This window comes from Caretta caretta, chromosome 15 (genome assembly GCF_965140235.1).
Source record: "Caretta caretta isolate rCarCar2 chromosome 15, rCarCar1.hap1, whole genome shotgun sequence".
NCBI lineage: Eukaryota > Metazoa > Chordata > Testudines > Cheloniidae > Caretta > Caretta caretta.
The window spans coordinates 30789385-31270640 of record NC_134220.1 but is presented as its reverse complement, the minus strand read 5'-3'; the positions used below and the strand labels follow the sequence as shown (position 1 = coordinate 31270640).

At 45.3% G+C, this 481256-nt stretch overlaps 2 protein-coding genes and 1 long non-coding RNA gene across 10 annotated transcripts; 1 reads left to right on the top strand and 2 right to left on the bottom strand.

Moving 5' to 3' along the window:
• Positions 1-106340: 106340 nt before the first annotated feature.
• Positions 106341-308063, bottom strand: MYO18B (myosin XVIIIB). Of its 5 annotated transcripts, none has more exons than XM_075120123.1 (43): positions 295851-295944; positions 293786-293943; positions 289049-289768; positions 288456-288519; positions 286607-286719; positions 285635-285811; positions 284231-284429; positions 281520-281662; positions 278752-278852; positions 274745-274808; positions 261030-261174; positions 238212-238382; positions 236095-236185; positions 231480-231672; positions 230084-230164; positions 229215-229362; positions 226455-226614; positions 224378-224561; positions 223802-223994; positions 220843-220952; positions 211954-212019; positions 210076-210204; positions 209042-209185; positions 205618-205707; positions 200433-200552; positions 199583-199691; positions 198415-198539; positions 196239-196393; positions 193701-193824; positions 191221-191421; positions 190482-190592; positions 187720-187824; positions 183681-183833; positions 168575-168688; positions 167928-168044; positions 166590-166673; positions 164818-164955; positions 162479-162664; positions 140740-140873; positions 137550-137591; positions 136295-136456; positions 108163-109415; positions 106341-106562 (listed from the first exon to the last, which is right to left on the bottom strand). In XM_075120123.1, exons 1-42 carry the CDS (start codon positions 295885-295887, stop codon positions 108164-108166), a joined length of 7113 nt encoding a protein of 2370 aa, XP_074976224.1. In that variant the 5' UTR covers positions 295888-295944; the 3' UTR covers positions 106341-106562; position 108163. The 5 variants fall into 5 exon arrangements, 4 of the variants coding, with proteins under 4 accessions (XP_074976224.1, XP_074976226.1, XP_074976225.1 ...); XR_012665109.1 differs by lacking the exons at positions 106341-106562; positions 108163-109415 and adding exons at positions 132430-133686; positions 134289-134447; XM_075120125.1 differs by lacking the exon at positions 295851-295944 and adding an exon at positions 308039-308063 and having other exon boundaries at positions 106341-109415; positions 293786-293941.
• Positions 175763-212915, top strand: LOC142069331 (uncharacterized). Its single transcript, XR_012665110.1, has 3 exons — positions 175763-176057; positions 210855-211015; positions 211990-212915. It is a non-coding gene; the product is annotated as an uncharacterized LOC142069331 (long non-coding RNA).
• A 6523-nt stretch (positions 308064-314586) lies between the features above and the next one.
• GRK3 (G protein-coupled receptor kinase 3) lies at positions 314587-436289 on the bottom strand. Of its 4 annotated transcripts, none has more exons than XM_048821761.2 (21): positions 436091-436289; positions 416423-416499; positions 378966-379039; positions 368623-368724; positions 367795-367869; positions 365243-365304; positions 364045-364096; positions 362937-363028; positions 359223-359322; positions 347396-347474; positions 345842-345972; positions 344854-344948; positions 339970-340077; positions 333432-333498; positions 333099-333199; positions 331650-331716; positions 331050-331145; positions 326996-327158; positions 325354-325490; positions 324273-324386; positions 314587-323706 (listed from the first exon to the last, which is right to left on the bottom strand). In XM_048821761.2, exons 1-21 carry the CDS (start codon positions 436201-436203, stop codon positions 323545-323547), a joined length of 2067 nt encoding a protein of 688 aa, XP_048677718.1. In that variant the 5' UTR covers positions 436204-436289; the 3' UTR covers positions 314587-323544. The 4 variants fall into 4 exon arrangements, with proteins under 4 accessions (XP_048677718.1, XP_048677719.1, XP_048677721.1 ...); XM_048821762.2 differs by having other exon boundaries at positions 416462-416499; XM_048821764.2 differs by lacking the exon at positions 324273-324386.
• Positions 436290-481256: the final 44967 nt, after the last annotated feature.

Sequence of the window (481256 nt, the reverse complement as noted above, 5' to 3'; positions counted from 1 at the left end):
CTCGGCCCCCCCAGCCCTGCCCCCCCGCCGCCCCGGCCCCCCCAGCCCTGCCCCCCGCCGCCACGGACCCCCACCGCCTCGGCCCCCCCAGCCCTGCCCCCCCGCCGCCACGGCCCCCCCAGCCCTGCCGCCCGCCGCCCCGGCCCCCCACCGCCTCGGCCCCCCCAGCCCTGCCCCCCCGCCGCCACGGCCCCCCCAGCCCTGCCGCCCGCCGCCCCGGCCCCCCACCGCCTCGGCCCCCCCAGCCCTGCCCCCCCGCCGCCACGGCCCCCCCAGCCTTGCCCCCCCGCCGCCCCGGCCCCCCAGCCCTGCCGCCCGCCGCCCCGGCCCCCCCAGCCCTGCCCCCCCGCCGCCACGGCCCCCCCACCGCCCCGGCCCTGCCGCCCCGCCGCCCCGCCCTGCCCCCCAGCTCCGGAGCCCGCCACCCTGCCCCGCTCCCCCCCCAGCCCTGCCCCGCCGCCGCCCAGCCCCGCCGCTCGGATGCCCGCCCTCCAGCCCCTAATCGCCCTGCCCCCCACAACTCGCTGGCCCCGCCGCCCGCCCCCCTTGCCCCCCAGCCCTGGAGCCCGCCCCTGTGCCCCCCAGTCCCCGCCAGCCCTGCTCCCCACAACTACCCTATAGAGCCCCCCCAGCCCTTCCGCCCCGCCCTCCCCCGCCGCCCCCCAGCCCCGCTGCTGGGATGCCAGCCCCCCCACCGCCCTGCCCCCAGAGCCCCGGGGCCAAACCCCTGCCCCCCATCCCTGCCCCGCCCCCGTCCCAGCCCCCCAATGCCCTTTCCCCCACAACTCCCTGGACCCACCCCCCTGCCCCCAGCCCCGGAACCCATTCCCCTGCCCCCCAGCACCCCTCAGCTCTGCTCCCCAGCTTCTCCCCAGGCCCCTCCACAGCACCCTGCCCCCACAACTCCCCCCACAAAGCCCTGCCCCCCCAGCTCAGCACTGCCAGCCCCCATCCCCCACTCTCCTCCACAGAGCTCTGCCCCCCCAGCTTCCCCAGCCTCCTCCACAGAGTCCTGCCCCCTCACAGAGCCAACTCCCCCCACAGAGCCTTGCCCCCAGCCCAGCACTACCAGCCCCCACCCCCTGCCCCCTCCACATAGCTCTGCCCCCCAGCTTTCCCCACAGCGCAGCCTCCCCCACAGACTCCTGCACTCCCAGCCCCCCTCACACAGACTCCTGTCCCCACACAACTCACCCCCACTCAGAGCCCTGACCCACACAGCCCTGTACTCCCACCCCCCACTCTCCTCCACAGAGCTCTGTCCTCCCAGGCCCCCCACAGCCCTGCGCTCCCAGCCTCCTCACAGCCCCTCTCAAAGCCCTGTGCTCCCAGCCTACCCCGCACAGGCCTGCCCTCCCAGCCCCCCTCCTACAGAGCCCTGCCCACCCAGCCCCCAGTGCCCCCTCCAGCCCTGAGCTCCCAGCTCCCCCAGAATCCTCCCTCCACCGATCTCAGCCCCCCACTGCTCCCAGCCCCCCTCCCACAGCTCCCAGCCCCCTCCCACAGCTCCCTGCTCCCCCACAGCTCCCTGCATCCCCATCTTATCTCCCGTCCAACTCTTGCCATAGACCCCCAATAACCCCTCCTCCAGCTCCCCATCCTCTCCCAGAGCCCTCACCCAGCCTCCCCACCATAGACCCCCAAATAATCACCTCCCCCAATCCCCCCATCCCATCCCCTAGCCTCTTCTATCCATCACTGCGGTGTCGGGGCATGATGCTGTGGCTGGGATATGGAAGTTTGTGGGTACATGTGTAAGGCACAACGTTTATAAAGGTGCGGCGTGCCACAGGGCCAAGCTTTGCTCCTCTCCGAAAGCACCTATCTCCCATTGACTCTGTACAGTCGCGCCGGTTCAAACCGAAAATACCATATGCAATGCGGGTCCCCAGGAAGAGGGAACTCCAGACTGCACAGGGTCAGGTCCCACAATCTGCTTTCCCAAAGATAGCTGGTAGGTGAAATCAGCAGTAAAGCTTTCGGAGGCCAGTCTTGATCCCACTGAAGTCAGTGGAGAAATTCTCATCGGCTTCAGTAAGAACAGGAAGGAGGCCTTTGTTCTTTTGAAATGACAAATTCAGACCCTGAGATTTTCCTGTAAGTCATCTTTTGGTAAGCATGCCGATCCGCCCCACCCTTCTGGCTGTTTCAGAGTAACAGCCGTGTTAGTCTGTATTCGCAAAAAGAAAAGGAGTACTTGTGGCTGTGAAACCCAGCCGCGTGAGCAGTGCTGGTAAACATGCTACCGTCCTGAAAACCAGAATGCCAGGACCAGGACTTCATCATCCTAGCAGCTGTGCTCCTGCTGCCTTCTAATAGTCTGTATTGCCTTTGAGAAAGGAAGCATGATTTGGCTACCTCAGCAACAATAATCATAAATCAACTTCATGAAAAACATCAGTACAAAAGAGTGCATCAAGTCAAGCAACAATCTAGGTAGTTTCCAGTTGATTCTGTTCTCACTTGCACTGTGGGCTTTCGTGGAGCTACTTCTGGTTGACACTGGCCTAAGTGAAAGGATAAACAGGCCCAATGTTTTAGGAGTCTGAAGCAGCCCCATGTGCACAGCAGGGGTATTTGCATTCTCTGATGCAGCCAGGAGTGGTTGGACAGCAGGAGAGAGAAGGAGGAATTAAGAAAGGAAAATAAACCAGTGAGAGGCACAAAATGTATTTTAACATCCTCAGTTTGATACAAAAGGCAGGATTCACTTGTTTCATAGATTCATAGATATTTAGGCCAGAAGGGACCATTATGATCATCTAGTCTGACCTCCTGCACAATGCAGGCCACAGAATTTCACCCACCACTCCTAAAAAAGACCTCACATCTATATCTGTGCTATTGAAGTCCCCAAATTGTAGTTTGAAGACCTCAAGGAGCAGAGAATCCTCCAGCAAGTGACCCGTGCCCCATGCTACAGAGGAAGGCGAAAAACCTCCAGGGCCTTCCAATCTGCCCTGGAGGAAAATTCCTTCCCGACCCCAAATATGGCGATCAGCTAAACCCTGAGCATATGGGCAAGATTCATCAGCCAGATACTACAGAAAATTCATAGATTGCTTTTGGCCTGACAAATACATTCAAGGCAAAGTTTGTACTAGCTGCTTCATTTAGGACTTTCTCCTGTCTCCCACTTTGGCTCCCAAACTGCAGTTGTTAAAGATCAAAGCTGTCTTTCATTTAGCAGTTTTCCTTGAGTGATTTTTATTGTATTCATTTGCATTGTAGACACTCCTAAGATATGGAGATAATAACATCACTGCCATGGTAACGGGGGTGGGGGGAAAGAACAACTCGTGTATTTGTTATGTAAAAAAGTCCACAAAACTGCACAATCTGTTGGCTATGGAGAAAAGCAGCATTAGGTTAAAACCTCATCAAGTCGACCTGGATTAGTGATCATAATAAACAGAGGCCCCTGCTCTCTGAGCGGTTGGAAATGGTCTCAGCTGTGCATCAGTCCTGTTCTTCCCTTTTGAAATCAATGGGTGTTTTTCCATTGGCTTCAAGAGGATCAGGCTGCCTTTACTTTTTGATACATTGATGGAGTCTGTTCCCATGGGATGCATCTGGTATGGATGGTGCTGCTTAGAGCATCTGGTTACCTAACCACTGCTCACTTCATGTGGTGGATTTAGTAAGCAACTTAATCCCTTTGCTAATGATCAGGATCAGGTTATTTTACCTCTGTATCTGGCAGTGGTGTGACTGCTGATGGAATACGGTGTCCAGTTCTGGTGCCCACAATTCAAAAAGGATGTTGATGAATTGGAAAGGGTTCAAAAAAGAGCTACAAGACTGATTAAAGCATTAGAAAACATGCTTTTTAGTGATAGCTCAATCTATTTAGCTTAACAAAGAGAGGGTTAAGGTATGACTTGATTACAGTCTCTAAGTACTCCAGGGAACTGAAATTTGATAATGAGCTCTTCAGTCTAGCAGAGAAAGGTACAACATGATCCAATGGAAGTTGAAGCTAGACAGATTCATGCTGAATATAAGGTGTACCCTTTTAACAATAGGGTAATTAACTACTGGAACAATTGACCAAGGATTCTGGTGGATTCTCCTTCACTGGCAATTTTAAAATCAAGATCGGGAGTATTTTTCCTAAAAACTCTGCTCTAGGCATTATTTGGGGGATGCTCTCTGGCCTATGTTATACTGGAGATCAGACTAGTTGAACTCAATGGTCCCATCTGGCCCGGGAATCCATAGGATCTGTATGTAAGCTTAAAGGCAGGATTGAGCCTGTAGGATGAGACTATGGAATGACATTATACTGAGAAAGTCCCTTTGCACACAGAGAAGCCATTTCCCCTAAACATTATCTGACAGGATTATTTTAATTTTTATCCTCCCCATGTCTCCCTGTGCAACAGCCAGCCAACACCGTGGCCTAATGGCCTGTGAAATTTCAGTCTGAAAGACTAAGACCATTTGTGAGTTGATTGGCAGGGAAGCCAAAGGCCACTGGAAACCACATTCACTGCCTTTTTACACAATCCTGGTCTTCAAAACTGAGGCCACACCAGTGCGGGGGAGTGGAGTGGTGCCAGCCATGAATGACACTCGAACCATTCTGCCCATGCCAGCAGCCAAAGTGATGTGCTGCTAGGGACACCTGACTGCAGCTCTCAGAGGGAGCAGTGCACCTTCTTGAGAAGGTGCCTCTCATCTCAGCCTGCATGGTAGCGGGGGTCCTGACTGCTCTCTTGGTGCCCTGGCACTCTCGCAGGCACTGATCATGCCAACACTTATATACAAGCTCAGTCTGGTTCACCTGGGCAATCCAGGGTAGATCAATGGAGGAATATTAATCACGTGGATAAGGTTTTGTGGCATCAGAGCTTGTTGTGACTGCCTGCATGCTAGGGTGGGCCCTTGCCCTGTTACCTGCAGGTAAAGAGATGCACAGGGGAAGCACAGGACTCTTCGATTTTTAATTTGGGAGGGAAAAAAGAATCAAAAAGTGTTACTGTTAGGTCTTATACACTGAGCTTCGGGTTCTGGCACATTGTAATGGTCAGACAACAGCAAGGTTTTGTGAGAAATGCTTATCAACTGTAACTGCGGCGGCATTAGCGGGCAAGGCTTTCGTTAGCTCCATGTTCATTTGCATTTACCTCAGACCTTTGCTTGACGAAAAAAAATCAATTCGTGAACTGAGAAATTCAGATGTTTCAGTTAATTGTAATTTTACATGATCATCTTTTATTAATGTTAATCTTAATTACCATAATTAAATCAGATGTGACCACCTCAGAGTAGCTTGTAGATAAGGGCATTCTAAGAAAGATGGTACATTTCGGAGAGTGATGAGTAGCTCCCCCCTCAAAGGGCTGGGCGTTTGGTTCTGAGGAGGGCTGGAGTGTTTGTGTTTGTATTGTGATAGTACCTGGAGACCTGGGCCCCACTGAGGCATTTTCCATTCTGCGTCTAACTATCCAAGCCCCTTTGATTTACAAACTCAGCCTGGGAATCTCTCAAGAACAGGCTTTCTCCTGTGAGTTCAGCTCTTCTCCTGAGCAGAACAAAGTGCAGAGAAGGGTGAAAATGAGAAACAACAGGGAGGAGGGAAGATTAAACAAACTTTTTCCAACCTCCTCAAAGGTTCCGGTTTGACCTGAGCTCTGGTTAAAGCTTTTGGTCCACACTTATTTCATCTGAACCAGTGCACGCATCACCCCTAGGTCTTAGCAGGTGCATTCTTAACCTTCCTTCAGCTTGCTAGATGCTGAAAGCCCACGGGGAGGTCGCAGGACACCTGCTCCACCAGGCTGAGCTGACCTGTAGCATTCCTCCAGGCAAGCGTTGTGAGTGATTCCCTCGGCCATGAATGAATGACTGGAGGCTCCTGGGTGCCCAGTCCTTTCATGGGCCCATTCTTAGTGCCCATCAGTAGGGTTAGCAGCTGGCCTTCTGACTACACGGGAGGAGGCTGGGAGTGTAGGAAACACGCTTGGAGATTTACATACCCAGCTTTCAGCAAGTAGCAAAAGATGAACGATGTGTGCAGACAATTGGCCATTCTCCCTTTCAGCTTCCCCAGCGGGTTTCCAGCTGCTAATTTACACGGTCACGCCACATGGACCATAATGGTACAGCAAAGAACATCTAACCACGGCTCTGCTATGCGCATCGTTACAGTCCCTGCTCTGTGAGTAGAGTCACGATCTTTAATATGCTGCAGGGTATCATGCTTTTAAACGTGCTGTCTTTTAACATGACACAGATAGAGTACGGCTGGTACAGGGTCATTACCCGGTTGTGTTAATTTAGCTGATCCACGAGCGGGAGCGCGGGCCTTTGGGTAACGAAAAGAGGCAGCTCCAACTTGACTTCCTATGTACAGGAGCTTGCAGGTGGAGAGAGCTCTGTCTGCTGGGGCACTGGGGAGGGAGCAAAGATTCACAGCACAAGTGCTGTGTTTAATCTGCCACCATATACCTGGGCTCAGGGAAGCCTGTGATGAGCGGTCGTGATGCAGAGGACACAACAGAAGAGAACATTCTCCCAAACTCATCTGGTGGCCTTATTTCATTTTAGGTGATTGGGGCTTTGACTGAAAGAGTAAAGGAGCCAGAACCCCGGGATAAAACAAATCCAAACAAAAGAGAATCAGCCAGATTAGGGTAAACCCCCACCCACACCCCAACAGACAAACACCATGCACACAAGCTCCCAACAAAGACCACAAATCAATGACCTACAGATTAGAACCAAAGACAGTTCCCACCCCTAACATTCCTTTTCTGTGCCCTACTGGGGAATTTGCTGGGGAATGTGGAGACTAAGAGGCCCAAGATGAGAGAGAGAACAGAATTAGTGGACTTACGTGGCAAGCCGAATGCAGCAGACAGAAATGTCACGTATAGCCTCTACAGCCTCCAGGTCTACTGGAACGTCCATTCCAAACTCCATGCTTGGAAGTAACTCAGTTGTGTTCATTTGCTTTGGTCTGAAACTGGGCATGATGGAAATACTTTGGAAAATCTCTCTTTAGTTGGTGCCAATTTGTAATCCACTACTGCCAAAACTAGCTCTTCCCTCTTCTCTACAGTGATGGCAGAAGAGTCACCTGAGGGAATTAGTGGAAGCTCAGTGGTTGGGACCTTTAATGCCAGATCAGACAAAGCACCAGGGAATATAGACAATATATAGGAGGGATGATGTTTGCAGTGTTGTTGTGGGTATGTCAGTCCCAGGATATTAGAGAGACAAGCTGGATGAGGTAATATCTTTTACTGGACCAGCATCTGGTGGTGAGAGAGACAAGCTTACGAGCTCCACAGAGCAAGATCAAAAGCTTGTCTCTTTTCCCAGTGGTAGGGATGATGTCAGTCAGATTTCTGAGTGCAGGGACCCAGGGCTGCACTCCCATCCCAGGCCCATCATCCCTGGGAGTCAGTGAGAAATGACCTGAGGATGGTGTTCAGGGTTGGAGCCAGGATCTCACCCGGTTAGAATAGAAATGAGTTTACAATGTGTGGACCTGTAGGAAAAGCCACATGAAATGGGCTGTTTTGCCATTGTGACCAATGGGAGCAGGACTAGCCCCATGGTTTCCCTTTCTCTCCTCTCCCTAGTATGAGATTGTAAGCCACTGGCCTGCTGTTAAGACAGCACCTCCTCCCCTAGCCCTGACCACTGGAAATGCAGGGAAGCTCTCCTCCCTCCCCTCTCCAGTCCGCAGGCAGCAGCTCAGAGAACTTGGTTTCCCACAGCCCCAGCTGGCCTGGGGGTTTGTAGGGAGGAAGCCAGGATGCATTGCTGCGTTATCCCTTGGGAGGGGATGGGGCCCAGGAGATAGCGACCGATCCAGTCAGCAGGAGTTAAGAAGTCCATGGCAGTTTTGCTTGTGAGGCACTTGCAGCGCTGGGGGTTGTACCACTGCCCAGAGCCAGGAGAGGACAGGCTGCTGCCAAAGAAGGGCTTGCAGAAATTGTGTCCTAATAATAATATGAAACCGGCTGACTGTCCAGCCCAGAGAGAACCTAACAAGCCGACTCCCTTTATTTAAATAGGCTGGGAACTCTGGGGTTTATGCAGATTGGCAGGTCTTGGGGGCCCCTGACCGAAACCTTGAGGGAATCCTCCAGCAACCCTGGCCAAGTCTGTCCAGTTCCGAGGCAGAAACACCTTTGAGAGCTGCTGGGCTGTGTGCACTTCAAGACCCCCCTGCTGGGATTAGAACACAGATACAGAACGTAAGGGACGGCCACACTGGCCCAAACCACTGTCCATCTGGCCCAGGATCCTGTCTTCTGACAGCGACCGGTGCCAGAGGCTTCAGAGAGACAGGGCAGTTATCGAGTGATCCATCCCCTGTCGTCCAGTCCCAACTTCTGGCAGTCAGAGGCTAGGGACACCCAGAGCATGGGGTTGCATCCCTGCCCATCTTGGCCACTGACGGACTTATCCACCATTAACTTATCTAATTTGTTTTTGAACCCAGTTAGAACTTTGGCCCCAGAAGAGGTGATTTGTCTTTGGCCCTGCAGAGAGGGCCCAGTCCAAGGCACAAGCCAGAGATGCTAGAACCCCACTAGTAACGGGCAAGTCTCAAGGGAAGGGATGACTCAGTCGAGTTTTGGGCTGGGTATAAGGTGAACATGCAGTGGCTCTAACACCCTCTGCTTTCACCTCTGGCAGCTCCTTTTGAGATCCCCAGAAACCCTTCATGTTTAGTTGAGGAGGAATCTAATGGGGCTGGATTATAAATTAAATAGAACCTCCTCCCGCACTCTAGTTACACGAAGGCAGTGAGAAGAGGGGGCAGGGATTCAGAGCTGAGACTGGTTCTCTCTCCCCGATTCGTGTCTCAGTGGTGACCCCATGCTGTAGGGCCCAGCCTCTTGGAGCCCTGGGAGCTGGGCAGCGCCACTCTGTCCCCAAAGCAAGTCAGCATCCTGGCTTAAGGAGCCCTCACACCCCACCTCTGAGGTGTCCGAGTACATTTTACAGCAGGGCAAACCCAAGCTCTAGGAGGGAAGGTGATCACCCAAGGTGATTACAGACTGCAGCAGCAGCCAGCGAGGGGGCTGGGGGGGAGGACGGAGCCCAGGTTTCGCGACTCCCGAACCACATCCAAGACTCTGGGCTCTACACCTGCTATGAGCTGCAGCGGCACAGGCCTGGTCTGTGTGTGTGAAAACAGCCTTGGAACACCGTGCCTTGCGTAGAACAGGACATGCCTGAAGGGATGGATATTGCCACATGGTGAGGTGCTCCCGGAGCTCGGAGACAGCCCCAGCCCTTCCTCCACGAGATACTCCCGCCAATTCACAGACACACTGGCTTCCTTGGGGGGAGGAAGTGCGGACGTTAACCTTGGCTGTAGATTTGGCTGCAGAGGGCTTTTAATGAAGCTGAACCCCATCTCTGAAGAAAGCCTGATGGGGGCAGCTCTGGGGAGCAGCACTATTGTACTGCAGGAGACAAGGCCTTTGTGTTTCAACGCTGCTTTAGAAAGGCCTGAGCCACTCCAGCGCTTTGCTTTCAGAAGGAGCCGTGTCCATGATTTGCCTAATAAATACCCACTATTGAATGAGGGATTTGAACCTAGGGCCAGGCTTGTTCCAGCCCCCTTTTGTGTCTGTCTACGGGCACAGCTTGGGGCCTTGTCAGGAGGGGAGTCCTTGTTCCTTGTCAGCACCAGAAGATTATTTTCAAGGTTTAAAAATAGGCTCTCAAATGCTGCCCAGTGTTTGGGGGCTGATACAAACAAATGCTGCAGGGATGAGAGCGCAGGGACATTGCTGCGGGGGCGAACATCCAGAAGGTCCTGGAGGAAACTGGCCAGAAGCATACTGGGACACATTGCCAGGGGGGTAATTAGGTGCAGCTCCAGGGCCGGTCACCTTGCCGATCTACACCAGCTGAAGATCCAGCCCATTATCAGAGTCAGGAGACTCCCAATATGTGCTGAAAATAGCCGTGCTTGAGCATTCCCAGTGAAATCCACGCTATCGTCCCACTTAGACACTGCAGCTTTGAACTACTATTCTGCAGTCAGTCCACTCTGAACACCATCCTCGGATGTGAAGGTCATGCTGGGATAGTTTTGTCGTAGGTTCATGTAGTTAGAGCAAAAGGCCAGGACTCCTGGGTCCTACTACTGATTTATCTCTCAGGTCTGCTGCAAGACTTACTTTGTCTCTAAGGGGTGCTTAATTCATTATCTCTTAATATTTATCTGTATATTTTTATGATAATTATTCTCTGACCCAAGCCTTGATCCTGTCTGGTCTGGGAATGTTGTAATATTCACTGGTTTTGTTTAAAGCATTATGTATGTCAAATAAATGATGCATTCTGCTCCTTAGTTCTAGTCCCTTTGAGCTAGGTGTCAACACCACAACCAGTAGCTCTCTGCTGTTCAAACGGCTAAAATAGAACTGCTCAAATGGAAAATATGGAGAAGATGCCAATAATAAAATATTTAAATTGGGCTTCCCGTGTTCTCAATGAAACTAACATTTCTAGCTTCTCTCATGTAGCAATAATCGCTGATAATTGATTTCCTGTCCCTAGCTCTTTGGAAAGACATAGCATTCGTTACTATAACATACAGTATTGCATGCTTTAATATCTGACTTTAGGCCTTGCAGTCAGGATGCAGTATATTCAAGCCCACTGTATGTGGGTTAAGTTTAATAAACTCTATGCCAGATTGGTGGCATTGATCGGTAACAATGATTGTAAACCAGTGTGCATTTTACTGTAGAGAAGTTCTTAAATACTTTTAGTTGGGAGTTTGGTCTTACATCCCGTAGGGTTTATAATCCTGCACAGCATCAAGAATGGCAGGCAGGAACAGCTCTTTACAAATCTGATATGTTTCTTTGGCTTTGTATTTAGAACCTTGGGCTTATGACGTTTCAGTATCCCTCAGTCTTTCTGCAACAGTGTTATTTTTTCATTTTAGACTTGATCCTATTCTCATTCTAGCCAATGGCAAAACTCCCAGAGGAGGATGGGACTTCTCATCTTCAAGTAATTCATTGTTTTAGGACCAGTTCCTTCAGCCTGAGGGTTGCTGATTTGAGCCCTTAAATGGTTACTTAATCTTACTGTGTTTCTTTTTTGGTGAAGGCAAGTTCGCCAAAATATTGACCCTTCTGCACTGATGCATGAAGAATACGCCATTTTGCACAATCCCTGCTGTCAGTAAAATACCCTTTTTATTATGACTTTCCTAGCTGTGTCTAAGTTTTCTGCATTTATTCCAAAATTGGTATGTATGGCAGGTTTTTACTTGGTTTTTACTGCAGGGTTTTACTTATTGCATCCCTTAAAAATTGCAAGATAAGCTCAAGATAAACTCTGCGCCAGATGCTGTGTCACTGCATAAGAGACCGAGTTTGTGGAATTCATAAGTGCACTGAATTTATATATTTTCATGAGCTGTGTTATCTGATAAATTTTCCTTTTTTATTTAAAGGGTTTTTATTAAGTTAAAAAATATGAGCCGAACCATGGCAGGACTTCGTCAAAAGTCTTGCCACTCTCACACTTGTAAGCACCTTGACTGCATTTAGCATCCACGTGGCCCAATGCTGTACTTTCTCTGGCTTCGCTCTAGCTTTCCTCAAGAAAGGTGATTTGTTTTGGCACTTGATACCACTGTCTAATCATTTCCTTATGAGCTCACAATATCCCAAAACATGATATACCTCTCTTGATTCAAGCCAAGCTCCTATGGGCTCTCTTTACTGCTAGTGCACACTGGACCATGTTGGATCATAGGGTTGTACCAAGTTTACTCCAGTGTTTGATATTTCATTGCATAAAACAATGTTAAATCAATAAAGTTTGAGAGTTAGAACTGTACAAAAGTCAGAAGTCTGCCTTGGATGAACACACTGTGGCTTTTCAGTACGTCACTAGGCAACAGGGGTAACTGGGTGAAATTCTTTGGCCTGTGCTGTGCAGAAGATCAGACTGAAGAGCTCATGGTCCTTTGAGGCATTGTAATCTGTGAATCTATGTTGTGACGTTGCACCCCATAATGCTTTATGGAAATGTGCTTATGAAAGTAAATATGACATAACTGGAATATGTTTTATGCTTGATATGCCATGTAACATATCTCTGCAAAGGTTACGATCTACTGGATATATTCATCCAATTTGTATGCATGTATCATTTTTGTTTCCGAAGTTATGAATATTGGCTATGTACTTGTTTAATTTTAAGACGCTTCAGTGATAGTAAGCTGCTGGTAACAGCTCACCTTACCTGATCACTCTCGTTACAGTGTGTATGGTAACATTGTTTCATGTTCTCTGTGTATATAAATCTCCCCACTATATTTTCCACTGAATGCATCCAATGAAGTGAGCTGTAGCTCACGAAAGCTTATGTTCAAATAAATTGGTTAGTCTCTAAGGTGCCACAAGTACTCCTTTTCTTTTTGCAGATACAGACTAACACAGCTGCTACTCTGAAACCTTCAGTGAAGCAGCTGGTCAGCTTCCTGAGAAAAGACTATTTTCAGTAAGTGCCCAATAAAGAAACACTTAAGCTAACAATGAACTTGGAGATGCCAATCCACATCTGAGCTTTCCCAGGAATGTGGCCTGGCTGGTAAGGAACTCAGCCATGCATGGACATGTAACTTGCCCATGTGACTCCAAAATTCCATCTTGGAGCTGAATTCTGGATAGGAGAGAGGAGGGGGTCTCCACCCACAAGAGAAAGTCTATTTAAGCCCCTGGGAGACCTCTCCATTTTGTCTTCAGCTGGCTCAAGAGATAGCCTCTCCACCCCCAAGGAATACCTGAAAGAAACTGGAACAAAGAACAGTAACCACAGGGGTGTGAGTGATTGCTGGACCCAGACTAGAAGGAGCCTAATCTGTAAAAGAAGCTTACTGAAACATCGCTGAGGGTGAGATTTCATCTGTAATCATTTTCTTACTATATTACATTTAGACTTGCATGTTTTATTTTATTTTGTTTGGTAATTTACTTTGTTCTGTCTGTTACTTGGAACCACTTAAATCCTACTTTTTGTATGTAATAAAATCACTTTTTACTTATTAATTAACCCAGAGTAGGTATTAATACTGGGGGGGGGGGGAGCAAACAGCTGTGCATATCTCTCTATCAGTGTTATAGAGGGCGAACAATTTATGAGTTTATCCTGTATAAGTTTTATACAGGGTAAAATGGATTTATTTGGGGTTTGGACCCCATTGAGAGCTGGGCATCAGAGTGTTGGAGACAGGAACACTTCTTAAGCTGTTTTCAGTTAAGCCTGCAGCTTTTAGGGGACATGGTTCAGACCTGGGTCTGTGTTTGCAGCAGGCAAGCATGTCTGGCTCAAACAAGGCAAGTTTCTGGAGTCCCAAGCTGGCAGGGAAAATGGGCTCAGAGGTAGTCTCAACACATCAGATGGCAGTCCCAAGGCGGTTTCTGTGATCCAACCCAATATGTCACACATTATTTACCTAATAAATTGCAAAGTAATGCAAAGGGACTGACTTCTTCCTGGTACCGTATGTGTCTGGCTAAGCAGAACTGGACCTGCTCAGTATGTGGATGGGGGATCCCAAACAAAAACTCAGGTCCTGCAGGAAGTTGTCTTGGTAATCAGTAATGTATGCTCTTCATAGAAGACTAGGGTTGGAAGAGTCCTCAGGAGGTCATCTAGTCCACCCCCCTGCTCTTCTCTGACCAATACCACACTGCAATGGAAGGAGTGGCTTTGGTGATGCTGTAGGGAGCTCTCTTCCTTCAGAGCAAGTCTAACAGGAACAGTCCTGAAGCAGGTCTGAATTAGGATGCAGCAGTCCAGTCTGCCTTAGAAGAGGCCACGGTATACGAGCAGACAGATTTCTAGAGTGTGCGTGCATCTCATGCACCGTCACTTTAAGGTCTGAATTCCATGCTCAGGGACACCTCGTTCTGAATTCTTCTCTTCTGTGCACACGTGCAGCAGACAATCATTGGCAGTATGCAGCAGCTCACCTGTGATTCAGACAAAAAGCCAGGCAGTCCCTTCTGCCATTCTCTGCTTTGCTGTCAAGCTAAAGGCTGATTGTTCTCTAAGGCGGATTAGGATCCCATGTGTTCATTGGTTTGGAAAACTTCATGCAAATATATAACTGCTAATTTAAAAGGGATGGCCTTGATGAATATTCATAACTCCTCTTTGCAAGTACATCATTCCCACTATTGCAGATTTGTTATTAATAAACATTTCTAGGGCAACATAAGTGTGCCTGGTGCTTTATATTGCTTCAGAAAGCCACACTCCTTGTCCCAGGGAGCTTACTATCTAAGACAGGCAAGGCAGCGCAGGGCCGCCGTTGTGGGGGGCGGGTCTGGAGAGAGATCAAAGGCAAGAGACTGATGTAGAGGAAGGATCTGTGCAGAGATGCACCAGGTGTCAGAGAGATTAAGTGTGAGAGGGTGGTGAGACATGCCTGAAGAAAAGATACCAGAGACATGGGATGGGGCAAGGAGGCAAAACTGGGTGGAAGAGAGTCATTAGCACATAGATGGGAGCTGCTGAGGATGCAGAAACAGAGAGACGAGATGGGGATGTTGACAGAGCTCCGGGGTGTGCCAGCAGCTCAGGGAGAAAGTAGGATGAGGAGCCATAAAAGGAGATGATGAAGGAGCACTCAGCAAGAAAGGAGGGGGAGGAACCAGGAGGGCACAGAGAAAGGAAGTGACGCGGAGGAGTTCAGAGTGATCAGCATTGTCAAAAGCTGCAGAGAGATCAAGAAAAAAGAGTATGGAGAAGTTTTCCGTTCACTTAACTAGGTTGCTAGTTACCATGGTGAAGCTGCTCGAGTGAAGTGCAGAAGGCAGAAACCAAATGAAGGGGGACCAAGGAGAGAGATGGAGAAAAGGAGCTGAGGCCAGTTTGCACAGACCAAGATGGCAGAGAGACCAAAGGGCTGGAGGGAGGTGGGTGACAGAAGGGGAGGCATATGGGGGTGCACCTGCCAATCGACAGGTCAGTGCAATGAACAGCCAGTGCCAGGTTCCTGTGTATTGAATAAGCCACTGGATGCTGGACATTGTTTGCTAGGTGAATTTCCAGTCCCAAGCCTGAGTCCCTTAGAGCTGTAGTAACTGACCATGTGTCTAATGAAAACTATAAAACCATTTGCTTTTAGAGACCTGTCAGCAGTATGATCTGTTCTGCCAATGTCTCCCAGGTGGTCTGCTTCAGAGCAATCCAGCAGCAAGTGGTTTCCAAACATCACCTTCCTCCTGGGCATTCAGCACTGTTAAGGGCTTAATTTGTACAGAAAGAGGTGCCAGGGCTCAAGCAATTTTTTTACTTCCATAACTGATGCAGAAACCCAGAGGTGCCGGGGCTCAGCCCTGACAAGCCCTGGCACAAATTAAGCACTGAGCACAGGAGGCTAACAGTACGATTTACACAGCACCTAAGTGTCTTAGGAGCATAGATCTCATTGATTTTCATTGGGACTTGTGCTCCTAAAACACTTAGACACTTTTTGAAAATCCCACCCTGCAGTTTCCCACATCTTGGAATACTGGGGAAATCCCAGCAGACTGGAAGAGGGCTTATTGTGCCAGTATTCAGCAAGGGCCAGTGGGATGACCCAGGTGACGATAGATCAGTTAGTCTGATATAAGTCACAAGCAGAGCAATGGAAAAGCTGATACATGGGTCAACTGACGGGGAATTAAAGCTTTGGAATATAATTAATGCCACTCAACATGGTTTTAGTGGCAATAAGTGTTACCAAACAAACCTGCTTTCATTCTTTGAGACAATTTCAGGTTTGGATGAAAAAGGTAAGTGTGTAGATATTTTAGACTTAGACTTTTGCAATGTGTTTGATTTAGTACCACATGACATTCTGATTTAAAAAGTGACATATATAATATCAGCAAAGAGCACACATTAAATGGATTAAGAACTGGCTAACTGGCAGATCTCTAAAAGTAATCATCAATGGGGAAACATCATTGAAGGGGGTGTTATTAGGGTTCACAAGGTGGAAGACACAATGCTGTTCCGCATTTTCTTCAGTGATCAGGAACTAAATATAAAATCACTGCTGATTAAATATTGTGGATGACACAAAGACTGGCAGAGTGGTAAATGATGAGGGGGAGAACGCCGCCATACGCAGCAATCCGGATCACCTGGTAACTGGGTCCGTTCCAACAAAATGCATTTTAATACAGTCAAATGCAGAGTTAGACATCTATGAACAAAGAGTGCAGGCCAGATCTACAGAATGGGGGACTGTATCCTGGGAAGCAGTGGATCTGATAAGGATCTAGGGATTATAGTGGACAAGTCACTCAACATGAGCTTCCAGTGTGATGCTGTGGAAAAAAGGGTAATACAACCCTTGGATGTACAGACAAGAGAGGTGGGAATACCTCTGTATATGTCACTGATGAGACAGATACTGGAATACTCTGTCCTGGTGTCCACATTTTACAAAGAATGTTGAAAAATTGGAGAGGGCACAGAAAAGAGCCACAAAAGTGATTGGCGGGCTGGAAAAAATGCCTCCTTAAAGAGCTCAAGCTGTGGAGTTTATCAAAAAGAGTGGTGACTTGATTACAGTGTGTCAGAACCTTCTCAGGCAGAGAATACTGAGTTCTAAAGGGCTCTATCATCTAGTGGAGAAAGATGGAACAAGAACCAATGGCTGGAAGCTGAAGCCAGACAAATTACACTGGAAATTAGGCACAGTTTTTATCGGTGAGGGTGACTGACCACTGGAACAAACTACCAAGAGCAGTGGTGGATTCTCCCACACTTGATGTCTTCAGATCCAGACTTGATGCCATTCTGGAAGATGTATTAGCCAGACACAAGTCACTGGGCTCAACACAGGGGTAACTGTATGAAATCCAATGGTCTGTGATCAAGAGACGATCAGACTAGAGCAGTGGTTCTCAACCAGGGATACACGTACCTCTGGGGGTACGCAGAGGTCTTCCAAGGGGTACATCAACTTATCTAGACATTTGCCTAGTTTTACAACAGGCTACATAAAAAGCACTAGCGCGGTCAGTACAAACTAACACTTCATACAATGACTGGTTTACACTGAAATGTAAGGACAAGATTTATATTCCAATTGATGTATTTTATAATTGTATGGCAAAACGAGAAAGTCAGCCCTTTGTCAGTAACAGGGTGCTGTGACACTTTCGTATTTTTATGTCTGATTTTGTGAGTAATTTTTAAATTTGGTGAAATTTGGGGGTACACAAGACAAATCAGACTCCAAAAAGGGGTACAGCGGTCTGGGAAGGTTGAATGCCACCCAGGTTTTCAGCACTGACAACAGCAAAATGCAGAGTAGGTTCAGTTAGGAGGATGATCTTCATAGATTCATAAAGGAGAGACGGGACCAGTAGATCATCTAATCCAGTGGCTAAGCTAGAGTCAGGAACACAGGAACTGCCAGACTGGGTTAAAGCCAGGGTCTAGCTAGTCCAATATCCTGGCTCCAACAGTGACCAGCAGCAGCTACTCAGGGGAAGGTGTGAGAACCTCACAGCAGTAGGTGTGGGATAATCTGCCCCCACATAGGTCTTATCCTGCTCTCTCCTTGGAGATGACCAAAGGCTGCCTTCCAAAGCATGCCAGACAACATTTCCCCTTGAGAGCATACCACGTTCAGATGAATCATGTCCATTTCTGGTTCAAAGCACTGCTTTGCCACTGCCTCTTTCTCTTCCCTGATTATTGGGTTTTGTTTCTTGGAGACCAGGTTTAAAGGGCTGTGTCCAACAATAATTCTCATCACCCAGGTTACGAGAACACTGCTCACCTTGAATCCAAAGCCGATAAATGATACATCACATTGACTGTTACAGCTGCAAGTTCGGCACCCTTGTTATTACCCAGAAGTACTCTACAAGTGCAGGAGATGTTTTTAAGGTTCCATTTTTCATTCCTGGCCATCCACAGATTGAATATATCTCAGGGTTTCAGCCTGACACAATGGTGCAGCCAGCTTCATTATCTTGAAGAGAATGACTGGAGTTATTTATTCCAGAAAATACATTAGCAAGGTAAAGAGAGCTCAGCTTCTATGAAATCTCTCCATGGTTTTAAAAAAGGTAATTTAGCATCTGTCATGAAGCAAATTACGTAGAGATGGCGCTCCTGCAAAGGCTGAGATATCCTCTCATTAAGCCAAAGGGAGCTAGGAGGGGCTCCTTATCCATTTCAGCCACCATGTTTCAAAAAGCTAGTGACTTCTTTTACACACAACGAACCCCTACCGGTCTAATTGCAGCATTGAGCTCATCAGGTGGGAGGCTTCCCAGCCCAGCCCATTCCATTGTCAATTCCGTCCTACCATTAGAATTCACAGGCCAGGTTTTGCCTTAACTGCTGATCAGGTGTTGCACCCACAGACCAAGATCTTTTCAAAGCAGCTCGTGACTTGGGATGTCCAACCTGAGACACCCCAAAGGGGCCTGTCTCTCAGAGGGCAGGTGCTCAGCAATTTCTGAAAAACAGCCCCTTGAAGGTGTCTCAAACCGGGCACCCAAAACCTGCAGCCTCTGAAATCACTTATCACTTTTGAAAATCTTGATCACAGTGTCTTATGGAGTGACTAAAAGCTTGTCTGAGGAATAGCAGGGAAGGGGGTAAGGCAGGGCCAAAGGAGACAGCAGTACTCCAGGGGGGTGGCAAGAGAATGAAATGGTTTCTCCCAGGAGAATGGACTCCAATCGGGAAGGCAGCTTTCTCTGAGAGCCCGAGGCGAAGGGCTTAGTCCTGTCTGAACCATAGCAGCATATGATGCTCTGAGCCAGCAAAGGCTGCTCTCCCCAGCATCCCCTCCTGAGAACAGACTGTGTGCAGTAGGGGTGGCTGTGTCCTGACAGCTGTTGTGGGTCTTGACTGTGACATGCCAAACACGGCACTGCTTGTGGGGAGCAGGACTTGTTTGGGAGTCCAGGCAGAATGGCCTGCTCCTCTAGGAGCTGGGGCTTAGGCATGAAAGGCAAACACATAGCCTCGTAAAGGGTTGGCTCCGTCGGCGGGAGGGTTGGTCTCCAGACAGAGCCATCAGAGGGTACAAATCAGGTCGGTTAGATGTGTGTGCCTCCTGATGTGCAGGTGTAGTCAGGTCCGTGGCTGCTTGAGTGGCTATGGCTGTGAGTATCCGCCTGTGAGTATCCGCTCCCATAAAACCAGATCTCTGCGTGTCAGATCTGCCCTCGTTCCACAGGAGAGGGGATGAATAAGCCCAGCAAGTCTCTTTTTCCATGTAATGTGCAGACAGCAAAACAGTTTGCTTGAAACTTGATCTGTATTTTTGGGGATGATCTTCAGTGTCTGGTTAGCACTGGCCGTACCTGCCAGCAGCACCCCTCGCCCTTCTGGTCTGCAAGATGCCGGCCATTCCACTGGCCTGTCTCCGTGCCGACACTAGCCAGCCTGCAGCACTGCACACAAGAAGGGCACAGATCCCCCAGGCAAAAGCTGAGACCATTGGATTCATTTTCACTTGTGACCCAGGAGAGATTTGAACTGGGTCACCAGCCATTCCAAGCCGGTACATTCACGTAGGGTGCCCCCCTGCCCCCGAGGTCAAGCTTAGCCAGCGTCTGGTACATGGGCAGGGATTAGTTGGTTGAGGAGTTTTGTGGCTTGGACTCTGCAGTGGAAGCATAAGGGCTCTGCCCACTTAACACCGTTTTTCTCCAAAATGAATAATTACGTTGTTGAGTGTTTTGGTTGATCACAACATTCTTTTTATGAAGACAATCCACAGCCTTGTCTGCCTCCCGGACGCTCAGTGACTGCATGTCTTTCAGGCTTTGATAGCTTCATTGATTCACTCATAAGCACTTGACAACAAATCCAATATTTTGTTTGTAGATTGTCTGCAACCTCCCTACTTCCTCCCCCAGACACAAAGCCACTTTAGCAGTCTTCAGGCCTGACCATTTCTTCCTGCAAAGGGTACCTCTCAATGGTTTTAATTTGGAACTGGAAAACCAAAACAATTCTCCTTTCCAGTAAGTGTGACCTGCCTGGCCCCCACTGCCATGCATTCAAACACAGGCCTGCGGCTTGCTTGGATTCATGCCCTTTGCAAGGTTGATAGTTTTGTTTAACCAGCAATCTCTGGCTGCACGCTCAGGAAGTCATCTGTATGGACCATTTTAGTGATGGCAGTCCCGGTAGAACCATAGCATTACAAGGCTACAATTCTATTTATTACCAGACATTTTAAGCAAAATAACAACATTTCACTTGTGGAAGATTATTATTAAAGCTTCCTCTAACCTCATGCTGCACAATGTGTCACTATGATTAGGGGCTGATAATAAACCAAGCAGCATTCACTAAGTGCTGCTATATAAACGGCTCTTCTGAAATAACAGTACTTTAGCCCTCCAGCACCTATTTAAAGTCCTATTAAAAGGGATCTGTCAAGATTTGGAAGCCCAAAATTTGCCCTGCCTTATTTAATGCAGCTGAGTACGCACTTCAAACCATCCTTTCTATCGGGTTTTTCTCAAAATAAATGCTTAGGGCTCTTAAAACATCACTACTAGCATCCCAGTGCCCAGGGGACACCTATACCATTATAGGCCCATGTGTGCATCCCAGGGCTCATGGGCTAACCCTACAAAAACAGGCCACTTTTCACATGACAGAAGAAACATTATTTTGCTAAGAAAACAGATCCAGGCACCAGTCTGTCAAAATGAAGACTTATAAACAGGGAAGAGAAACGTGAGGTAACATTAGGGCTGGTTCTCCGACCCTGTGCCCTCTGGGAAAGGCAGCCCCATGCTGCAAGTAGCTGTGCGTTTCGGCTGGGCCCACAGGAAGGGTCTGTTCTTACGATGCATGTAATGGCAGCAGGCCTCTGGGGTCTGGGAATCTCCACAGTTGCCTGTTAGAGAGAGCCAGAGCAGGGTGTGAGTCAGACATGAGACTGGGGATTGTTCAAAGAAGCACAAGTGGGCAGCCTGGAGAGCACACGTGTGCAGGCTCCGGCAGCTGCTGGAGCGTGTGTGTGATGGGAAATATAAAGCAAGCTGACAGGAATTTAGTCAATGTACTGAAAACACAAACCGTCTACTAAGGAAATCTCTCTCTCTAGCCAATGTAAATCTTTATGCCAAGTTTACCGTTTACTGTTAACCATTAACCTTTCTCCTCTGCCTGCTTCCCAGACCCTGGGGAGGTTCGGGAATGAGGCTTTCAGGAAACGTGTGTGTCGGGAGAAGGATTTGGGAACAGGGTTTAAATAGATACAAGCGCCAAGGCATAGTCTCCTGCTGCAGAATGTGGGTGCACACCCCGGAGGGGTGACATATCTCCCACTCACTTCTTGGAACAACAGACCTGGCAGTTGCAGATGGTGGGGTGACTTGACCCCAGACAGAGATTTCCTCTCCCACATTCGCTGTTGGCCTGGATGGAGCATGCACCATTGTCATTAGATGCACGGTCTTACCTCCCTGGGCAAGTTCATGGTGCTTGGCCAGCACTGCAGACACCATCAGGGCAACACAGCCTTCTCCCATAACCCGCTGAGGAGAACCCGTGTGCCAGGGCAGCATCTCCAGTGCCTCGGGGGACGTCTGACATGAAACAGTGACATCACTGGGTTGGCCCCTGAAATGCAATCCGTGCGAAGTGGCATATCGTCAGAGGACTTTTTGGGCCACACACAAAGGATGTTTCAGAGGGAGAAACGACCCTCATGGAATGAGGCTGAGTGGGCTGGTTTCCCACACTGAATACAGAAATGCATGCAACCAGAAGGGTCTCTTCCCACAAATAATACTGAGCAGTTGCAATAATAATAAATTATTGTAATTAGGGTGTCACGTGCCCCCTCAGACACATACACACACTGAGCAGACAACCTTTGGGAAGGAAACGCAGTGGGGATTGCCTGATGGAATAATGCTCTTCCATACCCACGCTACCTAGCCTCTGGAGATGGCAGCTTATATGCAGGGGTCACTGGATGCTGGAGCCACATAAGCTCAGATCTAGGGGTCTGTTCTTGGCCCCCACCTCTCTGTTCCAGCCTATCCTGATGAGCACAGACCCCACCTCTGCAGGGTGCATTGAGTGTAACAGCTTGCAGTGCTGCGACTGACAATCCAGACCCCCCCCGCTCCCCCCCACACTCACACACTTGGTGCACCCTCAGGGCACCATGTAGGCAAGTGGTCTCATGGGCCTGGCAAACACCCTGTGAAGGGGTGAAATTCATCCTTTGTACTCAGCTGTTTAGGGGGCTTTGAAAGCAAGGATGTAGCTTACCTGATAGCCGGGCCCTAATGAGATCCTTTGGGGACTGACTTTCTCCAGCCAGGGGAAGAGAGAGAAGGACAGTGTCTTTTTAAGTAAGACTTTGTGTTGTTTTCCGGTGGCTGGGAGTTTTGCGGGTGAGTGGGGACTAATGGCTCGCTGGGTTCCATTCCCAGCTAAGGCAGAGAGTGTTGACTGGAGAACATGGAGGGAGAGCCAGGAATTCGCTCTGTTGCTAACTTGCCATGGGGAAAGTCACATCCCCACTCTGTTCCGCAGACTCGCCATCTGTACAACGGGGAGTGTAACATGTCCCGGACCCACGGGGTGCTGGGAAGCCAAATTCAAATGGGTTGTGAAGTGCTGGGAGCTCCTGGGCTGACAAGCCCTAGCAAGGGAAACATTTGAACTTTCAGTTTATGCTTCCAAAGCTGGCAGTCTGTGCTGCCGAAGGGAAGTTTCGTGACGCAGCCCAGTTAATGACTCCGGCAGCCTGGTGACGTTGGAGGGCTGCATTGCCCATCAGCATAACGCTGTTATTAAGCAATGTTTCAGACTCGCTCCGTGGTGTGCTGCCCTGCGAGGCTCAGTATCTCCCTGCCGCTCTGATCCGATTGTGAATGCCACAAAAGCTGTTTCCTGCTGCAGCTAATTACTCTACAAACCAGCGCACCTCGTGTAATTGTTCGCTGAATGACACAAGCACGCTTAATGACAATTCAATTTTTTTTTTACTCTAAAGAGAAATCCTGTACAGCCACCGTTCTGGGCCAAGATAAAGTGCAATGATCTGGATGAGGTTGTTGCTGAAGCTGGAACTCGGGGATCTGGCTATACATGAAAAGGAAATACGTGTTAGAGCAGGTGTTTCTCAACCTTGGGGTGCTGCCGACTCCCTTTGGACTTAAAAAAACTCATCAGCTCAGGGCTCAGGCTTCAGCCCCACATGGCTCAGGGCTTCAGCCCTACACGGCTTGGGGCTGAAACATGTAAAATAGCTTCTCGGGGCCCTCTGTGGCATTGAACCCCAGGCAATTGCCCTGCTTCCTACCCCCGCTTAATGCTGGCCCTGTTTGTGACTAGGGTGAGCAGATAGCAAGTGTGAAAAAGCAGGACAGGAGGTGGGGGGTAATAGGCACCTATATAAGAAAAAGCCCCAAATATCGGTACTGTCCCTATAAAATCAGGACATCTGGTCACCCTACTTTTGACCCCTCTAAACCCGTCCCAAGACCCCTCTGGGGGTTGAGAAACGTTGAGTTAGAGGCATCTGAGAGAGTGGAAGGGGGGTGGAAAGGATTTCTAGAGGTGGAGGGTCTGGGTGTCAGTTTGTAACAAGGGGCCAAATTTATCCCTGATGTAACTCCCCAGCGGTCACTGGAGTTACACCAGAAATCACTTTAGCCCACAGCCCACTTAGGTCAGAGTGGGATAACTGCTGGAGCTGAATAAGCTAAAGGCGTGTTTAGCTCGTGCTGCTCGGCAGCCAGGCGCAGGAGCGGTACCCTCCTCCCTCTTTCCCTCTGGGCTGGCTATGGAGGCTCTGTGGGCGGATTTTTCCCTCTTCTGGCCCCCAAAGTTTTACAAAACTTTTCTGTAAAGGTTAAGCTTGAAAAATTGTTATGAAAGCACGTGGGCTGGAGACAGTGGCTCAGGGCAGGAAGGTCTGGGTTTGCTCCTACATGACTGGACAGACCTGAGGCAGCCTGGTTATCTTCAGTCCCTTTTAGCTCAAGAAAAATGTGAATAATATCTATTAAACGTGACTTTGCGTAGAAGTGAGCTCAGGACCAAGACTGGGAATGCTAAATACCCCAGGCTCCAGACTGGTTTGGATTCAATGAAAACAAAGCAATTGCCATTCAGAACAAACGTCTAGCTTTTCGAACATCATGAACCTATCTAGCCCCACCTCCAAACGCGTGTTTTCATCTCCACTGCCCGAGCTCCTTTCTGCAAAAGTCCAGGACTAGAGGATCTCCTGGTGTATGGTATGGGATAGTGTGAACAGGGTCTGAGAGCAAACCCAACAGATCCTGAGCTGATGGATCCTTAGCCAACTCCAGTGAAGTTAATTTACTTTCACCTATTAGTCCAGGGCTACATCTGACCCTTGGACGTTATCTTCATTTTGTAGGAATCTTCCTTCAAGGTGGTGAAAGTAGGAGCTATTTGATCTTCTCATTTAGCTACAGCACTGCTTTGGTCAAGAGTTTTTTGGACCTACCTGTTCCTCTTCTAGGAAATACTCCTCAGCATCCATTCAGAAAGAGGCCATATTCCAAAGGAATTGTGGCCAATGCCTGTGACAGGAAACCAACCTCTGTTCACGAGGAACACAACAGCAAATGTCTACTTATGAGTATCTGTACGAATAATTGTCTCCAGCTGATATCCCAGTGTGACATCACCCACAGCACTGCTCAGAAGCACAGTGCTGACTTTCAGGAAATCAGACTGGAACGTTGCCAGCCACCACATATCTTTAATATGCCCAAAAAACAAATGTAGCCCCTGAGGAACAGGGCACCACTCCAATGGGCCTTCCCAAGATGCTGAGCTTAGCAAACAAAAGGCTGACAATTCCTGCTTGCTGCAAGCTTCTGAATGTGATGACACCCGAATCTGATGTGAGCTGAATGAGTTAACAGGACTGGGAGAGATTTAAAATGTAAGCGGCCCCCCAACAATCCAGATGTGCATAAGGCTGGGAATGCCAAAGGCGCTGAAGGGCGGTTGAATTTCAGCACAGGGTGCTGCTGACAATTTACCTTTGCTTCAATACCCCCACTGAAAACCACATTTCATGTATTTCAAGAACCTATAGAATTTGTCTAGCAAGAAGAAAACTATTCCCCTTAATTAACATGACTAGACGCTAATTGCACATGACAAAAGTCACCTAGAGGGCCCCTAGGCAGGGGTATTTTAAAAAATGAGCTAGGAAATGCTGGCGTTCTCTTGACTCCTTGCAGTGCAGATGTAGAGAGGACTGAGCACTGGACTGGGGCTCAGGAGACCTGGATTCACTTCCTGACTCAACCACAGACTCCCTGTGTGCCCTTGGCCAAATCATTTAATCTGCCTGGTGGCTTGTATCCCCCTCTGTCCCAGGGGGCTAGCAGTGCCCCACCTCCCAGGAGTGCCGTGAGGACAACATCCAGTCATGACTGTGAGGTGCTCAGATACTATGCTGATGAGGGCCGTGCAGGTACCTAGCTAGCTCTCCCTGGCAACGCAGGTCTCTAGTGCACATCACTGGCACTTCCTGAGAGGGTCGTTCGAAAGCTGGTTTAGAGTTTGCAGCCAGAATTCAGGTATCTCTTATCTCCATACACATTGTTGCCATTATTTTATGAAACATACATACGGACTGCCTCCCCCCACCGCAGGCCATCTGTCACACCGGCCATCTGCCTGTCCTGGGAGCCCCACTGCCAGCGAGTGAGGGAACAAGGCTGGCGTGGAGGGACTCTGCTGCCGGTGAGATGCCAAGTCCCAAGCTGTGCAGCCGCTCCTAGGCGATGACATTAAATAGGGGGCTAATGTGTCTCTAAGAGGCAGCTCCAAGCAGCGGTATAGAAGGACACTGAAGGCACTAGAGGAGAAATGCAGGGAGGTGGAATATTACCCGCATTTACAAACTTGCTAAGGGTATGGCCCTTCCAGAAGGTGCCATGCAGCCCTGGACGACCCCAAGGGGTCAGGATCTTACCTATATGACTCATCTGTAATACAGCCCTCCCCAGGAGAATGGCTCCCCCTCCCCACAATCTACAGCAGCTACTTGTGGGATTCACAGGGAAGAAAGTCGTATGTTGGATCACCAAGCCCACTTCCTGCGGCACGAGGTGATCTCCTAGCCAAGTCTGACCAATGCCTGGGCATGTGGAATGTGTGCACTGAAATGGGTCTCAGCACCAGGCAGCTGCAGCTTGCCACATTAATACCTCTAGCGCAAAGGGATTGACTTTTTAGAAGAAGATGCATGTTAAAGAAAAAGCTTTTGCAATGACTCACTGAGATGTGTGTGTCTGGGATAAAGTAGGCTACAAACTGCCCCAACCTTGTTTCGCTGGCCTGCTGTTTTCTAAGTGAACTTAGAGGGATCCCTGGGTTTGCTTTGTAATTGGATAGCATTTCATTTCCCGAGCTTGTCTGGGGAGCAGGCTAAGAGCTGATCCAAGGAGGATTGGGAGCCAGTGTGAAATGCCCACAAGCTTTATCTTGGCAGCAAGTTAAAAATAACAGAATGCAAGTGGCTGTGTGTGACTGCTTCTCCGTGTGCATCTAACTCATGGAGTGAGTTTGGCAACCGTGAGTTAGGAACTGCTGCCTGGAATCACGGCCTGGGAGCTTCAGACCCTGAATGAACTTTGAATGGGTTTGCGAGTTTGAGCTCTAAGCCCTGTTAAAGATGAAGTGGTTGGGGCTTTTCATCTTTTCTTTTCTTTTTAAATTTAAAAGCATTTAACAGTGACTTTATTGCTGCTGAACTGAACTGAGTTAAGAGCCCTGATGGCAGACGTCCTCTTTTCAGCCACAGGACACCAGCAGTGCAAGCTTCTTTCCTCCTTCCACGCCACCACACCAATCGGTCCTGCTCTCTCTGGGAGAGAGGGGAAGGGAGGCCCAGTGCTACAGTGCTAGCCTGGGACTTGCAAGCAGACTTGCTGTGTGTGACTTTGGACCAGTCATGTCATCTCTCTGTGCCTCAGCTCACCATCTGTCCAGTGGGGATGTTCAGTTACAAGAGTCATGGGGGCAGGTAAGAACTGCAGAGAGAGATGTTAGTCCTTGGCTTTTTTTGCCATCAAGGGCAAGAAGTGTGCTGGTGATTTTTGGTAATGTAGACACCTGGCCAGTAGAAACTAGATGGAGACCCATAAACCCCACTATCAATTTGGGGTTTATCTAAACTGGGCTAATGTGTGTTTCTGCATTTCTGCTGTTTGTCCCTGGTAAAGGGCACAGTGGATGGGAGCAAGTATCAAGGATAATCCACGACTTTTTTCTCCTGTATCATTTTGCAAGATATAAACCACAATCCTACCATTTCTGCCCAGCCATCCCTGCAGTTTTTCAGTGGCCCCAGTTTGTAGATCACATCGCGACTTCATCCTCCACTCCCCTGGCTTCGTCTCGTCTCCTGCAGGCCTGAGCGCGGTTCCATGATATGCTGCCTCTCCAGGGGCTTCTGCAAAGGCTTTTGGCTAACACAGAACTGCTGTCTCTGGACGTATCACTTTCGGGAGTTTGCATAGACGCTGGCCAAGCACCTCTCAGCCTCTGTGATCAGCGTTAGGATCTTTAAATACAGTGAAACTCTAGCAAATTAATTTCTAAATATTTTTGCTGACTACAGACTGGTGGTGGTTTCAGCCCTTGCATTTCAAATGAGTTTACTGAATTCCAGCCTATTTGCAGAGTGATCTTTACAGGCAGCATCAGATGGTTGGAGATCAAATATGAGGCTGAAAGCACGGTGAGGGTTTTACACTCGCTTTGCAACTCAGGTTGTTTATTTCAAATGCTTCAGGCACAACACAAATTGCGGCCAGTTCCGACAAATCCTGGACGAAGCCCATTGCCATTAGCATAGATTGTCTACGGCCCTTTAATAAACAGGCTGTTGGGGTGGCAGTTTCAGGTTTGTAACTAAGAAGAAGATTGAAGGCAGCAATTCCGCTTCATGGAAAAAGAAATGGAAAATTGCTGGTTTCCAGGTACCAGCAAGGTGCGTTTGTCTCAGTTACCACAACGATGGGAAAACATCCAGTGTCAGGTTTGTCTCTCTAAGTCTTTACTGGGCCTGTTCGGTTGGACTCTCTTTGGCATCCTAACAAATAACCCTGCCCTTGACGCCTGGGCAGAGAACAGACACCAGGGGAAGCTGGAAAGGTTCAGATAAACGACCCAACTGGTGCCTGCAGCTCGGGGTGACCTGGGGATGCTGACGTCAAACATTCCCCTCCAAGGTTGGAACGTCTGTGAAAGGGACGAGGTCTGATCAGGATCTCTGTTACTATGGCAACCCCATTGGCAGGTGAACTAGTAATTAAAAGGACACACACCTGTCAAGAGAAGACGCTCACCCAGGGAACCCAGCATGTCCACTGCTTCAAAGCCAGGCCTGCACACTGGCTTGCTGAGCCCTTTCCGACTAAGTAACCGAGAGATGACCGTGAAACCGGACAATCAGCAGGGTGGCATTGGCGTGGCATGCCCAGAAATCACAGAGCGAACGTGGAAGGCAGTGGACAATGCTAGGAATGAGCAGAGCAGCTGTAGCTATAATGAAACCAAACCAGTTTTGAAGCCTCTCTGTTCTCCTTTGTCTAGAGTGCACATGGGACCCGATCATGCCGACCCTTACTTGTGAGAGCAATCCTTGTTCACATGAATCTGGGCTACACAGATGAGTGGGGGTTGTAGGAATGGCCCGTAGTTTCCAAGGGAGCTTTGCACTCTGTTGGGAGTTATACATTCAATTCAAGGAGATCAGACTTCTCAGACATACAGGTGATCACAAGACTGTACAGCTCATCCAGTTGTAGGGCCTGCCCCTGTAAGGTGCTGATCACCTGCAGGAGAGGTGCTGAGTTCCCTGAACTCCAGTCCCCTGCAGAATCAGCCCTGCACCCCTTAAAATATTCCTTCAGGTAGCAAAGCTCAGCTAGACAATCCTACAGAGTCACTTAAATGCTATCCTTGTTTCTCTCCCAGAGGTCAAATGCATCCTGGGTACAAGCTCACAATACAAGCAAGTGTTTGGCTGCTCCAAATACCCATGTTTACTGCTCAGTGACCCTGAATATTATGGATCTAGTTATGCCCTTAGTAACACATATTTCTCCCAGGGCTGTATCCATATCCGAAGGCAGAGTGCTCCCCAGAAATATCAGCCCATCAGTCTTAGAGCGACGACAGCTGCTAGGAAAATAATAGCCTGGCAAATCAGCACATTGTAAAATAGGGCCTGGCTTGCCAAGGCTACCGTGGATTTAATTAAAGCCAATGGAGAAAAACAATAGGACGGGACAAATGATGACCGCAATGAATAAAACACATGGGACACATAATGAGGAGCCTGTCCCTGCCAAATCAAACCCCAGCCAATGAATCTTCCTCCCCACTACGTGGTGTAAAACAGGACCAACTGCAGTGAAGTCAGTGGGGTTACACCAGCGTGAAACAGGCCTTACTGCGGGGAATCCTCACTGTCCGGTTCGGGCACTGTCAAAGTGGCTGCATCAGGCAGAGAAGCTGTCCCCTGGTGCAGATGAGAGGAGAATCAGGTTCTCTACCTGCTAGGGACCAGACATCCAGCGGTGATGAGCTCCCACAAGCTTGGGCGCCAGGTTTGTATAATTTTTGGTGGTGCCCAGAACGGGTCCAAGCAGGAGGACGCGGGGTCCAGGGCGGCCTGGGGGGTTAGCAGGACGCTGTGCTGGCAGCAACGAGTGACCTGGCCCCAACCTGCCCTGCTCCGCTCCACCCCGCCAGCTCCTGGGGTCGCTTGGGGTGGGGGCAGAAGCCAGAAAGAAGCGGGGCGGGGCTTGGGGGAGGGGTGGCTTGTGGGCGGGGTGAGGGTGGAGCAGGGTGGGGCGGACTGGGGCCGGCTCACTCGCTGCTGCTGGCACCAGGCCCCCCGCTAACCCCCCAGGGTGCCCTGGACCCCATGTCCCCCTGAAGCATGGGCCCCCCCAAAACATGGGGCCCTATGGCGGTTGCCCAGGTCCGTCCTATGGACAGGACAGCTCTGAAAATATAAGCCCAAACATTGGTGGAGCCGGGCCCACGTTCCTGAATATTGGTGGAGCACGGGCACCACGGGCCCATATTACTCACCACCTATGCCCACAAGTCCAAATGGAGCTATGGATGCCTGGAACTTCTGCGACTCAGGCTCTGGCTTGACACTCCAACCCCCCTGAGGGTCAGCATCCTGCCCAGCCATAACTCCAAGCAGCCACACCCAGCCAGTTCCCAGACTCTCACCATCACATCTCTTCTAAGCCGTTATCCTCTTGTATCTACCACCTAGGCTCCAGGGGCTGGGCTTGCCCCAGTGCCAGACCAGGGTCCACAGCCAGTCTGATTCCAGAGAATAAATCAAATGCCTACAACACAACCTACCGGCCAAGGGCCTGGCAGGAAAACTCCTGCCCCAGCTGACGGATGGGATGTAATTGGCATCGAGCGTGTCTGTATTTAATAACACCACATTAGCAAGGCTCTTTCTTCTTATTAGTGGCAAGTAAAATACACATCTTTGTAAGGGACATTATTTTTCTGTCTGTGATTAGAGGGAAATTCTCCTCTCCTCCAAGAGCCATGCAGCAGAGCAGACATTTAAAATGCCTGAAGATCTAATATTTAAGCCTGACTTTGCCGGTGTTCCTCTACTTGTATGGAACCACTGCCACGAGGAAGGGAATTCTGTCTCCGTTTGGAATGGCAGGAAACAGAGGCACTGGGTAGATTACAGACCTGCCCAAGAAAGGCTGAGCTAGGAACTGAACCTGTGTTTACCCACTAGACCATCCTCCTTACCAAGGCTTTCTCTGCATTTGGGCTGTGGGAACTCCAGAAGGAGTCTCTCTTCCCAAAACACATCACTTAGAATCATAGAATCATAGAATATAAGGGTTGGAAGGGACCCCAGAAGGTCATCTAGTCCAACCCCCTGCTCAAAGCAGGACCAATTCCCAGTTAAATCATCCCAGCCAGGGCTTTGTCAAGCCTGACCTTAAAAACCTCCAAGGAAGGAGATTCTACCACCTCCCTAGGTAACGCATTCCAGTGTTTCACCACCCTCATAGTGAAAAAGTTTTTCCTAATATCCAATCTAAACCTCCCCCACTGCAGCTTGAGACCATTACTCCTCGTTCTGTCATCTGATACCATTGAGAACAGTCTAGAGCCATCCTCTTTGGAACCCCCTTTCAGGTAGTTGAAAACAGCTATCAAATCCCCCCTCATTCTTCTCTTCTGCAGGCTAAACAATCCCAGCTCCCTCAGCCTCTCCTCATAACTCATGTGTTCCAGACCCCTAATCATTTTTGTTGCCCTTCGCTGGACTCTCTCCAATTTATCCACATCCTTCTTGAAGTGTGGGGCCCAAAACTGGACACAGTACTCCAGATGAGGCCTCACCAATGTCGAATAGAGGGGAACGATCACGTCCCTCGATCTGCTCGCTATGCCCCTACTTATACATCCCAAAATGCCATTGGCCTTCTTGGCAACAAGGGCACACTGCTGACTCATATCCAGCTTCTCGTCCACTGTCACCCCTAGGTCCTTTTCCGCAGAACTGCTGCCTAGCCATTCGGTCCCTAGTCTGTAGCTGTGCATTGGGTTCTTCTGTCCTAAGTGCAGGACCCTGCACTTATCCTTATTGAACCTCATCAGATTTCTTTTGGCCCAATCCTCCAATTTGTCTAGGTCCTTCTGTATCCTATCCCTCCCCTCCAGCGTATCTACCACTCCTCCCAGTTTAGTATCATCCGCAAATTTGCTGAGAGTGCAATCCACACCATCCTCCAGATCATTTATGAAGATATTGAACAAAACCGGCCCCAGGACCGACCCTTGGGGCACTCCACTTGATACCGGCTGCCAACTAGACATGGAGCCATTGATCACTACCCGTTGAGCCCGACAATCTAGCCAGCTTTCTACCCACCTTGTAGTGCATTCATCCAGCCCATACTTCCTTAACTTGCTGACAAGAATACTGTGGGAGACCGTGTCAAAAGCTTTGCTAAAGTCAAGAAACAATACATCCACTGCTTTCCCTTCATCCACAGAACCAGTAATCTCATCATAGAAGGCGATTAGATTAGTCAGGCATGACCTTCCCTTGGTGAATCCATGCTGGCTGTTCCTGATCACTTTCCTCTCATGCAAGTGCTTCAGGATTGATTCTTTGAGGACCTGCTCCATGATTTTTCCAGGGACTGAAGTGAGGCTGACTGGCCTGTAGTTCCCAGGATCCTCCTTCTTCCCTTTTTTAAAGATTGGCACTACATTAGCCTTTTTCCAGTCATCCGGGACTTCCCCGGTTCGCCACGAGTTTTTAAAGATAATGGCCAATGGCTCTGCAATCACAGCCGCCAGTTCCTTCAGCACTCTCGGATGCAACTCGTCCGGCCCCATGGACTTGTGCACGTCCAGCTTTTCTAAAAAGTCCCTAACCACCTCTATCTCCACAGAGGGCTGGCCATCTCTTCCCCATTTTGTGATGCCCAGCGTAGCAGTCTGGGAGCTGACCTTATTATTGAAGACAGAGGCAAAAAAAGCATTGAGTACATTAGCTTTTTCCACATCCTCTGTCACTAGTTTGCCTCCCTCATTCAGTAAGGGGCCCACACATTCCTTGGCTTTCTTCTTGTTGCCAACATACCTGAAGAAACCCTTCTTGTTACTCTTGACATCTCTGACTAGCTGCAGCTCCAGGTGCGATTTGGCCCTCCTGATAACATTCCTACATGCCCTAGCAATATTTTTATACTCTTCCCTGGTCATATGTCCAACCTTCCACTTCTTGTAAGCTTCTTTTTTATGTTTAAGATCCGCTAAGATTTCACCATTAAGCCAAGCTGGTCGCCTGCCATATTTACTATTCTTTCGACTCATCGGGATGGTTTGTCCCTGTAACCTCAACAGGGATTCCTTGAAATACAGCCAGCTCTCCTGGACTCCTTTCCCCTTCAAGTTAGTCCCCCAGGGGATCCTGGCCATCCGTTCCCTGAGGGAGTCGAAGTCTGCTTTCCTGAAGTCCAGGGTCCGTATCGTGCTGCTTACCTTTCTTCCCTGTGTCAGGATCCTGAACTCAACCAACTCATGGTCACTGCCTCCCAGATTCCCATCCACTTTTGCTTCCCCCAAAAAGCAAACTTATTCCACTTGCCTTGCCAGGGCACCAGGGATCCTACCTAGGGATGATTTACTAAGTGCAAGTTACAACTGACTTGGAAGGAATAATTTATGTTCTCTTTGAGTCTCCTCAGATGTGGAGTCAAGAGGCAGCAGTCTGGCTTCATGGATTTTTATACAGCTTTCAGCAGAATCAGAGCTCTGAACGCCGTGTCCAGCACCCGGGGACATTTCGGAGATTTGTGGCACATTCTGGGCCCATTGATGGATTAGTCTCAGCCACATCAATTTGTTTTCATTACTCATGGCTGTAATAGCAATAATATTCAGGATGATAATGTTTGGTTTAACTGATTGGGGATGGATATTGTCGGAGAACAGACAGAATGGAAACTAACCTGTCAAACAGGATGGTCGGAAGTGAGTCAGGCTGCTCTGCGGTTAGGGATGAGACTGGATCTGGATTCAATCTCAGGCTCTGCCCAGGCTCCCTGTGCAAATTTGGACAATTCATTTGCTCTCCCTGTGCGTCAGCTCCCCATCTGTAAAAAGGGGGGAGTGGCTCCTCCCTACCTCCCCAGCTGGGACTTGGAGGATAAATTCAGTCCTGCTTGGCAGGTGCTCAGACCGTATAGTGCCGGGGGCTGCAAGAGTGAGGAGATTGCAGTGACAGGTCGCTCACAGGTGTTATGGTTGCAATGATGGGCCTTCCCGTAGTTATACAAATTGATAGCAAAGTAGCTATGAATAGCCCTGAGCCTATACTATCTTGCAGGCCTTCTCTGCTGGCCCACAGTGTAACCTGCTGCTGGGTAAAGGAAGGGACGTGGAGTCCTTTACATGTGGGAGACAGGCCTGCATTGCACTGGGAATGGGTTCGTGTACACACACAACCCTGGGTTCTCAGCTGTCTGCTATTTCCCTCCAGAGGCCTCTCAGGGAGACGCCCCGCGTGCAGTGAAATACACGGCTGGCTGCGAGGGAAGGCGAGGGGGTGCTGAGGGAGCCTCGTGCTCAAATCCCTCACCAGAGCAGCCGGTATTAAGGTCAGATTAGCTAGCTTGGTCTCTCTCGTGCAGGCAAGGGGCTATTCTGCACAGGCCCTGCTCAGGCCTCCTGGTGGGGCTATAGTCACTTGCAGCCGAGCCTTGTTGGGGCAGAATCCAGAGAAGAGGCTCAGTGGGTTCCAGGGAGAGATGCCGGGCTGGGCTGGCAGCTTGCTGGTGGGCAGGGCGGGCGGCGGTTCTGATCCGGTTCCATGTTCAGGGAGACAAGCCACATGAAGGGAGTGTGGCCACAGGCTCCCTATTTAAATGGATTGTTCCTTTGGTTTCCTAGGGGGCTCGCGCACGTAACTCCGTAAAGCCACTGCGGCCCTGTGAGCATCCTGTTGAGCTGCACAGACCCTGGCCCATCACTGGCCGTGGTGACAGCTGGGCCCAGCTTCAGTCAAATCCCAGCACAGCGTTTCATGGTGGGGAAGAGAGCGAGGGCCTGGTTCGTTAGCAAAGCTGGGCTCCTTGGCTGGCTTGTAGGCTACTTCCCCCCGCTGCTCTCCTTGCACTGATGCCGTTGGGCAGGGGAAGGAGGCTGCAGGATGAAATCCTTGGGGAATCTCTGAGTGGCCCCTGGGGACAGACCCTGGTTTTTCTTGAGTAAACAGTTTGTTAAGGAATCATAATTGTTTTTGCCCCCAAAAAGTCTCTCAAACAGAGCACTTGGCACTCGGGTCTCTGCTGCTAATGTCAATGGCAGGAGCCGGGATTCCAATAGCTCCTGGCTCACTATGGTAAGGGCCCAAGGGGCAACTGATTTGAACAGTTCACAGTGTAAGAGAAATTCCCTGATTCCTAAGCGAGGGGTTCTGGGCTCGTAACAACACAAAGGCCGAGGTTTGGGGCTGCCTCCCCCCCGACTTTCTGGAGGCTGGTGCAGTGTCGCTCCTCCCTAGGCCTCAGTCACATTTCCATCCTGAGCTGAGTTCTGGTTCAGCTCCCCCAGAGGAACCTACCTCAGAGCCCACTCTCCAAAGATGTGCAGCTCCTAGCACTGAGCCACCCTGGAAATGCTGGCCTGTGCTTCCACGGAAGGTATTTTAACGTGTGCAATAACCTCCAGTTCTCATGTCCATCTCTCCTTGTGCAGGGACTACTGGGAGCTGCTCTTCCGATATTCTCGGCCAGGCGTCAGATTCCACGTTTGACACAATACTTCAGCGTGGTGCAGGTACTGGGTCTCTGGCATCGCTACCCTCGTGGCCAACTGCTTGAGTGGCATCATCTCACTCACTGCGCAGTGGGCTAGTTTCCAGCAGGCGGGGGCTCCAGCTAAAGCCGCGTTGCGAAGGCTGGTGAAGGAAGCAGTGTGAGGCCAATGCAACTTGTTCCCCTGACACCTTTACGTTGCCCCTGGAATCGAGGCATGCGACTCTCAGGGCAGCCTCCTCTCACTCCGTGTCCCCACCTTCTCTCCGACCTCCCTCTCCCGTGTCTGGCAGGATCAGGAAGCACCCGGCAATGGTTCTGCTGCACGACGTGTGTAACCTTGGGCCTGATACTGAAGTGTTAGGGAACTTTGCCATTGGGAGCAGGATGGGACTCTGGGTCTGTGGGGATGTTGCTCTCTAAAGCAGTGTTTGTCCATCATGGAGGTGGATTTTCCCAGGGGGCTCCTGTCCTTGGCTGGCCCGGAGAACAGGCCAACAAAGATATTTTCCTTCCAACTTAATCAATTTCCCACTGGCCTGAACAGAGGCTTGGCTGCCTCTTGCTCTTCTGTATACCCCTGACACCCCATAAATGCTTCCACTCTGGACTAAGCCGTAACATTTAGGGGCTCTACTGCCTTGCTCTAAAGCCTCTCCCTGCCATCCCAGCCTCTGGGGAGGAGGCTAAGAGGTTTATGCCTTGTGGGCAGGGGTGGTGGAAAGAAGAGACTGAGGGTATGTGTACACAGCAACTAGACACCCATGGCTGACCTGTGCCTGCTGACTCGGGCTCGCGGGGCTCTGGCTGGGGGGCAGTTTAATTGCAGTGGAGACTTGCAGGCTCCAGCCGGAATCCGGGTTCTAGGACTCTGCGGGGTGGGAGGGTCCCAGAGTCAGGCTGCAGACCCAGCCCCGAAGTATACCCAGCAGCGAGATCACCCCACTGCCTGAGCCCCATGACCCTGAGTCGGCTGGCAAGGGCCAGCCACTGGTTTTGCTTTGCTGTATAGACACACCCTATGCCTCTACCCTAAGCTAGAAGACATGAGATTTTTTTCAGCAAGAACCCCTTTGAAGTGACTCATCCCCTTGGGGGGAGGGTCTGGGCCCCTTGGTTTCAAACAGGTGCCGGGTGAAAAGGCGTCCAGGTCTCCTGCACCTCCACCATGCCTCCCAGCATTTGCAGCCAACTGACCAAAGAGAGACTGAATTTCCCCTTTCACTTCTGGAGCGGTTGGTCCCTCTGGGTCAGTGCAGAGGCCTGTTGGTAGGGGACAGGAGGAGGGTAGTGAGCACAGATGCTGCTCATGTTCATTGGCCAAATAGATTTTGGTTTGTACACACCAGCCCAAAATTTACGTATGCGCCCCCCCAATGTACTTCTTTCTCATTTTTTATGTGTACTATGGTAGTGCCCCATTCATGGACCAGGCCCCAGTACGCCAGGCACTGTACAGACACAGAACAAAGAGATGCCCCCTGCCCCACAGGGCATACCTTTGCAGAACAAGGCGGGAGAGGCCATGGGTGGATGCAGCAACCAGCCAGGGAGAAAGCAAGGAAGCAATGAGATGATACTGGTTAGCCCGAGAAGGAGGGAGAACATGCCCCCATCACCACACACACAGCTTTCATGTTTACAAGGTAACCCAAGAAGACCCAGGGCCCAGCGAGGCAGCATTTCCGTGGCATCAGTAATGAGTGAAGCATTTTTCAGCATACACCAGGGATACAGTCAGTTAAAAAATAAACGATGAATGTAATAGTGTGTGTTATCTAGCTAATTACTTTTGCAAATGAATTGTTCCAAAGAGCAGCTGTAATTGTCAAAGCCTCCCCTTCGTTTCTAAAACGAGCCCCAGCCCTCAGCAGGGTGCTGCTCGGGCAACACACCGTTGCCGCCAGAAGACAAACGAGAGGGGAAGGGCGCGCTGCAGACGGCAGCTTCTTCCAAAGGGATCGAGGCCTGGGGCTCTTTACTGGCTGCTTCTGTGGGGAGGTGGCTCCCCCGTGTTCAGCCGAGGTTCGGATGCTCCTGTCGGGGCCCCCCGAGAAGGAAAAGTGCTCAGGACTTTGGCATGTTTGGATGAGACTTGCCTGCTCTTGCCATGCGCTCGAGCCCAAGGGGTAGAGAGATCCAGACGGCTGAGAGAGCTGAAGAGCAGGTTCCTGAGGACAAGGATGGTTACAGTCACCGTGCAATAATAGCAGCCGTAGAGTGCAACAGCTCGGAGCTCTACGCGCAGCCATCGGCGGCAGCTTTCAGAGGGAACCCAAACGTTTCTGTTCCTATCTGCGATGTCTGGGTACCACCGCCCTCCCGTCACCCCCTCCAACCCCCCACGCTCAGAGCTACACCAGGCCTGGGTACCACCGCCCTCCCGTCACCCCCTCCAACCCCCCACGCTCAGAGCTACACCAGGCCTGGGTACCACTGCCCTCCCGTCACCCCCTCCAACCCCCCACGCTCAGAGCTACACCAGGCCTGGATACCACTGCCCTCCCGTCACCCCCCTCCAACCCCCCGCGCACAGAGCTAGCCCCAGGCCTGGGTACCACTGCCCTCCCGTCACCCCCCTCCAACCCTCCGCGCACAGAGCTAGCCCCAGGCCTGGGTACCACTGCCCTCCCGTCACCCCCTCCAACCCCCCCGCGCTCAGAGCTACACCAGGCCTGGGTACCACTGCCCTCCCGTCACCCCCTCCAACCCCCCACGCTCAGAGCTACACCAGGCATGGGTACCACTGCCCTCCCGTCACCCCCCTCCAACCCCCCGCGCACAGAGCTAGCCCCAGGCCTGGGTACCACTGCCCTCCCGTCACCCCCCTCCAACCCCCCGCGCACAGAGCTAGCCCCAGGCCTGGGTACCACTGCCCTCCCGTCACCCCCCTCCAACCCCCCGCGCACAGAGCTAGCCCCAGGCCTGGGTACCACTGCCCTCCCGTCACCCCCCTCCAACCTCCCCGCGCTAAGAGCTACACCAGGCCTGGGTACCACTGCCCTCCCGTCACCCCCCTCCAACCTCCCCGCGCTCAGAGCTACACCAGGCCTGGGTACCACTGCCCTCCCGTCACCCCCCTCCAACCCCCCGCGCACAGAGTTAGCCCCAGGCCTGGATACCACTGCCCTCCCGTCACCCCCCTCCAACCCTCCGCGCACAGAGCTAGCCCCAGGCCTGGGTACCACTGCCCTCCCGTCGCCCCCCTCCAACCCCTCCGCGCTCAGAGCTACACCAGGCCTGGATACCACTGCCCTCCCGTCACCCCCCTCCAACCTCCCCGCGCTCAGAGCTACACCAGGCCTGGGTACCACTGCCCTCCCGTCACCCCCCTCCAACCCCCCGCGCACAGAGTTAGCCCCAGGCCTGGATACCACTGCCCTCCCGTCACCCCCCTCCAACCCTCCGCGCACAGAGCTAGCCCCAGGCCTGGGTACCACTGCCCTCCCGTCGCCCCCCTCCAACCCCTCCGCGCTCAGAGCTACACCAGGCCTGGATACCACTGCCCTCCCGTCACCCCCCTCCAACCCCCCGCGCACACAGCTAGCCCCAGGCCTGGGTACCACTGCCCTCCCGTCACCCTCCTCCAACTCCCCGCACACAGAGCTGGCCCCAGGCCTGGGTACCACTGCCCTCCCGTCACCCCCCTCCAACCTCCCGCGCACAGAGCTAGCCCCAGGCCTGGGTACCACTGCCCTCCCGTCACCCCCCTCCAACCTCCCGCGCACAGAGCTAGCCCCAGGCCTGGGTACCACTGCCCTCCCGTCGCCCCCCTCCAACCTCCCGTGCACAGAGCTAGTCCCAGCCCTGGGTACCACTGCCCTCCCGTCACCTCCCTCAAACCCCCCGCGCACAGAGCAAGCCCCAGCCCTGGGTACCACTGCCCTCCCGTCGCCCCCCTCCAACCCCCCCGCGCTCAGAGCTACACCAGGCCTGGGTACCACTGCCCTCCCGTCACCCCCCTCCAACCCCCCGCGCACAGAGCTACACCAGGCCTGGGTACCACTGCCCTCCCGTCACCCCCCTCCAACCCCCCGCGCACAGAGCTAGCCCCAGGCCTGGGTACCACTGCCCTCCCGTCACCCCCCTCCAACACCCCGCGCACAGAGCTATACCAGCCCTGGGTACCACTGCCCTCCCGTCACCCCCCTCCAACACCCCGCGCACAGAGCTATACCAGGCCTGGGTACCACTGCCCTCCCGTCACCCCCCTCCAACCCCCCGCGCACAGAGCTACACCAGGCCTGGGTACCACTGCCCTCCCGTCACCCCCCTCCAACCTCCCGCGCACAGAGCTACACCAGGCCTGGGTACCACTGCCCTCCCGTCACCCCCCCCCCCCAACACCCCGCGCACAGAGCTAGCCCCAGGCCTGGGTACCACTGCCCTCCCGTCACCCCCTCCAACCCCCCACGCACAGAGCTAGCCCCAGGCCTGGGTACCACTGCCCTCCCGTCACCCCCTCCAACCCCCCATGCACAGAGCTACACCAGCCCTGGGTACCACTGCCCTCCCGTCGCCCCCTCCAACCCCCCGCGCACAGAGCTACACCAGGCCTGGGTACCGCTGCCCTCCCGTCACCCCCCCGTGCACAGAGCTAGCCCCAGGCCTGGGTACCACTGCCCTCCCGTCACCCCCCCCGCGTTCACAGCTTGCCCCAGGCCTGGGTACCACTGCCATCCCCTTTTATCCCAAGTTTTGGAAGAGAAAGGATTTGCCCCAATCTCCTTGGCCGAAATTCCTTCTTTTTCCTGCCTGCTATTGTGCTGGAATCCATGCTCCTCCCCAGGGCTGCCTGCATTTCATTTTCTTATTGCTCTGGGATAATGGGCACATGGCCTAATTATTATGGCAAAATACCTCTGTAGTTTCTTTCTGTGAAGGCACTGAGGGGCCCTCTGGCATTGCTGCTCAATGGTTAGTTCATCATTCTCTTCCTGCTATATAATAGAAGTTGCTGTGTTATTGTTCCTGTCAGCGATAATACGTTGCAAGGCTTCACAGTAGGTAGTAGAGTGGAATGTATTTCCAGGACGTTGGGAATTGCGTCTGCTGGAAGAAACATGAGCTTTGGGAAAAGGGTGGAGAGATTCTGCGAACACCCAGCAAGAGGCTCAGGAAGGTGGGATGAGTCTGTGAGCGCTTTCCTGGAGCGTGGCCAAAAACTGCACTCAGCTCAATGAGCAATTCCGTCCAAGCGATGTGAAACTGCTTGTGCCTTTTCCCTGGATCCTCTGGCCCAGAGGATCAGGGCAGGGGTGCTGCATTACAGGACCGTTAATAGTGAGACTTTACATTCTGTGCTGAGAAACCCAGAGCTGCAGTTTATGCTTTGCAAGTGTGATTGCTTACAACTGCATGAAATTACAGCCCAAACCGATCAGCCTCATGGCAGATAAGGGAACCTATCCAGTGTGGCAGGGGGTTAGTGTACAGAGGGGATCAGAGGAGGGAGTCGGAGACAATCAAATAGACTTTGGAATCAGTCTCCTTTGTGGGAACTAACTCAAAGGGACAGTGCATGGAGGCCAAAATGTGACCTGATTGATACTTCCTTGGCTCTTGGTGTGTGTGTGTGTAATTCCCAGTTACTGCACAGATCTCACCTGAGCACTCAGAAACCAGGGGGATGGATGTGGGTTAACAGTTACCCTGGGGAGGATTAGCCAGGACACGTGCACCAAGAAGGGTACAAACCCCACGGTGAATTTGAGCGGTGGTTTCTCTAGCCAGCCCAGGCCAAAGCACTCGGGATCCTGCTGCAGCCAGCATGCCGCTCGCTAAATGTAAGTGTTTTACATTCATTAGCATCAGGACGTTTCTTTCTGATGTTTATGTTTTCCCGTTGTAAGCACTGAGCGCGCTCTCAGGGGAGGCATTAGGCAGAGCAATGAACGAGCTCAGCCGGACTCTGCTGCAAGCACTCTAGCCGGCTGGCTGTTCTCCTGTGTTGGCTGTGCTCTCCCGTTGAGTAAGGCAGGTGTGCGATGCACTTGGCTGTTTGCAGGGTTCTGCACAGACATTAACCCTTCGAGTGCTATGGAGATGTATGCTCCCCATCATCACCCTCCACGGCACTGGTGCCCCCCACCCACCCACTCTCCAGGCTGGTAGATTCACAAGCAACACACCCCACACAAGCTTCTGTTATGCTCTCAAACTCTCACTGCAAGGAGGAAATGACTTAATCCTCCAAAAACTCAGTGACTCCAGTGTACAATCCAAGCAGCTCTTGCAGGAGCAGCGAAAGGCTCTGCGTGCAGGAGCCAGGGGGCCATTGGGAAGAGAGTCAAACAAGCCCCTGCTAGCTCACCTGGGCTTGGGGACTTGCCCCTTCCTCTGGGCTATAGGTGTGCTGGCAGCCAGGTGGGACAGAGACATGCTGCTCCAACCCACCTCATTCAGATCATTGCCAAGGATCATCAGTCAGCTGGGGAGATGCTTTGGCGAAGGCTGGACATAAGCAATATTGAAGTGACCTGGAGCTAATGGTGGCAGAGGTGTGACTGGCAGGGGAGAAGATTGTCTGTGGCTTTGGGGGACATATCAACCCTGGCTCCACACACAGAGCAGCCTGGGATTCTGCAGATGGAGAGGGGAGAATCATATTTTAAGTGGGAAATCTCTCTGTTTCTTGGTACAGAGAGAGCCAGGCATGGGAAATATGCCTAGTCCTGCTGCACGTCAGCTGGCACCTACTGGAGAGGAGTGAACTTGGAGGGTGACGCAACTCCTGCTTAAAATGGCACCAGGGCATTTTAATTACAAGCGTGTGTGTGTCTGTGTGTGTCTCTCTCTCTCGGTGTATGTGTGTGTAAAATCCCTGACAGCCGTGATTTGCAAAGCACTATACTAAACACAGAGGGGGGTTGGTGTGTCTACACAGACTCACACGATGCGTGGACCACAGTTACACCTGCACAGACTCACACAGACAGTACATACACTGCGTGTGCACTCACAGAGAGATGCGTACACAAAGCATGTGGACACACAGGTGCATACACCATGCCAAGCAGAACCATACACAGAGTGCAAGCATGCACCAATGAACTGTGACGGGGTGTCTACCCCACGCAGGCAGAGAAAGGGTTAACATCACACCTGGAGGCTGGGCCAGGCCCAACGGAAGCGGAGCTGGGTAAGTTACTAGAAAGAGGAGAGAGGGGAGAACTCTGCAGTGACGCGCTGGAGTGGAGAGATCTGAGGGGAACAAGGAGGTTCCTGCAGGAGCCAAAGAGCCCAGGACAGGCCTGGGGAAAAGCCCTGAGGAAAGACCTGTGGTAGGAAGGAATCCAGGGAGGTAGCAGCAAGGGGTCTGACTGAGCACACATTGACGGTTCATCCTGGGGACCCTGGACAGGAGCCCAGTGTGGTGGTAGGGGCTGGGTTCATCTACCAGCTGCTGGGAAAGGTGGCATGGAAACACCCTGCCACCAGAGGCAGAAGGACAGTGGAATTTGGAGATGGGGCTTGAGGTGAAAGCCCTGGGAGGCATCACCCTACAGTGCCTGGGTAAGGGTGAAAAGTTGTCTGTATTTAAGTTTATTGCACTCTCTGTTTACCCTGGAAGGGATGGGACTGAAGGTGACCTGGCTGGAGGGCTGAGTCACAAAAAGAGGTGAACCACCGTGAGACCAGAGCACCTCTCGGGGGCGCTATGCAGGGGAGAACTGTTATGCCATGTGGGTGCATTAGTGACCAGCCCAGAGAGAGACGCAGAGAGACTGCAGACGTGCACGCAGAGAGAGACGCAGGCTGTCGGCATGCGCATGGAGAGACTGCCAGGATGCTGGCACACCGTCCAGAGCTGAGCTCTCATGCATGATTTGAGGTCAGTAATAGTGCCTGAGGTTTACAGGACGGACAGATAGTTTTATAAGCCCTAGTGCCTGAAGCCAAAGGCTGAGGGGATAGTGCACCAATAAGGCAGTTTTTGTAACCCGTAGGCAATGATTTCTCCCTTGTGCTCTCTTCCTTTTTCACACACACAGTGGTGTGTATGGCTATATACATGTGGTGTGTGCCTCTACGCAGTCCCCGCACCCTGAATACATCGCTGTGTTTTCTCTGGCTGTAATCCACCTGTTACCATCGAACACTGTCTCCTGCATAAGGGTCTGAGTATGGTGAATACTGACTTCTATAGAGCTGTATCGTTGTAGATCCTTTCTAATCAGGGTGAAACCATCACCTTGGTGAGGCAGGTAGCTGGCATCCCAATCATTTGTTAATTTCACTCATCTAATAGTCAAAGAAGACACTGGATGGCCTTTGTTGAGGGGTAGGAAGGGAACGTTGCAGAGCGCAAGCTAGACACTGTTCTAAATGCACAATTACAGCTCTGAACAGTCCCGTGAGGGCAGTGTCTCTGAATGTTCCTCTCACACTTTGACAGACAGCGTAGCTACATTGTGTTGTGACAGCGGCCCTGGAGTTGTGTTGAGTTCCTAAAGGGCAGCTTTCAGACTGGCTGCTCTATGCCAGAACTTATTACTTGAGGTTTAATTTCTCCTGGGACTCCACACCTCCTGGTTTTGATCTAATTTGAAATACTCCCCATCTTGCAGAATTCCTAGCCTGCGGAAGCCAAGAAGCCCTGGTGTTTGTGAAAATGCCTATAATGAACTGTCTTGAGTCTCAAGGAAAGTGCTGATTTGATCCAGTTCCTAATCACACCAATGGTTTCTTGGCCACTGTTGGAGACAAGAGCTCAGATTAGATAGGCCATTGGTCTATTTTAGCATAGCAGTTAGCATCTGTGTGTTGTTGTCGTATAGAAGCTATGTTAATCCCCTCTCTCATTTCTGACCACACAGAGAGGGCCCTGGGAGAAGGAAACAGTACAGTGATGCTGCTTAGAGCTGGTAACATTATTTGTTGCAAATAACCACCCGGCTGAATTTTACGGTTCCTTCTGTTTGCAGATTAATAGCTCCTGAGTCTATGAAATGGTTCATTGTTCACAATTTTTCAATGAAGCATTTGTCTCAATAAACCCCCCTGGTTTGTTGTTGTGAGAACTCTCCACGCATTACCCACGACTTGTTCCATATGATCGGTCATCTGTGTCATGTGGTATTGTTTCTGTCTCCTAAGATTCCAACAAGAGAAGATCTTTGTCCTGTTCATAAACTTCCCATGAATATCAACACTCACGCTGGACCAATCCAGGGTGTAAATAGTCAGCAGTGTTTGTCAGGAAATCGGTGTGTGTGAGCGCTCTCACAGCATTGTTTGCACTAGGATTCGCAGTGCTTTTGCTTTCTATTATTTTTCTGTATTGCGGGAGTGCCTTGCAGCCCCAGTCATGGCCTGAATAAAATCCCTCTCAGGCTCCTGGCCACGTTTCACTGGAGCCTAGTCCTTCCCTGTGCTTTCCCAGCTTCGTTACCATAGGTTTCTCCAGCAAAGCTCTCTTCATAATATTTTGGATTTTGCTCTTATCTTTGCTTCAAGAAGTGGGCGGTGATTAGACTGGCAGATTAATGAGAGATGGGAAGCATTCTTAATGGAGCAAATGACTACTCCTGAAAGAAATACCTGCATTCTTAACAGCTATTTTGACTGTGTGGTCTCTAATCATTAATTGCCCAGAGATGGCCTCCATGTTGCAGAAATCAACCAGAGCGTAAATTCTGCCTGTACTAAAATAACCCCTGTGTGTCGCATTGTCATAACAACCTGTGTTGATGTGTTAGGCTAATTCTCTGCAGCTCCAGCCTTTGGGGGACGCGCGGTGCGGTGCTGCTGTATAACCACCTTGCTGTCTGTTTTCACTGCCTTGCTCTATGGCTCTTAACACTTCTCCTGCGTTTCAGAGAAACTTCTCTTTTGGGACATTTTCCAGCCCAAAGAATAACCCAGCAGGCCGAGGGGATTGGGCTGGTTACACTCCAGAGACCTGGGATTGTTTATGGAGAGACACTGCTGCGGCAGTCTGACCTTTTCAATATTCAGTACTTAGCTTGGCTGGCAGAGGCTGCATTTTGCTGGATGCAGCCCTTTCCTGGAATGTATTTTCCATTTGCTTCCTTTTACAGTCAGCAATTAAGGCTGATACGGGGGCTCGAATTAGCCGTCTCCATTCAGGCGAAAGTCCTGGGCACCGCAATGAAGACAACGCACAGCAAAGGTCAAGGCCAGCAAGCAACGCTAGGGTGCATAAGGAACAGACTGGCAAATAATACCTACAATGTCCTAATTCACTTATAGAAATGGATGTTCTGCCCTGGCGTGATATTGTGCCCTCTTCCAATCCCCACACCTGGTGCACTTTGATTTCTCTCCCCCCCTCCCTGCTCTGTCACCCCTTTCAGATTTCTTTCTTCCAGCTGGTTGAGTTATTTAATTGCACGGGGAATTGTTTGTTCAACTGCACCCCGCCTCTCTTTTTTTTCCAGACTCCTTACCAGCAGGCTGGTGTTCGAGTCACCTGGTCCTTTACAAATCCAGCCCTGGAATTTGTCTCCGTGGGTTCAGAGCCTCCTGTGTCAAGGAGTTCCACAGGCTGATCAGACACTGTGACAAGGAAGCAGCTCTGGTTCTTACTGTAGCCCACAGATCCGTAAGATTCACGCATTTACATCTGCATACCGGCTTTCGGTCCCATCAAGCTATGCAGCTGGCAGGGAGGGCTGGCAGATGGCAGTATGTTTACTGATCAGGAAACGCTCCCCACCTCCTTCCTGGTGCAGCGAGTGCTGGGATCAGCTGGTCTGTGCAAGTTTTAGCCGTAGAAATCGTAGCGCTGAGAGCGTGCGGCATTTGGGAGCTCTAAATACTGCATCGGAGCACAGGAACGCCAACAGGTGACTCTGGGTTTGCTCATTAATGGACAAATAACCTTGGCGGTTAGGTCAGTGTGTCACCACCTTTTCATGCACGGGCATTTCTTAGCAGCCTCCCCTCGGGACCTGCAGTCGGTGTCACATGTGACCAGAGGGAGCAGGCCGGGGCTTCTACACCAAAGTTGTTGAGCTCACCTTGTCTTGTGTTTGGGCAAGGAAAACCTTCCACAGTACAAGTTTCTCGGTGTGATTTGATTATATTTAACAAAACACATCCAACCACCCAGACTAACCGACAGCTGGGTTTGGAGAGAGCATTGCAGGGTCTGGAAATGCCTCCAGGCTGTCTCGCTACTCCCTCCCCCGTTCTGTGGCCTGGTTTCTGATTGGCAGCACTGCCCTGGAACATGGGGCAAGTAGAATTAACTGTTCTGAATGCTCTTGTCATTAAACGATATACGTGTGACTGTATAATGGAGTGATAGCCTGCCATGGGGCACCCCAAGACATCCAGGTATCCCTGAGCTTGGCTATCCCCAATGGTAACTGGACAGACAGGGTGTGCAGACACCTGTTCAGATCCTATCACTGGGATGAGAGCAGGTGCCTTTCTGCCATAGTGCATATCCCACCGCCACGGAGCAGCATGTCAGGGAGGGCCTTAGCCCACTAACAAAGCTGGCTGGGTTGCTCTCTGACTCATCCTCCAGACCACAGGTTTATGGGCGAAGTCCTTCTCCGCACATCAGTGAGGTTAGCTGTGTGGAAGAAAACACAGTCTTCTCTCTCAGGCTGATTGCAACAAATAAGAGACAGTTTATTTTTCTAGCACTTGCAAGGGGAGAGTACACCCGGACAGGGGTTCCCCCGTCCCAGGCAGGTCTCCGTTAGATAAACAAGTAGGGCAAGCATTTATTCCTTTGTTATAGACAGTAATGATCAACAACTGCATCTTGTTTATACATACACCTTCCTGCTATCTTACTTTTCTCAGCAGTTCCTGCTACAGTCTGTGTTCCATTCTTATCTAACACAAGGTCAAAAAACAGTATCTCTTACAGGTCTTTCCCACTCACTTCTCAGGCCCTGCCTTAAAGTCTCGCATTATCAGAGCAAGTGATAGCCTGACTCTTGCTCTATTCCTAGAACTTAAGATATCTGCGTTCAAATTCCCTTCATCCTTTTCTCTACTTCCACAGCTGCTACCGAGGACAAAATATGGGAATCAATCTCACTTGTCATGTAATTTTTCCATCAACGCTTCCTTCCTGCCCCATTACATCCCAGACATGTCTGCAGCTAGCGAGCTGCCTTGTGTGCAGCTGGGCTGTGGTGGTATCTCCCTACGGTGACCTCACCATCGGAGGATGCCCTCAGTTTCCCCAATAGCCATTTCAGTGACAACTTAGTTACAGTTGGAGAAGCATCCTTCCGAGGCAATGGAATTTGCTGTGGGCAGATGGGTGACACTGGGAAGTTCAGAGGGGCTAGGTCAGTGTTTCACAATAATACCGGAAAGAGCGTAACCTCAAAGACGAGATGGCTGAGGTCAGCTGGTGCATGGAGGGACGATGGTTCTGCCAAGACCGTCATACTCTGAACAGTCATTCAGAATAAGCTGTGGGGCTTTGGAGATGGTCCCATGAAACTAGCTGAGGAATCTTTAAATATTTAGCAGGACTCACTTGTATACTGAGTTGAGGAAAACTAGTTGACCTGCTAGGGATAGGCGCTGCTAATGTCTGTCAGTTATGCTTGTGCAGACTTGTAACGCACAGTGACAATAGTTCTGCCATGCTTTTATGAGCCATTAATGCAGTTTCCCTGTTGGAATTAAGTACTTGGCTTCTGCCCACATGGTTTTTTCAACACAGGGAACTGGTTTATCGTCTCTTTAATTAGTGCAATTGCGCTATTAAAGTGCTCCTGGTTTAAAGAGCTGTTCCTTGCAGTGCATATAAGTTGAGATTAAGATACCAGGTCTCAGCAGTCTCTGTCCAGGTGTGTCTCAGAGGCTGAGAATGCAGCTGGGAGCTGGGAGTTCTAGTCCTGATTCCTCACATGACTTACCCTGGTTGGTTTGCTTTGGGCAAACTACGTAGGAACTGTGTGTCCCCATTTCCTGCCTGTAAAGTGGGGAGACTGTAAGAAGGATTTGACTGTGTGCTGTGCAGTGCTATAGAGGTGCTGAGTATCATGCTGGCTTAAATCTCTTAGGGCAGATTGTGTCCATGGCAGGTTCATTTCCTGGTGAGTTTTTGAGTCCTGTAACTAACAGCATCTGAGATTATTACCACTGACAGAATTTTAATAAACACATTTACGTGTACTGCTTGCAATGAGACTGGACAGTAAAACCAGACTGATTTATCTGGTCAGTTTCACTTTCTGCTGATAATTCCTTTCATGTGTTGGTTCCCCTTGAACCAGCACTCAGCCTTCCAGCACTGGAATAGGGGTTTTAAAAGCCCTGTTCCTCACTCTTCCATCTGTGGAATGGCAATGACAACACTTACCATGTGTTCTACGCGCAAACACCTCCTCAGGAGACAAGAGAACAGGAAATACCCCCAGAGTATGTCCAGTCCATTCTGTCATCTCCTGTTGGATTAGGCTCCACACTGTCTCTTTGGTTTTGTAAATCCCTTAGGACTAAAGCACCCTGACTGTGTCTCTTTATCATAGAGGTGAAATCTCTAGCAAGAAACTAGGCCGGATTCAGCCCTGAATAAACCCACTGAAATTCAGCTGATACCTGAATCTGGCCTGCTCTTTGTAGCTATTTATTGGTATCTTTCTTTCAGCTCCCAGAGATCACTCTGCCACTTGCTGCCACTGAACGGTCGCGAGTAGGACTCTCCACTGGCCATCAGCTTGCAGCTTGCTCTGTGTGCTAACACAAGCTGTTCAGGTGAGCATTGTTTCACTGGGAGGAGGGAGACAAGGAAGAAAGAGAGGGCATTTTGGTCTAGTGTTGAGCACTGGGAAACGTTTGGCTTTCCCTGCAGAGTCTCTCTCAAAGATGCTCATGAATGAGGGCCTAGTTGCTCACCTCATGCAGCGCCTATATTTTAAACGACCCAGGGATGGGTGGTCTCCTTAGGCTGTGGTGCACTGCATACGGTGGGTGCTTTGACTCACTGCCTTCAGGACAGGCTCTGTTAAAGTCTGCGGCACCCATTCATTCAGAATCTGTAGTTGGAAGGGAGAAGTTACCTCGGTGTCCAGCACCCAAAACATGTACACAGACCTCAGATACCAGCGGTCTTTTCCTCCTGGGTTGGAGCCCAGAATACCATGGAACGCATGGTCTAAGGATTTCAGGAGACATGGGCACAAGCCCAAACCCACATTCTTAGGAGGGGATTTGAAGTCCAACCCAAATTTGGAAGCTTTAGCCTTCCTCTCTCACCCCATGCGATAAAGACCAGCAGCCCTCTGCTGCAGCTGCCAACGAGAGGGAACAGTTTCTCCAGGTTCTGATGGCCCTTGGGAATTAGGCCGAGACCCTCAGCTCATTTCAAAAGCAGTAGGTTAGGAATCGGCCAGGTACAGTTCACTGTTAGCTCTATTTCCCGAGTGGAACTGGAACCAGAAGTCATTGCCAGTTCCCTGAGCCAGCCAGCCCCCCAGCGGATGCTCGCAAAAGAAGAATAGAATGGACGGTAGGAGAAGGACTTTTTGGTTGAATGTTGCTTTGTCCTGCTGGCAGGGATTCCTGGCATCTTTCTCTAAGTCAGAGCTCACCCCACGCTCCACAGGGAATAGCAATAAGAACACACACCTCTTTCTAGTACTTTTCCTCTGCAGATCTGAAAGCACCTTACAAAGTATCACTAGCTCCATTTTACAGGAGAAACTGAGGCACAGGGAGGGGAAGTGACAGAGGTAGGACTAGAACCCAGGTCTCTGGATTGTCCGTTCAGTCTGTATTTAACAGCTCTTGTTGCCTCACATGAGGAAGATAGCCTCTCCAGGCACATGGACACCGGTCTGTAACGGGTTTGGTACTTATGGCACATACTGCATGTCCTTTGCACAACATCCCCTTTATAGGAGTCAAACCTGTTGGAGAGGGACATGGGTAATGCAGTGTGTGCTGTCCAGGGTGCTGACACCTTCTTTACACTGCAGGAGGTCCGTACTGCATAGGGAATCTTACAGGTAAGACAAATGCCATGTCGAGACGGTGTAAGAAATAACTGACAGATACCAGTGAAATATTCCAGTACTGGGGCAGGGGGGTGGCGGGAGGGACAGCTCAGTGGTTTGAGCGTTGGCCTGCTAAAGCCAGGGTTGTGAGTTCAATCCTTGAGGGGGCCATTTAGGGATCTAGGGCAGAAATTGGGGATCGGTCCTGCTTTGAGCAGGGGGTTGGACTAGATGACCTCCTGAGGTCCCTTCCAGCCCCAATATTCTCTGATTCTATGAGCCTCCACTGGGCAACGGCTCACCATTACCCAGGATCCTTGAGGTGGGTTGCAGGGCTGGCTAGTGGCTAGTGGTATAGGTTGGAGAAGGTGTCGTGTGCTTAAGGGGCAGCCTGGAGGCAAGTGCATAGGCACTTGTGAGGGAAATGGACAGAAATGTGTTTTGTTTATGGTAAAACCAACCAAAAGCTACAAGTACATTTTTCATTGTGTGTTGTTGATTTTCCTGTTTAAAAGTTTCAGCCATCCAGTCAGGTATCAGGAACGATACGAGGTGATTTAGATAACCACTCACCACAACACAGGTCATAAATCATGACTAGCCTAAGTGAACAGTTCATGAGCCCCCCGTGAGCTGGAAATTAGCTGCTGAAACAATGTGGTGTATACTGATAAATGTCAAAGCCATTCAGAGAAATGGAGATTGACTGGTGAATATTGTGCTAATCAACAAGGGACAAAACCCACAGAGTATTTGAAATGAATAGTTCATTCAGCAATAATAACGATAGGCCCGGAGATAAAGAGGGGAAACTCAGTAATTAAGGCAAGCACTGAGTATACAGCGTGATCGCTGTCTATGAGCAGATGGGATAACCACCAACAGGGTGATGGTGCTAATAATGCCCTGTGGGCTCTCCTTCCCTTAGGATGCACCGACTATGTTGGAAGCTGGGGAATGAAGCTGTATTGTCTGGAGTGTGCTTTGAACTGTTAATGATACTGTAATTGACTGGAGACATTGTTAGGGGTGACAGATAATTAGAGAAAATACCTCAGGCTCACAACTGCTGTGATGTCAAGTGACACTGGCTCCGTGCTACTGACAGGCTCCCAAGTGAAAATGAGAAGTAGTCAGAGTGCGGCCAGCCCAGCGGCCATGTGGTAACACAACTTGCTCCACACCGGAGATGCGTCTGGTCAGCCAGCCGGCCGGGGGGCGCCTAGGACTGTGGAGGCACCGCGTGGGCCAGGCCAGCTCCCTTCACGGGGCCCTCAGCAGCCTTGCCCGATGCACTGAGCAATCACAGCTGCAGGCACAGGGAAAATGCCTCGCTGGATGGGTTGGTGTGTGGCTGGAGAGACATCCCAGCTGGCCTGGGGCTGAAATCGGTAAGAAAAGGGGAAATGGAGCAACATCAAGGTTCCCGAAGAGAAGCTTGTAATGACCAGGAGGGAGATTATACAGTAGCCCTGAGCCCTCCAGCTCGGACAAAAGTGAACAAGAGGAGAATGCTGTAACTGCAGGGCCTGTGCGGCCGGCGCAAGGCCCGAGTGGCGGCCGTGCCCTGTCCAGACTAGATGCTGATTTTTTACGGGTGGCTTGTGGGCCACTCACACGGTGCTGCAGGGCATGTTGGAAGCCGGGTATTTAACAGAACCCAGCAGCTCTCCCGGGGTGTCAGGGCTGATTTCAGTTCTCTGGAAGGGGGCTCAGCTTTCCCAAGGCGGGGGCAATGTGGGGCTAGGTCGCTGCAGGCCATTCCACTGGTCACTAGCCTTAGTCGCGCACTGACTAGTTCCCAGGCCTCAACGCAGCGGAGGTGAAGCAGGGCTAAATTTTCGCCTTCAATCCGCTCTGTATTTTAGTGCACACGGACCTTCCACATTCCTATTGCAAACACTCCCTAGGGAAAGCTCAGTTCCACAGGCTCCTGCTCTGATTCTTATGGAGATGTGGGCTGCATTGATGTGGGTTTCTGTTAGCTTCCAAAGCCAAATGAGAAGCCATACTTTGTAGAACCTCTCTGCTGGTCCTGTGTTTTGCAGTCATGCCCTGTGCCCCTCCCAGTTTAACCACATGCTAACGGAACAGATCCTTCGACAGCTCTCACCCTAATCATCCAGCAGTTCTCCCACTTGATCATCCAGAAATCAATCGCACAATGATTTTAGACCCTGAATTCTGTAAAGTTTGCTTGAGAGGATTACAAACGCCCCGCTTCGGGGTGAAGGAGGGAGTGTTCTTAGCAGACAAATGACTCCCTGTTAGTCCTGTCCAGGCTTCCCTTTGACAGTATGTGCGGAGGCGATGGATTTGATTGAGGAACAGAGCTGTCCAGCCAGCAGTGCTGATTCTAATCCAGGGTGTCATGTTTATCCAGTGCTCTGGTGAAAAGGGCATAATGCTGACATTTCTGCTCTCCCACTGCCTTCTGCTGAGAGATTCCATATGCAGGATGTCATTTCTGGGTCTGTTTGGAGACAATGACCTTTACACAGAGGACAAAACCAGAGAAGCCCAGCTAAGGTAAATGCCCTGGGTTTCAGCAGGGGAGGCTAGAAGTGCTCTAAGAGTGGATAGAAAACTCAGCCCAAAATTCTTTCCTTCACAATGAACTCTCTGGGGATCCAGCTGCCTTGAAGCAGAAACTTTGCACAGCAGAGTTTGCAGTACTTTTTCCAAGCCAGGAATGCCCAGGAAGGGAGCTGTTTATTGTGAACAGGTTGGCCCTGTGTCCATGACCATGACCCTGGTCTGGCAAATGTGTTTGTCATGGTCACTGTGTGATAAAGACTTTTCTCAGACATCTTTCTACCCTGTGCTTTGCAAACTGTTTAATCCAAGTGCTCTTTCAGCCATTCAATATTCAGAATCATCTGGTGTTGTTTTCATTCCCTGATTGGATGACTCCATCTTTACTAACAGGATCAGGACCTTCAAAAATCATTGGGGCATTGGGTCACTGACAGCGAGGATGGGGACCTCATTAAGGATGGAGAGCAGGACATGAGCAGACCTAGGAAATTTTAGGGTAGCACATTGCAGCTGCTATTGTCCAACTTTCTGCTTCCAGTGTGGCCTCCTCACTCTACTTGCTGCAGACCAAAACCTGGCTCTGGATTGTTCTTGGAAAAGCTAACTAAAGCTGGGACACACATGCTTGGGGTTAACTGCTGTCAAACCAGACTGGGATAAGACATTCGTAAGTAGGTTTCTCCGCTACTTGCTGGCTCTTCTGTGGTTCCCTCTCAGTGCTGGTCAATTTCAAGCTACGGCCCTGGAAGTCGCTGAAAAGGATGATTAATCTCCCCTAAAAGTTTTTTTTTACCTTGGTGTAAGATTTCAGAAAAACCTCTCCAACTGTAGTTAACACCTTTAAATCACATCTACAGTCTTGGCATCTGTTCATGGAACCCCTACACCAACTACAAAGGGAAACTGGGTCCAGGTTTTAAATAAAATTCTGTTAGCTCAGGCCAGATTCTTTCAGTGCTCTCTGTGCGAATCCTGAAGAACTCTGGTGCACCATCTGGTTCCGATACAGAGCTCGCTCTCTCAGTGGTCAGGACAAACATAATTAGCAGACTTTAAAACCCCAGTGGATTTTCTGCGAGCTGGCTGTATCTATCACTGTTTTCTTCCTCTCTGAAAATCCTGGCTTGCTATCTAATGAACACTGATCTCAACAGGCATGCAGGAGACAGATGAACCTAAGAAACCCTGATGTGTGGATATGAGCCTGGATCACTTCATGAAATCTACAGAGAAATAGAGAGCTTGAGCATGGTAACTCTGTAGAAATAATATACTCAGATCTTTGTAAGGCATTTGACATAGTACTGCAGGTGCATCTGATAAAAAAGAAAGCATTCGACAATATCAGTAAAGCACATGTTCAATTGACTAAGAACTAGCTAACTGACAGATCTCAAAAACAGTTTGCAATGGGGAATCGTCACCAAATAGGGGTGTTTCTAATGGTATTCTGCCCAGCTAGGTAATAGGTCCAACATTATTTCACATTTTCTTCAGTGAGCTGGGAATAAATATAAAATCTCTGCTGGTAAAACAAGCGGACAACACAAAGATCGATGCAATGGTACTTGATGAAACCAGGGCAGCCCGTCAGTAATCTGAATCACTTGGTAAACTGGGCTTACTCAAATAAAATGCATTTTAATACAGCCAGGTGCAAGATCAGACAGCTAGAAACAAAGAACGCAGGCCTGACCTACAGAATGGGGCATAGTATCCTGGAAAGCCATGAGCCTGAAAAGGATTTAGGGGTCATAGTGGATAAACAGTTCAACACGAGCCCCACAATATGATGCTGTGGCAACTGGACTAATGCGCTCCTTGGCGGCGTACACCGGGGAGCCGTGTGTGGGAGCGGGGAGGTGATTTTACCTCTGTACGCACACTGGTGTGACCGATATTGGAATGCTGCATGCGGTTCTGCTGTCCAGGTTTTGAAAAGCATGTTGAAAAATGGGAGGGGGTCAGAAAAAAGCCACAAAAGTGATTCGAGTGCTGGAGAAAATGCCTCAGAGAGAGAGAGAGACGTAAAGAGTTCAGTCTACTAAGTTTATTGTAAAGGAGATTGAGAGGCAACTCGGTTATGATGCATAAAGAACGTCATGGGGAGAAAATACCAGGCACTAAAGGGCTCTTTAATCTAGCTGAGAAAGGCAGAACAGGAACCAGTGGCTGGAAGTGGAAGCCAGACAAATTCAAATGAGGAACAAGGCACAAATCTTTTCACAGTGAGGGTGATTAACCATCCGGACAAACTAGTTGGGGAAGTCTTCAAGTCTAGTCATTTCTTGAAGTCTTCAGGTCAAGACTGGAGGCCTTTCTGGCAGTTCTGCTTAAGCCAAATACAAGCTTCTGAGCTCAAGAGAAGTGTAGCTGGATGAAATTTTTAATGACCTGTTATACAGAAGGTTAGACTAGATGATCTCTTGGGCTGGCATTAAAATCTATTAATCTCTGATACCATGTTTTGATGAGACTGGATGAGGTTTTAAGGCTATGAACTGTTCCACTGATTGCCCTAAATCATATGTAAGGGATACAGAGAACAGGACATGTCTTGACTGCTTAATAATTATTAATTCCTCTTGGCCCTCAAAATTAGAAAACCTATGCACCTCTGTTCATTCCAAAATAGGATCCACCAAGGAAGTGAAGACAATAAGAAAATAGTTCACATCAGGGTTTGCCTAAGAATCTACAGGTCAGCTTAAGTTAAGAGTTCCCACTCCCCAAGAATAGAAACTAAAATGGCTAACTGAGAGTGTTTTTAATTGCTGAGGCAAGAATCTCCCTTAATTTACACATGGATAAAACCTCTTCCTCCATCCCAACCTAGCTAAAAAGAACTTCAGAAAGTTACCAAGCAATGTAACACCCTGCTTTCCGATGCAAAGTGGACCATTGCATATTGTGAGTGGATCAAGAGACAGATGGGGAAACCATGAATTAAAAAAAAAAGAATTTGGTGTGAGATTGAAAGGGGGCAAACTACCTGTTACCCTTAGAAATCTAAACCACAAATTTTCACCCCAAATTATAAACTATATGTTTGTCCCCTACAAATCAAATATACCGTGGATAATTTGTTTTGTCCCAGCAATATGTCTTCCTCCCCAGATTAGAATCTCCACTTTTGTTTGCCTTGTGAGTCAGACCAACATCCTTCTATATGTGGATAGTGTCTCTCGTTTTGTTGCAAGCCCTAAATAACATGAAATGCTTGTGTACAAACAAGGAATATATGAAGTATGCCCATTAGATTTGGAAGACTACAGGAGATTTTGTTGATTTTCATTGTAAATAATTGTTGCATTCTAGAGTAATAGGAATTGGATTGTAACAGGAAGAAGGAATGTTGAAAGATATAAACCAGCATGTAACTTTCAATTATTACAAGAAATTTCTTAAAAAGTGGAAAATTCCAATTAACAATGTGGGTTAATATTGAAATACAATCCTTGAAATGAAGCAAATGTCAAAAACCTCCAATAAGAAATGGACAAAGAGTCCTCAAATCAGGGTACATAAAACTGAGGGACCCCAGAGCTCACTGAACCCCTGTGTGGGAAAGACTCTGTCCTTGTCCAGAGTCATGGGACCAAGAGTTGAGTGAACCCATGAGGAAGTTGCAGAATTCCCAGTGCGACCAATGCCTGGACCAGCCATGTGGGAAGTATTAACAGGATAAGAAGTGGCGAGATTTCATTTCAAAGATTGTATTTCCCCTTCTATTCTTTAATATAATAATGGAAGGTTATCTTGCTGAGGCTGCACTTGTTAGTGAGATCTCAAATAACCATATTATAGATTTTTCACTAGCACTATAGTCACCCAGAACCATAACTTTAAGCAATTGCTTTTGATATTTTAAACTTGTTCCTTTTGAACCAATCTATTCAAATAGCAGAGGCCATACTCTTAAGAGTGTCTTAAAGACAAGGGCATCCTTACTCATTGGAAAAATACTGGAAAGGTGATAAATGTGTTATGCACTAAAATAAGTGATGATTGATGATCATAAGTAAAGATTGCAAGAGATCTTGGTGATTCGTATTGTTCTTGGTGTAAACACTGAGACTCAACCATAGTCTATGACGATTGCTTGCAGGACTCTCTTGGTGTGTTCAATACATTCCGAGAACACTGGTTGTGTCTATGCTTGATTGGGGAACTGTTGATTTTATGCTGATGTGGCTCTGTGTGGATTAACAATTTCTGGATTGGTTAACAGTAACCAACTGTCCTGAGTTCAGAAACACGGACCTTAGAAAAGTTGACCTGAAAAGAACCTAGCTTTAAATTAGTAAGCTACTGCTCCATGGACACAATAAAAAGGGGTTCTCTTGTTAGATTCCATTCTAATACTGACTATCACACTTATCCAAATGGCAAACCTAATTGGTTAGATTTCAGCTTTGAAAATCTAACTGGCACCTTGGCGCACACATAACATTGACCCCCCCAACCCCTGCACACACACACACACACACACACTTTTGCAATTGCACGTGTGATTTCTCTCCACTTTCCTCGCCCCCTAACAAAACAGGAGGAAACCAAAAGGACAGGGTGTGCAGCGAAACTCGCGCCCCCCCAACAGAAGGCCCCAAGGAAAGACTTTTTGCTTCTGCTCCTTTCCCATTTCTGAAAACTCTTATCCCCACCCCCCTTGGCAAACCTCAGCTGAGGCTGAGCTTAGTAAGGGCCATAGAGAATACACTTCTATTCCTGACCCCACGTCATGGCTCAGTCTTTAGCTCTGTCCCTGGTTTTAGTCTTACAATAACTAGTTGTCCCAGAGCTGCCCTTTGTCTAGGTAAAAAGAGTCTCATGTATGTCGCGTGCCTCTCCTGCCCCAGGCACCTCACCGTCTGCGCTAGAGATGGGGTTGAGCCGTCACGCCACATCCCAGCCCCCCTGAGCTTGGGAAGCTGGAATCCAGATCTGAACTTGGTGCCGCAGGCCCATCTTTCCCTCTGAACTACATAATTGCAGTCCCTGCTGGGGTGGAACCCTGCACCAGCTTAGCAGCACACCGTTAATAATGACAGGTGATTGTGTAAGTCGTAGCACTTCGACTGGGTCTTGCCCGCAGAACTGACCAGCCCTATGCCCAGAAGTAGGCTGCTCTGCCAGTGGGTTTATAACCCCATGGGCTGTAGCTAATGCAGTCACGTCTCAAAGGTGGGGCAGTACCTGAATGATCTGGACTCTACTGAAATCCCGCCCGTGAGGGATCGTTTCCTGTCAGCTGCGTAGTAATGCCACAGCCTGGGAGTTCAGGTGTGAGATGCACCCTTGTGGTATCTGCCGGACGAGACGTGGGGCAGGGCTGCAGCTGGCATTATTCCATCCTCACACACTGAATACACTATTGCTGCACAAATGGTACAATTGGTCTCCTCAGAGCCTTTGCTCTCTCTGGTGTTTCAGCCGTGAGACGTGATGTTTTCTTTGGGCTCAGCAGGATGGCAGGGAAATGTGGTCCATGCACCAAGCCCCAGGGGCTTAGGCAAGTCTTCCTTAGAACCCCCATGCTAGAGATGGGGAAGGACGTTTTGGCAGAGTAGGCTGGGGAAGGGAGAGAGATTTCCTCATTGGGAAGGAGATCCCAGGCTGAAGCTGGAGGAGATTAGACATACTATTTAGCTGATAGAGGGCTGAATTTCCTGCCTTCCTGCCACACCACCAGTCAGTTCTCATTCAGACAGAGTGTATATTACCGGACAACATGCCCCCTGGAGACTGACATTAGCATCTTCCATCTTTAACTGTGATTCTGGGGTATTTACAGGGTTTTCTGAGCCACTGCTGAATGATTCACACTCTGTAACTGGAGATCCAGGTTACATGTCCCCAGCAGGCTGATGAATCTGTTTATCTGAGAATGACTCTGGAGAGTGCAACATAAACAGGTGACAGAAGTCTGCTAGTTATTGACCCTTTGAAAAGGGCGGTGAGCTTGAGGGGGCCATTTAGGTATCTGGGGCAAAAACTGGGGATCGGTCCTGCTTTCAGCAGGGGGTTGGTCTAGATAACCTCCTGAGGTCAGTTCCAACCCTGATACTCTATGTTTCTATGATTCTACATTTAAACAAAATATCTTCAACAGGCCCCAGCCAACATTTTCACCTGGGTTCCCAACAGGAGGCTCCTAAACCCAGAGTTGGGCACCTAAACCAAAGCAGCTTGATTGTCACAGATGCTGCGCTCCTGCAGCTGGCTGGCTTCACTGCGTGGTGGCACTGGCCTGTCCTCTGAGGCTGCACGGCGCAGGACACAGCTCCGGCCACCCAGCCCAGGGAAATTGCAATGAGCTGGTTTTCCAAATGCAAAGGAAATGTGGGCCAAAGTTCACTTGCCTTCTGCCTTCAGGAAGTTGCATGGCCACTTGGAAGCTGTCCCGTGCCTCAGCCACCCCCAGGATGGAACAGGGAAGGGGTGCGTCAGGAATTGCACCCACGCGTGAGTAATCATCCCCATCTGGTGCTGGTATGTCACAGCCACGTCTCTCTTGGGATCCCAACCACACTCAGGCACTAGTTACCTCCCCCCCTCCACCCCATCAACTCATGCTATACCTACCAGCTGACAGCTGCAGCCCTTTTTGTCTCTCTGGACAAAGCCATTGTCCCCCGCCCTTCCTGACTGGCATTTGACTTTGGCACCAGGCGAATGCTGCCCCAAGAGCTATGGTTCACATAGCCAAGAGAGCCCAGGCCTGAGGGGAAGGGCCCAGCACAGCGAGCAGAGTGATGGGCATTAACAATGCTTTGGGGCCACAGTTTGACCTTTGTTTTAACGCCTTGGCTGGGTTGTGCTGGGAGCTACCCAGATGAACCAGGGAGGGCAGAGGGGACAAGCAGGGGAGCACTGAGGGAGGCAGAAGTGGTGAGACGCTGAGGGAGGGGGCGGGAGGGAGCCACAGTGAGCTGTAAAGATCAGCCGGGTGCTGAGGATGCCGGTCCCTGCTGCAGCTGCTTGTCTCTGCTCCTGCTGGCTGAGTCTGCCCCTCTCAGAAACCCCTCCTTCCTCAAGCCGCATGACTCCACCTAGCTCCACTCTGCTGTCCACAAAGGGACCACGACGGTGTCACTGCAAGACACAGCAAAGGAGTTAATGACCATCGAGGGGCTGAATCTGCCCTACTGGGTGTGTCATCCCATGGGAACCCCAGTGTTACCCAGTGTGGGTCGGCGTGTCAGAACTGGGCCCACGGGGATAATGTGGGACAGCACAGCCCCGGGAGAACGGCACTCTCGGCTTCGTACTGGAACCCACCACTCTGCAAGGAAAAGGCTGGAGACGGTTCTGGCTCATCTGAGGCTCGTTTAATACAGTTAAAGAGCCGGTGCCTGACATTAAAATTTCCCTGTAACATGCACGTCAGAAATGGACATTGCGTCTCTTTCAAAAACAACCCCATAGCTACCTGCATGCAAATGGGAGCTGCTCCCGGTGGCCAAGTCCATTGCTTAGTGATGCCCTGAAGCTGTGTTCCTGTAATTACTCTGTGATTAAATAAAAAAGCAATTCCTTAAGCACCTCCCCACTACGCCTCCACTACAGCAGCACCCCCACAACAAATTAATGTTTAGATAATCCCTTCCCTCCCTGGTAGCAGACTCCAGAAAAGAAACACAGATTAAGACGGGGAATGCTATTAATCTCATTACTTTTGTGTGCCAATGCACAGCTCATTGTATGAGCACCCTTGGAGAGCAGGTCTAAAGCAAGTTGCAGGCTCCTCTGGGCTCTTATTGGACTGCACCTCATGTTCTAAGAGATTTTCAATCAAATCTGGAATTAAGGAACCCAGCACATTCTTTCTGCACGTGGGAAACTCGCCAGGGCTGGGACTTTGTTTTAGCAGTGGGCTGTTATTGTGAAGAGCCTGGCACACTGGGATTCCTACACCAATAACAGCTAATAACCTCAGCGTGTTAGCACCCAGAGGTCATATTCTTAATTACTCCCTCCTGGCCCCTCTGACCATCTTCTTGCCCTTTGCACGGCCTCAGGTTGGAGACCTTTTAATCCTGATCTTTGGGCAGTGCACTGAGGTCCCTTTCAGCTCCGCTGGAAACGTAGCTCTGCGTAACTGTGAACTTGCTCCAAGTCAGCTGTGTCCTGGTGCGTGACACCGAGGGGCAGAGTCTTCCCTCAGCGTTAGCTGGAGAAGAGACCTTGAGGACGAACATCTAACTTCCCAACCATGGCGCAGTGTGTGAGCCGAGTGCCTCCAGCAGGCTTCCGAAGGCCACGCGGCCCTGGCGTTGGGGAGTCAGCAGCTTTGACAGACTCGTGACCACCTGAAGCTGCTGCTTCGTTCCAGGGTAACAGTCCAGCCTGTGCTGCCCCCTCGCTCCCCTCAGAGCTCCATGAGCTTTAGATGTCTGGGCCGAGCAGCGTCCAGCACAACCGCCCCTGCAGATTTGGTGTCTCCTCAATCGGTTCGTGCGGAGTTAGCCCCCTCTCCCACTCTTACCCAGCTCAGGCCCGCTCCCACCCCCAAGGCCTGTGATGGACACTTCACGGCAGCTGTAGCTGCAGAGGAAACAGACGTGACAACCGCAAAGGCAGGTTCTCCTGAAGCCAGAGTCCAGCAGCAGTGTCCTTACTGTGGGCGCAGGAGCATCAGGTCCTTTCTGTATCACCACAGTGAGAGTCCATCCCCACTCCTCTACTGACTGCTGCGCGCTTCTGGGCTGCCACTTGACACAACTGTTACCTCCTGTTTGACAGCTCGTTAATGACCTGGCTAGCAGGCCCCAATCGCAGCACACTGCCAGTGCGACGAGCAGCTGCTGGGGGGGGGTGGGGGGGGGGTAGGTAGGAGCATAGGTAAGTGTGGGGCAGCATTTGGCTGCAGCACTTGCAGATGGGGCTGAGTCAAATAAGAAGGACTCCCTAATTCCCTTGGGAAGAGGAGGGATCAGATCTGCCCTTGGTTACACCCAGGGCAGGCCTGCCATTGGTGTTTCTGAGAGCAGACTGTGGCCCTAGAAGCTAGCCCTTTTCACAGCTAAGGCACCAAGTCTCTGGTTAGGTGCTTGTCTCTTACAATCCCTCCACTCAAGATCCGGGCCATGTCTCAGCACCAAGCTGCCTTCTCATCACAGTGGGGACAGACTCGTTAGAAAGTAATGCAAGGCTAATGGCAGGAACAATCCTAATCCACTCCGAGTTGCTAGACATTTTGATCACAGTGTCCCAGGAAGAATCAGGCCAGATTTGCCTGATGAATACAGCAAGGCCAGTTTGAGGTACTTGTGTCTAATCAGATGATGTCTGTGTTCTGCTCTCCTTGTACAGCCAGGATGCAGCATGTCTGTGCATTATGTGGGGGAAACTTTCCAATTAGGAGCCTGGCCTTATTTAAATTTTGTCTGCAGATTATACTTTATAACCGAGGGCTGTGTCCTTACTGGAACTGAGTGTGAGTCTCCCCAAGGCCCTTGCCTGAATGACGTTGACTCTGCTTAAATCTGGTGTGTTACAGCAAGAGCATTTTACTACAATTTATCTAAGTCACAGTAACAAACAGTAACCCGTGTTCCCAAACCAAAGCTTTCCATGGCAAAGTTGAGGGCCAGATCCTCATCAGGTGTAACTTGATGGTGCTGGTGCCATACCAGTTTACACCAGCTTTGGCTCTGACCTATAATTTCTGCACGCGATATGTTAGTCCCATACGTGGACCTAGGTTACTATGCAGGGATTTAGTTGCATTTGTCATGCCAATTTCCAACACTGTTTGTCCTTGACATCAGCTGTTACCAGTTGAGCACAGGATGGGGGGAAAGAGAGTGGCCCTTGGGGGGAGGATATTCAGTGTCTGCAAAGGGTTGCAGAGTTTGCCATAGTTTTATTTATACAGTCACAACTGTGTGCAATAACAGAGACGAGGAAAGGCCCCTTATAACTGGAAGAAGCAATTTCTACCCTTTCCCAGTCTCCTTGTTTACCAGCGACTCCAGCCCGATATTCAGTGCAAACAGTTTCTGAGAGGCCCGTGTACTCTAGTGGTCTGAGCGGAGGCCAGGGGATCTGAAACTGGAGAGTTCTTGGTCCAGCTCTGATAGTGACTCCTCATATGACTTTGGGTGAGACACTTAATCTCTCTGCCTCAGTTTGCCACTTTGCAAGGCACCTGTGAGGACTAATGCTGGTGTTTGTGAATCACTCTGTATGTGAAAGGTGCCATATAGATGCTAATTCTCCTCTCATGCTAGTTTTACCTGGGTGTAACTACACTGAGTTCAGTGACTTACACCAGTGCAAGAGAGAGCAGAATCAGTGTACTTTGCACACTTGGATTTAAATGGAACTATTGTGCTAGGGTGTTGATGGAGGTCAGGTTTCAGCCTTATTCAAAGCTGACTCCCTGTGTCTGGTAGAATTCGAGCAGTGAGGCTCCACTGTACTTCACTCTGGAGTCTGACTTACTATGCACTGCCTGGAAAGTCACCATGAGTTAGAATCATAGACTTTAAGGTCAGAAGGGACCATTATGATCATCTAGTCTGACCTCCTGCACAACGCAGGCCACAGAATCTCACCCACCCACTCCTGTAAAAAACCTCTAACCTATGTCTGAGCTATTGAAGTCCTCAAATCATGATTTAAAGACTTTGAGGTGCAGAGAATCCTCCAGCAAGTGACTCATGCACCACGCTGCAGAGGAAAGCAAAAAACCCCCAGGGCCTCTGACAATCTGCCCTGGAGGAAAATTCCTTCCTGACCCCAAATGTGGCGATCAGTTAAACCCTGAGCATGTGGGCAAGACTCACCAGCCAGACACCCAGGAAAGAATTCTCTGTAGTAACTCAGATCCTACCCCATCTAACATCCCATCACAGGCCATTGGGCACATCTACCACTAATAGTTGAAGATCAATTAATTGCCAAAATTAGGCTATCCCATCATATCATCACCTCCATAAACTTATCAAGCTTAGTCTTGAGTTATGGGCTGAGCTCCTTCCACCTGGAGCACTCAGCGTGGACAGGCTCATTACTACATTCCTGTCCTCAGACCATTGCCCCTGAGCAATCGCAGGCATGATTAACATGTGGGCGAATGGTTAAACTGCCCGTGGTGTCAGTCACATGTGACACTGTATGCTGCAAGTGAACTGCCAACAAAACCTGCTCCAAGACCTTGCCCGTTCTTCACAGCCTGTGGGCTTGTCACTAGCCTTGTCTAGACAGGCTTCTAATATCTTCACAATCCACAGCCTGCCACTTCCACTTGGTGTGTTTGATGGATTGTGACCATCTGTGACGCTAAGAGCCCCTGTATTCACACCCCACACTACTGCAATGATATTTGTCTAAATTATACCATGTGAGGTATTGTCTGAAAACTAACAACATATTGATCAATAATATCACTGTGGAATCTATGTGACAACATTGCCTGGGGAGTTATGGATGTCCTCTGATAGTATGTGTTCACTTCCCCTCTGTTATCACCCAGTTAACCTTTGGAAAGCATCTTTTCACCTAAGAAGACAAAGAAAGTGAGCACTTTTTCTTTGGGGAGAGATCCTGGCCCAAGGGGTGGTCAGCCATCTTGCTGGACAAAGGATGTGGTAAGAATCTTACCCGATACCTAGACAGTAGTTTGTTAAAGTCTGAGCACAGTGAAGTGTTTTTCACTCCTATGTCTTTGTAACTATTTCAATCTTTACCCATCTCACTTAAAACTGACCTCTTTGCAATTAAATACACTTGTTTTACTTTTACTCTAATGCCAGCCAATGCTGTGTTTGAATCAAAGTGATTGTTAACTCCAGTTAAAGTGATAAATTCTGTACGTTTCTCTTTAGAGGAGCAAATGAACCTTATTATTCCTCTGCATGGTCCAGGGCAGGGCTGGACTTTGCAGAGTACATGGTTCAGGGAAAATTCAGGGCTGGGGAGTGTTGGGGTCATCTTGCCAGGTGTAACCAGGCAGGTGGAAACCAGGGAGTGACTGTGTTTTGCAAGAGGCAAACTGCTTATGTCAGAGTACGGGGTCAGGGCTGCACACCATGCAGACAGAGTGCATGCTTGTTGCTGACTGTGAGCATCCTAGGCAGGGAGCTACAGCAACAGAGCAGGGTTACAAGGCAAGTGTGACACAACCATTTACTGGTCTGGATTGCATGATACCATGGTGTTCATCCAAAGACATGTAAAGAGACATCACACTCAGATGGGGCACATTGTCCAGTGCTTGGGGCTGGCAATGAGAACCTAAACTAATTGCCATGGATCATCTGTCTTTCGCCCTGGACAGGAGAAGTGTGCCTGTAATACTCAAAATCCAAGTGCACTAATTATCTGGCACAGTTTAAAACACTCATATAGATGCATTTACATGCAAGCCCTCAGAGCCTGCAGATGCATTATGGGTAGGTAATGCATATTGGAACAGCTTGCTCAGATGCATAATGGGCTTCTGGAATACAAAGTCAGTGATATCTCTGTCTCCACAAGGAAATTAAAAATAAATTGGTTAAAGTTATACACAAAGGCTCCAAATCACCTGTAGCATCAGGGTCTAGTTATTCTTAGATCCTTTTTTATTTTGTGCCTTGCTTCCTTGGCCTCTTTACCCCACTAGCAGATACAACAGCTCCAATAACCGTTAAAGGAAAGTGAAAAATTTGGCTCTATTTTGAAACCATATGAGTTTCTTCAGCAGGAAGCAATAGGCTCATTTTCCACATGCTGTTTATGGAGGATTCGCTCACTCCAGCTACAGTCTTTAGTTCTCACTAGGGAGCCATATAAGTGCATCAGATTCTTTGCAATGGCATGAATGGTGAATGAAGGCTGTTAGACAGTGAAGTGCGACAATGGTGTAGCAGGTTCCATGGCAAGGGGTAACCAAAGCCCTTGTGAAGATCAAATGATGACTCTGTGTGAGTTTAAAAAGAGCAGAGAGTTTCCCCTCTCGTTCCCCAATTAACACAATGAGTTATTTAAAATCAATCTCATTCTCCCTACCTGCTGCTTTTCAAGTGACTGAATTTCTGATTAGCAGCCCTTCCTTTCTTTCTTTCTTTCTTTCTTTCAATAGATTTTGATGAAACTTATCTTTTCTGAGATGTCCTTGTCTCCCTGCTTTGCTGCCCTGACTCTCACCCCTATTACTGGGTGCAGAGTTTCCATCGCACTTCCCCACTACCTTGTGAGCTGCTCAGCATGCGCCCACCATCTTTTAAGAGACAGGCGAAGCTTCACGCACATACACGGTGCTGTCTGACACAAGTAATACCACCCAGATAACACCCAACACCACCCGAGGCCAGTGTAATCAATACATGATGTCCAGGTACGAGACTAATCTCTATCTTCTGGTGTATTATTAATTCACAAACATTCTAAAGTCAGGAGTTAGATTCCCCAGAATCATGAGACTGGATTAAAAATCGTGAGATTTTAAAACACTAACAAACGTTGGGTTCTTTTTATTGGCTGCCTCATTTCTGAGCCTCTTGGGTTCATGTTTTCAAGCTCTTAGCCACAACCACAAGAGCTAGCAATTTAATTTTTCTTTTAAATGAAAGGGGAGCGTCTCCTATTATCCACAGACCTCTGGAGCTGGGGCTTCAAGAAAAACACCAGTTAGTGGGAGACTCTCAATTAAATCACCAGGTTTAGCACGACGGAGTGTGACATAGGTCAGAATGAGCAGAAGTCCCAGCACCGGCACGGGCAGAGGTGAGCGTTCGCGGACTCCTGCAGCTCCTGTCACATCCCTGGCTTCAGACATTGTGTGCTGGGGCTCTGCGGACCTGGAGGCAGCTAGTGTTTTGAAGGGGAATGCAATAAAACCAAGGGATGCCAGCAGTGGATGCTGGATTTCTTCAGGGAGTCTAAAATTTCTCCAGTGAATTAGGAGGTGGCGAAAGGGACAAAGCCACCAATTTATTCCCCAGAAAAGGTACAACGTGGGCAGTGGTAGGACAAGCTGACCACGTATGTTGGTGTGACATGGGATAACTCAAGTCCAAGCTGCAGAGACCCCCTCTAGTAGTTAAAGGGCAGGTCACTTCCCAGGGCTGAGCCCTTTCTAGCCTCTCTGCTGACGCTGCCCACAAAGGGGAGCAAGGGGCACTCCTGGGGGCTCTTGGTCATAGCTCCAAGGACTCGGTGCATGGAAAACTGTCTGACAGCATTGTGACATGACTGATTTTCTTAGCGCACCAAGGCCAGCAGCGTTAGAAGGACAGAATCTTTGGGGGTGGAGGGAATAGGACTCTTTAAATCCTCCCCACGTGCCCCACATTCTATTTACCACCTCGTTAGGAACAGACATTGTTGCATGTTTGGTGGTTTCCTGGATAATGACGAATGCAGAAGAACCATGAGCACACTAGAAATGTCCCTTTGTTTGTTATCAGCCCTTTTGGGCCAACCACAATTGTCCATCCCAAGTGGCAGCTTTCACAATAAGACATCAAAGAACTCCTTGGCAGCTTTGTGCGGGAGGGATTTAATTCTCCAAAGCAGAGAGCAAGGAGGAAGGCAAACTTAGCTTGCTGCTTTGCTTGTTTCTCTGCTTGGCTTCTCTGGCATCTCTGAGGCTGGGAAGCAGCGGCCGCACCTAGGGATGGTGAAATAAGGGATTGCAATGCTGGCATCCCGAGGGTCAGCCTGATTCCTCTTACAGGCAGAACAGCAACAGGGCTCTCCCAGTGACCTTCAGGCACCCACGGTTCTGAGTGGCACTGGACCATGGCCCCCTGTATGGTGGCATTCTCTCTGCAGCACACACGTTCATGTGAACAGACACCTCCCCCCGCCCCCCCCCCCCCCCGAACTCTTATGTCCATCAGGCAGAGATCAACAATAGAGTAGTCAAGCTACTTGGGGATCAGCTTACCAATCCCCGGTCTTAGATTTCTTCTTCCAAAGCAACTTTGCCAGCCCTGGCATGACCTTCCCTTTAGAAAACCCTAGCGAGCTTTCTTCCCTTGCCTTTCTTTCAGTCAGAACCACTGCCATGAAAAGAGAGACACGTGCAGTCCCTGGGATTATACCAGGCTGAATGTACTGGGAGAAGAGGGAATACAATCTTCTGCCCATAACAAACTGCAGAAGGAGGGAACTCTTAAAAAACAGCGACAGCTGGGCTTGATTCACTCCCTGCGCGAGTGGGGCAGCAGTGCCAGACAAGCCCAGACGCACCCTGGTTTGTGCAAACAGAACTGAGCCGCTTTGAATGATAAACACGGGCCAGGGACTGTGCATCTCCTGCATGTTAGTGTGTCCTGAACTCAAACCAGGGTCCATGTGGTCAAAGATAGCAACTCTACAGGGCGAGAGAGAGGGAGCCTCTCTCTGACCATCTAAGTAGAGCCAGACTAAAGCTCGTTGCACCTGGAAGTTGCTCCTACTTCACACGTAGTGATGTGCAGAGGGATGACCTCCGTAACATGTTCCTGGGAGCCTGTTTCCCTCCATTTCTCCCAACCTACAGGGCACATCACTTTGCAACAGGCTCCCTGATCACTCCCGAAGGACCGGGAGGCCCTCTCTTGCAGCAGTAGCATGGATTGAAACAAAGCAGGAGTTAAGTGGTGGAGCGTGAATATTTCACATATTGCCCCTGAATGTCCATCTGTATTGCTGTCATTGCTGGGTAATATGCCACACGGGCCAGATCCTCAGCTGGTGTCAGTTGGCGCAGCTCCATTGAAACCATCATACCTATGCTGGTTTACACCACCAGAGAACCTGGCCTGATATTTTTCTATTCACTGGCACACAAACGTTCCTGCGTGGACTACCCCGTTACCCTAGCTATGCACTCGAGCTTGGCTTGGAAAATCCAGTGAGGAACCACATTTTAGGGGTTTTGGTGAAAAAGCCACGAAGTTCTTTGTCCCTCCTCTGGCGTTCTCACAGGCCATGCCTGCACGGCTGGGCTGAGGTTTAAGGTCATGTTTAGTGGCAGAAATAGCCCAGTGTGGTCCTGTGAGAAGTTCCCGGGGAGGACTCGCAAAGCCAAGCTGGTCGCTTTGCACAGGTGTTATTAATGCCTTTTAATTGCTGTGGAATCCCCTTGGATTCGCACATTGTGACCAGGAGAACAGACTGTGCCACGCACACTATGGAAGCATAACACTAGTGCACACGGGGCAGTGTTTTGTACGCAGTGTGCCTGTGATGTCTCTGCCTCGCTTACCATCCCGAGCCTCCAGAAGAACAGCCCATCAATGCCTCACTTCTCCATTTGTTCCATTCATTATATTTGCCCTGTAATTCCAAAGCAATCTCCCCGCTGGGCCTCGTTATTCTAGAGCGGAGACAGGCAGGCTCTCAGAACCTGGACAAGCTGCTCTAGACTATTACCCACAGAATGGATGCATTGGCTGCAGCTAGCAACCAAAGGCAGAGAGAAGGGCCTCCCCCCCCCGAGCATTGCAGGGGGTACCATGCACTGGACTAAAGCAATTGGTTTGGTGACTAATCTGTTTCCTTCTGCCCAGCTAGGGTGACCATGTGTCCCCTTTCCTGCAGGACAGACTCTTTTTTAAGCCCTGTCCTGGCTGTCCCGACTTTTTTGACAAAAATGGGCGTTTGTTAAAGAAGTGTGGGGCGGAGGAATGTGCAGGGGGCGAGCGGCGATGCCAGCCTCACCAGCTGGGGCTGGGGGGGGGCAGAGGGGGCCTCAGGTGAACGGCTCAGACCAGCCCCACATGGGGACGGGGGTGGGGAGGGCTCAGGCTAACCCCATAGTCACCCTGTGCCCATGCAACCCCTGAGGTACCACCATAGAGCAAGTACTAAGGTCACATGACCCACTGTGCTGCATTGAGCTCAGTGGAACCAGTGGATGTTGGCTGCACACCTGGGGCCCTAAGACTGAGCCCTCTGACAGCCGCACGTAATGATTGTCTATTAAATACTCCGAAGCAGACAGTCCCAGAGCCAAGCGACAAGAACTGAAGACGGCATTCACGCCTGCCATCCGAGTTAGGCTTGTTTGTTGTCAATTTCAGATACATCAGCATGTACCCTCTAAGCAACCACATAAAAGGCTGGTTACTCTCAGTGACTGGCAAACCTCAAAATGTTGCGGTTCGGATGAGCATCCAGTAGATCAGACGCTTCTGCTGACCTCCCCTGAACCGCTTGTGGTTTCCAAACTGTGCTGGGGCTGGAAAATGAAGAGTGGGGTGATTGTACAGATGGGAAACTGAGGCACCATTCCCACTCAATCTCCTTTACTGGTTCCATCAACAGCCCAGCCTGGCCAAATCCCCTCCTGGGAGACACTTGGCAGATAGTATGAGAGGGTGTTTGTTTTGAGCCAGAGTGGCATCTTCCCACCCTTAGCCCTTTGCCCTTCATCGCTGGAGAAGTGATTCTAATGAACAGTGAACCATAGCCTGTGAATTATATCTCAAGGTCATCAGGCGAGAGACGTGTGTTAAAAATGCCACTCAGCATCAGTCCAAAGGAGCAAGCAGAGATCATAGTGCATCTGACTCAAAGCTGGGTAGGAAAGAGCAGCCAGCATGTCCTGAGGAGACTTCTCCTGGCCCTCTTCTGGAGGTTATTAGTATGTAAGTTCCACGTAAATATGCTATTTGCATTCCTAAATGGCCAACAGGCAAAACACCCCCTCACATACAAAGTTATACCTGTAATTCCCCAGCCCATCAGTCACCGGCTTGGCCACAATGACCCATCCATTCATGAGCTCCAGGGTGGATTATTGCAACTCATTATAGCCACAAAAAACTGCAAATGGTATGAAATGCACCAGCCCATCTGCTTAGTAACACTGGTCAGGACGAACAACTTCCCAGGGCTTCTCTCTGCATGAGCTCCCCAGAGAAAAGAAAGTCCAACTCACAATCACTGTCCTGATATGCAAAGACTTTCATGCACTGACCCTGGCTAGCTGAGCGTCTCCATTTGTGACTGTTAAAACCCACTACAGCTACAGTCCATCAAAATGTAACCTTTGCCAGTAGGGGAAGTGTCATGCAGAAGACAGAACTTTCACAAGAGCTGGACTGTGGAACTCACTGCCACAAGACAGCCACCATGCTCAGAACTAAATACAAACCTCATTGCTTTGAGTTAGCATTCCTGCGCTGACTCGCCTCTTTTACCCACACATACAAAATACTCACAAAAGGACATTTATCAACTATTAAAAAGCCATTTCTCATACAGGCTGGTAAGGAAGAAAGAGAGGCAGATTACTTAGTATAAAATGTGACCAGAATAATAATAGCAAACTTTAATTTATGATAGTTATAAATAGCATATAGCAGATTAATAAATGACGATTAGCTCTTATAAACCTTGCAGACAGGAATAGTATGTGTTTTCAATATCTAAAAGCACAGCGGAAGAAGGTGTTATTGATGGTTGTATGCAGCCTATGCTGGAATCTATAACAATAAATAGCTGCTTTTATAAACAGTTTATAAAGGGTCAACAAATAACTGGGTTAGTTATTAATGGAGCATTACTATAAAGCATGATCATTATTTCTGTTGTCAGTACTTGGCGGTGCTCAGATAGTAAATGACAGGGCCATAGAGGCATCTCTACAGACAGTTACAGGTGTGAGCAGAGAATCAGAGGGAATTCAGTTCTTTTGGAGAAATGAGGCACAAATTCCCGCTAGCTATTCTTCTGTGGCTTTCCTCTCTATGGCTCTGACAATAACAATTTTGCTTTAATGGACTAGAGACTTGCTAGCGACAGCAATGGGGAAATACCCAATGCCTTGGGTGTGGATTCTGGATAATAATAGTTGCCAAGAGTCTAGCACAGCAAATGGCTTCTTGACGCTATTTCCCTAAACCAAAAAAGTTGACAAAGATTGTCGGAATCATTTTTCTAGGAAACCATATAGAAAGAACATGCCAGGAAATTACAAAGAAGCACATGTGTGAGCATGTACAGTTACATGTACGCTATATGCAGGTATAGAAAGGGAGGAGGAGATGTGATAGAACCACATAAATGAAATCAGAAGGCCCTGATTCTGTTCTTACCTCTACATCAGCTTTACAGCTCTGTAGCTGCAGTCCCTTGAGTGGAGCGTCTCCTTCCTGGTCTGCCCTCATGTGAGTCAGATGAGAATCAGGCCAGCTTTGGATATTAAACTGAGCAAGTGAAGCAAAACTGAGAAAATTGAAATGTTCTGTCTGTTATGAAAGCCATGTAAACATGGCTATGTAATGGAGAAAGCATCTGAGCAAATACATTTTTGCTTTATGCTGTGAGATTAAAAGTGTGTTAGAAAAGCAATGACACAATTTTATAATGGGAAGTCAAAAAAGGGGTTCAATTAATCATAGAATATCAGGGTTGGAAGGGACCTCAGGAGGTCATCTAGTCCAAACCCCTACTGAAAGCAGGACCAATCCCCAATTTTTGCCCCAGATCCCTAAATGGCCACCTCAAGGAACTCACAACCTTGGGTTTAGCAGGCTAATGCTCAAACCACTGAGCTATCCCTCCCTCCAATTATCATGCCTGTCGCTAGCATGGTATCTGAGAAGCTTGTACACTGCATTAAATGAGTTGTTTAATTTGGAATAGCAGGATGCAGGCTCAAAGAGGAAAGTATATGAATGCACCAGCCATCTAATTACAGCTTGTCCATCCCTAAAACGGGGTGGAAGGTGTGACGGCTTGAGTGATCTATGTCCAATGTATGAACTCAGATGGATATTATGTACTCTCTCTCTCTCTGTATGTATCTACATCAAACTACCAGCTTCATTTTGGTGTCTTAGCCCCGTTTTGATTAGAATACGCTTCTATGTCTTCACATTGGCTCTGTAGCCTCTAAAATGAGCTGAAACACACTGGAGGTATCAGGAGAAATGTTCTCACCTACCGGAGGGCTAACAACTGACGGTCATTAAACCTTGATGATCATCCATTCACATGGAGGCACCCTTGGACAAAGAGCTCGCCAAGGGCAAACCAGTTATTCAAGTTTGTACTCTAGGTGGGCAGTGACCTAACAGTAGATCATCTGATAAGGGACTTTTGGGATGGTTTGTCTGCGGCCTCCCACTCCTGAAAAGGGCTGCCAGACAGAGCGTCTGTGCCCAGGGAGTGAGCCTTGCGGCCAAAAAGGAGATAATGCTTTGAGCCTACCGAGACTAGAGGGGAACTTCCAAGCACAGAGGCCCAGTGCACGGGTCCAAACACAGACTTCAGTGGTGCACGACGGTGTGGCCCTAGCACAGGGGTGAACCTCACCCTTAAATGAACAACAATGGGATAAAAGGCCCTGGAGCTTGTCCAGCTCTGGGTTTGGAGCAAGCATTGCCCCGTTCCTCCTTGCTTCTCAGCTTCAATCCCATGACCCTTGCTGTACGATCCCTGAGCTACGTTCCCAGCTGTATCTGAGCACACTGGCACTGGTTAGGTCTCGTTCATGCTAAACCGGCTCACCCACCCCCACCTCGTTTTTTTGCAGCGAACCCCCAGCAAAGGAGGAGTTGTGCTGGCTGAGAGCTGCAGCATTGCTTTGAGAGCAGCCCCCACTGCGCTAGAATGCTGCTGGGCCCACTGAGAGAGCTCTGTTTGCAGGTGTAATTACACCAGCCGTATGAGTTGATCTGCAACCTGTTAATGGTGCTGTCAAGGTTCCTCCCCCACTCTGAACTCTAGGGTACAGATGTGGGGACCTGCATGAAAAACCTCCTAAGCTTATCTTTACCAGCTTAGGTCAAAACTTCCCCAAGGTACAAAATATTACACCCGTTATCCTTGGAATGGCCGCTACCACCACCAAACAATTACTGGTTACTGGGGAAGAGCTGTTTGGACGCGTCTGTCCCCCCAAAATACTTCCCAAAACCTTGCACCCCACTTCCTGGACAAGGTTTGGTAAAAAGCCTCACCAATTTGCCTAGGTGACTACAGACCCAGACCCTTGGATCTTAAGAACAATGAACAATCCTCCCAACACTTGCACCCCCCCTTTCCTGGGAAATGTTGGATAAAAAGCCTCACCAATTTGCATAGGTGACCACAGACCCAAACCCTTGGATCTGAGAACAATGAAAAAGCATTCAGTGTTTTACAAGAAGACTTTTAATAAAAATAGCAGTAAATAGAAATAAAGAAATCCCCCCTGTAAAATCAGGATGGTAGATATCTTACAGGGTAATTAGATTCAAAAAACATAGAGAACCCCTCTAGGCAAAACCTTAAGTTACAAAAAAGATGCACAGACAGAAATAGTTATTCTATTCAGCACAATTCTTTTCTCAGCCATTTAAAGAAATCATAATCTAACACATACCTAGCTAGATTACTTACTAAAAGTTCTAAGACTCCATTCCTGTTCTGTCTCTGGCAAGAGCAGCACACAGACAGACACAAACCCTTTGTTTGTCTCCCTCCTCCCAGCTTTTGAAAGTATCTTGTCTCCTCATTGGTCATTTTGGTCAGGTGCCAGCGAGGTTACCTTTAGCTTCTTAACCCTTTACAGGTGAGAGGAGCTTTCCCCTGGCCAGGAGGGATTTCAAAGGGGTTTACCCTTCCCTTTATATTTATGACACGCCCCCCAAATCTCAGCTAGGGTGAAACACTGGCTGGGATTTCTTCCTGGAGCTCTAGGAAAACAGAGTTAATAAGACACATGCATCTCTAAATATACTACCAAGTACATAAAGACTAACAATATTTTCCACATCTCAAGGATGATTTTAACCAGTTGATTCTGGGAAACTTTCACGGGAGAGTGCATCAGCCACTTTGTTAGAAGCTCCTGAGATGTGTTGGATGTCGAAATCAAAATCTTGGAGAGCTAAACTCCACCGAAGAAGTTTTTTGTTAGTTTCTTTGACGGTGTGAAGCCACTTTAGTGCAGCATGGTCGGTTTGCAGGTGGAAACGCCGTCCCCAAACATATGGGCGTAGCTTTTCCAGAGCGTAGACAATGGCATAACATTCTTTTTCAGTGACTGACCAGTTGCTTTCCCTCTCAGACAGTTTTTTGCTGAGAAACACTACAGGGTGGAATTCTTGATCAGGTCCTTTCTGCATTAAAACTGCTCCCACACCACGCTCGGACGCATCTGTGGTTACTAGGAACGGTTTGTCAAAGTCTGGGGCCCTTAGTACAGGGTCAGACATGAGTGTCGCTTTAAGCTTGTTAAAGGCCTTCTGACACCTTCCGGTCCACTGAACAGCATTTGGCTGTTTCTTTTTGGTTAGGTCTGTCAGTGGGGCAGCGATTTGGCTGTAGTGCGGTACAAATCGTCTGTAATAACCGGCCAAGCCTAAGAAGGATTGAACCTGTTTCTTTGACTTTGGGACAGGCCACTTTTGGATAGCATCCACTTTGGCCTGTAGGGGGCTGATAGTTCCTTGACCCACCTGGTGTCCAAGGTAAGTCACTCTGTTTAGGCCTATTTGACACTTCTTAGCCTTAACAGTTAGTCCTGCCTCCCTTATGCGCTCAAGGACTTTTTGTAGATGTTCCAGGTGGTCTGCCCAGGAATCCGAAAATATGGCCACGTCGTCAAGGTAGGCGACTGCATATTCTCCTAATCCCGCTAGGAGACCATCTACAAGTCTTTGGAAAGTGGCGGGTGCATTTCGCAGCCCGAAAGGGAGTACATTAAATTCATACAGCCCGAGATGTGTGATGAAGGCTGACCTTTCCTTGGCAGATTCATCTAGCGGTACCTGCCAGTACCCCTTGGTTAAGTCCAAGGTAGAGATGAACTGGGCCCGTCCCAGTTTCTCTAATAGTTCATCTGTGCGTGGCATTGGATAGTTGTCTGGGCGAGTTACAGCATTTAGCTTACGGTAGTCCACGCAAAAACGTATTTCCCCATCTGGTTTGGGAACTAGAACCACTGGAGATGCCCATGCACTTTCAGAGGGGCGGATTACCCCCATCTGTAACATATCCTGGATCTCCCGTTCTATAGCAGTTTTAGCTTGAGGAGACACCCGGTAAGGTTGGACCCTAATTGGGTGAGCATTACCTGTGTCAATGGAGTGGTATGCCCGCTCAGTCAGTCCTGGGGTGGCTGAGAACGTTGGCGCGTAGCTAGTGCACAGCTCCTGGATCTGCTGTCGCTGCATACGCCCAAGGGTCATGGAGAGGTTCACCTCTTCCACACCACCAGCACATTTCCCTTCGTAGTAAACACCTTCAGGCCACTCAGCGTCGTCTCCTCCCTGGGCTGTAAACTGACAAACCTTTAATTCTCTGGAATAAAAGGGCTTTAGAGAATTAATATGGTACACCTTAGGCTTTCGGTTGGAGGTGGGGAATGCTATGAGATAATTAACAGCTCCCAGGCGCTCCTGGACCGTGAATGGCCCTTCCCACGATGCTTCCATTTTATGGGCCTGGAGCGCCTTTAAGACCATGACCTGGTCTCCTACTTTGAAGGAACGCTCTCTGGCATGTTTATCATACCAGGCTTTTTGCTCTTTTTGAGCATCCTGTAAGTTTTCTCTAGCAAGGGCTAAAGAGGTTCGGAGGGTGTTTTGTAGGTTGGTTACAAAGTCCAGAATGTTAGTTCCTGGAGAAGGTGTAAATCCCTCCCATTGCTGCTTCACCAACTGCAATGGCCCCTTAACCTCACGGCCATATACAAGTTCAAATGGGGAAAACCCTAAACTGGGATGTGGTACAGCTCTGTAGGCAAAGAGCAACTGCTGCAACACTAGGTCCCAATCATTGGAGTGCTCATTTACAAATTTACGTATCATGGCCCCCAAAGTTCCATTAAACTTCTCCACCATGCCATTTGTTTGATGGTGGTAAGGAGTGGCAACCAAGTGATTTACCCCATGAGCTTCCCAAAGGTTTTTCATAGTTCCTGCCAGGAAATTAGTCCCTGCATCTGTGAGGATGTCGGAGGGCCAACCTACCCTGGCAAAAATGTCTGCTAGTGCCTGGCACACACTTATAGCCCTGGTGTTGCTCAGAGCTACTGCTTCCGGCCATCGGGTGGCAAAATCCATGAAAGTCAGTATGTACTGCTTTCCTCTGGGTGTCTTTTTCGGAAAAGGACCCAGAATATCCACAGCTACTCGCTGAAATGGAACTTCAATGATGGGGAGTGGCTGGAGAGGGGCTTTGATCTGGTCTTGGGGTTTTCCCACTCTTTGGCACACCTCACAAGACTGGACATAGGTAGAAACATCCTTGCCCATTCCCTCCCAGTGGAATGACCCCCCCAAACGGTCTTTGGTCCTGTTCACCCCAGCATGGCCACTAGGGTGAACATGGGCTAAGCTCAAGAGCTTGGCCCGGTATTTAGTTGGAACTACCAACCGTCTCTGAGGATGCCAGTCTTCCTGGTGTCCACCAGAAAGAGTTTCCTTGTATAAAAGTCCTCTTTCTACAACAAACCTGGATCGATTAGAAGAGCTGAGAGGCGGTGGGTTGCTCCGTGCCGCCGTCCAAGCTCTCTGGAGGCTTTCATCTGCTTCCTGTTCGGTCTGGAACTGTTCCCTTGATGCTGGGGACATCAGTTCCTCATGGGATTGTGGACCTAGGCTTGGTCCCTCTGGAAGCGATATAGGGGATGGAGCTGTTTCTGTTGACTGTGAACCGCTCTCCGCTGGTGCACTATGTTGGGATTCAGGCTCCGGCTGAGCCTCTTGGGTCGGGTTATCGGCTGCTGCCAGTTCAGGTTCGGTGGGGCCCTCTGTTGTTGAGGTTGCAAGTACTGGATTCAGTGCTGACACGGGGTCTGGTGTTGGTTGTTCGGCTGGTTCCGGTTCTGGGACTGGTTCCGTCTGGGTCTCTGGGACTGGATCCACTACTGCTGTTGCAGACATTGGCCTGGGGTCCAGGTCCATCACCTCTGACTGGGTCCTGACAGAAGTTTCCGGAACAGAGCTAGGCCTCATGGCTTGTTTAGCCTGGCTGCGGGTGACCATTCCCACCCTCTTGGCCTGCTTCACATGATTGGCCAAGTCTTCCCCCAACAGCATGGGGATGGGATAATCATCATAGACTGCAAAAGTCCACATTCCTGACCAGCCCTTGTACTGGACAGGCAACTTGGCTGTAGGCAAATTGAAAGAGTTGGACTTGAAGGGTTGAATCGTCACTTGGATCTCTGGGTTGATTAAATTGGGGTCCACTAAGGAAGCATGGATAGCTGACACTTGTGCTCCGGTGTCCCTCCACGCGGTGACCTTCTTCCCGCCCACACTCACAGTTTCCCTCCGCTCCAAGGGTATCTGGGAGGTATCTGGGCCTGTGGACCTCTGGTGTGATTCCGGTGCAATGAACTGTAATCTGTTGGGGTTCTTGGGGCAGTTGGCCTTTACATGCCCCAGCTCGTTACACTTAAAACATCGTCCAGCTGACGGGTCACTGGGGCGAGGAGGGTTGCTGGAGAACGGGGTGGTGGGACGATAAGGGGTCTGGAGGGTTCTTTGGGAGGTAGGTGGGGCTTTGGGCGGCCCCCGGTAATAGGGTGTGGTCTGGGGTGGTCCCTTCTGGTCTCCGCTCCAACTGCGACCAGTTTTCTTCTTCTCTGCCACCTCCACCCATCTGGCTCCAATCTCTCCTGCCTCAATTACAGTTTTGGGTTTCCCATCTAGGATGTATCTTTCTATTTCCTCAGGAACCCCCTCTAAGAATTGTTCCATTTGCATTAGGAAGGGCAAATTTACTGGAGATTCAACACTTGCTCCTGATATCCAGGCATCCCAATGTTTCACAATGTGGTAGGCATGTCGGGTAAATGACATGTCTGGTTTCCACCTTAGGGCTCTGAACCTCCGACGAGACTGCTCGGGTGTTATCCCCATTCTGACTCTTGCCTTGGATTTAAACAGTTCATACTTGTTCATGTGTTCTTTAGGCATTTCAGCTGCCACCTCAGCTAAGGGTCCACTGAGCTGCGGCCTCAGCTCTACTATGTATTGGTCAGCAGAGATGTTGTACCCAAGGCAGGCCCTTTCGAAGTTCTCTAAGAAGGCCTCAGTATCATCACCTGCCTTGTAGGTGGGGAACTTTCTGGGATGGGAAGTGGTACCTGGAGAAGGATTGCTAGGGTTTGTTGGTATATTCTGCTGGGCCTTTATCTTCTCCATCTCCTCCACATACTTCCTCTCTTTTTCCTTCTCCTCCAGTTCTTTGTCCCTCGCTTCCATAGCTCTCCTGTGAGCAGCTGCTTGGTGTTGTTCTGCTTCTCTCGCTGCCTCCCTTTCTTGTTCCTTCTTCAGCTGCATGAGTTCTATCTGTCTTTCATGTTCCCTTTGTCTTTCCTCAGCCTGAAATTTGGCTAATTCCAGCTGTAGTCGAGCTGAGGATTTGGTCATTCTAACCTCTCTGTTTTTAACTAACTTTACACCCGAGGTTTAGAAATAAACAAACAAAACTTGGCTGTAAAATTTTGCTGTGCTGCAATAGAATACCTATTCTCTGATAGTGATTGTCAGCCTACAGAAAAAGACAATTCCCTTGTCTCTGCTCTGGGCCCAAATTAAAGCAAAAAACCTCCAACTGCTTGGAAACCTGCTTACCCAGCCCAAAGAAAAAGCAAATGGGTAGAACACACACCCCCTATTTACTTTTAGGAAGAAAAGAAAAAAAAAAAACAATGGGTTGGAGGACTGTGAATTTCCCTGCAGGAGTTAAGTACCCTGCCTCCAGGCAAAAAAACCTGCAATTCACAAGATAATCCCCTTTTGTCTCTGCTTGGCCAAAGTTTCAAAGCTGCTTTCTGGACTTTCTTTCCAAAGAAAAAAAATTTCCTTTTTAAACTCTGTATTTCTAGTTCAAAAAATCTCAACTGGATCTCAAATGATTTCAGGTTAATCCCACCACTGTGCCACCATGTCAAGGTTCCTCCCCCACTCTGAACTCTAGGGTACAGATGTGGGGACCTGCATGAAAAACCTCCTAAGCTTATCTTTACCAGCTTAGGTCAAAACTTCCCCAAGGTACAAAATATTACACCCGTTATCCTTGGAATGGCCGCTACCACCACCAAACAATTACTGGTTACTGGGGAAGAGCTGTTTGGACGCGTCTGTCCCCCCAAAATACTTCCCAAAACCTTGCACCCCACTTCCTGGACAAGGTTTGGTAAAAAGCCTCACCAATTTGCCTAGGTGACTACAGACCCAGACCCTTGGATCTTAAGAACAATGAACAATCCTCCCAACACTTGCACCCCCCCTTTCCTGGGAAATGTTGGATAAAACGCCTCACCAATTTGCATAGGTGACCACAGACCCAAACCCTTGGATCTGAGAACAATGAAAAAGCATTCAGTGTTTTACAAGAAGACTTTTAATAAAAATAGCAGTAAATAGAAATAAAGAAATCCCCCCTGTAAAATCAGGATGGTAGATATCTTACAGGGTAATTAGATTCAAAAAACATAGAGAACCCCTCTAGGCAAAACCTTAAGTTACAAAAAAGATGCACAGACAGAAATAGTTATTCTATTCAGCACAATTCTTTTCTCAGCCATTTAAAGAAATCATAATCTAACACATACCTAGCTAGATTACTTACTAAAAGTTCTAAGACTCCATTCCTGTTCTGTCTCTGGCAAGAGCAGCACACAGACAGACACAAACCCTTTGTTTGTCTCCCTCCTCCCAGCTTTTGAAAGTATCTTGTCTCCTCATTGGTCATTTTGGTCAGGTGCCAGCGAGGTTACCTTTAGCTTCTTAACCCTTTACAGGTGAGAGGAGCTTTCCCCTGGCCAGGAGGGATTTCAAAGGGGTTTACCCTTCCCTTTATATTTATGACAGGTGCATTTATTGCTTTGTTGTGATATGACCTAGGAGCCCCAGTCATGAACCAGCCCCCCCCCCTATTGTACTGGGGCTGTACAAATATTTCATTGCTGCCCTGGCCTGCTTCCCGTTCCCACTGCTTGTAACACACACACAGACTAGATTGTATGCTGTTTGGGGCAGAGACGGCCTCTTCTCTGTGACTATGTAGTGCCCAGTCCTGACTGGGACCACTGGGCACTTACCATAGGGCTCAAATCAACAACAGCAACAGTGATGCACCACGTAGGCACCACATTAATGACACAGCTGGTTTCCAGTTTACATATTGTCTCATCTTTCAGCTGTTGCATTCCTCATTGACTTGGAACTGAACCAATTCCCCTACTTCCAGAGCTCGCCCCGCCCTACTGCCCATATTCTAAATGAATCCCCCTATGCGAGCCAAGGGAATTGCAGATGGAGTCACTGTTTGCAGAGCTGACAGAATGAAAAGGTCTAGTCGGTGATCACATCCCTGCCACTCTGGCAGCTGCCCTTTCACAGCTCTGCAGTGCCTCCCCGTGGCCTGCCCGCTGGATTTTCCTTACCTCCCTGGTCAGAGAGAGAGAGAGAGAGAGAGAGTGCGCCTGTGTGTGTGTGTGTGTGTGTTTGTGTGTTCGTTCACCACTCTCAGATCTGGGCCACAAATCAGTTTGCATCAGCCGCCACCTGGCTCTCCACTTCCGGTAAGTGCCACTAAGGGACTGAGCCACAACACAGCCAAGGAAGAGACATCTTTGAGCACATTGGACCCTTCCTACGAGGGAGCAGACAGCCTGACATGCAGCCTTTTAAAAAAAAAGACGATTCCCTGGACTCTGGGAGGGCCGGGTGTGAACGTGGCTCTGTGGGAGTGGGGACTGTTGCTTGGTCATGTGGGAGAGACCCTCTGAGTGAAATCAGGATCGTGTTTGAGGGATTCGCCCTGGGCCAAGTGCAGCCCTGGGGTAGCTCTGGGTTACTCTGGAGTCGGAGCTTGGGGTGAGAACTGAGAGAGAGAACGTTTTCTGAAGCTCTGGTTCCTCCCCCCCCCCCCCCGTGGGGTTTAATTGCAGGGGCTCTGGCTTCACCCAGACTGACACCTGCTTGGCCAGTGTCCCCAGCTGCACATTTCCCCCCTCCCTGCAGAGGTACGAGCAGCCTGCAAAAAATCCACACAGCAACCGCAAGCCAGGCCGGGTCACCCCAAGGCCTCCCGAGCGCCCTGCCTGGCTTCTGGCCAGCACAACCCCCTTGTCTCCCACCCAGAGGGGGACCCCTCTTATTTTAAGTTTCAGAGTAACAGCCATGTTAGTCTGTATCCGCAAAAAGAACAGGAGTACTTGTGGCACCTTAGAGACTAACAAATTTATTAGATCATAAGCTTTCGTGAGCTACAGCTCACTTCATCGGATGCGCTGAAATAAATTTGTTAGTCTCTAAGGTGCCACAAGTCCTCCTTCCCTTATTTTAAGGTATTGAGCCTATAAAGACTCAGCTGCACACTGCTTCCAGCTGGGCGCACCTCCCTCAGGTGTCTCAGACCCCTAGATGGGAATGAACTCTCCAACCACCAGGCCAGCCCAGAGGGTCCTTGTCCTAGGGGTGACACTGGAGCTGGGTGTAACACGGTTTTGAACCCAGTGTAAGTACACCAAGTCTTCCTTTCACTGGTCTGTTGTGCAAACAACCCCTGGCCCCTCAACCGATGTATGATTTTATTAGAGAGACCAGGTGGGTGAGGTAATAGCTGTTACTGGACCAATTTCTGCTGGTGAGAGAGATACACTGCCTCTCTTACCAACAGAAGTTGGTCCAATAAAAAGTAATACGCCCTCACCTTGTGACGGGCATGCCTACAACCACACAGATTTTACTAGAGGCCAGACTGGGGGCCTAACACCACCCCGAGTCACTGCAGTACCACAATGGGCTGACTGAGAACAGAACTTTGTCCTTTAGGTGGGCAGCTTTCCAGGTGGGGCCTGATTCTTTGCTGCCTGGGGCTGTCCCCTAGTCGCTTGCAAAGTGTTGTGCAATTTCAAAAAATGTTATTGTAAAATCTCTTTCTTTCAGGGTCATGCTCTCTAGGTGCTGATGAAAAAAGTGCCTGGTGGGGCTCTCTGTCATTTGTGGTGTCTGCTCCCATCTTCGCTTCAGAGTCCCCTGAATGTGTGGCCAGCACAAGACACCAACATGCCATGTGGACAGTGCCAAATAGTTGACATTATCTGCATGAATTCAAATAGATCATGAGAGATACAATCTAAGTTGATTGAACTTTAAGCCTGGCTATTTCTGCTGCTGGCCCTGCACGCACAATTTCCCCACAATGTCTTGTGCTGTTACTATTGGATTCAGTGATCCGTCACGTACATTGAGAAATGGTTTCTTATCCCGATATGCATGTGAATGGATTACTGTAACGTAAACACAAGTTTACTCAGCCTGGGACAGATATTATTAATATGATCTGCTAGTTGGTCAAAGCCTTCTGAAGCTATAGTAATGAACTAACGTCATAATTGTGAAGTATGTGAAATTTAAACCTAGGGCTTGTACATAAAAGATAAAATACCTCCCTGCCCATGGGAGCTCAACGCTCTTTGCTTAGATATTTTGGATCCTCAATATATTCACTAACCGTAACCAATCATTTTAAACACTTTTCTTCCTTTTATGCCCATGTTTCATTCTTTTATAGCTCTATTAAAATGCTAGCTGCACTTTCAATTAAGCAACTCCCTTTTGCAATTGTAAGCACATTTCGTATGAATAAATAATTTAATTTGTGAGGTATTTGGGGCTCCAAATTGCAATTGGCAATGTTAATTCACAAATGTTTCAAGGGTGCACAGCTCACAGCCCTGCTTGGAAGCAAGAGCTTATTATTAATGTGTCCTTCGCTCCCAGAGAGAGCTCAGAGTTTGCAATTTGCCTGGCTGCTGAATGTCATTTCTCAGTTCAGATTAGCATTGCCTCTTCAGTGGAGGATGAGGCCCTGCCCTCCAGAGGAAAGTCAGATAGTGATTTTGGTCAGCAAGGGGCCAGTGTGACTCAAGACGGTCAAATGGTCCGATGGAAACCATGACAATGATAAAGGAATTACACACAGGGAACTCGTTTCTCCTGAGAGCCTATTCGCTGCACTCTAACCTCTGAGCCTTGCCCTTGGTCTCTAACAGCACCTTCTCCAGCTGCCCTTAAATGGATGAGCTTGGTCTGAAAGCTGTCTTGACCCTCTTTGGGTCAGCTCATCTCCAGGCCCTTTAGTTTCTTTTCAGCGGCATGTTAATTCTCCTGCTCCGTGACAGGCCAGCTCTCATGATGATAAGACTTGACCCGCTTTCATCGGAGGATTCCAAAGCCCTGTACAAATATTAATTAATTAGCAAAGCTGCACAGCTCACGCTCTGTGAAATTCACCGTTATCCTTTCACTAAAATTGCACATGAAGAATCTGTCTGTTTTACGCCATTTCTTAATCTCCAAATGTTGCTTTATGGGCACTTTCCATAAAGCTCACGTGTTTTCGATGCAGGATCTCTGTCAGCTTGGATCCTGCCCAACTTCGGGGCTACATTTGAGTTAACAGCATGAGAAGAGAGCTTGAATGCCGAGCGGTTTTGAGGGGAACTTTGCACTCTTCTGCTTCCTACCACCCCCCTTCAGGCAGGACCTGCTGAAGCCCAGAGAGGAGAAAGTCCTGATTCTCCGCTCACTCACACTGGAGTGACCCCTTTCAGCTCAGTGAGTCAGCCCCATTGTGACCAAGCAAGTCAGCAGCAGAGCTCAGCTCCTGGTTCCCCGTTACTCTCCCCATTAGACAGCACTCCCTCCCTCTCCAGGCAGGGTCAGCACTGGAAGGAAGCCTCCCACAAAGCAGAACTTGGTACCATTTATCCCTCCCAGTTAAACTACAGCTTCACAGACATTCTAATGAATTCTATAAAGTATCAAAGTTAGAACTGGAAAAGAGCTACTAGGCATCGACTCCATCTCCTTCCCACACCAGACAGTCCCTAGACACAGGGTGTAGCAGAGCCATCGCTGACAGTCGTTTGATTCCTATCCAAAGTCACTTTCCTTGGAACAGACTGGCCATGTCCGAGGTGTGTTGTACAGCACCTGACACAATGAGGCCTTGATCTTGAGAGGGGCTGTTGGGCATGGCAGCAGCATTAATATTAAATAATAATTACAACACTGCCATTCCTGAAGTCACTGACCTGGCCAAGGTCCCCTGCTGGACATTACCAGGTCACTGTGTTCAGACCCACAGGATGGCCCCATGTCCTTTTCACCTCCCCTTCGTCACCAGGGAGGCTTCAGCCACCGTCTCTGACTCTAGTCTCTCAGCCAAACGGTTTGGGCAGGCGCTCTGCCCGGTGCCCTTCAGGAAGCGGGGCCCAGACACCTAGGACGAGGGCTCCCTCCCCCCCCCAAGACACCCAGTAGCTCGACCCTCATTGGCACTCTGGTTTATACTTGAGGGATACGTGATAGTTGACATAAATAGACAGAAACTTTGCAAAAGGATTTCCAAAATAATGACTCTTTATGTTAGAGCAAGAGCAATACAGATCTAGGTACACGATAAATACCTGTATATGCCATTCCCTGCTTTTGTTGCTTCGCCACTCTGGAGCATTCATTAGGATTTGGGTCAGCATCCTTTCAGGGTTCCAGGTTCCCCTCTCCAAGACATCACTACTCCAGGTCAGACTTCTCTTCTGAATCATGGCTCGCCTTTCAGCTGCTGCAGCCAGCTTCCTTTAGCTTAGGCTGGTCCCGCAGCCACCAGGTCCCCTCTGACTCAGGAAACCTGCCCCTTTGAATCGCACCTCAACTTTGCAGTCTTCTGTGTGCTTTTAAGTCCCTGCTCTTTGCCCTCTCTGGAGATTTTCCACTCCTTAGAACCCTCACTCTCTGCAGACAAGCTGGAGAAAACTGGTTTCCCCTAGGACGCAGCCATGTGGTTGTTTTGTTTGGGCAAGATCTATTCAGGTGTTGATGGTGTTTAAACCCCCCTGGCTAGCTAGCCTGTATACTTGTGCTATGGAGACAGGGAAGGGTGTCTGAGTGTCTGATTCTGAATAGGATTATTATTAAACATAGAGAATTCATAAGCTCAAACAGAATTCAAACACTGTTCATAGCTCGAGTCCTAAAATGGTCACTTGTGACATTTAGGAGTCTGAACTTTTTACAAAATAAAATCTCTTTACGGTGTGTTAATTAGGACATTAAAAAAAATACCTGCTGAACTGCTTTATTAATATGGGTTAAAATTAACTCCAAAACAGAAGGTGTCCGGCCTTTATGTCAACCCGTGCGCAGGGATGAACTTCACCCAGTCTTTCAAAACATGCTGAATTTCCCCATCTGGAATAAACTGCAGGACTTTCCTTCTTGGCCTTGGTTAGAAAAGGTTTTTCTTTCATTTGGGTCAGTTTGGATAAGTCATATCCAGCTCAGGCCGGTGACTCCAAGCCAGAGGTTATGTTCCCAGTTGGATCAAATGGACGTATACTAAAAATCCACGTTTTTTATGAATTATTTTATATTCTACATTTCAGCAAAAAGAACACCACCGTTCACATTATTGCTCCTGTCCTTCTGCAACAACCACCGGACTATCACTGCTGCTATGGCCCCATCCACTGACCAAGACACAGGCAGAGGCCAGTGGAACGGAGCGTTAATATTCCCAAGGCATAGCATTTGCAGCATCCACAGCTTGCCCCAGTTTTAGATTGTGCACTTGTTCAGCATGAGTGATGTCTGGGTGGACTGAATTTGTACCCTCAATGCCGAAGCTTTGCAATATGAATGCAAATGAACCTCTCACTTGTTATTTCCATTAAAAATAAATTCTGTTTTCACTAAAGTCTCCTCACACTGGTGTGCTGCTCTCTGGAACCGTTCCTGCTGTAGAAACTTTTCGCCCACCAGCTGGTTTGCAATGTGCAGCTGCTGCAAGCGCAGGGTTCGCTCACTGGAATTAAGCTCAAGCTACTCTTTCAGGGTTTCCATTCAAAGCAATGGCTAGCTTTCAAGTCATCTGAGCAGCTCACCTGCGACGAGTAAAGAAACAACTCGTTTCCCACAAGTATCATGCCCGAAGTACGGAGGTTAGCATCATTTGGCTGGCTGAAAGTCACACACAGCTTCCGCAGGGTCTCCAAAAGGGTCCCCTTTGGATTTAATAATGCAGGGACAAACCCGAGGGTCCTTACTAGGTGCTTGTGTGAGTGAGGATATGCTGAGTAAATAATCAATTCGTTCCTGTACACAGCTAGCCAGCAACTCATAAGGCTGGAGACCCAGACACTGATGGCCACCAACTGTGAAATAACCCGCACCCTGGCCAGACCAGCAGCTGTGAGAGCCCCGCAGCCTGGGATTCAGGGTTGGGAATTAATTTGTTCCTCTCAGGGGAGGAGCCCAAAGGCCTTAGCTCTCAGTATTGTCTAGTCAGAGGTAGGTAGGTAGCTGAGTTTCAAGTAGTGATGAGCAGAGCTGGGGGAACGATTCCCAGCAACCACATCACTGGATTCATTCCATTTCAGACCCTTTTCCCAGACAGTTGGGAACCCAAGGTTGCTTGTACAAATCTGTTCAGACTCACAGAGGACATGTTGTGTCTACTTGTGCAAATACCCTACAGCTAACCAGGCTGGCAGCATCCCGGCTCCCATCTTAGGCGGAGGGCTGCTGGAACAATGTGTACCGTGGGGGGTGCTGAGAACCACTCAACCAAACTGTAAACCCTGGATATAAAGGAATCCCCTTCAAGCCAGGGGTGCAGCAGCACCCACAGCACCCCTAGGTCCAGCACCTATGCTTGGGAGTCACCCAGTCAATATCCCGTGTCTGAGATGGCCAATCCCGCAGCAGGGATGAGTTACAGATCAGGCCTGATCCTGCCCCCGTAGAAGCCAGTGACAGCAGTAACTCCCGCTGGCGTCAGTGACGCTGGGTACTCGTCAGCCAAGCAGCCCCAGTGGGGCTTTGCTGGAGTGAAGCACTTCCAAGGAGTTTCCCCTTTGTCATTACCAGTTCTCTATTCAGTCTCACCTCTGAGGCCCGAAGCTGCGGCAGAGACTCTGCAGTGGATACCCCGGGATGGGGGGAAGCATCAGACTCCATCGGCGCAGCCTCAGAGCAGCAACCCAAAGCAGCAAGCGGCTGGGCTGGGCTCAGGGGCGAGAGCCCTCCCAGCTGAAGCCCATTCACTCTGCCGGAGGTAATCCCATGACACTGCATGAAACCTGTGTAACATTAGCCATTCCAGCCCAGGGCAGCTCTGTGCGGAGGCGTCCGACTGGCAGTGCCGGGCGCTCTGAATGGGCATGAGAACGCCTGGAGATGGCGCTGAGTCCGGGGGTGAGGGGGCTGGGAGAGTTATTGTGTGTGCGGAAAATACACCAGGGTTTCAAACAGAATAAAAACCAGCCTATCCGAACGGAGTCTGTGACAGCGGGGCTTTAATCGGCTGCTAACATGTAGCTGACAGGCTAGTAAGCAGGAGCTGTACAAAAAGCACCCATCTGAGCTTGACTCATTCACCTTCAGCTGTGGCCCTTGACTAACAAGCCAGGATCCAGGCACCTTGAGCCCGTAGGCAGGTGACCTCAAAGGGATTTTTGAAATGTCAGGCTTTTGAGAGCGGAAACTGGGCAAAGACTCCAGAGCTAGACGACACAGGGCACTAGCCATGGTCGGGAGAACCAAGAACTTCTCCACTTCCCCACTCGCGGCACACGCCTGAGCAATCCCTGGACTGAGCTCGCCTCCCATATGTTACCGGATCCTGTCATGCCTTTCATAGCGGAACTGGCCGGCGGCATGTCAGGGCTGGAATCCTAGCCGGAGGCGTGGGGGTGGGGGGAGGCTCGCAGGGCAAGGGGCAGAGGAGAAGAAGTCTATTGTCTGTTTCACCGTTACCAGATCAAGATGCACCCAGGTATCTACCTACTTCTCATCACGTGTCAGACTGAAGCGCAGAACACGGTCTGTGTCCCAGGCCCCAGCTGGTTTCCTGTCTTCGTAGATCTGGTCTAGAATGGGACCATTTGAGCCTTCGGTTGTGCTAAGGTAAAGCTGTGTGAGGCTGTCATAAATATAAAGGGAAGGGTAAACCCCTTTGAAATCCCTCCTGGCCAGGGGAAAGCTCCTCTCACCTGTAAAGGGTTAAGAAGCTAAAGGTAACCTCGCTGGCACCTGACCAAAATGACCAATGAGGAGACAAGATACTTTCAAAAGCTGGGAGGAGGGAGAGAAACAAAGGGTCTGTGTCTGTCTGTAATCGGCTTGGCCGGGGATAGACCAGGAATGGAGTCTTAGAACTTTTAGTAAGTAATCTAGCTAGGTATGTGTTAGATTATGATTTCTTTAAATGGCTGAGAAAAGCATTGTGCTGAATAGAATAACTATTTCGGTCTGTGTATTTTTTTTGTAACTTAAGGTTTTGCCTAGAGGGGTTCTCTATGTTTTTGAATCTAATTACCCTGTAAGATATCTACCATCCTGATTTTACAGGGGGGATTTCTTTATTTCTATTTACTTCTATTTTTTATTAAAAGTCTTCTTGTAAAAAAACTGAATGCTTTTTCATTGTTCTCAGATCCAAGGGTTTGGGTCTGTGGTCACCTATGCAAATTGGTGAGGCTTTTTATCCAACATTTCCCAGGAAAGGGGGGGTGCAAGTGTTGGGAGGATTGTTCATTGTTCTTAAGATCCAAGGGTCTGGGTCTGTAGTCACCTAGGCAAATTGGTGAGGCTTTTTACCAAACCTTGTCCAGGAAGTGGGTTGCAGGGTTTTGGGAAGTATTTTGGGGGGAAAGACGCGTCCAAACAGCTCTTCCCCAGTAACCAGTATTAGTTTGGTGGTGGTAGCGGCCAGTCCAAGGACAACGGGGGGAATATTTTGTACCTTGGGGAAGTTTTGACCTAAGCTGGTAAAGATAAGCTTAGGAGGTTTTTTCATGCAGGTCCCCACATCTGTACCCTAGAGTTCAGAGTGGGGGAGGAACCTTGACAGAGGCGGTGACCTCCTGACCTTTGGGGGGCAGTCAGGGAGAAAAATGGCACTTGGTTGGGCCAACCCTGAAGGACCACGTGGGCACTGGGGCCGGGGAAGCCGGGGAGCCTGTGGAGGTGTGCACATGGTACATTTCTGCCTCATTCATAGTCGCGGTGTAGCTTCTCCCAGCATAAGGCTTGGCCTCCTCCCGGTTGTGATGACTGCCCAGGCTGACTCACGTGAAAGGGCAGATTTCCCATCGTGTTACTGTTTTTACAGGACAAGACCTAATTTCTTCTCCCCCGCAGTCCTCCCATTTGGATACCAGCTCAGCCTCGGCCCCTCTACGTACCGAAGGAATCCTCCATGCCCACACCGGTTTGAAGGTTCCCAAAACACCGATATACTGGATGTGGATTTAGCTGCTTTCAGGGAATTAGACCCTGAAGCATGAGGCCAGTCACAATGGCAAACATTGAGAATAGCATGAGGAGGGCTCCAGACCTATTGAACCTCCTGCAGGGAGAATAATTTCAGTTACATCACCCTTTACAGAAAGAACACATCTAAATGGCCAAGAGGCTCCATGCACCACAGCAATTACGTGTTCACTCACTGTATCCAATAGGCATGAAACTCAATCCCATCAAATACAGGAAAGAAGGAGGGAGGCCATGGAAAGCCTTGGCGTTGATTAGGTTTTAGCTCCTTGCAGATGGCAGAGGAAGGCCCTTCCCTATCCTGAACAGTGGTTTTCTGAGTTACGAGTGAAATCCAGGCTGCACGGTGGTTCCCGTTCCCTCGTGCAGGACATATGGACATTGAGAAATGGATCAATCCCACTGAGGAGAGGCTGTGTGGCACTTTGTTTAATGCGCTTTCAGCTTCCCACAGCGATACCTGCATCTCCTGATACAGACTCCAAACGGGGTGCGGGTCTGTGTGTGCATTTTTGGGGGGTGGCCTGCGTTTGGAAAGGGGGCTTTCACGAAGAGGCCAAGGCTGTGAATGGCTGTGATATAAACACCGGATGATAAGAGTCTGATCCAATAAGATATTGACCCGTTGTGTCTGGCAGGCAGTTAGCCCTGCTTTTGCTGTACACATTGTGTAGCTCGGGTTGCAACCCATCAGCCGATGGCAAGTGTCTGCAACACTTACAGCTCCCGCAAATGACGATGGGTGCAAAGAGTCCTGCCAGCATGGGGAAGTCAAGCACCAACGAACACTGGGTCCAACACCGCACACCGGTTACTAGTGCAGCCGGACAGGGCTGTCATTCAAATAGCGTCGCTTGGTGTTGGGGCTGTAGAGTCATTCTTCTTCTCAGAGGCGCGAGACCCCTCAGTTTTCAGCAATACCGTCAGTGACCTAGTTCGTGAGCCCTGGTTTGCTCTGCAGCCAGCGAGCAGCCTCTCACTCAGACATTCGGCGTGCGGAAGAGCGGGGCTGCTGTAAACTAAAAGGAAAGGCTATGGGGCTGACCAGGCCAGGGTTGTCCAAGGTACATGCAAGTATCCTCTGGGTATCCTACCCATTCCTGGGCAAGCCATGCTCCTGGAACTGTTGTGTTTCGTTTTGCCCCTCTTGGAGCTTGCTGGCTCAGTACTCAGAGGATACGATGCTGAGAACAGAAGTCCACCAGACAGTCTCCAATGTTGCTGGTTGACCCACACATGAAGCGGAGGTACTGGTAACTCATTGACAGTTAGGGCTTTCTGCTGGCTTGAAAACACTACTTCTCTACCCATTCTTGTATGTTCTGTCTCATTCTGGGCTCTTTAAAATCCTAGTTAAACCAAAGACTCTCTCATCCTACAAGAAAGGACCAATGTTAAGGGGGCAGCATGATTTAAAAATACTGTTTCAATCAAGCCAGTGGCTGTGTTTCCATTGCCTGAAGCTGTCATAAACACAATAGCCTTTCAAGCATCACAGCAAGTTTGTCAGGAAGGCCAAGCTAAAGGGATCCATATAATTAAAATAGTTCTGCAGTGAGGTATGGGTGAGCACTGGGGAGATAAAAAGAATCCACTGATTTCTTCAGGCTACTAGTCAGCCTCTCTCTCTCTCACACACACACACACACACAGTTATGTGGTAGAAGTTTAGGCTGAAGTTTTCAAAGCTGGATTCCTAAACTTCCACACCCAAATCCATATTTCCCCCCATCAGCATCACGCTTGCAAGCTGACATTCCAAGGGCCATGAAGTCAACACTCCGTCATGCTTGGACAGCTGTGAATGTTTGGCGTGTTCACAGCCGTTTTCATTTATAAAACGAGATAGAGAATTATTGTAGCATTATTAGTATACGGCAAAAAGCAGTCGTGGTGTTGAATAAAACAGGTATGTGGGAAGAAAAGCCAAATGAATTCCTATATACAAAATCCATTATTGGGTGCAATATTAGAACAAGTGACGGCCAAATCAATCCTAGCTAACTTTCTGAATGCCTTGCAAACTAAGGCGCTCTTTACAGAAATCGTTGCCCTGATGGACGCTCTCAGAAGACGTAGCCACTGGAAAAGAAAGCACACTTTAATTACCTTAATTAGAAACTTGGCGAATGCTGCCACTTGGCCTTTTGCAGTCTCGTATGGAGACATTCCCTTCTCAAGCGTCTGCCTTACTCAAAGAGAGATGGTTTTAATGTTGCATCATTGGCAGGTACAAAAGCACTGGAGACGCAAACCGATGCACGGAAGGATATTCTCTGTAGCAACGGGGCTTCCTCCAGCTCCCATTACCCTCAAAAGAAAAAAATCTCACTGACTTGCCTGGGAGCTGGTCAGACTCTTGGTTAGCAGGGACAGACTCCATCCCAACAGAGCCTTACAAAATATGGGGAGTCATAAAACCAGGAGGTAACAATTGAAAAAGTGCCCAAAGTGCCTAAAGCTGGTCTGACACGTTCTAAATACAGGTAGAAATAAAAACCACTAAGCAGCTGATCTAATAACTAGGCGAAGGCAGTAACTCTTCCGGCAGCAGCTGTGAGCCTGGCCCTGCATGATGGTCTCATGGAGGCTAATGTACCAAAAAAGCAGTTTGACAGCACAGCACCCCGAGGCACAGGATGGCTATTTCTGAACTTGCAGCATTCCGTGCCCAGCAAACTAGTTTCCTTGCTCACACCCAGTGAGGTGCATCACTGAAGCCTGAAATCCTGAGCATGCTGCTCCAGAAGTCACCCTCTCGCCCCCTGGGCTTCCAGCAGGCTACTCCTCCCACACTCTTCCATCCGCTATGGCCTGTTTGTGGCTGCCTTTAAACATCCGAGCACCGTGTCTAAATGCTGTTCCTGGTAAAATTACAAATTTAGCTTTGATTCAGAGCGGGCTAGATCCTGCATGGTGCAGAGCCTCTGGTCATGATCCAGCAAAACACTTAAGTATGTGCCTAGCAGTAAGCATGTGACTAACGCCGATGAAGTCAATGTTGCTATGCCAATTTGTAGCAGCTGAGGACCGGCTCCCCTCCAGCTTTTTACTAGCAACACAGGGTATTACTAGCCTGCTGTGAGCATCTTGGTCAGTTCAGGAAAGGGAGATGGGAGCCCCACAAGAGATGGAGGTGATGGCACTTGCATTCCAAGACAAGAAAAGTTATGCTGTAACATGCTGTCATTGATACTGACAAACTACAAAACGTTGTCGTGGTGAATGCTAGTAAGCGTAGCTAAAACACAATAGGAACCGGAAGAACTGTTTTCCCACGCAAGGCCGTAAACTGCCACCGTCCTGTATTTCCTACTGTGACTTAACCAACCCACCACCCGTTTGCCTCCTGTGCATTAAAGAGTGCGCAAAGTTAAAAAAATGTGTTTGTATCGTTTACACAATATGATGACAGTATTTATTCCTAGCCAGAGCTTAGTGACTGATCAACAGTCTTTGTCAGCTCCATAAGCATAGATCTCCTTATGGTCTGGGTGTTTCAAAGGCATGCAACTCAGTGGCCTGAGGCTGAAATGTGCTATCATAAACCTCATTTCCCCCTGGGTGGTTGTTAGATGATGTGCAAAGCTTTTTCTCCTGATTGAGCAATTTCCTTTGTGTCCTGCAAAGCCAAAATACATAAAAAAATTAAAACGTCTTCATATTAGGCTCAGATCTACTTTTCCTTTGCAAGTGTAAATATTTACATTTTATTGTGCAGTGAATCCACTGCAGCAGTGTGATGTTGTATTGATTCCAAATAACAAGCTCAATGTCTAAGGAATCATGCTTTGCTACTGCCACTAAAGAACAAGCAATTTAGGTAAGGTTTTGAGGTCATTTAGTTATTTGCACACAGCAATTTTGGATTAAAATTAACTGTAAACTGAGGCTCTGTGTGGAGATTTTCTTTTACACGCTAACTTTGGTGATTATGCAAAACAGGGTCACGTCTTCTGTGGCCCAGCCAGCTTGCTACAGGGGAAATGTGCTTCCAGTCAGGCAAAAATAGCAGGAACAAGAATGAGCCAAATGGCTGGCCTAGTCCTTTAACACTGCGAAGGTGCTTAATGTAGAGCTGCAGCAGGGTTCATTGGATAGGGGATTGAACTAACACGCTGGAGATCCGGGCTGCTTTGCCACTGACTTGTGTGACCTTGAGCATGTCTCTGTTCCCGCCTTTTTCTGGCCTGTTTGTTTAGATTGTAAATCCCTGGGGCAAGGATTAATTCTCACTTTTCTTGTACAGTGATTAGCAGAATAGAGCCTTGGGCTTAGTTGGTTGCTACCATCAGACATGGTAACAGGAGTGAATGATGCTGCTGTACAATACCTCCAAAATTATCATTCCGACATGTGGCGACGTAAATGTGCCATTCATGTAGCTTTTTTGTAACCGTAATCATGTTCTTTTAAATACGTATTAAACACAAAGTCAGGCATTCATGTGTTAGGAAAAGCCAGAGCTCAGATTGCCCTTGCAACTTCAGGTCCCCCCACCCGGTGCATGTGCCGTATGAGACACCCTGTGATTCCAGGCTCACACATGAGCTTTTACACAGGATCCCTGCCTCAGCCAGTGCCAGCAGTGGGGCACTGAGAGCACAAGGGAGACACTCTCCCTGCTCTCAGTACCTGTGCCGGGTGCCATAGCATCCATTGGGCAAGAGGAGCAATTGCAGAGAAAGCCCTACTCAGCCTCTGCTGCCCTGCCATGGTGTGTGTGTGTCCAGGCCCATACAGGAGCTCCCTGTGCGGTCACTTGGCTCCGGGAGCTGGGACTTTACGACAAACACTGATCATCATCACTCTAGCAATGGAGCAGGCAACATTCTGAGCTCCCATATTTGTGTGTGTCACGCCTCTGAGCGATCCCATGTCTTTCCATCAGGTGTGGTTGTGACATTACCATAGCAAATGGCTTAACTAAAAGGAGGAGGGAACAAATTGGTTCCAGCTCTGTATATCAGTGTGTAGCCTCCCCATCTATCACAGGTATTACTCCCGGCACCAAAGCAACATTCAACGTATTTAGCCTCACACCACCCCGCTGGGACAGGGCAGCTCAACTATCCCCATCGTACAGAGGCTAAATGTCTCCTGGTTGAGCGTAAGGGTCCAGGCAGGAACTTGCACACTCTGGGGACGAACACATGGCTGCACGGACATGTCGACAGGAGGGCTTTCCTCAGCCATGAGCTGCTGCTCTGGGAAGGAGGTCTGCTGGCAAGAGCTGGGGGGCCACCAGCCCAAGAAAGGGCAGCACATCTTTGAACACCAACTCAGAAACCTAGTGAGAAGGGTTTTAAACTAGGTTCAAAGGGGCCGGTAATAAAAGCCCATGGGTCGGTATATTTTTAAAAAAAGTGACCTTACTTTAACAAAGGGCTGTATGTTGGGGTGCGAGGGATGGAAAATTACCCAAGGGTCACAGGAGCAACAGAGGGGATAACAGTGGGGGAATCTGCTCAGTGTCTTAGATGCCTATATACAAATGCAAGGAGTATGGGGACTCAACCGTAAGAATTAGAGTTATTAGGCCATAAGCTAAATTATGTCTTAATTATCATCCCTGAGACAGGGTGGGATGAAGATCATGCCTGGAATATCCGTCTAGAGGGATATCACTTGCTCATCAGGACAGGCAAAGACACAAGGGAGAAGGTGTTTATTATACGTCAAGAATATATACACTTGTTCTGAGGCCCAGAAGGAGGTATGAGGCAGGCCAATTGAAAGTCTGTGGGTGAAGATAAACAGGGAGGGGGAATGGGCTATCAAGGGATAGACTACCTGGTCAGGAAGAGGAAGTGGATGAGGTATTTCTAGAACACGTAAAAGAAATACAAGATCTAATAGTAATGGGGGTCCTTAACTACCCAAACATCTGCTGTAATACAGCAAAACACAAAATGTCCAATAGGTTCTTGGAATGTATTGGGGACAATTTTTTGCTTCCGAAGCAGGAGGACATAACCAGGGACACAGCCTTGTTAGATTTGGTTGTAACGGGGAGGAATAGGTTGTTAATCTGAAGGTTGAAGGCAATTTGGGTGAAAGTGATCATGAAATGGTAGATTTCACAAGTCTAAGTAAAAGCAGGAATGAGAACAGCAGACTAGGGACAATGAACTTTAAAAAAGCCGACACACTCAGATTTTCTTCCCATGGGACCTTATCTCTAAGAGATAAAGGAGTTCAAGATTGCTGGCAGTTTTTAGAGGAGACAATATTAAAAGCACAACTGCCAGCTATTCTGGTGAGAAGGAAAGATTGGAAGAACAGTCAGGGGCCAATATGGCTCCATCAGGAGCTCTTTAATGATGTGAAAAATCAAAAACGGAATCCTACAAAAAGTGGAAACATGGACAAATGGCTAAGAAGGAACATGGAAGACTAGCACAAGCATATAGGGACAAAATCAGAAATGCTAAGGCACAAAATGAGTTACACCTAGCAAGGGACATAAAAGGCAAGAAAAAGAGGTTCTTTACATACATTAGGAGCAAGAGAAAGGCAATGGAAAGTGTAGGTCCCCTGCTTACATGGGATGGAGAGCTAATAACTGATGACATCAAGAAGGCTCAGGTGTTTAATGCCTATTTTGCTTCAGTTGTCACTAAAAAGGTCAATGGTTAGCAGATACTTAACACAAGTACTATGAACAACAAGGGGGAAAGGAATGCAAGCCAAAACAGGGAAAGAAAAGGTTAAAAATGTACAGATAAGTTGGATGTCTTCAAGTCGACAGGTCTGATGAAATTAATCCTAGGTGCTGAAGGCCCTAGCTGAAGCAATCTCATAACTGTTAGCAATTATCTTTGAGAACTTGTGGAGGACAGGTGCAGTCCCAAAGGACTGGAGAAGAGCAAACATAGCTTTAAAAAGAGAAACAAGAGGTCCTAGGGAATTATAGACCAGGATACCCGGAAGGATACTGGAACAAATGATTAAACAATCAGTTGGTAAGTACCTAGAGGATAACAGAGTTATAAATGATAGCCAAAGCAGCTTAATTTCCTTCTTTGACAGAGTTACAGGGTGGGGAGAAGCAATAGACATATCTTGATTTTAGTAAGACATTTTACACAAGTCCACATGACATTCTCATAAGCAATCAAGGGAAATGTGGTGTAGGTTAATTACTGCAAAGTGCATAAATACTGCATAACTGGTTGAAAAGCTGTAGCTGTGTAGTTATCAATGGTTTGCTGTCAAACTGGGGGGTGGGGGTTGTAACTAGTGGGCTTCCACAGGGATCTGTCTGGGATCTGGTACTATTCAATGCTGTCATTAATGACTTGGATAATAGAGTGAAGCTGTCAAGGTTCCTTCCCCACTCTGGACTCCGGGGTACAGATGTGGGGACCTGCATGAAAGATCCCCTAAGCTTATTCTTACCAGCTTAGGTTAAAAGCTGCCACCACCAAAGTGTTACACAAAGAACAGGGAAGTGCTCACTTGGAAACGTCTCCCCCCGCATAATATTCCCCCAAGCACTACACCCCCTTTCCTGGGGAAGGCTTGATAAAAATCCTCACCAATTTGCATCAGTGGACACAGACCCAAACCCTTGGTATTAAGAACAATGAAAAAGCAATCAGGTTCTTAAAAGAAGAATTTAATTAGAATCATAGAATCATAGAATATCAGGGTTGGAAGGGATCTCAGGAGGTCATCTAGTCCAACCCCCTGCTCAAAGCAGGAGCGATCCCCAATTAAATCATTAAAATTAAAGAAAAAGTAAAAGAATCACCTCTGTAAAATCAGGATGGTAAATACCTTACAGGGTAATCAGATTCAAAACATAGAGAATCCCTCTAGGCAAAACTTTAAGTTACAAAAAGACACAAAAACAGGAATATACATTCCATTCAGCACAGCTTATTTTATCAGCCATTTAAACAAAACAGAATCTAACGCATCTCTAACTAGATTGCTTATTAGCCCTTTACAGGAGTTCTGACCTGCATTCCTGCTCTGGTCCTGGCAAAAACATCACACAGACAGAGAGAACCTTTGTTTCTCCTCCCCTCCAGCTTTGAAAGTATCTTGTCTCCTCATTGGTCATTTTCAGGTGCCAGCGAGGTTATCCTAGCTTCTTAACCCTTTACAGGTGAAAGGGTTTTTCCTCTGGCCAGGAGGGATTTAAAGGTGTTTACCCTTCCCTTTATATTTATGACAGAAGCATATGCTTATAAAATTTTCAGAGGACACTGAGCTGGGAAGGGTTGCTAGCACCTTGGAGGAGTTCTAAACAACTTTGAAAAATTGGTCTCAAATCAACAAAATGAAATTCAACTGCAAAGCACTGCACTTAGGAAGGAAAAATGAAATGGAGCACTACAAAATGGGAAATAACTGGCTAGGTCATAGCACTGCCGAAAAGGATCTGGGGGTTACAGTGGATCACAGACTGAATAAGCACCAACAACATGATGTAGTTGCAAAAAAAGGCTGATTTAATTCTGGGGTGTATCACCAGGTGTATCATACATACGACACAGGGAGTAAGTGTCCCACTCTACCTGGCGCCGGTGAGGCCTCGGGTAGAGTTCTGTGTCCAGTACTGGGCATGACACTTTGAGAGAGATGTGGACAAACAGGAGAGAGAACAGAGGACAGCAACAAAAAGGATCAAAGGTTTAGAAAACCTGACCTGTGAGGCAAGATTAAAAAGACCTGAGCATGGTTAGTCTTGAGAAAAGAAGCCACAGGAGGGAACCTGAGAATAGTCTTCAGATACGTTAAGGCCTGTAATAAAGAGGAGGGTGATCATTTGTTCTCCATGTCCACTGAAGGTAGGACAGGAAGTGATGGGCTTAATCTGCAGCAAGGGAGATTTAGATGAGATATTACAAAAACTTCCTAACTCTAAGGGTGGCTAAGCACTAGAACAGGCCTCCAAGGGAGGTTGTGGAATCCCCATCACTGGAGGTTTTTAAGAACAGGTTGGACAAACCCCTGTCAGGGATGGTCTGTTTACTTGGTCCTGCCTCAGCGCAGGGGGCTGGATGTAAGGACCTCTCAAGGTCCCTTCCTGCTCGACATTTCTGTGATTCGCTGTGTGCCCAAGATAACACAGGAAGTCTGTGGCAGATCTGGGAATTAGCCCCTCCCAAATCTGAGGGTTGTGTCCTAACCACTTGTCCATCCTTCCTCTCAGACACAACTCAGCTGCCCATTTATCCACCATCCCCTCCCACTGCATACATGCCTTATGGGGTCCTCACACCCACCGCCCGTGTCATTTGCGCAGCATCTTTGCTGGTTTATGCAATATCCTGCATTGCCACAGAGGTGAGCCTGGTCTCATTAAAGTTTGATCAGATTGTATTAGCATGCACAGCTAAAGGTTGTTGGATCAATCGATGTAATGAACCTCCCAGGGCAGCACTCATTCTGTGCATGTATGTGAAAAGTCCTTGCAACAAACAGCTTGTTGAGTGGCGTATTTTCCACTCTATGGCAAAAATATTCTGTCCACACTAGCACTATTGAGCCACGCGTCCTCCTGGCAACAGGCCAAGAGGACAGCTGTTCCCAGCAGCCCACTCCCCGAGCACAGTGGGCCGCTGTCACAGCACAGTGCTCTAACCACGGAGCAGGATGCCCCACCGGCTGCACAGGGATTGCGGAGCCTGTGGAGGCCAACCGTGTAAATGTGGCTGCAGGGAGCAGCTAACAAATGGCCAAAGAAACTGAAATGCGGGTTTGGCTCACCATTGTACTAGCTCTTTTAACTGCTTTATTTCTCTGGGGGCTGCAGCGGTGCGGGCTAAGCCCACAGCCAGGGACAGGAGGTTTGATTAGAAAGTGAATGCCTGAAAGCAGCTGCTGTGCAGCCCTTTGCTGGGCAGCCGTCCAGGCACAGAACCTTGTGCTTCCACCTAATTGTTCTTCTGTGGGGGCTTTCGTTAAGATGTTGCTTTTCACCTGTTCTATAATTACCAGGGCCTTCACATCAGGATCTCGGCGCAGGGGATATAATTGAATTGGCTTTTTGTGGCTGATTCCAGTAAGAAAGCGCTCCCAGGCCTCCTGCTCCGAATCAAAGAGAAAGGTGATCTGCTAATGGAATGTTCCCAAGAGCGGAGAGAGCTGGGACGCTAAGGGCCCTGCTCCTAAGGGGAATATAGCTAAACTGACAAACATTAGCGCTTGGATTCCACGGGAAATTGGACTGCATGTGAGATGCTCAACTATACTTGGCTCTAGACGGTACTTTGGGAAATAAGGCAGGGTTCTGAGTCTCAGGCCTCCCAACCAATGCTGCTAGCCTGGCTCTATGCTCCTGGGCCAGTGTAAAGTGAGCAGACACCTCCTTATCAGCCTCTCCAGCTCTGATTTCTATGAGCCTGGGATTGACTGATCGTAATACCAGCTGCCTTAATCCCTTCTCCCATCACTTTCCAGTAAGTGTTTCTCCCGGGACTGCATATCCCACTTTTCCCTAACCTAGTTATCACCAGCCTCTTTGCTCATTAGAAGTGTTAATACGGCACACTCGTATCCTATGCATTAAGAGCAAAACCTCATTCCGGGTCCAGATTAGTCTCGAGAATATTCATCCAATTGTGTGTCATGTGTGGCGTAGCTCCCTGGAGATCTGGGATGAACTGGGCCCTTTATTTCCTGTGTAGTCTTTCTATTAAAACATCTTTCACTTGTTTGTTCCCAGGGTTTAACATAACAGAGTAAATTAATGTCATTTTTGTATTAAAAAAACTGTTAACCAAAATTGCAGTTCTGTTTGTAAGAAGACCACAAACAATATTCCATCAGCTTGGACTGCCATGGGGCCTTCTCTGCTAGCTCACAGGAGAGCATATTAGAACTCTGGAGAAGTAACAAATCCAGTCAATAGTCCTGCTGGTAAAGTGCCTTTTATCTCCATTTTTGGTGCCTGTGTACAACTGACATCCTGCCAAAAAAGCCATTTGCTATTTCTTCCTTCCCACCCCCTTTTTCTCCAGAGGATGTGGTTTTCTACACTCCCTGCACTGAAGCAGTGGGTTCCAAGGAAAGCAATGCAAATGCTGTCACCTGGAACATTTATACCTAGCCTGGACCAAACATTAGTGACTGCCTTGCAATTAGACCAGCTGGTTTTGCTGCCTCATAGGGCAGGGGAAAGGTGTGTGTGTGTGGGGGGGAGGGTCTGACTATTAGCAACCTTTTAACAAAGCATGCTGGGAGTGGGAAGAGTCTGGGGCCTATATAACACAAGCTCTTCTATTTCTCAGTCACTGCTAGGATAGGCAACAGCGGAGAACGATGTGCTGGGAGGATGAGGGGAGGAGAGACAGCACAGGAGTACAAGGAGCAGGTACTGTGCCTAGAACATTGGACATGTTATTATTCATCATCATTGCTCGTTTTCTAACCCCACGATTGTGTAGGACCAACTTCTATCGGCATTGGTGGATACCTGGACTGCCAGGTCTAGGTCGTTGTACAGATGGGGAACCAAGGCACAGAGCGGCTAAGTGACTCACCCAAAGTCACACAGAAAGCCTGTAGCAGAGCAGAGATTCATATTAATATTATTTATTTGTATTACTGTAGCCCCTAGGAACCCTTGTCATGAACCAGGACCCTACTGTGCCGGGAGGGGTCTGCTCACTGAAAGAGCCTATGGCCGCTATAGAGGGAAAGTCTTCAGATGCGCTGAGTACTATGTACTCATGGGGAACTGGGGTTGAATATGATTTGATGAGTCAGCGCCTGAAATGAACAACTTCTTTGAAGGGCAGGACATCTTGGTTCACTGGTAACAACACCCTTCTTTTGGGGGATCATCTTGCCTCCGCTCCTTTCTATTTAGCCCCAAGGCCCTGGTTCAGCACCCACATATCTACCTTCAAGCACATGCCTCCGTCTAGCCCTATTCAGCAAACCAGTGAAGCATGTGCTTGACTTGGATGTCAATGCACAGAACTTGAAGCATATGGTTTAAGGACTTTGCTGAATGGGGCCCTAAATGCAGATGTCCTGGTGCCAGGGATCCTTCCAGTCTGGAAGGGTTAAAATAGGAAATATATATCCAAGGGGACTGACTCATCTCTCAGACCATGAGCACTTACAAGTTTTCTCAGTGTTTGATTCAAGATGACTGATGTTAGTGTCGTCTGCCTGGCTTAACAAATGAAAGTAACGGTGGTGAGAAGCTGAAGTAGTTTCTCACAGGGTCCTATTATGACTAAAAGCAGTGACACGGGCAGCGTATGACTATGCAGTGCCTCTTCTCAGCGTTATTTATAAGGTACATTATAATGTGTCAGGATATTCCTTGTACATAATGTGTGGGAGAAATGTGGGGACCGGTCTGAGGCTCAGCTTCTTTCAGTTGTGATGAAGGACTGAATAGGTGCTAAGGTTGAACATGAGTATAGACTGGGCAAAGTGAGCTGTACACCTGGCCATTAGCCGTGCTCTTAGGTGAATGTTATGGTGCCCTATATGAATGGGCCAGTGGGTTCTAACCAACACTAATAATACAATACTTTGAGATCTCGGCACTTTTCTAGCACCTTTCATTCGATGCTCTGTGCAGACGTTAACTAATTAGACATCCCACTGCGCTGTGTGGTAGGTAAGAGAGATATTTTCCTTGCCCCTGAAATGCAGCAGCCTCTGGGGTGGGGTGGGGGAATTCAGTAGCAGGTAACACTGCAGCGCCACGCTCTGCGGAAACATAATACCCTATCCAACTGCAACTCCCTGGGACAGTGTGCGAAGGCAGAATGTAACCACTGTGGTTCGTAGTCCTGTCCCAGCGACAAGTGCAGTGGGACCTTTCATCGGTTTTACTCTCACCAGAGTGTGGCACCTTGTAGTAGCAAAGTGCTCTCTCAATCCTGTGCTGGGATGGCCATTTTGTATTGAGTTAGAGTGCACGAATACCAAAGCATGCAGGTGTGCATTGGAGGCCTGCCCTCCGTGGCCCATGAGATGGCAGCACAAGGGGCCGTACCTAAGGAGGTATCACTATGCCCAGTTCAGCACTCCCTAATCCATGCAGGGAAGGGATGAGCTAGGATTTGGCTTACAAAGCAAAATACGTCGCAAACTTCAAAAGTTTCAGAGGCTCATTTTCAGCTTTGCCTGGAAGTGTAGGTCTGCTTTTGTCTGCATGGAATCACCAAGCCTTGCTCCTGTCTGCAGCCATAATAAACATGTGGCAGAACTCAAAATGCAGGCAGGAAAGCTGGGTGAATACATCGGAGACAGTAAAAACCCAAAACAAACTCCTTTCAGAATGCTACCTCAATAACTCCCTCGAATGAGGTACTGCAGCCATCTCCATTGCTTCAGCCTCTGTTCTTCCTTTTGCGTCCCCAGCACCGGGGAACTCTGTGGCATCGTCCAATATGTGCAGGCATGTGTTGAAGTGGGAGCCACTTAATCTAATTCGCACTGAAAAAAATTTTATGCAGATGCTGAATTTCATTAGGCGAAAGTCCCAGGCAAACACAGGGATCTTGACATGTTCAGTCTATTCTGTCCTGTTGTGTTTTTTTCCCAGAGAGCTATTAGCTATAAAAGCTGCCCAGAGGTTCAGGCTGGTTTGAAGGATAGGCTACACAGATTTCTCTGTTCTGAAATACACAATCTGTGATTTTTCTTTTTGTAATATATGAATGAAGAGGAGGAGGAGGAGGGGTTGAGGTTTTTTTAAATCATTTTTTCGTTTGCTTCTTTCTTTTTTCTTACAGAGTGAGAACTGAAAAAAGACATGGTTCCATTTCAGAAATTGCAAAGGCTATAATGAGTGTGCAGCGTATTGTGGGGATCCATTTTGTCAGTTTTCAAGGGAAAAGGATCTTAAAAAAAAAAGCCATGATTTCTTAATGGTATTGCACTGAGAACTCTGGAGGAATTTAATATGCCCATAAAAAACCCTTTTAATGAAGAACTCCACCAGGAACACTTTGAATACGTTTCGGCTTTGAAAGCAGGACCCTTTTTTCCGAAGGTAACATATGCACCTGATGAACTGCTCCACAGCCTGAAATCATTCTAATTGCGCAGGCCATGAGACCTATTTACCCCAACTCCCAGGGGTGTGGTAAGAGTTTCTTAATATTTGGAAAGCACTGTGAATGTGGAAAGCTCTCACTCGTAGTAATAGCAGAGTATATAATAGCCCCTACACCCTGTCCACGCTGGAGTTTAATGCTCTTCTTACTGTTGATCCTCGGCTAAATACTGAAAATTTGCACGGGTTTGAATGCGACAAAGGGACAGAGATGGTTCCTGCTCTGAGGAGCTTAAATTCTAAACAAGGAATAATAGTTACTATGAATGGAACAAGCAATGGTGCCGGGTGGCTTGGCTGCAATGTTCCTTTGGAGTCCTTGACCATTCTGGGCAGCCTGTGCAAATCCCAAGCATTGCGTTACCATGCATTGCAAATCAAATACGCATCAGTGTTTCCTTCCACTAAAGGCAAAGTGTCCAACAAGGTCCCCCTCTGAACTCCCTCACATAACCATTTTACCTGGACTGGGAATCAAGCTGTGCTCAGAAACGAGCTGGGCCAGCTGCCAAAGTCATTAAAAGCAGAATGCTAGGAAGTGACAGCATATGATTGCTGTCCAGCTTGTGACAAAAGTAGGTGCAGCGCCATGCTGGGGGTGAGCTGGCAAGAAAAGTTTCAGCATTGCACCGTAAACTCCACACTGAGCATCCACCGGCCTTGGCCTGGAGGGGGCTAGTAGCACCTGCTTTTCACCAGGGGAACATGTCCTTGTGCATCCATGTTCTTTGCTCTAACACATGAGTTTTGCTGGCCTTTCCCTTTCACACTTTCATGTATTACTCACAAGGCTGTGTGCAGAACGGCGAAGGGGGGAGTGTATTCCTACATGCGCTGCTGTATGCTCTCCCTACTGTTATTTGTTGTTCAATCTGACTCTAATAATATTCTTACTTGATAAGTATAAAATCAGCCAGGCATTCGTTCTCCGCTAGATTGCAAGACAGAAATACATGATTCTTCTTCAGTCCATGGTGGTGACAAACTGACGTTCCCGCGAATACCTCGGGGTGCATCATGAACGGGGCTGCTCTCGCCGAGCGAGGAGCACGAGTTTGCCAAACAGAGGAATTGCCATCAAGCCACGTCAGACACGTGACTATCCACAAGCCAGGATAGTCAGAGCATTCACAAAGCTTGCAGCACACAAAGCACAGGTTAAAATAAGCCCCATGGTCCACTAGACCGTACAGTTAGACATGAGCCCATGACACTACCATGATCATGATTGAACTTCAGCCCTTACAGATGAGCTTTTTTAGAGCCATTTTGTAAGGTCAATGGCAAGTATCTCATTTAGATCATTTTTATAGGTGGAAAACCTACACAATGGATTGGTTTTGCTTCCAATAATGGGGGGGACATTAACCAGGTGTGTTAAAATTGTGTGGCAGTAATCAGAGATAATCTATGGCACTGCACAATTCTTCCATTATTTCCTTTAGAAAAATGCACCAGAACTCAGGAAAAGTTACCCTGGGCCCAGACACAGGCATGAGGAAACCCGAACATATCAGGTGTTCTCTGCTGGCAGAAAGGCGGTGCTAAGGACTGTACAAAGCCAGAAAGGAGATGGAAAACTTTACCTAGTTTTGTGCATATTGTAAACATCTTTGTGTAACTGCTTAAATGAACCCTAATATGAAAGTTTTGCAGCCATCTGTGAGAAAGAAAATGCTTCTTGCTACAAAGGTTTAATTTAAACTAAAAATGCAGCAGAAAAGGAGTGTGAGGAATTCTAAAGGCTGAAACACTGAAAATTGCCTAAGTGCAAAATTTCTGGTGATGCCAAAAAGTATTTAGCAAATGAGTTAGAACACCCACCTAATTCAACCTTACAAGAGCCAGTCAACGTGCCAGCAGATTGAAAAAGTGTCTTAGACATTGGCAGTGAAAGACATTTTCTGAAGAGCTTCACAGTTTTGCTACAAACACCTAGTAAAATAAACCCTGGAAGTTTTGCCCTTTCCTGGGAAGCTAGAATTTTGAGTGGGATCATTAAAATGCACAGATTCAATGACAGAGCAAAAATCTATTTGAAGTAAAAGTTGCCAGAAACTTTGTTTATTAAGACTTAAGTGCAGATGACACTAAGGACCCCTGTATACACTGAGAAATGTCCCCTAAAGCTCCCCGCGGCAGCGGGCTGCACTTACGTATTGGTGAACTTTTCAATACATGCATTTTGTTTTCAGCTGCCTGTTCTCAGTGCAAGGAAAGGAAAGAAGAGAAGAGACTTAAGTCAAAGAAGCAAATATTTTATTTTGTATAAAGCAAGCAGAGGTCAGAACACAGCTTCCCATTGTAGTGCACATCAAATCTCTGTCTCTCATGTCATTGTGCTTTTGGTCAGGAAGAATAGCATGCTGCAGACAAGAAGGAGCCAATGAAAGCCACCTACGTATCTGTCTTCTAATAACCACGAAATTATGACTGCTTCAAACAAGGTCTCAACTTCTGGGAACTAAAAAATGAAAAAGATGTATGAAGAGACATGTTCAGTGACATGGTTCATACCGTGGATTCAGGACAGAACAATGCAGCTGCTGATGCCACAGTCCGTTCAGAGAGGACGACTCCCGTGTGGGCTTGGCCATACTGAGAGCCACTCCCTGGTTATTCTGTAGAGTTTCCTAATGCGAACAATCATCTGTCCTTTCTTTGCTAGCTGACAGCATCGAGGGCTCATTCATTTAAGTTACGTTTCTCCTTTTGGGCACTCCTACTCTCATTTCCGAGCAAAGGGCATGCTTTTTCGGCTGGTTGATGTTACTGGGCTTCATAGTTTATAGATGCCACTTGCTTTATTAAAATGAAGTCTGGGGGAAAGTGGGACATCTTATTATGCAAATGCAGCTTCCCATAAAGAAATATTTTATTAAGACCTCCTCCGCTCCTGTGTTGAACAGATTTGGTCACAGCTTGACATCCAATAAGTTTGTCTAAAGGCTGCATTTTTACAAAACATTTTTCTAATCTATTTTAAACACAGTTCCGGTTATGATGCATTCATTAGAGAGTCTGCTTTCAAACCTGGAAGCATCAAAGGCAGTAAGAGAATTGCATCCAACTGGTTGTCAGAATCAAACACTGAATACAGGAGGTAAGAGTGACTAGAAGCAAAACCTACATTCTCTGGAGGGGTGTGTTTCGGGGCTCAGGCTCGTCAATGTTTTAGATTAATAAAACAAGTAAAATGGTAGAGGTGCAGTCTCAGAAACGTTCCAGAGACACTCGATGTAATAAAATGTGAGAAGAGCTAGGTGATGATATTACAGTGAATAGGTAAGGGCGAGGGGCTAGGGGAGGCTCAAAGCAGTCTGTTCAGAAGAGATTCCCTTGCTCTCCCATCACTGACAGCAGTGCAAAGGGGGTGTAAAATGCAGCTAGCTCCAAATGGTGGTGCTTCATGCCCACTGTGCACTGGTGTCAATGGGGAATTGGGCTCCCTGCAGGACACTTCCTCCTCTAGCCGGGTGCAAAGCAAAGACCAGGTTCTTAAACTGCTCACTTGGGACCAGATCCTGCTTGGTCCGTAGGCAGTGCAAGGGTCAGAAAAGGGCAAGGAGCCTCCCTTTATCCCTTGTACAGCCTGTGTCAGGGCCAAGCACAACGGCACTCCGTGTGCGCAGGGCAGCTGCATGGCCTGCTCTCTCAACACCTCGCAAATGGGGTTGCTGGGGGGAGCCTTGGTCCCTCCCTTCTGCACACTGGCCCCTGGAGCAGGAGCAGCACATGGGAGAGGGGAGGCGTATGCTGTCTTGGGGCTAGTTCTGCTCTGGCCAGAATGTAGCCCTAATTTGGTATGGAGGGACCACCAAGGGATGATTATTCATTATGTTAACATTATTTATCAATAAAGCCAAGTAAAAAGGTAGATTCTGGTCAGAGTTTTGCTTATTAGCCAGGACTAGGCTATTCCAGACTAGAAGCCTCTGGAGAGAAGAATTTGCAGTGAAAATACTGGCAGAGCCTCTAGCTCAGGGGCACAAATAGCAAACCTGTAACAGCTGGCCTCAGTTAACCGTACAGACGGGTCGTGGTTAGAATATCAGCAAGTTTACCTTAATCTTTTCCTAGATATTTCATCATAATGCTATTTACGTCATCCTCTTTCCCTTCTGCCTCCCATCGCCTTTCATCTTTAGCACCTTCAGTAATTAGTTTTCCGACGCATCCTTCACCTTCTGGTCTTTGAATCTTTGGTCGGCTCTTGACGCTGTCAGCACTTTTAAAAGAAATGATGGAGCCAGAGGATGAAGATGAGTCAGAGAGGTTTCCAGCATCCTCTTTGGCCTTTGAAATGGTCTTTATTTCAGACAAAACAGTGCTGCCTGCCATAGCCTGGTCTTCAAAATGAACGCTTACTGGCCTCTGGCCTTCTCTCCTGTCCTTGTCAGGTCTGGACAAACTGCTTGTTGACTGGGATTTTCGAATTGCTGGAAGGAAGTCATCAAAATCAACATTTGTTCTCCTTTCATAGTTGAGAATTGGTATTTTCCAAGTGAACGGGTCGTTTTCCTTTCCTTCAGCCATAACATCACGGAACTGCTTATTCTGAAATACCAGAGACTCTTTCCCCAGATCTGCATTGGCTGTGTCCTCTAATGATGGCTCAAGGTAACTTCTCCATGGCTTGAGTCTCGATATATTGAACGCATCTGCTCCCACAGCTGGTGAACTCAGTGTTAAGCTGGAATTATCAATATTGTGTAGGAGTGAGTCACAAGAGCCAAACTTTGATATTCTTTTGAGAGCTGGGGAGCGCGCTGGCTCTGTGTTCTCAGATGATATGCATTTTAAACTGGATGAACGCACGAGGCTAGCTCCTGCAGGCACTCCTGTACTTTCTGTACGTTCATTGACTCCAAACTTTATTGGGAATTCATCATCCTCTTTGAAAGTCCTGCATCTTCTCAGGGAGGAGGCACCAGTTGTTTGGTAGATTGGCAGGGGAGAGGTATCCTCTAATCCTAATGTTCCCTGCTCTTTCTCTGTTGCCCTTTTCCTCCTCAGCTCTTCTACATATTCAGAAAGTGCAGATGAAGAGCTTGGAAACTTCTCTTCTGCTGTAGGAGTTGACCTCCTTCTCATCACAGATGGAGATATAGCTCCTAATTTATCCATAGCTTTTTTCTGACTGTCAGTCTCCTCCTCATCCACAATTCTTCCTAATTCCCATCTTTGAGTGCCAACTACATGACTCACATCCTTGACAAAATCTGTCTCACCCATAGTTCTTCCGTATTCCCCTTTCCGAGCACTCAGTGCAGAAGCTGGTCGGTTCGTTTCTTGATCTTTGATTTCTTTGTTCATCCTAAGCAACAACGGAAAGAGATACATTTTAGTTTAAGTTACATGACTGGATGTAGCCGCAACGTCAGTCAGAAAGGCCATGTCCTGGTATCCAGAAACCTGTTCTTACCTTCTCGTCTCAACTGAACCATTGACTCTACGTAGGAATTGCTTATTGCAAGTAAATGAACTCTAGCTGTTTCATTAAATGACACTTTTGAGCATAACTGAACTCAACATAAATGTCTCTGAGTAAACTAGAGAAGCTAAAATGATTGACTCAAGGTAGATCACATCACAGACAGTGTACTTCATCAATCTGACATACCAAGACATGCCTCAAAATGGGTTGCTTTCTCAATAGATTTTAGCAATACATGGGATTTATTTGATTTCTGTCACTACCCAAAGATGATACACTGACTCTTCATGAAGCTGAATTATAGCGCACTATCCCAATGTTACTGCATGGTATGTTTCTCCAGTGCTTCCTTTGCTAGGAGGAACTAATTATGATCTCTAAGAGCAAAATAAATGCCTGGCTATGGGCTGGATATGAACAGCACACACAACGGGACAAACTCCTTCCATTCGGGGGTATTTCAGGATTTGCCTTGATGAAAACAGCTTTTTAGAATGGAACATAAGCCAAAATCAAAAACCTGCTCCCAGGAAACAGGAACCTAGCTGTGATGTAAAATTAGACTCCAATGAAAGAGCAAAGCAAGTGGAGCTAGTTAACCTTTGCTTTATCGAACGTCATCTATTGCCCTTTTAAAACCAGTGCAATTTGGGGAGAATCCATTCACCAGCAAATGGAAGACTTGAGCAGCGCTGGCAGAAGGTGCCGCAGAGACCTGAGGGCAGGGATGGAGGGGGTATGGGAATTCCTTCTGCAAACAACCACAAATGCTGATTTTTAATTAAAGGAGTGATGCAGGCTCTGCTAATTAATCCCTGTCAACTGATAGCTATCGTTGTCGTAGCTATTATTAATGGGATGATGCTCTTAAAGCTTGTAGCTTTCCCTAGAAAAGGAATACAGTGTGTCTTTAGAATTCCCTACCATTCCCTTAACAAGGGCATGTTCTTCTGTAAACAGTATCAGCAAGTATTTGAATGGAACATTATTGTTGTTGACTCACTGGAGCTTTTTTTTAAGGGCAGACACATTGAGCAGGAGGAAATGCAAGAATAAGGTGCCATGCCTCATTGGGAAAGGCTATTGGCAAAGTATCAGTTCCCACTGTCAGTGGAGAGTCTCCGTGCCTTCACTAGGGATGGCAGATGCCGGCTTCTCTGAAAGGAGCGGCTCAAAAAACCAAGGCTTGACACTGACAGCCTGGCTAGCTGTGAACCAGCATTTCTGGTTAGGAGCCTATGGAAGGTGATGGCGAGAGAACTCCCTGACAGGCCAGTCGCCATGACACATCTCTTTGACTCTGCGCCATTTGGGTACAGCCCTGAGTCCGAGACACCACTAGGGCGATCTCCCCTCAGTGATGAAGGAAGACCAAGTTCCTATGCAGATATTGTGTCTGCTCTTTCCTGGCTGAGTGTTCTGAGATGGCGGTACAAGGAGGGAGCTCTTACTATAATGTGGTGCTCTGCAGAGACGCACCTTGTCTCCATGCCGGTTTGATGGATGTCTGGGGCTGTTGGGAGGGTGGATGAGGAGGCTGATGAGGTGCGCAGATGAGTGAACTGCCGGCAGCTCAATCCAGATAAGAATGAGATGAGGCTGGTAGGCTGGGGGAAGTTATTGGGTGACGGAGAAAGTATTTGTGCCCTATCTTTACCTGAGGGTTTGTGCCAACCCCTTGAGACTGTGTTCCCAATCTGGACAATGTTACAACACCACAGACCAGGAAAGTTTTATCCCATTTGTGCCTGGTGAGGTTATGAACCTTCCTTTTGGCTGTGGGATCTCATGGACGTGTAGGCTGTGAGGTGTGGCCTAGCCACCATTTCAAATTAGTTGTGATTTAAGAAAAGTCCTTTTTGAGCTGGTGGGTCTTTGCCTTTGCAGAACAGGCTGCAGCATAACTCCAGAAGTGCCCATGATGCAAAACAACTACAGAAAGGCAATCAGTTTAAGAAGCACCCCACCACCACCACACACACTCCTTCCTCTCCTGTCTGCTGCAGAGAGACTGCGAAAATTGATTACAATAATTGTTAGCCTTTGTGCCACAAAGTTCCACGTGAAATTCTTCAAAAAAGATCGCACACATTCATCTGAAGGCCTGAAAACACATTCCCCCCCCCCCATTTAATTTTAACAATATCTGAATGGGGGAGTTCGCTTTGTTTCTTGTGTGCAGCATGACTGAGATTTTGAGGAGTTATCGTATGTTTCTTCACGGTATATAATGGTGGATCAATAATATCAAGTAACAATCTATAGGGTGCTCTCCCTCAGATTCTTGCCTGTGAAACTATGAATGGAGTTTGTCAAAATGTATTTGATTGTAAAGAATTTTTTCCAGCGTTTTGAAGCTGGAGATACTGCTGTAAAGGAAGCCTAGAATTTTCTAACACAAAACTATATTTTGTACTGCATCACTGCAGTCAGACATCATCACTTAGGACCTATAATTTTCTATCATGAAAAAACGTCTTGCTTTTGAATTTGTCTAACAACAAAAAGAAGAAAATGTGTGGATAGTCGATTAGACCAGAGGAACCTAAATATAAATAAATACCCGTGTGTGATGGAAGGGCTGATGTTTTCAAAACCACTAGTGGAGTTTTACCTTGACAATAATAAACCATCCTGACTAGGGAAGCGTTCTAGTTGCTATGGTAACATTATGGTAGTGAATAATTGCAGAGACAATGCCGGGCAACTTGAGACGTGGCTCTACTGACCATAAAGTAATTTAAATTTTGAGACATGTTGATAACAAACTGGCATCCAAAAGCAACTGAAGAAGTCACAGGATAACGGCGCATTTGAGCTACTTTCCTTATTGCGTGACATCAATACACAAAATCAAATGGTGTGGGACGGCTGAGCCTCTGTACAACATCTGCTGCTCCGTGCAGTTGTGGGCTTCTGATTTCCCAAAGCCAGCAACGTAAGACAAGGTGCACCAAGGTTCTGCAGCAGCAGGAGGCCTGAGCAAACTGAGAAGGGAGGGGAGAGGCTCCTAAAATGGGAGCACCTGTCCAAATGCATTGGCCTCCCCACCCCTCTGATCGGTTCATGAGCATCTCGTGGTCTCACTCCACCAGCCCTTTGGGTCAATGGATAGTCTCCTATTGATGTCGGTGAGCCTTGGATTAGGCCCTAAGAACTCTCCTGACACCTGGGGCTAGCAAGTGATGGAGAGGGCTAGCCATGAGTCAGATAGAAACACAGCTCTGCTTTCACCCAGAATGGTCCCAAGCTGCTGGACTTTCCCGCACGAGACAAATTGAGCCATAAAAACTTCAATTTTACTAGCATACAATAAAATTCTGGGGAACATGTGACAAGACTAAACTAATATGCTGAGCATACTATTGCTGTAGCCCTGGCTTTCATGCAATTTTCACTTAAAGCCAATTCATGGAAGGTCCCAAACCATTCACGTCATCTCTTGGAATCATAAATTGTATCCTACAGAAAAGCTGGTGTAATCCTTCCAAGAGGATTTACATGGGAATTGCCCCTGTCCATTTCTATGATTCCAAGCAAAGTTGTAAATTGCAGCACCACTGGATTTCATCATTTAAACAGCCAGCTTTTCAGACAGCAGCTTCAATTTTCCTTCTGGTTTTCAAGGCTTAGATAAAACTGCACTACAGAGGCAAGAACCTCTAACAGCCTGTGAACATGAAAGTGTTAGAATCTGATATTCACTGCACTGTTCAACGTAGCAGACTCATTATCTTACAAAAGTGTTTGGAGTCTGAAACTTAATGAACCGCTCACTTGTTTATTGTTTTTTCCTATCTGTGATATTATAAATTCAACCAACAGGAGCCATGCTGCTTTTAGACCTTGTCCAAAGAGCAGTTGTGAGAATTCTTATTTGGTTCATGTGCAACATCAGCTGCTGCTTTCCCTTTGTTTAAGGAGAAGAAATGAAATCACACCTAAGGCCCTACTTCACTTGCAATATTGTGGAAATTGTGGATTCCGCAATATTAGGCTTTCACCGCAATTTTGTCAGCAGTAATCCCGTCGTGTGTGGGGCTGAAAGTGGGAACCCCAGCCACCCTAGGGCTGAGAGCCCTTGGCCTTCGCTCTCAGCCTCAGGCAGCCGGCAGAGGAAAACCATGGAAAAGTAATAATAGACTCCACTACGGCAAATAAAAAGGTCCGTTGTTACTTGTCTGTGATTTTCCATGGCTTGTCCGCCCCTCAGCCGCAATATTTTGACAATCATCCTGCAATGCAAGTAGGGCCGGAAAGCAGAGACTCCGGCTGTTACTGTCTCCCAACCAGGGTCACAGGGTTTAAAGCTAGAAGGAACTGCCAGATCATCTAGTCTAGCCTCCTGCGCATCACCAGCCACCACCACCACCCAGCAATCACGTACTAAGCCTAGGAACCAAAATTAGCCCAAAGTATTACAGCCCAGATTAGATTTTTATGTGCCACAGGCAGAAAATAGGAGGGACTGAGATGCACTAGTGCTTGAGGCCTCTCTAATGGCAGGGAAATGATTAAGTGAGATAGACCCAGAGAATCCTGGCAAGGGACTTGCATCCACATGCTGCAGAGGAAAGCAAAACAAAACAAAACAAAACAAAAACAAAAAAACAAAAATGCAAAATAAACCCCAGGGTCACTGCCAGCTGACCTGGGACAAAATTTCTTTGTGACCCCACATGTGGCAAGCCAGCCAGCCAACCACCCAAGAGAGAGAATGCTCCGTGCCACCTCAGAGGCCTGGTCTGCCCAGCCCAATATCCCATCACCAGCTGTGGCTATCCCTGATGCTTGGGCGGGGGGGTGGGGGGGGTGTCACTTCCTGACCCCTGCAGGTGGCCAGCTGAAACTCTGAAGCATGAGATTTTAGGACCATAAAACAGAACCTGGAAGTGAGCCCCAGGGCTGCTGAGTCCTGCCCCTTATCACAAGAAATCCCATCATATCATCACACTAACAAAATAGTTCCAAATCCTACTCATCTGCGAAAAGCCCTGTTGCTCTCTGTAGGCATCCCACAGAGCACAGCCAATAGCGAACCTGATCTGAGCATTCGCTGCTACACTAGCCTGAGCTGCCAATCACAGAGAATATAAACATTTCTGCTCGGGGGGTTGTGTCATCGGAGGGTAAGGTAAAACCTACCAACATTCAGTGATCATCATGACTTTATGCCATCCAGGGGGTGATGGGATGCGTTAAGAGATCTGAGGCTAAATCAGTCACCGTTGTACATCTTAATAAGGGTTGTGAGTGAGAGCAGCGCAGAGACTGTGTAAATGGGATTCAGGGGGTGAAGGGACAGAGAGCGAATTCTGAGTCCCGCCTCTCAAAACGACTTGACTTCTCTGTGCTGCGATCTTTGTGATCACCAGTGCTGTAGTCTAAGCTCTGGGTAAGCCCAAACTGCCTGAAAACAGCAGCGTCAGCACTTTGCACTAATGAGCAAGAGTGAAATCCACCGCTGCAGCCAGTGCCTTAAGCAGTGCCCAGGCCTCAGGCCTGACCTGTCCTGCTAGAGAGAATTTCATTCCGGACTAGGAACAGCGGCAGCCGGAATGCCTGTGACCTGTGGAAAGTATTCGAAAACAAGCCCCAAGCCATAGGTCAGATGCTGACTGCTGGCTGTAACAGAATGGCAGAGGGGAAGGCTAGCTTAGTTGCCTGAGTCTGGGCACAAGCAACAACGTAGTCAGAACAGCCATGTGAGTAAGACGGGCAGAATTTCATGACTCCAGCTTTATTAACAGCATTTCCACTCCTCCCAGAGCACAACAGGGCCCTGTTTCCTGTCTCTTCCCTGCTCCTTACCATGGGGTGGACATGCTCAGCTTCTTCCCATACCTCCAAAGCACTCTCAGAAAGAATTCTGGATTTCACACACGCTAAAATGAAGGGAAATCATTCTTCGAGCACAGACAGGAACATGCCTCCCAAATTAACTGCTCTGTGTGGAAGAGGAGTGGTCTGTCTGCATTTCAGTGTCTGTTAGGTGATTGCACATGGAGCAAACCTATGCACTCTGCTTCTGTACTGTAATCTGGGGGCAGCAACAGTCACCCTGTGTTTTGTCCTGCAGAATTTTATAACAACATGTGCCCTCAGACAACAGAAGTGAAGTAATTCCATGCAAACACCTCCAAAGAAAACCCAGCTGCAAATACATGCAATGGGCTTTGGGAGGGTGTGACAGGCTATACTTTTATGTTCACCCTTTTTACAGGACTATGAGAAACTTTGTACAAAGTGTGCCTTGTGATGTATCATTTGAAAACTCATAATCTGCTGAACATTATTGTCCTGGTAAAATAAGTGTATCGACATTGTATGTAAGTTATAAGATTCTACTGTATAACATTGCTGTAACATGCTCCAAGTTTAGAGGCACAAACCAGTTCCTCAGAAACAAAAGATGAACCAACACCCAACCCAGGTGTCAACAAAGCCAAGTGGACTATCACCTAGTTAAGTGGCCATTCTTTGAAAGGAAGAAGGGTATAAGCAAGAAATTTAAATATTGGCAAAGAAACAGGTGGGGGTCCCATCCCACAGATCTCCTGTCACCTGAAGTCCAGCTGGAGATAATCCTCAAAGAGGAGGAAACGATATAAGAATAGAGAACACACAACAAAAATTACCTCTCTCTCCTCCCTTTCTCTCTGCTCATGCCATCAACAGCACCTGAAAGAACACTGAACTGTCTGACGGGTCCTGGTTTGGAGGCTTCCAGCCAGTAAAAGACTGCAAAGAGCAAAGAAAAACCTTTGCTTTGAATTCATTTGGCTTGCTAAATTAGGTATTAGTTTACATTTTATCTTTTACCCAGTTCTGACTTTTATGCCTCATTACTTGTAATCACTTAAAATCTCTTTTGTAGTTAATAAACTTGTTTTATTGTTTATCTAAACCAGTGTGTTTGGACTGACGTGTTTGGGAACCTCCACTTGAGATAATAGGGTTTGTGCATGGCATTTTCCATTGATGAAATGACGGACTTTCTATGAGCTTGTATTATCCAGAAAGAGAGTGCTGGGCAGTACAAGACACACATTTCTGGGGGAAAGTCTAGGACTGGGAATTTGCTTGTGTCATGTAATTATGACTGACTGGTCAGAGCTTTCATGTAATTCAGATGGAATAATTTACATGCTAGAGGCTGTGTGTGAGCAGGACCAGGAGTGGTGGCTCTCACAATGTAAAAGGCACCTCAGGTTGGAGAACTGAGGAAGCACAGCTGTCCATCTGTCCAGAGTGCACCCTGGGTAATGCCACAGTGTGGGGAAAGGAGAAACCAGAGACACTGTAAGGAAACAGCTTAGACCAGGACGAATCCAGCAAGGGAGCAAGCACATGTAGCATCTCCTGCTCAGAGATCTGTCCTTGGGGAGATTCGCACTGAGGATGTAGCTGGTTTAAGGATCAGTGGGAAGAGAGAATGAGCCAGACCTTGTACAGACTGGATTAACAAAATCATGCCTTGCACTTCAGTCTATCCAGCAGGTACACTCTTCTCAAGGAGGGCTCAACATTTATCATGCTGCACTTACTAGGAAACAAACATCGGCTCTTTATTCTGCAAACCCTTGAGTCGGTCCATTGTGACATTTTTGACAAGTCACGCTGTACGTGGAAATCAGTTTAAGCTGCAAGTGAGTTTCTAAAGTAAGGAAACAGCAAGGACTATATTGAGAAAACACTTGTCATGTCTTCTCTGCACACAGTGACGACCTGTGTGGATTTTCTACCCAGACAGTCTTTTCCGATGGGGAATGAGCAGGTTGCTTAAGGTCTGCAAGCTTCTCGGCAAGTCACTGTAGCAGTGCTCCTCACAACGTGGCATGTTCCCTGGGCTTTGTCCTCTCCTCATAACAGCACTCTTGACATATGGCTCTACTTTTTCTCCCCCACTTACTGGGCATCTAAAAATAGCCAAGTGACCAGATTCTGGCAGCTTGAAAAGTAAAAGCAAACACCACACACCCATCCTGCTAGGATGCAGTGCCCATCACTCCCAGCTCCCCGCACAGAACTTGGTGGAAATTACATTCTTTGTTTAAATCCATCGGCTTGTGCCACTTGCACAGTGCACCTTCCCCTGCTGTGACCGTCTGCCCTATTCATTCCTGCACACAGGCCCTACAGTGTGGTGTACAACTGGGCCTGCAGTCAGAAGACAACTGGAAGGGCACAGCCGTATCCCAGAGGCTGGGAGTCTTTTAAACTCAGGCTGTTTGGCCCATTAGTATGGCTACTGAGCTGTGCTTTAAAGGATGGCAACTCTGGTCCTTCCCAAGCTTGGTGGAGTCTAGGCCAGCTGTTGTAAAGGGCTTACCCTTCCACCCTGCCTGCTTTGGCCCTCTTGCTCAAGCTCCGTGTTTTATCCCGAATCAGAGTGGTTTGGAGTTTCCCCTTCTTCAGCCCACGCTAGCTCGCCACAGAGCGCTTTGGCCAGCAGGGAGCTGCAGTGCAGAGAAGCCTGCCGTCTGTTCTCAGGCCGGCTCGCTTTTCACTGGGAGCCTGAAAATGCCTCTTGCTATGGCTGGTAACGAGAAGACAGAATGACCTGCAAACTGCTCCCAACATGAGCGCTCAGAGAAGAACTGGGATTCCTGGACTGGATTGTGTGGGGTGAGCCCAAGGCTTGAATTGTGGAGGAGCAGAAAAGCAGGGGCTCCCACATGGAGCCTCCAAGCACAGCCGCTCTCGGCGACCTTTCACTTAAGAGAAACAGAGAGCTCCGCGGCTGCCTACTACCGCTGCCCCGGGCTGAGTCCTGGCTTTGGACAGTTGCCCCACAGGCCCCGTCAGCGAGTGGGTGAGGATGACACGGGGGGCGAGCCACAGCACTGGCATGTAGGTGCCTGCAGAGTGACAGCACCTGCTGATTGAAGAAAACACAGCCCCCGCTGGGGAGAATGAACCGTGCATCGCCCCTGGCCGCGAGTCACTGCTGAGGAACAGCACGGATGCGAATCCCCAGTACGGCTTTCATTCTTAGTGCTGCATTGAACCTCACACAAGAGCACTTAACAGGGAGGGGTGAGCCTAGGTCTGAAGCCAAATGTCCAAGGAACAATGTACTGAGCTCTGCTCTAGGTTTCAAATTAACCCCTTCAGGTGCAGCTCCACACACCTAGCTGCAGACACAGGTCCTTATAACAAGCGGCTTTAAACTAAACGGGATCCAGAGCCACCAATAGTCTCCCTTCCCTCTACTCCAGAAGCGGATCAAGGCCCCATTCATAAGACTCTGCCCTGAAGCCCACATATGTGAGAGAGTGACTGTCTGATGACTGAATGCATCTTCCCTGCCAGTGTCACTCCAAGGCCGGGAGCTGTTCTGCTGAGATCCTGAAAAAAATGACTGCATTAAAAGCACGTACTGTTCAAACCTTCATATTTATAGATGCACCATGGAATAATCAATGTGCTTCAAAACCCCATGCTGGCAACAGCAACATCTGAGCCTCTTTTCCTGATGAATAAACATAGCTTCTGCCAGACACGGAGGAACCATCCCACCTTGTGTATGGAAGAGCTAAGTGAGCTTTTAAAACGGCCTCTGTGAAATGGTCTGTGCGCTCCCGCTCTCTAGGTGCACCTGGCTCATTTATAATGATGCTCCTGCAGCAGCTCCTTCACACAAAGCCTTCTGGTTTGTAACCTCCTTGTGAGGAAGATCCTGATCAGTGAGAAGGGCTACAGTGATGGTCAGAGGAATGGAGAACCTGCCTCAAGAGAGCAGACTTAAGGAGTTTGGCTTGTTTAGTCTAACCAACCAGCCAAAGGCTGAGGGGAGATATGATTGCTCTCCACAGATACATCTGTAACCCTTCTGCCCGTCAGAGTTGGCAGCAACAAGGGCCGGGTTCAATATCTAGGGGTTCCATTCCAATAACACAATGCAAACCGGCTCGAGCCCCCACCCAGTGACCTGGGACAAATATATACCACCCCCGCTGGGCGCCTCCAAGAGGCAATACTTCCCCTCTCGCAAGCACATAGTCTGAGTGTAGCAAAAGCCTTTTAATAACAGAGAGAAACAATGTGGCATTATGTTGGGGAAACACCACCAACAGGATTCATAACACAACCCATGAGCAAAAAAAGAACCCACCCCAGGCAAATTGGGGCATGCCCTTTTCCCTTTGGTTCTTGAGTCCAGCAACCCCAAATCACCCAAAGTCCCAAAAGTCCAATGCCCCAAAAGTCTCTGTCCCTGGTCAGGGCAGCCCCAGAGTTCGAAAGTTTATCTGCGGAGCTTTACCTCCCAACCTGGGTGGAAATGGGACGGGGGTAAGAGGCACCTTACGTGATCTGAAGCTGACCGCCCCATAGCTCCATAGCGGCACTCCGCTCCGCCAGCCGCCCCACAAACTCCTTCGCTCAGCTGCACTCTGCTCCGCCAGCCGCCCCACAAACTCCTTCGCTCCGCTCCGCCAGCCGCCCCACGAACTCCTTCACTCAGCTGCGCTCTGCTCCGCCAGCCGCCCCACGAACTCCTTCGCTCAGCTCCACGGCCCACAAGCCGCTCCTGCCATCCACACACTGCTCCGTGTCGAACTGCTTCACCAGCCGTCCCGCAAACTGCTCCACAATATATCTTCAGGCTCCCCCACTACTTAACACAACACTCAGTGATTTCAGCTCTTAGGTGAATTCAGCTTGTAGTAGGGGAGCCCCAGTGCTGGTGCACTGTCAGCCCAAAGTGAGCTCAGCAGCCTATAACTAGACTTCTAATGAAATCAAAATTAGCTCTGATATTCCACAGTGGAGAGAGGAGGAAGTGCAATTAGCATGTAAGGCCCTCACCAAGGGGCCCATGCCACCAAGTATTAATACTTGTCCCCAGCCTCTCTCCATTCACACAGTTTTGGAACCCATGACCCTTGCCTAGCGAGTGCTACTTAGTTGATGGTGAATCCCTCCATCATAACAAAAGGCCACGTACAGTTCCAAGCACAGTTCCCATAATCAGGGTAATAACAATTTATTCTTCCTGCCCCAATAACAGAGACACTGGGGATCCCACAGCAGCCAAAGTGACCATTTGGGCAGCTATGGTCTCATTCTAGGCGGGGTGGGTGTGCCTATGCAAATGAGATCGGCCCCTGAAGTTCTTTTCCACAATTTGCCACACCTCACCACCAGATGTCAGGGTGGAGCTCATCCTGACACTGCTTACACATCAAAGGGATAACCACTAGGGAAGGAGAGGAGTTATTTAAGTTAAGGGCCAATGCTGGCACAAGAACAAATGGATATAAACTGGCCACCAACAATTTAGACTTGAAATTAGATGAAGGTTTCTAGCCATCAGAGGAGTGAAGTCCTGGGAAGTTCTTCTTCCAAGAAGAGAACAGGGGGCAAAAGACCCTCGACTGAAACGGATACGTTTTTGGAGGGGATGGTATGATGAGGTTGCCTCCAATGGCATATGGCCCAGCCATGACAGCTATTAGCAAATCTCTCCAACAGCTAGAGATGGGACACTAGATGGGGAGGGCTCTGAGTTTGGACAGAGAATTTTTCCCCAGATGTTTGGAGATGGGTGTCGCCCACATGCTCAGGCTCTAACCAACCATCATATTTGGGGTTGGGAAGGAATTTTCCATCAGGTCAGATTGGCAGAGACTTGTGGGGGGGGGAAAAGGGGGGCGCTTCACCTTCCTCTGCAGGGTGGGACATGAGTCCCTGTTGGTTTGACCTAGTGTAAATGGTGGATTCTCTGTAACTTGAAGTCTTTAAATCAAGCTTTGAGGATGTCAGTAACTCAGCCAGAGGTCAGGGGTCTGTTACAGGAGTGGCTGGATGAGGCTCTGCAGCCTGTGTTATACAGGAGGTCAGGCTAGATGATCAGGATGGTCCCTTGTGGCCTTAAAGTCTATGAGTGGGCAAATGGGACTGGGAAAAGAACGTTCTGCCTGGGAGCTCATATCCAAACTGTGTTCTATGTGTTTAAAAACAAAGCAACTCATTGCAAATAGTGGCTGGGCTCCCAGGCAGCCCGGCTCCCAGGCTAGGCCGGGGTAGGCAAACTACAGCCCGCAAGCCGTACCACGCGGCTCAGCCCCGCTCTGGCCAGGGCACAGGGTCGAGGCCGCACCACGCAGCTCCCGGAAGCAGCAGCATGGCCCCGCTCTGGCTCCCTTCTGCTCCAATGGGAGCTGCAGGGGCAGTGCCTAAGGATGGGGCAATGTGCAGAGCTGCCTGGCTGCACCTCCGCGTAGGAGCTGGAGAAGGGACATGCCACTGCTTCTGGGAGCCGCTTGAGGTAAGCACTGCTCAGAGCCTGTACTCCTGAGCCTCTCCCCACGCCCCAGCCCCCTGTCCCAGCCATGATCCCCCTCCCCAGAGCCTGCATCCCAGCCGGAATCTGCACCCCTTCCCACATCCCTGCCCCAGCCCTGATCCCCCTCCCGCCCTCCGAACCCCTCAGTCCCAGCCCAGAGCACCCTCCTACTCCCTAAACTCCTTATCCCCAGCCCCACCCCAGAGCCTGCACCCCTTCCCGCAGCCCAACCCAAATTTTGTGACCATTCATGGCCCGCCATACAATTTCTATTCCCCAATGTGGCCCTCGGGCCAAAAAGTTTGCCCACCTCTGGGCTAGGCCTATCTAGGCAGTGCCAAGTCAAGACAACGGAGGTGCACGAGGATCACCCTCACAATGCTCTGTACTGTGACCTCGGACTCGGATGTCATATTTTTGCTTACGAAACAATCATCAGTGTAGCAAGGCACCAAGAGCTACACAACTCCAAAGCAAAGACACCCAGACCAGTGACTCGTATTTCCATTTGTCACATAAAGTGCTGTGCCAGCTGGGAGCAGTGACGGGGCTACCCTGCATGGTACGTAAACCAAAGGAGCAAAAGCGCTATGAATTCGGAGAAGCATCCACTGCTTGGTGCGTAAGCATAGGGCCTGATTGGTTTTTACATTAAAATGCAAATAATGAATGTGGTTTAGCGCAACAGCAGCAAGGCCTTGTCCAGTAAGGAAACACTGCCCAAGTGTGTCACCTTTCCTCCCAGGGAACAGTCGTTATCACTCTCCTCGCAGGAAGCACCCAGCTCACACCCAGCAGCCACCTCCAGCCCAAGCTGTCTCTCCACCATGAATGCCAGGAGCTCAACCCCATGAGCCACCTCTCACCAATTGCACAGATTGTCCTGCTGTGATAGTTGGAAGGTTCGACAGGGTGCTCATATGGATTAAAGAAAGCCTCATTAACATTACTGCCCTTAAAACTCTGGCATTTCAGGCAAGAGTGCCTAATAATGGAACAGCTCACAAGTATGCCCCTATCTATGAGGAATACAGATGGTGCTGCAGACATGGGGAAATGCAAACTATGGCATCAGATATGCCCTAGTGCATTTTTAATGACTTGGATAATGGAGTGGAGAGCATGTTTATAAAATTTGCAGAGGACACCAAGTTGGGAAGGGTTGCAAGCACTTTGGAGGAATTCAAACAACCCTGACCAATTGGAGAATTGATTGGAATTCAACAAGATGAAATTCAATAAAGACAAATGCAAAGTAGTGCACTTAGGAAGGAAAAATCAAATACACAGCTACAAAATGGGGAATAAACTAGCTAGATGGCAGTATTGCTAAAAAGGACCTGGGGATAATGGTGGATCACAAATTAAATATGTGTCAGCAATGTGATGTAGATGTGAAAAAAAGCTCATATCATTCTGGGGTATGTTAACAGCAGCATCACATGTAAGACACAGGAGGTAATTGTCCCACTCAGCACTGGTGGGGCCTCAGCTGAAGTTCTGTGTCCAGTTCTGGGTTCCACACTTTAAGAAAGATTTGGACAAACGGTTGAGGGTCCAGAGGAGAGCAACAAAAATGGTGAAATGACCTATGAGGAACAGTTTAAAAAAACAGGGCATGTTCAGTCTTGGAAGATGAGACACAAGAGGGACCTGAGTACAGTCTTCAAATACATTGAGGGCTGTTATAAAGAGGACAGTGGTCAATTGTTCTCCATGTCCACTGAAGACAGGACAAGAAGTAATGGGCTTAATCGGCAGCAAGGGAGATTTAGATTAAATAGTAGGAAAAACTTTCTAGCTCTCTGGGTAGTTAAACTCTGGATCAGGCTACCAAGGGCGTGTGTGGGATCCCCGACACTGGAGGTTTTTAAGAACAGGATGGACAAACACCTGTCAGGGTTGGCCTAGGTATACTTGGTCCTGCCTCAGTGCTGGACTTGATGACCTCTCAAGGGCCCTTCCAGCTCAAGGTGTTAGACAAGGACAAGGACAAAGGTGTTAGATTAGAAGAGATTGACTCTCTGGAGTGTAATGAGCATGGGCACTACAGGAATTCAGCTGTTTTAATAGTTTTGCACTAAGTCTGGAAAAAAAAAAGAGCCAATACCCTTAAAGAATTAGCAGCCTACATGCGCGGCAGTCAGTCAGTTCCTCCACTGATTTAATCTAAACAGATTTTCAATTAGAAAGTGTGCGCCATTGGGGGGCATGATGGAAGTGTGGGAGGAGAGACTTCTGTAAACCTGGTCAGCATCAGGCTTGCTGCTCTGCATGCTGCAGGCATCTTTATTTTGAGCATAGTGGCAGAATCAGCCTGTATTTTCCTACCCAGTCCTGCATTATGACAAGTCTTCTCTAGGATGTTGGTTTCAATTGCCAGAAATTTTATCAAATTATAATGACATAAGTTAAAACTTTTGATCTGTCCATGTGCTGAATATCCCCGCAGGTCTACTACAACCATCTGCTGCACCTCTGAATTTATCTGTAAACAAACTGTCCAGAGTTGGAATGCAACCAAGACAGATTACCACCACCTACTATACCTTGATCCTTTAGCATAGCTACTGTAAAGGAATCTAATGGCCTCTTTCATACGGTGACAGTGCTTAATATTATGTCGCGCAATGTAGCTATGTTTGTATCTGATATTAGTACGTTGCACTGCATTTTATCCAGAGAAAAGCAGAGGGGAAGCTGATATGCCTTTAGCAAGCAGTTACAAAGTGCTGCATGCCAAAGAGGTCTTTTCCTCTTGAATGAAATATCCCTCAGTTCTTGCCGTCGTCCAACACTGAGAAGTTCTGTGCTATGCTGACGTTTCTCCTGCTCTGAAGCGGTTCGCTGTATTATCTGCTATCTTGATATGATGTAGTGACTATTAAAAGAGGCTTCAACCCTGACTCTCTAGCCACACACAGAGACTGAAAGTAAATTTCATTTGCAATTAATTACATTCTGAGAAAGCACTTTGCATAGCAGAGGCTAATTTCTCCTTTGTAACAAGTTTCTGATTGCTGGGTTGATATACTGTCTCTGGGATCATTCCCACTGATAGTGATGTCATATCCTCTTTATTTTCCTGCCTGGGCCAAAGAACAGCCAGTTTGAAATTCTGTCTAGCCTGACACTATAGACCTAGTGACCCTACTCTGAAAATGCAGAGTCAGGTAGCGGCTCTGGGCTCAATTCATTTCTCAGCCTTCCTAGGCTTATCTTCAAAATCCATGGAAAGGGAAATCTCCTCTCCACACACCATGCTGCCTTCCCAAAAACCCACTTTCAGACTGAAAACTTTGCAGCAAGGAGTGTCATTTTCAGAAGTCCGCAGCACGGACCTAGCTGCACTGAAATCAAAGTGAAACCTCCCTCTGATGGCAACGGGAGCAGAGCTAGGCCAATGGGATGTACATCCCTGGATGTCTGTGTGTGTGCCTGATTCACCTCACAAGAGACAAAGCAAGGATCACGTAGGCCAGTTCAGATGAGTTTGGAAATGTGCCAGAAAAGAGAGGGGATGAGCACTGAGACCCTCATGTTAATGAGATGAGTATCTCATGAAGATAGACAATTCAGCACAGTTCTAAATATATTTCACTCAAAGGGTCCATATGCTGTGTATTCTGGGAGTTCGTTTAATAAAGAGTTGTGCAATGATCTTCTGCTCCTGTTTCTTGGCTTTGCTCCGCTACAGAATAAACATGATTGTGAATGCAGCGATGCCAAGGGCCTGCAATTAAACGCTTGCTTCCTTTGTACAGGGAGTGACACAAGTGGCTGGACAGATGGTCTAAGAGTGCACTAGACCCATGAGGGATTGGAATGATGGATTACCATGATGGTGAGCTTTCATGTCACAGCGGCTGCTTTAGAAGCATGCAAGCCAAGCATGGAAACTGTGTAAAACGTCTGTTGTAAAAGCACCCCTCTCTGCAGTAAATCCCACGTCTGTCTAAAATATAGGGTGACCCATGTGAAATTCACACTCATCAAGGGATGAGCTGAGATTTCACCCAAGATGCTCCTCACCACAGGCTATCTGATTACAGGGCAGTGCAGCCAAAGCTTGCCCGGCTGTTTGTGGGAGTTGCAAAGCCAGGACTGAAAATGGAAGAGGCGTGTGAATTGCTACCATCACTCTGACAAATCTCATCCCCACCGCCAAGCTTTTTAGAGAGTCAATACACTGGTCGCACTGTGCTGTCTCTCAGTACTGTCCCCAGGAATGCATGCCAATGCACAGCTGGGGCCTTTGGTATTTGAGAAATAAATATAGCAAAGGCATTTATTCTCATTGTGGCCAGACTATGAACAGCCATTGGGCATGTATCATTAAGGCCCAGAAGAGGAAGCAATAGGACGTTACCAAGTCTAATTTAGCCCATTAACCTGGGATCACTGCCACACCACATTTCAGCCTACAAACAGTATGAGATTTGCAGAAGCAATGAAAACAGTGTAATCCCATAATCTTTTTTTTATACAGTTACATAACATAAACGAGCCACCTTCTCTTAAGAGCCATGGAAGCCTGACAGATAGGCACACTAACTAATCAAAGACAGAAGACACACTGTTAAGCCAAACATGTTTTAAACTGAATAAAATAAACATTTTTTAAAAGCCTGAATCCCTATTTCAATGGTTCAAGTGTACACTCATATTTAACTGAGAAGAGTCATTCCTGCTGTTTTTAAACTTTCCATTCTAGCCATACATTTTTGGCCATGAAAAAAAGAAAAATCACCCCCCAAAAATGCTCGCCCAACCAAATCTAAGCAAGGAGTTAGAGTAGTGGCTCTCTACCTTTCCAGACTACTGTCCCACTTTCAGGAGTCTGATTTGTCTTGTGTACCCCCAAGTTTCACCTCACCTAAAAACTGCTTGCTTACAAAATCAGACAAAAAAATCCAAAAGTGTCACAGCACCCTGTTACTGAAAAATTGCTACGTTCTCATTTTTACCATATAATTATCAAATACATCAATTGGAATATAAATATTGTACTTACATTTCAGTGTATGGTCTATAGAGCAGTATAAACCAGTCATTGTCTGTATGAATGTTAGTTTGCACTGACTTCGCTAGTGTGGTTTATGTAACCTGTTGTCAAACTAGGCAAATATGTAGATGAGTTGGTGTACCCTGGGAAGACCTCTGCGTACCCCCAGGGGTACATGTACCTCTGGCTGAGAACCACTGAGTTAGAGGAAACTTTGCATGACAGGGCAGAAGCACTAGACAGACAGTCATGTCCCATTCTGAAATGTTACCCCATTAGTATGTAAATTCAAAGCTTAAGACTGAAGTGCCATCAATAACTCACAGAGGTCTGGAATGTTGGCCTTAGCCATGTATTTCCTCATATTTGTCTGGTTTCAGCTACTTCCTGAATGTCAGTTAAGCTTAGTGTGTGTGTTTCTCTATTGTTTCAATTAGGGCTATGGGCAGTGCTAGAAGAAGCACAATTTGTAAGCATATTATAATTGCAAAGCAAAATATTGTAAACACCACAGAAAATGCTTTCCCTAAATTGGAGGCAAACTAAGACCTGATACAAAAAGCTAAAAGCATTTGCAAGCCAAATAGAATTCTGTAGTGTGCAATCCACACCAAAGCAAATGACATACAACAATAATTAGTGCAGATTACACAGCAATTAACATGATTATGATTATGCTAGTTGAAATAATTTATACCATAATATCCACACTTGCATTGCAATACAATGCATGTCCAGAGAAAAAAGAATATCAACCAAATTAGGCTCTTGGTTCTGCATGCATGAAGACCAGTACAGCTCCAAGGCAGTAAGAGAGGAGAATTTGTCCAGATTTCTCTAAGAAATTTTCCTGTCATGTTATCAATGCAAGGCAGTTCTGAGGTTTTTAATAGAAATAATTTGTTTTTGATAATATAATGTTTTGAAATAGAATAAGTAACATGGCCAGTTCCTGAATGCTCCCAGACCTCCAGTTCTAATATAATAAGAATATTCAGATACTGAAATCCAAACGTAGGTGATCTCCCTTTTTTTTTTTTGCTGTCTGCAAGCGGTTCTTTCCCTATGATAGTAAACATATAAGTAAATTATAAAGTTCAAAGTAATTTATTATCTGGGACTAGGTTCTGACTATCATCAGATACAAACAATGAGGACCCACAAGATCTTAAGAACAATTAGATGTATCCTGATCTGTTTTCATGGACAAGAAAGTGTGACGCAGTCTTCTCAAGACTCAAGAGCTACACTTGAGAGCTGTGTGCTGATGGCTCTATGTGGTCAGTGTTGCTGCCATATGTGCTACCACATCTGAGAGAGACTAAGCTGTGTTTCCAAGAGCTCCCTTGGATGGCACGGTCTAACAATGCTAAGGAGGTACCGGGGGGAAGAATAGCTAGTGATGTTCATCGGCCATTAAGCTATTACCAGCAGGACAGTGGGGTGGGAGGAGGTATTGTTTCATATTCTCTGTGTGTATATAAAGTCTGCTGCAGTTTCCACGGTATGCATCCGATGAAGTGAGCTGTAGCTCACGAAAGCTCATGCTCAAATAAATTGGTTAGTCTCTAAGGTGCCACAAGTACTCCTTTTCTTTTTGACTTGGAATTGAAATCCTTGGATGCTTTGCATTCACAAGGGCAGTGTAGCTGCAGTGAATAGTACCACAAGATTCCCAAGATGAGATAGCATGTGCTAAGTGTCACAAATGTATGTCTGTCTTCTACTCCTGCTGTCTTGTAAACTAGTAACAGCTCATTGAGATTATCTGGGGACAGGGGCACTCAGCTTCAAGAGAGGCAACTGACAGCTTCCAAACAAGACCCTGCAGGAAGACTATCAACAGAGGGACCAGAGCAAGTAGCTCTCATTCTTCAAGAAGAGTTGTCCTATGGCATGAAAAGAGATTGAGTGAAGCTGTCTCTTACTCCTCCCCTTCACTCCTGAAGGTAGCTTCACTCACCCGTTGTAACAAGGTCTGCAGAAAGTCTTTGAAGATTCCATAATCACCAGTGCTGGACAGCACTCATCTCGGGCACTTGCAGAGAGACACTGAAAGCTTGAGCAATGTAAATATTTACTACCAGGTTATCAGCACAGATGCCAATACAGCCAAAATTACCACTGTAGACAAATGTAAACATTGTGCCATTTTGTCATCACTCCTCTTGGAAGAGTCTATAGTAATATTGCAATGAGCATGACTGAACACTGCTGCCCTCTACTACATGAAACTGGCCGCACACTAGTAACAGCTAATGGAGCTGATCCTTTTGCAGCAGGACAGTCGAGGTTCTGTCTCCACCATCACCACGAAGCTTCAAGTATGCATCATTGTGAGAACCATGAAGTTTGTAGGGTGCAGTGGGCTTGTTACCATATCAATGGGCCTAGAGGAAGGACAGACCCTTCATCCCACAGAAGAGTATCTGCACAGAACCCAGCATGTAAGAGATGACGCTATAGTATAACCTAAGTCTAGCAGGGATGTGACGAATACCCAAAACCGTTATGATCTTTATATGTGTGTCCAGTCACTCTGGGACTGTTCAGAAGTGTTTGGATACTGATCCCTCCAAGTGAAGGCCCCCTGAATAGTCCCCTATCTCCTGCATACCGGGCTTAGCAGCTCTGTAGTTCAGCAATTTCAACCTTGTTACCCAAGGATGCAGTAAATTCATATAGTTTTGAATTCACTTTCTAATAAAAAGTTGACATTTTATTCTGACTGTGTGATGTCTCTTATTTACTGGGATTCAGAGTTGACAGCCATTTTTGTCCAAATACTTAATATCAGAGAATTACAGAAAAAGTTAATCAAATTCCTGATCTCTGTACACTGGGCTGAATATAATAGCCTTATATCACTCCCTTTTGGCAGCTGCTAGCTCAGGAAAGGAAAACTATCCCACATATATTAGCAAGAAGTGAAAGCTAGGTAGATGTGTTTCTCATTACTGGGGGTTTGTGTAAGCGAAATCTTAATAAAACTGAGATCAACTGATACAAGACACATAGGCTTTTTCTCATTAACTAACTAGATTCATAATCTTCCGTTTGTTTTCATTTGATACAGCTTCCTGCCTAGTACTTCAGTCTTAGATTATTTGAGGCCATTTTCAGTTATAAGGTTAGGATTTGGAATTTGCCATTCCATAGATTTGAGAACGACTCTAGATTGTGACATCTCTTCCAGCCTGAATGCAAAGGATGGTTCTGAAATTAGGCCATGGCTGGACCAATAGGTGGCTTTTATTTATCTCCCTATAGAGATAAATACTGTGCTGCCCACAGTCTACAATGCTGCCTATTTATTATAAATCCAACACAGTTCATCTCAATGATGTAGCTTAAGCCATAATTTCTTATTTATTGCCATTCACTTACAGTTACGCCTAAGTAATTTGGACCAAAGTCCTAAGACAACCATAGGAATTAAGATAAAAGCATTCCTAAATGCAATGCTAGAGTAGAATTCTGCACACTAAGGATGCTCTGCTCTCTGACGAAGGACTTGTGTCAATTACCTATGCCTAAGTCTAACCATTGCTTTTATTGGTTTTAAATTCCATTTTGTACCAGCAACAGACAAGGCTCAGAAAGGCATTTTCAAACTACAGCAAAAGGTATTTAGAATAGTAGCTGTGTGGGGACTTGCTCTTCAGCAAATTAATTCTGGTTTGTATTTATTTTACCATGTAAACCTGACTTCACAGGGCTCAGACCGCTACACAATAAGAATGGAGTGTTTAACATTATAGGGAAGACCCTAGTATTAATCTTGAAAAATCACATACATTCAGTGTAGCTACAGATCAGAATCTGACTGCACACAACTACAGGGTGACTATACATCAGGTAGGCACTAAACCCCACTTTGCAAGGACTGCAGTCTGAAAGTCAGGTAATTTTGTATACAGAAACGAAAAAGATGTGCGCACAATACAAGCAAAAATGATTTGGAGCTAGATTGTGCCATGGATTGTGTGGGCATGAGACGTGCAAGGGGGTAACCTCCCCTCTTGCCCCACCACACACATAAACCTCTTATGTTCCTGTATAGCCTCCCTGGCCTTGGTTCGGGGTATGCTGGAGAAAGCAGGTGGGTTGCGAGTGGGCAGAGACTTGGCTGGTGCAGCTGATCTGGGGAGAGGAGTAGTTTATTTGCTACTGCAAATAAATAGTGGGACAATGGAGAGATTCCCTGCACAGCCCCTGGCCAATGGAGCTATGCACCTTCTTCCACACAGGGCTCCTGGCAGAACGATGACATAGACCTTGATTTGAGGACTTCTGAAAATCCAGCCCATGTAAGTGCTTCACATCTGGGATGTAGAGTCACTGTCTGTCTGAAGATCCCCATAATACCGGGGCGGAATTTCAAATAAGATGCCCGCCTTGTGTCTTCATTTCCAGGTCTATTTGGAGGGTTTCAGTCAAATCCTTAGCACTTATGTGCCCAATTCTGAACCCTTCCTCATGTCAGGATTCTCTCTGGTTTCAACTGGCCTGTTCTCAGGAATAAATTCTATCCCTGCAAGCAAAGGCTGCACACTTGGCCTCTGTGCTAATGTCGTTTTGTGTGTGTTTTATGTTCTGACCCTTTTCCGGGGCTAATTTCCTCAGTTTCTAGTCCCTCACAGCTGTGACCCAAGCTGAGCCACGTTAAGTATCTACCTGTCTGGCTGCTTATATATGCCATTGTCCAACTTGCTTACAGCTTGTTAACATTTTCTTCAAAAATTAACATGTCATACATTTATACACCTTAATATAAAATCTTCCCTTAGTGGTAAACATGTGAGCGTATGGCATACAAATCCACAGAGAGACTGCATTATCTCTTTAAATCATCTCTAGAGAATACATCAAGGAATATTATCCTGCTTGAAGTGTGGTTTTGAAGTAGCGGCTTTCATCTAACATTCCACTGATCCTGGTTTGGAACCGACTACCTCCTTTGATTTGATGGTTTGACCTTAAATACCATGCTCCCCCACTGAGCTTCCTTCTCCACACGTTGAAAAGAATGTAGCCTGAAACATCTCTGGGCCAATGACTGTATAGTACCTGACCTGATTAGGCAGTCACTTTTCTACAGAGGTTTTAAATAATGTATTAAAATTAATGACAACAGTATTAACCTCTCAATTATGCTCCACAATGTAACTTTCCTATTTCCACCTCTTTTCTCTACTCTTCAGTCTATAAAATTGCAGCTACCTTAAATGATGGTGCGATTGGTCAAACCAAGACATATTCGTAAAATGCATACTTGATAAGACATTCTTCGTAATCTTTGGTACTCTTTGGCCATTGTGTGATAACTCCCCATTTTTAACATTCATGTGTAATAACAACTACAGGTGTCTCCTCTGTTCCCCTCCATGTACTTGCAAACTAGACAAGATTGGAAAAAACTTTCCAAGAGTGCTCGCTGAAGGCTGCTTCTGAGCAGTTTAGCAGACTAAAATAGTTCATTAGTTGGTGTGTTATGCAAACTGAACAAAACATGAAATTGTGTATATTTTAATTATATTTTAATTAGACAGCAAGTATTGAAAATGTAATAACATATCTTTGCCAGATAAGCCACTTTGATGAATCCATCAGCAATGTTTGCAAATTGATTGATTTTTTCCCCCTACTGTTTTAAAAATACACTGGCTTGAAAGAAAAATAAACATGAAACCAGTAGATGTCACCACCTGTGGTGATTGGGACTGATTCAAAAGGCAATCATGGCGCCCCGTAATCATTGGTGCGGTTTTATTGCTGAATGACAATCAACATGCAAGAAGCCACCTGCAGCAGTTATGTTTCGGTTCTTACTTGGACCTGCAGTTGCTTTTGCATTCAGATTAGAATCACATCTCCCAAGGGTTTGCCCTCCAGTGTCCACACCAAATGGGCAACAATGGTTCTGGCTGAAATATTGGTGCATTGCTCAGGAAAAGGTCTGGTAGACAGCTCTCATGACATGTCGGTCGAAGCAGTTGTGAGATGGAAGGAGTTGTGCATTCCCTCTTTTCTCTCCATTAAATGGTGGGAACAGGCATTAGAGTCTCTGGGACCAGCAGTAGACATCACTCTGACCCTAAGCCTTTTACTTTCCCACCGCCAAAGGGGGCGTAGATGGAGTCATGCAGACCATAACCGCATGTACAATGGCACATAATTCAGTGTGTCATTTTTCTCTGCCTAGATGGGTGAGTTTGCATATGTCTCCAGTTGTAGTTAAAGCTTTTGACAAGGCATATGATTGCTAAAGGCCAAACACAAGCCACTGGCATCACAGCACTAGTCTGAATCGCAGACAGAGACCCAAGCATCTCTCCCTACTCCTTGCTTCACAGCTGTGGCTATAACACCATCCCAGACGCCTCCACAAACAACAAGCTGTTCCTGAAGCAAATTGTGAATGGCTGCTGCACACTTCCCAACAGGTGCAGAATGTTAGACCTGAACCAGCTCTTTAGGGGACTGCAGAACGTGTTGGTGTCACCAGAATATCAGAGTCTGGGCCAGGTGTCTTCAGTGTGCGCCTGCTCTGAGAGCCTCGAGCTCCGCTGAGCTTCAGTGGCATGATTGTGTCAGTCAGAGGCAATATCCACTCCATCAGAACAGGCAGCTTGCAGCCAAACAGAAGGTGCAGGGGCTCCTGAGTATGGCTGCTCATGTGAAGCCAGGGCTGAGATCAGCCACAGAAGCGGAGGCAACTTTTCTAGAAGATATCATGCTTCTTCCTCCAAGGTTGCAACAAGTGCGATCACAGCGTCTCTTCTTCTTCTAGCTCTTCTATTGTTCACTAAGCCCCGTACGAGACAATAGACAGCTACCACTATTTGTGAGACCTAGAGGAAAAAGCCCAGTAGGAAACAATTAAATGGACCTCTGCCAGATCCAGTAACAAAACTATGTATTTACTATTTGTTCTTCTCTGTTACTCAGTAGAACTTTTAAAGTTTTCTCAAAGAAGAAAAACAATAGCTTGCTTGTTCCAAAATGTGGTTTAAAAAAGCCGTGGTAGACATTTTCGTGGTTCTTGCTCAAAGTCTGTCTTGTTCGTTTGTTTATCACAAGCGCTGGGACACTATTATGGATACAACGTCTAGAGCTGCATGGCTTGCTGCAATGTTAAGCCTGTCCGTGACATGGATTTACCTTCCAGCTACAGATAACATTTGTCCTTTTAGACAGCTGGTTCATCCCATGTATTCTATTCGGTGTCTGCACCACACTCCAGTCCAGACCTAACAATCCACACTGAGAACAGAGTGGCACTTTTGATTTTGAGTTTTCCTTCCTATATTCTCCTATGGGGCCCGTTCTGTCTGTACACACGTGACAGATATTTTGCATTGACAGAAGGTACAGCAGTAGTCTGAGCTTGGCATCCCCCCCCCACCCCCAGCATACATGGTCTGTGACACTGCGAGATGTCCATGTAGCCTACCTTTTCCTGTCAAACAGAGAGAAATTTCAGTGGCAGCTGCCAGATATGGTTTCCATTGCCGACTTCATTCCGCTGCAAATCTGACCAAGTATCCACAATGAAAGGGCTTGGAATAAGCATGCCCTACATTGCAAGGGCTGTCAAACAGCCCCTGAACTCCTTCAAGAGTAGAAGAAAGATCTTGTGGTTAAAGCAGTAGACTGGGATTCAGAAGAGCTAGGTAAATCACTTAGACTCTCTGTGCCCCAGTTCTGCATCTGTAAAACAGAGACAATAATATTCCCCTCCCTGGCACGCTGGTGAAGTGCTCAGGTACGAGGTGAAATGCACTGTGGAAGAAGTCTAAATTAAAAAATGCAGTTTGGTGTGTGCTGTGGGCCACAATTCCTATTTTCCCTTTTGTGGAATGGATCAGTAGTATTGTGACGTGCTTGGTGATCTGACCAAAAATGGCCTGCCCATCCAATGATTCACACACATTTCCTTCGTGTCACAATCTCCACCTGCACCAAGCTTCTGAACACAGGTGCTGTGGGTGAAATCCTGACCCCACTGAAGTCAGTGGCAAAAGTCCCAATAACCTCAGTGAGACCTGGATTTCACCCCATGATTCCATTACTTCCTTGAAGGAGAGTAGCCACACAGTTACTGTAAATACACCTGAGAACATCTAGGTGTGGGTATTACAGTGTCCAATTCAAGTAATGTGAAACCCTCTCATGTTAGTTCATGGCTTTCCAATTCATTCGGTAGCTGCTACTGTCTCTCTTTAACATCACCATTTTCTGTTGCTCTGCATAACACTCCCATTTCTAATAGTGCTCAGGCAGCTACCAATTGCAGTAGGAGCGTATGTTAGAGAATTCATGGAGCACTTCCTAACACAGTGGTTCTCAGGGGTCTTCCCAGGGCACACCAACTCATCTAGACATTTGCCTAGTTTTACAACAGGCTACATAAAAAGCACTAGTGAAGTCAGGACAAACTAAAATTTCCTACAGACAATGACTGATTTATACTGCTCTATACACTATACAGTGAAATGTAAGTACAATATTTATATTCTAATCAATTTATTTTATAATTATATGGTAAAAATGAGAACATACGCAATTTTTCAGCAATAGTGCACTCTGATACTTTTGTATTTTTTATGTCTGATTTTATAAGCAAGTAGTTTTTAAGTGAGGTGAAATTTAGGGGTACACAAGACAAATCTGACTCCTGAAAGGGTACCGCAGTCTGGAAAGGCTGAGAGCCACTGTCCTAACATGATACGGCAGTAATGAAGGGAGTACTAAAGATAAAGATGTGACTAAGACTGCATGAAACGGGGAACTCTGAATACTATTCTTAAGTTTTCCCAAACTTATTGTGACTCAAAGTTCTGGATATTGATCCGAACACAAAGTCCAAAGCTTTTTAATGTTCACCAGTCAGTAGTTCTTACCCAGCTGAATGCAGTCCCTTATATTTAAAAGGGCAATGAACAATCATCAGAAATAGACATCAGATAGTAACCAATGTCACAACTAAATGTCATTGCTTTGGACGTCTGGTCAAGTGAAGGGGTACTGGTGTGGAAGAGCTGATGTTGGCTGGTGACATGGTTTGGCTTTGTACCTGCCTCTTTTATAATTCTAAGAGGGAAAGATGCAGAAATGCAGCTTTACACAGGAAATACTGTACCTTTAAAATACCATTAGCCTAATAGCACCTTGCTGTCTTGTTGCAATCTGCCAAGTTTAAAAGCACGCAAAATCAGAAATCTGGATGGCTTTTTTTTAAAAAAAGTAGCTCCTGGAGGCCCTAGGAAGGCTATGTTTTCTTGGCTCCTGTGCCCTATACATCCTGCTGTGTGTTACACTTGGCATTTACTGTTTAAAGTTTCTACAGAGGATATGTTTGGTGTGAGCTCTCTGTTTCTCACAACTCGACCTGCAGCACATACCATCCATTACCACAGATGTTTTTTTAGTTCTAAGAAAGTTCTAGACAGCTCTTACCTCAGGCTCAGGGTGCTGTGGCTGTCCAGGGATTGCCTTGAGAGACTTCCAGCCACACTGGGAACTGAAGGTGATGACCAGCCCACTGAAGACCCTATCCAGGATTTGATGCTTTCTTCTGGCTCCAGACTTAGAGTGGAGCCTAAGCTAGACTGATTGTCCCTGTAAGCAGAACACGCCACCATTTTACTTTGCATTCACTCTGGCATGCCCTCGTTCCCCAAAGACAGGAAAGAAATCTGAGGTAAGCTGGCAAATAGGGTATTTGAAAACCTTATCCTGACTGGGTTATCTCACCTGTCTTCGCAGGTTCCCTTGACTTGAAAGAACCACATGGCCAGCCTCTCTCACTGTGTGGTAGAATTTGTACTCCAGACCCAGGTCAAACCAAGCCATGCACATGAAAAATGAAGCGGGGCAAAGATGACTAAAACCTAGACCTAAAACCTAAAAACTAAAACCTAGTTCTCTTAGGGTGGTAATTTGGGGTGGCTTTTGTTTGATCTGTATTGGTCCCTTCATCCCTAATCATTTTTTTTTTTTACACCTTTAGAGGACAGAATCTGTTCTGGTCTTTCACATCGTCAGCTCAGATTGGCTCAGAGTCTGCTTGCAGTGCACATGGAACAAACTTTTCCAGGCACCCTGATTTTCATGCAAGTGCCCCTTCAGCTGGCTGTTTCTCCGTATGCTGGTGAAATGCTCTGTACCCTGGATTGGTGGTGTGCAAACACAATCCCCATCTGATTCACTGGATCTTCAGCTCTGGGATGGTGGCTTTCATCGTAAAACACATTTGAACCAGTCCTCCAGGTCTGTATCAGAGGTGGGCACAAACCTTTCAAAAGGGTTTCACACTATGTTAGGGGTTTGTGTTCATTTATCATTAGTGTCCACTCCTGATATGGTGATAGGTTGATTCCCTTTAAGAGATTCACTTCCTTTAAAAGTACAAGCCAGTTTAATATTCTCACATCAGACCCGGCAAAGAAAAAAAAACTGAGACCATCTAACTTGAATTAATAGGCAGAATATCTAGGGAAAATGTGGAAGATCAATGTAGCTGCAGCGTATGTAAAGGCAATACATCTGAAATGCCATCTGATACTAATCAAAGCACATCTAATAGGAACACGATCACATTTTCACCAAGTATTGACATCTTCTTGGCAAATGAGATTTTGACAACTATGAGACAGTATCACAAAAAAGGTGAAAAGCTTTAACCAGCCAGCAAATCTTAGGGTTCACTTACATATCTCTTCTTAAACAGGCAGATTCCAGGGCTGTCTGGACACTGTAATGAAGGAAGAAAAGATCATTGCACTTGGCGATGGATTGTGCTGTCTTTACTAAACCACAGTGGAAGTCAGAGGATCAGCTTCTGTTTGAGGAAATCAGAAACGTTTCAGATTCATTGTAACACAACTTTCTCCTCCAGCTGTCATTACAAGGAGGAGCAGAGCTACCAGGGCGTTTTTCTTTCTGTCCAAAATATGTCCTAAAAGTCAGATACACCAGAGAAGAAAGGCACATGGGTACGCGTGCATGCACACACCACCATTGTGCACACTGGGGGGTGGTATATTGGTAGAGTGACGTATGCCAGTCCAGAGCCCACTGATGGTAATGCAAGTTGTGCCAGCTGGATGGCTAACTATCCTGTAACATGCTCAAACACATAGCCCAGATCTGTAGGCTGACTAAAGGGACTGATGTGACAAGCACATGTTATGCCTGCTGTGAGCCACAATGCTATTTGCAGTTCTTCTGCATCAGAACATATGGGTTTTCCTAGGATTTACTTAATGCAATATGTTTGTGGCTTGGTGCTGTTTCTCACGCCTGTGTGCATCAGAATTAACTCCACTGAAGTCAGAGGTGACACACATCATCAGGCATTGATCAGTTGTAAATCTGAGCCCCCCTGGAATGCATCATAAGCCTGGTTTGTTATAGATCCAGAAGGACTGAATTTACTAATTCAACTTAGTAACAGGTTGGGCTTGTTTTTAGGACCCACTGGTTAGACGTTAAAGACTGCAGGGAAATGAGAAAATCTGAAGCCATGGATGTAGAGGAGGGGTAAATAACTGTAAAAAGGCAGAACACCATTTTCCTCAGCACAGCAGCGTGGAGAGTTCCTGCTGAGAAGTACTTCTCATCTCGAAGTAAAGCATGAATTGTATCTGAAATCAGTTTTGATTAGAAAGAGCATTTCTGAGCTCTTGGGTTTCACCCTGTTTTACCCCATTTAATAACTGGGGAAAGAACTGCATCTTTTCAAAGAATGGTGTCAAAATATATGTATATATACACACATGCCCCATTCTTTTAAAATATATAATATTTACATAATATTGAATAAGTATATCTTTTCAAAGAATGGAGTGTGTGTATATATAACCCCTCTATCTCTTTGTCATAATGCCCTCTTAGCAATGAGGGAAAGGAGAGAACAACAGTCATCAGAATGAAGCGAGTCCAGAAACGAGGAATGGCAATTGAATGGAAATTTTTTCTTGTCAAAATTTTTCAACCAGCTCTACTGCAAAAACGGATTCTCTCTCCCCATCCAACCTCAATTTTGAAGGCAAGTAAACGTGACAGGGCTGTCTGTTTTTTTAAATCAATAACATCAATTTATTGAGCATCTAGTTGTCAGAAGTCTGATAATTAGATGATCTGTGGAAACATCCTTCTCTCACATTAGCAGCTATGCCTGGTGTAGCCCAGTGCGTTCCCCTTTAAGACTGAGGCTTTCCAGGAGAATTCCTCTTACAAAGAGAGAGCAGCCCTGTATTCACTGCAAGGAGAGCCGGGAAGAGACAAAGCAGATTTATTTTCAGGAAGACCATCCTATTAGATCTGCTGCTGCAGGAGCAATGGCCTTGTCTGGAGGCTGTCTGGGAAAGAGACACTCCGAAGCAGTCAAAGAGACTAAAAAGCAGTTAGAAAGACAGATGGCAATGGATTGATTTACCATTAGAGAACAAATATTTAAGAGTTGTCTGAAGATGAGTAATAGAAGGGAGGTTTCAGACTAACATTTCAGATATTTGACTGGATCTGTGAAAGCTGTGGGGAAAAGAATGACTTTAGCTGAGTAAGAACAGGTCTCTCAAAAACAGATCTGGGAAGAGTAGTTAGACAATTAGCGAAGGAGAGACAGCAGGGCATCATGGGTTTTGGGGAAAATTCCCCTGATTTGGAGATTATTCGGTCACTTGTTTTGTTGAGCACAAAATTTACTGCTGGAATTATTTTGCCTTGAAATTTTAATTTTAATTAATTTGTAGGAGAATTATATTTTTAAATTTATCTGATGACAGCCTTTTTAAAGGCTCGTTGTCAAGGTTTTTAGGTGGTAAATTTGACTTGCACTGGACTCATTTTGCCCAACAGTCTGAAAGCACAAGGTCACAAGCACTTCTCTGCAGGAAGGAAATGTGAAATGTGCTGGAGAATAAAGATTTCAATTCCAACTGGCAATTTCTGAGCCTCCTGCTGGGAACATGCGTTTTTCTGAAAAGTGAGATCATTTTGTGACACTGGCACTAAAACGATTATCCCACCCGAGACTGGAAATGCTTTTCCAGTGGCTTTAATATCTGATTAACAAACAGGAGTAAACTTTAAAAATTAAGCACATAATGATAAAAATATCAGTGTTGAATAGTTAAAACTAGGTTTAACCCCCTTCAATCCTGGCCTAAATCCACTTCAGTTGTGACACAGTAAAAGGAAGTTATCCACTAACTCGACCAGCTCTTTTGGAAAAGGCTGAAAGACAAAGGCAAAATTAGGGCCTGGTTTTCCCATTACCCTGCACCTTGTGTAGCCATTTCCACTTGTGTTAAAACACTGCCCTGCTGCATTGGGAGCATTCAACCCCTATTTTGCACTGATTCAAATGACTGCACAAGGTGAAGAGCCATGAGCCACAGAGCAGCAGGCCCTCATGTTCTGAAAAAACACAACCCACAGCTATATTTATAAAAAGAAAAGGAGGACTTGTGGCACCTTAAAGACTAACCAATTTATTTGAGCATGAGCTTTCGTGAGCTACAGCTCACTTCATCGGATTATGACACCAAACACAAGGGGATTAGAATCCCCTCCCTGAGGAGAACCATGCGTCTGGTGAAAAACTGAACAGGGATTTTTGGAACCCAAAGTCTTTTTTCATTGATAAATGGTCTCTTTTTTTTTTTAACGGAAAATTTTGCATAATAGGTGGCACTCACAAACTATGCTGAGTGGGATGATTTACATGAGCGTAGAAAATGGACCAATGATTTTTGTGACTAGACTATTTCCGTCACAATTAGAGACATCAGGCCCAGTGGTCGCTAGTGTATCTGCACCAGCTGCGGAATGCTTTCCCCAGGAATGAACCTGGCCTTCTTTGTTTTGTCTTGTTTCTTTGGTTTTAGTCTAGATACCTTTCTGTATCACTTTCATCACTGGATTGCACCTCTTCAAGGGCGACCTGCAGGTCCGCAATGCGTCTGATCGAGGTTTCCAGGTCAGCTTGCAAGGTCTGCCTCATTGCAGACAGCTCATCCACCTGCTTCTCCTAGGAAAAACATACGTTAAGATTAGGTTTTGTTCAGGAAAGTTGCAAACATTCAACCATGGACCTAAATATCTGAGATAGGTAACAAACCATTCACTTAAATGATGTATTTTCTTATAGAATGTATTTGTTATTATTCCAGTAGCACCTAGAGGTGCCAACCAAGATAATGGTCCCATTGTGCTAAGTCAGGTGCAAACACATGATAAGAGACCGTCACCACCTCAAAGAGCTTACCATCTGAATGGACAAGATAAACCAGACAAAGAGTGGAAGAAAGGAAGCACTAGTATCTGATGTGCAGATGGGAAACTGAGGCACAGGGAGGTGAAGTGACTTCCCCAAGGTCACTCAGGAAGTCGGTAGAAGACCTGGAGACTGTACCCAGATCTCCTGAGTCTAGTGATTTTAACCATTAGTCTATCTCCTCTTTCCTTCAAGAGCAGCCGTGTTATGGCAGAGGTTACAGTGCACCTCAAATCCTGTAAGGAGACCCCCAAACTCCTGAACATTTCCTCTTGTTTTGAATGCTAACAGAGCTACGTCCTCTGATGGCTTTTGACTTGGGTTTTGGCCTCATGTTCTTTTCTGGTTTTCCTCAAACAGCCTTTAGAACTGCATTAACTGACCATATTTCTATCCCCCAAAATAAAATTAAACAAATGCAGGATTCTCTCTACCTCCTGGGTGCAGTTGGCAGTTGTCCCTGCGCTCTCTTTATGGTGGTGTTACACTGATCTAGCCAGACGGTAGAGTCCATGATCTAGGATGCCTTTCCCATCTTTTCAGTCTTTGACCCATTGGATTTGGTTCCACCACAACTCTTTTAACGCTCAGGTTTTAAGATTCAGTTAAATTGTGCTTTATCCAGGCGAAATGTGAGGAAGGAAGCAGCTCATTCATAAGACTAATCTGGGAACAGACCTGCTGAGAGTGCAGGGGCCAAAGGGACATTTTTTGTGTATTTCTGGGTTGCTTATCCACTTACATAACATGGTACAAACTGCTTAAAGACGAAGCTCTTTTCCGAAACATTGCCAGCTTATAAGAAAATCAGGAGTTCAATTTAAACCACGGGTTGGAAAAGTGTCGCAGTCCTGGGTTCTATTGTTCACCGTCAACATCAGCAACAAGCTGCAGCTGAGATTTTCCCATCATAATTGCAATAATGGCCACCTGAGCTGGCGCTCATCACATGGGGAATTTCACTCTTTAACCACTCACAGTCTTAACTTTGCAGTTTAAATTTGCTTTTGAGTCTTTTCAGATCACAGCTGGAAAGGCATTCTTCAGCCCGCTTTCCTAAATCATCACATGACAGAGACAGAGCGCGCGAGCTGCAAATTTAACTTGATGGAAGGTGCCAGCTGTAAAATTGCCGTCTTTGTGGTGACAAGGTGAGAGATGATTTGTAGTGCAGGCAGCGACAGGCCTCAGTGCAGGAGCCAGCCGCCTGTCAGAGTAAATAATGAAAGCCTTGGTATCACAGGGTGAGCAGCCCCGAGGGGAATAGCATTTCAGTTCATAAAACATGCAAAGAAATGTCTGAGTTTGGACTGCACACAATCACAGTTGCTTTTGGGAATGCTCCGATACTTGTAGAGACTTTAACGCTACCCAGATCTTTTTCAAATCTAGTATTTCCAGACCTTTTATTCCCCATCTATTAGGGGGGAAATGTAAGTGGATGTCTGACTGGTTCCCTTCAGGGAACTCCCCAGCCTAGGACTTAGAGTGGGAAAGGACATAGCAGGTCATTTTGTTCATCCTCGTGCCGATGCAGGTTAGCGGGGTATGGAAAGTGCTCCGGGACATGGCTTTCTGCTCCCGTCCTGTGGTGTTGTAGGCCACACAGTAGCAGACACTACACAACTGAGGTGGGAGATGCAGCCAAATGAAAAAAGCAAAAGACTCTAGCCTGGGAAGACATGCAGTGAAGTGTTAAATCACATGGGGAGAAAACACAGAGCTTTAGCGACCACATCTGTAATCAGCTATTTGTAAATTTAAAACCAACAGTAAAACAGCCTATTGATAAAAAAAGCAAACCCGCAGATATACCGATAACAGCCCTAATTAAAATAATTCCTCAGCTCCGGGAAGATGCGACTCGATTACATGTAGTTCACTGGCTGCATTCTGGTTTTGCTGAATTCTATTATTTTCCTGACATACCAATGGGGGACTGTGCTCCCCCCCCAGCACAGCGGGATGAAATTGCTTCTCCCTATCTGGGAATTCAGCTGCTTTCTTACTCAAGTTGGTGAAAATGAAAGGCCTTGGAGTCTTCTATAGAGGTGAAATATTAAGAAATAACGTAATTTCGCCAGTTTGCATTGTGAGGACGCTCTCTCTCCTTGGGCAGCTGCCGTGTATATCAGCTTCTTTTACATTGTGTTCACACGTCATTATGAGCGTCTATAAAATGTGAAGGCTGCAATTTTCAGTGCCGCTTCTCCGGGATCTGGCCCCCCGTTCCCATTAAAAGCAATGCTAGTGAGGCACACAGAAAGGAAGTGAGACCGTTGAGTGAAATTCATTCATCTACCAAGGCCAGCACAAGGCGACTGCATCAGTCCCCCTCAGAGCTGTAGAGGTAGGCTGAACCTTGGGTCAGCCTGGGATGGGGCAGCTCCTTGCAGAAGTAGTGGGACAAAACTCACCCCAAGTCAGAGTCTCCCCTGTGCTCAGCTCGGGCTCTAGGAGGGGGAAGTAAGTTTTTGTACCCTTTTTGGAGTACTGCTTACCTCCCTCCTTGCAGCTCGTTGGCTCTGCTGGTTGGCACACAGGAGGGAAGAGCCATGGCTCTACCCCTCTCCCACCCCATTACTGAGCTGCATACAAAGTCCATCGGTTCTGTGCCCCCTTGGGTCCCCTGCAAGGTTGTGTAGGACCAGGATACAATCTTGCCTGGTGGGTGAGGTAGAACTTAAGTGGTGCCTAGGTCGTGTGCTGGCTCTCTACATGGGGCTGAAATTGGTCCTTCCTCTGACATCTTAGGCCTGCATGTTCAAATGGTTCCATTGCAGGGCTGGAGAGTTGGGTTCTAAAGGACTCTGGGCCTCATCCTACAAGGTGCTGAATGAACTCCACTCCCAGAGACTTCAGTGGAAGGGGAGGGTTCAGCACCTTGCCAGACCTTGCTCTGGAGGTGATTTTAGGAAGGTCACTTTTACTGTTGGGGAAACCCAGAGAGGCCAATACAATTCACCTTCCAAGCAGGAGCTGTGCGAGGAGGAATTCTTGTTAGTAAAGAGCTTCTGAGAGCCAGTGGCCGAAGGCACCAGAGACGTGCAAAGTTACCAATCATTTTGTGGGGAGTGGGGGTTAACATTGGATGGTATTGAGCAGGTGACTTAATACATTATACTGCCGCTGTGCTAATGCTATCGATGAGCTTGGGATTCTATTCGCAGCTTCTGGCCAGAGTGGGTTATTTGACTGTAGGCTGGAAAGCAGAGATTGCTAATGAATGCTGGCAGCAGGGCTTAACAATACCGTTGTCCCTAAAACAGATGGGTTAACAGGCAAGAGCTGTCGAGTTATTGTTATTATTAGAGGCACTGGAAGTCTTCCAATACTGCGAAAAAATTTCATGCAAATTTGTGTTCGCTCTTCATTAACCTTCAAGTAATTCACTTGTGCAAATCCACGTGAAAAGTGAATTTTAAGCCCGAACGCTCCACCTTTCACTGAAAGTTAACTCTGAATTTTACATTCACTTATAGAAATGTGCGGTGGGAACAGAACACACTACATGATTTATGGAACCTGTCGCGCAGCGTGAATTGAGAATATTCAGCACTTTCTGAAGAATGAGCAAAGGAATTTGAGAATTTCATGGCCAGTCAGTAGGCAATTTGTAAACAGAAAACAAGGAGAAATTTGTCAAGTAAATGATTGGCTCAGCTTGAACAGAACCAAATAAGCGTAAACAGGAGATCTGCTGTTTATGGATTGAGCAGAGGTCTAGGTTTGGTCTTATTTTATCCCAACTGATTCATACGTCCTTACACGGGGACAGCTGAATTTGTAAATAAACTATGTAAAAGAAGGTTTCAGAGGACCAGCCGTGTTAGTCTGTATTCGCAAAAAGAAAAGGAGTACTTGTGGCACCTTAGAGACTAACCAATTTATTTGAGCATGAGCTTTCGTGAGCTACAGCTCACTTCTGTAGCTCACGAAAGCTCATGCTCAAATAAATTGGTTAGTCTCTAAGGTGCCACAAGTACTCCTTTTCTTTTTATGTAAAAGAAGACATGATAGATTGGGGAAGGTTTCAGAGATTGTAACACTCATAGCTTTCCATCCTACAAGTTAATAAGTTGTTAGTTTATCCCATGTTGTACATACATTGAGGGCCTGATCCTTCACTGAAATCAATAGCAAATCTTCCATTACCTTCAATTGCCCAGAATCAAGACCTTTGCTTTTAGAGACAAGCTATGGTAGAAGCAGACACAGCCAAATGCTATATACTGCACATGGTGAGTCTCTCGTGTACACTCTGCTCTCCAGCTGCACCCTTGGGAGTTCCATGCACAGAGCACGGAAGTGATCTGGATGGATAAGAGGTCTGCAGAGTGGATTTGAGAGTAGCCCTAGTTTAGCAGGTCAAAGCTCAACATTTATGGCATAATTTCTCTCTCCAGTCCACAGGAATGGAGTTAAGTACATTCTATAGGAAACAAGTTCCAGATGATTCAAGCAGGACAATCTTTCCTTAAGCCACAAATGGATGATGCTATCCTAAAACTGCTATTCATAGCATATATTGGGCTTTCCAATTAGCATATGCCTGGGATTTCAGCTACTATCAACATAATTGGTGCCTGCAACAATTGTACCTATTTTGCCCTTCTACTTAAATTCAAACATGGCATATCTGTACCACACAATTTTCTCGAGGAAAGGAATAATTATATCAACATAATTAAATTTCAAATGCAAAAATTATCTTCTTTGCATAAACTGACAATAAAGTTCCCAACATCAGAACACCATTATTCCAGGTAGCAATTAGAAAGACACCTTTGACACATCATGTTTCAAATTTGAATGTAAATGCAAGAAGCATTTTCCTTTTAATACACTAACCCCCATTAATTTTAAAATACTCATTGAGAATGGACTGTAGAGAGGTTCTGACTTTCCTATTGAGAAGAAACACAGAGAAACTTAGAAACATCTTTGTTGAGAAATGCAGCGAGCACCCACTTATATTGTTCTGACAAATCCTTCATGGTCATGAAACAAAGGAAGAAAGATCCAAGGAGATGAGCAGCAGCAGCCAGGAGGAGCTCACAGGCAGCCGACTAGGAAATCCCCAGACCCTTCTGGCAGGGAGAGGAGATAGCTTAGGACCCTCTGTGCCAGCAGGGGTGATCCTCCTGGGGCCAGATCTGCTGGCCCCAAAGCTGGATCTCACCAGCGGAGAGATGTAAAACAGCCACACCATCCTCCTTTCTCCAGCATCATTTTGATTCTGTGTTTTGCTTGTGGCCTTTCTGTACCTCCAGACACATCTCAGCATGACTCGTTCTTGTTGCATTCTCCATGGAGCAAGCGCTCTGTGGGTTAACAGCACCTATCAGCATGGCATCTAAGAGAAACGGGTGGGGAGAAAGCTGCCCCTGTAACATCTCAGTCAGAGAGGAGGGTGAGACAGAACAAACACCACCAGCAGGAGGTCAGTGTGCGACACGGAGCATTTTACCAAACAGACAACAAAGCCCAACAACAGCCCTCTCTTCTGCACAACTTGGGCAGTTATGCAGGGCCCCCAGTTACTTCTGAAACACCCCATCCATGCTCTCAGCATGGCACTCAGTTTTCCCGCCGTGACCTTAACACTGTCCCCAGCAAAACATGCCGTCCCTTCCTGGTGACCTTAGCTGTACCCCAACAGTCAGGGAGCACAGCAAGCTTGGCTAGCTCATGCGCGGGGGTGTCTCTTTCTTACGTATCTCACCATTCAAGCATATTTAAACTGTCCTGTCAGCCCATAAAAGCTCTGCACGCTGTGTGAGAAATTGGGTGCGAAGCCGAAAGAGAGGATGCAAGCGAGGCTGTGCAGTGTGGATAGAATTGGGGTGATGCACAATGGCCCCCAGAAGACAGGCCAAGGTCTGACTGGACATGGACGGCAGTCACTGCCTCCAGGGCTCATCGGCGAGCAGGGTAAAATGTGTGCCCTGCCATGGCCCACGCGGTACCTGTCCTACGCATAGATCACCTCTCTGCTTCCCCAGGCTGCCAGGCCAGCTCCTTCCATCTCCAGTGAATTCACTTTAAAAATAAAGCCTGGCAGACCGAGCATCAGTCTGAAGGATGCCAGAGCCTGGTGCTGTTGTTCTACCTTTCTGGGTGGCAGCCCTAGGGTAGGCACCTCCTTCACTCATTCCTTTGGGAAATCTCATGGCAGCTGTTCTCGTCGAGCTGTCGGTTCCCTCCCTCTTACGCTCACCTGTAGCTCTTTACTCCACCCCAATACACACCCCCAGGGGTGGGCAATGTCTCTGACACTTTCTCCAGGTTTCCTGGCTGATTTCGGCCAGGGTCTCCGACAGGAGGATCAGTTCCATCTGCTCGCATCAAGGCCCAACTGCTTCACTTCAATGCACACATACGGCAGTGCTCCTGCAGGTCATTCCTGTAGCACAGAGGTTCTCGACCTGCGGCCCGCAGGCCGCTTGCAGCCCGATCAGCGCAGAGCTGCGGCCCACGTGACGTCCTCAGGGCCATACGGGTACTATTGGTACCACAATGGTAAAGAGGTGGAGAAGCACCGCTGTAGCGCTTTCAGGTAGGAAGTGCTATTCTCACTCTGAAGAACAATTTGGCTTGAGTGTAATTCGGCACAGCACTTTACAGGGCAGAGGCCTCCAGAGCAGTGGCTGTCAGCCTTTCCGGACTACTGTCCCCCTTTCAGGAGTCTGATTTGTCTTGTGTACCCCCCAAGTTTCACCTCACTTAAAAACTACTTGCTTACAAAATCAGCATAAAAATACAGAAGTGTCAGAGCACACTGCTGCTGAAAAATGGCTTGCTTTCTCATTTTTACCATATAGTTATAAAATAAATCGACTTGAATATAAATATTGTACTTAGATTTCAGTGTATAGTCTATAGAGCAGTGTAAACCAGTCATTGTCTGTATGAAATATTAGTTTGTACTGACTTCGCTAGGGCGTTTTATGTGGTCTGTTGTAAAACAAGGCAAATATCAAGATGAGTTGATGTACCCCCGGGCAGACCTCTGAGTACCCCAGGGGTATGCGTAGCCCTGGTTGAGAAACACTTCTCCAGAGTGATGTAGGCTGGAAACTCTTATCACCTACTGTTCTGCAAGCAAGACTGATGAAGACTGATCAACCCTCTCCATTCAAAAACTCCGAGAAGCGACGCTGAGAACCCCGGGCTATTTAGAGCGCACACGTGTTGCGCTAATCAACCGCTCCCACTGCCTGCATGACCCCCAGTGGTTTGCGTTGCAATTCATTCACCTCAAGTCACACCAAGGAGCACAGACGGAATGAATATCGCAGCTGAAAGGACCATTTGCTCTATTGTGTATCACCACACTTATCAGACACGAGGAAATAACTCATGGGGCTCTGGGTTGGAAGGATTCGAGCTGTGGGATTGTTATGCCCATGCCCTTCTCTATCAGTGCACCATGCCTGCCATGGGAAATGCTCTCTCCCTCTCTCTTTCCAACAAAAGCAAAGACGATCCCCTGCCACAACAGGAAGCTGTAGATAACAGACGGTGCAGCCGCACGGAGCCCAGACACTCCTGAAACCAGCCAATGGCTAGTCACAGATCAGCCACACCCTGGCAAAGACGAACAAGGCTCTGCTGCTTGACAGTTGTTTTGTTATTAGCTTAGCTGTTTCTGCCTTTGGCTGTGTTTCCCGCTTCACAGAGGGTTAGAAGGGGAGATGGCCAATCAGCTCCTGTCTGGTCCGTCCTCTCATTCAGGACAGAACTGTCCCATGCAGCACCCTATCTGGTGCTAAAGGGTGACCAGTTTAGTTGGAGAGGGCCACTGGAACCTCAGGAAGCAGGCAAGGCTGCTGGGATTGCAAAGGGTGATGGATCCGGGGAGCTGGCTGAGCTAACAGGGGAAGCGGAGAGAAGGAGTTTGTTGAAGAATTGTTGCAGTAAAGCACAGGACAGATGCTGGGTGTTCACTGCGTGTACAGGTGGCACTAGCCTGTAGTGGGTTGGTCTATAGATGACTTGAGATGCTAAAGGGATGCAGGAACCTTTCCATATTTGCAGCTTTTCTAAAAATCTGTCTCCTGTTTGTACTAATCTCATGTGTATTTACCCTGTAATTATGGAAATCACCCCGATTATTACTGTAATTCCTGCTAAAATATACTTTGTTTGATAGATGTACCATCTATTTATGCAAAGTGGCCCAAATTGGATTTTCCTACCAACTACATGGGTGGATAAATTGCCTTAATGTACAGCACTGTCAAAAAAAACCTGTACAATACTGTACAGTCAATAGTTCAAAAGCATTTATTTTAGAAAGCCGAGGTTAATATTACCCGACTTGGAATATGAATTAAAGTCTTCCAAGATAACAGGGAAGAGAATTCAGGCTGCCATTGTTATTGTATAACAAAAGCCATATGTAGCAAAAAAAACTATGTGTCTCAGTGAGGAAACCTTGTCTTCAAAATCTGTATAGAAAATTTTGCAATTCATTCCATTCTGGTGGGTCTGTGACTGTTGTCACATGCTTAAAGTTCCCAGCCGTGGCATTTTCCAAATAAGATTTCATATAAGACCATTTACTGCTGATCTAATTAAACATTATCAAAATTCTGGCAATATATGTCATCAGCAAAGCAAGGAACTCTGCCCTTCTAATGCAATTGTCAATGCTGCTCAGTTATGAAAATGAGCCCAATGCTTTTCCCCTGAGATCGCCCTTCGCCTCAAATACTCCTTTGAGCGTCCCCTTTCATATTGTCCTTTGTGGGCACTGTGATTCCCAGACTGATCCGCCATGCATGTCCCAGTGTGGCATAGAGAAAGAGAGACGCTGTGCTGGGAAAATATTGTTTCCGCTTTGTGAATGCTCCAGAAAAAAAATAGGGATGTGAGGTTCAACGAGTGGAAGTCACGCAGCACACTCTGTTTAGCTTCACTGGAAACCTGTGAAAGCAAACCAGTGATCAACCAGCGATTTCCTTCTATTCGGCAGCAAGCAGTGACGTCACAGACAAGTGCATTGTGTACAACAGGCAGTGAGAGAATGCGAGGACAATGGGGTTTTATTATGCATGATAACATGCTTGAAACACTCTCAGTGTCAAACGCTTTCCAGGTTGGAGGTTCTTGAAGTCTTTAATTATTGATTGTGGGTCAGGTTCTGTTCTCAGTTACTCCAGTGTAAAGCCAGAGGAGTAACTACATTGCCTTTACTGGTGTCATGGAGATCAGAATCTGGCGCTTTTGCTCTAGAGTTTGATAACATTATGCAGCATTACCTCCAGTGCTAGAAGACAACATGATTTAAAGTTGTGTGATAAGCCTCTTTCCAGGCTGTGCAATTTGTTATGCTCCTGACTTGGCCAAATGAAGGTGCTTTGGGTTTCTTTTTGCAATCACGACTGAATCCAGCTAAGACGAGCTGAGCAGAATCTCCTCTATGTGTTGGAAATGGGAAGGCAAAGCAAGGCCAACAGTGACCAAGGCATCTGCAAATAAAAGGGGGAGAACTGCTCATGCCCTCAGCTGCAATGGGTTGGATGACAAGAAGAGCATGATCAGAGCACAGTGAATAGTTCGTGGTGGATAATTTATACAATTTGCCTCATTTAATGGTTCGTGGCCTATTGATGAGCACCTGACATTCTCAAGGTCATTTGAAATTATTTCAACAAAATCTTCTTCGGGAGACAACTGTCTGTTGGCAGTTCGCTGCAAATGCTCCATATTTGAAATTCAAACTATGTTCAGGTTTGATTGGATACATAGGTCACATGGTATTGTTTCTGCTCCTCCCACTGGAGGAGCATAACTTTTAGAGTCAGGTTTCTGGTGTGAATAGCAAAGACTGCAAATTCAGAATTTGCTTCCACAGTCTCCAATATTCACTTAAACACATGTTCTTTCCAAGAACATTCCTGCCAGTGAACACAGCGGCTATGTTGACTCATATATGCTGGCTAGCATACATATATATTATCTGATAATACTACCCACAATATATATTTCCAAGCATTTAAGCATACATGCTATTAAGTATTAATATAGCAGTTATATAGCTCAGACGGGTCTGTATCTGATTATAATAATGTTCACTTATGCTAAGTATCCCATAATACCTTGCAGTAGCTGAAGTAAGCTTTGTCTTAAGATAGGAAAACTGTCAGTATCAGGATACATAATTGTTTCCTCATTACAACGGATAGGAAGTTACTCTCACAAATCTTTTTATCCTGGTACCAGCCTAGGAGCTGCCTTCATATCCCTTAGCGCCTGGAATGCTTGTACCCAGAACAAAGATAAGGCTGCACCATTACCTGGCATGCATGGGTTCAGAACAAAAGATGAATGGGTGGTATACCATGGTACTGGTAATGAACAAGGTAAAAAGCTGATTAATTGAATCTAGTTTCAGGTCACATATATAGTACCTTTTACTGGTACACAAATAGGGTATATAAAGATGGCTTTAGGGCTGTAACTTTGGGAATCACACCTTCTATGAAAGGTGAAAGCACCATCACTCCACAGCATTGCTCTTCGTAGACTGGTAGAATCTTTTTCCTGCACCATATTAATGAACCTTACTGACACTGGTTATTTGGGCTCTAGAGTATATTTCATAATGGCCCAAAGTGTAGTCAAGCAATTGACTATACAATTTATCAACAGCTGAAATAATCACAGAAAGAAAACACTACTAAGGCAAAACTCAGACAAAACACATTCCTTTAAAAACATGAACAAATATTTAGGTTTTTTGCAGTATTTGCACAGCTCTAACAAATATAACAAATGGACAGCAACAAGGTGTTTAAACATTATTGGGGAGAAATGGTTTAGAAACATACAAATTCCAGAAAAGGAAGCCTGTCACTCCTGGGCTGGGTACACCAGATGAATGTTTATAACTCTGAATGCCCACTGCTCAAATGCTCCCTCAAAGCTCTCTGCTCTGCAGTGGGCTGGGAGAACACCAGCCAAAGGGCCCACTCCGTACCTAAAACCAAAGTTTGGACTGGACTGTCCAATGCTAAAGGTCACTTGCAGATGAAACCATAAATAGGGAATGACAGAATCCTGCTGAGCCTGCAAATGGAGTTGCTTGGATCTGTCAAGGCATCAGGGAACTAGTAAGACATTTATTTATTGACACCTGATGGCAGTTTTGACAGACATGTAGGAGAAAATCCAAATCACAAGCCTATTCTGCATTTCCTTTACTTGTGTTGGACTGAGTTACACCCATGCACTGTGGTCTTCAAGACCTGGATGCGAGATAGCATCCTCTTGGCACAGAGAGCCCCCCTTGGAAGTCTGTTTCTCAGTGGGAGCGCCGGGCCAACAATCCTGTCAAGCTCAAGCCTCGCGTAGAGTTGTTGCTAGACAATGAGATGTTTTTTCTGTGGTGAGAACCACCCGCGGTGTTAGGTCATGTTTAGATTTGAGCCATGCTGAGGCCTGTCTGTGGCTTGACCTGCCAGACCCCAGATACAGGTATGTTTGTAGCAGGAGGACAGATCCTCCCCCTCTGCCTCTGTGGAAAGAAGAGATGAAAATCGGATGGATCCAGGCAGAGACCGGATGGAAGGGCTGGGAAACCACCTGGACCTGGGGAAGCCGTGGTAGGAGTTGGGGCCAGAGAGGCAGCCACTCTCCATAGCTTCAGCCCTCTCACACCCAGCGAGGGAGCTCACGCTGACTTTGGTGGCAATTCCAGAAAGTTAACGTTGGCAAGGCCCCCTCGGGCAGGGTGTGCGGGCAGCGCCCCCAGGATACAATCAAAAGGAAGCTGCAAGTGCTGGCTCACAGGCTCTCTGCTCGGTCAAAGCTGGGCTCAGGTGCACTGAAAAATGGGAGCAGGTTCCAGCTTCCTTATTCAGAGCCACCCGGGCCAGCAGGAGGTGCCCACTCTGAGGCAGGCTGCTGACAGCGCTGGAGAAAGGTCCCTTCTGCCAGGGGAGGGTGGGTGGAGTGGGGCTCAATTTTGGCACCCCCAAACTGTCTTTTCCCCCCCGTCCATGACACAGCCACTCTTACCCCAGACTATGTCTGCTCCACACCAGTGCAGATTCTCCCTACACAGGGGCAATTCTCCACTGGGAGTCTCCAGTCTCCTGCATGGGAATAACCCACCCAGGCAATGGCGAAGAACAACATCCTACCGGCCCATCCCACTTGCTGCTTCATCAGCCTAAGCCAGCTCCAAGGCTCTGAAAAGGGATTTACAAGCCTTTCTTTCTTACAACTCAAATGGTGTTTAGTTGGCCTCAAAATCATTTCAAGATAAGGCAAAGCAGAGATTAGCCAAAGTGAAATAATTTTGTGTGGCTTAGTCTATAATGGATTTGTGGTCAGAAGACTTGGAAAATGGATTACGGTTCCTTCATGTCTCTGTTGTTTTTGTGTGTATTCTGCTGTCACAACATAAACTTTGTCAAATTTCCCATCCACCTTTAAGTGAAGTGTAATCTAATTAAAGATGTTTGGATCAGCTCTATTTGAATAATTTAATGTACACTTGCAGCATTCATCAATCAATATTATTTTTAATTAAGTAATTAACTTTGAGGTTTTCAGCAAGTTTGACGTGACAAAATTTCCCGTCTAAGTCTCAGGGGAGACAAGATGAGTATCTGTTTCTAACCTCTCAAATACAGGCTTTATTTGCAATTGGTACTAGCAACTGCAAGGGCCAACTAAGTGCTATAGAAATTTTTTTCCCCAGTGACGAAACAAAACCGCACGTCTTATATGCAATGGATCTAATTATGCTAAGGTAGATTGCCCAATAAAAGCTTTTCGTATCATGCTCTCCCATCTCACAGTGAGGCTTAGAGAGATTGACTTTGCTGGATATCATCTGTGGTTAAATTTAGCTAAAGTCATTAGCTTTTAGGGAAAGGCACAACTCCAACAGACTTGTGCCAGAAATGTTCAGAGATGGGGACTGTAAGCTGGTCATTGGCTGTTCAAAGCATTTAGTTAAAATTCTGTTGATGTCCTTTAATTTGCTTTATAGGGCAACCCCTTTGAGAATCCAGGAGCAGTTCATACACCTCACTACAAGTATAAATATCCTGTATTTCTTCTATCAAGCTCCCAGCAAAGACTGAGAAATCATTAAGCCCTGCAAATGAAAACAGTTTGTAAACACCAAGGCTATAATGTGCTAAGCCGTTCTGGATAGCACGCTGATAACACTACTGTAATTAGGAAGGCTATCTTCTGTCATGAGAACCATAAAAGGTGTTATTTACACTGTGACTGTAGCCTAAAATACCTTCCAGATGGGATTTTTTGAAGAAATACTTGAGATCTCACTTAAAATAGTTAACAGTGCTCAAAGTTTCACATCTATTAATAGAAGAAACATTTAGAAACGTTAAAGTAAACTTGTACATACTTGGTTTTAAGGTAAAGGTCAGATTCTCGTCTCTGCCACATTGTGTGATGTGGGAGCAGCAGCATCTCAGAAGCACCTTAACTGGGATCAGAATCTGGCCACCTGCATGCTGCTGAACTTGTTGAAAGCCAGGGGAAGGCTACGCAGCGGCTGACATTGCTAACCAGGTCCTGAGGCAGAGGACTAATTATTACACCAGGAATCCATATTACAGCCTGGAAACTTTAGCCTCAGTGCAGGTCTAGATGGTTCTAACTTAGCAAGTCATTCCCCCGCCACAGCACACACGGCGTCTTGGAGAACACTCTTGCCAGCTGTCATTCTCTTTGATTCCCTGATCCTGGCCCAAGATATCCCTTACCCAGGGAGAATGGGAAGCTTGCTATCAGTCAGCACCATCCCTGACTCCTATCCCAGGCTCCCATCTGAGGCCCTTCTGCGGGTGCTCCATGGAAGTCTGGGCCTGGGATGATGAAGCAGGGCAGGAGATTGCTAGCACTGCTGGGATCATCTGGGTATACAGATACTCATCTGGGTATACCTCACCAAAGAAGTTCCCTGCCATTGCAGGGGCCTCAGGCACTGATGGTATCGTCTGTCCATAGCATACAGTAAGTGCAGTCGCCTAAAGGCTGTAATGCTCTACACTAATTCAGGTTATTGGGTTCAGTACAAGGGGGTAGGTGGGGTTCAGTGGCCCGGGATGTGCAGGTCAGACGAGTTCTCCTGCAGATCACAGCTTACCATATTCCTTATTTACAAGGGCCATGTTAGCAACACATCCAGCATGTGCAGAATGGTCCTGCTTAGGTCTGACTCTTAGCTGTGAAAAACTGGAGGCTTTCCACTGAACTTCACAGATGCTATAAAAAGAACAGGAGGACTTGTGGCACCTTAGAGACTAACCAATTTATTTGAGCATCAGCTGTAGTCTCTGAGGTGCCACAAGTCCTCCTGTTCTTTTTGCGGATACAGACTAACACGGCTGCTCCTCTGAAACAGACACTACAGTTACACAAATGCTTCCAGGATGCCGCTATCGGACTGCACCGTTACCCTTACCTGCCAGACACTTGTCAGCTTACAGAGAGGCAATGTCCTGCATGAACTGTGAAAAGGGTTCCCCCTCTCTCTCATTGCTACCCCTCCCAAACCTAGGGGTACCCCCACACTTCTGGGAAGAGGCAGGACCATGGTGAGAGCCCAGCCTAGGGAAAGAAAGTGTGCCTATTATGTCTAGGGCCCTAAGAAATTCACGGCCATGAAAAACGGGTTGCGGACCGTGAAATCTGGTCTTTTGGGGGCTTTTACCTTATTCTATACCAATTTCACGGAGGAGACCAGCATTTCTCAAATTGGGGGTCCTGACCCCAAAACCGAGTTGCAGAAGGGTCACAGGGTTATTTTAGGGGTTTCGCGCTGCCTTCAGAGCTGGGCAGCTGGAGAGCGGCATCTGTTGGCCGGGCGCCCAGCTCTGCAGGCAGCAGCGCAGAAGGAAGGGTGGAAATACCAGACCATGTCGTCCTTCCTTCTGCGCTGCTGCTGGCCGTGGCTCGGCCTTCAGAGCCGGGATCCCGGGCAGCAGCTGCCTCCCTCCGGCCGCCCAGCTCTGAAGTCTCCCCCGCCGCCAGAAGCAGCACAGAAGTAAGGGTAGCAGTACCGCAACCCCGCCACACACACACAATAACCTTGCGACACCCCCCCACACACACACACAAACTCCATTTTGGGTCAGCACCCTTCCAAGCACAACACCCTGACAGCTCAGATTTAAATAGCTGAAATCATGACATTTACGATTTTTAAAATCCCACGACCGTGAAATTGACCAAAATGGACCCTGAATTTGGTAGGGCCCCAGTTACGTCAGCTGGGCATGTCGTATGGCTACTGATTGTTCCGCTAGAGAATTTTATGGCACAGCATGGCCTCTGAGGGCATTTTAGCGTGTGGAAAACTCCCACTGGTGCTGTTGGCCTCTTTGCACTTCAAGCTGTAATCCCAGCCCGCAGGGAGATTTTTTCCCCCTCTTAAAAGACAAGCAGCTGTAAATAGTTCAGTCAGTAACCATGTGAGGCACAAGAGGACCTCTTCTGCAAGGCATCCGCTCTGGTGTGCTTTCAACAAGTGCTTTGCATTCACTGCGTGTTAACATGACCTTTGTAGTGACAGGATGAATAATTAAAACGCGGATCTAGGAAACCTGTAGTTATTATAATTAAAGTCTCACTGTCATGCATTTAGCCATCTCTGTGCTAGAAAATCTGCAGTTGCAAAGGGGAATGCGTGCCAGCACTGCACAAACTAGCCCTGAAAACTGCAGGGCCGGGACAAGGCACGCAATGAAGACGCCCCGCAGCAGTTGCCAGAGGACCCTGCCCTTTCAAAGATGGCTACTGAGACAACAGCTGACACCTGCAGCCGCTCCTAGGATGCTCGGGCACTGCGGGCTTCTTCTCACCCACCTTCAGAGTGGGGTAGCTGGGAATAGGCGTCCTGAAAATCATCACTGCCTCTCTAAGGCTCGTAGCACGCTTACAGCCGACCCCTACTCACGCATCCCCCTATGTAACAGCACAGCGTGGAACCTGACCACCATGCGCCTGGTAACCTGCAGTAACTAATAGATGTACAGGGGCAGGTCCTTAGCTGATGGAAACTGTCATAGCTCTATTGGGGCCTCAATTGCAGCTATGACAGTTTAACCCAGCTGAAGATCTGCCTGATAACATTTAAGGCCAGAAGGAACCCTTATGATTGTCTAGTCTCCGACCTCTCCTGTATAACACAGGCCAAAGAATTTCACCCTGTAATTCCCCTGTCAAGCCCATAATGAACGAGTGTGCACATAAGATTAGAAGAGAGCTGGGTTGGCTTTTAAGCTCCCAAGAGTTTATTCTAAATAGTCAGATAACTTAGGGTCATGTCAAAAAAGAGAAGAGGATTTCAGTTTCCGCTGTAGCACAGAGAGAGCAGGTGGCTGGAATGAACCCTTTTAACCTCTGGGCGCTCAGCACTGCGGCGGAGAGAAGAGAAGCAGCCAGCAGCCCTGAGCATGTCCTGCAGATCCCCACCCTTCAGGAGGAGGAGACATAGCTTCTGGGAGGATACTTTTCCCCCACACAACAGAAGACGAGAGCAAGAGGCCCCTGAACACACGCCACTCACTCCACAAGGAAGCAAGCACCAAAAACTAAAGTCAGAGTGGGCTCTTGTAAATAAGGCCCTCTCATGTGGAGGATTAATAAAGCAAAGCAAATGTTATGGCTCCTGGCCCTTTTGCCTTGGGGCCAACAAATCCTTGTGCCTTGTCTGAATTTTCCACAATGGATAATGGAATAGGGACCTGGAGGCTCCTATCCCCGAAATGTCCAGGTTTGAGTCACTCACCAAGAGCCTGTGGATTCAGACTGAAATTCCAGCCCTACGGCCCAGCTCAGATGCCAAGGTAGCATCCCCACAAAGCACAAGTCAGTACTAAGGCACTGATACCAATCTGAACTCTTTTCAGAGTAGCAGCAGTAGCTCACGAAAGCTTATGCTCAAATAAATTTGTTAGTCCTTAAGGGTGCCACAAGTCCTCCTGTTCTTAATCTGAACTCTGTAGTAAAGTGGTCACCATAGGGAAAACTGGATTACCCAAAGTATTAGGAGATGTATCTATGTTCCAGTCCTCCCTGTCAGTGGGAGCCATTCCCCCTCCCGCACCCCCAGCACATTTAATTTTACTTTGTTTTTTTTATGATGCAGTTGGAATAAAGCAGCACATTCCCAGCCTGCACTCCTGCGCACAGAGCATCAGTTTTGTTCCACTGTACAGACCTTTTACAAAAAAATCTCCATGAGGAAACAGTGAGTTTGGGCAAGTTTGCCACTGGTTTAAGTTAGTGGAATGGTGGGAAAGAATTTCCCTTTACACGTAAATGTTTTCATATGGCTTCCCCACTGTGAGACGTGAGCTATTGACATTTTATGTATTCGCTCATATCTGAGCATGGCAAATGCACTGTTTAGCACTCTTAGAAGGAACACTGAATTTTGAAAATCCACCTGCACAACAAGTAAGTCTCTTCCATCCATTTCTCCAATTCACTTAGTGGAATGAGGGGCCAAACGCGACATAGGACAAAGGAAGAAATGTGTTTATTTCATTTATTTATTTTGGTTGGTGCAGACTAGGGCTTAAGTACTGTTAAGTGAATAATTCATGCAGGATTTATAATTTATGTTGGATTTAGCAGGAGCAGAGCCATACATGGTTGTCTATTCACTATTTATGTTCTCACCACCAGTTGACAAGCACGGCTGGGCACTGAGATCACAGTTCTCCTGCAATGTTTTATTTAAACATTATTAAAAGTACACACAGTCCTAAGGAATGTCTTCACTTTCAGGGAATATTAGACTCTGCTGCCATAAAGCCTCTTGCTCTCAGGGAATTAGTGTTTGCTCAAAATACTCACTGGATTCCAACATAACTCACTAGAAGGTCTTCATCCAACCCCTCCTCACATGATGGTCCATCCCCACCTCCACCAGAAAAAGAGAGGGTTTTTTGGCTCATTTCACTAGCCTGGGCAATGGGCATTGGATATGCCTAAATGCTTTCTGAAGGGCCTTACCTCCCAGCATAGCAGTGTTCCTTAACTGCTTTCCTTTAGGCTCATGTATTTGTGTAGCAGATGTCAGACAAACTCAGATATCTTGGTATCTGGGTAAATTTAAATCAACCTACATGTCTTTAGCCTTTGCTTATGGCTCTGTTATTTTTACGGGATTTTTGTGTTGCCTCAGGGAGACATCTAAACTAGGATTCTCTCTGATGCCTTAGGTTCTTCAAAACTTAGCCCTAGAAATTAAAGTATCAGGTGTTGTGTTACATCAGCCCCATAAATGTCTCCATGAAGCATTCAAAAATCCTTTGTTTATGTTTATGCTTATATTTTCCAAACACAATTAACAGAATCTGCGCACTCTTCTAAAAGACAACATCCAAGGTTTCAAAAATGATGCATTTCTACTGAATGCCCTTCTGAATTAGCTGAACCACTAGAGTCTGCAAAAATGGCAAATACACATTCTTGGAATTAGCCAAGTATCCAGTGCTCTTTAATTGTGAGTGCAGCCTAGAGCTGGTTCAGATACAGTTAAGGAATTGATCGGAACATTTGATAGATTTCCTTTCATTCCTGGGGGAAAGTGGGTCCTTTCTAGACAGAATTTTCTGGCCATCTATACAAAATTTGCCTACAAACATACCTAAGACAAAAAGTGTGTTTGAGCCCCCCGCAACAAAAATCACTCAGACTAAAACACCTTTTCCTGGGGGCATCAGGGATGGCACTTTTGCTAAAATAAATGATGAAATCTACTTTGTTGTTTTAGTAAACAAAGGGAATCGTTGCTGTCTGGCAGGTATCAAAAGTTGCTGGGATGACAGCCATATTAGAAGCAGGTATTTTATGAATGCCTTTTCCTTTCATGGTGGGTTTGTCACTCACTGTTAAATAAAAGCTTGAAGGAGACTGAAAAGTGAAAATGAATCAGTGTTGCCCTGATTTTCTCTTTTTAGCTTCAGTCTAAATCTGGTCATGATTTTGTAAATTTAGAGCAGGTGAATTGTTCATCACAACTGATTAATGTGCTACTTGGATGGAGAAAGTCCTCTCTTTTGCGGGCTGTACAGTTCAGATGAATGGTTGCAAAAGGGAAACCTGTGACATGAGTTAAGTCTCTTTCCATTCAAATTTCTCCCTTCCTCTCTCAATGCACAAACACACTGGCCATTGTGGATAGCTCCTACTTGTGCCTCTGTTCAACACCACGAGATGGGGAAGGAGGGATAGGGCAGCTGGGTGAATAGAACAGTTTACTATAGATCATTCTGGATCAGCGGTTTGCAACCTTTTCCATACTGTGGCCCCATGTTACAACAGAACACATGCTGGGAGAGTGACGAATGGAGGTCTACTCTTCTATGTAAGCAATTGCTCTGGTTGCCAGGGATGCTATGCAGTGAAGAACAGGAGAGTATGTGGGGTTCACAGTTATGAATAGGATGAGAAAGCATCCCCCCCCGCATAGAGGAGAAGGGAATACCACGCAACAAGTCACACCAGGCAACAAGTCACACTCGATTACTGAAAGCCTGTAATAAAATACTACATCAATAATAATCACTCATGAAGTAACATCCCCCAAATCCGCCCCTTCCCTTGAAAATTAACACTGGAAATGATGTGTTACACCCTCTATGATACTGCAAATGCACGAACGTTCAGGATATGCAGGGTGATGGCAGAAACACAGCTACTCCCAGCTCCTCTGCTGGTGGATGGCCGAGGGCACCACACTCATGATTACACACGTGCTGGCCTAAGGCTGCAACATCCGTTTCTCGGTCCTCGTCCAATAAACCACATTCTTAAAAAATTTCTTGTGAACTGGAAATTCTGAAAACTTTTCATTTTGGAAACACTGATACACAGTGTTTCTGAAACAAAATGTGTTCCCGGGGCCCCGGCAGCTGCTGATGGAGATCGTCCGTATTCTGCTCAGTGTCACCACTGGCAGCCGGTAAACAGACAAGAATCATTATCAGTTTCAGTCAGCAGATGCCGGGGCACCCAGAGCCCATGGCCTCAGGGCAGCTCCTCCACACAGACTATCCCAGGCTTGCAGACTCTCAGGCCAGCAGGCCCCAGTCTGCACAGCAGGGATGCTCTGGAGCTGCAAAACCTGGTAGTCCACCTGGAATCCTGCCTGCGAGTCAATGACAGTTCATCGAAACTGGACATTTCCATAAAACATTTCAGGTTTGACAGATCAGCGTTGTCTGAAAAAACTCTGTGTTGTTGGAAAATTCCCAACCAGCACTCGTCTGGCTAACGTTCTCAGTATTTATTGGAGCTGAGCAGGCAAAGCAATTCCTTTATTTGATCAAACCAATGAGTACAGGGACTGCCCTAGCTGCACTGGCCAAACCTACATGAAGAGTGGGATGCTAGGGAGCCAGAATAACAGGTTCAGTTAAATGATTTGGGGACGAGAGGGGAGGGACAGCGATATACAGCACCACCAGCGAGCTGCGCTGACTGCTCGCAGCGCTCTGCTTGTCAAAACCAAACCTGATGTGGCTGACATTAGAGAAATCCAGGACAAGCAGTGGGAGGAAGTGGCCCGTAAAACATGACTTATCTTGCTTGAGGGCTAACTCTAACAATAAATTGGTGAGACCTATCTGGAAATATCAGGCACACAGAACATCAAGCAGAAAATTACCTGTTGTTCTGGGACCCTTGGGCCAATCTGCAGGTTACTGGGAGGCTTCCAAAGAAAAAACTGTGTGCGACAGACAGCAATGGGTGCTGCAAACTCTACAGGACCCCCACACACACCCCCTGCATGCTGTGACTGAGAGCAAACTGGCTAGTCTAGGCCAATTAGATAGCACAACTCAGGACATAATTTATTTTCCAGCATCACAGCATCCCCCCCAGTGTATGTTGTTATATGTGCCAACTATCAGATTTCATAGAGCAGCACTCACGTGAAAGACTGCTGGATAGAAATCGGTTTACATCTAGAAGGCCCCAAGACGTGGGGCAGCATGAATTTTAAACCTGCATCTGCCATGGCAGCTCATGCATGTCTCTGCTTCCCATGCACCAGACCGTACACGCACTCTGGCAATTATGTTCTAACTAACCACTAAAAGGCAACACAAGTCCAGAATAAATCCAGCCAAGTATCTAAGCACCCAAGTGATGGATACCTCAGAACAATGCAGACCTGGTCAAGCGATAACCATCCTTGACCATCTGAAAAAAATGAGCCATATTCATGAGGGGTAAAGAGCTACTGATGCCGCAATGCGCCCTTCCCAGCACCCCAGCCCAGGAGAGTCCATTGGCATCTGACACAAGGCAATACCCTCTCTTATATGATAGCCCACTCCTCTTCTTACCAGCTCCATACGCCTGCGACTGGCTTCCAGCTCTCTCTGCACCAGCTCATTCATATCTGCTCTCATCTCCTCCATGCGCATCTGGTAATACTTGGTGTTCTCCTTTTCTCGAGCCTCTGACTCTGCAGCCTTCTCCAACTCCTCTCCCATCTTTATTACACTGTCCCGCAACCGAAGGACAAGCATCTGGAGTGATAGGGAGGGGGACAAAAGGCAAAGGGGTTTCCTTAAATAAAGGATTACAAAGAGTTTTTTCCCCTTCTTTAATCTTTTATAGTGATGTAGTTGGAGGAATGCTCTCCCTTTCTGACCCCTACAGAAAGTCAGCTGATGCCGTGAAGCATGAAGTTTATATATACTACTCATTGTATCAATACATTGTATTGTATTGTATGCCGCCAATGCTCGTAATGGTCATGATATTAAGCAGCCCGTGCTTGTCTCAGTGACCCTGCAATGCAATGAATCCCATACAGGCTGACTGTGAACTACTCAAAGCACTGTTTCCTTCGGTGGCTTTAAAATGATGGCTCTTTAATTTCATTGCACAGCCCATTGCACTTATTGGGGGCAGTTTTAAGAACCCTGAGAGCTTCAGCAGTGCTCCAATCACGTTGCAATCTTGTGTGGAATGCAGGGTAGACCGTAGTGGCACACAGTGTCCCATCATTCATTACCCATCGCCTAGAGCAGGGAAACAATTTGGGAGGCAAGCACCGCATTGCATCACATTTTCTCTCTCCTTTCCCATCCTGCTGGTATATTTCCCTTCCCCTCCACCCCACTCCATGTTTAAAGCAGACACATTAGAACTCACCAGACTGAGACAAACACATGGTACTGTACAAATATTTTGATCTCTCAGCTATCCTTCATTTAAAACAACAGCTCACATTAGCATTCCCAGCCTTCAGCTCCAGGATCAATCACAGCACCCATGACAGGACTAACTGGAAGCTGGCACTGTGCAGTGCCACTGGCAAATGCAGAATGATGGAAGGCATGATCTCTGAAGAATCGCTCCAGGAACTCTCAGTGGAGTCCAGGTCACAGAGCCTGTTCTACCTACATCTCAACACAGAGCAGCTGATGGACTCTGCTACTCTGGATCAGATAGGCAGGAACTGCAGGGAGGATAAAAGCAAGGCTTGTGGCAATGTGACCAGAAAGGCTCCGATATAGAAGTGGCCTGTCATTTCCCGAGGCCTCTTGGTGTCTGTATCTCAGCTTAGGTGTCAGAGGATGGATGGGATCAAAGAGGAGGTGATGGGAGGGGATCCGCACCAAGGACACCCTAGTGATGGCAATGACCTCACAGGAGGCTGCCAGAGAATGAGCTTTGGGGTTCACAGACACAAAGGGTTAAGCAGCATGAAGGAAATTAAGAGCCACCAGTGCCTCCTGGGTAACTCAGAAATGCCTTTCCTTTAGAGACAGCTCTCCTGCTGGGCCATGCTCAGTTGCTCAGGGCTGTCTTAGTCTGCCATCATTGTGAAGTGACCCTACTACACGTTCTTGGCCTCCCCTCAATTAGTCACATGTAAGTGGGGGGTGGGAGAGAATGAATATTTATATTTTATCTCATGACATGAAAGGAAGTGAGCATAAACAAATATAGTCCCGGGTTTTAAGCGCCTAGATTGTTCTATATGTATATTGATGTACCTACCATACCTTGACCGGTTTTAATGTGCTGGATTTTGGACTATGCCATACAGTCCTGTGACACCTTCTGAAAGGCACTTTGATCAACGTGCTAAGTAGTAAATAAGTATATTGCTATACACCTTGGGGCAGGGCCGTATTTCCTTCCATGCTTTTACAGCACTGAGCATGCTGCTGGCTTGCGGTAAATACGTCAGTAAAATAAAGCATGAATAGTTAACCTCACTGGTATGAAATACCCAGACTGGTCAGAGCCACAGATTCCAAAAGCGAAGGCCTGAGCTGACTCGGGCTCTCACCCTTCCAAGGGCAATGCAGAGGGTTCCGTGCTTTGGGAGCATTACAGATGTGACCACACGAGCTGCTTTCTGCTCTGGGTAGGAAAGATCCCACTGCAACTTTCATAAGGCTAGGAGTCTGCTCTGGTTTCCAGAGCCTCTCTGCATGATGCTGTGAGCCACTTGGCCTCTTCCCTCCACACCAGATGGGGCTGCATGGCTTTGGAGCACACCGTGGTGCAGGCCCATCGATCCCCAGGACAGGCCATTGCAGGAGAGGGACGGGAGAAGGCACTACCAGCGCACATGCCTGTCCCAAAGGCAGCCCCTTTTTTTCCACGGGGATTTTCCCGTTGTGTGTCAGAGGCAAGCAAGAGGCTAAGAAATACGCCCTACCTCAAACCGCTTGATCTGCACACTCTGAAACTCCAGCTTGTTCTCCAGGTCGCAGATCAGCGCTTCCTGTCGACTGACGATGGAGCGTTCGACCATCGACTGCTCCACGTATGCAATCCGGGCCCGAGCCGCCTGCAGCTATTTTAGAGAAGAGGGTGGGGGAAAGGCAGGGCTCATAATTCCGCTCTGCCCTATTGTCTGCCCTGCAGACTTCTCATGACTGCACCAGATCCACTAGGGGTAGAGAGATTCCAACAGTTCCTTCTCAGAGCACACTGGAAGTGCAAGGGCTGCATTTAGGTGCCACGCTGTACAGAAAGATGCTGCTGCCCAAGTGGGGTCGGCACCTGTCCAGGGTTTCCCAGGAACATCACTTTTTTGAGGTAACTGACCTGGAAAATCTGTAAGGGCCCTCACTACACTCTGCCAGCTGTCCAGTTTTATGGGCTCAGGATTATCCCTGATGTCCCGCTTTTTTTGTACTTCGAAGATGGCAGCCATACTCCCAAGCTTCCTGTGGTATTGTTTGTGTGAAGATCGTGAAAACAATTCATTACATTCTGTGGTTTTACAAACAGAAAAATGTTGGCAAATTTTCACCCAGCTGGGTGGGGGTTTTCTCCTCTCACATCTTTCGAGGACGGTGCATGTGTGAAATTGTGCACTTGGTCCCAGGGCAGGATTTTGGCTGGCACCTAGAACTGCAGAGGCAGCCTTGGAAAGACGATTAGACCAAGGCTCAGAAACGATGAGGGGGGAAATTAACCAGCCCTTTTCAAACCTCAGTAAAAGTTTGGTTCAAAATTTATTTTGGGCTCAGACAGGGGAAATAGTTCTTATTTTCTCCAACTGCCTGTCAAACCCACCACTCTGTCTTACAGTGAGTGAGTCCGACTCCTGATGCCTGGGATAGCAAAGCACTCAGTCAATGGCACTCCTCGAGTGATTAATATTAAAGACACGCTGTACAGGCCTGGAGCCATGGTGCCATGACCAGGGAAGAACAGTCCCCAGCTCAGGTTGTGGAAGGAGGCATATTCCCTCTGTCTCTGGTGTGGTGCCCAGCACGAGGCTGGCTTGTGATCTTGCACAGAGAACATCATAACTCAAGAAACTGCAACAGCAAAGAGAATGTGCAGTAAATTCTGCAACTCTCAAAAAACCTTTTAAGTGTGAATTTTCCCCAGTCCCAAGGAAAGTTCACTTGCAGGTTTCCATAGATTTCCTGAACATGCAGTTTGACCCAGTTTCCCACCTTTGCCCTGAGGAAAGTCAATACTAAGCAGTGTTTACAGCAGCTAAAAGGAGGCTTTTACATTTGTGCTTGTTTTATTGCTCTTACAGACGTAGCCAGTGTGTTATGAAGAGGAGTGGGACCGTGGTATTGTACAGAGGAGATATTTCCTGACAATAAGCAAGTAAACATTTCATTTGAATTCACCCCAAGGACAGTAGCTCACCAAAGAGCCTATATTTCAGGACTGACACTCAGAACTTCAGTGGATTCTTATACATGCCTACGTATGAGAGTATTCTAGGGGATCGGAGTATCTCACTAAGTTTTTGTGGATACAGACTAACACAGCTACCCCTCTGATACTCATTAAGTCCAGTGATCTATGGCAATAAAGGGATTGGCAATGAGATGCCAAAGGACAGAGTGATTCTTGAAGCCCTTCATTGCCTGTCTGCTCCAAGTCTGAGTTAGTAACTGGGCAGATGTACCTTATTGCCAGATATTTTGAGCCTTAAAGGGAAGGGGGAGGACTTACTTTCTCTTGAAGACTTTGTTTCTCTTTCTTCACTTCCTCCAGCTGTGTCTGTAGCTCTCGAATCTGAGTAATGTCCACTGCAGACTATGAAAACAGAAACCCCAACAATAGCGACAAAACAAAGAACTTGGAGCAGAACTGGAAATGCACAAGGAAGTTCTGTTTTGAAGACTGGCAAGGGAAAGGCAATTTCTAGTACATCTGAATTGGCAGCTGCTCCTGTCCTGAATTAACCAAGCATAAATCTACTGACTGCACCTGATTTCTCAGCTTCTGGGAACAACTCTTTGCAGAGCTGATCAGCCATGACATCACCAGGGTCATCCCCAAATGCTGATTCTGTAAGTCCTTAGTCTTTTTCCTCCCACAAAGCTACTATGGACCTTTCATGGTCCAGGAAATTTCTGGAAAATACTGGACCTCTGGCCAAATGGGGCCCCTTCTATACCTTTGAAGTCTCTGATATTTTCTACGCTGAGACAGGTTGGATCACTGGTGCTGTCAAAATATGTTTAAGCTATTCAAATAAAAGCCATACAGACTGCCAGCACATAGCCAGTATCCTCAACACATCAATGTCCTCTTCCAATCTCTCCCAGGTCAAAGGCTGAGGACCCCAGAAAGGACCTCCAAACACAGCTTGTCAACATTTTTCTTTGAATTTTTTTTTCTGCAAGTTTTTTTAAATTGAAATTTTTCAAGAAAATTTTTCAGTGAAAATCACACAATTTCCAGTGAAAATGGAAAACAACCTTTTCAGTTTTAAACTTTTTCAGTTTTAAACAACTTTGCTTTACAAACAAGTTTGGCTACTGAAAACTGGAGAAAAACCATCAGTGTTGAGGTTTTCAATGGAAACCTGATTTTTTTTCAATTTTGTTGACATTTTTCATGGTGAAAAAGTAATAATTTCATGAACAACAAACTCTGAGCCAGTTTGTTCTTCTAATCAGCAACTTTTATGGATGGATTTGAGGTGTTACTTTGACTACTTGCATAGACACCCAAGGTTTAACACTGGATAAAGGATCCCTAGCTGCCATTTCTATTAAAAAAATGATTTCAGTAGAGTAATCAACTAGCTGGTGCAAACCATATTGGAATGACTCTCCGTGTGTGTCTGGGTACGCATGTTCACACTGCTCATTAGAATTACTTGTTTGAAAAGTATTAGCAATATGTCTATGCTATTCCAGCAGGTGGCATGTTATCTTTCTAACCCTCCCTTGTGGTGTAAAGCCATGATGCCCTCTGGATATCTTTCTAGCAATCCCTTTTTCACCCGATGTGCCTGTGTGTATTTATGCACATACATTTCCTCCTCATCACATGCTTTACCTGTGCAATCAGAGCCTTGTGCTTTGTCATAAGTTCGTTCAGATCCTCCTGGTCCTCCTCAATGCGTTTCAGGAGATCGGCTTTCTCGTGCTGCAGCTGATATAGCTGCTCATCAACCTGCGGAGGACAAACAGGGTGCTGCTCACTCAGAGATTACACTAGGGTGCAGACAAGTTCCAAATACTGCCGGTGGCAGTGGGGGGCTTTTAGTGCTGTAATTCTCTGCCTCGCATGTAGGCGTGCCGCGTTCAGTGGTGGTACTTCACTAAAGGCCTTTTCCATTTCCACTCCAATGCTGAAAGTCCGTGTGCTTCTAATGCTGGCAGGGAGAGGCAAAAAAGCCTTTTATGGTGTTCACCACATCTCTGCAGACAGCTTACGGTATGTTGTGTGTTCTCGATAATTGGCGCCACTTTTACATGTCCCTGGAGACAGTAAAGGCCCCTGGGCTGGGTCCCCCTGAAAGGCTGGACAATTTAAAGTAATTTACAAGTAAACGACATTGGCAAGTCCAAGCTCTGAGGCTCTCAGAGTCTAAATAACGAAGTCTGTAAAACATGTAAAACTATCCAAAAGCACCATAGTGCCCTGGGGTGCTGGGTGGGTAATAAGCAGTTTCAGTAATGTCTGTTACTCAGGGCACGTACCAAGTTCTTGTTCCTGCTGATTGTCTCCAGCTCCATGTGTAGGTTCTCCAGCTCCAGAGCCATCCCCGTCTGGGACTTCTGGGCCTCTGCACACTGGGCTTTGCTCTCTTCCCACTATGAAGAATTGAGGAAGACCCTAATTACATCAGATCACACTGACAGCCAGATGTCATTTCACTGAGCGGTCTTCCCCTTTCGCTGCACAGCAATGTTTATTTACATTTTACTCCCAGAGCGGTTTCACCCACTGAATACATTGTACTCAGGCTTTTCAAATGTGTGTGGCTCTTGAGGCAATCAGTTTCTATTTTACACTAAAAACAGCTCCTTTCTATTGGGTATAGTGCCATGAAATAAGATTCCAGAATAACATGTGCGATGCTATTCTCACTCGGCGGTACCACTTGCTTCAGGTGCCATTCGATTCCCTTCATAAGTGGAAAGCCTTCAAATAAATCCCCATCTTGCTGAGTAGTGAAGCAAGCGGCTCATACTGAAATTCTACTGTCTGTCTCTGCAGTTGTGTAGTAAGGTAGAGCTGGGATCATTAATTTGCAAAATTATGTGAATTACATTTAATTTGTGATCAGAGCAATCCATGATTTGGAGTATGCAAATGGGCTTTTCATGTAGTGTAAATTGCATTTGCAAATACACATGAAAGATCACATTTACAAATGCTAATTTGCTCGTGATTTTTATTGCTCAGCTATTAAAACCACAATGATCTTAAATGTGCTACAGACATCTGGAAGACATAATGTCATTCTAAAATCTTTCAAAAGACAATTGCAGTTCAGGGCAGGGTAAATGACCAGCTCCCAGTACAGTAAGGCTAAAGTCCAGCTTCCCTGTCACCTTTTATGTTTGGGTTTTTCTTTCTTTCTTTTTTCCTTTTGTTTCTTTGCTTATTTTGTGTCTAAAGAGATTGTCTCCTGCTGCATGCACCTTCCTGCCCATTGCTGCATTCTCTGGCTTGGCTGATCCTACCATTTGGCACTGACATTGGCAGATTCTTCTGGAAATGTTTTTAGAACTACTAATGCCATGTTCAATCAGCAGCACACTCCGGCTTGGATTTGAAAGGGTGTTATCATTGACTTAACTCTGCTTCCTTTGAAGTCAGTAGGAGTTTTACTGCTGACTTCAATGTCAGCAGAGTTAATTCAATACTGGGAGCTTTTGAAAAGCCCATCCTCTCTGTCCACACATACGTGTGCTCACTGTTTCAGTTCAGCTGTCAAGAAGTGGAGTTTGGCATGACCATACTTGTCTTCTGCAGCGAAGAGGAAGCTACTGGGTAACCATGTTTGATCCCACTCTCCTTCCGCTGATCCAGTCGGAACCTAGCACCTGTTTTATGAAAACACATCTAAACATCCTGTGATATTGTGGGCAGAACCACAGCAGCTAAGAACAATGAATGATACCACCACCCAACAGTGTAGGAAAGAAAGGGAAGAAAAATAACATCCCAATTCACACCACAGATGAAACTGTAGAAGGGCAGAATATATTAAACGCACAGTGATGGCCCTATTCAGACCAGTTAACACAAAAATTATTGTAAAAAATACCATGGGATGTCTTATGGCAGCAGCAGTCTGGATCTCCTCCAAAAGATGGTAGCTCCTATATCAGGGTTCCCTAGCATCATGCAGAGGCCTTGCTTCAACACTGCTTCAGAGATAAGACCACCACCTACTGAACTGCCCCCTTGTTTTTCCTACTACAGGTAGGCTTCCTTTGGCAGTTCCTCTTTCTAGTACTGACGTAACGACCACCCTGTTTAATGCGTGAGAACTCCTGTGCCAGGAGCCAGTGGTTTTATAACAGCTAAAGAAAAAGAAACATCTTGATTTTTTCAAAATGCAAAAATGTTTTAATTTTTTTTCTTCTTCTAACACAAAAAGGAGAATGACAAAGTATTGAGACTACAGCTTTTCTCCGTTCGTTTTGCTCAATAATCCTGGGTGATGGAGACATACCTGGAAAAGGGATTGAAGGCAGAAATAGGTAATTTGTTTCCTTGGGGCCTAATCTTCAGAGGAAATTGAATGCCAGTTGTTGTTCCCTCCCCTTAAAGTCTCTCATTCTTTTCATATAACTAGCACCACTATGATTTCGAACACGCTGCAACATAGTGAGATGAAACGGCAGTGCATTGTCAGTCAGTGCTATTCCACTGTCTGGGGGCACCCATAGCACCAATCCCGCATTATGATTTTCATAGCGGCTTCCTGTCTTCCCGTGGGATCAAGTCCATGCGATATTTGCACAGCGTGTGAAATGCATTCAGAAGAGTACCCACACACACTGCAAGTTTCTTGATTATGTCTCCTGGGCCCCTAGAAATACCACATCAAACCATTAAGATCTGCCTATGCCAGAGAAGTGTTGATTGAATAGACCCCTGAGCTTTCAGAATGAATCTGAGAGATGCAAATGTCTTGACAGGTTGCAGCAGCCAGGTGTCACAGTAATTCATAAACTCTGCAGGCCTGGATTTAAACTGCTTGTGAGATGTAAAGGAAATTAATGATGAAACTCATCTCACAGTTTATTCAGTTCATCCCCCTGCTGGAGGACTGTTCCTTCCGTCATAATCCTGAATGCTTCGATGCCATGTTCAGTCTTGTTTTCAGCGTCCCAGGCGCTGAGATTCCACCACCATTTCCACACTCAGAGGGGACTCACGGTCCTGATATTCATTCTACATTTGCATTTACTTAATTGCATCCCTTTCCTCCTATTTCTAGCTCCTTCAACCTGAAAAAAACCCTCCTCTCCTACTTGCAAACACAAGGTTGGACTCCTACTACTTAAAGCCACAGCAAATCCAAAGGTATCCAGAATGTTGTGTTAATCTCTCTAATAGTGCTGCTAACATGCATCACCCGCTGAGCTTCCTCCTCGTAGAAATCAAAAAACCTTCATCTCTTTTCCCTTTTGGGGTACCACATTATAGATAATTTTGTGATACACATTGCAATGGTGCCTAGAGACCTCAATCAGGATCCAGGACTCTTTATACTAAGACCTAGGAAGACACAGTCCATACCTCAAGGAGACGGCAATGTAAGAAGGCAAGTGAGAGAAGGAGGACGGGGAAGAGGGGTAAAATTTCGATACACATTTGCATTTTTGAACTATAGTTTTTATTAAAAAAAGTAACTGAGCAGAGAGGTGTGCTTGTGGCACAAAGCCATCTTCTTCCCCTCCACACATCCCTTTTTCTGTTTCATTTATGCATTGCATCTTGTCACACACCTAGATTCACAGCTCTCTGGGGCAGCGAGTGTCTTTGCAGCTCTGATCCTTGACTGGGCACCAAGTCCAACTGCAAAACCAACAATAACTCTCAGCTTTCCCTATCTGCCCCCTGGAGCCATCACTGACTGGTGCATTTCTAATGGGCATCACTGCAGAGGTGGGTTTTCAGGAGACATTTCAAGTAGGGGACCAGATGGTTCACCAGTTTTTGGTGGAGGAATTGCTGTTGCAGTCTTCATGGGGCACACTCAGCCCTGGAATTTCATCAACAGATTTGGCCTGGCATTTTCCTGCCTTTAAAATCTCAATTTCTGGTGCTTCAGGGTCACCACATTTGTCTAAAATCAGTCATCTCCAGCTGATTCTTTCCTTCTGTGCGAAGTGCTGTAAATAGAGCACACCAAGTCTCCCTTCCCCACGGAAAGGGCTGGGCTGACACTTGTATGAAGTAATACAGCCCGCCATGCTGGGACACTGACCAAATCCTTCACAGTCGCAGCTGTAACATCTTCATCATTCCAGTAAAATAAAAAAACTTCCTTGGGATTCCCTCCAGGCATGTATACCAGCTAGAAATACAACGGGAAATGAGTGGCCTAGGCACTTACTCGTTCAAGTCCCGTGAAACTCTTCTTAAAACAATATTCCGATGTCTAAAGTCAGTCCAATTTGATGAACTGTCTAGTAGTCTACAATCAGTCCAAATACATGTCTGCAAAGAGTTATTGCTGAGGAATTCAGAGTAACAGCCGTGTTAGTCTGTATTCGCAAAAAGAAAAGGAGTACTTGTGGCACCTTAGAGACTAACCAATTTATTTGAGCATGAGCTTTCGTGAGCTACAGCTCACTTCATCGGATGAATGCCGTGGAAACTGCAGCAGACTTTATTTATACACAGAGAATATGAAAAAATACCTCCTCCCATCCCACTGTCCTGCTGGTAATAGCTTATCTAAAGTGATCATCAGGTGGGCCATTTCCAGCACAAATCCAGGTTTTCTCACCCTCCACCCCAATTCACTCTCCTGCTGGTGATAGCCCATCCAAAGTGGCAACTCTTTACACAATGTGCATGATAATAAAGTTGGGCCATTTCCTGAACAAATCAGAACCTGGATTTGTGCAGGAAATGGCCCAACTTTATTATCATGCACATTGTGTAAAGAGTTGCCACTTTGGATGGGCTATCACCAGCAGGAGAGTGAATTTGTGTGGGGGGGTGGAGGGTGAGAAAACCTGGATTTGTGCTGGAAATGGCCCACCTGATGATCACTTTAGATAAGCTATTACCAGCAGGACAGTGGGGTGGGAGGAGGTATTTTTTCATATTCTCTGTGTATAAATAAAGTCTGCTGCAGTTTCCACGGCATGCATCCGATGAAGTGAGCTGTAGCTCACGAAAGCTCATGCTCAAATAAATTGGTTAGTCTCTAAGGTGCCACAAGTACTCCTTTTCTTATTGCTGAGGAAGTCTCACAGTGAGGCTCTGTGAATTTCCTTTCCCCCACAACTCAAGGTAGTGTCTACATTTTGCATACAGCTTGGGCAATAAATTACTGAAATTACCTAAGTGAAGGACCCTGGAAGGAGTTAAACATCATTCATTTCAAATTTCAATTACTACTTGTACTACCAAAAAAAAATCAAAGATCAGAAGTCTGGTGAAAGTTAATACAGGTTTGGTGTACTTGTGTTTCTGCTATAGAGATTATGTTCTCTGAAAGGAATTCGTTTTCTCAGCTGCTTGGCTCTCCTTTGCACAAGGGAATGCGTACATACCCAGCCCGTTCCTCCTGGCGTTCCTTTAACAGCGTTATAACATATTCATGGCATAATAGGAAGTTCCATATTCTAATGAGTTTCAGTTCAGGGATGGAAGTACCAGGATGCCTAGGGTATAGCACTAATTTCTTTAGAAAATAGAAACATCTGAAATTGTGCCATGGGTGACCCAGCATCGGGACGTGGGGGTTGCTCATTGGTTACAGACCAAGTTCCTGTAACTAGGGCTGCATGCGCATTACATTCCCTGCGTCTGTGCTGTGTGTCTGGAGCTCGCCATGACAGCTCTTCGTCTTTACTGTGCAAAACACACCATTCCTACTTCATGCTTCATTCTCCTGCCTCTAAGCGTACAGTAAAGCAAGCCGATGGGAACAGGAGATGATGCGACAGTGTGGAGTCCTTAAGTTCCTAGGGAGGGCCAAGAAGTATTTCATGGTAGCAGTAGGAGGTATTCTTCCTCTCTCTCTAAAACCATGGTGTACGTGTGTCTTATTGCTCTCTGCACTCCTGACAGACCCCTCCTGTATGTAGTGCCGGGTGTGCCCTGGAAGATCTCACAGGCAAAAGATGGCTCACCCCTGTGACAGCATGTGATGTTCAAACACAATCTCAGTGCTCACAGACACACGTCAGCACTTCTCATGAAGTCACCCTGATTTCCATGGGAAAGTCCTCAAACTCCGTGAACACATTGCCTTGGGCAGCATGATTTCCCTGTGTCTGCTGGCCCATACAATGTCAGTGTTACACTTTTCTGGCAACTTGGCTGCTGAGGTGTGTTTCCTGGTCTTCTGCTCACTGTTATTAACTTGCTCGTTCACTGAGGCCTGGCTTTCCTTCATTGCTCTTCCTCCACAACCTCTTCTTGTCCCATATTTCAGGCTTGCTTTCTCTTGCCCTACTACCCCGCCTAAAGGAGGCGGTGGTGTTTCTAATGGCATTTCAGCTTCCACGGGTTCTGATTTGCTGGAAGTGTCCAATCCCAGGCAAATTAAATAGGTTAGAAATTCTCCAGAAGGCTTTCTCCCCATCCTGAATTCAGGTTATGAACATAGATTTCGTTCTATCTGAACTCGACTGTCTCCACTGTCTCTCATTAAATACCCAACTCCCTTGTTCTCTCTGTGATGGAATTTTCCCACTTGGGGAAAGTAAATTGAAATTCCCGTCACAGATGCATTATGTATGAACTGATGAATAACATTAGTTTGCTATGCTAAGCCATCTGTTAAATACCTGTGTAAAATGGATGCTTCAGACTTATTAAGATACCAAACTACACTCCGAGACCATGCAAGGTTTTGCTAAAATATTGCATTTTTGTTCCAAGTTTTTGTTCTACCAGTGATTTGTGGAGCTGGTCGTAGAATTTATTAGATTTCAAAAGCCTTGTCATGCATGACATTAGAAATCTGAGGAAAGGGGTAATCATGAGGCTGTTTTAATACATGCATTGCCTCACAGTGTTATCAGCACATTAAGGAGTCAATATTCACAGTATCAAGTCTCTCTCTCAAGAACATTAGTCTCCAGGGCAGGCACCAGCCCCTAAAGTAAAGGCAAACAATGAAGAGGGGCCATGATGCAAACCCTAAGAGAACAGTCATCGCAGGAGGACTGTATCTGCATCAATAGCCAGAAAGGTCTCTGCACATTCATAAGAATGGCTCCCAAATTCTTGAACTTCTGGATTTTCAGGAAAGGGGACGTAGGGCTTGGGGGGATATTTGGGGGAAGACGTCTCCAAGTGGGCTCTTTCCCTGGTCTTTGTTGAACACGCTTGGTGGTGGCAGCATACGGTTCAAGAACAAGGCAAAGTTTGTACCTAGGGGAAGTTTTTAATCTAAGCTGGTAAAAATAAGCTTAGGGGGTCTTTCATGCAGGTGCCCATATCCGTACCCGGGAGTTCAGAGTGGGGAAGGAACCTTGACATACTCTGGGATTCCCTTCCTCATCTTAACGAGGCCAGGATGCATCACGATTGGCCACCCCTCGTTCTGTATTGCAAGTGCCAACCCCCATTGGAGGGTGACGTTCTCTTGGCAGTGGGTGCAGGGTGTTTGGCACAGCCCAAGCTCTACTGCCAGTAGGAGGAGAAGTGGGAGCTACCAACTGGTACACTGTAAAAGCTAGTTCAGCAGCACAAAAAAGACAGGAAAAACTGCACTGACAGTATTACAGCAGACGGTTATGTCTGGCTCTTCCTCTCCAGTCCAGAATAGCAAGGACCCCTTGACTCTGGTAGACATACTTCTCCCCAGCCGCTGCATAACTTCTACCGACCAGCCTCCTTTCATAACACCGAATGGAACTTGGAAAACTCCATCCATCACAAACATTCCACCCCACCTGTACACCACGGAGTCCTTCCATGTCCAGTTTGATGCTTCAATCAGAAAACCAGCTTCCAGCTGCTTCAGCAAAGGTAAGTCCTTTGCAAGTTTGAAATAGCTCACATACACTGCTAGTTTACTCTTCTGCCCTCTCCGTTCCATTTGGAGAACGCTGAAGAGTCTCCCTGGGCACAGTGGGAGGTTAGCGCAATGTCTTCATTGTCAGTCCAGCACTGTCACATAATCCTGTCAAGCTGAAAGGTGCCTGGTTTGTCCCAGAGGGTGCCCTGTAGAATTCTTACACAGGACTCTTCTCTTCCTTTCTCTGTGCTTTGTATTCCCACTGAACCAAAGGTATTTTCACAGTTCAAAGGTACTTCACGTAATTATCTGTCAGTTGCCAGTGGCCATCAGAGTATGAGCAACGGTCTATAGGTGATCCTGGGTGCAGACATTACTTCTGAATTGCAGAGTGAGTCCCTGGGGTTTGTTGAAGCATTGATATAAATATTAGCATTTCCTACTCCCTCAACAAATCTATAAATCCCAACCAGTCGCTACTGTATTGTCTAGCAGGCATGTTCTTGGTACTAAAAACCCTTTCATTCAGAAATACAGTTTTCTTACATACCCTTAACATCACTGCATCTTTTCTTATTTACTGGTGGTTTTAAATGTCATTACTTAAATTAGAGCATTTGGAAGGAATCCTGGGTTTAACCAGCTATATATGATATATTTATCTAATGCATGAGAACCCCTCTACCCCGGGTAATACTGAATCAATTTATTTGAAGGGGTGGTACAACAATTATGCACAAATAAAGAGTTAAGTGGCACATTTCAGTCCCTCTTGCAGTCAGCAATCTCCATTTTTGTCTGGTTATTTATTCCCTCCGCATGTGAAAAGATTCTGTGTAAGGGTCAGTTACTCAGGTTACTGTGATTCATTCTTTAAAATGCTATATATAAGTCTTTGTCAAAATGGTGACAAATTGCCCAATTAAGAACACTAGAGGTGGGGGCGGGGGAAGCAAGTCAATGACCATCATCTATCTTCAGCACTGAAGTGGATATAAGAGACTACTAGGGATTCATTTTTAAATATGGTGTTAAAACAGGGAAAAATGGTAGACAAATAGCTTGTGAATGTCTGGGGGAAAGAACTTATTAGTTAGAAGAAAGGGATCCATTGAGAATATTGAACAGTGAATTTTCCTGAGCAGAGCAGCTATATCTGATCTGCAGCCATTGATTCAAGAGCACTTTGCTTTCATGTGATTTCCTCCTAAGTGAACAATATCACGTACCGCGAGAGCTAACCCACAGGTGTCAGCTCCTTACAAACTCCTTCCAGCTGCCACTCTGAAGTACTTCTTTTGGCATGAAATCAACGCCAGTCCTAATGAACAGCAGTGCCAGGCTGTGCTGTGTCAGCCCGAGCACTTTGTACGACCAAGCGAGGAAACCACACTGCCCCCTTTGCAATCAACAGGAATCCTGAGTGCCCAAAGCAGGCCAGATTAGACCACCGACACAGCTTGCCTTCAGAAAGGACTGGGAGGCATGGCAAGCAAAGACTGGATTCATTTATGATACAACATGAGAAGAACAGTACTCAAAGGAGCTTTACACTCTGTGCAGGACAGACCCAGCCAATTTTGTGGGGAAAGTACTTTATTCTGTATTAACTGCTCTGTCCACAATGCAATTGGTATCTCTCACTTCGGAATATGGCTGCGTACTAAGTAAGATGTATTTAAAACTTCTGGCCATTGACAATCCCTGATGAAGAGTGTAGGACTGTCACAGCATAGGGTCAGGCATGTGTGCATTTTCCCAGGGTTCCTTGCAAATATGGGGGCGAGAACATGACAGCACATGCGTAAAGAGCCACAGGTCTCCTCCAGTTCTGTTTGTTTATGCCTCAGCACCTTCTCCAACCGCCACATTCCCTGAGCGCTTATGTTACTTTTCATCTTTTATTCTGTTTTACGTGGAAATGAGCAGCTGGTTGAATATTTCTGAAACTAGCAGCCAGCCCGTTCCCCACAAATCCGAAAGAAACAGCTGCATCTTGGGATCAAATAAATGACGTGACAGAATTAATGTATGTCTGAGTGAGAGCAGCCGCATGTGTGCACACGGGGAGGAAAACACACAGGCCCTGAAGACTATTAGCTGCAGTTCAGGCTTGTCACTAATTTGATAGCCGGCCACCATTAACCCCTGTGAGGAGGGGCAAGGTGGGGGGACCAGCAAAAAGAGGGCAGGATGACATTCCCCACCAAGGGAGGCTCTGATGTAGCATTAGGAAAAGCACACTGTTCTGGCTTGTTTTTTAATAGGGGAAAGCTTTGTTTTTCAGAGAAAATTTCATGAAACATTAAAAATCATGAACACCCATATTTTAATAATCAGCATCAGCCAAACATTTACCCCCACTCCACCCTGCCCCACCTCCAGCAGCATTGGGTCCATACAGTCACAGGAGAGAAAGAGAATCTCTGCGCACTGGATAGCAATTTATTTTTAGTGGTTTGTTACTACTGTGACCCGAGGTGCCTCAGGTCGCCCACACTGAAAATGCCAAGGGCAGGGCAGGCTGCAAAAAGGAGAGCAGGTTTTCCTATCACTGGTTGTTAACACTAGTTAGATTCACCAACCAGCCACAAACTATCTGCCCCCAAATCATGTCCAAATGTTGGCTTGTGTGAGGCAGGGATTGTGCCTCCTTCCCCTTGCCGCAGGGCAGCCAGCACACGTCTGGGGGCTGTACAATAACGAGTGACGCTGATGGATACTGTGTGGGCTGTACAGTGCGAGTGTAGCAGAGCTGTATCCAGAGGCCAGTCACTCCGAGGAATGGTAACGATGGGTGTCCCTAGGTTGATACTCTAACTAAGGGTGTTCTGGGGAATTAGGACTGGTATGAACATGTGCGGGACCCATTGGCTCAGTATGTGTTATATGTCCACCCGCTCCGAAAGGCTACTATCAATAGCAGGTAATGGACTCCCCCCTTCACCACAAGGATAGAGGTTATGCTCACAAAGCGGGAGGTCTCGTGTTCAATCCACACAGATGGACCCTGGTGATGGATCCAGGAAGACAGAGCTGAGCAGCATGCTCCATAGTGTGTTATTTGCAAGACAAAAGGCACCAACAGTAAAGAGCAATTGCTATTAGGAAGACTAGAAAAGACATTGCACACCAGATGAGTGGGGAGAGTCCCAGGCTTGTCTCCCAGACGTGGCTGAAGAAGCTTGGGGGATATTTGATCTTTAACCAAGAGACAGGTCTTAACTGCTGTAACTCACACAGCTAGCACAGTAACTCAGGGTCTGCACATCTGCTCACAGGGGGCATCTCTCTCAATTGTTCCTAATCCCCTTTGTCAGCTAAAACAAGGACCTTCCAGGTCAAAAAGAGAAAGAGGTGCTGAATGATATGGGCTGAGCTTCCAATGGCTTTTCTGATTCAGCATCAACTGGCGTGGGCTGTTCACGGTCTCAAGCCCCTGTGGGCGTCATTTCAAACTCCACCTGTGTCCTCCCAAACCCCACGATAAGTGGATCACAGCTAGTACCGTCACCCATGGAGCAGGATATAGTGGGGGACTGAGTACCACTAGAAATCATTCCGCTGATGCTCACTCTGCTCCCTGCTGCTGACCAGAAATTGATGAGTTGCTTTCTTAGAGATGTTTCTCTTCAGCAAACAGAGAACCGCTTTAAACCAAGATCGCCTTCCATTCCCCCAGGTGGAAACAGCTGCAGCTCACAGATGTTATTTATGCAGAACTATTAGCTCAATTATGTATGTATGTTGCTGGAATTGCTTATGTCTCCAGCTTAGTCTGTTTCCAGTGGAAATGTACAGCATGGATTAATTACTAAATGGCTTCTGAAGATTGGTGTCATTAAATCATCATTATTCTCTTGCCTCTCCTTTCTGCGTTGTTTTCTTGAATAGATACCAACGCAGCATTAGCAAGCTCAGCGCAGGTGATAGTTAGTGTGAGGTTCCACGCCCAAACGGCACAACTTGTTATACCTGCTTTGCTGGGTTTTTTGGAGTTGAAGCCAACGCACTTCCAATGGCATTTCCATTGTCTCCAATGACAGCACAAGGCCAGGAAGCCCTTATCTTCTTACTGGTATAGTCAAGCAGTCTAGCCAGGGTGCCCAGGCTTTTCACACCAGCCCATTCACTCGGATCTGCCATTTTCTCAAGCTGTCTCCCAACTCCTTGCACTAATTGCTCCAGCCTCTCGGCATGGCAAGCAGCCACCTCTGAAAGAGCAGAACATCCAGGGCACTTGCTCTGCATCTGCTCCTTGGGTGCAGCTACACCAAGAGAGACAGATGCCAAAAGTCACACCCACATAAGCAGAGTGCTCCATGGGCTAGTGGGCTGTTCCACCAGGCTTTTAATTTTTTTCTGGGGTGAGGAGCTTCCTTTCTGTCTCTCTCCATCAGCCACACACCCCAGGGGGCTCTGAGCGTCACATAACCAGGGGAGTGGCTAGGAACAAGCCTGGGGAAATGGGAGCAACACCTCAAGAAGAACTTCCTCCTGGGGAGATTTGTGAGCATGGGGAAATAGTCTCCCAGGAGAAGTGGCGAAAACCCCATCACTTGGAACCTTTAAAAAGATACTGAGGCAAACATTATCCAATGCACTATAGGAAACAGGTTTGCACTGGCTGCAGCAGCTGGATTAGATGACCTAACAGGTCTTTTCCATTTCTATAACAATGAGCTCAATTTCTCGAAAGCAGCAACCCCTATATCATTGCAAAGCTGCAACACACAGGCTGTGTGTGTCATATTCCCTTCCAGTGGCTAATCTCTATAGAGGATAAGAACCTACTACGGCCACCAGGTAAAAGAGCTACTCCTTGAGTTTCTGTAGTCGAAGTTCATGCTTTCAGTGCTGGAGGTCCAGTGTTCAGACTCTGCTCACAGACCTTGGGTGAAGTTTGTTAGAAAGACTCTTATCCATCCTTTCTTTCTCTTCCCCCTCACCACCATTTTCAATTCTTTGGGAGCAGTCAAAAATGAATAAAGAAAGGTGTGTGTGTATATTTAACCTCTGTTCTGCTCTACGCTAGTTATGGAATGCAGGATGTCTGTGCTTAAAACAGAAGCAAATTAAACTCTGATTCTTGCACAGATTATAATACAACACACAATACTTATCACCATTTCCATGACAACAGATATGAAAGGGGATTTCATTTGCAAGAACGGTAGAAAACACATTGTGGAGAAGGTAATGAACATGGGCTGTAAAAAGAAAGATGGAACATTTTATTTAATTGTAGTTGCCTTACTTAGATACCCTTTGTTCCCAAGACAAGATGCCAGTCTGCGCTAGAGAGGGGAGAAAAGGTCTGAGGGAAACGGTCTTTGTGCTCAGGCATGTGTGTAGAGGCTGCTGTTATCTTGCTGCACAAGTAACAAGGAAAGTTCTGTAAAAACTCATATAATCTTGCAGTTTCACGTTGGGTCAGGTAAATAAATCATGTCCCCAAGAAATGCTAGAAAGGCTTTGCCGTGTCAGGACAGCGCTGTTCATTAGACAGACGATGGACAGCCTAAAACAGCCATTAGCCTCCATCTTGTGCACTGTGAATGAAGTTTGCTGGAAGCTGTTTTCAGGCTGATTTCAATGAGTTTTCTATTTCTTCACAATTTTTTCCATTGTAGATGTAACTAGTAAGTGTCGAGAGACAGAGTGAATGACTGTGGAATTGACTAGATTCCTTCTTTACTTTGGAAATCCCACAGAACCAAATCCAGGTTCTGAGTGTGAGCTGGAGCCCTTTGACAGTTATTCCACTGACTTCTATGGGCTTTGGATTGGGCCCCTCATGAGAACCATGAGTAGGAACTCTAAAATCAGAGGTGCCCCATTATTTAAAGTCACATTCATGCCTGTTGATTTGAATTGTAAGTGCCCACAGAGTGAGTCCAAGCATCATGGGACAGCTTGTATTATTTCAGATGGGAGAGAGATGGAAAAGGAGTTTCAAGCCCAGAGATTTTCTGAGGCTGAGAGAGGATTGTTTTACTGAGGGTTTTGAGGGGCGCTTGTGAAACACCTGTCACACAAAGAGGTACTCTGTCTTTAAAGATGCTCACTTAGAGGGCCGATCCCAGAGGGTACTTTAGTCTCAGCGGGGAGATCTCCCCGAAAGTGAAAGGAACAGCACTTTGAAACACACGAATTTGGCTGGAGCTCACTCTGTGTCCGACACGCAAACACACTTCCCACCTTTCCTCTAGAGCTCCTGGCAGGAAACAGAAGCTCGGAAGACAGCAACTGCACTCCTCGCTTTGCTTTCCTGACTAAACTCCTCATAACAAAACATTACTTTTTAGAGCACAATTCCAGCTCCCTTTCTTACTCCTGCTACCTCAGTTTGAAAGCAGGGAGGCCAAGAATACACAGGTCACAAGATTTTAGATACTAAGGGGAGCTGTAAAATATCAGAATTAACAGGGTCAGTAGGGTGCATGTCTGTGGAAAAACAGCTGGGATATAACTCCATTAATGACTCTACAAAAGTCTAGTCCTACTGGAGCTGAAGCTTGTCTTTTCCTAGCCCTGATTAATGCACACCAAAATCATTAAGGCAGGGCACTGGCCAATTGGTATGCATGTCTGCACATGTTTACAGAAGAGGGTCCATGACTGCTTGGTCAGTTGGGTGTAGTGATGTCATCATGTATTTGGGATAGGCCTGTAACAAGTGTCTTACTTCTGTGAGTGTAGAGGTACTCTTCCTACTGCAGAGGAGCGATAGCGTTTCCAGCATCCCAGCTGTCATAAATGTAAAGGGAAGGGGAAACCCCTTTGAAATCCCTCCTGGCCAGGGGAAAACTCCTCTCACCTGTAAACGGTTAAGAAGCTAAAGGTAACCTCGCTGGCACCTGACCAAAATGACCAATGAGGAGACAAGATACTTTCAAAAGCTGGGAGGAGGGAGAGAAACAAAGGGTCTGTGGGTTTTTCTTTATGCTGCCTTTGCCGGGGATAGACCAGGAATGGAGTCTTAGAACTTTTAGTAAGTAATCTAGCTAGGTATGTGTTAGATTATGATTTCTTTAAATGGCTGAGAAAAGAATTGTGCTGAATAGAATAATTATTTCTGTCTGTGTATCTTTTTTGTAACTTAAGGTTTTGCCTAGAGGGATTCTCTATGTTTTGAATCTAATTACCCTGTAAGGTATCTACTATCCTGATTTTACAGAGGGGATTTCTTTACTTCTATTTACTCCTATTTCTATGAAAAGTCTTCTTGTAAGAAAACTGAATGCTTTTTCATTGTTCTCAGATCCAAGGGTCTGGTTCTGTGGTCACCTAGGCAAATTGGTGAGGCTTTTTACCAAACCTTGCCCAGGAAGTGGGGTGCAAGGTTTTGGGAAGTATTTGGGGGGAAAGACATTTCCAAACAGCTCTTTCCCAATAATCAGTATTTGTTTGGTGGTGGTAGCAGCCAATCCAAGGATAAAGGGTGGAATATTTTGTACCTTGGGGAACTTTTTGACCTAAGCTGGTAAAGATAAGCTTAGGAGGTTTTCATGCAGGTCCCCACATCTGTACCCTAGTGTTCAGAGTGGGGGAGGAACCTTGACACCAGCATAACAAAGAGAGAGGTGCCAAATGAAAAGAAAAGAAAACCAAATGTGTCTAAGGTCTCTGACCTGACTGCGAACGTTCTCAAGCTCCTCTTTGCTGACAGACCGACTGGGCTCTCCCGCTGTCACCAGCAGAAGCTGCACATCTGCGAGAAGAGCGTGTGTCCTCTTCAGGTCCCGCCGAAGCCGCTTCTCTACGTCGAAGTCCCGATGACCAATCTGGGGGCAGGAAGGCTTTCATTAGAGCCAGTCCCCCATTCTGCAGGAAATTCCAACATTTCAGGGTTTTTTATTTAGAATCAAATGAAAAGGTGACATTTCAAAATTTCCCATGGAACCAAACCTCAGGAACATTTCAAACTGGACTGTTGAAATGTTTCACTTCAACATTTTGTTCAACAAAACTTTGTCAAAATCAGCTTGCCCTCACAAAACGTTTTGAGTTTGATGAAATTACATTTCCCAGTAGAAAACTGTTGAGTTAGAAAATCTGTGACCAGATCTAGTTTCTGTTAGATGCAGTCTGCCTCAGTCTCCAGTCAAACAACAGATTTCAAAGGAGCAGCAAAGAAACTTTCTGTAGTGATCCAACAGTTCAAATAAATAACTAACGACAAAGTCTAGGACCCAGGTGCTTTAAAATTTCTTTATTCTGTGGTATTCCCTATATATAACACATGTGCACAGTGGTTATTGAGATCCACAGCAAGTCCAGACTTTATCCACCGTCTCACCGCCCTTAAGTGATTTCATCTTTACTGTTGACCCCACTCAGCAGTGACGGATGCCAGCGAAAGCTCTATGGGTATCTTCCATAGGAAAGTGACAGGCTTTGCATGCTGAACTAACCCTTGCCCTCACTTAGAGCTTGCAGATCTGAAACACCAGGTGCTGCTCTCCAATGCCCTGCTTCCTACCCAGACAAACATCGGAGTAAACCCTGCACCAGGCACGAGCTATCGCTCCTCTGCAGTAGAAAGAGTCCTACAGCAACATTATCCCACTCTCAGAGCTAGAAAAGATTGTTACCAAGGATACTAATACAGAAAAACCAGTGTGGCTCGAGGAAGAACAAGACAGCAATGCAGCAGAATATCAGTCTGGGATCATGGAGGACTGTAAAATGTATTTTTCATTGTCACTGTCATTACTGCAGATTTGACCTTTCAGGCTTTACACCCATGGAACATGAACCAGCTGGGAGGTGAATTCCTCACCCCATAAGACAGGCTGCAGATCATCCATGCAGCCTCTCTGCAAGGCTTTGTGCTGGCATCAGGGGTGAATTCCAACAACAGTGAGGGGAAAGTCCTGCAAATCCTGGTTTGAATGTTGAAATGGATTGGCCTTGCCTGGATCTCTGCCCCTTGCACACTGGCCTTCTGTTAATACCGGTGCAATTGCGAATTACTAACATGGAGACTCACGGAAATTGAATCTCTGATTTCCACAGGCATTCACACCTAAAACCTGGTTACTAGGATTACACTCATCCAATCAGGGAACAGAAACTACCCACTGTGCTTTATGATGCAATCATGATTAAGCAACATCTCAAATCTCAAATATTGAACAGCTTAAATTAAAAAGTCATCACAAGTTATTGAAGAATTAAAAAAAATCAAGAAAACATACAATTTTATCTGGAAAATTCCATATCAGAAAAAAAAAACAGGGAAAAACCCCACCAAATAAATGTTCAGTATGAATTATTCCCACAGCGCTAATGCAGAGCATCTGTTTTTATAGCGAAAGGACTGTTTGCAAATGACAGTTATTCAGTTGTGTCCCTTGCTCTGTAGGTAGAGGTTTGTGTTATTATGGGGGCTCCTCACCAGTTAATTTTGTGCCACTGTATTACCCTGAAGCCCTTTAAAGAAGAAGTGAGTTTAAAATATTCTACATCCAAATGAATTTGTGAGTATCCACGGACACAAGATAAGAGAATTAGAAAAAAAAAAAAAGCAAACAAGGACATGGTCCCAGTGTTTGATTTCATACTAATTGGAATACGACAGCTCTTGCACTCTGTGCTTCTAAATATTCCTTTATGTGTCTCCTCTACTCTCAGATCTAGCCTCCTATCATCTGTTCACTGGTTAAAATTCATTATGCAGACTTGACCTTGGAACCTGATTTAAAGCTGCTTGGCATTTTTCCGTAACCTGAAAACACTGGTGGCGTCTCCGCTTCCTTAATTGGCTTTCAGCTGTTTGATAAGAAGGTCTGCAGCATACTGTCCACTGCAAATCAGACTGTAGCGCTAATAACTCGAAAGCAGAGCAGATGTGCTTTTCTCCCATTCTCTCTCCCCGCCCCTCCCTACACGGGCAGGCTCTCTCCTGGACGCTGTACTGTACTGTTTGTCCTATCTCAGCGCTCATCTGCCGCAGCAGATGAATTCTGTGTCATAAATACAAATTGGGTTTATTGACTTTGCCATTCTCAGTGCACAGAGAACGCCAGTCTCTGCCTGCCCCCTCTGTCATCACCGACAGGTGCCTTTTCACTTGCAATCAGGGCCAGAAAAGCTGACTAATACAGTGTTTTTCATGCCCACGTTTGCTCTTCCTTTCTGCTAATCACAATAGGAAATGAAGAATCCCAACAGTGAACGTGGTCATTTGGTGCAGGGCATGGAGAGAGAGAGATTATACAGTCCTGGCAATACCTTGTGTGGGGTACCAGCAGGGCAGCATCCTCTGGTAAGGACAATCTGACACTACCTAACTCCCATGCACTGAATTCTCTCTACAGCTCATATACTATATTCATTCATCTGTGTTAATTTTTGTAAACTATCAAACAGAAGGAACACACTGAATTGACTGGTGGTAGTAATAACAATATCCTCCATTTATATAGCAGTGTTTATTCTGCCAGTTACCAAGCATTTTACGAGCTGAAAGCCTATGGGAAGTTCTGGATAGGCCCCATTACACAATTTTACATCTATCCTGAAATCTCCCCACCATTGCACAGTGTTGTTAGACTCCAAAATTCTTCTTCATCTTCTCTCCAAAACGTAATGAACATACATAAGTGCTAGACCTCATGAACCCCAGCCAGCTTATTCCAATGATCAGGAGTTATGCTAGCCTATGACCATAACTCCAAATAAGTAGTTCCCACTCTCCTCGGTGTGCCCTTGGTTTAAAGCTATTTTAATTGCAATATAATGCTGAGCTGTCCACAGGCAGTTTGAAAACATCAGCATAAAAGACTCAGCTCACTGGGCTACAGCCCTGAGTCTCGCTGTCTTTCCACACAGAAGTGATGAGACAGCATGTCTAAATGTCCAGTGAGGCTGCTCTTCTGTCTGGCCCTTACCCTGCACACCCAGGTAAGGACATGGTGCATGAGAGAGTTTCCAAACATGGCTAGGTTTGTATGTCACCTCATCGAAATTTCGTCTCATGAAGCTACGTCCAAGTTCCTTATCGTATAATTTAACATGAAAGAGCTGTGTATGCTTTTTCCAGCACATGCTCTTCAATCACCACCCTACACACATTAGATGGTGACAAAAGATGTGTTTGAATGAATGTGGTAGGGACAGACATCTACAGTAAATAACAATCTGATAATGGCTTCTCTGGGCAGAAGGAGTTGGTCCAGCATTTGTTTTGGTGTGTTTGCTTCTCGCACAAAAATAGAACAAGGAAAGCATTTCTTTCCAATGGTTAGTTATCCAGACACTTATTCTGAGAAAAACTATAAAGCTGCACCTCCAAGAGCCCATTATGGGACCAGCCCCACCTTTGTTCTGAGACTGTACTGGGACCCCAGCACTAGAACTGCTATGGCAAATGATACTGCTCCAATAGGCAGGATAATATTTAGTGGAAGAAAAGCTGGGATTTGCCCCTTGGCAACATGTTTGATAGCAAGGGGCTCATTGTGTTCTGGTTCTGGCTTCATTTGTTTTTTTGTAACTTGTCCCATATTAATAAAAAAAGGCAATAGTGGTTTGGGTGGGGGCATGCCGAGTGCAAGGTGGGAATGTCAAGGATTGGAGACACACACATTCGTCTGGCTAGCAGTTTCATAAGCCATCTCCCAGGAGCTGGTAAAATAAGTTGACTGATGGATTCCAGTTTCCTACCTGCTCACAGAGGGTCCCAATGAGCCCTTCCAGATCCTGCTTCTCGTGGAGCACCGTCTGCTTCTCCTCAAATTCCTGCTCCAACTGCATCTCCAGCTGACGAAGCTGCACACAGGTGAGAAGCACACAGACTGCTCAGAATGCAATCTCCTGCCCCAGCAGAGGCCAGCAGACGGCCACGGGGATTGCTTCCAACTTAGTAACTACTTCCCGGACACTACTTTGCTTGCTCCTTCCAGCGGTCTCTGAACGGTTTGCACCTTTCCGTTTAAAAAGGTGAAGGCAATCACAGTCCCATTTTACATGAAGTCTCTTATTTCTGACTGAAAATATAATAATATGGCCCAATGGTACGGCCTGCCAGGGCATGGCCAAAGCAGCAGCTAAGTAATGGCTCCTGCTGGCACAACACAGCAGCTTGGCAGCCAGTTGAACGCTCCCATCAATGCTAGTAGGGATGGGAGACTTGTTGCCCTTTAAAGACACACTGGATATGTCTACACTGCTAAGAAACCCTGCAGCAGCAAAGTCTCAGAGCCTGGGTCAACTGACTGGGCCTCACACTCAGGGGCTAAAATGACCAGTGTAGACATTCCCACCCAGCGAGGATCTCAGAGCCCGGGATCCAGCTGAGCAGGAATGTCTACGCTGATATTTTCAGCCCTGTAGCGCGAGCCCCACAAGCCTGAGTCCTTCAACCCAGGTTCTGAGACTCACTGCCGCAGGGGTTTGGGGCTGTGTAGACGTACCTTCTGTGTATTGGGGAGATGGCCCCAGTGTCTTCTTGGCAACGCAACCACTTCTGGCTAAGGAGAGGGAGACGTGGAGGCCTCCTCCCAACCCACAAAGCTTTCCAGGGGCCACTTCCAGCTTGGTCCATGGTGCCACCCCGAGTGCACTTGAAGTGCATGGCCAGAAGCACCTTTCATGTCTATAATTATTGTTGCCTCAATTTTTGCAAACATCAGTGTCTGCTCTGCTTCCTCATGCTTTGGGAGAGGCAGACAGACCAGATGCTCCAGTTCCTCATGGCTGCTCTCCCCTGCTCTAGTGGGAGCCTACCCTGACAACAGGGGATTCCCCCCAGCAAGGTAATCCTCAGGTGGCCTAGAGATGCCACAGCAGCTCCTGAGAATTAGTTTGACGGTGGCCAGAGAAAAGGGGGCCATATTCCCTGCACTTCTGACAAGGACTTGCCGTGTGACCTCGGCCTGAGTCACGTAACCTGCGTGCCTCAGTTTTCCCATCTGTGAAGAGGTCACAACAGTGAGCTCACAGAGGTGTTGTGAGGACGAATCAGGCCACGTTTGTACAGCTGACGGAGGAGGGAAAGGCTTGAAGAAGTGGCAAGTGTCAGGGGAACCGAACTGGGCTCATTTATCTGGCCCCTCTCTAGGCACCACTTATCACCTCTCGTTGAGACAACGAAATAAGATCCTGATGAGCAGTTCAGAGCTTTGCTGCATGACCGACAGAGGACCAGCTAGACCCTAAATGGGGTGGGGAAATCAAAATCAGAATGGTTTATTTCACAGCATGGTTTTTGCTCCTTCAAGCCACTGGAAGGACCTGGCCTAGAGCAGCAAACTTGCCAAGAAGACTCCATCTCTGAACCTGTCAGTGGCTGGCATGGCTCATCAGAGCTCTCTCAAGTCAGCCACCAGCCTCCTTCTGCATCTCTGAAAAGCTGCTCATCAGCTGGGTTTAAAAGGGAAAAGCAAACAAGCAGGATACTAAATATTGATTCCCCTCTTGAGAGTCTCTGCCATTTACTCATTTAGAAAAGAAACATTCAGTCTATTTGGGGCAAGAGAGGGAAAAGAAGAAAAATCTCTCTTCAGCTGAGAGCAGCCTTGGAACCTGTTCAAAATTTTTTCAGTGAAATTGACACTATCTTACCCCTTCATGGAGGGCAATTAACAAAACAAACACAGACAAAGCCTGAGAACTATGACTACCGGATTCCCGAGTGGAATACAATGTGATAATGCCCAGCAATTGAAAGCCATTGGGCCTAAGAATAAGTAGAAAGGAATAGAAAAAGAGGGGATGTGTGTAGAGAGAATCATATAAAATGTGATGAGCGTGGCCAACCGTTGAACCTCCCTGTATTAATTTTCCTGGACAGAATGACGACGCTGTCCGTGGTTCTCCACCAGCAGATTGTAATATGCGGGAGGGGGGGGGGTCTCTCTGCAGGGACCATGTCCCTGACAATAATGGAGTCATACATGCGTCAGTGACCCAATCATCCTTCACATGCGACTCCTCCACAAATGTCTGGCTGTGGAACTGATGGAGGCCGCTTGTGTTTGCTTCCTGTTGTGTCCTGACACACACACTCCTCTTTTTTGTTTTATGCAAAAGCACAGATACATTCACCCTCAACAGAGATCATTTGCTATTGACAACAGGGTGTTCAAGATGCATGGCTCACACTATCTGCTTGAAAGCAGCATGTCAACACAATGTTAAACATAGGGGTTTGCACCTTTCCGAATATTGCACTTAGATTACAAGCTATATTTGCCCTGTCCCATTTTCTGACTGAATCAGTTAGGCCTTGCAACACTGAGCAGTGCAATGTCTAAATACTTGTAAAAATCTGGGCCTAATTCCTTATTTGTTCCCCAGTCAAAGCCACATGCAGAAGAGAATTCTAAATCTCCTCCCCAAAGGCAGGTTAATAACGCATCCCACCCTGAGTCCCTTGGTCACACCCTTCAGCGAATCCCATCCCAATTAATACTTTGCCGACTTACCCTCCTCTGACAGGACTGGCGAACATCCTCTAGCTCCTCTTCCTTGTCTTCCAGCTCCTTCTGGTGCATCTGCTTCATCCGTTCTATTTCCATTTCAAGCCGCATGTGGAGCTGAGGAGGCCCAAGACAAAGAGCTCTACGTCAGCTGGGGGAATTGTTACAAACTCTCCCAGAGCTTCCCCAGCTTACTGACCAGGAAGGAAACTGCAGCACATTTCCTCTGAAGATTTCAGAAGGATGCCAGATGGGCAGCCCATGCAGCTCAAATGCATGGGAGGGGCACAACGACCTATCACATCCTAAAAAATATCTCAGATCCCAGGCCTCACTGCCAGGGGACTTCGAATGACAGAACCTGCCAGGAGCAAAACATTTCCAAGCAGCAAGCTGATGAAGTTACCACCTGCAGGCTGTCAGCCTTTCACAGGGATGCGCTGCTATCACCTTGCAAGACTCAGCCACTGCAATGCAAAACACCTGTTACCCATCAATGGAAGGGGGTTCTGAGCCTAAGGTTTGATAATGAAACAACTGAACCATATTAAAATTGTTAAACAAGGAGAAGAATCAATAAGCTGAACACTGAGTTTCAATAAGGCGAGAGGCTGCAGAAGACCCTAACAATCAATCTCAAGTTGGGGAGCTGATTACTTGTTCTGTGTTTCTCAGGGTTGCTGGAGACCACGGCACTGACTTTGGACCTCCTGGATAGAATAGCGTCAGGAGGAGGAAATCTTACCTGTTCCAGCTGCTCAACAGCATTTGCATGTCGGCTCAGTTCTTTTTGCTGTTCAGCAGCACTGGACTCAAGCTCCCAAAGCTTCTTCCTTAGGGTAGCCACAGCATCCTTGTCCCAGGCCTCCGGTGAGGTGAGCTCCTGCACTCGGATGGCCAGCACTGCAATTCGCTGATTCAGATTGGAAGTTTCCAAGTCCTTTTGCTGTGCAGGGGGGGAAAAAAGAAAATTCACAAATGTAGAGGGTCCAGGTAGTCTCGTTAGCCCCATTAGCAATGAAGCCATCTGCTTCCCCAAGAAAACAACCTCCCAGGGCTTGACTGAGAAACCAGAACTGGTCAGAACGTGCTGCGGGTGTGTGGATAATTTAAATGAAAATGTGAAAAAATAGCTTTCACTGAAATTTGGAAAATTTTCAACCTGGCTTGTTAGGAGCCTCTTGACACTTCCCTTTTAGTGACACACAGTGAAGGAGGATACAGCGAAGGGACGAGGCATTCTCTCTCATGCAGCATCTAAACAACAATAATGATCGCCGTTAACCTTACTTTTGCGATCTGCTACAGATACCCTTGGGATTCAACTCATGACACAGTGGCCTTTGCAAGGGATGGGAGGTGGACTCGGAGCTTATCTGATGCAGCAGTCACTCAATGAAAATAACTATTACTTCTTCAGACTCCTCCATTGGCCCCCACTCATTGCAGGATCTACTTCTCGTTTTAAGACCCCCTCCAGGAACCCACAGCACCTAACTCATACCAGTTCATCTGAGCAGCCCTTTTGTCTCTTTCTCTCTACTCCTCTCTAGCTCCCTCCGGCCACCCACCACTCACCTCTTCTCTTACTCCCACATGAGGTCACTGTTGTGGGTGTGACAGCATCTGCCATCTGGTGCTAACTTCTCTCCATTGCTGGACCTGCATCTCATTTCAGCTCTCCACTGAAAGCGTGCCCTCTTTCCCTTGCCTAGTTCTCTTAATTCCCTTCTCCCTCTGCTGGTCTCTGTTCTCTAACTCCGTCATTGTAGTTCTCAGCTCTGTAAGGAATTTTGGGACATGAGGGGTATGAAAGTTTCTCTAGCAAAATAAAGCTGTGTTGCATTATCACAAGCTTTGATGGACCTGCCTCATTGATTAACTGGCACTCTGAATACCCTCATTTACTGCAAAAGTTTCCAAGCAGCTATCGCATCTCTGAGATTCCAGAATAAGAGATACGTCGTATCAACAAACACTACCAACACCCTTGACTAAAGCTAGAGATCTTTTTAGAGAGACCCCTATCATGGATCTGCTAATAAAGGATTACAGCTCCCATCAGCCCCGTCCCCACTGTATGTCCCTTTCCTCCTGGCTGGGCAAGGGCAAAGATCATGAAAAGGTGGAGGCCAGGCTCTGTTTGGAAGTGGCAGCCGCATGGCAAGCCAGGAGCTGCAGAGAAGCTAGAGACAAAATAAAAAATATTCTCCAGGAACTGTATGCAGGGCTGCTTGTGGAACCGGCTGTGACTGACAGACATTTCAACTGGAGGCAAGTCTGCATGGGACTTATGGGGAAGCAGCAGTGGCTGGGCAAGAAGCCAGGGCCGAGGAGCCCCAGTGAGTCTGGTCTGAGAAACTGCAAGCTGCTATTTGCTTGAATAGACTGGAGAGGGTACCCCAGGGCAGTAGTCCTGAAGAGCTTTGAAGAGCCATCAGTTGGCTGGCCCCCAGGACCCGAACCGGAACTACTATCTCTCACTTTGAACTCTGTCTACGCCTCTTACCTAGGGTATCTGCAACCTTCCCCTTTTCTGCCAGCCCTAGCAAAATACCCTTCCCTTAGCCATGTGCCTGAGTGGTTATTGGAACCCACCAAGGCTAGAATCTACAAGGTTTAGCAGCTGGAGCACCTACAGAGCGTGCCTCCAATTCACGGTACACCTGGCAGCCTCGGGGTTTGGGGTACTCCATTACTGGGCAGCCCCAATATTTACACCCCATTCCAAGTAAATAAGGGCAACTTCAGGTTGAAAATACCCTTCTTCTACTTCTCTCTTTACACCAACCGGGGCTGATTTAACAGTAGGCCGCTCCCATTCTACACAGTCTTCAAACTCGGAGTTACGCCAGCATAAAACTGGAACAATGACGTGCTGATTTTGGTCCCGAGTTCATTCCCACAATGCATTGGGGCCCCAGTCCTGCCGCTTGTTACAAACAGACTTACGGACAGACCCTGAAATCTGGGCAGAGCTCTATTTACTTCAGTGTGTTTCTGTGTAGCAGTTGGGTCCCTTGTCTTTCAGAGGAGCCTGATATGAGAGAGCCCTATGCATCCTGCTATGTGCTGGAAGAAATCACAGAATAAAGATGTCTCTAGCAGAGTGATTGGTGTCTAATTATCATGACTGTAATTACAACTATAAGAGCTTTGCTGGAAGATGCCAGTTCTCCAGAGCAGCCATCTAGGCAAGGGTAAAGTGGGATATTTTCCTCTTACCTCTAATCTCTGCTGCAGTTTACCCAGCTCCCATCTGATGGTGGTGTTCTCCTGGGTCACTTTTTCACGGAGGCTCTTTTCAAACGCTGACTCTCCCAAGGCCTGGGCGAGCTGCATGTCAAACCTGCCACATGTGACACATCCGCATTACTGCTCTGCGGACAACAGCCCAGATGGGAACACGACCACAAGTGAGCATTAGCAGGGGAACAGCTCCAAAGGAGAGGGCAAGAAGGTGGCAATTAGCATCCACTTGGCCTTGGACTTGCCAAGTGCTTCCGAGGTGAACTCAACTCATCAGGGGCTACATAATGGATCTAGAATCTGCAAAGTCTTGCAGTCATTTGGTGAACCGCTAATTACTCCATTCAAGTGCTGGCCTCATGAAATTGAAGGTTCCTGAACAGCAGCACTGCACATTTAGCCCTTTGCACATACGCACCTACAGCGGCACTCAGCAAAGAACAGAACATTAACAAGAGCTCTAAGTGGCCATTACTAATGTAAAACACTTTAAAACACGCAGACACTCAGAGTAAGCCTGTGTGTGGAGCCTGCCCTGAACTCACACAACGTTGCAGGCAGCTTAGAGATCAGCCTCTCGCGCTGACCCTCGGACTCCGCGCTGCCCTTTCCGTGCTACGAACCTTGTGATTTCACAGCCATAATTAGGTGATTAAACTTTCTTGACTTGTTAGTAGGTATGGGTCAGACCCAAACCCCTCAGATCTAAACTCAGGATCTGAGCTCCATGGAGGTGGTAAAATGAAGGATACTGGCAGTGAAGTGTTTTGAAAAGAACACAGAGGGAGCTGATACTGCAGCCGAAGGACATTCTCTTTTTCTCTGTGCTGTGATGCAGAAGACTCAATCTTGGTCTCTCACTTCCTTGGGAGGAGGCAGTGCCCCCCCCCCTTCACAGATACCTCTTTGGCCAAACAATAAGTAGCAACACTAAAGTGCTTTGCACCCATTTCTTGGCGAGAAAATGGTGCCAGTGGTTCAGGAGTTGGAACATGAGCTCCAGGGCTTCCTTCATCCCACTCAAGGACATACAGTATTTTGCTTCCAGCCTGGGGGACTTACACAGCTAGGGGCAAACCCAGGGATCTTCACTAATGATGGATCTTTAACACACGCAGATCTCCAGGTCCTGGCCACTTCCTCTGAAATGCAAATTCTATTTGCTGCATCTCAGGAAGTAGTCACCGCCTTTGAGGGAAGGGTGTGCCTATCCTGCCTCACCTTCCCCATGAACTTTAAAATGCAGTATGCAGCTCTCTGAATTTTTCCTTACAGAACAATTTTTATAATGGAAATGTGTTATAGTTATACAGCAACAGAACGTATTGCCTGGCACAATATCCAACATTCAAAGCAGGTGAAAATAAACAGGAATGTCAGCCCCCAAAAGAAAAACCAGTGTCTGAGGCCTACTTTAGATTCACAATTCGCTTGCTACATGCTACAGGGTTGTTGCCTGGTGCCCTTTAATGGAGATAGTATTTAAACTCTGGGTATCAGAGGAATCACAGCAGCAGCCTCTGCCTTCCATGGGGTTCCCTTAAGAAGATGTTCCTGACCTCATATGACTAGCAGCCTTTGGCTATACATGATCTTACATGTTGTCGCCTCATTACTATTCTTCTCAGAAAAGACAGTGATTGCCTCACTGGATAAACAGCTGTCATATCTTCAGAGATCAAAGTAACTCTTGCTTGGAAGGCTTTTTGTGTGAGGGCGTCTTGCTGTCCACTATCCACTTCTTAGGCTCCAGCCCCATTTTTAGTGGCTGGATGGCTGGTTTTGCTTCTGCTTAACACCGATTGCTCTAGGAGCGGAGCCCAGTATATAGATCAGAGATCTGGGGTCCCCAAGAGGGGACAAGTGGTAGGTTTTTGAAATGTTCTGACTTCCTCAGGTTGTTGGCTAGCGCTGAGAAGGTCTCGAACCCAGGATTTGGCACAAAGTCCCCCCCCACACACACACACACTTCCTTATTGCTTCAGTGGAGAAAACCATTGCACCCTGAGAAATGGGGTCTCCTGTTCCCTCTAGCAGCAGGCTGGGCACAGGCTGTCTGGCTGCTGAAAGGGAAGGGTCTGGATTCATAGAATCATAGAATATCAGGGTTGGAAGGGACCTCAGGAGGTCATCTAGTCCAACCCCCTGCTCAAAGCAGGACCAATTCTCTGTGTGCTCTCAGCACTGAGCTGGGGAAGCAGACACTAGCCCCCAGGTGAAGGGCTAATCTTTCAACAGCAAACACAGTCAGAGAAGTTTAAAACAATGGTACAATTTAGGGTTTCTTCCAGGCTGGTGCAGAGCTGGAAAAGGAAATGTGGGACAACTGACAGACAGGGAAGTGATGGTTCCAAAGGCCATGGACACAATACGTTTCTAACCCTGCAGAATCACTTGGGGAGAAGCTTTTTGGGGCACCTCCGGGCATTGTGGAGCTCAAGGGGATAAGGTATCTCTAGGCCAGCTCTAAAGCCAGAGCTGCCTCTGCTGGCAGACCCCAAAGCTAGGTCTTACTTTTTCTGCTTCTTCTCCAGTTCATGATTGCGGCTCTGCAGACTTTCCATCAGGACCCGTGTGTCCTCCAGATCACAGGCCAAGTGTTTGCACTTCCTCTTCATCTGCTGTGCCACCTTCTTGGCACCCTCGTAGGTGCTTTGCACCTCACTGAGCTGCAGGGCAAACAGCAATGAGACATATCAAGCTGAAATTTCTGCACAGGGATAACTGGGGTGGAGGTGTGTGTGAAATTCACCATTTAGGGGATTCCCAACATGCAACCTGACTAAGGCCTCAGTCCATCCGAGAGAGAGAGAAGCCTGAACCAAACACCCCAGTCCAAAAGCACCCAGTCTTTGTGGGAAGGTTGGATCTCTGCTCTGAACTTTGCAGCCGGCTCACCAACCTCTCAGATGGGCTGAACCTGAACCCCAGGACAAAACACCCTCTAGATTTGGTGAGAAATTCAGAGATTTTTTTGCTGTTCAGAACTATTTCTCCTGGCAAAGCTCTCCCAGGCTGACATGCATCCTGTGCAGAGACCCAGTATAAGGGTCTCTACTAGGTGCCACTTAAATCCAACAAGGCCAAGTCACCACGTCCCTGTGGGCTGAAGTGGGACTTATGTGGTGCTAGGCCTTGTACTAGTGCTCTATCTAGGGCTGCATTTCACTGGACTGAGGGCTCTTTTCCAGCAGCAGTGATTCAAAATGATTTAATCCTTGCCACTCTGTGTGTCTATCAGGGTGAGTTCAGGGTGGCATAAATGCCAGTTTGGACCCAGTCCCCTCATGTCTGTGACATTTAAGATCATCGAACCCCATCTTTGATGTGAAAGGAAGCCTTTTAACTTACTAAAGTGGAAAAACGTTTCCACTAAGGATCCGCATTGGGCTTGGGAAGGAGAGAAACCCAGAGCACTCACAGATGAAGTGGAGTCATTAAAGAATAACTTTAAATAAGTAAAATGTTGAGTTAATGAAGCCTGTAATTCTGAACTAAGTATCAGAAAGCAAATGGGCTATTTTCTTTTACCCTAGCTCCTTAGCATTTGTTGCAATATTATAACTTTTTAATGTACCGTGAAGGTATTTATTTCTTTATGTTGCTACTAATGGCAAGGGAGCTGATTTTCTAAGCTGTTGTAAAGCAAGAACCACACTCTCAGAATGCTTCTATGGCGTTGTGAACTCTTCTTGGAGCTAACATCTGTCCGCGAGGCCTATGGTAATGAATATGCCCTGATCAAACATTGAAAAGTTGTGGGTTTGGTTTTTAATGTAGTTCAGCACGTCAAATGTCATTCCAATTCCTAAGAAGATGTGGCGATGAGCTGCATCAAGGAGCTGATACATTTAGAGACGTGCGGAAGCTTGGCCATGGGCTCAGGGCTGCATGAAGAAGAGGACTCTAGTTCCGTTGCCCCAGGAAATTGCTATGTTCAGGTTTCCATTCTTTGCTGTACTTTCTTGATCAGCGTAAGCCAAAACGTACAAAAGTGGACAGTAATTTTGACTGCCTTCATTTTGGGGTGCTCCACTTGAGAGGCGGTGCAGGCTGTCTCCCACCCCCTGAAAATCAGGGCCTTCTAGGTGCTTCAAGACAAGCACCCACAAATCGTGACAAGCACACACAAAACCACTTGTCATTTTTTTAAAACCGGGGCCACATTTTCCAAACGCAACCAGTACTCATGGAGAATTTAAGGCCCTGCAGGTGTGCACGTGCATCTTTTTATGCATATTCTCACATTTGACCCGTGCTGAATTCTGACGTATTCTTGTGTAAATGCAACTTTACAAAATGGCTGTTTTTTTCTCAGATTAACAAAGACTTGGTTATTTTTCTTGGGGGGCAAGAGTGTGACTGGAGAGATGTTACTATTACACATTGAAGAGCACAACCCTACAAACCCTTATTCACAACCCTACAAACCCTTACTGGCAGAAGAAATCCTTGCTCATGCAACTAGCCCCATGGAGTTAGATAGGCACAGAGGCGGCTCCAAAGCTCTGCAAACAAATTCTAGAGACTGTGTCAACCCCCATCACTAGTGGCAATGGTTTTACCACAACAACAGATTTCTTCCAGATCAGGACAGTCAGGATGTTAACCTCTCTGCTCGCCCGACCCGTGCAGCTCCCCACTCACGTACAGAACAGAACAGGAACAGCGCTAACCTCTCAGCACTTACCTTTTGCTCCAGCTCTTTCCTACAGTTCAGTTCAGACTCCAGCCTCTCTTCAAACTGTGCGAGGCGTTTTCTGAGAAACGTGATTTCCATCTGAGCACAGTCAAATCGCATATGCCACTCCTCTTCTGTCAACAGAAAGCATGCCCAGGTAGCAGCCTGGAACCAGGCAGCAAGCACTCTAAGAAGGCTAATTCCCTTTTAACATGAGTAAAGGGTTGTATTCAACAAGTCAGCTAGACAAGCCAGACTGAGAACACTGGCACGATGCAGGTACACTGTGCAGTGCTGACCCATCAAGGACATAAAAACATGTCTCTCCTGGAGTCCATGTGTATCACTAAACTCTCCGGGTATGTGACACTGCAGTTAAACACCTGCAGCTGGCCTGTGTCAGCTGACTCAGGCTTGGGCTACAAGGCTGTAAAATTGGGGTGTAGACATTCGGGCTCAGGTTGGAGCCCTGACTCTGGGACCCTTCACTTTATTTCATCCTCAGTAGCTGAAGTAAAACACAGACCAGCCTCTTGACCCCCCCCTCCCCCTCCCCCCGCCCATACACACAATCTTTAGTCCTTGGACATCCCAGTCTAGTCTAGATAGGTTCTTTTACCGCACTCAGCACCATTGGCAGGATTAGAGGAGCTAAGCCTTCCCCATCCAGTAACCTTAACTGTACCCTCACCACGTCACAAGTGATGTGACTGTCTGTAAAACCCTCTGGTTTAAATACTCCTCACACTTCTGGAGTGTGGAGTCTCCAGGGCAGCAAAGAGAAGTACCAACAGCTACTTGGGCCGAGGCACTCGATCTCCATCCTTGCTCATCCTGCATTCCGAAGCCGTAGCAGCAGTGACGGGAGAAAAGAGGTGTCACTCCCAAGCTATGTCAGACCGGGCAATCTAGAGTGACAGATGGTGGTAAATATGCAGATGGGTTAAAGGTGGTTGGTGGCAAAGTTCTAGGAAGGGAATAGCACTGGGGTGTCCTGAAACTCCCAACAGCCAGACAGATGCAAATGGGGTAAAACTGACAGGACACTGGGGGCCCCATTCAGACCTGGGTTACAGAGGTGACATCCCACTGAACACAACAGGGGTGCAGCCATTTACACCCAGTCTGAGTTTGTCTCTGAAGCACATCACTGCTCTTGAAGGTTAGTGCTCCCTACCTCCAGCAGCACCACTTATCCCAATTTCACGCAACTGAATTTGCTGCTGAGCTTCTTCCAGCTGCTTTTCCACGGACTCCAATTTCTTCTGCACTTGGTCGTATTTACTCTGAAAGGAAGAAGTGGGTCAGCTCCTACCAGCTGCAAGCAAACTGCACGGACCAAATGGAACCAAAACTGTCTTCCCCCAGGGCAGCCACACTTCCAGCTGTGATCCTGACAGGAAAGGTCACACTAGTGCCCGCTTTTTCACTATATCTGGCTTAATCAGAAATAATAGATTCCAGCCCTGGCAGCTGGATTCATACACTCAACAGTCTGAGTGAAACCGAGTATGAAACTGAAATAAATAATAATGATATCATATGCACTCATCCCTAGTGCCTTTTCTCCAGGATTTCCAAGTGTTTCGCAGACATGGGCAAGTGCTGTCTTCATATTACAGGTGGGGAGCACGAGCCACAGAGAGGAGAAGTGACTTGACCAAGGTCCCAGTGAGTTAGTGGCAGAGATGCATACAAAACTCAGGTCTCCTTCCTCTCAGGCCATGCTTGCATTAGGCTGCTCACCCCAAAGAAGTGAAGGTTTTCAAATGTTTCTCACACATCTCGGTACACAATGGCTGGTACTGTGTTTGCCCTTATAACCAGCCCCCAGAGTGCACTTCCCCATTAGCGCAGACTTAAGCCCCATGGCTGTGCTCCCTCTACACAGTCATAGCTCTCCTGGTCCAAGTGAAAGGGGCCCGCACTGCTCAGTGCCGGAGGTGTGTGCTGGGCTGCCCTCAGCCAGGAGCTGCTCTGTCTGGGGAGAGCACAAACATGCCAAGCTCGTCAAGCCTGACACTCACCTGCAGTTCTTTTATCTCTCGTGACCCACGGAGCCGCTCAGCCCGTTCACCTTCTAGGACCTGGCAGGCCACTTCGCCTTTGAACCGCTCATCTGAGAGTTCAGTCGTCAAGTCTAAGATCTGGGGGAGTGTAACACAAAGTCAAGTCGGAGCTGGCCGAGCACACCAGCGCTCTTCTATGGGAAGCCAACAGAGGTGCCTGGATTGGAACAAGAGTCACTTCCAGTCACATTTGGTCCCTCTCCGACTACTAACAGAGCCCTGGTTGAACTGGGTTTATCTGGGCAGCTGAACATGCTCGGGGGGGGGGGGGAGGGGGTGGATGGGGGGGCAGGGGCTGCACAACTGACATGGGGAAGACGAGCTACTGACTTGTACTAACAGCTGATTTGGTTTCTGAAGCTTCCCCACTCTGCAGACAGGATCAATGCACAGTATTGACTGACTCTCGTTCTCCTCCTGGAAACATGCTTGTTCCCTCCTCTGGAAGCCTGGCTAGAACTGAAGACTGCCTTGTGCTGACGAGCTGGAAAGCGCAGTAGCTGGCATTGTCTGAGTGCAGAAGCTCCCGTGGTAATATCCATTTGTGCGTTTGCTTTACCACCTGCTGCCTCTTTTATGTGCTCAGGCTCAGAACTCTGCTGACTGCACTAGGTTATATTTTCACCTTCCCTTGTCCTGAAAGACGCAATAACAGTTCCGTCTATCCTCCCATACGCCCTACAAACCCACTGGGTCGAGCCCAGTTAATCCAATCTGTACTTTAGCACCTTGGTCTCATGTTCTTAGGTCCCTTTCAGTCCCCCAGTTAGTTGTACTGCAGACTGTGTCAGGAAAGTATTTTATTGACATACAATGATTATTACAGGCGGGGCTGGGGACACCACTTATTATCAGTGTTGCCGGACACTTCCCTTCATAAGACCCTGTTTTCAGTAGGTTATAACTTTGCCAAACTACAACTGTTTGAGCTGAAATTTTCTATGCCACGTATCTGCCTCACGCTGAATTTTACTAGAATTTTTCAGCCAAAACAGTTCAGCCATTTCCAAGAACAAAGCTGGGGAAAACATGTTTTGCCCACGTTAAAAAAAAATCTGGCAACCTTCTCTTTGGGAAGCTCTAGCATCTCCATCCTTTGGAGCAGTGATATGAAATTTGGCAGGTGGGTGGATCTTGTGTCAGGGAGGTGCCTTTGGCTATTCCTGTGAGAGAAGTAGGAGAGGGACAAGAAGAGAGAGATCTGATAAGGATCTGGGTGTGGAGGGAGAAGTGGGACTAGGACTGGCTCGGAGAGGAGAATGGGACTGCGATGACCATCCAGGGAAGCAGAAGAGATGGGACAGGTTGGAGAGGATGGGGCAGAAGGGTCCGGCTTGGTGGAAATGAGCAGAAGAGTTTGTGCCCACTAGAGCACACTCCCTTTCACAGCCTGAATCCAAGATCCCTGAGTCTCACCATCACTCTGCCATCAGCAAATATCTGTGAAACCCACTGGCAAAATGTCCCATCCCCTCTAGTGCCGGTCCACACAGAGGATGACAACTTACTACCACTAACGCTTACTCTGTTAGTTCAAATGGCAGAGGTCTGTATGAAGGAGCTGAAGGTTCCAACCCAGCTGATGACGCACATGGGTACCAATGTGATCCCACCTGATGGAATTTCTATTTTTTCAGTTTGTTTTCTAAACCTAGAAAATGGCAATTTTAATAATGTTCTTTTAATGTAGGCTTATGTGTGCAACCAGTTATTTATATTATAGTAACCCATAAAATGTGCACGGCCCTATGCAGACAGAAAAACAACGTACCAATTGCAAAAACAGAAGAAAAAAAAAAACCAGGAGCAAAGGATATGGCGTACAAGCAATGTGATTGGTTTAGTGACTGGCACATGGCCCATTAGTGTCACATCTATTGTATGCATTAGTGTGTGTACGCCCATGAACGTTCCCACGAGCCATTAATGACTAAATCAACACAGGGTGGATGGTTGTGATCAACAATCCAATTCACCACCAAGGGGAAGGGGGGAAGGGAAGGAGCAGTCGATAAAGGATTTTCCACCATGAAATGCACTTGACTGCTCTTCCATAGGGATTGTGGAGAAGAGGGGAAAGCATTGGCCAAGGTTTAAGTCTGAGCCTCCTCTGTTTTGCTCCTTGTGGCTGTGTTTCACACCCTTTGCAAAGACGTAGAGGACAGCACTAGGTGCCAGGCAGTGGAGGAAAAGACCCTGCTTCTACAAAACGACTTGCCATAAATTGGGCAGCTTCTCTCTACTTCACACAAACGCCACTTTGGAGCAATTAATTCATTAACGTGGTAATTACACTGGTGGGAGCCTAGGGACAGCAAACTTGTGTCAGCCTCCAAACAAAACCTTCAGCCCGTTCCTAGGGGACAGTGGGGATCTGTGTATATAATGACAGAAAAACATCTCTGCCGAGAGAGCTAAATTGTTCTTTGCTGCTCACATGAAAACACTGTCATCCCCAAAGCGAATACTCACTATCTGCCTGGCCAATTTACTGATGCTTCCTCAGCCTCTGAGCATTGCAATACGCTGCATTACAGTGTAATGTGCCTGCACGTGTGCACACGTGCCATGACCTCAGTCCTGAGCTCCACGGCGGTCATTAGCATGAAACCCTGGCTCCGCTGAAGTCAATAGTCAAACTCTAACTGACTTCAGTGGAGCCTAGGTTTCTCCCAGACCTCGCTCCTCTGCTGGCACAGAGCTCTGTAGCTGACTCTCATGTAACTCCCCTCTCCCCTGCAAAGGGTCATGCCAGGAATTCTGCCAGGAAGAGGAGGACAGGCTGGAGTTCACTGTGATCGGATTATCCCCAAGCTGGCCTTCGGGACCACAGCCAGATAGGCCTCATATAGAGCAGTTCTGGGGCTGGACCAGCTCCAACTGCAAACGACCCCCTCCCTTCCGCCCCTTGAGCTGTGCCCAGTGGATACTGAGAACAGCTGAGGACTGAGGCTACACACGGCCATGCAGTTACACACTGGAAAGCAAGTAACTGTTGGAGCAAATATTTTCATACAATTTGCCCATTGCGGAAACCATACGACATCGACTGGGTGCTGCGATTAGGGTTAATCAGGGTTCCACACTGCTCTCACTGCTCAGACTGCCCAATGTTAAATTCCAGTTGAAATAATCAGCATGTGGCTACAGGACTAAGACATTAACTGAAAGCGTGATTTCCCCCTTCTGCAATGTCTATCTGACCAGGATCTGGCCCTGCAACCAGACCTGGCTGGCTGGTTCCCGTGGAGGCAGCTGAAAGGCTCCAGAAGTAGAAGTTCCAAACAGATCATTGACTCTTACAAACTGTCCAGAAAATCAGAAAAGGTGGAAACATGCAGGCTTAAAACCATTTCCTTCCCCTATTTGACAGCCTCCTGGAGAACCTTTTAAGGCACTTTACAGCTTGCAGGAGGGCTGTACACGCGGCTCTGGCAGTGGACCAAGTGTAGCTTCGGGAAGTGAATTCAATCTGTGAGAACGCAGAATCTATAGATAGGCAGCTCAGAGACCCGGCGAGTAGCAAGGCCAGGTGTTTAGCCATCTCACACACTCCCAGTGTGGAGCCAAGTCTGGGACCAGAGTGCAGACTCCTACATGCTGCCCAAGCCAAGGCCTGTTTTGTCCTGAGTACATCTCCCAGCCCCTTCTTTCTGAAGCAGAATAACCCTGCCCCCAGCTGCTGTCTCCAGAATCCTGATATCTGCTCCAATGCTTTTAACACCCACAGCTCACGACGGGGTCACACTCTGTGCCCACAGATTGGTGGGCTATTTTACTGCCTGCCTCCTCTCCTTGTCAGCATTTGTTCCATTAAACGAAGCTAATTCTGGTATCTGCAGACAGAGGTGCTGGATCTAGGGGGGCTGCCACACCCCCTGGCTCTAAGTGGTTTCCACCATACGCAGGGTTTACAGTTTGGTTCGATGGCTCTCAGCATCCCCACGACACAAACTGTTCCAGCCCTGCTGTCTGCAGAGGTTGCTGAGACTGCTGTCTGAAGAGTGAAATGAGAACATGTTAGATTTGTGTACAATTTCTAGTCTGATCAGAGTCCTTGTCAGGGGGCTGGATTCCAGCCGTTTTTCAGCACTCGAATACCCCGTGTCTTTGGTGAGCTGTGACTACAGGGGGATGCTGCCACTTCCTCACTGTCCTTCACTTTGGGTGCGTAGCTGTTACGCTGCCCCTTGCAGCCAGGCACTGAGGTTGCAAACCAGGGGGAGATCTGTGTGACGGTGTGGGGGAGCAGGGGGAAGGTAAAGGGGCTGGGCCCAGAGATGTGTGAGCACTAAAGCAGACACGAGAGGAAATGCCAACAGAGCATTCCATGCTGAGATGTAGATTTGTGATGGCATTTATTAAAGGGGAATCAAAGTGGCCCATGATGAAGCTCCTTTTGAGACACTGGCCCTATGAGCTGGATGGTACTGGAGAACTCTGTTAACACTGGTCATGCTCATTGTGTTGGCCCCTGGGGCCCCAGCAGCACACGGCCCATCCCTCTTACATGAACTGGTTACCTGCTAGTTACTTCTAATCTCATGGTCTGTCAGCTGGCATCAGTGCCAGTCCCTCAAAATAACAGGGAGCCTCTAAAATTGCTCAGCAGCCAAAATAATGGCAGGCAGCATACAACGATTCCTCCATCTGCTAGGAGTGAAAACACCCATCCGCACGCAAACATCCTAATAGAGAACAGCAAAAGCTGCCGCCTTCCCAAATGGCCCATTGCATGCACCTGACCTGATAAAATTAATCAGTGGGTAATTTTCTTGGTAGATTAAATATAAAATCAGCTCTTCAAGGATTGTTAACCCATGTACAAAAATGACAACATGAAGGTTTTCAGAACCCAGCTCTCGACTCCCAGTCGGGCTGGAGAGGAGTACAGTGGAGAGGAGATGGATGTGGACAGGCATCACAGTATTCTCTCTAAACAATCTGCAAGATAATGACAGGGAGACAACTGGCTCGAGCCCAGACTTGTGTTGAACACACCAGCAGGTTTTAGACTTGTCTGACTCCTCACATAGCCAATACAATTCAACTTCAATCTTTTGGGACACACCTTAATTTGTAATTGTGATCTAATAAAACCACATAGGAAAGAGGCACAAAGAGTTAATTTGTCAGGGTTTACCTTGCTTTCCAGCAGTTCTGTGTTCTGCCGAAGCTCACTACGTGACTGCTCTGATTTTTCGAGCTTTCTTCTTAGCACTGCAAGCTCCTCCTAAATAAAATTGCCAGACACAAACTTAGAGTTCTCGCCTCCTTTGTTTATTTATAAATCTAGTTTTTCTGTTAAAAATAAGTGGGAGAGACATAATTACCTTATTAAGAAAATTTACTGGGCGAGTTTAAGGGCTGATCGCTGTTAATTGCTTGGAATGTGGTTTCTGACACTAATTTAAATGGAGGGAACATCAGCTTTGGTGTATGCACAGCACACATTTAATTAGAAAGAAGCAAACCTCAGACGCATTGGATGAGCATCCAGGTGCCTGAATGCTGCTTATCAAATAAATATTCCTGAAACCCTGGCCAGCTATGAGGCAGGAACAGCTGCAAAGACACACTTGTGAGATCCCAGCCTTTCCTCTTGCCAGGCAGGTTAACAATATTGAAAGAAGAACTTTGCCTTGCAGTGTCTTGACCATTTGATGTCCGATGCTGAACAGAACCAGAGTGTGCAGAGACATGGTTAAATGCAGACACCAAAGGATGGCAGGGCCTTTTGGAACCTCCAACAAGTTTTGAGAGATAAGCAAAGGCTGGGGTCAGTTTTCGTTTTATCTGATCCAGCTCACACATCCCTAGTTAAAACCCACAAAGGGAGGAGGAGGAACAGCCAAAGCCAAGGAAGATATGCTGAGGACTTAGCACAAGCCACAAACTGTGAGAAAGACTGAAAGCTAGTTTTACCAGGGCAGTGAGTACCTGTTGAAATAGACTCACTAGTGACAGAGGATGTGGAAAAAGCTAATGTACTCAATGCTTTTTTGCCTCTGTCTTCATGAAAAAGGTCAGCTCCCAGACTACTGCACTGGGCAGCACAGCATGGGGAGGAGGCGACCAGACCTCTGTGGAGAAAGAAGTGGTTCGGGACTATTTAGAAAAGCTGGACGTGCACAAGTCCATGGGGCCAGATGCGTTGCATCTGAGAGTGCTAAAGGAGTTGGCGGATGTGATTGCAGAGCCATTGGCCATTATCTTTGAAAACTCATGGCGACTGGGGGAAGTCCCGGATGACTGGAAAAAGGCTAATGTAGTGCCCATCTTTAAAAAAGGGAAGAAGGAGGATCCTGGAAACTACAGGCCAGTCAGCCTCACCTCAGTCCCTGGAAAAATCATGGAGCAGGTCCTCAAGGAATCAATTCTGAAGCACTTAGAGGAGAGGAAAGTGATCAGGAACAGTCAGCATGGATTCACCAAGGGCAAGTCATGCCTGACTAATCTAATTGCCTTCTATGACGAGATAACTGGTTCTGTGGATGAAGGGAAAGCAGTGGACATGTTGTTCCTTGACTTTAGCAAAGCTTTTGACACTGTCTTCCACAGTATTCTTGCCAGCAAGTTAAAGAAGTATGGGCTGGATGAATGGACTATAAGGTGGATAGAAAGCTGGCTAGATTGTCGGGCTCAACGAGTAGTGATCAATGGCTCTGTGTCTAGTTGGCAGCCGGTATCAAGTGGAATGCCCCAAGGGTCGGTCCTCGGGCCAGTTTTGTTCAATATCTTCATAAATGATCTGGAGGATGGTGTGGATTGCACCCTCAGCAAGTTTGCAGATGACACTAAATTGGGAGGAGAGGTAGATACGCTGGAGGGCAGGGATAGGATACAGAGGGACCTAGACAAATTAGAGGATTGGGCCAAAAGAAATCTGATGAGGTTCAACAAGGACAAGTGCAGAGTCCTGCACTTAGGACAGAAGAATCCAATGCATCGCTACAGACTAGGGGCCGAATGGCTCAGCAGCAGTTCTGCAGAAAAGGACTTAGGGGTACAGTGGACGAGAAGCTGGATATGAGTCAACAGTGTGCCCTTGTTGCCAAGGCGGCCAATGGCATTTTGGGATGTATAAGTAGGGGCATTGCCAGCAGATCGAGGGACGTGATCGTTCCCCTCTCTTCGACACTGGTGAGGCCTCATCTGGAGTACTGTATCCAGTTTTGGGCACCACACTACAAGAAGGATGTGGAAAAATTGGAAAATGTCCAGCGGAGGGCAACAAAAATGATTAGGGGACTGGAACACATGACTTATGAGGAGAGGCTGAGGGAACTGGGATTGTTTAGTCTGTGAAAGAGAAGAATGAGGGGGGATTTGATAGTTGCTTTCAACTACCTGAAAGGGGGTTCCAAAGAGGATGGCTCTAGACTGTTCTCAGTGGTGCAGATGACAGAACAAGAAGTAATGGTCTCAAGTTGCAGTGGGGGAGATTTAGGTTGGATATTAGGAAAAACTTTTTCACTAGGAGGGTGGTGAAACACTGGAATGCGTTACCTGGGGAGGTGGTGGAATCTCCTTCCTTAGAAGTTTTTAAGGTCAGGCTTGACAAAGCCCTGGCTGGGATGATTTAATTGGGGATCGGTCCTGCTTTGAGCAGGGGGTTGGACTAGATGACCTCCTGAGGTCCCTTCCAACCCTGATATTCTATGATTCTAAATGGAACTATGGTTGGAGCAAGCATCATTCCACTGACATCAGAGAGCTGAGCCTGGTCTGCCAGGGGTGAATCTGGCCTGCTAGCCCTGTTCATCACTGCAGAGCCCAGTGTTTGGCAGCCAGAAATCAGCTGCTGTACATGGTCCCTCCCTGGACTAGGTGGTCTGCTTACCAGAAGGCCGATATTTCAGTGGTTTCTCAGGAGCCTTTGGAGTTGGAAAGAGCATGGGGGGTTTGGGTGGGATCCCAGGAAAGTACATTTTCATGGTATGGAGTCTGGGCTCCATGTTAGATTGTTTAGGGCCCCTGGAAAAGAACCTCCATGAATGTGGCGCATAGAAAAGTCCCCCTGTTTAAATGCCCCTTCTCCAGGCAAGCTGAGGGCTGCTTCCCACTTCTCCATTCGGATATGATAGAGAGGGGCCTGTTCCAGAACTTTATATCTGGACCCTCCCACGTCCCAGTGATGGGGCCATGTCTAAACCAAAGCCAGAAAGGGCCTCTTGTCCAGAGCCAGGACCGGGATGGGATACAGTGCCTGTATTTGCACCCAAACAGCTGGTCTTGCCTTTGTAATGGGCTTGAATTTAATTTCACAGACCGACTTGTTGCCTGTGTGTTTCGTTTTATTCTAAGCTGAGGTTCAGATTCCCACTTTCCTCAGGTGTCCCTAAAAAGCCTTATTCTTATTTCTCGGACAAGCTGAAAACACATTACCCAGCTCACACAGTGCAGGACTGGAAACAGGATTTAAAAATTGGGTATGACCAACAAAATGTGTCTTTCTTCTGGCAGTAAAACCTACTTCCTGTCTGACTGGCATGCTGAGCATCCCATTCAGTGTCTTTGCTCTACTGTTACATACGTTTTTGAGTCTTTGCTCTACTGTTACATACGTTTTTGACTCGGAGCTGGTCTTCCACTATGTTCACACTGAGCAATGGCCGAACATAGCTCATCAGCTGCCACCATGGCCAGTCCTTCACCACGCGGAACACTGCCAGATTCTTCTGGATGCACCGAATGGCTAGGCGCTGAATCTGAAATTAGAGTATCAAAAACAATGGCACTCTTCCAACAATGACATCGGTCTCATTCCAGTATAGTGAGATATGAGCAAGAGTTCCAGATGAGTGTTAAAATGGAGCACTTCGCCAGAATCGAAACAGGGCACAGGACCGTGCCGCTTCCGGCAGAGACAAGGCCAAAGAGCTTGGTATTAAAGAAGATCTGAAGGATGTTACCAACTAACATTAATACGTGGCTTAGGGAATGGATTGTTCATTTTCCAGGCTGCACAGGACTGTGCTGCTTGACTTCCGAAAGTCAATACACATGGCCCTGAGCTGTGGTTTGACCCGCCTGTGCCTAGTTGCTCGGTTTCATTTGGCTTTGCAAGATTTAGCTTGAAAACTAGAATGTACAAATTAAAAATGAACCCTGCAAACTTTTTAAATACAATGAGCCGTGTGTCTGTGTGTGCATGCGTGTCGAGAGGCTGTTGTTAACGTTACACAAGACCCAGGAATTCTGAAATATAGGAGCCAGCATGGGATACCCTACTCACGCTAAGCAGTATCTTATGCCAGGAGCTGCCCCACCAGTATCACTGGGGCTGCTCACGGTGCTATTCAACAGAAGTACAGGGGTCATAATATGGCCCATGATCAATGGGCAAACGTTTGTTCCATCTCCTATTCAATAGGATCATTTCAAGCTTTTCCAGATGTACCGACAACGTACTGCCTGGGGAAATGAGACCTCTCTCCTGCCCAGGGTGACCTAGGGCAACCAGAGAGAATACAGGAATGCCCAGCCCAGCCATGCAGCAGCAGATCCACGGGTCACCTCCGGCCCAGCTGGGTTCTCCCAAAGAGGTGGGTGACCCCTGCAGCATGGTTGAAGCAAAGGAGCACAGGAAGGCGGTTACCTTTAATCTCTTGAATTTCTGGCGGGAGAGGAAGCCCTTGCAAGCTGCCTGGAGCAGAATCATGTTCTGGGATATCAGCTTCTCCCGCTGCTTCTCCAGCCTGGAGACTATGCCTGGCTTCAGGAAAACCTGGGGGCAATGGATGGAAATCATTCACCGCCAGAAATGTGGCCTCTCACCAGCATTTGTCCAGAAGGAAATAAGAGCTTTTCTTTTAACTGTGGCTTAGTGACCACCACGCTAAAGCCAATAGGCCATATTCTGGCTTCTGATCCCCGCCCGCCAGCCTTCCTCTGAGATCTGCAGTTCCACACGTGTGTCTCCAGACTCTGTCCCTATGTCTGTAACAATTAATGGTCTATATACAGCGGGTGGGAAGAGTCCCCCCTCTGTCCAGGGCTGGTGTGCCAGGGTACTGCCGTCATTGTCCCCCCAGCACAAAGGGAAAGGGCAGCAGTGAACCCCTCAGAGCTGAGCATGCTGTAGTCATGGTCATGTCCTGATGGCCCCTCAGGGCCCAGCAAATCCTCACCCCAGATGGATGCTGTTGGAGGGAAGCACAAGCTATGTTTTTTCAGTGACTAAGAATGAGTGCCCACTCCCACCCCACTTCAAGGCATTGTTCTTGCTCTCTCCAGACATAACATCTCCACCACTGTCACTAGGGCAGTGAACCTGCCCTCCCAACTCTGGTTGCGGGAGCCTTAATGGACCCCATTGTATTCAAACTTGCAGTTCACTCACCGTTTCTACTGTTTACACTGCCTTCTCTTTTACAGGTTCATGCCCTAACTCCTACTCAAAGCTGCATGGGGTTGAGACATTGACTATGGATCATTGGTCATTACCTGCTTTATGGGCAGATGACACTGGACTCTCTGTTGCAAAATGCATTTGCAATAGTGTATGCGGTAGCAATGGAAGCCACGTACCAAAGCAGGTCAGGAAGAAACAATGATGTCATTTACTTTACCTGAGCTTGTTACAAACATGCCTCAAACAATATAGATTGTGCTGATATATTTGTATTTTGAAAGATCAATAGAAGGCTAAATTCAGAGATCCTGTTCCACTCCTTAGTCAAGCAAAATGCTCAGTGCTTTGACCAATATGGTTCAAATATTCCATATTACCCTTTTTATATTGAAAACTAATTAAATTAAAATAAAACTGTATTTGTGAGCCTTATAATATAATTGAAATCTATATTTTAAAAGAACCAAAAGGGTATCAGAGAGCATTTCCAAGAACCCTGGCTTTCTTGAGATAATGCTATGATTGCTTCACCCCTATTTGATTTTCTCATTAATGGCTATATTAACTTCACAATCCAGTACAAAATCAATGTTCAGAGTGATGAAAATATGAACTCCTATATAACAAGATTTGACTGGTGTTGCTATCGTGCTTATTGATAAAATAAGGGGTTCACAGAAGAGATCATTGCAAACTATTGGATGCAGGACAAAAGAAGGTTATTCTTCTCCTGAGAATAATTCAATGAATTACATTTTTTCTCTACAGCATCCCTGAGATAGAGGCAGCAGTGTATATATAATTAATTTATCTCTGTGATTAGCTTTAAGTTTGAACGTGTTACTGTGGCAACTATTCATCTGGAAATGTCCTGCTTGTAGGATCTTAATGGCTTGATGTATAGTTCACATCAGGTAACATTGTCAGAAGTGACTGAGTGAGTTAGGAGCCTAAGTCTCATTGATTTCCATTGGGACTTAGACTCCTAGGTTTCAACATGGAAGCAAGAAAAATGTCTTTCACTGTATTAGGTTATTAGAGGATAAGTTCTGAATCTAAAGTGCTCCTGGTCACAAGCCTAGATTTTACACTGTTACGACACAAGGACTGTGGACAACATACCTGACTGTGTCCCACTGCTACACTTTTCTTTTCCAGATCAAGTACCTGGAAGAGCTCTTCTATTGCCTGTAGAGAAAGAGCACATTACGGACTGGACTGCTGAATTCATTGACCACAGAGACCTGGGTTTGACTTGAATTGAAACAACAGGGGATTGGCATATATTATACTCTTCAGGCCAAATCAGACCAGCGTTACCCTCCACTAAAATTGACAGAGAGCTGCCATTATAACAGGCCTACAGTGTCGTGCTGAGGGGACGGGTGTGGCCAGATTAATGGTGTTAGTCTACAGGGTGCACAGTTTTGGTGCATAAGCACTAGAGGACAACCAGTGTCCCACATGAGAGATGCTGAGCACCCACAATTCCTTCTGAAATCTAGGGGTGCTTAGCTTCTTTTAGGGTTGCTCCCAAAGGTTGGGACCCCTCCTGCTCACCACAACGCAAACAGGTGTTTTGCCTTTGATTCAGGGGAGAGCAGAATCAACTCCGTAGTGCTTTGGGCCTGGAGATGCTCAGAGCCCTTCAGGACTGGTCCTTAGAAGCGAAGAGCTGAATGTTCCTGTCATAAATATAAAGGGAAGGGTAAACACCTTTAAATCCCTCCTGGCCAGAGGAAAAACCCTTTCACCTGTAAAGGGTTAAGAAACTAGGATAACCTTGCTGGCACCTGACCAAAATGACCAATGAGGAGACAAGATACTTTCAAAGCTGGAGGGGGGGAGAAACAAAGGTTCTCTCTGTCTGTGTGTTGGTTTTTGCCAGGAACAGAAAAGAAATGGAGTCTTAGAACTTAATAAGTAATCTAGTTAGATATGCGTTATATTCTGTTTTGTTTAAATGGCTGATAAAATAAGCTGTGCTGAATGGAATGTATATTCCTGTTTTTGTATCTTTTTGTAACTTAAGGTTTTGCCTAGAGGGATTCTCTATGTTTTGAATCCAATTACCCTGTAAAGTATTTACCATCCTGATTTTACAGAGGTGATTCTTTTACTTTTTCTTCAATTAAAATTCTTCTTTTAAGAACCTGATTGCTTTTTCATTGTTCTTAAGATCCAAGGGTTTGGGTCTGTGTTCACCGATGCAAATTGGTGAGGATTTTTATCAAGCCTTCCCCAGGAAAGGGGGTGTAGGGTTTGGGGAGGATTTTGGGGGGAAAGACTTTTCCAGGCGGGCTCTTTCCCTGTTATATATTTGTTAGACGGTTGGTGGTGGCAGCAATAAAGTCCAAGGGCAAAAGGTAAAATAGTTTGTACATTGGGGAAGTTTTAACCTAAGCTGGTAAAAATAAGCTTAGGGGGTTTTCATGCAGGTCCCCACATCCGTACCTTAGAGTTCAGAGTGGGGAAGGAACCTTGACAGTTCCCCATCAAAGTACAGCACAACTGTACATTAGAGAAAGCGAGACCCAGAACTGCAGTCCACTCTAGCCCTGGGCGACTTGAAATGATTCCGTTAGACGCACCCTGGCCCCACCATGCAAATATCAAAGAGGGAATTCTTCCTTAGGTCTCTGGCAAGGATGCATTTTAAACAACCTTTTATTTTAAAATTGAACCTGTCAGAAAAATAATTGTTAGTTCTTTGCATAAAAAAAAAAGAAAAAGAAAAAAAAAAGCCTGACGGTCTCACAGCAACTTCGCAGATGGATTTCATCCTCTCACCCCTGCTGGGCTTTGGCTTCACAGACTTGCAAAACATTTATTAAAAATATTTCCAAAGCAATGCAAGCAGAAATGACCCCAGTACTCAGTGCACCAGGAACATGCCCTTTCCTTTCTCATTACCTCTCAGCTCTGGCTATGCTGTGCAATCTCAACCATGCTGTTATTACTGCCTCTACAGTATAATGCATAAAACAATACATGTCCCTGTCCAGGGAAAAAATAAGCAGTTTGGTTTTAGGCATTTTTACTCCTCGTGTCTGCTCACATTACTTATTAATCACAAGGTACAAGAATGAGAAGAGCAGTAACTGAACTTATTTTAGATTTAGGGCTTCCACTATGAAAATCATAATCACGGCTTGTTGGGGAACTTTTACAAACCCAAGCTAGTCTTATCAAAGAGAAGATGGTGTCTCATTACAGTTGAAATGTGTAGAAATTAATGCCATGCAAAGCTCGGTGGGCTGGATTTATGAGATTTCAGGAAAAGCTCCCTCCACCTCCCCTTTCCATTCAGTTTGGAGTTTAAACGAACCCCAAACATCAATGCAGAATGCAGCCCAAACAACTGAGGTTTGTAGGATTTCACTCCGAAACTCAACGGGTTTGATTTTCAGCGGGGATGACCAACCTGGGTTCCCAGTGACTTCGAATGGATTTGTGACTATTTCTAATAAACAGGGCCAAGTTTGCTCAGGCTCACATACGTTAACAAATCCTGCAGTGAACCTAACTCACGATTTGGGTTGGTAACAAGCCCTCAACCCAGGAGGCTTCAGTGGTTTGGAATTTGGTTGTGAAAATGTAAATGGAATCCAGTAAGAACATGCTAGCAGTGTGTCTCGGGAGTTCTGCAAACATCCCAGTGACTGGGCACCCACAAGCCACTATTTCTGTTCTGCCTTCTGTGATGAGCAGTCAGGAGATGAAGGATGTATCTGAGTACTTTATACTTCTTTTTACTCAGAAACCTTTTCCCTAAAAAGTGAAAGAAAGGCCCCCAACGCTGTTCACACAGGGCCATTGTAGATGGGCTTTCCTGGATCGTGTCTCTGAGTTCCTTTGACATGAAATGAGAATTGATAACTGATTCCACTTCCACTCCCCAGAGAGCAGAAAGACCAAAGCAAGTAAGGCGCCTCTGAAGCTGACTTCTGTAATAACGAGGCAAGGTAAGATGAGACCACTCAGCCACCTTGGAGGGAGAGAGCTATTTGAAAATATCAGGAGATGGAGCTCTGCACTGTCTTAAAAGGTGTCTTCAAGTTTTTGTTGTTTTCTGCAGTACAGAAAGGCTCCTTGACATGCTGGCAATTGAAAAATGTGACATATTCTTCAGAGAGAAAGCAGGAGGACTTTCAGAGGCTAGATTGACAGCTTTTAATTATAGTCTTTAGAAGAACTCTCCAAGGACACTTTCTCTTTGTTTACCAAAAGCCTACATATTTAGGAAGAGCTGCAGGGAGTCTGAGGAGACAGCTCCATATTTTTCACAAATCCCATAAAAGGAGGAGGATGGAGGATTTCCTGGATAGTGCAAATCAGAGCACCTCTCAATAATACCGATATTCACGTATTATCAAAAGCATGGAACTCAGATGCTCTGGTCTTTGAGTCAAGATAATAAACTAGTGAAAAACAAAGGGCCAAAAAACATAGTGCACATCCTGATGAGGATGAATATGATCTAAAAGAGGGGCTGCTTGAAAATCCCAGACCTCAAGGAGTTTTTACTATAAAACCGTCAGTAAAACAACGTTCCACATAAAACCTTCCCAGAATAGTCTCCTTCCTTGTTTAAATTCAGACATGCACCCCTCTGTCACTAGAAACACATCTGTATGAGAAATATTTAAAAGTCACAGCATTATATGTGACCTCTCTGGAATGCTCCATAGCCTTCTGGTATACAGAGCTGGCCAAACATAGCAGGGTTTAAAAGAGAACTAGATAAATTCATGGAGGTTAAGTCCATTAATGGCTATTAGCCAGGATGGGTAAGGAATGGTGTCCCTAGCCTCTGTTTGTCAGAGGGTGGAGATGGATGGCAGGAGAGAGATCACTAGATCATTACCTGTTAGGTTCACTCCCTCTGGGGCACCTGGCATTGGCCACTGTCGGTAGACAGGATACTGGGCTGAATGGACCTTTGGTCTGACCCAGTATGGCCGTTCTTATGTTCGTTAAAGACTGGTTGAAGACAAAACAACATCACTGAGAATCTGGTTCCCAAATTATAAAAAATACAAAAGTCACACCTTTGGCTCACTCCTTTTGAAATGCTCTGCAATCTGCAAGATCACAGACAAAGCCAAGGTTTCATCAGTTATTCATGAAAATGTCAAAAGCCCATAAAAATGGCTATTGATTTAATTTAGGCACCATTACAACTTTGTAAACTGAACTGAATCCGGCAGTAAAGTTATTTAAAAAGAACAAGAAGAGTAGAGAGGGAGTATAAAGGCTCAAGCAGCTGAGGGCCTCAGGAGTTCGGACCCAACACTGATGTGTAATGATTCTGTGGCTGCAGTCTCTCATTCATGTTGTGAGCAGAAGAGAGTATTGAAAGATCTGCCAGAGTGCTTGTTGGAGAACTATGAGAGAGCATTCCCAGATAAGCGACAGGGAGCCTAAACTTGTTATGCTGGGTGTATCTTGGGTGGAAATTGCTCTTTGTCTATAGATCTCTCCATATTTTATTCCAGTCTTCCAGGGTCTGATTGACAATGAAAATACTCCCATGGATTTCAGCGGACATGGGATCAGGGCCTGACTTGCATACACAGGACAAAACGTACCTTTCTATTAGGAGCAGAAATGGTCCTTGAGTGATACAAGTGCCTTGAATTGAAACCACGAGCAGCAGAAAAACCTGCCAATGGACATGGGAACCAAAGAACACACCGAGGTCAAAGGTCGATCCGAACTGCTAATTTCCTTGAGGCACCACCAGACGTCAATACAATTTGTGCTGCTGAGTCACGTAGGTGATTTTGAAAATCCCACCCAACATCCATGAATACATCACTAGTTAATCCTAACACCTTTCCTGTAGGTACTTGCACCGCTGAACTGCTCAGTATTTCAAAGAGCTTTCACAGTTGTTACAGACATAAAAGCCTGGTTAATTCTCAGTGATGCCCTTTGCCTTCAGTCATAACGTATCCTGTATTTTCAATACCTCTTCTCTAACACAGCTGGCAAAAAATATTATCTTGCATCACTGACGGTTTCATATCAGTACTTAACTGACACTTCTTCTGAGGCCCTGCAGATTTATGTGGGACTCCTATGTGTGCCATCATTTTTCATTCACGTATAAAAATGAGAGCATCTTACCGACCTAGCGTGTATGTGAGTGCGCACACGGCCTGTATGTGTGTGAGATCCCATCTTTGTTAAGGCAATGTGTCAAAGTCTAACAAATCCATTCTAGCATGGTGTTTTGTTGAAATCTGCATTGCTTTGATCTATCTGTATGGAGTTCTGTGAAGAGCTAAGCAGATTTGCCCATGAAAGTCTGACATAAGCTTTCTGGGCAATGTCAGACCCACTATGTAATGCAATTAGATACCATATTATTCATTTCTGAGGATGCAACAACGCAAATTTCCATGTGGAGCCAGGATGTATAAAATCTAAGAGAAAAGCAAGAGGGCACGTTTTCTTTGGTGCTAGTTTCTGAATGTTCCGGGGGATTCTCTGAAGTACACATCCTTGCTTCCTCTTCCTCCTTAAGCCCATTCTTAAACTGAATGAGACAACACTGAAACATGGCTACAAGATATCTGACTGAGGTCAGGCATGGAGACCAGGGCATGCTCAGCAAATGCAACCTCCTTCCATTCCAAGCTGTTGGGGCTGGGAAGTGTGGGGGCGGGAGAGACTTTGTGTTTAGTGGTACACTCACAAGTGAGTTTTAAATGCGTAAGTGATTATTAACTGTGGCCAAGCGTGAGAGTCAGAGTGTCTAAGACTGTCAGCGCTTTGAGCCAGGGACTGTCTTGTCTTCTGTGTCTGTACAGCACCTGGGACCCAGCCTGGGCAACTCTTCTAGGAGCTGCTGTAAAACAAATACATACAGAACTAATAACAATGACAGTGAGGGACTGAGGCTGCCGGGGGGGACTGCACCTGGGAATCAATAACCTAGAGCTGAGTGAATACTGTACTATGGGTAGAGCTGGGCAAAGTTTTTGTACAAAACATGTTTTCAGAGAAAAACGCAGATTAGGTGACCCCCCAATGTTCTGCAAATTTGCGTTGGTTCACTTAATTGTTTCCGTAAATATAAATTAAAAAAAATCAAAATGATTTTTTGGTTCAAACTGTCCATATTTAAAAAACAATACACATGATTCAAAATGCTCAAAACCCAACCAAAATGTTAAATTCAACCCAAAACAGTTTTTTTAAAATTTCAACACAACTTTTTTCCCCCAATTTTTTGGAATTGCCAATGCAATTCGGCTATTTGCCAAGCTCTAGTTACTGCATGGTGGGAATGGTTTAGAGATGGAATCAGAATACACATTTCTATTGCAAAGGCCCAATGCTGCGCTCCCTGAATCAACAATAAAACTCCCATTAACTTCAGTTCGTGAAGGATTGGGTCCTACAGAGAGAGAGAGAGAGAGAGTGTGCGTGTGCGTACACTGAACTCAAGACTCAAGAATAAAGAAAAACATCTCTTCTGCTTCAGTGGCTCAGTTAATGGAACTAATTGCAGCTTAATGCAGACTTCCTATAACACAGTGTCATTACAGCCAGCACTAGGGAGGATGAATTTTTCCAATCCCCTGCTTACGCTCTGCTGACTCATCAGCCTCTGTCTTCTTACAGCATTTAATAACAATATTGACCATTTCCAGCCGTCAAACTTGTCTGATAAAATCCTGAGGTCTGAACTGACTTTGCAGACTGACAGTTTGCACAACAGAGCACATGGCTGTGTATAATTTATCTCCTATCGGCCTTTCCAGACTTTGAATATTTATCAGCTTTTTCATAACAAGTTACATTCCCTCGCCCCCCATTTTCACTCAAAATCTATGTGGGAGCAAATGAAACCTGCAAGCAAATAAACCAGTAGGTTTTATTCATGAGCATCCTTCTCCTTTCATACCTCTTAAGGGAAGGGAAAGAGTTTTGGTTGGAACTGGGATTTTCATAGGCTCCTAAGACAGTTTGGCTCCAACCGCCACAGAATTTTAATGGGCTTTGGGCACATCCTTGGAAATCCCCATCCTCAGCTGATAAGCCGCTCTGGTTATACAGAGAGCAGCAGCTTCACTTTTCTGCTGTGTTTATTGCACGTGGCAACAGGCTGACCTTGTTTTATCATTTTCCATCTGATCTGACCCCAGCCCCATCCCGTAACACTTCTAAAACTGATGAACCCCACGAGAAGTGTTTTGGTGAAGTCTGGGCTACGCAAAAGGCAAGTGTGTGACTGACATGTCCATTAATGAGAACAAATGGAGAGAGACGTTGATGATTAAATTATCCACCTTCCCTTCTATAAACGCTATCTTATTTTCTTCTGAGACACCCACAGCTGGAGGGAATCCATGGGTGATTTCTCCTTCTGTGTTGGGTGAAGGCAGAGGGAAAGGGTGCCAGTCACAGTGGCCAGGCCCAATCACTGCAGGGAGAATGGGAATCTGCGGTGATTTGTCACAATGCTAAAGAGACAGGCGGTGCTACCATCAGTCAATACAACACTCCTGCACAGGCCAGGCTGGGGAGGTGGATGGAGGAAGCATCACCTCGATGAAGCTTATGCCACTGTAGTTTTATGGCTCTCTCAATACAATCTCGGAGGCAGTTGTGGGTCTCTTCACAGGCTGCTCTTTGGCTGAGGGCTAACAAAACAAGTCCCTCTGCACTCAGGGGTTCCCTGACAGTGACCTTTTAAGCTTATTTCTGGCAGACAAACTGGGAGCTTTGGTCTACCCCCTCTGCCCGCTCCATGCTGAGGCTGTTTGCTGAAACTGGTGCAGAAAGCAAGCTGAGACCATCCAGCCACCCACCCACCCGCTTCTCCTTCCACAGAGCATATGGAATTTGCTGTACAAAATAAAGTTACACTGTAATGTAAGGAGATTTCAGCCCAGACCACTGCAGAATAGGGCACCGGCCAGCCCCCCATAAGCAGGACTTTTAAATCAGTTAACACTGCTCGCTGGTATTTAAGGAGGAACAAAGCAAGTTACATTTCCAAGTTGGTTTCTCCAAGGCCTCTCCACTGTGCAATAACAGGGCAAATGCTGATAGCATGACCAGTACTCAGATTGTCTACTGCATTTGTGAAAACCCAGTTCTAGTGAGGAGAAGCACTAGGACTAGCCAGCAGCCTTGCTGCTGTTCCAGTCAGGTTCAGACAGATGCTAAAGTACCCAGGTCACTACAACCTCATTAACAAGAGGGAAGGATGAAGCCAAGAAGAATGGAGAGCTGCCCTCCACGAGCCAGAGAGGGCAATTTAATCCCCATCTCTGCACTGCGCCATGTGAAACATGCCAGAGTGTTGCACAGAGTATCTAGATTTCAGTACACGAAAGCAGCATGAACTCAGGTGCTCTTCTCCCCGTGATTAATCCTCAGCTGAGAACTACAGGGGGAAATTAGAACGTCTGAGGCTTCTGAGATGAATACTCTGGCTGAATCAATGGCTGGCTAGGAGGAAGCTAGCAGATGAATCTCGGTTCCTTCGCTACTGTGCCCATTGTTTATCAAAATCAGCCCCACCTCAGTAAGCCATCACCAGCCCATATGCAGCCTCCACAAGTTTTGTTTACGAATACTGGGCTCTGACAGGTCATTGCCTGTACAACACATGGGCTGGCTCTGCAGATCCATGGGCCTGTCACTTCACTCGCAGTGTTGCCAGCTCTTGTGACTTTATAGTCAGTCTTGCTGTATTTGGTGTTTTCTTAAAGCCGCAGCTCCTGCAGTCAAGTCCTTACTTGAGAATCTCAGCTTTCATCTGTGTAATAAAAGCAAGCTCCCAGCCCTGGTGGCTGCAGAGAGAAGACTGAACACTTTTGTGAGTTCAAGCTGAAAGGCTCAGAAGCCAGGAGAGAAATAACAAGAACCCCAAATTGACTCTTTTTTCCACCTTGTGATGGAATGCTTGCAGCTGGGAACACTGCATGAGAATGGATCTGGCTGCGGGTCATTCCCTCCCCAGCAACTTACTGTGGGCAATCCACACACCTTATTCTCATCTGGTATTTCATATGCTGAGGTGTATTTCTTCATCACTGGCTGAGCCAGCACCTGGAAGCGGCGTCGGAACTGAGTCAGCACCATGCGATCCATGTAACCTGGGAGAGACAGAGAGGAGATAGGGTACAGATTTCAGAGGGGGGTGCTGCACGTTAGCTAATCAGTGAATCAGAATGGGGGCGATTCCATCGATCTCTACAGAAAACAAAAAACTGGGAGCAAATTCTCTTCCACCTGGGGTGACGGGCTGTGCTGGGGTGGCTGGTGGAGAATAACACAACTTTCTTTCTGTTTTACAGAAAGCCTTCCAAAAAGCAGAGAGAGGGGAGAGCGCAGGGGAGAACATGCTAGTGCAAGGGACTGAAATGGTAAGAGAGAAAACAAGGCCTGGAGATACTCCCCATGAAGCAAGTCTGGGTGACAAGAAGGGCCATGGGCTTGCAAGCATATTATGCTACCTCATCACCACGACCTGTCAATGGAGTGACAGCCAGGGTTGCTCACCTTCTATCTACAGATGCATAGACCTTATTGTCCATTTTAAAAGGTAGCAACAACCTTACTGCCAGCTACTAAAGAGACCTTTATGGCCCCCATCGCTGGGGCATCTCAGCACCTCACAATCAAGTGGTGAGGTGGGAAAGTGTGATGCTTATCCCCCTTTTACAGATGGGAAATTGAGGCACAGAGAATATAAGTGGTTTTCCCAGAGTCACAGAGGAAGCCTTTGGCAGAGCAGGGAAATAGCCCTGGGTCTCCTGAGTGCCAGGTCAGTGCCCTAAACACTGGGTCATCCTTTCTCCTTAGTGCACAGAAGCCACAGCCCCGGAAAGGAAGGCTGGCCATTTGGTTAATGTTCTGCACTGGGACTCAGGAGATTCTGAGCTCTGCCACAATTGATCTGCCCACAGACAAGTCACTGACTCTCTCTGTGCCTCCGGCCCGCCACGCATTAGGTAGGGACTGATCAGAGCTTCTTTCTCTCCCTTATTTTGTCAGTCTCGTCCGTTTGACTGTAAGCTCACAGGACCAGGGACGGTCTCCTTCTACAACACCAAGCACAACAGGTGTCATGTGGGACCTCTAGGGAGTATCGTAATACAAACCATCTTCACCCCGCCAAATCTCCACTCCACGGCTGTGCTAACACGATGAGGAGCCAATTTAAAATACATGCCAAAGCTTTTCGCTGTGCCGTATTGGCCGAGAGAGAGAGTAACAGAGTCCCAGCTCCTGATCTGAAACGGACGGGCACCCAGCAGGCCAGCCTGCCATCTCGGCTAGAAATATTTCCCTGTGGCAGCTCCCGGCTCACTCTGCTTGATGTCAAAGAGAGCAAAACAGTAATCAATAAGGCACCAAAGTAGGAATAATTTCTCTTTGTTCCTGATTGTACCAAATGCTCACGCTCGCTCTCACAAGTGCTTTCGAATCCAGTTATATTTATTAACAACAAGCAGGAGAGAGGTATCCGCACAGCTTGCAGAGCCAGGATTTATTCGGCATCAGAAACTCTCCACCTAGCCCAATAATTCTAACAAACACGTACCCGGAGCAGTGAAAAATATCCTTCAAATAGTCTCTGCGTTCTGCTGTCCACACCTCTGTTGCTAAAGACACTGCAGTGGTTTGGAAGTCAATAACACTGCCTGGCTCGTGGGAAGAGACGATTATAAGGATGATTATCCCTGGACACCTCAAGTCTAGACCACTGCGAGGTTCCCCACCTGTGCCCAGCTCTCAAGGCCATGCACAAACTACATCTAACGCAGCACATGCCCCCCACCTTGTGGGCACAGCAGGGCACCAAGAACATAGACAGTCTATGCTCTGTACTCTCCACTGCAAGCCGTTTCATTGCCAGGGGAAACTCTACAATGCACTAAATAGCTTGGGCCCCCCGCTGTCCCTGCCCCTTTAGCCTCCACCATGGCGACTGCTCTTGGAAGGGACACTGGCTGGATAACACTAGCATGAGTCAGAAGAAGCAGGGAACTCACTCAGAAACAGTTACTTGCCCCTGGAATCCAGCCCCACTGGAAGCCAGTCCAGGCACATTCTAGGGGAGACGAAAGATGCATCCAGATAAATAGACCAGTCACCAGAACTGAGTGGAAGTTGGTCTCAGCACTATGCAGCCTCAAAACTGGGACAATCTACACAGACCTCAGCTCTTTAGCGGCTCCCCTTGGCACAACTGCCTAGTGTTGTGGGGGAAAATGTTTGCAAGCCTTCTAGGTTGCAGTTCTTGCAGGCATTGGCTGGGGCACTCCATTACTGCAGAGACAAGGGAGTGCCAGTTTTGACGTGTGGATGGAATTGGCAGTTTTTGTGCCTTGGTTCTGACTGTTTAAATGACAGGAGATCCAAGTCAGAGATATCCAATTTTTAAAGTAAAAGCTCAATAAGGAGAGCTCTGCTCAGCAGGAGAATCTGAACAGGCAGGGCCTGGCCTGATTTACTTTCCCCTCTGACACATCTGTGTTGCCAATTGCTCAGCTGGGAGCATGTCATGTTCATCCATCTCAGTGGGGGAATAAGGGAGAAGTAGCCATTAGGACTGACGAGGTTATGGACAGTTCAGTGGGCCCAGCTCCATGACTGTAAACTGGCGGAGGGGACTGCCGTTCCGGAGTAGGCAGCACTGCTGTCAGGGGGTGGAGAGGTCCTGAAGAACCTCAGCCTGTGGTGAAGGAGCTAGAAACCAGGATAAATCCACCTCCTTCCCATGGCCAAAGCAAAGACAAGTGGGTAATCACTGCACTCTGACAGACAAAGACAGGACATGCTGAGAAGTGGCTAATCAGGAGGAGTGAGGAAGCTAGTAGTTTAGCAGCCCTCCATGTATTAGTAACTGCAAACTTGAACTGCTTTGGAGGACAGCGGCTAAGGGAGGGTGGGACGAACACATGCTTAAAAACTATCGCACAGCGTAGGCTTGCCATACCGATCCTGTACAGGCGTAATGCATCTAATAGCTGGGCCCCAGACAACTGAACTCTCAGAGTTGGTACGTCCAAAGTCAGCCCCCCTTCTCCTGTGACGCAGGGCTGGGAGGGCTTCCCTTCTGCTCCCACTCTTGGAACAAGACAATGGACAAAGTGTATCTGGGATCGTTTTACCAGATTTGTGAGAGCATCCTGCGGTATAAATAAAAGATGAATTAGATACGTCTGAGTTGGGGATTGAAGTAACAGAAGAACAGGAATTCCCTTTCCACCTCTTGATGGGCTTTTCAGCCACATACAAGGAGTTTCTTCAAATAACTAGGAAACAGAAACTGAACTAGCCAGTGGAGAAAAATGGTAGCAAATCAGTGTCACTGTTTGATTGACCTGTCAGCTGCATGAGGCAGGAGCTGTCAGTTATGGTGTTTGTACAATGCCAGTGCAATAGAGACAAGGAGCCAGCCAGAGCGTCAGGAGACTATCACGATATAAGGAGCAATGGGCTCTATGTTATAAAGGCACTTTGACCCACCCCTTACGATACGTGAGGGTATCAAGACAGCTCTGTTACTCACCATCTGAAGTTTGATCTGAGCACACACAGACTTCTTCTTCACAGCTGCAAAGCTGCTGGTAAAGGTCTTCCTCACACAACCAGTACGCTGCAAAGCTTGCTGGGAATTTCCCTCCAGACCTGCCACTGATCGGCAAATCAGGGGCATTTTGGACCGAAGCAGAAACAGCTTCTTCAGAGCATCTCTGTCAGAAATGAAACAGTGAAATAAATCAGCTATTGTCACAAATGGGCTGATTGATAAGATCACAGAGATGCCATCATAATGGCCCAAAGGTGAATGGAAAACCTTTTCCTTTCAACTTACTGCAAAACGGAATAAAAACCGTGACTGTGCTCTGGCTAGTACATCGCTAAGGGAAGTGTTTGAATACTGTAGCTTCCTTAGCCATGGGGAAGCTGCCACATTGCGCCATTCTGAAATTCAGTATTTCCTGGAATGACGTGCCGAGAACCTGAGTTTCCTTCTGGATGTTTAACCAGTAATTGTACCCCAGCACATATGCTAGAGGCAGGCACAGGGTATCTCAACGGCAAACTTCCCCCTCCTCTAGAAGCTGAATCTTTTCTGCTCCAGGTAAGGGAATGTGTTACAGGGCTCACATTGAACACGGCCTACATAAGACAAACCTGGCTGTGAACAGAGCACATTCTATTCATCTCGGTGTCTTATCCATCATGGCTAATGGCCATTAACTCCTCACTGAAATGAACCCCAAACACAATGAGCTGAAGGGGGCTTAATAGCAGGTTAAAGTTACTGCCTATGTAAAGACATGAATAACTATTTGATTATATTTCACTTTAGTGTACCAGGGTGCTAGAGGAAACAATACAAATCCCAGTGGTTTTGAGACAGAAGGAATGGTGCTAGTCATCTGACTCCTGGTGTCTGACACAGCCCTGTGTGACGTAGCTGCTCCCGGTGCCCCTAGGAATCTGGAGATGTTCACACTCATCCATTCTCTACATTAGTCGGGAATCAATCACCCCTGGTCAGGGGCAGTCAGGGAGACCAAGATCCATTCCTGGAAAGGATGTTTACATCCTGGAAAGGATGAAACTGCTGTTGAAGACACTAACGACCTCAGCTCACAGTGGGGACTCAGGCTGGGACTTTCAAAGGGCCTGAAGAGAGTCAGATGCCCAAGACCCAATGAATTTCATTCGGTGCCGAAATCCCGGCCTGGGCACTCAGTTTGGGCCAAAGACCAATGGGTGTTTTGCCTCAGGACTGCAGGATCTGAAATGTAATATATAATACTAGATCTTATCATATATCATCAAAATGATGACATCTAAATGAAGCATTTCAATCTTATTGACACAAAACTTTTCAACCTCAATGAAATGAAACATTTTGATAGCTTCCCTCTGAAAATGTAGGTGAAACTGAAAAGTTCCCATGAAACATACCCATTTCATTGAATCAGCATGTTCTGATGGAAAACTTGCGATCAGCTCTATACACGTCTATTCATTCTATATTGTATGTCAACCAAACTAATGGACCCAGCTGCTGATTAATCTTAGGGTGTTTGATGTCATTGCAGACTACCAATGAGTGAACCTCAAATAATTTGGCACCTGTTTCTCCAGCCTTACCCAAACAGCCAGTGAGGACGACCTGCCAACCACTTTGGAGTATCTTTATAAATGCTACAAAAGGTATAATTTCCACTTTATGATCCCCAGTTGGTTCAGAAATACCCATAAAAGTGTTTTCAGCTTCATCGTCTTCTCTTAGGCTTAATACAAGATGGGAGGAAAAACCACAGGCAGAATTTCTTGCCTCCAAAAGGGAATCGCTTTCCCCTCCGCTAACTTTGCTTTAGCCCCAGGGAAAAGTTTTACAAGTTCCAGTCCCAGTTAAAGCACTTTGTTTCATTAAGGACGGATGTTATCCCCAGAGCAGTTCTCATTGTCAAAGTTTGTTACTGTTATTGCTGCAGTGACAGAGAGCGCACTGTGGATGTACCCTGCTTCCTAGCTCTGATTTACCTTGTCACAAGATGCCCCGCTTGAGCTATCTGCTTCTCTATTGCACACTGCCCAGGGCGTCTGCTCCTGATACTTACATTTTGGATTGCTGCAGGACTTCAATGGAGTTTTGGGCTGACAGGTTCAGCTTGGCTTTATTCATCCAGCCAGTGAGATCGTAGCGAACAGGGTCTTTGCCCAGCTGGTGGAAGATCTCAAACTGCAGCATCTGCTCACACTTGCGAAGGAAGCCTTCCTCTGGAACGTCAATACACCAGCAAGCAGCGGTTATTCAAGGTCAATGGGGTGAAGTCAGCAAAGCTACACACAGGGGACAATTGTCCAGCTAATCTGAATGGGGTTTCTATGGGCTGTGTCCACTAGCACAAAGCTGAGGTAGCCCTGTGTAGGAAGAAACCCTGTAGCGCTAGGCTGGTGAAGGGTGGCACTGACATACCAGTGCTCCTTTCAGCTAACGTATATTGCACCTCCTTTATGTGCCGGAAGCTACAGCTGTCCAAGAGAAGCAGGGGCAGAGACTCTGTCTGCAGGTTGTGTGTTCCTGTATCCCTGACCTTGTCCTGCACCCCTCTCAAACCCTGTCCCAGCAGAGAAGGTAGCCAGATTAGTGAAGTGCAATGTCGTACAGATGCACATTAAATTAAAATACTCAGACAGGTACCACACTGGCCTTTCCCATGGTGCAATTCTGCTGACTTCTGAAAAACGATAGAGCTAGAAAGCAGCTGTGAAGCCTGGAAAAACTCAGCCACCTGTGCCATTCTCCATCCCTGCATGCTGCTGCCTTTCCTTAGGGCATAGCATGCCCAGGCATAGCCTCTGCTGACAACGTGGCCCCGACCAAGCCAGCAGACAGGGAGGTGGAGATGCTCACAGTCCCATGCTTGTTGCCTGGGCAGACTCCAGCTTCCTGTCTATTTATAAATGGTGCCAGTTGCACATATAATATAAGAGGTCTCTTCTCTGGGTCACTGGGGTTAGCAGCACTAAGGTTTCTTTAAGCCCTGCACACTGCAGAGACGACAGCATTTATGGGCCAGCTCCTCAGTTCATGTGAATCAGCCCAGCTCCTCTGACTTCAACGCCAGCCCACGCCAGCTGAGGCTCTGGCTCGATATGTTTAAGTTTGCTGCCTGGATTTTAAGTTATTTTGGAGCTGGGTCTGAAACACTATTGAGAGCAAGAGCTTCTTGTTCCCACCGCCAAAGGCGCTGTCAGAGGCGCATGCTGCAGCTAACCAAAGGAATCCAGCAGGCTGCTGGGCTGGAACTAAAACTATTTTCTCAGCGGTGTTGATATTTGACACAAACTCTTCTACCACCATTGACCTGGGCAGTTCCACAAGATGAGAATGTTGGGAATTTTTCAGTCTTGTTGTCTGGTTTAGCACTGCCAGACTGTTCTGCACTATATGATTGTCATATCAATGGGGTGACTACAGATGTCCTGAACACACGGTAATCCTTTCTATACTTGACCTACCCAGAAATAATTAGGGTACTGGGTCTGGAAACTGACTTTTCTTTAGATGCACCATCACTCGGACACCAACCTTAATCATTTCATTTGACTCTAGTCTGCTCCAGCTCCCCTGGAAGTGAATGGCAAAGCATCCACTGATTAGAGTAAATGCACTCAGCTGGCACTGTACATCTACTCACACAAAATTTCATCACCAGTTCCACTGCTGAGGATTTATTCAACGATGCAAAGGTAAAAACTGTTCATGCATCAAAATCTGGAACTTCCATTAAAGTCAAGCCCATCCCATCCCATGTCCACTCGAGAGCATCAGGAATGACACTGCAGCCTGGCAAGCTGCCTGGTCACCAGGGATGGAGAGATTGTTGGTTCCCATGTATGGGCAAGATGTTAGGCCAGGCAGTATAATATTAAGAGGTTATATGTTGAGTCCAAAATGCCATCACAGTAGCTTCACAGGCTTCTAGGGCCACTTTGTCAGAGAATACGATGGGTGAGCCCACAAAAATGCATGTGCACCCACAAAACCCAACCCAAACATAAAGAGGTGCCTGCTTCTACTCACTAATGTGTGTGCTGCGAGCCCAGTGGGTCTATGTGCATTTTTGTGGCTCCCCCATTACACCCTCCTTTGTAAATATTGACCTTTGGTTAACAGTTGCTATTAATCGTATTCAAGAGATGCAAAGGCAGCTGGAAATTACTGTAGTCTGCCACAGATAGCTAAGGTTTGATCAAGTGCAGCGAGAGGCCCCTGAAGAGGTTATAGCACCAACTGGAGAAAGGCTAGAATGAATGCACAGTCAGAGACTCAGAGGCCTCCGCTCCGCCCTGTGCCCTTTCTCAGGGTACTTCCGAGGATGCATTCTGACACCAAACGCCCAGGGATCTGGCAGAAAGCTGAGAGGACAGGGGAAGGGTGTACTTAGGGTGACCAGATGTCCCAATTTTATAGGGACAGTCCCAATATTTGGGGCTTTTTCTTACTTAGGCTCCTATTACCCCCCACCTCCTGTCCCGATTTTTCACACTTGCTGTCTGGTCAACCTAGGTGTACTGCAGGTAACGGCCACTGGACCAGAGTGCCTCCCCCGGCTCAACAACGGTCGTTCCCCCCAGATAAAATCCCGAGAGTCACATTTGCTCGTGGTAGCCAACAGAGTCACACCCAGGCTGAGCCCGGCCCTTTGCTGCCACGAAACGATCACCCCTGGTCCCCAAGCAGAGTGCAACCCACGGAGGCATCTGATTGGCCAGATGATTTCTGAACCTTTCCAAGCCCAAGGGAGGTGCCAACGGAGGGGCAGCGCCCAGCACCTCTGCAGATTCTACAAGCAGAGCCCCCTGTGCCTTACCCTCACTCGCCGTGCCCTTCTTGGCAAAGCACGAGCACAGGCGGTTGAGCACCTCGCTGTCGCTGGAGCCCGGAACCAGAACCTCCTCGTCCAGGATCCAGAGCAAGCCCTTGGGCTCTTCCGCCTGGCCCCCAGGCGGCACCTGCAGCTGGTAAAATGATACAACCCATCAGATCATCTCCCACATGGAGTGAGGAGAGCAGGGGAGGCAAGCGGAGATGCGAGCTCAGCTGGCCCTGTTAAATGAGGCATTACATTACCCTCTAGTGATGGCTCTTCGGTCACTTATGTAAAATGAATTGGGATTGTGTATCTATATCCCCAAAAACTCAGCAGGCACGAATGAGCCCCGCTGCTCAGTCTGTTTGCTGTCTCAGGCCAACTGAATGGACCATTGAGACTGAGGTCCCTGGGAAGTTTGGTCACGGTGTCCACCCAGGTGAGGGCTGAGGAGTACGGACCAGGTAGTGTGTGTGGGGAAGCAGGCATTGCTGCCCCCCACGCTGTATGTGCTTTAGGGACAGCTACCCAGAATGAAGTACCTGGTTGTTACTTGGGCCCTTCTCTAGCACTAGCCCATAGCTTAAAAAAGCAGCCCCAGGGAACACGTCGTGAAATGTTAAGAACGGAACTGCAGCCTTTGCTCCAGCCTCCCGAGTCCCCATTCCGTTCCGGTCGCCCCAAAGTCAGCGCACCTCATGTTCACACATTGCCTCAGGAAATCCTTTGTCCATCGAGAAAGGGAGACTAATCCTCATGAAATGCAAGATCCACAACCAGCAGCATTCCCAGCACTTACTCCCTTCCCCGCCAGCATGGAGATGGACAGAGAGCAATCAGCTGTCGCTACTGCTTCCCGGCCGTGTTACCTGCGAGGAGTTCTGATCCACGACAGACACCGTGGCCATCGGAGAGAGCTCTGGCAGATCAAAAGGCACCTTGACATTTTCCTGGAAAACATTAGTGAGAAGTTTGCTTCATTGGGGAACTGACATTTGAAATCCAAGAGCAAATAAACTTGCAAGAAGAAAAACTGTGTCTGCTCCTTCTCCACCTTTGCTGAGTGACAGCCTGAAGTTGGCTGACCAAAGCTCCTGTATCAGAAGCCTTTGAACGGACTACACTGTCAAACCCTCAGCTGACATGACTGGGTAATGCTGTCCTGATGAGGGTGCTTACAAGGCTTCTGCAGTGGCTCGGGTGAATGTCAGAGAAGTTGCATAAATAATGGCTGTAATAATAAAGGGGGGCATCTTGAAAACAATCAGTTATTTAATTTGCAGCTTGCAGGCTTTTTATTGTTTTTATTCAGTTTTCCTCTTGAGCTGAGAATTCTAAGCCAACAACCCCATGTTATCAGGTGCCTGTTTCTACGGCTGTTGACTTTCTCGGCCTCACTGCCCCACATAGGCAGGGGCCAGCCATTCATTAGTGACAGCGTCTTCCTTGTGCTACATCATCGGATTATGCCGCTCCCCAACGGGGATTTCAGCACTTCTGAAAAACATCATTTTACACACATGCTTTGACTTTGCGCAGCTAATGTAACCATTTCACGCTCAGGGCAGGTGGGAGTTAAGTGGCTCCTTGCCCCAGCAGCAGAGGACTCGGGGGGTGTTCAGCAGAATTCAGGTCTATTGTCTTTCCATGAGAACTGAGTGAGGCAGCTGACTGCGATTTCAGATACGGGACCTGCATCCACACACCGAGATGGAACCAGTTCCAATGTGGGCTCCCAGATTTAAATGGACACTGAAACCGCAGGCTGATATCAAGACAAATTGTGCCTGAACTCTGTGAGCGAGGCAAGTAACTTCAGAATCAAAATGCAGATTCATTTTTGACTTGCTGCAATTGTTTATGGATTTTACATCAACTTGTTTCCTAGATAATTGAACATTTTATTTTATTTTCTCTACCTGGCACAAAGGGATACAAAGGGAAGTGCTCAGCTATGTCACTAGCAGGGCCTCCTCAAGCCACCTCCGATGTGACAAAGGGACTCAAAGGGAAGTCCAAGCCAGTGATGAACTCTAACGGGATTTCTGTTGGGACCACAAGGAGCTGATGGGGAAGGAGTACCACACTCACAAGGTGGGAGGGGGATACTGCTTAAGACTTCGATCTCTATTCAGACTTCGGGACGCTTTAGCAGTACTTCTCTCATTAAAAGCCAGTGTTTAAAAAGCCATGGGCTCTCTAGCTGATATGCAGCAAGTGAAACAGCAGTTCAGATCCTAGTGAGGGTCAGAGCAGGGTCCTCACCTCCCTGTACCTCTCCAGCTCGGACATGAATGTTCTCTTGTAGAACAGTGCCTGCAGCTGCTCATGCACATAGTTGTGACAAAGTTCTTCAAAAGTAGCTGCTCGCTCCTTCTTCTGGTGTCGAGGGTTGTGGAAACCAGGGGTGTCCACCACCATGATGGAAGCCATGGAGAGGTGACTGGATGAAAAAGACCTGAGAAAACACAGTAAAAATAGCATGGAAGCTTTAGACAAGAACATATCTGAGTCCTATTTGGTTTATTGAAATTATTTCCTTCCCCAAACGTAAATATTCTTTCCTCCTGTAACTATCATTCCAGGAGGCACTTTTAATCATTACAGTCCTATGACCCTGAGCAATAACCACAGCACATTTAATATCTCAACAATGCCTATTTGGTTGGCAAATGTTTGTGTCTTTCAAACAGAGTGCTAATAACCACATAAAGCTACTGATATTTTCCTGTCCTGTAGAATTTGAACTTTATCCAAGTCCTCCTTGTTTTATTTATTCCTGTGAGTGCTTCCAGCCTAGAACAGAAGATCTGGCATAGCTTGTTCCTGACCTGGACTAATAAACATTTCACTGATGATGGGATGAGATGCTTCTTCTTAGGCACCATACCTGAAATATGGCGTCCTCAGACCTAAGTCGTCTTAACTTTGGGTGGCAGAGCTGGTCCTAAAAGATGGTTAATTGATCCACACTGACTATGTTAATGACAGTTTTAAGTTCCAAAATATTGATTGTAGGAAAATAAAGAGTGTGATATTGCTCCTGTGGAAGAATGCTGGGAAAATGTAGAACCGCAAACGCAGAGCGCGGCAAGTATGTTCTGAGGGAGAGCCACACTGTAGGTCGCTGGGAGAGGAACCATCTTTCCAACAACTTCTTCCAAGTTTTGCTTCCATCCATGCCAAATACTTCAGTTAAAAATAACTGTGGGAACATGACCTGGAGAAAGCTCTGTGTTTTTTTCAAATATCTATTTCTGAAAAGGTTGAGTTACTCTGCTCTCCTCAGATGCATTGTTTTGTGTCATTTCCCATCTCCTCCTCCCCTGGCATGATACAACATGACTTGTGGAGCTGCATGTTCTGCACATGGGTGAGATGTAAGAGCATGTACTTCTGTCAGATGGCAAATGCCAACTGAAGAAATTGGCTGAAAATAATTGGAAGGAAAAATGTCAGGCATTAGCATCCTGAAGTCTCCCTGAAAAATACAAGTTTGCAGGAAGAAACAGAAGTATTTTTAGAATTCAATTAAAGAATTTCCTATCAGCACCTTCCCCTAGCACCACTGACATGTCCTGTGATTCCAAAATTGTAGTACAAGTTGAAAGTGATTTAAATTCATGGTACCTCATCAACTCACTGAGAGTCAGCAAAATTTTCTTGACTGCATTGAAACATATGTTTTCCACTGTGACATACTGTATCATTGTTGGAATGGCTTAAAAGGCTTTGATGGGCTGGTTTGAAAAACAAAAACAAGCGAAACAAAGCTGGTGTTAAAGGGAATGGAGGAATACAAGACACATTCTCTGAGCTAATGCTTCATTATTCAGGATTTTAGACAGCCAGTGGCATTTTGCTCTTCCATGAGATCTCAGAGAATCATCTTTGGACAGGCTGAAATAAATCAGAAGCAACAATCTGGAGTATTTCCAGTCACACGATTGAATCTAGATTCTGGATTTGACAACTTGAGCTGTAAATCAGAATGAAAAACCATGAGACATCAGTGGCCTGATTCTTTTCTCTATTGTCTTGACTAGAGTTGGCCTTGATTTACACCAGGATAGGAAAGACAGGAACCCGTTCCCAGGATTCCTTCTTTTATAGCAACTGCAGCATCATAAGGGGGGAGGGATAGCTCAGTGGTTTGAGCATTGGCCTGCTAAACCCAGGGTTGTGAGTTCAATTCTTGAGGGGGTCATTTAGGGATCTGGGGAAAAAATTGGGGATTGGTCCTGCTTTGAGCAGGGGGTTGGACTAGATGACCTCCTGACGTCCCTTCCAACTCTGATATTCTATGATTCTAAGCAAGTGGGAGATGTTGGGATAGTGCAGCTGGGTTTTCCAGGCCAGAAGGCAGCATTATAATTGTTAGAAGCCCCAGAGAAGAGGCTGATTAAATGTCCAGTAATCACCAGCCACTTTTGGAGTTTGGATACAAACTCTATCATTCCTGAGAGCTAGCTCGCAGGCAAGCTTTTTAGTAGAGAATGAATCCTACCAAGCAATCTGTATGGCTCAGTCTTTGATTCCTCAACCAGTTTATTACTCCATACATACTGGTAACCTTGATTTCAACCCTGCAAAGTCACAGCGATTATTAACAAGTAAACAAGCCAGTTCTCAACACCGCAGTGCTCCAATGACTGTGTGATCTACAGGGAAATAAGGCAAGTGGAACAGGCCCATCTGACTGTAGAGAATACTTCACCTCAGCAGAAAATGTGCTAATTGGTCATTCCATTCTCCAAGATGCACACTGGATAAGAAACAGAACTGAATGTACTTTTGTCATAGAAAAAAAAATCTGATTACCATCCTCTGGAGACCAAAATCCACATAAACGTGACCATCGAAGAGGCAATTTCACATCACCGGGATTAGGAAGGTTTGGAAGGCTTTGAACTAAAGGTGGGTGTGAGTATGGGTAAACTGGTAAAATCTTAATTTTAATTTCATGTCACTTGTAAAATAGTCAGTTCTGTAGGCCATGGTTTGTGATCTTGACAACTTGCCCTTTCAGTTTTAATAAAACGAAATATTTTAAAATAGAAAGGACACAATGTAGCTGAATAAGGGCAAATGATCTACAAAGTGGGACTCCTAATGGGGCATCGGAAGGCAACACAAGAGCCTGAAGTCAAAGCTGGTCTCCTGTAGTACTGAGAAAGGGAGTTCTTTCCACCTAGGCTTATGAAGAAAGCTTTGGAAAAGCAAGAAAAATCATGAAACATCTCAGGCTGACTCTGCGAAACTAGTAAGCACTAGTAAGTTGAAGAGAAGAGAGAGGTCGCACAGAAGTAACACAGCACCTAACAAAGCAGGGTCCTGGTCCGCGACTGGGGCTCCCACCAACTACCACAATGCAAAATACAAGTAATAAGCAGTGAGTGCTAGGCTGATCAGCACAACTGGGAGCCCGGGGAGCCGAAGAAAGAACTCAAAAGACCCAAAGAGTCCAAATAAGAATCAGAGAAACCTCTGAACATTTGGGGCACTTGCCTAACCTAGCGAAACATCCCTTCTACTCACTGTCAGCCCATGGCACTGCAGCTTCCTACCTGCTAAGGACCACACAAGCTCTGTGTCGGATTTTCAGGTGCTCCATATCCACAGTTGCAAGCAGATCTGCCAAAGCACTCGGTTCTCTCAACCTCTCAACGTGACACTTATGGCCAGACTTTCCAGCGCACTGAGCTCTTGGGAAAATCTGACTCCAATTCTGGGGGCTGAGTCCTTCTGGAAATTCTGGACTCAGGGTGGGATTTTTGAAAGTACTGACATGACCGAGGAGAAAGAGTTCCAATGACTTTTAGTAGGACTTATGCTCCTAGGAGGAGACGGCGGATCCCTTTGTATGGGGGAGCGCACCGCCGTTAGTTACCAAAGCTCACAATTGAGGGGTGATTTTAGATGCCCAACTGCTGTTGGATGATCACATCCCAGCAATAATCCAGACACTTTACCATTGGCATCTGGTCCAGAGGTTGGCACCTTTCCTGTTGGAGGAGAGCCTGGCCAAAGCGGTGGTCAGCACAAGCCCTTCAACTGAATCCTTCATGCTACAAAGGGCTGCCAGCACAACCTTCTCTGTCGGGGCCCCAGGACGCTGGAATTTGTCCCACCCTTGTCCCAGAGCCTTGGTGACCTGCTGAGCATGCCGGAGGAGCCATCTGTTTGACAGCCATCTGAGGACCGTTGAGAGTCAGGCCCTGGACTGATGGGGGTGTGGAAAGGAGCTATTTATCGCTGGCTGGCTGAGCGGCACTGTATTCCAGTCTGAACGTTTGTCCTGTAAATGTGGCTGGGGTATGGAGTTGTAATGTTAGTTAAGTGCCATGATGCTCAGGTACCATCTTTTATCATTTAAATCCAAACAAATAGATACGAAAATGATGAAGTCGCGTGGCTATTTTTGAAAATCCGACCCTAGCTACAGAACATCCTGCATGGAAAGGAACCAAAAACAGCCGTGAGCAAGTAGCTGCTCCATTGTGCTCCAGGAGACTTTCTACCTGCTTCTTCACTAGGTGGCCAAACACATCCGGGCTGGTGATGCGCAGAACCATCCATTGAGCATGCTGCAGTATCCTTTAAGAAGTTCATTCTTTGACTTTCTGATAACTTTCTTCTGTTACAGAGATATTCTTCAGATAACCTTTCTGCAGCAACCAGGGGCTACATGCCACATACATCTCTTCAGAGTGCATTAAGTGAAGATTTCTCTTTACTGATGTCAGGGATGGGGGACATAAGGGACAAACATAATGGACACGAATCATTTCTATGTATTTACAGCCTTCCACTCTCTACTAGCCCATGAGAGACTTCTTTGTTTGTTCTTTTAATTGCCTGGCTTCGGAACACTCAATACCTGTTGATTAGAGAGACAACAGCAGCAAACAGTTCTTCATAGAGACCTGCAGCCATCCCCTCCACACATTCCACCCCTGTCATCTTGGGCCCTAGAGGATACAAAGAGAAAAGACAGTGAATGATTTATTTTCAATCCTTTTTGATCTTCCATAGGCAGAATTGATAATAACTACATCACCTGCTCCCTGTAGAGTATAATTTGCACCAATCCTAATTCCTATGTCCAAGGCACTATATAAATCCATTTACATGAGGAATAAATATTCGCATGAGTTGCCCTGAACTGCTCCAATGTCTCTGACCTGATTTATATTTTGTAATAAAGGCTTTATAATATAGGGACTGATCTCTCAAACTCTTACTCACACAAGTACATCCTACCGGAGTCAACAGACTACACTCCAGTCAGTAAGGACTACTCATATGAGTATGGGCTGGTTCTTAATCTGCATGAAATCAGAGAGCGACACACACACATACAAACTCTAAACCTGCCTTCCCGAATTAGCTCCATTCATTCTTCTATTCATTCCAATTATGCACTGGTTCATTAATGCTATCAGACCATATATTTGTACTTGCTCTTCATTGAGCTTGCTCTGTAAATACAATTTACCCAAATTTTCTCTAGAAAGACACAGGCATTTGCAACAAATCTGCAGTGCTGTTTCATGCAGCAGCATGATGAAAAGAGGCTCTCTTTACATTCGGACTTTTTTTTTTTTTTGATAGCTCTTAAAACATTTTACATTCTTCCCTTAACCCTGGAACCTGAGCTGGTTGCTAGGAAACAAATAGCCTCCTAGCACCTTTCTCAAATATGACAGTCCTTTCCATGGCAGATGTCAGAGTCTGAGAACCGTGAACACTGGCTGCAAACACACAAAGGGGAAAAACAACTTTCAAAAGGAAAATATCACCGAAGAAGGGAGAAAAATAAAACAGACACATTGAAATCAGAGAGATGCTGGCTGTGAATTACACTCAGTGCCCAGATGTCAGCAGGGAGCAAAACATTCTTGGCTTCTCAGCCAAATGATTTCCACTTGCTACTTAAAAATATTTGACATTTACAATTCAAATAACAGTTTGTTAGGACTGATGCTCCCCTCCTCCTCTGCTGCTTTTCAGCCTCCTTGCAGGAAATAGCTGGCAAGTGCACGTTCAATAGTTCTCCTGTTGGTCTCAGCACAATGCAAAATTGTTACAAAAACACACAAATTGCACTGTGAGTTACAAAAGAAATGACGAAGGTGTGGCAGCTTGCTGGGCTTGGGAAAGGCGTGTCACTGCCTCTTCTGGGGGCTTGTTTGCCTGTTCTGTTCAGGCCGTGAGGTTTCTTCTTGTGACATACGAAGAAAAGCGCGAATGGCATGGCCAATCTTGTGACATACGAAGAAAAGCGCGAATGGCATGGCCAATCTTGTGACATACGAAGAAAAGCGCGAATGGCATGGCCAATCTTGTGACATACGAAGAAAAGCGCGAATGGCATGGCCAATCTTGTGACATACGAAGAAAAGCGCGAATGGCATGGCCAATCTTGTGACATACAAAGAAAAGCGCGAATGGCATGGCCAATCAGGCAGATGGCAAGGACAGAGCCTAGTCCACGAGATTCTAACGACTTTGGAGATGTTCAACACATCCGATAATGCAGATGGCAGAACAAATATCATCTAGCTCACCCTAATTTACAGGAGAAGAGGAGAAGTCGCGTGTGCCCATGCTAGCTGGGCTCCAGCAGGGTCTCATTGGAACAGGGTCTCTCTGACAAATGTGTCTTCGCTTTGCAAATAGGCTCATTTTTAGACCATGTTACTTGACTTTCCTTGCAGTGGGATTGTCAGGATTAATGATCTTAAAATGCTCCGAAGAAGTGACATGTATGATCAGTATTATAAACTGGGGACAGTTACGTTCATTATCTTTAAAAAATTCTTTAATATAACTATGTTTAAAGGATCACAGCACTGGTGAGAGATGGCTGAAGTATCTCTCTCAAGAATGCTCCGCAAATACTCTAACTATTCCTTGATCAAAGTCAAGAACAACACACAGGGCAGTATTTCCACATCACTTATACATAAAGGAAAGGGTGGAAAAGTCTGATACCAGCATTTCGTTCTTCATCTTTGCTCAGCCGACTCGTTCCAGATGTGACCTGTTCTATTATCTGTTTCAGATGGTGCTTGAAGACTGCTGTTGTGAGCTCCTCAAAATCACAGCCCAGTACATCTGCAGCATTGTTAGCCCACTCAAATTTCATGAACTGCTTCCTGCCAACTGACAAGAGAGGAGAAAAGAAAATGGAATCACACAAAACAAGTCAGAAGATCATGAACAGCTGTATCTGACTGCCTTCCATTCCCAACTCATGTCTGACCATAGATACAGAAAGCAAACCTACCATTTACCATGGAAAGGGTGGAATGGGGTGGAAGAACATCCTGGGTCATCCTCCGGGTGAGACCTATTTACTTTTTCCCCACCAAGGAAAGAAATGTTTGATTTCATCCTTCCCTGCATATATAAATTGTTCCTCACATGCAACTTTCAAACACCCCCCCCCCCCCGCACACACACACACTGCCTTCACTGACCTGAGAATGAGATTGACACGGTCACATGCTAAGGGAAGGTGCTGGAAAGAATTCATCCAGATGGAAACCGGCAAAAAAAAAATCAAAACAAATCCCGACCCTCTGACCTGAATGTTTTATGAGCGTGGAATGAGAGTCTGCCTACCTCACATTCATGTTCTGAGATACATTATGGTGACAAATGCTCAGGTAAAGGCTATAAATAAATGTTCTTGTTTTCACCTTGAAACAGTGGTTGCCATTAATAATTTTACCCTTTGCCTAATTACCATTATCTTGTTATTCCCTGCACCCGGCAGAGAGAACACTATAGATACCACGGTAATATTAATTACTCACAAATTACAATGGTAAAGATTTTAGCGGTGACCAAGTAACAAAAGAAATGGGGCAGATGGTCATAGGCTATAACATTGGCACACTCAACAAAGATTGGGAAAAATCTGCAAATGCAAGGTCGTGTGATCTGGAAATGATTTTTCGATAGAAAGTACTTTGAAATAAATGGCTGCTCAGGTGTAATATGGCAGAGCTAATTAGTTACAACATGATGGAACCCATTCATAAAGAATACAGAGTAGAATAAAACTGATTGCTATAATTAGGTTTAATTTCACCTCCACGCAGTGCTTTATATTTTAGAACCTGTATTTATAGTTGGAGCCGCAGCAAACCCACTCCTATTTTAAATGCTGGAAAGAAGCACTGCCCCCAAGCTGCAGCACCCCCTGCCGCCTCACCTCTAGTGGATAAACCGCTCTTCGATCTGCTCCCCAGGGCTTACAGAGGGGCATGTGTGACAACTGCAAAGGGCAGCACCGTTCAGTCTGGGAAGAATCACGGACCGTGTGTTTGTGTTTTAAAAGGGTTAAATAGGTCTCTGCACTGGGGGCAAATGTGGCGTGTGAAAAGGCTTGGGAGAGGGAGAGGAAAGGGAATTGGAGAGGAGCAAAGTGTCCCAGAGCCTCTCTCAGGAGCCTTCCTCAGCTCAGCACAGCAGATAGCAATGCTAAAGAAAAGCAGGCTGCTTGTTATTCATATTTACGTCTCAGTACTCAAGTTCCTTTTCCAGCTCAGTGGCAAGGGACTGGGCTCCGGGAACAAACTGGGAGCACCGAGCTCTGCCATGGAGACTAGGGAGGAATGTGGCACTGGAGGCAGTTAGAGAGGATACCTTAGCAAGCCAGTGGCAACCCAGGTTGCTTTCAGTCACTATGCCACACATCGTAGCTGCTTGGAATGTCACAGAGGCAGCTGGGATTAGACTCAGGCCTCGCTTCTCCAGCCCTGTTACCTTTGAGCTACTGAAGAAGTTCCTTTGTAATAGCTGTCTAGAATCTATGACACCCAGCTGAGCAAGTCCAACTCTGTCCAGTAGACAGCAGTTGTGCATTTACCTTACACTGCAGTATGCGACGCCAAATTCCTCTCTGGGGAAAGTCCAAAGAGAAACCAATAGAATTATACCAGGGAGGAACTGGGCCAGGCTTTAAAAAAAATTATTAGATCAGTTTCTTCAGCAAAGATTGAGTGGGATCCAATGGGGGAGGCAAAGAGGACCAAGCTACCAGGGCATCATGATCCAATGCAAGGGTAGTGGCTGGCATCGCCTAAAGTGGCCATCAGCCAGGCCCATTCTATAGCATCAGTAAAACAATCTCTGCCAAGGATCATGGACTCAAGCAAATCCAGTGAGCAGCTCAGTGAATTGCCAGGGTAGGTTGCACTGGTGTAACTCAGAAGTCATTCCACTGATCCGATGAAGTGAGCTGTAGCTCACGAAAGCTCATGCTCAAATAAATTGGTTAGTCTCTAAGGTGCCACAAGTACTCCTGTTCTGATTTCAGTAGAGTTACTCTGGATTTACACCAGCATAACTAACTGGGAGAAGACTTTGACCCCATGTTGGTTATTAATTACAAGCTCATTTAAATGGTTTTAATTACTTAAAGCTTGTTCAAAGATTGTAATGAGCACTGAGACGTGTTAAAAAAAATGGTCACATCTTGCAAAAAATAAAACCCAAGTTCCAGCTTCTTGGATGGCACTGAAAGCAGAGTCCCGCTGAGGATGTGACAAGCATCTCTCGGAAGGCAAACCAAGATGACCGGTTGAACAGGGCCCAGGAAGGCCCCTACACATCACTTCCAATGACACAATGCTAACATTTCATGGGGAGAAGAGCCCTTGGCATTGATAATAAGCAAAACGTGTTTCCTGCTCTAAGTGCAGCCTTGACAGGGAGGTCTGGGAGAACTGAGCAAAAGGTGCTTTGACTCAGTGGGGTTTGTCTATGCAATTCTACATGATAGTCAGAGTTCTAGTAAAACATCTGAATGTTTTCTTTCTTGTCAAATCAGATCTTTCATGAAAGCTGTTTAAATCCCTTCCCTATTGCAACCCAGCCAGTTCCAATTACAAGGATGGTTTAAAAAAAAAAACACACACACACACACAGAGAAGGACTGTCATTGCAAAAATAACAGGGGTAGGTGTGGTTCTGAATTCTGTTTTCCAGATAGTTCATGAGAAATCTGAACAATGAAAGTAGGATATTGGCTGGAAACCGAAGACCTTCCCCTATTTAAACTGTGCCAGTGAGATGGAGACCAGCAAAACTGACAGAAATCCAAGTCAGACATTTTAAGCATCTTTTTCATCTATTTTGTATGGTTTTTAATGTCAAGATTAATATTTCATTTTCCAGTCTCCAGCCTCCTTAAAAAAAATGTTTCAGCAATACAGGTCTCCGCTCTGCACAGGTCTTGGAGATGCACATAGCCAGCACAATATGAAATCTGACCCAGCCTTTGACTATCTTTGAAGTGCGGAGCACAGGTGCCCACAAACAGAAATAATACACAGCTGCTGGGTGAGCCTGGGTGCTGCTGAATGTCAATAGCCCAGGAGATGGTGAGTTTCCCACGAACACTAGCTCTGTGTGAGTTAACCTCAGACCTGGCAGATGCTAGAATGTCATTTGCAGTACTGCCTTCAGTTATTCCATATGCATATTCCATATGAATCCTGACATCCCCTCATTCAGTGGGAATGGGCCAGCACTAGGACTATGCATTACTTCTGTCCCCGCTCACCAATATTTTCAGGTCTTAAGTGGGACTTAATAGGCACACAGAACTTGTGCTGGTCCCTCTGCACAGGAGCTAATTTCACCCAGAAAGCTTTCTGCTGGGTACATTGGAAGGGATCTAGAATACTAGTCCTGGGCCCAGACTGGAAAGACAGAGCGAAACCCTGTCACCTCCGATCTGGAGCTGAACTTGGAGGACATCACTGCTAAAAATAAAATAAAATATATAAACTACATCAAAACTAGAATTTGCTTTTTAAAGTTCACAGCTAGTTTAATAGCCACCAATTACTGCAGATCTTGTGCATTTATTAAGACTGCAACCAAAGTGTTCTCTATTTCTAACATTAGCAGTTTTACTGAGGTATCCCTCAGCTTTAGGCAATTCATTTAAAGCCAATCCTTTCTATCCTCATTCCAGTGCCCAGATGTTCACAGTGGCTCTAGGGGCTAGGATTGCACTCCCAATGCAGGTAATGCCAATGGGTCTGTGTGCCAGCCGAGAAGTTAGTTAGCCCTTAAAGTCCTCCTTATAACCAACCTCTCCAAGCAACCCCCCTCCCCTCTCAGTAATAATCCCACACCTCCATTTAGCTGCCAAGCATCTTGTCTTGGGTTTGCCCATCTTGTCTTTCTTTGATCAAGAGATGGTCCCTGCCCCAAAGAGCTTACAATATGAATATATGCAGAATATTGTCTATATTTAGAGTCCTATATCCATTAATTTTACCTCTGACAGCGATAATAAATAAATAAATAAATAAATAAGCAAACAAACAAACAAACAGTATAGCGTTTTTCCTTAATCATTTGAAAATTTCCATTGGCATTAATGGAAGTTTGGGTTGAGTAAGGATTGCAGGATTAGGTCCTTAGTTAATGGTGCATTGTAATTACACAACTTCTAGATGTAAGTGATTTCTCTGGCTGGTCATGCTCCTGATGTTTTTTTCAGACGGTTCACACTTTTATTAATTTAAAACCACTAACTTTTCAAATCTAGCAAAAACACCTTTTGCCTTCAGCACAGCTAGCTGCACGCTACAGCCTCAACCCTGCAAAGACATGGGCCTGTCCTTCTGGCACTGTGAATGGTCCCATTGATTTCAAGGAATCATAGAACAAAACCACAGAATCATAGAAACGTGGGTCTGAAGAGCCTCAAGGGGTCATCTAGTCCATCGCCCTGCTTAAGCATACCACATAGACAGCAACTCAACAATATGCGTGCAGTTGGCTCAAACCTTCCAGAGAGATTCTGCCTTTGGGCAGAGACGAAGCAAAGAAAATGTCAAGCCCAAAGGAAATTATTTTCCAAAAGTTCAGAGTGAGTGAAGTCGGGGGGGTTGAATTGCGATTGTAACGATCTAATAGTTGCTGGTGGCAAAGGCTAAAATAGCATTTTCTTGCGTAGCTTAAGAGCTTCAGAAGACTGAGCTAACAGATGTGTTTATGGAAGCTGATGAGCTCACGATCAATCCCTTCAAATTTAGGATTGTCTTATTCAAGCTCAACAATGATTGCAGTCCCCACAGCCCTGGAGGGCAGAGTGCTGTTGTCTCCCACAGCAAATTAAGCTCACATATATTTTCAATGACAATTATTTATATGCAACAACAGTGATTCCATCTTAATGATTAAAATCAATAAGGAAGCAAAATACAGAATACCTCCTTTCATAACGGACGGAAAATATATGCGTCTGTGACAGCAAGCTGGCAGAAAAACAGCAAAGCTGCGCTGAAATGAACAGAAAAGGAAAGAGACAGACAAAGTCCCACAGGGACTTATCGTTGCCGTAAAGGATAGATTAGACTAGGTTTTTCCATAATCTGTGGCCAGAAAGTGAATGCAAAAGGGAAGTGAAGGAATGACTCAGACCAGGTAGAAGTGCTGGGTCCAAGATACAGTGTGAACAATTAGCAAAGCACAGTCAAGAGGATCTCTCCATTCTTCTCTGTGCACATTTCTTTCTCCCTTTTTTTGATTCTGATAAAGAGCTTCAGACATCAAGGCGTGCACTCTGAGTGTGTTGCGGGACCCCACGATGAGGGCAGTGGCTGGCCTCTGTTCAAGCTGTAGAATTTTAACTCTGCCCAGGGGATCCGGCACACAGAGGCCTGGGTTCCCTTCACAGCCGACCTAGGAAGGGACACTCGCTAGGATCTGTGACAAGGACTTTCAGTGAGACTTAGGCTACATCAGTTAGGAGTCGCAATACTGAACGGCACAATATCTAAATACCTTTAACTATCAGGTCTACGTGACTTCCTCAATTGAAGCCAGGCCTTCTAACTCCACATGCAGGGCCTTAACCGCAAGGCATCCTTCATCTCCTATGTCAGTTCCTCTTTCAAACATCCTTTCTGGCACAAACACCCTTGTGTAACAACACTGCAATGTACAAGACTTGCTTCCCAGGATGCCTGAGTTAATCAGACGTGAATGTCCAAGGAAGCTTGAGGGGGCTGTTCACACCTATTCCCTCACAAGCCAAGCGCCAGATAAATCTCTCTTTCAAACTGAAACCTGCAAACTCTGTGCAGTTCTGCTTAGCGTCCTCTTCTGGAAACGAAGGGGGAAACGGACAGATAAGCACAATGATGTACCATATGCAGTGTTGTTGTAGCCGTGCTGGTCCCAGGACAGATAAGTACAATGTTTATCTCGACATAACAAGATGGCTAGCTCACGTGAGATACTTTGGAAGTATTTGGACTTCTTTCTAGGCCTGCTTTCTGCTACTTCATCTGGTAAGATCTTGTAGCTACCCTAAGAGGGAGAACACTAAACCTTATTAAAATGAGACAAAAGCTGTTGTTCTATAATGTACACATTGTTTGAGGTTAGGGAAATGTTACTAACTTATTAATATACACCAGCCGCTCTCTACTTCATGCCTCAGATTCTCTCTCTGGAGGCTGTTCTAGGAACATATCTGAATAAACGGTAAATAAGTTCTGAGATACTCCTCATACTGCTATTACTTTTCACACTAAAAGATGTTCCTTAAATGGCACAGCAACTTTACTTGATTGACATATCCTGAATAAGCAAATTAACATTCACGAAAAAATCCTCATAGAAATCCTGCTTTGCTTGGTACTTTTTCCATGTGTTGTGCCTATTGACTTTTGAAGCAATTTTCTTTTCTATTTTCAGCCTGTTCTGTGTGTAGGGCTAAGCAGGCTTTTTCATAAATTATAAATAAAAACAGCAATGTGCAGTCACCTTGGTATGTCATCCGCCTCTTGTACAACATCTGAACTTCAGCACGTAAAAGGTAATTATTTCAGCCTGTTTAATATTTGAGAGAGGCAATAGGAAGCGATGCTGTCAGTATGATGCTCGTTTACATGCATGCGCGCACACAGCATGCATGCCAACATGGTAAAATATCAGTTAAATTCTACCATATTCCATAGAACAGGCCTTAGGCCATTCCCATAGTATAAAATTGAGGCCCCTGGCTCATTCTTTGAATGTGAGCTTTGTTTGTTTCTGTTGTTTGAAAATGTTGTAGTTGTTATTATTAAATCATGGGACTGGCACGTCATTGGTCACGTAATAACAGCATAACCCAGTGGTCTCCAGGTAACCTAGAAGACCATATGGCAAAGTTACGGGGAAAAGCCAGATGATTCAGAGGTGACCAGACATGGAGTTATTTTTTCTTCCTTATGCAAGTGGGAATTGTCTAATAAGATTTCCATTGCTTTTAACCTTTCCTTAATGCTAAATCCCTATTGCAACAAGCTCTGGCATTAACAGCACATGGTGGAGCAGCAAAACGATGGCACTAATCTGGGCAGATTTCTGGAGCACCGATAGGGTGGTATTTCTATAGCACTGTAGCAAAGTCATTCCATGTATTCCTGGGAGAAGCCTAAACCCAGTGGTTCCATCCCCAAGGCCAAGCTTGTTACTCACTACCTTCTTCCTTCACTTCCCTGGAATCAGGATGGCTCTGATTCTCGTCTCACAGCAGTATCCTGCCAGTTCATGCCGCTGGCGTGAGGTGAGTTACTCTTGAAGACAACGAAAATGGGACAAACTGTGACCAGTCCGGGGACAAGAGCAGGAATTTTGAGATGTAAATCCAAGAGAAACATATTAATAGAGAGTGCACCTCAAGCATCTACCAGTCAAGTCTGATTTAACACCCTACGCTGCTCAAACCGCCTGTGAAAACTCATGGAGCAGCACTGCAAGTTCAAAGGCAACGTCTGTTCCTTAGACAGGGCTCTTGACGGATGAGACCAGCTGTCTTAAAGCCAATTGTTTCGCTGCTCTCATTGTCACACATACTCAGAAGCCTCTGCATACACCAAGTTCATCTTAATTCCATAGGCAGCCTGGCCGGGATGGGGTAGGCAGCAATTGGATATTTTAAACTGTACTTGGTGTTTCCATAATGGAAGTGGATAATTACATCAGAAGTAACTACGCAGAGCTGCATCACTTTGTTCAGTGGTGAAAACATCAGCCTTCCCAGCCACCTGCCTTATACCCCCTGCAGTTCCTGAAGTTCACCCCACCAACAGTGTATTGACTTAATAATTATTAAGAGCCCGGAGACATCAGGAGTTAGTCACGAACATGCACGCTTAACATTTCGACTCTAATCAGTGCATGTGGGAAACAATTAAGGGAAATTAGAACGTGCTTGGGGAACGAAACACCTAGCTACCAGGCTATTAGAAGAGATGCAGACTAATTAAGAGCAGAGACAGCAAGAGGGAGATGGGAATCCCACTGAGAACCAAAAAAGCAGGGAGAGCTCTGAGAAGCTGCTGCCCAGTGAAACATCTGCTTTGTGTACATAACTTTTCCTTAATTCCCCATACCTAGGGAAGGTCAGGCAGACTACTGTACTTCTCTTCTGCAGACTAAACAAACCCAGTTTTTTCAATTATCTCCCACAGGTCACGTTCTCTAGACCTTTCATTATTTTTGTTGCTCTTCTCTGAACTTTTTCTAATTTGTCCACATCTTTCCTAAAATGTGGTGTCCAGAACTGGACACAATACTCCAGTTGACACCATATCAGGGCAGAGTAGAGTGGAAGAATTACTTCTCGTGCCTTGCTTACAACACTCCTGCTAACACACCCCAGAATGATGTTCGCAGGTTTTTTTTGCAAGTGTTACACTGTTGACTCATATTTAGCTTGTGATCCACTATGACCCCCAGACTCCTTTCTGCAGTACTCCTTCCTACGCAGTCATTTCCCATTTTATATGTGTGCATCTGATTGTTCCTTTTTAAGTGGAATACTTTGCATTTGTCCTTATTGAATTTCACTTGCACTTGCAACCCCTCCTAGCTTGGTATTGTCAGCAAACTTTGTAAGTGTACTGTCTATACCATCATCAAATCACTGATGAATGATATTAAATAGAACCAGATCCAGAACCAATCCCTGGGGGACCCCACTCGATATGCCCTTCCAGCTTGACTATGAACCACTAATAACTACTGTTTTCCAACCATTTATGCACCCACCTTATAGCAGCTCCATCTAGGATGTATTTCCCCAGTTTGAGAAGGCCATGTGCGTTTATGAGACGGTCGTGTGCAATCGCATCAAAAGCCTTACTAAAGTCAAGGTATACCATGTCTACCACTTCCCACCCCCCCATCCACCAAGTACATAAAAGGTTGTTACAAGGAGAGGGGAGAAAAATTGTTCGCCTTAAATTCTGAGTTTAAGACAAGAGGCAGTGGGCTTAAATTGCAGCAAGGGCAGGTTAGGTTAGACATTAGGAAAAACTTCCTAACTGTCAAGGTGGTTAATCATGGTCATTGTTAAGAGCAGCTTACACAAACACTGGTCAGGGATGGTCTAGATAATACTTAGTCCTGCCCTGAGACTGGACTAGATGACTTCTAGAGGTCCCTTCCACTTCTATGATTCTACGATGCTGTTGGGATGCGATGCCAAGGGGCGACATGCCCAGCTGGTGCAAATCAGCCACAACTCCACTGACATTAACAGGGCTAGATCCCCAGCTGGTGTAAATCATCACAGCCCCATTGAATTCAACGCCGATTTACACCAGCTGGAGATCTGGCTCGCTATGTGGGTGAGGGAAAGCGAGGGCAGGAGATGTATCTGAAAAGGAATGGTAAGGAGTAGAGTCTCGATAAATGGAATTCTGGTCGCTGGGGCTGGGCCGTAGCCAGGCCAGCAAAAGCATGTGTGTGTACACCACAGAAGCAGTATGACATTCCCAGCAGACAGCTGCTGCCTGCATGAGTCCCCATCCCCACACCCAGCAGCCTTCCAGAGCCCTGCATCAGGGCACTTTGGGCAGCATGCACTGCATGCTAGACTCTGAAGGGTTTTGATTAAACACTGTGCCTGACTGGCCTATGGGCAGAAATGGTGTCTATTCCAATCAAGTTGGCTTAACTGGACTGAAACCCCCCTGAGCATCCAGCAAGGCTGCACCCATGGCCAGCTTAGATGATCTTAAAGGTGATAACTCATGTACCTGAGGCATTGTGGGGAGGAGTGTTCATTGAGCTAACTGGAGTGGAAAACACATTGTTTTGCTGCGTAGACAGGGCCATAGTTTGTACATGTCAACCGGTTTCCTCTGAGATGGCTCATGGTTGCTGCATTTGTTCTGCTGGCTGCACTTAGATGCCATTGCAAAGGAGGCTGCATAAAACAGTAACTGAAAAGACAAGTAACGCCAGAGTGTGGCAGGGGAGTGGTGGAGATTTTATCAGCCCCTGTGTGGAATAAGCTACTTCACTCATTCCCCTGGCTGGCCATTCATGACAATGAAACTTCTGGTTCTGAGAGGGCTCAGAGGGTAACTGGGCAATTGCCCCTCTGCTTTTAGGTGTCATAGGGGGCTGCTTTGCCACCTGCCCCATAGGAGGATGCCGGGAGGGGCAGTGAGGGAACATGGCCTGACTTGTCTGGTCCAGCAGACTGTATAACCCAGCGTCTAGATGATCTTGGGACTTGGATGGGGCTCAATCCAGATGAGACTCAGGCACCAGTGAGTTGGGAGAAGCAGCCAGAGCAGTCACCAGGATATATATCAGTGCTCCTGACTCGGGGGTTGTGACAGCCCTTCGTGGCACAGGCGTGAAGCGTGGGGGACACTGCCAGACCCTGCACTGCTGCTGGATGTCCAGGTAGCTTCTGTACCCAAGAGCCCTTTACTCAGCAGTGCCAGTTAAGAATGGTGCAACCTGTTCTTGCTCATTCAGGAGCTTTGCCCCCTCAAGCTGGGATCTCTGTGCTACACCTTGAGACCATCCAGAAACTGAGGGTTGCAGCTGCTGTTCATTAAGTGGAATTTCATACCAAGAGCAACTCCCAGTGCTCCAGGACCTGCACTGGCTTCCCATGAGGAAACCCAGGAGTTAGTTATATGAGAATAACATATAACTATAATATAATATAATACATATAATGAGGGAGGCAACCTAGTGACAGAGGATGTGGAAAAAGCTAATGTACTCAATGCTTTTTTTGCCTCTGTCTTCACTAACAAGGTCGGCTCCCAGACTGCTGCGCTGGGCATCACAAAATGGGGAAGAGATGGCCAGCCCTCTGTGGAGATAGACGTGGTTAGGGACTATTTAGAAAAGCTGGACGTGCATAAGTCCACGGGGCCGGACGAGTTGCATCCGAGAGTGCTGAAGGAATTGGCGGCTGTGATTGCAGAGCCATTGGCCATTATCTTTGAAAACTCGTGGCGAACGGGGGAAGTCCCGGATGACTGGAAAAAGGCTAATGTAGTGCCAATCTTTAAAAAAGGGAAGGAGGAGGATCCTGGGAACTACAGGCCAGTCAGCCTCACCTCAGTCCCTGGAAAAATCATGGAGCAGGTCCTCAAAGAATCAATCCTGAAGCACTTGCATGAGAGGAAAGTGATCAGGAACAGCCAGCATGGATTCACCAAGGGAAGGTCATGCCTGACTAATCTAATCGCCTTTTATGATGAGATCACTGGTTCTGTGGATGAAGAGAAAGCAGTGGATGTATTGTTTCTTGACTTTAGCAAAGCTTTTGACACGGTCTCCCACAGTATTCTTGTCAGCAAGTTAAGGAAGTATGGGCTCGAAGAATGCACTATAAGGTGGGTAGAAAGCTGGCTAGATTGTCGGGCTCAACGGGTAGTGATCAATGGCTCCATGTCTAGTTGGCAGCCGGTGTCAAGTGGAGTGCCCCAGGGGTCGGTCCTGGGGCCGGTTTTGTTCAATATCTTCATAAATGATCTGGAGGATGGTGTAGATTGCACTCTCAGCAAATTTGTGGATGATACTAAACTGGGAGGAGTGGTAGATACGCTGGAGGGGAGGGATAGGATACAGAAGGACCTAGACAAATTGGAGGATTGGGCCAAAAGAAATCTGATGAGGTTCAATAAGGATAAGTGCAGGGTCCTGCACTTAGGACGGAAGAATCCAATGCACCGCTACAGACTAGGGGCCGAATGGCTAGGCAGCAGTTCTGCGGAAAAGGACCTAGGGGTGACAGTGGATGAGAAGCTGGATATGAGTCAGCAGTGTGCCCTTGTTGCCAAGAAGGCCAATGGCATTTTGGGATGTATAAGTAGGGGTATAGCGAGCAGATCGAGGGACGTGATCGTCCCCCTCTATTCGACATTGGTGAGGCCTCATCTGGAGTACTGTGTCCAGTTTTGGGCCCCACACTACAAGAAGGATGTGGATAAATTGGAGAGAGTCCAGCGAAGGGCAACAAAAATGATTAGGGGTCTGGAACACATGAGTTATGAAGAGAGGCTGAGGGAGCTGGGATTGTTTAGCCTGCAGAAGAGAAGAATGAGGGGGGATTTGATAGCTGCTTTCAACTACCTGAAAGGGGGTTCCAAAGAGGATGGCTCTAGACTGTTCTCAATGGTGGCAGATGACAGAACGAGGAGTAATGGTCTCAAGTTGCAGGGGGGGAGGTTTAGATTGGATATTAGGAAAAACTTTTTCACTATGAGGGTGGTGAAACACTGGAATGCGTTACCTAGGGAGGTGGTAGAATCTCCTTCCTTAGAGGTTTTTAAGGTCAGGCTTGACAAAGCCCTGGCTGGGATGATTTAACTGGGAATTGGTCCTGCTTCGAGCAGGGGGTTGGACTAGATGACCTTCTGGGGTCCCTTCCAACCCTGATATTCTATGAGAGACACTTTCCTCCCTGTGCCATAATCCATGGATAGGGTCCACACATCACAGGAATTTGGGGATGGAGCAGAGATAGGATGGCTCCCGCGAAGGGATGGGTTTATTTTACTATTCTGCTTCTGTACTCATGGCTAGAGTGGGACTGGCAGTCCACGGGGTCATCTCATTCTAAACATTACATAACATTAAGAGGGACCTGCAGCCTGTAAGGGGCGCTCGCTATTGTTTCAAACCCCCAGCTAATTGGTATAATGTCTCTCTCGCTGTACATACCACTCATCTATGCTGTAGGACTCCACAGCTCTGTGAAAGGAGAGTTCAACCATGGTGCCCAGTGAGCAGCTGAGCCAGCTTGTCACCTCGGCCACTTTCTCCACCGATTTTATAACAACTTTTCTGTTTATTACTGATAATGGGACTAACCCAGATGCCCATTTTCATGGCTTTGGGTGGGTGGGGGAGGACAGGGAGGGTTGATCCCTGCTTGGATGTTTAATTTATTTGTCTTCCACTAAATTCTGCAGCCTATTCTCTGTTGACCCCGGGGCTAATGTACGACCCATTAACGCACATATAGAACAATGGGAAGAGCCGTGTAATGGCATAATGAAAGAAATCTGCCTTTAGGGCTGCATTTCGCAGACAGTTTGTAATGAAGATGTCAGAGTGCTGAAGGGATAATGCCAAGTCTCCAGGTGAGGAGAGAGAGCTTGCCCCGGCTGAGGAGCCATGTTAACAATAAAAAAAACAATCACAGGAAGGAGAAACAATGTCAATAGTAACAAGCCTTTGGAGTCAGACCCCTCCGCACCACCAGTATCTTGGCAATAGTAACGGCCAGGCCGTAGGACTAAAGGGGAATGGATGAAGGAAAGGCAGCTAAAGTCTTTCAGAGACAAGGAGAAAGCCAGTGAAGCTGAGGGCCAGGGGTAGAGCTCACCGCATCGACTACAGCAGCCCAGGAAATGAGAACGTATTCTGACTGCATCACGGTGGGAATCCTCAGGCCTGGCCAAGCCGGGGCCACCAATGATATTGTTTGGACTGGGAAAAAATATTTGTGTCGGGCGACATTGTGGCAAAGTTACAGACCTTGCGGGAGCTGGGTGGTGCAGCTACACCAGCCCTGGGCCTCCGCTCCTGAGGAGCACCCCTGCTGCTCCAGCTTGTACGGAGGAGAGGGGAGCATCCACTCACTGTTCTTTCCCCTTCCCTGCCCCTTTCAGGAGGGAACAGCACCAGGGCTGCTGCTGCAGCTCACCCAGTGCGGAGGACTCAAGGATGAGTGCAGAGCTGCATCGGCCCAAGGTGTGGCCACCGTCTGGCCCACAGAGTATTCCATACCTGTGTAGGGGGGTGCACTGCGAGGGAGGGCAGGTGGAGCTGTTGTCACCCCCCTTTGTGTGAGGTCTCAGCAGAGGGAGATGTTTTAAGTCACAGCCAGAGGCTTTCCAAGAGCCAGGCCAGCGGAGGTAGCTGAGGGCGTACGCTGGATTAGGGGGAGCTTCCGGCTGCATTCCCTTCCTGCACACTCTCTGATTTCCAGCTTTGATATATTTCTCACCCAGATGATAATACATCTGGCGAGTGCAGATCTGATCAGTAAACACCAGTCCAGGGCTTGAGTGAGCTCTAATCTATCAGAGCTATTTGCAAACCAGCAGATTTGTCAATTCTCCAACTGCTCCTATAGTTCTCTGCTTTTGTTCTCATGCTGTGAAACACTAAGGTGCCCCCTTAGAAGAGGTTCAGGTATAACCAGTACCCGCCCTCGGTGCAAACACAGCAGAGGAATGTGAGAGACCCACCACCACAATGACCTGTGTGCTCCCCGCAGTAACACTGTTTCCAGATGCCCTCTCTCTGGATAGCAGGCAGGGCAGAATAAGGGTACTCAAGGTGGCAGGTTCAAATAAAACCCTTTATCCAATCTATAGCTATTGACTAACCGCGGTTTCTGACCCATACTTGTATTTTGGCTTTTGTTTATATGGGCCTTCCACCTCCTGAGTTGGACTTTATGTTTCAAATGACTCAAAGCACAAACTCCACCCAAGTCCTGGAGTTTTGCATGGTTCCCACTCAAAATCTTAAACAGTCAACCCCACCTCTGCCACAGGTGGGAAAGGCAGTGCACATTTGACCCAGAATGAGGCCCAGGTTCACATACCTCAGCAAACTTTTCCACTAATCCAAGCTGAGATTCGGGATTGCCATGAAAAACCTAAAACACAGTGAGTTTCCTTGCCATGCTCTTTGGAGATCTCTGTGCCACACAGCTCCGCCAAGCTCAGAATCCCCTTCCTTTCAGCGCTGCGCTCGGCAGGTTTCCACAAATCCACTAAGATTGTTCTCAGGTGGTTTTTAAGACCTTTCCCATGAAGCCTGTGTGGATTTGTTATTTCAGAGCTTGCAACGTATAAGACAGGAATGATCTCGCTGCACCCAGTAGATGAGACACAACATGCTCCTGTCCTTTAAAAAACATAAGGAAGAAAGCCCAGGTGCTGAAGAGAGGAATATGTGAAAATGTATGGAGAGATTCATAGATTTAATCACCAGGCCTAGATGGAATTTTTCAAAGCAGCCTCTTCATGAATGATGCCAGGAAGCAGGGAGAACCCTTCCCCAGCCAGAAAGGTAGCTAGCCTTTTCACTGACGTTGCAATGGGATGAGACACAGCAGAATATGATTTAGCTGAGCCAAATGTTAATGTTCTAGCATCACCATCAGGAGAGCGAGCTCTACAAAAACAGAACAAAACAAAAAAAAACCCACCCTCCCACAATTGAAGGCTGATGGATCTTGATGGTGATGAAAACACTCCTGCTGTTCTATAAAGATTTTGACTTTGGTAAAAAAAAAATAAAAAAAATCTCACTGTATCAGCTGTCTGCCCTCACAAGACTTCTGCTCACTGAGGCTGCATTTGAGCCAGAATGAAAACTGCAAGGCCAGGTGTGGTTGGACCTGAGGACCCTAATCTGCCCTCTCCACTACAGCACTGTTCTGATCTGGGCCCCACTCAACGCCCTGGCACTTGTGCAAGAAGCTCAGGGAGTCAGAGAAAGCTAGAGATTATTCATGCTTCCTAGCAAGTCAGTGGCTCTCCTCTCCCTTTCCTGAAATTCAGCTGGCGGAGAAGGAACCTGGCACTGGCTTTCCAGCAAACAGGATTAAAACTGTTTTTAAAACAAGATTTTAAGCCTTAAACATTTCTTTGAAAACATTGGTAGGGGAAGAATTGCCTCTGTATAAAGTCTTATGAAGTTACATGCAAAACCCAGCCTCTCACACACTGGGCTCTTCTCTTCATTTGGAGTTTCCCACCCATTGCATAGATGACAGCTGGTGCCAAACTTTAACTGGGACAACGATAAACGTTCTGAAACTTGCTAAAGATGACACCAAAACATGCTGGATTTCTTCCCTTACCACCCTCCTGGGTATACATCTGATATTGCATTTATCACAAAAGGGCAGCCTCTGAGCCCGTGATAATTCAGGAGACCTCATCCTTTTAGCAACCCACAATAATGACAAATTTGGGTAAATGTGGGTTTTGAGCCTAGGTGGAATTAAGAAAGTGTCATTTCCACATCAATTATTGAAAGGTCACTACATCTCCGCAGCCGTAAAACAGCAGCTGTAACGCAAGTTTAAGGATTTTCTTACTACTGGTGAGGATGAGATAAGTAAGACTGGGCCATGTGCTCACAGGAAATTGGGTAATTAGCGCCTGCCTGATTCTGCAAGCTGCCCTCATTCTAACATTCTGATTGACATCCCCATTACCCTACTCATCTTAATGGCTCTGAGAGACTCTGGAAACTTTCCATTTTAAAAAGCTAAAAGAGGTATTCAGGTGGGGTTTCTATAGCTCATTTTCACTGCCAGTCACTTCTCCCTTTAGGCATTTGAGAGATTATTTCACATCAATGGATCCAGGTGTGGGGGGCTCTGCATCATGCCTCCAGTGTGGCCGGAAGCAAGTCACATAATCTCTTTGTGCCTCAGTTTCCCATTTGTAAAATGGGGATAATAATCCTTCCCTGCCTCAGACAGAAGGTGTTCAGATACTACAGCAATGGGACTAGGACAATAAGTACATACCTAGGCAGATAATCTAAAGCCTAGATTTCAGTATATAATCTAGGACTGTACTTCCAATGAATGTATTCAGGAGAACTAATCACAGGTTTCCTTTCCCTTCCCCTGATAGAAATAGCACAAAAACAGTTTGATTCAGACACGAGACCCGAACTGCTATTAAGATGCAGATACAAGTCTGAGCCCTGAATTCTAACTTCTGCAGCACTTAGGTGGAGATCCCAAAACTCCTGGATCAGACAAAGCAAGATTTTTCTCATTACGGGCACCTCCAATCTCCGTACCTGAAAACCACATTCGGTTCCTCCCGATTTGCACATCCTCCTCCTCCTCATGTCCAATAGATAGTTCTGGGAGCAGAATTTTACTGGCAATATTCTCTGTGATACACAAGAAAGTGTGGAAACCAGCTCACCCTTCCATAGCCCCACTGAGTTCTACAGGGCTGGTGGTAGAAATGTTTTCTCATGAAACATGCGGCTATGACCCAGAGTAATTGCAGAAAGCAGGCTAGGGCAGTAACAAAGTGGAAATATTAATCACTTTTCTAGACAGAGCTGCACTTGACGTACAGGATGGCACTGAACAATTTCCAGCTCTCCCAGAACAAAGAGTGAAATACACTCTGTTAACTGACATGTGCCAGGCATGGATGTCTGGGGATGTTCTCAAAGCATTCATAGACAGAAAGGAAGAGATCAAACAGCGTTCCATAATGCCTTGCTTACTTCAGTGGAGTGCAATTCTGTGCAGAATATACTCCTCTGAAAATAAACTGTTTCTATCAAAGACTACAAAGTAAACCTGTAGCAAAGTCCTGCCATGACGGGCTGTTCCAGGCGTAAAAATAACTTTTCTTAATATTTAAAAAAGTGAATAAACACACTGAAAAGACAGATGCAGAGATTTTCCTTCCTGGTGTTCAGTAATGTTCTGTCCCATGCAGATCTGGGCCAGCTCACTTTTCCAAAGGGGAAGTGGTGGGAGCAACTGAGGCAGCAGTCTCAAACAGGATCAGTCTGCTGGAAAAACTTGGGTCATTTACTCCTTTCCATGCTGATCTTCAACAATGGGCTCTTCGTGTCCTTACTAACCACAGGAAGACATCGATCCAGCCCCTTTCCTGGGCACCCCTTCTGCATGCTTTCTGCACCTTCTCCCAGGATCTGCAGGGTTCCTTAGCCTGAGTCCTGCCTCCCAGAGCTGCCTCCGAGTCCTCTTTCCCCAGCAGGTTCCCAATGCTCCCCTCCCAAGGAGACCCAGGCAGTCACTCCAGGGAAACTCCTCTCTCCTGCACCTTAATGACAGCCCCACTCTTTATAGGGGACATCTGTCCCCGCTGTAGCAGCATTGAATGAATGAACAGGGTGGGCTGGCCCCAAGCCTCTGCCCGTAAAGAAGCAGAACATCCTGTTACAGACACCAACCAAGGCCATGGAACCTGGCAGACAAACTGAAAATGGACTGGCTTTGTACAATGCCACCTAATAATCCCTGCCAAAGAGGGCTCCCTAATCCCTTTCTTCAGCACCTGAAGTTTAAATTCAGTGCTTAGCAACCACAAAGGATGCAGCTTTAAGAGTGCTCGAGACGAGCACCCTCAGCACCTCCGGGAGATAGAGAGTGCCCAGGATAGAGAACAATGCCCAGTATGCTGCAACAGGGACAGAAACACCTCAAGAAAGATTTCATCTCAGAGACAGCCCCTGGACTTCCCATCAGAGACAGCCCATGGAAACACAGCCATGTTTATTAATAGTAAGCTGTGGGAAGCCCTAGCTCAGAGAATATTGAGGCTGTGATTTTTATACCAGTCAGCAAAACAGACAGACTGAGAATGGGCTGACTCCAGACCTCCAACTGCACCTGAAACCTCCTTCCTGCTTAAAGCATAATGAATACACGAAAACATGTAAGAGACTGGGACACACAAAGGGGACTGAAAATGCCTAGGTGAATGGGCCTCTGGGAGGCCTGCTGGCCTCTGGATGTCATGCTCGTTTCCCACAAAGGGAATGTCACGGTATTTCAAAGGCAACAAGAAGAGCTGACACCAAATGGTGCAGGCATTTGAAGTCCTACTTTTGTTGTTGTCTTTAGAGCTACAAACTAGTTTCTCATTCTCAAGCAGCAATAGATGCCACTTGTCTATTCTTGTGTATTCCTGGGCAAACTGAATTTGTGACAATCTGCAAAGCAAATGATTTATCCCGCATCCCCCTGTGGTGACTACAGTGTGTGCCACAAGTTAAGCGCCTTTGTTTCTGAGATAAGGGAGGCCGCCGCTGCTCCTGCTGTTCCACAAGGCTGCCGTGCCTGGCTGCGTTCAGGAACATGAATGGAAAAGGCGCGGATGAGCTCTCTTTGGTGACGTTTCCAAAAGCAAAGGATTTCGAATACATAACTTCAAAGTTCATGAGAAGGGGGAGGGAAAAGATGGCTATCAGGGTGATAGGTTTAACCACATTAAAAGAGTGCCCCTCAGAGACTCCTCCTCCAACCGGCTTTGATCCATTTTTTATCCACATTTCCTTTCATTTCTCTCCTTTTGTTGACACATGACAGGGGAATCGATACCAGAGTGAGTGGAGCTGAGACATGCTCTGGGTTTTAATCCTGTATCTGAGTCACTTCTGTGAGAAGTCACAAGCCCTGTCTGGGACTGTTACTAAATACTCCAATTCTTGCCCAAGTAGCTACAAGATTTTTCAAACACAGGAGTCCCTTGACCTTAAACTGACTCACAGGACACAGGGGACAAAAGGCCCCTGCTGAAATTGTAGTTTGAGTAAATAAGTTTGAGTAAATCAACTCCAGCTATGATAGGAGGGAATTTTTAAAGCCTTTCCCATCCTCATAAAGTAGATATGCTGCTCTGTATATTCTGACAGGGATGCGTAGTTGGCTCAAGAGCTGTGACCCTCAAGAACTAAAGTGGAAGACAAGGCCATTCTGAGACTGCTGTGTTGGCATTAAGTGATTTTCAGTTCCAAACTGAGAGCATTTTAAAAAGTCAGGGTGAGTTTCCCCCAAGGTCCTGACGGTTGCAAACCTTCCCTTCCCCCTTCCCAAACAATAATCACTCGATTAAAACAGAGACTGCACCCCTCCCTACTCTACAGCTGTTACTCAGAACTGTGAATGGATGGGCAGCATTTTTTAAACAGGACGTCTTCAGGAGCAGCCAATTAGATGGACAATAAGAGCTTCCCACCATTTCTTCAGAAGACTATAAAGGTGCAAGTGATAGAATCTCTCAAGGTTCAGTGCATACTTCATCCACTAGTTCCCCAGGGTTACAGAGAAGCTTCCTCTGAAGCAGAGGCAAGGTACAGTGCTAGATAGACCATTGGTCAGCTCTGATACAATGAGACTGCAATGTTTCTATCACTATCCGACTCCCTGGGCAGTGCTGTTACCTATCTGCCTGTGTAGCTTTGTGCTAAGTTCTTTAGTTTTTAAATGAGGGGTCACTGTTTCCAATTTTGTCTTTTGCTGGGAACTCTGAGGCTGGAGGATCCTAGTCCCAAAGGACAGGGAGAGCTCAAATCAATGTCAGACATGTGTCCTTGCTGACTAGACTTTGCTGCTCTGTAGAGAAATAGAGCTAACAGATTTACCAAGTGGGAAAGGAGTGGGGAGAGGGAGAGAGAACACACTTGAGATGAAAAAGTTCATCCTTTTAAAATAATTAATAAATGATGAATGGCATAAATTACCCTGAGATATGTTATGATATGTTGCAGAGACTTCTACTGACGCCTATGGCTGATTTTAAAGCAACCCATTATTAAACCCCTATAAATTGAAGTGTGTAAATCATGTGTGGCTGTCTCTAGAATAGGTTCGAACACAGCTTAAATACTTCATTAGGGAAAAGACAATTTCTGTATCCAAGTAGTAATGATGTCTTTATAATCTTCCTTCACACTGTTACCGTTATAATTCAATTACATGAGACATTCTAGAGAAGCTAAAATAATCGCTAACTGAACCTGCAGCTCCACACAACCACCGTAGGATACTACGAGCCAGGATGGATAATTCCTTCAGTGACCATGCCTCTTCTCTCCCTGGAGCACTGGTAAAATGTTAAGGAATGACAAATGACAAATGTTAAGGTGGTTGTTCCTCCATTGTCAAAGACAAAGGCCATAAATGTGAACAAGCTCAGTGAAGACAATTCATTTCCATACATGTGTACCGATCCTCCCAAACTTGGCAGAACGCTGGAAGGGAGACAAGAGGCAGTGGGGTTAGTATAATGGGTGGGTCTGGCAAAACCTGGCTGAGAGAAATAAATGGGATTTCTCTGGACCACTTGATGGTACTGATGGCTGTGTTTGGTAGGGTGCACAAGGAAGTAACACATTCCAGAGAATTCCTCCAGTAGCCTTTCTTTGTGTCTTCCCCTCCCCTGCCCCACAATCAACATTCAGGTCCCAAATAATTAACAAGGAACTCCCACAAATGATGAACCAGTGGCAAAGTCTTCCTAGTAGGTGTTACTTCCTGAATGCTTAAGTCATGTGATGTGGCAAACTGCTGGAGATGTACGGGTCAAGTCCTCAGCAGGCATAACTCTGTGTCTCTCCACTGACTCCGGTACTGAACTTCCATGGGGCTTTGCTGATTCACAGCAGCTGAGGACTTGGGCTCCTGGTTCTGTGCACGTCACAGATTTGTAACAGAAGGCAGTACATATTTCATACTCCCACTGCTTTGGGAATGGCATGTTTCTGGCGAAAAGTAACGTATACTTTTGAACATGCCTAGGAAAGGGATGAATGATGGGACTAGAAGTAACTGTCTAAGGTATAGGCTATGCTACTATCCAGAACATAAAGTCTCTGAACCCAGGACACAGTACAATGGACTCTTTAGGCCTGACTCTTCACTCACACAAGTTGTACACCAGCACGATGCCATGGATTTAAACTGTGTGAGGGGAGAGTTGGGCCCTGTACCAAAACCTGCTAACTAACACCACAATGTGGCTGATTATCTAGGAGTTGCTATGGAGATCTCCAAAAGAAATGCCTTTGTTATCTATGGTGACAGGTTTCAGAGTGATATCTGCATTAGGCTGTATCTAGCTCACGAAAGCTCATGCCCAAATAAATTGGTTAGTCTCTAAGGTGCCACAAGTTCTCCTGTTCTTTTTGCTGATACAGACTAACACGGCTGCTCCTCTGAAACCTTTTCCCCTACTGTTTCTCACACCTTCTTGTCAACTGTTTGAAATGGGCTATCCTGATTATCACTACAAAAGTTTTTTTTCTCCTGCTGATAATAGCCCAACTTAACTGATGAGTTGGTATAGCAACACCCATTTCCTCATGGTGTGTGTGTGTGTGTGTGTGTGTGTGTGTGTGTGTGTGTGTGTGTTCCTACTGTATTTTCCACTGCATGCATCCGATGAAGTGGGTTTTAGCCCACAAAAGCTTATGCCCTAATAAATTTGTTAGTCTCTAAGGTGCCACAAGTCCTCCTCATTCTTTTTGTTATCTATAATCTGTAGCATGCAGTTTGTGTTGAGCCTTATCACCCCGGCCCAGCCCGTAGCCCTTTATTTCTTTACTTTGAGACAGTAACACCTGTTCAACCCCCTGGTAGCCAATGAAGTCAGGGAGATGGCAGGATGATCGTGTAACTGAGAGCTGAAGTCTGTCTCAGTTCAAGTGACAGAACTCCCACCTCCACCTTGCATTCCTGTCATTGTGACCTCACAATTAAAAAGCAGGAAACTCACAGAAAGACCAGCACACAGAAGCAGAGGAGGAATGAACTGAAATCTAGTTAGACTGTAAGGTGTGGTCTATGCAATCTAATTACAGCTTTTTCTCTCAGGTCAAACTTTGTATCTGTCTGGGCTGCCTTCCCCCTCCTCTTCCCGCTGCACAAGTAGCAGCCTGGTAAGAGTTGTAGGAAAACAAGGAAGATGAGAGGTGCAAGCACTCCTTTACCTTTACATGCCCCTGCTGCTCCCAGGTGATAGATCCCTGCTAACACACGCCAAATGGCAGTCTGCTCATCCACCGTGATTCCCAAAGTCTCCATAGCAGCTTGAAGCTGGACAAATGCCACAGAAGCCTTCTGCTTCTCTTCAGTCTAAAGGGGGGTGGAGGGGAGGGGGAGAAACAACAAGAGAAATGTAATTGTCTCTAAAGTTAGAGCAGGGGATTCTTGAAAACACAAATACTCAGACTCAACCCTGGTGGGAAATTAAAAAGGGTACCAAGAATGCCAAGAGAGGAAATGATGGAAAATTACTAGCGATGCTCGAAAATTTCCCATCCAAACATTTTTCCTTCAGAAAATGTCCTAAATGAAGCTTTTCATGTTGTTTTGGAGAAAATTTTGTTCTGGGACAAAAAAACTGAAAAAAAGAATTTTGAGAAGTTTGAGAGAGAGCATTTTGATTTTCCACTTTGAAATGACTTCCCATTTCAAAATTTATTTTATAAATAGTATAAATTATAATATAAATATTTTAAAAGTTGGAAATGGAACAAAACATTTCAATTGTATCTAAACAAAATGTTTCAATTGATCCAAAATGAAATTTTGGGGAGATTTTGAATTGTTTTTATTTCATTCTGAATCAGAATGAAAACCAATTTCAAAGGGGAAATTCCAAGTTTTGGCAAGCCCTAAAGATCGCAATTAGCCTGGTATGTGCAGAGATGCCATCTGAGTAAACCTGCCCTGGTGCCGAAGGAACTTGTGCTCATTCTCCTTCCTAGGCTGAAGGAGGTTCATATACCCAGCACTTTGCCTGCTTATGCGACTGCACATTTAGTCCTGCCTTGGGCAGTCAGGTCTCATTCAGTGCAGGAGGGACAGGCAGGAACGGTGGCAAGCCCAGGGCAATTCCTGCCAACTTGGATTTTGTCGTCGTTTTGGTCTTCATCTCAGACGGGCTCTGCTGCCAAACACAGTGCAAACTGGGCACGAGCATTTGAATGGAACTTTGCTGCAAGCACCAAGCTCAGCATGTTAGTGATTCCCCCTAGAGCTGGAAGATGTCTATGCAGATTCAAGCAGGCACCTCGAACACTAGGCATGTAGTAGAGGCCCTGGTGGCCCTGGGCTGGCTGGCTTCACTGCTGAACTGTCAGTTTGCTAATGTTCAGAGCATGGGAAAGCACATGCGGCGTGTTTTGTGGGGAGACATTGCCAAAACTTCCCATCTGCCATGGTGAGGGATGGGCTGCACATTGCCGTTCTGAATCTCAATTCCCACCAAAGACCAGGACAGGCCTCAGCCAGGGTTTGGCTGTAGCCCATCACAGCAGGAGAGTGAGAAAAGAGTTACAAGTGTCAGATCAGGATCTGGACTCCAAAATGCACTTCTGCCGCTCAGGGGAATGAAGCTGTAAGGTTTTTATCCTTGCCCTTCTCTACTCAGTCCTCCAGCCAGCCGCACTCATAGCTGTGCTAAGACAGTGCCTGGGACTGGCCAGACACCTTTGAACCCAGCACCATTGCCTCTTTAGTACAGGAATCTTCACCACGGTTATTAGACCCTTCAGAATCCAACTACCCTCCTTATACGCAGCTAATCCTACTTATGCTCTTCACAGAGAAAGAAACTGCTGTACCCATCTTTTTTGAAAGGCTCCTGGTTGCTGTACATGATTAAAAACCATAGATTTGATTTTGAGTGGTGCTGACCACCCACTGAAGTCAATGAGAGGTGTGGTATCCTTGTGGAATCCCGTCACTGGAGGTTTTATAGGTTAGATGAACACCTGTCAAGGGATGGTCTAGGTCAGTGGTGGGCAACCTGCAGCCCACGCCGCTTCCCGCAGCTCTCATTGGTCGGGAATGGTGAACCGCGGCCACTGGGAGCTGCAGGCGGCAATGCCTGCAGACGGTCGATGTAAACAAACTGTCTCACAGCCCGCCAGCGGATTACCCGGACGGGCCGCAGGTTGCCCACCACTGGTCTAGGTATACTTGGTTCTGCCTCAGCACTGGGGGCTTGAGAACTAACCAGTAGTGATTGCTGAGAGGTAAGCCATCGTGACTTGATGATGCTTGTGATGGGCAAACAAAACAAAGTCCCAACCAGTAATATCCGTACTTGGGGCTAGATTCACAAGAGGGACTGAGCCGCCTAACGGCCCCTTCGGTGTCACTGGCATTCACAAAACCACCTCTCAGCTGCCACCTCACCCTATGGGCACCTAAATTCCCTTGGTGCTTAAGTGTCCACCAGTGAAATCCTGTAGGCACCTGTTTCTGCCAATGGGCATGTGCAAAGGTATCTAAGTTCTGACACCACTGACCTGCTCACCACGTAGGACGGGTCTAAGCCCCAGACAGATTCACAAGTGAGGCGTTCTCCTCGCTAGCTCATTGTGGGGCCCGATGCCATATGCAGGCTGCAAGTCCACCTAACCAGCACCCCTGGAGGAGGCGTGCTGCAGCTGCTCCTCTTATACCCGATAGCCCAGTGGTGAAGGTACTCACCTGAGGTGAGGGCGGCAGGTTCAAATCCCCACTCTGCTTTATTCAAAGCAGAAACTCGAACCAGGTCTCTCACCTCCCAGCTGAGTGCCCTAACCTCTTGTCTGCTGGGTCTAAGGGGGCAGCACCTCCACCCCCATCTGACCTGGCCTGGGCACCTAATTCCATGCATGGGTTCACAACGATTGGACTTGACGCAGAAATTGATTCAGGGAAGTCCAACAGCCTGTGATACACAGAAGGGCCAACTGCATGATCACAGTGGTCCCTGCTGGCCTTAAAAGCTATGAATCTATGGGGAAAAAATCATCGACTCTTCTCAGCACAGTATCTGCAACTGGGATTTGCAGAGAAGTGAAAATTATTATGATTAGTTACACAATTATTATTAAATATATGTGTTACCCAATTCCAATGCTACAAAAATTGTAATTTTAATGCACAGTTAGTCACAAATTTTAATTAAATGTTTTGTGTGATTGTTTTAAACCCTGTATTTAGGAGGGATGGTTACTGATTTAATGATTTAATCAGCTGATTTATATTTTCATACAATTTATATAATTCTGTATGTTGCCACAGCAATTTGGAATCTAACCATCGGACTTCTCTCTTCTTGCCAAATACTCCAGCCTGCTGTTATATCAAGTCAGCTAAATTGCTTCAGCCTACCCAGCAGCCTGAACTACACCCTTATCCGTTCATTTCCAATATGCTATTTGCCCTGTAGATCTTATTTCCATGATGCGCTATTAACAAATAAGACAAACCTGAATTCCCTTTCCCTGTTCCAAAAGTTAAATCTAAGCAGGAGCTTTATTGTCACGAACTGAGAAATGGACAAATGCCAGAGCCTCGGAGAAAGTTATATTTCTATTTTTCTGATGGGATGAATGGCAAAAAATCCACACTGTGATGAAAAACAGAGAGTGCCACAGAGGCACAGTGCGAGCTGCATTCCATGCCCAGAACCGGGAGGAGAGACCGTTAGAATGTTCTCATTCTAACGCCATCACCAGGTTATTCTGGCTCTTTCTCCAAATAACAGAATCTACTGAGGATATAAATCTTGGTTGCCAGTGAAAGATTGAGTGAGTGAGTTTCCAATGCAGATTAAAGCAGCATATAAATAAATGGTGGGTTGGCTTCTTGCAGAAATGAAATAGCTTTAGCAAACAGAAGAGACACTATCTATACACACACTTCCAAGGAAAGTTCATTCCAAATAGTAGCAGCGTGGGACCAGATCAAAATAATAAAATGGCCCAAAATCTCAGCATGACAGGGCCAGCATTGCTGTATGGGGAACCATATTTTATATCCCTGTTCAGGTCTGTCCACTGTCCAAGAAGTCAGCCAGGCAGTCCTCAGGGACCGGCAGAGGCTGGGAAAGCCATTTAGAAGGGAAACAGGAACAACCCCCCACCCCACCCCTCGTCACTTCTTGCCCAGAGGTGGCGAGGTCCCCCAATGGATGCAGCAGGCAGGGTTCACATGCAACTGAATGACCAGGCTCCAGCTCCTGCCACCCCCACAATGAAAAACTAAGCCCCAATGACCCAGGATAAGCACGGACTGGATTCCCTGCAAGGGCCGCTTCCAATGGCAGCAGGCAAATGGGTTTCAAGTAGAAAAATTTGGGAAAACAGGCAGTGCTGGCAAGTTGTAGGGGAGGTAGCTGCTTCCCTGCCATGAGCAGCAAGAGGGTGCAGCAGCTCACTGGCTTGGAGCAACCCCAGTATTGTCCTCTTCCACCTCCACCTCCCTGCTAGAGAAGCAAACCCCCAAACAGAAAACTGGGGAGAAGCTTCGTGAGCAGTGAGCATTAAAATAAAGCAAAGATCGTGGGCTATTCATGAGCACGAAGCCCCTACGTTCTTTCTCACCCCTTTGTAGCTGTCAGACCCATGTCCCTAGTTGTTAGGATCCTGGGTGGAAGTGGGCAGGCACTTGGGAGTCAGGAACTGAAGACAAGGGTCAGAGTCAGTATCGGGGTCAAGAATCAAACTGAGGATCAAGCCGGAGTCAGAGTCGGGCCGAGGGTCAATACCAGGGATCAGGGCCTGTGCTCGGGTTCCGGAGGTTGATCAAGGATCAGAATCCAAGTCAGAGCTCCAGGAGCAGAGAAGCAGGGCCATCATAGCAGCTCACTCAGGAGCCATTTTATTGCCTAGACACTTTCTGGTCCACACCATAAGCTGATATAGGATCAAGGAGCCAATTAGGGATCGCTAAGGCTGCTGCAGGGGCTCAAAGCACAAAGACAGGCTGCTGGAAGCGGGGGTGCAGGCAATGGGAAGAATAGCAGCTTGCATATGCAGTCACAGATGCTAACCAGGAAAACTTCTGTGAGCTTCCTTTATTTCCATATGATGATCTACTAGAAAGTGCCTACTACAGGCATCCACAGCTTACACATTAGTGTATTAATTCCATTGTGTCAGCCTACAAAAAGCTTCCCATGGCACTGTAAGTATCATTCTCCACTCCTTCCTGCCCCTGCAAGAAAATCCTGGGAGCAAAGCCATTGGCTGCCTGTCTCATGTCAAACCCCAGAGAAGGGCAGGAGAGCAGACTTCTCCTTGCTGCCACCATCCCACAGCTGGTCGCAATCCTCCTTTGCTCCAGTCCTTATTAAGTTTCTAAACTCTTCTTTACCCTAGACTGTCAGGCCAGGTTCATCCCAGTGCAACTCTGCTGAAACCAACAGAGTTGCACCAGGGAGGAATTTCGCTGGTGCCTCTCTCTTGTTACAAAAAAAAAACAAAAACAAAAAAAACACCACCAAACCCCTGGGAGAGCCATGCAGATGCTGGTGATGTCACATAACTTTTCCTTTTAAAGAGGATTTTCGATCCAGACACATGCAGCCCCAAGGCAAAAAAAAAAAACCCACTTGGGAGCGTCTAGAGGGAGTGCCCCTGCCTTGGCAGTGGATAGACTGTTTGATCTAATGGGTCTTTGTGCTGCTGTTGCCTATGATAAGGCTACTGATGAGAAAACCCAGTTAAAGTCTGCCGTTTTTCCAAACATGTGGCTGGAGCTGGGCTGTCTTGGCTAGAAAGAAATCCGTGATATGACAAAGGAGCTGGTAGAAGGAGAAGGATGCAAGGCCTTGAAAGCAGAGAAGAGAATACGAAGTAGACAGACAAATTACTGTGGGAGAAAACAAACTGCAGCAAAGAGCATCACTGGGACTGGTATAAACAAACAGCAGGATGAACAATAATTCAAGCACACGTAGAACCACTTGTGTGAATCATTCTGTGGATTAAATAAGTTTCAAGTTAAATAAATCCATGTTCCAGTGACACTGGCTTTGCTTCCGACACGTGGACATTCACATGTGAACTTTATGAAAATAGCCATCATGGATCCCTGCAAGTTTCATGCAAAGTAACACTTTGGAGGTGACCATCATCCAAATTATGATAAAAAATGGGAAAAATTCTTCAGTGCTCCAGATGCAGCCTTTAAAGTTCTGCAGTTCTGATGGCAACATATCTCTGTGATGATCAGCCAGCAGGTCAGCCAAGATTTTCAAAAGCGTTCCGTGATTGTAGATACCCTCTTTGAGACAACTTACAGGGGCCTGGTTTTCAAAACGTGCTAAGCACCCACCCTCTGAAAATCAGGCCTACGGAAAGGTGTCTCAGACTGACCATTCAAAACCTGAGATACCCCAAATCACCAGGCACTTTTAGGAATCTTGGCCATTGGCTCTCTCATTGTACAAACTATAAACTGCAGGAAAGGCTTTAGTTAGAAAAAAGGGAGTGGCGGGGAGCTGTTGGTGGTTTTTTTTAATTGACTTACTTTGTTTTATTACGAGATTCCTGTAATGTAGTGTCATTTCCCCTAAACCCAACCACGGTTTTCAGAAACAGACTCAATCTTCAGGATTTTATGCAAGTCAATGCCTCTGAAATACCTGATGCCTCATTTCTCTTTCAATCTGCCGTGTTTAGCATAGCATGTTGCAATAGCATGGCAACGCATCATGTCCTTTGGTGCAGTGACCGGCTGAGTGGCACAGCTGGGGTTTTCTCTCCCCGTTAATAAGGACAAATTATTTAAAAGAGTTTATTCTCAATAGGCAGGAAACTTGGAGGACCTTCCCCTCATTCCCCACTCAGCTCAGTCACTTAATAAGCCCTACATACTCTGTGAGATCAGCAAGCTCGGCAGCTTTCCCCGCCGGCGCAGAGAAACAAAAGCAAAGTCAACCAGTTCTGGTTCTTCTCTCTCCTTCTTAGAGTGGCTTCATGGGCATGGCCAGCGCTGGGCTCATCAGAAGCGAATCCGTTTTTTTCTAGAGGTTTATACCTTGGCCATAAAAAAACCTGATTTGTGCCATGCTGTGAAGCGCTGCTGTGAAGCGCTGCTCTGCAGCCAATGCATGGAAGTTGGTTCAAAGTGATTTTACTTTGTGAAAGCCACCATGACACTAAGTGCCCTCTCTACAGGTGACATTTCCCTGGGCTCCTTCTCCCTCAGAGCAGAGGTCAACACAACCCCTCAAGCTGGCTTGCTTGGTTGCCCGTCCCATTGGCTGTGCTCTCGAAAGCAGCTATGAGCACAGTCACTGTTACAGCCCGACAGCACCAGGCCAGCTGGCCAAGGGCAGCGATTCTGGTTCCCGGGGCGTTTCAATATTTTGACATTTGGTTTCAGAACCAAACCAAATTTTTCCACGTTTCCCACAAAGCAGAACTTCAAAAGAAGTAACGTTTCAGAAACGCCAACGAATGGTGATTCTGAAAAAAAGTATGCTCCCCAGGCCCCCAGCTGCTGAAAGCAATACTCAGTTTGCAGGGCAGGCTACCCCAGAGCCCTGAACCTCGAAGCCCTGGGGTGCCCAGCAGCCCGCCAGGCAAGCTGGCAGGGAACCAGGCAGACAGGGCTCCGCCACCCCTCTACCTGCAATTCAATGAAAATTCCCCAAACTTTTTTCACAAAACATTTTGGGTTTGACAAACTGGCATTTGTTGACAAAACTCTGCTTCACCTGAAAATTTCTAAGCAGCCCTACTCAGCTTGCAATGGACACTGAGGCCAGGGAATCAGCAAGGGACTGCAGTGTATAGGCTAACTTTAGGGGGCTTTACCTGGAGAAAATGCAAAGTTCCCTGAGCGTTTAATGCCATATGACCATGTGCAGCCGATCTCATTTTGTTTCATACCAGTTCCCATCACTCGTCCATGGAGCTGCACTGTAACTTTGCAGGGGTTGGGGTGAAGTTTGGGTTTCGTTTGCAACCAAAAGTTTTGCTTTGAATTAGAACAGGTTGGGATGCAGGAATCAAGACCAGGCAACCAGGCAAGATCAGAAACCAGCCCTAGGGACTTAGCCAGTCTTTATGTTCACTTAATAAAACCATCGTATTGATTCAGGGTAGGGTCACATTGGGAAAGGGTTACAACCAGCCTTCAGATGGCTCAGAGGGGAACTCAGTAGCAGGATACAGCTGTGATTCCTCCTGACTTCATGGGGTATTTAGTTCTTGGTCCCAGGGGACAGCTTGTGAATACTTGCTGGGCTTCCTCCCCTGAGCTGCAGCTTCTGCAGGAATCTCTGATAAGTAGCATGGTGCCACACACATGCTGCAGTGGCTCCAGTTCCTTGTTTCAATGTCACCCGTTAGTCTCTCTCCATCTGCACCTCAAGAGCAAAGCAAAAGCTTCTCCGTGTTTTGAATGTCACTGCAGTTCAGTCCCAGGGACAGGGGGGTATACTGGTGGAAAGGGATTTTCACAGATATATTTAATAAAGACATAGATGTATGCTGTGGGTGGATACGTACCTATACCCCACATATACACACATAGCTATAATCTCAACAGGAACTGGCAGCCAGGGAGCTAGTCCTCCCTTGTTTTAGCAAATATTTTGGAAACTGACCACAGCACACAATAAATCAACCAGCGCTAATTGGTGCCCAATTTCAATCCCTTGACAAATGATCCCTGACGTAGGCTCAGAGTGCCACCCCGTCCAAAACACGTATTATGCACAATTCTGAGACACAAAACTCCTGTTTTACTGCCCAAGAGTTTGCCCAGCTTTTGCCTCCCTACAGTCTCCCCAGAGAAACTCACCTTGACACAATTACCCAGCTTGATACAATCCTCCTTTTACTTCAAACATGTCAAAGCTGGTTACCCCCAGTAAGGATAGCTGTGTCTTATATTTTCGGCAAACGTACCATGAAGGACCCATACAAGCACAGCGGGCTCCAAATAGCTGTGTTTACTGGATATATACAACATGCATGACTTAGCCGCATATACATTGCTCTGCCATTAGGGTTCTGGCAGCTGCTAAAACCCAGAACATGGTGAGCACCACTAGAGGGCTCACTAGCTATTTAAAGAGATGCTACCCTATTCCCACACTCTACACGGCCTCAGGTTAGGACTTTCAAAGGTGCCTATTGGAGACCCAGCCTACAAATCTAGAGCACATTTGACATAAGCCATTTCTGAGATATCTCCAAGCAAAAAAGGACTCCGGGTTTTTATTCCATTGATAAAACAGCACACAACAAAACAAGGTCACGCACATTTTCATTTTTATGCTTGGCTAATTCAAAAACAGCCTAATGGATCTGTCCCAAAGGAAGAGTCACCTTTACATTGAGAACAAGCACGAAGGATTTCAGGCCAAAGGGTACATGCCTGGCATAAGAGCTTATAATGAAAGTGTCTTTCCAACCCTAACAACTGCATCGCTATCATAAAGCTGCACTGTCTAGAATGGTGCAATTTGTTTTCAGCTCACCCTGCTGCAGAATCTAAAAATAACCCTGCCCCGCCCTCAATTGCTAGGGGTGGGTGTGAAGGTTTTTCCTTTTTGTTATTAGCCCCTGGGTCTGCCACACGTAGTACGCAATCAGCATAAATCCGTGTTGTTTCCTTGATACCCCAACGGCAGTATTCACAGCCACCACAGAGAAATATGAAGCATCACTGAGGGAGACGTCCTGTCTGCTTCTCCTCCAGGACCGTGCTAATCTGAATAGGAGGCACAATATACGCCCTGGCTTGTGACAACAGCCAGAAATGCAGCTGGGCTTTGCTTCATCCACATTAGGACACCAGCTCTCTCGCAGCATGCACCATTGCAGAGCACAACCCAGCACATCCAACCACTGGGCTGGCCACTGGAAATCGGGAAGTCCTTGGTACCTAGGAAGTCACCGCTCTGTCTGAGTCATGCCTTTGTATTGGTGGCTCAGCCACTGTGAAAGGAATAGGAACTGCCTGGGGAAATGGCTGTTGTGACTTTCCTGCTAATTTCTTTTCCACACCCCTGGGCACGCCTTAACTCTTTATGCAGCCAGGAGCTGAGCAGCTGGAAGAGGCCTCAGGGAGCTCCGTCTGCGTAGAACAAGGCAATATCGTTTCAGGAACAGATCCAGCTCCAAACCCAACCAAAGATCACACGGGCCATCTGGTGGTGCTTGGCAGTGGATGCTCCTGCAGCCCAGTCCAAGCCTAACATCTCAATTTGGTTTAAAAAGGGCCTTTTGCAACGCAGGGAAAGCTTCCCGACTGATCTCACTGACCAGGAAGTAAAGCTGACGGAGAGGATGTGCATTTCTGTTTGTCTTGCCACATTTGCCTGTTATCGGAGATCACAGACCCCTACACACATGCACCTGGAATGGGTCAGAGATTAGAAAACCCATTCTGCAGTGCACGGGTTCCCACTGCATGGTGGGCAGCATGTCAGCCATCCGCAGATTAAAGCTCTCTAACAGGCACCGACACCATGGACCACAAGGCATCTGCAAATGCCGCTGCAGTCCAGCAAGCCACTAATCCCCGGATTGACTGTCCCAGATAGCACAAACTGGCAGAGAGGCTCATTAGAGCTCTGAAGGAGCCAGTAGACTCCTTGGATGCATTGCCCAGAGATTGTCAGACTCCTGCCTGCATTTCCAGGGAGATTCCTTGCATTTTAATTCTTTTCACTTTGCTGATTTGCTAAGACTAAAGAAATGTGCACACTGAAGAGTTCACTGATGGAATTGAGGCAACATTAGCAGGCTGGCTTAAATATGCACCATTTTCATTTTTCTATACTGACTGTTAATTAGGTCACTTTCCTTCATATATTTGCCACATTAACAGTGCTAGGGAGGAAGAAGTGAAACCTAAAGAGATCAGTGAGTGGGAGAAAGGAATAAAAAATCCCCCACTTTGTAATGAAAGACTTCAGCTAGCACAGTGAAGAGCATCATATATCGGTTTTGTGACACAGGCGTCAACTAAAATGTAACTCAAGAAGCCCTTTGCCTGGTGCAGCGTCTCAGAGATCACAGCCTGAATCCCTGTTAATCCCATGGGCAGCAGAGCAACAATGAAGAAAGGAGAAAAGAAATACCCCAACCCTGTGTCCTTTCCTTGTCAATTTCAGATTCACAAATGCAGGTGGATCCAGCTCTCCCCACCCACTGCTGCCAAAGATACACTGCACCTACGGAGCTGGTCAGTCACTCGCATCTGCCTGTTATGCACTGTGGGGCTGAAAAAAATGAGCCAGCAGCACTAGTGAGAGGAATTGTCCACAGGGAGGATATCTGCAGTTCTATCCAAATCTGGGCACTCTGGAACAGAAGGAAGGAATGATGAAAGAAGGTCATTACGCTGGGAAATAGGCAGCTTCCATTTTAACCCTGTGAAAGCTGAGCTCGTTGCCTGGTGCATTAGCAGTGATCAATAACAGGCTGTGCCCTGCCAAACCTGGAAACTCCACCCAGCCTGTGGCCAAGGGATCAATTGCAGAGCAACTCATTTGTCTGGCCCTTGGATTTGATTAACAGCGACATAATGAAGACTGAAATTTGAATTATACCAAAAGCTGATATAACTGTAAATTGCTGTGATTCAATCCAGTGCTTTGGTAAAATGCCTAATACCCGCAAACAGCTAAAACTAATAAGGAGCAGCTGATGAAAACCAAGTGTAGTTCTACCCCCTAAAAATATTATTCTGATGTTCTCCGAAGCATGATCTCACCCATCTGAGAACTACTGTCGCAAGGAAATATCAGGAATTATTCACACATACTTAGAACAGTACGTTCTGTCTGATTTAACTGAATCAGTGATGTTAGAGGCCGACATATTTCCTTAAAGGTGCTGCAGTGAGTGCCTGAATTTCGAAATACAAGGTTGAGACAAACTCTAATCCAGCAGGATGCTAGACTGCTCCACTACAGACACCAAGAAACCAGTGGCCCACAATCCCCCAGTCTCTGCCTGCTCCCTCTGCTTCCCTTCACCAGCCCTCCCTCAGATCAGCTAGCAGTGCCTCCCGGGTACCCACTGTAAAGCTGTGCTAAGGAATTTCAGCTCCTTCACTTGCACTGTCCCCCACTGCACTGCCTCATCCCTCACCACCCCAACAGAGCTCAGCATAACCCAGCACAAGACAAGGGCCGTTCTGGAGCCTGTCGCAGTATCTAGCACTGGGAGCCAAAATGAGAAGTGTGTGTCAAAGTCACTGTGTGCTCGGACCCAGGGGACAGCTCCAGACTGGGGGGTCCCAATCACTGCAAGATCTTCTACCTAACTAGCCAGCCGGATGCCAAGGCGCACTGCGTTACTACAGCTATTACTGCTAGTATTTACTATTGACATTACCAGAGCGGCTAGGAGCCCGAGCCAAGGACCAGGACCCAGTTGTGCTAGGTGCTGTACAGACAGAGTGAACAGATGGGCCTGTCTCAAGGAGCTTACAAGAGAAGAGATGATAGATAGATACTGCGAGGGGAGCACTAAGAACCAATGACACAGTATCCGTCAGCACGATACCCAGTGCTCTCAGCACACCCGGGGCTAGCCATTGTCAGGTTTTATGTACGCGTCCTGGTAAACGAGAGTTTTACGGGGGGATTTGAAGCAGGTAGCTTAGCAGGGGATTATGGGAAGCTCCTCCAAAGTACGAGAGGCCGTGTAGAAGCAACCACAAAGGTGCCTGTTGAGAAATGTACCAAGTGGATGATGGAGGCTGGCACCGCTGGCTGATCAGAGGTGGGAGTCGACGTTCTGGTGTCATGGTATGGGTCTGGGACAGGCCAGCAGCGAATCAGGCCACTGGAGACTCCATTGTCACCCCTCTCTCTTCCCACAGAGCGGTATGAAGAGATTGGGTCTTGCAGTCCAGAAAACCATTTTCACACTATTTAACAAATAAACTCAGCTCCTTCTGACGCACTCCCTGGCTCCTCGCCTGCTCTCCTGTGCACCCAAGCTAATGACACACCACCCACTTTTCCATCCATGACTGACAAGAAATGCAAACTCCATCCGAATTGGGAGCCAGTGGGTGTGACGAAGGCACTTGTTCTTGAGCCTCCCAAGAGAGGCAGCTGTATTTTAGAGAAAATGTATAGTCCATCCATCCTGAAATGAACTGTCCATTCAAGGAAGGAGGTGCTGTGCAAGTAATTCAGAGGTTTTTTGCTCCCAGGATTTGGTTCAGACCCCTGCACCCTAACTCTGAAATTGAGAGGTAGAGCCAGTCCAAATTTTTCAATGAAATGTCTTTTCATCAGAAAATGTTGAATCACTAAAAACAAAACTTGCCATGGAAAAGTGTCATTGTCAATGAAAATGTCATTGGGGAGGTTTCTCAGGTCCAGGATATTTCTGGTCAGAGAGAGAGAATGGCCAGTAGCCTTGAGAGCACTCCCCTGGGATGCGAGAGGCCCAGTGAAAGTCCTGACTCTGAAGCAGGAGCACTCGCTCTCTGGTTTTTATACGAACGTGGAACAAAAACAAATGTGGAAATTTAATTTTTTTTTCACAAAGCCAAATTCTTGTTTTCCAGCCGGTCTATTCAGGAGCCACATTAGGTTCAAAATGTCTCAGGGAAGTTCAGGGTCTGTGCATTCCATACATCACATGATGACCCCTAAATTTCCCGTTTAGACCTCCATGACACTACATGGGAAGGGTCCACCTCGGCTGGGCAGGTAATTTCATCTGAGGAGTATTGCTCTGCTAATGCACAGCTGACAAACTCTCCACCTGCAGCATATTTCTAAAACCAGAGGAAGTGTCATTTCAAAGGTTCATGCCTAGGAGCAACACTCTTGTCACATGGTGCATCGGAACAAAGCCATGCACACCAAACAGCGCTGTACAGAACAGTCCAGGGAAAAGCAATACAGGCAAAGCAGGAGGTAATGCCCTACCTTCGAACACGGCCCAATTCCAAAGGAGTTGCTCTCAGCCATCTGGTGCAAGTGCAGCATCGTCCTGAAAGCAGTTATGAAAAATGAAAATTAAACCACACCTCAGTGCTACCTGATCAGTCTTATTGCTCTCCAGAGGGAGCAGGATCTGGTGCACGAAAATGTGACCCAATGCAATGGCACTAAGTAGTGTTCAAAGCCACCGAAGGAGCTTGGATAATCCAATCGCTCCGCTGAGAGAGAGCGAGCATGTCTCTCTCGAGGGAGGAGGGCATATTAAACTCATGTTTTCGGGTGTGTTTCCTAAAGGTTCGTGCTATTGGAAATGCTTCTCTGTGCCCTTTTCGAGATCATCAAGCCCAAAGGAGTATTGCAAACTTCACTCTAGAAAGGCCTTCACTGGCCAGCAGTTTCAACTCCTTTCGCCAAAGCAAATTCTCTCCAATTCCCATCTTTGTTTCCTGATTTCTGAGTGCTAGTCCCCCCCTTGCAGTCCATGCTGCATGCACAAGATGTACAAACATACTTGACACTTCCTTTCCCTCCCTTTGATAAGTAACTCATTGGGTTTGGAGGCGAGGTGATTAATAAAGGCTCCTAGCCATGTACGGGTTTATACCTCCAGTCCTGCAATTACCAACTCCACAATACAAATCACATGCTAGTGAGCTATTCTGTTGTAGTGTGAATTCACTACCATGCTGTACGGTATCGCACAGGGTCAGCATTGCAGTCACAACCCAGCTTTGCAGATACGAACCAGGGTGCCCACATGGTTCTGTGAAAGGGAGATGGGGAATTCCAGGAACCACATGGGCCAACTAAAGCAAACAGAGCTCAGGCCTCCTGGGTTCCAGGGCATTCGTTCCTTGGTGTGTATGGAGCGCTGCAGGTACGAGGGGAGATGGCCCTGCCAGCGGAGTCAACAATCAGTGGGACTATTTCTGTAGCAGAGGGCGAATTAACTTGGGTCGGGTGCAGCCCAGAGTTATTAGGTGGGAGGTGAAATCATTCAAATAAAATGAAAAGTGACCCAAACTGGCATCCAGAATTCAATTATTTGTGTGTGTGTTAAACTGTTAACTGAATTTTTTGGGAATTATTTTTCATTTTCTTCTGATTCGCCCAATCCTGGTTTTAGCCAAGATGCAAAAGCGCCAGAAGTCTCCTGCCCGAACCTGTTCTCTGAAGATTTCTCGCTCAATTGCACACTCAAATCTCTGAAAGTGATCACTCCACACCCCGGAACCTTTAACGTTTGCCCACTTCCCCTAAGAAGACACCCAGAAATAAACTCCCTATAATACAATGCCCTGATTTCTGTTGCTTATGTGTCTTTGTTGTCCAATCTCATTCTATCAGACAACAGATTAACAAACAGGTCAAAACTAAAATCAAATGCTGTGTGGGGAAATCATTTAATAGGTATTCTGCTCCCTCTGCTGGGGAAATCAGAGTCCCTCAGTACGGTTCCAGAGCCTAATTCCCATCCCCTGACTATATCATGTTGATTTGTCTGATCCTACAATTCTTGTTTAAAGTCTCCCTTATTAGCCCATAACAATACATCTACCTCTAACAATAGCCTGGTCAAGGGCAATCCTGTCAAAAGACCTTTACAACAAAGCCTCTGCCAGACAGATTTTTTTTTTCACCTTCTTTATCAGCACAGAAGTGTTGTGCTTAGTGCAAGGTATCCAGGATGATCTGCACTATACGTTCCAAGAATCTCTGTTCTGTATTCATCCCTCATCACAGAGAACTGGAAAACGCTTTCACAAAGCAGCTCTGGAGTATAAATAGTGGGGGGAACAGGGGAGCCTGGAAGCAGATCCCAATGGTCTAACAGTTATCGAACAGAAAGCTATGCAGATCTGCCAACTGTGTCCATTAGCAACTCTGTGACTGAGGAGAAACATCTCAGAATTGGTGGCTTGACTCTTCTGAAGCCTGTACACATTTTGTGCATGGAAGCGCCTATCGACCTAGCTGGCTATACTCTCGATTTACACCCGTGTACACAAGAGGAGAATAAGGCCCACTCTCTCATTGGTGTAATACTCCTTTGACCCATATTTCTAAGTGCGTCACTTTTATCTAGCATCTCTCTCCACACACACACACACACACAGAGCTCCCTGCCGAAACCTCATCACGTCTAGCTGTTGAAGAGTCTAATGTATCCACCCTTCTGTCTAGGGGATACATCTCGTTATTGAAATGGACTTTTTGTAATAATAAAGGGACATGGAAACCACAGTGCCCATCACCCAGCTGAGAACTGGTACCTTCAAAGGCACTGGGTCATGGTACAGCTGACTACTAATGAATGTCGGAGGAGCAAGTGAGGGGAAATGTGCTGTATGAAATATTGATCGGGTGCAAGATCTCAGTCTCGTGTGCTGAGGTTTGCAGTGGTGAGGTTATATTTGCAGACAGTACTGCACCTCCACAAGGGATGACCCAAGTGACCAGCACACTGAAATGTTGTGATTTGTAGCCTTTTTTTAAAACTTATACCTGAACACCGTTCTCTGAGTGTAATCAGAGGGGCTTGCACAATTGGCTAGAAGAGTCTAAATGGACCTATGCAGCGAAGATCTCCTCCTGACCTGCTATACTGCAAGATCGTAACTTCTGTACATTGTTACTCAACCGGCAGCTACTGGTTAGAGAACATGAGTTCGGCCTCTGTCTCCCACAGCCATGAAAGGATTTTCCTGACATTCCCTGAGGAATGGCTCCTGGACTCAACCTGTGGAATATTCCTGCAGGAGCTGGGAGGAAAGAACTGAACTGCTTTTCATTCCTCTCTCTGGAAAGGGACGGACTGTAAGAGAGGGCTGAACACACACATCACTGCCCCACAATGGCAAAGAAATCGCCCTCTTCATTGGGATTCAGCTGCCAGTGCAGGAGAAAGGGAGTCCTTCGGGTTAGTCTGACCTCTGGGCCTCAGCACTGCTTGAGGAGCTAGCAGACCTCAGCCCTGACAGGACCCCAGCCCAGGGTCTCCTCCAGCTGTGCCTCTCTCACACAGGTTTATTACCCCGCACAAGACACAGCAACAGATTAGCACCAAGATCCTGACCTCCCTTGGCTGGTGTTTTTCACCACATAATAGGGACTGTTTGCCAGGAAGTGCTAAAAGAGCCTATTTATTTAGAGAGGCTCATCTTTCCCTGACTGGTAACCCAGCTAGAGAGACCAATAGCTCTCAGCACAAACAGAAACAGACAGGAGAGAGATTGCTAGAATCCCCCCTAGTCCATACGTGTTTCTCACAGGCTCCATTCTTGCCTGGAAGCCTCTGAACAGAGCCTTGTATCCCGCCCTACTGTCCCCTCCAATGCAAGAATTAACTAGCCCTTTCCTTGCCTGCTGTCCTCTCCCACCCATCACTGCCTCCTCCTCGCCCCTCGCTATGCTGCTGCGCATTCTCTGGCGGCCCCCGTGCATTCCTGTGGGTTCGTAATCAATCCCGCCCTCAGCAAACCTCCTCCAGGGACTTACTTGGGTGCACTCAGGATCGTAGAAATGTGGGACCTCAAGAGGTCATCTAGTCCAGTCGCCTGCACTGAAGCAGGACCAAGTATTATCTAGCCCATCCCTGTCCAACCTGTTCTTAAAAACCTCCAGTAACGGGGATTCCACAACCTCCTTTGGAAGCCCGTTCCAGAGCTTGACTACCCTTACAGCTAGAAAGTGTGTCCTAAAATCAAACCTCAATCTCCCTGGCTGCACGCGATGACCTTGCTGAGGTTGGTCCCATTGCTGTAGGGAACAGTTTGTCCCTCAGTCTGTCTTCATGAATCCGTCCCCTGGGGAGGGTAGATATTAACACGTCTCACTCCCTCACCCCCATCCAATCTTTTTAGACCAGTCTGTGCTGGATGCATCACTTCAAGAGGCCCCATCACCATGGCATCTAGCCATGACTGCATGGCAGAAAGCTATTGCACACAGACACACCAGATTTCGTCCCACACATGTGGCCTCAGCTATACCTGTGAGCCATGTCCAGGCCTGCCAGCATCTGAGAAAAGACACTGAAGTTGCTCTCTCCTTCTGGTTGCTGTGCAACACGGACCCTTTCCAACAGCATCGTCTGGCAGAGGAAAGAAAGAGAAGGTCAGCATCCACTCCCCAGTCTGCAATCCCCGCCCAGGGCCAGCCGAGCCCAGAGGCTGTGAAACCCAGACTGGCTGGGAATAGCCAAATGACCATTGTACATTGTGACGGCAGGGGTTCTTTACGCCAAACGCCCATCACTGGCCAGATCAGAGTCACCGAGGAGTGAGCCAGACCCACAGGCCTGGGGATAGGATGATGCCACCTGGATTTTTTACATATTTTGTATTTGGACAAAAGATTAAAGCTTTTAAAAATGGATTATTTGAGAGACCAAACTTTTCTCTGGGTTACACCAGCCCAACACCCCTGCGAAGTAACTGGTGTAACTGAGAGGAGGATTTAGCCCAAGGCATGAAGGGGTAAAACTTTCAACAGCATGTAAGGGACTTTCAGTGGAACTTGGGCTTTACATCACCTAGGCGCTGTTGAAAACGCTAACGACCACTCAAATGATACTTTCCTTTGTATCCCAGGGACAGGCAAACCATTCCAGGACTGGAAATGAGCCTGAACCAAACTCTTTGACCTTTATTATTTTTTATGGCTGAGTGCTCCTGCCTTTGCAGCTGAAGCGCCAACCTACTGCAAAGAGCCAATTCTTGTGATAGTTTCCCCATAGAGCTGCAGATGATTATCCGCTATGCAGTGCCAGAGAGCAGTGCATGTTCAGATGGCTTGGACACATCTCCCCACACACTCAGTGCTGAGCCGAGCCAAGCCAATCCTGCCAGCAGAGAGGGGGTGCAGCCTGGCAGCTTCACCATCACTGCTTACTACAAAGACTTGCTCTTGGAAATCGGGGACCCTCCTGGTCAGTGACTCCTTGCTGCTCTCCCCTCTATGCTGGGAACAGCCTTCTCCACACTGCCGTTAACTTCCCAACTCATCCACAGTTAGCCCTGGCAACCTGACCTGTACACGCAGGAAGCCAAGGGGGGTTATGTTGCTACATGGACACCTTGGTGAGTTGAAGGGAAAAGAAAGACAGAAAAGCCTCCATCACCTGGAGCGTCTCTCCATGCACACAATAACTGGCCTTTTTCAAACTCAGGGATTCAGGGAATTTAATCTCGGAAGAAGAACTGATGCAGCGGATTTCCGGGAGCATTAGAAATGGAAATAGTGAGAGAGCCAAAGTCAGCCTTGAGCTGCACCAGGGGTGTCTCTTCTAGTCTGCCCCGTCCCAGGCGGGTGCAGGGCTGGTTCCCTTCTTGCGGCTCAGCAGAGGGGCCCAGCCAGTGCACTCACGGGAATGTTCCAGCCCCGAGGCAAGGTCTGCTAGCTCTGTGGCAGGGCCAGAGCCGTAGGAAGCATGTGCCAGTGACATGCAGGGAGTATTTGCTGCTTGATTCTTGGTCCCTGGGATTCCCACCCAAGCAGCTCAGCTCCTGAGAACAAGGGCAGAGCTTTGCTTCCCTTACCGGCAGTGATAATGAAAGCAGATAGAGGCTTCTGTTTAATTTCACGGTCAACATGTACGGTGCTGCTAATTAAATGCCAAATTATAGATTTACTTATGCATATTTCACACCAATCCCACTCTGCTTGTCTCCCCAAGAGGAGGTGGCTGGTTACTGGCTGCTGTGGGGCCCAGCGGCGTCACTGAAAAGCTCCTGCTTAGCAGGAATTTGGATGACCTAAGTCTAATGCTGGACAGATGAGAGACGGGGGACACAGGCAGGGCCGCAGCTGCCATTGTCCCTCCTGGCAGCAATTAGGTAGAGCCATTTTCCATTAAATACACAGAAACCAGCTGCCAGTCAGCGCTCAGGCCGCCGCCGTCACCCCAGGTTCTGAGGTGCTTTGGCTTGTCTCAGAGCAGCGGAGAATCCAGAGCCGTGGACAGCGGGTGCAGATGTTACTTGTTGCCTATTTACTGAATGTTCCACCAGGACACTCCTTGTGGCAGGGGTGGCCTTGCTTTCAGATCCATTTTTTAATCAGCTTATTTTCTCCAGGGTTCGTATTCCACAGGACAATGCAAACGCTTTCTGGTTTGTTAACCGGGTCTGGCAACACTCCCTCGGCATCGCCTGGCACTAAGTACTGGACTCAAAGCAGGGACTCCAGTTCTAACCATGGCCCTAGTGGCCTTGGGCAGGCTGCTCCCCTCTGCCTTGGCCTCCACACAATGCTGACCCGCCATGCAGGGGTTTGCCAGGGTTAAGCAGCTGACACCAGAAGAGTGCTCTGCAAGGACTCAGTCGGATGATGACTGTACCAACCATGGAGTGAAGGGGTCTGCATGAAAAGCAGCTGACCACCGCTCTACCATGCACATGGTCCAGGAATAGCCCCCAGAATTCTCACACCCCATTAGACCACAAGTAAGGGAGAAGTTTTATAGAGATGCTTTACTGGGCAGCACTGGCATTCCCCTTTACCTCCTATAAACCTCCACCCATTCATGTCCCCAGCAGGAAACTCCGTGCATTTCCACAACTGCTGGACAGCTGGGTGACCGCGGGGATTACTGTGTGGTGCTGCCAGAGAGGACCAACCCTGCACCTGGCATACAAGGACACCGAAGAATTGCAGTAGGTCTCCTTTGGTCACTTGAGCTCTCCCACCTTGCCAGTGGAAGAGCCTGGCACTGTGCAGCACCTGACCTGGATGCGGTAGCAGAGACATGCAGCGTTACCTGGAGGTGAGCAGCTGTTATTCGGCCTGTGGCGTTGAAATCCAGCGACACGACCATGGAGAAGCGAGTAGAGGTGCTGTTGTGACAGGTGGTCACTGTCCCAAAGGCTTTGAGGATTATGAACATGGCCTGAATCTTCTCCACTGCAAAAATCAAGACAAACAATCTGGTCTGCAACAAGCTGGCTGTAACAGAACATTGCATGCTTGCCCGGTTCGAATCCCAGCTCTCCATCTCCCTGGGCCCCAGTGCGACAGCTATACATGGCTGCTGCTATCCCAAAAGCATTCATGTTCTTCGCTGAAAATCAGACCCTCCTCCAAGTCACAACTCCCAAGGCCATCTCTTTGGGTCCTGCACTGATGGGCCCACAAGGCACAGACTCTCTTAGCAGGGAAGACTGTGATGACACTGTGGAGGTTGCTGGCTCACCATTCTGTTTATCCCTTGGGAAGGCCTTCATTTTTGCATGCCAGGCCATTGGGTAAACCTAGATCAGAAAATGTTTAATTTATTTATTTATTTGATTTTAAAAAGTCATCTGTAGGCGCCATCCAGGCTGTGGTCTCCTGTCCCAGCAATCAAACAATACAATGTAAATGTAGACCAGGGACTATCCATAAATGGAGACATCTCAATCCACACCCTCCTCCACAGCCTTACCAGAGGGAGGAGAAGAGATGCTGGAAAGCCTAGCAAACCCAGGCTCTGGGGAAATGGGGTGAGGGAGAAAATTCTAAAATCATTCCAAAATGTTACTGCACCTGGAGCATTGGAGACAGGCACACTACACATGTAGAAGGGATAAATTAATACATATTCTTCCTTTCCCCTTTGTGCAAAAAAAAAAAATAAAAAAAAAAAATGCAACCACACAGTGTCAGGTTCCACAGCCATCACGCTGCAGCTGAATCGACTTCACAGTCAACGGCCAGGAGAGCACCCAGAACCTCATGTATCAGAAGCACTGGCTCCGAGAACCGCTGTTCGTCAGAATGGTGCTAGGACTTTGCACGAACAGGAACACAAAGGTTGGGGGATTCCACTCGCATAACTGGAGAGGACTGTCCGGCCCTTTTCATTCCTATCTGTGATCAGTTCTGTGCACACATGGGAGAAGTTCCCCATAAACATCCACACAGAGCCACCTCCTTGCCCTCCTCCATATCCTTCCTTGACACGCTCCTCTGCCCTGAAGTCTGCAAAACCTTGGCGTTTACAGACCCATGTGGTTCTCACTGAAGTAATAAACTTGGTGATTGGTTCAGAATAACTAAGTGTCCTGATCTGGGAAATATTGTCCAAGGTAAAAGTAGACCTGAAAAAGAACCTAGTATTAACACTAATGAGCTACTGCTCCTGGGACTCAATACAAAGGAATTATCCTTATTACATTCCATTCACATAGTGGCTGTCACATTTATCCAGTTGGAAAATATAGTTTGTTAGATTTCAGCTTTAACAAAATCTCATCAGCACCTTGGTAAATTCATAAAACTGGCCCGAACTCACTCTTGCAGTATGCTGAGCCCACTGCTTGCAATGCTGAGCCAAACTAAAATTAATTATAATGATCTGTATTATGGCAGCACCCAGCAGCCCCAGTTAGAGACCAGGCTCCACTGCACAAACACAGGAGAGGCCCCTGCCCCCAACAGCTTACACAGAAATGTCGGGCTGAAAGGGTCCTCCAGAGCTCATCAGGTCCAGGCCCTGGCACTGAGGCAGGATTGAGTAAATAGACCATCCCCGGTAGGGGTTTGTCCAACCTGTCTTTAAAAATCTCCAGTGACGGGAATTCCACAGCCTCCTATGGAAGCCTGTTCCAGAGCTCAACTATTCGTACAGCTAAGAAGTTTTTTCTACTAGCTAACCTCAATCTCCCTTGCTGCAGATTAAGCCCATGATTTCTTGTCCTAGCTTCAGTGGACAGGGAGAACAATTGATCACCCTCCTCTGTATAATATCCCTTAACATATGTGAAGACTGTTCTCAGGTACCCCTCGCCCAGCCTTCCCCCATAACTCAGGGTTTCTAAACCTGGTATCATTTTTGTTGCTCTCCTCTGAACTCTCTCCAATTTGTCCAAATCTTTCCTAGAGTGTGGCACCCAGACCTGGACACAGTACTCCCGCGGAGACCTCACCAGTGCCGAGCAGAGTGGGACAGTTACCTCCTCTGTCTTACATACAACACTCCTGCTAATGCACCCCAGAATGATCTTAGCCTTTTTCACAGCTGCATCACATTGCCGACTCATATCCAGACCCCAGAGTCTTTTCAGGGGTACTACCCTCTAGCCAGTAATTCCCCATTTTGTAACATTTGTGCATTTGATTTTTCCTTCCTACATGAAGTACTTTGCACTTGTCTTTATTGAATTTCATCTTGATTTCAGACCAATTCTCCAAGTGGTCAATGTATGTATTGGACAAGACACAACAGGTAGACAGACAGATGGGGAGCACAAGTGCAGAGGAATGTCGTCTCATTGTTCTCCCCCAGCCATTCGTCTGTCACCACCAGTTGTCTCCTGACTTGCACTTGGATTGGAAGCTGTTTGGGGCAGGGACTGTCTCTTTGTTCTGTGTTTGTACAGTGCCTAGCACAGTGGAGTCTTGGTCCATCAGTGGGCTCCCTAGGTGCAACTGCAATACCCAGAACAATAATCTGCAGACATAGCCACCCGCTGGCAGTCTCCCCAGCTGTACCTGAGACTCTGTTGTCCACGCTGCGGGCGGCGCCCACCAGGTATTCCAGAGCACTCTGGCAGCAGGTTGTTTTCCCGGCACCGCTTCTCCCCAGGGGCACAATCGCCTGGTCCTGCCGGTGCATGAGCAGGTTCCAGTAGGCTCTCTGTGCCACGGAGCTGATGTGAGGGGGCATGCTGTCTCGCTTCCCTTTGAACACCTAGAGACAGAAGGGCCGCGTGAAGGAGCTGCTCTAATGATCTCGCTGAACACGGAGTTGCCCGTTGGGGTTCTCAGACATGAAAGACTTTGAAGGTTTAACGTCAAGCCTGTCTGTTTCCATTCAGGCTGCGCTTTGTAACCCCACTGGGCTTCCCAGCAGCAGGCCCTTTCATCCTCCTTCCCTGAAGCACCCCCCCCCCCATTGCCTTGAGCCTGGCTGACGCTCGGACTGAAGAGACGGACAGTTCCAGGTGACAGGATAGGAGCATGCAAGCAGAGAGAGCCCACTGTTAACGAGCCCATTTGTTAATGAGCAGCTGTGCCATTAACGGGATTCCTCCCCTCTCTGCCCCTTCATGTCACCCACTGGCCCAATTTCCTAGAGCTCTGAGAAACTCAATTTCTGTTTTGCAGAATTTCACAGTTTCCTCTCCCTTTTCAGCGCACACCTCTCCAAAATACATCGCTTTCTTTGCAATTCTAGCAAAACAGCTCGTCTCACTCAAATCAGGCAAGCACACTCTTCTAATGAGAACAACCATCTGAAAGGTGAAAGAAAAGGCCGGCCTCACTCAGCTTTTGCTTCGAAATGGGTCAGCTTTTATTTGAAAAGTTCATGTGAATTGGGCTTAGTTTCAAGTGCCTGATGCAAGGCAACCTCCCCCCTTGATTTTTCATGCAGCTTCGCATTTCACGACGGACACGTCTCACCCCCACTCAGTTTGCTCTGCCCTGCCGTACAGAAGGACCCAGGTTCTGATCCCACCACAAGAAGGGAGGAGGCTCAGGTGTGTAAATCCCATGTGGGCTGATCAGAAAATGGAGCCCTGTGTGCTGTTGTCAGCGGATACAGAAGCTCCTATAGGAGCTGAGCATAGCTCCAGCTTCCCAGCCCCTTCTCTGTTGTTAAGATGGGTCCATGGCACCACCTACTGGACACTGATGGAATCCACGGAATTCTCCTCGGAAAGGCCGCCAGGGAACAGGACATTCACTGAAGATCACTTTCCAAACTAAACAAATAAAACCCTCTACAGCGCTTCTAAAATAGCTCCCTGTGAAATACGTGCCATAAACTGAGCATTCAATGGTGTGAGATTTGCAGCCATCTTAAATCCAAGCCCGGGAACCCATCTACCACATCTATTACACCATCATGTAGCCTCTGTATGAGACACGTCACAGGGCCAGCCCACCACTTACCTTTCCTGAGTAGCTCGTAGTGGCCCAGCTGGGCTTGAGTGCAATCAGGCTGGGCCCTGCATACGTGTTGCAGAGCTGGGACTGGTACCGGTGCTGGAGTGTGTTAATGACGCTTGATTCATTCAGACTGAGAAGTGCAGCAAGATCTTCCGTGTAATCCAGTTTGGAGGGATTGGTCTACAAAACATAATGCGTGAGAAGCCTATTGAAGGGCCGGCTGTGCTGGAGAGACTCATTTCCTTCCTCGCAGTGCACAGCTGAGAACACTGATAACCTGGGAAACCTAACATTTCTCCAGCTCAATCCAGAGTTTCCTGTGATCACCCTTGGAATGGGGGGAGGGTGCCCAGTTAGAGACCTCACAAGATGGGACTCCCTGGGGCAGAGAAGAGGTCAGTCTTGGTGCTGCTAAATTAATATATATACCGACATACCATCCAAAATGTGCTAGACACTTTCCAAACCAATCGGAGGCCCTTCCCCAAGAGCTCACATTTTAATAGGGTTGAGTACAGTACAATTAACTGCGAGCAGGAACCAAAATTATTGTAGAGCTCGGTAGCGTCTTGCAAAGTAGGTCCATGAACGGAGGGGACGGGGCTGCAGCAGGTCAGGAGCCATGTGGCAGCCAGAGCATCACTCCACCCCTGCTATTGCAAACCGCAGCCTGACGTGCAACAGATTCCAAGCACTGCCGCCAGTCGCAAAGGAGAGCCAATTACTGAGCAGCCCAAAAGTCTCGTAAACACAAGGAGAATCTCCAGCCACCAGACAGGACATCCACTAGGGATGGGGGCCCGCGTATATCAGCATAAGCTGGTGCAGTTCCATTGACTTCAGCAGAGCTGCCCCCACCTCACAGGAGCAGTGAGGTTTGCCTTGGGGCAGAGAGACCATTTTGGCTGGGATGGAGGAAGGGGCTTTCCAGGCAGGTTTGACAGCATCCGTGGGGTTTTATTTCTGGGTACTCACCCGGTGAACGTCCTCCTCGTCCACCTCAGTGACAGTGTTGTCAGCTTCTAAGCGAATCCTCACCCTCCCAGCTGGCAGTTCCGGGGTCCCCACATCTGGCTTCAGCACGGTAGCTGCAAGGGAAGCCCAAAGATGAGCTCTTCCCTAAATCTGGGGCAGCTAATTACAGAGGTAGCTGAACAGGCCTGCACAAGGTCTGGTTCTTGTTCAGAGAACTACAGAGAGGCCGATTCTGGTCTCACCCCAGGACTGTGCACTCAGGAACTTCTTGTGCGCACCAGCAGGGTCTCCACAGTCCAAGTAGTGCCCAGTGCTTTAGAATTCACACCCCTGTCGTGCGCACAGCCTGAAGGGCTCTGCCGACACTGCAAGTGTAGACATCATGGCAGCACGGGCAGGCGTGCGCATTTGTTCTAGCCAGCACAGGTAACAGTGTGCGTAGATGTGGCAGAGCAGGCTTCAGCCCAGGCGAGCACCGGAGTACAGACGAAGGGTCCCTGCTGGCTGGTACTCTGGCTGCTAGTCCATGCTGAAGCCTGTTCTGCCAGTTCAGCACCGCTATGGTCACCCATGCTAACTAGATTCAAGTTAGCACAGATAAGTCGACCCACGTTGCATCCACACCTCCACTCGCAGAGGAGACGTTACGTACACACACTGCCAGAGCGAGGTAAAGGGGCCGCAGTACAAATGAGAGATTCAGACTGGTTTATAAAACCAACTCTGAGAGCTAACAACAGTGTCCACAGAAAAAGCATCATGGGAAATACCTTAGAACAGTGTTTCCCAAACTTGGGACACCAATTGTGCAGGGAAAGCCCCTGGTGGGCCGGGCCAGTTTGTTTACCTGCCGCGTTCGCAGGTTCGGCCGATCGCGGCTCCCACTGGCCGCGGTTCGCTGTGCCCAGCCAACGGGGGCTGCGGGAAGTGGCACGGGCCGAGGGACGTGCTGGCCGCTGCTTCCAACAGCCCCCATTGGCCGGGCCCGCCAGGGGCTTTCCCTGAACAAGCGGTGTCCCAAGTTTGGGAAACACTGCCTTAACGAATACCAAACGCTGCCTGTACTGGAAGAACGTTACAGGGGAGGGCAATACGGGCTCCAATGTTTGCATGCCTTCAATGAGCGCGACCAACAGGAAAGAGATCCCACCAGTCATTAGGTTTGCTCTTGTACTTCAAGGGTGATGTTTTTGCCTCTCTCCCCACTAGCAGCTGCAGGCTTAGTGGCACTTGCACCTTGCATGGCCCTTTGCATACAATAATCCTGTTTCACACCCTCCTGCCTGTGAGAAAGCCAGACAAGGTTTAACCCATTTCACAGATCAAGAGAAGCAAGTCATCCAAACCTAATGGGTGAATCTCTGGACAGGCTGAGCTCCCACTAACCCTTCTGGGGCTATGCAAGCTGCAGGCATTTGGCACTTTAGAGACCTGGCCAGGCAGGACTTGGCCAAGCCACACAGTGAGTCCTGACGGAGCCCAGCACAGAACCAAGAGCCCCGCTCCCAGGCCCCTGCTGTAACTGCCAGACTAGGAGGAGGTCACAGCTCCTAGGAGAGGCTCCTCTCCTGTCTGAGCCTCAGCAATGGCCACACAGGGATAGCCAGACTGGATCAGACCCGAGATCCACCTAGTCTAGCATCCTGGCTGCAGCTGTGGCCAGTGCCAGCTGCTTCAGAGGAAAAAACCCTGTAGTCTGCAGTGATTGGATTAGCTTCCCCGGGGAGGTTTCCTCCTAGCCCCCAGTGGTGCATCCAAAGCTGGAGGGTTTATCTCCCTTCCAAACAGCACCAAAGCAAATTACTCATCTTAGACATCACAGAGTGGAGATAGAGAAAATGAAAGTTACCTAGTGTAAATCCATCTTTCTGGACAAGCCAAACTTTCTCTGTTTCATACCACACGTCATGAACCTGGAGACAAAAAGAGAGTCAAGTTCCTGCAGCAGGAGACAGGGAAGCAGAGGCAGTTCTGATCTGATCTCTTAAAGTCTTTGACCTTTGATCTCACACACAGTTACAATTTGCTTTCCAGCCACAAAAGGAATTAACACTTTCCTGTTAAAGTTCTTCATTTGCATTCCACAAGGCTTCTTTCCCGTTTGCTGGGTTACTTAGTTACAGGGGTACAGACAATACAAATGTCTGCTAGTACATTATAACTCGGTACAGATACATGAAAACAATGCATGCAACATCCCACCCGGTTTTCATGACATTTAAACACTAAGCACATTCTTACACATTTTAACATCTGCATGCATTCTAATCAAATTGTCACTTTTAAGTCTACATAATACAATGATCTGGGACCTTAAACAGCTTTTTTTTTTATTTCAGGTCTCCTGTATCAAAGGGGTTTTTACTGTAACTCCACAGGGCAGGACTCTGTACACCATACTCTAGCTGTACAGCAGGACACATGGACAGGGCACCAAATCACCTTGTCTGAGTCTGTGCTTTCCCCTGGCTCCTTGATTTCTCCAGGCTCCTTCTTGTTTTCCACTGGTTCCTCCTCGATTTCTCCTGGCTTCTCCTTGACCTCCCCTTGCTCCTCCTTGATTTCTACTGGTTCTTCCTTGACCTCCCCTTGTTCCTCATTGATTTCCACTGGTTCCGCCTTGATTTCCCCTGGCTTCTCCTTGATCTCCCCTTGCCCCTTCTTGATTTCAGCCTTGATTTGGGGCTCCCACTGCTTCTTCGTTACCACCTTCTCTCTCCCTGAACTTTCAGGGCATTTTCTCCTCAGTGTGTCGCCCTCCTTTGCAGGATCTTCTCGGTGGCGCTGAAAATCCTTACCGGTTGTTGGAGCACCAGTAGGGGCATTTTCCCCTTTGCTTTGTTCCTTAGGGCTCTGCTCAGAACTTGGAACTTTGGCAACCTTGGACTCATCTGGTGGGATTGTCTTCCCTGGTTTGGGAGTGGCCGCTGCCTTTTCAGGTGCCGGGGAGGTGGCTTTCATGATGTTGCTCCTCTTCACGACTCTCTTGAAGGGAAGAGGCTTTCTCGGTGCTAGCTCCGCAGCCACTTCCCCTTCGTGCTGCTCTCCGTTCAGGCCATTCTGCAGCAGTTGCCCTTCACTTGCCATTTCTCCTCCTACTTCAAGGATCTTCTCATCCTTTGTCACAAACTGCTGCACGTGGTTGTTGTCCTTCCCAGGAGGCTAAAAACAAAATCAAGATGAAGCAGAGCCTGTTAGCATTAAGCCTGGTGATGCTAGAGAAACTCCTCACTTGGTGAATCCATCAGCCTGGATTTGGCAGCCAACAGGCACCAGGGTCCCTGCAGAAACTTGGACCTAGCTTCATCTCAGGTGCAGAGCTACAGGGGGTTGGTGAGTTGCTCTCCTCACCTGGGGGTCAAAGAGGGTTTGATTTTAGAGAGAGACTTGGAGCAACTAAAAGTAGCTTCCAATTTATAGGGATAAACTGCAGGGTCAGATCACAAATCGCGGGAACAGCAATATGCACTCGGAGCAACATTTTAAAAAGCAGCTTTGTTCTTATGTCCCATTTTCAGCCGCGATGTTGGCTCCTAGCCCCCTAATTTAGGGGGACCTAGGGCCAGATTTCTGAAGTTATTTAGGTGCCTAAATGAGCAGAGGGGCAGCTCATGGGATTTGCAAAAGCCCCCCGGCTCCTGACTCCCATTGATTTCACTTCCAAGTTAGGTGACCAGGTGCTTTGGAAAACCCCGCGTGGTGCCCATCTGCTCCTTCAGGTGCCAAATACCTGTGAAAACCTGGCCCTTCTGACAATGTTACCCAGGGCCTAATCCTGCAAGCTGTTTTCATCCAGCCCTGGTGCCAGCATCTCCAGTGGAGCTGAGCATGCTGAACGCCTGGCAGGACTGGACACCTAGGACTCATCCCTGCAAGGGACATAGGGCTCTCACCCTGACCCAGGGACGCACGCAGCTCTTGCTTTAACGTGAATATATAAGTTGGAGCCCAAACCCCTGGGGCTTAAATAGCACAGAGCCTTTGAGCAGGCCCTCTGCAGAAAGGCCTGTCGCATCCCCGGCGGCCCACATCCTGAGAGAGGGGTCTGTTTCTCCTTCCAAGCACTCCCTGTTAGCATGTCCAGTCTAGACGCTTACACTGAGCTGCAAGGTCTAGCTCCATTCCTTCACCCATTGCTCTGCTTGTCTGTGACTCGGGCAGTGGAGGTGATGGCGGGGGACATTAACAACAGCCGGGTGAGGAAGGCATTGTCACCTGGCCCTATCTATCCATTACCCTTTGGTGCCATATCTAGCTGGGGAAAACAGAATTCTTCCCCCAGGAGAAGGTCTGTTGGCTCGGGAATGGAGCTGCCGTGGAACAGACCCTGCGCTTCCCTCGCCAGCTAGTCATGCCTTTGAGCCATTCGTTTTGGGCACTGACCAAGGGATCAATGTGCACCACAGAGAATTTTTCACTTTGCCTAATTTCTAGACTGGCTGTTAAGCATGTCTAGGGCAGCTAATTGCATTAGCAAAGCCTCAGCTGTACATTAATGGTGCTCAGTCTCTGCCCATGGAGTGTGCTGGCATTCGCTGAGACTAACTCCCTGTTTTCATAGCTACCCAGCAAACCCCAAGCCGGAGCCAGGCAACCCAGAAACTTCCAGGGAAATTCCAGGACAGCACGGCCTTCCGGTGACCACAGGCCACCTGGCACCTTCCCGAGGAGCCTCCCCTTGGTATCATCATTTGAAGTGCTACTTCCAATGTACACGTCCCCTGGCTGCCTCCTGACTGACCTGGTCTGGCCCTGCCACCAGGGCACCCATCCAAACAGGTTGCTTTGCATACTAGAAACAGTAGAGATTCTTTGGGATCTGGGGGGTGGTTTTATTGATGGGGCTGATCCTTTCCCACAGTCGTGGCTGCTAAGGACCCTGGGAATCTAGCTGGGATCAAGGCAGCTGGTCTGAACGGCAAGCCGGACCTCCTGGGGTAGGTCCCAAGGCTGGAAAAAGTGTAAGTCAGGCCAGCATTTGGCCCCCACAGGCTCCCCAGCCCAAATAGCTTTGATTAGATTAATAGATTGTAAGGCCAGAAGGGACCACTGTGATACTCTAGTCTGACCTCCTACATAGCACAGGCCGCAGGATTTCACTGAATTCAGTCCTGTTTGAAACAGATCAGAACTTCCAGAAACACACCCAATCCTGCTTTAAAAATTACCAACAGTGCAGAATCCATCACGACGCTCGGTAAATGTTTCAGTGGTTAATTACCCTCACTGTAAAAAATGTGTACAGTACTTAATTCCCAGTCCGAATTTGTCTGGCAAGGGAAGGGTAAACCCCTTTGAAATCCTTCCTGGCCAGGGGAAAGCTCCTCTCACCTGTAAAGGGTTAAGAAGCTAAAGGTAACCTCGCTGGCACCTGACCAAAATGACCAATGAGGAGACAAGATACTTTCAAAAGCTGGGAGGAGGGAGAGAAACAAAGGGTCTGTGTGTCTGTCTATATGCTGGTCTTTACCGGGGATAGACCAGGAATGGAGTCTTAGAACTTTTAGTAAGTAATCTAGCTAGGTACGTGTTAGATTATGATTTCTTTAAATGGCTGAGAAAAGAATTGTGCTGAATAGAATAACTATTTCTGTCTGTGTATCTTTTTTGTAACTTAAGGTTTTGCCTAGAGGGGTTCTCTATGTTTTTGAATCTAATTACCCTGTAAGATATCTACCATCCTGATTTTACAGGGGGGATTTCTTTATTTCTATTTACTTCTATTTTTATTAAAAGTCTTCTTGTAAGAAAACTGAATGCTTTTTCATTGTTCTCAGATCCAAGGGTTTGGGTCTGTGGTCACCTATGCAAATTGGTGAGGCTTTTTATCCAACATTTCCCAGGAAAGGGGGGGTGCAAGTGTTGGGAGGATTGTTCATTGTTCTTAAGATCCAAGGGTCTGGGTCTGTAGTCACCTAGGCAAATTGGTGAGGCTTTTTACCAAACCTTGTCCAGGAAGTGGGGTGCAAGGTTTTGGGAAGTATTTTAGGGGGAAAGACGCGTCCAAACAGCTCTTCCCCAGTAACCAGTATTAGTTTGGTGGTGGTAGCGGCCAGTCCAAGGACAACGGGTGGAATACTTTGTACCTTGGGGAAGTTTTGACCTAAGCTGGTAAAGATAAGCTTAGGAGGTTTTTCATGCAGGTCCCCACATCTGTACCCTAGAGTTCAGAGTGGGGGAGGAACCTTGACACCCTCACTGTAAAAAATGTGTACAGTACTTAATTCCCAGTCCGAATTTGTCTGGCTTCAACTTCCAACCATTAAATCTTGTTAAACATTTGTCTGCTAGACTGAAGAGCCCTTTAGCAAATTTCTGTTCTCCACGTAGGTACTTACAGACTGTGATCACCCTTAACCTTCCCTTTGTTAAGATACATAGACTTAAGCAGCTGAATGGATCACTCTATCGCATGTTTTCCAATGCTTTCATTATTTTTTGGCTCTTCTCTCAACCCTCTCCAATTTATCCATTTATTACCAATTTGAAGACACTGCCCTGATTCTGATTCCCGCATCTCAAGTGAAAAACTTTGCAACTAGCACCAAAAAAATCATCCAGCAGCTATTGTAGAAAGACATTGGGGACTTTGGGTTTAGCATTGCTCGTGGACCAACTACAAACCTGGTTTGAGGAGCCTTGCAAGCTTACCTACCACTTTGATACTATTGTCTATTAACAAGTAGCTTTGCTAGCGAGATTCATTCCCAGTGTTTTCATCCAGGATTATCTCACATATGAAAAGGTGCCCCTGCAGTGAGGCTCTAGACTTTTGATCTGTTAGAAACACAATTGTGCAAACAAGAAAACGAGTGGTTTCTCCCCTCTTGCCCCTGGCAGCCCTCACTAAACCCAAATCTTAGCCCTCGTAATATCATGGACAACAACATTCTGCCTTTCTAGCACAGGGGCATTTTCAGGATGTACTCATTATCCCAGATGCACAGATATTGGGGCCCTTTCAGGTTCTCAGTGGGGAATGAACCTGGGACATCCAGCACTAAAAGCACCAGCCATTGAGTTAAAGGAGCAACTCCTCTAACTGGCAGTTGCAGTAGTCTGGTATCCTCTGGCCCAGCCAACTGTGGGGGCCACGCCATACACATTCGATGATGGAGGTTACACCAACAGCTGACCCCCAGGTTACTGAACACAGGGCACAATTCGTTCGGTACTTACGTCTTCTTTGGAGTTCAAGGTGCCTTTCTCTTTCCGTTTAGCTACCTTGGATTCTTTCTCTGTTTCCCGAACAAGCTGTTTGATGAATCCCCCAGGAATCACTGAGAAAAGTGGAGGTGGTGAGGAAGGGGGCGGACTCCGGTCCTCTTCCCTGATCTGTTTGCACAAGCAGAGGCTACATTATTTGATGTCACACCTCATGGGCCCCGGCAGAGGTCTGCTCTTCAGGCTCAGACAGCATCACAAACCCCTCGGAGATCAGTTAGTCGGCATACATGACTCAACCAAGCTCATGTATGGCAGGCCAAGTCCCGCACTCTGCTATAGCATCACACGGGAGTAGCAAAGTGAGAGAGACGTGGCCAGGGGCTTGCAGAGCTCTTTCCAGCAATCAGACGTTCTCATCGCTCATCAGACCACCACCGCTCATGATCTGGAACTGCACTCTCCCCTTGCTGAATTCATTCCCTCCCCTTGGCTGTGTCTACTACAGGTTTTCTGTGAGCAATGGGGCCGTGCATGCTGGTTTGTTATTGTAGGGTTGCTTGGGAGTCTTGGGGTTGCACCTGCTGGGTTGTTGTGGGGTTGCCTGTGAGCACACGGCTGTTTAGTCGAAGGGTCACTCATGAAGACCAGACTAGCAGCACCAATTTCTTTCCAAAAAACTAAGCAAATTTAAGGGAAATACCCCATAGAACTGCAGGGGAGATTTCCAAAGGACCAAGGGCAGTTAGGTGACATCCCCCAATGCAACTCCCCCTTGCACCTCTGAAAATCACTGGGGACTCTGCCGGAGTGGTCTAATTTGGGGTCATCTAGCCTAGCCAGCGCCCCATTAATTAGCTCTCCCTCCTTTGCTTATGACATTTCAGACGTTTCCTACACGTGTCCCCACTTGTGCTGAACAAGATGTGCAGTTGGGTTTTGTTTTCTGGGGGTTTTTTTACCTTCAGTTGATTAAAAGCCACCAGCTATTTAGCAGGACACAAAGAAGGGCTGGATGAGTTTTCATCTGTCCCCCTTTATGCAGGCGGAGGGCAGAATACATATCCAGCACCTTTGCAAGTGCCGGTACAAGCCCATGGGGGGCTCTAAGCTGGAATATTTTGGGGGCCTTCCCCACACACACAACACATACTAATAATTAATGGGGGGCCCCCTTGAGCTGCTTGGGGCCCGAAGCAATTGCTTCATCTGTTTATGCCTAGTACCAGCTGTACAACATTCTAGTGTCCCCTGGCAAAGCAGCCCCAAGGATGACTTGCAGAAGCAGATCTAGGCCTCCCTAAACCATTGTCCTCTCCTCCTCTTACAAGAGTGGACACGTTTAAGGGCCTCTGCCAAAGCTGACTGAAGTCAATGGAAAGACCTGCACTGCCCTCAGTGGGCTTCGGATCTGGCCCCACGCATATTGCAGCGGATGCGGCTGTCGCAAAGAGGCACAGGAACATTCTCATTTCCAAAGCTTGGAAAGCAGGGAAAGCTCTGACAGTTTCGGCCCTTTGAACCTTCTTACTTTTGTCCGAAAGAAGACTGGAACTTCAGACCCCACGGTGTTCCTCTCACACACACCCGCACGTGGCTTTTACCTCGGGTGAGGATAGTTAGTCTACTTTTCAAGCATATTTTAACTCTTTTCTTCTACCTGGAATTTACTGGCAGGAGCCATCTGCTCCCAAGGCAGTAGAGAAATAGCTCACAACACAAAACACAACTGGCCCCCTATGTGCTAGGAGCTAGAATGCTCAGAAAGGGCATTCGTGGAAGGCAGCAGGACATGCACAGGGAGCGACAAGCGAGCCATTGACAATGAGATGCCAAATCTTAATGGGTAAAGTGAATCCAAAGGAATGGACCGCGCTGGCTAGCAAATGGTTAAAGCCAGGCATGCTCCTTGCCCGCCTGCTGGAAGCGCCGCTACTGTACAATTGGGAACCCTTGGCTCCTTTCAATGATGAGCTCCCTCTAAGCGCCCGAGGCCCCGCACCCAGGAGAGACATGCCACGTTCAGGGGGTGCCGGAGGGAACCCTGCCCCTGCAGCAGCACGAGTGTCGTCACTTTCCTTTTGCTCCCACAGTGCAAGGCGTGATGAGATGGCCATGCTTCTGCCGTGAAAGTGCCTGAGGGCTGGAGTGCTTCGGGTGTGATACAAGGAATGATGCTTTATGGAGACAAATGACACATCGACCTGGACCCAGGACCAGACACACATACGTAGGAGGGTGGGAGGAGAGAAAAAACAAAGATGTTGTTAGTCTATGAGCAAGAGATGTATGAAACACACAAGCTGCTCTGCCCCATCTCACCCTCTACACGGGGTCCGACCCAGCGGGCTGAGCAGGCCCCTCCCGGCTGGGGGTAAATATCCTGGCAATGAGTGATGCCGCTCCAGAGATCGGGGGGGGGAGAGGCAGACCCTGGAAGGTCTCTGCCCAGTCAACTCAAATCAGTGGCAGCTAGTAGCCCTGACGTGGGTGTAGAGGACTCAGGCAGATGACACAAAGTTCCCGAGGTTAATCAGGGCCAGAGAGGGCTTGAGGAATTCACAGACGGCAACACGCTGGGTGAATGGGCAACACGACAGCAAAGGAACTGCACTGTTAACAACAGCAAAGCTGTGACCTTGGGAGGGAAAACTTTAAACTTCTTATTCCCCTCACAGCGTCTAAATTAACCATGGCAATGCCGGGAAGGGACCTGGGCCCCCTCTGGGCCTCTGCTCAGTGCACAGCTATGGCTAACGAGCTAACAAGGTGTGAGGAGGCCCAGGGAACAGGGCGGTGAATGATATGGAGAACAGAAAAGCTTCAAAACAGACTCCAAAGAGAAACTGCTGAGCTTGAATTAATATGCAAACTAGATACCATTAACTTGGGTTTGAACAGAGACTGGGAGTGGCTGGGTCATTACACATATTGAATCTACTTCCCTATGTTAAGTATCCTCACACCCTCTTGTCAACTGTCTAAATGGGCCATGTTGATTATCACTAAAGTTTTTTTTCTCCTTCTGATAATAGCTCATCTTAAATAATTAGCCTCTTACAGTTTGTATGGCAATTTCCACCTTCTCTGTATGTGTATATATATATCTTCTTACTGTATGTTCCATTCTGTGCATCGGATGAAGTGGGCTGCAGCCCACGAAAGTTTATGCTCAAATAAATTGGTTAGTCTCTAAGGTGCCACAAGTACTCCTTTTCTTTTTGCGAATACAGACTAACACGGCTGTTACTCTGAAACATGGAGAACATTATACCTATATTGTACTAGCCAATGGGATGGCCCCCTCTGAGTGAGCAGCACCAGGCAGCCCAGCTCACAAAGGACATGGCGGAAATGGAGGGGGTTCAGAGGGGGGTGAGAGCCTGGGAAAACTCTCTGAAAAGACACTGAAACCACTGTTACTTAGAGAGAAGATGGAGTAGAGGGGACATGACAAAAGTCTATAAATACTGACTGGTCCAGAGAAGAGAGATCAGCAGCTTCCGTTCTCCCTCCCTCATAACACACGAGCAAGGGGGACAGTCAGTGAAATTAAAATTAAAAACAGATAGAAAGAAATACCGTTCCCACACAATATGTAACTAAGCTGTGGAACTCACTGCCAAATGACACTGTTCAGGGTAAGAAGTCAATAAGGTTCAAAAAGGGATTGGGCATTTCTGTGAAAATCAAGAATATGCAGAGTTATTTAACTAACATTAGCAGTTTGGCAGGGATATTAAATCTGCTGCTTCAGGGCAACCTCTAACAATCAGACACCAGGATGAAATCTAGTGTGGGGGGCAGATAATGCCACATCAGCGACTGCAGGGTTCCTACACCTTCCTCAGAGGCAGCTGGGTCTGGGCACTGTCAGGGCAGGGTCAGAGCTGGCTGGATGGTGTCTTTGATCCCGTCTGGCAATTATGAGGTGGATCTAACCAAAGCACTGGAGTGTGGAGGAGTCCCTCATGCTGGAGGGATTCAGAGGGGGACTTTGTATCCAAAAGGCCCGTCTAGGACTATGACGCTGCCATTGCAGGGCTCTCTCCAGGGCTGCTTTCAAACAGCTCAAGGAATGGGTTTCCTTCCTAGTTTTGTAAAAGGGAAAGCCCCATCCCAAAATGCACTGACATCCCACACGCCACCCTCCACCGCCTTGGCATGACACTCCAGGGTGGGCACAAAGGCACTGAAGAATCAGTGAAGTTGCATCTCCCATGTGTTGGCCTCAATGAATGCACTTGAGAGACCCTCGGGAATCCCAGGTGCAGGTGAAATTCCTGCTTGGTTCAGAGAGACTTTTCAAGAAGAGCTTGTCTGTGTGAAGCAGAATCCAATGGACACGTTCATACAAATGCTCAGACACACACCCCATCCTCCCACACAGAATTGTTGCCCTCATCTCATACAGCCTCTCCATAGAGCAAATCAAAGTAACTCTCTGCGTCTTTACGGCACCTCTTCACTGAGGCTCTCCAAGCATACGTGAATTAAGCCTCACAAGGTACCTTGGCGGTGGAGCGCTCGTGACTATTTGCCACCTTCCACAGCTGAGGAAAGCGAAGTAGAGTGGGGTGAGTCACCTGCCCACAGGCCCACAGTGAGTCAGTGGCAGAATTGGGACTAGAGCCCAGGAGTCCAGGCTCCCAGACACCTGTTCTAACCACTTACACCAGCTGCAAAATGCTTATGGATTCCACTTTGACCACTCAGCTGTTTTAAGCCCCATTATCCCTAACCACGTCCAGAGCCTCTCACGACTGCTAGAAGCCCACTTACAGATCTGGATCCTAGGCTATTCTTTTTATTCTCCTCCCTCTGGCATTTGGCTGGCGGGGAGATTTCAGAAAGGAACCTGGAACCCCTCAGTCAACGCTGACATGAGTGACGCCAGCACTGCCTTAAGGGCCAGGTTTTTGCTCGGTGATCAACTTTCAGAAGAAAAACACAGGTCCACAACTGTGGGTTTCTCCCACCTTTTTTGCCCCCAAGAGGCAAACACACACATGGGGAGGGGGGAGGACGTGGCTTCTGAGGGAGGCAATGCCACTTCCAAAGCATGCTAATATTTGGGGGCGGGGGTTGCAGATATTTCTGATGCAGAAAAGTTCCTCATTTGATTCCAGGGTCCAATTAAGGAACAGACATGCTGCAATGGGAGCATGGGAGGAGTGATAGATACGCTGGAGGGCAGGGATAGGATACAGAGGGACCTAGACAAATTGGAGGATTGGGCCAAAAGAAATCTGATGAGGTTCAATAAGGATAAGTGCAGGGTCCTGCACTTAGGACGGAAGAACCCAATGCACCGCTACAGACTAGGGACCAAATGGCTAGGCAGCAGTTCTAGGGTGACAGTGGACGAGAAGCTGAATATGAGCCAGCAGTGTGCCCTTGTTGCCAAGAAGGCCAATGGCATTTTGGGATGTATAAGTAGGGCCATAGCGAGCAGATCGAGGGACGTGATCGTCCCCCTCTATTCGACATTGGTGAGGCCTCATCTGGAGTACTGTGTCCAGTTTTGGGCCCCACACTACAAGAAGGATGTGGATAAATTGGAGAGAGTCCAGCGAAGGGCAACAAAAATGATTAGGGGACTGGAACACATGAGTTATGAGGAGAGGCTGAGGGAACTGGGATTGTTTAGTCTGCAGAAGAGAAGAATGAGGGGGGATTTGATCGCTGCTTTCAACTACCTGAGAGGTAGTTCCAGAGAGGATGGTTCTAGACTATTCTCAGTGGTGGAAGAGGACAAGACAAGGAGTAACGGTCTCAAGTTGCAGTGGGGGAGGTTCAGGTTGGATATTAGGAAAAACTTTTTCACTATGAGGGTGGTGAAACACTGGAATGCGTTACCTAGGGAGGTGGTGGAATCTCCTTCCTTAGAAGTTTTTAAGGTCAGGCTTGACAAAGCCCTGGCTGGGATGATTTAATTGGGTATGGGCCCTGCTTTTGAGCAGGGGGTTGGACTAGATGACCTCCTGAGGTCCCTTCCAACCCTGATATTCTATGATTCTATGATCCAATGGCGTTACTTCTTCTAAACCCAGGAGCTGCCTGTCACCCAGCCCTGGTGCCTAGCTGGCCTGTCCAAAAAGCACATCCAGAGCCCCCAGCTGACCTGAAACAAAATGTTTTGATTTTCCCAACACAAAAAGAAAAAGATTTGGCAAAATCGAAAATTTTCCTGTGGACCAATTTGATTGAGTAGAAACTGCATTTTCTGTCCAAAAATCATTCCTGTGAAATTCCCAACCAGCCCTGGCAGAGAACGGATCCCGAAGCACTTTACAAACTGCACGCAGGCTGTGAGGGGGCCTCTCCTCTCCAAAGCCTGCCAGGGCACAACATTATGGCGGGCAAGCACTGTGACAGAGAGTGCTTACAGACCCCGGGGGCTCGCCCTCAGCACAGGGCATGGGCCTGCACTGAGCCATGCCGGCGGAGAAGGGAGTCTTTCCCCTGCACTGGATGGGGCAAGGAAGAGAGCCAGCCATCCACTTCTCTGCCCTGCAGGGTGTGCTGGTGCCTGGGATAAAGCCCTTGGCTAGAGACTCCCTGCAGGGCCCCTGATGCCCTGGTGCTAAGAGGAACCGCCCACCTGCTTAACTGTTACCTTTTAAAAGCAAACCAACTCCGTGACATTGACATTAGCACTGCACCATGAGGGGCCCAGGTGCCGGAGCTGCGGGATGGGACGGCAGCTGCTTCCCCCCCTTGCTCACAGCAACGAGCTAGAAGATGGGACATTTCCACACCTGGCAGAGAGAACAGCCTGCAGGGCCCACGCCGCCGGCTGGAGACAGAACCCCGGCAGCCACAGCCCCAGCAGGGTGAGGCCAGACTCAACGCGGTTCCTCTACAGGGACCGGGGACCGGAGACCGAAGCTTTGTCCTGGGTGAGCCAGCGCCATGGACCACACCGGCCGGCCCCAGATAGCCGTTGAACCGCTTCACTGTGATATGGAAGGAGAATCCCTTTGCTTTGTGCCAGTTCCTGATTAACCTTAGGCTGCTCGGTGCAACGTACCACGCTGGGCAGAGCTGGCTTGGTAACTCCGTTCCTCCCAAGGATCGCTCTACAGGCTGCCGGGCCCTTCCCGATCGCCCTGGGGGTCCCTCCCCAGCAGCAGGCTCCCTGCTCTCCGGGGTGGGTTTTTAATCATTCGCTCCATTCTTAGAGCCAGCCACACTCTGCGTGCAGACCCCCAGCCTGCAAGGGGCCGGGGCTGTGGGAATCACAGCACCCCGCAATCGGCGGAGGAGAAGGGGGAGGATTATCCCAGCCCCCAGGGGAGGCGTTGACCTTTCCTGGTTACATTTCGACGAGCTGAGCTCACTGCCTGTCCCTGCCACCTGGCCTCTCCGCAGCACAAATACCAAGGAGAGAAAGTCACTTTCCCGTGCGCCGGGAGGGCCCGGGGCGTCTCTTCCTGCTCCCTGAGCTTGGCCGCTATTTCTGCTGCTGCCGCGGTAGCCCCCAGGCCTGCCTGAAACGAGCCCAGCGGGGAGGCGTGATGGAGTCCTCGGGGGCGCCTGGCATACGCCGGAGGGTCACAGGCCGCGTCTGGAATCTTCCGCTGCTGCTACCGCGGGAGCTGCCTTGCGGCGGGCAGGGAGGGGGGCAGCGGCATAGGGAGGGCACAGGTGGCTGCCAGTGTTTGGGTTTTATAGCACACACAGACACACAGAGACAGGCACCCAGATAAACCACACAAACACACACACACACACACACACACACACACACTCAGACAGACACACACACACACAGACAGGCACAGACAAACACACTCAGACAGACAAACACACACACAGACAGGCACAGACAAACACACACACACACACAGACACAGACAGAGACACAGACAGGCACAGACAAACACACAGACACATGCACAGAGACGGGCACCCACACAGAAAGGCACAGTCACCGACACACACGCGCATAGACACAGATACACCCACACAGTCACAGACACACATACGCATAGACACACCCACACAGACAGACAGGCACAGACAGAGACACACACACCCCCGCATAGACACATGCACAGAGACAGGCACCCACGCAGACAGGCACAGACACAGAAAGGCACCCACACAGACACGCATAGACACAGACACGCACAGAGACAGACACCCACACACACAATTACACACACCCACACATAGACACACACACACACGCACGCATAGACACAGACACATGCACAGAGACAGGCACCCACAGACAGACAGTCACACACACACGCACAGACATGCACAGAGACAGGCACCCACAGACACACGCACACACACTTACACACATGCATAGACACAGACACAGACACGCACAGAGACAGGCCCACACACAGACAGACAGATATTCACACACACACACACATTCACACACACACACACACACACACACACACACACACACTCACACACACAGGCTCAGCCTGCCCAGTGTACCATTAGATAAACCAGGGGTTAAGATGCCAGCGGCTGCCTGAGCCCCAGAGCCCTGACCCAGCGCCCTCCGCTCTAACCACTCGGCAGCACTGCCGCCTAGCATGGGGGGCGGAACCCAGGCGTCCTGACTCCCAGTCCCGGCTCTCGGCACTGTCCGGGCTTTCAGTGAGGCGGGGGGTGCTGGGCAGTGGATGGCAAGAGGCCCCTGGCACTGACATGACACCAGCGTAGATCAGGAGGGCAGAACTCGAGCCGGGCTGCTCTTTACAAGCTCAGAGCTCGGAGTCAGCGAGCAGAGCAGGGTCTTTCCCATTCTCCTGGGGGCTCTGAATTATCCCCAGGCTCTTTGCCGGCAGATAAAGGGCCTGGGTAGCCCAAGGCGGACATGGCTGTTGGCATCAGCTCTGCCTGCACCGGGACTGACAACTGATTAAGGGTGACACAGACATCCCTGGCCAGCCCTGTCCTCACTCCGCCCTGCCATGGCGCTAGGCTGTCCCCCTCCAGGCCATTTCCAGCACAGGCTCAGCTTGCTGGTGTGAGCAGGGCCTCTGGTGCAGGGGCAGGCGTTACACCAGCCATCCCCACAGTCTTCCCCAGGCTGCCAATGATTCCATTAACTGTTCGGGTGCAGCAAGGGCATAAGCCTTCCCCTGGGCTCCCCGGCCCGGACGGGAGGCTGGGGAACTGGCAGACATAACACTTCTCTCTGGGCTGCACAGACATGACTTTAGCCTCACAACACGGCAGCGAGCTGAACAGTATCCCCATTTTACAGCTGTGTTAGCACTTAGCAGGGGAGCTGGGAACAGAACCCAGGAGTCCTGGCTCACTGCATCACCCTCCCCACCTCCTCAGCTGTGTGAGGAGCACAGTCACCGCACACCAGCATGGTCACCCTGGTTGTTCAAAGCAGACACCCCTGCCAGGAGGAGGGGCAACACCATCTCATCCGCCACCAGCTCCTGACCCTCCCTCCCTGCTCTCAACAGGTCATCTCGAGGTTTGGCCTTGCGCTGAAGCCAGTGACAAGAGCTCCTCGTGACTGCGTGGAGAGCCAGGTGAGGCCCTGTGAGCTCCCAGCCAGCGAAGGTCGTGCCCTGCCTCACAGGGTCCATTTTGCACTGAACAGCGAAGGGGAGAACAATGGAGATCTCTCTAGAACAGTGGCTTTGAGGTTTTCCATGAATCCTCCCAGGCCTAGCCGCATGGAGGGGCTCCAACAAAGCGTGGTACTAGCTGGGATGCTCTGAATCACGGGACACTGAGCCGCGCACATCACCCCTCCGCAGCGTCCGTCACATGGACTCCTGCAGTCCTGACCAACATTTCCCCACACCGCTGGCAGGAGTGGCACGCCCAGCCGGGAGCTGCCCAGGGGTGCTGGAGGTTAAGATTCTGTGCTGCTCACCTGATGCCTACTGCGCTGGTAGCTTATTAATATGCAAATTGGGATGAATTGTCCCATAGACTTTCGAATGGGAGATGCCCCCAGCCCTCACTGACAGACTGAAATCTGGGCATGACAGGTTCCCCAGTCAGAACTTTCCTTAACCCTTTTGTTATGCATTTCATATTCAAGGCAGCACCGTCAGCAGCTTCTAAATACAGGTTAGTAGAATGTAACCCAGAGGCAGACCAGGCACACGCCTCGGGGGGACATTTCAGTACAACAATTTATGTTACCTCCGAGCAAATGAAAATTCTTCCTCCCTTATCCTGTGGCTCTGGAAAAGCACCACTGAGCTGCGAGCCTTAGTGAGTTGAGCTGCTGATCACTCTGCTGAGAGGCTGAACATGAGCGAGGGTTCAACAGGACAAACGTTTTCACAACGTTATGGCCACACGTCTACTGGCGAAGTTAACACTTCATTCGGAAGCAAACAGCTCACACAGGAAGTTGAGAAACAGCTTCCAAAACTAACATATGAAACCCAGGTGCTGCAGTCACTGATACTGTCCTGCAGCTTCGGACTGCAAACCTTACAAGCAATAATTACGCCAGGCAGGACATTTGGTCCCGGGTGTTTTACACGAAACTTGTTATTAAGAGCAGCCACACTGCAGAGTTCTCTCCAAAGCTACCATCAAGGATAACAAGCAGAAGGGCTATTAAATCCCATGCTTTGGGGCTTCAGCCAATCTCTGGCTTTTGGAGACCTAATATGGGGGGCAAATGATCCCATAACTGCTACTGCCGGGCTCTTACACCTTCCTCTGAAGTAGCCGGTGTTGCCACTGTCAGAGACAGGCTACGGGGCTAGAAGGATCACAGATATGAGCAAGAGTTCTCAACATGAGATTCTGGCCAGAAAGCAGCGTGTTTCTGCTTTCCACGAGTTCAGTCCCCTGCAGCGTTACTGCAATCGGTGATTCTGGGAGGGGGAGGAGAGCAGGGCAGATAGTGGTGACAAGTACCCAAAATAACAGTCCTGGTGAATGAATCATGCAGTCTAAAAACCAAGAGAGTGACACACACTGTGCTGTCCTTACACACACACACACACACACCACCTCCCCCACGCACCCCCTCCCACACACACACCACCTCCCCACGCGCGTGCACACCCCCCCACACACACAAGTTCTGTTTGCTGGGAGAGAAAAACCAGCCAATGGATGCAGTCCACCAAAGGCAAACCTGTTACTGTTTGGCTAAAAATAGCCAAATGGATGCAGTCCACCAAAGGCAAACCTGTTACTGTAGCCCTTCATAGCTGGCTAAAAATAGCCCCCCCACCCGCTTCTGGGAGTCAAGAGCCCAGCAACAAGCACACCCAAAAAAGTACATTTTGGATCCCAAAGCAACACACGTCTCCTTTGGGACACAAACCAAACCAGCCAAGCAGAGACTCTACCTTTTGTACAAGCGGCGCTGCGGGATTCAGGGAGTTAAAGTCCTAGACGGATGGCCGGCTCTATTAGCAGCTAAAGGATCCTACCAAGCAGAAAAAGCAAAGAGAGCAAGAGACCAGTGGCAAGGAGGCACCTCCCGGCCGCCCCTCCCCTTCCCCCGCCCCCTGCGATAGCAGCAGCTGAGTTGACACATGTCATTGCTAAAAATAAAGGCCAGCTCCAGGTCTGAGTGAGGCGACTGGCCGCTCCGAGGCCCACAGCCAAATGAGCTGGCAGGCGGGAGAGCTTTGGGGAATTCTATATGGGGGCAAGATGAGGGAGGGGGACATCGTCCCCCACCTGCCACCCCAAGTCCACCCTCCATGCAACTCACACACGCTCTTCGTCTGCACCGACCTGCCCGTGTGCACGCACAGCTGAACATAACCAGATATTTGGGGATGGAAGAAGGTCTGATGCAAAGGGAAGAAAGTTTCCATCAGTGGTTTAAGAATGTTCTTTGGTGAAACACATCCCAACGGGAAAAGTCCCGGCAGAGAGCTCAGCAGGCGGGAGCCACTCCAGCCATCCACACCCAGGCCGCACGTCCGGCTGCTGGCACTTGGCAGGTGCTGCCTGCTGGCCCAGCAGCCGGGAGGCCTTGGCACCACCCCTGCCCTGGCTCAGAAGGCGTCAGAGCAGCCCTATTGCTAATGAGACACAGCAGAAGAACTGTCGTGGCAGCTGGTTCCCGCACCTTGTTGGTGATTCATCATGGCACTGCCATGCAGCACAGAGCCCAGATAATGCCAAGATCCCAAGGGCATCAGAAGCGGCATTTCCAGCTAGTGCTTTCCTTATCTGCTCCACAGCCCGAGATACTCCCTGTCTGGCTGCAACTCCCTTGGCTCCCAGGGGCACATAGCAGCATTGCAGGCCCTTCGCTCTGCACCCAGCTCCTGCCAAACGGCCCTGCCAACCTCGCTCTAGCTGCCGGAGGGATTTCACTGAAATACACTGTGGGAATGGCTCGAAGCGTGTTTCTTCTCCTCTGCCCGGCAGGGAGCTGTACAATTCTGCCCAGAGCCTGCTGGCTTCAGAAGCACTCCAGCCACCCCAGCCAGAGCCCCAAGGAGGAGGTACAGCTGTTAAAGCCACTCAGGCAGCCAGAGCCTCTCACACCACCACTGGGCTCATGCACAGTCTCTGCAAAGGCAGCAGCCGGCTAAATGCAGGACGGCTTTGTTCTGACAGAACCTGGGTCTGAATGAGATGGGTGTTGGTCCACCTCTGCTGCCAGGCAAAACCTGTCTACCAGCATACCACTTCTACTAAAGATTCTCCCTTCAAGAAAACTGCCTTCATTCCATGAGAGTGCCACCCTTTTAATCCGATACCTCTGTCTGAGGGTAGCAAGAGTAATTAGCCACTGGAGCAATTTATCCAGGGACATGGGGGGCTCACCGTCACTGGAAATTTTTTAAATCAAGATTGGATGTTGTCCTGCAGCAGGTGTGTGCGGACCCCTTTGGAAATCATAGACATAGTCTACAAAGCCCCCAGGGTTCCACGGACGACAGGCTGAAAACCACTCTCTAAAAAATCTGCTCTAATTCAAACAGCAATTATTTTGGGGGAAGTCAAATGGTCTGTGTTACAATGGAGGTCGGACTAGACAATCACAGTTGCCCTTGCTGAATGCAGATCTATCAATAATCATTGTTTACTTTCAGGCTAAGGCAGAAAATCAATTAAGAGCAGAAGGCCACAGTAAGAAGGAAAGACAATTCAAACTAGGTTGGTAATTGAAGGTATATTTTACCAGTATGAAATAGGGCACACAACATGGGGCTACGACTTGCATGTGCTGGTGAACCACCACCCAGACTGGAACTGATAGAATGGGGGGTGGGGGGGAGATTGGCCAAGCCCCTGAAAATAAAATAAAATGAAATGAAAACCAGAAAGCAATGCAGGGGAAAGCGCTCACTGACAGAGTATCTGTTGGATCTGAAATTATCTATCTAGATTAGATGATCAATCACCAATGCACACAAATCACATAACCAGCCTCAGAAATGCAGCCAGCTCAAGGGTGGGATTCAGAAGTTGTTTAACAGCACGGAGCAACGGTGCTCAAAACTAGGAAATGAAGAACACTACTCCGCTGAAACTGTGGGGGGCATTCAGATTCACAATATAAATTACTTTAATTATAGTACAAACAAAACCGCAAGTGTACATCTCACCCCTTGTAAAAGAGTGCCTGGACCAGGATAACGGATGATTGCATGTGGCCAGGAGGACCTTAGTTCCAGCTCATTCAAAAGGCACCTCTAATGCCAAAGGGCTCCCCAACCTGAGGCTGAGGGATGGTTCCAAACGGAGTCTGTACTTAATCACCACCACTGCTTCCTGCAGCTCCTTCGGTTTCCCTTCCATACAAGTAGCACTGATCATGCCTGACCATGCTTAGTGCGTGAGATCTGATGAGATCACCATCTCAGACGGGCAGCTGACCTGTGTGCAACACTTAAAATAGCACAGGTCCAGCTCTCCACAATGGAAAAAAAATCGTGTCAACTGTTGTGCCAAAATATCCAGCAAGCTTGATATAGCCAAAAAGTTTGGCCCTACTGATTGTAGGACAGAGTGAAAATACTCTCCCTTATACCTGCGCTGTGGAATACAGCAGCCGGGGTCCTCTGCCGATGGCAGCTTCCCACTGGAGTTTCTCTAACATGGCATAATTCTGAAGTGAATTAAAAAAAATTGAATTAGTGCCACAATTCTGCAGAACAGCGTCCACACGGGGAATTCATTCAGGTTAACTAATTATTTCAAATTCAGACTTTAAATTAACTTGGATTCACTTTCCTGGGTGCCTCTGTGTTGGGTTTGAGGAGTGTGATGTGCTAGGCTCAGGAAGCCTCTTACTGAGTATAACAAACAACTTTATGTGCCACCTACCGTCAGACGTTGCTTTTACGTCGAACTCTCACCCCAACGAGACGGAACTGAACACCAGACGCTGCTATTTTTAAAGCACACCAGTCTAAGCCTTTAATCAACTGGGATCTCAGAACCTGGATAGGGGAGTGCCAGATTTTTTTTCTTTTTTTTTCTTTTTAAGGGAAGGCATTATTGTGTGGGAGAACACCCAGCGGGGCTGGGATTTTTGGCTTCTGGACTCAGAGAGCTGCTATTAAACTTGTGCAGCAAGAGGTATCCAACTATCCGCCTTTTCCACCTTCTCTCACACAGTACCCAGCCCCTCGCTTTCTCCTGCTTCCCAAGGGATCAGTGATGGTTATGTTTCCAGAATGCCGGTGCCAGAGGTTTCAAGAGATGTTAGTGAGAAGGGAAAACAGGAATATCAGACTTCAGTTCCCTCATGCAAGGTTGACAGTTATACAAAGTGTCTCACAAACACTTGTTAAAAATACCTCCCAGTCCCACTTGAAGTGAATAGTTCAAAGGCATGCGATTTCAGAGGTCTGGATTAGGCTCTTCATGCCACTCTGAGGTACTTCAGCAGGATAGGAACAGTGGGAATTCAGATTCATCATAGGCATTCCTGCACCGTGGTTTGTGCTGGGTAATGGCCTGAGTGAATGAGTTCTCGATTTAGCATTGTGGGCATGCATCCTGTGTGATTTGGGATGTGTTTGTCACGTAGAAAATGTTTATAACCATTGCCAAGGGAGAGCCAGGGGCCGGGCAGTCTGTGAGACGCCGGGGAAAGGTGGGAAACATAAGCTTAGGTTGGTGAATGAGCCAAAGCAGAATTTAAAAGCTGCTCGGCAGCACTCAAGAGGACAGCCCAGCCTGGACGTCTCTGCTGAGCGAGTGCAGCTTGTTAGCCAGATGGGGGAATATGACTCTCAGGAGCAAAGAATGGGCCACAAGGCTGCAGTTGAGTGCCCTAAACTGTCGCCTTGCCAGTGAATCCCAGGGCACCAGCCTCAACAACAGCTGTTGATCACGTATCTGTCTAGGCATCTGTGGCAGAGTGATCCAGCAGCAGGCTGCTGCATGACAGGTGTGCCTGCCTCCGTTTCCCCTTCTGTTTGCCCATGAAAGGAACAGTCTGCCAGTGTCCAACACAAAGCCCCACCTCTGGGCACAATTTCTGCCTGCACACCAGTGCAGTAGTTCCCTCCCAAGCCTCACAGTAAAACCATTCTTGACAAACCCACTGTAAACATACAAAGATAGAACACTTCCCCACTTCATGGGCAACTCTCCCAGGTCACCCACCCGACAGTCAGAAGCAGCACTGTGTTGCCACTTCCTTCTGCCCCGACCCAAGGCCTCAGTCTCCAGGCCTCCCTGCAGCTCTTCACTAAGGTCTTCGCCCAGAGGGCTCCCCACGGGTTCTGCTCCCCAGACCTCCATGCCTGCGAGCCCTGCCCCTGCTCAGGGGATCGACCCTCCTGCAACAAACCTCTGGCTTCCGGGCTCGGCTTCCTCTGACCACGCTGGATCTGCCCTTTTCCCAATGGCTCCTGCCCAGGGAGTCCCCAGCTTTGGTCAGTTCTCACCAACACTCCTGGGACAGCGCCCATCCAACTTCAGCTCCCTCACCTGGGACTCCCAAGCAGCTGCTGCCAGCTCTTCCTTATTGCTCCCTGGGTCTTAGCCTAACTTCCTGTCTGACTCCTCTACGAGTCTCCAGGTCTCCTTTCTTCTAGGGCCTAGGTGGCCTCTCCTAAGCCTAACGGGGGGCAGGGGGAAGGGGGATCAACGGAGCAGTCCCAGGTGCACTGGCCTCTTCCCTCTGAATGGGCCAGTGTCACCTTCTGACATCATCTCTCTCACCCTGATCCTGGAAAAGTACTAAAAAGAACAAAACACCCTTAGCACAGAAAACAATGAGTCTGGTTTTCTATTGCTCTGCACTCGGGCCAGCCCTTTCACCAGCGAATCAATGCGTTCCGATCTGTTGGAAGAGACACCTCTTGCCCAAAGACAAGACAGACCAAGAGTGGAACAAGAGGCACAGCCAGATCCTGTGAGTCACCAAGCACGTTGGGGTGGAGGCGGGAACAGAACGCAGCTCTCCCGAGTCCAAATCTCCAATCACTAGGCCACACGGCTTTGTTTATCACTTGCGTAGCCATTCTGACTGATTCAAGCTGTGTTACCAACTCACATGTGGGGTAGACATGTATCTAGGATATTTTGGGGCTTACAAGCATAACAAAAAGCTCTAATGCGCAAGCGTCACTAGGATTGAGCTCAGTCATTGCATCTTGTTCATTGTGGGGAAGGAGATGTATCGAAGTAACAGGTGTCAGTAAAACTCTTTCCCACCAGATGACTCTAGGTGTTGCTTTCTTGGCTGACAGATAAAAAGCCTCAGCAACTTTAGCCTAAAATACGATGAAACGGCATTAAATTGTAACGCCGGACAGTAAATGGGAATATTACAGGAGCACTATTAGCAGTAAAAACCAGCAGCACTGAAGAGAGATTGAGGGAGGTGCCATTTATAGCCCCGGTTTGGATCATTGGATGAGTACGTCTGCCTCCTACGGTCACCAAGGTTTCTGTAGACGCAATTTCATGATGGAAATCGATGTATAAAAAGGGACATTATCAGATTGAAATCCAGTGAACTTCAAAACATGATTTAAGAGCATTTTAAGTTGCTATTCCTGCAACAGCCTCATGCTGCCAAATTTTGTGGGTTTATAATCATATTTTCCTATTCACTAACATGTTTCTGTGTGCCCTATATAAGGGCCACAGATGAGAACAGGGGAAACTAGCTGGTTGACAGCACAGAGGGAACAGTGAAACTGACATCAAATACACAAAGACATAGAATTGTTTGAAAAATCCCATTTGATTTCAAAGAAAATTTCAAATGCAACAGGTTTTTTTTGGAAGTTTCAGTATTTCCAGTAGATTTCAAACTAAACCCGTTTTCCCATCTTGTTTCATTTCAAATCACCATTTTTATTCTGTTTTTTTCTGAGAACCAAAACAAAAATTTCAACTCAAAATTAAGGTATTTTCAGTTTGATTTTTCCCCTTCCAAAAATTTCTCTGAAATCAAAGTGTTTTCAAGAAACATAACTGCTTTTTATTACCAAAAATGCCCCTGCAGTTAAAAAAATTTCATCCAGCTGTAGAAAACCCACTGCCAAAGCGAGAAACAGTTTCCTATCACTTTCAGTGTTCACAGCCAATGCTAGAATCTTCCCTGGAGACTTGTAAAGCATTTACAGATCTCACAGGCATGACTAGCCAATGTTGGGCAGGAAGCACACTCAGAATGGGACCCACTGTGTCGTTTGTAGCTTTCCTTCTAACTTTTGTGGGAAGTGTGCCTACAGTCTTTGACTAGCTACAAGGAATGAATGAATAAATAAAATAACCCGTTAGCTGCAGGGATAGCAGCGCATCACTAAAACCTACACTGGGCCCTTACAGTGTTGAAGAATTGTTTGCAAAAATCAGAACTGTACCTTGCCCAGGTAGCAGCATGGTGCACTGTGGAGTAACAGCCCCTTGCTACAAAATCCCTGGTGGCCCAGTGGTGACAGAGCTCCCTCAGAAACAATGGCCCTAGTTAAACCACCCTCTCAGACGCATACCATAGGCTCCTGTGCTCTCCTAAATCTCCCTTGCTTTGCTCCCCACTCCCCACAGCAGGCAGATAATGCACGACAACGGCTTCGCCCAGGAAAGCAGCTGCTGGCAGGGCTGTCTCTCGCTGCATTTTGACAGATGGCGTCCACGGGAAAGAACTCCTGGCTCTTGGGGTGCAGGCAATCAGAGCCAGGAGAGAGCACTTGTCAATTAGCGACAGAAGGAGATTTTTCTTACCTTTGGAAGGAATGGGATAAGCTGCATGAGACTTGCCGGATGCCCTTGTCTTATGGAGGAGGAGGGACCCCACATCGACACTGAAAGGAGTCCCCAGAACATAAACACAAAGTGCTCCCTCCTTTCTGGGGTAGACCGGCCCTCCTTTATAAGGTACAAGCCCCACAACTGCGGCCCCCCTCCGGCTGGATCTGGGCTTCCCCCAAGCTTTTCTTCTTTTTTTATGCATCTCAGCGGGGGCCTGTCATTTAAGAAGCCCCCATTGCCCCTGCCCCAGCTCTGCTTCCGATCTGATTACCTTCCTCTGCACACCGGCCTGGGAAAGTGGGCAAAGAGCTGCGTCCATACCTAACTCCTCATAGCTTCCTGCTCCAAAACCACAGCCTCGCCCTGCTGTTCTCACTTATCTTAAGCAGTTCCTTGGGAGTGCAGGATGTTGACGGGGGCAGTGCCTGATGCAATGCTCAGGCATTTGCCTCGTCTCTCTGCATTCGCTTTTGGGGTTCCACTTGGTCAGATTGTCCCGAGTCTCGCTCAGCTTAGCGTGCGTTAGGGTTCTCGTTCCAGGGCAGTGACAGGAGGGAGTTGTTCTGTAGGAACCAGGCTCTCGAAGATCATCGGCATTTCCCACCATTTTGTTACTCAGCAGCCTTTCACGGTGATATTTTGGGCAAGGGATTTTCAGAGGCAAAGCTCTGTCTGTACTGCAGCCTCTTGGATGGCAGAATGTGTCTCTGGCAGCTCTAGGTATCTCTGGCTAAGCTATCTGGAGGCCTCCAGGGACCTGAACAGATAGGAGAAACATAATCAACTTTGCCCATTACGTTTCTGTAAATCTGCTGATTTTACCACGTGGTGTATGAACCAAAACTGAAGACTTGATATTGGTGAAATCCTTTGTGCATGTGCGTTATCTTTGTTTAGTGAGCCAGGCACTGCCCAACCCAACACATCTCAAATAAAGGCGGAGCAGAGGCAATAGAACCCTGACAGGAGCCTAAGGCATGGGAATAAACTCATCCATGATGACGCAGGAGTGATGCATCTTGGGCTGCTGTCTAAAAGAGTGCAAAAACGAGAGTAATCCTCACGTGCTTGGAAAATGGAAGCAATTTAGGGCATTCACAACATGTTTGTGCAGCTCCTAGCACAATGGAACCTTGACTTGGTTAGCCTCTAGGCCCTACTGCCATGTAGATGTCAGATAATACCAACTAGATAGGCCTTAGGGCTGCTTTATGTCCCTGGAGTCTTAGCGTAGGAGGGAACCAGGGAGAGGAATGCAGAGAGGAGGCCAGGTCTGTAATAAAAGCAGTGTGGAGAACATCCGGAGGGTCACAAAACCCTCCTGAGGGAATCCTCCACCTTCCCATCGATACTATCCAGTCAGTCACTCTCCTGTGCAGGGAAGGCCACACTGCTGTGCAAAGGGGCCTTCCATATCCACTGCAGATGCTGACAGACATCCTGCGAGTTATGCATTTCCCTGCAAGGAAACCAGGCTGCATTAGAGCTGTGGAAGGAGCGTGCTCCTCCTGATGAGCCAGAAAGCAGGTGCCAGGAGAATGAAGGAAGCGCTGCTCTAAAATGATGGAGGGAGCAGAGAAGTTGTCCGGACAGGGGCACGCTGTGTCTTGTGGTGGGCGGCAGCTCTCTGAGCTTCTTAGTGGTAGGGAAGGGAAACTGGAACCCCCCATGTCACCTCAGGAAATCCTGAGGAGAATTATCCCGAGAAAAAAAGCATGCAGGCTCTTCAGGGCCTGCACTCCGTGCCTGGAGAAGAGCAGCGTGCTGAATTCCAGGGTTCCGCAGGGCGAGGGAGACAGAAATCTGAGCACAGCGCTCCCGTCCCAAGGAGATGGCCCTGGCTCACACTGCTGGCCCTGTGAAGCATCAGCTGCTTTAACTCTGCTCCACAGAACAACAGCCTGTTGGGATCAACCTGCGGACTGGAAGGACTCAGGGTGGCCGGCAGGAGGGGAGATGAGTAGCTAAAGAAAAGTCACCATCCCCCTATGCACCGGTAACCTGAAGTCTCAGTGATGGGCCCATAACCAATCATTCTCTCTGCCATTCCTTTAAGGGCCTTCTTTTTCCTCGAGATTTTACTTCTTTCCTCCAAGACAAGCTGAGATGAAAGCAGTAGAAGACTAAACAAAGACTCCATGCTTCCAGGAGAGGGTGCAAAGCAGAGTGAGGGAAAGCGGGCGGGAAACTGCCTTTATATACCACATGTAACGCAATCATCTAGACTCCGGCTGCCTGGTAGGGGTGGAGTTGATATGCTCTCTGTATGAAGCATAGTTTTATGGGAGAGTAGAAAAGGGGATGAACTGCTTCCCACCTTGCCAAGGCAAATACCATTCACAGAGAATAAGGCGTCGGTTAGCCCTGGCAAGCGCAGCAGAGGGATCATGACCTCAGCTTTCTAAACAGTCTCACTGCACAGGTGCAAACATGTCATGCTCCTGTAACCTTCTCCTCCTCTTCCCTCCCAAAACATTTCTTTAGGAGGGTCTTAAAATCTGCGTCACCTTGAGTCACGGTGCCCGTATGCCCAACAGGCCAGTGTACCCTTACCTAGAAAAGCTCATGCAGCCTTGTCCTTTTTTTTAAAAGAATGAAACACAATCGCATGGAAAGAATGAAACACAATTGCATGGAAAGAATGAAACACAATCGCATGCTCACATGGGGTTTTTATTGGAGTTCTCTTTGCATGAGAGCAGTCGACCAACACTCAGAAGCAGCTTAGCTGTTCAAAATAATTCTTAAAAAAACAATAATGGTAGAAGTAACTTAAGTGTGGCACAGCACAGAAACTGCCGAGGACGGGAACCTGGGAACACACAGTCTCTGTGGAAGATCCGGCTTCGAACGCGCACCAGTGGTGTATTGATGAGGTATAAAACCTCCTCTGCGCAATAAATATGAAAAGAACAAAACACAGAAAACAAATGTTCCTCAGATACAATATCTAAAGTGATTTACAGATACTGGCTTTTCTTACCATTAAATCACACACTGAAAACAGGCTCGCTTTCAATTTTTTTAATCACTCATTGCTATTAATATAAATCTGCTCCTCTACTGCTGCTTCTGAATTAAGTCACAAAAATGAAGTGAGTAAGAAAATGCCTCTCTCAGGAAGTTCTAACTTTATTCTGTTTTTCAGTCTGCTTTGATTTGCACTAGTTCACCTCACCTGCTCAGTCACCGCTCTCTCTTAAGAAAGAAACAAGTACATATTTCAATAGGGAAAACTTTATCCTTCCACGGTACTCAGCTACAGCCTCATACCGAAATCCCTTTATGCCTCTCTCCATTCCGCTCTCTAATAAGCTAGAATGGAAACAACAAGCACGTCAGGAAAATCCTGATGCCAAGGTACAATCTACCCTCTAATGCAGGACTTCATAAGCTTTCGTGAGCTACAGCTCACTTCATCGGATGCAAGCTTATGCTCAAATAAATTGGTTAGTCTCTAAGGTGCCACAAGTCCTCCTGTTCTTTTTGTGGATACAGACTAACACGGCTGCTCCTCTGAAACCTGTTCTGCTCTGGTATGTTTGGGTTTAACTGATTTGGAATCAGTTCTATCAACCTCACAGTGCATTTAAGAGAGGGCTTCAGAGAGAAGCTCTATGATGGCAGCACTGCATACTTCACTGTGGCCTAATCTCTCTCTGTGGATGCTCATGAGGCAGGACTGCTCAAAATTCTGGTTTGCTTGATAGCAATAGCAATTAAATGTGGTCAAACAATTTAAGACTGGGAAAATGGAAAACAAAACAAAAACAATCAAACCAAAGAAAAGTAGTCAGCCTTACACAGTGCTGTCTCCAGCTCTGAATTAAGCATTTGTGCTAGTTTGTTAAGCAGGTTTCAGAGGAGCAGCCGTGTTAGTCTGTATTCGCAAAAAGAACAGGAGGACTTGTGACACCTTAGAGACTAACAAAGCTTATGCTCAGCTGAATTGGTTAGTCTCTAAGGTGCCACAAGTCCTCCTTTTCTTTTTTGTTAAGAAGAAGAGGCTTAATTCCGATGGTGGGTAAAAGGAACACTTGATGGTGAGCTCTCCATAAGCACGATGTTATTTAATGAAATACTAAAGAGTACTTGAAGTTTCCCAATACGTGGAGATTAAAAACGTATTCTTTTATGCTGCAATGTATTCCTCAAAGCGTAGATGGCATGCTTAGAGATGGGTGAGTTTTAGCAAATGAGTTATTTAATAAATTTAGCCCTATTGTCTGTTAGTAAATTATCCACCACTAGATCATAATTTTACAGAATTGTCCAATAGTCACAATAGTTTGTGAAGACAGAAGTCAAGTCAGCCAATAGTTTAGTTGCAAACTTCTCCCTATAGGTGAAATGCATTCCCATGTGCCGGAGACCCATGTGCCACTTAAATACAATTGAAATGCCATTTTGAAGGTTTCAGTGGGAGTTAAGCAGTACCATTTCAACTTAGGAGTATTTGCTAGCCACGCAGTGTGACTGGTCACCTATGTTCCATGACACTATTTCTGTTTCCTGATTGGATGATGTAAGCTTTATGAACAGGGGAAGTCCCTTTTTCTGTTCACAAAAAAAACTGTGAGCACTGGTAACTCTTCATGTTTTCCATGACTAGTAATGAGCTTTCTAAAATGGCTGAGACAGCACTGCCACTGTAAAAATCCTTTTGTGATTATTTGCACTAGCATTTGTAACAGTTTGCTTTCCATGACCATTCTTGAGAATAAAACCTCGCTCACTGGAATGTTCAGGAATAAAAGGAATAAAAGCTGTGAATACCAGCAAACTGAGCTGATGGGTTTTATTTGCAAGGATGTTTATATGATGCTTCATTCACTCAGCCATTGCACTAAAAAGATGATCTAGGTAACTGCAAAAAAGGGTGTGTTTTTATTTTTACAATAAAATGGTAAACTGGACAGATTGTTACTGAAATTAATTTGACTTTATTTATGAAAAAAAAACAGAATAAAGCTGTTTACTTCTATCTGAAAGGAACTGCCATCTCGTTAAATAACAAGCTATACAGATAAGGAGCAGGAATTTTCTGGAATGTCACAAGTTGAAGAAATATATGGATTCAATAAATAATATAAAATGTTTTTTTGTTAAAATAGAATTCTTGGTTTTATACCTACACAGAGTAGCAACCTTTACATTAACAAAATAAAGCTGGGTCTGTGATGATTAGTTTAAAATAAAATAAAATTACAATTTAACAACAGTATTAAAACAGCCAATATGCAATAAATGACAATCCACATAATATGTACATCATGGAATATAAATCAACAGGAAACACAAAATTAAATCATTTGCAATTTGTGCAGACATTTGAATATATATTTTCTCGATATATTTTAGATATTTTCCATTTTGTACAATATTACAAATTAAGAAATACTATAATTTTTTATAATAATATTTTCAGGGTTTTTTAACTTGCAGAATTATTGACTCATTTCTTAAAATAACACAACTAGAATTCTTTACTCTCTGCAGCACAGTTCAAAATAACCTGTCCCCATAAGTATTTAGAATGGGAATATTTCAGAATTAAGGTAACTGCATCAGCAATATTTGCCAAGTGGGAAAAGTAAAGAAAGTGATTTGTGCACATCTACACCGTGTAAAAATAAATGATATTAAATAGGAATGTAGCTGTCTGTACAACAGCCAAAGAAAATCACAACAAACACAGAGCTCCAGGTATTTCATCTTTCATGAACAGTTTACTAATATTTAAGGCCTCAATACTAAAAAAGTAAGTATACGAGTAACTTTTTGCACATAGGGCTTCATCCTATGTTCCTTTAAGTCAATGGTAAAACTCCCATTGACCTTAATGGTGCTGCTGAATCAAGTCCAATTAACTTCAGTAGCAGTGTTTATGTGCTTAAAAGTTTGTAGGATCAGGGCCTGAACTGATTTCTTGAACTGATTTCTTTGTTTTTAGCCCCAAATGCACGGTATGTCCTGTAATCTATGTAAAAGACTGTGAATACATGTATATTGATAAGAACAGTGGCAATATTACTGCCATATTATTTTATTTTTTCTTCAGGGAAAGTGGAGTGCGGGGGAGGGAGCTCTGTCACATCTCTGAGGGAGTCACTGAAATTACAGGAAGCTTGAATGTAACTGAGCTCAGTAACGCTCCACATGCCGAATTGTGGACGCTGGGCCGACATACAGGAACAGTATGGTCCAGGCATGTGCTAAACTCACCCAGCATCTCAGTGCCTTTGCTTTTAAACCCTAACGTAAGAACGGCCATCCTGGGTCAGACCAAAGGTCCATCTAGCCCAGTATCCTGTCTACTGACAGTGTCCAGTGCCAGGTGCCCTGGAGGGAATGAACAGAACAGATAATCGAGTGATTCATCCCCTCTCGCCCATTCCCAGCTTCTGGCAAACAGAGGCTAGGGACACCATCCCTGCCCACCCTGGCTAATAGCCATTGATGGACCTATCCTCCATGAACTTATCTAATTCTTTTTTTAATCCTGTTATAGTCTTGGCGTTCACAACATCCTCTGGCAAGGAGTTCCACAGGTTGACTGTGCGTTGTGTGAAGAAATACTTCCTTTTGTTTGTTTTAAACCTGCTACCTATTAATTTCATATGGTGACCCCTAGTTCCTGTGTTATGAGAAACAGTAACTAACACTTCCTTATCTACTTTCTCCACACCAGTCATGATTTTATAGACCTCAATCATGTCCCTTCTTAGTCGTCTCTTCTCCAAACTGAAAAATCCCAGTCTTATTAATCTCTCCACATATGGAAGCTGCTCCATACCCTTAATCATTTTTGTTTGCCTTTTCTATACCTTTTCCAATTCCAATATAACTTTTTTGAGATGGGGCAACCAGATCTGCACACAGTATTCAAGATGTGGGCATACCATTGATTTATCTAGAGGCAATATGATATTTTCTGTCGTGTTATCTATCCCTTTCCTAACGATTCCCAACATTCTGTTTGCTTTTTTGACTGCCACTGCACATTGAGTGGATCTTTTCAGAGAATTATTGACAATGACTCCAAGATCTCTTTCTTGTTCGGTAACAACTAATTTAGACCCCACCATTTTATATGTATAGTTGGGATTATGTTTTCCAATGTGCATTGCTTTGCATTTAATCAATATTGAATTTCATCTGCCATTTTGTTGCCCAGTCACCCACTTTTGTGAGACCCCTTGGTAACTCTTTACAGTCTGTTTTTGACTTAACTATCTGGAGTAATTTTTTATTGTATGCAAATTTTGCCATCTGATGCTTTACCCTCTCTCTCAGATCATTTAGGAATATGTTGAACAGCACTGGTCCCAGTACAGACTCTTGGGGGACACCACTATTTACCTCTCTCCATTCTGAGAACTGACAGTTAGATCTAATGCCCACTGACTTCAATAGGTGTTGGAGTAAGCCCCAAATGAACACTCAGTACACTCATGTATTTATGATGATAAATAAGCTCATCTCTGCAAAGTATTATTAAAAATATTAGATTTTAGCCTTAAATCTAGCTGGACTAGCATGATAATGAAATGAAGCTAAAGCATAACTTTTCTGATGAAGCATTTAAACAATGATATTTAAACTACAAGGATGACCTATACCTGGGTAAAGAAATTAACAGCATTATAAATGTTCCTCTACAGTTTTGCAAGCTCGTACTCAAGCACTTAATAGATCTGAACAATTGCCCCTAATTTTTAGCTTAAACACCATGAGGCCTTGGGCCATTTTACAGGGTGTTCACTGAAATGCCGCACAGCACGTCCCAACTAATGGAAAATACCCATTTCTGAAGAGTTCCACAGTTATACTTCTGTTTTTCAGTATAAATGAATGATGTTTTGCTTCTCCCAGACTTAGGTGCTGATTCAGGAAAGCATCCCAATTCGGGAGAGCGGTTAAAGCACAAACGTCAATGTGACTTACACACCTGCTAAAGCGCTGTCCCAAATCGGGGCCCTAATTCACAACAGTAAATCGGAAGGCCTAACTTATTCCTTGCACACTCAAACTGCCATGGTCTTTCTTCACCCGGAGAACTGTAGGGTGAGCCCCATGTCTTTCAAGGACAATTCTGAAGCCTGTTAGGCCCCAAGCCTTTAAAAGCTTAAATGCTTAACTTTACTCATATGCACAGTCTCAATCACACTACTCAGGGGCTTGATTACACTGATGCACATAAACAAGTCTCTGTAGGATTAGGGATTTCAGAGATTCATCAGCTCATATGTCAGAAGAACTAATATACAGAATTATTGAGAAATATCCCCAGCAACACCCAAGGTGTATGAGGGTGAATCTGACGTTGTCTGGAATATATTTTCAGTGCTCTAAAATGAAAAGGAAAAGGTTACCTACAAATACATAAAATAAAAGCCGGCACTAGAGCTGAATAAACATTTACAGCCTTGCAGATAGCAACATATTGAAAAGCTGCATTTAATGTTGAATTTAGCTTTGTTGAGGCAACCAGCTATTTTTAAAAATTTTTAGTTCCCTGAACATTTTATAAGCACGCTGAGTGTACAAAGGGGGTTCAGCTGTCTAAAAGACAATACCAAGTCTGATCTCACATTTTCAATTTTTAACAAGTTTTACAACATATTAATATTCTTTAAAGATCCTCATGAAAAAACAATTGTTTTTCTCCCATAAAGACATAGAATTTGATATCTAAAATAGCAACAATTGGTTAAGACGACAACAAATCTCTGGCTTCAGAATTCTTAAATTTTAAATCTCTCTCTACAGTATAAAATCTGACTCTTAAGTTTTCCAAGCGAAACCTTCATTTATTAGTGATAAAATACTTTACCATGAATACAAGTGTGGGGGTTTTGTTAAGATAATCGTTCTTTCAGAAATGTGAAATTACTGACTAAGAGAGTGGAATGGTGCAAAACACTAAACTTCTACAAAGCTTCAACAATTCATTTTAATATTCTGGGCAAAAATAAAACTGGAGGAAAATAAATAACGATATATTTATATTAATATTTGACTCCTATAAGCAATTATCAAAGGGAATGCAGTGAATATTAAATGACAGATGATTTTACTGCCATTTTAAAAATCAAAATCCAGATAATTTCAAATAGCTTACAAAAATGAGGTGATAATGTTCAAAGCTACAGTATATTCAAGTGTCAAACCAACTCTATTTTGTAATTTAATTTTTAAAATAAACGTATGTTCCACAAGTTATTACACAGCTTTGATTCAAAGAAATTAATGTTTTAGGGGCACAAATTTTTAACTGCAGCTATATCTTCCTTTTATCTACAGAAAACAGCATTTTAGAATTTAATATTATGAAAATATCAGAATCATAACCATAGAGCCACAAATGTTCCCAAAGGATATTATGACAGAAAATTTCAGCTACGGGAAATAATTGAAAGAGAACAAATGGAACTGATCAAATTGACCTTGAACTCATAAAACATGAATGGAGGAAGAGATGATATGAGGTTATTTTTAGAGTGAGCTTTCTTTTTATTCAAAACACAAATCAGAATAGGTGTGTGTGTGTGTGGTATTCTCGGAAAACAATTCAAAAATATCCAATGTACAGTAGATTACACTAAAAATCTGCCACTCCATAGTGGCATGAGTTTAGGGAAATACCACAGTTACTGCTTATAGAAATATACCTGGACTTCTAACATCACTTTTCAGCAGATGAAAATGGAACTCCATGCTCATTTTAAAAAGTAATCCAAGAAAACAAATGTGTAAATATCCTTTTAAAATTACCACTTGCCAAGCATTAAATATTTTTTAAAATTCAATTTTTTCTTCACACTATATCAAAGTATAAGAAAAATGGTTGGCATTGCTGTCAGATTTATTAAGCCACCCCCAGGTTTAGTAGCTCACACATCCAATTTCACAAGAATGTGGAGGATAAATAGAGGATTTTTTAAAAAAAATAATTTTTGAGGTTTTTTGGCACTTTATACTTTGCTGTCGATGAAACAGTTCTGAAGCTCTGCGGTTGACTGTTAGCCAGACAAGCTAGAAATGAACTGGTCAGAAGAGATGGGCAAAACAGATTGCTGGTGCAAATTCTGCTCCCATTTACACTGGTGCAAGTCCCATTGACTTTGCTTCTATGAGAGTTGTACCCATGTAACTCAGCAGAACGTGATCCGCAATAAACAATGTAATACAGAATTGGATGAAGGCTCAAATTCTCCTCTGACTTGCACCTCTTGAAAACCCATTATATTCAATGAGACTCTCAGTATGTATAACAGAATAGAAATTGTCCCGAAATGTTCAAAGTTGTCCAAAGATTATGTACAATATTTTTACTTCTCTGAAGTATCACCTTACATCTGACAAACGAATGATGACATAAGGAGAATTTACATAAATTTGGCATATAATCATCTTATTTTGTCATTTTCATCCTCAATATTCTCAGACTGTTTTCAGTGTGAATGTTTGAATTCTCTATAAAAGGAAATTCAGACTTCTTTTTGAAAGTCATGCCATCTGATGTGCATGTGAATATTAAGTGCTTGGCTAAGATGAAGGTCTGGGAGAACTATGCTGTGAGAACACATTACTTTAAAAGAGAGCGAGAGAAGAGTCTATGAGTCCAACAATTTAAGAGCAATCCAGAAGAATACATACCAAGTTATCCATACATTTTAATCCAGTATGTGCATTAGTATGCACTGGATTTACAGAATTTTTTAATTTTTAAAAAGTGCAGTTGAGCTGACATGGAAAAGAACTGTCTTTGTATTCACTGTAAACTTGTCAAAAGGAATCTGCTGTTTAAAAACTGTGCTCAGATAGTCAATTTATACAACAGACCACTAGATGAAGCTACCATATATTCCTCTTCACCAATTATTACTCTATTGTGTCAGTTATAGTTTTGTATATAGTAGAAGAAGCCTAACGGTGGTAGCTACTATTAGTGAGTACAACAAATCAAGGGAATAATCTGAGTTCAATGTTTCCATGAAGTATCAACAACATTCAAACCACAGGACAGTTAGAAATCAGTACTTTGAAGTGCATAAGAGTCACATTGTTGATCACCAGCAGTATGGAGCAAGGATATATTAAAGTCAATAGTGATGGCTGGAAAGAACAAGGCAACACGTAAGATTACCTGTTATCCCACATGACAAACTTGCAGTTCCTGCCGAAGTCTGGGATATGTCAATAACAGACATCAACATGTAAATGATAAAGAGTAGTAACCATTTCAGTTTCCAGGTTTGGTACATACCAAAACAAGGGTATTGCAAAGAAAAGATTATCTTCCTTCCTTCAGTAGTTCTAGGATAACAGACCATTCGAACACCACCAGGGTGTGACGATGCTTGGGAACAATGGGCAGCCTCTACATTTGGCAACTTTCACTACTGCTATTAGTGAGAATTCACCTGGTCATTGCTTTAGTCTTCACAATCTCCAGATGTAGAGTCCTGTCATCATCCCATGCTGTAAACATCCAAGGTTTCTTCTTCTAAGTAATTCCTGGTTCAGGGATTGTACAAGTAACTAATGATGCTGTGGCCCTCATACATGGTGACGGAGTAGCTTTCCCCTTCATTCTCTCATCTCTTCTACAGCCCATTGCTATTCCTGTGGCTGAGTGGTGGCTTTGAAAGCTCTACAACTGTTGAGCGAGATTTATTGAGAAACTTGGGGGCGCGACGCAGCAGCCTCTGTGCCTCAGTAAAGGTTTCTGTCAGCTCTTTTTTCCACTGAACAAACTCTGGGTCACTCTGAAAGGGATACAGAAGTTGTCATAATCGAGTGCACATACTGGGGAATACCACTTTCCCTATGAGCATTTTTAAACAATGTACTTTATTTTCCATTGGAAAATGAATGGCTCAGGGTATTGGTAACACTCAACCTTTCATCTTTAAGCACTAAGTCAAACCCAGGCAACATGGTAGCAAGCAAAGCTGTTACTTCTCTTGAAAAAGAGTGTGTGTGCGCACCCCATCCTTTACAAATGTGCTAACTCCTTGAGCTGCTGGGAAATTAGTTTGCTTGTATGCACAGACTAGGCTACTTACGCTCCTAAATTAGTCAGTCAGTTTTGACATTTTTATCCATTATTATTAAACTGAATTCACTCTGACAAGTTCCATTGAAATCCAGGTTTTCAGATGTGATGCATAAACCTAGTACAGCCATATCCCTCCCAGCTCACATGTAAAGCATGGCAAATACTTCATGAGTTTAGTTCAGACTTGAAAAATATTTTATGTTACCACTGGGTTTTATCATTGTATACAAAACATCTGCTTCAGTGATCACTGAAAACTTACAGTTGCCTCACCTCACACTGCAGGACAAATTGTTTGCCTCCTTTAATTCTCAGCAAGATGCATTTCTTATCTTTAATCTGAGTTTCTTCCACTGAGACTATCTGTTCCATTGTCAGTAGATTTTGCTACCACACATTGCAAAAAGAAAGCTGAATTACAATTTGAAGCTGTTACCCAACAGACCTAAAGCTGAACCCTAATTCACTGGGAATATACATGTGAATAAAGTTACTCCCAGGAGCAAATGTTAGCATGACCTGACCCTTAGCTTTCAGTAATACACTAACTAAAAATAGTTCATAAAGTAAGAGAAAGTATTCAAAGAAATTTACCAAAGGATTTAGTCACCAAAAATTACCAAAAGATCAACTCAGAACAGCACAAAACAAGGCACTGCAAAAAAGGGATGTCATTATGAACTAAATGAGTGTTTTCCCCAGTAATAGTTGCATTTTACTTTATTTTCTTTCAAACAGTATTGCTGTGAAACACTTTAATCAATAGTTAGACAATTTTACTGTCTATGTCAAAGAGCTGCGAAGGATTATTGAAGCACTACAAATGTACAGATGGAAAAACATGCAAGCAGTTTTGCATAAAAGTTTTCAGGAAATACTGCAATGGAAGAACTATATTTTCAAAATCTCTTACAGTTGTGTAGCTAAATACATAGATGACATCCCTAAAACACGATCACCATTGGACTGAACTATAAACACTATAGCACTATCTTTGAGGTCAATGCTATAGTGTTTCTATTGCCTTACCATTTTATGTTTTTTTGTATAAATACTCCAGGGGTCCTAAATGAAAAAACAATACATTGATAAACTCCCAATTCTTAAAAAAAAAAAACCCACAAGTCTGTAAAGTCTATTTTAGGTTGCTTGACATCAATGTGCCTACTCACAAAGTAAAGTACGACTCCATGTGAGCAGAGGTATAAGAATCTGACCCGCTATAGTTACTCCAGAAAAACTCAAACTTCAGTGGGAGTTTTCCTGAGTATGGACTTCAAGATTTGGCAAAAATGCCTATCTACATTTGGTAAGTTTACAAAAACTGTGTTTGTTATACTAATTTCAGACTCACCCGTGATTCTCCTTCTCCTCGCCATTCAAGTCGGTTTGGAAAGAGGTAAAAGTAACGACGTTGCCACTGAGTCAAAAATGGGTTCCCCAATTTCAACATGTACCCATGCATAATGCAGTCCTTCCCTAGTGCATAATCTGTGAATATAACAACTTCATTTTACACAATCAGCTACAACCCAGTGTTCAGGAAATGTGCTCTGTTCAGAAAAGGTTTACTAGTGTTTTCACAGCCTGTTAAATTTCAGCAGAAGATTCAGTACACATAATATTCTCTATAATGTGTTACCTTTTGCCTTCTAGTTATTATATACACACACATGTACACACTGAGCCAGATTCTGCACCCCATTACAGCTGAGGGCAATGAAATTGCACTGAAGTAACCAAGAATAGAATTTGGCCCTATTAAAGAAGGCACCTGATTTACTGTTGAAAGAATTAACACTGAATATCCTGCGGAACAGCATATCGGCCTTTACAAGTGGAATGTTCTGTTCAACTGCTCAAACGTACAGAGAGAGCCCCATCAGTTCAATTTTACTTTTCCCCCCAATTCACTAAATTGAGAATTTATGAAAATATGCCAAAAATAATAATGCAGAAAGAAGGCAACAGTTAAGACACTACAGAGAAGGGGAGCTGCTCTGCTTTAAGAACATAAACATGATCATGCTGGGTCAGACCAATGTTCCATCTAGGCCAGTGTCTTCCGACAGTGGCAAGTACCAGATGCTTCAGAGGGAATGAACAGAACAGGGCAATTACTTAGCGATCCATCCCCTGTCGATCACTCCCAGGTTCTGGCAGTCAGAGGCTTAGGGTGGGGTTGTGTCCCAGACCATCTTGGCTAATAGCCATTGATGGACTTTTCCTCCATGAACTTATCCACGCCTTGGTCTGCATTTTGAAATGTGCCCATGTTTCAATGCCATCATTTATAAATTGTTTTAAAATACTATATGAAAACAAAAGACCAAAACAAAAAAGAGAGAGAGAGAGAGAGAGAGAGAGGGAATTTGTGAAGAAATATGGGCTCACTTCAAACTACCACAACAGAACACTGTATTGAGGGGTAGGGACAGGTGAAGGAGCTCATTCTGCATTGACAAACTCATGGAGCCTCTCTGAAGTCAGTGGAGTTCTACAAGAGGTAGGTCAATGCAAACATGTCCTAAGGTGATGAACACACTAAAGGGTTACCCCATACCAAAGAAGAGAGGGTCCCAACACTGTCACCGATCTCAAGTACATAATTCAATACCTTATTCAAAGGAATTACATTGGATACAATGGGTCTCGTTTTTTTCATTCAGATGCTATCCTCACCATAAAATCAAATCCCAGATACACATTACTGAAAATACCTCAAACTTATGGATAACCAAAAGCACCATACAGTAATCCCTCTTGACTTTAAAAGATTCATTCATAACTTTTCTAAAAAGTCAAATTACATCATAAAACATCTCAAAGTATTTTAAGAAATACAAACTGAATTAAATGAAACCTAGAAGAATCATTAAAGCATGAACTCTCTGAATTACAGATTAACAATGTAAAATAAAAGGTTACCTGTTGGAACATATTTAATAACTGTATCTAGCATTAAAGAATGAAAAGATGTGCACTGGAAACATTACCTTCCTCATGGCCAAGTTGCTTATTTTTAGTCCTCTTCCTCGCCTCAATTTTATCCGTGTCTGCATTTACTGCATCATAAACAGTTTCTGCTACTTCTTGCTGCCAACGCTCTGATATTACCAGAGGGAAGTTCTTATACAATTCTTGGTCACTATCAACCAACTAGGAGGGAAAAATATCAGAAAATGCAGGATTTTAATAAGTTCTATTACCATTACCAACATACTCAATAATAATGCAATAACAAATATAATTTAAAAAAAGATTAGAATGACACTGTGAAGTAGACTAAGATTCCCAATTCTGCATGTAGTACAAACTCGAGAAAGCAAAGCCATACAGTGCACTGTACACAGTTTTCTAGTTCTGGTGTATTTAAAGCGATAGTTTCTTAATTTACAGTACGGAAATCTTATCTCAGATCATAAATATACAGACACTGGATTTTTTGTTATTCTTTTTAGACATTACTCAAAAACTTTTACACCAGCAATACGACATAAGTTATACAAGTGACACATTGCCTGAAAAAGGATATACAATTTTTGACTGCCACCTTAAGATGGACTTCTTTGAAATTCTTACTTTTCTTAGCTGTCCTGTTCAAAAAATCTCTAACTATATAATAAGTTCCTCTGCCTACTTCTCTAGCAACAACTGACTCGCTAAATCTGCTTCAGCTCTCAGAAACAGCATTCTTTTGGGAACTAACTAACTTTTCAATTTATTTCAATCCACATATCATAAGGCAAAGATGAAAAATGTGTAGTTTATTATTTAAATAGTTGTAAATGTAGCACATTACCTGGGAGCCTTACAACAAATTCAAACAAAAATTATAAATATTATATCATCCTCACACCTTGCTGTACTGGCGAGCCCACTTAGTGAAAGCTTGGCCAGACTGACACATTTGCCTTACTTCCTGAAGCTCAGCAAAACCAGATCCTTGCAGTTTGCCAAAAGGAGCAAGTTCCAGATCCTTGGGTCACTGTGCTGATATGAAAAGGCATTTTTCACACAGATACTTTTCCATGCTTCCACGGTAACTTTATAATTGTTAATAATACACCTTTAAAATAGTTGTGTATGTTACTGATTTCAGACTGCCTTCATGTCATACTGCCCTTTTTTCTTCCCACATTAACTGCAGTACTTAAACTGAACTGTACTGAACATAACTGAAATGATTTGATTCTGGACGAAAAGATCATATGTGGCTTGGTATAGCAACCTTTAGGACTGACAGCACTGGGAACAGAGTTTTGGTACAATACTAAGAATCATCACATTTTTCTCTATAATTATTCTGTGTAAAAGAATGAAACAAAAGCCATCAAATTTAGAAAACCGGCCCTGGATAGCAACTGATATGAAAGAAGGAACTAGCAATAGCTTAGTAAAGGAGTTACTGCGGATAGCTATTTAAAGCGGAAAGAAACCCTAACCTGACACCTGCCCATCACCTCCCTGAACACTTTGCTGTTGAACTGCATCCCTTTCCCTCAGCCTGCGTCTCTCTAGGTCAGCGAAGATGTCTTCTTGTAAGAAGCACAAAGAGACCCTGAATCTGATTGAGGCTTTTGGGCTCTTTCCCAGTATAAACAGGTAATGGAGAAGAAAGTATAGCAGCTGGGGTTCAGTCTCCAAAACCGCCACCTTCCTGCCAGCAAACTGAGAAAGCTGGTGCTGTTTTATGAAAACCCTAATTTCCTCTGCATTTGACTCAGATGTAGGGGATTAGTCAATCCTCTCAGAAGGGATTATAAAGTCTTAGCCTGAGCATAAACAGCACAGTGCATTGCAACTCTCATCGACTCATGAATGAGGAAATAAATATACCTTAAGGGCAACCTGTACAGAGAATAAAGTGCAATGAGTCAACAACATGCATTACAAGTATACACCTTGCTGAGAATTTAAGTTCCATAATATAGCTAAAGAAGACAATTTAACCTAGTTTGTCCCCAGAAAATGGTGTTTGGGATTATCAGTCAGGCATTCCCGTGCTTCAAGAAATCAGAGACTTATTACCCTACTGTTAGCTGGCACCGTGGTGTTTACTAGCGAAAAGAACATTTTCTGTTCTTTGTAGTTCTTTCTCAACATTTAAAAACGGTCTTATGCCAGCTGCTAGTAATTGCAGTGGGTGACATTGACAGATAAATTCCCCTTTTTAGTCACTGTGGGTAGTTAATATATTTCTGTTTAGGGAGTTTGGAGTGATTTCTTTCTCTCCTGACTCACTACCTATAATTATATCTTGGTTAAACCTGCAATAATAACAAAAATAAAGTTTCATCTGTAAAAGAAAGTATGTTAAAATAATAATGGGGATATACCTTAGAATCTAAGTTAATCATTTTGTCTAGGTATTAAGCAGGTTTCAGAACAGAGGATGAAATAGCATATTATATACCACATTAGCTGGGCACAAGAAACTAAGATAAGGATGGAGTAACAACTATTGCTCTAGATTTCCTTCCTTTAATGTTGTTTTTCAATAGTTTTGTGCAATAATAATAATGTTAAAAATAAAAATTAATTGACTTCAGTTTTGTGGCTGCTTTAGGTCCAATCCAATGGAAATGAACCCTTCACATATGGTATGACCTTGCTATCAATGTTCAAGTGGGTACAGGAGTAGTTTGAACATAAGACAGTATTGTTGAAACAAGATTCCCTTATCCAAACTCTCACTTATCAGTATTTTATTCTTACATATGAGGTCTCTGTCCATGGAATATTTCCCCTATATTTTAAGCTATCGTAGATGTTAATACACAAACTTTCATTATAAATCTATAGATAGTGAGAAATTTATTTATAGATGTTATTTACAGAGTGAGAATGGATTAGAAGTCTTAGCATAACATTCAGAGCCAGAAACTCCTGTGTTCAAAGCCCTGCTCTGAAAATAAATTCTTCTAAGGAGTGTAAGCAATGCAGTGTCTACAGTGACACTGTATCGCCCAACCTACATCAACCTAAGCACTACGCCTCTCGCAGAGGTGGAGTTATTAAGTCAGGGTAGTGGGCAAGGTACATCAGTGGGACGACATTTTAGTGTAGACACTTACGAAATCAGGTCGATGAAAGCTGCTTTACATCGACCTAACTCTGTAGTGTAAACCAGGCAGGTCTATGTCTTAACCTTTGATTCTCTATGCCAATGTAAAGACCTTGCAATGCTGTGTTCCAGTTGACTAATGAACCCTATTCTGTTTGATAAAAGCTGCCTGGTGACACTGCAAATACTTGCTGAAGGGCACTGATCCCTGAAGAGGGCAAAAAAATCTCTGAACAGGAGTCTCTCACAGGCCTGGTCTACATTACAGAATTAGGTCAACATCATGCAGCTTACACTGACCTAACTCTGTAAGCGTCTATACTAAAATGTACACTTAAATAGGTGCAAGCCCTCCTGGTGAGGATACGCACCGCCGACACAAGGAGCTTAGTATGGACATGCAAAAGCAATTTTATTACTGCAGTGGCCGTATGGCAATGTAACTTAGGTTGACTTAATTTTGACCTGTAGACTTGGCCTCAGTTGGATTTGCTGGGCAGAGCTCATGGTATGAAACAGGAGTACAGGAGCTCACAGGCTCAGGCTCAAAGGTATTGAAGCACATGGCCTATCCTTAAGGAAGAGTGGGACTGTGTGTGTGGGGTCTGGCACACTAAGGGGTACCTCCAAGGAATTGTTTAAAAGCTGGGGTATAGCATAGACCCTGTGGCTCCATGACACTATGTATGCCAAATTTCAGTCAAACTATAATTTTAAACACACCCAGGATATACACACTTGACAAAAACATCATTCACTATACCTTGTTCTACTTGTTATGATCCCAAACCTGCAAACACCTCCACACGTGCATAAATTTAAGCAGTGAATAATCCATCTGAAGAAATGACACTATCTGCACACTTAAAGTTAAGCATGCACATGACTGGGACCTGTAACACCAGCCTGAAAGTGTCATTCACAATCTTTCATCTAAAAGTGTAAAGGAAACAAAGGCTGAAGGAAAAATATTGCACATGTACCTTAATGCCTTTAGTGTCCTCTTCATCAAAGGAGCCAATATCAAAAGCATCTGCAGCATTTACTTCTCCCCGGGGAGGAATCAGTGGAGGAGAATACTGGAAATCAAAGGCAGGGCAGTCTAGTTACAAAGCCAAACAATTAGCGTAATTATTTCAATCTATTCTGCATTTATACATGCTCATTATCTTGTTGCAAAACAAAAGGCAAGGTATTCCTACAGAGTAAACAATGAATTGCAATGAAACGAGACTTAAGCATGCATTCCTTTACTGAAAGGTCTTCCCAAGGCACTTCAAAGAGCTTTATTTTTGTTATTTATATACAGTCATATGGAAGAACCATATAAAAGATTGAAGGCCTAGATTCTCCCCTGCCTGGCACGTTGTGCAATCATTTGAACCTACACATCTGTACAATGCTACAGATGAGAATTCTTCACTCACTCACATTGGTGATAGCATTTTACATCTACTTTGCACTCACTTTGCACATATATACTTGGCAAGGAAGGGAGAATAAGGATCTAAATTTGCTGTTCCCCACCCTGTTTAAGTTTTACTGCTTTATAGCAAGAGATAAGATCACATTTTTATGTATACCTTTTGTAAGTAGACTTGCTGCCAGTCAATCCCTTTGAAAAAATGATGCTCTTTTATTTCTTGCGCGCTGCAAAAAAAAATTTAACATAACAAAATGCAGAGGCTTTTCAAGTTATGTTTAAGAACCCCACTGTGGAAAAATTCTTGTACCTAAACCAATACTTTCAGACAAGCACCCACACTCACTTTCTACTGCATATTACTATCTTAAATAGCACACTGTTAACAGTACCTGTAAAATGATCCCCAAATATTATATCCTACACGACTCAATTTATGTTGTTTCTACTTTAAGATAACAATCACCTACATATTGGGAGCATGAAACTCTAATTTTGTGAATGTTGTTCAGAGCCCTTTGATGTCAACTTTCATAGTACAGTAGAACCTCAGAGTTATGAACACCAGAGTTATGAATTGACCAGTCAACCACACGCCTCATTTGGAGCTGGAAGTACGCAATCAGACAGCAGCAGAGACAAAAAAAAACAAACCCCGCAAATTCAGTACAGTACTGTGTTAAGCGTAAAATACTAAAAAATGAAGGGAAAGTTTAAAAAAGATTTGACAAAGTAAGGAAACTGTTTCTGTGCTTGTTAAAAAGCATCATTTTTCTTCTGCATAGTAAAGTTTCAAAGCTGTATTAAGTGAATGTTCAGTTGTAAACTTTTGACAGAACAACCATAATATTTTGTTCAGACTTATGAACATTCCAGAGTTACGAACAACCTCCATTCCCGAGGTGTTTGTAACTCTGAGGTTCTACTGTAATACCTGCAAATAAGGCAGCTGGACATCTAAGTGATATGACTGTACCCACAATTACCTGTATGTGTAAAACAGCCAGCGTTAGGATGAAGATCATTTAAAATCAGGGGCTACAGGACTGCTTGGAATAAGGTAAAAGTAATTTAAAATAAATCAGTATTTGTCAGCAGTTACCAAATGTCCTATTTTCATAATATTGGAAAGCTAGGAAAATCTCAAATGCCACCATATGGGAACAGTCACAAATGCTGATTTTTTTAATAACACCACCACCACCCCCCAATTTAAAATATGCACTATAATCATGGTCATCAAAATGTCTGTATCTAGATAGGGTTACTTCTCAAAAAACACAGAGCAGGAAAACTACAGAGCAACCAAAAATATGCAACATAGACAATAAAATAAAATAGTTAAAATGCCAATGAAACCTTAAAATGCTTAGAACAAAATTAGAAATAATACCTGGCTAAGTGTCCCTCATAAAAGAGAGATTTCTCAGCCTACCAATAGTCAAAAGCAAGTTGAACAGACACTGCATTGAACTTTAATGCTTTCTTGCTAACATTAACATGTTACAGTGATAGGAAGCAGATTCTGACCTAAAATAAAATAGATCTCTGATTTAAAGGAAAGAAGAGATATATGCAGGCTTTGGTTAATGGAGAAGCTAAATCCTACCTGCTACCCTGACAGCCAAGCCTCTTGCTAACATCGCGTTGCAGAAGCCCTTCCAAAAGGGACTTTAGTTCAGGGGAAAATGAATCTGGTAACTCCACATTCTGAAGGATAAAAAAAGAATTATGACATGAATTCTTGGAACTAGTTCAATCTGAGACACCACCACATTTAAAAGGTAACTTATCCTTGGAAGGGTTTAGCAGCACAGTTCCTGCACGTACACATACAGAATAAAGTTGCTTCTCAAAAAGAAGTGATGTACAGAACTTCTTAAAGGACGTGTAATTAGCTAAGCATGAAAAGCTTAAATCAAATGATCTTTAGAATCCTTACCACGGTGAGCGTCATCCGGTCGATCTCATGCTTATCTTTGGTTTTGTGCTGTCTGAAAGGACTGTGCCTGTAGAAATAAGAAAATGCACTAATAAATGTAAACCCATAACATATCTGCTTATTTCAGCTGTGGCAACCCCAGAAAAGAGTGTAGCATCCTGTTAGTCACATTCTTCAAAAACTCATCAATCCCATCCTGCAGAACAATTAAACAAGCAGTGAAACTTTTAGCATTTCCAGTGAAAACTAGACTGATCAAATACTGACACAGAATTCAATACTACGGGTGGGAATCCCCTGGAAAAGTATGTGTTTGTTTTTATGACATTACATTTTCTGTAAAAACTGCAGTACTCTGCAAAAGTAAATACTTCCTGTCACTTTGGTATTACTTGATTATTACATCTTTACAATCAACTTCAGAGCAAACAGATCTTTTAACTCTTTCACTGACTCCACACGAATATCACCAAGGTTACTACATTTAGGAAAGCCTAATGCTGTTATTTCGTAAGTATATATGCAGTGGGCTAGTTTATAAGTGAATGTAGTTTGAGTAGTCAATCGTTCCAGTACTTATGGATCAAGTACTGAAGACCTCACTGAGTAAATCTCAAAAAAAATAAATGACCCCATCTAACGGGGAAATTCTCAGAAGCTACCAAAACTTTGACATTTTAAAAATAACTATCTACAAATGGAAACCTAACATATTTTACAGAGCGGTTGACTCCATTATATATGGAAAGTATGTAGCAGGAGATTAGAATCTATGGGTGAAATGAACGCTAGTCAGTGGACAGTCTATAGAGGATGACTGGCCAGTGGACAGTCTATAGAGGATGACTGGCCAGTGGACAGTCTATAGAGGATGACTGGCAGTTTGAGAGTGTGTGGAGCCTCTAAAGGAAATGCATATGATTTGGGGTTGGTATAAGAATATTTCTAGTAAACGAGGCTGCTTGAGAACAAGCCTGGTTTGTCTGAATATCCAACATACTGTTTTATACTGATATATTTTAGATGTTGTATGAGCTTTGAAAGTAATTGATAATCTGTAGCAGTCCTGGTAAATTACACATTTTCAGTGTAACATTAAGTAGCAACTGGAAGGGGTATTTAATCATGGGGGGGTGGAGGCGGGTTAGTTAGTATGGTTGAGATTTATTCACTGTCTCCTGTCTCCAAATCCAGGGAGAAAGTTATTTTTCAAAAACAAAATACCTGTTTCCCTATTAACCTATTCATTAACAGTTTTCAAGTACATAAAAGGTTGTTAAAAGGAGGCGGGAGAAAAATTGCAGCAAGGGCAGTTTAGGTTGGACATTAGTAAAAACTTCTTAACTGTCAGGGTGGTTAAGTACTGGAACAAATTGCCTAGGGAGGCTGTGGAATCTGCATCATTGGGGAGTTTTAAGAGCAGGTTGGACAAACACCTGTCAGGGATGGTCTAGATCAGGGATCTCAAACTCGCGGCCCGTGAACCTCCCCAATGTGGCCATGGGACTCCAGCAGTTCTGAGGCCAGGTCTCTCCCTTGGCCCCGCCTGCCGGCCCCGGGTTCTCTCCTCCTCCCCACCGCCCCCCGGCAATTTAAAATGGCCCGGGACCCCGGCAGCACAGCAGAGCTGAGCGGTGTCTGCCTGCTCACGCCACGTGTCTGCCAGCCCCTCCCTGCAACCCCAGGGCAGGGTGGGGTGGGGCAGGTCTATGCCGCCGCATGCTGCCCCCGCCCCGAGCACCCCTGTGGCCAATGGGAAGCTGTGGGGGCAGTGCCTGGGGGGGGGGCAGCGCGCGGAGGCCCCCCGGGCTGCCCCGCCTTGGAGCCCCAGGTAAGCACCGCACCCCCCCCACCCCTCCCAGAGCCTGCACCCCCCCTTCCCACACACCTCCTCCCGCCCCTAAACTCCCTCCCAGAGCCTGCACCCCCTCCCCACACCCCCCAGACCCGAAGCTCCCTCCCAGAGGCTGCACCCCCTCCCCCTTCCCACACACCCCCTCCTGCCCCCAAACTCCCTCCCAGAGCCTGAACCCCTCCACCTTGCCCCAGCCCAGAGCCTGCACCTAGCACCCAAACTCCAAGCCAGCGCCTGCACCTTGACCCCCTCCCCCACCCAAACTCCCTCCCAGAGCCCAATCTCTCACCCCTTCTGCACCCAAACTCCCTCCTAGAGCATGCACCCCTATCCCCTACCCCAGACCCCTACCCCACCCAAACTCCCTCCCAGAGCCTTAGGCAGGTGGGGGGCAGAGCTTTTCGGGGGGCGGGTCTGGGCAGCATGAGTGACATTGTTGCCCCGCTTGGAGGATTTAAGGACTGGCACTGAACCTAAAGTAAATTGAGTCTGAGACTCCTGGTCTAGATAATACTTAGTCCTGCCTTGAGTGCAGGGGACTGGCCTAGATGACCTCTCAAGGTCCCTTCCAGTTCTATGATTAAAAATGGTAATGTCCTTTGTGTTTAGTGCTACCACTAGGAGTCCATCACACTGTTCACAGCCCCTATTGGCTTTTTTAGGTGTTTGTTTCTCCCATTATCCTGAAGAGATTTCTGCAGCATGGATTTGACGGAGGGAAGACTGCGTTATGCTCCTGTGATACTCTGCTGTGTCAGGGATGATGACTGGAGTTTGAAGGATTAAATGTGGCCTTAGATGAAGCAACAAGAAGGCTTTGCCAATAAATGAATGTGGTTGGCTACAGAAGGTCTCCTATATGGTTACATCTATACAACTTTTTAATTCTGTCTATTAACCTACAGTAAATTGAGTCAATTTTTGTGAGCAATGAACTACTAATGTGGGCCTTATGTCTGATATTCAGAGCTATGCACTTACCTTGCTTTGTAAAGTGCTCTGAGTTCCATGGTCAAAAGTGCTATGCAAGAGCTCATTATTAATTATTACTGCTAGTACATCCACCCAATTTGACAAGGCCAATGGAACAATCTAACATATGATCAATATTCTTGAACAAATACCAGTGGACCCTGACGGCCTCAAAAATGGATTATTTCATCTGATTGCAGTTTATTAACGTCTGAGATAAACCCATCAGTGTTCATAAAACCTAAGTAGACACAGATGTTTACTGATAAAGGAACATTTCACAAATGAAGGAATAAGATGTTTTGCACTCAGATATGACTCAAGGACAAATTCTGCCTTCAGATGCACCCAGGCAAAGGATACATTTTAGCTTATCTAAAATCTATAGACGTGAAAAGTTAACGTGATGCTACAGAAAAAAGATGCGAGGTAACTTCACCCACAAGTCTAAAGCGTTACCTGAAGTCCACTAATGCCTTCAGAGTCCTTCTAAAGTACAGCAACCTTATGTCACTTAAAATATGCAACAATTGTCAGCAAAGTGGTAGTAGTAAAGTAAGCAGTAATATATCCATTTCTAGCCAGAAATGGATGAGCACCAAGCTGTTCAGAAACAGCCAATCTTTTCTAAACTTTTTGACCCTTCGCTACTGAGCAAAATCTCAAATAATCACCCCACCATTACTAAAAATCTGTATCTACTTACAAGGGAGAATACACAATCTGCTCTCAATAGCTAACAATACTTACTATTTATACTACTTTAAAGTTAAGTACTGACCTCTAATTTGTTCTACAACAACCCAGTTCTTTTTCTTCCTCTATTTTTGATGTGCTGATGGACCCATGTTTTTTCAAGCTAATTTCAAGGCTGTACCAAATCAATTTACTTCTTTTCCTAGGAAACTTACTTTTATATTATAATCCTTTGGCTTATTAGATCATTTATCTAGCATTTAAGACCAATATAAAAACATGGCATAATTTCACTTATACATTATTACATTAAATCTCAAATAACTAATAAGAGCTGTAGAGATGCTAGTAAAAATATAACATATTTTTGAACAGCAGAAATTACTCTGATAAAAACATTTTAGAAAACAACCCAAGAGTTATCAAGACAGGCTACCTGTAAAAAATCCATCACTTGTTTAAAAGAATAGACATAATTTCACATCATAAATTTAGATTGCTTTTCATCCTGTGAAACAGCACTAAAGAGAAAAATTTGAAGAGCACCAATATAACATCATATGTAGAAAGAATATTTTTGAAATTGTTTATATTTAAACCCAGGCACAAATGTACTCATGCTATGTGGAAGATTTTATTATATTATTATAATTTTAGGCCTACCACGACGTATGGTTCTAGCATTTGTCTCTCTACCTTTTTTTTTTGTTTTTGTTTACTGTAGCTTTCAGCTTTTCAGCATCAAGTTTGTTTTTTTTTTTTTTTTTTGTTAATCTGCAATTTTAGACTCAACTGAGACTAGGTATTTGCAAGCAAATGCATAAGCTTCAAAGGGCTTCAAGGAGCCATGACTAGCGAGAGCTCAGGTAGATAACTCTAGCTTTGTTCCACCTGTCGAAGTCTCACTGATGTCAATGAGAGTTTCACATATAGATCAAGCACTGAAGATGGCTTACATATACCTATTCTCCTCCACTATGTGGGACTTTTATGCCAATAATACCCTTTAGCGCAGTGGTGGGCAAACGGCGGTCCGTGGGCCTCATGCGGCCCGTCAGGGTAATCTGCTGGTGGGCCACAAGACAGTTTGTTTACATTGACCGTCCACAGGCACAGTCGCTCGCAGGTCCCCATGGCTGCAGTTCAGCGTTCCTGGCCAATGGGAACCAGCCAATGACCATTAAGATCATCTTTCTTGACCAATGATCTGACAAGTAACTTCCCCTCAGTCCCACAAATCCCAGCACCAGCTCCTCCTTCACCACATCAAGTTCAAGCTTTTTGTCAAGGTAGTTGAGTCCCAATACAATTCAGTCCCTCTCTACTTACCTCATGTAGTCTCTTATCCATTTGCCTCTGCCACTGATACCAGCCTCTCCCACCACTCTTTGCACCTTCTTCCATGCCATACTCTACACATTAGAGAAAAGGTGGGCAAGGTAATATCTTTATTGGAACAACTTCTGTTAGCAAGAGAGACAACCTTTCAAGCTTACATAGAGCTCTTCTTCAGGTCTGGGAAATTCAAAAGCTTGTCTCTCTCACCAAAAGAAGTTGGTCCAATAAAAGATATTACCTCACCCACTTTGTCTCTCTACAACACTGAATACAACCTACACATGGAATGCTCTCCCTAAGCCAGTCCATAAAGCCACTATCCTCTCCACTTACAATCCCTCCTGAAGACCCACTTCTTCTTAAATAAGTAGATTCACATAAGACAAGATGCTCCAGACACCCAAAAGAAGAAGTTAAAACATTCTAAATTTTAAAGCTTATTATATTTTTTTATTTCAGTCTTTTTCCTTACAAAATGATGGAGAAGATATTTTACTGAGGAAAGCTACTGCTTGTAGGTCTAGCGGTAAAAGTCGGTGTTTTGAAGTGATATATCTGAGGAGCAAATAAGAACCTGACCTGTTCTCCCACAGTGCAATATTTGTAGCCACTATGAAAAGCAGAAATTCGTGAGGCAGGAGGAACCTGGAAATGCAAGAAGCCTTGTCATAAATATAAAGGGAAGGGTAACCACCTTTCTATATACAGTGCAATAAAATCCCTCCTGGCCAGAGGCAACATCCTGTTACCTATGAAGGGTTAAGAAGCTCAGCTAACGTGGCTGGCACCTGACCCAAAGGACCAATAAGGGGACAAGATACTTTCAAATCTTTGGGGGAAGGAAGACTTTTGTTTTGTGCTCTTTGTTTACGTGTTTGTTCTCTCTTGGGACTGGGAGAGGTCAGACAGAAATCCATCTTCTCCAACCCATCCTAATCCAAGTCTCCAATATTGCAACCAGTATAGGTAAGCCAGGCAAGGCGGATTAGTTTAATCTTTTGTTTTATGTGAATTTTCCCTGTGTTAAGAGGGAGGTTTATTCCTGTTTTCTGTAACTTTAGGGTTTTGCCCAGAGGGGGATCCTCTGTGTTTTGAATCTGAAGACCCTGTAAAGTATTTTCCATCCTGATTTTACAGGGATGATTTTTACCTTTTTTTTTTTTTTTTTTTAAATAAAATCCTTCTTTTAAGAACCTGACTGATTTTTCCATAGTTCCAAGATCCAGCGCTTTGGGTCTTTGAGATGATTTTCTAACCAATTGGTTAGGATATTATTCTCAAGCCTCCCCAGGAAAGGGGGTGCGTAGGGCTTGGGGGGATATTTTGTGGGAAGACCTCTCCAAGTGGTCTCTTTCCCTGTTCTTTGTTTAAAACGCTTGGTGGTGGCAGCATACGGTTCAAAGACAAAGCAATGTTTGTACCTTGTGGAAGTTTTTAATCTAAGCTGGTAAGAATAAGCTTAGGGGGTCTTTCATGCGGGTCCCCACATCTGTACCCTACAGTTCAGAGTGGGGAAGGAACCCTGACAAGCCTAATGTTATTTCTTTGTGCAGAGCTGGGGTGAGTAGGAGGGACTGCAGGATACACAGTATGAAATAACTAACAGAATGCATATTACTAGCTTTATAGACAGAACATAAAGGTGCCAATATTAAAAAGGCAAGAGATTTCACTCACCCTCTCAGAAGTTTGAAAAGCATACAGCCTAAAGAGAACCAGTCTGCGCTGCTATCGTATGCTGTTCCTTTCTGGAGCACCTCAGGAGCCATGTATCCATGGGTACCACTGGTGGAAACGGGGGAGGAGGGAGAGATAGGGGAGGGAGGTCAACAGAATCTTGATCACAAAACAAAATTAAACTCTTATGAAATTCTGCAGTATCCCAACAAGAAAATCTATCTAGAACAGGGTGACTTCTCACAGTCATTTTAAACCGAAGTCACTTTGGCCAAACTTACACCCATTTGGATTTCCATTTTCTGTTAAGCCATGGATGCATTACAACACTTTAAAAAAGGATGAGAAAATATTTATAATGGAAAGAGTTAGGCAACCTAAACTTTGGGAGCGCTATTGTTCCCTCTATAACAAGACTTAATGGAGTTAGGAGCAGAAGTCAGTAAGCAGCCTTTTGTCAGAGAAGGGGTTATAGAAGAGGAAACTGCAACAGTGAAGAGTATGGTTTTTTAACAAGCTCCTCCTTCAAGTTGCACTGTCTTATTAATAGAAGAAACACTGGGCCAAATTCTCTGCTGCAGCTGATCTCCACTTGGCTCCAGAGACAGGAAAACGCATCCAGTTATGGCCCCCTGATTCTGCGTACCAGTCTGCACAAGCTCTGGCCCTGAGGAGAGTTAGGCCAGGTGGAGGCTGTTGCAACTCATGATGCAGGTTTAGGGTTGGTGAAGCTGAGCTCTGCTCTACCATACCCCCTCCACACTCCGGTTCTCTCACATACCTCCTCTATGCCAGGATAACGGATGAGGGCAGCTGGCACGGAAGCTCTACCCACCAGCTTTAGACAGCAGAGAATTCCCCTACTTCGGGGAATTCCCTCCTTGTCACTCACAGCCAGAATTTGGCCCCAGTGTGCTACCTATGTCCTATACGTAATTCCAAGCTGTAACCTTTTCCTGGACTTTAGTGAATGGCCAATCATTTTAAACACGAGGGACAAATTCATCCTTTGTGCAAATCCACTGTAGTCATACCAGGAATGAATCTGGCCCTAAGAGTACAGAGTGCCACAAAAAATATGATAAGTGCCCACACACACACAAAAAATCAGAGTTCAGTTACAGTGGGGGAGGTTTAGGTTGGATATTAGGAAAAACTTCTTCACTAGGAGGGTGGTGAAACACTGGAATGCGTTACCTAGGGAGGTGGTAGAATCTCCTTCCTTAGAAGTTTTTAAGGTCAGGCTTGACAAAGCCCTGGCTGGGATGATTTAATTGGGGATTGGGCCTGCTTTGAGCAGGGGGTTGGATTAGATGACCTCCTGAGGTCCCTTCCAACCCTGATATTCTACCTGTGCAATTTCACTGAAGCCAGTGGGTGCAAATGGGAGCACAATTTGGCCCAAACACTAGCAAAAATATGGATACACATATGTAAGAGCACAATAAACCCTGAATTTTAGTACATTTCCGAAAGGCCACCAACTTGGATAATTAAAACAATCTGTTGCTTCAAATCAAGCAGGATTTTTATTTACTCTGAACACTGAATCATCACAAAATCATGGGTCATCTTTCAGTCTATGCCTACACATCAGCTGTTACAAATGCACAGGATGTTAGAAATTAGAGATGGAAGAGAATTAATAGGTCATCTTGTCTCTCTCCCAGCCAATGCAGGATTGCTCCCTACAGAACATTTTCTAGAGCTTTCAGTGTCCAAAGCAACAGGGCTTCCACCCCTTCCCTGGGAAGACTACTGCTCAATCTAATGGAGCTTATTATGAGGCAGTTGATCACTATATTCAGCCATATTTTTTCTTTGTTTTTACTCATTACACTAAGGCCTGGTCCACACAATGGGGGTTACGTTGAATTTAGCTGCGTTAGGTCAATTTAAAAATGATTGTGCCCACACAACCAACCCCATTCCGTGGTTGGAACTAAAGGGCTCTTAAAATCGACTTCTGTACTCCTCCCCGACGGGGGGAGTAGTGCTAAAATCGACCTTGCTGGGTCGAATTTGGGGAAGTGTGGACACAAATCGACGGTATTGGCCTCCAGGAGCTACCCCAGAGTGCTCCATTGTGACTGCTCTGGACAGCACTTTGAACTCCAATGCACTAGCCAGGTACACAGGAAAAGCCCCAGGAACTTTTGAATTTCATTTCCTGTTTGGTCAGCGTGGCAAACTCAGCAGCACAGGTGACCATGCAGTACCCCCAGAATCGTAGAGTGTAGAATGTTTCTATGCTCCCCCTATCATCTCCATCTCTGAGGTTAACACACATTAGAAGTAAAAAAAAAACCACACTCGCGATGACATGTTTTCCAAGCTCATGCAGTCCTCCCGCACTAATAAGGCACAGCTTAATGCATGGAGGCATTCAGTGGCAGAGGCCAGGAAAGAATTAAGTGAGCGCGAAGAGCAGAGGCAGGACGCGATGTTGAGGCTAATGGGGGAGCAAACGGACATGATGAAGTGTTTGCTGGAGCTGCAGGAAAGCCAACAAGAGCACAGACCTTCCCTGCTACATCCACTGTATAACCGCCTACCCTACTCCCCATGTTCCATAGCCTCCTCACTCAGATGCCCAAGAACACGGAGGGGGAGGCTCCGGGCACCCAGCCACTCCACTCCAGAGGATGGCCCAAGCAACAGAAGGCTGTCATTCAAACAGTTTTATTTTTAGAATAAGCAATGTGGCCTTGTCCTTCACACCTCCCGCACCCCACCAGACTACCTTGTCCGTTATCTCTAATTAATAAAAAAAGAATGCATGGTTTCAAAACAATAGTTACTTTATTTCGAAGGGGGGAGGCTGGTTGGCTTACAGGGAATTAAAATCAACAAAGGGGACGGGTTTGCATCAAGGAGAAACACACACAACTGTCACACCGAAGCCTGGCTAGTCATGAAACTGGTTTTCAGAGCCTCTCTGATGCGCAGCACCCCTTGCTGTGCACTTCTAATCGCCCTGGTGTCTGGCTGCTCAAAATCGGATGCCAGGCAATTTGCCTCAACCTCCCACCCCGCCATAAACGTCTCCACCCTTACTCTCACAGATATTATGGAGCACACAGCAAGCAGCAATAACAATGGGAATGTTCGTTGCGCTGAGGTCTGACCTTGTCAGCAAACAGCGCCAGCGCGCTTTTAAATGTCCAAAGGCACATTTTACCATCATTCTGCACTTGCTCAGCCTATAGTTGAACTGCTCCTTACTACTATCCAGGCTTCATGAGCCATGGGAGCAGAGGGTAGGCTGGGATAGGTGCGACCGCGCGGTGCTGCCAGCTGGGAGAGCAGCCTGAGGCAGAAGGCTCCAGCTCACATGATATTCCAAGCAGGACTGAATCTCCATGAGACGAAACTTAAAGAAGATAATGACCTGGAGTCTCTGGCTTCCATTCAGTGCTCTAAGAGGAGAATAGCCATGTCTGTCCAGGCGCCCCGATCGACCTCACTGAGGTCTTCCAGGAGCACCCAGGAGACGTACAACAGCTATCAGTCCTACTGCACCGTCTGCCGCAAAGGCAATGAGCTGCTGCTGTGTAGCAATGCAGTACCGCGTCTGCCAGCAGCACCCAGGAGACGTAGGGTGATGGTGAGCTGAGTGGACTCCATGCTTGCCGTGGTATGGCGTCTGCACGGGTAACCCAGGAAAAAAGACGCAAAATGATTGTCTGCTGTTGCTTTCACAGAGGGAGGGGGGCCTGACAACACGTACCCAAAACCACACGCGACAATGTTTTTGCCCCATCAGGCATTGGGAGCTTAACCCAGAATTCCAATGGGCAGCGGAACTCTGTAAGTCGACTGGGACTCTGTAAATCGATGCTAGCCATAGTAGTGAGGACACACTCCACCGACTTAAAGTACTTAGTGTGGACATACGCAATCGACTGTATAAAATCGGTTTCTAAAAATCTACTTCTATAAAATCGACCTAATTTCATAATGTAGACATACCCTTACTTTGTACCACCCAAATAATTCTCCAGCCCTCTTTCTTAAGCCTTTCAAAATATATGTAGACTATGAAACCCCCATGTACTGTGCTATTTGTAAAACTGCTATGTTCCTCTTTTCTACCACTTTGCCAAAATTTAGCTCTTTTAATCTTTCTGCCTAAATCAGTCTCTTCTGCCTCAGATCAAGTCTGTTGCTTGACTCTGAATTCCATCCATTTTGTCAATATCTCTCTAGCATTCTATATGAGCTTTCTCTTGCAATACCTTCAAAGAACACAAATGCAGTTTTTGGCTTCATACACAGATACATCAAGTAACAAAGCAGAAAAGTAACTGTTCTCTGATAGTCCAAGATAAATCAAAGATTCAAAACGTGTGTTCCACTGCTCAAACTCCTGTATACTTAATAACTGTCCCAGAGACTAAATGTCAATACATGAAATACCTTAATTTTAATACCCTGTCACTCATCTGTCCAAATTCTGACCAAAGAAATACCTTTATATTATAATTACTATAACCCTCAGAGTGTTTTCTTGTACACACATGAAGTGCCATCACACCCATTGCACTAAATACAAAATTAATATGAAAAATAAGTTTAAAAGGTTACCCACTAAGATCAATAAGGACACATGGGCATGTACATAGCTGCTTTAAAAAGGGGCACAGTCAAGTACATGGTCTATTTCAAGATGGTGACCTGCACGCTAGCAGAAACCAGTGTTCCTAAGCACTCTTGTGATTTCTTTTCAATAGCAAAGCTCTTTGGGGGAGAATATGAGCAGTTTAAAAGACAAAAATATATAAGATTAAAAATTAGATTTAGCAACGTGAAATCAAACTTAAAACAGGGCAAAGGATTTGTAGTTCGTATAACTAAATATATCAGAGTTCATGAAATACTTACACACTAGCATGTGGTTTCTTTTTGGAAAAATCACAAGCAAGACCAAGGTCTGATATCCTTACATGTCCGTGCTCATCCAGCAGGATGTTTGCAGGCTAGAAGCACAGAGAGAGAGAAGTGTTACTGGCAACTGAAAAATACAAACCTTTGATCAACAGGACAATTTCACAAATCAACACACCTGACTTCTATGCACCTCTAGCCTATGACAATTTCTATTTTAACTAACGCTATACAAAATAAGTACCAAGCAGTTTTGTACAATCAAGGCATGATTAGACATGAGATTGGATTGGCCTTTATACCGTACCAACATTCTACAAATAAGGAAAACCTCAAAGGCAAGAAAACAAACCAGGTTTGAAAAATTAAGTTATAACTTTCAGCTGAAATTCACTCCAGGGTGCAGAGACGAGGGCCTAAAGTTTTAAGTAATGCATAGGGCCTTCTGCTGATCCTCTGCCTTCTCAAACTGTAAATAGGCTATTTTAGATCCCAGTCTATTCTCTTAAGACATGTTTATACTATGAGTTGGTATTCAAACAATTCCCCCCACCCCTCCCCAAACAAACAAACATACATATTCCCTCAAGGCTGACCATTACAGCCCTGCAAATCTGTGGATATCCACTATATATCATGTTAGCAGATCGCAGATTGGATGCAGATACAAATTTTGTATCCGTGCAGGGCTCTAATGACCATGTGCCTTTCTTCTTGCGATTTTCCTTCTTTTCCTTTCTATCAGAAGTTCTTATATGGTTGATACCTTACAGAAGCTTACTCTTTATTATAATGTATGACAATCATTTATGTGAAACAGTTATTAGAAAATTCAAAACAAACTTTGAAAGAAGTAATCAGCATTTTCCTAACATTTGGTGACAGAAATTATTCTGGATACAAAAAGGGGTTTTCATTAAGTTTCTTATATTCCTTAGGTTGTTCATCACTACCCTACAACTGACTGTGTAAATAAAATGGTTACCTTCAAGTCTCTGTATACAACAAATCGATTGTGCATGTGTTCTAAGCCCAGGATGATTTCAGTAGCATAAAACCTCATCTCCTTCTCAGAAAACACACCGTGCTGTGAGAGGTGGTAGTGCAAATCTCCTCCTAGAATTAGAAAAATTGGGATGTAATTCATGAAAAGGGGAACAGTAAGCCCTGTTACATTGGCAGGTAGAAAGCTGTATTATGCAGATCTACGTAAGGAGGAAGATAAAAGTCTACTCATTTGTAGGTTCCGTTGACCTGTGTGACAGGAAGGCGCTTGGATTCACATACTTAGGCACTTACAGGGGATGCTTTCATGCATTTGAGTGTACATGAAATTAATAAAGCTGAGTAGATACTCTACAAGTAATCAGCAAATATCACTTCATTTTAAACATGAATTCATATCACCCATGTTTGCTCCTCTTTAGTGATTGCTTTCAGTGAACATTCCAGAAATTAACTGTCACCTGCAGTGAATTTCAGTCATGTATGTGGGTTTGCAAAGAAATTAAAGTCTCTATTTGCATGTGGAATTATTCAGGCTGGAAGGGCTTACACATTCATCCAGTCAGGGAACAGACACAGCACAAGTGACTTATCTAACAAATCACAACTACAAGAGGTTGAATATTTGTATTGAACTGTTCATGATCAAATTACAGATTTAAAATAATGAGCCATAACTATTTTCAAAGTCATAGATTGAAAGGCCAGAAGGGCCAACTGTGATCATCTAGTCTGACTTCCTGTATAACACAGGCCAGAGAACTGTCCCAAAATAATTTTTAGACCAATCTGAATAATCAACTACCATTTTGACTTAAATGAGGTTATTCATATGCATAAAGTTACAGACATTCTTAATTGTTTACATGATCTGATCCTTAAATTACAAAGTAAGGTCTTGATCCTGCAGTGCAATGCGCCAAGGTGCACCCTAGCAACGGAAGGCATCTCACTGCAGGATCAGGGTCAAACAGCAGGCCCCCAAACTGCTGAGGAACGTCAGGTACCACTGACTTGCCAGATCTTCTGCCATGGACACGGTGGATCACTTTCTTTGTGTCTCAACTTCACCTTTATTGTAAAGCTTCCATGACTCTGCTTTCCTCATTCTCCTCCTGCTTTGCTGACGGTTCCTTCATTATTTTCTTGGGTGCCTCCCCATGTTCTCGGTTGTCATCCTTGAGTTCTACATTCAATCTCTCTGCATGCTATCTCAAGGAGACCTTATCCACTGCCACCTTTATGTCCAGAATTTCCCAACCTACCTCCCCCTTTTGTCTCTTCTTGTATCTATGACTGCCTTTCAGATCTCTCTCCTGGACATCCTAAAGCTATCTAATTAGATATTTTCAATCTCTTTCTAACCCTGTCCATTTCCGCCCTTTTATTTCTCCACTTTCCTCCCATTTCTCACAATCTCAGTGTTTTCTTTGCCTCGTCACATGCCTTCCTCCCCTCTTCTACCAAGCTCTCCGTGAGTCCTGTCACATCCTTCACCGTTCCCAGAACGGCTCCTTTCATTAACCTTGCTTACCATTCATCAGGTCCAGGATGAAGCAGAGTTTGTCAGGGGTGTGGAAGGCATAGGTCATACACACTATAAAAGGGCAGTCCTGAAAAGGAAAGCAATGAAGAGTTTACCTCACATGATATGCAGTGCCCTTGTTACATTAAGATATCTTCTAAAATGATTTCTGTTTTCTATCTATACACTTTGATGTACTCCATATGCAATTTCGCGAATGCTAATATTTTCTTGTTTTCAGAACAAATATACAAAATGAATATAGGTAATCAAACACTGCAACTAATGACACAATTCTCTTCTGAAGATTTGCAACTCCAAGAAGCACTCTCACAGATCATGTTCCAACATTTCTACAGAAGGAGGAAGTGTGACCTACATTCCCACTCACCTGATAATTACAAAAAATACGTTAAAGCTCACAAGCTATGCAAGAACCTAGGAAGTAACCAGTACGGTCCCTTTGGGAATGGAAAAGAAAGGTGGGTGACTGAGATTACAGGAATACTGTTTAGACAGTTGAAACAGAGGAGAGACTAAATCATTTGAATGAATTCACATGGGAAATTCTGGTAATTAGAACAGGTAATTTTATCCTTACCTGAAATTAAATTTCTGAACATTCGTGAAATTCAATCCAGTCAGTGGGGCTGCTCTGACAGTCAAAGAGCAGGCAATTTAGAATTTTGGTGCCCTCTGTTGGTCATGTAAAACTTCCCTCAGCTCCCTAGTTGCCTTACAACAACTAGGAACAACAGTTAACTCACGCGATTAACTCAAAAAAATTAATCGCGATTTAAAAAAATTAATCGCGATTAATCGCAGTTTTAATGGCACCGTTAAACAATAGAATACCAACTAAAATTTATTAAATATTTTGGATGTTCTCTACATTTTCATATATATTGTATTCTGTGTTGTAACTGAAATCAAAGTGTATACTATTTTTTGTTACAAATATTTGCACTGTAAATAAAAGAAATAGTATTTTTCAATTCACCTCATACAAGTACTGTAGGGCAATCTCTTTGTTGTGAAAGTGCAACTTATAAACGTAGATTTTTTTTGTTACAGAACAACTCGAAAACAAACCAATGTAAAATTTCAGAGCCTACAAGTCCACTCAGTCCTACTTTTTGTTCAGCCAATCGCTAAGTTTGTTTACATTTACACGAGATAATGATGCCCTCTTCTTATTGACAATGTAACTAGAAAGTGAGAACAGGCATTTGCATGGCACTTTTATAGCTGGCATTATAAGGTATTTACGTGCCAGATATGCTAAACATTCGTATGCCCCTTCATGCCTCCATGCTGGTGACGCTCGTTAAAAACATAATGTGTTAATTAAATTTGTGACTGAACTCCTTGGGGAAGAATTTTATGTCCCCTGCTCTGTTTTACCCGCATTCTGCCATATATTTCATGTTATAGCAGTCTCGGATGATGACCCAGCACATGTTGTTGATTTTAAGAACACTGTCACAGCAGATTTGACAAAACGCAAAGAAGGTACCAATGTGAGATTTCTAAAGATAAACTACAGCACTCGACCGAAGGTTTAAGAATCTGAAGTGCCTTCCAAACTCTGAGAGGGACAAGTTGTGGCGCATGCTTTCAGAAGTCTTAAAAAAGCAACACTACGATGCGGAAACTATATAACCCAAACTACCAAAAAGGAAAACCAACCTTCTGTTGGTGGCATCTGACTCAAATAATGAAAATGAACATGCATCAGTCCGCACTGCTTTGGATTATTATTGAGCAGAACCCGTCATCAGCATGGACGCATGTCCCCTGGAATGGTGGTTGACAAATGAAGGGACACATGAATCTTTAGTGCGTCTGGCACGTAAATATCTTGCAATTCCGGCTACAACAGTGCCATGAGGACGCCTGTTCTCACTTTCAGGTGACATTCTAAACAAGAAGCAGTCAGCATTTTCTCCTGCAAATGTAAACAAACTTGTTTGTCTGAGCAATTGGCTGAACAAGAAGTAGGACTGAGTAGAATTGCAGGTTCTAAAATTTCACAGTTTTATTTTTGAATGCAGTTTTTTTGTACATAATTCTACATTTGTAAGTTCAACTTTCATGATAAAGAGATTGCACTAAATTACTTGTATTAGGTGAATTGAAAAATCCTATTTCTTTTAGTTTTTTACAGTGTGAATACTTACAATCAAAAATAAATATAAAGTGAGCACTGTACACTTTGTATTCTGTTATAATTAAAATCAATATATTTGAAAATGTAGAAAATATCCAAAATATTTAAATAAATGGTATTCTATTATTGTTTAACAGCACGATTAATCGCACAATTAATCACAATTAATTTTTAATAGCGCAATTAATCGTGATTCATTTTTATAATCGCCTGACAGCTCTACTAGGAACACGAATAATTTAAAACCTATTAAGAAAAACACAAGCATTTGCCCCATAGTACACAGGTGATGCAAGAATCAAAGACTAGATTATGTAATCCAGAAATGCAAAACAGGGTGTAGTTTTCAGACTGAAGTCTGTCAGTGTACAGAAACCAAACTTTTAGGGAATGGTTACATTTCCCTCTCTGTACACTGTGTAAACTCAGTCCAGATAGCTGGCTTCTAAGGTGTACGGCAGAATAGAATTCAGGTAGGAATAAACTACTTTATTACTGGTTCTCTCTTAGAGAAGAAAGGTTACTTGCCATTTTCGTCCAGATGTGTGGTCCCTATCTGTGTTCCAGTGTGGGCACATGCATTCCATACGCCTGAGACCAGAACATTCTTGCTAGCAGTGTCTGTTGGCCCATGCCTGTGCCCCCTCTATTCCTCATGCTCTGAAGCAAGGGCATAACGGCTATGAGAAATAACTGCCTCTCCAGTACATTTCTACTGCGAATAACCCTAGGATAAGGCTCCACAACGGGGGCAAAGGAGACTGGGTAGCAGAATTCAGAGGGAGACCATACATCTTGAAGAACTCCAGCTGCTGTAGAAGGTAAATAACCTTTCCTACTTTTTTGAGTGACGGTCCCTATATTTCACTGTAGGTGATTCACAAGCAGTATTCGTTGAAGAAGAGGGTGCAAAGACTTGTACGATTTGAGGACCGCTCTGTTGAAGGATGCATCAACTGAAGAAGCTTATATCAGGGCACAATGTCTCGTGAAAGTGTGAACAGAGCCCCACGGCACCACTTTACAAATTTCCAGGACAAGGACTGCTCAAAGTGAGGCCACCAATACAGCTTGTGCAGTAGTTGAGTGGGTCCTCACACCTTGCTGTTGGCTCGTTACAGAGCAGGATACAACCTGAAATCCATTTAGACAACTTTTGGGATGAGACTGCTTCACCCGTCATACGGTCCGGGAGGGATACAAACCATGTTGATGATTTCCTAAAGGATTTAGTCCTCTACAAGTAGAATGCCAAGGACTGACAGACATCCAGCGCTTCCTATCCTCATTGGTGGCAAGCGGCTTTGGGAACAAGCCAGATAAGTGAAGGGTCTGATTTAGATGGAATTACAAGATCACCTGGGAGGTGAATTTTGGGTGTAGTCTCAGGGAGACTTTGACCCTATGGAAGGCTGCAGAAGGCAAATCACTTATAAAGGGCCCCCAGCTCACCAACTCTTCTGGCTGAATCAACAGGCACCAGAAAGGCAATATTCATTCATAGGCGGGCTAAGGAACATGTGGCTCAGGGTTCAAATGCATCTTCGTTAATGCTGATGGGACTAGACTGAGGTTCCAAGTCGGTGTAGGTTTTAGTATCAGGGCAAAGATTCCAACTACACCCTTTAAAAATGTACTGTCACAGATGGCTGAGGATACCCTTCGGCTGACAATCATGACAGGTGCTAATAGCCTCTAAGTCAGGGGTGGCCAACCTGAGCCTGAGAAGGAGCAAGAATTTACCAATGTACATTGCCAAAGAGCCACACTAATACGTCAGCAGCCCCCTCATCAGCTCCCAGCCCCGCTCCCAGCGCCTCCCGCCCACCAGCAGCCCCCCCGATCAGCGCCTCCCCCTCCCTCCCTGCACCTCCTGATCAGCTGTTGCGTGGCGTGCAGGAGGCTCGGGAGGGGGGAAGGGGAGGAGCGAGGGCATGGCAGGCTCAAGGAAGGGGTGGAGCAGGGGCAGGGCTTGTGGCAGAGCCAGAGGTTGAGCAGTGAGCACCCTGTAGCACATTGGAAAGTTGGCGCCTGTAGCTCCAGCCCCGGAGTCGGTGCCTAGACAAGGAGCTGCATGTTAACTTCTGAAGAGCCGCATGTGGCTCCGGAGCCACAGGTTGGCCACCCCTGCTCTAAGTGCACCCACAGGACTAAGAGACAGACCCGGACCCTTAAAGGAGAGGTGATATTCCATGGATGCTGGAATCCTCTGGTGTTATTCACCAATGTAGAAACCAGATAGCAAATCTTTTCCACTTTGCTATGAGGCACTTTCTTGTGGACTCCTTCCTACTACTGTTAAGGATGGACTGAACTGATTCTCAATGTGTTTTTTCTAGGTTTGCTGCCCATTCAAATACCAGGCTGTTAGGTGAAGGGATGCTGGATTGAAATGCTTGATCTTGCCTTTGTCCTGTGTCAATAGGTCCAGGAAGAGATGGATACCAATGCATATATGTGCTAATATCTGGCGTGTGCTGGGAAACCAGAATTGTTTGGAACATCTGGAACCAATCAGGATCACCAACGCTCCCTCCTTCTCAGGACCCAAGTGTGATGAAGCGGGACTGTTCTTAATGTTTCCTCTGAATATTGTGGGGGTGCCTCAGTTTCCCCTATGCAGTTCTTAAGTATCTAGGTGGTGGGATAAGGGTGTATGATCGTTGCAGAGCCCTAGAGGGCAGGTGTGTACAGGGGTCTGGACACACAGAATGGCCAACACCCTGTTTCCTGGCAACTGATGGCCTGGGCCCTTCCCCCCTGCAAGGTGAGAGCTAAAGGGTTGGAGAACAAAGGAATCAGGTGACCTCCTAGCCCGGGAAAGGGACAAAGCCCAGAGGAGGAGGGGCTGGGGAGAGTTTCAGTTTGGGGCTGGCTGGGGACGTGGAGTGAAGTGCAGATGTGGTTGCCTGGCTCACTGCCCCTCAAAATGGACCCAGCTGAGGAGTCCTGTTCTCTGCACCTACAAGCTCTGTTTTAGATCATGTTCCTGTCGTCTAATAAACTTTCTGTTTTACTGGCTGGCTGAGAGTCACGTCTGACTGCGAAGTTGGGGTGCAAGACCCTCTGGCTTCCCCAGGACCCCACCTGGGCGGACTCGCTGTGGGAAGCGCACGGAGGGGCAGAGGATGCTGAATGCATGGGGTCCATGTACCTTGTGCTAGTGGAGGAAGGACAAAGGGGACACCCACACACAAGATAAAAAGATAGGGGAGCAGATCCCTAGCTGGCATAATTGTCATAGCTTCATTGACATCAATGGAGATAAGCCAATCTACAGCAGCTGATGATTTGCCCCAAAATATAGTGTGTGTCAGAGCCTCCATTTTTTCAGACGTTCAGCTCAGATATAATGAAAGTCGGGAAATTTCCAAGTTTAAATGCAACAAATAATTCATTTTTGTTGTAAACCCTACTGAATTAATCACTACATTTTCACCATTTAAAAGAGAGAACAGACACATACAGTGCAGCAACCCCTTCCCTCCCCTAACGTGAATGTCACCAGAGACCATTTTTTCCAGATGAAAAATTTAAAGGCAGAAATATGTGCAAAGAAAAAAGTTCCAAGGGAGAATAGTGTCTCTTATCACCGATTTTATTCTGGCTACAGCTCTGAAGAACTTAGCGTACATGAGGGAAGCAACTGAATTTCCATATTTGACACTCCTTGGAGAGACAGTATAATGGATACGTGAATTCAGAATACTTTAAAATAACCCCTTATATCTAAATCATCTTGGATAAAATCCAGAATAAGTGGCAAAGTGGCAAAAGAGGACACATTTCTGGTAGTACACCATCCAGAGGAAAATAAATCACAATATCAATTGTAAATCTTCAGAAACTGAACATTACAGGGATTTTAGCGTAATAGAGAATTACTTCAGAGGGACAGCCTTCAGAGTCTCACTTTTGTTTTTCAATATCTAGGCCAATTGTTCTCAACCTGCAGCCCAATCAGCACACAGTTGTGTCCCATGTGACATCCTCAGGGCGATACAGACAGTATCTATATTGTGTGGATGCAGCGCACATTAACAGAGAGAGAGCTGCATATGCAGCCCACAATGATAAATAGATTGAGAACTACTGACCTAGGCATTCAACTTTAGAACCTGGATGTAAAGAATAACAGACACTGAGAAAAAAAGACAAACTGTAGCTGAATAACGGAATCTTAAACTGACATTAACTGGTCTATGAATAAAGACAAACGACCACAGTGCTCTGCTACCAGGATAGTAACTCACTCTTTCCTAACAGACCTTTCTTGAGGCTTGGATAATCAGAGGAAGCATAATTTAACGAAATGTACTACAGTACTCAGAATGCATCTGTCACTTTGAACAGGGGTCCCTTGAAGTGACTGAAGAACTTTGGGAACAGATTACATTTTTCCAATGAAATCAAGACTTACAAATTTCTCTAGCAATTGTTATAATGGACAAAGCACCTTTAAACAGGGCCCGTTCTCGATGAAATGTTCGACCACTGAACCTATCTGTTTTGTTGTTCAGCTTACCCAGTTTTGCTAGTATTATCTGATGCTTATCTTTCCATGAGAGAATCCTCAGTGATTCTTGAGCCTGGTCTCCCTCTGCTTGTTCAGATAAACTACAATTGAATGTAGTTTGTTCTTATTAGAACAGAAAACTTAAGGGAGGTAATGGTGTTTTAACACAGACCTGAGGGACCACTGACCTAGTACCTATTCTGTCTCAATGACAATTTGCTACCTTTTTAGTAGAAAATCTATTATTGTGAAACAATTCCTTCAACAAACAACAATTTTAACAGGTTTTTTTGTACAAGCTCTTCAACTCAAATACTGGGCATGGTTTTCTGACTTATAATACTTTTCACTTTCATAGCACCTGTTAAAGATTTCAGAGCACTTTTCAAACCTTCAGATTCAGAAAACCTCTGTGAGGTACAGTATTATCCCCATTTTACAGATGAGAAAAAGCAAGGTACCAAGATGTATTAAGAACTGACTTCCTCAGGTCATGCAGATAGCGAGTGGCAATGCAAGTAATAAAAGGAGTTAAAGTGACATGCATAGTCCTGTGTTTTCTCTCTCTAGACCAGGAATCCACTCTGTGTGACTTCCTTTACTTAATAAAGGGTTTGGATTTACAGTTTAAAAGATTCTAAGATGAACTTCCAGCTCCACAATTTATCAGTGTACCACATACGTCCTATCCATCAGGAAAGGCAAGTGTCTGTGGTGGTGGGGCAGGGAGAGAACAGCAAAGCAAGGCACAATATTTTTTCCTCCAAAAACCCACCTCTATGAGGGGAGTAGCTCCCAGCGCTGGTGCACTGTCTACACTGTCACTTTACAGCACTGAAACTTGCAGAGCTCAAGGGGGTGTTTTTTCACACCCCCAAGCGAGAAAGTTGCAGCGCTGTAAAGTGACAGTGTAGACAAGGCCTAAGAGTGAAAGACCAATATTCAGTACAACTCTTACAATTATCAAGCTCATAAAAATGTAGATTTGAACATATTAAAATAAACCTTGCTAAGACAAAGGACCACTGTACCATGGAATGTCTTCATTTAACCATATTAACCTTCTCCTGTGCCCCATACAAACATGGTGGTAAGGACTGCTCATAGGAACATGTGGTGCTGCACAGAAGTTTGAGATAAAACTCCAAGATGTGCTCTAAATACTCTCTTACATTTATGGGGGTAAATGTAAAAGGCTTCAGAAAAGATCTTCGGGAGGACTAAGACATTTAAAATCCTGTACTGAAAATATCTTTTAAAGCAATAAAAGGTGCGTCTGTAACAGGCCTCTCTGAATGTCAACTTTTATAACACCAGTGTTTGTATTTCATTAGCATGTAAGGACCCCAGTCAGGGATGAGGGATCAGCCATGCTAGGTACTACACAAACACAACAAAAAGATGATCCCCGCCCCAAAGAGCTCATCATTTAATTAGAAGTTGAGAAACAGGTGAACACATCATTACAGCTGGGGGGAACACAAGGCAACAGTGACACGAGAAAGCAGCAGTTACAGCACATTATTTGCCTGGTCATTTTTGCTGCTTATGTGATTAAAACACACACTAAAATGAAGGTTTCAGAGGAACAGCCGTGTTAGTCTGTATTCGCAAAAAGAAAAGGAGTACTTGTGGCACCTTAGAGACTAACCAATTTATTTGAGCATGAGCTTTCGTGAGCTACAGCTCATGTAGCTCACGAAAGCTCATGCTCAAATAAATTGGTTAGTCTCTAAGGTGCCACAAGTACTCCTTTTCTTTTTACTAAAATGAAGGGTACAGAGAGGAACACTGAAGGGTGCCAAAAATCTGTATGGAGATATTCAACGTGAAATATAAAATCTTCCTAGCCAAGTGTTCTTTACTGGCTGATGCCTTGGCCTCTGCTGCAACAGCTGCATCTATTTTGGACAAGATATAGTTGGCCTTCTGGAACGTGTAAAAACACATGGCTCATCTATGCGCCTCTGATCCAATGCTGGGAGTTCCACTCTGCCCTGAGAACATCTCCTTGAGCTAGGTTCAGAGGGAGACCCAGCCCTTTAGTCCAGGCATTAGGCTTCTGACTCAAATCCTAGGAAGAAATTGTGTTTTTAGCTACCAAACCAAAATATTCAGAAAAGAACATCTCCCCCAACAACCAGGTCAGATTTTTCAAGGTGATATGATCAGGAGCTCTTGCACTTCTACAGAAGAAGACAGCAGAGAGAAGGATGACAAGAAGCGGTTTTTGCTTTTTAGGGCTCCCCCCCTTGAACCGTATCGATTTTCTCTTTTTTGCATTTGTTCCCAAGTGCCACGTTGCCTGGAAACCACAGGACGGCTACCCTGTGCTACTGAAGTTACACTCCTATTCTTAGCACAATGAGAGCTAGTGCAAGTAGGTCTGCTCAAGCTGGGAATCACACCCTCAGCTCTAACCGTCGACGTAGCCTTCAAGGCATCTGGTGGAACAGTCTGAGCCATGCCAGTGGAACTGTGGGCATGTCTGCATTGCAGCTGAAAACCCGTGGCAGCCCGTGCCAGCTGACACAGGCTCAAGGGGCTCAGACTAAGTGTTTGTTTATTTGTGGTGTTGATGTTCAGGCTCAGGCTGCAGCCCAAGCTCTGGAATCCTCCCACCTCACAGGGTCCTAGAACCCAGGCTCCAGCCCAAACATCTATCCCGCAATTACACAGCACCGCAACCCGAGTCCCACAAGACCGGGTCAGCTGGTCCAGGCCAGCCATGTGTCTTCAATTGCAGTGTAGACACACCTTGTGTGGCTGGAAAGTATGTGCAGGCATTACATGGCCTGCAGAGGAAGAGGGCTTATGGAGGCTAATGCTCCTTGTGTTCCTCAGGGGGCAAATCTATCGCTCTAGTGGAAGAGGGAGAACAAGTCTGCCTGAAGTAGACTGTGCCTCTCAGCAGTATCTATCACTGGTTTTGCCTTGTGCTTATAGGGCAATTTGATGGCACTCTCTCTCTCTCTCTCAGCCAAACAATACCTCAAAATCAGGTGCCCGGGAGCAAGCTGTACTTCCTAAACTAGAGACCCATTTTGCATCTTGTAAATTTCCTTGATGTGAGCAGCCCTGTTTGTGGGGGCAGTTCCTTGGGTTCTCTCAAGACTCAGGGTGAGGAAGAAAAACAGGAGCAGGAATAAATATATAGGACAGGTGGAATGAAGGCATGTGGAGAGAAAGGGAGTATCACTGACAGATATACATGCTCCACCCCACCGAATCACCACCACAGGCTGCAGAGACGAGAGGGAAACAATGAGAAGTCCATTCAAGCTGCTGGTGTGGAGGCAGGCCATGCTGATGCTCTGTTACATGAGTAGATTCCATGGCTGATAGCCCAGCTACCACATGGTTCACAGGCACAGAGCATTGGTGAGGATGGTGGGTGTGTATTTAAAAGAAAAATTACCATTGAACATGTCACACTAACAAGGTTCAGCAAGAAATGAATGATCTTTAAACATTTCTGAGAATGCAGAGACAAAAATCAAATGTATGTAATCTCACTGAGATACAGAACATCTTCTCTTTGAGAATACAGCAAATTCTTTTGACAGTAAAAGCTTTGTTATCCAGCATGTTGAGTGAATGGGGGGTCCCAGATAATCAAAAATTCCCATTAACTAAGAGTTATACTTACCAGTGGAATACCAATTTTCAAAGAATTAGAATACAATAAAATAAATAAAGTATACAATAGCACACAGGTCCTCACCAATCCATAGCAGCACTGCACTGTGGAGTGGTTAGTTTTTTGAAGCACTTCAGTGTATACAGGTAAAGTTTTCTATATAGTAGGTTATCTTATGACATTACATATCACTATGCGCAGCACAGGGTGAACATCCAGATCACTAAAAACAAACTTAACACTAAAATTGTACTGAACATAATTTAATCTTTCTTTGATGATTCAGAAGGCACTTCAGGATCTTGCAGTGCCTGAGGGTCATTATTATCAACATCAATTATCACTGTAGATGTAGAAGGTGTAGGAGATTGGGCTGAATCTGTAATGACCTTATGACACACCCTGGAAGCTGCTTTTTTGAATAAATCCCTGAAAGCAGTTTGCTTACTTGTCTTCTGCTTGTTTTGCATAAAAGCACAGTGCAGAATGTGCAATTGATCAACCTCCTGGGCAGTATACTAGTCCCAGTTACTAGATTGAAGATTTGTATTGGGAGATAACAGAAATGCTGGTTAATAGAGCTTTCCAGTTGATAAAGCGCCGGATAACAGAGATTTTACTGTATTTGTTTTGGAGTTCTTTACTATCTACCAAGCAGCAGCAGTAATAATTCTGATAGCACAGACGCACATTAGCCAATACGTCTGTAACAAAATTATATGCAATCCCTTTCATTTTGTAACTGGGCTGGGTAGGAGAATGTGCTTACACTGAGCTGTAAACTGTGAATCTCATTTGAACAGAGTAATCATCATGAGCAAAATTAACCTTTCTATCAACATCCCCTGTAACCATGGTGACAAGAGCTGATTTTAGGCTTTATATAATGAGGTTATTGTACTCTGGAGGTTCTACCATTTCGAAGTCTGTTTTATAATCACTTGGGGCAACATTCACTCTGTGGATTCCATTTGAACGTCTCTTCTACATAACTCAAGTTTCCCTATGTGAAAGGATCTGTGAGACTCCAGAATTGTAGAATAAATACCAGAAATGCTTCCTTTTATAAACAAAGTTTGTGACGTTTTTTGTTTAAAACTGATCTAAATATCACATAGACAACTTTTCTATGTAAACTTGGCAGTTAATTCTACTCCTAGGACCAAAGGACCAAATCAACAGAAGTAAGCAATAACAGAAAAATTGGACAAGCTAATTTAATGTGTTGCGAGGATCAGTACATTAAAGATTGTTAGGCACTTTGAGAACTATTGATCAAAAGCACTATGTAAGAAGTAGGTGGTATCATCATTATTTAATTTTTGTTTGGTTTCGGGGTTTTTTTTGTTTTTGGCCTTGGGGCACTTAACACCATTATCCTTTGGTCTGCTTTGACTTCCCCTACACCACACATGAATGAATTAATGGAATATGTATTCTACACAGTATTTTAGATACTACCTGCAAAAAATAATTGTAAAAGATGGAGAAAAAATTCCAGGATACTTACTCCAGTACTGACTAGCGACAGCATAATTCTTTCATTTAAGGCTAATGTTTCTCCTTGCTTCATCTTGATCCTCTTCTTATCTAAACATTTCATTGCATACCTGAAAATATTAATAATTCAGAAAAGCATATTGGAAAAGGTCTCCCACCCTCAATATTTTTCACCAACAATCCATGCCATCTATATAGAATAGATATATATATTTACAGTATATTGAGCAGAGTCTTTAAAGACTTGCATCTATATCAGAAATCTCGAAATAGCATCTAGACAGATGGTACGTCTGTACTGAAATCCAAGGTGAGATTGCAGCTTGGATAAACATGCCCAGGCTAACTTTACCCAGGCTAGCATGAATAAAAATAGCAGCATCAATGAGGAGGTGCGTGCATCAGAGCAGACTAACACTGCGAGTAGGTACATGCTTGTACGGCCTGCACAGAAGCCTGTGCCACCATATCTACAATGCTATTTTTGGCAATGCTAGCATGGCTAAAGCTACAGCAAGTATGTCAGAATGCACTGTAAACATACCCATAGAGAACAACTCCAACATCTTCCTAGCATTGAAACATTATTCTCAATCTCCTAGTAGAGAGGTTTTCCTAGGATACCTAAATAACAAAGTCTAAGGTGGCCAGCATCCAGACACCAGAGTGATCAGGGAATCAGAAAAACACAGGTTAGATAAAGATAGCTGGAGTCCATTTTTCAATATCCACAGACCAGGATTTGGAGTATGAGTTAACAGGAATGTTTACATGGACCCTATTCTGATTCCATATGAATCCGTGCTTTCACCTCTACCCAGAAGAGGCCTGCTAGGTTCGGACATTTTTTAAAAAAAGGAAAATGGTTTGTTTTCTACTACACAACAGATGGCCGGAGATACAAGAGAAGGCTTTTGTGTCTATCTTCTCCAACAATATATCATGACTGTATGGCGTTTTTAGACATGGAACATGAGTGTTTAATGTTTTAATGAAGAACAAGAGCACAATGACATGGATCCCAACAAGTCTATGAATCGGAGAGCAATCTGCTAAAAATTGGCTTAAACTGGGGCTAAGCACATTGTCAGTGGCACTACAGGTAAAAGGCTCAGGATGTTCATCTGTAGAAACGCTCACCCAGTCAACTCAGCAATTACCAACACACTTAGGCAGCTCTTGTAATAAACTAAAGCTCCTGATGTGCCTGGAGCTCCTGTATGCCCAAGGGTTGTGCAAACCTGGTATCTCTGAAAAGTGGGTTCACTATAGATATATATAAGACTAGATTCTAGCTTATCCAGCTCAGGTGTGCTGAGAGAGAGTGGGGGAAGAAGTAGGGAGCCCTTTCATTCCAAATCCCCCTTCTCCCCATCCCAGATGACCAAGGCACAATGGTGACCCTAATTCTCCAAGTACAAAGGGGTCCGGCTAGCACATCCAGCAGTGTTCCGTGTCTCCAAAGAAACATGGTCAACTGGACCAAAGGCATGAACAGGATCCTGAACCTTTTCCTCCATATGTCTGTCAGCCTCTGTCAGTAAGTGCCAGGAGATCATATGTTGCATCTTTTACCAGAAATGAGTTCCATTAAGCACAGTGTCACTGCCCTGCCCCTCCGCCTCCCTCACCCTTCAGTGCTCCTCCAGAATTCTCAGCACAAGCCAGGAGTGTGTCATTTAAAAATATTCTTTATAGAAGTGCCATATCAAGTTACAGGATAATGTACATGTTTAACAACAATCCAGAGTGTGCGTGCTCTGTGTAGACAGAAGGCCTCAAAGCAGCCCTGCTTTGCAACCCACCACATACCATCGGTACTCCAGACAACACCAGCAAAGCTGGGTCATGTGTATGGAGCACGCACACATTTTACATTTCTAAGCCAGGAATGTGTGTTTACCACAGATGCTCTTGTCCTTGGTTTCTGTGCTACGTTAGGAAGTTTTAAAATTACTTTTAACACAGCCTTTTTAACATTAGCCCTTAATTGTCCCTTGGGGCTACTGACCTGGGCAAATGATCTGGGGTCATATAAGGCTAGTTGATGTCAAATACCTCACTTCGTCATTCTGACATAGCACCACTATGTTCTCTTCTGAGATATGCTGCTTTTAAGACTAAGTTGGCTTCTGTTTACACTGCTCTTGGAGGAGCTACTTTGGGAGCAGCCTCAGTTGTCTGTTTCTGGGTTAGTGGAACACCAATGGCATTTACCTTGGCGGGATGGCTTCTCAAAGTCCTTGCAGACAGATAAGTGCAGCAGAGGCAGCCATCTAGAGTGAATGGGATTTAGATTAGGGATGGGTGAACAGGTTTGGATAAAGTAAGAACTAACCCAAACCTCTACCCAAAAGATGAACCTAACCTAAAGCTTTACTTCAGGTATGGAAAAGTTTGGCTGACTTTTCTGCTCCTATCCCCATTACCTTTCTCTATTCTTCTGCCTCTGCGCTTCATGGAAACTGGTGGGAGGGAAAGGAAGGGGAGGGACATCTTTTGCTTCCCTTATTGGTTCTGAGTTCCTTAGTTTAGGCATTCAGGCTTCTTCAGAGAAAGCGACTGGGCAAATGTGCTAACTCTATCTCTGAGGTGGAAGCCTATTTAGTGTGGCTTTTGTCCAAAAGAGATGGATATCATTTACATTTCTGTGCCTGGCCTACAGACTACATGGCAGGCTCATTTTATAAATCTCAAACTAAAAAAGAATAAATCAATATGTGCATAAAAGTACTGCAACAGGAATGAAGATATTAATAGTATTATTGAAATAAATACTTGAGGTGAAAGTCGCCGCTGAAAGATTAAACATGAAAGTCATTTCAGGGGACCCTTCACTTGTTAATAGCTCAGAGTCAGGATCTAAAAGGTATTGGGCACTCACTATTCCCACTAAACCCAATGGGAACCACGAACACTCGACACCTCAGGCATCAGAAATGCTATGTGGAATTATCAAAGAAAGATCCCTGGGTTCAAATGGGTAGGAGAGTAGGTAGACCGAACCATGTGGAAAACCCATGCTATGTCCAGAAAATTAAAGCTGACCATGTGATGGAAGAATTGTGCCTAATAACCAGGGGTTCTCTATGCAGCAATTAGGAGTTGTGTGTGAGTGGCAATGCCAGAGAAAGCAAAGGGTTTGATTTGGGAACTTGAACCCAGAGATGTGTTTTAGCTGCAATTCTAACAATGGAGCACCAACTGTCAACTAGAAGCAACCACTGCTGCCGTTTTTTCCTTCAAAACCCCTTCTTGGGAGTGTAAATAGTTTTAATTATATAGACTTAGGACACTGTATTCTTAAACTGCCCACACATCTCTATCCCAGGGCTTAATCCTGAAATGCGCTGAGCACTCCAGGCCCTGAGCCAGCAAAGTACTCAAGTACACCCTTCACTTTAAGCACATGAGAAATCTCCTGTGACTTCAGAGGGACTATACAAGTGTTTTCAGTAAGAATATGCTTAATTGTTTTGCAAGACTGGGGCCTGAGTGTCCAGCATTTTGGAGGATCAAACTTCCAATGAGACTTTAAGCCACTCCATAAATTCAAACTCTTCTTCAACTGACTGGACCTTAGGACAAAACTCTATTACACAATTTCATGATACAATCTAAGCTGATCATTCCGCTCTGTGGAGATTTTGTAAAAAATTCAGAGTTTTTTTCCTTATATACTTTAGAGTTTATATTTATCATTAAAACACAGTATAGAACTTACATTTTTCCAGTGTCCGCTTTTCTGCAACCATATACTTCACCGAATCCCCCTCGCCCAATTATTCTATGTACACTAAAGTCATTCATGGTCAGCTGTGAATTCAAAACACACAAATTTCATTTTCCAATGCCCAGAACCTTTACCCTTTACAATCTCTAAATTAATTTGACATCAATGTATTAAAGTGGATATTTGTTCTTTATTTTTTAGTTTTATGGTTTCACTACCTGTTTTCAGAAAGTTGCTCTCTTAGGGCTTGTCTACACTACCGCACAGGGTCGATCTAAGATACGCAACTTCAGCTACGTGAATAGAGTAGCTGAAGTCGACGTACTTAGATCTACTTACCGTGGTGTCTTCACTGTGGTAAGTCAAGGGCTGACACTCTCCTGTCGACTCCGCTTGCGCTCCTCATTCTGGTGCAGTACCGGAGTCGACGGGAGAGTGCTTAGTGGTCGATTTATCGCGTCTATACTAGACGTGATAAATTGACCCCTGCTGGAATGATCGTTGCCCGCCGATCCAGTGGCTAGTGTAGACAAGCCCTTAATTGTTTATGCTCCCCTATGTCTGCAAGCACTAGAATCTGGGGAGGTCATAGAGAAGGTATTTACAGTAGCCAAGATGACAGGACATGAAGGCCTGGCTGAGGATTTCAATGGATATGAAACCAAGACAGCAGCTTTCATGAGCAACGTTGCCTTGCAGACAAAGAAATTGTGGGAGTAAAACACTTTAGGACTAAGGGATGAGGCCAAGAATATACCAAATGGAGGCAAGTAGGTCTGAGTTTTGAAGGGAAAAAACAGAGGGAGACAGAATAGTACTTGGGTTGGCGTCTCCTGCCAAAAAGTAGTGCTCAAACAATCTGTTTCCTGTAACTACCTATTTCAAAACCACAAGGCTTTTAAGTCATGACAGGCAGAGAAGGTAGCCAGGGAGGAATCATTAATGGTGCTGGGAGGTTATGTACATCAAAGAATAGAACAGCATATTAGAATAATACTCATTGTTCTTCTTAATAACGTCTTTTAAGGAAAAGTATTCTTTAAAATCTAACATTTTCTTTCCTACATCGGCTTTTGACAATATAAATGTAATTACTTACATGAATATTTAGTTCTACATTTTTCCATTGACAAAATCTAGTAAACTTGTCACTGTGAAAAAAAAAATTTTAAAGTTAAGTTAAAAGGTTATCCAATAGAATTACAGAAAGTATTGTGAAAAATGCCAAGAACTCTAGTTTTGAAAATTAAATTTAGCACAAGGTAATTTATGAAGATTAAAATTGCCATTTAAAAAATTCACTGATTAGCCATCTTTTATGCTTGTTTTAATTTGGCATGTTTCTTAGCAACTCACTCTCAATATGTTTTGTTTAATAACAAGTTATAAAATATATCTGATTATTTTCTCTCTTCAGTTACGAATGCATCCATATTTATTTACATAATTTCCTTTAGACCCTGTTTCTAACAGTCAATTTTTCAGGAAATTAAAAAAAATATTTCAACTGTATCACAAGCAAGATAATTAAATCAGAAAGTATGCAATGTAACTTCAAATTGAATTAACCTTAATATACACCAAGGAATAATGTAAACCTATTTTATCCTGAAATAAAGAAGATGTCAATACTATTGAATGTTGTTACAGGATAATTGTCTTCTGCTGCTATATCAGTTATAAAATGTTTATTTTCAGGGTAGGAAAAATTGATCTTATGAGTACATTATGTTGGCTACATAATCTGATATATCATTTGTCAGCAGTAGGTTAGGGGCCAAATCTGTGCACTTTACTCCCACCAGTAGTCTCATTAAGGTCAATAGCATTATTCAGATGTGTAAGATTAACTGGTTTTGCCACCTTACATTTCCTTACAGTTACTGTTTAGTTGTAAACCGTTTGGGCTACACACTAGAATTGCTGTATAGCTCACCCCCATAAAATTGTAGTTTACTTGTAAGAGTATCACCCAGATGAATGGAGTTAGAGACTTTCAGACTTTTAAAAGATCAGACTGTAAGAAGTCCATTATTACTGTTACGTGGTGCAGTGGAGTGGTCCACTAATTGTGTGATCTGAACATCCTTACAAGTTCAGTCACAACTACACTACATACAATACTGGGATATCCTGATATTTAACATGATACATGTATCAAGGCTAGTTCTTTGGAAAAGCTTGCTGATAATACACTATTAACTAAACAATTCTACCCTTATTTTGCAATAATACTCAAGGGACCAGTCTAACTGCAGGAGATTACTCAGTAGTTCATATAGTATATAGATTCATACCTTTCCATAAATTTTTGAAATATTTTTCCTCGGAGACTATCACAAATTTCTTCTATGTATGGCTAAAAAAAGATACAAAATGTTATTTAACTTTTCAGTGTATGATAAACTGAACATGCAACACTGTCCAGTGAAAATAAATTACATGTTTAGGCTCCAGCATCCTGAATGCCCAAAGAAAGGGGGCCCTAAGTTACTGCAATACGTTGTGGTGACTTTCCTGGCTTATGGTCTGATCCAGCAACGAAATTCAGCATTGCCTTGACTTTAAGCATCTGAAGATAAGCATTTGCTCAAGGGCTCTTCTGAATTAGAGGCTTTAGCATCTTCCTGGGAGGGATTGGAGAGAATTTTTCAGTCTTTGCCCATGGACCAACAACAGGAAATGAGCATGGAAACTTTATGGATTAATCACCAGAATGATCAGGCTGAGAACACTGCTTCTCATTTATTTAAATTAAATAACAAAGTTTAGAATTTATGGTGAAGGCTGTGAAACTCAAAGAGCAGTCAGCACAGGAACACCAAGATAATCTTTCCTTATTAGAGCTTCTCTCTTCCCTCTCCTTTATTTCCTCTACCTTGCTACCAGCAGCTTTAATTCACAAGTGGCCTATTTGAAAGAGGAGCACCATTACTTGGTTTGACATAGTGTGCAATGATTTCAAATCCCAACTCAATTACCAGTGACTACATGAGATCCAACGTAGACAATACAGATACCACTTTGTCAGTCTCTCTGGTTCTAACATCAAAGATAATTCACTGATACAGTAAGACCATCAAGCAGGTTTAATATAACAGTACTTTAAATGCTGCAATAAATGCAATTACTATAAAAGTACAGCAAATTAATTTAAACCTGCAGTCACTGCCATATCGCATAGGTTCATATTAACAAAAAGCCAGGACATTCAGCATTAAAGCAAAAATTAATTTGTCTAATTATGTTATCTAACTTTAATTGGAATGTCCTGGGTTAGGTCAGTTTGTGTTAGAACTGTAATAATATAGAAATACCTATTTCACCTTCAATTTGTTTGAATAAATAAAAAACATTAAAGGTGCACTTTTCAAAACCAATAAACCAAAAGCCATTATTTACTTTGGCGCTAAATTTGTGGACACAGAAATCCTATAATTCTAAAATCCTACAACATTTATAGAATTTTAGAGAAAAGTACTCTAATTTCTGTAGAGGACAAGTAGCCTTTTTCAGAATGTAATTTCCCACTGTATTTAGAATAATGAAAGAACTATAAATTGGCACCAGCACCTAAAACCCTCATGTGAAACGGCAATATTGCTAACTCCAGCCATGTACTCTTATACCTCAAAAATATGGTGCTATATAATATAGTTAGCTAGAGGCAAAAGGAAGGACCCACTAAACAGAAAGGTATCTGCATTGCTATGCTTTTATATTTCTGAAACATTCAGTTGAATTCTGTACTTCATGACCTGATTTATGTTGAAAGGAAGCATAAGGTCCTGATGTAAAAGGGATTTATTGTAAACTATATTTAAAAAATGTAATTTACCAGTGGTTGGCAAAGCAACTGTAGCTCACTTTCACTTACAGCGTCTATGTGAAATTCCTCACACTCTGCTAATTGGGTTACCTAGAATGCACTTGGAACCAGCATATGAAAGCATAGATCCGAGTGGACTGTGACCTGAATTTCTAGGACAATGTGTGAAAAACCAACACTACCAAGCGGTTAACTGAAACTGGGTACATATTTTTAATTGAATTTCTTCTATTTTGAATGAAAGTTTCACAGTTATCTAAGAAGCCCTCAGTGAGAGAAACTAAGGGCTAAGTCATGCAAGGTGCTGAGCACTCTGACCCCAAACCAGAAAAACACTTGGCACATGCTTAACTTTAATACCCTTATGTATTCCCATTCCCTACTCATATGCTTACACCCACGAGCCTGCTTAAATGCTTTCCTGGACTGGGGCCAGAGCTCTCAGCACCTTGCAGATCAACAGTCACAGGTGGGGAGATGGATTGACCTCATGCCCAAACACCAACTGGCCAACGTGACTCTCTCCTGCTGCCACAAGCCGCCAAGGGATGAGGATTTCTTTCAAACACTGCTAGTCTGCTGGGATACTCCTCAACCATAGGCATAAAAACCACTGATCTCACCAAAAAAAAGCTATCTGTAATAACTGTTCCTTCTAAGAAGTTTTCCATATGATTTTGGAGGAAAACAGGAATAAAATGTTAATATTAGAACCCTTCAGCCAGTAAAGTTATAGAGCAGTTAGTAATCTTTTCAAAAATGTACTCAAAGACTCTTCTGGCTAAAGAAGACTAATCTACCATTTTTATTATCTTTAACAAGAGAATGAAATTAGAAACATTCTCTGATTATTATATACAGAAATCTTTCTCTGTATCATTTTTTTAAATTGACTTCTGAAATACAGTATAAAATTCCTGTCATAACTGTAATTATAATATGTATATAAGGGAAGTTTCCTGAAATTGCTTACGTTCAAATAATTAAATAAACCAGACACTCCAAGTGCTTTCATCTCACCTGAAAAAGACTTGGTGGCACTTGTTTCTTGGCAAGGTGAGTTTGTACATGATCTACAGCTTTCTTTGAGAATGGCTTCGGAAAAATAAAAAGTAAGATTTTAGACAAACAGCTGGAAAAGAGATATTTAGGTTCTTAATTATTGAGGTCACAATAGCAGTTTTTAACTAAAAAGGAATGTTGCTTATATGAAAAATACACAAACTTCAAAATGAATGTAACTTAGTGTCCATTAAGCATCCTGTTGCAAAACACTTTGAAAGTTATGCCCATCCCTATTTCCAAGCCAAAAAAAAACAAAACCAAGGTCCCAGATCATGCCATGCATGATGGAGACCATCCATCAAGTAACTGCAAGGCACAGGAACACAGAACACATGAAACCACCAACTGCTTCTTTGTATTCCCCGTTTTAAGAAAAATGTACACTTACATCCCAATCCTGCAGGTGTACATGCTCACCTTCAGGCACGAGTAGTCCCATTCCCTTCAACAGAATTATGTGTAAAGCGAAGCATGGGCATAAGCACTTGCAGATTCAAAGTCTTACATAACAGGATAAATTTATCTCTGGCTCAAATCATGTCATTATTGTAGATTATCCACTCTTTCAAATAAGGCTATGCTTTACAAAGAGTGACAACCGAGTTAGTAGACACTGCTATCATAATAGATTGCTATTGTCACACTTTGAGCAGCGTTTTGTGTAATTCCCTGTCAGACTTTCATCTACTCACTGTCCTTCCATTATTAAATATTTTACAGAATTTAAAGTCAAAGGAAACATTAAAATATTATAATAATAGAGTGAAACTGCAGCATACATACATGTGAGCAAGACAGCAGCTCTTTCATTATGTATGTGTCATAAATCTGCCGACTTCTGCTAAGACGTTCCTCCTCAGAATCCAGTTTTTCATAGTCTTTTATCTGTAACATGGGGGAAAAAAAAAAGGAATCAGTCAATTGAACCTATTTCTAAATCTTTACACTGTCTGAGGAAAGAAAGATTCTTCACTGTGGTAGACACCTTATTTCCCTTCATCTCTTTCCCAGGACAAGTTTGTGGAGGTGCTCGTTGCAATTCTATAGTTAAGGATGACTTCTGGATTCCAACCCAAGAAGAGATTTTCTATCCCCCTGTAACTCTTGACAGGAGTAACCAATTTGTTTGCAGACTGTGGTGCTTAAAATGGGGTATGAAGAATTTTGTTTGAAAATCTGAGAAGTTCTGGATTAAGAACATATGCACACGCCTTCCTAAAGCATTAGCTGGGCTGTAAATTGTGTGAAAAAGATCAAGGAATTGATGGACTTGGCGGCTGGGGTAGGACAGGCAGAGGAGTATGTATCTATCTGACTGAACCTTTTTGAGGAGGCCTTTTTTGTCCTCCACCCAGTGAGAGCACCAATCCTGGTTCTCCTACAATGATGAATGCTGATCCCCACTTTCTGAAATGTATTTGGAGCATATGCATAAAGTAGAACCAGTAGCCTGGAAGCCAAATGAGCATCTTTTTTTATGCTGTAGGCCTTAGCAGTAGCACTTTAATATTAAGGTTTGAGGCAGCATTCAGGCCTCTCAATGGACTCAGCTGAATCAGTTATATGAACTTCTAATCAGTTACCATGGAAAAAAAACTTCTGTGTTTACATCAGCTTTTCAAAATATTGAGTGTGGAAAACAACTTTATATGACAAAGAGGCTACTGCACTGAAGTTCTCTTAAGAAGAGATACTGTATTATAGATATCTGCTGGAAAAAATGACCTATTTCAGGAATTTCTAGTGGCCCCTTCACAGAGGGATCTTGATTTTGGTCTTGTTTACTATAGAGCACTACACCAAAAGTTGCAATGGAAATTTAAGTTAACTTGCTTCCAGCATAGTGTTTATAATTCAATTAAATACATTAAATCTGTAGTTAGAACAACAGAATTTAGATTAAGATATTTGAGACTATTGTACGAAAATATAAGAATGACTGGTTTACAAATTCATTGCAATTTCTACAACTTTTGTTTAGTGAGTAAGCAGCATTAGTGCTGCATAAAGAGAGGAGATGATTGCCTCAACAAGGTCTAAAAACTGCTTTAGACATGGCAGATAGTCTTAATGCTCATTCTGTGCTACAGGAACAGACTAGATCATAACAAATTTGGGAATATCCACTTGAGCACTCTCACAGAAGAGACAATATATAAGGATAAATCTAGGTGAGGGCAACAAATAACCATGGAGACTTACAAATAGGTTTAGCTCTACCAAGCAGTAAGAAAGCCAGAGAGGAGGCACAAGATATAGGTTCTGTTAGGAACTTCGTCTCATGACAGCGAGGCCAACCCCGAAAGACCTCAGATCCATTCTGCTCTGAAGAAGAGTTTAATCAATGTAAATCATTCAATGGGAGTATTACTGGCAAGAGACTCCTACTAGGGCATGGAGAAGGAGGAAAAGAAAGAGATAGTTTAATATCCCCAAGGGACGGCTTGTGTTTTGATCTACTCAACCTCCTCCACTTCATTCTGTGAAGAACCAGGATCCAAATGAAACACTGAGTATGAGGATTTGCACTAAATCCACCCATCAACTTGTGAATCAAGAAAATCAAAGCATTCCAGGGCTGAGACTCAACCTGGCCCTTTTCAAAGCCTCTTCAAGAAGGAACAGAGCACTATGGCTTCCAGACCCACAAAGTAAAGGCTGCACAGATGATGTAGTGCCCAGTCACACATCTGTCATTGAGACAAACATTGGACAGGCTGGTGTTGGTGAGTCTCCACTTGGAGAGAACACATGGACCAGATTCTGGAAAAATATTTCATGCAGGTGGAAAAAAAAAAAAAACAAGGATCCGTGATCACCACTTTAACAAGTGGAAAAGCACATCTAGACTTAAGAGAAAGCAAGTAGTTCAGGAGATTTTAAATTGAAGGACATAAAACGGTATGTTTTGCCTCCATTTCAGAACACATTTTTCTTTTTGAAGTTGTCATGGTTACAGGGCAAGCAGCAATTTAGACCCCTTTGCAGTCCCTCTCAAGTGCACCCCTACAAGTAACCATCTTTTTCTCAGGGTGGAATTTCACAATTCATCCTATGCTTAAAATGGGTCTCTGGCCACATTCCCCTTTTTTATCAACTGTTATAATGACACAGGTCTAACTGTATTTGGAGCTTGTGACTAGAGACTGATTAAAGTGACACAAACATACTATTAATCCAAAGGCACATAGCAATTAGAGTACAGGGTTAAAAATAAGAAAAGCCTAAACACATAGTCTTACCTAAGCCTAGACTTTCCTTGAGAGTTTAAGAAGGTTTCACTTAACCCAGGCCCACCAAGAACTGGGCTAGGTGAAACAGGTTGCCCCTGCAACTGCTGCCTCTCAGACATTCTGATGTTCCATTCTGTATCTCTCAAGTCACAGGTTTTCTTTTTATTCATTCCAAAGTCCCTTTGTTCATAGTTCCTGCTTGAAGATGTCCTGGGATTTTGAGTAGCGTTCCTGAAACTGACCAAACTGGCTTATGCATTTCTCTGGAGGATAACTTTAAACGGTGCATTTCTGGGATTGTCATTTTGAGCACCAAGCAATTGAATTCCATCTACAAATTGTTCGGGAATTCCTGTAGGATTTACCCTTTACTTATCTTTTAGCCCACAAAGCAAACACTAAAGCTAAATACACAGATACAGAAATATAACAACAACAATTAATACAGATACAGTAACTCCTCACTTAAAATCATCCCAGTTAAAGTTGTTTCGTTGTTACATTGCTGATCAATTAGAGAACATGCTTGTTTAAAGTTGTGCAATTCTTTCTTATAACATTGTTTGGCAGCTGCCTGCTTTGCCCACTGCTTGCAGAAAGAGCAGCCCATTGGAGCTAGCTGGTGGGAGCTTGGAACCAGGGTCGACTGGCAGCCCCGCTATCAGCTCCCCGCTTCCCAGGCTATCAACTGCCGGCAGTTCAGCTGTCCCTCCCCGCACTGCCATGTGCTGCTCCTGCCCTCTGCCTTGGAGCTGCTCCTGGGAGCCTCCTGATTGCTGTGCAGGGGTGGGGGAAAGAAGAGTGCTAATGTCAGTGTCCCCCTCCCCCATACTCCTGCCCCCTGCTTACGCCATCTCCATAGAGATGGGGCGGGGGTGTTACAAGAGGGCTCAGGACACAGGGAGCTTGCTCGCAGCAGCTGCTGTCTCAATTTGCTGATCTACTTAAAAGGCAATGTACTTAAAGTGGGGTTAGTATACTTAAAGGGGCAATGCGCATCTCTCTCTCTCACACACAGGGTGTGTGTCTCTGTCTGCCATTCTGTCTTCCCTCTCTCCATTCCTGCTGCCTTGTAGAGTGTGAGGCTACATTAACAACAATGTGTTAACCCTTGAGGGCTCAGCCGAGTACTAGTTCATCATTTAGTAGTAAGGCATTCCCTGGGAAATATCCCACCCTCTGACTTCACCACCTCAACCAAGCTTAACAATCATCATTGCTGTGTACAGTATTAAATTGTTTGTTTAAAACTTATACTCTGTGTGCGTATATATATATATAAAATATAGTCTTTTGTCTGGTAAAAAAAATTTCCCTGGAACCTAACCCCCCCTATTTATGTTAAGCTAAATGATGCTAAGCGAATCCAATTTCCCCATAAGAATTAAAGTAGCATTTTTCAGAAAAATAACTACAAAGTTAAGTGAGGAGTTACTGTAATTCCCATGCTCTTCACAGAAGCGTTGCAAAATTCAAGGAGAATTTGCTGTACTCCATCTACACAGACTGACCACCACACACTCTTCAAGGGGATAAAATTCAAATAGCTTGTTGGAATAAATCCTTGTTAGATGATGTTAGCCGACGGCCAAGGATGTTTGGTGAGGTGCCAGCTATGCCCGTTTATACCATCCGTGACTTTAACCGCTAGGACGCACTGTCCCTTCGCGGCGGGCAGCCCGGGCTAGGCTGACGGATGCCCCAAGGTCCTAACCACCCGTGACTTTAACTGCTAGAGCTCAGAGCTCCTTCGCAGCGGGCAGTCAATACTGACTGACAGGTGCCCCAATGGCAGCACTAAGAGCCTCTCCACACCCGTGACTTTAACTGCTAGAGCTCAGAGCTCCTTCGCAGCGGGCAGCCAGGATTGACTGACAGGTGCCCCAAGAGTTTGCCCCGTGGAGGCGGCACAACTCAACGCTAGGCTCTTAGTACTCTCACCTAATGGCCAGGCTTTAGAGCCAAAACGGCTGAGGTTCTTTAATTGTGTTGGCTGCTTTACAGTAAACCAGAGAAAACAAGTCAGGCTTATGCATAAATGGTTACCAAAAATTTATTAAGCTAGATTCTAATCATGTGGTTACAAAATTGCTAGTACCTACTTATTTAAATGTAGAGATGTTACACACACAAACAAGTTACAAAACTGAAGCCACAATCCCAAAGAAAGAAAACAAAGTATAGAGCTCTATTTCAAAATATGTGTACACTAAAGATAGGAGATCAGGTGTGGGTGCTTCTTACCCTCCTTGCATCTCTCGATTCCAGCGGTGCCAAGCCAGGATCGGTCACTCAATTCCGCGGAAAGACGAATAAGGGACAAGGCGTAGGGACCCTCTTAGCTGCAGAAGCCTTGGGAGGCTGTCACTTATCTGACCAGCAGATAGATAGTGAAAGCACTCAAAAATCATGGTGCTGTAGGTCCCCTACTTATACCTCTGTACTCCTTTATTCTCTTTCTCCTTTCTTATGCCAAATTGAGGCTGGTCTGTCGGGGTGACGCCAGCTTTTGCAAGAGTAGTTTACACTTGCAAAGGAGAGAAACAATAAGTGTCGACGACTGGACATTTCTTTTATCAGGGTAAATATTTTCCCAACTAGGATGTTGGTGTGTGTGCATCACGCTATTTAGTAGGGGCTAACAGCCATGTCTGTCACAGGGCCTCTGCCTGCTGTGAGCTTAATCGTTGTATCTGTTCCCAGAGGCACATTGTAGCAGCACACCTGTGCTTTCACAGCTTCAAAGGCTGTGCTGGAATATATGTTAAGTGCCCTGTTCCTGCTTCCTCCTGTGTTTCCAGCAATGCTGGTCTGAGAGGGGGGGGCTGGCTGTCTGGCTACAGATGAAGAATATGTTCTTGTGATGGGAGCTCTGAAGAGCTTTCCTCCTAAACCTGTGCATGATAATAAACTTTTATAACCACTTTAGAGTTTTTTAACATGTTCTAAGGTTGAATCAGAACCTTGAAGGATTTGGGAAAGTGTAGCACAAACACTGTCAACTCTTATTACTGGCCGACATTAGTCTCTCTGCAGCAACTGTCTAAGAATAAAGGCCACACTGAGTCACAAATGGTAAACCAATTCAACAGTGCTGGACCAACTACCTCCTTTCTTTCAATCTAGGGAAATGAGAATGTGTCATCAAGAATACCCTGATTCTATTGTAGACAAGCAAGACGATATGAGACACTTATTAATATCAGATCATGTATGGCATACAAATTCAGCTAATTTTACAGGTTTATTTAACAGAACACTACTACACAGAACCAAAAGAAACATGATGGTGAGCAGAACTCACAAACTGTCATGGTTTATCTTATAACTGACATATAGTAGTAATAGCTCCCTCTTGAGTTACTGTACTGTCCCATAAATATGGTGGTACTAATGACTCATATATGATAATCCCCTGGCAGACAAATACCACAGCTCACCTTCAGAAATACGATCTGACAATATATCTTTTCAAATGCTGAAATTAGAATGCTTAAGTTACTGAGCATCTAAAAAAATGATTTTTGACAGATCTGGATGAATCACTCATCTAGATAAATGCATGATCGTGACTCACGTTGCAGTAACATACTAGATCCCTTCAGCATGGGGCCTTTTTACATCTAAGGATAATTTTTATGTAACAATTTATTCAAATTATTCTACCTGGAAAATGTGGTAAGTAAATCAAATATATAAAAATTTCAAAGCTTTCAAACATAATACTTTACTGTAAGAAATACAGCAAGTCTCTTTTTTAAATATCTAAAGGGGACTTTTCTAAAAATATGTAACAACACTTTTAAAATATTTTTAGGCAATGTTTTACTAACCCTTAAAGTGCAACTTCAAATTGTTTCAAAGATAAAGAAGTGACATGAACTAACTCATGTTTCTAAATAATCTCTATACAAACTGCTATTTTGATTAGTTACTACAGTAATTTCTTAAATGTATAAACAAATGGAAATGATAGAAAAATGTATTCAGTATTCCTCTTTACAGTGAATAAAATTTCTTAACTCAAATTAGCAATTTTGGAGTTCTAAGACTTTATCTTTAGACCAACAGCAGCTTAGGAAGAAGCCATCACTTGACATTAATGACTTTGCCAGTTATTATCCTATTTTGACCGTTCTCTTTTGAGGCGGTCATGGAAGGAAAATACCAGCTTCATCTGGATTCTTCTGATATACCAGATCCCTAGTACTCTAACTTTATGTCTGGTTTTGGTACAGAGGCTGTATTAGTAGCCCTAGTCATCTATCTCCTCCTGGCAATGGAAAACACCTGACCTTATTAAATCTATCAGCAGTCTTTGATAACATTACTCATGAGGTGCTGCTTACCCACCTGCAGGATCTGTCACAAATTGATGGGACTGTTCTGCAATAGTTCTGTTTATTCTTTTATAAGAAGTCTCAGAAGATGATAGTAGGTAATTATTCATCACTCTAAGGTCCCTCTTATGCAAAGTCCTAGAGGATTATACTTTGTTGCCCCTTCTGTTCTGCATATAAGAGGCTGCCAGGGAAGTTTGAATCATTTGGAGCTGCAGTGTGAACAATACATGGATAAAACTCAACTTTACATCATCTTTTTCACAAGTGCAAGATGGTGCAGTTTGCTAATCCATGTCCCTGTCTAAATCATGCAATGGTGAAGCAAAAACATACTGGCTGAAAAACAGTCTAGACAAGACAGAGTTAATGCGGTTGGCACAGAATATTATTTACAGAAGCTGACTGTAGATGTGACTGCTTTCTCTGTTGGTGTTTCACTCCATGTCAAGTTGGTTGGCATTCTGGGGAATACATTTGGACCCTGTTTTATGGCTCCAAATTCAAATGCCTTTTAAATTGACTATAATTATTTTATAATTGGATCAGAACAACTACAAAACCAAAACGCAGTCACGTTAATGCAGCGAGCTACAAGCAGTCACACTTAATTCTTGAGTCAAGCTCTTAATTCAGCTCCACTAGCAACTGAAAAGACTTTTTATTCTGCCATATAGAATGCTTCAGGCCAGGAAGATGCAGCAACCATTTTTGCCACAGATTTTAACATTCTGTACACAGTGCCCTCAGCTGATCTTGAATTTCCATGCTCTGCAAAATTGTGGTAGTTTATCTCTCATCTGCAGTTAATTACCTTTCATTGTTGCAGAATCCATTATGCAATTGTCACCACTACACTGATTCAACACCATGTATTCTTCTTAAGACTACTCTTTAAAACTACTAGGAAGCTTCAGTTTGTGTAGAACCCAGCAGAGCGAGATGACATGCACGTACTGCACTTGTGCGCCATCAATACAATAGATCCAACACTGGCTCTCAGTACTCTTCCAAGTGCATTTCAAGGTGTTGGCTTTAATCTGCACATATAAAGATCTATATTATTTGGGTCTTGACTATCTTAGATATTATTTTTCTATGTACACCATTATGATAATGGATATAAACTGAAGTGTTTTTGCTGACAGTCTCTAAATGTGCATTTCTGAAGACTGGAGGCAGAATCCCTGATGGTAGAACTTGATCCCACAGTGTGACACTGTGGCCAAAAGACCTAATGCAATTGTGAGATGCACAAATAGGGGAATCTTGAGTAGGAGTAAAGAGGTTATTTTACCTCTGCCATTGGTACTGCTGTGACCGCTGCTGGAATACTGTGTTCCATTCTGGTGCCCACAATTCAAGAAGGATGTTGATAAATTGGACAGTGTCCAGAGAAGAGCCACAAGAATGATTAAAAGAATAGAAAACATACCTTATAGTGATAAAGTCAAGGAGCTCAATCTATTTAACTTAACAAAGAAGTGTTAAGGGGTGATTTGATTATAGTCTATAAGTACCTTCATGGGGAACAAACATTTAATAATAGGCTCTTCAATCTAGCAGGGGAAGGTATGATCTAATGGCTGGTAGTTATAATTAGACAAATTCAAACCGGAAATAAGGTGTAAATTTTTAAGGGTGAGAGTAATTACCTATTGGAACAATTTACTGAGGGTCGTGGTGGGTTCTCCATCATCGACAATTTTTAAAATCAAGATTGGCTGTTTTTCTAAAAGATCTGCTCCAGGAATTATTTTTGGAAGTTCTCTGGCCTATGTTATACAGGAGGTCAGACTAGATGATCACATTGGTCCCTTCTGGCCTTAGAATCTATGAATAGCAAGCTTGTCAAGCCCACATTTTTTAACTTCTGAGAACTGTGCAAGTCCACATTTTTCAGCCAACTCTTTGCTGAATGGGTCTGAACTGAGGCAGTCTTCATTTTAACTTTCTTGTCTTTTTATTTTCTGATTTCTGAGTTACTGATTAAACTTTGCAGAAAAGAAGCAGGAAAATATAATAAAATTCAAGTTAAAAAAAAACACAGAGTCCTCATTCTAAAGCAATGTTACATACCTATCTTGCCTAATCCAGGTGAAGTTTCTTGAAGACAAATGGTGATATTCAGGATATTCCATATCAGCCCGTCCTCTAGATCTCAACCAATTAGCGGACTCTTACTTTGCGTTTTTATAATAACAAAAATAATGTAAATGTATATTAAATTGTATACATCTCTCTATAAACCTGTATGCACCACTTGTCTTCTTATATTAGAAACGTACTAAAATGTAGGGACTGTATCAGTCTTCATATGTATATACACAAACAACAGCTGGCACAATGAGGTCAGGTCCTGATTGGTACCCCTGAGTCTACTGTCAAATAAATACTAAATAATAAGATATGCAACTAGGTATGCAACTCGGTGATGTGCAAGATATGCAATTCAGTGATGTCTATGGAGATTGCACGTGCACATCTGCAGGAAGAATACAGCCCCTAAATGCAATTTTAAAAGAAGTACACTGAAGGTTGCTCTTAAAAAAAAAATTTTAATCAATTTGTAAAGAATAAAAAAAAAACCTACAGGCCTGACAGGCCTAACAGTCCAGCCTGCAGCTTGCTTTCAGTTTCAGCTTTAGCAAGAGTCACAGCATCCAGAAATAGCTGGAAATATTTCGCTTCACTACGGTACATACAGTAACTTCACCATACACTCAAGGGAAAAAGGCATTCATGTATCTACACTATTCCAATCATAAATCATGATTCTTCCCCCTCGCTCCTCCATCAGCCTATTGGTATTTTTGAAACCTTCTTTGGGTGCATCGATCTGATAAACGCCATATGGTTAAGATTCAGTCAATATGTTTTTTCTTACATTATCGTTTTCATCAGCCAAAAGCCTGCACGCCCCAGTGGCATTACAAAACCAAAGACCAAATAAACTCAACGTGTCTTCAAGCGAAGGTATCTATTACAACTGCACTTCTTTAAGTGTTTTATTAATCCACTGTTACAGAAACACAAGCAGCTTAATAAAAAGACTTAGTCTCAATATGTTACAGTTATACCAAATAACAGCACAGCTGGAACATAAGCCAGCAAAATAATTTCTCCTTTCAGCATTCCATTTTTTACTGTTTAAATGTGTGATCATTATCAATGTGATACCAAAGAAATCATCGTAATCTCCTTACAAGCATATATGATTTGAAAACTGTACAAAAAAACCAATTAAATACTTTGATCTAACATTCTATTTTAAAAAGCCTCTTATATATGTTTAAAAAGCTAGCGTTGTAAGATCCAAATGTTACTTATCACCATTTCTTATGAATCATTAATCTACTTAAGGAGACTGAAATGTACCAGAACTTTGCATATCATAATACATCCCCCTTTTCCTCCATTCTACCCCCCATCCAGTGCCACCCATATGCTCTTCCTACCAAGCCCATCCCCAAACACAAATACACTTGTTCCTGGCAAGCCAGAAATTAAGCTTATAACATAGAACACCAATAGAAGATAAAAAGTTTCTTACCTCTTCATAAAATTTCAGCTGAGGGACAGCTTCATCAATTTCATTCATACAATAATCTTTAAACAGCAAAAATCCTAAAACAAATAAAAAATACTTTAGAGAGGAAAACATGAATTAACATGGTCACTTCCAGGCAGGATGTATAGTAACCAATATTCTTTTGGAATTTTTTTGTTCCTCTGTAAGTATTGTTAATGGCTGAAGTATATCAATTACAATTATTTAATGTCTGTACAGTATTTTGAAAATGTACAGTAACATAGAAGTATTGCTATTAACTTATTCACCTGAGTTGCATTAAACATAATCCTTTTTCATTTGCTTGTAATTGTATAATATATTCACATTGTGCACTGAAATTTTTTACGCCTGGCCTCTGACCAAAGGTGAATTTTTTTCGGAAAGCTTGAATAATATCCATCTCTGAGCTTTCCACAAACGAGGAGGGAAATTATAGATACATTTTCCTGTTTCAAACCATTCAAACCACATTTTATAGTAATAACAATACCAGCACCACTTTTCTAACCTACTAATACTTAGATCTTTTTTACTCAATATTTCAAATACATTTTGTAAACAACATCGTAACATTAAATTATTTTCAAAGACACTTGTAAAGACTTGAAAACATGACTACTGCAGTCTGTCTGATGATCTGTTCCTTGATTCCCAAGATGGGATGTTGAGCAGAGTGTTTGTCACAAGCAGTGTTCAACAAACATATCATTTTTACGTATACCTGAGCTGAGATCTGCTATCCTGAACTATCTTTTTGCTCAGCTTACCATGGATCTCTCTTGCCAGCGTTAACCGTTATGACTATCTGCAAGACTCTAGGAGCTGTTAGTATGCATGCGTTCAGCTCACTCCAGCAACCAATACCTTTTTCCTTCCTTTCACTTAGTAAGTGCTCACTGAAATCATAACCAATGACAGATGTGGTCATGAAACACTAAGGTACAGTTCAACGGGCTGGGATGCAGACAGACCAGCTCAGATCAAAGCAAAAGGTCAATTCACTTGTTTGTGAAGATCAAAGTAGTATTAAGCATTAGTATGCGTTCAAAGTAATTCACTCGTATGCTAACAGAAATCAATAGAGATGTTGATTGTATTGTTTTCATCTATCTATATCCTGTACTTAATTAACCCTATATCAGAGGTTTGTGTTAGTATTAAGAAGAAAATTTACCTGATGTGTAAACTTCCTGAAAACCAATGCATGTTACCTGAATTGCTCTCACTTATCTATTTCTATAGTAACGTAATGGTAGACAATTGCATAATGTACATCACTAACTGAATTACTTATCAAAAAGAAAAGGAGTACTTGTGGCACCTTAGAGACTAACCAATTTATTTGAGCATAAGCTTTCGTGAGCTACAGCTCACTTCATCGGATGCATCACGAAAGCTTATGCTCAAATAAACTGGTTAGTCTCTAAGGTGCCACAAGTACTCCTTTTCTTTTTGCGAATACAGACTAACACGGCTGTTACTCTGAAACCTTACTTATCAAAGAAATCTTGTGAATGCTAAAGAAGGGCCTAAGGACTTTAGCCTACAAATACGAATTTCAAAGCAAGTGGTCATTGATGCAGGGACCTGAGGTCAAAGACTCAAGATGCACTCTTCATCAAAGGAAGCACCCATGTGGGCGAAGGCACCTGTCAGCGTGTCTTCTGTGAGTAGGATCTATAACTGCTGATATAAGAGAATTATCCTGTATCTCTGGACTGATTAATTCTATCACGGAGGAATACTGAGAAACTGGACAGAGATCTCTAGAGCCATTCAAGGTAACCCTGAGAGATTTATGGAAAGCAGAGATGAAGTAATCTGCTAGTTACCACTTTGGATTTACAAACTTCGACTCAGCTGTTAATATATTTTACCTGCTTTGACTTCTCAATAACTTTCATTTCTTTTCTTAGCTAATACATCTTTAGTTACTTTCCTAAAGAATTGGCTACCAGCATTGTTTTTGGCATGAGATCAAGAGCATCCATTGACTTGAGGTAAGTGATTGGCACTTTGGGTCCAGGAGTGACCTAATACATCGTGATTTTTGGTTTTAATAACCTTTCATCACAAAGTCCAGTTTGACTGGGTGATAAGATTGGCTGGAGAGCCTAAGGAAACTGTCCCTGACTCCCTGGTAAGGCTAATATTTGTTACAGACTTGGTGAAATCAAATTTATAGAATATACCACCAGTTGGGCAGCATCTGCCCTGTTTCCCGACAGTCTGACCTGAGATTGGCATGCACAGTTGTGAGCCACTCCAGACAGTGACACAGCATTAGATTGTTTTTTGTTGGTGATGGTTTTTAGTTGCCAATGTGGTGCATCTTTTACCCCCCATTGTTGTATTTTTTTATTTTATTTTATTTTTAAATTGTGACTTTATTTAGGAAGTTTTAAGAGGTTTACAAATCCTATGCGTGTAAATATGAGAGGAAATACAATATTATTACAGTGAGCTTTTGATTAGAAAAACATTATACAGTAATACAATCATTGGCTCTCCCTATTTAACAGATGTTACCAAGTTACAGAGTAAGCATCTTTACACTAACCATGATATACTGTTTCTAAAAAAGAAAAGGAGTACTTGTGGCACCTTAGAGACTAACCAATTTATTTGAGCATAAGCTTTCGTGATGCATCCGATGAAGTGAGCTGTAGCTCATGAAAGCTCATGCTCAAATAAATTGGTTAGTCTCTAAGGTGCCACAAGTACTCCTTTTCTTTTTGCGAATACAGACTAACACGGCTGTTATTCTGAAACCTGTCATATTGTTTCTAGTGGTTTAATTAAATTGAGTGAAATCTCTGATTACACATATTTAACAAACCAGGCATGTCTAGCAAATGTTACTATTAAAAAAAAAAAAACCTGGACAGGTGTGCTTGGGGTTTTTTTTTGCAGACGAATGTACTTTGACTATTGAATAAATAGTAATCAAATATCTAAGTATTTATTTGTCCTCTATCTTGCTGGGTATAGTACTGGTGCTTTAATTTTTTCATAACAAACACCTCCCATATTTTTTAACCATTTCTCTAGAGACAGACCATGTTTTTTCCAATGAGAAGCTCTCAGTAGCCTAGCAGCTACTAGCAGATGTGGGATGAATTCTTCATTTCCTTTTGTGACCATTTCTTCTAGGAAGCCCCAGGAAGGTTACCAAAGGATCATTTGGTAATAAATATCCAATAATTTGTGATAATTGGTTTTGAATTGCATCCTACTAGTCTTTAGTGACCTGGACATATCTACCATAGATGCATAAAATCTCCTCTTTCCGCACAATTTCTCCAAAATGTATTCCCATTCCATCTATCTATATTTTAACCTGAATGGCATAAGGTACCATTGAAACAGTATCTTAAAGAAATTTTCTTTTATTGTTCTACAGCCAGAATCAGGAGCCCAGAAAGGAGTTGGAGTAAGCCTGAAGAGAGAGCAAGTTTGGAGCAGAGCAAGGAACAGGCAGAAGCAAGAGCAAGACGAGGAACAGAGTTGGACCAAGAGCAAGGCTGGAGCAGGCTAAGGCTTGGGGAGGTGGGGGGTCTCTTGCCCCTGTCAGACAAGAGAGATTTCCAACCCTGGAGTGATGGTGAGCAGACTGAGCTGCTGTTCTTCCTGTGAAGTTGATATACCTGCCCTGAGAGTCACCAGACCAATTCCTGGCTTGTGGATTGGCTGCAGCCTAGCATAGGAGTGAATCACCCTACAATCACTTCTACTAAAGTTAGCTTTCTGTATAAAGCAGCTCTTCCAGGAAGTTGAGGAACACAATGGCTGACTTGAAAGTACTGGTACCATGGAAGAGTGGACAGTTAAAAGTAGTTTTGATCTCTAAATAAGTTAGAAAAGTTTCTTTGCTGAATAGCTGGCTAACCATTTGTATTTCATGGTTTTCCCAGTCTTTAAAGCTCTTTGGTTTGCAATTTGAGTTAAGATCTTGATTGGTTGCAATGGGAGTCATTGGTAAGGGAAAATAACTTATTTTTTCTCAAGTTCTATCGAAAAGCTGTAGAGCGGCATTGGGATGTGTATACATTTCTGGAGGGCATGATATTTTATAAGTCTATGATAGCCTAGTGATATCTTCACTACACAATTTTCTTGTTCAATTAAAAAAAAACAAACAAACAGTATTTGGCTGGGTTAGAGAGCCCCTAGTCCCTTACTGCTTTGAGCTTATTAGCTTGAAAGTACCACAGAACATTTGGAATAGTTAATTCATGCTCCTTCATTGGTCTGTACAAAGTATCTGCACTCTCTCTTTTTCACTCTCTTTTTATGACCTTCTTTCAGGTGCATTATTAGCTTATGTAAGCAGTTTGTGGGGAGGGAAGTGGGGGGAGGTTGTTGTTTTTTGTTTGTTTTACAAAAAACATTTTATATATTTACACTTTCTTCGTCATAACAAAAGGACAAGAACATAGAAAGAACAGTTAATTGTGGATTACCACAACTTTTATTAGCAATTGTAAAAAGACAAAATCTTTCCACATTATTCAGTGGACTAAGGTTTTTCCTTTATAGCCATAAGAGTTTAGAAGGAAATCAAGCTGGCTTTAGTGAGGTTTTTTTTCACCCAGCAAATCCAAGATAACAAAACAAAAATCTCACATAAAAACAATGAAATACAACAAACAGCTTGCTTAAAAAAAAATTAAAAAGGATCCACAGATTTATAATACAGTTCACACATTATTACACACAATGCAAAAAATAATTTTATAGAAGAACATTCTCCAAAAGCCCAGGATCAAGCTCCAGTAGAAATTAACATAAGAACAGAAAAAACATGCATGTTTAAAATTGGGTGAGTCAGCACTAAATTAAAACATGATGAGTTAATTCTCTTGGGAAAGAACAGAATTTAATCTACTTAAGAGACTGAAGTAGAAAACAGTGCTGCCCCTGGTTTAGTTTAGTTACTCTGAGTTTACCAGTTATCTAAATTATTCTTAAATTTTCAAAAGTACATAAGTGACTTAAGAGCCTACAGCCTATTTTCCAGTGACTTAAGAGCCTAAGTTTCAATGAAAGGCAATAATTCTCCGAAGTATCTAAGTCACTTTTGAAAGTGGGACAGACACCCAGGTTATTAAGGGCTTTTGAAAAGTGAAAAATGAAGACCAAAGAGATGACATGAGGAATCTTACTGAGTTTCACTGGGTGGATCCTGGTTGAGGCTAACAGTAAGCCAATTTGATTATCATGTGATTATTTATGGGAATGAAACCAGAAAATTACATTCAACTTCACTGATCTGAGTCTCAAACTTGTGTCAGTTAGTTGTTAGTCATGCTAAAATAAGGCCACAAATCCAAAACTAACACATCTAGTTTATTTACTCATTTTACATGATCATAGAATCATAGAATATAAGGGTTGGAAGGGACCCCAGAAGGTCATCTAGTCCAACCCCCTGCTCAAAGCAGGACCAATTCCCAGTTAAATCATCCCAGCCAGGGCTTTGTCAAGCCTGACCTTAAAAACCTCTAAGGAAGGAGATTCTACCACCTCCCTAGGTAACGCATTCCAGTGTTTCACCACCCTCATAGTGAAAAAGTTTTTCCTAATATCCAATCTAAACCTCCCCCACTGCAGCTTGAGACCATTACTCCTCGTTCTGTCATCTGATACCATTGAGAACAGTCTAGAGCCATCCTCTTTAGAACCCCCTTTCAGGTAGTTGAAAACAGCTATCAAATCCCCCCTCATTCTTCTCTTCTGCAGGCTAAACAATCCCAGCTCCCTCAGCCTCTCCTCATAACTCATGTGTTCCAGACCCCTAATCATTTTTGTTGCCCTTCGCTGGACTCTCTCCAATTTATCCACATCCTTCTTGAAGTGTGGGGCCCAAAACTGGACACAGTACTCCAGATGAGGCCTCACCAATGTCGAATAGAGGGGAATGATCACGTCCCTCGATCTGCTCGCTATGCCCCTACTTATACATCCCAAAATGCCATTGGCCTTCTTGGCAACAAGGGCACACTGCTGACTCATATCCAGCTTCTCGTCCACTGTCACCCCTAGGTCCTTTTCAGCAGAACTGCTGCCTAGCCATTCGGTCCCTAGTCTGTAGCTGTGCATTGGGTTCTTCCGTCCTAAGTGCAGGACCCTGCACTTATCCTTATTGAACCTCATCAGATTTCTTTTGGCCCAATCCTCCAATTTGTCTAGGTCCTTCTGTATCCTATCCCTCCCCTCCAGCGTATCTACCACTCCTCCCAGTTTAGTATCATCCGCAAATTTGCTGAGAGTGCAATCCACACCATCCTCCAGATCATTTATGAAGATATTGAACAAAACCGGCCCCAGGACCGACCCTTGGGGCACTCCACTTGATACCGGCTGCCAACTAGACATGGAGCCATTGATCACTACCCGTTGAGCCCGACAATCTAGCCAGCTTTCTACCCACCTTATAGTGCATTCTTCGAGCCCATACTTCCTTAACTTGCTGACAAGAATACTGTGGGAGACCGTGTCAAAAGCTTTGCTAAAGTCAAGAAACAATACATCCACTGCTTTCCCTTCATCCACAGAACCAGTAATCTCATCATAGAAGGCGATTAGATTAGTCAGGCATGACCTTCCCTTGGTGAATCCATGCTGGCTGTTCCTGATCACTTTCCTCTCATGCAAGTGCATAGCCCAACCTTAATTACACTGAAATCAAAGGGGGTTCTGCTACTGACTTCAGTAGAAACAAAACCACATAAAATGTAATGCCAGAAGAAAAACTGAGAACCACAGAGTTGGGTGATTTAATTAACAATGCTGCTGAAACATGAGTGAAGTTTAGATAAGCTATTACCAGCAGGACAGTGGGGTGGGAGGAGGTATTGTTTCATATTCTCTGTGTATATATAAAGTCTGCTGCAGTTTCCACGGTACACATCTGATGAAGTGAGCTGTGGCTCACGAAAGCTCATGCTCAAATACATTGGTTAGTCTCTAAGGTGCTACAAGTACTCCTTTTCTTTTTGCGAATACAGACTAACACGGCTGTTACTCTGAAACCTGACCTCTGAAACTAAACTGCAATACTGCTAATGTATTCAGATTATCACTTTACTCCCACGAGAAAAAGACAGGAGAGAGAGCAGGAGGAAGACCGCTCCTGAGGATGTGTCAAGCAGAAAAAGAAAATCTTGATTTGTAATGTGCAAAGTTAAGGCTGCTATTATCAATCTACAGCAGCAGCACGGAGGAGGGTCTGTTCTCCCATGGACAAATACCTAACTCCTTTTAACATCAGTGAGAGTTTCACATTCCAATCTGAATGGACACTAGTGAATAATTTTGAGAACAAAAAAAACCAACAAACAATGAACACAAAATAATTATGAGACTGTCATATGTATCACAGGTAATGGAACAAACCCCAGGGTGGGATAACTATGTTTGGAAGTAGCTTGTTTATTATAACAATAGATGGCAGCAAAGGGCCTCTACAGTTGGCTTTGTAGCTTGGCAGCTGACAAGTTTTCCCAGTCCATGAGCTCCTCAATGTGGTGGCAGTATTGTCTCAGTCAGAGACAAGATAAGCCTCTTTAAATCACAAACATTTAATTGGAAAAGCCTACTAATTCCTAGCCATTTTAAATGTTAAATCCAAAGGCAACATACTTTACATTCAAACTTGTTTCTTTCTAACATTCTCCATATCCTCATTAAACAACAGAGATTCTAGTCACCACAAATACATCTTACTTATTATTTAGAACTTTGTTAATCTTTGAACAATAGAAAACAACTGATTAGAAATGATAGAATTATCTATGAGATATTATGTAGCTCACAGCGAAGCGATGGGAAAATCATATTGTGCAGAAGAAGGCTTATTGGACATGGAAAAGACATTTTCAACCATACACTTGAAAGAAAGATACCTTTAAAGTTGATTTGATATTAGCTCTGGTATCAAACCAACACTTGTCCCACTCTGTAAAGAAACAATACACAACAAATTTGAGAGTACAAAAGTTTTTCTCTCTCTTTTCTTTCCAGCAGGTAGGTTGACCAAAGGACCAGATTTGATTTAAATATCTTTTGTCTTTCAGTTTTATTCTCAACACAAAGAGTTGAAACTTAACTAATAGCGGATTACCAAATTATAGTTTAATCAAATATTTTTGAGTTAAACAACCTTAAAATACATTTTCCTTCCTTTTTCAAAATAAAATACCATGTTACAACTTACAGCAAAGCTTTATTTTAAGTTACTTAAAAACAGAATTATAACAGAAATGCTAACACAAGTTAAAAAGCATGCTGTTAACATGAATCATAATTAGAAAAATTGAAAACACAAAATAAGAAAAGACATTAATTTAGAAACAACTTAATCAGGAATCATTCAACATTCAGTCATGTAGCTTTAGCATTAAAATCACCAATAATCCCTAGCAAAAAATGCCATGAAGTCCACATGCTATGATTGTTAGATTATTGTTAGGTTTCAGAGTAGCAGCCGTGTTAGTCTGTATTCGCAAAAAGAACAGGAGGACTTGTGGCACCTTAGAGACTAACCAATTTATTTGAGCATAAGCTTTCGTGAGCTACAGCTCACTTCATCGGATGCATAAAGTGGAAAATGCAGTGAGGATGTTTTATACACACAGACCATGAAAAAATGGGTGTTTATCACTTCAAAAGGTTTTCTCTCCCCCCACCCCACTCTCCTGCTGGTAACAGCTTATCTAATGTGATCACTCTCCTTACAATGTGTATGATAATCAAGGTGGGCCATTTCCAGCACAAATCCAGGGTTTAACAAGAACGTCTGAGGAACGGTGGGGGGGGGGGGGGGGAACAAGGGGAAATAGGTTACCTTGTATAATGTATAGATCATTGTTTTCACTCAATCACTTCAGAAAAATATCCTGCACTCTTCCACTCCCTATATGAAATTAAATATAATGAGCTTCCTCTATAGGGTGACCAGATGTCCCGATTTTATAGGGACAGTCCCTATTTTTGGGTCTTTTTCTTATATAGGCTCCTATTACCCCACCCCGTCCCGACTTTTCACATTTGCTGTCTGGTCACCCTCCTCCTCTATCACAAACAATGCATTTATTCTATTTCTAGATCACTTTTGCTGATGTTGCTTTTCCATGTAAGCAACTGCTGTAGTTGCCATGAGATGTTATGGGGAAGGGAAGTAGTCCATGCATATCAAAAATGGAATTGGACATGATCAAGAAGCAAGACTCTCTATTAACATGTGGCCAATAATATGAAAAAGTTTGAGAACTGCTAAAGTCTTGTAATATGTTCAGACACATAATACACCAGAACTGTAGGAAATAATGTGGCATTTATTACTGGATCTGTGGGCAACCCTTGCTTTGTTTGACTCAGCAGTGAAAATATTTGAGGGTGAGGAAATATTGTAATTTTTCTTTTGTCTCTTAGAAAATAATACATATCTATTCTGATAACATAAAAGAATCCAGTGGATGTTGCATTTGGGCGGGGAGAGGATCATTCTGTCCTGGTTAAATTAAAATAAACCACAGAAGAATCATCCCTACCATCTAATGCACAGGAAAATGCTTTTTCTAGGTTGATTGACTTTAATGTTTTTCGTAGGAGAAAATTTAATACAATACCATATTGTAGCCTGATATAAACATACTTCAGCCTGAGGTTATACAATAGGTGCAATCTATTGGTTCAAATGTTTGCTGAAGTGTAGAGAAAACTACTGTATTATAGTTTTTAAAAGACAAAACAAGACAAAAGCAGTCTTGTCTGGACAGAGGGAGGACAAAATCATTTCAACAATAACAACGTTTCTTACTATTAAGAAAAGATCAATAGTGATCACCTTATGCACTATCAAGAAATAATACAGCCAGCATATTGAATCTGAAGAATTTCATATATTTAAAAAAAAAAAAAGGCTCTTCTAAATTGCCCACATTTTTTAACCAATGTGACAGATCATCACTTTTGCAATATTAGATCTAACAAAAGCAATCAAGTACTGATCACAAACCACACATTTAGGCTTGGAAGGGTCAGGTTTTTACTGGTAAATGTTGGAAAATGTCAATTTCACGGTACACGCATCAATAATTATAGAAATTTCCAGATAGGCAAAGTAATAAAAATGGTGCTTGAGATCTTTATTAGAGTTTGATTTAAGGATATTTATTTTGTACATATTGATGTGATGTTGACAATTTGTTTTAATGGATATAAAGCTTTAACTTTTTGAATCTCAACATCTACTGTCATTAAATAATTACAGTCTGACTTCCTCACTGTCTGACTCCCCCACATAATTTCCCACAACTGCAAAAATTTAAATGGACAAAAATAAAAAAGCTTTAAAATAAAAATCAATAGTAGCTGTCAAACTTATTTTAAAAATCTAATTTTTCCAAAGCATACACATATTCTTTGAAACTCCCCTATCCTTAAACTTTAACAGATTACATAGGAAACCCATATTTAACAGATCAAAGCAATAAAATAAAAAAATCATCCATACGTATGACTCTGTGAGTCATTTGTTATCACAGCCTACAAAAGCATGTCTTAGAATTCAAAGCTTACTGTCTATTCACATATCAGAGTGGTTGATCAGCCTTTTGGGGAACTATTATCTTTAGCTTTAGTTAGGATCCAACTTGGATTTCAAATTTACATATGCTTTGTCCTACTGGGTTGCCCCTGATTTAGCCAGTTATCGTGAAGATGCAATAATCCCCAAGTCCATAGTGGGATTCTGATTAGAAATCTTCAATGCCATGCTTCATTCAGGTAATTTATTTACATGTCATTCTGAAGTTTAAATCTCTTTGTCTGTGATCAGGATGGAAGTCTCACTAGACCAGGCTTCTTGAGGAGACTCCCAAGACTTCCTGCTTTCGGCCCAGCAAGAATCACCTTTTTTGAGTTTATGACATTTTAAAAAATTTAGAAGTAAAGCACATTTTTTCAACCTTTAAGATTACTTTGATCTTAGGAAATTTAAAAAAAAAGTTTGACTAAGTTTTATTTTACTTGAACCAGATCACCCCATTTCTCATAGAACTCTGCCTCCTCCTTCTCTGATACTCTAGGGGAGACAATGTTAGGATATGCTCAGAGAGTTCTCTCTGGCTCACATCGGAAACAGATTGACCAGCCAGCTACAGGAAAACCTAAAGGGGCCGTATACCTCGCCAGTTATTCAGTTACTGGTACTAATGAGTATTGTTTATTACAAAGTATGGGTAATTAACATTGAAAAGTACAATAAAATAAAAATGCTAGTATGGAAACTGAGCACATATTGATACAGGTTGACATCTAGAAAGCAAACTGCATCCTCTTCCAAAATAAATGCTTTTTTATTTATATGGCCCATCAACTTTGTTACTTTTGCATAGTTGTTGAAGAAGCTTAAACAGAAGCACAGAAGGCAGGGCTGGCTCTAAGTTTTTGCCGCCCCAAGCAAAAAATTTGCCCCAAGCTCCAAGACCATAACTGCCCAAGCAAAAAAAAAAAAAAAGGATAAAAGGATGGCCGGAATGCCACCCCAAGCACGTGCTTGCTTTGCTGGTGCCTAGAGCTGATCCTGACAGAAGGACAGGTTGTTTACCAGTGACTAGAGTTCTTTGCGTATGCTGTCTCTGCATACCCACACTGGAGGAATTACAGGCTAGGATTCACAAGTCCACATAATAGTTTGTTTAATTTGTAACATTTATCTTAATTTCCATTTTCTTTATGTGGGGGACTATAGGCAAAAGGACTTTTATATCTGACCACTGAGTGTTGCCTTAGACCTTACTTCATCTATCCAATTGATAAATTTCTGTTGTGAACATTACAAAAGCTAAAAAATTGCAAGTGAAATTCATATTTGTGGATCTCTCAGCAGCTACATTTACAGAACTAAAGCTCATTTGCTAAATATTTTAATTTGGTTTGTACATGATAGAAAGAATGAACACCACACAGCAAAATAATGCTGAATTAATTGGACCTGTATTTGAACAATGAACTAAGGAAGACTACAGTCATGCAATTACTGAAGTATTAAGAGGCTATTAAAAAGTGGCACAAACAGTGATGAATGCAGTCAAAGAAAAATCTCTGGCATGTTCCCAGCAACCAGCTCATTACTCAAAAGAAAACAAAGGCAGCTGCTGGAAGGAGGAGAGTGTGAAAATATACCAGCAAAAAATTTCTATCAATGCCATGCTAAATATTTTCATCCTATTTAGACTTTCCCAAATTTTACACTGTGTTATTATAGAAAAGTAAAGGTTGGTGGCAGCACTGTGTGAGGAACAACAACATTTTTTGTACCTGCCTCCATTACACTGATCTCTTCTTGCTAGCTTTGCATTTTCTCCCAACTTGCTAGCTTTTCATTTTCTCATAGTGCTAGGAGTAACTGACAAGAGCCAGGAGCTAAGGAGGATAAGACCGGTTTCAGATGGTTAAGGGAATAATAAGTAGAAGTAACTGGATGAAACTGCATAAAGAAAACTGAATTACTAAACATTTATTAAAGATAAATAGAATAGTTAATTGTATTAATTATTCCTGAAAGTGTACAATGAATATTTGGAAAAATGCAAAAGTAAAGCCAATTACAGTGAGAAGCAGCTCCTTCCTCCCACTCCCCCACCCCAAATTTACTGAAGTGCCATTGCTCGAATTGTTCACAATTAGGCTGGATAAAATACTTGAGAATCTACCATAGAAAACAGACAATAAGCAATGTAACCCAAACAGCTCCTTAGCCAAACTGCATCCTTCTACTCCTAGATACGGATGGAAAAGACTGTGAGAAAACTCAGTTCTGGAAAACAGAAATTAGACTTCATATACATACATGATACTTCATATCAACTTCCCAGTTCAAAACCTTCTTTGATTCCAGATCAGTTTCACTCAATATTGCACCCTCAGCAAGTTTGCAGATGACATTAAACTGGGAGGAGTGGCAGATATGCTGGAGGGTAGGGACAGGATACAGCAGGACCTAGATAAATTAGAGGACTGGGCCAAAAGAAATCTGATGAGGTTCAACAAGGACAAGTGCAGAGTCCTGCACTTAGGACGGAAGAATCCCATGCACCGCTACAGACTAGGGGTCAAATGTCTAGGCAGGAGTTCTGCAGAAAAGGACCTAGGGGTGACAGTGGACGAGAAGCTGGATATGAGTCAGCAGTGTGCCCTTGTTGCCAAGAAGGCCAATGGCATTTTGGGATGTATAAGTAGGGGCATAGCGAGCAGATCGAGGGACGTGATCGTTCCCCTCTATTCGACATTGGTGAGGCCTCATCTGGAGTACTGTGTCCAGTTTTGGGCCCCACTACAAGAAGGATGTGGAAAAATTGGAAAATGTCCAGCGGAGGGCAACAAAAATGATTAGGGGATGACTTATGAGGAGAGGCTGAGGGAACTGTGAATGTTTAGTCTGCGAAAGAGAAGAATGAGGGGGGATTTGATAGCTGCTTTCAACTACCTGAAAGGGGGTTCCAAAGAGGATGGCTCTAGACTGTTCTCAGTGGTAGCGGATGACAGAACGAGGAGTAATGGTCTCAAGTTGCAGTGGGGGAGGTTTAGGTTGGATATTAGGAAAAAATTTTTCATGAGGAGGGTGGTGAAGCACCGGAATGCATTACCTAGGGAGGTGGTGGAATCTCCTTCCTTTGAAGTTTTTAAGCTCAGGCTTGACAAAGCCCTGGCTGGGATGATTTAGTTGGGGATTGGTCCTGCTTTGAGCAGGGGGTTGGACACTAGATGACCTCCTGAGGTCCCTTCCAACCCTGATATTCTATGATTCTGTATTTAGGAAAAAATGGTAACTGTTTTATTAAAAAAAAGATAAAGCATTTTTATCTCAGTGATGTACCCACAAGCAGAATGCTTAGTGAAAGAAGCTGAGGGAAACAGTATACATGCCTACTGTTTCCAAACAACGGAGTCTGCCTTTCCACTTATTGGGTGCTGTGCCTGGCCCACACGTGCAACTCACTGCCAAGAATGTGGCAAGACAATTTTGCTGAATTTTTTAAAAAGGGGTCCAGGAAAAGCACTTGACCATAATATCTGCTCCCGAACCTGGACACAGTGTCAATATTTCGGGTGACTGGGTAACAAAACGGCAGATGAAATTTAACACTGATAAATGAAAAGTAATGCACATTGGAAAAAAAAATCCCAACTATACATAGACAAAGATGGGTTCTAAATTAGCTATTACCACCTAATAAAGAGATCTTGTAGCTGCCATGGATAGTTCTCTGAAAACTTCTGTTCAATGTGCAGCAGCAGTCAAAAAGGCTAACTGTATATTCGGAACTACTAGGAAAGGAATAGAAAGAAGACAGAAAATATCATAATGCCACTATAGAATTACATGGAACCCCCCCACACTTTGAATACAGTATCCAGCTCTGGTCACATCATCTCAAAAAGAGTATAGCAGAACTGGAAAAAGTTCAGAGAAGGGCAACAATGTATGGAGCAGCTTCCGTACAAGAGGAGATTAAAAAGTTTAGGGCTGTTCAGATTAGAAAAGAGACGGCTAAGGGGAGATATGTTAGTGGTCTATAAAATTATGAATGAAGAGGAAAGAATAAATAAAGAAGTACTATTCACACTTGTACACAAAAACCAGGGTCATCCAATGAAATTTATAGGCAGCCGGTTTAATATAAACAGAAGGAAATACTTTTTCACACAACGCACAATTAACATGCAATGCACTGCCATGGGTTGATGTGATGGCCAAAGGTTAACTGGGTTCAAAAAAGAACTGGATAAGTTCATGGTGGATAGATCTATCAATTGCTAGAAGCCAAGATGGTCAGGGACACAACCTCATGCTCAGGGTGACAGCAAACCTCTGGCTACCAGAAGACAGGTGTGAGGTGTGTATCACTCCATCCACTCTGTACACTACCCCAGAAGCTCTGACACTGATCACTGTCGGAGACAGAATATTAGGCAAGAAGGACTATGGTCTGAGCTCTTATGTGCTTAGGTATTCAACCCACATGACTTCAGGTGTCAATTACTCCTTTCAGGGACCGATAAGGAAATTTCCTCCTTCCTGAACAGCACTGTACAGTACCAATTCCACAGGTGCAAATATAGTTCTTCAAGTTTGCTCTAAAGGCCTTCAGGCATAAAGAACCACATGCTGGTGGTATTAGCAGGATATTATATAAAATGAGACACAAGCATTCCCTGAGACATATGTTTTGACTGCCTAATCTCAGAGGCGCTAAATTTTGCCACATAAAACTTGCTAGTTAGCGCACACAGTGTCTTTCTTATGATGGGACAGGACCCAAGAATGGGAATCTACAGAGGACAGTATAACATTCGAAGTAACACATTCTAGAACCTATGTGGTACATTCCACACAAACACTTTCCTTTGAAAGAAGGCTTTCTATGTTTTAAAAGGATAAACTGCAACTAACACATAAGAACCTACAGGGGAAAAGAACTGGTTCCTTGAATATCATTCTCTTTCTTTAAACAGATAATAAAAACAGGTGCATATTTCACCTTACAGTTAAGTATGTGAGGTTATTTCATCCACCAAAACACAAGTTTCCCATATCACTTCCAAATATGACTCATAGTTTATAACTGGAACAAACATATTCTATGTAGATCCAAGTACAATGTGATACCATCAGAACAAGTAACAGAAGCACTGCCAGATACATTGTTTTTATGATGAAAATATTAAAATCTCAACTAGACCATGAACACTGGATAACCAATTACTGAACTCAAGAATAGCTCTGCAGTGGAATACTTGTCTAATTCTACTCACATTGTAACTAACAGGAGTTTTATGCAGTGCTGCTGTAGCCATGTTGGGCCCGGGATATTAAAGAGACAAGGTGGGTGAGGAAATATCTTTTACTGGACCAACTTCTGTTGGTGAGAGACACAAGCTTTGAAGCTTACACAGAGCTCTTCTTCAGGTCTATGAAACATACTCAAGAGTGTCACAGCTAAATACAAGGTGGAACAGACTGTTTACTATTCAAGGTGAAGTGGCCCATTAATACCCCTCCAGTCAGAGGGCAGAAAGGAGGGAATTTTTTGTGGGTTATAAATTGTTATAAGCAGCCATAAATCCAGAGTCTGTATTCAGTCCATGATTTTTAGTACCTAGCAAAGTTTTGAATTTAAATTCCCAGGCTCATCTTTTGAAGGTGTTGTGCAAATTTCCTTTGAGAAGGAGAACTGAGAGGTCAGATATTGAGTGATCGTTTTGTGAAAAGAGTTCACCCAGAGCTGATATGGGATTTTTGTCTTTTATCATTCTATCTACCTTATCACACCCACACTAGCATCAACTTCCTGGATAATACGATCAGCTTCAACAGTGGAACCCTGCAGACAAACTATATATCAGAAACCCACAGATCACAACACCTACATTCACAGACCCAGTAAATACCCCAAACACATCAAGAAACCTGTAATCTACAGCCAGGCACTCAGATACCAAAGAATATGCCCCAAGGAAAAAGTCCAAGATAGAAATCATAACACACTTAAAATCGCCTTGGACACTCCACCAAAGAAACAGATTGCATCATGAAACGGGCCACACACATACCTCAAGAGAACCTGCTCCAATATGGAAATAAAACACCCTTCGACAGCACACCCCTAGTTGTCACCTACCATCCTACGCTGGAACCCATATGTGGTATCATTGAACAATTACAGCCCATACTCGATGGGGACCACATCCCAAAAGAGATCTTTCCTGGACCCGCTCTTCTGGCCTTCAAACAACCCCCCAACCTCTCCAAGCTCATCATCAGAAGCAACCTCCCACAGACCAGGACACACCAACTAGCCTAATAAAAAATATTACCTCACCCCCCTTGTCTCTCTAATGCAGTGGTTTTCAACGTTTTTAAATTTTCAGACCTCTAAAAATTTTCAAATGGAGGTACAGACCTCTTTGGAAATCTTAGACAGTCTGTGTACCCCCAGAGGTCTGTGGACTACAGGTTGAAAACCTCTACTCTAATGGAAGTGTTACCATTTGACTTCAGTGAAGCAAGCCTAGGTCCTAAGAGCCCAGATTTGGATAGTAATTTTTTTTTATATTGCTCCTGGGACAGTGCATTTTTTCCAGAGTACAATAGCTCATTTTAAATTTGACTGCCAGGAATCAAATTATTTCAGAATTTTCTTTATATATTTTAATATTAGGTGATATTTACCTTCCATATGGTCAACATTAATTGCATGCACTTTGGAGAACATATAAGGAAAGTATAGTTCACTTTTTCTGTTGATTCAACAAGTTATCAGCCTTTGAAAGAAAACAAGCTTTTTATCACATTCTATTAGGTTCATCTTCAAAAACAAACATGCTACTCACGCCTTCTTTAGTCTTGCTTTGTTTTTCACAACTTGCGTAATTGCCCTTTGCGAGTCGGACACGTAATCAGATGTTATGCTATATGAACTTTTAAATTTTTCCATCATGCCCCAAATTCAGGCAGCAATTCAAACTAAAGTTCACAGTAAGAACAGAATGCCACAGCCCTGGTTTTTTCACCCTTAATGAGTTCATCTCATTGTCAGGAGCCAATCTTCTTTTAAGTGTTTTAAATTGAAAATTTACTAATTGGAAACTACAACTCTCAAATCAATAGCCAAACTAACTGACAGAAGCAACGTTGAATAAATGACAACAGTAGGAAGTTCAAGAACTAATGAGTAGCACAATGAGCTCAGTAAACTACACATAGAAAAAGATGATCAAGACACAGAAAGCAAAAATTAAAGATGATAATTTAATATTATGAACCTGAAATTATGTTTAGTAGAAAGGATTGTTTTGTTTTTTATAGTTTTTGCCTGAAAGAATGCTTCTACCTATACTATGTACAATATATAGAACAACTAGATCAGTGTCTGTTAGGAGCAAAAAATACAATGCATATTTTTCTGCCTTTCCTGTTGTTACTTAAAATATAGACCACATCAACAATATATACGGGAGTACAATATCATATGGCTCTAGATTTCCACTCTCTAAATAATGTTTTCATAACCTAAAGTCTTTTGAAAATATTTCTTTCTTATATTTATGCACAAAATATCAACCAGCTCTGACAAGTTATCAGATGGCACAAAATGCAGGAACTGTTTCCACAGAAATGCTGAGATACTGTTCAAATGACTTCTGGCTTTCCAAGACTTGTTTCCCCTTCATACACATTGCACTATAGAGAGCTCCACTTCTATATCTATCTTACATTGGACTTTCTTCAATCGACCTATGATTTTTAAATCACAAATGGAGGAATTTGATATCTTTTCTCATTACCTGAAATTAGTATTCTGTAGCCTGATTTCAGAAACTCTGGGTGAAATCCTGATTCCAGGGAAATCAATGGCAAAACTCCCAATCACTTCAATGGAGCAAGGATTTTACCCTTTATTATTTGTTATTGATTGGCATCAGGAAATGTGAGACTGGGTACAGTCAGGTACAGTTTATAATTATCCTAAAACTGTAATTGCTACCCCGACCTTGCCAGTGGCTCTATATTTAGGAGCTTACTATCATTTATATCTGGTTTATCAACTCTATTTTTGTTATACTAAAGCACACATCCCCCTATGAAGTTACCATGTGGTTTCTATGCCTTCCATTCTACTTTGTTCATCACTCCCCTCTAGCTGCCTGACAGATAATCTTGGATACCTTGAGGTGGGTTACCATGGATATGCAGTGATTCCATGACAGGCTGTGAGCTCTTCTCAAGCAGCCATAGACTAGCACGTTTATTCACTGGACATTTAACATAGTTGGTTTATTTTATTTTCTTCTAGCAATTTTGTATCCAATCCTCTGCAAATGCCACTGCTTTACATAAGCTTGCTTCTTTTTAGCTGCAATAATGCTAAATTCTTGTGTTCTAAAGTGACGTCTATGGGCCTTATCCTGCTACCCTTACTCATGCTGAGTATTACCTTACTCCACAGGAAGTCCTACTGAAAACAACTATTAATGCAGGAAGGTATTACTCGACATGATTAAGAATGGGAGAACTGGGCCTTGCTTTGCAAATATGTACTATTTTTGCTAGACATTTAATTGTCATTAAGATGAGCTGTTTCCTTTATGATCTCTGTAATTGACATCCCCTTTGCTGTTTTTTTTTTAAATATATTCTCTCCTTTCCTCTTTTCACTTATAAATTGGTGGGGCATATTTAAGAGTGAAGGTATCTTCTCATTTTAAGCCTAATATTCAACGCACACACTCTTAACTTTATCAAAGCCAATGTACTTTCAATTTCATATGCCACATTACATCCCAGAGTAGAATTCTGTGGAAACTTTAAAAAAAATTCCTTTAGTTTTAATTACTATGGATACAAAATGGTTTATTTTCATATCTGGAAAACTTATTCATCAGGTAAGGGATGAGGTGAGAGGAAGCTCACCTCAAAGTTTGATTAGTCTAGAGCCCAAATAGCAACATCAGAAAGTATCTCTGAATTTGTCCCTATCAGAAATTATTTGAATTATATTAAACAGAATTCTGTATAATGCTCAGAATCAAAGAGGGCATCACAGCAGAACATGTGGTGCTACTGCACCAAGGTCTCACCAAAAATCACGAAAAGCTAGCGGCCTAAATAGAACTGGCATTACGTTAAACCCTATGGATTAATTTAGTCACCCCATTCAAGGCACCTGGACGCTTTGCTACACTTCAAATGTCACTTCTTCATTTTCATTAAACTGCAGCATCTTGAGCAGAATGTCAATTAATCTAATGCTATAGAATAGCCAGAATTACAAAAACAAAGCAAAACAAAAAACATACCCGGGACGGGACTTGGAAACAAATCTTGGAAAAAAGTCTACTGATCCAATACTGATTAGAATTTTACCAACATCACCATATAAATTAGATTAAAACACTTTCTTTCAGAATAACAAGGACATGGGGATTACAGTGGACGAGAAGCTAGATATGAATCAACAGTGCTATGCTGCCAGTGTTATGTTGCCAAGAAGGCTAACAGCATATTGGGCTGCATTAGCAGAAGCATTGCCAGCAGATGGAGGGAAGTGATTATTCCCCTCTATTTGGCACTGGTGAGGCCACATCTGGAGTATTGCATCCAGTTTTGGGCCCCCACTACAGAAAGGATGTGGACAAACTGGAGAGGCCAGCGGAGGGCAACGAAAATTATTAGGGGGCTGAAATTACAAGGAGATGCTGAGGGAACTGGGCTTAGTTAGTCTGCAGAAAAGAAGAGTGAGGGGGGATTTGACAGAATTCCAAATGCCTGCAAAAGGAGATCCACATGCACACAGAAGGCTAAATATCAAAGATTAATTCAACGCTGAAGTTGTGAAAGAAAAATAACTGATCTACTGAAGAAAGAAAGCATCTAACGAGAGTGTTGAGGTTTATTTTGTAATGACAACTAAATTGTGTGATTGAAAAAAGTTGTAAAAACCCTGCACTTTAAAAAGACAACTATATTCAAATCAAGGCATTTCATTTCAGCTATTTGGTTGTTACAGAGAATATGAGTTAAATTCCTTAACTAAGTGTCACCTCAAGAAAAACGGATAATTTTTTTAATAGCAAATAAATATGAAACATGAAATCCCCATTTTCACATTAATTTGCGGTACTCAAATAATCCCATTCTTGTTATTTTGTCAGTCTCCCTGCATCCCAGGCATTGATGTTACTGTGAAGAAATGGGTTACAGTTCAATTTATCTCCTTTCATCATTTGTTGTTGACAAATACACAATGAAGTAACACCATTTCTGGATTTGCTAAAGGCAAATCAGAATCTAAAATGATCAGGTGTGACTGAGAAGCACTGAACTGACAGACAAATATACTCTTGCCTTTATTTATGAGACTGTGAAAAGAAAGTATTGATAGTGGGGAACTGACGTTTCTCAAAATAACTCATTCTGTTTTGTATTTATTTCTTTTCATAGTAAAACAGACACAGATTGGCATGCTTCAAATTTAGAAATCTATATTGTATTTAACTACGTAAATTAAAAAAAAAACATTTAAAGCACATACATGAGTCAAATGGTTTTCTAAAGAACATAAGAACAGCCATACTGGGTCAGACCAAAGGTCCATCTAGCCCAGTATCCTGTCTTCTGATAGTGGCCAATCCCAGGTGCCCCAAAGGGAATGAACAGAACAGGTAATCAAGCAATCCATTCCCTGTCGCCCATAACCAGCTTCTGGCAAACAGAGGCTAGGAATACCATCCCTGCCCATCCTGGCTAATAGCCATTGATGGACCTATCCTCCATGAATTTATCTAGTTCTACAATGCACTCCTATAATTCAATGAAAAATATACTTACTCTGAAATACTCTAATCTATGTCCACGTATCATAATTACAATTTTTAAGACATACAAAGCGGTACATTATTTTTTTGAGGGGAGAGAATGAAAAAGTGAAAAAAGTACAATGCCACAAGAAAGAACAGGAACATGGAAAACTTTCTAAGAAAGATTTCAGAGTAACAGCCGTGTTAGTCTGTATTTGCAAAAAGAAAAGGAGTACTTGTGGCACCTTAGAGACTAACCAATTTATTTGAGCATGAGCTGAGCTGTAGCTCATGAAAGCTCATGCTCAAATAAATTGGTTAGTCTCTAAGGTGCCACAAGTACTCCTTTTCTTTTTTCTAAGAAAGAGATTACCATTGCTTCTTAGAAAGAGGCTACATCTGTTCTGCTTTATTTTTAGTACTAAATGATGTTTTAATGGAGAAGTTAAACAATTTCACAACATAAGGCTGTTTTCTGCAAATTCCTGAAACCAGCATTCTCCTTAGTACTGGTGGTTTAATATTGTAAGGACCTTATAAAGCACCCAGTGGCTTCTGACATACCAGAAACAGGTAGCAGTCTTTCTCCCCAACATAGTCTCCTTCTTCAAGAAAATATCTGTGAAAAAGTTAAACCATCTAAAAATATTAACTGCTGCTCTGTACTTTTGATTCCATCTCTTCATTCAGACACTGCAGAAGCAGAATGCTTTCAGTCGAAGAGGGCCAGGAAGGAAGAGGAAAGTTCCTACAGTATGTGAAGTTAGTGCTCTGTTTCCACTGAATCTTGAGGACCTTAGGATTTGGGAGTCATGTCCCTTATTTCACCCCGAGAGGAGTACAAGTTGGTTCTTCTGCCAGATGAGCTTTGCAGTGTTTACTGGACCCTCTATGATCCTTCCGTGAGTTTTATTGTGCAATGGTGCTTTATAATCCCATGAAACATAACCAAGTATTTGTAGGTTTATAATAAACACACATGTTCCCTGATTCAGAAGGAGGAATAAACTCAGTGACTGTCTAGAAGGTAAAGATCTCTAACTCACGCTGTTCACAATAGTATCTGCGACATCCTAACTGTTGTAAATTATAAGACCAATATTAATAAGTGACAAGAAGTTAGAGTAACAGTAATTTATAACTCTACAAATTACACTTTATAACTCAGAGATTTGAGCCTGTCGGGTGAAAGATAACTCCTGCCTGTCCTCAAATCCAGAAATACTCCTATAAAAAGTATTCAAGATGTAGGGGTCAAGGACAATTTCTCAAGATTTATTTGTGGGCCTAAACTGTGGAAAGAGAAGCTCTCATTGGAACTGCTAACAGCACCTCCCGATAAGATCAGTCTTTGAGGAGCCAGTCATCAACGTAGGGAATGACTATTCCTAGACTTAGACAATGGAAGTGCGTATGTACAAACTGCCATGATTTTTGAGAAAACCCTTGAGGTAGAAGCAAGGTACTGGAAGGTAGGACTCGGTACTGATGATGACCGATTATGAAATGAAGAAATCTTTTGTGAAAGGGATGAATTGCTACATGGAAGTAAGCATCTCTGAGGTCTAGACTCACAAACCAGTCCCCAGCCTACAGGGAGGGAATAACAGCTGTTAGGGACACCATCCTGAGTTTCAGATGTGTTGTTCGTTTATCTGACATTTAGTATTGCCTCAAACCCCTCTTTTTCTTGCATATCAGAAAATACCTTGAATAGAACCTTTTCCTCAGTGTTGCAGTGGAACTGGTTCTATGTCCCTAGACTTAGGAGCAGTGGGATCTCCTGTCTCAGCAATTGATCATGAGAGCGGTCCCTGAAGAGGGACAGGGAAGCAAGAAGAGAGGGCAGGATGGAGATAAACTGGATTGTGTAACTCGATGTTATGGCCTCCAATACTCATCTGTCTGATGTTACAATCTCCCATGCCTGCTAGAATAGAGAGAGGCAGTGTACTAAGGAAAAGGGGTGGTATGGTGCATCTGAGAAACCTTGACTAGTGGAGTGGTTCAGACTCTCGACCAAACCCTCACAACCGGCACTGGACAATGTTGATGGCTGGAATGAAGCAGCCAAGGTAGTCACTGGCTTTTTTTTAGAAAATCTCAACCTCTTATCCAGCAGTTCAGACGGTCTAAGGAAGGTGGAAAATTGAGCAGGACAGGATTTTTGTGCCAATTCAAACCTGCTAAATATTCTTTTATTTGAAGGCATGCCTATTCCCAAAGATCTAAGTGTAGCTCCAGAGTCCTTTAGGGTATGAAGTGAGTGGTCTGTGTATAGCTCACTGTATATAAGTCCTCAACAGTCGATCGTACTTCTCATGGGTAACCGGACAGCTGAAGCCAGGAAGCTCATCTCATCACGACTATGGTGGAAACAGACCTGGCTGAAATGTCAGCCATGTGAAGTGAAGCCTTCAATATTTGCCAAGAGCTGACCCTCCTTTATTACGCCACTAAACTGGTCTCAGCGTTCCTGAGGTAAGTGGTCAATAAAAGCATTAAACATCTCATAATTCAGGCAGTCATATTTCGACATCAGGGCCCGGTAAGTCATCATCCTGAACTGTAATATCACCAAAGAGCAGCTTTTATGACCCAAAAGATCCAGTTGTTTCTAGTCTATGTAATACAGGGTAGCTTTTGGAATATACTGTCTCTCCCTTTCATTACCTGCGCTCATGATAAGAGAATTTGGTGCTGGGTGTGAAAATAAAACACTCACAATCCCTGGCCAGGACATATTATTTTTTATCAGCACACTTGAGTGTAGGGGGTGCTACACTCTTTTCTGTTACCAAAAGGTAACAGAACTAGAGGGTCTGGGCCTAGGTCCAAAGCCAATCTTAAGACTTGCTCCATCGTTAATAGTCTGAACTTAATATCCCTGTTTTTACGGGATAGTCTCTTAAAAGAAGTGCAAACCTTGCACTTGCTGCGGATATGCGAGTCTCCCAAGCAATAAATACCCTGAGAATGCCCACTGCTGATGGGAATAGCTTCTTGGCAGGAGAGGCACCTTTTAAAATCCAGAGAGCCCAGCATCCCAGATACAAGAAAAAAAACTAACCCCTCAATAAAGGGGGAAAAAAACTTTTTTTGGGGGGGGGGGGGGGAATGGGAACAGCAGTTCCAACAACTACTAAGTATCGGAGGGAGGGATAGCTCAGTGGTTTGAGCATTGGCCTGCTAAACCCAGGGTTGTGAGTTCAACCCTTGAGGGGGCCATTTAGGGATCTGGGGCAAAGATTGGGGATTGGTCCTGCTTTGAGCAGGGGGTTGGACGAGATGACCTCCTGAGGTCCCTTCCAACCCTGATATTCTATGATCCCATAAACTAACTGAAGAACTAACAGTCTATACTATATTCTATCACTAAAGAGGAAAATAGGCACACACTAAACTCCAGCTCAAGGCAGTTGAGAAGGAACTCTGGGCGGTTCACCTGCACAGCCCTATATAGCCTCAGTACAGGGCATGAAGGTGTGTAGGAAGCATGCAGAAGATGAGCAAGCACTGCTAACAAAAATCTCCAGTCAAAGGCACAGGGTGCATGTTCGCTGAAGTTGAGCACCTGCAGGGACACGACTTGAAGAAGAACTGGTGTCTTACAACAGGGGCAATATTGAAATCCAAAAGACAAGCATGCAGCATCCTAAGGTCCTGGTGTCAAGACGTCTTGGGTGGCTCACAACTGTGAGTGCCGTTCTCTTGGCAGACTGCTTCAAACCAGGGCTCAAACTCCAAATTGGTTGTGTGGTCTATGCTTACATTTCACCAACTAAATATTAAGAATGAACTCCTCAGGCACAACAACACCCTTAACATGGAGTCACAGAGTCCCCTTGGACAATCTTGCCACCCAGGCAAACTTGCCTTTGTGACAGACAGTCCCTCCCTTACAACAAAAAAAACGCAATAATATTCACTGTACTCCCAGTCCGAAAGGACCAATTACTTACTCCAGGTCAATTGTACCTCAGATCTCTCATCAAAGACAATACTAAAGGTTTATTAACTAGGAAAAAGAAATAAGAGTTATTTACAACGTTAAAGCAGGTAAACATACACACACAAATGAGTTACAGTCTTAGGTATCAAAAGTAATAGACACTGCTGTAATATGCAAGCTCTATCTGTCCTTTAGGGCTAACCCAGGCTAAATGGCTGGGGCTCCTAGCTTATGCTTAGAAGTCTTGCCCTCTCCCTGAAGTCCAAGCAGCCTAGGGATAACAATTTTTTCTTGACAGGGATTTTTGTTCCATTTCCCCAGAGCTCAAACTGATAGGACTGAGCATTTGTGCATGCCTCCTCTTCATGGACGTGGGGGGAGCGATCAACAAAGACTTTTGTTCACTGATGTTCCATAATGATTTGTCGAATGTCTATAGGCCTTCTTTTGTTGGGCAGGAGAGGACACCTCTTGTGGTAAACTAGTATTTCATACTTGGTAATGCTTCTCTCCTGACCATGGGGATTTCCAGTTTCATAGCAAACACTTTTATAGTCAGAGAGCAAAAACACTTAAATATTACCTTATAACATGGGGTACAGACATTATAAATTAGATTAATACATGCAGCAACTCACAAGCATTTCATAAAGTCCAAACACATCTCTCTAAATCCAATACCTATTTTAACACACAGGTGAGTCAGACTGGTTTCCAGCTATGCATTGGTCAACGTTCAGTGAGGCCTTGGGACCTTAGCACAAATTGGCACCTGGTCTGTCAGCATCACACTTGGCACCAGGAGAGATCTCACTGAGGAAAAATTTTACAAGGGAGGAAGGTAATAAAACATCCCAACTATTACCTGAAACATATCAAAAAAGATGCCAATAGGCAACCCATTGACCTATGCTAAACTAACACTATTATATACACTATACCGGGGTGGGCAAACTACGGCCCTCGGACCGGATCCAGCCTGTTAGGGCTTTGGATCTGGCCCGCGGGATTTTCCCCCGTGGTGCCATAGGCCCCACGCCACTCTCTCAGACGTGGCCAGCACCGCGTTCCTAGGGCCCCGGAGGTGGTGGGGGGGCAGAGGGCTCCGTGCATTGCCCTTGCCTCCAGGCACCACCCCCTCACAGCTCCCATTGGCCAGGAACGAGGAACGAGGTCCAATGGGAGCTTCGGGGGAGGTACCTGGAGGCATGGCAAGGGCAGCACACGGAGCCTTGCGCGCCCTCCTCCCACAGGGGCTGCGCAGGGACGTGGTACCGGCCGCTTCCCAGAGCGGCGTGGCATGGGCTGGGGCTGGGGCAGGCATGCAGGGAGCCTGCCCTGGCCCCGGAGCACACTGCTGCCACCCCGGAGCCCCTTTAGGTAAGAGGTGCCGGGCCAGAGCCCGAAACCCTCCTGCACCCCGCCCCCCAAATCCCTGCCCTGAGCCCCCTGCCTGCACCCCGCCCCGAACTCCCTGCCCTGAGCCCCCTGCCTGTGCCCTGCACTCAGCCCTCTCTCGCACCTCACACCCCTCTCTGCACCCCACACACCCCCTGCCCTGAGCCCCCTGCTGTACCCCACACCCCTCCTGCACCCCAACCGCCCTGCCCTGAGCTTCCTCCTTCACTCTGCACCCCTCCTGCACCCCAACCCCCTTCCCTGAGCCCCCTCATACACCCTGTACCCCGCTCTGCCCCAATCCCTTGCCCTGAGCCCATTCCTGCACACTGCACCCCCTCCCACACCCTGCACTCCCTCCCGCACCCCAACCCCCTGCCCCAGCCCTGCATACAATTTCCCTACCCAGATGTGGCCCTTGGCCCAAAAAGTTTGCCCACCCCTGCACTATACAAAGACACTGGCACTCAGTCTCAAAACCACACGCATGAGAACATGAGAACATAAGAGTGGCCGTACTGGGTCAGACCAAAGGTCTATCCAGCCCAGTATCCTGTCTACCAACAGTGGCCAATGCCAGGTGCCCCAGAGGGAGTGAACCTAACAGGTAATGAGAAGGAACTGAGTGATGGTTGGACACATATTATCCTTTATGCCCTCGGTATGAGAGCACTAGGACGCTCAGGCCACATGTATGACACCAATAGGGGGCGCTGGCCAAACAGATCTTGAGCACATGGGGCACATACGCATCAAAAGGGGAAAGTACATATGGACTGTCACCAGCTTGATTGAAAAGCCAGTAGGTGTCTTGTTAAGTGAGCTCCCCAAGTTTTCAGTAGTCCAACCAATATCTAACTTAGGTTGGCCCACCATGGCCTTACATTCACCCAAAGTAAAACAAAAGGTCTCTCAATGACCTAAATGTGAAGTATGGTCAGCAGTGGGTCTTGACTCATCCTGGCTTCTTGGGTTATGGTCAGGGCCAGATTAACCCATCACTGGGCCCTAGGCAAACATATGCTTCTGGGACAGGAGGGGATGGGGCAGGCCGCCACCCCAGCCAAGCTCTCTCTCAGGCAGCCACAGTGCGCACAGAGCAGAGATCCTGAGCAGCAAGCTTCAGCTGGCATGAGAAGTGGCTGGTACCGCTCCCCTCCTGGACCCGGCTGCCAAGGAGAATGGCCGAATGTGCCGGGGGGGGGGAGGGGCAGCAGGAGAAAGACAGACGTCTCCCCAACCCCCGCAGGTAACTCTGGTGCAGTAGGAAGAGCACAGAGGCCCCAGGCTGGGCAGAGGAGATGTGGGGCGGTCACATGTCCTCCCCTTTAGATTGTACATCCCCCACCCAATATCGGGATGCATGAGTCATCTATGCACTGGAGGACCAAGTCCCACTGGTTTCACCAGCGGCTGAGCCTACAAGGCCTTTCTAGGCAACTCCGGTGATCCCAAACTCACTGCATTTCTTTTCTTAAAGGGCCGCTCCTGAGGCAGGGTGCACCAAGGCCGAAGTATCTCCAGCAGGAGACAGCAAATGCCTGGTACAACACATCCATTGAAACGCACTCAAAGAAGAACTGAGGGTACCATATAATCTTAAAGGAAGGAGTTTAAGTCCACAGCCTTTTGGAAACAAACAGACTTTTGAGAAACACAGAAAGTCACTGCAGTCTGTGAGTAACTGGACTTAAACTGTGCTGGTTTTTCCGTCTAATACATGTCCCTGTTAAAAGCTGTAACAGCAGAAACTTTAAAAAAAAAATCACAAGGCTGATTCACATAATTTATTACTCCTGTATCTGTACCCACTCATTTCTCCATGAGAAGAAAATAACCTACTTCTAGTGTTCAAAGCTTCCTGTCCACTCAGAAGTCTTGACAGTTCCAAAGAAATGTTGTATAATTAGGCTGCTCTGCTGAGACACAAAAGTTTTTCCCCTTTTTCCTTATATGACATTATCCTTCCCAAAACAAAATTGTATATAGGTTCTAAAAGCACAGGTTTTATGTAGACCTCAGCTGATGAATCGTTCTATTATTTAACAAGAAAAGGTTCAGGCTGCAGCCTGATAAAGAAAGATCTAAATTATTTATAATGAAAAAAAACAGAATGAATTAAAACATTTTATAGGTTGGTTTCAGATGTTATTCAACTCTGGACAGACAAAAGCAGGCCTTTTTTCCACCTTAAAATTAAGCACAGGTAAAAGTACTTATATAATTTATGGTACCAGGCACTCAAGTGCCAACAATATTCTTTATAAAACATCTAAGTATGGTGTTTTCTCCATGTCCAACCCTTGAAAGAGATGTAATGAGCCAAGTTAGACTGTATAAGAAATTCTTCCAATTAGCCACATTTCATCTGCCCTCAGGATTTTTCACAGAGAAATAACTTTTATAGCAATACACCAGAAGAAATTTATGCCAGCCATCAAGTAGTATAATTAGCTAATTTATACATATTGGCCAGTCTGAAACCACCTTTTCAATAAATATTTTTTATTGTTTATACTTTATGAATCAACTTTTAACCAAATGGGTTGAATGACACAATATTTTTGTGTTTTCTAAAACAATGAGAACGCAACTGATCAGTAATAACACAATAAACCAAATGTCAAAGCACTGCACATACACCAGACACATTTTTCTTTAACATACCAAATAACTGATGAAGATGTAATAAAATCAATGGAACAGCAAGTTTTCACATATTTAAATGTGTCTGGACAGATCATCTCTTGCACAAGTTTTACAGGCTGTTCAAAGTGAAAGTATCAATGTTTATGGCGCAACAGACAGCATAGTATTATATTCTATTTCTACAGCAACTTGCAATCTAACCCACACCAATATCAAAATTATTTTAAAAAACACAAAAGTATATTCATAAAAACTCATCATCCTAAATGTCTAGAAATTAAATTAAAATTGTGGAAATTATTTTAAAATTAACACTAATTTTGTGAGCATTTTTACAAGAGTAAGAACTACAATTTTTTTAAAAAATAGATATTTCATAATGTTGAATTACACCTCCAATGACTTCCAGTTTATCCTGTTTTCCTCTACCTCAGTATGCATGATACCCATTGACATCAGTAGAACATCTTTGTTTATAGGAAAACAGACCCTGAATAAAATGCCACATAATAACAACAGTTTCTTGGTTTTGTTTTCAGTCATCTGGTTTCAAAGATTTACATGGTTCCTTTACAGATACAAAATATGAGTTTTGCTAAACAGACTAACAAGGAGAAGTTTATGTCCAACTAATATCCAATAGAATCATGCAACTCATCCATAATCCAGGTTTTAGTCTGATCTTGAACCTGCTGCATAAACTGAAAACTGCTAACAATGAAACAACAATAGGAGGAAAGAGAAACCAGTTTTTACAGGGTACTTTAAGTTTCATTTTTTACCACTCTTTTCACTTCCTAATTTCCACAGAGTCTCACTTATGTTTTATATCTTCCACATGTCTGAAATGGAACCCAAAAATAAATGCACTTTTCCATAAACACAAAAAGCAAATACAGTATGTTGCAAACCTGTCTAGGTATTTATGTAATCTCTGCTACTTTCATATACAAAAAGTAGAAGAGACTCAAATAGCAAGTTAATTTAAGTGAAATGTACATATATATGCATGCATGCATGCACAACACTGCCGTTCTTCTTCCCTATCTCATATTTCCTCTCAATCTTCCTATCCTCCATGACTACCATTTCCTCTTCTTTACATTCCTCCGCATCCCACCCTGACATAAAATTGTAGTTTTTAACCTGGAATAAATTAATACACACCTGGGCCCTTTAAGACACATGTATAACCAAAAAGAAAAGGAGTACTTGTGGCACCTGAGAGACTAACCAATTTATCTGAGCATAAGCTTTTGTGAGCAGCTCACGAAAGCTTATGCTCAAATAAATTGGTTAGTCTCTCAGGTGCCACAAGTACTCCTTTTCTTTTTGCGAATACAGACTAACATGGCTGTTACTCTGAAACAAGTATAGCAACTGCACTCTATCTGTTAAATTCTCCCCCTTCCTCTGATCCCGCACCTCTACTTCTTGCCTTATTCCTTCTTTTGTTATGTCTGATTTTGGATTATAAACCCACAGATCATGGCCCCTATCCTGAAAAGACTTACGTGTATGCTTAACTTTACATGTTAGTCCCACTGACTTCAATGGGACTACTCACATCACATGTAAAGTTAATCATGTGCCTAAGTCTTTACAAAATTGGGGCCCTCGTCTTTTCTATATGTTGTAAACTGCCTAGCACTATTTGACAACCAAATTTTATTGCTCTCACTGCTCTTTCTTCAGAGGATTATTTAATTAGTTCAAAATGCCACTGGCACACAGATCTCATGCTTACATTAAACAAGGGTTTAAATAACGTACTAGGGAGTGAGTCTTTAAAACGTGTTATATTTTGATACTTAAGGGATTGCACCACATTGTGCTCCCGTATTGAAAGGGCGGGGAGAATTTCTCAACAGCAAGTTTACCTCCCGCTCATGGCGGACAGCTGACAGGAAGATCTTATACTACAGAGTCCATTCACACAGCTGTAAGGCCTGTCGGTACACTGATCTTAGGATGAATTAACACTATTTTGCTCTGAAAAGCCACCATAAGCTAGAATAATCACCCTGAGCTCTAGCACTCTGAAGGGAGTTAATATGATATGAAATTCCTAAAGGATCCAAAACAGACATGAATGTGTGGGAAGAACACAGATGGCAAAATTCTTAACCTAGTATAGAGTTCCAATATGGAGAAAGCTGAACATAAGATAACATAAGGAATAGCCAAGTGAATCATTCCTACAAAGAACAGTCCCCCAATAGAAAGGAAGGTAACGCAAAATGGAAGAAAATGTTCACATAAATTGATAAATGTAGGGTGACCAGATGAAACGGACAAAATATCAGGACACATGGGGGAAGCAAAAAAAATAAAAGCAGCCAGAGCGGCCAAAGCCACAATATCGGGACATCCTGACCGTGTATCAGTCGTGACGCGGGACAAAGACCTAAAAATCGGGACGTCTGGTCACCCTAGATAAATGACAACCACATTTTCTGCAATTAAGCAAACATATATTTCTCACTGGGACTACTGACATGCAGTAAGTTTAATGACAGGTTTCAGAGTAACAGCCGTGTTAGTCTGTATTCGCAAAAAGAAAAGGAGGACTTGTGGCACCTTAGAGACTAACCAATTTATTTGAGCATAAGCTTTAGTGAGCTACAGCTCACTTCATCGGATGCATACTGTGGAAAATACAGCAGATGTTTATTTTTATACACACAAATCATGAAAAAATGAGTGTTTATCACTACAAAAGGTTTTCTCTCCCCCCGCCCCACTCTCCTGCTGGTAATAGCTTATGTAAAGTGATCACTCTCCTTACAATGTGTATGATAATCAAGGTGGGCCATTTCCAGCACAAATCCAGGTTTTCTCCCCCCCCCCACCCCTTTATCTATCTGTGTACTTGACAACAGAGATGGAGTGGAAATCAGGTTTAACCTTAAAGCCAAAGGGAAAATGCAAGAGCTTTTTTTAACAATGTGCAAAGGGTAAGTATTATACTATGATCAAGTTCCAAAACAACTAACCCGGTTTTGCTCAAATTGTCCAAAAAAAGCCAAACATGGAAATTTCATCTCAAAAGGTTACAAGCAACTGTGAATGAAGTGTTTTAGTAGAAACTGTTAAGTACCACCAGAATCTAAACAAACTTCTCGATAGACAGATGTGAACCAGATCCAGATCAGTGACCAAGAGCTGAAAGGTTCTGCATTTTATCATACCCAGAGCATCTAGTTTACCAACATTATCTTCTGTCTACTATTAGGCAGCACTGATAAGAAAGATCAATACTGCCTTTCTTTAGATTTGTTACAGTGGAAGTGTATATCGCATTTGTTCCAAGTGCATTAATGTAATTGTTGCTATTGCCTAATTTAAAATCTCTTACTCTTAGAAAATACACCTGCTGCATATGTCAATTACAAAAATCAGAGCTTGAATGAAACAATTTTTACAAGTGCGTATGATCAACAGTAAAATATAATGCAAAAATAAATTAAAATACCATTTTAATAATCAAGCATAGCAAAATAGATTCTATTTATGAATTATAACTAATCATTTGAGTATTGGAAAAGTCTATTTCCAATGCAGACACAATCTACTTGTTGTGTAGCAAACAGGATGTGGTAATGAGAAAACTAGTTAAAGGTGGTTATTCATTCCACTTAGATACACGCTGTACTTCCCCATGAAGCTGGTATTACACAGGAAGTAACTTGTGCCTGGCAAAACAGATTGGCTACTTAATTAAATGCTAGCATAGCAGCTTTCTAGCTGGATGCATCATCTTGTGTTATCTTAAACGCACTGTACGAGTTCCTCACTGTACGAGTTTAAGATCAGGCAGCAGTCAAACAAGAATCCCATGACACCAAGAGGTGCCCAGGGCAGTTTAAAGCAAATGAAGCAACTTATTTTCCTTCATAAAACCTGAAGTAAAGAGAGACACACTAATTTAAGCACAACCTTTAAAGGTTTAGGGCCATCTCATCCTTGAAGAAGCTAATGCCACATTGCAGATTGGATATTCCTGAAGTTCTTACTCAGTTTCCTTCACGTTCTTCTTTTGTCCCCATCAGTGCAAGTAACAAGTGATTCGACCTCCAAAACCAAAGGATCCCCTGAGATCCTTTGCAAGGCTATACATCTAGAAACAAAAATCACAGATCATACTTTCAAGCTGCAGGACTGTATTTTGGAAAGTCGTGACCCTGAAAAAGTCATGACTCTTAACCCTAAGAGTTAACAGTAGATGAACTCCATGTGACACGTGTGGGTAAAACAGCTAACTCAATACTTAGACATATTAAAAGGGAAACATGAAACAGGAGAAGAGGGGCAATATTATCTATGTATATGACATTGCAAAGACTAGTACTGGAAGACTGTGTCCAGTTCTGGTTTCCGCACTTTAACAACTGGAAAGGATGCAGAAATGGGCTACAACTTAAGAATGATTTGTGGCCTGGAAACGTGACAGAGACTAAAGGAGCTCAATCGATATAGTTTATCAAAGAAAAGATAAAAAGGTGACTTGATTAGGGTCAACAATTACCTACTCAGGAAGAAGATATCTGATATTAGAGGGCTTTCAAATTTAGCAGACAAAGGCATAATAAGAACCAAAGGCTGGATGCTGAAGTTAGAGAGGTTCTAACTGGAAAAAGAGATGCACATTTTTAACACTGAAAATGATTAATCATTTGAAGAAATTATCAAGGAATATGGTAAATTCTCCTTCAATGAGAGTCTTTAAATCCAAGGTTGGATATCGTCCTAAAAATATGCTCAAGTTCAACCACAATCTGTTGGGTAGACTGCAAGAATCACTGGATGAAATCTATGCCTTATTCTATGCCAGAGAATCATAAAGGCCCCTTCCGAACTCAGAATCTATGCACTAGAGATATCTGCAAAGGGTCTGTCCCTTCACAGCAGCTCTCTAATCCCCCAGCTCCCTATTCACAGAAATCACAGAAATGGAAGGGACCTCGAGAGGTCATCTAGTCCAGTCCCCTGCACTCAAGGCAGGACTAAGTATTATCTAGACCATCCCTGACAGGTGTTTGTCCAACCCGCTCTTAAAAATCCCCAATGACAGAGATTCCACCACCTCCCTAGGCAATTTATTCCAGGGCTTAACCACCCTGACAGTTAGGAAGTTTTTCCTAATATCCAACCTAAACCTCCCTTGCTGCAATTTAAGCCCATTGCTTCTTGTTCTATCCTCAGAGGTTAAGAACAACAATTTTTTTCCCTCCTCCTTGTAACAACCTTTTATGTACTATTACACTTAGCAGTGCTGTAATTAAGACAGCATTTCATCATCTATGGCTGGAGGGCAAGCAGGGTCAGTGAAGGGGACAATATAGCTTTAAATCTACATAAAATTAAAACACATCAACAATGTCATGCATTATTACAATCCAAAGTGTTTCTTGTATGTTCTTACCATATGTTCAAATATAACATTCATTTCATTTATAAAGTCCTTCACAACTCTGCCCTTTCCTGCTTGTCCACTCTTGCCTTTTATCTACCTCCTCTGGCCAGTCAACAACGCCAACCTCATCCGCTCATCTTCTCTCTCAACTTCCACACTGCTCTTACACGTGGTACAAGCATAGTGAATGCATTTGGAAGTCCATGGGTCTCTCCTCCTCCAAACCCCTCCTGGGCTGTAAGATGCAGCCACTGCTGTGACCCACCTCTGCTTACAAGAAATAAGCCTACCAATGATAGTTGGGGTCAGTGTCAGCCTGGGAGAGTTAATATTAACTTAACCCCCCCCCCCAAAATGCTAATTTTTGTAACCATCTGGAACTACCAAGTAGTGCAATGGCAACCTATGTAACCATGGGGTCTTATTTTGGTTTCCTTTGTCCTCTCTCCACTTTCATTTGCAAAATTCATTGTGCCTCATCTCAGCTTAGATTTTAAGCTCCTTAGAATAGGGATAAATTGCTACATGTTTGTCCAGCACCTTGCATAATGTGGCCCAATTTTAACGATGGCCACTAGGCACAACCAAAATACAACCAAATAAATAATAATAAACACCAGATATGAGTTGTTAGTATCTGATTGTTAAAAATCTATCTTTATTCTCACAGCATTGTGTATTAGACCGAGAATACTCTACCATAAGCAATTATGTTAATGTGTGAAAACAAAACAATGTAGCAAAGAAGAAGGTAGAAAACAGCAATAAAAATAAACGAACATCCAAAATAAAGACAATATTTTCAGCAAAACGTAAAGTCTCTTCAGTTAAAAAACACCCACATTTATCCTTAATCTTTTCCCCTCATTCCAAAGTTGTCTTCAGAAGAGACATGCTGTCTCTCACCATGCTACTTCATTCTAGCAAAATTGTTATTATGGAGAAGCTGGTTAGAAGCTCCACAGTTAAGGATGAGAGTTTAGAGATATAAGCATTTAACATGGATAAAAAAAGAAAATAATATAAGCAGCAGCTGTAAGTGAAAAGCAAAGTATATAATCTCACAACATCTCTGAAATATGCATCCCAGCTTTTTGAACATACTGAGTTTTATGTCTGAATACTCAACTGTAAGCAATTTGGGGCAGACACTGATCTTTAATGAGTTTATACTGAACAATGAATTTTTTGACTGGGATGACTGCATGCTATCAAAGTACAAATGATAAATAGAACAACAATCTTTTTTTTTTTTTAATTTCTCAGGTTAGAGTTAACTATCTACTAGTAGTGTAACAACAGAATATCTAAAAATAATTGTCACAACTTGTACTGTTCTTTGGAACAGACTATTAGTTGAAAGATATTTAACCATATGACTGGAAATGAACAATCAAATACAAGTTTCCTTGGTTCCTTAACTATCTGATTTGACTCATACCATACAGATGTAGAGAATTAAAATCATTCTATTTGGCAGTGCTACTGAAACATCCCCTTGTATATATTTTGCCACTGCTATGCAACATTACACCAATTATTCAGAAAGAGAAGTGCTAAACTGAGCCACACATAAACAGGCATTAGTACTGTCAAAAGGAGGATCTGTTTGTTCTGCAGTCCAGTACTTTTGGCTGGAGTAGGAAACTGTTAAACAATCTGTAACATTCTTTTTCCCATCCAGCTTGCCCTTAGTGTATCTGCATGTGAGTAACACCAAGTGTGTTTCTTTACTCTTATTTAGCAGCAATAGTTTCTTTCTTTCTTAAATAAACAGTGTGTGGTTTAGCAGCAGCTGTCATCTGGATTTGATAGTTAACAGTGAGAGAACAAGTGCTGACTGTCCACCACTGAAGATTAGAAAGACACTGAGCTCAGAAGGAAAGTAACCAGATGAAATCCACCAACTGGGTGGTGCCAAAGCCACCAGTGATCCAGAAAACTTCTTTATCCTAAGAGGTGCCAAGACAGTATGTGTGGGATACATGCTGGCACAGTGGATGCTCCATGATCTTTGGGAGTAACATGGTTGATCTGTTGTTATATATCATATATCCAAACTGGAACAGAAGTACTGAGAGATGAGAGGAATACAAAACTCTTGGTCTTCACAGTTCCAATCTTTCACTCAACGGCCCAGAAATGGCTGCCAATAGGTAGTTATGATTCTTCAACCTTAAACAAAGTTCAACCATTCTTTTAAGTCCTGTCCATAGTCTACTATACCAGCGGTTCTCAAACAGGGGTCCACGGCCCACTGGGGGGCCACGAGCAGATTTCAGGGGATCCACCAAGCAGGGCCAGTGTTAGACTTGCTGGAGCCCAGGGCGGAAAGCCGAAGCCCTACTGCATGAGGCTGAAGCCCTGCCACCCAGGGCTGAAGCCGAAGCCTGAGCAATTGCCCTGCTTGCTACTCCATAACATCAGCCCTGGAATTTATATGCAAAAAACCAGTTGTTGTGGCACAGGTGGGCTATGGAGTTTTTATAGCATGTTGGGGAGGCCTCAGAATGAAAAAGGTTGAGAACCCCTGTACTATACTATGTTTAACTAAGTCTACAGTGCTATCTTCAACTGGCTGCACTAAACAGTAGCAAACAAATCAATCTTAAAAACATAAAACAAGAAAATTTGATTCAAAACAGAATTTACCAATCTTCTGATTGAAAATCTTGTCAAAGGTTAATTCACCTCTCTCCTCAAGATACTTCTGCATCACACTGCGGATACTGAAAGACAAAAAATTAAAGAACAGTTACTCATCAAAAAGAAAAGGAGGACTGAAGTGAGCTGTAGCTCACGAAAGCTTATGCTCATATAAATTTGTTAATCTCTAAGGTGCCACAAGTCCTCCTTTTCTTTTTGCAGATACAGACTAACACAGCTGCTACTCTGAAACCAGTTACTCATCAGTTGCTCTTTCTTAACTAGATAGTTAATGTACGTTGGAGGGAAGGAGTCTTGAAGTTAAAAGGTATTGTAAACAGATTTATGAATGCAGGGATGCCAGTGTGCATTCACCTCTGCAACTCAGTTAAAGACTATTTATTGCTTAATCCAAAACCTATGGAAGTCAATAAGAATCTTTCCATTGACTTCAATAGGCTGTGGATCAGGCTCTATATTAGAGTTCTAAAGTGGTACAAGCAGACATTTAAATAAAGTCATTCTCTAGCTCAGGGGCAAAAAAAATTGAACAAATTCTACAATCTGACTAATACAGTATTCAATGTAACACAATTATTTTCTCAAAATTCTATTTCTACTTGTGAATAACTTTCTGAACATTGCTCCTCTACACTGAAATTTCCCATGGGTGGTCCTAACCCAATGAAGAATTTTTAAGGTTTGTGGAAACTTATCCAGCAGTTTGAGTTTTGAACGAGAGAATGAAAAAAAATCACTTTTTCCATTGTAAAATAATAATACTACTCATAATAATCATTCCTATTTTTTTAGCACAGACTAAACAATGGTAGAGCTTTTATGCGTCAAATTTAGCATTTAAGTAACCTACTCTGAGAAATGTAATGTTGCTAATGTTCCCCGTTCAAAACCTATATTTTTCTATGACGAGTTAAAAATACCATACTGAGTACATGCAGGATAAAGGATGAAATTGTCACTATGTTTTCACAGTTCCAATATATGCCTAGTGCATGCCTGTGCCACTCTGAAAGACAGCATACAACAGGATCGAGACAAGGTGTGCAGGTTTTGCCCAAAACTGGATTCTTGGGTAGTTTTTTTGGTTCTTTTAAATGCAATAACTAGACTGCAGAGGCAATTCAAACTCTCCATGTTCTATAACTTCCCACCCTATACACTCAGGGTCTTCAGAATACAGGTGTTTGAAAAGGATAGAGGGCACACAGCACCTGGGCTGCCAAACCTGTTGCATATTCTTCTTGAAATGCAGAGCTGGGAGTGGAAGAGTAGAACACACATCAGGTGGCAGGGGAAGGAGTCCAGCAGGTCTACTGACTGCCAAGCCCAGCCATTGCTTTCAAATAATCTGAACTGTGGAGGCCAGAATGCACTCCAGGAAAAGACATCTACTATGGTTATTATTTCAGTTCATTTACACACACAGACCACCCTTTTTGTATTTTTCTTTTTAGGTTTTATTTTAGCCTTTTCTTTCTCTCTCTATGCAAAAAAAGAGAGAGAGAGAAATTAAATGGGGAAAAACAAGCTAATAAACTTTTAAAATCATGAATTTAAAATAAAGCAGTACACTGTATTTAAAAACAGATACAAAGGTTTCTCACCACAATATTAACTTGCTCACACTGCACATTAACCTGCTTACATTGTAACTCAATGTAAATATTTAACCAATAATAGAAAACACTATATATGTACAATTTGGGTAATTAACATTAGTACAAGATTCTTAACTTCCGATTTGCCTAATTTACATTTTAACTTTGTGACCCTGACATGTTAACATAGTTTTAAAATATAAACCATTTATTTTTGCAGAATATGGTACCATCAAAAATGTACATGGAAGATGCAAAGAGCAGCAAAGGACCCAGTAAGATTCCTAGACAACGAATCTTAGCAACAAAATGTGGAATAGGTAATCATCTCTTCTATCTTATCTTCAGCATTCAGCTCAATCAGTAGTTGGAAGTTTGGGGTAGCCAAAAGCTGTCAGTCAAGACAAGCAAATATATGTCAGAGAGTAGCATTAAAGAGTGAATTAAGGACTGTGTTGTTAAGAAGCACTTAAGGCCAAGACAAAAATGTACCAATCAGACATCCCAAAGCGAAGCAATTACATTCTTTAGACCCTATGACAAGGGGGGGAGGGGTGATGCAAAACCTAACCCAGAAGTAAAGAGCTGTTTCAGAGGCATGAACTGAATTAGAAGAGAAGGATGCTGCAGTACATTCTATAATAGGAAACAAAATCTTTACTTTGTTTATAGAGAGAACAGAGAACCCTTTAAGACCAGAGCTTGGAGCCCAAAAATGTATTAGTTAATACACTCAGAATTCAGATGCATTCTAAGGGATTTCAGAAAAAAAAGCCAAAAATGGCAGAGAATAAAAATTGGACAATAAAAGAACATGGATCCCAGTGACAGCTGAACCTGGTGATACTCTAAACCAGTGTTTCCCAAACTTGGGATGCTGCTTGTTCAGGGAAAGCCCCTGGCGAGCCGGGCCGGTTTGGCTGAACCTGCAGACGCAACAGGAAAACAATCGCGGCTCCCATTGGCTGCAGTTCACTGCTTCAGGCCAATGGGGGCTGCAGGAAGGGCGGCCAGCACATCCCTCGGCCCGTGCTGCTTCCTGCAGCCCCCGTTGGTCTGGACCGGCGAACCACGGCCTGTGGGAGCCGCGATCGGCCAACGCAGCAGGTAAACAAAGTGGCCCGGCCCGCCAGGGGCTTTCCCTACACAAACAGCGTCCCAAGTTTGGGAAACACTGCTCTAAACAAAAAGAGCTCAGTAGTGCTGTAGCTCTTCCCAATGCTTCACACTGATTCAACAGACAATCTAGGCTTCAGAGTGAAGTGTGAGTTTATTGTGTGTGCTGGTTGTGTTGATTTGTGTGTGGATTCCATTGTGTGGGGAGAGTTCAACAGATTTGTGAGGGTGCTAAATGAGGAATATAGGCTGAGGTGAGGGGCTATGTGTTTTGGGGCTGTGCATTCTGATTCTGTTGTTGTGGGTGGGTTGTGATGTGTTGGGAAAGTTGTATGGATCTGTGTGAGTGGCAATCATGGGGTGTGGCTCGCAGTGAGGCATTTGGGCCAAGTAATCCACCATCTGTGCAGTCACTCTCCTACAACCAATGAAATTTTTACCCTACAGCTAGTTTGGATGCAAGGGTGGTGATTGGTTGAGTTACTTCTGATACCACAATGGTCCAGGACACTCTGCATGACATTCATACATGTCTTACTGCACAGGTGTAAAGTCAAATTGGTTGATAACTTTAAAATGGAATGGTAACTCTCTGTGAAAACAAGTGATGATTCAATCTGGTTATATTCTGAACAAAAAGAGCCCTCAATCATGCCTGTAGCCGTTTCCACCAATTCATACTGACTCTACCGACCTAATAGGCTTCAGAGTGACAATCCTGAAATCTTATTACATACATTTCTTTTCAGCTGTCTCTGTGGTAAATTATGGATGCAGTTAATTCATTTGGGATTAAATAATGACAAATAGTCTATATGCAACCAAGTATTTCTCTTCAAGTTAACAGACAAAACTATATAATTTACCAGATGCTAATCTGCATCTTATTATAACATCTCAAAATTGTATGAGCTTTTGATAATATAGGTCCTGATCATCCAGTTGGGTTGGTGCAGCCAAATGCTTATTCCCACCTGCGTCTGACTGAGGGTCAGGCCCTAGTATGAACATTTATATCTGTTATATTCCTTTCCTGAGGGTCCCCTTTTTCCCCCCTTTCCTAATTCCCTTTTATTTCTATTAAAAATTAAATTAAAACTGAAAGATAAACACTTGAATATGTAGAACCATTACTGATACAAGACCAAAAAAGTTTACATTCACAGATAATTTTGCTACCTGTCCAAATGTGACTACCATACGTACAGGACCTGATGCAATCCTAACTGTGGCTTTTGAGTGCTACAACACATGTAATAAATCATCATCATCTATAGCACATCAAAGACATGATTAATTTTAGGCATATGAGCAGTCCTATTACCTTCAATGATAGTTTAATGAATTGGGGCCTCAAATAATATTTTGTTCATGACAGTTCAAAGCATCTTAGGTACTTATATGGCCCCCATCACCTGAGCATCTCACAACCTTTAAAGTATTTATCTTCACAGCACCCCTATCATTCCCCATTTTACATTGAGCAAATGAGGTACAGAGGCAAAATGATTTGCCCAAGGTCACAAAGGAAATCTGTGACAGAGCAAGGAACTGAACCCTGGTCTCCCAAGCCATAGGCCAATGCCCTAATCACTGGGCATCCTTATTCACCAAGGAAGGGGAAGTGTAATAAATGAGAGAGAGGGTATGCATATTCAGATAATAAAAGAAGATACAAAACCCAAAGAACACAGTCATCAAATACTAGGATGATAAAAAACAATAAAAATACCCAAAAACAATTAACTAAATTGTTTCTTTTACATATGAAATACAAAGGTAAACAAATTAAATTATGAAAAACTGTTTTTATAGCAAAGTTCCCCCGTCTTTATCATCTGTAACATTAAAGAGCTGGAGATCATAAGTGACCTCTGAAATATTTTGAGAGCCAAGAGATAGTTATGTACTTTGATCTTTGTTAATTTGTTTAGTTTTTGTCTTTTTTATAACAAATAATCTGATTGATTCGAATCCTGAGAGAAGCATCAGTGATTTTAAAATACCAAACCTACTGCGGACATGTAAACGTAAATTTATTCTGTTTTTCCAATTTCATCAATGAGCACCCAGCTGCTACAGCAACAAGAACTTTATAAATCAGTAAAAACAAATAAAAAGGAGTGTCATTTCAGAAGTTCATAGCCCCAAACCTGAAATCCTTATGCCACGGAATGACATACCTGGCTTTCAATATAGTATCTTAATTTTTTAAAAATTTCCTTACAATCAGCAAATTAAGACTGAAGAAATTTGCTCCTCCAACGACCCACTAGAGGTCCTCTCAACCCAAATGATTCTAAGCTCCAAAAGTCATCCCCCCTTTCAAAATTGTAAAGCTTCTCAAATGTATATTAAGCACACAGAGATATGTCAACACATATACTCTAAGTGAACTAATGTTCTCATTATGTGATTCATAATGATCTTTGTACTCAAGAAACAATGCCCTTGACCGGCAAGACTATAGCACTACACAGCTTTCCCTAGTTCTCCCCCATTGTAAAGTGGATACAAGACCAAAAGCCCAAGCAACCTCAGGTATACAAATCACTTCAATGAAGAAAAGTCATGACAAGTGAAATAAAAAGCTGTTGAGTGTTCATGCTTATAGTGTACCCACTATCCATGTTTCTTGGGTATTACTTGCATTATGGTTGCCAAAACCTGAAACAAATATAAAAGCATCTCATTTTGCAAGAATATTTTTCTGAATTGGTATGTCAAGGATTTACCCTTTCAACGGAATGCTGGTACTGAGAAGGAAGAAGAGAGACAAACAGAACTCTTAGCTCCCACTGCAATTAAAACATTTGTTGATTTTAATGGTTTTTAAATCATCTCCAAGATGTATTTTTGGGATGGTAGAGAATTTGTATCAAAGATCCATGAACAATGCTTTTTGTCTTTTTATATCTATAAAGCACTCTGGATATGCATGAAAGCTATTATAAGTATAAACACTAACTGAGATTCACAGAACTAAGGAGGTCTATTCAACCAAATGCAGAAGTAACTGAACTAAAACATGCTTCACAGCACCTCTAAGACAGGAATCTTTACACCTGCTTTCCAGAGAGGTAAATGTTTACCTGACATTAAGAAGATATAACAAAGAACAGTTAAAACATGCTAAACAAATAAAGCTCCTGCCCCAAAGACCCTCATTGTAAAGGCACGAGTGGGTCAACACAGTACAATGTAAAACAAACACTGAGTGTCATGTGGCCACTATAGCTGAAATACTTCACAGAACAAGTGTATTTTTGAAAGTTTTTGAAGAAGAGGAAGTATGCATGGTTAAAAGGACACGGTCAATGCAAATCTGGCACAAAATTCAGGTTCATTAAGAATTGTTTTTTACAAAACCTAAAACCAACAGAAATGTTCCCATGATTTTTTTAATTCCAGAGGAAATAGTTGGTTTTAAACAAATAAACATCCTTAGTTTGCAATCTAAACATGCAGCACTGAGAATGTGAAATAGAAACAGACTAAAAACAAATGTAAAATTTATTTAATTGATTTTTCATTCTTCCTTTGGGATTTTTGAGGTAATGATTTCCCTTTAATTGAGAGGTTATTTCAAGAATAAACAAAAACAAATGCACAAAATCAGGAGTGGACAAGGAAACAGTCAGGAGAGAAGATTAGGCAGACTTCAGGGGAATGGTGTGGAGCGTTGAGGGCAGAGATATAAGTAGGGACAGAGGCATGGAGAACTCTGAATGTGAGGAGAAACATCAAACTGAATGTGGCAGAGAAGCCAGCCTGGACAGTTAAGAAGGGGAGAAACATTATCAAAAGAGTGTAAATGGAAAATTATCTTGACAGGATCAATTTGGATACAATGGGGAGATACTAGGGGCTGGAAAACAAAGAGAAGGCTGCTAGTGGTTAAAGCAGGAAATTACCAGAGCATAGAGTTGTGGCAGTCAGGACAAGAAAGAAGGGACTAATTTTTCAGATATAAAGAAAAAAGAAGCAGGATGGATGACACTAAGACTGTGAACTTGGGGAAGGGAAAGGAACAATGGTATGGTTGCTCGTGTTCACTTCCTGGTTGATGACAAAAGTTGTGATGTGTCTTGTGGAACAGAAACTGAGCAGAACCTACAAAGGTGACTAGCAATGTGTCCCAGTAGAAGGCTATGTATGCTACGACATCTGTGCCAAGAGACACTAAAGTGATACTGGCTGGCTCGAGAAAACATCTAAAGGAGATGGCAAAGGTGATATCTGATCCCTTCAGCAAGGAGGTTCTCTCACATTTGGAAATAAGATTTATAATTGGTAGGTTTTTAGCTACTCCTCCTTTTCCAGATAGTAGCAGCAGCCAATGGTACAATTTGTCCATCTGTATCTGTCCAGGAAATTGCAACCTTTCTTCTTGGATGGGATCCAAACCACATTATTCAGGACATTTTCATCTCCAGGATCAGATTGCTGAAATGCACTCTGCATACGGCTGCTACTTAAAACCACTCAGAAACATCAGCTGGTTTGGAACACAGCACCTCATTTATTGGCTAGTGTTTCTCACATACGGCATATTATATCTGCACTCCAACAACTTCACTGGCTTAAATTGTACCCAAAAACTAATAGTAAGTTTTGATTCACAGTCTGTAAGGCTGGCAATTCTGCTTCTCCCCTCGCTTTCCAGCCCAACAGGTGACTGATCATACATGGCACTCGATTTGACAGTCCCTCCTATTAACACACTGAAGGCAGACTGGAGGGCCCTCAACTTTGGAGTTTGCTTCCCCTGATAGTTTAACAGAGCTTGGTTTTGTCGATATTCAAGGCAAGACCTGTTTATTTAGATGTTAGATAAACGCCTGTCAAGGAGAGTCTAGAGATAGTACTTAGTCCTGCCATGAATGCAGAGGACTGCACTAGATGACCTCTCTCAGTCCCTTCCAGTTCTACGACTCTATGATTCTACGTGTGCTTCAAAAAGTGACTAATTTGCCTGGACACGCAGCGTGAGGGGTGCTAAGGAGGTTTTTGTGCTTTTTAATGTGCAAAAGGGTTGTGTTTGCTCTTGCTGCGGGGGGGAAGGGAGATATGCTGATATTGTGTCAATTTAGTTAGATTAAATGATGTGATTTAATTTATGCACCTGAAGGTTTCTGATAGGCACTTATAAACTGAAAAAATAGTGTAGTTACTGATTAGAAAATTAAAGGAGATTATTTTACAGAAGCTTTCCCAAATGAGCAGCTGATTTATTTCAATGGGAATTAAGGGTTATGCATGTTCATTTTGTGATGCACCAGCTCCAGCATTCGGTTGGAAGCATTTCACTAAGGAAGGTCTTTGACAGTCATATCCCCAGTAATTATTCTTGTAAAGTTCATTATTTTGAAAAATGAATCTGCCTAAAATATTTCACATTAGAAATACCAAGTTTATATTTGGGGGTTCTGTATGTTCATCATGGCAGTTCTTTAATTCTCTATAGGCAATTTATTTAGCACTAATTACCGTTCCAGCATTTCCCAAAAGAACAGTGGCACCAGTAGTCTGTCTGAGTTAGACTCTGGCTCCCTAGATTAATAAAATACCATACATCCTCTGACATTTCACATAGGATAAGATTACATTAGCATTTTCTTCAAAATATCCCAATAAATCTAGGTGCAGCATCCCCACTCTGTTCCCAACACAGCACATACCACACTGATATTGTCCAATGTCACCCTCTTTCCCAAGATTTAATTTTATTCTTAATTAAATAACAAAGCCCCAGGCAGGGCTATACTTACAAACATAAGTTTCGGATTTCTCTCCGAAGTCCTTTCTATTCCTCCCTCTTGCCTCAGAGAGACTAGCATTTTATGTTAGACAGGAGGATGGTCACATGGTCAGGGACTTAGGAGATCAAGGTTCAATTCCCAATTCTCCCAGAGACTTCCTGTGTGACCGTGAATGATTAATTTAATTTCTCTGAGCCCGAGTTCCCCATCTATCAAATGTGGCTAAGAATACTTCCTTTCTTCTTGCCTTTGTCTTTCTTGTCTACTTAGACTGCAAGCTCTTTGGGACAGGGATAGAATCATAGAATATCAGGGTTGGAAGGGACCTCAGGAGGTCATCTAGTCTAACCCCCTGCTCAAATCTCTCTTTTTGTGCGTTTCCACAAGTGCCTAGCAAAATTGGGCCCCTGTTCGTGGTTGGAGCCTTTGACATTACAGTAATATATATGACAGTCTGTGTTTCTGACTGAGCTAATAAGACCCAATAAGTTTGGTCAACAAGGCGTGTCAACAAAATAGCCTACTCTTCCATACACAGTCCTGCACCCTGATGACTCAGTACAATTCCAAAATACAACTCTTTATGATGAGGAAGTGTTGCAGTTAAAAGCTAATTCCAACAGTAGAGTACAATTTACTCTTGATTTCCCTAGCTTTGTCTACACTAAACTGATTTGAGAAATCTCCCCTCTTTTCACTACCATTGGAGCAGCACCTCTGCTGATCGCAAAGGGGGGGATTAGGTGGAATTGCTATTGTGGACAGATGACCCGAGTTTTTAATCACCGTTTTATCTAAATTCACTCTGAACAAGATTAAACCACACACCTGTAAAAACATCAGTGTCCTACCTTATGCTACTTGTGTTAATGCAATGAAAGGGAGATTTCCCCAAAACAAGCTTACGTGGACACAACCACCGAAAATTCAGCCCAGCCTTGTCTCTTACAGACTTGTGTGATATACCTCAGACTGCACAGTTTATTGTATTTGAATGTACAAACTAACCCGCTGTGAAACTTAGATGCTACCATGAATTACACTAAACCAAAATACATGATATTATTTTATCGCTACACTTGGTTGGTATGTTAAGTGAGCAAAAGCACATTTACAACACTTTTTCAGGTTTCAGAGTAACAGCCGTGTTAGTCTGTATCCGCAAAAAGAAAAGGAGGACTTGTGGCACCTTAGAGACTAACCAATTTATTTGAGCATAAGCTTTCGTGAGCTACAGAAGTGAGCTGTAGCTCACGAAAGCTTATGCTCAAATAAATTGGTTAGTCTCTAAGGTGCCACAAGTCCTTCTTTTCTTTTTGCGAACACTTTTTCAGTAATAATAAACAAATGGTTCTATCGTTGTCTATTAGAACCCTTTTATAACTCAGCTATAACATTTACTCTTTGGTAAAGTTTGGCCTACAAATTTAAAGCTAAAGAGTAATGTATTTTTCCACCAGTTAAAGAAAAACCTAATGATCCTGCTAAATTTCTTTTCATTAAATTATACTCATCATCAGGTCAAGATGCTTTTTGGTGATTATATCCCAATATTACTCCCAGTTCAAAAATAAAGTTTGGTGAAGCAACTAGCTGCCTCAGGGGACTGGTAATTGGATACAGAACCTTTAGCTCATGAGGTCACTTCTTTGAATCAGTCCATGACAGTAGTAAAGTCATAACAGAAAGTTATTATCATCTAATCACTGTAAGATGGCTTGTATGAAAGAAATAGGGTTTTATCCTTCCCTTTCAATTGTATATCTGCCACTGACTTCACTGGGAGAAGAATGAAGCCCTTAAGTAATCTCAGTCTAATTCATGGTTAACAGGTGTCCATATAAAAAAAATACACCATCACAGCTGGCACTACAGTAGCATCTCAGCTGAGAGCAAGAGAGAGGTCTGATGAAGGCAGAGGCATGTTGGCCTAGTGGATATGGGTGAGCTTGCACATCAGCGCTGTTCCTGTTCTGTGGATATAGAAAGGATGTCCATCTTCAGTCTATCTATCCACTCCCTATACAACCTCTACAATTTGCATTAAATAAGACATTTGCCAAGCAATTAATCAACAATACAGTCTGATCACTTAAGTATGCTAGGGAGAAAATGAAATATAATCATAATTTTTTGCATTTGAAATTAAGGTAACCGCACAGGGTTTGGACTAACAAGAGAAACAATCACCACTTCAAAAGCAGCAGTTGCAGCCTATCCAAATAATACTAGCCCTGCCCCAAATCAGCAGTAACTCTATTCCTAATGTTTAGTGAACATGACAAAACGACAGAGTACATTAATTTATCTGGTCATCTATCTGATTTCAAGCTGCAAAAACACCAACCAACCCATCAAGCCCTCTGTACTACTTAGACTCTTTGGCCATGAAAAATACAACTCCATACTGCCACGCCTCAAAAGTATGTCCACTTAAGACTTGCTTCAGGAAACTGGTCCAGATTCTTACCATTCTCTCTACATTCTATTATTATATTTTTCAATTCTCACCCCCCCCATACACTTTTCCTTTACTTCTTTTTTAACTCTCAAGACAAACAATAGGATATGGTGTATTTACATAAGAAAATGGTTTACACCTCCCTTAAAATACAAAACAATTTAATTTAGAATATTTTTCATGGTCTTTCCTCTCTTCCTCTGTCTCACAAATGCTAAGTGAATTTGTTGGGTGTGAACACTGTCCAGCATATATTATTGATGTCTTTTGAAGCTAACCTAAAAATAAAACTCAAAATAAAAATAAATTAAAGTTTAAATAAAAAGCTGCAAAGTGATGTCAAATACTGACGAAAAAATCCTGCAAACTCCACATCTGGAGCATAAAATAAATTGGATTTAACACTAAAGTAACTTTAAAACAACTTGGGTTTTTTGTTTTGTTTTAAGAATGTGCCTATAACCTATAGATTCACCACTATATTAACCACAGATTTTGGTGTTAGGACTTCACACACCAAGAAGCTCTACGAAAGAAATGGGCAAAATTCATTACTGATATAAGTGGGTGCAACTGACCTCAATGGGAGTAACACAACCTTACATCAGCAATGAATTTATCCCAACACTTATACATATTGGGGTTTATCATTAAGCCATAATCCTGCAAACATTCAGACACATGCTTAGCTACAAAGTGATGCACGTAGTCCCACTGAAGTCAATGGCACTCCTGACATATAGATTGGCACATGCTTGTTTGCAGGATCAGGGACTAATTTACTTTCTTTCCCCCATCATTGTTTTTTTAATCCATGCGGAATAATATTACATGTAAGAGATAGTGGCCAGAATGTCCGCTTTATATGCGGAGAAGGAAGAGTGGCAGCCTTGTTTGCTTGAATAATATATGGACTACGGGTAAAATTTTCAGAAGTGTGTAAGTCCCATCGACTTTTAATGACGGTTAGGCTCCTAAGGGTATGTCTATACTGCAGTTAAAAACCTGTGGCTGGCTTGTGCCAGATGACTCGGGCAAAGAGGCTGTTCAATTGCAGTGTAGACATATCCTGAGTCAATATTCAAAATAGAATTTAGGCTCTTTTGAAAATGTTATCCTACACAGGCACACCCACACACACCACAGAAAGTTCTCTTGAACTATCACATTTATTAAGTGGAACTGGGTACAAACAACACATTATTTATTACAACAGTGCCTAGGACCCCTTGTCATGGACCAGGACACCGCTGCGTGAGGTGCTGTACAAACACAGCATGGCTCTTGCCCAAAAGAAATTACAATCTAAATATAAGAAAAGAGACAAAACAAATGGATAGAGACACACAAAGGTGGGGGAGCACTAAGAAACCATGAGACAATATCGGTCAGCATGCTAGGGAATGGTATCAGCACACCAGTGGCCTAACTATTGTTAAGTTTTTGTAGGCATCACAGCAAAGGAGAGTTTTAAGGATGGATTTAAAGGAGAATAAGGAGGCAGCTTCGCAGATGTTTACAGGAAGCCCCACCCAAGTGTGAGGAACCATATGGGACAAAGCACAAAGGGGACTGTTTGAAAATTTAACAACTGGGTGACGGAGGCTGTATCATTGGCCTATCGGAGGCAGAAGCTGACATTTCAACAGTGAATGAGACATGACAGATAGGGTGGGGATAGGTTGTAAAGGGCCTTAACGTGAAAACAAGCAGCTTATGTTTGATATGATAGAGAAAGGAGAGCCAGTGGAGGGATTCAAAGAGAGGTGACATGGTCAGAGCAACAGAATTCAGAATGGATATGAACGAGGCAATATGGCATTAGTCAAAGGCAGAGAAAAGGGTGCTGCAGTAATCAAGATGTGAGATGATGAGAGAATGGGCGAGAGTTTTAGCTGTGTGGATTGATAGGAAAGGCTGTATCTTAGAGATGTTGTGCAAAAAAAATATGCAAGACAAATATGCATAGACATAATGTGGCTGTGAGGACCTAGAGATAGTTTGTGTCAACGATGGTACCCAGGTTACAGGCCTGGGTGACAGACACGATGATGATATTGTCCACAGTGATGAAGAAAAGAGGTGGGCTTGGGGGAAAAGAATAAGAGCTCTGTTGAGCCATGAAGAGCCTGAGTGGACAGCTAGACATCCACAAGGAGGTATCAGAGATACAGGCCAGGACTTGAGTTTGGACAGAAGGAGACAAGTCTGGAGTAGAGAATGAGACCTGTACATTGTCAGCACAAAGATGGCAGTTAAATTTGTGTTGTAAATGAGATTACCCAGAGATAAAATGTAAAGGGAGAAGAGAAGGGGGCCCAGGACGTTGCTGGGGAACCTCCACAGAAAGTTGGAAGGGGGATGAAGAGGATCCACTGAAGGCACAATTAGAGAGATAAGAGGAGAACCAGGAGAGGGCAGAGTCACAAAAGCCAAGAGGGGGCAAGATTTCAAGGAGGAGGACATGGTCGATGGCGTCAAAGGCAGGTAACAGGTCAAAGAGAAAAAGAATAGAGTACTGATTCTTAGCACTAGCTAGGGAGAAGTCATTAGACTTTGGGAAAAACAGTTTCCGTGGCTCCAAGGAGCAGAAACTAGATAGGAGAGGGTCAGGGATAGAATTGGAGGAGAGGAACTCCAGACAGCAATTATAGGCGCTGTATTCAATGAGCTTAAAGTTGAAAGGGAGAAGAGGTGGTAGTTGGAGATGTTAGTGGAATCAAGGGAAGGTTTGGGGGCAGGTTTTAAAATGGGAGAGATTAAGAATATGTCTACACAGGCATAAAAACCTGAGGCTAGCCCAAGTCAGCCGACTCGGGCTCTGCGGGGCTCGGGCTTTGGGGCTGAAAAATTGCTGTGTAGATAGTCAGGCTTCGGCTGGAGCCCAAACTCTGGGACCTTGTTGGCAGGGGGCTCCAGCTGGAACCCAAACATCTACTTGGCTATTTTTATTCCCGCAGCCTGAGCCCCATGAGACTGAGCCAGCTGACCTGCCAGTCACAGGTGTGCCACAGGTCTTTTATCCCTGTGTAGACATACTCCAACTCATGTTTGTATTGTAAGGGGAAAGAGACACAGGAGATGGGATGGGGTCACTGGGGCAAGTGGAGAAGTCAGAGGAGTAGAAGAGACAAAAAACTTCTGTGTTTGTGACAGGGCAGAAAAAGCAAAGATGCATGGATAGATGTAGCTTATGCTTTGTTACTACACCCTTTGTATTTGTATATTGAGAGCAAACCATGCTTAAGTGATATTTACAGAAACTAAATTAGAATGGTCACAAAGTGCAGGGATGCTGTACAGCTGTTTCCCAACAGCGCAATTCCTTAAATTCATATTGGTTCTGGTTGTTCAATTTGCTGGATCATTATACAGTTATTTCTTAATAACGGTACATAATGTAAATCCCTTTTCTCAGAATGGCCAAGCCATTGCTAAGTAGAATGCAAACATGTATACAGTCACTTTGTGGCCTTTTGTCTAACAATTATTATTTAACAATTTCTGTAAATAATAATTTAAGAGTTCTTTATGTAAACTCAGTAATAACCCTACCTGCAGCCAATAATAGCAAATAAACTCTGAGGGTGAAGAGTTTAAGTCTTGGCACGCAGCCTTGGACTTTATTCTGTCTACAATATGGTTATTTCCTTGTAAACAGGAATGCCCCTCAAATTTTCATTACAATAAACTCATTTCATTTTGTGTCAGTTTTGTCTGAGGAAAATAAGATTGTGACAACAGGTATACCAGCTTCATTCAAATGACACACTGCAATATAGTAGTAAAACATTTGCAATATTTCTTAGAGAGATAATGTGAGTGGAATAGCATGCTGTCACAAGACAATGGCTGCCTGTTACAGATAACTACCACAATTATGTATTGCTTTAAAAAAAGAATATTGCAGTGAGGCAAAGACCTTTTTTTTTTTTCAAAGTGGAATCCAGTTATCCCATGTCAATGTTCTATTCCAAAGATCTTATTTCTGTTCTAACAAATGATTAAGGATGTAGATAGTCAGTCTCCATGACGGACAGTTGTGCAGTAGAACAACAGTTGCTTGCAGCCTAACATTTGAAAGCTGTGCTCTGACTCGCTTGATAAATTGCTATAGCACAAAACCAGAGAAATCAGAAATGTATTCATGAAAATATTTGGTCTCAAAATTGTACTGCAAAGAAGAGTTTTCTGTTCAGCTGGCTTTTTTAATTACGGTCTTAATTTATCAGGAGCGATCACAGAATCCATTTGCCACAGAAAAACTTGGAATTTGCATCTATGGAGAATCTTTAGTTTTTACATTTTGTGAAAAAATAAAAACATATACCGGGGAACCCCAATTATCTGATCTAATTGGGACCAGGGCCAGAGCAGATAATCAAAAATTCAGATAATCAGGAAAATGAGCGAAGCTCAGGCTGTCAGCTTTAAAATTGTGAATATATCAATAAAACATTGTATTCAACTGATACCTATATATATCGTGGCTAGAAAAAAACTAAAGTTCAGAGTTTCATTTTATTTGCAGAAAAACATGGATTTTTGAGTTTTTATTAGATAATTTTGAGGGTTTTATCACAGAAAACTAGGATCCCTGTTGAACAGTAAAGTAGGGTGTCAGACATGCATCTGACTGTCTGATTTATGTTATCTAAAATTTTACCAGTGTATCAGTGACACACAAGATTGTAAATGCTCCTGGCATATCATGTACATTATAATGAAAGGGATCTAAAGAAAAACCCCAGAGCTCACTATGAAGACATCTGACACCAGGAAAGTTGTCAAAACTTCCTACTGAATGAGGAAATCCCTGTTTTCAGTTAAAAGTTCTGATGGTAATTTGTTCCCAACCATTTAAAACACCCTTAGTTAAATCTCTGCTCTCATTTACACCTATGCCTCCTCATCCTCTTCCCACCTGCCAAGTCTCCTTAAATGTTCCCAGTCCCACTCTGGCACCTTTTCTATGCCATCATTTATACCTGCAACTTGCGTCCTCTTATTGTTTATTTCCTTCAAACCATGATGGCTCAGCTGAGGATTACTGATGCTCATTTTAACAGCACAAATAATTTGCAACCAAACTGTTCAGTATCTCTATCGCCATGTAATTTAATTAAAGTTATCCTCATCTTCCCTCCCTGCTTCCCTCTTACTGTTTGTTAAATTCCCTTGTTGCACCTGGCTTCAATTTAGGCCCCAATTCTGCAAAGAAATATGCACATGAGCAATCTCATTGAAGTCAGATGCTTAATTCTTTGCAGAATCAAAGCACTAGGCTACAAACTCTTTAGGGCAAGGACTTTGTCTACCTAGGAGTTTGTACAGCACTTGCCACAACAAGGCCCCAATCCAGACTGGAGCATCCAAACTCTACCATGATACAAACAGCAGTAGAATAATAATCTCCTTAAAGCACGCTTATTCAATGAAGCCGCCCAATCATGTTCTCTCCTACATGTTGCCTTCATCCAAGCTTCCACCATCATTAGATGTATCATGTATGTCACTATATCTACAGAGCACCACGGAGAGTTGACACTGAACAAAATAATATATTTACCCATCATGTGGAAGAATGTAATACTATAAACATTTTGAATAAGGTCTCCAGGAGTTTGGTTAATATTATAGGATAAACTCTACCCTTGACGCATACAAATACTTTAAATTATTATTAGTGTTTACATACACCAAGAGAAAAATGTGTCCCTAAATCTCTCCAGTACAAAAATGTTTACTGGACTTTAAAAATGATTGGCAAGCTTTTTGTTGTTCGGGTTTTACACCCCCGCTGGTGTCCTGTTAATTCGATCATTCTTACAGTCTCTCAGCCTCTTGTGTTTTCCCTGCTTGGTATCCTCATTGCAAAACTTAGAATTCAAAGCATGGAGCTAGAGAGCTGTGTAAATATGTGGAAGAGAGAGTTCTAGTAATCTGTTATTTATGTTACACTTCATAAATCTATACAGAGTGGTAGGGATGTGCTATCAGAACACCACAGCAGTTACACATGGTCAGTAACACTACAATACATGCAAAATTTGTCTGGTAAACCTTTACTTGTGGCATAATGCATAGAATAAAGGAGGGAACTTTGGGTTTTTTTATGCCAAGAAACAAAATATATCTATAAAGACAGAATAGCTAAGAATAGCAAGAGATTTTAGTAGAATTTCATAGTGCATACATAATGTGGGAATTTGGTTTTAGAGGAAAATCCAGTGTTGCCATTAAAGGGAAAAAGAGAGGAGGCAGCTATGGCCCTAATTCTGCAGCCATCACGGTGGAATCTGAATTCATACAAGTGGAGCTCATTGCAGAATCAGGTTCTGTTTTAGTTCAATACTTATACAACATATTCATTCTAACAGGCTTCTCTCCCACATCCCGCTGCTTTGATCTCAAATTTCTATGGACCACCAGAAAATGGTTCTGCAGATCACAGCAGTTTGAGGATCAATTTATTAGATTACACCCAAAATGTATTATATTGCCACTCAACTAGTTTTTCAGCCAGTTACATAAATACTGAAGTCAAATAAATGCCTAGAAAATTCTTTTGAAAGAGAATATTTATATTTGCCAAAAAATGCTCCCAGATGTTGCTTTAAATAAATGCCTCAATCCAGACTCACTAATTATAATAATCACAATAGAGCAGTACTGAGTTATTGTATAATAACTTGGCACACTATAAGAGATCTGTGTTTTCTTTTTTATTTAGATCTCAGTCGGGTATATTATCAGTGGACTCACATCTTCTCACCATATGCTATGTTCATCAAAAGCTACCTAAGATTGTTCTCCCCAGATCCCCATCTTCTATGCACAATGTAATTGGCATGCAAGCTGTGTACCTGTTCCCACTGAGATTGTCCAGAACTAGATTAATACTGTATCTTGTCTCATCACTCCTCGGCAAAGAGGTAACAGTAATAATAATTATGGCCCTTTTAACATTTAAATTAGACTATCTGCTTTTATCCCCCCCCTTTGAGATTGTGTGCATGTAGGATTAGCTATTTAGTTAACTGGTGACAGGCATCCAGAGACCCTGTAGCTGGGTCTCTGGATGCCTGTCACCGGGTCTCTGGATGCCTATCACCACCCCATACCCTCCATTTGCATGAACTGGGGTTACACTGCCTGGCAAAACTATTACCCCAAGCTCCTACAGTTTTATTTTTTTCTTTTTTGGATGGGCCAGTAAAATGTCATTCTTCTCCCCTTCCCCTCCCCATCATCCCAGTAGATTAAGGCCACAGTCAGAGTGGCAAGCCAGTTTTATGGATGGACTGGTAAATGTATATGCACTTTTTGCAAGGCTGCGTTAAACCCTTGCACTCTGACATGGCTGGTACCTACGCTCTCTCCACCATCTCCTCACACCTTCAGGTTGGGTTACACCATGATATGAGTCTTCCAACCTCACCGCTGAGTTACACCTTGATGTACATCAGCCCCCAACCCTGACATCTGGGTTAGGCTCTGATCATGGCACATGCCCCATCTCACATATGGCATATGCCCATCACAAGGTTGGGGCTGGGAGAAGATCCCTGAGAGCCTGCGAACAAGGGGAGAATTGCATCCCTTTGGAGAGGAGCAAGGGGCGCAGACTCAACAACTATCCTCCTAGAAGACTCCGGTCTAAGAAGACCCTGTTGCCAGGGGTCTCGGGTGACGGGTTGTGTGGCTTTGGGGTCCCAGCACATAGGCTCCCCAAAACCAGCTGGCTCTGGGCACCAAGGGGAAGGGAGATGGGCAGCAGGTCCCTGGGAAATGGGGCTCCTGCAAAGGATGTTTCAGGCCCTGGAGGAATGGGGAGCAGAGCCACGCAGCAGGGCCAGATGGAACAAACAGTGCCTTGGGGAAGCTCCCCTCGCAGTTTAAGTGCCTGGTCTACCAGAGGTCAGCCCCCTTATGGGGGCTCCGGGGTCCCAGTTCCCAGGCTGTAGCTCAGGAAAGGAGGTCCCAGGACACCAGGCACTGTGTGGGGTGGGGGGGTCCCTGGGACTTCGCAAAGTGCAGCAAAGGTCTATGGTGCATCCGGGCTGTCCCGCCACCGGGGGCTGGGGAGGGCCCCAGCTGCGGGTGCGGGAGGTCTCCAGGTTGGGGGCTGTGGGAGGGTCCAGCCAGGCAGTGGGGGGGGGGGCGGGGTTGGGGGTGCAGGGGTCCAGTCTGGGGGCAGCAGGAGGTCCGGGCTGGGAAGGGTCCGTGGCTCGGGGGGTGGGGAGGGGGGGGGAGTCCCAGGCCTCAGGGCTGCTGGGGGTAGCGGGGGCATCCCGGCCGGGCAGTATGGGGTCCCCGGGCTGGGGATGTGGGGATCCAGTCTGGGAACTTCAGGGGGTCTCCAAGCTAGGGGCTGCGGCGATCTAGTCTGCGGGTGCGGGGGGGAACCCGGGCTGGGGAATCCAGTCTGGGGGTGCGGGGGGGGTCCCGGCCAGGCAGTAGGGGGTCCCCGGGCTGGGGGTGTGGGGGTCCAGTCTGGGGACTTCAGGGGGTCTCCAAGCTGGGGGCTGTGGGGGTCTAGTCTGGGAGTGCGGGGGGGATCCCGGGTTGGGGGATCCAGTCTGGGGGTGCAGGGGGATCCCGGGCTTGGGGGGTCCAGTCTGGGGGTGCAGGGGGGTCCCGGGCTTGGGGGGTCCAGGTCTTGGGGGGGTCCAGTCTGGGGGTGCGGAGGGGGGGTCCCGGGCTGGGCTGGTACCTGGGCTCCGGCAGGCTGATCTTCTTGCTGGCCCGCGCCGCCGGGGTGCTCTTGCTCTTCTCCATCGCCATCAGGTAGCTGACATCGGCCAGCACCGCCTCCAGGTCCGCCATGTTCCCCGCTCCCCGCCGGGCTGCAGATGGAGGCGCCGCCGGGGGCAGCGACCCGCGGCTCCAACGGCCGCCGCGCGCGCGGGTGGGGGTGGGGGTGGGGGGGGGCGGGGAGGAGGAGGCTCGCGCCGGCTGCGCGCGGGGCTGGGGGGGGGAGGAGGAGGCTCGCGCCGGCTGCGCGCGGGGCTGGGGGGGGGGGGGGGGGGGGGGGGGAGGAGGCTCGCGCCGGCTGCGCGGGGGGGCTCAGGCCCCGGCTCTCTCCCCCGTCCCCACACGGGGGCCGAGCTCCGCTGCGCCCCGGCCGCGCTCAGCGCCCCGGCCCCGGGACGGACGCCCCGTGCCCCGGCCGCGCTGCCCGTTCAGGCGCCGCCGGGAGCCATGCCGCTGCCCCGGTCCGGGGTGCCGGGGCAGATCCAGGCGATGGCCCTAGAGCCGCCCCCTGGCCTCCCGCCCGGCCCCTGCGCCCATCTCCCCAGCGGCAGAGAAGCGGGGCGCCGGCGACCCCAAAGCGCCTCTGGGGCCAGCGGCCGCGGCTCCTTGCGGCCGCGAGGTCCCCCCTCCCCGGCCCGGGCGGGCGGGCGGCTCGGAGCCCGGCGGGCGCCCCCGGGACGCTCCCGTCGCCGCTCGACCCAGCCGCAGCGGGACGGGGAGCCCTGGCCCCGGGGCTTGCCGGGCAGCAGCCCCCGCGTGGGGCAGCGCCCGAGGCGGAGCCGCCACGCGTGTCCCCGTCCCCGCGCCGAGACCCCCTTCCCCGCCGCGGCCTCGTGCCAGTGGGTCCTTCTGCGGCCGCGGGGGGGGGGCTTTTAATCGGGGCTTGGGGAGCCCTGGTCTCCCCCTCCCCTCCTCCTGGCTGACAGCGCGGCGGGGCCGGGGCCGGGGCCGGGGCTCGCGCCAAGACCCGGAGCTGGACTCTCTCCCCGCGCGGCTCCGTTTCCTGCGTGCCGGCGGCAGAGACTCCTCCTGCGGGGGTGCCGCTCGGGGCGGGGGGGGGGCCCCTGGGTGATTACTTCATCTGCTGACAGCTAAACCGACTGCAGTGAGATTTACTATGAAATATGGGGGGGGGGGCTGGACTCCTACATTCGGCTTAAGATTTTAACACAAGGCAAGAAATGTAAAGGATGGGGGCCATAACTTAAGAGGTATTATGCAAATGCCCAAAGGAAACATTTAAAGGGGGTTCTTTCCTGCTCCTTCGTTTATAAAGGGTAAGGAGTGATTTATAACGTTTTCCATCCCTCACCAATGATTTTTGTTTTGTTTTTCCTTCGAAGTAGCAGGAGTATCAAGTCTTGACCACCCAGGATTTTGCTGAAAGTCATAAAAAGGGACGGAATGCTAAACATCACAATAGATGGATTTCACGGGGGCTCTGCAGTGGGTGCAGAATTCACCCCCATGCATCAGATTCCAGGACTGGGGTCTAACACACACTCAGATTAGACATCTCCTTTTCCTGCAATTGAGGGCTAGGAAGCTTGCAGCTCAAGTTTCAGTGTATTGTGATGTCAATATCCATTAGTTCTGTAGTCCTCTACCAAAAACATCAAGACCAGCTATTTCTAAAGTTAGTTTTTTTTTAAAAGGCAGAAAAAATTCTTTGAGACTGTCTTTACACATCATAAAGAAGCAATAATGGGTACAAACACAGTGTCCTTTGGTTGGTTTTGCTTTACAGCTCACCTTTTGTGCTTCAAATATAGTATAACTTTGTTCCTTTTAAGGGACATTTCTTCAAACATGTTGGCCAACAGGCGAATGAAAGGCTACAAGTTTCTGAAGTTTTAAATTAAGCTGGTTTTGAGTTCTTTATAGGTGCCCCTTTGCCCACTACTTCTATTTAAAAGTTAGTGATCTGATTAAAGCTATGTCAACTATACATCAGATGATTTAAATGACCTATTTAATCTAGATACAATTTTAAAAGTAGTGTTTTAATTTCCATATGTCCGTTGAGCTGGCACTGAAAGCTGAATCTGGTGAGTACTGTAATTTGTTTTCCATAAATCCTCAGATTCAAACCAAGCCCATCTCTTGTATTCTAAACTCTATGTCAGTGACTTAACATTTTTGTGGTTGCAGGGTAAAAAGCCATGAAACCTGGATACCCGCATACCAAGGTAAAAAACAAAACCATTAACCTGGATACCAGCAGTTCTGTGTAACACAAAAATGTGCTTCTCAGGCTCACTCGCGAAAAGTGCTGACCACTCTAGTCTTACCCCAATCCAGCAAACAGCCTAAATGTGCTTAACCATTGTCATCAGTTAGACTACTTACCTGCATGAAGTTGAGCCCCTACAAGGCCTAATTAGGTAAAGGTAGTAAAATAGGAAGACATATTCCAATTTATCAGTCATCATGTGGGAGGATTCAACCCTATCCACAATTTTAGCGAGAATATTTGATTATCCATGGGTATTATCCTGATTCTTTTAGGACAGGTATTTAAGTCCTGACTACTTCACCACCAACCAACCCCCTTTCCCCATTCATCATTACCACAAGACATGCAGATACTCAGAGAGTTTGTTCTCTTCTTCTGAAATGCACTGAGCAAGGGAAGTTACTGGCAGCAATGAATTTTTCATAACTGACCTAGCTTGATACTGTTGCTAAACATTAAATCCCCCTTGTAATCAAATAGGGAAAAAAACGAATAGCAATCCATTAACATCTGCCTAATAAGTCCTTTTCAAAGGTTTTTTTTAAAGGAAAAAAATACTTAAAATTATGTTGATTATGATAATGGCTAAGACAATACCACTTAGGGCTCAAAGTTCCTTTTTATTCTCAGTGTTGTTTTTTGCCATTATTATCTAGATTTCATTGAAATGTACACTTTAAAAGGCTCTTTGTGAAAATTTGTGTGAAGTCACTTTTGATAATAGCTCATGCTAAAAACCAGTTAAACTTGTTTTCTTTTGAATGCTTTCAGGTTTTATTGATGCTTTCTTTCACTATACCAATAAACAGAACATAAAACAATAAATTTGGTTGTAAGAAATGCTGTTCTTTTCACAATTTATATTGAATATATATATTTGTTATTCAGTCAGATCTTGGCAATACAAAACTTTTTTGTGTATTTTTAATTGTGGCAAGGTAGTGTACATTCTGTATATACTATGCTGTAATTTGACTAGTTGCTGCATGAACCTCTTGGATATTCATATAGGTTCACCAAGACCAGGGTAACAAGATCTGAATAGAAGTGTATGAATGGAAATGAATGACTCTAGTTAAAAGAAGTAGACTAGCCCTGTGGCTAAAGGGCAAACATGGTGAAATTATGGCGATTACAACAATTAATAAAAATAACTTTTCGACCTTTTTGTCCAAAGTACTCCAAACTGTTGTTCAGAAAACATATGTTAAAAATAGAAATAGCATATAAGAAACACAGCACCACAGAACGGTATATTTGGGGTGACTGATCAGTTAGACAAACTGCTCCTAGTCACCCTGGTTTTTAGAGAACCTTCTGATCTCTTAAAATATACTGATACAGTCTGAGATCTGAATGGAAATGGCTTAGAATTCAGCTTGCCAGAATATGAGTTAGTGCATCTACAGGTTACAAGTAAATAGCCATAATCACTATAAAGGGCAAGGCCTAATTTAGATGTTAAGAATACATTCAACACTAGTTTCTGCATCATTTTGGGAAAACATCTGTTGGTGAGGGAGGTTGGTCCAATAAAAGATATTACCTCACCCACCATGTCTCTTGAATAAATTAGCGGAAGGGTAAATGCAGATTTCAGCCAAATAAACTCAGATTATACTTTCTGAAACTAACAAAGGATAGGTGCTGCTAGGGAGAGTCAACATGGCTTTGTAAAGGGAAATCATGCCTCAACAATGTTAGAATTCTTTGAGGGTGTCAACAAGCATGTGGACAAGGGTGATCCAGCTGATACAGTGTAGCTGGACTTTCAGAAAGCCTTCTTAAGCAAAGTAAGCAGTCATGGGATAAAACGGAAGGTCCTCTCATGAATCAGTAACTGGTTAAAGGATAGGAAACAAAGAGTAGGAATAAATGGTCACTTTTCACAATGGAAAGTGGTAAATAATGGGGTTCCCCTTGGATCTGTACTGGGACCTGTACTGTTCAACAGGTTCATAAATTATATGGAAAAGGGGTAAACAATGTGTGGTAAAGTTTGCAGATGATACTAAATTACTCAAGAAACTTAAGTCTGAAGCTGACTCAGAAGAGTTACAAAGGGATCTCACAAGACTGGGTGACTGAGCAGCAAAATGCCTGATGAAATTCAATGTTGGTAAGTGCAAAGAAAACATAATCCCAGCTATACATTCAAAATGATGAGTTCTAAATTAGCTATTGCCACTCAAGAAAGATTTTGGAGTCATCATGCATAGTTCTCTGAAAACATCTGCTCAGTGTGCAGCAGCAGTCAAAAAAGCTAAAAAAGTTGGGAACCATTAGAAAATGGATAGATAATAAGACAGAAAATAGCATAACACGATTGTATAAATTCATGGTACACCTACACCTCAAATACTGCCCACAGTTTTGGTCATCTCAAAAAAGATGTATTAGAGTTGGAAAAGGTACAGAAAGGGCAACAAAAATTATTAGGGATATGGAATAGCTTCCATACAAGGAAAGATTAAAAGGCTGGGGCAGTTCAGTTTAGAAAAGCGAAGACAAAGGGGGGATATAATAGAGGTCTATAAAATCATGAATGGTGTAGAGAAATTGAACAGGGAAGTGTTATTTGTCCCTTAACATAAACACAAGAAATGGGTCAACCTTAATAAAATTAATAGGCAGCAGGTTTAAAACAAACAAAGTATTTCTTCACACAACACACGGTCAACCTGTGGAACTCATTGCCAGGGGATGTTGTGAAGGCCAAAAGTATAACTGGGTTCAAAAAAGAATTAGATAAGTTCATGAAGGAAAGGTCAGTCAATGGCTATTAGCCATGATGGTCAGGGATGCAATCCCATGCTTTGGCTGTCCCTAAGCCTCAGACTGTCAGAAGCTGGGAATGAACGGCAGGGGATGGATCACTCAATAACTGCCCTGTTCTGTTCATTCACATTGGATCATCTGGCACTGGTCACTTTCAGAAGACAGGATACTGGGCTAGATGGACCATTGGTCTGACCCAGTCTGGCTGTTCTTATGTAGTGGTGATAGGAATACTCTTGTTTAGATGCTCTTAGAGGGATTATTAATTTTTTGTTATATTTATGGTGGTTTCTGGGGTGCAGTGATCTGGAGGGTAATTGATAGAGTCAGTTTATTTTAAGCATGTATTTTTAATAGACTGACAAATACCCTGAGAGCTCAGGGGGATGCTCTTTATTGCACCAATGGAAATTGAAATAAATAAATAAAATAGAACATGGAGGCCTAACATACACCATGGTGGAGTTAGATTCACTATACCTGACTCTGTAAAGCCTTCTTTTTTCATATTCCTTACTGTATACCTATATAGAAACCAAATGTACTGCAAAGGAGTATGGATTTGCATAAGAGTAAGCGTGTGTGAGTATATACATACACGCACAAATGTCTGTGTGCGATAGTTAGCTGTGGCTAGGCATGAAGATAAATTTGTGCATTGTTGATTCACCTGTATTAAAGTATGTCAGTGCACTTGTCTGAATGCCAGAATAGAGATATACAATTCAATCATTTTAAAAGTGGCTCACAGCCTCACTGGGACTGAGTATAGGATTTTGCAGGTATCTGCACGAGCCAAGAAATCCTAACTGCCATCTGGTATTCTCCCCACTACCAAATTAGTAGTGTTTACAATTTTAATTTTGTATTGGAAATTCTCTACCTCAGAGAATGGCATTTGCACAGATCACCAAGGCAAAAGATGACTTTTCGGGTAATATTCTCAGTTGGATATTCATTCCATCAAAGGAATCATTAACTGTGCACAGAATCAACAGATTGTTTATTGTATTCTTATTAGGCTTCTAGACATTCAGATAATATGTACACACTCACCACTTCTATGTACAATAAAATTTAAAAATAACTCAAAATTTTGGAGTGTTTATATTAGAGAAATTATTGCTGAATGTTACTCTGAAAACATCTCTAATAGTTATGAGTGGCATTATCGCACAGAAATGAATCAGACTTTTGATCTAAAGGATAGTAAACAGTATTTACCTTTAATTATAACTGTAACTTTGCTGCCAACTGTATAGACAGCAAGCAAATGACTGGGAGTCTCCTTCATCGAGATACCTTTGTGGGAAATGCTGTTAGAGAACAACTTGATTATAGCTGATAGCTGCATGAAAGACCTCCCTCTGCTGGAGTGTCATGAAGATTGTTTCTAGAACGATACCCTCCTTCATTACTTCATTTGGCTCTTGATCAGAAGGGCTCTGATTATTGGTCTTTTATCTGCGTAAGCTGCCAAACAGAGAAGTTACATCTTGCCACCTTCTCTACCTTCTGCATTGAAAATAATGATATGATTGAAAGCTGAGAGGAAAAATCCTATTTGGTCACAAAACATGGATCAAACCCAACAGAGTGAAAACAATATTTACCTACCTCACATACTGAGTGTTTGTGAGCATACATCAATGAATGTCCGTAAAATGCTCTGAGGATGTAAAGAGCTAAGTAAATACTAATGATTATTATTTATAATAATTAATAAAAATCAGAAATATAAAAGACAGGAAAGAACAAGCTCCAGCAACACACATCCCCACTTACCCTTATAATCGTTGGAAATTGATAGGATGGGATATGCCCACATGAGCCTAACCAATTAGCCATCTCTCAAGGTACAAAAGATGAGAGGGCAGGAGGACTCAAACCTTATACATTAAGCTTTGTACATGATATGACAGAAATGACTGTTCTGTTTGTTTCGTGCATTCTTCCTGGAACAAGTTTTATAGATGAAAAGCTCAGTATTATTATTGGTATCAATTTATTTATTATTATTATTATTTACATAACATAAATAGTGTGCGAACAGATATCAAATAAAAAATGTAAACAAACAAAAAAAAAAGCTTCGCATCATTTTCCCCTTGGAGAGAAAAAAGGAGAAAAGAGTACCAGACATCACAAATGCTCATCACACCTGTTAATGCATTTCTGGAAGCCACTCAGATAATCTGGTGACTGGGTGGGGGAAAGTTTATAATAACCTGAACCGAATAGAACAGTTGATTAGAGACACAGAAGAAGACAAGATCCCTTCCCCAAAAAGCTTACAATCTAAAGAGGCAATGTACAAATGAGTGAAAGTGTGTGAGTGATGAAGTTTAGTATGTCTTTTTAGTTGCATGATTCTTGTGTCTGTCTGTCTGATTGATACTTCTTTAAGGGAAAACAAAGTAGGGATTCAACCTCCTTATTATGTATGAAAACTATCATGTATCCTCAACATTTTAGCACAGTAAAGAATATAGAATGATCATTTTGAGAAGTTATTTTTTAATTAGCTTATGAGTTAAAATTAATTGGTTCTTTACAAAATTTAGCACCCCGTCAGACTTTTCCCCCCCAAAAATTATCTTAATAGAATAGTGCTGATGTACACCCATTGGAAAATGGGAGGTAGTGCTCTCAGTCCCATTGAATTATGCAACACAGATATTAGGATAGATAGGATATTAGTGGCCACCAAATCCAGGCTTGTGAAGAAATCACAGAATTCCCCTACTTTGCCTCCCTAAGTATTAACACAATTTTCTTTCTGAATCACTTTGTGAAGGAGTCTCAAGGACTCTTCTAGGAAGGCTATTTCATGTTCTTTATCTTTGTACCATGAGGGACTATTACAAGTGCCTTTTTGTGGCAATTTGCCACCATTATGAGTCCATATTTTTTCTTAGAAAACATAGCTGGGTGTCATCCAAAAGTGTCATTCACCATGAAACGTTGGTGGTGTAACAGGTTAACTAGAAATGCCGTCCCGTAGGGACAGAGCTTAAGAACAGAGTTGAAACTTATGCAATTTCCTGTCCCTTGCATAAGGAAAATCATAGGTATGAGAGTGTGGCCCTTCAATTGTAGGCTACGTCTTTTAATTGCCTTATTAATAAAGCCATTTCTACAGACATTTTCCTTTCTATAATTTTGTGAAATTCTGATGTCACCTCAAAATATCCAGTTTTTCCCCAACTGTCTTTATCTTTCCTTATTAGATTTATTGTCAAGTTTCAGCTTTGTTTCCCTAACTATGTGGCATTCTCTCCAAGGTTGTACAATGCCAAATACAAAGTACCTAAACCCGGAGGCTATCCAGCATGTCCGTAGCTAGGCAGGAGTACACCAGCAGTGTGCCAAGGATTCTCTGAGGGTTTGGGTTCTCTGGTTGCTAAATTCCACTCTTCCTGTCTAATGAAAAAAAAATTAATTAAATAATACAGCAAAAATTATTAAGCAAACGTAAAATCTCATTAAAAGCATACCAGTGATTTTCTATAAATGCCACTAGTTGTACCGTTAAGTACAATAATAGTTAAAAAGTTTGACCCTCAGCTTTTACCTTATGTCTACTCAGGAAGACAGGACTTTAAAAAGCCCGCTCCTAAGCGACCAGAGGAGCTAATAAACAGGAGCAGCTAACAGGGGAGCATTGCGAGGGAGGGGCGAGTGTTAGGAAGGGCTAGATAAACTTAACATTCTTTAAACTGAAAGCCAAAACCACCCCGTGATAAAAAATAAAACAACAACAAAGGAACCAGCTGCAGGAGTAAAAAGAGAATGCAGGCAGAAGTCCAGCAACAGAGTGGGGACTACCCAGTTTATTGCACCCAATGCAGCGTGTATGATTACCTGCCTTCTGGACAGGTGGCGTGTCTGTGCATTCAGTGCAAGGAGCCCCTGGCCCTCAGAGACCGTGTACAGGTCTGGAGACCAGAGTGACTGAGCTGGGGAAGCTAAGGGAGGCAAAGAGGTACACAGATGAGACTTTTCAGGACACAGTAGAATAGTCCCACCCCCAGTCTGACAGCCTCCATGTTGTTAAGGAGGATGAAAGTCTCAGGGAAGGAGAACATCCAACTGGAGCAGAGGGAAACAATCCCATAGTTGGGACCCTCCTTCTATATGACGTTGTGGTATCCTCTTGCACTGAGGACACCTCTCTGTGGGAGGGCACTCCAGTTATCAGGAAGAGACAAGTATTATTAATCTGTGATTGGATCATTAGAAACATAAATAGCTGGGTTTGTGATGACTGGGAGAACTGCATGGTGACTTGCCTGCCTGGTGCAAAGGTTGCAGATCTCTCGAGACATCTAGATAGACTTATGTGTAGTGCTGGGGAGGAACCAGCGGTCGTGGTACATGTAGGTACCAATGACATAGGGAAGGATAGGAGAGAGTTCCTGGAGGCCAAATTTAGGATCCTAGGCAAGAGGATGAAGTCCAGGAGCTCCATGGTAGCATTCTCTGAAATGTTCCCAGTTCCACGCTCAGGGCCCGTTAGACAGGCAGAACTGCAGGGTTTCAATGCATGGATGAGATGATGGTGTAGGAAGGAGGGGTTTAGATTTATAAGGAACTGGAGAAACTTTTGGGAAAGGGGGAACCTGTACAGGAAGGATGGACTCCACCTAAACCAAAATGGAACCAGATTGCTGGCACTTAAAATTAAAAAGGGTTTTTTTTAAACTAAGGACTGGGGGAAAGCCGACAGGTATGGAGGAGCACATGGTTCGAACAGAGACTTCCCTTAGGGGAGGATCTATTAATGGAGATTCTCCATGTTCTAGTAAGGAGGAGAGGATGGAAGATAAAATACAGGTAGGATCTGATGGGAAACAGTCAAATGAAAAAAAGTCTCATTCAATTACACCATGTAATGGGAGACAGCTAAAAAGTGACAAGTTTTTAAAGGGCTTATATACCAGCGCTAGAAGTCTAAATGATAAAATGGGTGAACTAGAGTGCCTCCTATTAAAGGAGAATATTGCTATAATAGGTGTCATAAATATAAAGGGAAGGGTAACCCCCTTTCTAGATACAGTGCTATAAAATCCCTCCTGGCCAGAGGCAAAACCCATTCACCTGTAAAGGGTTAAGAAGCTAAGGTAACCTCGCTGGCACCTGACCCAAAATGGCCAATGAGGGGACAAGATACTTTCAAATCTGGAGCCGAGGCGGGGGGAACAAAGGGTTCTGTCTGTCTGTGTGATGCTTTTTCCGGGAACAGATCAGAAATGCAAGCCTTCCAATTCCTGTTAAATTAGTAAGTAATCTAGCTAGAAAATGTGTTAGATTTTCTTTTGTTTAATGGCTGGTAAAATAAGCTGTGCTGGAGGGAATGTATATTCCTGTTTTTGTGTCTTTTTGTAACTTAAGTGTTTGTCTAGAGGGATTCTCTATGTTTTGAATCTGATTACCCTGTAAGGTATTTACCATCCTGATTTTACAGAGGTGATTCTTTTACCTTTTCTTTAATTAAAATTCTTCTTTTAAGAACCTGATTGATTTTTCATTGTTCTTAAGATCCAAGGGTTTGGGTCTGTGTTCACCTGTACCAATTGGTGAGGATTATTATCAAACCTTCCACAGGAAAGGGGGTGTAGGGGTGGACATTTTGTGAGAAGACATCTCCAAGTGGGCTCTTTCCCTGTCCTTTGTTTAAAACACTTGGTGGTGGCAGCATACTGTTCAAGGACAAGGCAAAGTTTGTACCTTGAGGAAGTTTTTAACCTAAGCTGGTAAGAATAAGCTTAGGGGGTCTTTCATGCAGGTCCCCACATCTGTACCCTAGAGTTCAGAGTGGGGAAGGAACCTTGACAATAGGCATCACAGAAACTTGGTGGAATGAGAATAATCAATGGGACACAGTAATACCAGGGTACGAAATATATCAGAAGGACAGAACAGGTCATGCTGGTGGTGGAGTGATACTATATGTGAAAGAAAGCGAAGAATCAAATGAAGTAAAAATCTTAAATGAACCCATCTATACCACAGAATCTCGACGGATAGTAATTCCATGCTTGAATAATACAAATATAGCATTAGGGATATATTACTGACCACCCTGACCACGATGGTGATAGTGACTGAGAAATGCTGAGGGAGATTAAAGAGGCTATTAAAATAAAAAACTGAATAATAATTGAGGATTTCAACTATCCCCATACTGACTGGGTACATATCACCTCAGGAAGGGATGCAGAGAAAGTTTCTTGACACCTTAAGTGACTGCTTCTTGGAGCAACTAGTCCTGGAACCCACAAGAGCAGAGGCAATTCTTGATTTAGTCCTAAGTGGAGCACAGGATCAGGTCCAAGAGGTGAATATAGCTGGACCGCTTGGTAATAGTGACCATAATATAATTAAATTTTACATCCGTGTGGCAAGGAAAACACCACAGAGGCCCAACACTGTAGCATTTAATTTCAGAAAGGGGAACTACACAAAAATGAGGAGGTTAGTGAAACAGAAATTAAAAAGGTACAACACCAAAAGTAAAATCCCTGCAAGTTGCATGGAAACTTTTAAAAAACACCATAATAGAGGCTCAACTTAAAGGTATACTCCAAATTAAAAAACATAATAAGAGAACCAAAAAAAGTGCCAACGTGGCAAAACAACAAAGTAAAAGAAGCAGTGAGAGGCAAAAAGGCATCCTTTAAAAAGTGGAAGTTAAATCCTAGTGAGGAAAATAGAAGAGAGCATAAACTCTGGCAAATGAAGTGTAAAAATATAATTAGGAAGGCCAAAAAAGAATTTGAAGAACAGTTAGACAAAGACTCAAAAAGTAATAGAAAAAAAATGTTTAAGTACATCAGAAGCAGGAAGCCTGATAAACAAATCGTGGGGCCACTGTACAATTGAGGTGCTAAAGGAGCACTCAAGGACGATAAGACCATTGCAGAGAAACTAAATGAATTCTTTGCATTGATCTTCACAGCCGAGGTTATGAGGGAGATTCCCAACCCTGAGCCATTCTTTTTAGGTGACAAATCTGAGGAACTGTCACAAATTGAGGTGTCATTAGAGGAGGTTTTGGAAAAAAAATGATGAACTAAACAGTAATAAGTCACCAGGACCAGATGGGATTCACCCAAAAGGTCTGAAGGAACTCAAATGTGAAATTGCAGGACTGCTAACTGTAGTCTGCAACTTATCATTTAAATCAGCATCTGTATCAGATGACAGGAGGACAGCTAATGGGACACCAACTTTTAAAAAGGGATCCAGAGGTGATCCTGGCAATTACAGGCCGGTAAGCCTGACTTCTGTACCAGGCAAACTGGTTGAAACGATAGTAAAGAACAAACTTGTCAGACACATAGATGAACATAATTTGTTGGGGAAGAGTCAACATGGTTTTTGTAAAGGAAATTATGCCTCACCAATCTACTAGAATTCTTTTAGGGGGTCAACAAGCATGTGGACAAGGGGGATCCAGTGAATATAGTGTACTGCGATTTTTCAGAAAGCCTTTGACAAGGTCCTTCACCAAAGGCTCTTAAGCAAAGTAAGCTGTCATGGGATAAGAGGGAAGGTTCTCTCATGGATTGGTAGCTGGTTAAAAGATAGGAAACAAAAGGTAGGAATAAATGGTCAGTTTTCAGAATGGAGAGAGGTAAATAGTGGTGTCCCCCAGGGGTCTGTACTGGGACCAGTCCTATTCAACATATTAATAAATGATCTGGAAAAAGGGGTAAACAGTGAGATGGCAAAATTTGCAGATAATACAAAACTACTCAAGATAGTTAAGTCCCTCCCAGGCAGACTGCAAAGAGCTATAAAAGTATCTCTTATAACTGGGTGACTGGGCAACAAAATGGCAGATGAAATTCAGTGTTGATACATGCAAATAAATTTGTTAGTCTCTAAGGTGCCATAAGTCCTCCTTTTCTTTTTGCTGATACATACAAAGTAATGCATATTGGAAAACATAATCCCCACTATACATATAAAATGATGGGGTCTAAATTAGCTGTTACCACTCAAGAAAGTGATGTTGGAGTCATTGTGGATAGTTCTCTGAACACATCCACTCAATGTGCAGCAATGGTCAAAAAAGCAAACAGAATGTTGGGAATCATTAAGGAAAGGATAGATAATCAGACAGAAAATATCATATTGCCTCTGTATAAATCCATGATTCACCCGCATCTTGAATACTGCATGCAGATACGTTTGCCCCATCTCAAAAAAGATATATTGGAATTGGAAAAGGTTCAGAAAAGAGCAACAACATTGATTAGGGATATGAAATGGCAGCCATATGAGGAGAGATTAATAAGACTGGAACTTTTCAGTTTGGAATAGAGACAAATAAGGGGTGATATGATTGAGGTCTATAAAATCATGACTGGTGTGGAGAAAGTAAATAAGGAAGTGTTATTTACTCCTCATAACACAAGAACTAGGGGTCACCAAATGAAATTAATAAGCAGCAGGTTTAAAACAAACAAAAGGAAGTATTTCTTCACACAATGCACAGTCAACCTGTGGAACTCTTTGCCAGAGTTTGTTGTGAAGGCCAAGACTATAAAAGGGTTCAAAAAAGAATTTGATACATTCATGGAGGATAGATCCATCAATGGCTGTTCACCAGGATGGGCAGGGATGGCGTCCCTAGCCTCTGTTTGCCAGAAGCTGGGAATGGGCGACAGGGGATGGATCACTTGATGATGACCTGTTCTGTTCTTTCCCTCTGGGGCACCTGGCACTGGCATCTGTCAGAAGACAGTTCACTGGGCTAGATGGACCTTTGGTCTGACCCAGTATGGCCGTTCTTATGTTTGGAAAGCTCAAGAGCCTGAAATCAAATCTCAAGAATACACTATAGTTCTCTCTAAAGCTGCCAGATTCATAGCACAGGTGCATCATTTTCTCCAACAAGGGAGCGGCTGAATTCCAACTTTCAATAGCCACTGTAGGTCATTTTACACTTTCTCAGTGTTATGGGCCAGATTTTCTGGTTCACTTTGCTCCCTTTTAGCCAGGTAAATCGTGAAAATGGAGCAGAGACTCCCTGTGAGTGAGTCCTGGGCTGGAGATACCCCATGTGTGGCGGAGTCACCAGCAGACTTGGAGCCAACAGAGCCAGCTCCTTCGTCTCCCTTCCTGCTATGATTGGTACAGGAGGAACAACATGGGCAGGGACAGATGTGGCACCATACGGGATTACAGCCACCTGGTTTATGTTAAAGGGGCCCAGGGGCTATTGCAAGGATAGAGGATCAAGGAGCCAGTGGTGGGTTCAGCAGAGAATCAAGCCTTTTATGTTCCACCCAGTGGCTGGTAAATGACCTCAGGCACCCTGAGGAAATAGGCACTCTTCTGAAATTGAGTGAAATGACTTAAGCGGCATTTTTATTAAAAGAAGTTGTAAAGAAATAATTAATCTAATTCAGCTGATGGCAACATTAAAATGGGTTACTCTGCCCTCCTGCAGAGATTGTCAAGCACACAAAGTATTCTTCAGTGCTAATCACCTTATAAAGCATTGGGCCCAGATCTTCAGACCCTAATGTAACAAGGCACAGCCCCACCTATGTTAGTGGAGTGACACCGATTTACGCCAGCTGGGGAGCTGGCTGTAGTCGATTTACTGGGGCATATAACATTATGGTACAGTCATTTCTGCCTTCCTATATGTATCCTCATTCACTCATTTTTTTTGGTCTGGTACTTTATTTATTACATTATATTTACTAGAGGCTTGAGCCACAGCCCCCTGAAATCAATACGCATCTTTCTGTGGACTTCAATGGACTTTGCATCAGGAACTATCTCTCCTGTTTAGGATGCATTGTATACCATTACTTCAGAAACGTCTTGATTTTGTTCAAGCGAATCAAAACAAACATAATTCCTAACCAAATCATCATCAGTGGGGTATCATTTCTTGCATGCATTTTCTGTGCAACACTTGACAAAAGATGTGAATCGTTAGGTCTTTCCAATTTTTGAGAGGCGGCAACAGAGAAAAAGTATTTCCCTGTTCAACAGGTTGGCTCCTCCTCTGCCAAACCCAGCGCGCCCTCCTCCAAGCAGCTAGCACAGGAAGTGTTCGGCAGGTGGATCAGCATTGTATATGTACAAATGCTTAGCTAGATACCACTAGCATTCAGATGTATCTAGCACTCAGATGTTTTGTGCCGTGTGTTTGCCGAGGAACAGGAAGGAATAGGAGAGAATCACCTACAGTTTTTCCCCACAAAGAACTGTCCATGCCCATCAGCACTCATTATAGTAACAATGCTCTTCTGTAACAGGCAAACAGCTACTAATGTCATTGACTGACTGGACTCTGGGACACGATCACATTCTACATCCCCTATGACTGACTAGCAAGGCTTTTGGACTATAATAGAAATAAGTATATGAAATGGAGCAATCTAGACTCTGCTAGCAGGCGGCAAAGAGTAGCATTAAATGATTAACACTGTGACTTTGCTGATATCAACACTTCTAAAAGAAAGATGTTTCCATTCTTAAATACTACGTGTGCTAGACCTGATACCCCTCTCACTTACACGAGTGTGAATCGAGAATCATTTTATTGAAGTCAGTGAAGTGAGACCAATGTATTATTAATTATTATTATTATTATTATTTATTTGTATTATTGTAGCATCTAGGAGCCCTCCTCATGGACCATGTATTTTCCACTGCATGCATCCGATGAAGTGAGCTGTAGCTCACGAAAGCTTATGCTCAAATAAATTTGTTAGTCTCTAAGGTGCCACAAGTCCTTCTTTTCTTTTAGCTTGTGTTTGGCGGCATCACTCAGACCAGGCTTTCTGGGCCTCTGTGGCTGAGATGACTCATTGAGGGAGAAGGATATAGCCAGGCAATACAAGTAACATGTTAAAGACACTCAAGTGACTTTGGAGCCTATGTCACGTTTTCAACAGTGACTTAGGCACTCAGGCATCTAAATCCCATTCACTTGCAATACGACTTGGGCTCCTAAGGGCCTATGTCACTTTTTCACTTTTGAAGATAGGATTTAGGTCCTTTTGAAATTTTTACTCCCTGATCCCGATCCGACCCTCAGTGAAGTCAATGGGAGCCTTTCCAGCCAGCCTCAAAGGCAGAGTTCCTCCAAAATCGTCCTCCAAGATTATTGACAACAACCCAGGTTCTCACTCCTGGGGCTGCATGGACTTGAATCACTGTTTAAAGCGTGCCACCTTCCTCAAAGACATTGCCTGCCTATTTCTTCCTGTACTGAAGATTTTCTCTTCTGTGCATGCTAAGGAAATTAATAACATGACACTCCGCACAAACTCAGCAATTCCCTGTTAAGCGATACATATTAGTTCCATTCACCCTGCGTACATAATTTCAGATTACAGATTGGTCAATTTATACAATTAGCCCCGGGGGAGAATGGGAGTGGGCAGGGAGATATTTCTCTCTAATTATCATACTTCATTATAAAACTGAGCAGCTGGCTCCTAAACCATTGTTTTTATATTTTGCAATTTATGATGGAAAATGTTATTTAACACAACTGACTGAGATCATTACTATATACGGGTTTCCAATCCATGTATTTTTTTTCCTAAAGCCAAATGATTTCAAACTGTTGAACATTCTGTACTCTATATAATATACTGTAGTCTATATAAGCATAGCTCTGACGACAATTAATTCTATTGTTTAAATGGAGCATAAAAACATTTAAATTTCTCGAGAAGTAACCAGCCCAGGAAACTAGGGATAACTGATGCTTTCTTTTGTGTGGAATATGCAAAGTAACAAGGTTGTTACCTCCTCTCACGCTGAGCTCTGGGTGGTAATGCAATCTTTAACCGTAATTTGTACGGAACAATTTTTCAATGCCTTATTTAATTACTGGGGAAAACGGCAACATTTCTTGTCAGACGTACAAGGACTGAATTATCTATTGACCCCATCCACCCTGACCAGACCAACTAATAAAATGACTAAAATTGGCACTTGGAAACTTCAAGCATTTTTGCAAGAACCTTCATGTGTTGAATCTACCGGAGTTTTTATGCCAGGCCCATTACTGTGGTACCTTAGTGCCTATTATTACTCATCAGTTTTATTTTTTGAGAACATATGGGTTAAAAGCTCTAATGCTTGAAACTATTTTCTAACATGAGCCTTATTACTGTATCAGAACAGATTTCTAGCATCTACTAGAAAGCCTTATGTCACAGTTACTGCATATCTACAAGCCTTCTTATGCCCTGCAGGGAATCATAAATTTTGCAAGAAGTCTTGATAATGCTCTGTAAACCCTTAACCTGTTCATGGGTTATTTCTTGCTTCACTTGCAATGCAGTGGTGCTTCAAAGATCAGGATTTCACACAAGGCAGGCTTAAATTCTTTGGGTTCAGTGATTCTAGGCAAAGTCTAACTTCAGGACATTAACACTGTCGTTACAAATTAAAACTACTCCTGAGTGCCTTGATTTTTCAAAAACAACGAGGAGTCCAGACTCCTCGTTGTTTTTGCAGATACAGACTAACGCGGCTACCCCTCTGATATTTGATTTTTCAGTACCCCTCCTTCTGTTGTCCAAAAGCCTCTTCCTCTCTGGCCATTCTTCCTCCGATTAACAAATGTCTCATGTGTTTAATTAAAGACAAATAGGTGTTAGGAATTCTAACATAAAAAGATGGGGCAGTGTTTTGTGAGGTACTTTTTTGAAAGTAAACAAACCTTTCCACCTGGAAGTTGTTTCTCAGTTTCCTCATCTTCTCTTTCATCCTTCATTCTAATAATTTCTCCTCCTAGATTCAGTATTAAGATATATGTAAAACTACCCATTTAATCCTGCAGCCCTTTCTTAGATGAGTAATTAGTAGCTGTAGTAAATATCTATGTTATGGGAGCACCCAAATGCCCTGCTGAAGTCAAGTATTTACATGCACAAGAGACAATGGGGGCAGCATGATGACAGTTAATGTTTCAAATATGTCACATCAGCTGTCTCAGGCTGGGGTTCCTTGCTCCTCTGCTTGAGGTGGAAACGATTCTAACCTGAATGTTCTTGCCAAGTGATGAAAAAGTTCTTAAATAACAATCAAAACATCTCAAAGAATCCCCATTGGTTTTGTTCCCAGTTTTCTAATCTCTCCTTCTTGGTTAGGAATATAAGAAGATCATTCTGTCCTCTGTACTTTAACACATGCTTTGCTGGCCCATGAACACTTCTGAGGAGGGGAGAGGGCAAAGGCAGAGCTAATAAGGAAGAGAGCATGAGGAGCAGACATTGGGGGGAAATGTCACAACTGGAGCCTGAAAGCATTTTCTGCAAATATTTACTCAAATGAAAAAGTGAAAACAGAGAATTTGCTTAGACTATGTAAATGTCCCTTTTGCTAGAGATGGATTTCCTCGCCTGGAGTGTTCAGAGAAGCAACACACTTTAAGGAATATTTGCAGACAGCAAATGTTTATCTCAAATTATTCATACTGGAAACTTTTTCTAACAGTTATGGTCACCCATGTGGAGAGAGACGCTTTGAGCTTACACAAAGCTGATACGGCTACAACAACACTGCATCTAGACTTTTTAAGACAGACTCCACTATTTATTTCCCTTGATTTCCTTTTGCGCACACAGTTGCAAGTTATTTACACAGAGAAATGTAAACATATTCATCATGCTGGGGGTGGGGAGAGAGAAATCCTGCACTTTTTCCACTGTCAAGGACTTTTATATTGTTTGTGATCTAGGGCAGCAGAAACCTGATATCAAAAGGAATCTCTGTAATTTGAGCCACAAATCTAATTAATCCACACTAGCAGCAATGGCTGTCACTTTTAAACCACAACAGATCCGTGCACTAGGTTTCCCCTCAGCAGCAGATCCCAATTGCTTGCTAGACATGGTCAGAACATTTTCAGCTACATGAAATTTTGCTGAGACCTTTCAGTTTTGCTGAAGTTTTCAACAGGCAAGGAAAGAGCACCAAAGCTCTCACACTCCACAGGCTGGTGGTTAGGGCACAATCAGGGGATGTGGGGGAGCTGGGTTCAAGTCCCTGACTCAGAACACAGTTCTTCACCCCAGTTACTCTGGAGCAGTGAGTGAACCTGCCCTGCCGGCATACAATCACTCTCACACTCTCCCTTTCCTTCCTGGATTGACGAGCTCGGGTTCTGATCCAAAAGGAGATGTTTCAACACAATTCTGCTTTCGTGAACACATTCAAAAGGTTCAATTTTCATAGAGTCATAGAATCATAGAATATCAGGGTTGGAAGGGACCTCAGGAGGTCATCTAGTCCAACCCCCTGCTCAAAGCAGGACCAATCCCCAATTAAATCATCCCAGCCAGGGCTTTGTCAAGCCTGACCTTAAAAACTTCTAAGGAAGGAGATTCTACCACCTCCCTAGGTAACGCATTCCAGTGTTTCACCACCCTCCTAGTGAAAAAGTTTTTCCTAATATCCAATCTAAACCTCCCCCACTGCAACTTGAGACCATTACTCCTTGTCCTGTCATCTTCTACCACTGAGAATAGTCTAGAACCATCCTCTTTGGAACCACCTCTCAGGTAGTTGAAGGCTGCTATCAAATCCCCCCTCATTCTTCTCTTCTACAGACTAAACAATCCCATTTCCCTCAGCCTCTCCTCATAAGTCATGTGTTCCAGACCCCTAATCATTTTTGTTGCCCTTCGCTGGACTCTCTCCAATTTATCCACATCCTTCTTGTAGTGTGGGGCCCAAAACTGGACACAGTACTCCAGATGAGGCCTCACCAATGTCGAATAGAGGGGAACGATCACATCCCTCGATCTGCTCGCTATGCCCCTACTTATACATCCCAAAATGCCATTGGCCTTCTAGGCAACAAGGGCACACTGCTGACTCATATCCAGCTTCTCATCCACTGTCACCCCTAGGTCCTTTTCCACAGAACTGCTACCTAGCCATTCAGTCCCTAGTCTGTAGCGGTGCATTGGATTCTTCTGTCCTAAGTGCAGGACCCTGCACTTATCCTTGTTGAACGTCATCAGATTTCTTTTGGCCCAATCCTCCAATTTGTCTAGGTCCCTCTGTATCCTATCCCTACCTGCCACCATATCTACCACTCCTCATCCCGGTGTGGAACTGAAATAAAGTTCAAAACCTCGCAAGTTACCACCAGAAGGAATTGACATCCTCCAGACAGCTCTATTGCTAGCCCCTATTTTGAACCCAGCTTCAAGCTCTCAGAAGTGCTTTTTGACAGAGTTTTTAGGAGTTGAACTTTAAGTCAAGTAACGTGCAACGAGCAAAATAACTGAATGTAAAAAGCATTGATTAAATGCAATTAATTAAAAAACACTGGGCTGTAAAATGGGAATTAAGGACAGCTGAGTGCTGAAAAACACACGCTCCTGGGGTCTTGCAGCACAGTGAAGATGGAGTTCAAAGTTATTCATTCCCAGTGCTTTCCCATTCTACAGCAAAAAATATCCTGGCACCTTGAAGAACCATCACTGTCCTAATGCTTCTAGAGGCTTGTAAAATAGAAATTTTCCCTGAGAAAAGAGTGCAGGGCAGGCGCACAGCTCCACAGCCTGAGTTGTGACATGCGGTCATTGGGGTTTAGAGTAATCTTTTCTTTACCCATAAGTTATACTTTTCTTTTGGCCCTTTGCAGTCCCTAATCCAAGGCCTCCAGGCTCTTTACTGAGTGTAGTCTGAGCGGAATTTAAACTTTTAGCAACGCGCACAGCGTTATCACTAAAATTGACACTGGGGATGAGTCAGCTTGCTGCCTGTGATATACAGCTCTAAGAAAGGACATGCCTAGGACCTGGCTAGCAGACACGTACAGACAGATACTCTAATGCAGAGCAACTTACGGCATGCACTACGGGCTACGGAGCCAGCCTAACCGTGCCATGGCTGATCAGCCTTGCGTCAGGGTGACCTTCTGGTAGCACAGAGCTGATGCAGCTCACCCTCACCCTCCCCACAGGTGGGGTAGCTGGGAAAAGGGAAAGCGGCTGGTGGAAACAGATGTGGCAGGGGCCTCCCTATGCTAGTCTGATCCTCAGCTGCATTTTCAGCCATGTAATCACTGTCGCCTGGCATAGATGAGAGCCACCCTCGGGCCACTCTGACGCTGAATAGCGGGACTGGCCTACACAGAGCAGCAGCAGGATCAGGGAGAGCTTAGCCACCTTTACACACACCTGAGCTGCATTCTCTGCAGTTTGGCCACACCAAAGAATATGGCCCACAAATCTTTTGCAGAGGTAGGTGTGCTCTCTGGCAGTGTAAGATACTCGGGGTGAAATTTAAGAGGCTCATCCCAGAACTAGCAGTCCAGGACAGGAGGGTGATGGCAGATTTAAGCCACCTTTGCACCTTCCTGTTCTTGCACTGCTCTGGGGGCTGAAGTGGACCCCAGCAGGGTACCTTAGAGAGACCGGAGAAGGAACATCTTACAGAAGCCCCCCAAGCTGCCCTACTCCAGCACAGCCCTCCCAGACCCACTCCTGGCCTGATCCCTACACCACAGCTTGCAAGGAGATCCTCGAAAGACAGTCTTATAGCTGTTCTCCTCCATGCCTGCACAAGGGGAAGTGTGGCTTTTTTAGGGCCTATTTATGCTGCGCCATCCCTTTTGACTTGGCATAAAGGGGCCAGAGCAGGGGCAAGGGTCTCACCTCCAACCTTTCTCAAAATTGTGTAGTTGTTTTAAATGTAACCAGCATAATATTAAAACTCATGTACCATCCAACCATTCGGTTCATACTAACCTGCTGGATCTGTATTAAAGACATAAATAATGGAAAAGTAGCAGAAATCTAATTGTGTAATAAAGCAAATAAAAACAATTAGAGGCACCACAATAAAAACTAAGTATTACATCAGGGAGCTAATCTCAGCTGGCATTGAAGAAGCTCTTTCACTGTATATACTGATTAGACAAACAGAAGTCAAGAGGGAATTATAGACCATACAATGTTCTACAGTCTGGCTTGCATGCAACTTAATAAAGGGAGAAAATCCATAACTGACTAATTCATTGATAACTTTTCATGGACATATGAAAAACTGGGACTTGTGCCGTTATTGAAATGACATGAGTTAATTCAGTTCCTGTCACATCATCTTCTGAAGGGTAAATGATGTAGTACTAGAACTTACAGACATTATCTCCAAAAGGAGTTTATGGCACCTTGCAAGATCACATCACAAATATGTGTGACTAGGGAGGCGGTGTGGTTCCCTGCCACCCCGGAGAGAGAAGAGCCCCTCCGGACACCAGAGTGGGCGGAGCCAGGGAGCTCTGAGCCCGCCCCCCAGAGGGTCAGGCACTGCCTCGGAAGGATAAAGGCCCAACCTCAGGGCTCACTGGGGAAGCAGCCGCCAGGGAGGCCAGATGCCTCCTGCCTAGCTTGTGAGCGGGAAAGCCCAGCGGTCTGCGGAAAACCCGAGGAGCGGCCGGGCCTGCCCCGCGCCAGCTACCCCGAGGAGCGGCCGGGCCTGCCCCGCGCCAGCTACCCCGAGGAGCGGCCGGGCCTGCCCCGCGCCAGCTACCCCGAGGAGCGGCCGGGCCTGCCCCGCGCCAGCTACCCCGAGGAGCGGCCGGGCCTGCCCCGCGCCAGCTACCCCGAGGAGCGGCCGGGCCTGCCCCGCGCCAGCTACCCCGAGGAGCGGCCGGGCCTGCCCCGCGCCAGCTACCCCGAGGAGCGGCCTGGCCTGCCCCGCGCCAGCTACCCCGAGGAGCGGCCTGGCCTGCCCCGCGCCAGCTACCCCGAGGAGCGGCCTGGCCTGCCCCGCGCCAGCTACCCCGAGGAGCGGCCTGGCCTGCCCCGCGCCAGCTACCCCGAGGAGCGGCCTGGCCTGCCCCGCGCCAGCTACCCCGAGGAGCGGCCTGGCCTGCCCCGCGCCAGCTACCCCGAGGAGCGGCCTGGCCTGCCCCGCGCCAGCTACCCCGAGGAGCGGCCTGGCCTGCCCCGCGCCAGCTACCCCGAGGAGCGGCCTGGCCTGCCCCGCGCCAGCTACCCCGAGGAGCGGCCTGGCCTGCCCCGCGCCAGCTACCCCGAGGAGCGGCCTGGCCTGCCCCGCGCCAGCTACCCCGAGGAGCGGCCTGGCCTGCCCCGCGCCAGCTACCCCGAGGAGCGGCCTGGCCTGCCCCGCGCCAGCTACCCCGAGGAGCGGCCTGGCCTACTGTTTCTATACTGTGACTGCTCAGCCCCTGCCTGAGGGCCTGAGCACCTGACTCACCATTGCCCCCCCCGACCCAGGGCCTGGGCTCTCTGTGGTATTTCCACCTTCACAAAGGCTGCAGAGGAAGACTCCTGCGGCTGGACTAATCCCCCACGAGACCTATTCCCCAATTTAGTGAGGCGGTGTGGTTCCCTGCCGCCCTGGAGAGAGACGAGCCCTGGGACATGGGACATTTTATAAGCGCAAGTTTCAGAGTAACAGCCGTGTTAGTCTGTATTTGCAAAAAGAAAAGGAGTACTTGTGGCACCTTAGAGACTAACCAATTTATTTGAGCACAAGCTTTCGTGAGCTACAGCTCACTTCCGATGCATCCGATGAAGTGAGCTGTAGCTCACGAAAGCTTATGCTCAAATAAATTGGTTAGTCTCTAAGGTGCCACAAGTCCTCCTTTTCATTTTATAAGCATTGGAGGTTCTGAAAATTTACAGCATATACCCAAGATTGATGAATTAAGCTGAAAGACAAATTGGAGGAAGGGCACTTGACATTTTGCACCGATGTCTGCTCTCCAAGAGTAAATACCACAGGCTCTGTGACTGGTGCACCACATCTGACACTCACCATCGATTACCTCTAGGAAACTTTTAAAATATTCTCCTTGGCAACAATTCTGGTGCCTTTACATGTGAATTGCTTTCTAGTTATTTTTCTTCCCTTGCTTTTTACATGCTACATCTATTTGCATACACAGCTCGATCTCAAAGATTTTCTCTGTTCCAGCTGCTTACTTACCTGAAGTCAATACTCTAGACATGACCTCAGAATTAGCAAGGAATGTCACAAGCAGATGATGATATTAACAAGGAAATAAACAGCAGGAGAAGCCAAATGTAGCTTGTAGCAAAAACGGAAGGGAAGGGAGATGCAGAGAAATACTCTGCTAATCTACTGATATGCAGGGGGCAGGACTGTCTCTACAAGAAATGGTTTTCAGGATGTTGGGCATGAGCAGCACTGCTCACACACAACCCAGGTCCCACAGAACCCACAACCACAGAACAACAGGGTTCCCCTGTCACAGAGTCACAGGCTCAGGGCTCCGGAACCTCTGAATGAAGCCAGGCAGGACTCTGGGGCAGTGTCTCCCCTCAGGGCACCTGTCACCAAGGCAAGGAGCCTGCCTGGCTTCAGTGCTTCCTGGGTCTGACCTCGGAGCGTCCAGCATCTCCTGTTCACACCATGAGTTTTTCACAGTGAGTCCACCGGATGGTACACCTGGGGAAGCCTCACATGCCCCCAAAGGGGCCACACACCCCAAGTTCGCAGTCAGCAGTGACTCTCAACCAGCATTGTAACACAGAAGGTTTATTAGTCAATGGGAACACAGCATAGAACAGAGCTTAGCACAGAAATCAGGGACGTTCAGTAAAGTCCACCTTGAAGGGATACAGAGCCCAGAGCTCTCTCCGCTGAGTCCCCCACCAGGAGAGTGACCAGTTTCCACCAGCCCAGCTGGCCCATGTCTGGGTTTTGCCTTCTTCCCAGGCAAACAGGTCACCTGGTCTCTTTGTTCTCCAACACCTTCAGCTGGCTCCTTGCAGAACAGGGGGCCCGGACATCAGTTGCCAGGATACAGTGTCGGACATTCTCTGTGCCCAGGCTGCCAGTGGGAAGTCACACCTGCCCTCTAGGGGTCTCTACAATGATCACACACTCTTAGCCCACAACCTGGATACTTCAGTAATACATAGGGGAAACTGAGGCACACACGGACTATTCAGAGAAAACATTCCGACTTTGTCACATACCCTTGATTGGGCACTACAATAATACAAGTAATAAATTATAACAACCACAACCAAGCACACTGTGTCTGCTCCCCAAAATGGACAATGGCAAGTGGCCAGCTACTGCTAAATCATGGCTCAAATCATCACCAATAGCCTGAGAGAGATTTGCAACCAGTGCGTGTCGTGTCGTATTTGGCTATCATGGGTTGTTGTTTGCAGAGAGGTCTACTGCTTACATTTGCCTTGCTGCCAGCCACATGGGAGGCAATGCTAGGGGTTTGAACCCCACAGTGACAATGGCGCTGAGCGCCAAGGTTTGTTCACCTCCAAAGTCATCACTTTCATATCCTGGTAGCTCAGCCTTGGGATGAGGCCACTGACTGGGAAGACAGTGAACATTAATAATAGATCAAAATCCCCAGGTGTTTCTGTAAGTGCAAGCAGGCTGTGGATGCTGCTGCTGTATCACAGCTATGTGGCCCTCGTCAGACATCTGGGCTCCCTACTTTACTGCCAACAACTTGCAAGAGAAAAGCGCCTCCTGTGGAAATCCAAGTGAATGGGGTGTCTAGAAAGGCTGTCTCTCTCGTCACCTTCTCCATCTCTCACCTACACATTGCAGTGGAGAAGAAGAGAGAGAAGAATCCTGGCCCCTGGCAGATTAAAGATGGAGGGAGACTGCAGTCTGCTCTGCAATACTCTCTTCACTGCCCTCTTTGCCATTTAGCGGAGTGCATGCATTTTTAATTGAGATGGGAAACCCCCTTCCCCTGAGTGAGCATGTACAGAATGGGAAGGAAAGCTGAACCTCACTGCCTGCCCCAGCAGCCATGCACTACGTTGCTCATCTTTCTACCTGTCTGTATTTTTCTTCATTTCAGTGGAGGAAAAAATTCTGTCTGTAAAATGGAAGCTGGTGCCTCCCTTTTCATTACAAAAAGTTATTGTCTGCTACTGTGCGGTAGCTACGCAGATCTGCTTCTCTCCCTTCATTGCCATTTCCTAGGACATCCAGAGGGCCAAGGATCCGAGTCCTCACGCAGGCAAAAAACTCCCCTGGAATCCAGAATAAGGACTTCACCAACAGCGTGGAAAAAAACTGGCTCGTGTATTTGCACTTTGGAGAGGACTCACTGGATCAAAGCGGTCTTTGTTTTAATCCTTTGTTTTAAGCCACCAAAGACCCACCAAGTGAGGTCGATAACCTACGGGGTGCCAGGAGTGGGGAAAGGACTGTAGTAACACACACAGCAGCAGGAGGCGTTCAAGACGTGAGCGTCCCTCATCACACTGTCCTACAAGTTTCTGCAAACAGTACTCTCCTAAGTACAAAACCTAAAAGTACTAACACAAAAACTCTCTGGTAAACTATTCTTTGACACATTAATTTGGTTTGAGTTTCCAAGAGCACAAAATGAATGTTAAGTGATTTGAATTCCTTCCAGCTCACGAAAGCTTATGCTCTAATAAATTTGTTAGTCTCTAAGGTGCCACAAGTCCTCCTTTTCTTTTTGCGGATACAGACTAACAATGGCTGCTACTCTGAAACCTTCCAGGGAGCGTGTTCTGTGTCCATTCAGAATTGTGCCAGATTTCCCTTAAACAGAGTTCAGTCACTGGGTGTCAGATCACCCAGATGCTGAGGATGTATTTGAAAGGAGCACTTGTGAGCCAATGTTAATTGCTTCACAACTCAAAGTATTGATGGGGGGAGGTTAACTCTTCCTTGTCAGGAAGGTGTCAAATGGATAGATCTGTTCCACCTGATCTCCCTGAGATGCTGTTTCCGTTTATGGTATTTCCATATAGCGAGGAAGGTTAAATACTGGGCTTATCTCTTTAAAGAAAAGACTCAGTAGCTTTAGCTAAACTAGCTTCCAGCTAAGAGGATTCTGTCTGTTAAATACATAGCTGCATCCTCCAGCCCTTTGGTGACCATTCATTTATAGCAATAGAACAGAACAAGTGCTGAGCTACTTCGCGCATACAGCCATAGAAATGAGGAGAAACTCCCATGAAATTGCATCAGCGTGAACGGAGACTCGGGGGCTGGTTCTTGAAAGATGGATTCCTTCCTTTACAATGGCTGGGTGGTCTCTCATCTCTTCAGTAACTGATGAACACCCAAATCAACAGGATTGCATCCTCTGCTTTGAAGCTGACCTCCCCCTCAGCCCCAAATGCTCACAACACTTCAGTAACAGCTCAAGTTAGCAAAGCATTGTCTAGACACACATTGGCTCATGGAGTAGTCTCTTTCTCCATTGATTCCAGTTACGCTAATGGTCGAGTAAAGTACCACTCAACATAAGAACATAAAAACGGCTATACTGGGTCAGAACAGAGGTTCATCTAGCCCAGTGACCTGTCTTCTGACAGTGGCCAATGCCACGTGCCCTAGAGGGAATGAACAGAACAGGGAATCATCAAGTGATCCATCCCCTGTTGCTCATTCCCAACCTCTGGCAAACAGAGGCTAGGAACACCATCCCTGCCCATCCTGGCGAACAGCCATTGATGGATCTATCCTCCATGAATTTATCTAGTTCTTTTTTGAACCCTGTTATAGTCTTGGCCTTCACAACAAACTCTGCCAAAGAGTTCTACAGGTTGATTGTGTGTTGTGTGAAAAAATACTGCCTTTGGTTTGTTTTAAACCTGCTGCTTATTAATTTCATTAAATTCATCTACCAGTTTAAATTCATTAAATTCATCTACCAATGTGATATATGCCATCATGTGCCAGCAATGCCCCTCTGCCATGTACATTGGTCAAACTGGACAATCTCTACGTAGAAGAATAAATGGTCACAAATCAGATGTCAAGAATCATAAACCAGTCGGAGAACACTTCAATCTCTCTGGTCACTCGATTTCTGACTGAAAACTGGCTATTCTTCAACAAAAAGACTTCAGAAATAGACTCCAACGAGAGACTGCTGAATTGGAATTAATTTGCAAATTGGATATAATTAACTTAGGGTTGAATAGAGACTGGGAGTGGTTGAGTCATTACAAAAAGTAAAACTATTTCCCCTTGTTTATTCCCCGCCCCCACACTGTTCCTCAGACGTTCTTGTTAACTGCTGGAAATGGCCCACCTTGATTATCACTACAAAAGGTTTTCTTCTCCCCCCCCCCCGCCCCCACCACTCTCCTGCTGGTAATAGCTCATCTTAAGTGATCACTCTCCTTACAGTGTGCATGATAAACACCCATTTTTTCATGTTCTCTGTGTATATAAATCTCCTCACTGTATTTTCCACTGAATGCATCCGATGAAGTGAGCTGTAGCTCACGAAAGCTTATGCTCAAATAAATTGGTTAGTCTCTAAGGTGCCACAAGTCCTCCTTTTCTTTTTGCGAATACAGACTAACACAGCTGCTACTCTGAAACCTAATTTCATTTGGTGGCCCTTAGTTCTTGTGTTATGAGAAGGAGTAAATAACACTTCTTTATTTACTTTCTCCACACCAGTCATGATTTTATAGAGCTCTATCATATCCCCCCGTAGTTGTCTCTTTTCCAAGCTGAAAAGTCCCAGTCTTATTAATCTCTCCTCATACAGCTGCCGTGCCATACCCCTAATCATTTTTGTTGCCCTTTTCTGAACATTTTCTAATTCCAATATATCTTTTTTGAGATGGGGCTACCACATCTGCACGCAGTATTCAAGATGTGGGCATAACATGGATTTATCTAGAGGCAATATGATATTTTCTGTCTTATTATCTATCCCTTCCTTAATGATTCCCAACATTCTGTTCGCTTTTTTGACTGTCACTGCACATTGAGTGGATGTTTTCAGAGAACTATCCACAATGACTCCAAGATCTCTTTCTTGAGTGCTACAGTGTCGGGTCGCTATGGTGTTTTTCCCCACCAGAGATGTTAAATTTAATTATATTATGGTCACTATTACCAAGCAGTCCAGCTGTATTCATCTCTTGGTCCAGATCCTGTGTTCCACTTAGGACTAAATCAAGAATTGTCTCCCCTCTTGTGGGTTCCAGGACTAGTTGCTCCAAGAAGCAGTCACTTAAGTGTCAAGAAACTATCTCTGCATCCCTTCCTAAGGTGATATGTATCCAGTCAATATGGGGATAGTTGAAATCCCCCACTAATATCGAGTTTTTTATTTTAATAGCCTCTCTAATCTCCCTGAGCATTTCACCGCCACTATCACCATCCTGGTCATCTGGTCGGTAATATATCCCTACTGCTGTATTCTTATTATTAGAGCATGGAATTACTATCCATCAAGATTCTGTGGTATAGATGTGTTCATTTAAGATTTTACTTCATTTGATTCTTCACTTTCTTTCACATATAGTGCCCCTCCCCCACCAGGACAACCTGTTCTGTCCTTCCAGTATATTTCGTATCCTGGTATTACTGTGTCCCATTGATTATCCTCATTCCACCAAGTTTCTGTGATGCCTATTATAGCAATATCCTCCTTTAATACGAGGCACTCTAGTTCACCCATTTTATCATTTAGACTTCTAGCACTGGTATATAAGCACTTTAAAAACTTGTCACTTTCTATCTATCTCCCATTACATGGTGTAATTGAATGAGACTTTTTTTCATTTGACTGTTTCCCATCAGATCCTACCTGTATTTTATCTTCCATCCTCTCCTCCTTACTAGAACATGGAGAATCTCCATTAATAGATCTTCCCCTAAGGGAAGTCTCTGTTCGAACCATGTGCTCCTCCACACCTGTCAGCTTTCCCCCAGTCCTTAGTTTAAAAACTGCTCAATGACCTTTTTAATTTTAAGTACCAGCAATCTGGTTCCATTTTGGTTTAGGTGGAGCCCGTCCTTCCTGTACAGGATCCCCCTTTCCCCAAAGTTACCCCAGTTCCTAATAAATCTAAACCCCTCCTCCCTATGCCATCATCTCATCCATGCATTGAAACCCTGCAGTTCTGCCTGTCTAACGGGCCCTGCGTGCGGAACTGGGAGCATTTCAGAGAATGCTACCATGGAGCTCCTGGACTTCAATCTCTTGCCTAACAGCCTAAAATATGGCCTCCAGGAACTCTCTCCTATCCTTCCCTATGTCATTGGTACCTACATGTACCACGACCGCTGGTTCCTCCCCAGCACTACACATAAGTCTATCTAGATGTCTCGAGAGATCTTCAACCTTTGCACCAGGCAGGCAAATCACCATGTGGTTCTCCCAGTCATCGCAAACCTAGCTATCTATGTTTCTAATGATCCAATCACCCATTAACAATACCTGTCTCTTCCTAGTAACTGGAGTTCCCTCCTGCAGAGAGGTGTTCTCAGTGCGAAAGGATACCACATCATCATCTGGAAGGAGGGTCCCAACTATGGAATTGTTTCCCTCTGCTCCAGATGGATGTTCTCCTTCCCTGAGGCTTTCATCCTCCTCAACAGCACAGAGGCTGTGAGACCAGGCGTGGGACCTCTCTACTGTGTCCTGGAAAGTCTCATCTATGTACCTCTCTGTCTCCCTTAGCTCCTCCAGCTCAGCCACTCTGGTCTCCAAACCTGTACAGAGTCTCTGAGAGTCAGGAGCTCCTTGCACCGAATGCACACGCACGCCACCTGTGCAGAAGGCAGGTAATCATACACGCTCCCTTGGGTGCAATAAACTGGGTAGCCCCCACTCTGTTGCTGGACTTCTGCCTGCATTCTCTTTTTACTCCTGCCGCTGGTTCCTTTGTTGTTGTTCTGTTTTTATCAGGGGGTGTTTTTGGCTTAAGTTTAAAGAACTTTAAGGAATGGTAAGTGTATATAGCCCTCCTCATGCTCCTCCTGGAGAACTTCCTCAGAAAACTCCCCTGTTAGCTGCTCCTGTTCACTAGCTCCTCTGGTCGCTTAGGAGAGGGCTTTTTAAAGCCCTTGTCTTTTTGTGTAGCCCTGGCCCCTGAGCAAGGGTTGATGGGTGTTAATGGGCTTAAGGATCAAAGCCTCGTTAAGAAGCTCTCAGCCCGCTAGGGCTCGGCACCCACATGGTCAGCACATGGTGCTCCAAACAAATAGACCACGTGGTATATTTCAGTCCAGCAGCAAGCACACCACAACAAACACAAACATACACACAACAGACAACAAACTTCATAGAATCATAGAATATCAGGGTTGGAAGGGACCTCAGGAGGTCATCTAGTCCAACCCCCTGCTCAAAGCAGGACCAATCCCCAATTAAATCATCCCAGCCAGGGCTTTGTCAAGCCTGACCTTAAAAACTTCTAAGGAAGGAGATTCTACCACCTCCCTAGGTAACGCATTCCAGTGTTTCACCACCCTCCTAGTGAAAAAGTTTTTCCTAATATCCAACCTAAACCTCCCCCACTGCAACTTGAAACCATTACTCCTCGTTCTGTCATCTTCTACCACTGAGAATAGTCTAGAGCCATCCTCTCTGGAACCACCTCTCAGGTAGTTGAAAGCAGCTTTCAAATCCCCCCTCATTCTTCTCTTCTGCAGGCTAAACAATCCCATTTCCCTCAGCCTCTCCTCATAAGTCATGTGTTCCAGACCCCTAATCATTTTTGTTGCCCTTCGCTGGACTCTCTCCAATTTATCCACATCCTTCTTGTAGTGTGGGGCCCAAAACTGGACACAGTACTCCAGATGAGGCCTCACCAATGTCGAATAGAGGGGAATGATCACGTCCCTCGATCTGCTGGCTATGCCCCTACTTATACATCCCAAAATGCCATTGGCCTTCTTGGCAACAAGGGCACGCTGCTGACTCATATCCAGCTTCTCGTCCACTGTCACCCCTAGGTCCTTTTCCGCAGAACTGCTGCCTAGCCATTCGGTCCCTAGTCTGTAGCAGTGCATTGGGTTCTTCCGTCCTAAGTGCAGGACCCTGCACTTATCCTTATTGAACCTCATTAGATTTCTTTTGGCCCAATCCTCCAATTTGTCTAGGTCCCTCTGTATCCTATCCCTGCCCTCCAGTGTATCTACCACTCCTCCTAGTTTAGTATCATTCGCAAATTTGCTGAGAGTGCAATCTACACCATCCTCCAGATCATTTATGAAGATATTGAACAAAACCGGCCCCAGGACCAACCCCTGGGGCACTCCACTTGACACCGGCTGCCAACTAGACATGGAGCCTGTCAAGGTTCCTCCCCCACTCTGAACTCTAGGGTACAGATGTGGGGACGTGCATGAAAAACCTCCTAAGCTTATCTTTACCAGCTTAGGTCAAAACTTCCCCAAGGTACAAAATATTCCACCCGTCGTCCTTGGATTGGCCGCTACCACCACCAAACTAATACTGGTTACTGGGGAAGAGCTGTTTGGATGCGTCTTTCCCCCCCAAAATACTTCCCAAAACCTTGCACCCCACTTCCTGGACAAGGTTTGGTAAAAAGCCTCACCAATTTGCCTAGGTGACTACAGACCCAGACCCTTGGATCTTAAGAACAATGAACAATCCTCCCAACACTTGCACCCCCCCTTTCCTGGGAAATGTTGGATAAAAAGCCTCACCAATTTGCATAGGTGACCACAGACCCAAACCCTTGGATCTGAGAACAATGAAAAAGCATTCAGTTTCTTACAAGAAGACTTTTAATAAAAATAGAAGTAAATAGAAATAAAGAAATCCCCCCTGTAAAATCTGGAGGGCGGTGTACAACGCCTCGCCTCCCTGGACCCAGACACCATCCTCTGGTTATGGAACCTGGACAGTGAGCTCTGATGTTGCATATGAGAGGGAGAGAGTGTGCACCTATCTGCTTAGGTGGCAATGGAGGGGAATTGAATGGTCTGGAACCATGCAGAGGAGTGCAAGGTATTTATTACCATTGTTGCGTAGGCTTATACTATACAAACTAAACATAATGCACTTTCATACTGCCTTTTGTTTGTGAGATTTTTGTAATAGTATTTGGCTTGCATGTCACATTACTCCTATGCATTGGGCCTCATTTAGGCCCTGATTTAACAAAGTACGTAAACACATCCCAATTCAGCAAAGCACATTTTAAGTACTTTGCTGAATCAGACCTAAATAAGCTACTGTATACACTGGTACTATGCAATGCCCTGGATGCAATGAGGGGGAAATTCAGCACAAATTTGGGCTGGGAAAAACTTTCATAGTGGAGATTGAAACCATTAAAAATCTGTCTCACAGATAAGGCAGTATGACATTTCATGATGTGTTTAGTTTACATTGTATATGCCTGCACAATAATAATTAGCGCAGAGTTTGTGCTTAAGTGGTTTGCTGCACTGCAGCCTTACTATAACTATTCCCATGTCCCCTTGTTTTCTTTCCCTCTAATTTCTTCCAGATATTTCATCAGCCCTGCAAACTCTGCCTAATTGCCCTGTTCAAACTGCTGGAACTAGTACGTGGCTCTTAATGGGGAGAGGTCTATTAGGGATCTAAGCTGTCCCCACATATGGTAGATGCACTGCAGCAACTTTTGCAAATCAATCTCCTTCCCAAGTAAGCAGGGATTGCACAATCTGTGACTGACCATAACAGAGGGCATGACTTTTGTTTCTGTTATCCTGCTGTGGGAAAGGTTTGGCCAACCATCAAGCTTATGGTCAGATGTTATGGATGGCATTTGCTGAACAAACATGATAGCTATCTATCGAGAGCTGAAATGGCCCTCTGTGTTTAAAACAAAAAGCACACCAGTAAGTGAATTAAACAACTAAGAAACAGCTATCTAGTTATGCCATCTCCAGAGCTCTCTACCAGCTCTGGGCAATACATATAAACAAGGCTGAACAAGGACCATGAGAGCTGTATCTGCATCCCCTTTCACCTGGGCAAACACTGTGAAACTGTCAGAACCCTGACATTCAAAGCATCATTATCCAAAAGCCAAACACCAGCTTTGTGCCATTGGTAGCATGGAGTCTAAATAGAGTGGGGACAAGGGAGAGCAGAGAGGTCAGAGAGAGATTCCTGCAGCCTTTGTGCCAAAGCAACGGCATACGGTGTCATTTCAGATGGGGAGGAGTGTGCTGTCCTTCAGCAGACAGAACAGTCTATTTTTAAAAAGGAGTTAAGCAGTTAAAGCGCTCTCTCGCCTCCCCCCATTTGGTACTGCAATAAGCCTTCTCATTTGGAGCTTGTCTAGTCAGATGATGGACTTTGCCTTCTCACATAATCTTCTGGAAATCTCCCTGTCTTAGCTGCTTATCATCTCTCTGCCCTGAAACCTCAGGGCTGGTCAGGAGAAACACACAGTACAACCTCTCCGCATTCGTGTGTGGCCTGATCCTGCAGCCAGCATGCACACACTCACATATACACAAAGGCTTTAGGAATCATCATATGCTCTAGGCAGGAGTAAAAGCAGTCCTCGAACTCAATATCACCTGTGGAAGACAGACGTCAATAAGCGATGAGGGTGCTCGACACTGGATGATGCAGAAACACCAGTAAACAAGGGTAGGGGCTCAAACCATTGCTCTGGCGAGTCTTTCATGCACAAAGTGTCACAAAGATTTCTATAGATACATTTCCAGATGGTGCCCCTGAGTTGGCCATTAGCTGTTTCAGGGCAGGCAGACAGCTCTACTAAGGTCCCAGAGATTCTCAGCCTAAATTGAAACGCAGGAGTTCAGTGTAAGTGCCTCAGCATCCCCAAAACTAAATTATTCTGGAGCAAATTGAGTCATTTCATTAATGTTCCTTCCCAGAAATCGCTGAATGCCTCTCTTAGGAGCACCACCTGACACCATGGCATTATTTTTCAAATAGCCTTTCAAAATTGTTGCCTGTCCACTTACTTACAAGTAGATCGCAGTAACCTTTCAAAAACATGCCAGATAGGAAATACAGCTGAGAACAATTCCCTACCATGCATTTTTTTATTCACAGCCTAGCTTTCTAAACAGCACGTGAATGCAAAGCTAATGAAAGTGAGGGGCTGGGACTGGTACCCCTTCTGTGTTTGTACAGAAAATAGCACATCGCCCAAACAAATCATCAATACAATTAATAAACGGTAACTCTAACCCGACAGCAGCACAGGCCTGTCCCAAGCAGAGTCCTGATATGGATCATACAAGTTCCCACACAGCTCACCCAATGACCTTGCAGCACTCAACCTGAACTATTCCAGTCCTGGACCCCACATAGCCCTGTCAGTGAATCTCAAGTATGATCTGCACTGGCCCTGCTATTTCAGGCTTCACATCACACAAACAGACACAGCTCTGCTATGGCACCTAAATCCTGACCTAAAGCACCTTGTGCTATTCCAGCGTTGGGCCACGGCCACAGCTCTGACATCGTGCCTGAATTCTGACTTGCAACCCCTGGTATTCCAACCTTGGGCCTTCGACTGGGTGGAGGAGGAACCGGAAATGTTGGGGGGAGCTGCAATATAGTCATACAGTCCTAGATGCCAGGGCCAGAAAGGACCATGGTGACCATCTAGTCTGACCTCCTGTGTAACACTGGCCAGAGAACTTCCCCAAAGTCATTCCTAGAGCAGAACTTTCAGAAAAACATCCAATCTTGATTTTAAAATTGCCAGTGATAGAACCATGACCCTTGGTAAATTATTTCAATGGTTCAGTACTTTCACTGTTACAAATTTACTCCGCATCTCCAGTCTGAATTTGTCTAGCTTCAACTTCCAGCCATTGGACCATGTTAGACCTTTTTGTGCTAGATTGAAGAGCCCATTATCAAGTACTTGTTCCCTACGTAGGTACTTATAGCCTGTAATCGAGTCACTCCTTAAGTGTCTGTTAAACTAGAGAGATGAAGCTTGAATCTCTCTCTTATTCAGAGACCCTGCTTCTCAAGCCAGTCATGCTTACAGGATGGGAGACTCTATCCGTCACCTGGCCTCTTCCTTATTGATCACTCCCCTAATTTTTGTATCATCTGCAAACTTTATCAGTGATGATATTCTGTTTTCTTCCAGGTCATTGATTAAAAATGTTATATAGCACAGGACCAAGAACTGATCCCTGCAGGATCCCACTAGAACCACTCCCACTCATGCTTCCCCGCTAACAATCACATTTTGAAATGGGTGCAAGGGTGGGACATCCAAACTATGCTGAAAATACGCAAAAAGTAAAGACAAGGCAAATCACGTCTGGGTGAAGGCGGGTGGGGGGGGGGAGAGGATTTCCGATAATACATTTCCCGTATCTAGTTTATTATGAACTTTTTGAGTTCTCTAACTAAACTGGAAAACAAAAGCCAGCAAGTTTGTGGGGCTTTTTTTGACACAAATGTAAAGAAAAATTCTTGCCTAATTGTTCTGTATTCTGGTTATGGATTTGCATCGCCCTCTCTCTCTCTCTCACCAAAAGAGACTCCTATCTGGCATTTCTATACACCTGTAATGTGTAAAAAAGCAAAAAAGAAGTGGTTAAATATGCAAAGTCTAAATTCTCTGGTGTAAACCAGAAGTCATGGGGACCCTAATTGGCTCTTACATCATTGGAGTTGCCTGGGGTCTAATTCAAAGCAGAATGTATATCAATAATTTGATTTTAATTTGAATGTATTTGCCTTTAAATCAAGATATTTCAACAAGACAGTAATGAGCAGAGTTCCATTTTCATGCCTGTCTAAGAAGGAATTCTGACCTTCAGATGGAATGCATCATGGGATGGGGAGGTTGCTATGACAACAGTTCTGTTCTTATGATCATAGAATCATAGAATATCAGGGTTGGAAGGGACCCCTGAAGGTCATCTAGTCCAACCCCCCGCTCGAAGCAGGACCAATTCCCAGTTAAATCATCCCGGCCAGGGCTTTGTCAAGCCTGACCTTAAAAACCTCTAAGGAAGGAGATTCTACCACCTCCCTAGGTAACGCATTCCAGTGTTTCACCACCCTCTTAGTGAAAAAGTTTTTCCTAATATCCAATCTAAACCTCCCCCACTGCAACTTGAGACCATTACTCCTCGTTCTGTCATCTGCTACCATTGAGAACAGTCTAGAGCCATCCTCTTTGGAACCCCCTTTCAGGTAGTTGAAAGCAGCTATCAAATCCCCCCTCATTCTTCTCTTCTGCAGGCTAAACAATCCCAGCTCCCTCAGCCTCTCCTCATAAGTCATGTGTTCTAGACCCCTAATCATTTTTGTTGCCCTTCGCTGGACTCTCTCCAATTTATCCACATCCTTCTTGTAGTGTGGGGCCCAAAACTGGACACAGTACTCCAGATGAGGCCTCACCAATGTCAAATAGAGGGGAACGATCACGTCCCTCGATCTGCTCGCTATGCCCCTACTTATACATCCCAAAATGCCATTGGCCTTCTTGGCAACAAGGGCATACTGCTGACTCATATCCAGCTTCTCGTCCACTGTCACCCCTAGGTCCTTTTCCGCAGAACTGCTGCCTAGCCATTCGGTCCCTAGTCTGTAGCGGTGCATTGGATTCTTCCATCCTAAGTGCAGGACCCTGCACTTATCCTTATTGAACCTCATCAGATTTCTTTTGGCCCAATCCTCCAATTTGTCTAGGTCCTTCTGTATCCTATCCCTCCCCTCCAGCGTATCTACCACTCCTCCCAGTTTAGTATCACCTGCAAATTTGCTGAGAGTGCAATCCACACCATCCTCCAGATCATTTATGAAGATATTGAACAAAACCGGCCCCAGGACCGACCCTTGGGGCACTCCACTTGATACCGGCTGCCAACTAGACATGGATGTACAGCTTTGTTACTAGACTCCTTAAATAGAGGTTACATATAAATGACATCTGCCTTGGGATATATGAGCATCCCAAAATAGTATGCAGTTATTATTAATGATTTGTAAAGAATGCTCCTGTTTTCTATTCAACTCTAGGTCTGTGATGACTGGATCCGTTTGTTCATCGCTGTGCAGTGGTGGGAACCAGCACCTTGGGCCCAGGCCTGCAAACCCTCACTCAGCCCTGACTCCTGGTTCCTCCTCAAAGCAGCACTCGCCTCGATTTTGGTGGCCCTGAGTGCCAGCTGGCAGGGTTGGGTCATTTTCCAAGCGCCACCGAAAAGACTCATGAGAGACCGGAATCAAATGCCACGGGGGGCTGACTTCGCCCTGATTTTCACCCTGATTTTCCCCTGCAATTCCTCTCCGTTAATGGCTCTCCCAACACTTTCTGCTGTGCCCAGGGTTAACCTTTGCTGAAGCAAATGAGAGCAGAGTGAGTGGTGGTGAGCACGCTCAGTTCCCTAGACACAGCAGCAGCACCTCAGAGGGGATGCTAGGCAAGGACCAGCCCTGGGATGTCCCAAACAGCTCCATGTATTTACCTCACCTGAAGGGTTATTAAAGCCTCGAGTGAATGGGCCATGTGCTGCTCACAGTTACAGACCTTCTCTTCCTGGGGACTTCACTCAGGCACCACAGCTATGGCAGAAGGAGGCTGCGTGACCCATTTTACTGGTCTCTAGAAATCCAGCTACGGCCAATTGGTGATGCTGGAACCCACAAGCTGTGTCCATACCAACCTTTCTTCCAAAAAATGATTTAATCTACTCAGCACAAACTATCTTTTAATTGAACATTTACCAGCATATTGAAACACACATGGCTCCAGCCCCCACCTATGACATGAAATCCAGCTGCTAAAACAATTTAAAAAAAAAATGCCCTGCCTCTATTCCGAGGAGGGAAATTTGTTTTTCACTTTTGCACTGATTTCATAAGAACATCCACAGCAGCTGATCTTTGCTGTGCTAATATAATCCGGTGCTATACTTTAATCCCATTAGGTTGCCATGTGGTTACTTCTAGTCCTCCTGGACTATGAGGAACAGATGTTCCTTAATTGGCATTTCTGCTGCCCAGGAGTTTACATTGCTGAAAGACGTTTTGTTGACGTGCAGTGCAAGATCCTGCAGTTTATTTTTACAGCCTAAAATTATATAATGGTATTGGCCGCCCTTACTCCAATTCTCCGCCACACCTGCTATTTTGTCTACCAAGCCAGTGGCACTAATATTAGGTCAGAATGTTTTAGCACAACGCGTAGGTCATTTGGAGTCTGCAGTCTCTGGTTAGGATTTAATGGCCAGCTGTAGAAGTGTCGGGGGAGCAAATCCAGGAGGAGCTGGCTCCTTGCCCAGGGGAAAGGAGGCATTTTCTTGCTTGAGATCAGTTTGGATTAAGATGTGAGATCTGAAGGTTGATCAGATTGCAGAAACTGGGGCCTAGGGGAATTTGGCATCCAATTCAATGGGATTTGGGCATCTAACTACTTCAGGCTCCTTTGAAAATCCCAGTCAAAAGCTTTGAACCCTACCTTGACCTTGATCCTGCAGCCCTCATGTGTGTAAAACTCACTTTGAAATCAGTAGGAATTTCACATGTGCAAGGATTACAGGACTGTCTCATGACCATCCCATGTAATAAATACATCTCAATGCACCCCTCCCGCCCCCCATGAGATACAGTTGCCTGTGGTGGAAGCAGGACTGTAAGAGGCTTTAAAAGCACAATTACTCCAAACAGGACACCGCGATCAGCTTCACAACAGCCGTGAGAAGAGCTGGGGGAATCTTTGTGACCACATATAGCTATAACTTGGATTTAGACATGGCATAGCACTGCGAGGGACCTCCTGGGTCCTGGCATTCAGTCCCTGCTAGCGCAGGCAGCCCCATCAGATCCTGTCAAGCTCCATCACAAAATGAGTCAAGTGGGTTGCGTCTTTTGGGAGGCTGGTCCAGAACCTTGCTCCTCGGGTGGTTACAAACCTTCTTATCCCACCTAAAAGATGGTAGCTACCACCAAAGCACACACTCCCTAAGAGTAATGGGTCAGATTCTGAACACACCTCCCTCCCTGTAAATCAGGAGTGACTCCCCAAAGAGTGATACTGGTGTAAATTTGCTGTGAGTGAGATCAGAATCAGGCCTAGAGGCCTAGGTCAGGCATAGCCAACAATCTGAAAGCCAAAATAGATCAATTCAAGTACATAACCCAGAGCCAGATAAACCATCCCCTATACAAACCCGCGCCACAGAGGACAGTAAACACCATGGCTCGTTCTCCACTGGCCACTCTGGGATCCAGAATCCCCCCTCCAGGGTCTCTCCTGGCAGGAACAAACAGTGAGAGCGTCAGTATAGACGGGGCACCAATGATTCAACCGAAGTCATTGTGATCGGCCCTGAGCAGAGTTAGATGGCACAATGGTTAACCCTCCACCCCCACCGGAGCCACATCAGTGGGAAATGTTAGAATTAGGAGGCTAGTGTAAACAGGCCTTCAGCAGCAGACCCTACATACTCTCAGCCCTTCACAGATCTCTGCGCTCCTCTAGCTAATCCCCTCCCAACCCCTACCCAAAAAAGCCACCATTTTCTGCCATCCCGTTATTCACTCTGCTTGCTCTTCTGCCCCATCCCCCACGCCGTGTCTGTTCGGTCTGTCTAGCCTGGAGGCTCTCTGGGGAGGAAGGCTCTGTCTGGGTGTCTCTGCAGTGCCCAGTGCAACAGAGCCCTAGGTTTGGCTGGCACTTCCCCAGTAAACACAATAAATAGTAAGAATGGGCCCAGGCCTCAGCTGGCCTCACGGACGATAAAGAGGGCTTTGGGTAGCGTTTGATGCACCCCAGCTGGAGATCGGGCTCATTGCCTGCATGCAATGGGGACACGGCCACGTCCATCAGGAAGCTGATCCTGTAGATAACGGATTTCGCTGTTACAAGGCTGCACCTGATTCCCAGTGTGTATTTTTCCAGCGTGAGCTCCCAGCCGCCGGATAGCGTTATGCCTTTGTCCTGCTAAATTGCCATATTGCTGCTTGTCATCCTCTTCCCAGCTGTAGCACTGTGTAGCCAAGAGTGAAACAGGCTTGGCTCATACCCCAGCTCTCTCTAGGCAGGACCACTGACTCTTCATATGCTATTACTAATTGCAGCTTACAGCCCACAATAGTCATTGCTTAGCACAGAGTCCGGGAGGTTGGAGTCCAATCGTACATTGGTGTTTGGTTAGAAACAACAACTGAACTCATGAATTTTATTGAAATCATTTCCTTTTATCCAGCCCTAGTGTTTCCCTGCCAGATCTTCCCGGAGAGAGAGGAAGGTGCAGGCTGGCTGCTAGTGTTGCTGGACTAATCGTTTATTTTCCAGCAAATAGATTCACCAGAGCTCTCTGAAAGTCATATGTGCTAGAGGGCTCTTGAACGCTGAGTCCTGGAGTACAGTCAATTCACTGTTTCCCTATACATACCATTGGTTTTTCAGATTAATAAAGTATTTTGGTTTTCTACTCACTGTTTCAGAATCAAGTCCTGGGGAGTGGGGGTGGAACCACCCCCCCCTCAAAAACTGACTATCGTGTATGGGGCAGGAGCAGCTTCACTAAACCCATACGCTACTGTTCTAATCCTCTCAGACATTTTAATCCCATTAAGTCTCCATGTGGCTATTTCCAATTCTGGTCTTTGAAGAGGAGATGTTTTTTAATTAGCATTTCTCCTGCCTGGGCGTTTATTTGTTAACATAAGGCCAGGCAGTTGTAAGGCTCTCTCTCTTTTCTCCCCCTTAATACTAATATTAAAAGTGAAGAGGGAAAGAGAGAAAACCAATGAAGCCTGACACACCAGTCTAAACCCTGCACCAAATCTATTAATCTCTGCTCCTGTTACTGCAGCAAAACTGTCGGCAAAGAGGCATGTTCAAGTGCCTTTGGCTCACTGAGGCATTAGGTCTGATTCTGGCCAGAATTTAACAATACACCAAGCTATAAATATTAACAGCATGCTCTGATGACCTGGCCAGTGACCCAAAGGATAGGAGCCATTGTACTTCAGTGTGTCACTAGCTCCAAAGAAGGTAATGGGTCCTCTACCCAAGCTGTGGCAGCGATTAGTCATGGCTCATTTCCTTTTCATTTTTAATCCTATGTTTGGGCTGCAGCATTCAAAGCATGAAATGGAAAATTACTGTCTTTGAAAAACAGTTTTCACACAAACCCAGACCATAAAAAGAGGTGATTTTATGAAAAATAAACTGAGCTGTGAATGGACACTCTCCAGGGCAGTGTGGCTTTTTGAGATTGTTTCTAATAATGGTCAAATATTCTTTGCTGAGCCTTCCCATTGCTCCATAAGAACCAAAGCTGTCGTCTATCTACTGTCTCAGAATCCCTAACGTGCATGGAGTCATACTGTGCAAACCCTTGCTCATATTTCTATGGAGTTCCCCACCTCGTTTTCTCGAATCACTATCCTTAAAGAGAGAAAAAATTAGGACTTCCTGAGAACGGGCAGCAAACCCAGAGAAAGGATCCCTTATTTCACCATCAAGATGGCAACCTGCACTGAACACCTCCTATTCAACCCCAAAACGTGGGCATGAATCTCATAGCGGTAACATAACACAGGCAGGCAATGAGCAGTTTCCCCAGCCACACAGAGCTCGGCTAATGAACCTCTCTGCTCTCTCAAGCCCTGAGCCTCTCTGAAGCAGGTTTTCAATTAGAGTTCATAGAATCATAGAATATCAGGGTTGGAAGGGACCCCAGAAGGTCATCTAGTCCAACCCCCTGCTCAAAGCAGGACCAATTCCCAGTTAAATCATCCCAGCCAGGGCTTTGTCAAGCCTGACCTTAAAAACCTTTAAGGAAGGAGATTCTACCACCTCCCTAGGTAACGCATTCCAGTGTTTCACCACCCTCTTAGTGAAAAAGTTTTTCCTAATATCCAACCTAAACCTCCCCCACTGCAACTTGAGACCATTACTCCTCGTTCTGTCATCTGCTACCATTGAGAACAGTCTAGAGCCATCCTCTTTGGAACCCCCTTTCAGGTAGTTGAAAGCAGCTATCAAATCCCCCCTCATTCTTCTCTTCTGCAGGCTAAACAATCCCAGCTCCCTCAGCCTCTCCTCATAACTCATGTGTTCCAGACCCCTAATCATCATTTTTGTTGCCCTTCGCTGGACTCTCTCCAATTTATCCACATCCTTCTTGTAGTGTGGGGCCCAAAACTGGACACAGTACTCCAGATGAGGCCTCACCAATGTCGAATAGAGGGGAACGATCACGTCCCTCGATCTGCTCGCTATGCCCCTACTTATACATCCCAAAATGCCATTGGCCTTCTTGGCAACAAGGGCACACTGCTGACTCATATCCAGCTTCTCGTCCACTGTCACCCCTAGGTCCTTTTCCGCAGAACTGCTGCCTAGCCATTCGGTCCCTAGTCTGTAGCTGTGCATTGGGTTCTTCCGTCCTAAGTGCAGGACCCTGCACTTATCCTTATTGAACCTCATCAGATTTCTTTTGGCCCAATCCTCCAATTTGTCTAGGTCCTTCTGTATCCTATCCCTCCCCTCCAGCGTATCTACCACTCCTCCCAGTTTAGTATCATCCGCAAATTTGCTGAGAGTGCAATCCACACCATCCTCCAGATCATTTATGAAGATATTGAACAAAACCGGCCCCAGGACCGACCCTTGGGGCACTCCACTTGATACCGGCTGCCAACTAGACATGGAGCCATTGATCACTACCCGTTGAGCCCGACAATCTAGCCAGCTTTCTACCCACCTTATAGTGCATTCATCCAGCCCATACTTCCTTAACTTGCTGACAAGAATACTGTGGGAGACCGTGTCAAAAGCTTTGCTAAAGTCAAGAAACAATACATCCACTGCTTTCCCTTCATCCACAGAACCAATAATCTCATCATAAAAGGCGATTAGATTTGTCAGGCATGACCTTCCCTTGGTGAATCCATGCTGGCTGTTCCTGATCACTTTCCTCTCATGCAAGTGCTTCAGGATTGATTCTTTGAGGACCTGCTCCATGATTTTTCCAGGGACTGAGGTGAGGCTGACTGGCCTGTAGTTCCCAGGATCCTCCTTCTTCCCTTTTTTAAAGATTGGCACTACATTAGCCTTATGAGTTACTTATGTGGTGGAGGAACGGGCACTGGGATGAGACCAAATTTGTTCACTTTTGACTCAGGATTCTAGTTCTGCAGATGTGAAAGGCAATGATCACTGTCCCAGGCAGATGAGAGAAGTATTGCCCAGTCCAAGTGCTTAAAAATTATTAGTTTTTTTAAAATACCAATAAATATTGGGTTTCTTTTACTGTCTTCTGGTTTGGAACCATTAGAGGTCACATTTTCAAGCTTTTTCTCTGAAACCTGTAGGGCTAGAAACTTGCTTTAAAAAAAGCAGAGCTTCCGACGTAACCCCATGATCCCCGTCTAGAGCTTTAAGACAAACACCAAATATTGTGAGACTTTCAATAAAATTATGAGAGTTGGCAGCATTTTGGTGAAAAGGTGAATTGGAAACAATCCGAAGCACAGATTTAGTCCAAATACACATGGCTAATATCTGTTTCACCTTGATGCACTTGATTCTGTTGCATCATCTTGCTGTTCATGCTGCTGATCAGATGTGTGAATCTAAAGGTAAGTGAACGTGGCACTGCTTTAGAATGACCTCTGGAGCCTATCTTTGCATAATTATTACACAGGCAGTTCTTGCAGGTTTCTTGCTATCTGACAACATCCATTCCTGCCCATCTTCAGGTGGCAAATCTGGGATTTTATCAGTTGCTCAGGATTAATTTGCAGTAGCCAAACAGTTCACAGCGGGAGGGATCACCCAATGACAATGCACAAGTACTTGCAGCTCACCTGAACACCTGACGGGCCTGAAAGTACGACAAAGCCTTCCAGGATGTGATGAAAAGAAAAACGGTAACCTTGGAAAACTTCCCCCTGGAAGGTGGAGATAATGGTATGTGAAAGTTACAGAGTCACTTCTTGTCCTGACTGCCAGGTGAAAAGAATGAAATAGACGTGAGGGTCTGGGGAACAGCTTTACCACTTGAGCCTATTGGCCTAATAGTGAAGTCACCCACCACAGGCGAGAGGTGTGTGTCTTCTGAAATATAGACAAGTGGAGTGACATCGGTATCTGCTGTTACTGAGAACAGGCCATTGCTCTATTGGCAACCACTCCCCGATCAGGCGGACAGTGCAGCATGAATGGGTTTTAGGGAGGTGGGGGGTGGAGAAGGCTACTGAATGGGAGGAAAGTCAAAGAGACATAGGCTGGGTACGAGAGGCAGGGTTTTAACCAACTTTGTGACCAAGCTAGGCACCATCACATGAGGTAGGAAAGGCAGGACGCCAGCTGGAGGGAGCAGGGAGTGGCAGATGGCATCATAACGATAAGCA

Excerpts from the sequence above, each read along its gene's own strand:
- MYO18B (XM_075120122.1), bottom strand. The coding sequence starts at position 295,887 with ATGGCCATCTCATCACGCCTTGCACTGTGGGAGCAAA. Across the intron at positions 278,853-281,519 it reads TAACAGCTGCTCACCTCCAG|ACGATGCTGTTGGAAAGGGT; the intron begins GTAACGCTGCAT and ends TTCCTCTGCCAG. Across the intron at positions 137,592-140,739 it reads GATGAAAGTGATACAGAAAG|TGTCCAGACAGCCCTGGAAT; the intron begins GTATCTAGACTA and ends CCTTCATTACAG.
- GRK3 (XM_048821761.2), bottom strand. The coding sequence starts at position 436,203 with ATGGCGGACCTGGAGGCGGTGCTGGCCGATGTCAGCTACCTGATGGCG. Across the intron at positions 416,500-436,090 it reads ATCAGCCTGCCGGAGCCCAG|TATCCGCAGTGTGATGCAGA; the intron begins GTACCAGCCCAG and ends TTTGTCTTTCAG. Across the intron at positions 344,949-345,841 it reads TTGTATACAGAGACTTGAAG|CCTGCAAACATCCTGCTGGA; the intron begins GTAACCATTTTA and ends CTGTGCTTCTAG.